The sequence below is a fragment of the Netta rufina genome, assembly GCF_964035555.1.
Source record: "Netta rufina genome assembly, chromosome: 8".
NCBI classification, from domain to species: Eukaryota; Metazoa; Chordata; class Aves; order Anseriformes; family Anatidae; genus Netta; species Netta rufina.
Genome location: NC_140131.1, coordinates 22,837,273 through 23,385,707, shown reverse-complemented (window position 1 = coordinate 23,385,707; position 548,435 = coordinate 22,837,273). Strand labels below are relative to the sequence as shown.

General features: G+C 50.8%; 19 protein-coding genes across 37 annotated transcripts; 8 read left to right on the top strand and 11 right to left on the bottom strand.

Moving 5' to 3' along the window:
- Positions 1-20,287: 20,287 nt before the first annotated feature.
- TMEM121 (transmembrane protein 121) lies at positions 20,288-21,226 on the bottom strand (the record flags this gene model as incomplete). Its single annotated transcript, XM_084290719.1, has 1 exon — positions 20,288-21,226. One exon carries the CDS (start codon positions 21,224-21,226, stop codon positions 20,288-20,290), a length of 939 nt encoding a protein of 312 aa, XP_084146845.1.
- Positions 21,227-72,699: 51,473 nt separating this feature from the next.
- On the bottom strand, positions 72,700-141,194 carry TEDC1 (tubulin epsilon and delta complex 1). Its single transcript, XM_084291100.1, has 8 exons — positions 141,068-141,194; positions 140,630-140,708; positions 134,082-134,284; positions 122,950-123,120; positions 116,951-117,049; positions 96,984-97,070; positions 92,386-92,598; positions 72,700-73,878 (listed from the first exon to the last, which is right to left on the bottom strand). Exons 1-8 carry the CDS (start codon positions 141,182-141,184, stop codon positions 73,519-73,521), a joined length of 1,329 nt encoding a protein of 442 aa, XP_084147226.1. The 5' UTR covers positions 141,185-141,194; the 3' UTR covers positions 72,700-73,518.
- A 4,871-nt stretch (positions 141,195-146,065) lies between these two features.
- On the bottom strand, positions 146,066-149,149 carry CRIP1 (cysteine rich protein 1). Its single transcript, XM_084291442.1, has 5 exons — positions 149,058-149,149; positions 146,873-146,967; positions 146,713-146,770; positions 146,528-146,575; positions 146,066-146,409 (listed from the first exon to the last, which is right to left on the bottom strand). The coding sequence occupies exons 1-4, from the start codon at positions 149,095-149,097 to the stop codon at positions 146,535-146,537; spliced, it is 234 nt and encodes a 77-aa protein (XP_084147568.1). The 5' UTR covers positions 149,098-149,149; the 3' UTR covers positions 146,066-146,409; positions 146,528-146,534.
- Positions 149,150-157,522: 8,373 nt separating this feature from the next.
- Positions 157,523-168,057, bottom strand: CRIP2 (cysteine rich protein 2). Its single transcript, XM_084291440.1, has 8 exons — positions 167,927-168,057; positions 161,210-161,304; positions 159,594-159,651; positions 159,073-159,213; positions 158,916-158,984; positions 158,639-158,733; positions 158,422-158,479; positions 157,523-158,336 (listed from the first exon to the last, which is right to left on the bottom strand). The coding sequence occupies exons 1-8, from the start codon at positions 167,967-167,969 to the stop codon at positions 158,269-158,271; spliced, it is 627 nt and encodes a 208-aa protein (XP_084147566.1). The 5' UTR covers positions 167,970-168,057; the 3' UTR covers positions 157,523-158,268.
- Positions 168,058-175,069: 7,012 nt separating this feature from the next.
- Positions 175,070-255,822, bottom strand: MTA1 (metastasis associated 1). 3 transcript variants are annotated; one of them, XR_014618645.1, is made up of 21 exons: positions 255,727-255,822; positions 239,282-239,349; positions 236,776-236,869; positions 228,966-229,092; positions 228,725-228,788; positions 222,840-222,957; positions 221,217-221,319; positions 217,720-217,819; positions 216,102-216,290; positions 214,932-215,006; positions 206,672-206,730; positions 200,415-200,530; positions 199,448-199,599; positions 197,599-197,788; positions 197,118-197,207; positions 195,136-195,288; positions 193,891-193,926; positions 183,224-183,255; positions 180,227-180,378; positions 175,728-176,728; positions 175,070-175,649 (listed from the first exon to the last, which is right to left on the bottom strand). XR_014618645.1 is itself a non-coding variant. In XM_084290726.1 (20 exons), exons 1-20 carry the CDS (start codon positions 255,752-255,754, stop codon positions 176,590-176,592), a joined length of 2,085 nt encoding a protein of 694 aa, XP_084146852.1. In that variant the 5' UTR covers positions 255,755-255,822; the 3' UTR covers positions 175,070-176,589. The 3 variants fall into 3 exon arrangements, 2 of the variants coding, with proteins under 2 accessions (XP_084146852.1, XP_084146853.1); XM_084290726.1 differs by having other exon boundaries at positions 175,070-176,728; XM_084290727.1 differs by lacking the exons at positions 175,070-175,649; positions 183,224-183,255 and having other exon boundaries at positions 176,595-176,728.
- Positions 255,823-258,981: 3,159 nt separating this feature from the next.
- On the bottom strand, positions 258,982-328,167 carry PACS2 (phosphofurin acidic cluster sorting protein 2). Of its 6 annotated transcripts, none has more exons than XM_084291073.1 (24): positions 328,034-328,167; positions 307,736-307,823; positions 304,182-304,271; positions 301,167-301,292; positions 298,735-298,897; positions 297,638-297,711; positions 296,787-296,867; positions 294,508-294,567; positions 293,151-293,308; positions 291,461-291,551; positions 290,083-290,160; positions 289,355-289,476; positions 288,492-288,627; positions 287,657-287,761; positions 286,064-286,170; positions 285,190-285,344; positions 281,692-281,802; positions 279,461-279,569; positions 273,111-273,153; positions 269,607-269,649; positions 268,842-268,977; positions 266,115-266,341; positions 264,576-264,689; positions 258,982-263,563 (listed from the first exon to the last, which is right to left on the bottom strand). In XM_084291073.1, the coding sequence occupies exons 1-24, from the start codon at positions 328,159-328,161 to the stop codon at positions 263,445-263,447; spliced, it is 2,664 nt and encodes an 887-aa protein (XP_084147199.1). In that variant the 5' UTR covers positions 328,162-328,167; the 3' UTR covers positions 258,982-263,444. The 6 variants fall into 6 exon arrangements, with proteins under 6 accessions (XP_084147199.1, XP_084147201.1, XP_084147200.1 ...); XM_084291075.1 differs by having other exon boundaries at positions 288,492-288,624; XM_084291074.1 differs by having other exon boundaries at positions 290,083-290,157.
- A 310-nt stretch (positions 328,168-328,477) lies between these two features.
- SEC22B (SEC22 homolog B, vesicle trafficking protein) lies at positions 328,478-335,548 on the top strand. The gene is made up of 5 exons (XM_084290968.1): positions 328,478-328,634; positions 328,791-328,900; positions 332,164-332,324; positions 333,100-333,246; positions 333,585-335,548. The coding sequence occupies exons 1-5, from the start codon at positions 328,560-328,562 to the stop codon at positions 333,737-333,739; spliced, it is 648 nt and encodes a 215-aa protein (XP_084147094.1). The 5' UTR covers positions 328,478-328,559; the 3' UTR covers positions 333,740-335,548.
- Positions 335,549-340,999: 5,451 nt separating this feature from the next.
- NOTCH2 (notch receptor 2) lies at positions 341,000-425,824 on the top strand. Its single transcript, XM_084291120.1, has 33 exons — positions 341,000-341,120; positions 349,745-349,826; positions 359,480-359,739; positions 360,427-360,762; positions 366,824-366,946; positions 381,192-381,425; positions 382,269-382,424; positions 383,539-383,727; positions 384,855-384,968; positions 386,008-386,121; positions 389,371-389,604; positions 390,105-390,215; positions 391,879-392,071; positions 393,869-394,014; positions 395,265-395,384; positions 395,496-395,648; positions 398,334-398,562; positions 400,985-401,186; positions 403,903-404,056; positions 405,023-405,207; positions 406,050-406,182; positions 408,526-408,771; positions 410,867-410,979; positions 411,528-412,057; positions 412,820-413,167; positions 413,440-413,582; positions 414,319-414,529; positions 415,380-415,476; positions 415,837-416,005; positions 419,800-420,101; positions 420,473-420,620; positions 421,122-421,219; positions 422,095-425,824. The coding sequence occupies exons 1-33, from the start codon at positions 341,039-341,041 to the stop codon at positions 423,436-423,438; spliced, it is 7,299 nt and encodes a 2,432-aa protein (XP_084147246.1). The 5' UTR covers positions 341,000-341,038; the 3' UTR covers positions 423,439-425,824.
- Positions 425,825-427,207: 1,383 nt separating this feature from the next.
- On the top strand, positions 427,208-429,533 carry REG4 (regenerating family member 4; the record flags this gene model as incomplete). Its single annotated transcript, XM_084291182.1, has 7 exons — positions 427,208-427,397; positions 427,677-427,753; positions 428,584-428,671; positions 428,757-428,869; positions 428,968-429,102; positions 429,175-429,280; positions 429,460-429,533. 7 exons carry the CDS (start codon positions 427,208-427,210, stop codon positions 429,531-429,533), a joined length of 783 nt encoding a protein of 260 aa, XP_084147308.1.
- A 1,031-nt stretch (positions 429,534-430,564) lies between these two features.
- On the top strand, positions 430,565-433,570 carry HMGCS2 (3-hydroxy-3-methylglutaryl-CoA synthase 2; the record flags this gene model as incomplete). Of its 2 annotated transcripts, none has more annotated exons than XM_084291278.1 (9): positions 430,565-430,668; positions 430,805-431,244; positions 431,516-431,641; positions 431,842-432,006; positions 432,081-432,249; positions 432,363-432,533; positions 433,036-433,142; positions 433,257-433,382; positions 433,464-433,570. In XM_084291278.1, the coding sequence occupies 9 exons, from the start codon at positions 430,565-430,567 to the stop codon at positions 433,568-433,570; spliced, it is 1,515 nt and encodes a 504-aa protein (XP_084147404.1). The 2 variants fall into 2 exon arrangements, with proteins under 2 accessions (XP_084147404.1, XP_084147403.1); XM_084291277.1 differs by having other exon boundaries at positions 430,796-431,244.
- A 780-nt stretch (positions 433,571-434,350) lies between these two features.
- On the bottom strand, positions 434,351-437,605 carry PHGDH (phosphoglycerate dehydrogenase; the record flags this gene model as incomplete). The annotated part of the gene is made up of 12 exons (XM_084290675.1): positions 434,351-434,505; positions 434,800-435,028; positions 435,192-435,319; positions 435,455-435,587; positions 435,724-435,876; positions 435,987-436,135; positions 436,242-436,374; positions 436,455-436,553; positions 436,628-436,682; positions 436,760-436,825; positions 436,936-437,087; positions 437,468-437,605. The coding sequence occupies 12 exons, from the start codon at positions 437,603-437,605 to the stop codon at positions 434,351-434,353; spliced, it is 1,590 nt and encodes a 529-aa protein (XP_084146801.1).
- A 4,589-nt stretch (positions 437,606-442,194) lies between these two features.
- Positions 442,195-469,865, top strand: PDE4DIP (phosphodiesterase 4D interacting protein). Of its 7 annotated transcripts, XM_084291066.1 has the most exons (41): positions 442,195-442,453; positions 443,031-443,107; positions 444,148-444,271; positions 444,348-444,502; positions 445,167-445,254; positions 450,313-450,432; positions 451,891-452,010; positions 452,252-452,344; positions 452,452-452,667; positions 453,122-453,280; positions 453,630-453,743; positions 453,957-454,094; positions 454,358-454,537; positions 454,803-454,997; positions 455,807-455,950; positions 457,035-457,110; positions 457,656-457,738; positions 457,916-458,032; positions 458,577-458,714; positions 458,973-459,085; positions 459,739-459,866; positions 463,004-463,095; positions 463,184-463,314; positions 463,400-463,715; positions 463,791-463,962; positions 464,071-464,187; positions 464,272-464,746; positions 464,943-465,178; positions 465,399-465,450; positions 465,666-465,883; positions 466,044-466,262; positions 466,757-466,978; positions 467,104-467,235; positions 467,369-467,488; positions 467,591-467,768; positions 467,839-467,963; positions 468,092-468,181; positions 468,290-468,810; positions 468,879-469,017; positions 469,112-469,158; positions 469,349-469,865. In XM_084291066.1, the coding sequence occupies exons 1-41, from the start codon at positions 442,313-442,315 to the stop codon at positions 469,379-469,381; spliced, it is 6,354 nt and encodes a 2,117-aa protein (XP_084147192.1). In that variant the 5' UTR covers positions 442,195-442,312; the 3' UTR covers positions 469,382-469,865. The 7 variants fall into 7 exon arrangements, with proteins under 7 accessions (XP_084147192.1, XP_084147188.1, XP_084147189.1 ...); XM_084291067.1 differs by lacking the exons at positions 442,195-442,453; positions 443,031-443,107; positions 444,148-444,271; positions 444,348-444,502; positions 445,167-445,254 and adding an exon at positions 445,921-447,271 and having other exon boundaries at positions 463,794-463,962; positions 468,290-468,447; positions 468,673-468,810; XM_084291064.1 differs by lacking the exons at positions 442,195-442,453; positions 443,031-443,107; positions 444,148-444,271; positions 444,348-444,502; positions 445,167-445,254 and adding an exon at positions 445,922-447,271 and having other exon boundaries at positions 468,290-468,447; positions 468,673-468,810.
- Positions 469,866-470,111: 246 nt separating this feature from the next.
- On the bottom strand, positions 470,112-477,020 carry PRKAB2 (protein kinase AMP-activated non-catalytic subunit beta 2). Of its 2 annotated transcripts, none has more exons than XM_084291068.1 (8): positions 476,906-477,020; positions 474,788-474,965; positions 474,431-474,597; positions 473,612-473,705; positions 472,933-473,053; positions 471,670-471,803; positions 471,381-471,449; positions 470,112-470,950 (listed from the first exon to the last, which is right to left on the bottom strand). In XM_084291068.1, the coding sequence occupies exons 2-8, from the start codon at positions 474,947-474,949 to the stop codon at positions 470,873-470,875; spliced, it is 825 nt and encodes a 274-aa protein (XP_084147194.1). In that variant the 5' UTR covers positions 474,950-474,965; positions 476,906-477,020; the 3' UTR covers positions 470,112-470,872. The 2 variants fall into 2 exon arrangements, with proteins under 2 accessions (XP_084147194.1, XP_084147195.1); XM_084291069.1 differs by having other exon boundaries at positions 472,939-473,053.
- Positions 477,021-477,608: 588 nt separating this feature from the next.
- Positions 477,609-480,849, bottom strand: LOC311212072 (flavin-containing monooxygenase 5-like; the record flags this gene model as incomplete). The annotated part of the gene is made up of 8 exons (XM_084291178.1): positions 477,609-477,966; positions 478,047-478,119; positions 478,450-478,799; positions 478,877-479,076; positions 479,393-479,535; positions 479,622-479,784; positions 479,864-480,052; positions 480,715-480,849. 8 exons carry the CDS (start codon positions 480,847-480,849, stop codon positions 477,609-477,611), a joined length of 1,611 nt encoding a protein of 536 aa, XP_084147304.1.
- A 597-nt stretch (positions 480,850-481,446) lies between these two features.
- On the bottom strand, positions 481,447-489,703 carry LOC311212162 (flavin-containing monooxygenase 5-like). The gene is made up of 10 exons (XM_084291329.1): positions 489,657-489,703; positions 488,569-489,048; positions 484,338-484,460; positions 483,946-484,134; positions 483,704-483,866; positions 483,331-483,473; positions 482,953-483,152; positions 482,490-482,839; positions 482,284-482,356; positions 481,447-482,157 (listed from the first exon to the last, which is right to left on the bottom strand). Exons 2-10 carry the CDS (start codon positions 489,007-489,009, stop codon positions 481,812-481,814), a joined length of 2,028 nt encoding a protein of 675 aa, XP_084147455.1. The 5' UTR covers positions 489,010-489,048; positions 489,657-489,703; the 3' UTR covers positions 481,447-481,811.
- Positions 489,704-489,907: 204 nt separating this feature from the next.
- Positions 489,908-495,258, top strand: FAM78B (family with sequence similarity 78 member B; the record flags this gene model as incomplete). 4 transcript variants are annotated; one of them, XM_084291321.1, is made up of 2 exons in its annotated part: positions 489,908-490,170; positions 492,833-495,258. In XM_084291321.1, 2 exons carry the CDS (start codon positions 489,908-489,910, stop codon positions 493,353-493,355), a joined length of 786 nt encoding a protein of 261 aa, XP_084147447.1. In that variant the 3' UTR covers positions 493,356-495,258. The 4 variants fall into 4 exon arrangements, with proteins under 4 accessions (XP_084147447.1, XP_084147450.1, XP_084147449.1 ...); XM_084291324.1 differs by lacking the exon at positions 489,908-490,170 and adding an exon at positions 492,228-492,313; XM_084291323.1 differs by lacking the exon at positions 489,908-490,170 and adding an exon at positions 492,257-492,541.
- A 1,810-nt stretch (positions 495,259-497,068) lies between these two features.
- Positions 497,069-502,759, bottom strand: PRDX6 (peroxiredoxin 6). Its single transcript, XM_084291328.1, has 5 exons — positions 502,536-502,759; positions 502,270-502,426; positions 498,719-498,865; positions 498,064-498,210; positions 497,069-497,705 (listed from the first exon to the last, which is right to left on the bottom strand). Exons 1-5 carry the CDS (start codon positions 502,625-502,627, stop codon positions 497,574-497,576), a joined length of 675 nt encoding a protein of 224 aa, XP_084147454.1. The 5' UTR covers positions 502,628-502,759; the 3' UTR covers positions 497,069-497,573.
- Positions 502,760-502,784: 25 nt separating this feature from the next.
- TADA1 (transcriptional adaptor 1) lies at positions 502,785-515,658 on the top strand. The gene is made up of 8 exons (XM_084291318.1): positions 502,785-502,902; positions 502,975-503,066; positions 503,273-503,338; positions 508,962-509,059; positions 511,915-512,124; positions 513,081-513,232; positions 514,177-514,339; positions 515,224-515,658. The coding sequence occupies exons 1-8, from the start codon at positions 502,829-502,831 to the stop codon at positions 515,374-515,376; spliced, it is 1,008 nt and encodes a 335-aa protein (XP_084147444.1). The 5' UTR covers positions 502,785-502,828; the 3' UTR covers positions 515,377-515,658.
- Positions 515,659-536,647: 20,989 nt separating this feature from the next.
- Positions 536,648-544,348, top strand: TNFSF4 (TNF superfamily member 4). The gene is made up of 3 exons (XM_084291325.1): positions 536,648-536,986; positions 541,238-541,280; positions 542,624-544,348. The coding sequence occupies exons 1-3, from the start codon at positions 536,774-536,776 to the stop codon at positions 542,980-542,982; spliced, it is 615 nt and encodes a 204-aa protein (XP_084147451.1). The 5' UTR covers positions 536,648-536,773; the 3' UTR covers positions 542,983-544,348.
- Positions 544,349-548,435: the final 4,087 nt, after the last annotated feature.

Genomic DNA, 548,435 nt, shown 5'->3' with positions numbered 1-548,435 from the left:
TCCTGATAAATGGGTAAACAGGCACCCTTTTCGCCACGTACAAGGTCGTGTGTTTCAGTTCTTGGATCCCACCTGAATTTTCCCTTCCTTCTCCTTCTTGGGCCTGATCCATACCCGGCTGAAGCCCGCTGCAGCCAGCTCAGCCCGCTCGCAGCGCCGAGCAGGGAGTTAAAGAGGGCTTTGTTTCCAAACAATTGCATACGCAGAGCTTGGGAATCTGTAATTTAAACTCGGATCGTGCTTCTCTTAGCAGTGATGGATGGCTTTTTCCTCCTGCTCTGAGAGCCCTGGCGGCATGCACGGCAGATGCCTGCCTGATTTATGGCTCGCCTCCGCGTGCGGTGGGGAGCAGGCAGCCCGGCTCTCGGTCCCATGCTCTCGTTAGGGTTTTTTTCCTGTTTGCCTCCTCTGATTGCCAGGGCTCCTCACTCCACCTCTGTGCAGCTGACTTGTGTTTATCGGTCACCCTGGCCTGGATTCAAACTATCTCTGCGTACGGCAGCAGGCTGGTGTGCCTTGTGTGCAGATGAAGCGCTAGGGACGGTGATTTTCTGAGGGGCTCAGCCAGTCAGGGGCATCAAAAAGGGATTGTGGGGACTCTGCCCTTCTAGGAAAAAAAAAAAAAAAAAAAAAGCCCAAATTTTCAAATCCACTCCAGCGGTAGGATGCTCCAAAAAAAAATAATAACCAGCCTAGAGCACGGGGATGGGGAGGGAGGAAAAAAACCTCCCCAGGTGCCGGAGTGCTCACCGCCTGCAGGGACAGGGAGGGAGGAGGCCGCACGAGGGCTAAAAATACGTCTTCTTCTTCCAAAAGGGAATCTTGCTGCTTCGACTCTTTCCCATTCTTTTCTGTGCGAGAGTGGTTAATTCTCCTTGGGAGCCCATTCATGGAGCAGATGTCGCTTTTCTTTGTGTGATTAGCCCGAAATCAACAGAAAATAATCCTGTCCTTTACCAAATATTTGAGCACGCGATTCTAGTGCTGCAAGGTGCTTCAGCAGCCAGAGCAGATGCCGGAATTGCCGTCTGTAAGAAAAGTGCATGCAGATGTACGTACACGTTTAAAATAGCGTCGCACGAGCTCGGGAGCTGGTGGGGGAAAAGTGCCCCTGCTGTAGAGGACATGACTACTGCCCACCCTGAAACCATCAAATCCCAATAAACTTGCCCCGAATTTGGTGGCATTAATGAGGGATGCCTGAGCCCATTTTGGGGGAAAATACACTTATTTCTGGTTACACCACTCCTGTGTATGTGCAGCAGCTGACCTGGGACAGCACCACAATGCAGGGACAGCCGTGCCACTGCTCTGCACAGAGCCTTGTCCCAAAACCACCAGCTGGCTGGGGTAATTGTTTCTTCTAGGAGAACCGTTTTTTGGAGGTGGTGTCTGTAATCTTCCTCCCAGACACACAAAAATGCATGTCGAGGGCCCCCCGGTGCCGTGCCACTGCAGGAACCTGGATCCAGCTCCATCAGGAGCAGCTGCCAGGCAGCTCCCTGCCTCCTGCCGAAACCGCTCTCCCATCGCAAAGCTGATTAACGGAGCGCGTCCAGAGTATTTAATTAACTTAATGAACCCTGGTGATAAAATTAGAGGCCGCTTAATTCCTTGTCCCCCCACTGCGGCGTGCAGGTGAAGCAGCTCACGAAGCTGCTGCGACCTGGACACGTGCCTGGTAGCACGCAGCAAGCAGGGACCTAATCTCAGATTAAAAAAGAAATAAATAAAAATTGGATTCTGGGTGAAAAAAAGTTTGCAAGGAGCTAAGAATCCCACATAGCCCCCGTGCTTGGCCACAGCAGGCGCGGGGCTGCTGGTGCTGCTCTGCTGCAGCGATCCCGCCGTAGATGGCAGCAGCAGGCTGGGTTCGTGCTGGCCCTCAGCCTGCCCCTGCTCTGCGCCTGCTCCTGATGCTTGGAGGGGAGAAATGTGTGAAGCAGGGAGGGTTTTGCTGGTGTAAACGGAGCGCCGGCTTCATCGCAGGGAGCTGGCTGCAGTGGGGAGGTCTGGGGGTGGCTCAGGGGGATGGGGTCTGGGTGAGCCTGAAGCCAAGCGCCGAGAAGCGTGCTGTTCCTCTGCCTGCAAAGCACCTGAAAACCTGAGGGGATTTTGCTAGCGAGGGGAGCAAGGACCTGCAGCAGCCCCCACAAAACTTCGTGGTCATCCCCCTTTGCCAAATCCCAGTACACAAAGCAGCCTTATCACACTTCCCTTTTCTCAGGCCGTGTGTGGGGCTATGAACTGCAACCCCGGTGATGTCCTGCCCATGTAGGACAGCCACGTGGGCTCGGTTGGTGTGAGCAGCCACCAGCATGACCACCACACACACCAAGACCTCCAGCCGAGCACATCAGGGCTCCCTGCAGCCGCTGCGGCCTACGAGTCCAGGGCTGCTGGTCCCCGGCAGAGATAACTCCCGTCCCCAGGGATGTACAGCAGCGTATTTAACTCCATCAATTAAAGCACCTTCCTCTCCTATAGCACATTCCCAACACCCCTGGGACCCCATACCACTCTCATCTGCCTCTCTGCTGTCAGAGGGAGAGGGCTCGGTGTGCAATGCCACAGGTACTGGCACCCACAGGGTCTGTAAATTCTCCAGCTCTCGCTGCTTTCTAATTACAGCCGGGTTTCTCTCGTCTCTGTCTGAAGATGGATTGTCACTCAGCCAGAAACTCAAGGCTTAAGGGAGGAATCATTGGGTGAGCTTCTCTGGCCGCTGCTCCGCAGACCGTAATAGTCCCTCCTGGCCCTAAAATGTATGAATCTATAAAACAGATAATTACTAAAATAGCTATGCCATTTCCATGTGACATAACAATCATTTAAAATGTGTTTTAATATACAAAATGTAAAAGGAAAATGTCCCGGAGAAAGACAAATGCCAAAGAGCATCAATTCTGCCACTTGCAGCCAGCCAAGAGGCTTTTTGTGATGGAAATACAGATTTTATGAAAACGAGAAAAGGCCCAGGTTCCCAGAAGCCCAGTTCCCTGCCCCAAATTACCTCCACATCTCCCGTAAACTCTGCAATTTGCAACCTGCTCCATAGTCAGGTGTGCAGTGAGAAGCGACAATACAAATGGGGGTTGAAATAAAAGTCTTATTCCCTTTGTGCCCATCCCTGCCATGGCAGAAGTTTGAAACCTGCTGTAGCTCCAAGGCCCTGCCTGGATTTCAGTATTCCTCTGAAGCCTCAGCATCTGGGAACAGGGAGGTGAGACGGGGGAGAAGCAATAGTTCATCTGATCAGGCTGCTCACAGCTGCAAGGGGATAGTAAATTAAAAAAAAAAAAAAAAAAAAAAAAAAAGGAAAAAAATAAATGAATGGGATTTTTTACAATTTTGAACTTGTAATAAGCTGCACTCATGTTTGTCCAGCAGATAAGCAAACAGATACTCTAAATCCAGCTAGACTGAGCTGTTCAGTGTGCCAGGAATGAAAATGGAAATGAAGTTTAATAAGTCTCCTGAACTCTTTTTCTGCTACCCTAAGAGACAACCAAAAGGCATTTAATTTCCTGCTAGCCAAGAGCACAAACTGCACTCAGTCTCTTTATAAACCCCACCAGGCATCTCACTGAGTGATTGAAGGAGTAGGGCAGCATTTTTGGGAAGCCATAGGGGAGCTGCACCAACCCTGTGCCATTCCCCAGCAGCACGTCCCCTTCCCAAAGGCTCAGTGGGTGAACAAACAGTGATACAGGGCTGAGGTGACCACGTAGGCTCAGCTCAGGCTTCCCCTCTCAGGGCTGGATTTGCCATGGGAAGAAGTCCCTGTGGGTGCAGGAGGGATGCCCATGGGTGCCCCTCCTGCACCCCGGAGCGCAGGGACAATGTGTTGCAGGGGGGACAGGGCCAAATCCTGCGTGTGCATTTCTTGTGCCTCCTTTCTGCACAGGAGGCACGCTTTCTGTATCAGACACGGAAGCTGGAGAGAGCCCAAAAACCGCAGCTGTGTTGAGCAAATTGGATCTTTATATTAGAAACCGAACTGGGGGGATCTGTGAATGAGAGCAGCTTGACGCTAGCTAGTTTTCATCTGAAGAGGGATGCAGCAAGGCAAACCCACCTCCCACCGTTACCTTGGCCACGAGATGATGGAGATGGCAGGTTGGTGCTCACTCCTGTCACATCTCCTGCTATCAGTGCAAATAGCCCCTGGGTCTCCCACCCTCTCCAGCTGGTTTGGTGCAGCCGCCAGGCTTTGCCCATGGACCCCACCACGTGCCCCAGCCTCAGAAGGCATGGAGAGGTTTTTGGCTGGAGAGCAGAAGGGCTGAGACACACAGCAAGGTGAGACACATCCCTGAGACAAGGTCAGAGCCTCTGCTCGTGGCAGCAAGGCGATAACCACACGGAGCTGTCACTGCTGCCGTCCTCTGCCGCCCACCCTACCCGGTGGCACGGGGCCGCACAGCGCTTTTTGGCAGCAGCAACATCCATTCTCTGCCATTCTCTGCTTCCTTGCTGCCCTTGAGTCGCTGTTAAATTTGTCAGGAGTGATTTATGGCCATGTCAGCGAGAGGGACCCAGGCTGCTGGGAGGATGTGGGAGCAGCTCCTGTAAGGCCGTGCAGACCGGGCGCCTTGGAGAGAAACGCACAGCAGCAGCCCAAAGTCTCACTGCCCGGGTGTTGCTCTAATTGCTCTGTATTTCACAGCTTCTGACATCACCTGTGGGCATTTCCTACACCTTTCAAACGCTGCTGAGTCTGTTTGGCAAGGCTGAAATTCAGAGTGTGGTCAAGGGGGGGTCAATACCTCCAGCATCTCCACAGCCTGCCGAGATCTGACGCGCTGCGCTGCCTGCCCAGGGGTGCCACGGCCCCCACCTCACACAACCACCAGGGTTTGGTGCCTGGCCTCCAGCCTGGGTGCCTGCCCTTCCTGCTGCTGACCATGTCAGCCAGCTCTGAGGGTGAGGGGAAAGAAAATGCCCTTGGGGATGGGAATTGCTGCAGAGTATGGCCACGGAGGAATGGGAGCCACTGAGCAGCCTGTGGGACCCCATGGGGCTGGTGCTCCCCTCCAGGCTCGGGATGGAACCTTTTGCAACACCACATCTTACACTTGGACAATTCCCTGGTTTTGTCTTTTTTCTTTTTGCTAATCGTTGGCTTCAGCACTCCTCTCCTCATGCTCCTGACTGGAATTGTTTACAAGATATCGCCTGCTACAGACTTCACCAAGCTGGCCCCTGGGCTATGTAGGCATCCTGCATCCGTGCCCCTGCCTTTCTGTGATGCACAGGGAGCAGGGCCGTGAGCACAGCCCTGCTTTGGGGTCCCCAGCACTGGCACAGCACCACCAGAGAGCTCAGGTGGGGAAGGATGCATCGTCGCTCCCAGCAGACCTTCAGAAGCAGGCACGGGGAGGTGACATTTTCCTTCTGCTTTATCACCGAAGCAATCTGGACAGAAAGCTGCTGTCTGCTGGAGTGAAATGCCACAGCTGCACCCAGCTGACGCGTATTTGCTCACGGAGAGAGCCCCCGTAGCCACTGATAAATCTGTAATCACCAGGAAGAACAGCAATGGAAACAACCCCACACAGGAGGCTGGGGGAATGAGTCCCATATCCATGAAATGCACCCACGAAAGCATGACAGCACTGGAGCTGCTCCAAACTGCCATACCTATTGGTGAACAAAACACAAAACACACCAAATGCAGCCGACTGCTCTTATTGTTGCTATTGCTGTCATTGTTATTACATATCACTTTTTAATTGCCTGGCAAATTCACAACAGCTTGGAAAAAAAACACAAAGGGAGGCGTGTAATTTGAAATGCTAAAGAGAGCAAGAGTAAAGACAATGAGAACGCACCGCATCTAGTGGAATTACTGGAGAGGTGATGAGGACATTCTTAACCTTAATTATTTCAAATCAACTCATTTTGTAGAGTGTGTAGGTTTATGAATCAGATGAAACGTAAATTGATTCATAATTTCCCTTAATTTTCTGCTCTTTGGAGAATTTAAATCCATATTAACATAACCTGGAACAGCCAGTTACTAAGAGACAGGGGAAATTAGCATGGGCGAAGCTGGCAGAGTGGCATTTCGAGGCGCTGCAGCCCACCTGCTGCTCGGAGCTCGGGGACGGGGCTCATCAGCAGCCCCCCCACATCCCCAGCTCCTGATTGCTGCTGGCTCCCTTGGGGACAGCTTCCCACCCTGCAGACACCTGGGCTGCAGGGCAGGGAGGTGAGGAGCGACCCAAAATATGTCTCCACACCTTCCTATGGACGCTTGCCTTTCTTTCTGGGTCGCTGCCTGGGGATATCCTTTTTTCCCCATTCTTTTTAGGTGGTGTGGGATGACATCCTCCCCAGGCATACACCGGTAGATTTCTCTCCGCTGTCACCTTGTGCAAGTACTTTTGCTTCCAGTGCTTTTGACTTTTTAACATTCCCCTCATTACCTGCTCTCTCGGAGTTATCCTTCTGGTGCAGGTTTTCTGCTACCCCAAACTGCCCGTTAAGGGAGGCGTACACGTCAATCCCATGCAGTGCTGGGGGAAAAAAAAACACACACACAAGGTTCTTGCTGTCTTCCTTGGTGAATAAGAACTGCACAGGAATTTTGGCTGAAGACAAAGCTTTTCCTTTGGGAAATAAGAAAATGCAACGGTTACCAGTTATGGGAAAAACAATTTAGCCTGGGGGACTGCAGGGGTAGGGATGCCCATAGGTAAAATTGCTGCCTCGCTCGCTGTACCCACAGGCTGAGGGGGGTGCGGGAGGAGGTTTGGGGGCAGCAGCTGAAGGAGATTTGTTTCTGCGGAGGAGAACAGAGCAGTGCTGCCTGAGAGAGGCGCAGTTGTGCCGTGGCAGGTGGTGTGGGAGCTCCTCGGAGCGGTGGCACTGCTGACCCGGGGACCGAGCAGAAATCAGCCCCCGTTTGGAAGGAGCAGCGGGGGAGGCAGGCAGGCAGGTCAGTGCCTCGGCAGGGTTGCCCCAGGTCCTAGAACAATCCGGATTCTGATTTCCTGGCACCTTTCAAGCATTGGCAGCTACCACCAGCACCAAACTGCTCTTTTTTGCCCTGCTCTGCGGCAGAAACCTCTCACTGCAGCCCTCACTCATCCTACAAGCTCTCCTTCCTCCTCCTCGAGCCAGCTGCAGAAGTATCCCTAGGGGGGATTCGCCTCCAAGCCCCCAGTGCCAGCACAACCCTGGGCACTGCCAGGCTGCGGGCTCAGCCCCGCTTTGCATCTCCCCCTGGTGACATTTGGCTGCCAGTCGCTAAATCCCGGTGCTTTGTGCCGCCAGCAGTAAGCCTGCTTTCATTTTAAGCGTGTTTAGAGAGGCTTTGGGCAAATCTCACCGACACGGCGAGGTTATCAGTCCCTTGCAAGAGCAACGGGGCAGCGGAGTGCCCATGTGGGAAGTGTCACCAGCTGCAGGGGGGTGCCAGGGCTTGTCCCCAGGTGGGATGGAGCCAGGGTGCCCGCCCCCAGGAAGGCAGGCATGGTGGGGACAGCAGCACACCAAGTCCCCACTGGGTGTTGGTATGAAGACTTTGGGATCTCTCTCACAAGGCACGTGAGGTCTGAGAGCCAAAGGGTTTCACAGAAGGGATGCTGAATCCAGTACAAGGGTTTACTCAAATCAGAGGAGCAGAGGAAATCTCCATTCACCCGCTGCTGGTGGAGGAAGCGCTGCATGGGTACACTCTCACCCATGCATCAAGCACATCAGGTAGAAAAACACCAGGTCACAACGTTATTAGCTCCATAGAGCAGAATCAGTGGTGGAATTTGGGTCAGGACAGAGGCATTTCATGGCTGCGTCTCCCACATACAGAGGCATCATGCCATCAGCAGAGACTGGCTGCCCAATTACCAAGGCAGATAGATGATGGGGACTGTAAATGAGATGTATGCAATTACATAGCACGAGACAGGAAAGTAAACACCTCCAGGAGTCACTGAAAGACCTCAGGACCAAGCCACCACCGGGGCAGCTAGCCCGGCACGAAGACACATGAGGCTTGCAGCAGGGACCGTGCTGGGATGCTCCCAGTGCTCACCCACCTTCCCCAGGGCCCCACCAGCTTGTGATGCTCACACTCAGGAACAGGGTTAAATAAAAATCAATCCCTCCCCTCCTCCAAATTCTTGTGCATCAACAATTACCTAGCACCTGGGGTCAGGCAGGGCAAGGTGGATGAAGGGGATCTGCACTGCTGGGCTAAATCCCTGCAGGGCTTTTTCTGAAGTCAGGACATGGTGTGCCTGGTGCTGCCCAAAAAATATTTTCTCCACAGGCAGCTTTTCTTCAGGGCTGGGGACCCCTGTGTTCCTGCAGAGCTGCAGGCTGTGAGCACACACCAAGGCCAGCTTCATGCAAGCAGTTTGAAGGTGAGGTAACAGGTGTGTATTTCCCTGTCCTTGCTCCGCAGTGCTAAGAAATGCCAGTTCTGCCTAGCATCTTAATAAAAATGTACATCTTTAATTGCTTTCCTCCAAGTACAATTTTCCTTCTCTGTCCTGCTTGCAGAGAAGTTAAAACTGATTCAAAGGGGAGCTGGAGAATTTGCAGCTCTGGCGATGGGAGAGCTCAGAGCACATCCGTGCCCACAGAGGTGATGAGGAAACTCAATTTAACTTGTGTGTTTGCAGGGAGCTTACCTGGGTCAGAAGGCACTGTGAATGTCCATAGGGAGCACACCTTCTCCTCTACTTTTTCTGAAGGGCCTCTCTCTGAAGAGTTTTTCTTCCTCTGGCTTTGGTTCCTTCTGCCTGCCTTCCCTCCACCTGCTGCCTGCTTTCTCCTGGGGTCCGTCCATCCATCCCTCAGGACAGCCCTGCTCATCACCTCTGGGCAGGTCTGTGGATCTGAGGGCTTGGGAGGATCACAGAAACTTTCTGCTTGGACACTGAAAACCTGGGTGTGCTCTGACCCCGAGTGCCAGCTACTCCCACACACGTTCACTGCATTTTTCCCCACTAGAAGTTTGCTGAGTTTCCATTGCTGTCCACTGCGATGTCTTCATCAGCCGCTGTAAAGACCGATTTAATACCATACATCTCCCCACACAGGTGCTTAAAGACTGCAATCATATTTCTACTTACCCAGCTCTTTAATAAGCTAAGCAGACCGAGCTCCTTAAATCACTCATTGCTGTAAAGACAGCTAAAGAGCTTATTATCTCGGAGACTGCTCAGGGACAGCAGAAGTGACTTTTGACCTGGCTTCCTATGGAAAACGACACCTAACCCTGTGCTGCCTGCCTTGTGCCCGTTTCTCTGCCCATCCCATCCCATTCTCCCCTTCCTCCTCCTCCTCCCAGCCCGTTGTACCACATCTGGCAGAGGGACCAGGCGCCACCCAGACGCACACAGTGGCAGAGGTGGGGAGAAGCCCCTTCGCTGCCTCTCCTTCACCCTGCCCAAACCACAAGGGGAGCAGTGTGCCCCTAGCCCCCAGCCCTGCCCCACGTCCCCACGGGGTGCTCCCAGGCTGAGCCTGGCACTGTGACACCAGGAAATCTCCTGCCAAAGAGGGAATGGGTTAAAAATAACCCCACAGCCACGGGATGAGCCTGGGGGAAAACACAGCACAGGGAGAGCTGCGATGCTTGGGGCCTGACCCCCAGGTGCTGGGGAGCATGGGTGAGCTCCTGGAAGGGGTGGCAGGCACCAGGAGGAAAGGTTTGTTGTCTGCAGGGTGAGTGATGCCATGTTTCTATCCCCATGCTAGAAATCTAAATATCTCTGCATCGCGGGGACTTCCCTGCCAACCTGCCTTGAGGGCTGGCCCACTCTCCTGCTTGACCCCAGGGGCTTGGCTTCTTTTAATCCCAGCTCACTAATGGGATTAGTGCTGGCCGCTGATCCCGCTGCCTGCCCTGAGCCAGCAGCAGCTCGCTGTCACGCCGCACTGCTTTCTTTTGGGGTCTGCGGCCTCTCCCACAAACAAGAGGTTGGGACGGTCATTAGCACGGGCAATGAGGAGTGCACGCATCAGTAACCATGGCAACTCCCAGAGCACCAGCCTCCGGGAGAAATCGGGAATTAAGCTCACAGGGAAACGCTGAGGGCTTCACGTACATCTAAAAAATAAAAAAAATAAAAAAGGTCTGAAATAGTCCAGTAAACCAGGCAATTTGCAGCCCAAGTGGGAGCTGCTTGCTGAGATGTCAGGGATGGATTTGGGAGCGCATCCCCATCCTTATGGCTATGCGTGCTGTCCCAGGGTCTGTGTGCCACCTGATCACACAGCACTGCTTTCTGAGAGCTGTCCCCATCCTTCCTGGGGAGCATTTTCCCCTCCCTGCCCAGGGGAAGGGGAAGGTTTGGGCACAATGGGGTCCAGCTGCCTCAGAGCCCCAAACCACTCAGCCCCCAGGGGCTGACATGGCTGGAGCAGGACAGCTCTGCCCTCCTCCTTCCCAGTGCTTATTTCCATAGGGATTGATCTTTAGGAAAAAATGATGCTGTAGCACAGCTTCCAGAGCAGTGACGCTCCGCAGCAGAGGGTTCGGGCAGGGATGCCTGGAGCATCCCTAATTAACACTGCAGAAACAACCCCGCCAGTTTGGGCTGTCTCAGGGTTTGGTGCCACTTGGTTTTCGCACAGCTTTTAGATAAAGCTGTTTGCTGCTCTCCGTGCAGGCATCGCAGGTTCCCCCGTAAATAATTCAGGCCCTGTCTTTGAGGACTCAGCACAGGAGGCCTTCCCCTCGCCGCGCTGCAGAAAGCCTTCGCTCTGCATTCCTGAGAGCTCATCGCCTCATCGCTATTTTCCTTATCAGTTACATAATTGAGGAGGCGCAGAGCCACACCGCCGGGGAGAAGTTATTAGACGCCACCCCTCCGCAGAGCAGCCAGAGGAGTGCTGTTTGGCACTGCTGGCAGATCACAGATATGGAGGGGCCGCAACAATCCACAGGCACCCAGGGGCTGCACCGTGCCTGGGGTCTGCTCACACAGCCCAGGGCTGGGATGCCGTGTGAGCAATGTGCTGTAAATACCTGACAGCTGGGACCTAAAAGAAATGAAGCCCCTTCTTGCCATTTCCTAAAGAAGCTGCTTTTCCAGAGCTGTTTTTTTCAGAGTGGTGCTCCCTGTGATGATGTTTGCCCTATGCTTTTAGTGTAATCAGGCCCCAAGTGTTCACATGGGGATCTCTGCTGCTGCTTCCCTGAAGCAAAGAGATTTTGAGAAGGAAACCAGAGGGGGAACAGGGCAGGAACATCTGGCAGCTGGTGTAGGCTGGAGGGGACCAGCAGCCACGCTTGGAGGGCAGGATGGCCAGGCTCACCCCCAGCAGGGGCAGCCCACAAACAGCCCCAGCTCAAAAACCACATCCTGCATCCCCAAATCAGCTCCAGGGGCAGCCCTGCTGCCCAGAACCAGCCGCAGCACACACCCCACACAGCCCTCCTGCTGCCCAGATAACACACAGCTCCCTGCTTACCTTCCCTCGAGCACATCCATACACAAACAACCTGCACAGAGCACAATTAAGAAGCAAATCCGCACATCCCATGGCATTGCAGCTGACATAGCACAGGCCACAGGCTCTGGCTGCAGCAGAGAATATTTCCATCCACCAGGGAAGACACAGGGAGACAGCATAACCCCCAAACCTCCAGCTTCTAAGCCACAAAGGGCTTAGGAGCTGCCCTCTTGCTAAATGCCCTGCCAATTATCATCCCCAGTTGTGCCTGCAGCTGGGGGCCCAGGTGAGCACAGACCGCAGGGTGGGCACGCAGGAAAAAAATGCAGGGCTTGCAAGCATGCTCCAGTTAGCCAAGCTTTTACCAGGAACCCATGTACTCCAGCTGAAAAAAATCATCAGGAAAATTTTTAAGGATGAAAACTCAGAATTCGTTTGGAGCCCTGAGATACAGATGCTCATGGTCCTCTCCTGCCCACCACGTGGTTGTGGTGCACGGGGTGTGATTTGCAAAGGCACTTAGCATGAGCCTGGAACCTTGATCTAAATCCAAATTAAATGTGGTCCTTTTTTTTTTTTTTTTTTTTTGGCAAAAGAGGCTTACTTCAGATGAGTTTTTATCCTTACCGAGAGCACTTTGTCCTTTGCAAATTACCCGCAGGCTGGCAGTCCGTACATTTATTCTGCAGGTAATTAAAGGGCCTTTTCCAAATGGCATGGCATCGTCCCCTCCTTGCTGCTCCTCGCGAGCCATGGCACGTTTCCTCTCCACACGTGTTCTGCGGGAACAAGCAGATTTTCTTGGGCATCCACAAATAAGAGGACCACAAACACCGATGCAGCACACCACCCAGAGCCACGTGCTATAACCCTGCACCCCACCAGCTGAGGATGCAGTGCCCTCGGGGCAGGTCAGCTGGGCTCCCCCCGTCCCTTCCCTCCTCTCCCATCCCTCCCAGGCCACGGTGCACGGCCGGGGTCGCCCCCACTTTGCTTCCTGCCGGAGGCAGGCAGGGCCAGGAGCGGCTGGCAGGATTTTTTCCCTTTCAGGAGAAAACGATGAAAGATAAATTCTCTTTGGCCCGGTGCCCAGCCGCCTTTGAAGGCTGCTCTCCCCTGCTTTATTGTCTCCTTTGATGCGCTTGCTTTGATTTGAGCTGCGGAGGCTGTACCAGGGCCCTTGTGCTTTCCTGGCAGGGAGGGCCAGGAGGCTCAGGAGGGGGAGCAGCATCCCAGAGTGTGCTGAGCTGCTCCCAGCTTTGTAGGAGCACCCTGCAAACAAGGGATGGTGCTGGTGGGGCTGGCTGTACCCAGCCCTGCATCTTCACTAGCCCGCTGGGCTGTGGGATCAGCCCTGGGGCCAGCTGGGCGTTTAACACCGTGCCCCTGCTCACCTTGGGGCTTCCCGATGGGAAATGCTGCCAGCTGCAGCAGGCTGGGGCAGAGGTCTGGTAGCAGTGGGGTGCCACCAGAACTGCAGCCGTGGGGCTGTACCCCCTTCCAGGTACTCTGGGGTCTGTCTGTGTGCTGATTTTCAGTCTGTGAATGGCGCACGTCTGTACGGTGCGTGCGTTAATCAGCCTGACGGCTGGCACCACGGCGGGTGCCTGTGCGTAACCGTATCATGTCAACACATTCACTTTTATCAATCAAGCCCGTAAGTATATGGAAAAAACCTAACTCTCAGGGTTTGACAGGATTTATTTCCCATTAAAGCACGCAGATTGGAATTCCTCCTCTCCCTCACGAGGAAGGCAGGGTGGCAGCTCCCGTGTCTGCTGCGAGGCCGTGCGGTGCCAGGGACCTGTCCGCCCGCGTTTTCCTCATCGCCATGCCCTACATCCTCCAAACGCTCTCAGCACCTCCCCAGCAGCAAGCTGCCTGTGAAAGAAGGCTCCTTAATTCGGGAGCGTTTCGTTGAGTTCAGACATTTTGTTTTTCGTGGAAGTCGGCGTGGTGCCAAGCAGAGCTTTTCCTCCGAGCAATCCCTGCCCTCTCCTGCGCCGCCGGGCTCGTAGCCGCTGCTCCTGAGCCAGCCCCGTGCCCGTGCTTGTAATGAAGGGGAAGAAGAGGCAGATGTGGGCTGGATCCCACATTCCCCTGTCGCAGAGATCTGATTTGTGCTGTCTGCTTTCCCCCGGATTCGCAGAAGCCCCTGCAAAACTCGGGAGGCAGCAGAGCATGATTAAGGGGAAGGCGAGCTGCAGATGACACTCGCTCTGGGGAGCAGGGCTTCCCCCTCCCTGCCCGTGCTTTCTCATGGCACAGGACGCCTGCTGGGGGCATGAGTCACGTTGTTTCTGGTGATGGATGAAATTAGCTCCGATGTGAAACTGGAAATAAAAAGCCATTCACCAACAAGACAGCTGCACCGGCGCAGGGCTCAGGGCAATGATCCTCTGTGCCTCTTTCTGCTCTTGCGCTTTTCACGAGCAGCTCCATTTTAATTAGATGGGATGCAGTTCTAAGTCAACTATAAATGATATTATCAAACTAATAGAGTGTGATCATGGCCCGGCTTTTATTGGGCTGGGAGCCGCTGCTGGCTGCCATGGGAACTGTGTATTTCACAGCGCTCCTCAGCTCTGCTCCGTGCAGGCTGACAGAACTGTACAGAGGGGAGGGAAGAGGTGAAGAACCCCTCAAATTCCCTTGCCTTGTGGGGATCTGATGTTTTTTTCTCCCCAGAGAGCCTCCCACGGGGACCTCATCACCCTCCCTTGCTCCGCTCTCCATTTGCCCGGCTGCTGCCCTGCTGCAGCTCAGCTGGGCGAGGACCGAGATTGGTGAGGAAGGGAAGCAGAGAGAAGAGGCAGGACTCTTCTCCCGAGCTGCAAAGCCCACGTCGGAGCTGAATCGAGCAGTGTGTGCCCTGGCTCTGTCCCCAGAACAAGCCCCCTCTGTCCCCTCCACAGGAAGCCGTGCGTGCCACACCGCCGAGCCCCAGCACAACGCACCTCTGTGCCAGACGGAAAGGGGAGCCCCGAGGAACCAGGCCTTGTGCAGGATAGCTTCATTATAACCATGGGGCCGCAGGGTTTCTGCCCTGCTGCCTGCCCCAGCCCTCCAAAAAGATCTGCCCCTGCTCCCCGAGCGAGGGCATCGAGCACCAAACCCCACGCCCCGGCTGAGGTCTCCTCGACGCAGCCCCAGCTGCACTGATTTCTTTTTGCACGGGACTAATTTTTTTAATCAGAGCGATGTAGGACATGATCAGAAGCAATCAAAGGCTGGCAGACTAATTAATGTCAATCAGCACGGTTTATGGGTATCGGCCTTGTCAATCAAACTCGATGCTGGGTGTTGGTGAGATCACTTTTGCTTCCAAAGCTAACACCGTACCGAGAGTTTGTTCTTTCCTGAGACGCTCATTAAAACTACAAGTCCTTCAGGAGCCCGTTAAAGGACACACTTAAAAGTTCTCCAGCACTGACAATTACAGAAAAGTGCTTTGCTAAATCCTGCTGCAGATTAAATGCTGAACTGGCTGCCGTGCTCCTGGGCACCCTGCGAGGTGCAGCTCAGCCCTCCCGGGGCCAGCGTGCCAATGTGTCCTGCGAGGAACGCAGCGGGCTCCTTCCCAAATCCTGAAGCTGTCCTGTTTTTTATTATTATTATTATTATTATTTTTTCCCAGTTTTGCTGCTGTGCTTGGTTTTCCTTTATCTTTTTGCATTCAATGGCCCAAAACCAGCTACAGAGATGCCTCAAAGCGAGTGAAGACTTAATGTTGTCTGCTTTTAAAGCGATTACAGCCAAAATTCATTAATTTTGCCATACGTTTGGCGTTGATTTGTAGGTGTCATAAAAGGGGATGTGAGGTGAAAAGTGCTCGTTGCCTGAGCGCTGCTGGGGGAACACCTCCCTCCCCTTGGCAGAGCCCCAAACCCAAACAGACACGGGCGGCTTTGCCTTGTCCCTGGGGAGATGTCACCGTGGGCTGGTGGCATTGTGTTCCCAAGGGAAAACGCCTGCCCCACAGACTGCCTGGTGCCTAGGAGGTGTAGGGCTGGGGTTGTGAAGCTGTCCTTACTTCATGGTGGTGGCTGTGCCAGCTCCTTCCCACGCGGAGCTGGAGAGGCTGAGCCACCGCCCCGCCAGCCTTTATGGGCCTCCCTGGCTCTGAGAAAGACAGGAATTTGTTTCAGCAACATCATCAAACATTATGGCTCAGCCAGCAGGTTCTCTAAGTGGCCACCATTAAATTTATCTCTTTGATTGCTGGGCTCACATTATTAAACTCCGGAGCCGTATAACTTTATCCCTTCCGAACAGCGCACAGCGCTCTGCCGGGCGGAGATGCCTCAAGGACCCGGCGCTCCGGGCTTGGCTCTGGTTGCGAATGAGCTGGGAACTCATTTGCTTTCCCCTCCCTCGAAGCAATTCATTTGCAGCCCAGGTAGCAGAGAGATCACGGCCGTTCGAGGGGAGCCGAGCAATTCCTGCAGCTCCATTATCCTGGCACAAAACCACGCACTGACGCTACGGTGGAAGATCCCGTACCCTGTTAGTGCTCGGAGAATCACATTTTATCTAAGCAAATGCTTAATTGCTCCTCGTTGGACACCGGTCATGGGACATTAGGCATCACTAAAAGAGGACTCTTAAAATATGAGCTGAGTGGTCTTTCCAGCTCCGTGTGGTGGTTACAGATGCAGAACTGATTTGCTTCGCTGTGTTTTGATCTTTCCATTTGCAGGTCGCTGGGCCACCACATCTCCGGCCCAAAGCCCGGTCACCGAGGATGCTTCTCCTCCGACGGCTGCTCTCCTCTTCCCAGAGGGAGATCAGGAGGAAAATTTTATGAGGATTTATCCTTTATTTAGAGTCTGGGACTCTCCTGGTACAGCTCACTGCCTATCGCCCGTTCCCCCGTGTCCTGGTACACACAGGTAAAGATTTATGCTATTCCAGGTGCCAGACTCACCAGAAAGATTAATGAGAGATAATTTCTTACACAGAGGTTTATTGAGTTCCCCGAGTTCATTCGCCAGCTGTGAAGTGAAACATCTGAAAACAGTTTCTGAATACTAAGTTCTGCCTGGCACCAGTGCAGGAAGGGAACAGTGCCTTTTTCTGCTCCTGGCTCTGACTCTGCTGGGCACAGCCAGCTTCGTGTGCTCAGCCCTGAGATATCTGCTGGGGACAGAGGAGGCATTGCTGTGCTCGGCCCCTCAGCATCCTCAGCCCCACAGCCCCACAGCCCCGTCCAGCTCCATCCCCCCTGCTGCTCCCCCAGGAGCAAGACGTGTGTGTATCAGCAGCTCGAGTCTCCTTCGGACAGAAGTCACTGCTGCTGGGGCTGGGGGAAAATGACTGCAATTACTAAATTGACTTTTCAAAACTTCCTCCCATCAGCAGCTGGGCAGGTGATTGCACAGCGGCCGCTGGAGCGTGGATATGTACCTAGCTGTTGGCCACCAGGCGCTAATTACCCTCCTCTCCTGTCTTGAGTGCTTTCCCAGCCACAGCAATGGGTCATCCCGCTAATTTTTATCTCCTTTGCACTCAGCGTACCATGCCCGTAATGAGTTTGCAGCTTTGCAGAGATGCTGGGGGCACATTTTCTGGGAATTGTTGCTGGGGCCATGCAGGCTGTGCGGCCAGGTGTCCCCACAGCCCCAGGGCTTCTCCTCGGGGTGACGGGGGATGAGGGCATCTGCTTCTCTGCTCTCTGCCCTCCCAGCTCTGGCAACAGGACATCTCCACAAGGATCCCGCTGGTTCCTCACGTCCCGACAAAGAACTCGCAGGAATGTGTTTGCAAATGTGCTGTAACATCAGGGCAGCTCACATGGAAACACGCTGCAGTGCCAGCGCTTCCCCTCGCCTGCTCTTTGTCTCCAAAGAACTGCAGAAGAGGGCAATCAATATGCCTTGCCAGGGTCTTTTTAACGCTTCCTGAGACATTATGGTCGTAATGTTTCTCCGGGCTGCTGTGATCAATACATTCGAGGCGCTGAAGATGTCAAAACCACATAAAATCTTTATTAAGGCAAAATTAAATGAGCACGCGTGAATCAGTGACTTAAATGGATATTACCCTTCCAGGATGCCAGGCCTGGAAGCCAGACCCACGTGAAAAACCCAGGGCATTCAAAGTTTGGATTAAATTAATGAGAAACTCAGGCTTCTTGGCACAGGGCATGGAGCTGAGGAATGCAGGGGGACGGGGATCCCAGAGCGGAGCTCAGGGTGCCTGCTGCCTTCCTTCCTCCTGCAGCACTGGAGGGAGCTGGGGAGGTGTGGTGAGTCTGGGACGGGCAGGACTGAATGCCTGGGTTCATCCTGCTCAGCAAATGAGCCCAGATTTAACAAAATCAAATGAAATAAGTTATATTCCTGTATGCGGGTGGGGGTGATGGCACGCGGGGATGCGCTGGGTGGCACCGGGACGCGTGGCACTGCGTGGGGAGGGCACACAGCACCCTGCCTGGCAGGGGTTTGCAGTAAAAGGGAACGGGCACCCTTTATGACCTGCCTGATGAAATGCAGCCCTGAAGCTTCCAGCCCTCCCCACCGTACCTCACAGAGCTCTCCAGGAGCTCAGAGCCATGGGGAGGCCTGTAGGTCCAGGGGTACCTCACTTCACGTTCTCCTTTCACAGAGGACCAGTTTGCCAACACACCTGCACAGCAGAGAGCTGAGAACTGTCTGCCTCCAGCTTATTTAGCTGTAATTTAGCTCTCCCCACCCAGCAGCCAGGCTGGAGGCAGCCCTCCCCACAGCCAGCCTGGCTCCCCACTCACTGCGATGCCAGCAGAGCTGTGTTTTGGGGCCGTTTGGGAACCTTCCCTCATTTTCCGTGCCACCAGGGTTAGCCAGGGCACTGCCACCCAGGCCCACGTCCCGTGGGGACTCCCAGGCCTGCTCAGAGGTTACGGCGAGGGAAGACGAAGCATTTGGCACGCAGACACCTCCCAGAGGCCCGGCACCTGCAGGGCACTGCAAGCACCTGGGGGCCCCCCCCCGTGCTCAGCGCCGGGGAGGAGCTGTACCATAAAGGCTCGTCAATTAATTACCTGAAAGAGTAACAGAACGTTATTAGATACTTGGGAGTTAATTGCACGGGTGCTAATCATGTGCATCTTAATGGCACCAGTAGAGATGCAATATGCACTTCCATAGGTATTGCAGAATAATTTAGCCATTTAATTAATTCCTGCTAATACCTTTTAAATCACCTGCTCTCTCCCTCCTGAGGGAGAAACTTCTCCAGCCAGATCTTCTGCAAACTCATGGTTGTTGGCAAGGATGCTGCTTTATTTCTCAGCGCATTTATTCCCAGCAGAGCCCCCGCAGTGTCACCCCCGGGTGACAGGGTGTCCGCGGGGAGCCTGACAGCCCTGCGATGCGCCGCTCCTAAGTTGGGAAGGCTGGAGCAGGGCTGCGTGAAACGTTTTGGACGGATCATGACGGGTTGAAAAGATGGAGACTCAAATGAGTTGTGGATCTAGGTCAAATCCAGCGAGCAGAGCCAGGAGAAAACGCGGAAGGAAAATGTAAACAGCAGCAGGCTTTTTATTCCGGTCTTCTCCAAATGAAATGCTTGGTTTAGAAAAAGCAAAAAATATCCAATTTCGGTGTGCTGGAGATGCAGTGTGACTGCTTGTCTCCCTTTTCCCAAGCCAAGGGAGCTGAGAGCTGCCCGAGCCCTTGGGGCAGTGTTTTGGCTGGACAAATATTTCAGCTTTTGCAAGCTTTTTGCTGCTCCATGAGCGACTGGCACAGCACCGGGGGGCAGGAGGGGACAAGGGGTTTGGGCTGTAGGTGAGCTGCCTTCCCTGCTGCCCCGTCCCTCCCCACGTTGGCAGAAAAGAGACCACACGAAGCCATCGTTCTCACTGGGCTTTTATTGTCCCGCTGGCCCTCACTTCCCACCCCTCTGCCCAGGGACCAAGCCCCTTGCCACAGCTCGGGGGGCAGAGAAGAGGAGATGTCCCCAAACATCTGGGCTGGGGACATCCCCAGGTCTCCACCACCCGAGCAGTGACGAAGGGCAGCACCGCTTTCCCAGGCGTTTTTTGCATTTTTTTTTTTATTATTTGAAATATTTTCTTTTAAAAATATAGTAGCTGTGGAAAGCAGCCCTCTTTACAAACTCTTGATGCCAGAGTGAAAGGCATCGTCGCCGTCCTCCTTGGTGCCCGCGGGCGCTGGCACGGGACGGGGGCTGCGGGGCGGGCGCGTGGCAACACCGTGGGGAGGGACGGAGAGACCCTCCCGAAAATAGAAATCTTGTGCTGAGTCGTCTGCAGTGAAGGAAATCCATAAAACACCAGCGTTAGGTCGGCTCCGGCTTGGCACGTATTGCTCCCGGCAGCGCCGGGATGGGGCTGTCCTCGCTGCCACCCGCTGCGGGGACAGCGGCACCGGGGAGATTATAAATAGGGAACTGTAAACACGACCAGTCGAGATAAGAGACACGTATAATCACGGGATTCACCGGTTCAAACGCCTGCCCTCCCCCCAGCCCCTGCACCCAGGGCCCCGTCCCCGCGCCTTAAAAAGGGCTCCGGTACTAAAATCTTGGGTCCAGGCTCAGAGTCGGGGTGAGGTGCTGGAGGAGTAGAAAGGGACGTCGCACCCTCAGCGGTCCTTGCTCGGAGGGGAGAATTTGGCAGGAGGGAGAGGGTTGGCTGGTTCAGGTCCTTTGCAAGTTCATTTGGTTTTCCCGGAGGACTCCTAGGGTTATACCTGAGATGAAGACGTCTAGGGGACCCTCCATAGCTCAATTACAACGCGGTTGGTGCTCCGTGCCCAGAAGAGCCCTCGCTGCTGGGATGTGTCCCTCGCCCTCGCCCCGTGCAGCAGGAGGGCAGCAGCATCCCTCCCCGGGGGCTGTCTGAACCCACGCTGGGCAGGGGCACCCGTCATGTGTCCAGGATCTCGCTGGCGGGGGACGGCTCGTGGGGGATGCCCTGCGTGCTGTGCACCGTCTGGTTGTGGGACAGGGAGTTCTGCTGCAGCTCCAGGGCGATGGCGTTCTGCGGGAACTCCTTCACCTGCCGCTTGTACTCCAGGAAGGTGCACGCCTTCGTGGCGATGGCGATGATGTTCTTGCCGATGAAGATGGTGGAGACCCTGCTGTCCTGGAACAGGACCATGTTGATGGCCCGGATGAAGATGGTGACGATGTTGATGGTGACCAGGCTGAGGACGGGGTAGAGCATCATTTTCTGGGGGGCGATGTGCTCCCCTTGCATGCTGATCTCGCTGAGGGACACGCAGGGCAGGATCAGGAGGAGGATGTAGCAGTAGAAGAACATCAGCCCCTCCGCCCAGATGGGCAGGCCGGTCCTGTGTGGCTCCCACAGGTTGGCCTGGATGTCCAAGATGTCCAGCAGGTCGAGGGCCACCCAGAAGAGGCGCCCCCTCAAGTCCTCCTTCTTCCGAAAGGTCCGTATGTACTCCATGCTGTCCAAGGCCACCAGCACCAGGTAGAGCCCCGGCACGCAGATGGAGAGGAGCAGGGTCAGGGCCTTCCTGGCCACCGTCTCCAGGTTCTTCTTGTCCGCCTTGTAGTTCTGAAAGATGAAATACAGCTTGATCTCCAGCACGAAGATGTACAGGAACCACAGGATCATGGCGTAGCCCCGCTTGGCCGTCTTCACCTCGGCCCCGACCCACACGGCCACGTAGCGCAGCACGATGAGGAAGCAGATGTCCCCCACCAGCACGATGATGCAGACGCCGATCTTGCGGGGCCCCTGGTTCTGCTCCACCAGGTAGGCGTCCATGAAGGCCATGCTGGTCATGATGACGATGGTGGTCAGGCAGACGTGGCGCTTGTCGGGCGGCGGCAGCACCATGGTGAGACGAGCGAGCCTCCGCGCCGGCACTAGGGGAGCGATCCAGCTGGAGGGGCACAGGGGGACATCAGCGGCCAGCCTGGGCACCGTGGGCTCTGTCCCCACCCTGAGGAGCCCCTGTGGCCCCGTCCCCAGTGAGCTGTGCCCCGAGTCTGCCACCAGCAGCCAGGGCTCACACAGGGTCCCTCGTCCGCGTCCCCATCGCCGTCACGCTCTCCAGCCCCGTGCAGTGAGGAGCCTCCTGGCTCCCAGTCCCAGATCCTCCTGCAGATCTCTGGAAATGTGGCAGGCGATCAGGCAGCAGGGAGAAGCTGGGAGAAGGAAGGGGAGGCAGTCCTGGAAGGGGGTGTCCCTGTGTCCTCACGGGGAACCACCTCTGCACTGATCCCGGCGGGGCTGTGCCGTGCCCACAAAAAACACCTTGCGCTCCTGCTGCGCCTGGCCACGTGTGCCTCCCTCCATCCCGTCACTCTGGAAAAGACAGAGGAGAAGGGGTGTTAGGGTCAAGTACAACAGCCCCACAGCTTCCCCAGCCCTGCAGTGTGACCGGGGCACTGCTCACATTGCTCCCACCAGGCACTGTCCCCCCATGGGCACTCAACACCGTGCCCTGTGCATGCCATAACGCAGAGTGGATTTTTGTGGAAGAAAGAGGCTGAAGGGAAGAAACCGAGCCTAAAGAACCACAGCCACCATCCGTCCCCTCACCTCGCTCCTTCCCAGGCTTCCAGTGAAAAATATACAGCCACTGCTCCGACTGCTTTTAGACCTGTGCCAAGTTTTACAGGGGATTTACAGCCCGGGATGGATAACTCCAGGTAAATTCAGTCTTTCAAGAGGGAACAAACGGGGCGTTTCCTTTTCTTCCTCCCTTACCCCGTGCTCCTCCCGAGGACCTCCCTGTGCCGAGCAGACCTTCCAGCAGACCCAAGCTCAAACGCTGGGTTCCCTCCCCTCCCTTCAGCCCCTGCACAACTCAGGGCAGCCCGGGATGGGTTTAAAACCACGTTCATTTGTCATGGTGACCTTTCGGAAGGGGATTGTGGGCTGAGCTCAACCACAGGGCTCAGGTTCTGCTCTCCCTCGGGTTAATGCCTGTATCACCGGGGGCAAGCACCTCTCTCTCCTTTTGCAAACAGTTCCCAGGCATTTGCTGCGCTGCGAGCTCTTCTCATTTTCCAGCTGGTATTTTCCCCACCGCTCGCAGCCCTGCCTACATGGAAACAGGGAGGTCTCCAAAATTCCCCTTGGAGGACTGCAAAACCGAGCAGGTAGTACAAGAGCAGTCCTTACCCGGGAAGCCCCGAGTCATAATTTTTAAATGACATTCAGAAACCGCTTGAGAAATGTGCTGGATAAACAAGAAAATGAGCTTGTCAGATAGCCACGGGAGCACACGTGAGGCAAATATTTGTTTAGACAAGGACACACAACGTTTGTCTTCCCGCACAGCTCTCCCTTGGGTGAGAGCGTGAGCCCGGAGGCAGGGGACATGCAGCAGCATCCTCAACCCTCACCAACGCAACCCCCAGCACCCAGCACTGTGTCTTTCTGCATCTCCTGTGCTCGCTGCCAGCTGCTGGGCACTGTGCAGGGCCCGGGTTTGTCCCCACACACAGAGCCCTTCTCCAGGTATGAGGAGCCAGCGGCCACCGGCAAGCCCCGAGGGCTGCTGTGGGCGGTGGAGCCGCTGTCAGAAGGCATCCTCGTTAATGCCAGCAGGCACTTCCCCGAGCCTGGCCCTACCTGGCAAATTAGTTTAATTATTTAAATGATTTGAATTCTGTCTATAAATAAAAGAGGGAGCGAGCGAGGCAGAAGTACACACACCGCTCTTCCCAGGTAGTTAGGATGCCGCATTGCTTAAAGCTTCATTTGCACTTTAATTGCTTTGATTTATTCCAGCTCTCCTGGATGTAAATCTGGAGCTCCCCTTCAGCTAGTCCTTCAGCAGTGCTGCCGCACCGCCCTGCCCAGCACACCCCCCCTGCCTGCCCAAAGGTCACCACCAAGGTGCCCTGTGCTGCTCAGAATGTCCTCAGGGACACCTCAATGCATCCCCAACCCTCCTGCTGCCACCTTCCCTCCCCAAACCTCAGGCTGGGGGCCAGGGTTTGCCCTCCAAGCAGTCCCTGGGCACTGGCCAAGGGGCTGCTCATGCCCTGGGCTGGCTTCTGCGGCCAGCAGCTGCTCTCTGCCTCCTCCCAGGCATCTCAAGTGCATCCTGTGCAGGAAATGAGATTGAGGCAGATTTTTTTTTTTTATTTTTTTTCCGGGCCCTGCCCACTAATTGTGTCTGAAGGAGGAAGCAGCCCACTTGCTAATGATTACATATAATTTGCCGTGTAGGCAGAGCGAAGCGGGCAAAGAGCTGCAAACTGTTCCCAGCCCCTGCCCAGAGCAGGCAGCGCAGCAGGGCTGGCAGGCAAACCAGCCCCTGCCTGCAGCCGCGAGCGCATCCACGCAGCAAACCCCTTTGGAGGGACCCTTTCTCCCTCCTTTCCCAAAATATAGGACCTCAAGCTGAAAGTGCAAGAACCATTGCCTGTTGAGGAAGAAACAAAACAGCTTTGTTTCTGTGCTGGTGCCCACAGCACCCCCTTGGTGCTCCAGCTCCATGGCCACGTGCGCCCAGCTCAGTGCCCCAGGGGTGCTCCAGCCGGGGCTCCCCTGGTGCCTGGAGCTGTGGGGAACACCCCCCTGCTCACAACCACGCTCAGCTGGGTGATGTGTGACAGCTGTGTCAAAAATAAAGCCCTATTCAGACATTTCAGGTGCTAAACATAGTGTTCAGGGAAGGTAAATGATTCATTTTGACTTGTACAAAAAAAAAACCGTAAAAATGATAATACCATCCTTCAACGCTATCAAAACAATTTACTGCTTCCCCAGTAAAACGTGCTGTTTCTTTAGAGGAATCACTTGGTGTTTCCAAGTCGGGGGATGTTACTCCAATCAGACCCAAACCCCATGAGTAAAAGTACCTAAATCCCCCGGGCTGGAACGCCAAGTGCCCGCAGGTCCTGCTGCCAGCCCCCTGTTGGGGAGGACGCCTTGTTTTTGGCTGGCTGGGCTGTGCCATGCTCATGCCTGGGGTGCAGCACATCCCCTGGTGCAGGGGGAACTCTATTTCCCCAGCAGGCAGGGTGCATGGCAAGCTGTGTTTGCAAAGGCGACCAAACTGAAATACACAACCATACCACCGGCTTGGAGCTCTGCTGGCATTTTCCTGGCTACAGAGGCATAACTGAGCTGCCCTGGGAGTCCCACCTGCGAGCAAAGCCTGGTGGCTCGATGTGCTCTGAGTTACAAATGGGCACGAAGGCGAACACAAGCCCAAGGCAGAGCAGAGCACACAGCTTGGCTCTGAGTTCGGGGGCTCAGGGCTGCTCTTTTACGCACGATTCACTGCCAGGTCCTTAGATAACCCCACGTTGTCAATGTTAGGGGGAAGGAAAACAAGGAAGCAGTGCACAGCCCTCATACAACCACTTTTCCCCACTGCCTGGGCAGCAACAGATGGGAGAGAAGCAGCAGTACCCCCAGCACCCCCTTGGCAGGGGTTGGGGAGGTGGGAGCCGGGCAGCACACGGAGCATCCCATGGGCAGCCTGCTGCTGCTGCTGCCTCCGGGCTGGCCTTTGATGAAGAGCAATGGTCCTGCTCGTAATTAGCACGAGGCAGCTGCCTGCTGCTGTGGTGGAAGGGCAGGAGCTGAGCTGGTGACGGTGATGGAAGGAGAACACATCTGCTGGCTCCAGCCTGGCTCCTTCCCAGCAAAGTGACACCGATCCTGCAGTGCCTGCGGGCTCCCACGTCTGCACCTCCTGGGAGGCTTTCCTGGGACAGAGCCCCTCCGGACACAGCAGGGCTCACCCTGCAGTGACACCCAGCCCACTGCTAATCTGGGCTGAGACTATGAGCACCTCGGCCAGGAAAATTCCTCCTCAACATGAAAAGCCTCAGGATGTTCCCCATCCTGAGAGGTGAAGGGAAGCCTGAATGATCTACAGACCCCCCTCGTAAAGGCTCCTCTGAGAACACCGTGTCTTTTTGTTGTATTCAAGCACAGAAAAACTCACCTCACAACGCAGGGGACAGCAAGCAAGGGAGAAACGGTGGGTGACTTGCAAAACCAAGGGAACCTGGCCTTGCCGCGCACTCACTGAATTTATTTTGGCAAGGCTGGCCCGCTGTTAGTTATCAATGGCAATAGCTCACCACCAAGAAGTCTTAGCAGAAAGAGAGCTCCCTGTGGCACATCCTCCAGCAGACAAACGTGAACGTGACTGGTCTTAAATTAAGTTGGGGGTCAGGGGGTGTCACTGCACCCCCAGTGCCAGACACTCCACAGGGTGACGTGCCAGGGCCATGGTGCTGGCCGGGCTTGGGAAGACAGAAGGCACACATGGCTGGTCCTCCACGTAGACACCGAGCTCAGGGTCGCTCTCCCAACCCTACACACGTCCCAGCCAGCAGTGTGGGGGCAATGCTGCCACCCACTGCTCCGACATCCCCAGGAGACAAACAGCTCACCCATCTCGGCCCGGCGCAAGAGTAATGCCAGCCCAGAGGTCGCCAGGGAGACATTTCTCTTCCTCTGTTTTCCAGCTTTCCTTCTACCAGCCATCTAATAAATCTAATAAGATCTGTCTTGCTGGTGTCTAATTCAATTGCAGCACCCAGAGACCAGACTTCTTCCATCACTCACAGACCTAACCAGCTACATCCCTGGCATATGAGCCCGGCCACGGGGCTGCTGCAGGCTGCTCCAGAAGAGAGCAATTACCTGGGATCAGGACTCGCTCTCCCAATCAATTATATGCCATAGGTTTTCCTTGGGTCACATCTAATTGAATTATTTAGATGCTTGAACACCGTGGTCAGAAGCAGCTGACTGAAGGGCCTGAGGTCTGGGTGCTGGGCGAGGTGCCTTGCGTAGCATCCTGAGGTCTCCACAGCAACTCTGATTCCTTCAGGAGAAGACTTCCAAGGTTGCATGCAAAGCCATCACCCAGCCTTGATCTCCAAATTCGCTCCGGCACCTGGAAACACAGGAGTGGGTGGCTCTGCTCCACAGAGCATCCTGGTCTGCTCTGGGCTCCGGTGCCTGCACGTTTCAGCCGTGCTTGGAGGCTGAAAAAGCCAAAAAGCCACCAGCAGATCCCTTTCCCTCTCGGGGAGGCAGCGCCTGCTCCTGCGAACGTGAGCGCAGACAGACTGACGTGTGCTCTGCGGAGCTCCCAGCGGGACGTCTGGCGAAGGCTTCTGGTCTCCTCATCTTCAAAATGAGCACGCAGGCAGGATTCATGCTCCCAAGCCTCCCCATCCCCACAGGGCCAGCACCCACACGTGGGGGCTCTGTTCTGCCCCTTCGGTCCCGGGTCTGCTGGATCACGCTGTTCCTACAGCAAGGGCTGTAGGTTTTCAGGCTTTCTTCGCTAATGAATTTTTTCCTCCACCTCCACACACACATACAAAAAAAAGCCTTTTGCCAAATAAAGTGAAAAATTGATCTTTGCGGAGGGAAAACCCTGCTGAGGATGAGCACACGGGAAGGATCCCCACCCGGCAGCGAGCGGCAGCCTCTCCCCCAGGAGGATGTGGCAATTTGCTGCGCTGGAGCTCATTGCCAAGGAGATAAAATATTTATGGCCACTCTCCCTTGCTTTCCGTTTCGAGCCGTGGTGACTTATTTGTTACAAATTTACATGCATGTTCAAAGGCGTCCTCACATTCCTTCCAAGAACAAAAGGTTTGTTTCTCCACGCGGTGTTCTGCCAGCCAGGCCCGGCCACCCCATCTCCTCGGTGCCCGCGTCCGTCCCCGTCTCCAGCGCTCATTTTCCTCTTGGTAATGATTATCATTATGCTAAGAAAAATGGGTCATTTAGAGCGGCTTCTCCCCAAATGAAAGGCTGTGGGACACAGGATATCATTAAAATTCTAAACCTGGCTGCCAGCCTCAAAAGCTGGCTCCGGGCGTCTCTGCGGATGCTGAACCCCTTCGCGCCCGCCTGCCCCTGGATGCCCAGCACCCTGCTTCCCCGGGGCCGTGTTCCCAGCTCCTGGGAGCACCAGGAGGGGCTGAACGGGAAATGTTTTGCTTGGAAAGGCGATGCAACTCCCGCGCGAGCCCGAAATTGTTGTGTGCAGAGCTGTAAGGCAAAGCTAATCCATTTTGCAGCTCAGCCGGCTCCTGAAAGATGCTATTTAGGGATGGGGAACTACGGACTGCTCTGCCCCCCGCTGCGATACAGGAGGGGCAGGGGATATTTGGAGGATGAGAGATGGAGACTGAGCCAAAACAGCTAATCTGGGACCTGTTTTTAACAAGGGAAACCTGCCCCGAATTGTCAACTTTTGAAGCTGATTTTTTTTTAATGTTTTTTAAATCCCACTGAGCACGGGAAGCACTTCTGCTGCTGACCATAACCCACCGAAGGCACTGCTGTTGGGTCTCACGTATGAACCACCAACTTATCAGCATGAGTCGCTGCCAGCCCTGCCCTGGGGTACCAGGGGCACCCAAAAACCATGGCCAGGTTCAGAGCCCTGAGACTACCAGGGAGAACGGGGCCAAAGACACGCAGGTGGGATGCAGAGCATCCCCGGGCAGGGCAGGGTGAGCATTGCTCCTCTGCGGGTGTCTGAACGATGAGTTAGTTTTGGTCCAGTGGTTAGGCTGAAAATCCAATACGAATTATTTCTCTTTGACCACCATATAATTATTTGCACTCGGGTTTTTCAGCCAAACACAGAACTGTGAAGAACAGCAAGGAGTCAATCTGAAATGCTTTGTTCAGCCTGGAAAAAGCTGTCCTTTCTCTCCACGGCCATTTTACCCTTCTCCTCCTCCGCTCACCTCAATGGCTCAACTTTAGATTGACTTCAGAATAGCGACATGGTCGGGCTCCTCGGGAGGAAGAAAGACGACGAGCACCACGCGGGGCACCCCGTTGCTCCTTCCACCAGGCTCCCGCTTCCCTCTCACAGCGGGTCAGCTGTGTCACCACCAGAGCTGGGACCTCCTTCCCCATCTGTCCCATTTACACACAGCCCGTGGCTGAGTAAGTAAGGAGCAGGAAAGGAGGAAAGGAAGAATGAAGCTCCTGCAAGAGCCACATCTGCCCCGCTGCTGGCAGCAGACAGGCACGGCGCATCGCTCGCCACCTCCCCCGGAGTCGTCGCTTATCCCTGGCCTGCTAGACAGCATCAGCTGCGGGCGAGATTGCAGCCGGACTGTTAGCAGTGATAGTAGGTGCTAAGATCCCATTACAGGCATCATTTCCTCTGTCAACACGCGGGGAGTTTCTATCACAGCTCCTGGTCGGGGCGCGCGAGCTCCCCGCAGCAGCCAGGCAGGAGCTCGTTACCCGAGGGCTTTTATGGGGAGCGTGCCCTCTTCCCCATGCTGAAGCTGGGGCATTGATATTTTTGGCAGGAATCGTCAGGGAAAGTCTCCATTTTTGGGTAAAAACGCTGCATACCAGGAAAGGATCTCCAGGTCCTGACAATAAATGCTGGTTGGGCACAGAACCTGCAGAGGTTTTGGCACACGCAGTCCCCATGGAGAGCACCCGACTGCCACCCTCGCCCTCCTCTTCCACGTCACCCATCCCAGCAGAGGAGGGGAAGCAGCCACAAGGCTCCATCCTCCTCTCTTTACCTGCACTTTGCACATCACTGCATTATTTTATCTTTATCTTTGGGCACGTGGAAGAGATTTATGAAGGCAAAACTGAGCACGGCCTCTCCACCATCCCTCACCTCCTGCTCTGGAAGCGGCAGAAGACAGAAAATGCTCTGGCCGTGCTGGGATGCCAGCCCCGAACCTGAGCCTCACACTCCACCCCCAATTCCACCAGGAATCGGAGCGCTGCCTGAGAGCATCCAGCAGCCAACTGCCTCTTGCTGGCAGCTGTTCCCTTTGGCTCTGCATCCTCCTGCACACTCACGGCAGGAAAATGGGATGGGTAATTTAATCTTCGCCTGCTAGAAGCAAAGCAACATGCAAGCCTGCTCATCCTCTCCTCTAAGTTTAGCCCGATAGTATATTAAAAACCTGCTGCTGGGCGCTCGCCAGCCCCTGCTTAGCTAAACCAACAGGCTCTGCAAAACATCAGAAAATTCTCCGCCATCAGCCAGGACAACGCCGGCCCTTTGTTCCCCTCCTCCCCTCCGCTGTACGGCCCTGAACAGTGATGGATAAACTGGTCCTAGCTCACTGATAAATAGTTTATAAAAGGTTCGTAAGCGGTTTCTAGATGCTCTAATGAATAGTTAATCAATTCTCGTGGGGCCCACAGGGTCAGCAGATGGCTTATCAATGGCCATCAATTACGGCGCCTGCTGATGAGCTTATAAGCATCACTAGGAGTCCATCGATGCCAGCAGCGGGCTTAGAGCATCTACAAAGACTTACTAAATAATGCATGAACGACACAAGTTCCCTTGCTTAAAATCTGCAGAAGGCCACCCGAAATGGCATTCTTGGAGAGCCGAGGGAAGCACAATGAGGGAGCAGCGGCTGCTGGGGCTGAAGCCAGGCTGCCAGCAGCAGAGGGGCTAGCCCAGCGTGGCAGGAGGCAGGCTGCTGGAGGGAGAGGATTTCCTACATCCAGCTCACTCCAGAAAAATCGGAATGAGTGTCCAACCATGGGCTGCAGCGAGGCAGGCTGCCCCAAAACCCAGCTGAGCCCAGCTCTGTGGGCACAAGCTGCTGCCAAATGTGGCCAGTTCCTCCCCAGCACCCTCAGCCACAGGCTGTGCTGGGCGAGCTGCTGCTCCCCAGGGCTCTGCCATCCCCACGGGACCGCAGAACGTACCCAGGAGTTGTGCTGCAGCAGCCTGAGACAAACCATACGTGGCGCTTGGCCTCCCCAACAGAAGTGCTTTATTATCATTAAGCGCAGAATAATTCGGGATGATAAAAGCAATTAAGTGTAAAAAAAGGTAATGATCCGTTGCCTATTGCATCCAAAAGGTATGAAAATCCCTCGTAAAATTATCACCCCAGCACAGAATCGGACCTAAATATCTTTATAATGTAAGGCGGCGAACTTTGCTTACAGGCAGAACATTCACGAGGTGCTCAATGAGCCACCGGGGGCTTTCTTATCATTCCCAGATCTCCGTGAGCGCAGAGGCAATTACAGGATGTTACAATCCTAACTTTTTTAATTGAAGATGAAAGACAAGAGAGCTCGGATAAAACCTGCTCCCAGGTCCATCCCGAAACGCATGTGCCGAGGAAACTTCACACAGACGGGGTCTGATTTGGGGGCTCTGTGGGACCCCCCTGAGCCGACCCTTCCTGCGCCCTCGCTGGCGGTGCCAAGCCCTGCAGCCATGGGGCTGGCTGAGGCTGCAAGCAGGAGGGTGTTTGTGGCAGGCAGCTGATTTATAATTTGAGAGCATTTCAGTGGGTCGAGGTGTCCAGCCCAGACAGAGGAAGCACCATGCTCTGACCAAGCAGCCGTCGCACCATCTCCGTGCCGTGCCACCTGGCCAGGGCAGACCTCACCCTGATCCATCCCTCATTCTGGGGTCTGCACATGGAAATGTGTTTCTTCAAGGCATTTTGCAGCATGTTACCACCTTACACACCCCCAGCCCCAAGCGTTTGGGTCTCCCGAGATGGATTATTCACTCACGGCTTCATGATCATGGCAATATTTTAAAAAGCGATCCAAACCCATGCCTTGTGCTTCGCTTGCTGGCTCCAGAGCCTGCAAGATTTGCTTGGCTCTCGTTTAGAGCCTTGTTCTGCAGCCACGAGTGCCAGACGCTTCCCGCTGCCTCCCAGCACAAGCCAGAGCCGCGCCGCAGCCAGCCGGGAGCCTGCTGCCCTTCGGCTGCGAACACAACCGGGGGCACCAGCTCCGTACCCAGCCCCTGCAAAAAACACCTCCAAAGCACGGCGGAGACAGGCTCGGGTTCAAAGCTAAACCAGGAATAAATACGCCTGGCGACACCACAAGGCCCATCCAGGACTGCGTGGCCACAAGCAGCATCGCCATCACGTGCAGCTGGAAGAGCCCCGGTGGCACCTGGAGCTGCGCAGGGCAGGGGGGCTCTGCAGGTTTCACTGACACCAGGCAAAGAACAGGAAAAAGAGCATGCAGGGGGAGGAAACCCCGCTTAAAGGTGAACTGAAAGTTAATATAGCTGCAGAAATGGGCTCAGACTCTCAGCAAAAGGGAAAAGGCAGGAAAGCAAAATGCTGAAAAGCAATTTATTTTTTTTTTTTTCTGAAAAGCAAAAGCTCTCTGCTACTTTTCCCAGAGTGCTTTAAAACCTGAGCACATCCTAAATCCCTCGGAGCATTCCCTAGAAATCTCTGGCCTTCCCTGAACTCTGCCGGTGGGCATCAGAGGGCGTGCAGGCAGTTTAATCCCCTGTCACAGCGTGTTTGGAGGCTGTGGGTCTGCCGGAGCAGCTCAGCACCGCCGTGCTTGCTCCCTCCAGCACCCCTGGGGCACGCTGCCCTGCGCCCCATCACGGCCCCCTGTCTGTGCCAGCCCCAGCTCTGCTGGAAGCCAGCGTTAAAGCCACGCTTCGGTGCCTCCTGACTGCTGCTGCCCAGAGAAACAGCCCCAATTATAATGGCGTTATTAATATTAATACATTAATATCGCAGGGCTGGGAGCCTGCGCTGGCACGACTGTGCCTACGCAGGGAAGAAAAGGATCGCTGGAGAGCAGAGAGATTGCTGACTGAGAGGGTAACCGGGACGCTCAAATTCAACAAAAAAAATCATAAAAAGAGCGCGTGTACAAACACATTTATATCTATATGCAAGGCTATAGGTCGTTAAGCTTAAGCATGGGGAGATAAAGTGGATCAGCTACAGTCCCGACGTCCTAAAATTAGTTTTTATGTAAAATAAGCACTTGCTTCACAGAGGGCAGTTGGTATTAAGATTTATTTTCATCCCGACGCCTATTACTGCCTGATATGCCTGGCTAAAGCCTAGGGCACGTGCACACAGCTGCCATTCATAACGTATATGCGGATCCGTGACCTAGCTAGCAGGCTGAATCGCCGGGCAATCTTTTTTCTGCTGCAGAAAGCTTGATAAGCATACAAGTCTGGGAGCAAAAAGGGAGTCTACGTCCTCACTGTGCAAAGAGGAGCTCCTGAATGGAGTTGTAGGAGCCAGAAGCAGCCCCGCACCGACTGAGGGGAAAAAACACCTGACACAAGCAAGGAGATGGAGAGCGAAGAGAAAGGGGCCGGGGGCAGCCGGGTGTTAAGGTGGGCGAGGGAGAGGAGCTGCGTGAGGCGAAGGTCAGCACTGTCATGAGAGCAAATGAGGAGGAGCTGGGACAGATTCAGAAAGCAGAAGGACGAGGCTTCGAGCCAGCCCCAAGCAGAGAGGGCACTGGTGTCACCCCCAGCATCCCCACGAGCTGCCAGCACCCAGGCACAGGGCTCCCTAAATCCCACTGCCCCACGTCTCCCCTCACACGTGCTTCCCTAAAAACATCCGTGGCATTTCTCCACAGCCGCCAGCACCGACCTTCGTAGCTGCCATGGTGATGAGCGCCACGGAGAAGCCTATAAATAACACCCTGTGCCACGCTCTGGCCCCTTACGGCCCCCTTCTTTTTCATTTACCTTTATCCAGGCATTTCCCAGGACAAGCCCATGAAGCCTGGCAGCCGGCTGGCAGCTCGCAGGCACCTTGAATTAAACACAATGAAACGAGGCAAAAAAAGACCACCAGAAGGCACCGGGGGGGGTTGCACAGGTACACACCATTACAGAAGCACAGCCTCCCCCTCACAAAGAAATGCAGCCCCCTTCTTACAGCTCCTTCTGGCCAAAGCCCGGATTTCAGGCCCGAATACCCTCGTTCTGATTTTTGATCTAACAGTACCGAGGAAGGCAGCTGCCTCGTAAAGTCACAGCCATTCACCTGCAAGCCCAATTTTCCAGCAGTTTTTCGAAGTGAGGAGGTTTGGTCAGCTCTGGTTTGGTGCTGAGCTGGCACCAGGCAGCTGGAAGGCTGATGTAAATCAACGAGTCCCCAAAACAGGACCCGTGCTACCTGAGCTCAGTGACCTCGGGTTTGTAAATCCCAAATCCAAATGAAGGGTGCCACTTCTCCCCTTTCTTCCAGCATCTCCTCCTTTGATGGATGGAGGCTGCTGCGTTTGCCTCTGCTATTTTTTTCCCCGTATTCTTTTATTTTGCTTTTACAAAGAAATCGGCTGCCACGCAGTTTTCAAACTAAAAATTTCCTTGCGCATGCAGACGAGTTCAAAGCAACACTCCTCTCCTCCTTTGCATTCGAGGCACGGTCTGCAGAGGGCTGTGAGGCTTTCTGCCCGGCCTGCTCACACGGGGCACGGGGGATTCATTCACATCTCCCCTCACACAGCACCTCCACGGGAACGGGACCACCAGGACCTCGGCCACAAGGCAGGATGGGTGCCAAAAACCAGCACACTCAGCACCAGGGGAGGCGAAATCCTTGCTGGCGATTGCATGTGATGACTTATGTGGCAAAGATGAGAAAAGCTGAGAAACCAAAGGAGAACCCACAAAAAAAAAAAAAAAAAAAAAAAGAAAGAGGTGGGTATGGAAAAGTCATCTAAATCACCTGCCTGTGCTGGTGCTGCAGAAATCAGCCTGCAGGGAAGCAAAAAACCTCCCCAGGGCAGGGCAGGCAGAGGGTCTGTAACTGCTACAGACACCAGGAGCTGGTGGTTTGGGTTTGCTCGCTGCCTTGCTCTGCCTGCTGCGTGGGGAGGGAGAGGGGATGCTCACACACCACATGGCTCACGAAGAGGGTCAGGGGAAAGGTTCAGGGGAAGCAGCCATATATAAAGGAAAACTAAAAAAAAAGCCATAAAAAGGCATATTAAGGATAGTCAGCTTCTGAACAGGAGGGACTAACGAGACCCCAGAGCTGTGCCTGTGTGAGGAGGTAATGCTATGAGCAGTTTAATAGGGCTGGCCTGAAGAAGAACCAGGGGAACTGAGGACTTCTCCCCTCCACAGGTACAGGATCTGGATCTGCTTGCAGATGCTTTGGCTGTAGGGAAGGAAAAGTGCAATGGGCTGGTGTGGAGCTGTGGAGATGTCCGTGTGCATCCCCAAAGGTGGCTGTCTGTGGATGCCCTGCACAGCTGGGCTCTCACACAGGTTTGTATCTGCAGAGCCGTCACAGCCCGGGCCTGCCTTGCAGCCAGATTTTTATGTTCCGTGCTGATTTCCCAAGGGGCTTCATTTGGGCTCATCATCCCCACAGGGATCAATAGGACGGCAGCTGCCATCCCAGCATCTGCAGCCAGCTTTGCCGAGCAGCAATGTGGTCTGCTGGATAAAGCGGGGGCTGGCAGCCAGGAGCACGGAAAGGCCAGGAGCACGGAAAAGCCAGGAGCACAGAAAAGCCAGCCCAGCTCCTGCCAGGAGCCACCACCAAGGACTTGGTGGATTGTCCACCACCCCCCAGCACAGGGGACGAGCCTCATCAGGAGCAGGGAGAGCCCTGCAGACCACGGTGCCCTGCTGGCCCCTCCACTCTGGAGGAGCTAAAACCACAGGGGAACACGCTCACACCCCACAGCATCGCCCTCAGCCTGACCCACGAGCACGTTTCCCCATTACGTGCTGCTTCAGCTCCAATAAAGCTCCAGGGGAAAAATTAAGGCCGCGTTTTGTCAGGTGGCTTGGTACGTGGTGATGGATTCCACCTCCAGTTATTAACCTCTCGCAAAAGCCCCGCGTTATCTCGTACGGCAGTAATATTAGGTTAAGCAGCTGTTGATAACTTATCTCCCCTTATCAGCGAGTTCCTTCGAGGCCAATATTTACTCACATCCAAGAGGCGTCGCTCTATTCCCAACGGCGCTCTTCGTGGAGGCAGACGAGAGCAGCTTTTAATAGATCCTGGGCACTTACGAGGCCCATTTCTCCTCCATGTGGGGAAAAGCCTTGCTGGCACAGAGGAGCAGGGGAAGCTCCAGCACAGACATCCCCAGGGACATGGGGTTTTGCCCTGCCAGCCCCAAAACACACGGAGAAAAGGCAGGAGGGCAAGGGCATGCTTCCTTCTATAGGTGCTGCACCACGGAGGCAGGTGAGCTCATGCCTAACCCCAAGCAGCCCCTGTGCCAGCCGATAGCAATCAGGTCATTATCTCTTAAAAGAGCCAGGAATAATTTATTAGTGTGTTTTGGGGAATTAGTGCATTTTGAGGAAAAACAGACATGCCCTTAAAATCAAGTAAGGGCAGTCAGCCGCCTTCAGATGCTCCTTTGTTCCTTTTATTTCCCTGGTCTGTCTCTCGATCACCAGCTGCACACCTTGTAATTTTTCTGCAGCGTGCACCTGAGTGGACGAGCACTGGTTTTATCTCACCAGGCAGTTATCCTCCCGGATTTCAGTAACAAACCGATCGCAGGGTCACGGGGGCGCTTGCCGTGTGCCATCGAACCACTTCAGCCGTGTTGTGCTCACTTTACCATGCAGGCTGGCAGTGTGCACGCAGGTTTTTGACGCTCCTTTCCTTGTTCCTTTGCGCTTCCGTGCCCGGTCCGCTTGGTTTTTATGATGAGAGGCAAACTGAGATGTTTGCAGCTCCAGGAAGGGGTGTCTGGGAGCCCTCTGTCCCAGCCCCAGCTGATCCCATGCGGATGAAGGCAGAATTTTGGAAGGGTAATTCACACATCCCAAGGGGCATCCATGGCATGATGAAAGCTCTGTTTCAATGTCCAGAGGTCTGTGGTCCTGCCTGAGGGGTCTCAGCCCCGGCACTGTCTATATGCAAGGGCTGTATGCAGGGGAGAGGAGGAGGAACCCCAAATCCCTGGGGTTTGAGAGGTCGGCGCTCAGAAAAACAGCCTGCAGGACTCACAGACAGCCCCTGCCACACCGCTCAGCCCCCACGGGGCAGGTGCCTGAGCCACGAGGACGAGCTGCCTCTGTGGTTTTTGTGCTCCCACTGGGTTGCTTTGTGGCATCTGTCCAGGGAGCCCATCCTCTCCTTCATTACCTGTGCTGGTATTCTGACAGCGCTGCAAAGCCGTAGGCACAGAGCAGGACCCCACTGTGCTGGATGTGGTGGGAGCAGGGATCAGAGAGAGGAATTTGCATCCAGGAGAGCCTCCCCCACTATTTATTGAGCACAAAATCTCACAGCTCAGGCGTGGGATGGGGACTGGGGGTGCTGGGATCGGCTCCAAGCGTTTCCCTCAGCACAGGGGGCAGCGATGGCATGGGAGCACAGGCACAGGTTCCCAGCCTGCTGCACGGTCAGGACTCTGCTCACTGCCTCTCCTCTCCTCTCCTCCACCCGTGATGACAAACACCACATCGGCGATCACCAGGCTGTTTTAGCCAAGGGCTGGGGAGAGACCGTGGTTAATGCTCGGTCCGTGCTGCGAGTGGCAGGGACATTGTAAGCGTGTCCCCTGACACAGTACCCAGCTGCGGCGAGTTTCTGGCCCTGGGTATGGTTACATTCATCATAAGGAATCTCCCAGCTCCTTGGCAATACAGCAACAAGCTCTCCGGGGCTGGTTTCGGCAGTTTTATTCCTAGGTAATAGCCCTCTGCCTCATTTATAGCTGTGTCTAGACACAAAGAGAGGAAGGTGCTATAAATACTTGATGTAAAAACCCTGCCTACTCCTAATTCCTGCGTTCCACATCCCGAGCCTGCTCTGAGAACAAGGGCACCAGGCGCTGCCACTCGCTAGCAGGGAGCAGCGAAGCCAGCCCTGCACGGCTGCGGCTTTCCATGGCCCCAGGGACAGCTCAGGGGGTCCCCAAGGGCAGGACGTTTTCTGCTCAAGTCCTGCTGTCTGCCACAAAACAGAAATGCCCAGGTGGGAAGGACAGAGGCGAGGCGTGCTGCAGGTATTCTCAGCGAGACACAGCCCAAGCAGCTTTGCTCCCGGTGGCATTTGTCAGCGCTGCCCTTCCAGGCACCCTCTGGCTACACAGGACACTGAAGAGGAAGAAATCAAACTGACCCACAAACAAGAGGAAGGAGAAGAGCTCTCTAATCCTCTCTTTCCTTTTTTTTTTTTTTTTTTTTTTGGAGGCTAATTCATTATTGATCAAACCCATCAAAAATTAACATCATGGATAAAATGCTAAAATATCCGAGGCCTCCCAGCTTTCCAACAGCATTTACTGAGGTTTGCATGTTGTGTTGGCCATGCCCATAGCCTCAGTACCACCAGCCAGCTCCTGGAAACCTCTCGGTGTGCTTTAAGGCTCCCTGGGGCACCCGAAATAAAGACTCAGGGCAGGGAGAGGAGGACGAGTGCCAAGGAGGATGCGTGCTGGAGCTTGGGCAGACCCAACACCAGCGAGACCGGGCACAGCAGGAGCAGTGAGCGGTGGCCCAGGGGACGTGGTGGGGATGCTGCCAGGCTGCCCAGGTGCCAAAAACAGCATCCAGGAGGGTCGGATGCTCCACTGTGCTCCCTGGGGAAGGGGTCTGCAGGTACAGGGCACACTGCATGAAAGGTGCTTCCCCAGCACTCCAGCGCCTTGTTTCCCATTATAGGTCTGCTTTTGACACTCCCCCACCCTCTTATCTAACTTTCTCTACAAAGCTCATCTCCCTTTTTCATCTTTCTTCTGTGGTCCCTTGCCAGCAAAAAATAAAATAAATAAATAAATAAAAAAGAACCATATTTATTTCCTTTTTGGAAAGCCTGAGATTAATCAGACACAGCGGTCTGGGGACAGGAGGCTTTAACAAAGGTGGTTCTTTTACAAAGAAGCCTGCATACTTTTCTGTGAACTCCTCACTTAAAAAATAGCTTGGTGCTTAAGGAAAGCAAGAAAAGCCTTTGTTTTTTCTGCTTTTAACGAGCCTAGAGGATGTTTTAATTAAGTTGGATAGGAATTTTCAGAGTTACTTGATGTGAAAATGCGAGCCTGTAAGAGCCGCCTTTGATGCTCGAGTTGTGTTTTAAACACTTGATGAGTCCTGCAGAGCTGGTAATCCTTTTAGCATAGCTAATAGCTGCTGCTGGAGTGCTCACGAAATCCTGCTTCGTTCGTGGCTCTGCCGAGCTGGATGGAGGCTTCCCTGCAAATCTGGAGCGCTTTGCGCATCCCGGCCCCAAAAGGTGTCAGGAGGGGGCCAAAAGGGGCCTCCAGCACATCGGATTGGGGTGATGCCAGGGCACCCTGCACCCAAAAGCACCCCAAATGTGTGCTGGGGTGTGCAGAGCCCCCTGCTGCCCCCACCTCCATCCCCTGTCTGCCCAGCCCTGCTGCCCTGGGCTAAGAGCTCCCCTTCCCAGGGATTTGGGTTCACCTCTCTCCATGTGCAGAGAGATGCCCCAAATCTTGCGAGGTTTTCCCCTGCTCCATGGCTCCGGGTTTGCTGGAGGGACAGGTAGGGAAGAACTGGCTTTGGGGAAATGCAAATATCTTCCACAGAGGATGCTGCAGGGAGAGATGAAAGCCAACTCGATTTGCATTAGTTCCGTAACTCTGGATGTTTTCCCTTCCCCGTTTAGACTGGAATACACACACACACACACACACATTTTTGCCACATAGCTCCTCGGTTGCCAGCTGCTCCTCCCAGAAGTTTTGAAGAAATCCCCGTTTACACACCAAGCTACTTGTCAAAGCATCCTCGGGAAGGCAGAGCGCGCGCCCCAGCCGGCTCCGATTCGGCACGGCCGCGCTGCTGCTCGCGGTGGGCTCAGCCCCTCACCCCAAAACCTGCCCCAAAACCTGCCCCGTGCAGCCCCCCTCAGGTTCTGGCAGCGAGCAGGGGGTGCTGAGCTCCACCGCAGTGGCTGTGCTCTCAGGCAGCACGCAGCAATCTGTCACTTCGCCAAAGCAGAACGGGGGCAGGAAAGCCTTGAGGTCTGCGTGGTGAACAACTCGGCGAGCCGTGCTGCTCCCCAAGGCGGGTGTGAGGTTGTCCCCAGCCCTCCCGGGGACATCCCACCGCCTGCTCCTGCTGCGGGGAGCCAGGGCTGTGCTCCCCTGGGTTCCCTTTGCACAGCTCCTCGGGCAAACCCCGGCTGTGCCGCACGCAGGGCAGGTTAAGGACGGTTTTGCTCTGAAGGCACAGAGGTAAACAGGATGGTGCTTCAGATCCGAGTACTGCCGGTGTCTCAACCAGAGGCGATTTTCTGCAAAACTGGCTGAAACAGGCAGCCCAACATCTGTTTTCATTCCGACAGCAAAAGCTTTGCGTTGGGAACGAGAGGAAAAAAAAACGTTTTATATTCAGCCCGGTCTGCCGTTAGCTGCTGCAAAACCTGTAGAGAGCCCTAAAACCGCAGGATCCGAGCTTGTTTCATCCGACATCACGGATACTTGGGGGAAGGGGATTTCTGGGGGAGGTTTTCGCATGCAGAGATGAGACCCCTGCATCCACCTCCGTTCCTGCAGACGAGCACAGGCACCCTCTGCACCCGCCGGGCACACAGGGGAGAGGCAGAGGGCACGTACTGCCCTTTCGGGTGGCTGTGGGGTAGGGGGATGGATGAGCATCCCTCCCCTCGCAGCCCAGCACAGCATCAGTGCTGGCAGCCCGAGGAGCTGTGCAGGACCCCGGGACCAAGAGCCTTGGGCAGATGGGGGGGTGGTTTGGGCACTACAATGGGCTCAGGACCACCCAAGGGTTCCCAGGATCATCTGAGGGTCCCCTCCTTAACCAGGTACAACACCGAATGGTATTTGTATTGCTACCCAGATTTTGCACTGCGTGGCCATAAGACAGCATCTCCATGTCCCTGTGGACACTACGGTGAACTTAGGAATTCCAGCTCATCCCGAATATCCCTTCCCACCATAATCTAGAAAGCGTTTTGGCTCCTCTCTGCCCTTCCACCACTGCACACAGCCAAAGAGGCACCCAGATTCCTGGCAAGACCCCCCCCAAGGGACACAAGAACCCTTGTGCCCCTGCCAGGACTCCGTCCCCCAAATTCCTCCAGGCGGGGAGCACCCAGGGGACACGCAGGGCTGAGCACAACTCCCGCAGGAGCTCGGGCAGCGCTGCGGATCCACGTCCCACGCCCACACCAAGCCACGCCAAGCCCGGCTGCCCCACGGATGGGGACAGAAAGGGGCAGGGGCTGCGGATGGGGAGAGCTCCCGGGAGAATTCACCCAGGGAAAGCAGCAACAGGACCCCAGCACCGCCTGCATCCGCGCTGGGGGGAGGTTTGGGAGAGGGGAAGGTGGCAATCACAGCACCCCAGGGGGGCACAGGGCAGTGCCCCCCAGGCTGTGCTGTTTTCCCCACCCCGCTTTTTGTGGCTGTGAAAGGGAAGGGCTGGCAGTGCCGAGAGCATCCTCCCGAGCATCCTTCCCCCTGAGCACAGCTCCCACCCCACTCCCCACCGTGAGGAGGGCTGGGGGAAGTTGAGGCTCCCCGGAGAGGACAGGGACAAGGCACAGCTCCCACACCCTCCAGCTGAGGCCTATCCACAGCCCCCCCCCGGCGGGACGGAGCGCCCAGCACCCCGAGCAGCAGCGGGATGCTCTCACCATACCCCGGGGGGACCCCCAGCTCCCACGGCGCGCACCCCAGACCCAAGTTCGCTCCGACAGCGACGGAGGCTTCTCCCCTTCCTCCCTCTCCCTAAAACGAGCGGGGATGCCCAAAACCGAGCCGTGCCGGAGCCGGAGCCGCCCGATCTGTGCCTTACCTGCGGGGCCCGCTCGGGATGCTGCAGTGGGCGCCGTGGAAATGCGGGTGCCGGCTGCGGTGCAGGGGGGGCGGGCGGCTGCCCCCAGCCCTCCCGGGGGCCGCGGAGCCCCCCCCCGGCCGCCCGCCGCTCAGCCCCGCCGGCCCCGCACCGCGCCGCGCTCCGCCGGCCGCGGGAGGCGCGCTGGGGGCGGGCGGCGGGGAGGGGCGCTGGGGAAGGAAAGGGGGGGCTGCCCCCATCGCCCCCCCCCTTCGCCGGGAGGAGACGGCCCCCCCCCGGCCGTGGGAGCCGCCCCCGAGCCCGCTGCTCCATCCCCCGGCAACCCCCGGCTCGAGCATCCCCGGGGGTGGGAAGCGCTCTGCGGGATGCCGGCCCCGGCGCCGGTCCTAAACCTCGGGGATTTTGTCTCCAGTCCTTGGGATCGCCGCCCCCAGAGGCTGGGAGCGACCCCCGGAGGGTCCCCCGGAGGTGGGGGGCAGCTCACAGCTGGGGATCCCCGTCCCTGTTCTCGGCAGCCCCACAAGCAGGGGGCCTGTCCCGGGTCCGTCCTAGACCCTCCCCAGCCCCAAAGCTGTCCTCAGCCCTTCTCCAGCCTCAGATGGAGGGGGCTGCTCGGCCTTCTCCCCCCCCGGCACATCCCACCCATAACAGAGATCCTGCTCCATCCCCCAGGAAGCCCAGGCAGCCCCATGCCCTGTTTTATTGTCACTTTTCCAGCCCCCCCGTGCCCCCTCCCAGCCCCACCCGGTGCCTTCCCAGCCGAGGGAAGGCACCTGTGCACTCAGGGGGGTCCTTTCCCCCGCAGACCTGCTGCTGCTCATTAGTGCTCATTAATTACCCATGGCCAAACGGCAGCGATGCACGCAGGGGCAGCGACACCCCCTGACATTTTGCACTGAATGTCTCCTTTTGGGTAACTTCCCGTCGCTTTACCAAACAGCTCGCTTGCTTCATGAGATGCTTCGTGAGATTCCCGGGGAGAGTTTTGGCCTCCAAGTGTGAAGACAACATTCTCAGCTGCGTTTGCAGTTGCTTCACAAAGCCATGTGTGTGTGCCCTGCGTGTATGGATGGGGCCACCAGGAGCAGGGGACCCTTCTCGGGCAGCCGAGCGCAAGCAGCTTAAGGCACCAAGTGTGTTTATGGGAATATCAGCTTAATCTGCTAACCAGATCAGCCCAAGTGCCTGTGATGCTTTCCCCTGGAGTGCTTTGCTGCTCCTGCACCCGTTCCGACATCACCATGGGAAGAGGAGCTGTGCCTGGCGCACAGCCACTGCCCTCCCACCTCTGGACCTGCTTTTTGTCTAGGCAGGCCAGCCACAGCCTCAATTCCCAGCTGTATTAAGGAGCACTGCTCAGAGGGACCCGGTGAGGTATGGCAGGGAGGCCTCACGGCTCAGCACTGAGAGATCCGCGCTGCGAAGGCTCACGGAGAGGGGCAATTTGGAGACCTCTCCGCGCGCTGCCGGTCACTGAGCGCACTCGTGCTGAATTATGCCACACTTACACAGCTCCGAGGTTGCTACTCCAGCGAGGCAAAGCCAGCCCTTATGCTAATTTATCTATTTGTTAGTTTAATAACTCTCACTTGCATTTACTGTGCGGCTTAATATTGTCAACGCTCCTCAATTTCGGCACAAGGGTGCTCGCAGGGTGAATTATATCAGTAGAGGTTAATTTGCAGAAATGCAGCCTCCCAGCAGGCCGTACCAGGGCAGTTTGTACCCAGAGAGCTCCGTGTGTCACCACGCTGACCCCACACACACCTGGTCACCTCTCACCCTCTTCTTTCCATTTCCCACCACGTCACCCCTCTCTGTTCCCATTCCTCCCATTTTTCTATCGCGTGCTCTCCTTCTGCTTCCCTCCTGCACAGGGCAGGAGCTTGGGGAGTCTGACCATGAACCAAAGCCTCGGTTCAGCTGAGCCGATTTGGAACAAGGGGAGAGGATTTCACGGATCCCTGTTCGGAAACACGCGTTAGTTCGTCGCCCGTGCCATAAATCTGCCCGTTGATCCTGCCGGAGCTGGAGGAATAATTGAAGCTAATTGATTTGCTGATCAGTGGAAATAAATCATGAATAATTTACCCGACGAATATTATTCACCCATCCGTAAAGCTGGTCAGTTACTGAAAATAATTATTGCAAACCCTCCATTTTTTCAGTCGGTGGCTCCCAGAATTTGCAGGCACCCCTCGCAGCCCCCGGCGGGGCTCCCTGCAGGTGCAGAGCCCGGGGGTGACAGAGCCCACCCCGAGCACCTCCCTCTGCCTCTCCCCCTGTTCCTGCATGGCTTCCCGAAGTGCCAGGGCAGAGCCAGCCTCTAAATCCTCTGCCCAATCCTAAATGTTGAAATATCCCCCACAAACCTGTGGTTTGTGGCATCCCCCCCCGATGTCTGGCGCTGCCCCCATGGGCGCTCTTGCACATGAGAGCACCAGGAGGAGAGGAAAGGAGAGGCTTTGGGGCTTTGTAAATTCCCTGAATTTACAGTTTATTTTCTAGTCCTCGCGTGTTAGGATTTCTGAGAAGCCAAACAATCTCTGGAGGCTCTCCGTGTTATTTGCCTTCCAGCAGAAATCCTAGCAGATTCTCCCGTGGCTCCCAGATCTGGCGGGGGCAGCTCCCCTCCCTCTGCCTTTCCACCCCCAAGCAATACACAAGCAGCCTCCCCGTTGAATAAACATCGTTGTTTCCCCAAAACATCCTCTCTGAGTGATTTCCTGGCTCGCAAACATTCGCAAATCTGTTCTCTCTGTGGCAGGGGGGGATACCAAGCAGCAGGAGCTGTGAGCTGCCTGGCATGTGAGCGCTCCTGTGCCGGGCTGCTCTCCTTTGGGAACGAGAACCTCCTCTTCCAGATGAACCTGGCACAATTTGGAAAGCCCTCCAGGAACCTTCCCACGTTGAATTTTGGTGGGAATAGGATGCTGCTCTCTGCACCCATGGGGGTACTGCCAGGGAGCCCTGGCACCGGGGAGGGGACCTCACATGTGCTCCTTGGTGGGCAGGAGAGGGCACGGGGACACATCCTGCGTGCCCTGCTGGCCTCACCCCTGCAGCCAGCTCTGCTTGGCCTGCTGGAAGTGATTTTGGTGACGTGCTGGCATTTTTCATCTTCAGATCTGCTGCTGTGCTTGCTTAGGAGGAGGATGGGCCTGGTGGCCCAGGCGGAGCAGAAAGAAGGGGGAAAAGTTTGCTCAAGACAACCTAATTGATCTTAATGAGACAGGAAGGGCTTTGTGCTGCAAACACCCGTGTTTGTTCTGCGGGCTTAATGCGATTTCTGTCTGGGTTTGATTACTCTGGGGAAGTCCTCTGGCCTAATAAACAGAGCCATAGGGAATTAGCACTGATAATTTCAGAGGCTGCTCTCAGCCCCAAACCGCACAGCCTTCCAGGGTGGAAGCTTACCAGGGGAAAGGTAATTACGAGAGGATTCAATTAGCTGCCAATTACCCAGGCTGTCCGGGCTGCTCTGGAGGGTGGGCAGGGGCCAGGGCTGGGTGCCCGGGCAGGGGACGAGGGTGACAGCGGGTCCCTGGGCACCCAGCCTGGGCTGGCACTCCCAGGAGGCTGGGAACCTCTCCGCAGCGAGCCTCATGGTTTTCCCCCAGCTAACAGCAATGAAAGCTGTTGTTTTCAAGGGAAACGCTTTTCTTTTCAGAGCCTGGACGTTCGGATGGTGGCTTTCTTAGAAAATGCTGCAATTCCTGCTCTCCTCTAAACTGAAAGATGGGTCCGCGGCGCGGTGCCGTGCCAGCTTTTTGTCGGTACCTCCTTAAACGGAAGGGGGAAAAATGACTGGATTTCACAGCTGCTGCTGAAAAAGTGGTCCTCAGGAGAGCAATGCTTCCTCCGAGACATCGCTCTGTGCCTGCAAGAGGCTGCCTGTCTCCGCAGGCGCCGGGGGTGACGTCCCTGTCTGAAGCTGTCCGAGGAGGTGGCTGCCGGTGACGCATCCTGCTCCTGCTCCACCAGGAGCCTCAGAAACGGCACAGAGAGGCCCCAGGACGCTGAGACCTTGATCACATTAGAAAAATGAGTGAGGGGCCGGTGCCCAGCTCCTGCTGCCATAACCAGTGCCACTGGCCGGGTACCTCCTGCTGTGCCCTCTCCTCCGTGCCGTCACGGCACCGTGCCTCCTGCCGGTACCGGGGGAAGCCGGGCTCCTGGGCAGGCTTCCAGGCACCGCCGCTGCCGTCAGAAGGACGCAAACCATCCGAGTCGAGCAATATATTCTTACGGCACCGGGAGGGGGAGGCGGGGTGGGAGCATTTGGTGAAAGCACAGCAGTTTCTTGGCGCTTCCCTCGCAGCCAAGAGGAATGCGGAGACAAATCACAGCAAGCTCTCCTTCCCTCCAACAGGAGGAGGGAAAACAAAATGCTCTTTTGTCTTTTGGGGCTTCTTTGTCATCTCTGAGCTGGCAGAGGTGCTCAGGGCAGGGAGGAGGCACCCAAAGCACTTTGTACCTGAGCACCTGCCTGGCCTCAACCAGAACTAGCCGCTGCCTTTCCATGTCAGCGCAGCTCTGGGCCACCAGCCCCAGCTCCCCCTTCCTCTCTTCCTTCAGAGCACCAAGCCTGAGAACTCCCCTTTGCTGCTTTCTCACTCCCTCAGACCAGAGATATTTTTTTTTTCAGCTCACTGCTTTTTCTTCCCAGATCAATTTCCTGCATTTCACATCGATTGCTGTCTGTTTTCCCGTTCTGGCTGTTGGTGAATTTTGCTTTTTTATTGCTAATTACTCCTCCCGCTCCTCTGCTGGCAAGAATACTTCCCACTTCGTTTTCACCTGATGTGAGGACCAGTAGCCAATAGTTGATAGAGAGAAACATTTCCAAATCAGTGGCAAAATAACAGAGGGTGCCATATGGGATATGGCTAATAATGCACGGGCAGCTCCCTCGGCACAAAGCGTCGCCACCTGCAGCAGGCAGGGCTGCGGAGCCACGCAGGTGCCCAGCCACAGTGCAGGTCCCTTCCCCAGTTGGTGAGGAAGAGGAGAGGCTCCAGGAGGGAGGAAGGCTCAAGGAAGGGCTCCAGCAACATGGCACAGGCAGGGAGGCGGCACAGCCCCAGGACAGGGTGCCTCCGAGCTGCTTAAACCACAGCTGATGGCCTCAGGAGATAAATGATTCCAGCCCAGGGCTGCAGAGGAGCAATTTGGGTAATGAGAACTCATGGCTGATGTGATGGATCCGTCACCTGAAGTTTTTTAACCCCAAAACCCAGCTGAGTCAATCAAGAGCTCACACCAAGGGAGCTGACCGTGCCCACCAGGTGCCCTGGCTGCCACTATGGGGTGGCACTGCCACCAAAAGCCTTTTCCCATCTTTCCTCCTTCCCCTTTATTTGTTTTTTCTTTTGGAAGACCTAAAAAAAGAGGCTGGGAAATCCTGCCAAAGCCTCCACTAAAAGGCTTCAAGCTCAAGCTTCAGAAATCAGGAAACGCCGATTTTATGGAAGTCAGGTTGACCTTGGCTCTGCCCCCATTTACATTACGATGCAGTGTTTAGTTAAACGATCACTTACTTCCTCCTCCTGGGGCTTTTCTCTCATTTCAGTGCACACGGAGCAGAATTAAAGTGGCACCAGAACCACAGATCTGGCCTTTCCCAACACCCCGGCACTTAGCTCGCGGCCTGAGCGCTGCTTGTTTAAGGGAGCTTTTCGTCAGCGGTACCTTAAATAAGTCGGCATTAGTTCCATTATCACCGAATTCATGGGATAATTAGATCGTGGCTATAACCGAGCAGCATATAGCAGAGCCTCCTCACCTCCCCTACCGCGAGGCTCCGCGCATCGCCCGGGCACATTTTTTCTTTCAAAGCCAAATGTTGGTGAGCGCCCCGCGAGGCTCCCAATTCACATGCTGCAGCCCAGACCTTTATATTAAAAACCCATTTAAAGTTCCCCAGAAAAAAAAAAAAAATGGGTGAATTAGAAAAAGTTCGATGGTGTTAATTCCTTGCCCATTCATCCCAAGGATAGGCAAGCCCGGGATGCTGCTCCCTGCTCCCACACCGCTCCCTGCTAATGGGCACTAATTTTCCTGGGGAGCTGGAGGTGTTGCTGTTCAGCGGCGCTCTTACAAATAAGTTACCGGTGCTTTGTGCAGGGAAAATGAGCTCATTTTCCGCACAGAGGATGGTGAATTTGCATCTCAATGAATGCTCTTTCCTTGAAGGAATTTTCCATGCCGGGACTAATAAATTCTTCTCTCGGGTGAGCGGTCTCACCTGTGGGACGCGTGTCCTCGCAGCATCCTCGCACCCACAGAGGGATGGCAGAGGAGCCCTGCCTGCTCTCCCTGCCTGTCTCTTACCTCCCTGCCTGGACGGGACAGGGAAGGGCCCCAAAAAGCACCAGGAGAAGACAAACCACCCAGCTGCTCCCCGCGCAATTAGCAGGGCTAATTAGCTGGCGTGATGGGCAGAGCTGGGCCCACAAAACATTTGGTATTCCTGCCCAGCTCCCCGGGAGCAGGCACGGGGAGGGAGGTGGTGAATTGTCGCTGCCCAGGGAGGGCGCAGGAAATCGCAGTGGCGATGAACTGCCTGAATTATTTAGAGGGAGGCAACCTCGTGCCATATGTTGTGTGTCAGTACGTGGGGAACGTGCCGCAGCCTTTATGATAATAATTGCATGCTTCATTTTTTTATTATTATTTTTTTTTAAAAAGACCATTCTCTGGGAGCAGCAGAGCTCGCAGGGAAGAGGTCGGATGCCTGCAGCACAGGGGCTGGGTACGGAGGGCTTGGCGAACCACCAGGCTGTGCCGAGGAACCGATGGAGCTGGGGGTGAGCAAACGCTGCTTCGGAGGCGCTCCAAGAGGACTAAATAAAACATGAACTTCTCCACGGGCATCTGCGAGGTCAGAATCGATGCCAGGCCCTGGGTGCAGGACAGCCAGACACTCACTGACACCTCCTTTGCTCCCAGCCAGGACGGCTCCAGCCCCGTGCCCTGCTTGTGCCGCAGCGGTGGCGGTGCCCGCGGGTGGCCATCCCTCCCGAGGCACACAGAGCTCCAGGCAGAATTACTTTTCATTAGCAGCCTTACAGGCTCTTAGGCAGCCAAGCAGCCATGCCTGAAAGGCTCGGGGGTGAGCTGGCCTTATTGCACAAAGGTGGCTAAGCTCCCAAATCCTATTAGAGGGGAGGGAAGAGCCGCTGTGAGCAGCCCGAGGCAAGGCAGCCTCCAGCTGTGGCAGCAAGAAGGGCATCACCTTTCCTTGGTGTCACCCCACCTCTCGCAGGGAAGGCTTGCAGCCTCCCAAAACTGTCCGGAGGCTCCCAGTACGAGCACTGGGGGCTGCCCACATCCCCCCCAGCTCCTCTGCTCTCTCTCCCCTCCGTGGCCGCCTTATCAGACCGAAAGCCCGGCCCCTGGGCTCCCCTGTCGTGCACAACCATGGCTGTGGCTTGATTGCTCCTGCTCATTGGCTTGGCTGGCGAAGGTTACTGTGCAAATTAACTATATTTAGCCTCCCAGGTTTCTGCGAGACACTTGACTCAAGCGTTGCGTGACATTTGGGTTTTAAGAAACATAGAGCTGCCCAATGCCAATAAAAAATAAGTTAGGGGGCAGAGAAGCAGGCCGGGCGAGGAATCGCCAGCGGCAGGAGCTCTGCAAGCAGCAGCATCCCCCTGCGGTGCCCAACACATCAGGGCAAGGGTTCAGCAGCAATGTGCTGCCCTTCCCAGCCCCACAGCCTGCCAGCCCCCAAAGCTCTCCGTGGGTTTTATCCTCTGGTACCCCCCACCAAGAGGTTCCCATCCCACAGCGGCTTCCAGGCAGCACAGCTCGCAGCAGAGCATTGCAATAAAATTGAGTTATTCTGGCACGAGAAATGGCTCTCGGCACCATTCTTCAAGCTTTGTGCATCCTGTTCCAGAGCAAAGAGAAATCGCCCAGCGATCCATCAGAAAGGGGGAAATAAAAAACCTGGGGAGCTGGGGAGCCGGCTGCGTGGTGCAGCACCCGAGCAGCCCCCGTGCCGTGTCCCCAGCACCAGGAAATTTCTGACAAAATGCTCCGTGGTGATGTAGCTGGTGCACAGCACCAGGCAGGGCGGTCCTGGGAGAGGCTGCTTCCAGCAGGTTTTATTGCCTTTCCCTCCTCCTGCTTCAAAAAGTCATTTTGAATCAGTCAAAATTTGTCAAAACGGAATGGAATCAAATTTGACTTGAATTTTTTACATCCCCCGCCCCCCAAAAAAAAGTCTTTGGGGGTTGAAACATGAGTTAAAGACTTGCTGAAGCACAATGAGACTCAAAGTTTTACCCAAACAGCACCACGTGAAGCTTTTGAGCTGGGTTTGGCTGCCTGCTGCCGAGCACGAGCCCCCTTGGCCACGTCCCTGCTCCCCTACGGAGCTCCGGGTGACAAGCGCAGGAGCCTGCCCCCGGGGACAGCAGGAACAGAGCCCTTCCTGCAGAAGTGGCCTTAACTACACACTAAATTTGGGTTAATTATGAACACATGCTCCGAGATAAAGCTTGAAGGAAGAGCGGAGCATCGAGCGCGCAATGAATCTAATTAACGCGAACGCAGCTAATGAGATTTGAATCTACACAATATTGCGCGGGTGCTCGAAACGGCTGCCTTTATGGGAGTCATTTAAAAAAAGTTAAGCAGGGTTGGACTCAGAGATTAAGCAGCCCCGATGGCTTCCTTTAAAGCACGGGGTCTGTGCATACATTGCTGTTTCTCTTGCTTCCTCCACGGAGCTGCTCGTGGTCCTGCTGGTGCCCCTGGGAGCTGGCAGATCGGTGTTCCCAATGCTGCCATGGGGGCTTTGGGGCAGCTCCGGGTTTTGGGGGAGGGCTCAGGGCTGGAATCAGGACTGAGGACGTGGCCCAGGCTCTCAGGAGGCACCTGAAAAGTCCTCACAGCAGCCCTGGAAGTGGGGAGGCTGCAGGAGGGGCTGTTGGCACAGCTGGGGGGGTCTGGCAGCCCCCCAGGGCACAGAGCAGCCCCCTGCATCCTGATGGAGCGGCCTCAGCGTGCCGTGGGAGAGCATATGTTAAATAAGATGTACGGCTTGAGATGAAATTGCTTAGCCCATAATGGAAATGGACTACCCCGAGTCCTTAAAGCTGCCGCTCTGGCAATTTATTTCCTCATCAGCTGTGAGAGAGGAGGGAATCGCGCTCGGTATTTCATGCTCCTCGCTCCTGCTGCCTCTCGCTGTCAGGTGAAGCCGTGGGCTGTGCTCCTGGTGGCCTCCTTGTGCCCAGAAATCCCCCGTGCCCGACGCTGCAGGCTGGGGACTGCCCTTGGTAGGAGGGGGTCCGGCACCCTGGTGTCCCCATGGGGCTGCTTCAGCACCTGGGGAGGGCTTCATCCGCCCAGCGCCTGCTTGCAGGGCGAGGGAACAGACTGAAAGGTGCGGGAGATGAAACAGAGAATTGCCTGGGAGTTTCAGCAGCAGCGCGTCCAGCAAAAGCAGTTGGCTTTGCTTAATTAAAACGACCGCGGTGCTGCAGTGCCTAATTAAACGCAGGCACCTGTGGCCAGACAGCCGCAGTGTCAGGCGCGAGCCGTGGGGGCACTCAGCGCCTCCCCGGCTCCGTGTCAGCCCTGCTCCCACCTGGGCTCCCCGTGCCACATCCAGGAAAGGATGCCCGCTTTTTCTGGGGCTGGCACCCGTGCAAGGAGGGTCCAGGTGAGGATTGCTCACGCTGCCTTCCGCGGGGATGAGGCGAAATTCCCCTGGAGCCCCTGCAGGGATTTTGTGAGTCAGTGCCGCGTTTCGCTGCAGCCCACCCATCTGTCACAGCGCCGTGCCCACGCAGAGAGGAGCAGGAAGACGCCCCGAGCTCTCCAAGTGGAGGTTTGGATTACCAGGGAGCCGGGAAGACGCCCCGAGCTCTCCAAGTGGAGGTTTGGATTACCAGGGAGCGCGGTAACTGGCAGGCACCGTGTGCAGTAATTACTGCATGAAAGGAACAGCACCGCCCAACAGGCGGCACGGGATGCGGCCCTGAACAGGGGGTGCCCGCTTCGAATGAGCCTCGGGAGGAGGAAAGTGGGGTCTGAAGGGGAGAGAGGGAGCTGTGGTGGTGCTGCTGCTGCCTCTGCAGGGCTCGAGCTCCTCCAGGAACCCGGCCAGGCTGTGGCAGGGCTCCAGCGAGAGCGCCTGTAGATCATTGTAATGTGGCCGTGTCTTACAACCGCGCGCTGTGTGCAAGGAAGGGGTGTTGAGATCAGCTGATCTTTGTCCTTTTGGAAACCGTGAGCTGATCTATTTCCCTGCCCCAAAACCTCCGGCGGCTCAGCCGTGCTCCCAGCCCTGCTGCTCGTGCTGCCCAGCACAGCACAGCTCCTGCCACGGCCCTGCCCAAAGCACATCAATTCTCGTTGTGTTTCATTTGCGCCCCGGCTGCTGCGAGGAGCTTCTGGCAGTTCTAGCCCCAGAGCTGTGCTGCGAGGAAAAGGTCAGATCGTTGGGGCCCAGCACTTCATCAGGGCTGTGGTGGAAGGATGTAACACTGCAGGTTGGAGAGAATTGGCTTCTTGGGTACCCAAACACCCTCAGGTCATCGGTTTGTTTGCCAAGCTCCTGGAAACCTCATTTCTCTGTATTTCAGCCATTTCCCAGGGCCCTGCACGGCTCAGGCTGCAGGAGGCAGAGATCTTCCTTCCCATCACGCTCCCAAGCCCGATGGCTTTGGGAACAACACCTGACCCTCCCGTGGTCCCAAGGCCTCTGCTGAGGGCGAAGCGATAGCGCTAAAAAAATATTGTTCGCTGCTCCGTGAGCAGCTCGCTTGTTTGGCCTCGCCGCTCAGGCAGCACCAGGCACTTCGGGAAGCCGTCCCCAGCCAACGTCCATTTCATTTCGGAGCAAATCAAACTCTGCTTGTTTGCTTCCAATTGTTTCTGGCTCGCGACACGCCGAGGCAGCTCCAAACAGCGCTCCTCCTCTTGAATGCTGATGAGCACCAGGTCTTACCCAGTGATCAGGGCTCTTCCCAGCAGAATCGATGCACCAGGCTCTCTTAAAAGGCACGAGGGAAGATTTCTCTTTCCCTCCTACTTTTGGCATCCTTTGCTTGCTGCCTGTGGTCTTACACAGCAGGGCAGCCCGATGTGAGCCTGCCTGCTGTGGGGTTACCCACACAGATGGGTAAAACTGGACCACAGGCTGGGTAAAGCCTCGGACACAGCCATTGCACCCGTATTTATGGGAGCATCCAAACACGCGTGTGTTATCAGCCAGGTTATAGCCCTAAACTTAGTCTCAGAGATGTATTTTGAGCGGAGCTGTGACGAGAAGGAAAAAAATAAATAAATTCTTCCTGGTTCAGTGACTGGTGTGTGTTTTGTTTGCTTTTTTTCTTTTTAAATCCTTATGGTGCATTGAGCGAAGCACTCAGCGCGACTCCGACGCAAACCCATCGGTTTTGTTCCCCGGCACTTACCGTCCTCATTTAAATGTAGCTTGATTTCTAAACGAAACATTTCTAACGGATCACTGGAGCCTTTCAGGACCGCTTCTGCTTAAAATTATGACTTAGAAGCCATAATATTTTTGGGGAGGGAGAGAAAACCCTTTGCCAAACACAACGTCTTTTAGGTGAGCCTGAGATGGAAAAGACCCCCAGGAGGAGATCTGCGCTTCTTCAGCTTTTTAGGAGCATCCTGGCTCCGTGGCACCCCTGGGGCTGGCCAGGGGGGCTCCGAAGCCTCCTACCCACCTCTCCCCCTGCCCCCTGCACCCCTAAATTATTCACCTCGTTGCAGAGCCCTCATGAATTATGGAGCCAAAACTTGGTGTCTCCTAGCAACATGTTCACTCATTCCACCACCAGCCCCAGCCGAGCCCCCCGGCCCCTCTCCCCCTGCCCTGTGCCCTGCTGTGGGGTCTGCCCAGAGCTCCCTGGAGGGGCCGATGCTGCCCCATGGATGCCCCCCACCACCTGGAGATGCTCCAAAGCCCCTCGCTGCTGCCAGAGCTGCTCTGCGCAGGTGCCCATTGACCCCCCTGTACCCACATTAAGGGGTTGGTGCAGCCCCTCGGGGCAATTTCCTATTAAACGCCACCTTCTCCCCCTGGCTTTCATGCATAATTCAGAGGATCCTCTAAAAATAAAGTTCCCCAGGCAGCCTCTGCAGCCTGAATAATTTGCCTCCGGGATCAGGGCTTCGTTAGCCCTGGGGCCGCTCATTAGCAGCCAGGCTGGGGGCTGCTTGGGGCCAGCGGGGCACGGTGCTGCACAGGACCAGGCTCTGCTCCCTGCCTGCCCCTCGCTGCAGGGCCAGCTGGTGAAAAACCTCCAATGATGGTTTTTTTCCTCATTGCGTTGTCCTGAGTGACCTGCGCAGCGCGGCGGGGGCTTGAGAGCCTTGTAACACGGAGCCAGGATGGCACAGGTTGGTTGTTAGCAAGGTAATAGCAAAACGAGTATATTTACCTCTTCCATGGTGGCTTGCGTGAGTGCACGCTTTAGTCTGACACTAAATTTTGTGTTGAGACTTGCAGAAGATGAAATACAGTCCTGCTGCCCGTGGCAGCGTGCTCCGAGTGACATCCTGCCCCCAGGCTTCATACCCTCGGGTAAGGAGAAAAGCAAAATCTGAGTCTTCCCTCCAATGTCCCCTGCTCTTCTGAGATACCTTGGGGGTTTTACTCTTAGGCTGAACCATCCTACCAGTGCTCGTCTATATCCATGCTTGGTGTCTTGTGGTATGGCACCTGGGAGATGGAAAAGACAGGGCTGGGAAAAGCTGCCCACTGCTGTTGTCAGCCTGCTGGAAACACGGAGATTTCATGTGCTGAGCAATGGACTGATAAACCAAGGACCTGCCTCCTGCTGTTAATTACGCCTTGCCAACTAATTACATCTCCCACTGCTCCGAGGAAGGCCCCTGCCACTCAGTAAGCCCACAAAGCTGCAACGAGGACAGGCAGGAGGGACAGGAGGGTGGCACGGTGCATCCCAGCTCTCCTGTGCATAACGGCCTTGGTGGCAAGTCCCAGGAGAAGCAGAGCAGCCCAGCAGCTCTCAGAGGTTACTGCTCCAAGGCAAGAAGCCCTCTGCATTTTCTGCTGGTCTGGGGCTGCTCACGGTTGTGCCTCTGGGAGAAAGCTTTCTCCAAAGGAATGGCGTTCGCAGGTTTTCCACTGCATTTCCAGACTGAGAGGTAAGGGGATTATAAATTAGAAAGCAGCCGGGGACCCTGCCGTACAGTGGCTCTTCGTTTAAAATGATGTTTCCAGGCTGATGGCATGGGACCTCTGCTTCTGATGCTTTTGCAGCAGCTCTGTCTCATTTCTCCTGCTCCACACCACCCTGAGCACTAGGGAAGGCAGGGGGGTGACTCCAGAGCATCGCTGCTGCCCGTGCCTGCGCCACCCGAGCATGGGGCTGCAGCTGGGAAGTCGCTGACACAGGTTCTCTTGGGCAGAAAATCAATATCCAGTTTTAAGGTACTTTTCTATTGCTGTTGATTGCCTTATATTATACTAAGCTACAGTACATTCACTTGGCTTGCTCCTGCATTACTTCAAAGCTCCGGAGTTCACGTCAGCGTTGAATACATTTTTTTTTGGCTCTTACCTCAGAGAAGTGAATTCTTCCCATCCCCTGACCTCCCGTGCTAGCAGAAATGATGCCTCTTCCTCTGCGGCTCGTGTTCTCTGAACGGCAAAATGAGTAATTGAAAGGGAGACAGCTGCTGGGGTGTGCAGAGAGCCCGAAATAGTTACGGCAAGCCACGCACACGCTGTGGGACGCATTTCCCTGCCTTCCCGTGCAGGGTGCGGGAGGATTTCTCCTTGGGGGAAGGCAGGGAGGCTGCTGGGGTGAGCTGGGATGCTGGGGCAGAGCCTGGGGGGTTGGTTATCGTTTTGGGGCATCCTGCTCCCTCCAGAGCCCCAAGCTGTGCTCTCCTGCTCCGGGTGCAGTTGTTCCCACTCAGCACGCTCATAGATACAGAGCCATTTATTTACAAAGGTGGCCAAAACTGTATTAATTCATGTAAGATATGAAGTATGGACAACATCTCGTGAAGGGAGGGGAGGGCAGCACCGGCCAGCACTGTGTGAGAGCTCTTAAATCCCACAGCAGCACAAACACCATGCATATCAATTTTCACTGACCCTTAAAGCCAGGGGATAAATTTGCTGCTTAAAAAGAGGCTTTTAATGCACTTTACATGCTTTAGCATCATTAATGGCTTAATGAATTAGGCTAATGCTGACTCTTGGTTGGCACACAGGCCAACATACAAATGCTTCGCTAGCTCCGTGGGACCCAACAGGCAATTCCCATCTCCTTCAGACCAGGACGCAGGCTGGGAAGGGGGAGATGTGCAGGTGCTGGGAGGACAGATGGGTGCTGTATCCCTGGGGGGGGAGAAATGGGTGAGGAGGAGCAGCAAGGGAACAAATACCAGGGACAGAGCCTGGGCTGGGGCAGTCAGGAACAGAAGCCCCGGTGGTTTTGTTTCCTGCAGCAGGGATATGTGCTGCTCCGAGACCACTTCTGGAGCATTTAGCCAGCAGGTCCTTGCTTTGGCCACCTGCCTGGGATGCTCGGGACAGTTCTCATCCTGAGAAGGACTCAGATGATGTCTCTGCCTAAAAGCACACGACAGGCTACTCCCAAACCTGCTGCCCAAATGATTTTTTCCTCACTAAGTAGAAGAGAGGAGGAACTGGTGCACTATAATGATTTTCCTCCCCATAGCCTTGGCTGAATATTGATATTGGCTCGAGCACGAGGAGGCACACCAGCATCCGAGGAGCAGCAGCAGCAGCAGCCAGCCTCTCAGGGAAGCCTTTTATCTACAGCCCAGGCCTGGGCTAATGGCTGCGAGGCTCAGCGAGGAGCAGAACAAGGATTTCTGACCTGGGTGCACACAGAAAATGAGCAGCACAAGAAAAATGGGTAGAAAAGTGGGTAAAATGCAGTGGATGCCACCAAGACACCAAGCACGGGACACGTAGGGAGAGCCAAGAGCACAGGGGCAGCTTGGAAAAGAAGGCTTGGGCGATCGCACTGCTGCAGGTGCAACTGGCAGCTGGGTGTTGGGAGGGATGGATGAATGCAGCACAGAAAGAAAGTCCAAGTAAAGCTTCCCGAGGAACAGCCTCGAAGGAAACGAGCCCCTTCCAGCTCCCCCAGAGCTCTGGGCTCCCTTCCTCCTGATCTGACAGTGCCTCGGGGGGGTTTTGCCCCGACACCTACACTCATTTCCTCCCCGTGAAACCTCTCCCTGTCTATCTGGCGCTCCCAGCAGCCTCAGGCCAGACAGATGAGTTATGTTTGTTATGGCGTTGCCAGCTGGAGGCACAACGAGCTGCAGCTCTGTCATAAATCATGTGCCTGGCCCCTCGTCCAGCTGGGGCTCAGCTACAACTTCTCCAATGCGAAAACCACCAAGGGTGGAAGCAACGCCTTGTCCTGGGCAGGAATAAGCAGCCCACAGCTTCCAGCTTCTCCTAGAGCTTTGGGGCTCTAAAAACACCCCCTGGTGATTCAGCAGGACGTCGATCACAGGCTTTTGTCCATGATCCAGCACTGTAACCACCAGCCAGGTAGCACACACCGTGTAACTCTTCCAAAGTGCTCTGCAGATGCAGATGAAGACGCTGTCAGGACGCAGAGGAATTATGAGTGCTCACGAGCAGCTCAATGCCGTGCACAACCAGACTGATGAGCTCCTTGGATGAATCAAAAGGAAAGAGCTAAGCAGAGCCACGGGCCAGCGTTGGCACTTGCTGCCTTGCCTGCGCAGCTAAAAGCACGGGCAGGGAAACCTGGAGAGCTCAGGGAAGGGTCAGCTCTAAAAGCCACTTTACGGGGAGAAACCTAATGGGCTCAATCCATTTAGTTTGTCCAAAGATTGAGATGGCTTGAACACAATTCTGTAAGAATCTACGTGAGGAGATTATACTTCCAGGTCTATTTATTTAAGGGCTTGTTTATATACAGGGCTCTTAAATCTAGCAGGCAGAGCCATAAAAAAGATTAAGGGCAGGATGCCCTAATGTTTGTACGCAAGGAGAGCAATTGACCCTTAGAGGCACCACCACCTCTCCTGGCAAGCTGTTCCATCAGCTGGAGCTTTAAAGGCAAATTTCAACAGCTCTTTAAAGCCAGGGCATAGCTGGAGGTAGAACCTCTTGCTAGGACAGCTGCAAGGAGTGAGCGGTGCTGGGGCTGTGAGCAGTGCCCAGCTCCAGCTCTGGGAGCACAGCCCAGAGCTGCGGGGGTTCAGGCACCCACCCAGGGTGTTAGGGAGAAAATAAAGCTCTGCCCATGTCCCTCCTTGCTTCCCATTTGCTTTATCTTTCCCAGCTTTGTGGCCGTTCGACCAGCACGGAAGGACCCTGCTTTCAGAAGACCTCAGAAGCATTTCTTCTGCAAGGTTCCCCCAGCTCCGTGTTACGCAGCGAGCCCTGGGCAAAGCCAGGGAAGCTTTGACTTCTCTTTAATGGCACCGTGCCTGCTCCCGGGGCTCATCACTGGCTTAGGGAGAGCTTGAAAAATGGCATCGAGGAGGACAGACCAAATGCCTCGCAGCGCTTTCTTTCGGAACGGGTCACTTCTCCGGGGATGTCTGCAGGAGCCAGCAGCGCCTCCGCCTCGCGCGCTGCCACCAGGGGCTGGCAGCTCTTCCTTCCCCGAGAGCGGATCAGATGAAACCCTTATCTCAATCTGAAACGCGATGGATTTCTCTTCTGGCTGCCGCAGCACACGTCAGAGGCAGATATCATAGCACAACACGGGCTGTGAAGCGCTAATCAGACACCTAACGGGAAATGCTTAGAATAATGAGCCGAAAAAAAAGCAGCTCTGAAATCCATTCCCTGTGGCAAAGGGGAAGCTGGAGGGAAGACAATTTGCCGTGGTCCAAGAAAGTGCTGTGTTTCTCAAAAAGAGAGATGTGAAACAGTCTTAAGCCTATCTCCTGAAAATTACTTAGCAGGCACTAACTCAGTTAAAATGGGCTTGATGGGATTTTTCGTAAAGCAGCGGGCCATTGCCTGGCGTTTATTTGCATGTATAAATAAGAGCGTGCACTCAAGAGGGGATAAATAAGGGGATGCGTGGAGAAGAGGGAAGAATTCAGAACCCTGTGTCCTGGGCAGACCGAGGAGCTCAGGAGCCACCGGAGCAGCTTGGCCAGCTGAGCCCAAATCCGTGCGCCCCTGCTCCTCGCCACGGCCACACTGTGCACGAGGTGGGCCACGGAGCTCAAAGGGAGCGCTGCTGGTGGGTGTGATCTCCTGAAATTCATGGTGAGAAATATACAGTGCGTGAGCATGATTTTGACGTGGCACGTTGCTGCTCCCTCCCCAGGGCATGGTGAAGCTGCTTATGGCACGGGACCCGAGGGGCTCCCACGGGAACAGCGATGGGCACTGATGCACATACCTGGCCGCGTCCATCCATCGTGGTGCTGGCAGCAGCACCCCCGTCACAGACCCTCCGTGGGACATCACACGCTATGTGCTGGACCTGAACTGCAGCCAGCTCCAAGAAATAAATGGCTAAAAGCCAGACAGAAAGAGAAGCTGCCTTTCTTGCCTTGTGGCCAACGCCTGGTGATCCAAGTGCTGGTTTCTCCATGCCGGGCTTGGCTGCAGGGATGGGGCAGACACGGGGATGGGGCAGCTCCAGGCCATGAGGCTCTGTCCTCCCATGAGATTTACTCCCCCGAGCAGCTCCCCCAGTTTTTTTGCTGCTGCACATTCACGCTTGATTAGTCCCTGGAAATACAGAACAATATTTCCATTGCAATTTATTACAGTCACTGAGACATAAATTCTGTAGGAAGGGAACAACGGGATACTGCAGAAAGCATCTTTCAGATGCTGTGCGGAGGGGTGGGGGGGGGGGAAGGAAAAGCAAACCCTCTCCATTTATTAGCTCGGAAAAGCTTATTGCAACTTCGTGCTGCACCACCACAGAGAAAAGGCAAGCGTGGGGAGAGCTCAGTGCTCTCAGCCCCATGCACTCAGCCCCTGCCTTCCCCTCGCAGACACATTGCCCTTTGCACTCCCTCGGACGCAGAGATCACCAGAAGATGTACTCCTGAATATTGAAAATCAATGCTTCTGTTGGTTTTTAGGGAGTTGCTCCCGGGCACTACACGTCAATATTGCATCAGATAAGGGAGCAGAGTATTTCAGGGGCTGAGGCTGCTCACTAATTGAGCGGAGCCGAGGAAAGCGAGGAGGCAGAAGAGAGGGAAAAGAGGTTTTAGAGGAAGAGGTGCAAGAGGATGGGGCAAGCCAGGACCGACTGCTTCTGCTCTCTTGTAAGTGACCTACGGTCCCCAGTGGGACTCATAAAGCCAGTTACACGCGCAGCAACATGACTAAAAAGGAAACCAAATGGCACTGTAATTGCTAGAAAGCCAAAGCCTCAGGGTGCCCAGCCCATTTAAGCAGAGGGCTGTGCGCTGAAATCCAGCAGATGAATAATAAGTGTAAGGGGAGAGAGAGAGAGAGATGGAAACGGCTCCAGCCACAAATAATACCTCTGTGGAGCTGCGGGCAGGTGCTGGAGGGCTGCAGCTGGCGATGCTGAGGTTCCAGGCCCAGGGGACAGCCAAGGGGGTAAAGGTGCAGCAGCGGCAGCCGGGGCTCGCCGTGGAGAGGGGTGAGGGGAGCCACGGTAGAGCAAGGGCTAGGGAGGAAGGAAGGCAGCAAACATTATAAATATCCCCCGAATGCTGCAGCTACGCTCAGTAGGAAGGTGTGAATCTCCAACTAGATGAGCAGCAATTAGAAGCAGCGCAGCAAACGGCAGGAAATGTGAGGAGAATGGTAATGCCGGCGGAGAAAAGCACGCGCTAGGGCGGCCTGCAGGGCGCTTCAGCGGCTCACCTGCGACATCAGGGCCTCACACATCAGCCCGAGGGGCACAGAGCTGGGATTTGAGGCTCAGCCCGCAGGGAAAGCCTGTGCACGGTGCAAATGGGGCACGAGAAAACGCCATCGCTGGGTCTGCAGTCGGTGATGAGGCTAACGCGGTGCTCGAGCCCCGCTTCGGAGGAGATGAGCCTTGGCACGGCTTCCCACCAGGCCAGACGAAACGCTGCAGTGAGACAGGCAGGCAGATACGGGCTGGCTACTGTCAGCATTTTCTGGAAAAGCAGCAGCAGACAGAACAGGGCCGAGAGCACGGACTGACCTGGCGGGGATGGATGTGCCCAGGCTGCGGGCAGGAGGTGGCAACCGGGGGGCAGCACCCGTGGGTCCCCAGGGCCCTTATTTCCCTGGGTGCTGAGCCTGGCAGGACGGACAGGTCCCAGCTGCAGCCCCTGGGGACAGCAGGGTGTGAGGAGGGGGCTCCAGAGCCAGCAGCACCCGCAGCATGCCTTGGAAGGGCTCTGGGGGCACTCGCTGCTAAGTAACACGTCAGCCCCGAAGTTAAGCACGCACCAAATAATTCATAAGGCGGCATGAATTATTGAATAACCTCTCATTATTGCCATCTTAATTACACACCATAAATTTCATACCTAAAGAATACCTTAACACTCTTGCTGAACCATATTTTACTGGGCTCTGATCCGAGGCTTTCAGCACGCCTGCAGGGCTCGAACATAACGGGGCAGAGGTCCACAATTCCACCATTTGCTCTGCAGCAAAACCAAGCGATTTCAAACACCTCCCTTTCCCCAAATCCTGGGTAATTTCCAGCCCTGAATTACTGTGTTTCTGTCCTCTTACCGCGGCCGTGAAACCCCTGTTTAAGAGGAGGGGCTGTCTGGAAGCGGAGGGGCTGTTTGCAGGGCAAGGACGTGTTGGAAGGAAAGCAGAGCAGCTCAGCCTGCTCCAGCAGCTCTCCCCTGGGAGCAGCAGCGCTCACCTCCGTGCTGCATCAAGCAGAGCTGTGTTTCCCAGGACAGACAGTGCTGGGATTGACAAAGGTGCCCCGATTGGGGGCTGTGTGCTTGGGCACGTTCCCCAGCACCGCCGGGGTCCCCCAGGAGCTGTGCTGCTCGGAGAAGAAAGGCTCCTTCTGGGGAAACGGCAGTTCTGCCTGATTTGTGCGAGTTTCCTCCTGCTTTTACGGCAGCCCATAAAACGTATCATCTGTCCTAAAAGACGTGGGCAGGTTATGGCAGGCTCGGCTGAGGGCTGCCTCGCGTGCTTCCCCGCTGGGGACCCCGGGGGAAGGCTCCAAGCCACCAACCCCATCCCGCACGCCCACGGCGCGTCTGCAGCTCCACCAGCACCCCGAGCTATCTGGGGACTCCGCAGAGAGGGCTTCAGCTGGGGGATGCTCCGCGCTCCCCGGGAGAGCAGGAGCCAGCCACAACTCTATTTTCAGCCGAGGTTTCCAAGGCATTTGTTTACCAGCACTGCCAACAGAGTCTGTTATCACGTCGGCGCTGCTGACAGCTCTCTTTGGAGCTGACTTTTGGGAGAAGGAGCCTAAAAAGTAAGGCAGCAGGGAGGCTCGGGATCCTGTGCAAACCGAGGCTGGGATGCCTGGGCTGGAGGCAGCGCCGGGGCTTTGCAGGAAGGGTACTGCAGCCCTGGGCACCCCCAAAACAGTCACGCTGGTGATGCACAAGGAGGCAGGGGAGGCCTCCTGCAGGCTGCAGTGTCATTTCTGCCCTGTTCCCCTTGGCTATTCGTTAGGTAATTACCTGGAATATGCTCCTGGAGAGCGAGGGTGAGCCCATGCGTGGGCAGGGAGACGAGCTGGGGGTGCAAGGGGCTTCAGCAGCACTCGGGGCAGGCTGGAGGAGGCGATTCGGGGAGCGCTGCTTCGGGTTGCCAGCCTCACGTCACTGCCAGCCATTTCCTGGAGCGAGGAGGAGGTAATTAAATTGTGTCGGGGAAGGGAGGCTGCACCGGTGGCAAGAGCATATTGAAGCTCCTGATCTCATCAGGGGAAACGCCGGGCTCCAAATTAAATGCGCTCACCGTTTCACGTACCCTTGCTCAGCGTCGTAATGAACCTGGGAATTAATTGTTTGCCCATTTATAACAAGTCCCCTCTCGCTCCGTGCCGCGCTCCCCCTCTCCAACCCCTCCGTAATTTGATATTCCGCTTAGAAAACAAATTGGCATTCATTGGAAAATCAATCTTTTCATTGTTTAACTCTCATTTCTCCGGGGAGCAGGGGGGGAATGGAATTACATCCTCTGACGGGAACCCTCCCTGCGTGCCTGATGGTGGCTGGGGAGCAGCCTGGGGGCTGAGGGTGGCAGCGAGCGATGAGCTGCGGTGGGAGCAGCCCCGTGGGCACAGCCTGGCACCTTTGGGTCCTGGGGGGCCCCGTGGTGTCTCCTCTGGTGGCCCCGGGCACGCTCAGGACCCTGCTTTCTGCCTGGACGAGGGCAGTGCTACCACGGCAGGCAGCTGGCCTGGCAGCGCCGCGGCTGCTTCCCGCGGAGATGGTCGCTGCCGAAACGCAGCCCTAATTTTATGGGTAACATTGGTCGTCTTTTACGCTCTCCGCAGGAGAATGAACGGCCGCTTTTATGCAAAAAGGTTTTACTGCGGTATCAGAAAGCACTAATGAACATACAGAGCCAAATTACACGGTACCCCCCGAGCCTCCGCGCCTGGACACAGATTTACAGCGCGACGAGCAGCAGGCACAGATAAAAGCCTGCAACCAAAGCGGGTCATACGAGTAATCAGGGACGATAAATTTCGGAAAAATTGAGCTGTCAGCCCCTTCCGTCCAGATGCTCAGCTCCATCTCAAAGCTGGGTAACTTGGAGCTGCAAAGAGTTAACGCTGCAGCAACTCGCGCCCTCGCCCAGCTCCTGGGGCTCCCTGCGCCCAGGCTGGGGATAGTGTCTGCACCCCCAGGGGCTGCTGTCCCCATAGGTGGTGGCATCGGGGTCCTTGTGGCTGTCCCAGGCCAGCAGCTGATGTGCAAGGAGCAAGCTGGGGCCTGTGAGCCTGCAGGAGCATCGCTTGCACAGACAGCCCCCTGCCAAGTGCCCAGAAAGGGGGCATCAGCGATGCTTCACGCTGGGATTGCCTTCCCTTCCCTTTGCTCATATTCTCTCTCAGCAGCAGCATGCAAGCGTTTTTGTCAGGCACAGATTAGGAACCATTCGTCATAAAAAAATTAAGGGGTATGGAAATAAAGTGACCTCTCCGAGGGCTTCAATTACGCCGCAAGGTAATTGTGTCTTCCCCACGCCTCCATCACGGTGTTTGGGAGTCTTCAGCAGCGACTCGTGTATTTATTACAGTTTAAGTATCCTTAGCCCTCAGCTCTTTCCCGTAATGAAAATATATAGTGCAAAACCAGAAGCCGGCAAATAGAGCCTGAGCCACGTGGCCCAGCTGCTGGCAGCGGAGGGGAGCAGCACGGACACCAGCCTCCCGCGGGGCTGCTGCCTCCAGGGAAAAGGGGGAAAGGGGGAGAGGCAATTTTTGGAGCTTCCCCTGTCCCTGCATTGATGGAGGGTGAGCGTATGGGGAAGGAAAAGTGGTCTCAAGGGAACGAACTTACTTTGGTGCTGCGGGATGAGGAGCTGAAGGCTGGGTCTGCGCTGAAGGTAAGACAGCAGAGAAGAGCCTTGGCAGATGTCACATGGAAAAAAAAAAAAAAAAAAGACAAAAATCAATTTTTGTTTGTTTTTATCAGAAATACGCAAAGTCTTACACCTTGGGTGAAACAGAGATGATTTAACAAGAAAAAAAGCATTGCAAAATCACTCCCCTTGCAATCTTGCAGCAGAAACACATGGCATCACGTGCAGCATCGGGGCACGAGGCTGTGCTGCGGGGTGACAGCCCGGGGGAAAGCTGCTGGGGGAGCAGTGACCACCACGATTACGGTCAGGGCAGCCCCAGCCAGTAATACAGCTACTGGATGTTGCACTGGATTAGTATAAATTGGGGAAATTACGGGCTAAACTGACCAGGTGGAAAAAATGGTAATTAAGTGATTGTGAAGGGCAAGCTAAGAGCTCTGTGTTTAAAAAAGAGTGAAGGAGACAATGTGGCCAGAAGGTTAACCTGCTAAAATACGAAAACAATAATCAGAAAGGATAAAAGGTCCAAGAGAAAGATGCCAGGAAGCAATTGGGACAAGAAGCAGCGTAATAAGAAAATTTCCAGTGTTGGTGTAGACCAACACTGCCAAGGAGGAGACTTTAAATGGAGCTGGGGAAGGGAAAGCGGGTGCTGCTCCTCCCGCGAGCAGGAAGGGCTCACAGCGGATCAAAAAGCAGATCTGCAACATGCAGCTGCCAGAGCTCCCACCCTCCTGCAGATGAAGCGATTTGGTCAGGTTTTGTTTTTAAATCTTCTCCTTTTGACCCCCAAAACTACAGTCAAGGGATCAAGAGTGAAGTCTGTTCCCTGGCCCCTGCAGGAGCCGCAGGGATGAGGGTGCAATTACCTGGAGGTGCACATTAAGCCCAGTGCAAGCGCACCCTGGCTGCTTTTCCTCCCCTTGTTCTTATTGATTCTTTTTTTGGCTTGTTCTTGCTTCCTCTTTTTAAAGATTTCTAAATTTATGGACAGCTCAAAGGGAGCGCTGCTGTCATAATGAGAAAAAATCGCGGCTGTGCGCTGCGGCTTTCTTGCTGTTTCCTTGGGCCCTCGTTCCGTTTGTTTTCATCCGAACGCCATTTCCGTATAATGGTCCCAAACAATATTGCATTAGCTTTAATTCTGACCTTGCCTCAATTCCCAGCAGAAAATTGTTTCAGCTTAGAAATGGCCAGATTTACTCTTCAGGCCAATGAAAATAAGTCTGCGAGGCTGAAAAGAAGATGTCAAAAGCAGCCACTAAAGATCACTTTAAATGATAACAGTTGTATTTGAAGCAAAAAATAATATACAAAGCTTTCATCTAGCAATTTTCATCCTTGGACGACAAAGTGCTTTACAGCCGAGCTCACTCTCATCAGCCCTGCTTTAAAAGGTGAGAAGAAATAGGGCTTCCGCTTGCTTTGCTGTGGTCCTGCAGCCCAAACCAGCTCGTGAATACGAGGGTCCTGGCTCTTGTCCTCCCCCCATCCCCTGAAATCCCTGCTGAGAAGGCTGCAGAGCGTCTCCCTTTCCTCACCTTGTCATCACGAGGCAAAAGATTACACCTCTGGCCCGGCACCTCGTGCTCCTCCTCTGCACCTCCTCAGTGCTCTGGGAACGTTGGTGCTGCAGAGCTTGCTGCCAGGTAAATCCCAGCAAGAAATTGTTCCTGCAGGAGGCTTAATTGCAGCCATAAACCCCTGTTCTGGGTGTTGTTGGTACCACTAATGGTGATGCCACCCCTGAAATATGCGCCCACATCCCCTACCTGTCAGGGCTCCTTCAGCGCTGCGTTCACATCCATCCCTCTAGTGAACCAGCATCAGGTAGTTACACACTTCTATGGCCATAAAAAAATCATTAAAAAAAACCCAAACCATACAAAACTAACCCTATCCATCCTTGCAGAACAAACCCCTTGGTCACAGGTCTGCCAGCTGAGAGCTGTTTGTGGCTGCCTGCCTCTGCTTCAATGGGTAACGTGGCCCCATTACCAACCCCAAGGGACTCTGCAGGGTGTATGGGATACCTTACAAATCTGACATGCTGTCCCCGTTAGCAGGGAGCACCCCAGCACGGCCCAGCAGAGCTGAGAGCTTCCACTTGTGCCCGGCCAAGTCACGAGGAGTTATCCTGAGAAGGAAAAAAAAAAAAAAAAAAAAAAAAAGGAAAAAAAACACAGCTGCTTAAAAGTTAGAGGCAAACACAAAGTGGGATACCCCCCAAAAGGCTGCTTTAAATAGAGGCTTCACTTAATTTGGATGTCTTATTCCAGTGAAATCTTATCTGCGAGTTTCAGGGCTGCTTGGGAAATCTTGCTGCCTCACCGGGGAAAAGGCTGTTTAAAAAGGATTAAATCTGACAGTCTTAGAGCAAAACGTGGATTTTTTAAGACACGAGCAAAGCTTCAGGAGGAAAAGGTTAGTGGGCTGTTGCAGATGCAGCTGTGTTTAGGCTAATAAGGTTTAATTTCTAGTTAGATACCAACAGGCTGAATGTTAGAGGCCAGGCTGAGAGCCAGGAGAAGGCTGTGCTGGTGCTGAGGGCACCTCCCAACAGCCCCTCTGGATATTCCCTTGGCTGGAAAAAGCTTTGACAGCCCCTCCAGCCCAGCATCCAGCACAGCTCCCACAAGCCTGGGGCTGCCCCTGCCCAGAATTCGGGCTGGGCTTTATGGGGTGAGGTGCTTTGGGGGAAGCGGGACCTGCCTGAGTCCTCTCCCACTCCTGCCCTGCGTCCTTCCCACGCTGGGTGCCGACCCCCCTGGCCCCATCAATGCAGTGCCAGCAGAAGCAGGAGCATTCCTACGTGGTTTTCTTCCTGCTGCAAACTCCAGATCTGCAGAGTGGATGCATTACAGTGCCCAAATCCTAAAGCTGGATCAATGGGATGAGCTCCGTACCCTGGCAGCAGGTCCTTCTTGCAGGGCTCCAGCCAAGAGCTTGTTCCCATACAGGCTGGAAATCCTCCCCTTCCCCACACCACAAACCCCTCAGATCCCCTTCCCCACACCACAAACCCCTCAGATCCCCTTTCCCACACCACAAACCCCTCAGACCCCCACGCTGCCCCCAGCGTGCAGGAAAATTGCTTTTCGACTCCGCGCTCACAGAAAGCAGCCGTGCGCTGCTTCCCAATACCGAACCCGCTTATAAAAACATGGTTTTGCTCCGCTCTAATTGCTTCAAACGAAGCAATTGCATTACGCTTGGTCCCTTCGCTGCACCTCTCCGCCAGACGCTCTCCACCAGCTCCCGAAATTTGCCCTCGACATGGATTAGATCTCGATGCTCGGCAAGCGGAAAGGCAGCAGCCCGGCCCCAAATACCTGGCTGGGATGGGAAGGGGGTGCAGCAGGTCCCCAAACCCTGCTGCAGGCTGCCAGCGGGTGCCAGGACCACAAGCAGGGGCTTCGTTTAGGAACGGGACAGAGCAGGCAGCGCTCCGCCACGACACAGGGACACTAACCTGGCACTTAGGTGAGAAGTGGGATAAATAGGCTTACCCAGCTGGCACGCTGTAAATGACACAAGCTGGGCCGTAACTCACCCGGCCTCGTCTTCCACATCACGGCTAATGACATTTCTCATTAATAAGAAGCTTGTCACAGCCCTCTGCTCGCAGGCTGCGGCTGCGGGGCTCGGGGAATCCCTCCTTTGTCAGTGATGCCTGGGAGATGCTCCCCTCCGCCGGCAGGGACGTCACTGCTCTGGGTCTGCTCCCTTGGTTTTTCTGTGTGATATTTGTTCAGCAGGCAGTGAGGGGCAAGGACCAGGGCTGTGGGAGCAACAGGACAAGGCCTTTCTGTGTTAGGGTGGCCCCAAATGCCCCCACGTCCTGGGCAGGAGGGCTCGGGGCTTCTCCCAGGCCAGAACCAGGTGATGGAGCGGGGATGCACACACACAAACACACACAGAGCTCCGTGTCTGTCCCATTGCCATGGAAACAGCCGTGACACCAGGCGCCGTTACCCGATGACTAATTGCGTAGCAAATGACTGAAACCCCTCCCAAGCCCCCCAGACCTGCACCTAAACCCCCAGCAGAGGCTGAGGCCTGTCCTTCAGGCACAGGACCTCTTTGGGCTCCCGTTTCACTTTAAATCCACATTTTCTGAGGACACTTTGGACCTCAGCGGCCACCCAGCCGGGGCTGCAAGCTGTCACCTGAATTTCTGAGATTTCGGGGCTCGGAGCAAGGAAAAGCCCCGAGCAGAAGGTACCTGGCTGAGGCAGCTGGTGCGAGAGGCAGGCAGGGGCTCGGCTCTCTGTCTGGGTTGCTTTTAGGGGCCAACCACCATGAGGAGAGGCAGGGCTGGGGACAGAGAAAAGCCAGCACACGGGGCAGTACAGGGAAGCTGCCCCCAGCCAGGGGCTGCACCGACTGCTTGCAGACTCCTTAATCCATCATCCATCACCCAAAACATCCCCACTAGAACTAAGTCCTTAATATAAAGTCTGGCCATATTTTTCAGAAACAAAGCAACCAGTTTGCTTCCTCCCCTTTTTCCCCCTTTATACACAAAAGCGTGTTTTCTCATTCTGGACGGAAACACTTTTTTTTTCCCCAAAAGCTGGGTTGGGGGTGCTGGGGACAGGCAGCCCGCACCAGCCCCACACAGCGCTGGGGTGGCTCTGGCCCCGCAGTGCCCATTAGCACACACACACCAGCGAGTGCCTGGGGGTGGGAGCTTCGCTCACCAAATGTGCTATTAAGATCCTAATCCATTTCATTAGTCCGTTTCATTTGACACGTAGTGAGGCTCAGAGATGCTCTGAGCGGCGGGGACGAACGCACAGGGCCCGGCCTGTGGAAAGATCAGCCTTTTCATTAGACCTCTAATTTCCTTTTCCTCCTTTATTAGGTTATTTCCAAAGCTGCAGGGCACCCGGGTCATGCAGCTCTGGCAGAGGTGCCGTGGATTTCCCTTTCTGACAGTAACAAGACCCTCCACAGGATGTTTCGGGGACTGAAATGATTAAATACAGCTGCAAGAGTGCCTAAGCCCTTTCACAGGAGAAAGCCCTGAAGGCAACTCTCGCAGAGGCAGTGCAGAATTCGCTACAGACTGGCCAGGGGGCTGATAAACAGCCAGGCTGAGGGTGTTATCAATACATTTGACAGATGATCCGACACCAGTTTTTCAGTTCTGGATCTCTCCAAAACAAACAAATAAGATGATGCACGGCCCTATTTAGGAACCGCACGCTGCAGCGGGCATTTGGCACGGGCAGGAAGGCCAGAAGGTACCAAAGAAGCAGGGGGCAGTTTAACAACTTTGTTTCCCTTCATCCCAATGATTGCCTTTCAAAATCACTTAGAAAGGGCTACATTACCTCGGCATCAAACAACTTACTCACCACGAGCTGTCAGACAAGGACAAGCCATGATTTGGGAACGTCGGTGCCCTGCACGGTGTGGGGTCCATCTCCATCCTGAGCCATGCTGGGGATGCTCTCCTACCTCATAGGGCATGGGGATGCATGCCCTACCTCAAGTTTATTGACTTTATTGAAATGCCACTGTTAGTTACATCCTGAGAACGGCTCTGTAAAAGCATCTTTCCTAAACACGTGGACTTCCTGCATAGAAATACACTTGAGACTGCATTAAACCTTCATGCTCTTGAGGAAGCATTTAACAAAGTAATAATTTTATGAATATAATATTCATCTCCAGAACTAAATCATGGTAGTTCTTCAGAAACAGCTGTAAAAGCATGTGTGCAACTCCCTGAATTATTCCCACCAAGGAAAGCTGAATGAGCTGGGGACAGCCTGGATGGGAGCTGGGCACCAGGGCTTCATGGGACCAGCAATGAATTCAGAGATTTTTCTAAATGCACCATCTGCTCCAAAAAAAATTAAGCACAGGTGAAGGGTAAGAGGAAAAATCCCCCTCTCCAGCAGCCAGAACCTAATCACTCCCTTTCCTATCCCGGCCATCCCAGTGACCAGCCCCAGCCACGGAGCTGGGAGGCGCAGACCCCGAGCGCATCAATGGGGAGCTCATCCTTACTCACTGGTACGAGTTACAGCATGATGGAACAGCCTGCTAAGGCTGCTTTCTGGAACAAATGCTGCCCCCGTGGCTAATCGGAGGAATATTTCCTTCATTGAGAGAAAAAATTAATATTAGTTTTTGGCAGGCACAAGGATGCCAAGTAAATAAGGTGCAGTCGAGCTTTACGGTTACGGTGCCTTTTGGTGCCCCTTCTTGGCCCCGAAAGGGCAGCGATGAAAAATGGGGAATGCAAATGGGAACCTGCAATAACTGGTGCCCTGGAGCAGCAGGAGGCTGGCAATTAACAGCTGACATTAGAGCACAGGGCACAGCCCTACCGTGTCCCCGTGGTGCTACCGGTGGCTGGCACAGCTCCAGCTCCCCACATCCTAAGGCATGCAGAAAACACCCCGCAGGCTGAGCTCTGCAGCAGTGCTATGGCAAAGGGCAGTGTGAAATGCCCTCCTGCTCTCCGTGTCGGTGGCTTGAGGCACTGCTTGGCCAGGCAGGAGGTGCTGGGTGGCAATTTGGGGTCACGGAGCTCATCGAGGTGCTGAGGAACAGCCTTGGCACCGCGCACACAGCCAGAGTGGGGCAGATGGGGTTACAGGAGAGCTGCGAGCAGCAGCCACGGTAAGAGGAGGAAAGGGAAAGCCTGGCAGCACATCCTGCAGGTGGCTGAGGGGCAGAGAAACGAGCAGGATCACACACAGCCCCGCTAACTGCCACCAGCTCATCCTCCGGCAGGCGCCGGTGGAGGAATCCCGCAGGGAACCCAAAACACTCCACGCTGGAAATCACTACTCCCAGCAGCTCTTATTTTTAAACATAGGTTGCAGCCCTTATTTACCAGCAGGCGCAGTGCTGTCAGGAGCACTGACTGCAGATGCCTCGCTTGCCTTTTGCGAAGTAAACCTCCTGTTTTGACTGCGAGCTGATTGATGCTCAGTTATTTGGGGAGGGCTATTTCTAGCTACGCGATGCAAGCCAGAGTTACCAGCCAATTAAGTATTTATGGCCAATTGCGTTTTCCTAGCAAGATGTTTGGAAAGCGGGCACCAATCGCATCAGAGAAGCGGGTTAAACCGTGCTTTTCTATCAACACCCCCATGATGGCCTAAGAGGAAATGCACAGCCAACGTCCTGCAGCAGCTTCTCTTGGGGCTATGCTTGGAAACCACCACCAGAATGGGTGTTTTAGGGACAGCACCAGCAAGGCAGCCTGGCTTCAGCGAGTGTACCCCAGCCCTGTGCACAGCACCCTGGTGGGTGCTGGCAGAACCCCCGTGTCCTGCTTTTCCAGCCATCTCTTCCACCAGGCTCCTCTTTCTGAACTCACTTGGAAATCCTGCATCCAAACTCAAACCCAAGTGTCTCCTCAACAAGGACAACTGCTGCAGCCTCCTTACAAGAAAAAGAAAAATCACCCCTGCTGCCTGTTCCAGATGTTAAGGCATCACCATCACTGTTCTTTTCAGTTGAACACCCAGACACACACCCTTCCCTTTTCAGTTCCCTTAGGACAAATCTCCCTGCTTCCACAAGGAAGCGCACAATAAGCCTGGTGATAACGGCGAGGGACAAATCATTTAACAGCTTGTATCGCTGCCTTTCAGTCTGTAGTGGGTTGTTTACAACCCTCTCCAATTTCACTGAAGTAATACTTAACATTTCCTGAGCATGCTCGAGCCCGTGGATGGAACGTACTGCTTGAGTCATCCGCCGCCTGCCGCAGCATCTGCCAGGGACCAAGCAGAGTCGCCTGCTCGTTGCTGGCCACTCGCCCCCGGAGCAGACATCTTCACCCTCCTTTTACAGCATCTTCCACCGCTCACACAGGGACGAGCCGGCTGTCCAAGGTCACTGCAGCCTTTAAAACCAGTGGGTTGTGACGTGGTCGTGCACAAGAAGTCACACACTTCCAGTGCCAATGTAGGAGGTGACAAACATCTCTCCGTTAGGTATAACCTCGGTTATATCAACCACGGTCACTGAGTTCACTTTCCTGACAGAGAAGAGGGGCACAGGAGAGGGGGGGCTGCAGGTGTTGATTTCAAAGCCTCAAGAGCCCAAAACGCCTTGCTTACCTTCGAGGGAGCCTGCAGAACATCCGCTTGTTCAAACTGCTAATTGGTGCCCAAACCAAAAGGCAGCGAGAAATCAGCGCCAGAAAATTACAACCACATCTCTCCCTGCTCCTTGCATAACGCGTCTGAAGCAGATGATGCCAGCACAGCACCAAGGGTACAAAGGCTATCTTCTCTCTGTGAAGCTGCTTTCAGCTTCAGCCGAGACGTTAACACCAGGACAAGCAGGAGCAGCTCCAACCTGCTGGCAGCTCCCCATCCATAACACAGCCACCTTGCCCCAGTGATTTGTGCCGTGCAGTAAACGCAGCTGTCGGAGATTCACTGTGGAAACTTTTATGCTTAGCGCACACACACATATATACGGACGCAGCACACCATCATTTTTACATTTCACCAGAGAGAAAAATAATTCTCGGGGGTCAAGCAGGGCCACACGCTGCCAGCTCCGGTCTCTGCTGAAGTGGGATCCTTGGAGGAGCACTGAAAAGCTCTGCACCGAGAGCTGCATGCTGACAAATATTTGGTGTTAGGAAATAAGTCAGCTCATGAGTTTCTGCTGTCAGTTTAAGTGGATGGCAGCATAATGCATTGAGGCATACAGCATTAAGACAACGCTGATAAGCAAGCTGCGAGCTAGACCCGCACTTGAATCCGAGCTCGCTCTCCCTGCTGAAGAATATTTGTCTGCTCGTCTCTGCTGAAAATCCCAGGAGAACAAAGGATCTTTTGAGAGCAATGTTTTAAACCTAAACATGATGCAACATAAAAATTTCCTTGGATAAAAGCCGGAGGAGGATATGAAATGCTCAGAAAGAGACAGATGGGTGCTGCCATCCTTGTTAGGTCTAGGACATACTGGTGTCCTTCCCGTTCATGAGTAACTTTTCTGTGAAGCCTGTGTCTGAACAAGTGCTCTTGTGCTTCCAGTCTCAGCAGCCAACGCGCTCCCAAGGCTGTACCCACCGACAGTGGGGACACGTGCTTCAAACCAGCCCTGCTCAAGCCTGGTCCTTGGAGAAACAAGCTGGGCCACGCATCTGACTGAGCAGGGAGCCAAGAAGAGCTGTCAGGCAGCAGCCCCACCGAGCTGGGACAGCAGGCAGAGCCAGACCAAGAGGAAAGCCCACTGCTCGCGGCAATTCAAAACGAGAAGCGAACTGTTTGCTTTTATACTCATTTATTCCTGAAAGTGTACAACTAGAATATAAAAATATTCCTTGGTGAAAGCAAAACAGAGAAGGGCAGGAAATGCATGCCAAGTGAAAAACATTTGCATATTCCACTGAAAGGAGCCTCCAGAGACAGAGCTCGGAGACTCCTCAAGCTTGGAAGCCTGGGCCATGCTTCTCCTTTACAGAAACTTCCCCAGAGCAGATCCATAACTTACCTCCCCGTGACTCATAACTTGGTGGAATTGGTTTCTAGTTTGTTCTCTTTGAGAACCCAATTACTTGAAGTGCATCACAGCAGCAAATGAAAGCAGTGTGCTGCCTTATTTATTATTATGCATTTGTTTTTCCTTACGGTGACTGCATTATAGCTGCCACAAATATGCAAACCAGATGAATTAAAATAGCTCGCTTTCGCAAACATTTCCAATCTCCGAGCCTCGGTACTTCACACGTGCTCCAATACCTGGATTTTTTTTTGACTAATGAACACTTCTACTTGCTGGAAAATGTTGAATGCAATTAGTACTTCAATCTGCAGCCTCAAAATATGCTGTGTCTGGCAGCTGAGCATTCTGAAAGAGCCCAGTGCTTGGCAGAAGAACTAGAAATCTGAAAGATAAAAGGGAGATTTAAGCACACTCCCACTAAGGCCTGCTGCAGAATTTAATTGGCAAGGTTAGCAATAAAGAGGCTGCAGAGAGAACCACCAAGGTTATGGCACCAGTGCAAGTCACAAAGCAGTAACAAGTTATGATTCCCGGGCTTACAAATTAGAAATCACATTTGGTTCCTCACCTTGCACTCCCCCATACCGAGCTGCACAAATGTGTTCTGATCAAATAAGTCTACTCCTTTGCTCTTCTCAGTCCAGCTTTATCTCTTCAAGGGGAGATACAAATCACTCCGTCCAACCCTTCCGCAATTTCGTCCAGCCTCTGCCTGCACTCCTCCCGCAGCTGCTTCAGCTCTCTCTGCAGGCTGGCCTCTCTCATCTGCAGCTCTCTGATCACCTCTGTAGCACTGACAGCTGGAGCAGGCTCCTTGGATACAGATCTGCTGAAGCCTGTTTTGCTGGCAGAATGCTTGCTTCTATACACCAGCCTGCACAAGCCATGCACTTTATTTTTTTTTGGAGCACAAAGGTTTGAAAGATCCAGCAGTTTCAGTTCCACAGCTTCCTGGATCTTTCTAACAGTAGCAGGAAAGTCCTCTCTCTGTAGATCTTCTGCTCTTGCTTTCACCTGTAGAGAGGGAAAAAAAAAAAATAAGAGCAAGGTAGGTTTCTGTGAAAAACTCACGCCAGGAAACACCACAAAACATCAAGTTTGGATCGGGATGTACCAAGGAGACGGGAGCCAAGTGTACACCCAAGTGCATGGCAGTGCAATCTGAATTAAGCTAACACACGGTTTCCATCAGGTAGCAGCACCAGAGACCAGAAAGCTGCCTGTGGTAATTTGTTTGCAGCTTCACAGTCCAGCAACCCCTCCGCCGATGAGTAATACCCAAGGGCTCTGCACTCGTCCCTCGCACTGCCGAGTGGGTGGTTTTGCTTCAGAGCAAAACACACGGAGCAAGAAGGGAGATCTAGCGGAGTGACCTTCATCACCGTCGTGCTTTAAGCCACCGTGTTGTCATAACAGATTAATTGCTTCATGACTAACAGTGTTAATTAAGTTTGCAAATGCTTTCTGTACTTGGCAATGCGAAAAAGTAGGAACGACAACCGTAACCTAGAAATTCCTTCGTTCTCGTTATGGGGCCGCAAGTAGTACGATGAAAACAGGGGAGCAGAGACAAAGCAGTACAGGCTGAGAACAAAATGAACACCAGGCAACACAGTTTCTCTGCAGATAGGCCCAATAAAACAAAGCTTTTCTTGTGACAGAATCACCGTCTGGGTAAAAGCAATTGTATACGCTGGGGTTTCTCCAAAGCATTTGATTTAATGTTCTCTAACAATTTGATTTGAAGAACTTGCAAGATGGTAATTGCCTTGCCAATTTTACAAGTGGATTAAACATGAATTCAGTGACTCATCTCCAAACGTAGCTGTCAGTGGGAACACATCCATAAGGAGAGGTACCCTGCGCTGAGGGCCCTCGGGGAAACGGCTCGTGGTCCAACGGCACGGTGTGTCTCATACCATCTCCAGGTGGTGGCTGTGGTCAAGTTTAACACACACCCAGAGATCACAGGGGGAAATCCTGGGTGGGGAAGGGCAGCCTGGCACGTGGCAGTCCACAGAGGGGCCATCCTGGCTCCTTCCCACCCCATAAACATTTCCCATTTTACTTTGTCACAGCTCTTCCAGTGCACTTCTCCATCAGCCGAACCCACACAGCTGGCAGCAGAGCAGAAAGACCACGGGGTCTCAAAGCCTTCTGCTGTGGTAGCATAGCCAGCTGCCTAAGCAGCTCAGCAGAAAAACAGCAAGTTTTCAGAAAACAAAAAAAAAAAACACGTGGAAACCAAAGAACTCAATGCAGGTCACCCAATGAGACTCAGCCCAGGAAACAAGCCTCGTAAGACCTGAAGAGCTCCAAATATGCCATTTATGCAGAGACATAACTTGTTTGAGATCCTGGAAGTGAAAGAGTAGGTAGTGAGAGACCAGAGTTTGCCAACAAAGGCACAGGAAGATCAATTGGATGAAAATTTGAGTTAGATACTCAGCTTCAGATTACGACATTGTTTCCTACTGTGAGGATAACGAACCATGAAATGCTCCACTGCAGCTCTGTGGGCAAATCCTTCGGCCAAAGCTCAGTGCTGATGCTACCCCTCCTTCCAGCCTCGTGGCTGCTCTGCAGCCCCTTCCTTCCCTGGCCAGAGGTGAGGATGAACTTCTCCTGGGCGTTTTCATTCTGCAGATCTACATTAGGATGTTTGTATCTCACGTGTCAGGGCTCAGACCAGTCCTCTGTAAGGTCAGGGATATTTTGGTATCTCAACCACCAGAAATCACTCAGAGCTGCAATTGCAGCTGAATTTCTCCACTGACACCAATGTAGTGAGGGCTTCGTTCACTTATCCCAAGCCTTTTATCAGAATTATCTTCATCTGTTTGGCAGCCAAGTAATTAATCCTCTCCAGAGTCTTCTGATGTGTTATCCCTCCCTACCCTCAACAAAGATCAAGAAAATCAATCAAGTCAGAAAAGGAGTAGGTTCCTCTGAATTTTTCTCAACATCTTAAAGGCTTTATCAACGCAGAACCATCTGTTAAAGGAGACCTCTGTTGACTGAGGCGTTTGAATAGAGAGCTGTAGCAGAGAGAAGTCTCTCCTCGCCCTTGTTCAAGAGCCAAGGGTCCCTCTTTATCATAATCCCTAAGGAACCCCAGGACACCTCTTGCTGTTGGCAAAACGAATAGCTGCTGACCAATCCTCTAACGACAATTTAGAAGAAACAAAACTGAAAAAATAAATTCAATGTTACCTGGGCTTACCACTGCCAATGAATAAATGGCAAGTGAAGTCTGCACAAAGTGGATTTAACACCGGAATCCAGAACAGGGAACATTTCCTCTTACTTACAGAGAACGAAATCACCAAGCAAACAGAGTCCACAAAACGTTATTTTTTTTTTTTTGCATTAAACTCAGGCAGAGCACTAGTAGGGCTGTATAAAAGTACTCCTAATGAAACATAGGTTTTCATACCAGCCAAAAATGGAGGATTTTATTACCTATTGTGCAAGGCACACAATGGAAGAGCACGCTCCTCTCAGCAGTAAGTGTGCTGAGTTTTAACTCATCATAGGAACAGCTGCGATAGGAATTACTGTAGTGAAGAAGGAGCAGCTGTAAAGACAAGGACAACAACCTAGCTGTAAAGCACTCAGGGAAACAAAAGTATGAGGATGGCACTGCACATGCTGCCTCCTGTAAGCTTCTCTAAGGAGAACCAACGTTTTCTGGGACAGAAAAAATTCTAGATTAATTTGGTAAGAGAAAATTTCAATATAATGGCTATGAAATAAGACAGCAAGTTTTGTAAAGCGCTATTTATATCACAGAAATCTGGAGTTGGGTAACTAGTTCGGTTTATTTTTTGCTCTGCTCTTCCTGGTAAGAGTAAGTTCTGCAACCACATATGTTCACAAATATCCTTGTTGAACAGCTGAAGTCTCTAGAGGTTACCTTCAAGTAATGTTCTTCACTCTTCACATCCTGAAGACTTGTGAAAACACTCGATAACCTCCCTCCTGCATGATTAATTGATGCTTTTTAACAGCTTGCTATCTCCCATTAGTCAGCACACAATGATTATTCTGTACTGCAAAACAATCTCAGCAGACCACCGCACATTAGGCAAACACACTACAAAAGGTAAGGAGCCTCAGCATTTTGTGCCTGCCCCTCTCTATCCTTTCAGTCTCAATCTAGCAGCTGGAACTTCGACTCCCAGTTAGGCTCATGGTGCTGCCTGACAGCTGCTGCACATCCTCTCCGAATAAATACAACAAGATAATCATCGTTTCCACTGCTACAGGAACCACCTCATCCCAGAGGGACCCTGCGTGTTCTGAGAAAAGCCACACCAAACACAGAGGGAATCAGCTGATGGGAAATCCACATCTTCCAACTGGCACACACCTCGCTCTGGAGCGAGTACCGATCCGGTTAGCTCTTCACAACACTTTTGCATGCCTCTAAGTACAACGGAGCAGTTACTTACTTATCATACTCCTGCTGGTGCCCTCCGACCCTGCCTCACCATGCCAACAACTCTGCTGGGGACAGGAGAGTGGCCACGCTGCCCTGACTGCTCCTTGATCTCTGGTAGTCTTCCAGAAGGCTACTGCAGGTTTCAAAACATATTAAAAATTAAAAGCTAAAGGAAAAACTACAACAATTTTACAGGAGAAGGCAAGGCACAAGTGGCTTTGTCTTCTCCCAGGGACAGGGCCACAACCAAGGCTGTTTTTCAAAAAAAAAAAAAAAAAAAAAAAACAACAAAAAACACATACTAAGGCTGAGGTGCAATTGAGGAAAACAGCCAGGCCAAAGCAGAAAAGGGTGAGCCCAACCCACACATTGCCACATCCACTGGGAAAAGTGAGAAACTAAGAAACAAGGGGCAGGCAGCTCAGCTCGGTCCCTGCTGCAGCGTATTGACTTGTGTGCTGATGCACAGGAGGGACCTCAATCCTGCACGGACACTGTTAGCTTCCCTGCCACCACCTTTTCTAAAATTTCTCCTACCTAAGGTAGGTGGCTGGATGAGAAGGACAGCCAGTGGCATCTCAGCTCTTTTCAGCCCTGGGAATCTTCTAGCTTGGAATAAATTTCATAGCGATGGGTTTGGTGAGCACTTCTTGGAAAGGGTAACGTGTCTGACACTTTGCACAAGCTGCTTCCCACTTTCTCCGCATGTTCTGAGGTTTTGAGGCCAGAAGAGTACTACCCAGACTCGCTTTCTCTGGATGGTGTATGCATTTGTCATGGGGACAGTCCCAGCCTCCAGCTGCCCGCTTTGTGGGAGGTCTGCTCTCACCAACTGCTGACGATGAGCAATCCATTTAGCTCATCCAATCTCCCCTCCAATATCAGCCCTTCCAGCCCTTCCTAATTGCTGTGGTTTCCTCAGCTCCCTCGCATTTGCCTGCACCTCGCTGGTAACGAGCTGCCTGGGGTTTTGTGTCTCATTCTGCATGGCGCGGAAAGATCCCCACGAGGCTGCTCTGCCTCCGAGTTTTAACAGCTTGCTAACAAAAAGTGCAATAAAAATGATGCAAAAAAATTGTTCTTTTTCTGCTAAGCAGCAAGACGGATGGGAACAGACTTGGGGAGAATTTGGCCAAAATGTACAACATCCTAAAATGATCCTACAAGATCTAGAAAACCACATGTAACATTGTTGAAATCATTTCCAGGAACGACCTAACAATAGTGGCAATCTTCCAAACGCTGGATGTCAATAATTCAGCTCGGAAAAACTTCACGTGGCAACCCAGAAGCCTCAAACAGCAAACACTGTGCCCCACTCAGGTACATGCATGAGGGAAGCCACCAGAGCTAGGGATGCAGCAACAAAAGGTCCAAACACCTTTTTCAAGGAAGAGAATAAGGGTGAGAGCACAGGAGCACTTCCATTTTCTGAACACGCTGCTTCGAGGAAGCAGCAGCAAACCAAATTGTGGAGCTCCTTTTGAAGTGGCTGATAAGGACTGGAATCATGTCACTATTTTTAAAACACAATCTCTTCAAATCACTCCAAGAGCACTGCAGAAATGGCTATAACAACGCTATTGTTCCCAAAACAAGCTGCACGAGCCTCCAAACAGCACATTTGCTGCCTCCAGTCCTATCTGACTACTCACCTCTCCCACATTTCTCTTATGAATGGAGAAGACCCTATATGCATATGACACAAAACACAAATTATTCTTCCCACTCAACACAAATAACACGAGATGCGATGCCAGTCCTTGCTAGAAAGCACGGTGCAACCTGCTCCTTTGTGCTCGGAGCCACACGGAACGAACAAAAAAACTCAGATCTTGTCTTTTGGGGTTGGGCAGGGAAAGGAAATTAGGAAATATGAATGGATGAGATATCCACACCATTAAGTCACACTGCCTCTGCTATCGGGGGCGTAATCGCCCAACCCCTTTCATCAACTCATCCAGTTCCTCCGAAAACACCAAACAGCAGCCAACTCGCAGGATATTTATTCCCAAAGGAAGCACGCTTCAGAGCTTTACTTTAAAGCTATCATATCCACAACAGCCCCCTGTATTTGAAGAGCTGAAAAGGGTGAAGCGGAATATTACATGCTGTGAATTACTTGGTTAATTAGGGGAAAATAGAAAATATTTTGCAGGAATAGGAAAGGGCTGCCAGGCCAGCTGGTGCACTCACCTGGCTGGCTCTGAGCTGCTCCCCAGGGCATGGCAACATCCCAACACGGCACTGGGAGGCATTCCCCCAGCTACAGGAGCTGCCCTCCGAGCTCTCCATCTCCACGTGTACCGAGCAGACTCAGCCAGCAGGCAAGCATCACTTACAGATACAGATCTATGAGTAAAAAATGAAAGCGGGATAATGATGGAGATACGGGCATCGCTCAGAGACTGCCGTCGGGGATGCTGTGCAGAAATCCTGACAGCCGAGTGCTGGAAAACAGGCAGAGCAAAACAAGGCTGGTTTCGAAGTTTGCAGACTTATCCCTATCAGCCCAGCGGCTGAACCTTGCGAACACTTGTCTTCATAACGACTAAAATAACACAGCTTATAAACGATCATTATTTATATATACCCTTTGCTCTGTCTCAGGGTTTATCCCACCACCACCTCCTCCAAGAAAAGCCTTGCAGAACTGCTGACAGTCTATCTGGGATACAGGGAGCACGATAGAGAAGGATTTGCAGATTACTTTTAAGAAAGCCCTCTCTGCCTGCATGGAAAAAACAGCACCAAGTGCAAAAGGAAAGAGAACAAAAGGAAGTAATAAGCAAAAGGATCAAAAACATAGCAGGGGAAAGAGCAGAGTCCACTATAAGCATAGCAGAAGGACTTGTAAGTATTAAATAAAAGCGGAAAACAATAAAACCAGTCACAGGGATCCCAGAATTCCCACCCACCACCTTTCTGTGTGCCTGTACAAGAATGCACTGACTATGGAAATACACTTTCTGCACCTTACTGCACACACAGGAACGGAGAAGTGCTGAAAACACCCACCACTGTCCGTCTGGGGAAGCAGATGCTCAAGCAGAGTTCACCCCAAACTTCGTCAGAGATGAGCAGGAACTGAACAAACCACGAGCACTGCTCTCCATGTCTGTGTGGCTGTTTTCTGTACAGAACAGACAGTCATAACCCAAACACTGTGCATCTCTAAAGGCATAAAAGGGAATCCTTTTTCACACATAAGTGGGGTCAGGGCTTCACATTTCTTTAACAATGAACAAATAAAAAAAAATTGACTAGCCAAACTGTTTTAAGTCATACTTCAGTGTATGATAAATGCTTTCCTTCCATAGCAGGGGGAGACAGGACACGCCACGACACAGCCCTGTGAAATTCAAACACCTGCTGAGCAGCATCTTCCAAAAAAATCAGACCCCCAATGTTCAGAAAAGTATCTAAAGGCACTTGCTGCTTATACAGAAAGCCACGAATAAAGTAACAGCAAGTCTCTGCAATCAGCTCTTCTGGAAGCACTACAACACTGAGGTATTTTTTAGAGTAAAACACCTGCTTCCTTATTCTAATTTCCAATTCATGTCCTCTAATAACTTGCCCAAATGTCATTTCAAGCCGCTATGAAAGCTATAGAGTTAGCACTGCAGCTCTGTAAACTTGTCTCATTGAATGAAGCTTCTTTGCTAGAAGCTTTCAAGGTTTTTAATTTTCTGCAGCAGTTTCTGCAACCTGAGAGAGTAACCAGTTAAAAACCCTGGAAACCATCATTTCCTATTTTAACAGCTGAACATTTCCTACAATGTCCTGCCTAAATGAGGTTTCTTTCTTCTTGTGTGATCCTTGATTGTACACAGAGAGATTTGATGTTCGTCTGAAATAGCCCATTTAATAGCAACACACACATGCATTTAGAGATTTAAAGCCAAAATGAACTGCTTAAGTAGTCTAACCTTCTGCACAGCACAGGCTGCAGTATTTCACCTAATAATTTCTACATTTTGGTGAGCTACAGGGTCTCTTCTAGAAACAAACTTTTTTCTTTTTTTTTTTAAACACAAGCTCCAGTTGATCAAAACCCTACCCTATCGCAATGCTATTTCAGCAGTAAGATGTATTTATGGTTTAAAATGTCCGTCTTTTTGCTAAGTTCTGCCTCAGCCACTGCGTCTTGTTATGCCATTTTCCACCTAAAAAAAGACTTTTACTTTCCAAGCGCCACTTCTGTCTAGGAACTTACACAACATGATCCAGCAACACCTTCGCCTTGGTTCAGTTACACTTCTCTAACCTCTCACCTAGAAGCACCAACTATCATTTTCTAATTGTGATGGTGGTGTAAGTGGGACCATCACGTTTCGTTAAGCCCTGAATTGTGATCCGTACCTTATTCATCAGTAGCAGATAGTAAAAGTTACCAATAATCTATATGATAGATAATAATCTATCAATAATCTTTTCCATGACCCCACTACCTTCTGTTTCACGAGCCACAAAACATAGTCTGCATATATCCAATACCTGAAACAGTAAGCAGATCAAACTGGTTCAAGGTACATACGTGGGTATTTCTTACTGAAAACTCAAAGCTCTGGCTTATCAAATAGCTAATAGCTGCAGCAAAATTTCACTTTAGTATAATTACTGACTTTTAAGTCAAATTCAGCGAGAGGAAAAACCTTAGGCCTTTGGAGTTGATGAAGAATAAACTGATATGAAAGTAATATTAATGGGTGCGTTATTTCTACTATAAACTCTGAAGACATTTCTGAAGGGTTGTAAAGCTGAGCTACAGCAACTGACAGAATATGTAATTATACAAGCAGCTGCATTCCAAATTTTGCCCGGATTTGCAATTTCCTGCAATTAGAGAGGAATGTATACATCTCCATCTTATGCATTTTAAGCAAGACACTCACTATTCAAATGTTAGCTGCCAGGCACACCTATTGTCATTTCAAACCAAAACGACAGGGAAGCCACGGAGAGGCAATACACCTACTTTATCTAGCAAGAGAAGGCCAGCTTTTAACCGGGGGAGGAGTTCTCCGAGGAGAAACTAAAAATATGATGCTAATATCAGAAACGCACAGAGCTGCAACCAACGAGAACAGCTACAGCAGCCTGGCCAGGCACCGCTGCTGCGTGGGATCCACGCTGTTCTCCAGTGGAAAGCTTGAGGACAGTGAGGAAGCACAGTAAAAAATATTTAAGAGCTCATTAGAGCACCAGAGAGAGATCATTTGGTGCAGAGGAGTAACCTGACCTCGCAGGGATGCACACCTCATTTCTGTCGTCGTTTTTGTCTTTCTCCCCCAAAACAGACCATCAAGTCGGTCTGCATTTGGCATCATGTATTAAAATACCACATTGATAGGAGTCAGGAAAATCAGTCAAGCTTAAGATGAAGGAAAAGGATAAAGGATTAAGAAAACAGGAAAGGAACGGCAGTAAGATTTTCCAGTGTCTTTACCAGAAAATGCAAAGTAAACCTGCAAATACCAGTGCGAAACACAAAAGTGCAGGACTGATAAGAACACTGCCTGTTTGCTGAGCCCATGAATATCTATCGCACAGGAAGAGGGAAAGGGAAATTAATCCTCTTAGGCCCAAAAGCAACCAAACTCTGTGGCTGCTGTGAACTGTGCCCAAGGACTGCGGGGGCTGCAGTGGGGTGGGATTGTTAAAGGACACACCAGAGGCAAGCAGAAAGGGAGCTACTGCTGAAAACCTCCAGATACACACCTCTCACCACAGCACCACAAAGAAGTTTCCTGCCTTGCAGATATTTTCTGAAATCTCCGTTCCTTGGTTTTAGCACGAGCAGTTTGCTTTCCCAGCGTTTAGCTTTTGAGGAGTACTGAACTCAAAAAAGAAAAAAAACAGCTGGGGATCAAAAACGTAATGTGATTATTTGGAGCGACGCTGTTGGCAGAACCAGCCAGGAACAAATCCCAAAACAGTAGCTGGACTTCAGAGAAATCAGCAATCTCTGCATCACCTCTGCGCTGCTAAAAAGATCCCAGCATGAAAAGAAGAGACAAAGCATGGACACAAACACGTAACAAGACTGCCAAAATCACCGTACTCTAGAACCAGAGAGCATCTAAACCTCTTCAGCTACTTCTCGAGACGGTGTGTAAGCCCACCAGAAGGCAGGCATCCCACCATCCACTACAGACCCACTGCTCTTGGGAAGGTGGCAGGGCTCCAGGCAGGAGCATCAAACTTGCACGTTCTTTACCAGTGATTACGGGGAGATGCAGTTCAGGCTTGTGAAAATCTCATACGGCACATCCTAAAATGCAAGGGGGAAGAGAGATAAATGCAAAGGGAACAAGAGATAGACACCTATTTCATTCTACTAACTACAATAATAAAAAAAAAAAATACAGTCTAACAGACCAGCCTTTTATAATGAATGAGTCTTTTATAATGCATTTCTTTTTAATTAGTTTCATCTTTACACGTTAAATCTTTGCATTCATCTAAAGAACCACCCAAATTAATGTTGTAACATGCACATCCTGAAAATACTCAAAAAGCACAGAACATCAGCTTCGGTCTGCTAGATTAGATTTAGGCACTCGCAAGAAGACTGCGGTGCTACTTTGAAAAAGACACTGACAACAACAAATTACTAAAGAAAGCAGCAGACAAGTATTGCTTCACGTAATAAATTGCTCACTTATTTTTCAATTTGTTCTTCCAAATTTTTATCTTGGGCAGCAGAGACAAACAGTGACGCCGTGAGATACCATCTCAGATCTAAGCGACACGGAGGGCCCCACTTCGCTGTAAGCACAGCTCTATCACTGCGAGCAACGTGGAAGTGGGCACTTCAGAAACCAAAGTGCTGCTTGTGGCTGGCACTTCTCTATATTATCCTGCTCTGGGACGCGAAGCTGAAAAGTCAAGCAATGCAGCACCTGTATACACAGCCCAGAAGAGGAATGTTTATACAAACCACTCCTCAAATAGACCGATGAGAGTAAGGTATTATCACCTAGGAATTCAGATTTTTGGAAAATGGTCTTTCTTATGGAAAAAAACTACATGGAAAATCAAAAAATAAGCAGTTTCTTCAAACCAGTAAAATTCCAGTTAGTTCAAACCAGTTCAATTTCAGTTTCCTTGCCACCTCTGAGCACTTTGAGTGACCGCTGCAGAACATCCAACAGCACCCAGCCCTGTGGCTCTCTCCCTGCTTTTCAGGGAACCAGGAGCTGTGCATCTGCCAAAGGTCACTGCAGCAACCCAGCCCAAACACAGCCATGGCATGAGGCAGATGAACAGTAACCCTCAGGTGGAGATTTGTCAAAAATAAAACATTTTCAGAGTTTCAATAAAAAAGCAGATGTTTTTGAAAACCACTACTCAAAAAATTTAACCAGCCAAAGCAGTTTCTCTGACAGCTTTGGTGGTGAATTAGCAGCTGTAGTGGATGCGAGGCTGCTTGAACGGCCATCGTGGCTCTGGCAGAAGTTAAAGGCTGAGCCCCGCAGCGAGCCTGCAAAGGGAAAAATCCCACAGCTCTCATTTTGGAGAGAGACGATAAGATGAAGAGTTAAAAGTTGTGAGTTGTGAGCTCAGCAGTGTACTGTTGCCTTATTTAGATGCATTTCTGTCCGGGAAGAAGAGATCTGACAATATTAAATTACGGATTTACTTTTATGTCAGTTCTTCTACAAGCACAAGGGACAAAGAATCTGAAATGAGTTGGATATTTTTTTCTCTTATGATCAAGCACCCTCGACTTCAGGGCAGACAGCTGAGAGGAAAAGGCCAAGGTTTTAAGCAAATGGAAAACCTTGGAGTTAAGCTTTGAATGCACGAATACAAGCAGTCTCTTTCCCAAAAGCACGGAGCTCCTATCAGCTCACCCCAAAACCAAGCACTACTGTGGAGTATGCAAAATGCTCGCAGCTCCTGCTGGCAGAGGAAGAACTCATCCCAACAGGCAGCCCTGTGCTGTAAAAAGCAAGCCAGATACCCTCCAGAAGTTACTGCCCCAAAAAATACACTTGCAAAGGTTCAGTAAAGCTCCCTAATAGTGTTTCAGGTAGAACTGCTCTAAAAGACAGCAGCCAGCTGTGGTGTCTAACACAGTCTCTGCCTGCCAGGAACATCCCCGTGATGCTGGCCTTGTGGAAGAAGATGGATGTCCCAGGGGCTCACCACTTGCAGGACAGCCTTGGCTCCAGAAATCCAGCAGCTCTGTGGTCACAGGTGCCTCAAATTCCCACCCACCAGCCTCCAAGCTTTTTTGTCCGTGTTTTATGTATGCCTTTAACTGTGAAAACATAAGTATACACTTATTTCCCTAAAAATGCACTAAAACATTTACAGTGGCTACAAAACGTGTTTTCTCATTGGATTTTTTTTTTTTTTTACAGTTTATTGTTAAATAAGGCTCATCTAAAATTTATTGGAGTATAATTCTTCAGCTGCATTTACTACATGTTTCATTGCCTTGGTCAGTATCCAATATCTTGGTAAATAATGCAAGTAAAATATTAACACTGGTTATCGATTATGCCCTAACCGATCCTGTCACCTGAGCAAACATTCTGCATTTTGGCAACGAAAGGAAAAACTGCATCTTTCGGGAAGCAAGAAAAAATAATATTCCACCCACACTTAGTTCAAACCCCCGAGTTCTGCGCACAAAACAGGAGACAGCACTCTAGTTTTTAATGTTTCTCTCTTCCCTATGGAGCTGGAGTCTTTCAGAATACATAAGCCCCATGAAAAATGTCAGGCTGGATAATTTATTTTCAGTTAGAGAGTTTTTGTGTGTGTTTGAAATCAGTTTGCTGATTTAGCAACTGGTAGATAGAGTCTCTCTCACAGTTCAGCACTCATTCAGCAATCTGCAGAGCAAGTTACATCTGCAAACAAAGAGTATTTATCTTTTTCATCTGTTTGTATGCTGCAAGCTGAGCATTGACTATTCAAGTCCGACCAACCTGCTGAAGTCCTCAGAAGAGAGCAAGATTCTTTCAAAAACCTCCCAGCTCTGCTCATCTGCAGTAACTTTCCACGTGCTTTTACACGCTAGACTTAAGCCGGGCTAACGAGGGGCTGCAGGTCTAATGCAAACATTAGATCTGGCTGTTAAGAGGAGGAATGATGCACAGAGATGGCTTCATTCCTCCCTCCCAACACAGGGGTGAACATGCTGCCCTCCAGGAGCAATCGCCTGGGCCTTCAGCACAGCCTCCACGGGCACTTACCAAAAGCAAGCAGTCTCTCCCAGTGTGAATACTGATAAAAAGCTGCCAAATAAACCAGCACAGCAACAAAAAAGCGAAGGCAGACATGAACATCTTACTTCCTACTGCTTACAGCAGGTCCACGCTTTCTAATAACCTAAATCTGCTAATACCGCAGCAGTTCCATCAGCAGCAAATGTAATCCTACATTTAACTGGATACAAACTACACATAAAAGCCATTAGCCTTGTCCCTCCTTGCCATCCTCCCGTCCACATACTCCACTGCTCCCTCTGATGATCTCCCTGGGTTGCCTCCCCCTACCCGGGCATCTGGGCCCAGCCAACCATGCACTTCCAAAAGCTGCTCTCGTGGCCCTGCTAGTTCTTCAATTTCTTTTTGCATGAAAAGCTCCACTGACAGCTGCTCGGTGCTCCAGATGGAGGTTTTCAAATACAAAGTGGAACGCAGAAATAGTGGGACCAGGGCAGGGAGCATGAGGACTGCAGAAACACGCTGATGCTCCGAACCATTCCCCACCACTCCTTCCCCTCCCACACCCCAGGCCTCCTGGATAACTACTAACTGCTCGCTGCACTAATATCTTCATATTAACACGGAGCCTGGAGAACTAGAACAAACAGTAGAAAATGAAACGCGAACAATTTGCTTTATAAAAAAGTTTGTGTAGGCAGCTCAAATCCCACAGCTGCCCCTGGGCACAGTCACACAGGGCAGAAAGTGGTATTGCGTATTTCCCTCGCCCCCAGCACACATGCTTTGATTTTCACACAGGTTAGCAGTCCAGCCAGGCAGCAGCTGCTCAGGGACCCACAGCTCCTCCCGTGACATCTCTGCTCTCCGTGGGCCAAGCACACCAGCATGGGCACCGCTGTTTCTGGAGAGGACTCGGATGCAGAGGGAGCACGTTCCAGCTGAGGTTAATGGCTCAAACTCTTTCCCAGCCATGCTTCACAGATGCACACATGAGCAAGTGCCATCCTATCATATCACCAGCTGAAAGGAGTCTGGCTTGTTTTTAAACCCGAGAGAACACAGATCCCACGTTACCATGTCCCAAGCTTCAACAGAAGCTCAGTAGCAGGTGAGCATTTACGTGATTAAAACTGAAGAGATCGTCATTTGGGGTCAAATAACCTGTGTCCCAGCTGATGGATGCTGGATGTTTAACACAGCCTGAAATCAAGCTCTCCCTCAAAGAGAATAGATATTAATATTTAGAAAGGGGAAAAAAAAAAAAAAAAAAAAAGAAAAAAAAACTACAAGATCTGTTTTGAAATTAGGAGATTTCATCTTTCAAAATGAGGAATTTCATATTTCATTTAAGTTTGTTTCAAAGCAGAGAAACCTTTTTAAAGCTTAACCATTTCACTCAACTTTTTGATCTTCTACCAATCACTGTCACATCACTGAAGAAAAACTGATTGCTTACCTAGGACTGAATGGAAAGGAACAGAGATAAGAACAAGAAAGCCCCATATTCAGATCACACCTCTGCTGGTACAGGTATGTCATATCCCTCTTCTCCTCCAAGATACCAAACACATTACTGCCTGCAGATGGATATCAGTTAAAATGTCATATTAATCAGGGTTTCACAAATCACCCAAATCCCACAGCAACATTCAGTTATCTTCAATGTCACTGAAAGGGGAAATGGTTTCAGGGTCATTCCAAGCACATAACCAAAAAAAAAAAGCTGCGGGCAGGGAGAAAAACAAAGCCTTCCTAGGGAAAATAGCCTATTTAATTTTTAAAAGATTAAAGATTGATAGCTTCCACTACTAGAATCACAGTGTACAAAATATCAATCTTGCAAGAAATAGATACATTGCCCTGATACCATATCCTGAATAACAAACAGTTATGCTTAGTGCTGCAAGCCACGCATCATGGCATAACGTTGACATTATCACACCTGAAATACCTCTACCTAGTCCTAAATCAATCGATCAATCACAGGTTCAGGTTTCAAGCCTAATCCAGTCTTAGAGCAGGTCCAACTCCTCTCCATCCATCCCTAATCCCTAACAGGTGTTTGTGTAGCCTGGTTTGTATAGGGCTTAAGGATGGACACCACACCAGGAGGTGGTACTCGCCAGGTAACATCCTCCAATGTTTCTCTGCCTTGGGCATTGGGAATTTTTTCCCTAGCATGTAATGAGAATGTGTTGTAATTTAAGCATGTTCTTGTCCCATTCGCAGAGGGCATGGGAAAAGAAAAAAACAACCCTTTTCTCCATAGAAACTTCTTCATATTTTGATACTGATTCATATCTCACCTTGGTCTTCCCATCTTTAACATCAAGACCCTCAAAAACCTGTATGTTCCACACTGAAGACAATCATCACTTTTCTCGTTTGGACTCTCCCCACTTGGTCTTCCCTGAAAAACTGGATATAAAGTAGAAACAATTGTACCTTGTTTCATCAAAGCTCTTTCTAACCCAGCACCCTGTCTCTAACAGTGTTGAACAGCAACTAGCTAGGGGAGAAGTTTAGGACTAGACAAATACATGTATATAACAATACTGGAAGACACAACTTCCTAAAATCTAATGGTCTGTAGCTGACATACTTCCCTGCCTAGAGAACATTTTTCGTATTTATCACTAACGATGAATTTTTTCCTTCGTGAATTTATCCAGTCGTTCCCTTTTGGTTCACTCATGAGAACAGAGGGGCAGCAGAACAGCACAATTGTTTCCACCTGCTCTGATGCCATACACCCCTGTTCTCTGCCTCCCCTTCCAGTGCAAGGAGCCCTAACCTAGCCAAATATTCCTTGCACAGAAACCCTTTCACACGTGGTCATCACCCCTCCCCATCCCTGGGCCTTTTCGGTTCAACCACACCTCTCTTTCAGCTCAGACAGCAGCCAGAACTGCACGCAGCGTTGCGGGAACAGATTGAATATTTTAAGTTTCTCTTTCTGCTGCCTTCCTTACGATTCTTAGGATTCAATTTGCTATTTTCACCACTGACATTTCCGCAGAACTATCGTTATAACCCCAAGAGCTCATTCACATGCCACGACAGCCAGATCACATAAACACACATATAAAAATTACGATTCCCCCTTTAGATGCATTTTTGTCACATTTATCTCCCATCCGATTTTTATCTGACATTTTACCGCTTCATTACTCAGTACCACAAGGGCCCTTGGCGATCCTTCCCTGTCGCCCTTCACGTGTGCTCCCAGTGATTTAGCCTCATCTCCCAGCTCGAGCATCTCGCTCGTCACCTCCTTTCCCAGACCACGCACACGGAGCAGCACGGGCTCACAAGGTCCCGCTGGAAACGGCCTCTGCAGGCTGATCAGACGCCTCCTCTCTGCTGGCTGCTCAAGGGTAAGAGGAAAGGCATTCACAGGAGCAGTTTATTCTTGCTGAGAATCTGAGTTTATCAAATGTCATTTGAAAATGCAGTAAACGACGTCAATCCAACCTCCTTTGCCCACGTGCTCACTGGTCCCTCCAAGAGCTCCAACAGCTTTTAGATTCACGATTCCTCTCCTCAAAAACCATGCTGGCTGTTCCCCAGAACATCACATTTAATCACATGCCCTCAATTCTGCTCTTCAGAGCAGTTTCCACTCAATTGCCTGGCACAGACACCCGGTGTACCAGTAACAACGGACGTAATTACCCTGTAGATTATCACGGTTTTCGTGAAGTCAAACGCAGTGGGCACAACAGCTATAATAAACTGTACTGTCCCTCATATGGGCACGATTGTGAGAAACAAGGTAATTTCCAGATGCCTCGATGTTGCAAGATAGAAAGATAGAGATAATGACTGCTTTAACAACTGCAATAGCTTCTGTTAGACTGAAAAAAGAACACCAGAGGTAAGATTTGATAAGCTTATTTCTCCAGGGAGGAGACTGAAGGGGGCACAATTGATAGAGGAGCCTGCATTCAGCGAGCATCCTGACTGCAGGGGGAGAAAAGACAGAAAGCAACACATAAGCAGCTTCATCGATAGGAGGAAGGGCTGATATGAGGAGGATTGATAGAGGGCTGTCTGACCTCCAGGCTTTCCAAAATGCTGCCACGTAGCATTACGAAACGATTCTGTTCCAGGGGATGTAGAAGCAGAAGCACCTGTGATAAACCATCCCCTTAACAACCTAGCAAGATACACCCCGTTTGGTTCCCACAGTTCTATACTCGAATGACACTCACTGAATCTCAGGAATGCTGGAACGTGACTGGCCAAATCCAATCAAAGCATCACAGTACAATGGAGAATTCATCAGCTAACCTTTTTGGACTTCATTTCCCAATTTGAACATAAAAAGGTTGTGTGATTTTTACATAATATTTAACAGGACGTGTATTGTTATATATAACAGGAGTCAGAGCATATCTTGCTTTGGAAATCAGATATTGGAAACTTTACCTTTAGAATTCAAAGTCTGAGACATCCTGCAACATTCATCTCCAGTTCGCCACACAAACAACTAAATGGGACCACACCAGGAACCTGCCTGGGTCCAGTACCCCATCACTGACAGTGACTGACAGTAACTGCCTAGAGATGACTACAAGACCAAAGCAAGTATACATAGGTACTTCTTCAGAATATTCTCCAGCCTGCAATGATCTGTATTCTGCAGCTCCCTAAGCTTGTAATTCACATTTGTATATTTGATAGGTTTTGATGGATTTCTTCTTTCAAGAACGTGTCCAACAGATTTTGAACCCATGTACGCTGCTTGCATCCCCAGTGCCCTGTGGGAAGAATTCCTCACACCAAGTGAAGCAGCAGTTTCTTTTACTCATCTCTATCCAACTGATCCCGTTTACTTCCCTCTTACAGGGGAAGAGGGATCAGCTCTTCTCGATGCACTTTTCCCACACAAGACCCTGACCCTTCCTGAGCAAACACCTCCTGATCTGACACAACCTGCTACTTTTCATTGCCAGCTGATCTGTAACCCCATCTACCTATGCTTCAATCAAAAATTAAAAAAAAAAAAAATAACGCTTGAGTTAATACAGATAAAAAACAATGACAGTTTTGTTACTGTTCTACATGACCCAACTGTTCCTTTTGCTTCTTTTCCATCCACTGGTTTCATGGATTCCCTAGCATCCTTCTTTTCCTGTTTATGCCTAAAAAATATTATTAGCTTCTATGCTTGCATCTCCATCAGATCTTCTCATCATGCCAGCTTGTTAATATTCAGATTCACCTTCTATATCTACATTAACTGGTGCTTCCCAGTGCCCCCTACCCCAGCCCTCTGCCAGCAAATACCACGTACACTTCCTTCGTATCACCTGCTTTCCTCCGCAGCAAGCCTCCCACAGCCAGTCTGTTCTTGCACCAAATCTTGTACTCAGTTCCTTCTCTCACTTCACAGGTTTCAAACCCTTCTTATTCCTTCCCCCATCAGACATTTCAAAGACTACTAGCGCAGTGAAAGATGACAAGCTCTGGCCTCTCCCATCCTCCTTTCCCTCTGAACACCTACCTCTTAATTTTCTCACTCTAACCATTACTGACGCTTTCAACTTCTGCCTCTGTCCCCTCCAGGGGCTGCCACAACTTCCTCCTCTTCTCTTCTCCCTCTGTCCTCTGTAACCTCTATCCTTTGATGCCATCCCTTCCAAATGCAAGAACACTTACTTTGTTTCAGCACGCTGCCTCTCTGGGACGGATGCCTACTTTGTGTTTGAAAGAGCACCTGGCATGCTGTGGGCATAAACAGACAACTTACTGTAGATCTGCAGCAAGGCTGACACAGAGCAGCAACAGGGAGGCTGCCCTGGGATGGGCTGCAGCAAGAGAGCTGATAAAAACAGGATCTGAAAAGTCATTAACGATCACAAATACCACCTGAAACCTTACCTTCTCCTCCCATGCCGACCTTCGGTGAGTTACAAGCTCATGTAGCTGGTCGCGGAGAGCCATCAGATCTCTGGATAATTTGTTGATTTGCCCAGTCAGGCTGTCAGCCCAGGGGCAGCACGAGGTCACCTTTGGCAGGCTGCTTTTCTCTACTTGAGTATCCTGTGGCTTGCACATATTTCCCTCTTCAGCCATATTATCTAACACAGTTTCCTAAAGGAAAAACAATAAAAGTTACTTTTCAGCAGGAGCTAAAATGCTTCCCCCCCCCCCCCTTCCCAGTAATCCACAGCTAGGAATTTACTGCTGCCATCTCAGGATATGGTTGCTCCACAATTTCACAGCTATTTTAAGAGAACCTCCTTAGTTCAATCTAATGTACTTGTAAGTTAACAGAAAACTTATGTTGCTAACCCGGCTTATTTTAGAAAGCACTGCATGCTGTGAGCTACTCTCCACTGCTATTACTAAGGCATGAAGTAACACTTCGGGAACAGAGATCATCAATACTGCAGTAGTTCCAGATACACCCTTCCCTCTCAAACTCTGACGTTGGATGCATTTCTGTAAGAAAGCAATGACCAGGACAGAGGGAAGTGCTCACACTGCTCAGGACAGTGCCACTGGCTACGTGGCACAGTAAGCTGCAGCACCCACAGGCCCACCAGTGTCCGTGTACAGCTCCAAGCCAAGGAACCCCAAGAGATCTCTGCTCCAGGCTGTCTTCAGAAATGGCAACCCTTATATGAAATACTCGAAAAAAAAATGTTAAGTTCAGAGTCCTTGAAATACATGCACCTGCACAATGTAGCACACAAATTATAATGCAGTCCTCAAGCCATGACGGGATAACTAAAGGACCAAGCCTCATCACTCAGAATTAAACACTTATTTCCATTTTGTTACCAAGACAACATCAAGTAGGAGAGGTCATAATCTCTTTTAAGGACATTATTAGCATTCAAAATTATCTTTCAAAAGTGGAGAAGTGACCTAAAAACAGTAAGAGGAAATTCAGCAGTTGAGCAGCATGGTCAACATGCGAGCAAGGGAAAAACAAATGCATAATTACTGACTCAGCAGCAACACTGCTGAAAGAGATGTCAAAAATCAGACAGAAGTCACTAACGTAGTTCTGATAAAGCCAAGTACCATTTCAGAGAGTATAATCATGAACCTTTGTGATAGACGAGCTGACCGCAATACTGATGTACAGGTGACGTGCCTGGACTGAAACACAGACAAATGGGACAGAAAAACCCATTTGGGAGCAGCAACCACCACCCTAATTTGAAGGAATGGCCCACAAAGAGACGTTATGAAAACCAATGTTTAGCCTAGAAACTAAGAGTCTTCTCTTTATATAACGTTGTAGTAAAGAGGATGGGACTTTTCTCTGCAGGCAGATTCAAAACTTTGGCTTAATCCATAGCCAGGGGGTTTGGGGCTGATATGAGAAAACTCTGCAATACAGCTAAGAATGGCAAAAGACACCCTGCAAAACCTCCTTTCTAAGAGAGCATCAGCACTGCAAACTGTCCCCAGCTGGACTGGAGGAGCAGCCTGTAATAACATGTCTGGACACTGACAGCCTTACCAAAGTGCACAGCAATAACACTAAACTTTTTTTTTCTCCTCTCTTTAATTTGAAATTCATTTAATGACAGAATTTTAAAGTAAAACTACTGCAGTCGCTCCAGTTGCTGTAGTGAAGCCATACTCTGCCCTAAGACAACTGTTTTGTCTTGTTTTAAATGTTACATTTAAGAGCCACCATACTCGCCCTTTTAAGTCAGGGTGCTGTGCCACAGCCCATCAGTGGAAGCAGCAGCTGAAGGCTCCCCACACAAAGTCACGGGGTGGTAATGAAGTCCCTTGCTGCCTTCATGGAGTCTGTTTCATCTCCTTCTGCCTGACTCTTTGCATCCAGCGGAGGACACGCGACTGCACAGAAGAGAACGGATAGCAGAACAGCAAAAAATATGAAGAAAGAAAACGCAGAAAACGGGAAAGCTGGAGGGAAGGTCATCAGGACAGCAATGGAGAGCAGAGCCATACCCTAATTCAGGGACAAGCTAAGCATGATGCAGAGCCACACATCCCCAAGTGCATTCAAAGTCGTCTTTTTTACACACATTTACACCAGAAAACAGCAAACTGAAATATAATTGAAGCTTTCAGAAAATTTCATTAATGGGGACTGATCATGAATTCTTGGTGGCTGAAATTATTTATGATCTCCCGAGGCTGACTGCAGTGCATTAACTTAAAAGCAAATTGGTCCACTTCCTAAAATGAGGAGGTAAGGAAGGGGCTGTGCTTTCAAGCAGCAGGAACCTTCATGATCTCATACTTCATGCTGAGCATAGCAGCAGGTACACTTGAGGTTAAAAACGAAAACCCAGTCCTCCCTTTTCTATTTTACCTCTAATTTTCTTGAGTTCTCCATTTCTGCTCCGCATCTGAAGTTAAAACCCTTACGTTCCCCAAAAAAAGAATTAAAATCTTTCTTTTCTGGTATGTAAAAAACTGGTTCTATGTGTTTTGGTAACAACTAAAAGCAACTAATTTCAGACTTTAAAGTTAGTGAGAAAATATCATTAACAGCAGGCTTCAGATAACTGGCTAGCATCTATATTTAGCAGTAATGTCTGGTTTATCAAATCCGAAAAGTTGTGGTGTTTCTTTTTTTAAATAATAATGTTTATTTCATCTGACAACCCAGAACTAAGACAGTATGGAAGAAAAATTCTCTTGACAGCTTGCTGCACTTGTTTAAAAAAAGAGAACCAAGCATGAAAAGATGTGGAGATACTAAATAGTTGTTTTCCTACAGAACTGTGCAACTTTAGCTGCTGAATCAGGCAAAGATAAGTCTGAGAGACATACCAATTTCAGAGCAATAGCTGGTAGATCCCTATTAAGGCTTGGGAGCCAAGCCAGGCATTAAGCCAGGCACTTTCCATTTGCAAATACTGAAGGATGCATTAATAGTTTGTGGGCAGATCTTTCTGAACTCATTTGAAATTACCAATTCCCTACCACATGCCAGAGTTCATCCACACCCAGGCAGAGAGAGGCTGGGTTTCCCCAAATTGTAAAGGCACAGAAAAGTCAAGGCACAGGGTAAAGGGAATGGAAACAGTCTTCCTAAAAATAACTGCAAATAAGCTTGTAATTTCATGTCCAGTGAACGCTTTATATAAAGATAAAGAGTAAGGAATGTGACCAATGCATCTAGATTCAGACATCCTCATACAGGGAAGGCTGCAGAGCAGACAATGCCCATCAGTAGGAAAAGGTTCAGTCATCAGAGTAAGGAAGCTGTATCAGGAACCTGCTACACACCTTCCCCACAGCCACCAGGAAGACCTGGCAATAATTCTGCAAGAATCATCTCCTCCATCAGACCAGCAATATAATGTATGGATACAATGTAAAGAGAAAATTACTGTATCCTCAAAGAGTGTCTCATTCCCATACATCATATGGGGAACACAACCACCACCAACAAAAACCACAACTTAGCCATCCAGCCTGTTGAATGTTTTGTTCAACCTAAACTTCAACTCTTACTTAATAGATGTGCTGGTCAGGTTTTCTGCAAGTATTTATTTAGGACTTAACTCAAGCAGCTGAGTTACCAACAACTGCAGTACTTCCCACACCGTTCAACATGTCAGAGGCAAAGATTTTGGTGAGTACACTGAAATGCCATAGCGCTTGCACCTACTGTTTGACTGCATGTCTTTGGGGACAGGTTTATTCTAGTGCTGATGCTTTACAAACAGCTATAAGATGGTAGATGAGTAAGTCAAAAAACATCACGTAACTAATGGCAGTTCGATTGGCTCTACACTGGAAGAATTCTTCAAGACAGGTCAGATAACGTTACACTCCTCTGCCTGGCTTTTAGTGTAGAACAACGCATGTGGGCAATTAATAGTCAGCTCACTGATTCTCAGGATTTTGTAAACTCATACCACTAATGCAGTGCTCTGAAGAATTATTTTCAGCAACTGTAAATGGGCAAAAGTTGTAGAGAGAAGTGAGATGGATGCTACCGTTTACACTCACTTGAGAAATCGTAAGATGCACAGAGAAAGGCTTATTGATTTTCTTATGATCATTCAACACAGTTCAAGGGGAAATTGGCAATTTCAACACACTATTTGGCTGGGAAAAAATGAAGTTGTTTTCAATATCAGTTGCTTGCAAATTTAGTTGTTCTGAAGTCTGCAATAAAGCTTAGAGTCCCTCTTCTGAAAACCCATTTAATTTTAATAAAATGTACGAATGCTGTGTTTAAAAACATTAAAGAGATGAAGATCAAGCATTTTCATCTGTATTAACTTTCTGAAATTTTGCTACTCTGCCCTATATTTTCTCAGCTTAGCTGGGTGATTCTTTCTGAAGAAAACTGCGGGATGAAGGACTAAGAAACCATTCCTTACTTTACCAAGGCCTTTTTTCCTTTTTCTCAACTGCTGCTGAACAGTTGTTTTGCAGCGTTTTTGTTAAAAGGAGCCTTTGGAAGTGGTCAGCTCTTTGTTAGATTTGAGAAAGCTGCACCCTTTAAAATTCATTTGAGTCATTACCATCCACTGCCAATAAACCGGTTCCAGTTGCTTCCACTCCAGAAAGGCTTCTAGTTGCATGGTTTCCAGCTCCAGAAGTTGTACCAGCTAGAGGAAGAGAGACAAAGGAAAGAAAATCAGGTAACATTACTCACTTCTGAGCTAAATGAAATGGGCATTTGGTCTGAATTACAAAAAGAGAACTCCATGAGAAGTGTCAATGGTACATGATACATGTTTTTCATAGGACTACTGTAAAACCAGCTGCACAGACAAGATTGAAAACCTGAAGACACCTCCCACAACATAACCAATTTATTCCTCACTCCAAATGTACAAATGTCATCAGCTTCTACACAAGTGAATGTGAATTTCCATATTATTTTGAAGTATTAAGGAGTCAGAATTCTGATATATTAACACCTAGACACATGCCCATTTTAAAATCCTCCCAGAATCTCCCATAATCAAATCTCATGGGTTGGAAGGGACCTCAAGAGGTCGTTGGGTCCAACCACCCTACCAAAGCAAGATGCCCAAGTAGGCGTCCAGACAGGCCTTGAACCTCTCCAGAGAAGGAGACTCCACCAGCTCCCTGAGCAGCTTGTCCCAGTGCTCCATCACCCTCACAGTGAAGAAGTTCTTTCACATGTTGGTGCGGAACTTCTTGTGATCCATTTTTTGACCATTGCCCCTTGTCCTGTCCCCACAAACCACTGAAAAGAGGTTGGCCAAATCCCACTGTCTCCCACACTTAGGATATTTGTAAACATAGATCTCCTCATACTCAATAGTAACAACCCCAGCTGCGGTATACTGCTCCAGTACAGCTCCTTTCCATCTGCTCCCATACCTGGGGAAAACTCAGAACTACAGTATCTCCATTCCTCCCTACCTCCTCCCCCAAAAGCTTTCATCCCACATTCTCACCACTCAAACTGAGTGGATCTCTGGTGCTCTGAAACAGAGGAACTCCGTCTAAAAATGTTATGTTTTATAAAACCAAATTGTCTGATTTGCTGCATGAGGAACTCCTCCGTTTACCTGACAGTACTTGAAGAAGTGAGAGATTAATGTACTACCTACACAGTTACACATTTTTTGTAATTATATGAACAGCATGCATGTATGCACACACGTATATAGAAAAAGAGACATTCCAAGACTATTTATATATCAGTAATGCCCAAATTTTTGGAAAGAATGACAGGTGACAACCTAGGAATAAAACAGAGCTTACCAGCTTCAACAGTTTCAGTAGTGGCCATATACACATTTTTAACACTGATCTGACACCAGCAGCAACTTTTTAAGAAACACACCAACAGTAACCAGCCTTGAAAAGGAGGATCAGCATGAGATCAGAAAAGCTACACCTGCCTCATGCAGACAGCTGACTTCTGCCAGCTTTCTTGGGGTTAGTTATTTACTACATACCATATAACTGAAGTAATTGCAAAGCATGAGTTTGCTTTGCAACTTTATTCTGCATATATAGCTTGGAGATAGAGAAATCAGAGAAGGGAATGCACTTGCAAAAGTAACTGCTGGAAATTACGAGCAGTTTCCTCTAAAACACTGCTGGATCCAAAATACAATTATTACACATTTGTTCGCACAGCTGACACTTGGCATTACACTTACTGACTCTGCTAGTTTCAAGCTCAGCTGTTACACGAAAGGTGGAAGAATGGGTTTATGTCTCATTTTTCCTACTCTTAGGTGTATCTGCAGCACAAATGGCTTGCCTTATAGGATGTGACGCTGGCAATAAACCCAGATAAAGACCTGATTAATTATTCAAGCTACAGCTAACGTTACTTGATTTTAAAATAGCTTTGTAACGTGGTCATGAGCTGTACGTGACTGCAGTCCAAGCATGTGTTGTGACAGCTAAAGAGGACTGAAGACTAGAAAGAGGAATTTTTCACTTTAAGCCTTTTAAAAAAGGGAAACACTTAGGAAAAAATCCATGCACCACTTGCTTTCCCACCACAGCTGAAAGAATATGGTTCTGTAAATGACCTGCTGGAGCTAACTGACCTTAACAGCAATCGGAGCTTCCTGAGCAGTCTCCTAAGCTAAGGACTTTCAGGATTTTTGTTTGTTTTTTCTAAACCGTGCCAGTAGTCATGCAATACCCAACCAGCTCACTGGAAAGCAGCCATCTGGCTCACTTACCTATCGCATCCTCACCTTTCACTAAGATGCTACCATCTCAGAAATATCAGGCCAACAACCCTGTGCTCAGTTGTTGCAGCCATAAATCAGTAACGGGATGACTAAGCTGCTGATTTTAGTGGGGACGGTTTTCAACTTAGCTGGAAAGCTCTGTGACAGCGTTAGGCAGCCTGCAATACCCAACTTCTTAGTTTCTGCCCCAGGACTGGATGGCACTGCTCCTGGATGGCATATCCCATATCCCATGCCATTCCTTTTACAGGTCTTGCAAGACCCTGATGTTACTGCAGCGCAGAGAATAAAGCATAACACAATAAAAAACAACGCTGCGCAAATATCCTTGACATACTTTAGCAAAAACCATAAAAGTAAGTGAGTGTTTGAGGTGGAGAGGGACGTCAGACTGCATATCTGCTTGCCATTAATTTGGCACAAGGACAGTCCCTGCGTGACCCAGGCATGACTGGCTTTCACCCGCACTTGGCAAACGAACAGCTATCTGCCAGCCAGCTTCTTTCCCCCAAGCCTCATCCTTTACTCAAAGCTTCTAATGAGCATTTTTTGTTCTTTAACTAAACCATGCATTTCACAAATTTGAGGTCAATGGCACACGTTTTCTTAGTACCAATAACAGCTCACACAGACGCATCGACGAGCAGTTCCACTCCTACTGCTCTGTAAACACCTCAAAATGCAAGACAAATTCACAAACTGCAGCTAAAGCTGTCTCATTTTCACTGACCTAAGGACCCAGTTGTTATCATCCCTCTTAATGAAATTTCAAGACGAACAGCTTCAGAAGACCACTGATTTTGTCTCACGAACAAAGTGAAGCAGTAAGTCAAAAATGTGCCTCACACAATTATCTAAATGATGCTTAGGGGTAGCGTATGAAAATTGTCTCCCTCCACACAATTAAGTCAAAAGCAATTTCCTTCTTTTTTTTTTTTTTTTCTGGATGAAGTCACAGCTCTAAAATACTTACACTGAGAGAAAAGGTAATGGCAAATTCAAATTGCAAATCTCTGTGGAGAAGTGACTCCATAATGAACACAGAGAAAATGCTCTGCAGTAACAACTCCTCTAAACCATTGTAACGAATCCATCTCTGGTGCGAACGACTTGCAAGCAACAGCTTTTCTGCAGAGGCTAAACTGTGCTTAACTGAGATGTTTTGGAGCACTCTGCCAGGAAAACGCAGAGCCATATAGATGAAAGCGAGCTGTGTACAGAAGATGCCAGCATCCCCTGACGTGCAGGTGGGAGCTCCAGAGACAAACCCTCAGCATCCAACCTTTGGGAAACTGAGCTGCAAGAGACAGAGGTAACGGTATCCTCCAGGTGGTTCTGGATACTCAGCAATAGGCCAAAAATCCTCTTCAGTAACCACATAATCTAACTTGCACCGAAGTCATTATTTACACATATCTGAAATTATTTTTTCTGTTGAGACATTAATCTTTTTCGTATTATTTACGAGCATATTGCTGAATTCATTGATGCCTGCAGACTGTTACAGAAATCAATATTTAATAATTTGCAGCATAACGCACCCTGTTCATAGGCTAATTTCCAGAGAGCTCCCCGCAACAAACATTTCATCTCCCATGCCCACAGACCATAACTCAACTATCACACCAACTGCAAAAAGTATTTTTAATCAAAAATTGCTTTGTCTAAATACTCAGAAAGCCATCCCATTGTTAGCCACACATACAAAACAAGCTCTCAACGATAAATCATGTTTCTTGGCTCAGAGACACCAGACTGCTGATTCATCACCTATTCACGCGTGACTGTAGACAGACAACTTGCACTGGGCTCCAGCTCACTGCAAACCTCACTCCAAATGCCAACATCTCTCAAGGATGACTCAGGGCTCAAGACAGAGCTGGAATATGCCAGGTTTTGGAAGCTCGGTACGAAAGCTTATATGGGGAAGGTATCAAAAGATTGTTTCGTGCTTCTGTTTAAAATGGAAATGGTTTTATTCAGCTTGAATTTTGGAAAGCTGAATACTATTTCTGAATAACTAGGAACTGTGAGAGAAAAGAAGTTCCTTACCAAGACAAGAAAAGGGTAAATGCTCTTGGTAAAGACAGATGCACCTAACCAAACACCAGATGAAAAAAAAAAAAAAAAAATACAGCCCAGTTTCATTGCCTATGCTACCCATACAAAACTCCCTTGCCAGAAACAAGCAAACCTAGACAAATCAGAGCCCCTCAGCAGGCAGGCTGTTAGATGGATAACATTTTGTTTAGGACAGCACGTACACCCTGTATCGCACATTACCAGGGCAAATTTTTGGGACCCCTCCACCAAAATGCAGAGAAAATCTTGATATCATACCCATCGCTGGCTGGGACGAAAATCAGCACTGTAGGTGGACACACTCAGTGCTACAAGATTCAGTTCCACATTGTGATTTCTCCAGAAGCAAAGCTGGTTGAAACATTCCATACATCCCTTGAAGGCTGAAGCTAAAATAAATAGACCTGAAAACTAGCAAGTCACGCTGCAGTACTGTGAAGTACGAGGAGCTGAGGAGCAAAAACCAACAGCCCAATAGGCAGCCTCTAGCCACAAGGCAAATAAAGATCTGTTCAAGTCATTTCACAGGCAGAGAAATACTGTCGAGGGTTGAGAAAGAGGAGGAGAAACACTGCAACACAACTATCACGAGGCACATGGATCAGAAAGGCTCCTGGATGGCAAAGGTGGATGAGCACTTCTCCCACTGCCAGCTACGGACCCAGTAAGGGACCTTGACCAAAACTCTAATAGGATAGGGAAAGGTTCCCTGTGGCTGCAGGAGCAGGTATTTATCATCACTGCTTCAGAATTGTAATGGCAGATTTTCTTTTTCCCCTCTGGTGCAAGGGAAGATCCAATTTGGATCTTCTGAAAATAAAAATACGTAAAATCTAAAATAGAGCAGCTTTGGATGGAGAGCATAATTCCAGATGCTAGGAAACGTGCAAAACCTCCAAAAACCTGACATAAGAGACCTAACTTTTCCACTCAGCAGCACCGGTTTTATACCACCACGGCTTGAACTTCAATTGAGTTATCTCAGTTTTACATTGCTGAGAGCAGGGAATCAAACCACTAGTTAGAAACTTAAGTGACAACGATCATCATTATAAAACATAATTGCTATTTGTGGACGGATTTAGAAAACATCTGTTTAAAATGAAACTGAAAGAAAATGGGATTTAGAGCAAACAAAATGAGGCATTTGGCACATAAAAAATTGCACATTTCAGATTGCTAGGCAATGAACTAGGAGGTACGAGCAGTGCCACTCACTTGCAGGGGAGCAGGTCAATGAATGGACCACTTTGCATTTCTCCCCGAGGATATGGCACGTATTAAACACCTGGCAAAAAGATCAGGAAAAAAGACTGAAGTGCAAGTTTTATACTTTAACAGCCAAGATCAAGATGAACGAGAATAGAAGCACACGTTTTCTTCCCCAAAGGTATTTTTGATTTGGGGCATGTAACTTTGCATACCTGAGGAGCCAAGTTTCCAGGCAGTACTAAGTCCCTTCCAAGTTGAAGCACATTCAGTGGGTACCCAAAAATCACAATTTACTTTAAGAAATGTCAGCCAGAGGATTTCAAAGGACAACATCAAATTATATCACAGTACTGCCTGACAGCTGTTCATATTGTACTGCTATCCAGTACCCCCACATAGCTGGTATCAAAGAAAGACCATTACTCATCTGATTTTATTCAGACTGTTTCTGTACACAGAAGAAAGCATTATCCATATTCAGCTTTTTCTTTTTTTCTTCCCCCTGTATACTTGCCCATTTTACTGTATTTTTAACAGACCACAAAAACGCACGCAGAAATAGAAACGAGTCATTTCTAAACCACTTTTTAAACTCATTTAAATTCAATAAATTCAGAACTGAACGCTACATTTCTGAACAATTCTGATATCCCCATTTCCCTATTATGTTTCCACACTGGATGTTACCACCCGGTGCAGAAGAGCACGTCCCTTTTGCGCGTGCGGTAGCTGTCGGTGCTATCGTCAACAGGGGAATTTAGCCTTTTGGTTTCACCCTCCCCCCCTTTATTAGCCCATCTATCTTTGCCACCAGTTTATTATGCCTATCTACCGTGTCCTTCCTTAAGATCCTTATCCTGCGTTTGGCAGTGAATAGACAAAAACGCTATCCTTGCATAAAGCTGAAAAAATGGCTTTTTAAAACCAGCTTGCACTGCCAAACACCCACTAAGCCGAGATTGGCATTTTTCCCTCCCCTCAAGCCTTCATGATTTCTCTTCAAAATAAAGGACCGTGTAGCACAAGTTGTGTACTGATGCCTCACCCTCCTTGCTGGGGCTTCTCCATAGGGGTTCACCTGTTCTCATAGGGTACCACTGCCGGTCCTGAAGGAGCTCAGAGGCCAGACTCCTTGGTGGCCCTGAACCTTGGTATGAAGAGCAGTGACAACCAGGGCTCCCCCAGTTCTGCTTCAAGGGACAGTTCATCAAGGACAGCGCTTACCATCCTCCGTGTCCGGGTCTGCAGCCCACAGCAGCCAAAACCCAAGCTCTCGGCGCTAACCAATATAAATGTTAAACAAAATGCAACTCTCACCCAAGAACAGGGAAAGAAACTTGAAGGATGGCCTTCACCACTGGAGACCCAGAATTAGGGCAGGACATTCATGTTACTTAAACAACAAAAAGTTAGTTGATATGCAGATTAGCATAAGCACATCCAGCTGGATATGAATACAGTTTCTCCCAGCCTAGCTCTTCGACAAGCCATCACAGCCTACCATGCAGGCAGGTATTTTCACACATCTTAATATATGCATTATTGACTAGAGAAACGACTTATTTGAAGTCCACTAGTCTCCCTTACATCAATTGATTTCTCTTCATCTTAACTTAAAGGACTGTGTTAAGAGAAGCGACAAATATGTTTTAAAAGACCCACAACTCTGAAAACACTTGCAAAGCATGAGTAGCAGCTGGTTTTACAGCTCTATTTCCTTGGTTAAAAACAAGATACCTGCCAGTAGAACTAAGTTAAGCCAACATAATGGGCCAACTGAACATAAAGTCTAATTTTAAAAGGCTATTTAAAAAAATCTTTACCAGTCTCCTCTTAATCTGAGTTGCATTCTCACCTCAAAAAAAAAAAAAAAAATCAGTTCATCTCTCCAGTAACAACTCAGCTGTGAGCAAAGTCACTGGAATACATGAGTTTAACTGTGGTTTGCTTCTTTAATTAGCATTAGCCTGGAGAACACAATAGCCCTACTTTGCTTGACTTTCCAGGTGGGTTACGTGTTGTTTTGAGGCAGTGGAAGCCTAGGCTGAACTAGAGGAAAACAAAGCAGGCGTTTTGCATTGAGGTACCAGGGGAGGGTACCCAACATAGCTGGCAGACTGGCCTGAATGCATCCATTTGGTCCAATAGAGGCAACCTACACTGAGAAAATGGGGCTCTATCAGACATCCCCAGAGTCCTAAGCATGGCCTTGAGGTTGAATTCTTCTGCACGGGGGACTGGAAGTGTTGCACCAGGCAGTGCTGAGTGTCCAAGGTAACAGAGGTCCCAGCTAAGGAGCAGAAGACCATCATAGCTCGGTGGCATTTCAGGATCAGCCTTCATTAACAGCCACACATTGGCACAAGAGGGAAGTGACAAGCCTGGAGTCCCTTTTCTGTTAGAAGCTAATAACTGGTTTCTTTTCTAGATGAAAACAGCAGCAGCAATGACTCCACAAGCATATCATAAAAACGCTCTGCACTCTAGTGGCTACTGTTAGCTTCGAGGCACAATTGAAGAGATGGGTTATGAGTTTTACAGCTCCTCACCTTACGATTTTGTTTCCTGAGATTTAATTTGTTCCTTCAGGGCCCAGTACCTCAGTTAAGATCCTCTGGGCTGGACCATTGAGACCCTTTCAGAAGCCATCACCAAAGAATGGCAGCAAGTAAGCAACTCTGAACCCAAAGTCTCTTACCAAGGAAGGTTAAGAGACACCATGATGAAGTAGACAGCATATTTTTGCTGTTAATGTGGAGACAAGACACACTTTTCACACGGGTGTCCCTAAATAGCAGCTCCTCCTGACCCAGTGGCAGGTGGGAATTTCAGCCAGCAGCTTGCACTTCCATCAAGAAAGCATTACCCAGCACCAGCTGATGACAAAGCACCTCAACCTTGTCTCTCCAATTTATTAATTCCAGCTGCATTGTCTCAGGTAAAATTATATCTTACAGTATGTCGCTGTCACAGCATTCAAATTCTGTTAAGTGTGGCATAAAACAAGCAAAAGCACAAAAGCCACAATAAAACTAGTTGTCATCAGATCAGTTCTGTCTGGCAATCACAGCAATGTGTCTCTATCAGTCAATCCACACGGTGCAATTCCTACCTCAGTGCAGTACGTATCTACAGTGTTTCAGAGATACCTTCACTTCTTACGGCTCAGGAGAGTAAGATATTGCTGCTACACAGCCCAACAATTTATGGAGTCCGTGATGAACCACTGCATCGTTTTTCAAGGCCCAAGAACTCTACGGGCTTGGTCAATAAAATATACCAAGTAATAATTCATCCAAAAAAATGGTGATGGCAACTCCAGAACTGCAGCTCTATTAACTTTTTTTTTTTTTTTTGTATGGATAAGTTTAGCTGAAGGCAATATTAGTGACAAATTGCAGCCTGGGGAAATTTTCAGATCAAGGTAATAATGCCATGAGGTAGAATGATTTGCTTTAGTGTTGCTATATAATGCTGCCAGTTCCTCCAACGGGACACTAATTGCAGCCAGAGGCCACCTTGCTTAAAAAAATATCTAAAGAAATATTTTAGCACTAAAACTGTCTGGAGTAATAAAAAAAAATAAAGCATCCTTCCCAAGAAGGGGCACTGGGAAAGTGAAGCCAGGTGCAGAGTTCAACAACTGAATGATTCAGAGCTGAGGGTAAGAAGCAAACGAACTGCTTGTCAGCTGCCAAATACAGCCACGTAGATGGGAATGGACCACGGGAGGTCTCTAACCCAACATCTTACTGGAAACACAGTGCTCAAGGCTCTGCCAGCAAGTTCTGAACATCTCCAACAACGGAGATGTCCCCCTTTCTCCAGGATCTGCCCCCAGAGTTTGACCATCCTCATGGCAGTTTTTTCCCCTCCATGCAGCCAGAACATCTCCTGTTCCCACTCGTGCCTGCTGCCCCTTCTGTCCCAGTGCACCTTTGGGAAGGGCTGATCCAAAGCTGCTAATTAAGCACTCAGCTCCTCCCAGCTTGACCTCTGCAAGTATTTTTTCCACTCCCAGCCCTTACTGAGCTTGCTGAGGCTCCCCTCATCCCGTTCCTCCAGCCTATCTCAGTCCCTCTGCGTGGCAGCCCTGCCCTCCAGCACATTGAATATGCCCAAAATTCTATTTATTGCCTGCAAACCTGCCCAATTTTCCACCCCCGTTATCATCCACTTATCCAGCCCATCTCTAACCGACTTGGCTACACAGATACAGGCATTTTCCCTCAGCGATACCCAAACACAGGCACATTCTCTGCCCCTACCTGCCTTTTTCAAAGCTCTTCAATTACGTGTCTCTGCCTCCTGCTGGGATGGGACACTCCAAGCTGCTTTGAAAGGGAGGCACCAGCAGGATCTGAGGGGACTGAGGAGGTGGAAGTGCCTGTCCCAGAGCAGGCAGGACTGAACCGGCAGGAACAGCAGGCATCAGATGGGCAGGAAACCACTGACACTGCAGACAGTTGCAGGAAAGGAGGAACACAGAGGGGATTGTTTTGATCATCCTTGTTCTTTGAGATTTAAAGCAGAGGTTTTGCTCCTACAGAGGTTTCCTTCTTTCTGCAGCATGAGGAAGAGTCACTCCATATACTTCTAGCCTCTCTGCCCTCCCTAAATTAACTCTCCCATGGCTACACAGTCATCCTGTCTCCTGTCACCAGCCTCAAACCTCCACCCAGACTTCTAGCTCCTTCCTGACTCACAGATATTCCCTGCTGGGGGCCAAGTTCCCACTGCTTCAGGAGGGGGCAAAACCTCCAGCAGCAAGGCAAGAGGAACAGCCGGGGAGGTAGGAGAGGAAATCCTCGCCCAGGACATCGGCTCTGTGCTCTGCCCCAACAGGAGAGCACACAAAGCATCCAAAGGCAAGCTCATGCATACTCAGCTGTGTGTTGTTTTTTTTTTCCCCAAAATTTATCTCTTCTAAAATTGACTCAATTTTGCCTTAGAAAGATCAATGTATGTTATCTGACATTAATTGATTGTTCTTGCTATTATGATGCCCAGCCGGCCAGAGCCTTTCACTTTCTTAAAAAGGACCAGAAACCCAGCTACAAGTAGGCACTGCATAAAAGCAGCTTTGAAGCCTTCTGACCTCTAATCCTTCCTGATTTTAGATGTACGACAAGGGCTGCATCTGCTCTGCCTCATTTTTGCAAATGAATCTGATCTGCCGTTTCCAACAGGGTTTAGTAACTACTATGACAAGCCACGTTTTATGTGATAAATGTCAGCAAATGAACTGAAAATTAATCGTCTGTGGAATTTTGGGAGGAAAATGACACAGCAACCTCCCCCCCTCCTTCCATAGAGTGAGTCATTAAAATAAGGCAGAAATAAAATTCTTTGTTCTTTCCATGCAGCACAAGGTGGGCAGCACATGCTGTCACTGACAGCCTCCTTGCTCTCTTGGCACTTACTCTTTCCTTACAGCGAAATGAGAGAAGGAGAAAACGTTATCTGAATCGCCGAGTGTTCTTGATTTTATTTTTAAATTGTTTTCTCAGTAGCCACTCTCCTACTCTGTAGGAAATACATGACAACAACCAAGTCATCCCATTTGTAAAACACCATCCACTGCTGCTCCAGTAATTGTAAGGCAGGGCTTGCATGTACATAGCTGGAAGAAATAAAATACAACAGCTTTTTCCAATTTCTACAACCTCCAATGTACCAAACCTCGAGCCAACTGAGCTGTCTCTGAGAAAAGCAACAATAAATAATAAGTACTGTAGATTTTAAAGGTGATCTAGGCAGTCCCAATGCTGAACATCCTCACACAGAAGGAAAACGTGCGTTTCCTAGCACACAGAGCTCATCCTCCCTGCAGGCCCTGAAGCTCTGCACATCCCCATGTGCCAGACTTCACAGAGCACAGCCCCGCAGCAGGCACTCTGCTCCTGTCGTCACACCACCAGAAGACCAAACTAGAGATATGCAGCAAATAAATCTTTCAACCACCGTAATCCGTGGTGGTTTAAAGCCAGTTCCTGCTTTATCCTTCAGCTTAACTGCATCAGGACACCAACAGGAGAGCAGCACCCTGCTCTGCCAGCCTATTGGCATCACTGAAACACTCCAGAAGGCTCCTGACCCAGCTCATTGCACAGCACCACAGAGGCCGTATTTCGTTTGAGTCTGCAGGTGATGCTCATATTCTTTCTTATTTGAAAAACCACCATCAAAATTCCCATGCTTCAGATCATTCGGCTCCATTGAGATTTCCTGTGTGAGCCTCCAGGCCTCCTGCGTTTAGGTGCTGGAGCTGGCACTATGTAATTCAGCACGTTGTAAGCTCTGCTCTCCTCTGCAATATTAACGTGTCAGCCCCCATGTTAGTTCTCAGCAATCTGACAACCATGCATACAAAACGTCTGAGGTGGCTGGAACAACAACACAAAACATTAAGTAATTTAACATGGAGGGATAAAAAAAACAAACAACATTGGCTTTGACTGGCGGTGTTGTTCAGAGTGCAGGGTAGTAAGTCTTACACTTTTAATGCACAGTGCACTAAGATAACTGCTAGGGCTGGAAACTGAAGCGTTCAAAGTTAAAAGCTGTCAGAATTCAAGCTACCCGAATAACATTAATTTGACCCTCCCATGGCTGTAAGGCCTAGCATTATGTGACCAAAATATTTCCCTTCATCACCTGTCTCACTGAGGTCACAGAACAGCTGGCTGCTTTTCCTTTCTTTAAATTGCATATTATTCTGCCTGTTCTTCAGAGGAAAACCACGGACTTATTTGCCATACATCACTGGAATCCCATTCTGAAGGCAGAATTTCTTATCTTCCGCATAAACAAGTTATCTTTCCTAATGACCCATGTGAGATGAGAGGTAAGCATTATTGTCGTTTTACAAATGGAAAATGAAAGCAAAGAGATGAAAGTAAAACAGTTCTTTTTCTTTTGGATACCTTAACTGAGACTTCTGAGACCTGATTTCCAGAGAATTTAAAAATTATTATAAAGCACTTCACGGATACATCTGCCTAACTCAATTCAACAGCTTGCAGAGATGCTTTAGGTAGTTTTGATCGAGTTAGCTCCCGAGCCAACGCAACCGTGGTGTGGGGCCTCTGCTGATCAGCTCCAGTGATAAATCGAGGCGGCTGGCTCAGGATGCATTAACACCACTGACTCCAGGATCCACTCTAATACTTCAGTAGAGCTGTGTGCTGTGAAGACCATTTTGGGTTAAGTCTGACATTTCTAAACGATGATGCCAGCACTGCCAGAAGTCTTGAAGGGCTCTAAAGCAGAGGGCCTACTAAGTTCAGAAGCTGCTACTCAACATTTCTACAAATCGTATCCCTGAGTATCAAAGTGGGCACATGAAAGCCATGAAGCATCCATCAGTGGCACACCACGGAAAGTCTAGCTTAAGTAACTTGCCTAGTGGAACTTCAGAGGCACAGAAGTACTGTGATCTTCAGGACAAAGCTCCACTGGCTTGGCCACAAAGGCTTCCTTCCTCTGGCAAGGATTCTCCTACTCTTACCACTGCTTCATCTTCAGCAACCGCTTTCTTCACTGCAGTTATAACTTGGAAACAAGACACTCTGCTCTAAAAATGATAAAATAGTTCTGGGATAAGACACCATAAAAATTACAACTGAAGAAACACTACTCATTACACTGCATCATCTTCTCTTCCTCCAACTTGGACTATTAATATATATTTGTCTTTAAATATGTTTTTGAAAATTCCCCCTGCAGCACCAGAGATATCCATTGATTATCTGCAGGATCACAGTCTCTAGAGATACGGGATACACTCAGACTCCTGCGTGAACAGACTGTCTAGCAGCTGGAGCAGGTTGTGCACTGCAGCACTGGTTGCCCACTCAACCATTGCATGAGGGGGATGAAATATCTGCCTGCAGGCATGGAATTTCTCCGAATCCTGCCAGGTGCCAGACACGTAACTCAGGTCTCTACAGACTGACCTTTGCCATTCACACCTCTCTGCCCCTTACTCTCCCCTGTCTGGTCCTCACCTTCCCATCCATATTCAATACCTCCTGCCATAGCATCTCCTTTGTGCCCCCACCTGGGTCTTTTTTCACCCAGATAACCTGAATTCATTATCAGAACCACCATCCCCAAAGCCCTACATAACACAGGTGGTCCAGGGGCATCTCTTCCAGCTTCCATCTGACTTCACTGCAAGAGAGCCAGAGCAAAGCAGCTCTGTCCATCCTGCTCTCATTTTCCTCCTCCTGTTCAGAGCCTGCAGCTGGGATTCCTGACACAGTCCGTGTTCCTCAATGTTGGAATGGTTTAGTAAAAGCAAGCTAAAGACAGGAAGAGAGGAAAAACTGAGAGGAAAATACTTAAAAGGGCAAAGCACTTGCTATTTTTATTCAAAGCATTGTGGTGAGTGTAATTATGCAGATTCCAAACACTTGTCATAATTGACCTTTTCAAAACATGTATGTCCATGCGTCTAACATACAATTCATTGGTGAACCCTGAAATGTTGTTGTAAAGGTCATCAGTTCTAGAACTTCTTCTCGTTACATCACTAAAGAAAATAAGATGCACCTAGCAGCAAGCACCAATGAAAACAAACTTGCTTAAAAAACAGGTAAAACTTTTGAAGCATTGGTTTAATAAAATAATTCTACCTTGAAAAAGTTCAGTAAATGGAAAAGAAAAAGATACACTTGCTACAGAATGCATCAACTTATTTGTTCTGAAAATAAAATTCAGCAATGCCAAGGTTTAAAGGTTCTGGTCACCTGAAGCCCTGTAAGCAGATTTAGCAAATGGTCAGAAGCCACCAACAATTCAAACTGAGTTTATTCTGGCAGTGTGTGGAGTAACTCTAAATCTCATTGTGTGCAGATCCTCTGGGGCTTGGCTGTCTCTTCCGCCCTATTGCTCCAAGAATTGTGTCACGGACCTCTCTGTTCCTCTGGGGAAGGTTGTTCTCCACCTTTCTGATCTCATTCACAGAAACACAGCTTCTCCCCGCACTGAAAATATGCTCATGCCACAGTCTTTCTACAAAGAGCTCACACAGAGCCTGGCATAACATTTAATAAGATTAATCTCCATGAAGATTGTCACAGAGAGATTTCAGAATATGCACAGAAAACACAAACAGACGACAAATGCACAAATACTCACAAGCCACTCTGCAATTACTCTTGAAGTTTGTCATATTTTCTGTGCAGAGTCAACCTGTGAAATTTCAAGTATTTTTTTTTTTTCCTTTCAAGAAATTGAAACACAATAGGTGCAGGTATCCTGAATTAGAACAGTAGTTAGAACATATAAAATATGGACCCTGTTCCAGGACAGGATGACAGAATATGGCTCTTACCAAGGGACTGAAACAATGAACATTTAAGAAAAAAAAGAGCTGAGGGACAGATCAGGAGGAGCATAACAGAAGATGATGAATCTACAACAATTTATGCCAATGAAGACAACTTGTCTTTGAAGCTCAAGGTCATTTTTTCCCCAAAAAGAACAGACCTTTTTTTCTGGAATTTGCATGCAGTACAAGCCTTCACCTCCTGAATTAATCTTCTACACAGCAAAACCACGAACTGTAGCACAAATACTACTTTCTCCATTGGTATCTACGCTCTTTCAGAGAGATGTGTTGGTTCAAACACTTCTTTTACAACAGTTAGAAGGACATCATAAAATACGAGATGGTCCCATAGCAGGCTCTTTGAAATTCAAATAAGGCTACATATCCTTCAGCCCTACCACACAAGGCCGTAACGGGGCTGATTACAGCAAGCACACTACACGCACTACACGCTAGCAGAGGTCTGTGTCAAATCAGCAATGGGACACAGTGTCAAGCTTCGCAGCAGGGTTTTAACTGCTTATTCTCACCTAGCGCCTGCCTGCAGCGCCTGTCAGCACCAAGAATATTTCATAAGGTCCCAAACGACCACTACAAGGACACCAAATTTAGCCTGGCACGCAGCAGCTGGAGTCATCCCACCACTGTTATTCCATTTTCATCCAGGACAGTCAGCAATTTAGGATACATTTCTGGAGATCGTGTAATACTGGAGTAATTGTTCAATAACCAGCCGAATGACTTGCATTAGATAACTTTTACTGCTCAGCCTTTACATACATTCCAGGAGGTGGTGCTGTTACTCGGATAGAAATGGACTAACAACTTGCACACATCATGTTTGTGCACTGAGAACACTGGACGATCATACCATTTAACGTGCTTATGCAGACAAAATACTCCAGCAGATCAGGAAGATTTTATGCCAAGAAGTGCAGGAGCCCACAGGAGCATGCACATGATGCAAACTGAACACTTAATTCTGTGCAAAGCAACTTCTTAAATGCATTCAACATTTTTAAAAATTCAAAGCCTATCAAGCCCTAATATTCCCAGCCCACATCTACTTGTTCTGAAAGGCACAGAAGCTCTTTAAGGTTTGAATTCATGAACAGCAATAAGTTATTCCTCACAGGGACTAAACCTGTTGTGTCGCCCATCTGTATCAGCCAGCTGGGACAGATGTTTTTAACAGAACCCGCCCAAGAGATTTAGTGCCTACAATCAACTCACCTTACAACTTGATTATTTACCCTCTGAATGTCCTGATAAGAAATTATGGAGTCCCATCTGACTGAAGGAAGCAATATACATGGTGTTCGTTGACATCTTCTACTCACACGTGAACAACCCAGAAAGCAGACTCAAGCTACGCCAACACCATCCTATCCCAGCCCACCCAATCTCTGCTGCCAGGAGAGCTAAAGCTCACCTGAATTTTTTATGGGTGTGGAATTGACCGTGCATAACGTACACAAAGCCAGACAGGCTATTTGTTTGGTGTTATTTACTTCCTACCAAGGACCTTAGATCCTTAGGCCAAAGAAACTCCCCTTAAAACAGGTTAATAATCAGCAAGTATAAACATTTTCCATCAAATTTTGAAGCAAAATTATTAGCTATTCACACCCCAGTTCTATTGCTTTCTCTGCACATCAATTTGGCAGACAGCTGCATTATTTATTTGCTGACACACACAGTAAATCGATCTACTGGCATTTAAAGGTGTCGTCTTTACTCATTACTATTTCAATGACCTCTCCAACACTGCCAACATTGCACCAACGACCTGAGTTCTGACTACAGTTTTTAATCTTTGCTAATCACAAAACCAGCAAAACTGAATTCCATGCATAAAGCGATATAAGAAGAGAGAGAAGGAACCAAAGGAATAGGCTGATTTGCTTCACAGTTCATTGATTGCTAGACATGCTCACAGTTTGATGAGAAAGTTAATTTAATGACTCTGAAGGGCAACATACATTTTTCAAACTCAAAGTACAACATCAGAGCTGGTGACACTGCAGTGCTGAATTAAGGTAGGTGGGCTTCATACACAAGGAGGGGATTATATCACATTGGGATCACAAGTCTGAAAAACTACATAATCTGTCCCACATCACAGCCACTCCCTACAACATCTTAGGAAAGACACACACGTAGAGGACAAGAACTAACAGGAGCATGCACACATCCCTGGAAATGGGACACCGGTTGAAATAACATCATCTCCCATGCACCAACATCTCTGGGCGGCACAGGAATCAAACAAGGCAGTGACCAATGACTCAAAACTGCACACGCAGATAACCACAGCCAAGTCAAACTGCAGGAGAAGTTGGAATTTTGATCGTGCCTCACTAGGGACAAACATAATTAAAACTATTACACTGGGAACGCTTCCAGCTCTATGAACCTGACAAAGACGTTTATGATGATAAAAGACTAATAACATCCAGTAAAATCCCTGTACATAAAAACATATCAAAAGAGTTTTATTGTCAGAAATTCAAGGGAAGAACATTTGAACGAGTTAAAGTGAATGTGCAACTGCTATAGAAGAGGGGTGGCACGACTTTTCCATTTCATAAACTGAAGTTCAGCTTCATAGCTCTGTATTCTAGCACGCTTCCCCTGTCAGAACAAACATCTCTTGTTTTATTGCAGGTCAGAACATCTTATATCAGGATATTATAGATGAAAATGAACTCTTGGCTTCAATAAAACCAGTCCAATGTCCTTTCTGTGATGGCTGATTTTTGACACTTCAATCTGTTTATGCATTTCTCTCTGTGAGAGGTGCCTAACATGAGAAGGAATGTACAACACCATCCACCATTACGGGGTGCATTACAGTAAGAAATGCATATGCTTGCTCTCTCTATTGATACATGCAGCAGGTTATTATTTGAGGTGACATTAACTGAAATGTCATATTACTCAAAGAGGAAAAAATTACTTCACAGTTTTTAGAAAAAACATTTGGCAGAGTGCTGCCATCTGCACCAATATCTGAAACCAAGCTATTCAAATATGCATAATTCACTTAATCTTATGAAGATATTTGAAAATTAGGCTTTTCACTATGTTTTCCAAAGGAGCAGCACTTTGCATACTGAGTACTATATCCATCTGGAAAACTGGCACTTGCAATAGCCTTGCCTTTTCAAGCCTGCAACACCTTGTTATATCGGGCTCTTCATACACACCAAGCATCTGACTTCTGGAAGCTGCTCTTTGGGAAATAAGGATAAGGGAGACAAAAGCTACTCAAAGGGTGACAGTTAAAATGTTAAGTCTCTTGAAAATATGTATACTGAAGTGTAGTGAGGACAGCCCACAACTTTTCCTTTCATTTTAGAATCAGGCACAAAGGAATGAACTAGAAGAACCCCTTTTCTTAAATAAGCTGGAAAGCTTCAAGAAGTCACAAATTTCACAGCTGACAATGCTGAGAAACAATTCCAATTTTGGACCAGTCCAAGCAGTAAGTGACACAGGAAAAGAACTTCTAATGCACACACACTAGAACTGGAACTTGTTTGGGACCACACCTGCTAGAGCAGCAGACTCTGGAGATGGAAACTGGCCACCCACAGCTCATTTGAAGAAAATATCTCCTGTCCTGCTTCTGTCCATCTCACTGATCAACCATTCTGAAGGGGTGGCTCTCATTTTATTTATTCACTGTTTAAACTTGGGAAAGGTAGAATGAAACTTTCACAGATTACAACCAAGCAACACGAAAGTCCACTAACATTCCTTGACTGGACCATCCTGTTTGAAATCAATACAGATTGTTCCTATTTTACCCTGATCCTCTCCCTTACAGCACACCTGAAGCAAAAATCCTGACTGTGTCACCAGGTATGACATCCTGCCTGCTCAAATGGTATGGTCTCCCACTTCCAGATTTATGGTTTTAACCCAAGAAAGGGAAGAGCATACAAAAAAGAAGATTTTTTGAATGATTCATTGACTGAGCTGTCAAAACCAAACAGGCTTCATTAGAGTATCATTATGCTTTAGTGTAAAATATCTGTGACAATTTCAGAATAAGGCTTTGGAAAAAAGTGGTTGCAAAGTTCTTCTACACAGCCTAGAAGTTTCTTGTCCCAGCCCACCAGACCTTTCTGGACACTTACTAAGCTCAAAGTCTAAAGTATGGGCCTCAGAGGACCGTGCTGCTGTCTGCTCTGAGCTGCTGAGCAAACCACAGCAGGAGAATTGTGAAGAAGAAAAAAAATATCTCAAGCTGACCTGGCCACTTGCTCTAGGAAAAAAACAGTATTCCAGGAAAACATTCTAAACAGCTGAACCTTTTCAAGAGGCTGGATGCAAACGGTTCATCCAAAGAATACTCAGTGATGAAAGATTAATGTGCACTTTACTTTAGGGAGTTTGAACATAAGACCATCTCCCATCTTCAAATCTACTTTCCTGAATTTCTGTGTGTGCAATATTTACAATGGCCATTTTGACTCTTAAGGTGTCAGCAGAAAGAGTATCTTCCTTGAGTAAACAGACGTGATTAGACTGCAGAATCATGCCAAATACTGATTTTGTGAGGACCAAAGTCTTAGATTTCAATCTGGTTTTAGTTACATATAGAAGAACTTCCATGAACTGCTTCGTAAAACAAATGCATTACATTGTACTAAAACAGGCGAATTGTACTACTACAAACAATAAATTGAAACATCTATGGTAATCAAATATTTGAGAGCAGCAGAAATATATCCTTACAGCTAAAACAGCATGCTAGGAAAAATAATGTTGCCCTAGGAGTTTCGGTCTGAACGCAGAAGAAAATTATTTTTTACTTCGCAGATGACTGAACATGGAACCAGGTCACTCATAGAAGTCACAGCAGTCGGCCTGCTAATCTAGGATGGGTTTATTCTACAATCCTTTTCTTCACTGGCACTTTTAGTCAGGTCTCTCCCCACTGCCTATCTACGAGTTTTTGCAAAACCCAGCCTAATATCTATCTTCTGTACCCTTTCAAACAAGGAAAAAGCATTTGGTGGATACCAGTTGTAAGTGAGGAGACAGACAGTTCAGTAATACCGGTCTTTAATTCTGTTGGAAATGGTTAAAAGTGTTGTGAGGAATACAGTCTTAGTAAAGTTAAGTGTCCAAGTATTACAGAAAAAAGCATTACCTGCTTGTAGTTCTCTGGCTGTCTGATGAGATCCATTTCTGTGACGGAAAAATGTCCAAGGATCTGGTCCACGTGAGAGCCACTAGTGAGTAAATGGATCTGGAACAGATTAAAGATATTTGTCAGTATGATGAGCCGGTCAGTAACAACACTGTTAGCTGCCATCTGACGGCTGCACGGATGCAATGGTGACGTGAAGCAGCAGCTACAAGCCCATTCCCAATGGATAAGCATGAGTATAGCTACTACCACCACCAAAACAGACCTCTTTAAAGCATTCTGCAGGGACTCATGAGCACACTCCACAAAACAGTCTGTCCAACACTATTACAAGAAACACATGCGAGAATTGCTACTGTTGTCACCACAGTAAAAGTGAAAGATTGCTCTCTTCATTATGTCTCTGAGTCTTTTTCCTTGTTTCCTTGCTATGCACACTCTTGAATGTAGCATGAAGGATAAAAACATTTACATAGATAGCAGAAGTCTTAACAGGGGTAAAGGATACCCTCAGGATAATTTGCAATTTATTCCTTTAAAGCAGGAAATGCTACCTTGTTACAGCAAGATTCTGTTTTGCTGCTGTATGTTCTTGTTTTTCTCTTCCCGGGACCTTGTCCCAGCTGCACTGGTGATGGTGTCATCAATTACTCGACGAAGAAGCTTCCCAAGTTAGTCAAGGGAACAATAAAAAGCAATCCCTCCTATACAGAGCTGATCCCTTTGTTACTGTAATAACCGCAGCTGCCAAACAAGATAGCGGTGCACATTTGTCAGACAATCGCTCATATTTCATTAATATTTCTGCCAGAAGACAGAGAATGCTTCCTGCTTTTCTTTCTTTATTCTAATATGAATTTTATCATACACTTGGGTATTGACAACTATTTTAAAGTTGACAGGCACTGGGCAATTATCAACCCTTCCTTGAAACTTAGGAATATTTTAGCATTCCTTTCCCCAAACTCACTTCTGGTGACAACCATCTGTCACATGTGCAAAGCTATGCAAGTTTAAAAATAAAAAAAGCACCTCCCCACACAATGTTCTTCCTCTCTACTCACCACTCCTCTCGGCTGCATTCTTGTGTAACTGCAGCAGCAAAACCCTTGGGCCCCAGCACCGGGGCTGAATTTCAACCCCTCTTGCAGCTAGGCTACCAGCTAAAGCCCAAAGCAAATACCCTAACGCTGGAAATGCTACTGAGACAAAAGAAATGGGTGAGAAAAGGGTGAGAGACAGGGCATGTGTAGCTGTCGCTGTACTCAACGGGAACAGACAACAGAGGAGGCAGGTTCGATTTAACCTTACACTAACCTTCTTTGCTCCAGACTACAGGCACAGTTCCTCGAATGCCACTTCTAGGAAGCTTCCCATACCAATTCCTAAACGCCCGTGAGTTTAGACAATTTGCAAAGAGATCAGCTTGCCTAATCCATGTAAGAGAAGATGAAAAAGGGACTTGTTCACAGCTCACACGCGTGCACAAGAGGAAAAGCTTCTACTGCACTAAAGAATGCACCATTGAGATCTAAGGGCAGATTCGTGTTAGGAAAACAAAGATTTTCAAATACCAAAAATCTCAAAAGAAGATTTATTTAACCAATGCAGACATTTACAGCAGACTTCGTACCAAGATATAGGTGCACCCAACACCTGCAGCTCAGATCACTCAAACTACCAGTAACGTGGTCATCTCTCAGCATCAGTCTGCCCTGTTATTCACAACAAGACTTGTCCCTGCCCCTTTGCTCTTTTACTCTATCAGATATATAGACACCACCAATCTAATCCACTGTAATACATCTTGTTTTATACTGCTTAGTTTGAAGCAGGCACAAGAAACCTCTCCTTTCATTGGAGGTATTTCCCAGCACTGCTTTGCATCCTTCTTAACAGAACACAACTCTTGCTCTTACAGTTTCCAAGCACATTACAACCACTGTAGTCATTTTACCACAATCTGATAACAACAGTTATGTTAGAGTCCCTCTCCTATTGTCAGGAACTCCATTTAATATCGTTTTATTCCTACTAACCTATGCCCATAGTCCACAATCAGATATCTACCTGCTTAACAAAATTCACATCTTAATTCAGCCTAACCCTCCCCTATTTCAGCTGTAATTTGTCCTAGTTTTCAGTGGATAGAGGATAGCTGAAAATACCCACAGGAAATCCATCAGCTTTGCAGAAACTCCACTATTTCTTTTCACATGCTGATTGCGGCACAATGAATTTTTTTAAAAAAAGACAATTTTAAAATATTCAGGTTCCTACCTCTTTGTCTGAAACTATACAAGGCTTCTCATTCACTTTTTTTTTTTTTTTTTTTTTTTAAAGGTAAAGTGGCAATTCAAGGTCTAACAAAAAACAGCTGCTCTCCCCTATGAATTCAAGAGGGATCAAAAACCTGGCAGATATTCCACTGGTACTTGATAGAAAGAAGAAGAAATGGAACAGCAGGAGCCATGAGGCGTGCCTTAAGATGGTAATTTCTCCCTCATGCTTCGATATATTTGAATGCATACCAGGTAAATAAGTACCACTGAGAATTTTGAGGGAATTAAGGTAGAATTGCTCTATTATACTTTCAAAGCAGGCCAACCTGCCCATGTCGAGAAGCCATTATAACGTTATTCAACAGCTCACAGCCTCAGGCTGCAAAGCTCCTCAGCACCAGAGAGGTTAAGATTTCCCTGAGGAGGTCTCCATCCTCCAGCAGGCCACGTGTGCGTGTCTGTGAGCTCCAACAAGCCTCCCGGGAGCTGCAGTCGCTCAGAGCAGCTCATGAGGGCTGGCAGGGAGGAGCAGCTAGTCTGAGCACCTAACAAGCAGTCAGGCTGTAGATCCAGGGAGGCTTCCCTCCTCACTAACCCGAATTGCTTGCTGCACAACTTCACGCCATCAACCTTCAGCAGCTGCAGACAGGACAGAGAACACGGGGCTCCCAGGGATCCCATACCCCAGAGACGAGGGTTTCAGTTACCGGCTGTGCACTTTAGAGAAAGAAGAGTCAGTTATTTTTCCATTTCACCTCCTATTTCCCTCCTACCATTCCTCTTCCCTTTCTCCAGGCAATACAGCGCTGTTTCATTATGACATGAGTCATCACTTGTAACCTGAAAGTACACGTCCCCCATCACCTGAGCAATTCAGTATTTTTTCCACAAAATCACAGAAGAAAAATCCTCTTGTATATCTTCAGTCCAGCCCCTTGCTCTGAGAAGGCCCATTGTCAACACATGCATGCAAGTTTTGCAAACCTTTGAGGATGGAAATTGTTCATTATCTCTGTTGACCTGCTCCAACGCTGCCCATCACCCCAAACATGCTTTTTCTAACATGCCTGAACCTGCCATGCTACCACCTGAGGCTCTTTTCTCTTAGTCTGTCATCTGGTACTACTAAAAACAATACAGAACCATCTTCCGTGTAACTACTTGTCATTTAGCTGAAGGCAGCGATTTGCTGGTGCCTCCCACATCCAGACAGCACAAACCCAACTCCCTCAGCTTCATCTTGGAGACCACGTTCATCTTACCTAGTCCTTCGCCATCTTGGTAGCTTCTTGTTGGATCCTCAATAAGCAATTCTCATTTCCAATAGCAATATCCATGCTTAAAAAATAGCATGGCAAAGCAGTCATTTCCTGAATGAGAACATTTTCCAAGCGTGATGCATTTTTCTCAGAAAGCCCCAAATAGAGAATATGGTATTTTAAAGCCTGTGTGAGTCACAAAATGAAATCTGTGGATGTGTCGCCACTGCTTGGCAAAAACCATAGCTCATGATCAGCAGTAAATAAGACTGTTTCACAGCTGAGATACATAACCTGATAAGTTATTAAACAGAGTAAAAGCCATAATTATCATTTTGTAGAGAAAGCCCTCCACATCTGTCAGTGTAATTAAAAATCATAACACTCATTAGCCTTTCGCATACCATGTTTGTGGTTTCTATGAGAAAAGCAACAGCTCATACAGGTCATATTGGATCAGCTCAGTCCTGTAACAAAGCAGAGTAGCTTAAAAGTTTTAAAACTAAGTTAATGCAAAAACAAAAGTTTTCTATAAAGAATCAGAAAATATCAATTGTTGTTTATGCAGCTGTTAAATTGTACACGTTATGTTTTGCGGTACCATGAGACTTAACATTAATGTGGCACTGTAATGAAATCCCTTCCAGCCACTTTTGCCTTTCAATTTTTCTGCTTTTAATTCAGACTAAAACATAAATCAGAGCCCTGCAATTTATTACAGCTCTGACAGAACTCCCACAGTCACACATACATACCTCACTGTGCATAGTATCGGTGTGTGATCACCACTGGAGGAGCTGGACTCCAGTCCATCCTCGGGTGGAGAACTGCATCATATTTAACCTGTCTCCTATGTTCTTGACTGCATCAGTCCTAACATTAACATTTTCCCTCAGGTAGCCAGAGGGGGAAAAGAGCCCAGGTTTATTTAAAAGGACAGTCCCCATAGGAGGTCATCATGTCCTCTGTCAACAATTAAGCAGTGTTGCCTAATCAGCACCTCTTCCTTTCGGCGCCCGATCTGGACCATGAGAGAGTGTCTGTTCTCGAGGCCCCTGGTTTGACCTGCTCTTAATTCTTTCTTGCTCTCATTAACTGCAAGCTGAGGTAGTGAGACTGCCTAATGATTTGTTACTGCCACCTCCTAGCTCAGTCAGAGCACTGATGATGAGTTACGGAGATATTTGCCTCACCTACCATAAAAATCAGCGTACCCAAAATAGAGGTAGCTTTTCAAGGGGAGGAGATACCAATCATTTCATTTGAGCTTTACATCATTAAGGCATCTCTCCCAACAGCATCACCATCCTGTAATCTCAGCGCAAAAGCCGAGGATTGCACCTGCACTTAAAGTGAATTGCTATCTTCCTTTCCAGCTCAGGAAAGCACATTCACTGTGGGCAACAAGAAGCAAAAGGTTACTTTAGATGCTGCACACACAGCACCTGATCTTTCCCTTGGGCTGTCAATCAGACATCTTCCCCAGCAATCAATTCATGTAAAGAACAAAATGTAACCTCATTACAGTTTTCAGCCTTGCTCTGTCACATGCGGGATTAAAGCCAAGAAGGCATCTTCATTCAAAAGCCTCTTGTTCTGATTCTGACGACTTTCTGATGTGCCTTCTTTGAGGAGAAGTTTCTTAAACCTGTTCTTAGCCTCAGAAAGATTCTCTATGAAGCTTCTGGGTACAACACCAAGCTGATCCATACAATTACCTGAAGAGATGTGAATGCAGAAGGTGGGGGATAAAAGAAAACACCACTGAATAACTTTTAGGAGTATTTTTATTTATTTATTTTAACTTGTCTCAGCAGTAGCCACTGCTGTCAACTTTGGGCCTACAGGTTGTTTCTATGCTAAGCAGACATGGTGCTCCCAGATAGCTGCATTTCTCACGTGGTCACATAAACATTGTTCATGAAGCGGAACGAAACTGGAATCTCAGCGATGCAGAGTGCTATTCTATCCCGATTTTACAAGCAGGTAGGTTTTTTGGGTTCTGTTCGGATGCACCCTAGTACTGCAGAAGGGGAATCTGCATTTTGTTTTGCTGCTATGACTTTCAACACCTATGCTCAACATTTTGAATGCACTCTTGTTATAAACTAACATCCAGAGTCACAGCTTGGCTCTGGGAGCCAAATGCTCTGTCATGCTTCTAGCAGGCGTTTTCTGAGAAACACAGAGACAGCTTACCTGGTCGCAGAAGTGACTAACACGCTAACCTGGAAGGGAAACTTTTATACAACTATAACCTTATGAACACAGTCCGTGCTTTATTTTCTCATTGTTCTGCCCCACTGGGGAAAGGTGAGGGTATTTATATTTAGAGTAATTCACTTTTATCTAGAGAAAATGCCGAACTAGCAACCAAGAATAATTTATACATGTAGCACTAGCTGACGAGGCTTTTAAATAATAAACAGTGCCACAGCAGGTTACAGGAATCATTTACCTTATGTAAAAGTTTGCATTGCTCTTGGTGCTGAGCATGCAAACTCCGCCACTGGAACCTCAGCTTCCCATTTAGCCACTGAAGGTATCGAACGTCAACTCTGTCTTCTGGCCCATATTCAGGTGCTATTTCAGTTGTACCCTGCTCGCTCTGAGACAGATCGTCTTCACACTGAAAGCAGAAGAGAACACCAAAATATTTTAAGATAGCTTCAACATTTTCAAATCAATCAGTAGTGAAGAGCATACAACACAAATGGGGCAAAGAGGAAAAAAAAATTCCCCAAACTCCAGCAGGCAGAGAGCAATTACAATCTTCTAGAAAACAGGACTGGGAACAGCCTAAAGGAATGCTGAAGTCTGGAATCAGCATCAGCTTCTCAGCTAAAACGTGGTGAGCTGTTTCCTCTCTTGTCCTTCATTTTCTATACCCAGGAAGACACAAAGAGAGATTCTGAAATACTCGGCATAATTTTCCTTCCGCTGCAGCCAATAAATAAGCAAACAATCCAACCACCTTCACCTTCTGGATGCAATTTCTCCTTGGCTAATGGTACAAAGCAAGACATTTCTGTCATATTGCCTTCCCAAGGAACACGAAAGGAATTCCAGCTCCCCCAGACTTGCACAAGGAGATTTACAAACAGACCTCCTTCTCCATTTTCAGCTAAGACTGCAGATTGCAAATGAGTACAAGAGGAACACATGGGCTGGCCCACTTCTGATGTCAGGAACACCACTTAAAGGTGGATCTGTCAACTTCATCCAGCCTGAAGGAAGTACATACAGTAAGCAATCCATAATTCTACAGCATGTAAGTAGAAATAACACAAAACTGCAAGGGCCCAGAGGTTCAGAACTGGCATTCTCCAGCTAAGAAAGTGTCTCCCAGTTGGATTCAACACATTCTTTGAAGTAGAAACTCAAGAAGTCTACTTGAAATATGACTGTTTTCAAGAAAACACTTGAGCAGATATTTGTACCCATAGACCTCAACGGTATTTAAACATATGTGCTTCCCTGCTTCGCAGACTTTCACCTTCAATAAAATCTTATCGAGATTCAGCTGGCAGGCAAAGCTGCTTCCAATTTGGATCCGCAACTAAAAATGCAAACTGCAAAAATGCAGAAATAAGGCAGTTTCAATCTTGCCTTAAACGCAGGTTTCAGAAGGTGTGCATCTGTAACGGTGATCAAATAACCCCTAATACCTGTTTTAACCTATTGCCTCAGTTGACAATGCCTCTAACACAATGAGTGTTCCCATTATTTATAAGCACAAAAATGCTGGTCTGGTCACATAACAAAACGCATCGAGATTTGTTCCCTTCGTTCTATGGCTCAGATAAACACGTGCTATAAATCACAGCAGCACAGGGTTCATAAAGGGCTTTTCCTTTTAAAGGCACAGATTTGTCTTGAGGAAAAAAAAAAAAAAAAGAAGCAAGGAAAAGACCACCTCCTTTGCAGCAAGCGTAATGTCACTCCTTTTCCTCAGATGCTGTCAGCTTTTAGCACCAAAAACCAAAAAGCACTGAGCTGTGGAGCACTGCAGGCCTTGCTACAGCACCTGCACAGTGCAGATCACCTTGCCACCATCAGGTGAGGTTTGTGGACTATGAAATCATACAGATATGCTTACTGGGTTGGCCCTAAACACTACCCAAGCAGCTGGGTATTAGTACATCAGAGAAAACACACGTGTAAAGAACACTAAAACACTGCAAATAAGCAGCCAGCAAGCCACAGGGCCAAAGACAGAGCTCAGCACGTGACTCTGCCCTGCTCTCATAGCTGGGATTCCCAGACTGAAATATGCATTTCCCATCAATTACAGTTCAACTCCAACTCCCCTGGATTAGAGGCTTGAGAATAGCACAACTACTGCTCTCCTGGGGATTCGTTTAAGGAAGGAATGGCATTAGACTCAATTGCTTTGGCAGTAAAATGACAAACACCATGCAGAGCTAATTTTATAGTAGCAATCTGCCTTATTAATATTAAAATAAGCCAGCCAGCCAATGCATTTTTAACAGAAACTCTATTATTTATTCCACAAACCGCGCAAAAAATTTCCTTTTGCTATGAAATACTTAGCCTGTCATAAAGGTAAACAAGGTTAAAAAAAAAAGTCTTGCATATTATACTGTGACCTCAATTTCCAGAGCCATCTCCACAATCTAAAACTATTTACTGCTCTCCCAGTGCGAGAAAAATCACTAAAATACCAACCCAAGCTAGAGTCCTTGGTTCAAATATCACTGTGAATTTATCTAATCTATGCGGTAATTTGGGTGCACACCTGCGGTTACTTCTGATTTACACAAGTGCCTATTATTTAGGCAAAGCCACAACAAGGCAGGCACCCAGCGCTCTCAACAGCCTCCCCTCACTTGGATGCTCCACACCAGCTCCAGCAGAGACAGCTCCAGAGCCACTTACCAGAAGAGCTTTTTGCTTAGAAACTTTGCTGTAATTAACGTTTCTCTGATTCTATTTCAGACTCCAGCTACAGAACAGTGCCACAGGCTTGCAGGACAAATGCCACCTTATCACGTGTTGACACCGTGGTACAGTGCTGGATTTTTGTCCCATTACACTGTCGATATCGCAGCAAACTGGATAACGTAGACTCACCAGGGCACCTGTGATCAGCACAACTGTTAAGCAGCAGCTCGCATGAAGCCTCTCCATTTCACTCCCACTGCCTCACCCCAACAAACTTTTCTGCCCTAAACGTTCACGGTACTGCTATAAGAAGATCTCAATGTCTATTTACTAGCAAACTTGGAAAACCCAGCACAGGCCTGATGACAGCACCACGTATATATTCACCCAAGTTCTCTTCCAGCCCCTTCCTGAACTCCCAACCTGCCCACACTTACCCACACCTTAAACCCAGGCCTCCTGTGGAGAAAGATGCAGGCAAATAACCAGCTAAGCCCCGTAATAAGTGCATGCTCCAGAACAGAGCAGAGCACCAGCCCAAGGAAGGCAGCTTACAAGCTACAAAACCTACCCAAGCTCATTAAATCAACTCTGGTTTACTCAGAGCTAAGAGCATGTGTTTAAAATCACTGCAAAGCACCCTAGAATTTAGTCTCTGACACAAGTTTTGCCCTCAGCATTCCTTCCCAGGCTATTTCAAGCCCAGTTGTTATGAAAAAAGATACCAGAGCATTCTCAAAACACTCGAATACACTTGTGGCTAGACAATGCAAAAAGAGTTAACACGGCCCTCGTGGGGCACTCTGTGCTGGGAAGTCGGATTCACAAAACACTGAGAAAAGCCACCAGATATAGAAGTACTTAGAAGAAAAGAATAAGGGGTGTGAGAAGGAAGGGTGTGAAAAAAGACACAGGAACATATCAATTTAATTCCTATTCTATATATCCAAGCAAACAACTTTTATGCCAACTTGCTCAGAGAAAGTAAAGATTATGAAGTTTCAACTTATGGCAGAAATAAAGCCCTCCTCGCTGGTTTGAAATACAAAGCAACTCCGTGTTATTGGAAATGAAAGAGCAATTTCACCCGCAGCGGATGAAGATAAATTAAACAAGCACTTTGTCATATAAATAGTTCATCAAAGAACAACATAAGCATAAATGCGTTAGCAGAAATTGAGAAGGGAACATTTTCTGCACGGCTTGTTCCCTTTGAGATATGAGCATTTTAGGGACCTGGTACGGGGCTGACCTTGGTCTGTTCATACCCTTTGAATAAACTCAACTCCAAAAATTGATTTAAAGTAAAATCCCTTCCAGATTCAGGGGAAATCTTGAGGGGAAAAAAAAAAAAAAAGCACAAATAGTACTTCAAAGAAAACCCTGTATTGGGCAACTTACTTAAACTTCTACAGCTTCCCAACTCACAGAGAGCTCTTAATGCTTACACATTCTTACATGAATGCAGCTACCATGCAGAACAAACACCACGCTGCCTTATTTTGCCCTGCACACTCGATGGAAGTGCAGAGGCCTGTGCTGCCTGCATTGCTGTGAAACAAGGCTTCGGCAGGGCCAGCTCCCTGAGAGATGCTCTTCTGCAACGATGAGCTGCCATCTGTTGGTAAGCGAAGGACCACAGCAGGCTCTGGTTCATCCCCTGCTCACTGTAGCTTCTCCCCGTGATGCATCCAAATCCCTCCAAGGACCAGCTCTCTGCTTCTGTATCTGGACGGCCACCAAACCGCTTGCTGCTCTTCCCGTGGCGAAGCAGCTCTGCTGGAACCTGCTTAACCCAGGGATGTATGCACCGAGCTTAATCCCCAGCTGACAGCAACCCTCGAGCACAGCAGCACAAAGCAGCAGCCTGTTAAACCCTCTAATGAGTGCTCCCACCCTCGTGCTCACTTCCACCCAAATTAATCCGTGCCTAGACACAAACTATTTACTCACGGGTGCTGCTCAAATCCTAGCTACCCTGTGCGTGCAGCCTCGCATCCCGGCGGTGGGAAGACGTGTGTCTATATCGCTCGCTGCAGGACTCGGGAGAGACAAAACAATCACATAAATCAGAGCAATAAAGTGCTTATGCAAGCTTTTACTGAGAGCTCATTCCGAGCTGCTCGTAATTCACACAATGGTTTTCATTTGACATAACATATGTTAATCAATGTAATTACATATCTTTAAATAGGGGAGAGGTGTTTGTTTTTTTTTAATTAAACGCCATAGCCAGAAGTACCAGAGCATCAGACCCACCTTCCTGATACAGCCCTATATCTACCTGTGGGAGGGAAAACATGAAAAGGAACAATTCAAATACATGGATGCGAAAGGGGCAACACTATTTTCATTAACAGCTCCATCAACATTAATTGGATTTCCTCCTAGACAAGGCAGGATGCAGATAGCTGTGTGCATGAGGAGACAGGGATGGTGTAAGAAACCTCTCCCACGGGATGCACGCAGCAATTAGATACCCAGATATCCACAAACAGATGTGCTCACAAAGTAGAAGCGATACAAATGACTGCTTTATGTATTCAGACAACACACAGAAGCCAAATTACTGAACTAAACACCTGGTAAGGCAGCCCTAACCCACAGAGTCCCACGTTCTGCAGGGCTCAGTGAATGCAATACAGATAACGCCTTGCACTGCGCTTCTGCCTGAGGCTTTCTTTCCAAGTCCGTGCTTTCCTGAGGAAGAAGTGCTTTCCTTCAAAAGATCTTGCAGTGAGAGTTAACCCTTCTCACAGAAGTGGGACACCAGAAGTAGAGAGTGTTCCCATTTAAATCAAAAGGGCAAAGATAACCAGAAGGTACCAAAAGGTGCTGCCTGCTCCCCGCCACTGGAGGGCAGGAGAGACACCGAATAATTTTAATATCACTTGGCTTCCCCAGCACCCATTTTAGCAAAGGACACAGTACCAGCATCACCATGGCAAGGCTTCCCATGAGCACATCAGTCCTCATCTTCCTCTCAGCCTGTGAAAGCTCGAGGGGCTCTCAAAAAAAAAGCTTACGAGCACATTCACTGTGTCAAACAAAAATAAGTGTTGCTAACCATGAATTTTCCACTAGTCTCTAGCAAAAGTTAGGGGAGACAAATTCTGCAGAAGAAACTTTAGGGATCCTGTGCCCTCTATTGAGCTTTCCAGGTCTTTAAAAATAGTGTACATTAACAGCTACTATAATAGAGCAACAGTAGTAGGAACAAGATAAATTGTGAGAGTTAGAGTAAGACAGGAGGTCAAACAGAACAGAAGCGTAAGCAAAGGGAATAGGGGAGGCAAATCAAAAAATGAGAGCTGACAGGCTAATATAGCCCGTGAAAACATGGAAAGCAATTATGCTTCCAAGTCAGAATCAATAGGTTAATAAGATTCCCTCCTTTTCTCCACGCTGTAATAGGTTAAAAGGGAAAAAAACAGAAAACTGCTGTTTTCTGACAGTAGTGTCAAAGGTGTCCTGGTTCTGTACTGGGGTGGGTGGTAACGTCAAGCTGGGCTGCTACGTTCACACTTCCATCTAGCAGTGTGGTTTATGGAGCAGCAGGGCCAGGCGAGACTTCTGGAAAAAAAAAGGCATCCTGACAGTAAGATTAGAAATCAGGCAGAAGTCTCACACTATATTGGAAATAGCCAGCGAGCCAAGCTAGGCTGTGACAAACAAGAGATTAATCAAATTGCAAACCCAAGAGTCAGAAGGCACATTTAGTTTCATTTCCCCCCACACGAGAAGTAATGAAACCGAGTTCACTTTGGCATGCTAGCGAGACACCCATGAATTCCAAGTACACCAGCCATAACAGCTCTATTTGTTGATTACCACGAATTCACAAAAGGGGAGGGGAGTCCAATTTCACACAGAGGGCAAGAAGCAGGCAGAGGGAATTACTGGAACCAAGAACAAGTGTTTGTACAACATAGCTTGGTGATAATGAGGGAAATAACATCATTACCCTCATCTGAAAACTCCACAGCCTCCACACATAATTAAATTATTGGGCACATAGATTAATTTCAGCTGTAGAAATAATACCAGCACAGGCCACATACCTCCACAGGAACAGAAGGAACGCATGCCCACAGAGCACTGCTATTATCTGCACAAGCCATTGCACAGATTTGGATAAAGCTGTGGTATTATCAGTAAAATTTAAAAAGCAAAGCAAAAATAAAATCAGTCAAATGCTGGATATGCTAAAGAGGCAGGTTTATATCAATTATCTGCTTCTTAAAGAGACGGGGAGAGAGAGTGAGAACTCTGCAGGTCTATTTTATAGGTTTAGTGAAGGACAGTTTTGGTGATGAGTGGCAGAGAAAAATAAATGAGCAATTGCACTTCCATTGTTACGGCCTTATACACAGGGTTCAGGCTTCACTGACACAACTAGATGTTTATTTTATTCTATTTTGCCTTCAGCTGTGGGCAGCCAATGCTTCTACCAGATTTCTCTCAAGGTCCTCTCATTCTTTGTCTTCCTTCCTGGGAGAAGATCACGCAGACACTCTGCAAGAGATGTCTGGCACACAGTTTTGGTCAGCGACATGTCAGACTGCAAAACAAACACCTAAATTAGGCACAGAGACTCAGCACAACTAGCAGCATTCCTCCACAGGATGCAAGAACCCTGGTTTCATGGAGGAACCTATAGCTCCCTGCATTAATGGGTTTGATTTGGAGAGAAGTGGTGGTTGCTGCCCAGCCTGGCAGTTGTAGAAGCACTGGATTTGTCTGTGAATTTTCACAACTCAAAACAAATTAAGAAAATCCACCACCAACTGCACAGGCATGAAACCAAGAGGAAGAATCTCCCTGGAAAAGACCATTATCTTGCCAAATTGAGCAGGACTTGTCACAGGTAGTTCTTTATGCAACGCTTTACAGGCTGGTTTTCAGATGTGTCGGTTTTTGGTCTGTTTTTAAACTTTCCCCAGCAGTCTAGGATTTTCATATGGAATCTATGAACAGCACCTGAGAGTATTCCTCATGTATGTGACTACCAAAAGCAACAAAAAATGCCACATCCAACATCTCTGCAGTGCTTATTTGAGACAGAAGTCCACAGGGGCTGTAAAAAGCCTTTCAAGGCAGTGTCCATCAACTAATCACTCATGCTTTAAGGCCATAAAAACAGGTGAGAATGCCCAGGTAGACTTCTATATGTGTTCCTCCAACTCAGACTGCACTCAAGTCTTTACAGGACTGATAGAACTAGGGACTTTTTATCTTCTTATATATTTAAAGGAGTTGACTAATGCGATATTTGAACTTTCACTTACCACCTCTGGTGTCATCAACCTGCTGACAAACCCATAGAGTAAATATAAAATGGACTTGAGCCACAGGTGGAAGGGGCAGCATCTCCCCCAGTCCTGCTAGCTGGTACATCCTGCAGGAGGAACATCACGCCTGGCTCAGCAGAGACAGTGCAGCACTGCCCTTCTAAAAACAGGAGCTGGAGGCCATGTGAGACAAGGTGCCCTGAAGGATTCTCCTAACACATCAAAGCCGTCAGCCCACATAATCATCCCAGGTTACTAACCGTACATGTCCTTACCAATAACTACCCTCAAGATTATTATTTTTTTTAATTATTTCAGACACACTAAGCACTACCTCCTAGCATCCTAACCCTTTCGTCATGCTTTACCTGTTGTTTAGCTTATAATTTTAGAAATAACTTAACTTTTGACTCTGAAGATCTAAGTGCCTGTAAAATTAAGCTTGTTGGATGCCTTCCCGAGCTCAGGATCTTAAAGCTCTGAATCCCTTGCAGCGGCTGAGCTCAATGTCCATCATGTGTCATGAATACCCTTGTCCCTCTATAAATAACTGGCCTGAAATCCTTCAGATGGAAGTGTTCAATTTGCAGGGGGAAAAAAACTGTGTTGCTAAGGAACTGCAGAGAAGAAAAGGCCATAGAGAGGTAATCTGAAATGAAATGAACGGAATTAATTTAATTGGCCCTTGATATGTTGGGTATTTGGCATATTATCAGCAATTTAGCTGCCTGTAAGCTTTGTTTCCAACATAGCCGGAAAGAATAGTCCTCACTGCATCCTTAATTTTGGGATTAGCTGCATTCTCTCCTCTTCATACAAAAGAGCCCGTCCACATCTGTGGATTTACAACAAAATTTTAAAAACAAGCCACATGCACGTCAGCTGAACTACAGCTATGCCTACAGTTCTTGAGGCTCCATGTTTTTAGATGAAGACAAAGGGGAAGGATTTTCTTCACATTTATTCTCTCTAGTAGACCAACAGAGATGTGCTTTCCTGGTAAGTACTGGCTTCCATGCTTTGCTGATTTTGGCAGAGATCTCGGCAGTGCACAGAACCAAATAGTATTTCAAGGATTTTTTGTTTTGCAACATTTTCATTTCAAGAAAATATTTTCAATTGTTTATAATACGTTTTAAAAAGGGCTCCATGTGGTGGAACATTTTTCAGGCTCTTTCTCAGCTGAGAGCTTCAGTTGTTTTAAAAAAAGAAACCGAAATGCTCTTTAAGACCGATCTTTCTCTAGAGAAAATTTTTCTAGTTGTCCTGCCTTTTCCTTCAATTTACTCAAATAGAAGAGAGTTGCAATTGCAGAGACTGCATCTCTGGCATGTTTAGAAATGTCTGTACAATCTGTTACGTATCTTCCAACACTTCGGTTTTAAGTACCAGAAAAGCCTGGTATTTAACATTCAGAGTCAAAATTGCAGCACTTCAGTTGTTCAAGCTGTACTTTAACTTACCAGATATCAGGTCTCAAAGTGACAACCTCACCTTCTTTCCTTCCTTCCTATGATCTTAGGGGGTTAAAACATTGTCTGACCAATGAGCGGGTACCAAGGAAGGTATCCCACGAAGTAACACAACAATAGCTATCACACTTTTGTTCAAACAGGTTTTCCTGAGCAGAATACAAGGAACTGATTCCTTACCATTAGAAGGTGTGTGACCCACCTATCTTCTAGTTCACACCCATCATTATCTCCTGAACTGCGCACTTCTAGATCTTCACTTGCTCAGGTTTTACTGGTCAATTTGATTGGTTTTGTAATTATCAACCAAAAGATAAGGTATCTCCCTGAAAATTCGGTTTAACTGCCTCGTGATATCAAATCTCAAAGCACGCTGTTTACATGTCCTCCACCACTACAACTTATTATTTCTTTCCTTAATAGCAACTGTTTTTATAAGTTTTATTACTTGCAAGTTTTATAATGAAAACACTCTAGGTGAACATCAAAGAATACAATACAACAAGCCTTACATACATACACTAACTCCAACTCCCAGTTTATAAACTTTTTTGTCTGAGCTATCAAAAAAAATCCAGACCTGTAAACACTGTTTTGGACAGTTATTGGAAAAAAAAAAAGAACATGAAATAAGTATGTTTTTGAGAAACACAGGTGTAGCAGATTACAATTGATGCAAAAGGCACAGCAATAAATTGCTTAATGCCTCTCCATGTGGGCATATGAGATAACATTCTTGTACCATAGTTACTTCAGCTTATTTTGGAAAAGGCAAAACTTAGTCCTTCAGAGAAAATAGTCTATCTGCTGCCTTATTTCTTGAATTCATGTTGCTACTACACTTCATTCATCCCTCTTTTGTAATAGAAATTAAGGATCAGAAAAAAAAAATCTCTGCTATCACACAACAAAAAGCAAGAAAAAACAAGAAGCTTAAAGTAAAAGTGTCTTCACGAGTGTGTTTCTCCTAAGGTCTTCAGGTGCCCTTCTCAGCACCAGAGGGCACCACCACTCACACCCAGCACGCCAGGCACCACCTTGCAGCTCTTCTGCTCCCTTTTTTGTGCAGCAGTTGGAGTGTAGTAAGTGTGGTCTGTTTTCCCAAAATACTGCTCGTAAGGTTGTTACAGAAATGACTCTTCCCTTTATATTGTTTTCCGTTTAGCAACCATCTATATAGTAACACGTGCTCTTAAACACACAGGATGGGTTCTAATAGCAGTTATCCTTTATCCATGTTATAACTTGGGCTTGGGGTTTTCTTTTTGCCTTCCCCCACCCCGATCACGTACATTGCAGCTGGAATAGACACACAGCTATCCACACGTTACTTCAGACCAGGCTTTCTGTATGCTAACATCTTTTTACTGATGGAAACACAACTGTATACCTCGTTATTCTCTCAAGGAAACTACAAGGTCATTAGTTACCCCAAGTAACTAATGTCATTAGTCATGTCATTAGTTACCCCAAGATGTTTTGTTTACGTTCTGTTTGCTTTAGGATTACTTGCTTTACCCTGTGCCAACAGACCCAGCATTCATGGCTCATCTGTTTGCCTACTTCCACTTCCATGCCCACAGCCTGGAAGCAGAGATCAGTGACGTGCACTTACCTGCACTCCTCCTAACTGGTCTCATCTATACTGCAAGGAAAAAAAGTAATCACAGCATTCACTCAGGGAGGGGAGTTTGAGAAAGAGAAGGAACCCAGATCACCTGCACACAGAAAGTTTAGGAAGGGAATGAAAACAGGTTCCAGCTGCTGGCCCCTGCAGCTTTTTTACAAAGCTAGAATAAGGCGTTTATTGTTAAGGGCACCACGACACCACACACTGTGCACTACACACTAATGATAACACAGCTTCTGTCACAGAACATTACTTAGGGGTGGACGAGGTGGAAGGACACAAACAGGCTCACCATGCACACGGAGGTTTCATCTCCAGTCCTCACTCTGTTCCGAGCCAAGAGCTGTTCCAAGAGGCTGATTCTGTGCAGCAGCCAGGAAAATGCCAGCAGCAGCTCCCGGCTACCTGCTGAGCCATCGGAGGGGAGCCGATGGAGCTGTGGTCTGCCATAGCCCTGGTACCACAGCGCCGACTTCACAAACCTAATTTGGGTATCTGAAAAGAAGAAAACAATCACGAATAACACACTGTGCTACTCAATGCGTTCACCCATTCAGTTCCAGAAACTGTTGCTCTGAGAATAAGATTTTTAATTTAGCCTAAGGTTAATGGAAAGCAGTGGAGAGCAGGGTTTGGTACTTTATTCGACAACTGAGAAAGTGGTAACAGGTAAGAGATTTCCTTATGCTGTCCCATTCTGACCTACAGAAATTACTGCTAAGGGAAATGAAAAATTCAGAGTTGAGATCAAGGCTTCGTGGAGATTAACAAAAGCAAAAGAGGTAAATAGCCACCCTCGCTTTACCAGGACTCCAATTCACCTATTCATTTTTTATGAGCCACCAAGCATCCCATGAATTAGTAAATACCTCGAGTCACTTGACTCCTGAGCGAAACTGGAATTTAGAGATAGGAGTTTCGCAGCCTGCTGCAAATCTGTAAGCAGCAGTGGGCAGGCAGAGATAACGCAGCACACCACGCTGCATACCAGCCTGCACGGGCTACTTAGTGCTCAGGAACGCTGCAATCCATATTCCTTCACACCAGCAAATTTTACCTGACAGCTACGAGACAGGCGCTACAGAACTGTGAAATACAGATGAAAGAAAGATAAAATTATTATACAAACAGGTTCTGGCCAGGAAGCTTCCGCTCTGTACCAGGTAAAGTCGTCAAAAGTGTAATAAAGAACATAATTAGGGGCCACAACGATAACCAGTATATGCTGGGGAAGAACCAACAGCTGCTGTAGAAGTAAGTCCTGCTGAAAAAGCTGCTGGAGTTCTGCAAAGGCAACACCAAGCGAGTGGTTAAAGATTCAGCTGATGCAGGATATTTAGACTTCCCAGAGGCATTCAACTAGCAGAAAGAAACGAAGCCAGTAGGGTGAGCTTGCACCAACAAGTGACTAGCAGGCAAGAATCAGAGGGTGGGAAGACGCAGTGGTTTCACAAGAGGGCTCTGAGCTAAACCTCTGCTGTCCAACTCAACGTGACAAGGACGATATGAGAGTGACAGAACGATTGGCGCTGACGTGCAATTACTCTGTGGGAAGGAATGCAAGCTGATAAAGAAAAGCCTGGACTCGCTGCGTTCTGTGATTTGAAAACGACAGATAAAATTCCTTTAAAATAATGAAAAATGATGCACACAATGGGAAAAAACAATCACAACTTTTCTGACGTGGCAACAGGCTTGGAACTGACCACCGCAGTCAATTTTGGTCTATACAATTTTCCTGACAATATTACACTCGACCCTCTATATATCCAAAAACAACCAAATGCAAGAAATCTAAAAAGGAACCTAGACAGAACACAGAAGAACATTATCTGTCTATACCCACAATGACCTCATGTCTCAAACTCTCGGTGTTATTTCATTTCTTCAGCCCCAAAAGGACCATGAAAGATTTGGAAAAAGGTAAAAGAAAGGATAAGTAAGATCACAAACCCAGAACAGCTTCATTTTAAGAAATGACCACACAAGCAAAGAAGAGACTGAGAACGAGTATGACAAAACTCTTCAAAGCAAAGCCATGCCCTCTGGTTTGGGAAGCCTACAATGTAGATTAGTGAAGGCTGAAAGATTTAACTCCTGGAAGCATCCCTGTGTACTTGTTCTGTCCTTTGCCCTGGGCATCCATTTTTGATGGCTGTCACTATTGGACAGAGCTGGAAGAACCTTCAGTTTGATCCAGTTGAGGCACTTGTACAAGGTAAGGAGAAAAGCTGCTCTCCTTTCCCAGTGTAATGCTTCAGCATCTTTGTAATGCTCCATGTAAAAGGTACACACACACCAGCGACAAAGCACAAGCCTCAAGCAATCAGGGACTGTCACTGCTGTCCTTAATTAACATACTCATTCATCACATTACATACTCATTTGCCTGCTCCTTGGCCACTTGTGCTAAAAACATCCCTCAGCAGCCCCACGCGCTGTAATCATTCTTTTGTCTAGCATCGACTGCTGAAGCCCAAGAACTACATCACGAAAGACTTCAAAACAAAAATGAGAAAAACAATACTGCTCTCAGAAGGAATTGGTTAATTATAAGAGGCTCTCACAGTAAAAAGAGAGGCCTGATTTGCAAAATGCTAAGGGAGTCTCATCTACTGAAAATAACACAAAGCCAAGACAGAACAAGGAGCTGTAACCTGACTTGTGCTGGTAACCCTACAGGAGCAGGGCACTGCTGCAGCTCTGCTGAGGCTGGAAGGAGCTGGTGGTCACCAGCCATCAAGCTCCTTGTGCTTGGACAAAACAGAGAAGGTGTGTTTGAGATTGAAGAGCACCAGAGTGCTCCCAAAACTGACAAAAAAAACATCAGGAGCATGATTAAGCAGGCAACGTGAGGGCGCAGAGCTACTAAATTTTTGCTGGGCTGGTGTTCTGCAGGGCACAGCTTCTGCACAGATGTGTGACAATTGTTTTTACACCTAGCATGTTTTGGCACCACAGACAAAAAGGAAACCCAAACCTCTAAATGACTGTTTGCTCTTGCTGGAGAACCTGTGAATATTAAAAAACGAGCAGCTTCCCAGCATGATGCTGGGGTGGCAGAGATGCCCAGGGCTTGCTCACAGCCTTGCCATAAACACACACTCCAATCACACGTACAGGAGAGCACTCGGATCTTAAGAGGTTTTATTTTGATCACTACTGAACGTTCTCATATTGGCTGGATTTTCATGCTGCCTTTTTCTTGCACATTTGTCATTTTCAAGAAAGGAACAGCTGGAGCAGGCTCAGGCAGAAACACTCCAAGAGGAAGATCAGTACCTACTTTCCCTCTTTCTCAAGGCACAGAAGTGAGACATGCTGCCATCTGCAGTTCAGGGAGCTCCCTGAGGAATCACCTATCAAAGAGACAGCATAGGGCAAGCCAGGGTTTTGTTTGTTTGTTTTTTCCCCTCTCTTTTTCGTCATTTCCCTCCCCTGGCAGATCACTTGGGACCAGATCCACCAAGGCAGTTTGCCACCTGAATTTCTCTGTTGCTCTGGTTCTTTATCTCCCCTTTTCAGCTCTCTCTCTGCAATAGGATGCCCTCCTACAAGAAGGTATGAGTGGTGTGGGCATCAGGCAGGAATTGTGGGCAAGTGGTCCAGGCATGGATCTGGGACGGGGGCTCAGAGAGTCACAGAGCCTTTCTAGAAAGCCTAAGTGACCTTACAGAAGTCACTCGGTTCTCCCCATCTCCACAACACTCTGCCTTGTAAGGACACAGCCCTGAGGTAAGTGGCAGTGGAGGCTATATAAGTACCAAAGAACAAGATGGATTCTTCCAAAACATGCAGCCAAGAGAGAGCAAAAACATCACGCAGATAAGCAGATAATGCCAGTCACTCGAACACCTTCTCTTTGCCAACATTTTCTTCCAGCGTTTTATTAGGATTAGGCAATCCATATAGAAAGACCCACTCAGGCTTTCCAGCTAATTCCTTTCTGCATGCACGTTATTTATAAGAACATGTTCAGCACATAAAACCAAGCTGTGGATGAACCTCACGGTTCAGTTCTCTTAAAACTGTACTCCAGCTGTGCTCTTCTGCTTTATGACTCCCACAAAATGCCTCAGTGAATCACAAGAAGATTTTCAAATAAGGGTTAGGCATTGGTCTAGCAGGCTAAGAGGGAAAGAAACTAAATCCAGTACAAGAACAGACAGATACGTAACTTCACACACTCAGACAAGAAGCACCTGCAGAGGTAGTGGCTGCTGCAGAAGATAATTTTCCACTTCGTTTGTCAAACAAAAACACATTGCAGCTCCAGACCTCTTTCTTATACTAAAAAAATGGAGTTGCAGCTCCAGAAAAGGAACATCTCCTCCAACTATCAAAATGCACATTGCACTGCTACCTGGTGTGGCGTTAACCAGGTCCCTCGGTCCTCAGCCTCTGTGAAGAAAGAGCAACGTGAAGCCACTAATTGTGACTTGCTTCATCAGTAAAGTCGTGCTCAGAGTGCCACTGCACAGCTTGCTTTGTCTTGAACTCCACTAATGAGAGATCCACTGCTCCGACACGCTGCAGTGGCTGGAGTGCATTAAATGCTTCCCACCACAGTTTAGGATGAGCGATTTGTACTATAGGAAGAAAAAAATTCTTCTGAAATAAGAAACCAAAATATTTGCAGAATCTTATAGCCACTGACTGAAAGACTTCAGCAGGGTTTCTGGGTTATTTTTGCAAGAATGCAATGCTTTAAAACATCGATCTGTGGGGATTTTCTTCTACGTGATTTTTCAAATATTTTAGGTTTTGCCAGTGGGGCTGTAAAATGTATCACTCATTTAAAAAACATAATGCAGAACGTTTTTCTAAACAGCCTCACATTACACCAATAAAAAGGGAATGACCATTCAAAGCAAATCTTAATCTTCTCTAAAACTCATTTATGTAACAGAACAGAAACTAACAAAAGCTATTATCTTGAAACAGAAATACACCCTGGGAGTGCAACTTGGAAAGCCACTTTAAAAGGGTTTCCCAAATTAAAGGAACAATTTTTACGTGAAAATCTGTCCTTTTCCATGAGGCTAAATCTGCAAGAGCATTCTGTCCTTACAACGCGCTGCTTTATCCTAGCATCTCATGAGCACAAGTGGCCCAACATCTTACACCCTGTCCTTGAAACACAGGCCTCGCTTTACAGAGTAAAGAAAAGAACCACTGTGGCCCTGGCAACATGCACAGACTACAGACCAAAACTTTAACAAGTTTGCCAAACTTCGGAAAAAACTTTTGTCCTAAAAAAAAGTAAGGTTTTTGTTTGAAAAAAAAAACAAGCACAAGACCATTTGAATGTGGCTTCTTTTCCAAAAAGCTGTTCCAATGGCTATGCACACAACAACCCTCGTACTGGGTTCAAAGCCTTCCTCTGGGATATAGCAAGTGCTTGTGCTGGTTTTTAGCTAAGATAATTAAAAGGTTGTACAAAACCAGCAAAGAAAGGCAAGCCTGTTCCAGGGACTAAAGCTCTAGACTTGAATTAGAGGAATCTGTTTCAATTCCTTGCTGTTCTACAGGGTCCCGTACAGAGCTGAGAAAATTATTTAGTCCTTAATGAAGTGGAAAACTTGGTCTTTCCATGAAATAAATGCACGAAAGACCACAATTGCTCCAAAGGTGGGACAGACAGTGAAATATTGATCCTATTCACAGCAGGCAACTCACTCACCTGACAATCTACCAGCAACAACTGGGTTTGCTCTCTCTGGAGCCAGCAACCTGCCACACGCATCCAGGAATCCTGTCTCCAAATGCTGCTAGCTATTAGTACGGGAGCAGCCAGGATTCAAAGAGATTGCAACCTCACAAAGCTGCTGTGGACAGCCAATAAATTGACTTACCAAACAGTCGCACACAGCAGACTGCGGATGAGCAGAAAATGAAGGACAGCTGAATGAAAAGTAGCAGTCCTGTCTGTAAGAGAACCATGCCAATTCCCTGCTGAGCTACCAGTAAAACCACACAGGTGCTGCCCCACATTCCTTGAAACGTATCAACTACAATGCTCTGCCTTTTTTTTTTTTTTTTAATAGAATGTTTCCAGAGACATCAGTTTCCCAGTTCTTCAGGGGCTTAAACATTTTTTTTTTCTTTCAGCTTTTGTGGACTGATTTTAAGCGGTTTTGGTGTGAGGAGACCTCTGTCCATCAAAGATGATCCTTTCCTCCTGCACTGAAAGGGCTCTGAATCCTGGAGTGGAGAGGGAAACCTGAAGAGTAGTGTCAAATTTGGAACGGCACGTATTTAAGAAATAATTAGTGCTCTATCGCTGTGAGAAGCCAGCCTTTATACAGCTTCTCTCTGCAGTAGAGGCCCCATCCAGAGATATTTATGGTCCCTCTAAAACACTCATATGCATTTTTATTTTGTTGTTTTGTCTAGAACTTCATTCTATAACACTGTCTTCATGGTTCATATGTTAAAATTCATTGCCCTGACATAGGACTTGATAGTAAATTAACCATAATATCATGTATCACATGCAGAATGGGGAAAGAACAGATCATGGGGCACATAAATCTATTTCTGTAATTACCTCTGCAGATTCTCAGAATACGTAAGAACATCACAGAGTTTTACCTGCAGTGAAACGTCTATGGGAAGCAAGAGACCCTAGCAGACACAAGACCATCCCATTTTCCTGGATACCAGGACCAAACAAGAGCATACCTGTCTCACATTTGTGCTAACACAGCGAGGGCCAGTGGCATATACTAGTTGTTCAGAAGGGTGTGCTCCTTAGAGAGAGTGACCCGCCAGAAAAAAAGGTGCTAAAACACCAGCCCTAGCAGTTCCCCAGGACAGACAGAAACCAGCCACGGTTACCTATGGCATCAGCCTCGCTCCACTTGCCTCCGTGGATTTGTTTCAGGAGAGCATAGAGCAGCCTCCAGAAATCCAGGGTCTGCAAAAGAACGAGAGGAACAGGGGGAGATCAGCACACCAAAAAAAAATAATAATCCACCAACAGATTCAGCCCTAAATAAGCAATAAAGCCTGTAAATGAGCATCAGGGGTGGCTTGGGGGGGCAGCCCTGTCCCATGCAGGGCTCGGCTGCCTGATGAACGCTACCTAGGGGCAGATGCATGTGGGAAGGGCTGCCGGTGCTGCTCACACACAGCCCAGCACCGCTCCCCTTTATCCCAGAGGGGGCTGTATCTGCTCCACCACCACCACCACAGCACCCCCAGAGCTGCTGTCACCCCCATCGGCTTCACAGCCGGGAGGCAGAGGGCGATGGAGCTCCCTCCACCCGGCCTCACCGCCTGAGGCCGGTCCAGCTTGGCCCGGCGCAGGGCTTCGGGCACCAGGCGGGCCGGGGGCGGCATCGCCCGGCACAACGCCCCCACAGCCCCCGGCAGCGCCCGGCCCCCCGGCATGGCCCCGACCCGTCCCCGTCCCGACCCGCTGCCGAGCCCGGCCCCTTCCGCACCATGGCCCCGTCCCTTCCGCGGCTCCCCCCGCAGCGCCCCCCGCAGCCCCGGAGGAGACCCCCGGGTGCTGAGGGGTCCTGGGGGGCTCGGGGGGGACGGGGGGAGGTGGTGCGGGTAAAACGGGCTGGGCACATTGAGGTGAATAAATGTTGGGAGCTGCCGCTAGCAGGCTGGAGCGCAAAGGCGATTAAAACGCCTTCCCCGCAGCCAGCCTCTGCTGCCTGCTCCCCCGTGTGGTGCTGGGGAATGGCGGCTGTGGTGCTTCTCCATCGCCCCTTCATGCTTGCTCCCTGCCCCTGCTCCCCTTCTTCCATCCTTCCCGAACATGGGCTGCCCACAGGCTGCAGCCTTTCAAGCACTGCTCCTGCACGGCTCCATCCCACAGGGTCCATCCATCCCCCAGGAGCAAACTGCTCCAGCACGGGGCCCCCATGGGCAGCAGCTCCCCCCAGACCCCCTTCTCCTGCGTGGGCTCCCCTCCACGGGCTGCAGCGTGGAGATCTGCTCCATGTGGGACCCATGGGCTGCAGGGGGACAGCCTGCTCCACCAGGGGCCATCCCTGCAGCTCAGCTGCTACCAAAACCTTGCCACGTTCACCCAACACAGTGCCCTGCCACCCTGGTGCCGGGCCCTTGTGGTGCTTCTCCATTGCCCAGAGCCTCAGTGGAGCTGGGCAGCCTGCTTTCCCCTCCCTGCTGCGGCCTCCAGGTGGGAGAGCCTTCACGTGGAGCTGATCTCTCCCAGTGCCCCATCCCCACACATGTTCCTTGCAATGGGTCTGGCTGATAACAGCAGCAATGAGCGATGGCCAGCTCAGCAGAGCTCCCCGCTCTGGTGTCACTGCACACACCCGCAATGTCACTGGAGGCTGGCAGAAGCCTCTGAGAGCCTCCACGGGGCAGATGGAGGCAGCACAGAGCTGCCCACACCACCCTGACCCCCGGCCATTTGGCAAGGAGGGCAGTGGGGACCAAACCAGGGAGGAAACCCCAGGGTTTGGCCTCTGCAGGGAGAAACCCGGGATGCTTGCCCTTCAGGGAGGCCTCCACCGCCTCCCCGATCCCTCAGCTCCCCTGGCGCCGGGCGGGGATCGGGGTGGCGGTGCCATACAGAGCCGGCGGCGTTTTGCACACAGCAGTGTCAGTTCGGGTCGTTTCCGCCCCGGGGTGACTCAGCCGGGGCCGAGGCCGCATGTTTGCTGCCGTGCCATGGCAACCCGCCGCAGCCGCCCCGCCGCTGCCAGCCGTGACGGCCGTGTCCCATTGCCTCACGCGGATTGTATGTGATAAGGCTGTGGCACATCTCCGCGTGCCACGGCTTCCTAGCAGAACCTGAATGCCATGGGAAGTCACTCTCTGACCCTGCAAGAACACCCCGTTTGCTTTTTAAAGCTATTTTTTTTTTATTTCTACCCACCCGAAGCGCAGGTGGCAGGCAGCCTGTTTCTCGCCAGGCCCCCGGGCTGTGCATCCAGCCGTGCTTCCCATGCTCCGCCACCGCCCGGCAGCTCCTCTCCTCCTCCCTTCTCCTCCCTGCAGCATCCACAGCTCCGCAAACGCCCCGGCAGAGAGCAGCCGGCTCTCCTGCCCCTTCCCGGGTGGCCGCAGAATTTCGCACCCGCAGCATTTCGCAGCAGATGAAGTGGGCTGCATTGTTTCCTGCTGCAAGCGTTTATGACTCCCTCCCTGCGCCCTCCCAGCTCTTTTCCACACGCGTTGCCTCCCCTCGCTGAGACGCCAGGTTGATCTGAGCGGGCTGGCAGCATTGCAGCATCCCAGCCGGGAGCAAAACGAGCCCAGCCAGGGAGGAGGAGCAGCAGCAGCAGATGTGGGAATGGGGTTGCAGAGGAGGAGACAGCTGGCGAGGCGCAGGCGGCGCGAGGGATGCCGGTGTTGCTGGGGTGGCTGGCACACATTTAGCAGGCTGCGTCGCCTCACACAACGGCTACAGATCTACAGGCCCCTGGGAGGGACCATAATAGTTGCACGAATGCCCTAAGGCAGGTTTTCCTGGACACAGCAAGCTGGCCTGCAGCAGGCCCGCAGCGCCAAGACTTAGGGTAAGCTCCCGGCAGACAGATGCTTGAGATGCTTGAGGTAGGCGTCGGCGCTTCAGGCCCTCTGATGCAGGGTCTGCACTTTTAGTACATGAAATGAATCAGGAAGGATTAGGAAAAATAAAAGCCAATAAACATCTGCAAGCTTGCAATTCTCTGTTCTCAGGAGCTTCGCCCTTTTCACTACAGTAGCCAGGAAAAGGTTCCTCTGCACCTCGGGACATTCCCTCTGCCCTCTTCCCCCCGTTCCTTTAAGCCAAGATTCACCAAAGACAGACACAGAGGGCTGACAGAAAGCTCTTACGCCCTTCTCCCCTGGAAACTCTCCCTGTTTCCTTGAAAATAGAAGGAGAGAAGGTACAATGCAGTGCTGGTGCCTGAGGCCAACTTTTCACCACCAGCCCTCTCCTGCTGGCCACGCTGCAGGACACAACCCCTAAGGAGGGATGCTGAGGGCTTCCAGCCCAAGCTGTCCCCTGGCCAGCTGCAGGCTTAGGGACACAGCTGCCCTAACACAGAGGGGACACGACAGTCTGGAGCAGGTGAGGAGGATACAGGGTCAGTCCCGGTGACCCAAAGGGCTCCTTGCTGCCTCCTCACCCTGGCTGAAGACCCCCCCACATCTTACAGCGCAGGCAACCGGTGGGATCGGTCAAGCTGAGGGCCCCCAGTCACCCTTTCTGTCACCCTTTCCTTTTTTCTTCTGTACAGAAAGCCACAAAGCGCGGGGCGGGGGGTAGGACCACAGCAGTTCAGTTTCTGAGCCCATCCTGTTTCCTGTCCTTTGCCAAAACCTCTTCTGCTTTCCTACCCAGCGCTTTCGGGCTCGCCCATGCTCGCCGCCAGAGGAACGGCTAATTTTGTTTGTTTTTCTGTCACCATGATGAAGTGTTTATAGCAACCAGCGCTCAACAATCCGCAACTATCACTGATCTCAGCCTCAGCTTCCGAAATCATGTCAGAGGAAGCACAGCCCCTTCCTCTGGGATCAGCATCTGCGATGCTTCATGTCACCAACACGGGGGCCTTCGCGCCAGGCATCACCATGCTGGAGATCATCCGGCACCCAAATGGTCACCTTGGGGCTCCCCTGACCTTCACTGACAGTGGCATCCCTCAACTGCTCCACCAAAAAAGCCAGGATTTTCCCCAGTATCGTGCTCTCCCCTCCTGGCACGAAGCTTGTGCCTGCTGAGAGCCCATCTCCCCGCTGCCCCGGCGCTCTGCACATTGGAGGAGCGCATCTGGCATCCCATCCGAATGCCATACAGCTGCTCCTTCTTCCTCTCCAAAACCAAATTGAATTTAAAATCAATTTATCATGTATTTTCTTTGACCGAAGCGCCTTCCGGATGTGACCTGAGCCTGAACTGCTCAAACTCACGGCATCAAGCCCCTGGAGCAGGCGGAGAGCGCGCCTCGTGCCAGCAGAGCGCTGGGAGGGGAGCATGCTGACAGCAAGTCCTGGGGCTACACGTGCCTCAGCAAGAGGATGGGCAGAGAGACAGTGCAGCTGGAAGGATTTTACAGCAGGGATCAATATCCAAGGGCTTGTCCTTGGAGCTTGCTTGAGGTACCCCAGTTTTTGTCCCCCAGGCACGCTGCACGATGGGGCTTAGTTTGTCTGCACGCTGCATGAGGCTGCACAGACCCCACACAGCTCAGCTCTGTGGGCACTGAGAGCGGGCAGAGCTGTCCCAGCACCACACTCGCACTGTGCATAGGTAGCAGGGACCGAAGCAAAGAGCAGCAGGGCCCTGCAGGCTGCAGCAACCTCAGGAAGCAAGGCAGAACCCGTTACAGCTGCTGAGACAGCCGTACTGCGCCAAAGCTGCTAAAACAGGATGAGTCAGGCACCTTCATGGGCCCACAGACAGCTCAGTGCTGGGAAGCAGCTCCAGGCCAGGCAGAACCAACCTCCTGCTTCCCACAGGTTCCTCGAGGTCCCCACCAAGGCACGCTTCTCCCCACAAAGCTGACGGGGCTGCGGGCACGGCGAGGCCGAGGTCCCTGCTCCACCCCACTGCCAGGGCAGGGAGGCACGGCTGCAGGCAGGAGAGCAGCAGGCAGCTGAGTGAGGTCAAATCTGCCTTCAACACAGGCACCAAGCATCTCGTTAAGCTTCATGCAAGAGCCCTGTGCAGGCGAGCAGCTCTCCTTCCTCAGAGCAGCACTCACAGCTCACGGAGGAAGGAGGATGTGGGGTGGAGGGGAGACTTCAGACAGCAAGCACAAGGCGCGTTTGCAGATGGTTATCAGGCGGGGCTGCTTCTGACTCCAAAGATTTTGATACCAGGCTTGTACCCTGACCCCTGAGGGTTTGGCCAAGCCCTAGGAACACCAGCGTGATAACAAAACCCAGCAGTTTCTAACGAAGTGCTTTTGTATAGTGTAGACAAAAATATCTGTGTGTGTTGTGTAGTGAACCAGAATATGTAAATCGAGTGGTTCACGCTAGGGAAAGGCACGGTTAAGAACCCATTTTCGAAACATCCGTCAAATCGACACCTTTACATCTGTCGGTGCTGCTCTTCCCGCGGGGCAAAGGGGCCGAGGCACCAGTGAGCAGGAAGCCCGGGATGTATGACTTTCTGTATGGCTGCTGGGGGTGGAAGCACCAAATCACAGCTTTCTTGGTGTGCCCTTCAACTGACTCCTGGCAGGAGCCCACCCAGCCCCACCGAGCTCCCACCCCTGGGGCTGCACAGCCACGGGGCTGCCCGGGGACCGCGCTGGAGCCCGGTACAAAGAGCACAGCACTCACACGGGGGAAGCATCTCTCGGTCGGGGTTTATTAAAGACTGAAGTACAAGTGTGGCCCGGCTGCAGAGCCGGCTGCCAGAAGCAGGGCTGGGTTTCGGCTGGACGGGTGCGGTCTCCTCTCCAGGCGGCCTTCGGCGGTAGCGGCCAAATTTCCTAGGGGCAGCGTCCAACCTCCCACCCCTGCAGCGCTCCCTGCGGAGCGGAGCCCCTCTCCGCACCGGCCCCATCCGTGGTTACTTATTGCTTTCGACGTGCTAATGGAGTACAGAGTGAATGAAGAACGAAAAGGCATGTCTGCTGTGGCGGGTTCGTGCCGCCAGCGGGCTGTGCTGGGAGCCCTGGCTGTCAGACCTGCGGAGGGACGGGAGAGAGGGGACATCAGCGGTGACACCCCCGGGACAGCGGTGATTCGAGGCACAGCCCCGGCTGCCCATCGAGCCTCGAGGGAGCTCCAGAGGGAGGCACCAACCTGAGCTTTACTTGAACGTGTGGCTCTCGGCTCCTCCCCGGCCGAACCCTGCAAGAGAGACAGAGCGGGGTGAGCGATGCCGCGGGGCAGCGAGCGCACGGCGGGATGCATCGCCGAGAGATGGGAGCATGGAGCCCCCTTCCCTTCCTCCCTCCCTCCCAAAACTCCAGCCATGGTGACTTTACCTTTGGGTCCGAACAAGGCGGCATAGCAGGGGTGGTTGCAGTACGGCTTGCCGTCATGCTGCGGGGAGAGAGGAGAGCATCAGCCCCGGTGCCCTGCCGGCTGCGCCCACCCCGTTCCCTGCAGGACACCAGCCCTTGGCTGCCGGGCACCAAACCTCACCTCTGCATGGCCTCCAGATGTCAGGGTCTTGTTACACTTCTCGCATCTCAAGCAGGGCCGGTGCCAGTCCTTCCCCAGAGAAGTCACCTTCTCGGCTGCCACAGAAAGGAGGTGGGTTAGCTGAGGCCACCGAACGGGCACAACGAGGCGTTTTTGGCAAGCTGTCCTCCCTGCTGCCAGCCCCAGAGAGGACATACATTTGGGGGGATTTTCTCAAGTCTGCTCGCCCGGGAAAGAAGCCCTGCAAGTGCCAAACCCAAGGCACGCACACCTCACCACGCACATCCAGGTGCCCAGATGCCAAACCCCGGGCAGGGCACTGTGGTGAGACCTCACCGCCGCAAGCAGCGTGGCTCATGGGGTCACCACTGCGCCCGCACGGACAGAACGACTGATGTCCATCTTCCAGACAAGGCTTGGCCACTTCCAACATCAGCCTGAATGGGGATGAATCCCCCCTCGGCCAGCTGGAGCCTTTTTACAAAGAGGACAGACGCTGGGCTGGTGGCTCTGGGGTGGCAAAGTCACCACTGCCACCAGCCAGGCCCCCCCAGCGCTGCGGTGACAGCTCTGATTTGCCGTGTGCTGTCACAAACCACAGCCAGGCTGGAGCCTGGCCGGGGCTCGGGGAGCAACGTGCTGCTTGCTCGGGCCAGGACGTGTTTATGGAGAGGGAGAACGCAGCCTGGCTCTTTTAATTGCGGCCCAGCAGGGGAGGAGGGTGTTTTCTGCAGTATTTTCTGCAGATGCGTGTGCGCTCACTATTGGCAACTGGGGATTTATGAAGTGATAAAGCAGAGCTCCCCACGGGAACCCGCTCACAGCCGGGTCCGAGTGCTTAACCCATGCCTGCACAAGGTGGCCGAGCAAAGGGTTTCTTCGGGGCCCAAGTCTGCCTACAGCAGCTTACGCAAGGAGCCAGGCAGCGGTGCAGAGGTGGGAGCGGGGGCCGCACCCAAATGTCACGAGGCAGCCCCGGTGCCATCTCCAGCGGCACAAAGCCCCCTGTGTCCTCCCTCCTCTCCCCAACCCCGTGTGTCCTACAGCAGCCCAGGGCACCTCTGAGGAACAAGGGCCACCAGGCTCAGAAAACCCCGGGATCAGGGCTTGCTCTGCCTCCTCTTCCAGCACTATCTCCAGGCACAGAAATCACCCAGTGAGCTCGTGTCTCCAGCTCCTTTTGAAGCCTCCTGCATCAACAGAGCCAGTTTCGTAGGAACGAGCTGATAAGGGCAGGGCCAAACCCCTCCCTGGTCAAACAGCCCCGTCCCAGCCGCAGCCGCACCTGCAGGCACCGAAATCCCAGCTGAGAGCAACCTCAGAGCCTGGCTGCAGGCAGAGAGCTCGGGATTAGCCAAAATTGTGCAGGCAGAGGGCTCGGGATCAGCCAAAGCTGTGCTCCCCAGCTGCGGGAGCCCCTGGGTGGTGGGCATCACCAGCAGGCAGATTTGTGTGATGGGGGGAGCAGCTACGGGGCAGCCCCCGGCACTGACCACAGGGTTCAGCCTCGGATCTCTTTGGCCGAGCAGAAGAGGAAGCTGCGGCACACCCACAGGCAGAGCAGAAATAAGGCAGGGAGAGCAGAAGCGAGGGAGAGCAGAAGTCAGGGCACAGCACCCGGGTCACCAAACCCTCATCTCGAGTACCTTACGAGCAGGGAGTGTTCGAGCCTCTGTCAGCAAACCTCGACAAATGCAGCCAAACGAGGGAAGTGGGGAGGTTTGGCGGCTGGAGCCCGGCTGCTTCAGCAGCTGCTGCCAGCAGGGTGAGAGGCTCAAAGCCCCAAAACACACTCGGCAGGACCCCGGAACTTGGTCCCCAACGCGGCAGCAGCAAACCTGCCCCAAACCCCGCGGGCAGGAGGAAGCACAACGAGCTGAGCTCACGGTCAGCCTGCAAGGCATCCTGCAAACACCACGGCCACCTCACCCAGGGCCACTTCTCTCTGGGGCCATCCCCTCGCCCTGCTAAACCTCAGGGGCCAACCGGCAGGATGTCCCCGAGCACCCCCGTGCCCCTCGCAGCTCCTCTCCTCGGGTGCATTTTGGGGTCACCCAGTGCAGCCACAGCGCAGGGGGCACCCCGAGCACCTGCAGGACAGGGGTGGGTGCTATTGGGGTGCCCAGGACCCACAGAATAGGGGTGCCTAAGGGCTGGAGGGGGTGGGGGTGCAGGATGCCCTTACCGAAGTAGACCTCCTTCTGGCAGCGGGGGCACTTGGGCATGGTGTCGGCTCGGGGCTCGGCTCGCTTGTGGGATGCTGGGCGCCCGCACCGCCAGAGTCACTGCTCGGGGTCCCCGCCCCGGCCCGCCCAGATGTGGACCCGGTCCAGATGTGAGGTCCCGCCCACAGCTGGAGGCACCCGCCCCGGGCGCGGTCCCGCAGCCCTCGCACCGCTGCGCCCTTTGCTTCCCCAGCCCCTTTCACCCTTTGCATCCCCCGCGCCCTCTGCGTCTTGCGCCCTTACCCCTGCTGCACGCTTGCACCCCTGCACCCCTCGCATCCTGCACCCTCTGCACCCCCTTACACCCCACCTTCTACACCCTGAGACGCCGTGCCCCAAGCTCCCTGCCCACCCTGGTGCTGTGGAATTGCTGAGCAGTGCAGGAGTTGCAATTAGCGTCGCCAATTAACCACGCTCCCAAATAAAGCTCCCCGGGGCGCTGGCCTCAGGGCTCCCCCTTTCCAGACAGCACTGTTTTCTCCTAGCAGCGTACAAGGGGTGTTTTGTAAAAGCCCACTTGGGCTGTGTCTGCTGCCCGGGGTAGGAGATAAGGAAGCAGGAGGGAGCCAGGGGGCTGTAGCCCCCCTCTCCCAGAGCCTGAGGAATGGCGTGGGTGCAGGACACGGCTCACCGCAAAGAGCCTGCCCATCTGCGTCGCCGACTCTTGTCGTTTTATAAGAGCGAGGACTTGTTGTTCCTTTGTGCTTGGCTGCGAAGGAAATGAAAAGCCAATCCAAAGGTCTGTTTTGCATGAAGCAATCCTCCCCAGGGCACGTTGCTGCGCTGGAAAGGTCAAGAGGGCTTGTGAAACCCAGCGGCGGGATGCCGGGTGCCTGCCTCCCGAAATGCGAGGCACCCCTTGCCGCCCCCCCTGCAGAAACAGGGCGCTGCTGGTGCCCGAGCCCACCCGTGGGTGCAGGAGGAGAGGTGATAAGCTGCACCCAGGGGCGAAGATCGTGGGTTGTGGGATTGTTTCATGACCCCACTGCGCTCCACACCGCCTTTGCAGCGGGCGCGCTCCTCCGGCTGATGCTCCCCGTCGCGCCCAGGCTCGGCAAACCCACCGCACCCTTAAGACTCAGGGGACACGGGGCATGCCCCCCTCCCTCCGGTGACCCTATTTCCCCTTACACACATGGTTTTGAGGCTGCTGCCCGGCCAGGAGAGCCGTCCCCAGCTGTGCTCCCTTTTAAGGCAGGTTTTGTGCCGGCGGGCAGCCGCAGGCTGGCCCAGCCCCGGTCCCCACGGACCACGCAGCGCCTGGCCGGGCTCCTGCAGGGGGAGCGTCCCCCTGGCACCGCAGGCCGACTGACCCAGCCAGGCGGTGGGGACAGCACTCAGCCCCCCCCCTTGTACTTTTTCAAGCCTATTCATGCAGCAGAGAGGACACAAGGCCGGCAGGAGGGCTTGCAAAGCTGGCGCCGAGGAGCCGCGTGCTGCTCGCTGCCAACCCTGCTGGGATGGGGTCCGAGGCTGCCCAGACCCCTGTGGTGCTGATTTGGCACGGCCGCCCCGTCGGGGTGAGCACGGGGTGCCGATGGCACTGCTGGCTGGGGAGGGAGCACAGCAGTGCCACGGGGACCCGCAGGATGTGGCCTTTTGTTCATTTTATGGGGAGCGAGTTCATAAACGCTCCTATTGACGGTGTGTGAAACACATCAGCAGGACGATAAACAGAGTCCCCGACAGCCCCCAGCCCACGCTGCAGCCAGCTGGCTGGAAGCACTCCAGCATTTGGGGCAAGCTGGTCGCTGCCCCTTCTGAGATTCAGGGTCCTCTGCATGCCCCGAATGCAGAACTCAGGCATTTCTCAGCAATCTGGTTCCTACAGTGACTTCCAGCACCATGACCGGGGGTATAGCAGCCCATCTCATAACCCAGATGAAATCCAACTAAAGGGCACGGGATGGCTGCAGGGAGAGAGCCGCACTGCCCTGCAGGAGACAGGGGACAGGGGCATCTTCAGCCAAGCCTGGTCCCAACCCAAGCCCTGCATCAAAGCAAGGCTCCCCCACCAGGGAAACAGCCCAGCCAGCTCCAGCTGCCAACAGCCTCCCCAGCGAACTGCAGGTTTATCTTATCTGCAGACCTTGTTCCAGCTAATTCAGCCACCCGAGCACAGCACACCCCAGCCGCCCGGTGCCCTCTGATACCAATCTGGGGGTGGAGGCTCCGTCCTGGCGCATCAGGCGCCAGCGCTCCCCGAGGGCACGGCAGCAGCCCTGAGACAAACCTGGGCCGTCCCGTTTGTTTGCGTGTGCCGGGGTGCTGCCAGGCAGCGATGGCACAGCTTGCTTTGCTCAGCTCCTGCACAGGGATGACGGGAAGGCACAAGCGGCTTCGCTCCGGACAGCTGTGCCCTGCGTGGATCAACCGCAGGCCTTATTCGCGCCTTCCCCCCCCTGCAGAACCGGAGGATGCCTCTGCTCATTTCTTCCCCAACCTCAGATCCTCCCGAGCTGCCCCCAGGTCCCCTCCCTGCGGAAAATGTGACTAAGAAAAACCCAGGAATGTCCGAAGCACGTCGCCGCCGCGGGGCTCGGCCCAGCGCTTTGCAAGCGGTCAGACAACTGCAGCTTCTGCAAAATTCCCCTCCTCGGCCATACTTCAGCCTGCAAGTTTCAGGCCCGCTCAACCGAGACGATTTGTTGTAAACTATGTCCTCCCGAGCCCAATATGTGACTAATTTGACAAGAAAATTACAGGGCGGCTTAAAAAGCCCAGCATGGGCCAGGAGAAGCTGCCAGATGTGGGTTCCCATGGAAAGGTGGGAGGGACGCCAGGGTGCACGGGGGGGCACGCACTCGCCTGGCATTGCCCCCAGGTCTGCACACAGCTAATCCCATTACCTCTGCACCGGGAACAGCCGCACGGAGCAGGCTGTCAAGCCAATTTATGCCCTCAGGGAAAATCTGGGGTACGTCTTCATAAAGCTGACAGGTGGCTGAGGGCTGGGAGGGATCGGGAACAGGATGGCAGCGGGAGATGCCCCGAGCGGTGCCTGCGCCTGGCTGCACTGCGGGAAGGGACGGGGCTGCCCCAAAAGCTGGCTGCTGCGGGGGACATTCACCACGCTGGACCTTCAATACAAAATGGTTTGAGACCGCAAAACACATTCCCTGCTTTTCTTGTGCAGACGCAGCCCGGAGCCCGCCCCCCGTGCCCACGGACAATCGCACAGTTGTTTCTCACAGTAAGTGCACAAACATTTCCAGCCCCGCTAAGGCTGCTGGCTGCCCACAGCAGGCGCTTGTTGGGCCAACACAAAACCTCGGGAGCATGGGCGTGAATTGTTATCACGCCGTAAATGCGATACCACGCACGCTGTAACAGACACATGCTCTTGCAGGGTTCGGCTCCTGCTCCTGCAAGGGGTCCAGGGCAGGCGGCTCATGGAAGCAAATATTTTTGGGTCTGTACCCACAGCCTGGCCCTATGCCCATGTGTGCTCAGAGGTGATACACCCAGTGCCAGCAGCTCCCATACTGCTGCCCAGGGTGGCAGTGGCACACGGGGCTGGGGCACACCGGTCCCATTGAATGCATGCTCAGGAGGGTGCCTGGCTGCAGGTCCCTGCTTGGGGTGTGTCTGGGATTTCCAGACACGGGACAGGAGAACCTCTCCAATCCCTCCAAGTCCCAGCGACATGGAAAATCTCCTCAAATTTCATCCAGGCACAGCTTCCCACTGTCTCCCCGCATGCAGTCTGGCCAAAAAGCTCCGTTACCATCTGCTCTTCCCTGCAAGCTTTCCATTAGTGGCAGCCCCAGGAAATCTCCTGGCTGAAACCCTCTGTGGGAGGGTTTGGTGCATTTTCCTGGCATGGCCACAGCTGGTTCTGTTGCAGCGATCGCACCCGCCTGCAGCCAGGCTGGCTGAGGATGCTGCTACTTTGGGAAGCTGTCTTGGGACTGGGGGTGCTCAGCACCCCGTGGGGTCAGCTTGCAGCAGGGCCACCTCCCTGCCCTGCCATACCCTGCTGTGGGGATCAGCTGTGCCACTCAGCCGGGGCCAGCTGATGATGACAGGCTGCTGCTACCACACCTTTCAGTCCTGGTTAAAAATTCACTCGCTCCTAGCAGTCAAGGTGAGGAGAAGGGGAACGGAGTGCAGGACCCCCAGGCACCCCATTACTCACCCAGGTACAGATGATGAGTCCTGGTCCAACGCCCTCTCCCACAGCACAGCCCCTATTGTGGGGGAACGCCCTGGTTTACTGCCCCAGCAGTTTGCCCTCTGCAATGGAGCTGTTGATGTGATAACCATCACATCACGTTGGTGTGATAAGGGAGACCCACTGCCAGAAGACCACGTCCTCTGAAGCGGTGTCACACAGGGAGGGAGACAGACGGCCCAAATGCTGCGAGGCTACACCCCTGTTTCAGACAGGGCTGCTTGGCTCTGCCTTACCACAGCAAGACAGAAGCAAGGCAGAGAAATCGGGACAGAGATAGCACAAGGAGAGGGAAGGAGAGGAGAGCAGCCATGGGTTGTGCAGCATGCAAGCCCCAGCAGCAGCACACACACCTCCATCCTATTAGCACAGCTATTCCTTCCCCAGATCTGCCCTGCATCCAGCCCCAGGAGCCCCTAGGGAAGTCCCCAGCTGCTCACACCACTGCAAATCTGTACATCAGTACACCACTGTACATCCATCAGCGATGTACAGGCTGCTGCAGAGCCCAGCAGCTTCCAACAGGCAGCCAGGGTCTGCACCACCACCGCTGCAGCTCTCCCAGCAGGCTGGCAGGGAGATTTACAGCTCTAATCCTCCTTTGCGTGGTTTCATGCTGTTCCTCCTGCTCCTCCTGTATCCCTGCCTGCTCTCCTACACCCTCTCCAGGATTTAGACCCATCACTTTAACCTCACCCTGGGGCCAAGCCGAAGCCCAGCCAAGCAAGAGAGCCGCTCCATTGCCTTCAGGGAGCATCAGAGTGCTTCTTGGCCCGCATGGAAGCAAGCTGTGCTCACTGGGCCCCTTTTAATACTCCCTCTTAAATCACACCTTCCAGCACTTTATCCCTTTTGGCTCCTACGTATCAAGTCCCCAGCAAATGCTTTAAATCTGTCCTGCTCTCCTGCCCAGCCACGCTCCCAGCCACAGCTCTACATGGGTCAGCGCTGCTCTGTGGTGCTGCAGGCATCTCCCGGCCCTTGGGAGCGTCTCTTGATTGCTTTAGCAGTGTCTAGATTAATTACACAAGCGTAGTGCCTAGATTACTTTAATTTAGTGCCCCCTGGAGGCCCCGCAAGGCTCTCTAGTGCACTTTAGGGCACGCTCGAGGCCTTCCAGGGCCCTGCAGTGTGCTCTAGCGTTAGCTGGAGGCCTTTCAAGGCTCACCAGTGTCCTCTAGGGTGCCCTAAAGGCTTTTCAGTGCTCCCTGCACGCCTCCAATGAACCTCCAGTCTGCTCTACAGCCTGTGCACGTCTACCAGGGCCCCCCAGTGTGCTGTAGCTCTCCCTGAATGCCTCCCAGTGCCACCCAGCATCCTCAAGGATGCCCTAGAGGCCTCCCAGTGCGGCCTTGAGTCTTGCTGCAGCTCTCCAGTGCTCTCCAGTACCTTCTGGAGGTCTATCACACCTTACAGGGTAGACTAGCATCCCCTGAGGGCCTCACTGGAGTTTACTCTATTCATTTTACTCTAGTATACTCTAAGGAGCACTAAAGGCCTCCTAGTGTGGCCCAGAGCACCCAGTACATCCCAGTGTAATCCAGCTCCCCACAGAGACCTTGCAGGGCCTTCTCCTGGGAACCCTCTAGGGTGCAATAGGAGGCTCCTAGGGCAACCAAGAATGCATTGGAAGGCCCTGGGAGGTTTCTAGGTCTCTCTAGAGGGCACTTGGAGGCCCCTGAGGCACATGAGAGTACATTGGTGCCCTGCGAGGCCTCTAGAGAGCCCTGGCAGGCTTCTAGGGGAAGCTAGAGCACACTGAGGAGCACTGCAAGGTCTCCAAAGGGCATTAGAATGCACCCAGCTGCCCTGGGAGCCTTCCAGGTGTTGCTGGACTACATTAGGAGGACCCAGAAAACTAAAGGGTGCACTGGGATGTCTCTAGGACTCTCTAAACTTCACTTGAGGCCCTGGGATGCCTCTAGAGATCCCTGGGAGACTTCAACGTTTTGGTAGAGTGCACAAGAGAGCACAGCAAGATCTCCAAGGGGTGTTAGAGCACACCTGGAGGCCTTGGTAGCTTTCCAGGTGGTGCTAGACAGCGGAGGACAGCGGGGAGCCCTGTGAGGCACTTGGCTGGCAGGCACCCATGGCACCTCTCCCCTGCACAGACTGGGTCTGACTTCACGTCACAGGGCTGCCCCGTCATTCCTGCCCTCACCCAGTCCTCCTGGGACCACCATTTGAATGCTCATCATTCCCTTTTCCAGGTCACTAATAGGGACATCAACACCCCGTCACCCAGACTGCCCCAAAACCACATCCAACATCAGTGCATGGTGGCACCCGGTGGGATCCCTGCTCTGTGCCCAGCGAGGAGAAGCCTGCTGCAGGGCACGGCGCCGTGCTGGGCTCTGCTGGCTCCCAGGGAAGCAAGCAAGGCTAATTGCATGGGATAAGTTCATGGCGCCTGGGGGATTTCCAGGCAAAGCTGCATCCACTTTGGTCTGTTTTCTTCCGTACCCTGGAGAGCATGTCTGTAATCACCAGCCCTCTCCAACTTTCTTATCCCACCAGCAAGTCCTAGCTGAAAAAAATAATAAAATACTTGACATCCCCGAGGGGAAAGATGTTTTCCAAGCCCCTTTTGGCAGTAAGGGGCCTTTTTCAGCTCACATAGGTCTCCCAAAAATAAATACAAAAATGCAGCAAGGATCAGAGGCTAGAGCTGCCCTGCCGGCTCGAGCAAAGCGCTGCTGTGCTGCACCAGGACCACCTCAAACGCTTGGCATGCAGCTGGATAACCCCATGTGGGGCCCCAAAACCCCACCAAGTCCTTCAGCTGCCTGCTCTTAGCACCCACCTCATGGGTACCTGGTGGCCACCTTTTGCCACAAGTGGTGCCCGCTGCCCTCACCATGTCCCCAGGCTGCAGGGGAGCACAGAGACAAATGTCACCCACCTGCAGCACAGCAGCAGGGCTCTTCCTTAGCAGAGGCAGGCTTCTCACTTGTGCAGAGCTGAATTTTGTCTATTTTTAGCTTTTTCCCCAATGAAACTCTCTTGAGGAAAAAAAAACGTAAGCAAGAAAAAAAAAAAAAAAAACACAGAGAAGAAAAAAAGCCAACTCCACCCAAACAAAATAAAATCCTGCCTTTGAGGGCTGCCGCCTGGGAGTGGCTCACGTCACACTGTGCCATGCTCAGCCACCCCAGCCACGTCCCCACCCCACGCAGCCCAGCACCATGCCTCAAGCCTCATGTCCCCCCCTTGTGTTGGGTGCAGGCAGCACCTGGAGCACCAGGGGCACTGATAGAAAAGAGGTGGGTTTATTAAGCTCGTTAATTAATGATGGTAAGTAAATAAGGGTTGCAAGGAGAGCAGCACAGCTTGATTGGTGCCAGCTTGCTGATGTGGCAACAGCTGTGACCAGTGCTGTTGGCCTCCCTGCCACATTGCAGCGTGCCAGGGGCCTCGCCTGCAACTGTATGGGGAGTAATGGGGTACCCCGCTCCCAGCCCAGCTGCTGCACGGTGCAGTGCTGCACCCTTGTAAATGTCAGCCACGGGACCAGGGAAGGAGCCTCGGAGGGGTCAGGTCCCCACGAGAACCCCACCAAACACACACACATCCGCTTCTTGGGCACAGGAATCGCTGCGGCCGAGCCCATCGTGCCTGGGAAAAGGCTGTGGGCTGCTGCTGCCAGGAGAGGGAAAGCCAGGAGCTCCCATGCCAGCAGCTCCTCTGGCATGGTCCTGCTGGGCAACAAAGCCCACGGAGATGCCACCATGACCAAACGCTCCCTGTGGGCAAGGGAGCAGCTCCAGGGATGCTGCAGCCAGCGCTGAGGCTAACCAGGAACAGCCCTGCAGCTGTGCCACAAGGCTGGAAGACATTTGGGGAGGCAGCAGGCCTGGTTTTCCCCCACAAACATAGCCTTTGGGGCACCTGCTGCTGGGAGGCAACCACTGGTGCTCAGCTGGGCCAGGCTGGAGCTCTGCTTGTGGGGCACTGCAGGTGGCCACTGTGGGACAGCAGCACGGTGGGGGACAAGCGGTGGGGCATGAAGGAAGAAGAAAGCCCTGGGCTCCAGCCACGATGTGCGGTGGGCTGTAGCAGCACTAAGTGACAAACCTGCTCTGCTCCTGCCTCCAGCCAGGCCATGCCAGGGTGCCCCTGGTGCTCCAGCCCCACCACCCCGGCACAGGCTGGGGCTGCTCCGTGTTGCCCCACAAGGAACAGGGCAGGAGCAAGCTGGTGGGAGGCTCCGCGTCCTCCCCACCCGCCCCCAGAGCTCAGGCGCACACCGCATCTCTCAAAACCTTTATTGTCAGCAAATAACAAAAGTCCGGGGGCCCGGGGAGCGCACGGCGCTGGCGCCGCAGGGCCCGGCCTGGTGGGCAGCACAAGCAGCGGGGCTGGGCGTGCGTGCGGGGGACGGGGCGAGACCCGGGCGGCGCCACTCTCCGCGGCCAGGAGCACACTTACAACGGCTTATAAATAAACAACCACGACGAGAAACCTCAGGCTCGGGGGAGCAGGCGGGGAGTACGCTGCCCAACCGAGCCACGAGCCCAATGCGCTCTGCCCCCGGACGTGGGGAGCAGCTGGGCCCCAAAGGGGCGCACGGGTGGGGATGCCCTGGGGGTGCAAGGATGGGGACACGGGGAGGTGCCAGCCCCTCGATTGCTGGAGCTGGGCGTGCAGCCTGGGAAGGAGCAGAGCCCCTAGGGGACGTGGGTGTCACCAGTGGTGGCATCTGCGAATGCCACGGGAGGCCACGCAGCCACGAAGCTGCCTCCTGTGCTGGGGGGGTGGACAGAGGGAGGGGGGGGAGGGCAGAGCGCATTGGGACCGAGCAGAGCCGCCTTCAACCTTTGCGTTTAAACACTGAAGCTTATATTAGAGACTATGATATATAACCCGGAGGGCAGGGCCGTCCTGCCCGCAGTAGAGACAGCAGGGAGAGCACAGCTCCAAGGCGAAGGGCCGCTCCAGCTACTTCTACGAGCGGGAGGTTAGTGCGGGGGCACCGGGCGGGAGGGCAGGGGGCTGCCCTACGGCTGGTTCTTCGCCTCGGGGTCTTTGTCGTAGATGTAGCTGCCCACGGCTCCGGTGTTGACGCCTGCAAAGAGGAGGGACACGCACAGGAGTGAGGACAAAGGTGGGATGGGTGTTGTTCCCCTCAGTCCTGCGTCCCCAGCACTCACCCTTCGGCCCGAAGAGGATCCCGTAGCAGGGCTTGTGGCAGTAGGGCTGTCCGTCGTGCTGCGCCAGGCAAAGAGACAAAACGCGTCACCCGTGGGGACACGCGGCGCGGGACGCGTGGAGCCGCTCTGCCCTCTCGTGGTGGCACAGCCCGGCTCGCTTTGGCACGACTCGACACGGGGTCCCCATGCTGTGGGGACCCCATCGGGCTGCCCTTACCTCGGCGTGGCCCCCGGGGGTCAGCGTCTTGCTGCAGCGCTCGCAGCGTAGGCAGGGCCGGTGCCAGTCCTTCCCCAGCGAGGTCACCTTCTCGGCTGCAGTGGGGACAAGCAGGGACAGTCACCCCCACACGTCACCAACACGCAGGGGGCAGCCAGAACGCCCCACAGGGACCCCACCTCCGTGTATACAGACTCCAGACCCCCTTCCTAGACCCCACACGCCCCAGGGGACCTGTGGAGACCACGCACCGCCCGATGCCTGCTCGCAGCCTTACCAAAGTAGACCCTCTTGCCGCAGCGCGGGCACATGTTGGGCTCCCCAGTGAAGGTGGTGACGCTGGAGGCTGGAAGACAAGGGGACACGAGTGTGGGACACCCCAGCCAGCACCCAGCCCAACACCCCTATTGCCCGTGCCCCCCACCCCTCCTCACCTTTGCTGGGTCCCTTGGGCGGCGCGGCGTTCACCTTCCTCTCCTCCACCTTCACCGGGTGCTCGATGGGCCCCGGGGCGGTCTGCCCCTCGATCTGCGGCTTCTCGTAGATGTAGGACCCGGCACCGCCGATGTTCACCCCTATGAAGGGAGACAGAGGGGCTGCAGCATCCCCGGAGCCACCCGGGGGTCTCCATCCTCCTCCCGGCCCCGTCCCACCTCCCCTGGGCACCCCCGTCCCTGCTGAGCCCCAGCTCCCTTCCTCCTGCCCCAGGCTTTCTGCAGCCACTTGTGGGATGGGAGAGTGACTCCACCTTCTGTCTGAATGGAAAATTGTCTCTTTTTTTAATTAAAAAAATAAAAGAGAGAGAGAAAGAGACAGCTGTCAGGATTGACTGTTGTCAGGACCGATTCCCCCCTCTCCTATCCCTCTTTACGAAGCAGCTGCAGGTTTGGGATTGCTTCAGCCCACACCAGCCCGACTCCTGGGGCTTTTTAGGGCCATGGGGACCCAGACCTACCTTTGGGGCCGAACAGCGTCGCATAGCAGGGCTTGTGGCAGAAGGGCTTCCCGTCATGCTGGGGAGAGAGCGGTGTTAGGGTGCTGAGCACCGATCCAGCCGATCACCAGCCCCATCCCACCCCCTGCCCGGCCCCGGGACATCTCCACGCACCCTGGCAAGGCCAGGAGAGGGCTTCTGCTCAGCTTCACCTCCAGCCTCAGTGCTGTGCCCCTCGCTTGGCCCAAGATCAGAGGCCCTGTGCGGGCACCGGTCCCAGCCCCGCTGCCATCAGCCCCGCTATCGGCCCCGCTATCAGCCGGGCCGGCTATCAGAGGAAGGCACGAAGCGGGCGATAAGCACCAGGCCTCTCCTCCCATGCGGCCGCCCACGAGAGGGCTGCCAGGGCCCCAGATAACGTCCTGCAGCTCCACCAGCAGCTTCTCACGGCCCGCTGGAAGCGAGGCCAAGAGCGAAGAAAGAGCGTTTGTCCCTCTGCTTCCACCAGGCCCAGCGCCACAGCGCTTTGAGCCCTGCTTTGTGGCCCATGCCCCTGCCCTCTGCTGCAAAACCCCCGAGCCCAAAGCAAGCAGAGCAGCAGGACAGGGTAAGACGAATCTTCTCCAGCCACTGGAGAGGGAGGTCACGGAGCAAAATGAGCGCAGCCCCTTCCTTCCCTTCCCTTCCTTCCCGGTGCAGCTGTGCAGAGGGAGAGGGCTCGGGGCCGGGCAGGCCAGCGGGCAGCTGGCTGGGAGCGAGCAGCTGCCAGGCAAAAATATCAGCGTCCCCAGAGCGCTGCGTGGCGGGAGGGAGGGTAAACATTTAGCCGGTCTCCCCGCGACACCTTCCCAACCTGGCCAAACAAGCTGGCTTTGGGGGGGAAAAAGCTGGGAAGGGCCAAATCCTGCTCCCGGAACAGTCACCGGGGGCTTGGCTGCCGTCGCCCCGGAGCAGAATCCGGCCTTATATGGAGAAAAGGCAAATTCGTGGCCTGAACCCAACCCAAAACATGCACCCAGCCTCCCCTACAGGGCTGGGGGCTCGCAGCCCGGCCCCGGCCGGCACGGCTGTCCCCGCTGCCACCAGCTGCCCCTCAGCTGCGCCGCTAAGGAGCTGGTGACACTCTGGCATGACAGGCACCCTGCGAGATCCGGGGCACGGCAGGGAGCCACACGAGGCTAACACAGTTGCTCTGAGGGCTCAGCCGCTGCCATCGTGCTCCCAGGTCCTCGCTGGGCACGGCATCGGGCACCTTCCCCAAACTGGTTCCTGGGACTTCCCCCTCCCCGGGGCATTGGTGAGCCCAGGAGAGTCCATCAGTTCCCCCCCAGCCTGTCGGCACAGCCCCTGCCGCTTCAGCTTCTCCAAATATTTACATTTTAAATGGATTCGGGGCTTTTTTAGCTCCATTAGTAGCTGTGTGGGGAATGCAAGCGGCTCCCCTTTGGGGCGGCTGCTCCCCTTCCTCCATTCCTGCCTCTGGGCCCTGCAGGTACCAGCACCACGGGCAAGGCCACAGGGAGGCACGGCGAGCCCTGGGCCCCTCGGGTGCTGACTACAAGCCAAGGGAAGGGCTCGTGGGCTGCAGGACGAGGGCAGGATGCCGGGTTTGGCCCCAACCCCCTGGCACCTCTTACCTCGGCGTGCCCGCCCGGGGTCAGGGTCTTGTTGCAGCGCTCACACTTCAGGCAGAACTTGTGCCAGTCCTTGCCCAGGGAGGAGACCTTCTCGGCTGCGGGGAGACACGAGACAGCGGGTGAGCGACTGCCTGGCACCTCTGCACAAACCCGGGCACGAGAGGGGCTGCGTTTGGTGCGGGGCTGCCCCACCGACGTGCTTGCACCCCCTTCCCTCACCGTGCACGCTGGCCACTTCGCTGCAGGCACAGCATCCCCAGGGTGACAGCTCTGTGGTGCCACGGTTGTCCTCCCCAGCACGCCGCTCCGGCAGCAGTAGCACGTTCCTTCCTACTCCCCGTGTCTATTTTTGCTGCCGCGTTACCCCGCGCGGCCCTGCTCCATTCAAATATTTGGAGTTGCCATGCCCACCCGGCCCCACCCGGCCCGTCGTGCCGGCCCCGCCGGCTCCTGCTCATTTTCCTGCCTCCGGCTGGGAGGACGGGATGGCAGGCAGCCCCCGGAGTCACCGAGGAGGGATTTTGGCCCCGGAGGACACCCGGCTGGGGGTGTGCGGGTGCGACGTGCGTCCCTGTGCGCTGCAAACCCACGGAGCAGCTGGCTGCAGGCACCAGAAACAGCTCCAAAGCATCCAGTTCAGGGAGGGAAAACACTTTGAGACCGGTCCCACAAATGCACCTCGTCTGGCTCTGCCTGCAGCATGGCTCCAGGGACCTCATCCCACATCCCCACCCGTGTTCCTATGTGGGCTCAGGGAATCACTGCGGTTTGTGGGTCCCTTGCTCGGCCCCCAGCTCCTGCCCACCCTGCTCTGGGGTCGGGGTGTCAGCCCCTGCCCACCCACCCCTCGCACACACGCGCAGGCAGCGGGAAAGCAGCGCCTTCCCATTAAAGCCTCCGTAAAACGAAGTGGTAAGAGCCAAATAAAATATTTAACGAGCAAATAAAAGCGCAACCGAAGCTCGGCCCTGCTCGGCAGGAACACCTCCTCCATGGCGGCCTGTTTTCCAGCACCTTTCCCCCCCCCAAAAAAAAAGAAATAAAAGGACTTCAGCAAACGTCTCCAGCTTGCATCAGGTCAAGTCAGGGGCCAAGAGCTGTGAGGGCAGGTCCTGGCTTCGAGAGCCACCCTCCTCCCAGGGCAAACAGCTGCGCCTGGGGCACGCCGCAGCACCGAGATAAGCCGATAACCACCCTCAGCACCCCAAACATCAGCCCCGGTGCGAGGCAGGGCGACGGGCGAGCCGCAGAGGTGAAGGCAGAGCTCCCCAGGGGAAGCACGGGCTGGGGGTGCGGAGTCAGCCTGAAGCGTCGCCACACCGTGACCGAGCAAGAGGAGCTTGCGCAGCGAGCAGGAGGCAGGGGCAGGCAGGCTTTGCGCAACCAAAATCCCCGGCGGGGTCAGCAGGCTTCTCGCACAGACAGAAATTTGCTGGAGCCCCGGGTTCGGCCGCACGCGGGTCACAAGGGGCGGCACACAAAGGAGACGCTTCCCCGCCGGCCCGGGGCTTTCTGCGTGCGCAGCAGCAGCAGCAGGGCCAGCACGAGCCCCGGGTATCCCCGCGTGGCCTCAGCAGGCTGCAGGGGCTGAACTGGGTTTGGCCTCGTGGTGACAGTGACCGGACAAACGCCCTGGTGGCACGTGGGTCACGCACGAGACCGGGCTGCTGGGCTGAACCCGCTGCAGGAGAGGGCGGGGGGATGCGCCACTGCTGCCCGTTCCTCCCCGGCACACGGGGCAGCCTCTCCCGGGAGGGAAATGGAGCGTGACCGGCTGAAAGCCGAGCCAGAGGCTCGGGGCCAGAGAGCCACTCGGCTTTGTCACAGTGGCTGCACAGCCAGGCCATTTCGGCTGGGTCTCCTCCACCCCGTTGCACCCCTGGTGCAAAGCAAGGAGCCACAGGAGGAAAACCCCAGCAGTGTTTTGCAGAGGCCGTGGCGCTTACACTTGCTCCTTCCTGCCCCGGGAGATGAGATGCACCCCCGATAACACCTCGGGCAGCTCTAACACCCTGCTGCTCCCCAGACCTCGCAGGCACCTGCAGCCCCTGGCAGGGGATGGAGCAGGAGGGACGAGGTGGCTCGGCACACTGTCCTGCTCCTGGCACATGGGGACATCCCGGGAGCCAGCGGGGACACCCCTTGTCCTTGTGGAGAGACACCAAGCCCCCTGCCAGGCTGCCCAGAGGGTGGTCAGATGTCCCCTGGCCGCAAACAAAGGCTCCCAGGGGACGGGGAGCAGAGCCAGGCGCTCAGACCCCGCTCAGTCGGGGCGGCTTTCGGGCTGCATTGTTCACCCCGGGCAGAGGAAACAGCTTGGAGCCAGCCCGGCCCATTTCCAGGGCAGCGGCGTCCCGTTTGTGCGCGCGCGGCCCCATAAATCACTGCGGAGAGAGAGCCCCAGCGGCCAGATTTCCTGTCACACAGCCACGGCTGCTCCGCGGTTGCATCAGCTCCGGTGACGGCGCCGCCAACCTCATCCCCTGCCACAGCAGGGACCCCCCCGGGACCCCCACCACGGGCACCAAGGAGCCCGGCTGCAGGACCCCGGCCCCTCACCGCGCCCCGTGGCACGGCTCCATCCCCACACAAGGAAGCTGGGTGCCCGCTGTCCCCCCACACTATCCAGCACCCCTGGGGATTTGGGAGGGTTCAGGAGGGCTCTGTCTGCCTGTTATCAGCCCCGCCATGGGCTGAGCCCGCTGGCAGCAGGGCTCACGGCGAGGGTGGGAACCAGGCAGAGCGGCTGCCTGGCTGCCTCTGCTCCTGGGAGCCGGCCCGCGGCCTCCCCTCCCCTCCCCTCCCTTCCCTTCCCACTGGGATTTTCCAGCTGGCTTCCCCACTGGGGACGCCGGGACGCGCGGCGGCACATCCTATCCCACCCCGGAGCCGAGGCAGATGGAGCAAGGATCGGGATGGGGCTGCTGGGGGAGCTCCACCCCGAGACACCGCGGCTCATCCCCTAATTACCCGCCGTGCCCGGGCAAGGCAGCCGGCGTGGGCGAGCGGCGAGCAGAGCACGCATCTTTTTGGGATGGGAACGGGGAAGGAGCCTCCCTCCTCCCCGCCTGGGGCCGGCTGCCGAGCCCTCGCCCAGGCATTTCCAGGGGCTGACATCAGCTCTGCCTCGCCGTGGAGGTGGCGGTGGCTGCGTGCCACCGAGCGGGGCCCGTCCACGCCATCGCCTCCCCGCGTGGACAAAGCCCAGCTCGGCCACGGGGATGCCAAATCCCCGCGGGGACCCAGCGACAGGCGGCCCCGGGGGAGAGGGAGGCTGCCAGAACGGCTGCAGATGCGCTTCAAAGCGGTGGCAGGCACAAAGGAAAATTAAACAACAAAAAAAAAGAGAGAGATGAGAGCTGGTGCTGGGAGGGCACCGGCAGTGCTCCTGCGGGCACGCTCCCCTGGCTCACTGCGATACACAGCCAGGCATCGCCGTGTGGCTGAGCTGCAGCCCCTCGGGATGCTCCTCGCTGCTCCTTTCCCCCAGCCAGGGCCAAGCCCCAGGAATAAGGGGGATATTATACTCCCCCGGAGATGAGCGCTGCCTGCAGGAGCTCCACCAAGCTCCTGGCATCCACACCCCGAGTCCCCGAGCTCGTGGCTCCCGGGGGATGCAACTGGATAGGAAGCACCGTCTGCCTTTGTCTGCCTTCTGCCAGCCTCGCTCCTGCCCGGGGCCCTGCATCGCCACGAGATGAACAGTCAGTGCGCAGGGTGAGCCCGGGCAGGCGCACACACCGGCAAAACCTCTCCCGGGAATCTTGCCTCCCTGTCCCGCTGGTGCCCCAGGGGCTTGGGCCAGGCCTGCGGCAACGCAGCACGAAGAGAGGTGGCAGGGGATGCTCGGCACCTCCCCGCGAGCTGCAGCCCCGCAGCACGCCCCAGGACCTGTCCCCCACGCTCCCTGCCCCGTGGCACGGGCACTGCCACCCCATCGCCGCTGGAAGCGGCACCAGGGCACACGCCCTGCTCTCTGTATTTGATCGTAACGTTACAGAGACAGATTTTCCATTACCCCTTGCTTGGGCGTTCCCACTCCGCCTTTCCTCTCCTTTCCACCCCCCTCCCCGGTCCTGCCACCTCTCCCCATCCACGGGCTGCTACCGGGGACCACGAGGCTGGATGCAGGAGGGGGAAATCACACCAAGCACGAGCTGACCCGGTCCCCATCCCTCATGCTCGAGGTGCAGCACAGAGGCTCGGGGCACCCCCAGCAGCCTGCCCAGGGGACAGGGACACAGCCACAGCCCCGCACCGAGCACAGGCCCACGGCAGCCGCCGCCGTGCCGCGCACGGAGAGCAGCCCCTTTGTTAGCAGCCGGGTGGAAATCAAGCCCTCCTGCCTCTGCTGGCTGCCCACTGCAACGAGCAGCGCCTGGCCAAGGACGGCGGTTACTTATTAATTGCAGGGTGGCTTCTGCAGCTTGGATTTCTGCTCGGGCTCAGCACGGAGAGCGCCCCGGCACGCCGCAGCCGTGCCTCCGAGCCACCACGGGTGAGCCCTCCGAGCAAGGCTGGCTCGCACCCACACGCACACCCACGTGCCCGTGTTGTCCCCGGGGTTTTCGGGTGCCTCGTGCTCAGGAATCGCCGCGCGGGAACACAGGAAGCTTCCCGCGCCGCCGTCCCGGCCATCCCTGGGAAAAGGGCAGGAAGGGAGGCGGAAAGGCTGGGTCACGGCTCCCGGCCCGCGCAGCCGGGGGACCCTGCAAAACTCATTTAAGGCTGGTAGCACAAAAGGGAGCTCAGGAAACGCGCGGCGCTTCGGCTCCGGGTGACGCCGCTCCCTCCGGCACCTGCCAGCGTGGGGGCAGCGAGCACATATGGGGCCGGCCCCAAAAGGGGAAAGGTTGGCCGAGCCGAGCCGAGCCGAGCCGCCCAGTCCTGCTGGAAACAGCGGCGAGCAGATCTGAACACGCTTAAAAAAAAAAAAATAGAAAAAAAAAAAAAAGCCAGCAAACTATTTTTATATTTCCCTATGCTTTTTAAAGAATAAAAGCTCATTCTGCAGCTCAGGAAACGCCCACATCCTTCTGACTACAGGGAGGAGTCTGCTGGATTTTTCCAGGGAGCTCGAAGCAACAGGCGGGCTGGAAATGAGTTTTCCACCGGTGCCCAGTGCCGGTGGCTTGGCCAGCGCTCAGCCAGCGGCCCGCGGGACCCGGAGCGGGACGTGGTGGCATTTCTCACACGTGACCCCAAGCTACAACGCCAGGCATCCAAGACCCAGGGCTGCCAGCGTTCATTCAGCACCGGCGGCCGTGCTCCTGGGCAAGCCGGGCTTTGTCAGAGGGGCTCCTTGCTCTGATAGGGGCGGCCACGGAGCACCCCAAAGCCCCGTGCCGGGATCCCGCTGCGGGTAACCCCTGCCCCATCTCGTCCCGGCCCCTGGGACGGCTGGCACGGAGGTTTTGCTCACTTCCCCTGCGCTGAATAAACCCACACGGGTTTATTCCGTGGGAGCCTGGGCGGTTCCTCGAGGAAAAGCCGAAGACGTCAGCGGGGACGCGCTCCAGCCTATTTCAACACCGAGCGAGGAGAAGTTTTTTGGCCAGCTCCCACTTTGACTCACTCCCACGGGGTGCCGGAGGGGACGATGTCACCGCCAGCCACCTCCCTCCTGCCACCCCTGAGTGTCCCCGAGGGGGACAAGACGAAGGGAGCCAACCCAGACCTGCACAGGGGTGTCCTGGCCGCCTCCAGGGAGCTGCGGGAGGGAAGAGGGTGGCACACACGCGGGGAGCAGCTCCGTGTCCCCCCGGCCATCGCCCCGACACATCCCCTCTGGCGGGGCAGGAGGAGCCGCGCTGACCCCGTGCCGGCCGTGCCCAGCTGGCCGGACAGACGGGCTATTTTCTGCTTAAAAAGGAAAAGATTCACACGAGGCAGGACATCCAAGAGGCCGAGCCGTTCCCACCCCCACACAAATAGGTTTATTTAAAGGAGGAAGACAGCAAATTCCTATTTCTCCGTGTTTACTTGGAGATGGCCGGAAAGGAATGAAAGCTGCCGGGGCTTCAAACACCCGGGCACCTCCGGCTCCCTGCAGGATTCCTCCACAACCAAATGGGACGGGGACGGGCCCTGGTGCCTGGGAGGGGCACACGCAGGTGGCACCCCCAAATCGCCCCACAGCGGGATGCCCAACAGAGACCCCATTGCCCCCAGCCGGCCACCACCCCACCCCAGGCACACTGAGGCAGAACCCCAAGCCCTGACCCTTTGGGGGCACCCCGCAGAACCCCAAAATGTGGGCTGCTCACCCAGCTGGGGGGGGGCTAAGGGGATCAGCACACCTGGCCACGGTGTCGCAGGGCGCAAATTGGCCGGGGTTGGGCACGCCTGCACCTGCCACCTCCTGCTGCCCTGCACCAAAGGACCCCAGCACCGGGACCCCCCCCGGGCCCATTTTCCCCCAGGGTCACCCCCAACCCTGCGGACACCGGGACGCCCCCCCCAACCTCCCCACGTACCCGGGGCTGGGCGCACCCGGCACACCCAGGACGCCCCTCCCCAAGCTTCTCCACCCCAAACCCGGGGGGTACGGGCAGCACCCCCCCAGCACCACCCGCCCCAGGACCCCCGGCAGCATCCCCCAGCTCGGCCGGGGGCTGCGGGGTTGGGGTGGGGAGGAGGAGGAGGGAGCCGGGCGGGGATGCGCTCCGGGCTGGGGGGACCCGGGGATGCAGCGGGGACCCCCGGGGGGGCGCTCACCGAAATACACGGTCTTGTCGCACTTGGGGCACTTGGATGCCATGGCTGGGGAGCGGAGCGGTGCGGAGCGGAGCCGTGCCGAGCCGTGCCGAGCCGTGCCGTGCTGTGCCGAGCCGTGCGCCCCGCTCCGCCCGGCCCCCGCCCATTGGCCGCGCTACCGCCGGGGGGGGCCCGGGGCGGGGCTGTGCGCAGCGCCCCTGCTTGGCACGGCTCGGCTCGGTTTGGCTCGATTTGGCTCGATTTGGCTGGGTTTGGCTGGGTTTGGCTCTGCAGGGCTCGGCTCGGCTCGGCACGGCCCCAGCGCGGCAGGTGCGCGCTGAGCGGGGTCCCGCGGGCCGGCGCTCAGCCCCCGGCCCCCAGCCCTGGGGGTGCTGGGGAGAGCGTGGGGGAAAAGTTGGGGGCCTGACCCCTTCCCTGGGGGCAATTCCGGCCCCCCCGCCCGGCCGCACGCGTGCTGGGGTGCAGGGATGGATGGGGTCAGGTCAGCACCACCGCCCCGGTGCCCCTGCGGTGGGAATAAGGGGGTGCAGGCAGCAGCCCCCCGCCCTACAAAGCACTGTGCGTGCAGAGGGCCACCTCAGGCACGGTTTTTTCTGGATAGGATAAGCAAAAAAGGCAGATGAAGGGGCACAAGATGGGAGACCTTGACGGGGGAACAAGGGCGAGAGCAGAGATAACGCCGAGGCGTGGAGCACGGCACGTCTCCCCCCCAGGGCTCCCGTACCCCCATGGCACAGCACAGCACAGCCCAGCAGTGCTGCCCACGGCCCCGCGTGCTCCTGGGGCCTTTCCCCTGCTAGTGAATCCCCGCGCCATTTTGCTCCGTTGCCATGGGAACTGCCATGTCAAAAATCCCTCCGGCACGGAGCGATGCGCGGGGAGCCCCGCGGTGCAGGAGGGGGATCCCAGGGAGCCCCACCGAGGGGCCCCACGGCCTCGCTCGTCCCCAGCCCGGCGCCCGTCAACAGGAAATCTGCCCGCGGAGCCCATTTCATTGCATTATTCATCAGCCCGCAGCCCGGCTCTCCCCCTGCTCTCCTCAGATAATTCCTCCTTTCTCTGCCGTCAGCTGGCGCGCAGCCGCCCGGCCCCCGGCACGGGGACGGCACCGGGCGGCGAACCCCGGCGCCGTGCGGCGCCCAGGGCCACGCACCCCAGCAGGGTGTGGGGACCCGCGGTGGCCAGGCGGCCCCGTCACTCCGGGCCCAGCTGCTGCCACCACAACGCGGGGCTTTGTCACCAGCGGGGTCCCCGTCCCCGCCATGGGGATGGTGCTCCCAAGGCACTGGTGGCCACCGCAGGCAGGCGGGGAGCTGCAGGCTGCTGGTCCCTCTGTGGCACGAGCCCACCGCACCCTACATGCTCCTGTGTCCCCACGCTGGTCCCAAAGGGGCTGGGGGGCCCCGCACTTCCCCCACAGGCCCATCAGCACAAGTCCCTCTGCAAAATGAGGCTGCGAGGGACAGCTCTGGAGGAGCAGGGCTCAGCCTTCGCTCATCTGCTGTCCGAATCCCTCCGTAGCAGCTGGAAATCTCAGCTGGTGCCCCAGCCCCGCTGCCCACAGAGGCAGGAGGAGAACAGGGAGGAGGAGGAGGAGGAGGAAGAGGAAGAGGAAGGCTGCACCCCCCCAGTGCGCACACACGGAGCAGCCGCAGGCGAAACCCCAGGCTTAGGCAGCATCCGAGGGCTTTTCGCGCACACGGGCCGGGGGGACTTAAGGCAAATCACCTAAAGGTGCGAATCCCTGCCCGCAAATGCGCTAAATCCCAAGCGGATATGCTCGCTGAGGAGCAAAGTGGCTTTAGCTTGTCCCCTCTTAACCTGCCCCCGCTCAGCTTCCGCGTGTCCCCGCACCCAGGGCCTGGGGACGGCGGGACAGGTGACTGGGGTAGCACCAGGGGCACCCTCCCCAGGCTCTGCCTTTTTCCTCAGAAAATCGGGGGCTCCCTCCCTCCTTCCCTCCCTCTCTCAGCAGCTCCGGGTTTCCCTGACAACAGGCACGAAGCCTCCTTCCCGCAGCCACGAGCCCCGGGGAGCTTTGTGGTGCAGCAACGTGGGCCACGCACCTCGCTCAGCACCGGGGGTGTCCCTCCGAGGGGACCACCGTCCCCCCCCGGCAGCGGGTGACCCATTTTCCTGCGGTCTCACCCAGCCCAGCCCTGGGATTCCCTAAGCCGCCGCCGCCAGCTGGCTGCACGGGCTGGGGAAGCTGCACGGCACCGCGCAGGGCTCCTGGGTCACCGCTCCTCCGATGGGGAGCCCTGCTGGGAAGGGGTGAGGGGGAGCAGAGCTCCACGACCCCACAGCACCACGAGGCCGGGATCGCCTCCGCAGGAAGCCGGAGAGCCGGCCAGGACCTCGTCCTAGGGCAGATCAACCAGAGAGCTCTCGGCCAGGCTGCGAAGGGAAGGCAAGAAATAAATAAGGGCTAACTGCCCCCCAGCTGCCTCGCCTCTGGCTCACCCCTCTCCCCCGCTCCGGCTCCCCTCCGCTCTCCCGCCTGCCTTCAGATGGGAACGCGGCGGAAGGGCCGGCGCTGCGCAGCCTTCCCCTCCGCGCCTTTCCCTCACATTTTCTGGCACCTCGGATCAGTTGGATGCGTTACAGGGCGAGAAGAGACTGGAGGGAAAAGGATTTAGGGGAAAAAAAAAAAAAAAAAAAAAAAAAAAAAAAAAAAAAAAGGAGGTTAAGGGGGAAAAAAAGCTGTTGCTTGCTGGGTTCGCCCAGAGGACAGTCATCGGAGCGCAGTCCTCCTGTCCCCCATGTCAGGGTCCCCCAGTTTATGGGGTTATGGGGTTATTTGTCCCTCCTAAAGCGCCCACATCCCTGGACAAGCCCCGCAGCAGAATTCAGGGCCCCTGGGCGGGGGGCAGAGGCTGCGGCGTGCCGGGGCTGGCGGGCCCTGGGTCTCATCAGGCGGCACATGCCAGCGCCTGGGGCTCGGCACGTCACCACCTCGCCCCCGCGCCCGCTGCGCGCAGCCCCGGCCCCCCACTTGTCGCTCCTCTCCTTTAAAAGGCATCCCAGGCCCCGCGGGTATCGCAGGGCAGATAGTGCTGTCACGGGGCCCGGGATAAGCAGGGCTGCGTCCTGCCCGCTCGTCCTTGCCAGTGACAAAGGAAGGATGTCCCCGCGTCCCCTTCCCAGGGGGCTGCCCCTCCACGCTGCCGCCGTCCCTGCGGGCTCAGCCCCCGGTTTGTCACCGTGTCGTGGGGAGCACCGGGCTGCTGGGATGCGCCTGGCTCATGGCACACGAGCAGGGACCCGGGCTGGGCACTGCTGAGGATTTCTCCCTGGGGAAGACGCGCTCCTGGACACCACCAGTAGCTCCCAGCACGGGGCAGCGACGCGTGGTGACAATTAAATGAGGGTACAGATGCTCCTGATAACAGCAGCGAGCTGCTTTCCTCACTATAAACATCTCCTTGGCTCCAAGCGGCCAGCACTTACTGGGCCCAAGCACCCATTTGACTTCAAGGCATTTCCCCGAGTGCCCTGCTCGAGGGGAAGACAAACAAGCAGCCCTTGAGGACCCACTCAGGGCCGCGCAGAAGTTCCCAAAGGGCAGCTCCCGAGGTGCCAGCACGAGGCTGGGCGCCAGGGTGCTGGCACAGCACAGAGCTCACACAGCTCAGGCAGTGGGTGTTACGCCTCGGTGAGGTGTGATATGCACCCAAAAATGGGTCTGAAACCCCAAAAAAAGGCAGCAAAGCACCCAAGGGGGGAGTGTGCAGCACACAGTGGGGCACAGCACCGCTGGCCCTTCGCCAGTGCTGGCTCTGGCCCCACTCTTCCATGGCGAGGACGGGGTGTCCCGGGCACAGGCTGTGCTCGGAGGCAGTTTGGGTGGCAAAGTTCAGCTCCTGGCTGCAGGAGGAGGCACGGGGCCGTCTGCGATGAGGGGACGTGGCCAAATCCTACAGTGAGGGGCGTTGAAGGTGCCTCTCCCCGCAGGCAAGGAGGAAGCTGGGTCCACGGCACCATCACTTGCCCCGTGAAGGCGGTGAAATCTCAGGGTTGAGGCTGCTTCAGCCCTGTCCTCGTCCCTTTTCCAAGGCCAAGGAGATGGGGACGAGGCCCTGGCCCCCACAGGGATAAGATGCAGGCCCAGGCCCCTTGCAGCCCTGCAGACTTTGCCCCTTGCCCGAGCAGCCCGGCTGAGCTGCTGCCTCTGGAATGAGCCAAAAAAACAGACGTTTCTGGGCACTGCGAGCCTGGCTCCACAGCCCCCAGACACAGGCACATAAAAATGCTAAATATTTGCTCAGAGGAGCGCTCGCCAGCTGCCTCTGCTCCCGCCTGCCCCCGCTGTCCCTCCTCTCGGGAACGGGGACGACCTCGGGCTGCTTTACGCCGCCTGCCGTGCCCCAGCCCTGCAGCTGCCGGCACCGAGCTGGAGCCACAGCGCGGGGCTCGCGCCGGCACCTGCTGGGGCTGGGAGCAGGGAGCGGAGGCGGAGAGGCCGGCCCAGGCCAGGCTCACTGCTCCTGAGGAATTTGCCAAGCGAGCCAGGAGCAGGGCGAAGCTGGCTGACCCGCTGGGAAAGCGGGGCAAAGGGGGGCACGGCCTTCCCGCGCTCCTCCTCGCAGGCTTCCCACGGTAAAAGCGGCTCGGGGCACGCAGCGCCTCCTGCTCGGCCCATCCGAGTTTACTGCCTGCCTCCCCGGATGCGTTGTGACCATCAGGTCCCCCTGCCGGGCTCCAACCCAAAACGTGCAGGGCCAAACCTGAACCTCTCGGTTCCCAGGAAGGGCCCCGGGGATGCGCAGCGAGGACCACGCTTGTTGAAGACGTGCTCGTGCCCCAGGGGCGGGGATCACGGCTGATCCCATCACCATTGTCTGTTGTAGGCTCTCACAGAAGAAGCATTCACCGAGCAGCACATTTACAGAAAAAACACAAACAAACGGAGCAGTAACGAGGCAGCTGGAGGAGCCGGTCGTGCCACAGCTTGCCCGCTTGCAGCGTTCTCATTTCCAGCGTAACGCCGCTGCCAACGCTCCTTTCAGCTTCGGTGTGGTTTTAAGCCCTCAAAATGAAAACACGGAGGGTCCTGTTTCTGCATTAAACCCCTCCTCCCTCCGTCTCAAAGCAGACTGGAAGGTTTCGGGCACAGCCTTCCAGCAGGGTGGCACCGGGTGGCATTGGGGCACACCGACCCACACCGCTCCTCGGCTCGCCGCCGGCTCCGTCCTCGCGCCAAGCGTCCGCCCAAGCTCTGGCTTGTGTAACGCCGAGGATCCAGAGCCTGGAGCAGAGCTGGCACAGGTTCCAAATTTCCATTTCAAAGGGAATTTCGGCATGTATTTCGCTTTACAACTCCACAGCAGTGTCCCGGTTACAGCCCGCCCCCCCCGTCCGGGATTCACGGTGCAGAGTCGGGAGTTTTGGTCGCGCTTTTTCTTTCCACGCTATTCCAGCAGCGCTGTCACCGGCAGCGTGCTGCCCTCACCTTGCCGTGCCAGGAGCACAGATCGCTGCGAGCAGCTACTGACAAGCCAGCACGGTGCAAAAATCCAGAGTAAAAGAGCAAAGCAAGCTGTTTTTCCTCCTGGCTCTGCATCGTGGAGCAAACCTACCCCAAATCACCTGGCTGGGGCTCCCCCCGTTGAGCACGTGCTGTCCCCTTCCCTCTCAAGGGCTGTGTAGGAGGTGGAGGGGACAGTGAAAAATAACTGCTGCCCCAGCTGCGCGTACCTGTTTGCAAGGCTCTACAGCAGGAAAATAAATAGATAAAAACATTAAAGACATTCCCTGCAACAGCAGCAGGGGAATGAGAACGTGATTTTCAGCAGAGGAGAGGTTGGTCTGGGAGAGGCAGGGCTCAGGCTCGGACAGGTCAGCGGTGGGACCGACCGCTTCGTGGCACTTGTTGAGACCTGCTCATTTTCTGTGGTTGCTAAAGGTGCCTTCCCAGGCCTCTTCCCAAGCAGGTACAAACGGAACCAAGGCGGTGAAACACGAGGGAGCGAAGCCTGCTGTAATATATTTAAAAATGGCATCCACATTAAAGGCCACGCGAGGGATCCTTCAAAGTCACGGCAGCACAGGATATTCTCTCTACTTGCCCGGACTCATTTCCAAAGTAACCTCTGGAGCCGCTCCAGGAAAGCTTTTAAGTCGGTGGAAACTGCAGAGCTGGCACCCCCAAGTGGTTTCTCTGAGCCACTTCGTGTGCCCTGAGCTCTCCTCATCTCCCACCAACAGCTCGGACATCAGCTCCTCGTCCTGCTGCGGATGGGCTGGGGCTGATTTGGACACAGACCTTTCAAAGCCGTCTCTTTCAGATTTCATTTTGCAACAGGGAGACTCCTCGGAGACCTTTCCCTTGCAGAGAAAAGCCAAGTGTTACAAAACCTTCCTGCTGTCAGCAGGATTTCTTACGTACCCAGAATTAACGCCGCAGGCCGACGAAGGCGAAGTAGAACTGCCAGAGGACTTTGGCACCGTCCTGCACCGTGCTCGTGGGCGGCCCGGAGGCTTTTGGTCTGGTAAGCTCGGTGCCCTTCACACCGAGTATCCTTCAGGATCGGCCGCCCCTCCTGCTTGTAAGTCTCGGAGAGGAAAATGTGAAAGGACAAACCTCTGCTAAGCTGCACACCTACTCGCAGCCAGAGTAAACCTCGCCACTCCCAGGCAGCAACCGAGGACAGGCAGATCCCACTGCTTACCCCAGCAAGGAGCAAACGTAGAAACGTAGGAAGGAGGCACTCGGACGCCAGCAGGTTCAGCTGCTAACCCCCAGGGATTTCTTTCCTCCTGCCACATGTCCGAGCCGTGCCACCCCTGGGTGCGATGCACGAGGCACGGCAGACAAAAGGCTCATTCAGAGCTCCGGCGTGGCATCTGCTGCGGTGCTTGAAAGGAGGAGGCAGTGGGATTCGGAAGCGTCAGAAATATGTAAACGGCGTGTAAGGGGAATGGAGCCATGAACGGCTCTCACCCCGCTCCACATGGCTGCACGGCCACGCAAACAGCAGGGAGCACAACGCAGCCCTCGGGGGGGAAGGAAGGAGCGCGGGCACCCCGAGCAAGGGCCCCGGCAGCGGTTCCACAAGAGACAAAAAGCAGATGTTTCACAAAAAGCTCACTTTCCAGGTTTATTAAGTAAAGTTAACTGAATCGTTTTCATTTTGTGGGGATTCCTTTCTGTCTAACCCGGGGGGGGGGGGTCAGCAGAGCTGCACAGAATCACGGTTGGACTGTGATAACCCAAATACAACTTTGGCTCATCTCACTGCTGACACATATGGAATGACTCGGGGGTTATTACATGCTGTGTCTGCTTGAGGCAGGTACATGTACAGATCAGCACAAGTTGCAAATGATAGTTTACATCCTTTCAAAAACAGAGCAGGGCATTCAGCAAATGCACTGCCATGAGAAGACATATGAAAAAGAAATTATACAGACTTGCAAATACATAAGAAGTTCAAGAGATGCAAGAAACCTCAAACACAAGAAATGTCAAGGGGGGGGGGAAAAAATAAAACACTTAACTTCAGACACAATGTGTTCAAATTAAAACCCAGCTGTAATTTCAACTCCCGTCCAAATGGGAAACGTACAGCAACGCAATTTAAGAGGAACCAGGTTTTGTCCTGGGGAAGAGATGTGTCCAAAAACACGGATGCACAAACAGGTTCAGAATTCTAAGCAAAATGTCCCTGGGCATTGGTGTACTTGACTCTTGGAGCCAGAGCAAAGCAATTCATTACACTTGCTGCACTGCTGGGCCTACTGCTGGGTCTCGGTGCTACGACAGCACGTAGGGTTCCAGGCGTCAGCGAGAAGGCAGCACGCAAACTGCTGGTTACAGAGAGAACTGCTGCAAGCCAGATCTCCCAGGGATCGACTAGAGTTAAGGACACCTAATTCTGGTAGCCTGGCCTCCACTGCACACGGTAGTGTAATGTTCTGCAAGGGTCTTCGGTTCTTAGCTCACTCCTTTCTCAGCCTGAGTTGTTGCTGTCTTGTGCATGAGCACAACTGGCCGTGCAAAATTATTCCAAAAAACAGAAGGGACAGGACCAAAGAAAACTGGCTGAACCTGGGGCTGGCTTTCAGCTCCTATTTCCAAATATCGGTTAAAGGTTGGAAATTTATCTACAAAAGAAATAATATAAATGAAATAAAAAATGGCACCGTCCACAAAACTAAAAAAAAAAAAAAAAAATCTTACAACACAGCCTCGTAAAAACGGCTTTGCAACGAGAGCTCAGTCACAAAATGAAGGGTTCTAGCTCTTCGTACATCGGAAGAGGAAACAAAGCTAAAAAGTACTAGTCCACATTCTCTTAATAAGTTAAACTTACTTTCCCTCCCCCTGTCTACAAAAGGGGTAGAAGCAAAGGGGAAAATAGGCTACCAAAAATAAAAATAAAAAGAAAGGAGAGAGAAGGAGAGAGCACGCGCGAGAGAGAGAGAGAGAGAGAGAGAGAAAGAGAAAGAGAGAGAGAGAGAGAGAGAGAGCAGTCTGTGGTCAGAGGCTCAGAGCAGGGCTGAGTTCCTTTTAAGGGTTTAAAAGATGCAAAACAGCTCCTCAGAAGTTCCCTCTCTTCAACAGTTAGTTCAATGCTGTAGCCATAGAAACTCAAGTATACATCGGAGGAGAGATTCTTTCGGGCAGATCCACCGGCGGCCAGAGCGCTGCTCAGCATGTGTTAATCCTCAATGATTATGGGTTCATCGTTCATGGGCTGGCGCAGCTGCACTGCCTGGATGGGCCGGAGGATAATGGGCTTGTAAGGGCGTCTGGCGGCTCGCTTGGCTTCGGAGGAGGAAAGCAGCTTGCGGATTTTCCTGCAGACAGAAGGGAAGAAAGGAGGCTGTTACAGAGACCCAGGGCTCGGGCATTGTGGGCTTCTCTGCTTCCCCGAGGGAAGCCAGGCCTGCACACGCAGGGGCTGCTCCCTGAGGGGACGGGCTGCTGCTGTTTGTTTTGGCAGCGTCTGCCCCAGGGAACTTTTGTTTCACCCTGTGTAAGCCGGGCCAATGAAGAGGCAACTGCTGTCGCTGGTCCAGAGCCCTCTCCCTGTCCCTGGAGAGGAGCAGAGGACGCCCTGCTGCAGTTTCACAGGATCGGGGTCTCCTGCTGTAAGCACAACACATGAAATAGTTACGGCAGCCAGCTCCCACACCGCTGATTTCCTTTGGTGCATGCAAACACACCCGGCACAACGTGCTGCGGACAGCTTTGTGGGAATTTCCAAAGCCCGGTTACAACAAATCCCTTCTGGCAACCTCGCTTGCTTCCCCGCCTGCCCATCCATCTCCGGCAGAGCTCTCAGACATCTCCCGCTCCAAGCAGGTGCACGCAGCTGCCTCTTCAACAGGAACCCGGCCCGGCAGCATCTCGTCTCCCACGAGCTGTGCCCCGAGGCTGAGACAGTCACTAACGAGGGAACCAGCCCTGGAGACTTGTCCTTCCCCAGCACCACTAACAGGGTGTCCCCCCTTCTTCTCTGCACGTGCCTGACCTAGGAACGGGCGATATTCAAGTCTTGCGTTTGTTAAGTTTCCCTACACGTTACAAGGCTGGCAGTGAGTCTGGTCAGAGGCAGGAAGCAGATTTCCGTCAGGAGAGAAAGTAAAACACCGAGGGGGACACGCTGCAGGCTTGGAATTAGAAAAACAAGGTGGAAAGAAACAATGCAGAATGATTACTCGCTTCCTTCGGACAACACCAGGCTTAGGGCTTGAGGAAGTGCCTTGAAAAAAGGCAACGCAGCAACAACAATAAAATGTACGATATAATTAAAATGAGAAAATCCTTTCCAGAACACGTTCCAGTGGTCAAAGATTAGAAAGGAAGGTGCTAAATATTCACAGCAGCAGCCCACCAGGACCCATTATACACACACAGCCTCCCTTCAGCTCAGGGCCCGGGATGATGAGGGGTGATGAGGAAGCCTGTCCTCACAGCCTCCTTCCCTCAAGGTTTAACCCAGCAGGAGAGGTCTGGCACTGCACTGGAGGAAGGGCAGCCACATGGCTTTACAATCCACTACTGGACCCTCTGTCCCCTATATTTTTGATTACTCGGCATTGTTGGGACCAAATTTCTCTTAAAAAGACACATTCTCAGAAGAAGCTGGACAAAATACTCCCCCAACCCCCAATATGCCCTTCGTGCCACCAGCACGGACAAACCAACACCTTCAGGTGATCATTTTCCATCAGCTGCAGTCAGATTTGGTTCTCTCCTTGTGCTTTTTGCCCAACTGAACAGAACAAACCTTCTACATATATAAGAATAGATGGGTCTTCTGTTTTGCTCGGTGTCCCTGCTTCTTCTAAAGCTGACAGGACACGGGGTGGGGAAAGGAGAGAGCCGGGTGGAAGCGTGTGGGAGCAGGGGGAACCTCGATGTGCTGATTTTTCAGACTCACTTGGCTGAAGCTGCCTTACTGTTGCAGGCAGTGGAGCTTCTTGCCGTGTCTGTGTGTGCTGTTAGACACCGCCACCAGAAATACGTCTCTCAGCAGTTCTAGATTCTGATCAGGTCACACTCTGCCTCCACTTGCATAAATTATACGTGCCGAGCTCCGTACTGCGAGGCCTGCATTCAAAGACTTGTTCCTTTCAATCTACCAACTTTTCTCACTGCTCCCTCAAAGCTACCCGGTTTTCTAGCACCGTTCTCAGCAGCACCACACAAAAGGAGACAGAGAGGGGGGGTAACATTTCAGGAGAACCTACTTTCTGAGACAGAAAACACAGCCTGACCCTCAGCTGGAGGATGATATGCAGATATTGCAGTCAGATTGATTGCTACGGAGCCAACACAAAGCTCAAATTGTTTCAGAGCTCACAAACAAGCCTTACATTCTTGATGCTGGAATGCAGCAGATGGTTCGGGGAAAAGTTCGAGGTGAAACGCCCAGCAGAAAACCCGTGCCGCTTACAAAGCTACATCGCTCAAGCTTCCCTGCTTTTCAGCAGGCTGCCAAACATCTCTTTTCAGCACTCTGATCAGTCAGCTAAGCAGCAAAGCTCTTGGACAAAGAAGCCTGTTCTTTTTTTTTCCCTTTTTTTTTTTTTTTTTTCTTTTTAAATGGAAGAGATACCGTCTCACTGAGCTGATGTTTATCACTGTGCTACGATTTCTGTTTGAGATGTGTCGGTCACTGATCCTTCCTGCCATGCTCCGTGGTCCTGTACAAGCAGACAATTCTGTGCCCCTGCAGCAAGTAGCTCTCATGCCTGATATTGATGAATATTCTCTCTGTTCTGTACTGACCAGAGAGCAGGACCTTGTAGTAGTTCTGAGACATTGCTACTGCAAATCTACAGCATTTCTTGTGGTTTGGACAATAAAGATGTCAAGAAGTGTTTTATAGACGTAGGATTATGAAATAAGCCTTGAGCATCCGAGGATTGAATCAGAGACTGAAAACCCTGCGTTTGCAACGGCACGTGAATTTGTCAGATCTGTAACAGGATCCCAGCACCCCTTCACCAGGGCAAGAGGACAACAGGAAAAAAGAAATGCCCTCAAAATTGAATTATTTCTCTCCCTTTGCTTTTTCATTCATATTGGGGATCTCACTTCTTACCTTCGCAGCACCTTGCAGGACCAGAGAAGGAAAAGAGAAAGGCAGACTAGAGATAAGAACCGGGGTGAGATGCACAGATGCAACTTGGACATCACCATCTCAGCCTGTGTTCAAAGCCCACCTTGTAACAGGCCCACAGAGCAGTCACTTGACACTTGAAACGCTTTGCAGGCTGAGAAGTGTTCTGGGAAGCCCTACAGCAGAGACGTCAGCACACAAGGCAGCACTCAGAGCGTGTGCAGCCTCAAAAAATGATTGTGGCCAAAACAATCTGTACCCGGGTAGAGACATACTGCAAGAATGGATAACGTTGTGCATAATTCAGCAGTTTTCAGTGGATGCAAACATAAAAAAGCTTTAGTAGCAAAGGAGAACCCTGTGTAGAGGAGGCTCAGACCCTCAGCATTACCCATGAGCCAGAATTCTTCTGAGACACTAAGGTAGGACCTCCAAAGGCATCTATGGGTCTACATCACGTGAGTCTCCCACCTCAGTCTTCCTCCCAAGTCATTTCCAACATCTTAAAGGAACTGCTCAAGAAGAAGGATCTGCTTTCTCTGGAATGCAAGTGCCTGATTAGGCCTAACAGACATGATCAGATCTATCATAGCCTTTATCCACCTAAACACCAAAAGCTGTGTCAGCATCCAGTCCGCAGCAGCAGATCTGCTGAAGAGATCCCTGCATGGAACAGAAACCAGAAGACTTCCCTTAAATCCTCTGAAAAATCCAAGCTTCTTACCTGGTTTCTTCGGTAGCCATGTAGAAAACATCATCTGGTGCATCAATCCAGTTCATCCTCCTCCTTTTCACTGGAGGCATGGATCCACCACGAATTAATCGGACTTTTGTTGGGTATGATTTCCCATTGAGCAGCAAGTTTCGGCTTGGTCCCTGACGTGACACATAAAAAAGTACAATTACGGACTGCAACAAACCTGCAATAGCATGTGATAAGCACTCAAACAAAGGAAAAGAGAGTTGAAAATTTTCGTGTTAGTTGTTGAGAGTTTCTGGTGAGTATGTACCCTCTTGCCCACAGATGAATAAGGAATTCACAAAAAAGCAATTGTCCATAAGCAGTAGAAGTTAGGCACCTTTGATATACAATAGGGCAGCGATACTCCAGCGACAGGACAAATAATAAATGGAAGGCATCACCGAAAATCTGCTTTTTGTGTCTGTAAGATGACATCAAACTTGAAAGACTGAGCATAAAGACTTAGACTTCAGCTACTATCATAAACCTAGAGCAACTCTAGTGATTTCAGGTAAAGAAATCTAGCTACACAGCATGAAACAAAAAAAAAAAACAGAATTTACAGTTATCCTGGGATACAAAACTTACCCACATCCTTTTTGTTCTCAGGAGGTTATTATTTTAGTATATACTATCATCATTAAATAAGTTGTACATTGTTAAATAAGTTGTAAAAAGTTGTAAATCCAGATTTACAAAGCTTAACACCTTTCACCGTGAAATCATTTTGAGCATTGAACAACCCGGATTTCCCAAATGTAACATATTTGCTTTGCAAATCAGCTACCATCTTCCAAACCCGCAGTAGCCCCCTTCCACTCAACTGGAAAAACATGAGCTGTTATTAAGAGAGGTGCAGATACAAGGGAGCAAAGGATTAAGCTTCACAAATGCAGCTGTCCTTGATCATTTGAAGTCCAGTTCTGCTGCCCCTCTTCCTGCTGATAAGCACATTGAGAAATCCCACTGAAATCAGTAACGCTGGACAGTCAGGGGAGATACAAAATGAGGGCCCAGGAAAATGGATATGTGTAAATTAAAGCTGGTCAGAAAATGCCACAGTAGAAATTTAATGCTGGTAAGTAACGGGCCAGGAAACCTCCCCAGATGAACATGAAATGGGAAACTGAGCATCCACCTCAAAAGGAAAGGTGAGGACATGAGGTACTCAAGCCCATAAATGTCAGGTTACGGCAAAAGCCCAGCCAAAGTTCTGCACGTTGACTTCAGAAGGGAAGACTCTGGCTTGTCCATCAAGGAGTGAAAAAAACAAAACCAGCAAAACCCTGCATCTCTCACATTTTATCTGAGGATGGGAAAAAAAGGATCAATGACTTTTTTGACCAGCCTTAATTGACTATACTAGCCATATCTGCTTCTTGTAGAAAAGGAGGACTGGAGAGCTAAACAAACAAAATCCCACCTGTAAAAATCCTAAGCTGTTGCATACAAGTGCAATAAGTTTTATTTCTTAGTTGCCCAGCTCCATCTTATACACAACATTTTTGGCACCACGGCAAACCACTGAAATACTTCAAGAAGTGCTTTTATATTTGAAATTTATTAAGGAAAAGGCTTCAAGTGAAAGGCTTTTGTTCCCCCATCTCCAGATTTCTCCAAGAAAATCCTTTTGTGAGTGTTGCGAAGGATGTTTTCTCCCCACATGCTATGTAGGCAGGAGAACAACTCCAGAGACAGTTCTTGGAAATACCTAGGAGGGGCACCCAGCTGCTTTGGGGTCGCCTTTTCTCTACCTGCACAGAACAATGGTTCAAATGGCACATCCTAAACGTGGCCCTTCGGGATCAGTGGCATATTTTATCAAGCAATCCAGGCAGTTCGAGGTTTCCTCCCTTGCAGCTAAGAAGCGTTGGGTCATCACAGATCTGTCCCCCTGCACTGAGCTGGTTTATGCAGCAGACACAAACAAGTAGCCAGTCTCCTCAGTGACAAGCAGTGGAGCTAAATGCAACGAGGAATAAATAAATACAATTTACTACTTCCTATCGGATGCTCGAGTACCAAGCCAAACGGACGCTTCGTTATTACAAGCAGCCTAGCATGCTCAAGCTATAGCCTCCTAATACTGCCCGCCGTCCCAGAACATTGTTAGATTTAATCATCGTTGTGATCACTCTGCAGCGACCACAGCTCAGAGCTGCTGATTTACCCATGTCAGAGGGCCTCTGCTGACACTAATGCATCGTGGCAGCTCACCTACTGAGGCAAACGCCACTTTATCAACGCCAGAAGCAGATCTTTTCTGGGGGGAAAAAAAATAAATTATGCTTCAAGTTCTCTCCCGTGAGCAGAGATGTAACGTCAGGGTCTCACATAAGCCATCAGCGAGGGGTAAAGCGATGCAGAGCCCTTGTGCTGGCCCCTTCACACCGAGGTGAGTTTCATGAGAAAGCATTTGGCCAGAGATGCATCAATCAGACTGGCTATTTGCTTCTGTCTTTTGATAAAACTCAGCGTAATGGATGAAAGGCTAGCAATCATGTTTACTCCAGAAAAATAACAGAACGTAACAGAACAAGCATTCTCAGAAGACAACTCAAACACCAACTTCCTAAAGAAATAAAAAACAGAAACTTTTCCATACAAATCCTTCCATCATTCAAGCCTTCCTCCTTCAAGTGAAACACATTCCACCTAGAAACACCTCCAGACCTTTGCTATGAACAGCCACTCAGTTTCCCTACGAGCACAAACAAAACATGTCAATGAGATTACTTTGAACAGAACATCGATTGATTTGAGGTTTAAATTTTGTTTGACCACTTGGACCTTTCATACGCCCCAAAATATTATTTTTCCTTCATTTTTTCAACTTTTCAATGGCTCGGGAAGTATGACCAGCTGCAAACAGCAAAGACGGAAGTGAAGCACTACGGTTTAATGGGGTGTGCTATCTAGAGAGGGTTAATAATCATTCTTTTTCTTTTCCCTGTTTTGGTTAAATGAACATTCTCTTACCATTTGTCTGGTTTGTCCGTGGTTAGGCAGACCTAACAAACAGGAAAGAGAATAGAGCTGGTAAGACCATTGCTTTTCCAAGACAGAAAAAGTACAAAATCAAAACACGCAACTATGATCGCAACGGTGTTGTTTTGCTAAAAATAAAGAGTTTTCTACCACACTAACTTCTCCCCTCCTTGGAACGTGACTAAGAGCTTCCTTAACAACATGGTTTGACGAGCAGAGCCCCCACGTTAAAAGCACATTTCATTCTCAGTCTTTTCTCCAGTTTCTCACACCTTTCTTCAAACTACCGCTGCAAGTCCATCTCCTCTGTCAGATCTGACGTTTTCCTCAAGGCTTTGGGAAAATCTGATGTTCTGCTTTAGCTTTTGAGGAATTCACTGATATCAAGGAGGAGAAAGAGGAAGGTATTATACTGTCAAGACAGCAACAAACACAATCTCTCCTATCATCCCTGGATCCCCAGGGAACGATCCAGCTCAGACACGAGACACAAACTGTTAGCACACAGACTGCTCTGAACCTACCACCATTAATACTGCCCCAGGCTTAGCTCCATCCATCACAGAGCACAGCACTCCACACAAAGCCCTCCTCCAGCATCACAAACAGCACCAAGGCTGGATTTTCCTAGACTGCCACTTGCCATACCATCAGATTCCCCATCACACGTGCACCGAACTGAGCTGTGCATCTACGAGACCTCGCAGTACAAACAAAATGTCTTGGGCCATGAGAGCAAAGTGCTGCTACAATGCAGCAGGGGATGGCACAGACTGGACAGAAGGATCTAATAAACAAACACTTGTTACCACCATTTAGTTTTCCTGAGATGCATGCTCCCAGAAAGCACAATTTCTTTAACATCAATGCACCAAACCACCTTTCTCAGCCCCTTCTGGCTGAAAACCAAAAGGGTCAGTGTAACAAAGCAAAATGGGTACTACAAACGCTGTCACTGGCTACAGAGGTAGCTGTCAGTAGGAATTCTGCTTTCACATTCATAACAAGCTTCCCAGCACTGTCCTCTTGGTTTGGCTTTTGAAATCTCCCATTGTTAGCCAGCTAAGTTGTGATGAAACAGCAGAGCCTTCTCATAACCCAGCAAAAATGGACTTTTACAGCTGATGGTCTATACTCCAACAGATTTCCTCAAAGTTTGCCTTGGTAAAAGCAAACACAAAGTATTCATGGCAAGGATGCCAGGAAGCACAGGGCACAGTAACATACTGGGAAGGAGAATGACACAACGAGGGACACTTTGAGCATCGTGCCATCACGTTAAATCAATGGTTTACACCAAGTTTATTTTTAATTCTGGAGAGATGTATGCAGTTAGCTACTTTGAACATGAAGACACAGACACAGCTTCACTTTCTGCAATGTTTTAGTGCCTAGGTATGCACAGAGATAAAGAAATAGTTGCCAAAAAGGCTTCCATCGGATCTGTAGAACAGATGTACCAGGCACCAAGTAAGATGACCAGCAACAACCTTTGGATGTTGACAAAGGCAATGTAAGCGCCAGATAATCACACTTTTTTTTTTTTTTTTAATAAATAAAAAACACACAGGAGCAGCAATCGCATGCAAAACACAGCTGTGAGCAGCCGTCGGAGATGGATGGACAAAGAGCCCCACGGATGTTGGGAAACAGCACAGCCAGCAGGATGCAACCTGAATCTGTTGGCTTCGGCCCAAAGCGCTTGGTTTTTTTCCCTCCCCCTTCCGTACCAGAAAGATAGCATTTTCCTCCTTCGCGGGAGCTCTGAGAGATGTAAATCCACTGATGCTGGTCCCTGGATTGAAGCCACGTATTTCTTTTTAACCACACTTAGGATTAGCTCTTTTCTCCTACTAAGAACGTACTTGATGCCAGGAGCAGCCGATATGTGGCGGTTGCTGCTGTGATGACTAGCTCTGGATGCACAATAGACACTGAAATTGCTATTTCTAAGCACCAGAATTAACCCAGAATATTCCATAACAAGATGCTGAGACTGACACCGACCGAGGGCTGCAAAGAACCGCTTCCAGCTCTGAGCCCCAAAGCTTCAGCCCTCAAACAGTGAGGAAACAGTGGTCTCAAAACAGGGGCACTCCTCACCAAAAGCTACAGCCTCCAGGATAAGCTCCCCTTGACAAAGCTCTGCTCCGGTAAATTAAGGCACAGAAAGTTACAGTTTCAGTACAATTTATGTTCTTGCTATCTGAGTCATAACGTACCAATTAACACGTTAATCTTAACTACCTGTGAATTTCCCCTTTAGTCACGCTTGGATAATTGGAGTTGGAAGGAATCAATATAAAAACAGGCAAAAAAGATGAGCTTCAGTTTGCCATAAAATTAAAATATATGCACAGCTGAAGCGCTGCTTCCAAGTGAACAACCTTTATCCGTCACAGCCACCTAGGAGAAGCAGAAAGCTCAGCATCTGTAACCCATTGCAGAACAGCTGTCAAGTCAACAGGATGCATCTGCACTGGAAACAATGGATTCTCACCCAGAATTGTTCAGTGGCTTCTGTGCAAGAGATGAGACGTGCGCCTCTAAGAACTAACCGAACTGAACAGCCCAAGCATAAAGGTCTACGGTGATGGCTCCAAGCAGGTCTTCCAGTCTTTTGCAGCCAAAGAAATTGGAATATGTTCTAAGAATGCAAGAGTATGTGGTGGTTTTTTTGTTTATTTTCTGTAGCATGGGGAGGAAAAAAAAAAAAGAGGCCCTGGAAAACCTCCTCCTATACAGCTCTTCCTGCCAAAGCCTGTGCTATACATTGAAATAAAGAGGAAGTCCCAGAGGATTGAGTGAAGACGTGGTAAACTGGATGTATATCCGGAGATAAGCACAGACATCCTTTGCCACAGATGAGGCTACATCATCACTGAAACGCAACAAAACAACTCACCACAGTGCAGAGACTAATGGAAACCCTCAACCATGCCTCCACTCCTGCCAACTTAGTGACCAAGACCTCAGAACTGTTCCTCAGCCATAAAAGCACAATTACAGAGGAGATTATAGTCCAAAACAGCCACAGCAGGCTCCTAAGGCCTAATGAACCTTCCCTTCCTGAAGTATCCTCCTGCAGACACCCCCTCTCAGTCTGCCTACCTGGTTCTGCCCATGGAACAATCTCATCGCATTTGGGGCTAACTCTTTAGATTTAATGAGTGGTGCCATTCAGGTATTACAGACTGAACTGCAGCTGCAGGAGGTTTGTTTATTATGACGATTATTTTGAGGCCAACTCCACACAACGCCTAAGTGCCGTGTTGAGGAGGGGAGCCCAAACCCTGAGCAGCGTGCCCAGCACAGACTGGAGCTGCTTTCAGGTAGTAACTACATCAAGCACCAAGAAGCTGCAGAATAAGCACCAACCATGGCCTCTTTTCTACTTTGGTAGAAATCTTCTAGTGCTTTACCACACCTGAACCTTCACACTGCTGCCTGTATATTCACAATTTAAAAGCATGGGACAGAAGTCTGTGCAGAGCTGACCCTAGCATCAAGGAAGAACAGCCCAGCTTCCAGCCACTGGAAATAAACTGAAGTTGTTTAATTTGTAGTTGTTAGAACTTACTAACTCCAAGCTTCAGCACATCCACCATGCACAGAAATACAGGTGCTTCATCTCGTGTGAACCTAATCTTTTTTTCCTCCATCCAGACATCAAGCAATCAGTCACACATAGCATTTTGTTTTTACTTCTGCTTACCTAAGAGAAGTATCATGCAGAACATGCAATACGCAGCAACGTTCATAAGCACATCTTCAGTCACAATCAACACAGAGAATTCAGTCAATTCTTTCAAAAGTGTAAGATACAGGCTATACTACAATAAGTTGCTTTCAAAATCCACACTTTTTATGTGTTTTCCTTTTTCAAAAGTAATCTTCCTCCTGGGATTCCATCCTTCCCAGCAGGAACAAAAAGACCAACAGTACCACATTTGTGAGCAAGCTATTAAAAATAAAAAACAAACATGCATGAATGAGGCTTGATGAACAAGAATTTTATTTCCAAGTTACTGGTTCACTTGAAAAAGCGTGTGTTGACATATACACACATACACAGTCTTTGCAAGCCTACAAGAAGGCTTTAGTACCTTTCTCTTTCTTAAACTGCCAAGAGTGTGTTACAACTGTGAGCAGATTGAGTGTCCAGCTTCTAACAATCAAAGACTATAAACCTTCAGGAATGCAAGTGCAACAAGCAGAACAGACCATAAATTGTACCAAATACCACCTAGACTAACATTTGCTTAAAATTCTGTTGTATATAAAAACAATGTTAAAATTGCAATTTACTTACCTAAGTAAGTTCCTACCAAGATTGGCAAAGGAAAAGGAAAAAAAAAGATCTAAGGTTAAAAAAAGGAAAGGTTCACATAGTTCAGAATACAGTAGCTCAGTCCCATGCAACACATACAGAAACACAGACTGTTTTGTTCTAATGAAACACAGAACTGGTATGTGTTGGACAGATAAACCCAAGACAACATTAAAACAACCAGCAATTCCAAATAAATTCCCAAAAGAGTGGCTTCAATTTTGTATGAGCGAGCAGTGGTTTGTTACCCACCTCCTTCCACTAACCCCTGCATTAACCTCGCTGGGTTTGGACAGCGGTTCCTAAAACGCTCAGTCTAAAAGTTCACACTAGTGGTGCAGACACTCAGTCTAACAGCTCACACTTCATGGTATCTCACAGCTGATGTGCTTGGCCATGTAAAGCCGGACCTTCTGCTAAGAGCACTTCAAATGTCCCTTCTAATGCTGCCTGGGCAGTGACATCCAGCTACGAGGAGTCAGGAGCTGCCCTTGGACAGGTGTGTTCAGAATGGAGAGCCAGGACCTGCGTCTCAGGGTTGAGTGAATCACTGCTGTTCACCCTCTTTCCTAAAGGAACAGCGTGGTATATTCTGACTGTAACACACCAAAGGTTAAGAAAAAGTCACGTAGCCATGCACCTCACTGCTTTAAGGTTTGTTCATTCAAACTGTAAATCAGAAACCACTGAATTATTCACTGTACTTAGAATTAGGAGCATTCTACTTTATATATGTATCATGTGTATATATATATGTATGATATTTATCACATGTAAATTCCACTTATGCTTAGAAGTTCAGGCTTTGTACCATTAGGGTCATTCACAATTCTGCCCTTGCATTCTTATCCATTCATCTCCTTTCAGATTAATTGCACCTGCTCCCTACCAAAGCCTTGGGATATACACTCTACTCTCATTAAATCAACATTTGCATCTTCTTCCACGCCATCCCTCTTAAATAAAATGGTTTTTATGATTTGATTCATAGAGCTTGAAGCCCATCCCATGATTTCATTTCCAGATCTTTCTCCATAACACCAAAAGAAACTTGTCACAGCGTCATGGCTGAGCTGAAGACAAGTGGAAAAAAATCATTCAACATCTGAATACAGAATGCTAAGAAAAAATCTCAAAAATAAACTGCACTTTTGGCTTATAATCTAAAGCAAGGAAATTGCATAGGCATGTGGTTATTAGGGTCTCCAAAAAGCATTTCAAGCAACTTGTCATTCTTCCCAGCTATGCTGCTGCTGGCAAGAAATGGTCCTTGCGTTAAGCAGCACTGAGCATTTTTTCCTCTGTCGACACTAGTCAGCATTACACTGATCTGGATATCAACAGCTAAAGCCAGGACCTTTCCCCCAGTACTGCATTATTCATTAAAGGAGCAATATTCCTACTTGTTTACAGCCTGGATGGACAGATTTTCTTGGGCCTCATCTTTGGAAGGGCAGCCAGTGCCACTGCTGATAAAGGCGGAATTTTAATGCAGCTTATGCATCCAGGTAAGTTTCTGCAAGGTCCAAGTCAGCCAAGAAAAGACCTTCCAGATAAATCTAGTTTCCTACATAGCTGATGCTAGAGGACTTCTCTGTATTCCCACCCTCAATAGATGTTTTTGATCAAGAACATTATTTCCATTTTCACGCTCATCTCTTGATAATTAAACTAATGCTAGCCTGATGAAGCTACGAGGCTTCCAGTTCCAGGAGTCCATTCACATTTCCCTGAAAGGAGCTGAGAGACAATGAACCAGAACACATTAAGTTACATCGACGCTCCATTTTGCTTTAGAAATCCCCAGTAGCAGGAGCAAGGTATTCCAACAGTTAATTAACCTCACTCAAAAAATTGCAGCTTTTTTCCAGCCAAAGTTTTTCTGCCGTACCTTCTGGCTACTGCAGCTCATTATTCCATTCCCAGCTGGACTAAAAAGCCCTCTATTATTACACTTCTGCTGCTCCTGTCAGCAAAGACAAACATCTACAACTTCTGCTTTGATGGAAGTGTTTTCCATTATACAGTGTGTTTTCCAGTCTCTTCACCATTTTCATGGCTCTTCTATAAACCCTCTCCAATTTTTCAGTGTTTTACATGGAGCTTGACCCACTACCGTTTTTATCAATGTGAAATCGTTGCTAGGAAAAGCCTTGCCTTTGTCCTGGCTACTCATTCACATTCTCTCTCTTTCAGCCAATTTTAGAGTGCACGTGATGACCCTGAAAAACTAATTTGATTAGTTGAAAGCTAACACAGTGCAAGAGAGAAAAAAAAAAATTAAGAGTGCTCCCTCCCTTCCCCCTGGAGGAATCTGTATGGAAGAGTATCACACAGACCCCATGCTGGATAGCTGGAAGGACAAAAGTAACCAGGGCCCAGGACATAAAACATCCCTTCAGCTTCCCTAGGGGATTTTTCATGGTGAATATTGTCAGGCAAGCTCCAAAACTTTAATGGACAAAGGAATAAACTTATACATTTTTAACATCTCGCTGTATTCTTCAGCTTATGAGACTCCCTGTACTTTTCACGCTCCAAAAATAGCAATCTGCAGGAGTTTGCCCGTGCCAGCCTAATGCTGGAAGAGTGCTGGGGAGGCCAGTGTATGCCTAATAATGTCTCCAATATGACTAAAAGTGGGAAAACAAAAATACAGATTTAAGAACTACACCTTTCTTTTAAAATAGAGCAGAGGGAGAGAAGAGAGATGAGTATTTCTCTGTTTTTGGACATCAAGCATCAGTCAAAACTCTCTGTACATGGCCAGACAAGTCATATTCAGAGTTCAAAGAAGTTCAGCTCTGCCGTGTTAAACAGGGATGATTCAGAAACAGAAAAGTTAAAGATATTTAGGTGGAGTTACACTAGCAAGAGAGAGACAAGAATTTCAAAGGAAAAATCCAAAGTACTCCGAAAAGTTCAGCAATTTCCAGCATTTCCATAATTAGCTGTACTAGTTCAGGCTGCAGCTCGGTAACAGCAGGCTCCTTTCTTTTCACCCTTGGCCTCTCACTGCCAAGATTCCCCGTTCCCAGCCTTTCCTTTGCTCCACCACCACCACTTCTCCTCACAGAGCCCACGCTGACCAGCCCGTACCCACACACGGACTAGGCCTTCCTCCCACCTCCAACCTCCCCACCTCAGCCACCAATTCGGTACACAGAGCCATTTAGGATTTAGGTTTCAATTTAAAAAAGAACAATTCAAGGAGCTTCATTAACCAGGCTTTTCTGAGGGCTGAACTCTAGCCACTGAGCACCATCCCTCACTGCCGAGTAGGAAGGCCTCAGATGAGGATCCTCCAGCAGCGCTGCCTGAAGAACACCCCAAAACCTACCCACAGTTTGATTTTCAGCAGTATTGGACTGCCTAATTATAAATGAAGACAGGTGTTTAAATGCTTAGAAACCTGACCACCAATATCCACACACACAAACAGGAACCTTAATGCTTTACACTAAGCAAAAACACTACCTGCTATTTGGCTCGTTCCCTGCAAACCCATCTCTTATTTCACATCGTTTTAAAACCTGGCCACAAGGAAAGCCTCACAGACCCATCACAAACCATCAGCTCAGCAACAAACCAGCCCTTACAGCACAGGTACCTTCCATCACAAGCCTGGAAGTAACAGCCCAGCACCAAAAGGCTTTTATCACCGGTTTTCAGCCAAGAGATTTCAGCTGAAGCCCACCGTACTAGCTGCCTACTGCCACATTTCAGAGACTTTAACACAGTGACCTACACAAACCATAAAAACCAAAAAAAACAAAAAACACTTCCAGGTGCCAACACAGCATGTCAGCAAGACACAGGGGAAGAAAATGGGTAATTCACACAACAAGTAGGTTAACATCTCTGAAAACTGTTTCAACAGAGGTGGACAAAAGGTCTTTCTGCACCTAGATTTGTGCAGGAAGACTGTTTTCAGTCTCTCCATGCAGTAGTTTTAACACCAGCTTCTCTTTGCAGCACGTTCCTGGAACAAAATCACCCAAACCAGTCAGTATGCCACCATGTATCACTAAAAGTGGAGGGGAAAAAAGAAACCAAAAAAATACAAACACCCTTCCTGTACTGCCTATAGAAGCTCTGCAAATGCATCTATGTTTATAAAGAAGAATCTGACTGGTCATAAAAACTCTCATTCATCTTTTGCATACATTTTAGGACTGTTATAACCCCCAAATCAGTCACTTCTAAATAGATGGGTTCATTTCAATCCTTTTATACCACTCTCACCAGCTCCTAAAGTCTGTTTCCGAGGCCTCATCACTCCCACTGCTTTGCACCCTTTCTCCACAATGCTTCCACCTGTGCTTTCCCTCTCCCCATGCCTCCTCCTCACCCATCCAACCCAACTAATAAGCCTGTACAACTCCAGCCAGAGCTAAGGACCTCAGTTCTGGCACAGCACGGGCAGCAGGCATTAGGTAGGTGTGCCCAGAGCCAGCAAAGCTTACCAGCTCACGTGCAAGGCAACTGGGAGCCAGCACAGAGGCACCGACAGAGCTGGCTCCAGGCCACAAGCACCTCTACCAGACTTTCACCATCTGATCCCTCCTGCCCAGCAGATCTTGAGGTTCTTTAAACCTTCTTTCGTTGCGGGTGATCCCCCTCCTGCTCCATCTCTGCAAAGCTTCCAGCAGCCCAGGATCAGAAAACACTCCAGGTGTAGAAACTGCAGCATGACAAATGTTTTCCATTCACAGCTGAATCCCAACCAACAAGTTTCAGCTGAACTGCTCGCAAGAACATCTAGTCAACACTGACTACTCCAGCAGGTAAACAGATTCTGGATCTGAATCATACTTGGCTACCTAGCAGTTACAGGAACAACCAACGCTCCGAGTCCTTCAGCAGCTGGTTGAGCACAGAGCAGAGAGCAGCAAGCATCAGCGCCTGCACCGCCTCGTGCACGGTTCACAGGAGCACACGTTCTGAGCAGCCTGAACAGGCACCTCACTGAGCTCTGCTTCGTGCAAACTGTGCAACACTGAAATATATCTGATGAAATAGGTATACCAGCAGATACAGGTTTTAAAACACTGCTACTAAAACACACATCCTCCATTTACAGTGAGTAAATATTCTGAGGTCACGAAATCCACAGCTTTACACAGAGACAGCCTGAGGGAAGGGGTCAGCTCTTCTTTCCTCCTTTGAGCCCCAGCATCTCCATGCTTCAGGAGTGTGTCATCTGCTGAGTGACTCAGCAGTCACCTTGCTGATGAGGACATTTAGTAGGGAGCAGCAGCAATGACCATAAGTAGCTTGTCACCAGGAGCCGTGGAAATTCAGAGGGCTACTCCACAGCTACATCCCTCGTTACCAAACAAAGCTTCTGAGGAAGCCAAACTGACTAAGTCAGAAGAGTTTGTTATTTTTTTCCAAAACGTAAGAGCACATTAAAGCCTCAGCAGCACAGCATCAAAGTGTAAGTTCCCAAGGACAGCAAGACAGCATAAAGATCACTGTCCTCATCTTTACTGTGTTCTCTGCATGCACTTACATATGCATGCATGTATATATTGGAAAGTCATCCACTATCTCAGCCAAAACACAGAAAGCTTAACATCAGGGCATGCAGCATCATTATTTAATAGTAATGCCTAAACCTAAGTTTTTGTGTTTGTCTCACGTGGACATTTCTACAGCCTACCTATGCAGAATTGGTCTGCTTTACTGGATTTGGACAAGCAACGTCATATGTACATTTTCTGTATTATTCCAAACTAAAGCTTTTCAGGACAATTCTTTAGTCAAAAAATTTGCTTGTTCTTCTCCCCCTGTGAAAATTTAAAAGCAATATTTTCTACTGCAAGTAGAGAACATGCAGACAGCCTCGCACTGGTGAGACTGCGCTCATGCTAGAAAATACAGAGGCACTGTATTTACTGGGACTTGATGCAAATACTGTCGTCTTTTTCTTTTGGTCAACATTAATCTTATGTAGTTCAGGATGTATGAAACTTCGATTTCTTAAAAGTCAAGCAGTGAAATAACACCTAGTTTCAAACCAACCATCACAGCTTTCAGTAGTTGCACAAAACTGCAAGAAAAGTGTTTTGTCAACTTGAGAAATTGGTCATCAGTTCTGAATATATCTTTTCATGGCTTCAGTACGGTTGTATGACTTCTTGTCTGCATGTGAAAAGCCTGGAAGGTGAGCAGCATAACCACAGGTGGAAATGGTTACCCAAGGAACACAGACATCAACACAGAATGTACACACAGCATCATTAGCCACAAAGCAAGACAAGCCAGCAGATGAAACTAAAAGTCACTGTCCTAGCATAAGCTGAGCGCAGCTTCAAGGTCTTACCCCTGCTAGGCATCAACAGGCGCTTCTTCATGTTGCCTGACAGAGCACAAGTGAACAGAAAAGAGAAAAATATCACATCAGCAACCTGAACAACAGCAGTTTAAAAAGTTCTTAATGTTAAAACAGAAACAGTAAGATATCAAACGTCTGTAATTATATTTCAGATCAGCCATATATAATGTTAAAACTAAAGGTGAAAAATAAGAAAGATTCTGTTCAGCTGCATCAAAACTTCAGTGCAATTATCCTGCACTATGACAGCGTAATTCTACAGGAATAAGACACAGCAGGAGAGAATCCATTTTCCCTCTAAGGAAAAGCCTGTAAGGGGACGTAACTTAACTTTTGCTCACCCCTGGGAGGCCAGTAGAGATCTCTCCCGCTCAGAGCCACCTTGAAAGCTAATAATTCTACTCCCCTGCTAAGGAGAAATACCCCTCCATGTCCTTACTCATGTCAAGACATTTGAATAGGCCCTTTTATCCTCATCTGAGGAAAAAACTGCACTTTGTCTTCCTGACAATCTCAGGCAAGAACAGCTCTTCAGAACAGAGCCCTGCGTTCCATGCCAGAACATCCTGTGTCTACCTCCCACTTCAAACACCTTCCCCATGCCTTTTATCCTCGGGGAGACGAAGCCCACATTTCACTGAAGAGTTCTCAGTGACAGGGCCAACAGAAGCGAACGCTCTAGTTCTGAGCAAGGCAGGAGCAGGTTTATGGCACGCCAGGTCTGGCACTTCTGACTCCCTTACCTAATCAGTAGCCTGCCTCTCACACTGCCTCTGGCAGCTTTTCTGAAACCCAGGTGATCCACACATTACAAAGCCACCTGGGAAGCACACAGCTACTATACCTACAGGTTAAAAAGCTGTAAACCTCACAAGGAAAAGGAAGCATCTCTGGAAATGGCTATAAAGGTTTTCTTCATACTGCTCATTTAAAAAAGTAAAAAGGAGGGAAGTTCCTCTCTCACTGCCCCACTTGCAAGGTTGGTCCAGCTAGGCAGAGTTCCACTACCATGGTAGCCTTACGTGCATGTACCACCCAGGCAGCACACATCACGTCACACCCAAAATTAGAAATGCAACAAGCAACTTCTACGAAAGGGAAAGAAATAAAACCCCTACGAATAATAAACACTGAATTTATATCTAAGGCTATGATTTTAAACAATATCCTTGCATACTGAAAGGACAGAATAAGCCTACACAGACAATAGACATGTTGTAGAAGAATATTTACCATCCATTCCATTGTGTTGTTCGTAACTTCTTTTTCCCAGGATAGTTGGGGACCCATTATTAATGACAGGCGTAAACTTGGCAGGAGTCAGATTGTTGAGAGAACTGGATAAACTCTTTGCAGGATCTGGTTTCGGAGGACACGGATGAGATTCTGTGGTGGAACAGCAAGGGGTCACTTTTATTAATGAAGATACTGGAATTACAAACCTGAAAGCAGCCTGCAAACTTCCACAGTGACAAAGTATACTTCCCCTTATACAGCAATTACCTCAGTCAGTAATTTTGATTGAGGATTGCTATTTATATTGATCATTTTAAGTATATTTAGGAATTCACTTCTACTGAAGATGTTAAAATCAATTTCCTAACATCCACTGTACCACATCACTATCCTAAAATAAGAGTTGATAACAAGAGCACCTTGTATTTATTTTCAAAACACTGTTCTCCAATAATTTGGTATAATTTCTGGCCTGTTCTATATTAAAAGCCATCTTTGGGCAGTCACACAGCACCCCTAAACTCTGAGAAAATGACAACTTTACCAGGTTAGCAAGGTTTATAAAAATATAGTTTTTAACCGGCTGAACAAGTGAGGATACAGAGCACCACTAGAAAGAGCACAGAGCCTGAATTCAACCTTTTGGCTGAGGCAGAGACCAAGCACAGGCTGTCCAACAGAAAAGGTTTCGAGAAAGTTACAACTAACAGCAAATGAGAGCTTCAAATGAGTGGCTCTCTCAGCCCCAACAGTAGGGTAACATATGATGTAAAGTATATTGAGCTCCAAAAAGAGAGCTACGTTCTCACTAATCCATCAGCCTCCCTTCACTTCCTTCACTCCCCTCTCCCTGTGCAACAGTCACAGATCCTGACATGGTGCTACTGAATTTGTGCTCAGGTGAAATCTCAAAATCTATCGTGACATGCTCCACAACTATTAAGAGCGGGATTTTAGTCAACAGCAAAAAATCTCCCTTTATTTGCTTTATGTGGTCGTGCCATACATACCCAAAGGTTTCCCAGTCTGTGTATCTCATCAGTATTCAGCACTTAAGCACAACACTCAACAGAGAAGCAGTAAATATTTAATAAACCCTCAGCCTTACAATATTTCATCAACAAAAATGTTCAAAGAAACATAAAATTAACTCCAGTGTTTCTTATCAGAGTAAAAAGGCAATCCATTTCCTTGATAATCTGGAAGCCTTCAAAGGACCATGGTCCAAGCTAGCTCTCCGTGGTTAGACTCCTGTTAGACTGCTGTTACACCCTCAGACTTGGCTTCAGGGTATCTCTAACAACCAGCAGCACTAGGGAAAATTATTTGTAGTCAGAGCTGGTATATCATGTTATCTGGCTGCCTCCAACACGTAAAAACTTACACTAAGGTCCTAGACAGAGCTACTTAGTACTCCGCCACAGATCAGCTGTGAGAGAGGCTCAAGTATTCAAGAAAACAGTAGAAAACAAGATGAAAATTAAGATGAACAGAAGCATATGCCCCATTGTCTGGCTCCTACGCAAGAACAGCCAGCAGCTGATTCACAAGCTGTGCTAAACCTGAAAGGCTCCCTGGAGGACCCAGCTGTAGTAACTGCCTTCAGGCTGCCCTAACATTGCAATAACGGACTGACCAATTGTTCCCAAAACATGACATTTATGCCTCCATTAGCAGAGGGCAACCTGTCCACACATGCATGAGACACCACAGCAAACTGTGCCATGTCCCACCCCTCATATAAAAAAGCTTCAGCTGCAGCTCAGCGAGCCCACAGTGGACTGGAGCAACTAGGGTCTGCCAGACAGGAAAAGGGGGAAGTTCATGGGGAGGTCTTCCATTTTATTTATTTATTTATTTTAAATCCAGAACCAGCATCTAAACCCAAAATAAAAGGGAAAAAGAAAGGGCTAGCAGAATTAGCTAGTAGGTTTTCTGTTTATTTTGCAAGGGTATTTTTTGTTTGTTTTTTTAAATACCTAAATACCGGAGTACTGCTTCTAAAGGCTTTCGAACCACTTGCTTTAATAGCAATGGGTTTTCTGATGCCTCTGGTAAACGTGCTGTGCCTGTAAAACAAACAAAAAGAATTAGAGGGCAACGACACTTAGATATTGTAGTAGAACTAAGTGAATAACTCAAGTGTTCAGAAAGAGCTTTCCAATCAAAAAGAGCATTTACAGGTTGCATGCATGTCTTGGCAACAGGACGCAAATGCAGGAGAATGCTAAAGGTACCAGCAATCAGGAATATTTTAGAACAAATAACTCAGGAATTTTCACAGTATTTGTCTAGCCTGTCATCAGTTAGAACACTCCACAAGTAGAGCCAGGTTTTGTGGGAGCACTAACTGAGAGCAAAAGAACACCGGGAAGCTGCAGCTCAAACTTAAATACGTAAAGGAATCTCAAAGGGCTCCTTTGCCCTTTGCAAGTAGGTGCCAGCTGCATCACCACTCACATTCTGCTTTGATTGCTGCGCTGTTAATAGGCAGATAGGGATGTCTTGCAGCATGCCAAGGGCGTAAGATATCTCGACATAAACGTCTGGCAATTCTTGTCAGTTTTGTTGTATGGAGATAAAAAGCTTGTCGTGTCTTCATAGCAAACTTGGGGCTCCCACTGTTTCGTACTGGCACACCATGAGGACTCTAAAAATAAAGAAAAATAAATATAATTTTGAAGAGCATGGCTTTAAAGAACAGAAACTATATAAAATCACTTTCAACTCCTGATACACAGACATATGAACAGCAACAGTATTATAGAAGAAAATATTTTCAGCACGGCTATTTACCATTTCCTAAGTCTTACCCATCAACAGTTTTCTTCTGAAATGTTTCTTGGGATAAAACAAAGGTAAACATTTTCTCTTCACAGTTATGTAGTCAATTCTGTACTGTCCTCAATTTTAAAGCAAGGATTCAAAAGCCAGGCCAAGAGAAGTTGCCTGATGCTATCACCTGATTTAATACTTACAGAGTCAATAGCAAGACTCCCAAACTTTGGGTGTTTAGAGTTGCTCTGGATATATAATGCAAACTCCTTATAACAAATCATTTGTAGGAGGGAGAACACCACCAGAAAGCAGCTGTATGGCCAATTTACATCACAAACTCACTTCCCAAAGCAAACATTCAGCATGCAAGAACTTTTTTTTTGTCTCAAAGCTGCAGAAATTTGTTAAATTCTTACTCTGAACTCAATTTACAGAGCAGGCAAGTATTCACTACATGTAATAAAGAATAATACAGACAGACATTTATCTAGTACAGAGAGCAAAAGCAGTATCTTTTTTAATAAAAGCAACAAAGTAAACCAATCAAATAATGAAAGTTGTATCTTGTTATCTCAAACCTGCCTATGGGCGGAAAATAAGAGGAAATTTCAGCCTGGGAAGAACAAGGATTTCCCCTCTCAGACTGTTTGCATACTTTTTAACTAACAAACGAGCTATAGGGCTAATAAAACCTGGCAGCTATCTCGGCAATTAAGTAGCTTCAGAGGGTAAACAGAATGCTGGAAAGGACAGTGGCTAAAGAAAAGAAACAGAAAAGGAAGGCAGCAATAGGAAAGACTAGGAGAGGGGAAAGAAATAATCTAAAACCAAAGTACACTGTGTACTCTCCTTCTATCCATAGCTGCCGTTGTGACACAGCCATTCTTTCCAGTCAGCCCAAGATACAATGCTTCAAGACTAAACTTTCTCTAAATTCAGAAAAATTGAGATTTTTTTTTAATAAATACAAAAAATGAAGCTCACAAAATGCTTAATCAAAGACTAAAAAAAAAAAAAAAAAAAAAAGAGGGTTAATTGAAAAAAATAGGAGGAAGAAGAATAACAAGATAAGGGATCTCTAAAAAGCTGCTAGCTGATTGGGATATCTAATTTTGAATGTGCCTTAGGAAAGGGAACAGCTTTCAGGAAATAATGAATTCCTTTATGGAAAATTAGTCCTCTTCCTCCTGCAGCAAAAATCATGGAAAGAGAATATCAGAAACATTGGCTGGCATTCCAATTTTTTTCCATGAAGTTCCTGAAGTTATCCCATGTATTTGATGGCTACTTTGCTAAACAAATAATGTGGGTTTTTCTTTCCGTGGGGGTGGTATTTCGCAACAAATTGCATAGAGCTGAAGCTAACATGCCAACTTTTGCAAGTGATAAAAAAAACGAACTCAAGAACAACAACGGAGGTTGAAGGCATTCTTTTTCTTAAATATTTAAGAACAGTGAACAATTGATAACAAATTACATCACCTAACTTTCCAGACAAGATCACCAAGCAGCCTTTTTTGCTGATACCTACCAAATTATTGCGGTTTGGTCCTGGTCTCTCTCCATCTAACCGTGTTGGCATTTTCAAGCCACCGTATTTCTTCCAGTACGTCCAACAGGATGCACAGAGGCGACACTGCATGTTAGGGGGACCCCAAGAATACCACTGGTAAGACTGTGTGGCTAGAGATAACAAAGGTGGAAATTATATATATCCTTAAACAGGATCACTTTTCAGAGCTTATTGTCTTTAGAACTATCATAACAGAAAACCCACACAAAGACAGTGCAAATCTCAAACAGACCTTAAAAACCTGCTGATGGCTTTATTGCCATCACCACTGTTAAATGTACTTGTTATTTCAGTGAAATCAATTACATACATTAAAACCCTTTTAAAACATTAACAGAAAAAATGCTTACTAGGATGGGAAAACACCCTGCCAACAAAACTGAAAGCTCTCGTTTTGCTAGACTAATAGACAATTTCTGCAGGGAAAGATGGAAGATTCTCTCCAGGAACTCCCCAATACATTAATTTTACAATGGAAGAATGAAAGGTAAGTCTGTGACTTGACTTCTTGTGCTGTCCTGCATTCCAGCATCTCTAAAGGCTTCCCATAAAAGAGGGCAAGCATTAGTGTGTGAGTACCAGCCAGCAGACCAAATACACTGATATCCCATATTTTGGGATCTACTTTAAAATAATGAAAAAATTGCCAAGTTCACAGCTTGGTGATTAAAGTCTTTGCTCAATAGTAAGTGTCACATGTAATTGTAGGTAGCTAACTCCCCCTTAAATACTCCACAATTATATTTATGTAAAACCAGCAACTCCAAACCCACTTTTGCTGGAACGTTGCTATATCAAAGTGTCCCCCCACCATTTCAAAGCCTTCTCCCCCCTGCTCCCTCCTCCCAAGCACAGCATTTACTTCACTGCTTGCAATACAGCACTCGCTCTCTGTGCACGAGTGCCATGTCCGCATGTCACTTACTATAACAGCTTTCACAGGCCCGTCCTGCTCCCGTGTTCTGTGCCTGTACTCCAGTACCATTTACCACTCCTGGTTTGACATTATTTACATTGATCTGGTTGGGGTTTGGCTTGTTACTTAAAACACAAAGCAAAAAGGAGGACAAACATTAATCAAGGCATGCAATTTCCTAGGAGACTTAACAACATGGCCCAAAACATTTGAGATTGAAGACTGAAATTTTGTTCATCGTGTGGCTTTCAGAACAAGGAGCTGTACTTACCAGCAATCCGTCTTTCATGAATACACTCCTCTATGTCCATATTACATTAGTTCAATGCCATTTCAGAGACAAAAACCATTTTAAAACAACAAACCACTGAGGCAAGGGAGGTATCTTAATTACAGTCCTGAACGTTCTGATCAAGCTAGCAAGAAGATCCTATCTACAGATCTCTCCCTGTCCTCAACATGAAAGATGTTTTATGTGAATCTCCAAGAAGCAGCACAAAGGATGGAGAATGAGAAGCAGGCAGAGGAAGACCCCTGTTTTATTCAGGGAAGGATAACCCTATGCTACAGTCACATACATATTTTCACATTGCCTTACTACAAAGTAATTACATCTCCAGACCTAACATACAGAGGTGATCAGGAATACGAGCTTTCATCAAGTCTTAATCCATGATCTGAGCTTTTCCTAGGAAACATCTAAGCTTCTGCTAAATGCAGAAAGTCCAAAAGTTCAGCAGCCACAGAACAAGAAGTCCATCAACATCTGTCATTAATAGATGCTGATATAAAAACATCGCCTCCGCACATCTCTGTATGCTGCTGAAGGTGTTGGAAGGAACAAAAGTTAATGGTAGGAGCTGGGAATAGAAGGACAAACAAAACCTTGGCATAAAGAACAGTACGAAGAGTACAGGCACTGCAGGGGAAGATGCCAGAGAGAGAAAAGGAGACATTCACAAAACCCTTGGCATGGGAGGGAACAAGAAGCACAGCGAATCCATACTGCGGGGACAGGACGTCTGGGGAATGGAAGAAGGTGGGACACACAAGAAGTTTCATTGAAGTAGTATACACAAAGAATTTATGAAGACACAAGGACTCCAAGCTGCTGTGAGGAGCTCAGCTAAGAGAAGCAACAAAAAGCAGGCAGCCTCTGGTGTGGGTTTTTGAATATAAGCCCAAGCTCTAATGCCAATTATGTTTCACCCATACTCTCTTACCTGAAAACTCAACGGAGTGGGCATATTCTTTTTATTTCCAATCAATAAACTAGGAAATCCACATATTCAAGCAGAAATACCTTAAAATGGGCTCTGTGAAATAAGTTTCTGAAAACTCATTTTCTTACACGTCAGCCACACCAATTTAAGTGGCCCACAATACGTTATGGCTCACGGCACCCAGCATTTTGTTCCGGAGTGTCACTACAGTAACCTGCTGCAGCACAACTTCTGCCATGAGTCACTAGCAAACCCCACGTGAAAACACGACCGAGATGGTGCAAAACAAACAGCCCTCACAGATGCAGTTACCAGCCAGGTTTGCTCCACTGGCAGAATAAAAGACTGGAGCAAGGAAAACTAAAGGCTCCACTCTGAGTTTTACACCTTGACATCAGGCACGTGGCTTCCCATCCATACATCAATTTATCCTCTGAGAAGCAGCACGACAGGAGTTGGAAATCCATCAGGCAGAGCACAAAAAGGCTTTGCTTTTCAAGCAGTGTGCTGGAAGCCCTGATGGGTGCAGTTGTAAGCAGCTGAGAACAGGACCAAGCGTTGGCATGCTCAGCCAGAGCGCCGGGTTCACGTGAGGAAAGGAGGCTGCTCTCCTCCCAGGAACCCTTACCAAAGGTGCATTTCAAACCCAAGTGAAAGCAGTGCGTGGGTGAAAGCCGCTCCCCAAGATCAGCACGCTGTAGCTGTGACAGTAACTTCACGCTTCAGATTTCGGAAGGCTGCAATGAACGGAGCTGCGACAAGCACCACAAAGTGTCCTGGCCCCAAGCTGAGGTTAAGCACCACGGTGGGTGACCATCAAATTTAGGCAGCTGTTTTCATCTGACGAGAAGCAAAAAGCCCTCGATTGTTGGTGATTTGTTAATTAAACTTGTTTGATATCACCAAAGCCTGCTGCAGCTATTAACAAGAGAATTAGATGAATAACTGTATGAATCATTAGGCAACTGATGAAGCTGAAGTGAAAAATGCAAATAAGGTACTGAGAATATTGATGGTGTGGTAAACTATCATTTCCATTTCTTAAATCAGGAGTGGAAGCCTTTTAAATGGGTTTCAGCTGTGATGGAGCACTCAGTTATGCTAGAAGAGGGATTACAAAGCACAGGTTTCTGGGCTGCTATGCAGAACAGCCTCAACTACAGAGATGACGATGATAAAGCAAATGCAGAAAGATGACAACCATCATACGCTGAAGCCACACCACAAAACAAACAAACAAACAAAAAACAACAGAAGATATTCCCAAGCCTTACAGAACACTGAAATCCCCTCACTATATAACTACCATTTGAGCCACAGAGCAGTAATAAAATTTTAGTGGTAAAAGTAACTATAAACTTAACACCATCAGTGAATGTTTCCAGATATTCAAGAAAACACAATTGTTCTGCTGCATCTCGAAGTAGTAAGAAATAAAGGCTGAGAAATAAGGAATAGGAACAATGTTTAATGCTATTTAGGGAACATTTATGCTGTCTGCATTTAGGCATCTAATTCAAGTGTCTGGATTCCTTATCCAGGCACCGGAGTGGTGAGCTCTCATCACAGCTCTCACGATTCTAAGAATGGGTCTAATGACTGCTAGGCAATGCTTTCTGAAAATTAAAAGCTTTCTCCAACAATGTGGTGAAGGTCACCGTTTTAACTAGCACAGCTACAGAGAAAGACCAGCATTACACTTACAAGTTTTCCCTGCTACAACAGACCTCTGCACCATTAAGCAGGGAAGGAGAAAAGTCCTGCTCTTCAGGCAGAGGACAACGAAGAAACACATAAAGGAATCATCTTCAGCTTGTTAAGCAGTCTCTCCTTGTAGTGATAGAAAGCTTTGACCAATTTCCCCGTTGGCTTAAAAGAGGCAGAGGAAAACATTCCCCTACTTAGGATGTTTGTGAGGCAGCGTTCATGGGTTGTGAAAGTGCTTTGAGATTCTTGGATAAAATATTCCAAGCAGAATGCATTAATTTGCATTGACAGATGTAGTTAGAATTTACATTTTATATCAATATATTTTAGAGACTGGGGACTGTATTGGGCAATTCATTCTTCCCTTGCTGTTCTTACCACTTCTGATATCATCTAGATCAAAGCAAAAGAGAGGAAAGCCGCACAAAATTGCGTGTCTCAGCCTTCACGATTTGCAGATGTCCTAATCCCAAAAAGCAGCAGCTACCCAACCAGACTGTCATCGAATAGAAGCAAGTAACAGGTGCACAGGAAGCCCCTAAGATGAGTAAAAACAGAATATGAGTTCCAAAAAGGCTTGAAAAATATGTCTGGGGACACACTAGAAGAAGCAACACTGAGACCGGAATGAGAAAGCTCTGTGAGCCCTACAGTCACAGTGGTGGATGGCAGGAGGAAAGGAGTAAGAGCACTGAATTATACATTCAGGATTCTGCTACTGATTTATTTATCACAATTCCCATCTAAAACATTTTTTCAGTATTAACTGAATGCAGAATTCAGTTTATTTTACATCTTCCTTTCACCACAGAAGCATATTGGTGTTTTCCAACCTAAGGGATGCCTTACAAACCCACGCTTAGAAACAATGGGTTCAGCCACATCGACTACAGACGTCTGCCCCAAAACCAGGGCTCTTCTTGGAAGAAGCACAACAATTTATGTCCAACACCTAGGATGTTGCCTAAGGACCTGAGAACCTCACCTCAATTACCTGCACGACTCTGCACGGAGTACCTAGCCTCTCCATGATTCACTTCCTCATGTTACAAATTTGCAGTACACTCTCAGGCCAAAAAAACATCAGCTATAAAGTTTCACTGATAGATCTTATCTTTCACTGTATAATATGCATGTAGGATGACAAACCAACCTTGAAGGTTGCTTCTGTTGTTTTTCTTACTCTTTTTCCCCCTCCCATCGCTCTAGATTTTTCTGTTAACATCATACAAACAAATGAAATCCCTATCAGTGGAAGCAAGCCAGGGACAAAAAATAAGGTTGTTTGAATTATATCCTTCTGGGTCTCTCTTTGCAAACAGTTTTACACCAGTTATTGCTAGAATGTTTCACCCAATCAGCTGATATGCTTCTGCACAGGTCATGTCACCTCCAAAATAAATTACTTGATGTAGCTTGTCACAACTGGATCATTATGGTTCAAGCCTCAAAACAGGAACGAGCTCAGTAACACGATAAGGACTAATCAATAACATTGATATTTAGATCCTTACACTGTGTATTGCTTTTACAAGCCAAGAATATAATCTTTTTCTAGGTCACAAGGTAATGCAGATGCAATATGTTCCCTGTGTGCCGGATCCTGGACTGAAATTCATGTAGGAATAATCCCAAATGTTAGAAATGCGTAACTGTTGCACATTTACAGGTTTTAATAGGAAAAAAAAAAGGCAGCAGAAGCATTCATGTGCGATTGTCAGGTACACAACTGCTACTTCTGATATGTACAAAAGGATATTGAAGAAGGAGATAAATCTGACACCCGTTTTGTCAATTAACATGCGAGTTAAGGTACAACACTCACAAAATCAGCCGTGGCTGGAAATCAATGCAGGAGACAAAAATAGCAGGCACACAGGTAGAGAGAGACTTTTCCTGAAGCAGAGAGGTAAGCTGCTGATTTGATTACATTCGCTAGATAGCAACAAGAATTATCTTGCTGAGATACAGGGTGGAGGGATAAGATACCACTCCAGACAGTCATTATCAAGTGAGCACTGTAACCTTTCAAATACAAAGCCCTACCTACACACATTATAATCCAAGAGCAGCAGGAAGACTACCAGGCTTTGTCATCTGCAATATCCTTTTGCATTTGCAGTCTAAATTACGCTAGCTGTTGCTTTACAGGCTTATCACATTTTGAATTCATGTTTAATTTGGTGTCCAGAGTCCCCCTGCACAGTAACACCCTCCATAAAAGGCAATACTGTTGAAAAATTGCATGACAAGAAATCTATTTGGCTTCACACTGGATCTTACATCTAATTTTTGGTAAATTCACGTGAGATATATTGACACATTTCAGTTAAAAGAGAGGCAAAAAAGAAACCAAGGATCCTGTATTTTCACAAGAAGTAAGAGACCATCTTGCAAGCTGAACACGTTAAGACTTCATTTTGCCTTAATTAACAGGAATACATAGTAAACCTTCCTAATTATTTGAAAATAAATAAGAGTAAAGGAGTTATTAGGAACATGGGAACATGTCTGGAAATGAAAGATGAAAAGAGGAAAGGCTGGGGAGATTTGAGTTCCACATTGTAACAACCACTGACTGGGTTATGCAGAGGGAACATAAGTGAAGAAGCACAGTTTACTAACAATTAATATATGTGTGTGTGTGTGTGTGTATGACATTAGGAAACAACTATGCATTCATGCTCCACTGATGACAATAATTAAGAAAACCAGATGAATTACTATTAAAGAGTTAATTAGCTATCCTTTTATGCATGACTGTAGTGACCTGCTACCAAGTTCCCACTCACTTTCTGTATAAAAATAAAAATCAGACAATAAGTAATGACTGCTTCAGGATGGCAACATTATACAGTATGAAGGAAACGAGCAACGTGACAGCACAGCAGCATCCTAACCAGAAACGCCCTCAGCTACCCGTGGAGGAAATACCCCGTGCTCCAGAAGCAGCAGGTCAGCTTGTGGGAGCAGCTTTGTCTTTTGTACACTCATAAGCAGCAGCACAGGCATACTGGGAGGAGTGCTGCTTTGTTCCAGGCAGCTTTGAAATACAACAGCAATCGTGTTGTCTTCCACAGGACTCCAACTTGTTTATTAGCATCTGGGTGCTTAGCATTAACTCAGCTAAAATAAAAAGGAATTCAAGCCTATTTAAGCATCAGCAGAAGGCTCATTATATTGGTAACCTAATTTAGTAATTCTCTGACATTGTTTGTTCAACTATGTCTCTCATTATATAATTAAAGCTAATATATAATACTGGCAGGCCATGGAAACTGCTACACCAGACCCTCTAATGAAATAAAACACAAAACAATACAGAAAGATACTTACTAGTTGGGTATATACACTTGTTTTAGCTTGCTTTCTGCTTCTGCCGCTTTCAATCGTTTCTTTAAAAAGAAAAACAGAAAAAAAGTTAGTATAAAAAAAAAATAAGGGCTATTTTACCTGGGAGTAGAGTCACCTGTGAAAACTTTAGCACTCATTAGCAAACAAGTAAGTTTTTCAATTTCACTGAGCAGCTATCCTTTTCCAACAGGAAAAAATACTCTGAAAACAATTGTAGGTAGTAAATGACTACAGACACAGCACTTTGAAAAAGTTAACGAGATTACAAAACTACTATTTAGACAATTATTTTTTTTATTCCCATTCATTCCAATACAAATTCATACACTGTTTGCCCCATAACCCTTTATCTTCCCCTGCAGAGGAAGATCCAACGTATCAGCCTGTGCTTGTCCTCTTTGATAATATGCAACAACTGGATAATAACAAGGACAACAAAACACCTTCATCATTTTTCCCCAATAGCTGAAACAATTTAAAGGGTTCGAAGGAAGACTTTTTTCTGCTAATAGTTTTTTTTTTCTTTTCTTTTTTTTTTTTTTTTTTTTTTAAACTGATTGAAAACTGACTCACACTGGAGATTTTCTTTAAAACTTAAAAAGCCTACAAGCTTAACTAAAAACGGCCACACCAACACCCAATAGATTTGTTAATTACGGTAGGTAATCACCTCACACTAAACATGGGCAAGCCATATATTTGCAATTTCTAAAGGTGAAAGGCTTCAGGTAGACAAAAACTACTTGATCATCCCCCTTGCAGACAAAAGGAAATAACCCCAGGCACAAATCTCAGGGGCCAGGTAGCAAAGAACATTAAGGGGATGAAAAGGGAGAGGTCAACTCCACCAATCAGCTCCTTGTAAAAGAAAATAAATTATATGTACATATAGATATAATATATGTATATGTGTGTGTATATGTATATACACACATACATACACACACCTTTCCCAGGAGACATTAAGGAACATCACAGAGATGTTCAGTGAAAAACATGCACAAAAAGTAGCCTTTCAGAGCATGGGTACACAATTTTGTCTCTATATGGCCTCATTTTGATAAAACCCACCATTAACTTCCATCCACACTTCTGGAATAGGTAAATTAGAGGGTCCTCCCAATGGGACGTAGAGGAGCAATTCCCCCAGAACCGTACAGCTCCTTTCCTTTCTGAACATGGCACAAGAGGAAGACACCTAGCAGGAGCTTTACTAACTGGCCAAGAATTCCTTTTATTACTCAAACCTTCACTTTTTTTTTTTTTTTATATAAAGAGAGACATTCGAACGTTCATATTTTTTCTTTATTACACAAATTAAATGAATTTAGGATGAAAGAAACCTCTGGAGGCCTCTATGCCTCTCCTGCTGAAGCAGGGTCCATGCCTTTCAACATCCATGTCAGTACCAGCAGCCTGCAGACAGTAATGATGATGTTCTCCAGACAAACCAGCAATGCAGTGTTTGCTGGGGATTTTACACATATCCTAGGCAAACAGATTAGTTTAACTTTTTTCAAAATTCTGACACTTTTTGTGCTTTTTATTTCTATGCAGATACTGACTTTTGCTTTGGTTATTTTCCTTGAGGAAAAAAATGCCTCGAGGCTGTTCACTGCAAAAAAATAGGACTATACATTTTCTCTTTACAGGGACACTATGGACACATAAGAAACAATGAAGTAAAAGCTTCCAGTATGCACGAAGCTCCCTTTGATCAGAGGGGCAGTCTTAAGCAACAGTTCTCCATTTGACAGCCTGACAGTTTCTCACCTAAACTCCCTAGGCTCCTGAAGAATTCCCTCTTACCTTTTCCAGCAAATAATAGTCAATCCATCTTAGAAATCAAAGAATGAAGGTGTCAGACAAGAGAACAAGGACTGAGAAAAACAAACAGCTATTGGAAGGTATTCAGAGACTGGGAGTATGCCTTCAGAAAGCTGCATCCAAAAGCAGACTTCTTGCTTCCCAGGTTGGTTGCTTCTGCTAAATCTGGTCTCAGGCACAGGCAGCTACCCCAAAGCTGTCCTTGAGAAAGACCAGACAGACCTCATGGAGATGATACTTATCAATCCTGCAGCCTTGGAGCAATCAACAATACAGAGGTTCTCCCTCCGTATAGAGTCCAGAAATTCCGAGCTGGGCATTTTCAAAACGCCTTCCTCAAGTTGTTTTATCTAGGCATCAACAAGTGCTGTGCAAGTAAGTGGCTCTCCAATAGCACCAGAAACCCTTCTTTAACTTCCAGACAGATACTATCCCAAATAGTATCCTTCAACGGATATCCCAAATCCTCCTTCAACGAGATGCATGGTCATCTTCATGAGCTGAAGGCAGCTCAACGCTTAGCCTGGACTGGAAAACAAACCTTCTTCTCCTGTCCTCCCCAGGAATTACAAGGAAGTCTACCATCAGGTGCTGATAAATATCTCAAATACTGCTTGATGAACCTTGTACAAGAATCATATTTCCCTGAGGCCAAAGCAGGAAATTCAGGGAACTTGCACTGCTAGAGAACTCTTTTGTTTTGTTTTTGAAATTTCCACTAGATATCTAGTGGAAATTGTTGGGGGGAAAATAGCTGCAGTGTTCTTGACAAAAGCTCCCAAGGGCGCTATCTAGAGACATTATGTTGTGACAGTCTTGGAAATCTACGAGCAGAAAAGCTCCATGCAAACACAAAGCATATCCAGCAGCTGAAATATTCTGATATCCACAATCTGAAGTCATTTGCCTCGGAGGCATGGTTAATTTAGCTTGTTAAGCAACATTTTCGTAAAGAGTGATGAATGCTAACCTCACACCAGATTTTGCTCATGACTGATGAATATGGTGCAAGCTCTAAGCTAATAAATGCCACAGGTCACCTGGGCCTGGCAATGCCCCCTTTATCTCCTACAGCTGCCTTGAGATCGAGGCACAAGCCATACGAGATGTTCTGCCTTTATTACAGAGCAGGATACCAGGATACCAGAAGGTTCCACGATGTACTGGGGCTAAGACGAGGTTGGTTTTGCACTAAGCATTTGTGGCCGTGGAGAATCAATAGAACAGATCTCAGGAGCTTCCTGTTCTGACAGTGACTGAAAACAGAAGGTACAAAGAAAGGTGCCCGACACGTAGTCCCACACAACTTCAGCACAGCCCCTTCACAGAGAAGTGCTTTGCCAGGTCCTTTGCCAGTTACCAATTGATCTGTGCCTGAAGCATATTTATGCTATAAATTCTTAATGCTGCTGGATGTAGTTATGAATGTTCTCATCCACAAAAAAAAACAACACCCCAAGCATTTGTATCTTCTTCTAGAAGCTTGGCCTAAATGAAATCTTTTGTCTCTGTGAGTTATTTATAAATGCATATCTTAAGTATATCCTCATACTTACCTCATATTTTCCCTACCTATAACAGGGAGATGTTACCAACTTTTTTTTTTTTTTAATCCCACAGAGACCAAGGGATTAAAATACTTTAAAATCCTGTACATTCAAGTTGTTGCAAACACCTGTCCATCACGTAGCCTCTCCCCGGATTTAACATCTTTCATTCTGGAGTTTGAAAGAGTCTTAAAACGTGGCGTATCACAGCAAAGAAACGTTTGTGGGAACTTTCTAAAAAGTGAATGGCTTATGAAGTGAAAATAATAGAAGAAACCTAGGAATGCAAGAGATATTTCAAGGTCCACAATGCAAGAGTTGGGTTGGTAGATGGTGCAGGGGCAGCTCAGATACTCTCTAATACTTAGCTTCTTTTGGTTCATGCTGGGAAAGAAGAATAGCCTCAAACTTGCGCTTTCTGGATTTAGGGGAAAACTTTCACACTGCTTTCCTGCCCCCCAAAACACCTCTGAGCACACACACGAGTGCTGCCGGGAGGCAGGGGGGAGGCAATTAGTCCACGATGCAGTTGGCAGAAGTGCTTCCAGCTGCCTGAGCTCCTGCAACACATCTCAGCACTGGCATGCAGGAACTACAGCCTCTGTCACTTGCTTGCCAGAACTGCCATAGCTCCATGTTACTGTAGGCTTACTAGGAGGTGTTTTGGGATAACACGTCCTACGTCTGTGGAAAAGCATTTCTTTGATGTTATTTCTATTTTCCTAGCACATGGTACTTTATGAAGGCTGGTACGTTAAGATGTCACACACGGCTCTTGGCTAGGTACAAAGGTTAGCTTTCCTTCATAAAGATGTTATCTAACTGCATCAAGACTTACCCAGAACTGCACCCTTTGCGCTCCCTACCTCATGCAGTCATATTTAATGGCACTTGCACTTTCTCCATTACTTTCTCCTTTACCTTGTTTTTCCAACACCGTGCACACCTTAAAACTGATTCTGTCTCTTCCTCCTAATTCATCTTTGACATGCTGCAATTTTAAAATGGGACTTCCATGTAACAAAAAGACAGAGTAGATATTTGTAATGCTTGATTTTTCTCTTCGAAGTTTCATGCTCCTCAAGCACAAATGAAAAAGTGAAGTCTAACTCTAAAAAACACATACAACTAATTCAAATTTGCCACTGCCATGCCCTGAGCAATTCTGAAGCGCACCAACAGCTGGAGAGTGGTATGCTTTAAAGGTTTCAAGACTTCCCCTCCTGATACACAAAACAGCAGCAGCACTTAAATTTTAAAAACCAAAAATCATCCTGGAACACACAACTGCATAACAACACAGATTTCATTTTGAATGAAAACACAGGCATGCCCAAACATCACAGAACTTCTAAAGAGCTTTGGAATTGCTGGGGAAAGCCACCACCAGCAGTTAGCCAGTGGATACAATTTCAAGCCTGTCCAAATCAGAAATACGTGCTCTTGTGAATTGACACATGAAATCTGTCTCAAAAAAAAAAAAGATTAATTCAAACAAGATATGGGACACTGAATTTGGAATTTGGCCTTTCCCTCATCTTCTTCAGGAAAACTCTGAAAGGGCAGCTTTGGAGATCACTTTGGACATAAGTTCAGGACCATGCATCGGACCATGATTTCTGTGCCGACACTGCAGGAGAATTATTCCTTCTAGCAAGTCTCCGCTTGGAGGGTTTGACCTCCTCTTGAAGTGACTGAACTTCTAGTTAACGCTGATAAGTGTCGGAAGTAAGGTGGAGTTCAAGCCAAATAGAAATCACTGTGTAAGAGATCCAAGAACATGCTCCAAAAGAGGTCATTTTGCATCCATCTCACATTATCCTACCCACAAGACAAGGAAGTGCTATATTAAGTAGGAATACCAAGCATCAGGCCTTCTTTTTCCCCTCCATACAAGCACAAACACTTGTGTATGCTGGCACACCTTCTGCTATTTATGTCCAGATTGTTCTGATTACTGGAATTCTTGGTTTAGGCTTGCACAGGACTCTGCACTACCCTTACTGTTCAGTTCTGAGAAGAGGTCTTTTGGGAAAGTCAGCTCAAAATTTAGCTTCCTCGAAGTCCAGAAACAGATAGATTCTTCTTCAGGATTATGACAGAGTGCTTTCTTGCTCCAACAAAATCTCAAAGGAAATACAGAGGGAAGTAAACAGTTCCCACTAACTGGTTTTCAAAACAAGCAGTTTGCTTGTGACAAAACCTTCATTATGAACTGGTATAATTCACAAAAATAGACAGTCTAAATAGATGTTTTTAAGTGCATTCAGCCAAAGAGTCTACAAGAATGAGCAAGTTAAGTTTTCTGGTTTGTTGTGGTTTTAAGACAGTAACATACGGACTTAGAAGGTACTTTAATCATCCCCTTAAAAGGAGGACAAGTGAAAGTGAAACAACTCAGGATACACACTTGTCATAGCCTTACTTTGCATGTTTTCAATATCTGAAGTATGAAAATGCTGTTAGCCCCAGAACCATTTTGTGGTATTAGGCTAAGGAGAGAATTCACACAGACAAAACACCGAAGAAACAGATGGAAAAAATGGTGAGGGATGTGCTTTGTCTAAGACTTAGGGCACACCAAGTAAAAAATAAATGCAATGCACCATTATTTCAAATACAACTCCCTGTGCTTTCTTGGTGGTTATATATAGATAGCTCTCCCAGGCATTTTATAAATGTTTAATAGTATTATTTGCTTGTACAATCTGGGAATTTGAGATGAGGTCTTCAGCTCAGTTCAAACTTAATTGATGTGATATCTCTGTTCTGCAATTTCTACCTGTTCAGCTTATGCTCATGCTCTCTCCTAAGTGCACAGCCTCTAATTGGAAGTTTTCCCCAAGTCCCACTCCGTGGTACACTGCTGGGCAGCACACGTGAGGTACAACATTATCACCATTACAGAAAACTCACTGCATAAGAATACAGCAAAACAATATAACAAACTGTGCGTGGGGGCGTTACGTTATTGCTGCAAGAACAAATAAAGCTTTTTATGCAACTATCCCCTCTGCAATTTTGCCTTTATAATAAGAAAGTTCATAAAAGTGGAAAGAGCAAAAGAACTTAACTACTTCCTAGGGAAAGCACCATTTCTGTAGCGGTCTCGCTTTCCACAAAACATTTACTTTTTCTCTGTTGTCTACAACTGGAAGCAGCGTCTCAAGACCTTGATCTTACTGCTGCATACTACCACCCACCGTGCCCCTAACCCTCCAGAGCCCTCGGGGCTGAAAGCAAACACCCGGACCACAATACTAACCTGTCTCCCACGGTATCCAAGAGTGGGCACCAAAAAACCTGCTCTCAACCTCTTGTTTCTCAGCCCCCACACAGTTACATACCTTGAGATGTGCCGAAACAGAAACTTCAAAGATGCAAGTGTATCATCTTTTGCCTCTAACCGTTCCTAAATCCTACTACTGCTTGCTGGTTTGACTGCACAGGGGTGATATTTCATGCAACAGTCTATTTAAGATTCTAGTTTTCCCTACCAGACAAAATAACTTTCCTTACCTTTTCCAATACCTAGCACATTGCTAGATGGATTTTTATCTTTACAAGAAGAGAGGTGAGATAAAAGATGCACAGAAGGAGAAGACTAATTGATTCATCTCAGTGCAAATACTGAGTACGGGACAGGTTGAGTACACTCAGCTCTTGTCTCCTAAATAGCTATAGTCAGACCGTACAGCAGCACTCACTGTACATTTTTTCTCCACCACAACAGCTTCCATCACTGTCCCACTTTCCTACCAAGCATTTCCTTATCAGAAGGAAAAATTTCCATCCAGTAATGGACTTGGAAAATATAGAAAGGAATGAGGATGCAACTATTAATGCTGCTTAGTATTATTTAAAAAAAATAAAAAATAAAAAAATAAAAAGGTAATACAGAATTAATTCAAAAAGTATTCTGATTTGTCCTGAGTCGCCCTCTGTAATTTAAGCAGTACTGCAATCAAAAGATCACACCGCAGACCTTGGTGGCCAAGTACATGCCAAATACTGGTCAATGCCCCGGGCACTAAATCTTTATCATAGGCTGAGTATCTAATGAAGCAAGTCAAGGCAGGACATTTCTGAGCCTACACTTTTTGTAATACTTTAAATAGATGCCTAAACATTATACTGATAATTACCATAAAAAATACATTATGTATTTCTCCCTTTTAATTAATTTTCCTGTTAAATATTGTAAGTATTTTTCAGTAACCGATATTCTAAAACATTTTGCATGCTTCTTGCATTGTGCTTTCATTATTTAAGGTACCAAGCAGCCTTTGTATTTAAACAAGTAGGAGATAAAAATGACTGTAAACACTAGTCCAAAGTTGATTCTCAAGTATAATGAGTCTGGGAATTTGAGCCATCAATGCTTCCCAAACACTCTACTTACAGCGCTTCCACGGGGGAGATTCCGTGCATCTGCATTCAAAGTCATGGACAAGCAGAGGTGGGGATACTGATGATTGCCTGTTGTACAGCAACTGCCCGCTCCCCCATAAAAAGCTAAAACTGAAATTACTGCTGACCTTGAACCGAGTTACTGGCAGAGATTAACTCTTCCTCAAGCTACTGAATTCCAAAACAGACATTTGAAAGCTCCAAGTAGCAGCAAACATTAAAAAAAAAAAAAAAAAAAAAAAAAAAAAAAAAAAACAAACACAAATGCCAACGCCACAAGTATTTATCTACAGAATGGCTGATGAATTTAGTGACGAGATTATTTGGTGCTTCAGATGATTACAGAATCCACCTATAGGAAAGGCTGAACCCCACAAAGAAGAACAAAGCAACTGCTTGGTTTCAGTGGCAAGTAAAACAGCTTCTCTTGGAATGAGAGAGGTGATTCTGACTCTTACCTGCTGAACGTATCTGTCTGTCGTTTTCCACATATAGTAATATTCTATTATGCTTGTTAAGGACTTCCATGGGAGCTAAGGACATAAAGGAAAAGCAACAGTCACTGCAGGGAGCTGGCACACAGCCTCACTGAAATTCACAGGATTCCTGTGACAGACAGCTTAAAGCAGAGTTTGCAACTACTAACCCCGCTAGCAAAAAACCAGACAGTGCCTGTTATCTCCTCAGGACGTTAGATGCACATGGGCCCCATGATAAATTGCATGGCCTTTCAAAAAAAACAGTGCTTTCACTGTAGAAACGGAGCAGGTTACAGGTAAACCTTCATGCTGCATTGGCTCCACAGTAAACCATTCAAGAGGCACAATGTGGAAGGGAGCCCACTGGCTGAGACAGTCCTGCTGCTTGAGCAAAGGCTCAAGCAAGAACCAGTTATCACAGTTCCAATTTTCTCCTCTTCTATGTAGCTGGCCCATAAAAATAATAAATTAATAACTACTAACAGAAATGTGCCGTGCCAGCTGTTCTCTGCATGAAAAGCACAAGGCTTTCAGCAGGACCACAGAGTGTTGTGCTGCTTCCAAGTCCCTCCATCTAAAAGATTAGAGCACGGGACAGGCAACGCTGACACTACTCGCTTTGTTCTGAGGACTCGAGGCGTGATACAGTGAAACTTGGCTCTCTTTACAGTGCTCCATTCAAACTGCAGGCTGAACACCTAGGGTGGAGACTCAGCCGAACTACAGGATACTTCCCCTGAATGCCCAAGATTCCTTTTTTAAAAACTTTCACAGGGCCTTTTTTGAAATAATGTAAAAGCGACTAAATTTTCATTTTTTGGAAGGCTCAGTACTCCTTCAAACACAAATTAATCTACAGTAGCCAGGCTGTCACAACACTTTCCCAAATCTTCTCCCAGCGGTAGTGGAGCAGGCTATTTTAAATTAACATCTCTGAAGGAAAATCTATCATCGGTGATTTGAAATTCTGATTGTACAGCAGGCTGTCTTCAGTACGAGGTCTGCCTTTCCCCCATTCACTGCAAGGCACATGCTCCAGTTCAAAGCCCTCCTCAATACGAAGGAAACCAACTCTGTTTAGACAAGCTGTAACCCAGCTCTGCCACTGATCAGACCCAGTCGCACCATGTGGGCCCCCGTTCTACTTACAAAATCTTGCTGAATGTCAGTGAAATCTTTTCCGTATTTTTCTAGTGCTTCCTCAAAGAGGTTTGCCTCCGAAGCAGACCACTCCTCCATTTCATCTCTGCACAGGACTGGCCCACCTTGTGGCACAAGCGCAGAGATCGCCTTGGAAATGTCATAGACATTTTTGTGCAAAGTGTCCATCGCATGGAACTACGTGGTCATAAAAGAGAAAAACAAACATTAGGACAAGAATCCAGGGCGAAAAATGCTTAGCAATGAACCAGCAGTAACACAAACCACGCAGTGAGATTTGAGGGTGCTGTATTCTACGTGCAGTAAAAACTTGTTCCAATCTGAGACTCATGATAATTGTCAGTGTACAGGTCCAATATTCACTAACAACAGAGGGATTTTTGGAATGTGAGCATCTGCACCTGAATAACTGCTACCTTATCTACTACCCAGCACCAACACTGTAGCACTGCTGTTAAGAAAATGTAGGGGAGAAAGCCCCACTCACCAGGAGTGAGCAGCCCTGTTAGGCATCATCAACAGATGGAGCACAATGACAGAGGTCTGAGGGTGTGTTTTTTAACCAAGTTATCCATGCACTTTCTTTGTCCACAAAGAAAATAATCCACAAGAATTATATATAAAAACGAATATTTAAACACACACTTGTCCCAAAGGTCACAAATCCCAAAAAGGATTTAGGTCACGTATCAGAGCTGAGTAGGAAGAGTTTCCCCCATGAGCAATTATCCCTCAGAAAGCTGAGCTACGACTGTCTGAGACTTGTGATTTACAAGGGATAAGAACACGTTGAGAGTGAGGAATTGGCATTAGTAAATGAAAGCTTGGCTTTATTTCTTGATTTCTGTAGTTTCAAATCAGGATGCCACTTGCCTCTCATCATACCAGAGTTTTGTGCACAAGCACAATCAATCTCCAATGTTTTATCCTAGAATTTGTCCTACATACGATTTCACATTACTCAGTTATGAGGTGAGGCTTTGATAACAGTACTCTGGAGACTTCATAAATTTTTTTCACATTTCTATTGAACTCTCTCTAGCATAGAAATTTAACTTTTCCCTTTCCTCTTATCTATTCAGAATCCTTTGTAATTTTAAAATATTAAAAACAACATCACCACTCCTTAGGTAGACGAAAACGAAGCTCAAAGGAAAGAACTTGATCAACTGAAATTTCTTATCTGACCACAAACTTTTTCCCCCAGGACAAGTTTGCCCAAGGACGCCAGTGGCAGTTGGGGAAGCGATAAGGGGTGGCATTCTGGCACTACAGCACTGCAGGCAGGCAGATAATCACGTGCATTCTTTTCAAGACCGCTACTAAGCCCAAGCAAGAGATGTGCTATGAAGCATGGTCAAAAAATTTTAATTAAAAAAAAAAAAAAAATCAAGAGTTAACCATGATGGATCATAAAAGGCACAAAGCCAGAAAAAAAAAAAAAGTTACTTCATATGTAAATAAAGAATTCCTTTACAAAGACAAGATCTGGTTCACAGCAGGCCACAATTACAGTCCATCTGTCCCTCTCCTTTTGCCAACTGTTATTGCTGAGGTGAATTATTTTACATCTCTCAATAACCGAAGGTCCTCTTAAAAATCTTACCAATGTGATATCCCTAGAGGCTGCTGCAGCACTCATGTGTAAACTTGGCTGTCTGACAGAACTACTGCAATCCAGGGCTCGGGCAAATGTACCAACAGACCTGAAAGAAATTAAAATGGAGCATTAACTTTGCAGGCAAAGCAAGCATAAATATCAACACCCAACCAACGCTTTTTGAGATCAGCAGACTCCGTTTTTCTCAGTAAAAAGATTACGTGGTTTGGCGCTAGTTCCGAGCCAGAGACCAGCCTCTTCAAATGTGGTTTGTTATTAGAGACGCTTTACTGTACTTGCTTCATGTGACCACGGGTGCTTAGTAAAGAAAACAACGAGACTTGAAGATCACAAATGGAGGGTTTTGAACCATCTTATCCCCTATCTCTCAGCGCAGACCTCTGAATTAAGGTTTAACAGAAACTGAACACAAGTGAGCTTTATGAATGGCACAAAATCTTTTCCACAATGGCATGAGCAGTGCTACATTGTCTTAAAGTATGGAGACAGATGCCAAGACAAAACAGAGAGAAAAAAAAACACAGTAACAATCACTTTTCTAAGTCTCAAAAAATTAAAAGTCTTCATTTTACAACATAGTATAATGCTGTAAGTACATACATTATGTAGACTGTGTAGGAATATAGCAATTCTCAAATACTTCCCAATGCCAGCCGCTCTTGCTCGTTAGGCCACAATTCCCACGCTCCTCATTTTATCCCTAAAGAAATGAGCTGGAGAAATCTTTAACAGGAACATTGGTTCCAGTAATTCCCTCTGCCCTCGATGCTTACCGTGGCACACAGTTGGGAAGGCTTTTGCACAGTGAACTAGAGCTGAACTCCTCTGAGCAGCTACAACAACAACAAAAAAATCCATTTTTCCCCCCACTCGGATTGCTTCCCCAGACTAGTTTGAGTGCACAGGGGGAAAAACTCTAGTGCCAAGCAGTGCATTAGAGGAGGAAAGGTAAATACTTAGGCAGGAGTCCGTCAAATAATGGAGTTTGGCCCAAAGCCAAAGCTGCCTCCCTCGCCCAGGTTTTGGTGCACACTCACAGCTCACCTCCTCCCCAGCCTCCTACTCACTCATCCCCGTCCCTGCTTCATGGATTCCCCATCTCCAGAACGTGTGAGCACCTAATTATCTGCTGGATCACTTTGCTGATTCTGGGCGGAAGCAATCTTTGTGCTGATCTGTTCAGTAACTGCAGCAGGCAGCCTCCAGCAGCTCTCAGCAAACCGAGCAGGCAGCAGCGAACAGCCAGAACTCCTAAAAACAGCAGCACCACCAAAAGCCTGCACGAGGTGGAAACCACCACCACAAAGCAGCTCTGCAGCCACTCTAAACCAAGCCAAGTCCAAAGCCCCATCCACAGGGGCAATTCTACCCTCTGCCTTCCTTCTGGGACCTCCTAACACCAGAACTGCGTGGCCGAGTGGCAAATTTAAATTAACACTGCTGAAAAACAGCCCAGCAAATGAGCTTGCTGTTGTTGATGTTGTTGGTATCTTGTACTTCTCTTGATTAGAAGCAACTGTGAAACTGCAGGCTTGTCAAGAAGCTGGAATACCCTTTGCTGGAAACATTCCAGCTCTCCCCATTGCTCCTTCATCCGCTTGTTCCAGCGCTGCTGGTGGAGATTATCCTCTCCCCACTTTCATCCATTTCCCTATGTCCATCTGATTAAGTAGAATTAATCTGTTGCCCATAAATCACTTAGTTCAGCAAGTTTGAATTTACTGTTGGCACAGGTCAAGGGAAACAGCAACATATTGTGTAAGCAGAACAGTGAAACTTCAAGAGCTTCAATTTTATGGTGATTCCTTAGTGTAGACATAACACTAAAGATTTTATGAATCTTAAAAAAAGTCTAGACAACAAAAAGTACGTGCTTAACTAAAGACAAAAATGTACTGATAGATTCTGAACTGTCAGATTTTCTTCAATCTGGACAGCAATTAACATTTTTCCATCTTAACCTACCTAGTTTCATTCTCAGCTCCCCGTTATTGGACCTTCAGGCAAGGCCCAAACACCCACACAAAGGTTTTGAAGTGCTGCAATTCAGAGTAGCTGTTTTTAAAACTTTTGGCTGAAGTTCATAATAATAGCAAGCTTCATCTCCAAAGTACACAGAAAAATCAATACCGTTGCATATTTCTGAGTATACACGTTTCTTGATTTCTTAAAACACATTTCACCAGCTCCTTGATTTTCCTCAATCCTTTTTTTTTTTTCTTCAGTATTTCCCTGAGCTTGTATCATTCAACATGTTGAAAACATTTACTGCCATTTCATAAACACACCCTTGTTGCATCATTCAACAGCTCCCGTCAGAACTAGAGGGCCCCGTCCAGACAAATTCTCATGCACAAGCTCTCAAGTTACCTCCTCAGGAGACATCCCATTACCTTACCCACCACGTACACACCAATGCCACGCTCGGGGAATTTCAGAAAATTCATGAGCAAGAATATTCAAGAGGGTAAAAACCAAGAAGTAGATGTCTGACAGCACCAGAGTCAAATCCAAGGGAGTACCTGAAATGTAGGCTTAACTCCATTTTCTAGGGCTAAAGCCCTTGGCTGTGGCAGGCTGCCCTACAAGTCAGGCTCTGTCACACGCCATGCTCCATCAGCATGCTGTCAAGAGCAGCAAGCCAAATACTAACAGATTGTAACCTTACATACCCCTTTCCTACCTGTATCTAATAGCAAACTATTCGATACTTAAACACCAGGAAGTCCAACTGTCTGCCTACTCACACCACTTTACTCCCATGCCTACCACAATCTTACAAACTTACCTAAAAGACAGAGGTTGGAGAGCATTACCCTTTTTCTTTGTTTTTTTAAAATTACTCAGTCACCAGTTGCTAGAAGAACCTAGGTTTTGGTACGGGCTTCTGTTTATACCACTGCATAGTACTGAAAAATTTCACGAGCATTTCAAAAAAAAACATTAATGGACGAGGATTGCCTTGGGCTTAAACAGAAGCATAAATTTCACCATCTGTACAGATTTGCAGGGTTTTACTTTATTCTGCCTACCTACTGGAATCTAGGCATTAGAAAACATCTACACCATCAAAACCGCTTTACCAAACATCTTAGCTATCATTGCATGTTGAAATGTAACTGGGTTTGAAAAGGAGAGAAAACAGACACAGTAATGATCTGTCAAGAATCCAGTTCACTACACCTTCTGCACACTTGCCCCATTTGAAAACCCTCACCAATTACAAGACAGTTTTTACATAAAATACTTTTGATTTTATGTGTTTAACTTTGAGAAAGTAAAAACTGTAAATCTGAGTTCCTGAAGTCATGCAGTTCCCAGCAAGGAACGTATGTAACATGTCCATCGCTTCAAAATGAAACCCATGAATCATGCAACCAAACCAGTATTCATCTTAGTAAAGCAAAAAGAACAAAAAAAGTGCTTGGAATATAAGTGTTATTAAAATTTACTTATTCAAAGAAGAGGTAAATTGCTCTTACCGTGCTACCACCAAGAACTGGTCTATCTGCTTGTCTACTAGCGGGTTAAAGGCTTCCCAAACTTTTGTTTCAAGTTTTGACTGATCTCTTCCATCGTCCTCACCTGTTTGAAAAACAAGTTAGAAACACTCAGTATGGCTGTTTTGGAATAAAAATACTCTCCTGATCTTGTATATAAATTTCATAGTAATTTATTAATTTAACCGACAGTCCATCTCACATATTCTGCCTAACACTTCTCAGTGACAATGTCATTCACCCATTTGGCTGTGACAATTCCAGCCTGACAGACACAGCTACCCTGCTCATCTGAAGGAGGCAATCAGGTGCAGAACTGGTTTCAAAGGCCACAAATAGTGGGAAACCGAGTAGAGTCTTCTTCAAACTAGCCAGCCTCTCTTCAGCCTCCTTCCCAGCTTCTCTCTTCTTTCTCCTCTACCTTGCAGCAGCTCCAGAAAAACAAACACGCTCCTGGCTGCTCTGAGCAGGCAATGAGTAGCTGGTTCAATCTGCATCAGCTGCTTTCTAAAGGGTAAATCGTGGCATCAGATCCTCCTGCTTCTTTTTATTCTGACCCTACACAAACCCAAATACCATGGAAAAATACAGGAGTGATTGAGCTTTTTTTTTTTGCGCTCCTTTTCAAACATCTGGAGATTATCCTTCTCTGAATCCCCCTGTTGGCCTGCTGAGGGAAGAAAATGCCTTTCAAATTAGTTCATCCTCACTTAGGAGGCTACCCCAGCTGCTGAATAAATACCACAGACAAATTAAACAAGAGTCCTGACCAATTGGTTTGCCTGTTCTAACATTAGCCTAACACTATCAGCAGAACTCCAAAGCAGAGACTGAAGGGCCTCGGTGCTTTTCTATCTCTGCCTGCACGCTTTGGCAAAGCCTCTTCCAACACCTGCTCTCCCAGGAGGACCTGTCTCTGCAGAAACATTTTTCCACCCACTTCTGGATCTGGAAGGCAGTGCGAGGATCAGCCTGAAGCTACCATCATGCTGTAACCACTAACAGTCACTTCTGCTGGCCCCTCTTTCTAGGCTGGGGTCCTCGTGCTCCTTCTGCAGGGCTGCCTGAGGTTGCACACTGTGGCAGAGCCAAATTCCTCCTCCTGCCTGCTCTGCAGGTGAGAAATTGAGGCTGGCAGCCAACACCGCTGGATGGGGAGGGGGCTCTGAGGAAAAGGCACCCGGCAATAATGGGCAAATTGATGAGGGGAGACAGCATTTAATTGGCAATAATTTGGGAGGGGCTCACGCAAGGAAGCGAGGCTTGATTAAAAACACAAAGGCTTTACAGATGTGCTGGAAACATGCGCTTCCCATGGAAATTCTGAAGTCTCTAATAACACAAGCGCAAGCTCCGAGAGAGCCAATTAATTCAATTTGTTTCAACAACTTTTATGATTTGGACAAATGCCCACTTAAAGACTGGTTTGAGACATAATTAACTGCATTCAGTGGGCAGCAGCTTCAGTCATACCAAGCCAGGCCATCGGGGTACGCATGACTGGTGGTAGAAGCCTCCATCTCCCATAGGGGCCACGTACATACATGTAGAAGTGGCCGCAGTCAACGTGGCCTCTGGAGAATTTAAATAAATGATGGAAATTACCCTCTTTTAATAAGTCTGTTATATCTGCCTGGTATCTGTTTCCGACTCGAATTTCTCCTTTATCAGCGAGTAGGGTCTTTTGTTGAGGATCGTATACTAGTGAATAGAAGAAGAAATCCTAAAAATAAAACAAAAGAAAAAAAATAAAAGAGTATTATTAACTTTTATTTTTAGCATTGCATATATAGTAGCAAGCTTTTACATTGCAAGTTTGTTCTTACTAGCTATATATAGATTTTAAAATTGGGTGAACAAGCAATAAATGAACCACCAGTTTTAAAACCCAACTTTAAATGTTGCCTCTTTCTTCTGTACTGTAACAACTCTCCCATACAATAGCAGCTCCCCCAATATACACTCCTTGCAGTTGAAGCAAACATGGCTCATCTTGCACAAGCAGGGCTCAGGAGGGCCAGAAGGTAATTTTTGGTAATACCAGCTGGTTTAGGACGTGCAACTGCACCTTCCTGTTCATCAAAATGGCACTAATTAGATGCCAGTGAGTTATCTGTACAGGCTGAAGCCTAACTTCTGAGTGTTGCAGCTCCACCAACACAGCATCCCAAAGAGGAATCAAGCCCCAAACCATCTCCTTATCCTCTGCTGGAGCAGAAGCAGCACTGGGAGCACCCACACTGGGCACAGCACTCCAGAAGTGGTTGTGCAAGCAATGAGCAGAGGTGGAAATCCCTGCCCTCTGCCTGCTCCCTGCTCTCTTGCTAATAAAGACGGGGATGTGGTTGTCTTCCCTTGTCGCAGGGATGCACTGCTGACCAACCTGTTGCCTGCCCCCACTTAAGCATAAATTGCCATCTGTCCTTCTGCTGGTTATTGGGCGACGGGAAGCAGATCTGGCAGCAGCAGCAACTAGCTGCAGGTGGTAATACATTAATTTGTTGCTTTTGCTCCAGTAGATGAGAAAAAGGCTAAAAGAGCTGCTTGGCTTCCATCACCTGGGGAAGCACATACAATTAAAGCAAAAAGTCACACCAGAATGAGAATGTCCTGCCGGGGGGAGGAAGAAAACAGCCACAATTTTAACTACACGGTGTAAGTAATTAAACTTTTCTGCACAGGTAAGTACTTAGATATAGCTACTGAGTGACAAATTAGAGACCAAGTATGTAGCACAGGATATGAGGCAAGAAGAGAGCTCTGTTAGGACATGGAATAACAAACCTATCAAGATCTCCATCCACAGTAACAACATCACCAGGAAAGAGAAGTGTTTCTGAACAGAAACACAGCATGCACCATTTTTCACATCTCGGGTTTCTGGCTCATTTTCCCTTTCCCTTTATTTCCGTGTAAATAGCAGGCACCCTGTTTAAGTACATCTCATTTCACGTTCACCTCATTTTCTCCTTCCCTACATTTGTACGTGTCAACAGCATGCAACAGAAATTAGGACAAAGCCGGCATCAGTTCTAAGCTCTGTTCATCCTCACGAAGAGGTGGCAAGGGAAAACAGAGTCCCATAGAAAAAAGAAAAAAAGAAAAAATAAAAAGGAAGAATCACTATGAATTTTACCAGTACATGGCAAATATTCCATGGGCTAGAGATTCAAAAGGTACACATTAGGTTTGTTTTCCCAGCCCTGCAAATTGCACACATCAATCTAAGACTGATGTTACATGGGTAAGGTCTCCCATGGTGGGTTTTTTTTGTTTGTTTTACATGTGAAGCATCCACCATGCAATTATAGAATTTAAGAAAGTGAACTGGGGGGATATAGGCGATGGGAGTGTGCAATAAGCCAGCCAAACCCACTTTGCTACCTGAGAAAGCACCGCACAAAAAGGTAGCACCAGTACAAGAGCACAGTACTAGAGGAAAGACTGGAATTTGCACTGATCTTCTCTATCTGAAAACGTGCTATTTGCCCACAGCAAAAGGGCAGGAACAATCTCATGTTGTGTTACAACAACAGGATAAAAGTCATAGCTAACACCTGGCAAAATGCTGTCCTAACACCCAGTTAAGTGAACTGGAAGGGTTCTATTTTGGGAGATTCAGTTGCATCCTAAATCAATAATATTCTTGACAGAATTGATTCCTGCTCCCACAGGAACCAAGGTCAATTTACATCAACCTAACATCAGAAGGGAGCTTCAGAGTAGAAGAAAACTCATTTATATTACAGCTGGGTAAAGAAATCTGGGTCTCTTGCTCCCTGATACATGCAGAGCTCAAGGTATTACAATACTGAGGATTTATTGTCGCATAAACAAAATGTAGGAAAAGGTTTCGTCTTGCAAGCTTTCACCTTTTAAACTGTGTTTTATTCGTTCCAGCTCCGAAACACCTAATTGTAAGATAAAGTATACGCAGTGAGACATGAATGCTTTTCAGGCACATTGCCCAGCAAATGCACAAGCCCAGCCTGTAGTATAATAACACGGGGGGCTCCAAGGAAGACCAGACTGCAAGAGATTTCTTAATGCAACCTTTGTTGGCCAGGAAAAATCATTCATCGTGGAGGGGTTTTCTCCAAAAATATTACAGACTGTGACATGCCCTAATGCCTCTCTTCTGTGTATTATTGCTGTGCACTTAGCAGACTAAGGACAATCACTCAATGAACAAAAAAAAAAAAAAGGAACAGGCTGCACGCTTCTGTTTGCCATTCTTCCCCCACCCTTTTCTGGGAAGCAGAGGCAAGGGAAGGCAAGCAGCAGTTCTCTACAAAATAAAGAAGTTCAAGTCTCTGGTCTCTTCTGCCCAGCTGGAGCCTCTCCAAGAGAGAGAAGATGGAAGTTTAGGGGCAGAAATGTGAATACAAAACAATGCAATCCCTAGAAGTAGTGCAATACCACTACCATCTTCCTCCACAGAAACATGAAATTCAGCTCACACTAATTTGGGGGGGATTTTTGGAAACATTAGTAAGTTTAATGCCGACACAAACTACAGCCCAAGGAGCAGAGCAGATCCATGTATAGACTAGAGTATAGGTGAGCTCTTGATCACCATTACGTGATATAAACGTGAGATTTTTCAGCAGGGTTTCACGAAGTGATGTTCACAACAAAACAACACGGCTCTTCCAAACCCTCCATGCTCATTCTAGCTGTCAAAACTGCGTGTGTCGAGCTTGCAGCAGTCAAGAAAAAGAAGGGCTTTCTGTTTTAATTTCAGATCCCAGAAAACATTCAACATGTTTGGGAAAAAATAAAGTGACCTGCCAAGAGTTAAAATTAAACCGTGGCTTTCTGCTTCTCCAAACTGTTATACAGACACATATGCTCAGAGCCTCCCTACCCAAGCCCCGGAGCTACCATTAGCTATAGCCAAGAACCAAAGCCACCAACTGCAGAAACACTGGAAAAAAAAGGCTCAAAGTGAAAGTACAGCACAGAAAGAGTGGTTAGTTTATTACAGCTTGCAAACTTACCCTCCTGAAGTCAGTTGGGGTGAAGGGGGCGGGGGGGATAAGTTTAATTATATAGCGCTTTATTTTTAGGGGGTACCAAAAGAAACAGAAATGCCAGATATCTACCCAGCAGGCAAAATTCACACAAGTGCATGGAGGTATCCTAGCAGCGCGGTAAAATAAGTGGTACATATAAAATAGTTTCCTGCAGAATAGGGAAATTTAATGCTTTTGCCCTAAGTGGCTATGCCATTCTCTTGATCTCCTCAAGAACTCAGTCTCTGCACAAAATTCAAGTATTTTGTTGCTTTTTACCCTTTTTCCTCCTGTTCCTCAATTCTGCACAAACCCACTTTTGCCAGGCAGAGTAAAGAAGTCGCTGCTGGTCGCCTTTCTGCCCCTCCCTGAATTAATGGTGCAATCTTCGTGAGGAGCATGACAGGGAGAGAGAGTGGAAGGATGAAGAAACAGATAACACAAATGTAATTTTGCTATGCTTACTATCTCCTGAAAAATTCCTGTCTGCATGTTTAACCTTCTTCAATGAAGACAGCCTTGGGCCAAAAACCTACTTTCGGTGGTCATAATATACAAGAAATCAAATGACAGATTCCCTAGAACTGCTTATGCTTTACTGACAGAAGCCACATTAAAAATATAAAAAAAAAATAAAAGCACACTGAAAGCAGAGGATTAAAAACAGGAAGAAAAAAAAAAAGTAGAAACAACAGTTCAAAACAACACCATCCAGTGCTAGGAATTCACCCGGCAACAAGTACCTCCTTTTTTTAATCTCTTTACCCTCCACCCAAGCACATTTCTGTTCCTGAGCTTTTAATTTCTTTACCATCTGTCCAAGTTAGTTTGCACCACGGCAAAATACTGTGCTAAGTGACAGGACACATTCAGGGAACTCTCTCATTCTGTGAAATCTCTAAGTGCCTGCTCGGTTTAAAAATAACCTGCATCACTCATCTTGCATTCTGAGAGTTCAAAAGGATGAAAACAAGATCCCTTTCTATTCCTACATCTGCAACCAAGCACTTGCACGATTAGAGGCAGGCAGTTCCCTTCTCAAGGCACCTACCTGTAAAATTGCTGCTAATAAAAACGTTTGGGGAGCAACTGCGAAGGAACGCTATTTAAAGGGTGGGTACTGGTAAATCTAAAACTAATTTCAATTTGATTAACTTTTGCTTTCAAATGGGCATATCCTCGGCTGCTTGCTGGTGACAAGCATTTCTGAATACAACAGCCCTTGTTTGATGCGCTGCCATTTGGCAGCCCGGAGCACACTCGACATGTTTTTGGTTTCACATTCCAAAGAGAAGCCTGACTATTTAATCCCTATGCTTTGTTTAAAATTCTCTTAAACTGGAGCATTGGATTAAAATTAATCTTACATTTAAATAAATACTAAAGAAAGTTAAAAATACACTTAAATAAAACCCAATTATGAGACAGACTGCAATATGCTCCTTCCAAAAAAAATAAAATAAAATAAAGCTGTTTTCTTCTTGTTTCTTAAAGGCCTGTTAATGACCGTTACCCTACTGTTTCCAATTACAAGATTTCCTCTCTTGTATAACATTTAAATGTTTTCAAATCCAAATATAATGCTTGCAGATTTATTCAAATAATAATACACTGAAATTGTTTACTAGTTGTTAGTAAAAGTTTAAGAGCAAAACTGCTGCTAATCTCCAAAAATAAAGCTTTCATACTGTCAAATTCCGAGACCGCATAACCCAGAGCAGCCAGAGGTCTGGCCACATTTAAAGGTATATATAGATATTAATAAAGGATTGCAATTGTAATTTTTAAAATCACAAAACACCTGGAAAAGTAAACCCCAAATTTCTATTCTGAATAGTGATTAACAGCAACACAATTCAGTTGCAAGTGTTGATTTGAGGCACTCTTTAAGAGCCAGATTGCTGAAATTTCTGCAGGAGTCAGAAGTGAACTGACAAGTAGTTTTTCAAGGATCTAAACATCTGTAGTGGCAAATTAGAGGATTACAAGTAAATATTTTCAACAGTGAGCTCAGAAAACTGGGAGCTAAGTTTCTCAGAGATCTGAGGTGAGATCAGGCTTAAACCATATTAACATAAATATGTAAGATTTGAGGAGAAAGTAATACATAGAAACACAGTTTGCTGGCTTGCTCCCTCTTCTACAGTTACTTCACCTCCCACCCTGTCTAGCCTGGGGGCACGAGCCTTCACTTTGAACTTTCAGACTGCCGGGCTGATGAGCAAGAAGGGCTCCCTTAACAGGAGCAGATACAGCTTACTTGTCACAGGGATGTCTGGCCTGCTAGAAACACAAAGCTTTACATCAGAATGAAAACAGTATTGAGCTTGATGCTTCCCACTACCAATGCCCGGCATGCTTAGAAATGAAGAACCAGCTTTTTTTTTTTTTTTTTTTAATTGTGAAAAGCCACCAATCCTAAATTGTGCCAAAATAAAGTGTTCAAGCTTGACAATTCACAAAATTGGTTCATACCTCCCGTTCCAGATATGATTTAAGGGATTCTGTCTCATTTAACAGAGTAACGCTGCATTTGCCTCTAAAAAAGAGAAACATATTTTATGAAAATACATGCATCTTAAATGCTCGTGTGATTCACAAGATGGTACTACTGAAGTTGTACACAAAATTCAATATTACATCGAAGAATACTTGGATAATATTAATGCCATTTGCTGTTTTTGAATAAAAAGCACTGGAAGAAGATGGCCATTACCTAATGTGTGTGGCTGGCAGAGATTCCAACTGTCGTGAGAGAAACAACTCACGATGTCTTAGCTGATGCTTCTGTTTCTCTGGCAAATCAACCATTTCTGGATTTTCCATCTCTTCTTCCATTTCTCCTAGTTATAAAGAGACAAAATCGATCATCAAGAGCACAGTGCAAGTATTCATTCAGGGTCAATCAGAAGAAGCAGCTCCAAAACCATCGCTAAATAATAAATGGACATAGCGCACAGATGAAATCTAACTATGTCTGAATCCTCAAGTTCCAGCCAAATAAATAATGAGATAATTAGTGCAGATCCTTTAAGTTATGCTTGTGATGAACTGTATTTATCATCACTGGAATGAAAGCACTCCATGTCCACGCTTGCCCTGGTCACACAGAAATCTGCCACCAATGGACAAGCCAAGCCCAAGGGAGAGCTCTTCTTGGCATCATCCCTGCACCGCTGACTTCATCGGGAAGAAGCTGATGCATGATGAATGAGGCACTAAAAGCAAAGTCCTTCCTCTTTGCCAGGTGTCAGCTATCATATGCCCTACTCCTTTTTCAGGTTATCAGTCACAGACTGTCCCAGCCCATCTTCAACAGCTTCTGAGGGAAGTGCCCACGGAGAAGGCGAGGTTGGTCATTTCAACTATTTTACTCTTTTCACCCCAACCACAGCCGATAGATCAGAGTCACAAGATGAACTGGAACCTACCCAAGTGCCCAAGGCCAGTCTTGCAGCCAGCCCTACCCCAGCTCACCACGCACTGTCTGCAGTGCTGCTGCTCCAGGAGCTCGCTTCAGCCTGCGGTCAGAATCCAGGACCCGGGGCTTGGAGCTTCGCTACCTCCATCCCACCCGTTAGAAACGAATGCCAAAGTAAATACGTGAAATCACACCCAGACCGATACACAATTGATCCTAAAACATCTCCAGGCATCTTTCTTGTAGGAAATACATTATTAGTGGTTTGTGTTCGTTAGCAAGCACCCAGTCAATCATGTAAAACTGTAGAAGGTAAAAGACTCCAAGAAAACTGCAAAGCTTCTCCATGATGGAGAATTGCAAAAGAAAATATCACTCTCTCCTTCCCTGTGAAATTCAGGCAGTTACTGTATTTTCCAAAACCACAGTACAGTTTCCCAGACTCTAGTAGAATGAGCTGTGAAGTCTCATACATGAATAGTAAAACTCCCATTTTACTGCAGCTGTACTCTCAAAGAGCAGACTTCTGCCTGCAGCTTAATTCAACACTTGTTGCCAAGAAACATTTCTAGTCAAAAACACAGACAGGCATACTTGTGATTAATGTACCCTAAAGATTAGTTAACTATAATCCTCACAGCTATCCCAAAAAGAAAGCAAACAGAAGGGAGAGAACTCCCTTTTTTGTAAAACATTAAAATTGCATTTACTTTTAAATAGGCCACCATTATGCCAAAGGGAGGGTGACAAAAAGAATAAATAAAAAAAAAAAGATGTACCCTTCAGGTTCCCCACAATTTAGCACTCAGTTTTACTGTTCCAGAAAAAAAGACTTGTGGTTTATACGCCCTCCAGGTAAGCTGCTCCAGCAAGGAAAAAACCAGCAACAAAATTAAAGCAGACTTCAACATACAATATCTGTTATGCCACATGAGCTCTTAAGCATACAGCAGCACTTACAATTTAATATTTTCCTAAGAACTGGAACACAGAATTTACATTTGTGCCACAGTTTCATGGTTCTGCAATTTATTTACTGAAGTGGATTCTGTTTTAGTTGAAAATTAATATTGTGGCTGCTGACCTCCACTATAAATATACCGGCAGTAATCCACAAACAAGTCAGCAAGTTACAAGCTAGCTTGCTTAAAACGCAATGGATACTAAAATGAAAAGGCATTCATGCCTGCACTTACGAGAGTTTTTGGAGAAAGAGAGCAGTGCACTGTGTAATGTAGGGAAAAAAAAAAAAACACTGTAAGGAGCAACCTAAAATACTTAATACCTTCGGTATATTTAATAGCCTAGAGCTTTTAAAAATTACATTTAAAAAAAAAAAAGACAACTGTGCCAGCCTTATCTATAAACAAAATGAAGCCACCCAGCAAAACCAAGTTAATCTCAGGAACTGCATCCCTTCAGCTAGGCTTGTCTTTCAGCTGCTGCTTTATTTATATGCCTAGCTTTTGTAATAAAACAAGGAAGGTGGGAAGCACACGGTTTCTTCTTATGGCAGTTCTGCTCTGCATAGTCTTTCAAAATAAAAAGGCACAATGCATTTTGACAAACGCGTTCTGAACCAAAGGAAGAGGGAAGCAAAACAGGGAAGATGGAAAGCAACAACCTAGATTCAGCACAGGAATCTCTGCCTTGCTGAAGTCGTGCAAAAGTGGCTTTGACAAAAACTGTAGCTAATGCCGCCTCGCTTACAGCAAAGGTTTAAGGCAGGCTGTAAACCACCACGGGGGCTGATGCAGCCCCTGGTTCCAGGACAAGCCCGTCTGACGCATCTGCATCTCAGCCTCCTATGGCTCCAGCTCCCAGCAAAGCAGGCTGTATCCTCGAGAACGGCGGCCCTTGAGAAATAAGGTCCATGGTTTTAAAAATAAATAATAATAACCATAAAGATAAACTCTTTTCAGAAAGACTTGCCCACGTTTATGGCAGCACTGTAGAGTAAGTGATGAGAAAGCACAGTAGGTGCAGTATCCTGGGACTTCAGGGCTCTCATAAAGGCTTACTTCAAAATTAATCTCTCTGCTTGATAGATGTGCTCACGCAGATTTAAAACTAAACATGTAGTCTTAGTACAAACAGTAATATGTCAGCTATGCAGAAGTAGCCAGTGGAATGCTGCAAGGAGTGCATTAGATTAAGTATTATTTGATATTTGATGACAGAATCATTAATAGCACATTAAGAAAAGCTTGAAGACAACTTATATTGGAAACAAGAGACAGGCAGATTGGACACAAACAGCAAGACTCATGTGAAAGCTAACGTATACGGGGAAAAATAATTAGAAAGAGTAAACTTTGAGTTGGCAGGAGAAACCCAAGAGGCAGAAAGTGTAATTTAAAATGATTGGGTGTATGAGATGCAAAATTAAACATCAATATTTGCTAGACACTAGAAAGAATAGCAATTTGATATAGATCAGACTGGGCTCTCTACAACATCAGAGGTAAAGGAACAGCCCCTGCTCTGCTTGCAGAGTGTTGGACGAGTTGCTACATGGCAGAATTCAGAAAAGCACAAAGGCAAACAATCCAGCAATCAGCTTTAGAGAGCTCACTATAATGTTTAGTTTGGGAGACAGGTACGTCTGTAGTAACAAAAGAATTAGGTAGCACGGCATCACTACCACTGAAACTTAAAGGAAAAACAAAAAGGATCAAAATATTGGGGAACAGAACGAAGTCAGTGGCACTGACCTGTTAAAGCTCCTTCAGTAGGAAGGCAGGATGTTCTACAAGTGCTGCGTTTGAAGAGGTGACCAATATAACAATATAAGACCAATATAACAATATAACAACAGATTCCTTTTCCCAGGTCCAATTTCTAATGGTCTATATTAGACCTCCTAGCCTCATTCATTTTTTCCCTACCTACCAAAAATTTAATACTGACTCATAGCTATAAAAAACGAGACAGTTTTTAGACAAGTAGAAATCCTTATACCTTGACAGTTCAGGAGCTGGCCACAGCATCAAGGCAACATCTTATCATGATCCCTTCCAAGGCTTCTCAGGATCATCTGTTGCAGCCATGGTCAACGTTGCAGGTAGGACACAGAGCAAATGGATGCTATTTTTGACATTAAGCACATCCTTCCTTGCCACGCCACCACCAGAACAGGAAATCACAGTTTCCTCCTCTCAGCAGGGCCAAAAATGTCCATTAGTAAACTAATAAACCCATCGTTCTAGAATCACATGTAAGTACTAGGGAGAAAATGGGGATGGAGGGTGTCAAATGGCCAGGAACTTGTCTGGGAAGCTACCACCAAACTGCATTTGCGCTGGCTGGTGTCATCCAAAAAACCTCAGTGGACCCTTGTTCAGGCACACTGCTCTCACGCAACTCCCGGACTGATTGAGTACTGACACTTCGCTGCTGCAAGACCTTTATTTTTAGAAGCTTCAGCACCTGGAAGACCGGGCTGCCATGCCCGCCTGGCACCCACACATCAGCTGCTGAAAGCTAACCACGGAGCTGCCAAAAGCTCCCCGTGCCATCCAGCTCGCCCCAACTACTACCGACGTCGTTTTCCAGCCAGGACAAACACTCTGAATGAAGCCCTGCACGACAGACCACGCGCAACTGGAGCCAGCTGGGGCGGGTGGGTGGAAGGGAGGACGGGAGGTTGTGCTCCTGCTGGTGGAAATATTTGCTTAATTATGTAAGAAACTGCGGGGAGAGCATATATATAGCCACAGCATCCAAATAGTAGCTTGAGGAGTAAGCGATAAAAGGCAGTGTGCTCCGCTTGCATCAGGTTCTGCCTGCAATTCCGTTTGCATACAGTATTCTGCCTTCAACCACTACAAAGTCTTTGGGCAAGGAACATTAAATAGTCTCCTACCGGTGAAGCGGGTTCATTTCGGAATCAGGTGGAGAAATGTCCTGGAATAATTTGCGAGGTGATTAAAGAGGCTTATGAATAAAAAGTGCTGGCAATCTATGGAAGCCATTATAAGGTTGAAAGATTTATAGGACAGCCTAGACAAGTTTTATATCATGTGATAAAAATAGTAAGATCACAGATCAAATCCAGGAATCAGGTTGCGTACATCAAGGTACTAATTTACAGCCACCAACTACAGAACAAGCTGCTTCCTCCTCATTTCTCTTCTTTATAAAGAATTATGAGAAAATACAGCATAACCCAGATTTTCAAATATCTGATGGATTATTCAGTTAGAGCATAAGAGCCTCTTTTTTCTTTTCTTTCCTATTAAATAAAGAAAATCGGACTTTGCAGGATTCGTTTCACAATCACATCTCTTTCCTTCTTTTATCGAGAGAAAAAACATTACAAAATACACCCATATTTTTCCATTCATGCTCTTGCCATATCTTCCCATTATTCGGTTCTCTCACTGCACTGATCTCAACAGTAGGTCTAAAATAAAGGCATCTTAAATATAAGACTGTGTGAATCCAGAAATGTCTGCAGTCAGAAAGCTCCATTAATCAGCTGAACAAAGGCAGTTAAAAGATCAGCGATGCAGATACGTACATCTACTGCAAATGCATCAAAATGAGGCAACAGGAGACTTTATGGAAATGAACTCAAAGTCAGTGGCAGTGTTGAGAAGCTGTACTGGAATGTTAACATCCACAAAATTTAATTTCATTATACCATGCAGGATGTAATTTTTATTTTTTTTTCAGAATAAAGAACTAAGTGCTGTCCAAAAGCTTAATTTTGTCTCTTCTCCCTCCTCATGAGGAAGAGAAGTCACACAACACAACATCTATCTAAGTAAATGGAAGTAATTCAGTAGCAATTTTATTCTGCACCAAAAGGAAACATACTAGAAAAAAATCTAGCTACTAATGAAATTTACACTAAGCCTTAGTTGTCTCTGGTGAGCCTATTACTAGGACTGCTCCACAGAAGAAAATTTTCTGTCTTTCAAGCAGATATGAAAATGAACAATGAATTATTTGTTTACATTAAAAAGAAAACCTTCATTTCCTATTACAAAAAAAAAAAAAAAAAAGAAAGAAAAAAAATGAGCCTTTGCAGGCTGAAAGAACATACAGATGACTTGCAAGGAAGGCTTTTCAGTTTCCGCCTCAGACGTGCCTTCCTTTGAATCTTTCCTACCTGCTTGCTTTACTAAATCTAGTGAAGTGAGACACAGATGAAGGAATCAATAGTCATGTTGTTTATGGCGGCGCTCCTATTAAGCCTCGGTATTCTTGGATAAAATGAGTGCTGCTGCACCGAGGAGATCAAAAAAGCTTTGCCTGCTACCACAGTTCTGCGACACAGCCAAATCTCATCTCAATGCCCCGTGACTTCTTCCAACGTAGTCATACTAACGCATTTATTTGGCATTCAATATACAACAGAAAGTATTTAAATTTAGGGGCTAGTTTTACTGCATTTTTCCCTGACAGTACTACAGTGGCAAGAACGCCTCAAAATACTGTATTAATTGTTAAAAACCCAAACCTGATTTGATCAATCCCCATGCCACACAACCCTGGAGATCTGTACTACATAAACATCAGACTATTTGTACATAGACTACAAAGCACATTACAAGACAATAGTACTTGGCAGCCAAATCCTAATTTTGACATGCCCAGATCTGATTGTTTCTTTTTCACTTATCTGTGTGCCTACAGGACATCCTTGAATTATAAGGATTAAAAAGGGTGCCCATATTAGTTTTTAGGTTGCTAAAATTTAGCAAGCTAAACAGTTACATCTCACATACTTGATTATTTACAATTAAAATGAGTTCAGTAATTCCACCCGCTTACGTCCCCCCACTTTTAACATGCCCATTTCGGTACCAGTTTTATTAAACTGCATCTATCACCTCGCAAGGATGGGATGAGAAGAATGCTGAACTGGCAGAGGAAATTAGAACAAAACTAAATCTAACCCTCACTGGCAACTAGAATGGAGTCGAATATGCTGGAAGGACCCTAAATAAAGTGCCCAACACCACTGTGGGCATGGGTATATCACACTATTTCTCCCCCAGAGATGGACACTCATTTTGAGAGTTGGTTAGTGCACCATGCTCACCCCTTCCTATGTTCAGGATGCATAGTTTTACGTCAGCTTGTCAGTTATTTCTTGTATGTTGTTGTTTTTTAAAGTATCTGGATGTTCTTGCACTGACTTACCCTATAGATTTATATAGGCAAACAACTCTTGTTTTTGTGTGCATTTTTTTAGTATTTTTAATTTGTTTTTATAATTGGAGAGTTGTGTCACTAAGTTTTTGTTTAGAAATAAGCTTCCATCTCCGCTCAACTGTCTCACTTCCTTGACAGAGTACGTGCCAACATAAGCTAACACAATATTCTGTAAAATAATAAAATCAAGGCATACATGCAAAGGAGGCCAAACTAAGGCAGTATGAACAACTCTGCAAGTTTCGTAAGAGTTCAGTTTTCTTTTGTTGTTTTGTTTCTTTGCTTTTTAAAATCATAATTTAACTAGAGTATTCCAAAATATGGTTTTCTGTTCTCAAGCCTAGACATTATTTCTCTTCCTAACAAAAGAAGCTGAGCTACTCAAAATAGAAATAGACTGTCCTAAAATTCAGTGCTTTAAAATGCATTTACTCAGCATGTCACTAAGAAAAATATTACTAATATTGAAATGTAAAGACAATTCCTGTTAGCCAAGTTTCAAGTTGGCCATGTTTCAAGTTGATTTCCTACGATCAAACTATTTGACTTACTCTTAAGCAAAGTTTACATTTTTTTGTTCTACTAACCAAACAATTCATGGGCAAGTAATACAAGAAAGAGTGTTTTCCCTCACCCCGTCCAGTAGAGAATTCACTTTCAGGAAGCAAGTAAGATGCCTTTATTAAGCCCCAACAGGCTTTATCCACCCTCAAACTTCTGTTCCCCTCACCATGATAACCAAACCGTAACTAATTGAGATTTTAAGGAAGTGGGGTAGGGAAAGAGAAGTCAGCCAAACTGGTAATGCAATTTGCTGAGGATGAATACAGGGAAAGGATGTTTTAAAATAACACCACCAATACTTGTAACAAAGTGCAACAAAGTTCTACCCTAGTTCGGAAATTTTGCATAGAAATTATATGAACACAAAGAAGCTTACTTGCATGTTTATCTGCCAATACAATAAGTGTACTTGATATGTCTCTTCTTCTGTAGAAGCACACCACCTTTGCTTCCACATTCCCATTGGCAGTCTGAAAACGGAAAAAAATAACAACTGATTAGAAACCAAAACTTGAACTGTACATACTTAATTAGAAAACTTCATAAATAATCAGGAATTTTGCCACACAGGCTGCCTAACATCACCTTCTAGCATACTCCAGCTGCCCAGACTTTACCTAAAACACTACCTCTAGTGGGATCCATTCTAGAGAACAGGATCAGGTTTGGCCCTTCACTCCCAATTGTTTCTTCAGGATCACCATTTTAAGCAGTTACAGATTTTTCAAGGGGTGAGAAAAATCACTTACCTGCAGGTACAGCATACCAACAAGCCACTTTGCTACTTTCAGGTGATGCCTGCATTTAGCAGAATGCACAAGCATCTTTACAATCCTAATAAAAGTAACTGTGAAATATAACAGAACTCAGGTTTAGGCTGTTCTCCAAACTCAGTAGGACAGCAGAAAAGCAAGAAAGAACACAGTCATTATTGCTCTCACAAAAGAAGTTCCATAATGCTTCCTTTCTCTGACAGCACTGGCAGGTAAACAATGACCAACACAAGAATCATTCCAAAAGGAGAACAAAGGAAGCTGCACCAGGCAATAAACTCTACACCAGTGGCAACATACAAAGAGGTCAGAATTTTTGAATGGTTTGCGATTTATTTTTTTCCTTAAAACTCTTAAAATGAGATTGGTGATGAATTTCTTGTAAGATGATAGCTGCTGAATTATGAAGCTGGCTTTATACAGACTCTAAAGGAAGTACACCTACTGGTTTGAAACTGACCCAGCCAACCTATTGTTTCCAAAATAAGTCAATAAATAATGAAAATGTAACTTAAAAGAGTTGTCTCCTACTATTGAAGAGTCCTTGAAAACCAGAATGATGGCACACAGTTTAAGAAACTAGAAGATTGAGATACGAATTCCCCTCCAGGAAGTCTCCAAAAAAGGTAGTGGACCAGCAATCTGTCCACAGGGAAAGAAACAAACAAACAAAACAAAACTGATATACACGCTTGTTGCTAAGTTGTAAAGGGAGGAAAAGTTTTATCTCTCATAACAACAGTTTTCCTAACACACACACACACAAAAAAAACAGAGAATACATACACGCACAAATATTTTCACTTGCAGCCTACCAATTTTTGTACAGAACCTGTGGAATTTCTATCCTTTTCTGTTAAGTAATCAAGAACTTTTAAATTTTGAGGAAATACAACACAAAAACAGGAGTCATCTTGCAGCTGTGTTTTAACAATGTCAAATTATGCACTTTGGTTAATTGTCTGGCCTTCATTTACAGTCAGTGAAAACAAATGCAGGTTAAGATATGATTCATTTCAACCTGAAAAACCCATTTCGAAGAATAGGTCAGAGAAATTACAATTTAAGCAAGAGTTGCTCTAAATGAGAGGTCCAGGCTGAAAGTACCATTATTTTTAAAGAGGGGAAATGGAATAAAGGTGGGGACGGGACCGACCCCACAAGAAACCCGCCCCACACCTCAGCACCCTGTAACTGATGGAATACAGCCACTAACATAACATCCCAATGGATCCACTGGGAACATGTTAAGGAAGTTCCTATTATTTCCTTAATGGAAGAGACACAAAGTGTTCTGTAAAAAGATCTACGCTAAAAAGAAGGGGTTACGAGGATGCCCTAAACTTCAGGTTCTTTGTCACGTTGATACATTTTCTCCTCCAAATAACTGTTTCAGAAAGGCATGTTTTTCCATCCCTGTTGGCTGAAGAAAACACCCTATTTTTAGGCAGTTAATTTAAATTCAACACCAAAACAGCAACATTACACTCCTTCTGTATAGGCTGTAAAGCACACACTGGCATTAAACCTCAAAACGGTGTGTTTAGGACACAGCTAATGGCTTCAGATCAGGCTTCCCTCCTCAGCCAGGTAAAATTTCAACATTAAAGACTTCAGCTGGCTTCCCACGTGCAACCCATCATGTCTGCTTTTTAAATCTAAAGAAGGGGAAACCTGGCAAACGAAATAATACACTGACCCAAAGGACAACTAAAGAAGACAAAGTCTGAGGAAGCACATAATAGCTCCAACTCTTCCTGTTGAGTGACACTCCCCCAAGAAAAAACAAACTACAAAGCCCTCCATCCTCCTGGGAAGCTGTTATTTTGTCTTCCTATCACATGATCTGGGCACAGAATGGAAGACCAGGAAAAACCTCCTGCCCTGTAGGTGGGCATAATCACCTTGAGAATGACCTCCAGTTGATGCTCTGCCCTTTCATGCCAAGGAGAACAATCCAGCAGGCCTCAGAGTGTTTCAGAAAATTATCACAACAAAAGTATTTTAAGCTACTAATTACCAGAGAACTGCTAAAGATTTGTTTTGATTTTAATCAAATCGATCATAAATTAAATCAGCTTCAAAGACTTGATGGCAAAAATTGTTTACCTTATTGAGTTCTTCTATTCTTCGTATCAAATATGGGTTACTTGAAGAGTTTTCAAAGTAGACGTAATCTGACAAAAGAAAAAAGATTCTTTAAAATACGAGCTGCTAAAAATCAAATAAAAAGCCCACGTGTATACCTGCTAAAGACACCATACCAAATTAATTTCTTGCCACAAGCAGCACTTCAAAATGTTCCCACTGTCCTGGATTTTAGGCGAGGAAATACAAAATCCATGCCAGTGTAAGAAACAAACACGGGCGCAATCTGAAGACCATTAACTCCCTTTCCAAAACACAGAGCTCTATTATCTGCCTGTACAGTGGGAAAGCAAAGCATATGATGGTCTGTCTCCCCTGATCAGGCTATTTCATTTTGATCGCAGTGTTTTCTTTACTTGCTTCCTTTTCTTTCATCCAAAAATCCAGCCGCAACACGCTATCCTTCCTCTGCCCCCCAGCTCAGCTTCATCACACAGCCCAGTTACTTACTCTACAAATTGTTCCATTCTTTCTCTCTTATCTTTTCTTCTACTTCCTGCTCTTTTACACCCACATTATCCCGGAATAACCTCGACAGAAGTCTATATTGTAAGCCAAATAGGTCAGAAATGCTCATATTCAAGCAGGATAAACATCTTCAACCAGAGGGCAAGAAGGCAGCTCTTCGCTAAGGTGGTGCTGTCACAAAACCCTCAGAGAGGCACCAAGGAATGCTGTATGAATAGCTTGGCATTGCTAAGCTCCAAGTTTTAACACTTCTCACAAAAACAGAAACAGAGAGCCTTGAGCAGACCTGGCCTTTGTCAGCCAGGACTCCAGAAGCAAAGCTTCAGCGAGGCGAGGAGAGGGCTGAATGCAGCCACCCTTGGGTGCTGGCCCTGGGGGCAGTCTTGACCTGCCGCGGTTTTCTCATGCGCTCAGCTCTGAGAATGATCCCTCCAAAGATATTCTAGCCGATTTAAAACGATTTCCCTTCAGATGTCCCAGTTTATTTGTATTTGGAGCAAAACATCCATCGCCTTCGGGGCTCCGCTCAGGTAATCCGCTGAAATGAGCACATTAGCATGACCCTCCACTGCTAAATGGGTGTTTAGCGGTGCTAGCCCTGCCTAAATAGAGACAACTACTTAAGCTGTTAGCTTCAATCTTCCCAAAATGCCTCCTAAAAGGGCAGAGATGGATGCTGTTAACTCTTCCTCTGGGCTGAGGAAGAGTCAGCCTCCAGAAGCTCCTCCCCATCTCCACCACAGAGCTGGTTCCTCTCAAAGGCAGCTTCCCTTCAGGCTTCGCACCCGAGAGCAGGCTAAGGAGGCCAGGCAGGCCGTGGTTTGTGGAAAAATAATGCTCTATTTACACGTTAGGGATCAGAGAGGAAAAAAGTTTTCTCCCAAGCAGAAAGCCTCCCCTAGAAGGGCACAGCAGTGAAGGGCATGGGGCCTTCATCTGCCCTGAGATGGCTCCAAGCTCGGGGGCTGCCTGAGGACCCCCTGCCCACCCCCTGAAGAAGGCCAAGTTCCCTCATACTGCCCCCTGCCCACCCCAAAACCTCACTTCAGGTACTTCTGCTGAGACCAAACACAAACTCATAGCATTTGTTAGCACCCTGACTGAACAAATGGAGCCTGAAGGAATGGCAATGGCAGCCCCCCCGATTGGAAACACAACCTCGCCTTTACTTCCAGGGGTTTAAAGTGACCATCACAAACCCCTGCAGTTCCTATCACTTCTCTAACAGCTCTTCCGAGTGTGCAACGTGTGCACGTCCACACCAGCACGCTTTCTACCTCAGGTGAACATTAACACAATTTTTCAGTTAACTACAGTTTACTGAGTGTTAAAATCTGGCGTGGGAATTTAAAATAAAGTTTATCACAGACCAATGCCTTATAAATGGCTATTTCAGGTTGATGTCCAACAGTTTTGAGTAGTCAAATCCAAAAAAAATCTGTTGTTTTGCCAAGCGCTAGGAGCGTCCCCAGACCTGTACCCCATCAGCGAGGGCACACAGCCTTACACAAAGCAGCACACTGCTGGCAGAAAGGCAGCGATGAAGATGTCCCACAGGCATTCCTCAAGAGCAGACACATGACAGAGTGTAAAGGGGTGTGCTTAGGCCACTGCTTGATGACTTCATCACAAAATGCACGGCCCAGTACTTCCCAGCCACGTCTGAGGCTGACTGCACAGCTGTGGTAAGCATCTCACCAGCACCTCATGGGGACCCGCTTCCCATCGCTCGAGTTTACCTGGAGAAGGGTCCCTGCCTCTCTGCGTGTAACGCAGAGCCCACTGCAAGTCACATGAAACAGAATATGTGAGCAGAACAGAGAGGAGCGATTTGCATTTTTTTCATACAGACTTTAAATACTTTCATCTAAAATTAAAACGCTATCTTGCGCAGAGAAATGCTCCAGTTGCTCGGTGTGCCACACATGCAGCAAGGAAATTGTGAGTTCAACAAACCACTCTCCAAAACGATAATGCTTTAGCAGGTGAGAGCACTCCTCTTAACCTGTTCCACGAGCAGCAAAACCCAGCCAAGGCTGGCTTCCTACACACTGGATTTAAAGGAGGCACAGCACCACGCTCCATCAGCCCCTATTCTCCAGAACACCTCCTTTTCCCCTGAGCAACATTTCCCCTTCCTCTCCAGCCTCTTCCCATGCCACGTAAATGCATCCTTCTCGTATTGCACACCCAATATGATTAATAACATTCCCAGTTTGCTTCCAAGACAGCAGCTATGTCTGTAGGTGCACAGAGACACAGTGGCGAGCAGAAACCCACCACAGGCTCCCAGCAAAGCAGTTGTCGATGGGAGGCATCCTGTACGTGCACAACTGCCTGTCTGTGCCGTGGGCTGAAAGAGAGGATGGGGAAAGAGACCGAATTAACAAACCTCTAAATAACAGGAAGATGCATGCATCTCAAGTCCTACCACAGAACAGGAAGGAAAGAGTACACTTAAAAAAAAAAAAAAAAAAAAAAAAAAAAGTCCAGGGACAGAAGAGTAGAGCCTGAAAAAGAGCAAAACAACAAGTCAGACCTTTCAAACACAACAGGCTGGCTATCCTTGCCAATTTATCAGCTTTCCTACCTACATGGTGGAAGAAAAGACGAGCTTATCTGCTCCACATCCCACAAGCACAGCATGCCTCCTTGGAAGCAGCAACTGCCACGAGCACTTCGTACCAAGCCCACCCCTCAGCAGCCAACCACCCAGACAAAGGCAGTGGCTCAATCCCACACCTGCACAGCAGCTCACAGCTTAAACTCATAATCCCTGAATTAATCAGCCATGCATCCACATCACGACTGTAATTAGCAGCATCGCTCTTGCATATCGTGCAACTCTCTATGACCAGGCTGAAGCAATGACTGAGGAGCGTGGCAATATCCCAGGACAGTAAGGAGCATCACACTCCTGCCACAAACTCCAAGCTTATTTCTTCCTTTTGCTTACACTGTTACAGAAGTAGCTGCGTCCCTGAAACAACCCCAAAAGCCTTTCCATCCCCCTGCTTTTTTTTCCCTGAAGATGAGATAATACACAACTTACTAAAAAGCAATGTTATTATACAGATACTGAACTGCCGAACTAGGATGATGACCTACAGACCAGAGAAGATGGAAATATTCCACGAAGGCAGTAAAATAATTGTTCTCAATTAGCAATAAATACAACGCTTTCTTTTTGCTCACACATGCTTTTAAGACATCACTGCAAAACTGCTTCCCCCTCTGCCCTCTTCGTGTCAGCTGTTGATTAAGTCTACGTTGGTTGGCAGAAAAGAAAACCAGAAGGGGGTACTGCAAAAGGAAAGAACATGCACTGTCTAGAGGTCATATATTTCTAAGATTAAGCTATGTCTGAGCTACTTAATAACCTTACAGGCTTTGAGGTGATCAAGTTGCAAAAATGCCCAAAAGTATTTTTATCCTTCCCAACTTGCATTTGCCTTTGAGGCTACATGTGCTTTCTGAGGACCTGGCTGCACATTCCTCACCTTGCCTCCCGAAATTCCCCTCGCTGTGTGCCCTGCGTTAGCCTGCTTTCCTCGGGAAGCAAGGGAGGCTGAAGCCTTCCTCTTCCCACACTCACTAGTGCTGCTTGGTACGATGCGAATTTCTCGGCACGTTATAAATTAGCAACTCCAGGGTTGCAAACATCTCCCCTGCCCAATGCACAGAGCTGCTGCCCTGAATTGAAGATGAGCACCAAGAGAGTGGCTGAAGTTCTGACGACCTGGTTACTTTACGACCGAACTTACGGGAAACGCGTGCCTCCTCGCAGTCTGGATTTCCGCATCAGTTTGGGGTTAGTTTCTTTACGTAAGCTCCAGTTTTCAAATTATTCAGCAGCTCGCTCCTGGAGCTGTCAATCACCTTACAGTTTGGGTGATACAAAATCCATCGTGGTCTATGCTTCTGCGAAAGAGGAGGCAAGCTGGAGAGGCCAAGCTGCTCGCAGCCTACGAGCCCAGCAATCTCGCCCAGGAGAGCCCAGGTCCCACTGCCTTCTGGCTGCTGAAAACCAGCACCACTCAGAAGGTGTCACCCCACGAGATGTTTGGTTTCAAGAGGTAGTTTCAAAAGAGAAAGCCTTACCAGCAGTGTTTTCATTACAGGAGATGCAAAACTGCAACAGCTGTTTCTGTTGCTAAAAGGATGAGGCGAGCCAATACACCTAGCAGCACAGAGCAAGCAGATATTTACAATTAATTTCTCTCACAGCTCGACAAAAGGAATCACGGATACTCTGTCAGCACAAGTCCAAGCACGCTTTCCAGACAGCAGCACCGCAGGCATGGGATGTGCGTATTTGCCCCAAAAAGCTCCTTGAGCACTGCCACCACCACGGCCCTGCTCCAAATGGGGTGGAAGCGTAGCAAAAGAGCACACAACCTCTGCAGTACCAGCCGACATTTAGCAAGGGACTTGGCAGAAGTGAGCACCACCTCCTGCTGAAATCCCCACAGCCAGACAGCAAATCCTCATCGAGTTGAGCTGGGAGAGGCAGCCCGGTTAAATCAAGCTAGCTGTGCTCTTCTGACCAAAATGACCAAGTCAAAAGGCTTACGAGGACAGGGATCAAAATAAATCACCCTTGTGTGAAATCTTTAACCGAGACACTCGTCTCACAACGCGCCGTGCTTGCTGGAAGAGCCCAGTGCTCACGCGGCGTGCTCCTGAGACGAGCTGCCCGGTCTCGATAAAAAGGCTCAGGCAGAACAAAACTGGGAAAAACTACCGAAGCGACAAGCCTCCCTCGCTGCTGAGGAAGAAAGCCTGGTTTTCAGCAACGGATCGACATTAACAAACCACTGCACCACTTCCTCGGGCCCGAAGCCTGCAGTAAAGCTCCTAGATATAAATGAGCAGCGACACCCGGCTCGGGGAGCGCACACCCATCCAGAACAGCCACGACCCTGCCTCTGAGCAGGGCCACCATCCCAAACAGCAGCAGCCTCTGGCAGGCAGTCAAACCTTTTAGGTCACCGCCAGGTCTAGAGACGGTGCAAACTCTGCTCGACAAGGCTGGGGTGGCTCCACGCACCACCAAGTTATCCTCATGGACTCGCAGCTTCGCAGAGAGAAGCCTTCCAGAGGAACTGCTGCAGCCCTGCCCTTCCCCTCACTTACTGCTTTCCTACTGCAGCCTGCTTGGATTTCCTGGAGCAGGACCCCTGGGTTAGCTCCCAGAGCTTCCCAGGTGTGGTGGACACCGAGGGCTGGCCGACACAGGGCATTACACGAGCACGCTCCCTCCAGAGAGGCAGTGACGTCTAGTTAATTACACGCTGAAGTTACACACACAGAAAATCTTCATTTACAACGCTGTTTTGTCATTATGTTAAATTTGTTTCTGCTTTTACCCTCCTGGAGGGCATGCAGACGGTGTAACAAGGGTGCCTGTACGGCCCCAAGCCTATAGGGGCACATGAAAAATGCAACAAACTCCGTATTAAATACATCAGCACATCGCCTGTGTGCCGGGCACTGTTGGTGAGCAAGCACACAGCCTCTCCAGATTCTATCTGCTCTGCTAATATGCTGTAAAACATCCCAAAATGACTTTGAAGACGTACGTTATGTATACAAGGATATACAGTGTGCTCAGCTCAACTTCCCCTTTTCAACCGTTTTCCAAGAAAAACACGACTTAAAAGAATGCTGGGGCTGTAAGATGAGTCAGGATACGTGCAAGGAAAAGACAGCTCAGTTTCATTTAATAAACTAAAGCCTCTACTACTGCCTATCAAATCCCAAGCACGCATCTACAGCCATATACATGCAGGAGCAGCTCAGGACTGCTTTGTACTAAAGGAAGTTGAGCCTCACGTATTCACAACACATGGCAGAAGTCCACGTTCTCACTTTCACGCTAACTTCTGCTCTATTTTCAATCATAAAGCAGAGCACAAGCTGCCATTCCAGCCCCCAACGGTGAGGATAAAGAAGAAACTGGTTAATTCATAAATACCCAGGTACTTGTTGCCAAGTCCTCAGGAACCACGCACCTGTGCAAAGGTGGGCAGAAGCTAATAAGCTGTGTAAATATCAGCACTCGGTCCATACTTAACACCGAGCCGGCGTGCTTGTGAGGAACAGGTGGCTGATTTTCCCTCGGTCTGTTAACCCACCTCTCTTCCACGTGCTCAACCTCTTATCTCTAAAGGTGAGTTGCCTTGACGAAGGTGATTAAAACCCTGAGTATCGAGAAGCAGGAATAGGTTTTGATCTCCTCCCCTGAAGAATTCCCAAGCTGTAAAATGTTCAAGCAGCACGGATTATGTACACGCATCAATCCTCCTCACTTGCCTCCAAAAACCCAGGTTCAAAATTCCCCAAACTGTAACCTTACGGTAGGAGCAACCCCTTGCAAGGTCCCCGTAACAGGGCTATGGATTATGCACACACCCATAAAAAATACAAACTCTTCTCGATGAAAGCTCTTCTGAATCGATAAAAGGTACTGAAAACTAAACCTGAAATCCACTCCAAAGGACCTATGAGGTTCCAAACAAAAACAAACATCCACCACAGAGCTCCTTCCTCAAGGTAAGAAATAACTCTCTACCTTTTTGGAGCAAAAAGGTATCTGTGTTAATGCCATGCAACTTGCTTGGACAAACTGACAGTTGCTTGATCCAGTTTTAAGGATGAAACATTAAGGGATTTGGAGCTTCCCAAAGGTTTTCTGCTCTTTGTTTTCTGTCATGTCATAGGAGGGGGGGGGGGAAGAAAAAATTCCTGTCCAGCTACCTCATCCTTTTCTTTTTTTTTTTTTTGTATGATTCTTAGTGAAACAAGGTTTATGCAACTCCATTATCCATGCATTAGTTCTTCTCTATTAACTCCTGAACCCTTTGTTCACTTTCAAACATTTCGCAGAGGAACAGAAGTCTCAAAGATAATTAAGTTCTGATCACCGGTCCCTATCTGAAAAATGGAGACACTGCAAACTACAAGTGAGGAAGGTAAGGCAGACAAAGCTACAAAACGGTTCCCATTTCAGAAACAATTAATAGCCTAGATTTTAAAGCAAATCCCTGGAGGCTCCCCAGCGTTTGGGGGAATTACCAGAAGTGCTCGCTTTCTTAGGCACCTCCCAACACCACTACTGCCAGGGCTGTTCGGGGCAGGTCCCGGGCTCGATTAACTTCTGATTTGATTCATTACGACCAAGTGCATTCCCTAAAGTTCACCGTCCCCGCCGAGGAAGGAGGCAGGCACTCTGCTAGCAGCAGCGAGCTACAGACCTGAGATCTTAGCTCTGGTCAAGGCACGGAGCTTGTACCTGAGGAAGAGGTGGTGGGTGGCAGAGGTACGTCACGGGTCCTGGCCCTGAGATAAGAACTATGCCATGCCGAAATACCTGCTGCTGGAGACGCCAGCTGAAAGGGAAACTGTACAAACAAGACTCGAAAAGGGAATGGGTGAGAAACCTGGGAATAAAATTGAGTTTCCAGAGTACTTCCTCAAGGATGAGGGAGCAATTCTGCTCCTAGAAACCAGCTGTAGGGCAGCCCAAGGAAACCCATCCCAACCAGTCCCCCCCGTGCCCCAGCTGTAAGCGAGGCACGTTGCATGCAGCACCGACCTTCGGGTTCACCAACTCCCTGCGGGACGACACTACATGATGTATTCCTGGAAAAACACCACTGCTCTCCTGCTTTACAGCATGTCAGGACACAACAGCAATCCTCTGTTCTGTATTACCTCTTCTGCTGCTGCACGTCCCGAGGATGCAGCTCTATGACCGCTTTCTCCAGGAGCGGTCGCGAGCCTCTCATTTCAGCTGGGCCAGTGCAGCTCTTCGTGGGGCAATGCCACAGACCCGGCCGTGGAACGAGCCCAGGCTTAAAACCAAAAATCCTGCCCAAGAGCTGGTTTGTAAGGGCCCACCAGGATGGTTTAATTTACAGCCAAGTCACAGAAACACTCAATAGATGGAGAAACCAGGTGGAAGGGAACTCCTTGGGGGTTCTTCTGGAGGGCAGGCAGGGGAGACGAGTATCCTCAAACCGTACCCTAACGCTGGGCTGCTCTTGCAGCCAAGAGAACAGCCTGTCCCACTGCGCCTCTCCTTCCTAAGGGCAGGGAAGAAAAACACTCTTTTCCACGAGATAGACACTCAGGCAGTGCCGACGATCAGAAGAAAACAGCTTCATGTTCCCTCCAAGTATCCCAAGAGCTGCAAAACAAGAACCTCTGAAGTACTTGGACACGGAGTTTGGTATCAGCCTCATGAAACAAAATAAAAAGTTTTTTGGGGTGGGCTGTTTTGTTTTTGTTTTTGTTTTTTTTTAAAAGAGCAATGCTTGAGTTCGGTGAGCCAACATGAATTAACTGCTTGGGTCACAGCATGACAGCCTATGAAGTGCAGGAGCAGGGTATCGGTGCCAGACCAAAAACATCACGGCTCCACAATGTAAGACATGGTCCCAGTATAAATTGCTGCCATAGCTTTGCAGATGTTTCTTCGTTTAAACAGGAGTGCCAGCGCAGCTGATTCATCCCCCACCCGCCCGTACCACCCCCTCAAGTTGTGCCAGCCTCGCCTTGGATGGCAGGAGCGAGGCACACACACGTGGGAAACCCAGCCAGGAACTCACCCGGTTGAAAAAGCTGAACTGAACCAAAGCAGTGCCCCGATGTGCTTCACCACACCGCGCTGAGCTGCGTGAGCCCAGCACCGAGCACCCGCCAGCAGGCGCTGCCCGAATCGACGCCGCTACCCGCGGCAGCAGCCACAGGAACTGCCTCGCTCGGCTGCCTCGACTTTGCTCAGATGTTGACAGCTTCGCCCTGCAACAACAAGCCCCGTGCTAAATGGGGAATGGCCCCCTCGCAGCACGCTGGCTTCATGCTTGGTCGAGTGTCAGCCGTCCTCTTCCTCTCACACAACGTCCCCACGTTAGCTGGGGCACACCGTGCGTGGTTTATCAGAGCCCTTACCACGAGCTGAAGGCGATGCAGATCACATCTGGCAGCGCAGGACCAGGACCGTGAAAGCACAGGCACCGTCAAGACTAAGCAGCTTGCAAGTAACACGTGGAAGAGACAGGAGAAGCCTCAATTTTCCTTTTTTTCCGCTTCCAAACTCGCTTTAAAGCTGCCAACTAGCTTCTCCTTATCGCAGTTAACCTCGTACATCAATGACAAGAGAAATTATCTCGAGAACGCTCCTCCTGCTTAAAGATGATCCAGCCAAAGAGCCAGAAAATCAGCCTGCTTGCTATGCAGCCTGAAATCTTCGCGGGTCCTGCACGGGTCCTTCTGGAGGTGACTCCTCCTGCCGCCTCCCTTGTGCCAGCGAGCAGACGTGGGGTTAGTTAGGAGCACCAAAAAGGAGCAGGTGAAGCCTGCAGGAGACCACGAGGAAAACCTCATTCTTCGAGACTGGAGCTTCTCCTTACAGTAGCGTGGGGATAACAAATTGAGGAAGTCTTCAGGTTTGCCACGAGGTACTGCTCACCCCGACAGCCTGCGGGCACAGGAGATCTGTAAAAAAAATGACAATTTCCCACGCCGGCAGCAAACCAGACAGGGATCAGCAGCAGCAGTGCTTGAGGAGCCTCCTCTGCTCAGCCAGGCCTAGGTCCCACCCAGCCTTCGGAGTTTATAGGTAAATAACATTTTTCGGGGAGGTCGAGCTGAAATCTCAAGTCTTGTGAAGCAAACGAAGCAAATCAGAAGCAATTCGGCTATTCTCTTTCCAGGACGAATTCTTCACTGAGATTCCAGTGGTTTCAGCACATCTTGAGGCACCAAATTGAGTTCAATCCATTAAGTATCCTCCCCAAAAGACCAGTGTGTCAGAGGAACAGGAGCAGCACAAAGCACACATGGCATTTCCTGAAGCTCCCAAAAACGGCGCTTTTTCCCTTAAGTTCATCTTAGGCTTTACAGTCTATTTAAACAAACTTGGCGAAAGACAGCAAGAAAAAGGTTGCCACAAATATTCCCAGAGTAAATTTTGCCATGCTTGAGAATCCAGCACCGATTTTGATGATCTTGCAACGCATTAAACTCCCAAAACGGCCACGCTGCATATCCTATAGGACAACACGAGGACCTTCCCTGTCTGCAACTGGGAATAAATTAAATTATTCATCTACGCACAAGAGTTCGACCCCCTCTGAACCACAAAGTTCCTTTTAAAATAAGTTTGTTGTGTCTTTTTTTAATTGTGAAAAATTCTTCAATGTCTTCCCCTACTGAAATGCTTTCTTACACATTAAACAATTACAGGGGGAACTCATTAGTTCTTGTTAGTGACAGAGCCCAACAGCCCAAATTTGGTTTTACGAGTTGAGGAGGAGAGAAGGAACCAAATGGGACTTTAAAACACGCTTTGAAGCAGGGCTTCTTTGTATATTAGAGCTACAGCTGCAAGCTGTGACATCCTGAAGACCTGGAACTGCAGTGCCCTACAAAAGCACCTTTCCCAGCTACTCCAGTTACCTGAACTCCACTGGAAACTCGGGCACGACTGGTGAAAGTCTCGGCCAGCTACCTCCTTGGGAACGTGAAGAAATCACGATTTTGGAAGGAAATAAGATCAGTGTAAGATCCTGGCCCAGAAGCGACGCTGACTTCACAGATCACTTGTCAGAAGAGGCGCAGAACTAGATGGAGGCGACTCCAACAGGTTATATCCACTTTCAAGCAACCCCAAACTACTCGGGAGTAGTTTAGAAGTTGAACCAAAAACATTAACAACCACCTTATCCTCTTCTGGTGCTGCCCAGGAGAGATGAGGTGGTTTTATTTATTTAAAGTCATTTAAACATCAGAAGTTGCTGCTAGAAAAGCAGCAGCTAGGCGCAGGTTGTTCCCATTCACACACAACCCAACCCTCACTAGGAGAGACATTTTCTCACGGAATTGCAGAAAAGGAGGGACTTATCAAGTGCCTTCGCTTATCGGGTGTCTGTCATCCACCACCGCTGGAAGGCAGAACAGGCAGACACGGCCGACGGGACGGAGGAAGCAGCAGGGGAGGAGCGCTGCAGCTCAGCTCGGCTGCCCACAAAACCCAGGGGAGCGGCCAGCCCCAAGCACCCCGAGCTGCCAAAAAACACCCAGCAGAAGCCCCTAGAGACGCCGTCCTGCTGGGACAGGCAGGGGAGAAGCCACGTTCCCTCGCGGGGCAGGAGCTGAGCGGGTGCTCGCCAAGGGCACGTGGCTGCTCGGCTCCACGGAGCGCACCCACAGCAGCCCTACACACACATCAGCGGGGCACGCCGGGGCTGTCTGGCAGCTCCACATCACGCCGCGGTTCTTAACATCTTTCTTTCATCAAAGCAGTCCCGCTTGGGGGAGAGGGAAAGGAGGAGTGGAGAACATCAGATGAATTTTGGTGTAGCTAGAAGCAGCTAAAGGAAAAGGTGAAGGAACCCAGCGGCTGGAATGGGATGAGTTAGAAGCTGTCCTATATCCTTTAGGACCACCAACTGCAGAAACCCATTAGTAAGCTGCGAGAACAAACTCATTTTTATTACCTTTAGTAGTTATTTAATACCTCTCCCCACTAAGCCCACTCTCAGTTCAAATTACCTTCAAGCACCCAATGTCAGCTCTAAGTTAGTAACTGAGTGAAAAGACAGCTCGCCCGAGCCTGTGCTCCTGGGGCACTCCCACTAACCCTCCTGAAAACCCCAAATATCCACATGCTGATAATAAAGAGGGACAGGAGAGGGTTTACACGTGCCCCTGTACTTAAATTATCTGGATTATGTGCTTTAGGCCTAGACTCAACAACATGCACCTTGCTAGCTCTGTACCCAAGTTTTTTTTTTTAACAGGAAAAGCACGGAAAATTATTCCTGACATCACTACGATGTCAAGAGGACAAACTCAGCCACCTGCAGCAGCTCTGGGGCAGTACTACGGATGCCAGGAGCCACGAGAAGTTTGGATTCCAGGCCATGGTATGTAAATTTGGGGGATGGTTACACCGAAACGAGAAGCATGGCCGCAGCACGGACAGGCACACCAACGTCGGGTCTAATCCAGCCACCAGTTATGGGGGAACCTCAGAGCATCACTTACCCTCCACGTGTTGGATTCAGGTGGCACACGTGTGCCTGACTGACCTAGGATCATAAACATGCCACTCAAACACACCTTAAACACACCATAAACTCAAAAGTAGCCATCGCTTTCTAACCTAGCATGCTCCCAAGCAAGAGGGTAACTCCTAAACCAAGAACACAAAAAAAGCTTTTCATCTAAAAGCATAAATCAAACATTTGCCTCAGCAAAAGTGTTGGCTTCAGCGGTTCTTCCTCCATCCTTCCTCTCCTTTCTTTCCCCATCCCCTTGTTCCCAGCCCTCCCACTGAGCCCATTCAGCTGTTCGCACAGTCCCACGGGCAGCCAGATCGGGTGCCTGATACAGATTAAAAATAATCCCGGAAAAACACAAAGCGCGAGGAGGAGGAGGAGGAAAGGTGGAAGGATTCGAGTTCCTCCAATCGCTGCAAGATGGAAATGCAGAAAATCGTCGCTCCGCTGCGTCGGGGGAATGCCACAAGCCTGCAGCGGGGCTCAGTCCCTTACAGCCACCAGCAAAACGCTCGTGCTGAGGGTGAACTCCTGGAGAAGGTGCAGGTGAAGCAGCCTTGGGAAGGCAAACCCTGCTCTCCTCCAGGCAGCTGACACAGCACTCTCCTGAAAGGGGAGGCCAGCACTAGCTAGAACAATGAGCATCTCTCTCCCACATGCGTTTTTTCATCAGAGGCCCCAAATTCCAGCCCAGCTGGTCCCAAGTTTCCTAGACCTGGTGTTTACCCAGCACTCCCATGTGTCCTGCGGTCGGGCAGACAGCCGCTCTGCCCCACGACTCCTTCCAGGCGAGGAGAGCCCCCTTCTCGCCGTGCTGCCGTTTGGAAAACCTTCATTCAGAACATCTTCACCTCTGCTAGGCTGGAGGCACACAACTCCAGGAGCTCCTTCGGGGTGAGTGAGCTCCCGTACTTCATTTCACAATTTGACAACTCAGCAACTTCACACATATACAAGTTTTACACCCCCCCCACAATCAGCGTTAACTTACAAGGGGGCAATTTGTGTCAGCACTCACCCCCTGCCCCACCAGAGGTACACCGAAAGAACCTTAGGACCACGAAAACCAGTTGCTTTCTCTAGGTGCCAGCACTCACCTTACCCAGAGCCTGATACCCGCTGAAGCAGCAGCCCCAAATCCTGCAGCTCCACTACCCGGGTGCCCCACACAGGCTGCCAGGCTCCTCTATAATGGAGCCGCTGGGCACCAACACTAAAAAATGGCACTTAAAGCCAGTCTCTGTCAGAGAAGTGCAACCCACCCACTGGTTTACGAAAACAGGGATTCACAGCGTCTCACGACCAGCCCCGAAGCGATCTCCATACACTCCCAGGAGCATTATTGATCTACGACAAACGAGCTGGTTTTGGCAGCTGCTCGGTCTGGAGTTGGCGCACACAATTTGGTAACCACTAGGATAGCAGCAGATTATCTGCTGAATGTTTCTCTTCCAGAAGGAAGTCTATGAAATGACGACGCACAAACCCCATTCAGGGCTTAACCCTGCCCTGGAGTCCGTGCACAGCTCCCACTGACGGGAGCCACCAGCACCGGGGGCAGAAACAATTCAGTGACACAAACTCCTCGGGCCGAACAGAGCCGTCATACAGAAACAGCTGCATCTGCCCATATGGTGGTCCTGGTCGTGTGGCAAACCCAGACTCCATCCATATGTAGGGTACCAGAGCGCAGTAACCCTGGCCACCGGCCAGCTGCCTTGCCCTCCGCCCGGGAAGGTTACGGAGCGAGGCCTGGACGCTGCTCCCAGGCACACCGAGGTGACTGAGACCAGCCAAAATACCAAAGGGAAATCATGCCCGACTGATCCAACTCACCACTGTGATGCAAAGACTGGCTGTGTGGCTAAGGAGAGAGCAGGGGTGTTGGAGGTGGTGTGTCAAAGGCCTCGTAGCCCCCCAGAGGAGCCTTCGAACCAAAGTGCTGAGATAAGGGCTGGGAAGCAAGGTGGATACGCACTGGGCAGCAGATTAGGAGGCTCACCAGATGAACACTGGGCTCCGAGGACTGCGATCAGCAGCACAGCCTTCACCTGGCTGCTAACAGCATCCCTCGGCACCGACATGGGGCCAGCCGTGGATGTTTTGCGATGGATTGGGACTGGAACATGCTCACCAAAAGTTTGGGGAGCCAGGAAAAGCTTGCCACACACTTGTGGGCAGGGCTGCTACTCAGGGGAACTTTGACAAGCCAGGAAACGGGCTGACAAGCACCTCAGGAAGTTCAGCTAAGGCTAAGCAGAGTCCTGCATCTGGGATGGGATAACTCCCTGCAGCGCCACAGGCTGACTGCAGAGCGTCTCTGCCGAAAAACAACTGGAGAAACAACAGAGTGCCCAAGAGCCAGCACGCACCCTCGCAGCAAAGGCATCCAACATCCCCCTGTGCTGCACCAGCGGGGTGAAGGGATGGGTCCTGCCCCGCTGCTCAGCGCTGGGAAGGCCACCTGGAGGGCTGGGACACACGGGAGGCAGCGGGGTGGGCAGTGCTGGATGTGCAGAGGCAGGCTGGCCCAGCGGGGATGTCACTGCTGTCACAGCCAGGAGCGGGGGGCGCAGGGCTGGCAGGGCAGGGCTCTGCTCAGAGGTGCACAGGGAGAGGATGAGGGACGAGGGACGCCAGCTGCGACACCAGGAAGTTTTGCCTGGTGTCTGGGCGCTGTTATCTGCCCTGAGTGCAGCCGAACACTTTGGGCAGGGCCCAGGGGAAGGATGCCATCCCTGCACCGTGGTCCTCCGGGATGCCACCACGGGGCGGGCAGGCCCCGAGCATCCTCCAGGCCAGCCTGCAGCAGCAGCAGGTGGCCTAGGGGCCTGCAGAGATCCCTGCCCACCACAGACCTGGCCGTGCAGAGCACCAGGGATGGCATCCCACGCGAGAGTGGTGCTGTGACATTAAACAGCCGTGAATCCCCCCAGCTCCCCTCGCCCTGCCGCTCTCAGCATCCCCCATCCACCACCACAAGGCACCGCACACCAGCCTCAGACCCTCCAAGAAACAAAGCCGGGATGGCCCAGAGGCACATCTCATCCCTCCACGGCACCAAGAAGCAGGGAAAAAAAAAAAAAAAAAAAAAAGTATGGCTGTGCCAAAAGGAGCAAAAAAACCCAGAGCACAAAGTGAGGGCAGGCCGAGAAAGCTGAAAAGTAGTGGCAGCCAGGCAGGGCGGCTCGGCCACCCCGGCTGTGTCGTCTCCCTCGCTCACTTTGCTCTGGTTTCACCAAACTCCGAAGGACGTGGGGTGTCTGGGGATGAGGGGGGGACCCCAAAAAGCATCTCCCCAAAAGCAGCTCCTGGGGGGGGGGGGGCGAGAAGTTGCGGCGCACACTTTCTGCGAAGGGAAAATGGCTGAGCGCAGAGCTCCCCGACAGACCACCCTGGGTGTTTATCTTCCCTAAAATAAAATAAAATCAAATCCACCCGCCGGGGCCCTGTTGCCTCTCCTCTGTGTTGCCGTGAGTTAAAACAAAGGGCAATCAGGAGAGGGGGGGGAGAGTAATGGGAGAGCGGGCAGGGAAGGGAGAGCGGGCAGGGGGAAGGGAAGGGAAGGGAAGGGAAGGGAAGGGAAGGGAAGGGAAGGGAAGGGAAGGGAAGGGAAGGGAAGGGAAGGGAAGGGAAGGGAAGGGAAGGGAAGGGAAGGGAAGGGAAGGGAAGGGAAGGGAAGGGAAGGGAAGGGAAGGGAAGGGGGGCAGCCCTCCAGCAGCCTGCCCATCTTTGTGCTCGCCTCCCCCCGCGCCCCGACCCCCCGCAGCCCGCCCCCATCCCCGGCCGTGCCCCCGCAGCTCCCCCCCGGGCCCCCCACGCGCGTCCCGGCCCCGCAGGAGCCGCGGGAGGGCGGCGGGGGCCGCTCACCTCCGACCCGGTACATGTTGGCGGCCATGGCCGGCTGCGGGCCGCCGCCGCCTCCAGGTGCCGGAGCCGCTGGAAAATGGAGGCTGGGGCGGGCGGGGGAGGGGAGCGCGGAGTTAAAGGGGCCGCGCCGCCGGGGGAGGGAGGGAGGGAGAGGAGGAGAGAGGAGGGAGGAGGCACCGGGACGGAGGGAGGGAGGGAGGAAAGAGGGAGGGCAGGGGCACGGCGGCGGCGGGGAGAGGGAGGGGAAGGGGAAGGACGGCAGGGAGGGAGGGAGGGAGGGGAGAGGCCTGCGGGAGGATGGAGGGGGAGGGCGGAGCGCGGGGGCACACACACAGAGACACCACACACACACACACACAGAGACACCACACACACACACACACAGACAAACACACACACACACGCAGCCCGCCTTGCACGCACACAGCCCGCCTCACACACACACACACATATATACGCACACACAGCCCGCCCAGCCTCACACGGCCCGCCTCACGCGGGCACACGCACACCCTGCCCGCCTCACACGCACACGGACCACCTGTGTGCACACCCAGCCCTCACACGGGCACATATATCACCTGTGTGTACACCCAGCCCTCACACGGGCACATATATCACCTGTGTGTACACTCAGCCCTCACACACATGTACACAACCTGTGTGCACACCCAGCCTTCAGATGGGCACATATACCACTCACGAACACACCCAGCCCTCACACACACACACAACCTGTGTGCACACCCAGCCCTCACACGGGCACATATACCATGTGTGCACACCCAACCCTCACACACACACATGTATAGCACCTGAGCTCACATCCAGCCCTCACACACACATATACCATCTGTGTGCACACCCAGCCCTCACATGGGCACACATATACCACTTGTGCGCACAACCAGTCCCCTTCACACATGCACATATATCACCTGTGTGCACACCGAGCCCTCACATGGGCATGTATATCACTTGTGCGTACACCCAGCCCTCACACGGGCACAACCCGTGCGCACACCCAGCCTTCCTCACACGCACACACAACATCTGTGTGCACACCCAGCCCTCACACATGCACACACACTGCCTGTGCTCACATCCAGCCCTCACACGCACACGTATACCATCTGTGTGCACACCCAGTCCTCACACAGGCACATATATCACTTGTGCTTACACCCAGCCCTCTTCACACACATGTATATCACCTGTGCTCAAAACAGCCCTCACACACAAACACACCGCCTGTGCTCACACAGTCCTCACGCACACACCCACCACCGGTGCTCACACCCAGCCAAAACCACCAGGCCTTTCACTCCCTGTGAGGGTGACGAGGCTGATGTCCCACATGCCAGGCCCAGGCCAGGCAGCGAGCCCCGACCCGGGGCTGTGGAAGTGCCTGGTGCTGAGCACGGTCCCAGCCCCAGGCCCTACCATGGTCAGGCAGGGCCCACGGGTGGCACGGTCATATTCAACATAGCACCCAGAGGTGCCAAAATCTCCATCAGGCCCCACATCCCAGTAGGCCATGCCTCCACCTTCCCAGTATTGCAAGGAGTGAGCCAGGAAAGCCCAGCTGGCAATGAAAATCCAAAAACATTCACTTTGTGGAGGGTACCACTGCGATATTCCCTCCTTTCTGAGCTGTGCCCATGGAGCCGCTGCGGACACCACCATCCGTGCTGCATGCAGGGACCGGCTGCTGCCGCCACTGCTCCGCCGAGCGGAAAATAATTCAGTAGGACACAGAAAAATTATCCAGAATAAATATTTACAAATCGCATCATGGGGCACTTGGTGGTTGCACACCAAGAAGTGGCCAGTCATGTGGTGTTGACTGCTCTTGCCAGACGCTAAATGGGTTTTTAAACGATAGCAACAAAAACATGTCAGGACTTCCCTGCTGCTCCTCTTCCACGTTGAGCAATGGCTGTGGTCACCGCTGGGGCCTTGTGCAACGGCAGGAGGGCAGCTGGCTCCGGCAGACGCAGCCGGGGAAGGAGTGGGATCGTCAAAGCCCAGTCTCCCTCCTCCAAAGCCCGGTCCTGGGGGTGTCACCAGCTCTCCCCATGGCAAACACAGTCCTTCCAGAAAGCCCTTGGTGTGTTTTGATGGGGCATTTCTTGCATTCGATGCCTTTCATGCGGCACCGAGGGAGCACATCCACAGGGAAAGGCTGAGACCTGCGAAAAGGAGATGCCGGCGCTTCCAGAGCCTGGTCGGAGGCCGCCTGGCCCAAATCAGCTCATCCCAGCACACGTGGGCGAGGGCAGATTTCCGTGCCTATTGCATGCGAGCGGGCACACCCTGACCCTGACCCATCCTCGCTACACCCAGCTCCATTCCCCTCTTGCTCATCACCCCGCTCTGCTGCTCCCTGCTCCCAGCACAGCCCTCCCACTGCTCGGCAGCAGCAGGGCCGTTCCTGCTGAGCTCCCTGCGGGACCAGGACCGAAAGGTCAGCCCTTCAAATTCCCTTTGCACCTATCTTCCCTTGCAGAAGACACGAGAGCACGTCCTGCTCCCTGGTGTTGGGTTCTCTGCTTTCCTGAAGGGGAGAGGGCGGCAGGGCTGCAAAAACCAGGAGAGGACAGTGCTGTTGGGAGAGGATGTGCTGCTCCACCAGCTCTGCTGGGCAGCTGGAGATACAATGCAAGAAAAAAAAAACAACACGACTGTTGTTCAAAATTGGATTTCCTGTAGCTAAGACCCCTTGGGGGCGGTGAGACCTGCTGTCCCGGAGGAGCTGAGGGCATTCCCAGCCTGCTCATGCACAGGAGGTGATGCCTGGGAAGGCTGCCCTGACCATCTCTTCTCTCTCCTCTTCCTTACAGCAGTGGTGAGAAGTTGAACAAAGCACATCGTGGTCCTGCTCACAGTTCCCTGTACAACACACTGCAGCACCTCACTGCTCCATCTCCCATGTGGCTCCAGAAGAAAACCCAGAGCCCAGTTCCCCCCATCTCCCACCCCACACTCAGGATGGAGGAAAACCGGCCACGATGGGAGCTCAACACCTTGCCTTAAGGGACCAGCTGCTGGCAGCAGCCTCCAAGAGCATTTCCTACCAGAGACAACTGCCCCAGAACAGCCCCTGCCGAGAGATGACTCACGGGACGGGTATGTGCTTTCATGTCCAGTTTTATTAGTGTTGCATTAGTACCATAAAATAGTTGACGAGGTCTAGCACGTTGCGGTTTGTTCCAAAAAAAAAAAAAAAAAAAAAAAAAAAAAAAGGCTATTTACACTTAATGTCTTCATAAAAAAAAAAAAAAATAGAACCCAAACAATACAACGATGAAACAGATGGACAACTCAGGAACCTACACAGTGGTAACGTCCCCCTGTGCGCTGCGGTCCGGACGAGGCTCGTGGCACGCAGCAGAGCACAGGGCTTCCCCGTGGCGTCTCCAGCGGGGCAGGTGATGCTCTCTGGCCAAGGTGCAAAGCAGCAGCTGACTGCTGTGGCCAAGAGCAGAGCTCTTCCTTAAGGAAACCAGTCACCTGCTGCTTTCCAAGTTGGCCTGTCCCCTTCTCCTGCCTGTCCCACGGCCGCTGACTGTCCCTGCAGGAGGGTTTCCCCTGACAGCCCTGCTAAAGAGGCTCCAGAAATCCTCTGGGAGATGTTGCTGCTCAGTTCTGGCCTTCTCCCTACCTACTTGCTAAGCCCAGAGGGAGTGTCACACCAAAACGGGTCACCACACAGCGATCCACCAGACTGAGACCAGAGGAACGGGGACCTTGCATCCAACCTAGCTCCAGGGAAGCACCAGGCCCCCCAGCCCGGTGCTGCTGCACAGCAGGACTGCCCTCACCCCAGGATCCCCCAGCACATCCAGCAGCAGCAGGCCGTCAGCTCTGCCTCCTCTCAACAGGATTTTCTTAAAATTTGAGGTACCAGGTGCAATGCCCTAAGCCCTGGCTCTCCGCTATTCCTTCCAGCACCCATTCCTGGTGAGAAATGACCAGGCAGAGCCATTTGGGGCAAGCTGCAGCTGAATTCCTACTACCCCTAAGCAGGACGAGGCCTTTGCTGTCATCTCAGGTGAGCAGGGGTCAGCATGGTGCTCGGCCAAGCTGGATGACTGCACACCAACAGGCACAGCTCCTCCAGCCCCAGGAAGCCTCCAGCCTCCCACCCCTGCCCGCCCTGCAGGATAAAGCAGCAAGCATGTGCTAATAACACAGCGAAACACGGCCACGGGGACGGGGGCTCTCCCCAGGCTCATGTGTAATTAAGAGGGACTCCGCAGCTCCCGCTGAGATGTGAAGGGTACGGAATGAAGTGAGCAATGACTGCAGCGCTGAGCTACACAAGCCACCCAAGACCCCTGCAACATCGCTAGTGCAGCAGGACAGCCAGCAGCCGACCGGCCCGGGCAGGGCCAGGGACAAGCCTTAGTCTCCAAAAAAAACGAAAGCAGAGGAGCAGGAAGCACAAGGTGCAACACGCCGCCACAAAACCCTTCCTTCTGTCCTCTGCTCACCAGCACTGATAAACTAGGTCAGCCTCGCGCAGCACAGCGACAGCAGCGAGCCTCTTCTTGAGGCCTCACCTCTGAGCAAGGAGGGGCCCTGCTCCCACCAGCAACTGGGAAGGACACCAGCTGTGTCGAGCCCAATCTCACCCGGGCTGGTGAGGTAACACCGGGGTGTTTCTTCCTTTAAATTGCACCTCTCCCCAAACCCCTCGAGCTGAACACGGGGCTACGCCGCCTCCTGCCCCCAGCCATCTGTCTGCACCCAGCAGCTCACGCGCAGCCACCTCTCCCCCCACCATGCTCCCAGCCCCGGTGCTCACCCCAAATCCTGCTGGGAGAGCAGGAGCTCGCCTGGAGGGAGACCTGAGAGCTGCCAGACCCACAGGGCACAAACCCCGCGGGGACGCAAGCCCTCGGGCGCGCAGAACTTCCCGGGGAGTTTGGTTGTACAGAGGTGGCACAAAACGCAAACCAAGGTGAAACGCAACGAGCACGAGCGCTCCTCTCACACACACACACACAGAGCAGCGCGGGGCAACACACATTTACAGGCAGGACCACAGAAACCCCGCGCTAGCTACCCTCTGGTTCTGTACAGCAGGTCGAAACGCGGGGAGGAGCACGGCCACACTCCCCCCTCGCTCCCCAGTAAACAAAGTTATTGCAGGCGGTCAGTCTGTCTGTCCCGTCCCGTCTGATTTCCTCGAAAAACCTTTTTTTTTTTTTTTTTTTTCAATGCAACAGCCTCAATCAAATTAAAAAAAAAAAAAAGAAGGGAAAAGCGATGTGCTTATACGCCTTATACGCCATCTCCCACGCTGCTGCTGCTAGGCAACGCTACTCAATCCTACAGCATCAGCTCAGGGCAGCCAGAAATGCACGAACCAGTGGACACACGCCGCCGTTTGCACCGGAGCTGAGCTCCTGGCACAGGCAGATGGAGGTAGAGCTGCCCGTGGGGAGGAGGAGGAGGACAGCAAGAGGACGAGACGGCCTGCCCAGCACCACACAGCGTCCTCCTCCCGCGGGGGGCTCGAAGGGAATGCCCTGTCCCCGGCCAGGCAGGGTGCACTTGTGCTGGGAAAGGATTTTGTGAAATCAAACTCGGCGAAGCAGCCCCGCGACAGGCACCAGAGGCAGCAGGGATCACGCTCTCGCCTGGTGACCCCTTGCTCCCCGTCAGCAGCAGCCCCAACAGAGCACACCGCCAGCACCCTGCTCCAAGCCACACGGGCAGGAGCCACCGAGCAGGACAAAGCAAAATCTCCAGACCTTCAGAAACCAAGGGTAAGGAGGGAAAAAAAAAAAAAGAAAAAAAAAAAAAGAAAAAGACAAAAAAAAACCTGACCAGTGGATGCTGGGAAAGGTTCAGAAGCATCACTGCTTCTGCTTGGAGCCAGACCTGCCCACAAGGCGGGGACCCAAAGGACCCCACCAAAGCTTCAGTCCCTCACCCCGAAAGGCCAGATGTGCTTTTCCACACAGCAGGCACACGCTGCTCCCTCAGCCCCATCTACCTGCTTCCAGTCCTTCCTGCGAACACCTCGGGAAGCCCAGAGAGCAAAAAGCCACATCCGTAGCACCAGGGCTGCCCGGAGCTGCTGCCTGCCACACCTTGCGGGAGCATCCCCTTGTCCCTGCGAGATGCACACAGCGAACACAAACACGGCCAGAGCCAGGCCAAAACGAGCCCCGGGCACGAGACACCACAAGCCTCACTCCTCCAGCTCCCCCAAGGACACCTTGCTGCCCCGGAGGGACAACGAACCTGGCTGCCTTCATCCTCCCCCGTGTCCCAGCTGCAGCTTGGGACTGAATCTCGTGGCAAAGCCTCAGCCCGCAGGCAGCGCCCTGCAGGGACAAACATCCTGCTGGGAAGGGAAGGGACGCAGCCCGTGGGGAAATAAATGCCCCTGCGAAGGGATATCCAAAAAGCAGACGGTAAGGGCAGCTTCCTGCAGGAGGCCACCTGCCCGCAGCACCCCTTGCGGAGAAATCCTGGGTGTTAGGCTGGGCAGGGTGACCATACACCCAGGCGAAGCCAGCAGCCGGCTCCGGGGAGCACGGCGCAGTGGGAGCAGGACAAAGGCAGAGCGGATAAAGCAGCCCAGGCGGCCTCACGCGTGCAGTCTGACAGATGGACGGGAAGGCAGCTGGACGTGCAGAGCTGAGCCGGCCCTGACTCCAGCCACGACAGTGATGCATCACTTCACAGACAACGGCTCACCTTCTGGGTTTGGGGTGGGGGTTTTTTGGCAATTGGATTTTTCACACCCCACACCCCCCGCCTCTTATTTTTTATTTATTTTTCTTTTTTTAGAAAGCGTTAAAAAAAATCTGCGGCTATTAAAAAAATCCTTTCCCTTTAGAGGCTGGGCGAGGTTTTATTGACAGGTAAATAACCGGTGTGAGTATGTAATAGCAGCGACCCCACTGGCGCGGCGTCCCTCCGCAGCGCAGCCAGCGGCGGGGACGTGGTGACTGGCTCGGTTTGGTCGTCGTCACTGACCTGGGACACTGGAGTTCCCCTGCACCTCGTGTTTCCCTAATTCCTGTTCCTGCCCAACCCTCCTCAGGTGTCACCTCAGCACAAGCACCTGCCTGTCCTCGTGGCGGACTCGGTGCACCGAAGGGCGAGCTCCTCTCTAGATCTCCCTAGCCATGCGGTTTGTTTCCCCAACCAGACCGCTGAGCTCCCTCCAGCCTCGCTGATCTCTCGTCCTTTGGCAGCAGGAAGAAAGACTGGCCCTTGGTTTTTGCTAGCAATATGGAGGGAGGGGGCCAAATGCATCGTAACGTGCGTGCTCTTCTGCAAAATCTGTTCCAGCTGATCCGCGGCTCCCCAGCCCGCGGCGCACACCAATGAGGTCTCAGGTTAATAAGCAGTGCAGTAATTCAGCTATCTGCTTGGAAGTGGTAGGTGTTCTCGGGCAGGTTGCCTGCTCCTGCCAACTCCCCCACAGCTTTGTTGTCAGCACATCTATATTTAAGACTGTTTTGTTGTGTTGTTTGTTTGTTTTTTGTTTTTTGCCTTTGTTTAAAGGGGTTTCCTTCCCTTGTAGTAAACTTAAGAGTTAATAGAAAAAAGTAATTCAAAAGTAATCCAAGCACATCTGTAATTAATTCTGCAGGAGAGGGCAGAGCGACGCGAGTCAGAGTTGGCACGCAGTTCCTGGCTCCTGGTGTGCAGTCCCTGGGACGGACAGAAGGTCCCTCCGCCGAGCGGGGCTAGAAGTTAGATTTGGAGTGTCCAAATATGCAGATGGGAAAGTGCTTGACGTGAGAGGACCACTGTGCTGCCAGCTGAAAGAACTTGACGTCGTTCCACTCTACCCCATCGATCAGGACTGCAGGGGAGGGTTAAAAAGGAGAAGAAAAAAAAAGAAGGTGAGTTAAAAAATAGCAAGTGGAAGTGGTCAGCCAGAAATGGCTTTGCTAGAAATCTCCCTGCAGTCAGCAGAGGGAAGCCTGGCCACGTTCTGCGCTCAGGGTACGAGCTGCTCTGCCCGGCCACCCTCCTGCTGTCTCTGTAAGTGGCTGCAGGCATGAGGGAAAAAGGCCAGAGTGCAGACCAGCTTCAGGGAGAACAGCTCAGGCTGCTCCTGCAGCACTCCTGTACTATCGCTACGCGCTGACGCCGCAGCTCCCCAGACCACTGATTTCAGCTTCACCTGATCTGATCCCTCCGGCTTCCTAAACACTCTCCGCTTTCTTTTTCTGAGCAAATGTGCTCTCATAGAGATGGAGACGAGACTCTCTTCATTGCACTTCTAAGGGAGATCTGTTTCCTGAAGAGGTGATGCATGTTCTGCGACCACCCCTTACGCTCACCCCTCTCCCAGGGATCGGGCCAGAATTAAGGAAGGTGACCTAAAAGCAAATCTCTCTGCGGTTATCAGTGAATTATTGGGGATTATTAACTGGACAGGGTACAGACACGGGATGCACAGCTCTGCTGACAGGCATTTTAGAGCATCTGCAGGCAAACCTATCACTGTGGTGTGCCTTTGTGCCAGACTCCTGCCTAGAGGAGCAGGCACTCACGGCCCTCCACCATTCCTTCCCAGATGTGCACAAGGAGCCCTGAATGACAGGGAGGGGAGATGGAACCCGGCCCAGTCTTTGTCCTCATCCAGGGCACTGATTCAGAGGAGTTCCTAGGAGAGGGAGGATTTTCCCACATCCCAGACCTATTAAGCCATCCCCCACGCGGGCCACATGCAAGCGCTTCCCCAGGAAGGCCCCCATTACGTTGGCTCCAGGGCACAGGGCAGGAGACCAGCTCAGCTCTTTGTCTGCAGGAAGACATTAGCAGCTGAGCCTCACCCCGGAGCCTGAGGGGATGCAAGCCACACTTACCCCGCAGCATGTTCTGCTGATGTTTCGCTGTGCAAATCAACCTGCTGATTCCTTCAATACACTGGCTCTTTGACTCGACCTCCTTGTCTTTTGTTTTCTTGGGCAAGAACATCACTGGAAGAAAATCAAAGCGGCATAATGTGAATCTCTGCCACTCACGGGAGATGTACCACCACTCCTTTGGGTTTTTGCATTTAAATGTTCACGCCTCAAAATTCTAACCTTGATTTTAATTTTAACCCATTTGGCAGGTGACATTGCACCATCGCCTGTACACACGAAGACTTCAGGCCTGGCTGTCTCTCCAAGAAGCATTCCCAGCTCACAGCCAGGCCCCGCAGGGATGCTTCAGGGGGACTCCTGCTGCTCTGCAGGGACGCTGGGCTAACAGCAGCATGTGCAGCAGGCCCCAGCCAGGGATCTGCCGGGCGGCCGCACCACCTAGGGGGAGTCCCACACACTGCAGGTGGCTCCCAGGCGCAGCGCCGCACTCCAGCCAAATCGGGCATGCACCCAGGCCCTGCAGCCAGCCCAGAGATGAGCTCTGCTTGTGTCTCAGGATTGCTTCTCCCCTACAGACACGCCACTTTGGAGAGATGTGGCTGGGGGTGAGAGCTCTGGTCCCAGCAGTGCCTCGGCTATGATGGCCCTGGGCAGCCTGGCTGCAGTTACGTGCCCATGTCCTGCAGCCACGGGTCTGGGAGGCTCTGCAAACCTCCCCTCAGAGCCCCCAAAACTCTGCTTCCACCAGGATTGACTCCCAGGCTCCTGGGCAGGAAGATGTTGCACCAGACAGCTACTGGCAGTCAAATGCAAGTGCAGAACTGCCTCGCTGCTTCCCTGTAAGTGCTCCTCTGCAGAGCTGTTCACCATTCCTAATGGTTCACGTTACCAAGGCCAGATGTAGATACAGAATTACTGACACTACCTAAACCGCATTTTTTTGGTAAGAGAAACACACTCAAAGCCATGAACTTAATCAACATCAGGCTTTGTTTGCACTGAGAACTTCTCTTTTACATCTCCTTGTCCCACAAAGCACTCAGTGCAGGAGCACCAGAGCTTTTGTTGCTGCAAACCTGCTGGGAGTGACACCACCTCCCCCAAAGACGAGCACAGCTAGCAAGGATTTGGCAGGTCTGGCTGTGACAGCTGTACTCTAACACCCCAAACCCGTACCAGTGGGTTGACAAAGAACACAGGGAAGCTGTCCAGAGCAGCGCATCTCCTGGCTTTCTGCACAGCCACCCCCAAATGACCTTTCTGCGCCCCCACCTTTGTTCTTCTGGGCTTTGCCACCTTAGCTGCTCAGCTGGAGGTGTGAAGACATCCCCTTCTTACAGCACAACGAGGAGCCACCCCTTCAAACCATCACCTTACACAACCACCTCTCGTCTACAGACAGACGAGGGATTTGGGGGCTAAAAATATGAGTAAGTCACTGCAAGGAGGGACTGACAAGTCAGCCTCAGAGTGGCAGAACAAGGAGAGCAGCATTGCATTCCTGGCCTCTGGCAGCAGCAAACGCGTGCAGCCTACCTTTCTTGTTCTTCTCTTTTGTCACGACAGTCATGGACATGGTCGGAGTGGTGGCAATCTCACCGCTGGCAGGTAACCTGCTGACCTGGAGGGACCGGAAAGTGCATTTCAGTGTGTTTTTGGTAGTGGAGGGGTCCTTCTTCTCCGGGTCTCTCTTTCTGTCCACGGGTGGAGCTGCAATCCAGTAATCCACCTGCAGGCCCATCAGCTCAGCACCAAGGCTCTGGCTAGAAAACAAGACAGGATGATCATTTCTGTGCGGCAGGCAGCAAAGTTCTCCCCATCTGTGTTTTTTCAGAGTGGCTGCTGCTCTTGAGCAGCTGGTGAGAGGACAGGCACCTGTCCTAATGCCCCACCAGGTCACGCAGGAGCCCTGATTTCCAGGTCCCTGCCCCAAAGCTGGCGCAGGGCAATCGGCTGCACAGCCCTGCTGCAGGCTGGGGAATTCCTGTGCTAGGAAAAGGCTCTGCACGTCCTGCCATGTTTGCTAAACAACGGCAGATTTCAGGACACAACGTGCTATCCAAGACTCCCGCGCACTGTGTGGTAACAGACATGTGTCACCAAAACACGCTGCCTGCCTTTCTTGAGCCAGAAAAGGGAAGATGAGCAACCTGGGAAATTCCACCGCCCTCCCTGCCCGCCCCTTGCCTCTGCATCAGGGGTTCCCACGCAGTGGGCCTGCAGCTGACCTACAGCCCCTGCTTCTTCCCACACAACGACACGGTGTTGAATAATATGCAAGGACTCGACAAAATCTTATCTACCAGTCTGCTGGCTAATTACATTTAACTGTGTGCCCTGCTTGAGAAATGGCAATTGTTAAAAAAAATTATGAATCTGTGCTCTTGAATAAAATAAGCATCCGTCTACATCCCCTCTGTAATAAGAAGCTCTCATGTAAAACAAGGACGGACCATTGTTACAGTCCTCTCTGCAAATCATTTCCTTTTCTTTGTCGTTTACTCATCTGAAGCCAGACAGCAAAGCAGAGTTTATCTTGGATCACCAAAACCAGGGTTTGATTTCTCAGGACAACTTCCAAACTGAGATTATTATTTTTTTAATAAAAAAAGTTGCAGTTTCTCCGAGTCTTAAGGCTCTACATATCTCATTTCAGTTGTAAAGACAAAGCATTTTTATGCTCCCACTTTGCCTGCACAGGACATCCTGCTCCATCCCTGGTTAAACGCATGGGTTAATCTTTCAGTTTGGGTCACCCTCCACCCCCCTGTGCTGTCACATACAGATCAGTGGAGACGGAATAATGTTGAACCTAAACTTCCTCATTTCTTGATGATTTTACTGCAGAGCATTAGGCTAAAAAGTACCCGATTCCCAAAGCCGAGGTGTTAGCTTCAGACGTGCCACCTCCACGCCTCGCAGCTCTTACAGCCTAACGGGTCCCCAAACCACTTCCCCATTTGAGAAGCCCGTGGGGAACTCACACGGGAGAAGCCAGCTCTGCTCTCCAGAGCCTGCACAGCCCCAGCAGTGCCAACCTGCTGCTGCTGGGACCTGCCTGGGCAGCAGGAGGGCTCCAAGGGGCTCAGCAGCAAGGACTGGGGGGAAGCAGGCTTCAGCCTGCCCCAGGAGGCCACTAACACCTTCCAGTCGCTGGGCACCTGCTAATCTGGGACTTCCACATTTCCAGTTCCTCTTGTTAAAGGAAACTTTAACTTCTGATATCTAAAACAGGCTTGAAAGGGCCCCACAGGGCTCTCTGGGGTGGTGGGTAAGTAGGAAATGCTGTTTAGGGAGAGCATGTGAGGCCAGTCTCTGAAGGCAGAGCGTTCTTTGGGATTACGGATGGCAGAGGGGATCCCTGTATCACCCCCTAGCGTCAACTGATGCATCTGCTTCTCCATGAATGTCGGATCTGCTGATCCTGCTGCCACAGAAGTAGCAGAAAAAAACGTGGTCCCAATCCACCTTCCCTGCCGCCAGCATCCCCTTCCTTTCTCCCTTTTAACCGACCTCTTGCCAGTCTCACTTCGTCCCCCCAGGCCTCGTACCACAGGTTTGGTGAACCACAGCTCAGGATTCAGCAAACCTAGCACCACGGTGATTTTGCAAAACTTGAGCTTCTTACCTCCCTGTCTCCTCCTCCCCAAATTTGGGGAATCCGAGCTCTTCTTGTACCTCCTCCTAAGATGCTGCTCAGCCCCTTGGTCACATTACCTGCACTCCCCTGCACCGCGTGCTTCTAAAGGTGGGTACCAGAACCACACACAGATTGTAAGACAGCTAAGGCAACATCTTGTTTGGCAACAAAGCAGGAGGCCTGCTCAGGGCAATTCTTTTCCAGTAATCTTCTCCTGGTTTCCTCCCTTTACCTGCAAAATTCTCAGCTAAGCCAGAGCTTCGTGTTGCCTACAGGTGCTGTCTCCTTGCTATTCAGATATGCTCGGATGGAAACTGCAGCTCCATTATGCCACTGACAGCTGTCAGCTCACCATCCCACAGAGCACCTCTGCCCTTATAGTTCCTTAAAAACATTTTATAACAATTGAGGGATTAGGCTAGCTATGGAACAGGCATCTGGGTGATGTCCACATCTTGTGTATTAGGTATTTTTTTGGTCTACATCTCTCCTCAGCAGAATCCAGTCTCAAAGGGCAAATACCAGAAGAGGGAGAACACAAACCTTCCCAATCAGATTTCCTCTTCCCTGTGTGTATCATAGCACAGGCAAGGGGGAGCGTAATGAGACAAAACGAGCTTTACCTTGAGGACGAGAAGCTGCCTGTGACAGACGGCGAGGAAGGTGGCGTGGGGGAGGCTTCTTTCACAGCAGGAGACACAGAAGGCGGGGTAGAAGAAAGGACACTGGAGCTTGAGGGAGCTGCGTCATCAGAGTCACCTTGCAGAGAAGAAGCCACAGTTTGTCTGGGTTTGTCTCAGGGCCCAGCACACGCACGCTAGGATAACAGCTCAGTCTGTTTGCCCACACACCGCACAGATCTCTGCTGGGTTTGTTCAGGCTCCATCCAGAGATCGGCTAGCTCACCGGTTCTGACTGCCCCCATGCCCACATCACGTGGGTATTTGTTCTGTATTGGGGTAAGAAGCAAACTGGCTGCCCGTCCTGGAGTTCCCAGGGTTGGACTGTGTTTGATGCTGAATTTATTAGGTGACTGAGCTGCCCCCTCTGGTTTGGAGCAGGAACCTCACATAACCACAGCGGTGAACCCACCCCAGTGACAAGACGCATAAAAAAGGGGCTTTGCTCAGATCTGAGTGGAAGTTCCCTGCACGAGGGTGAGGGAATTTCAGCTGGCCTGAAGCTCCTCATACAGCATCAAGAAAAAAGGCTCCTTGGGGTGAGGACAGCCACTTGGAGTTAAATGCAACAGAGAACTGAGCGCTAATAAAAGCAGTTTCACCTTACAACACCTCGAGACACAAACAACACATAAGCTCATTCAGCCTGTGAAATCAGCCTCCCACTGTCCGTACGACACAAGAAAGCGCACACAAGATGCTTGTTACCTGACGTTGCAGAGGATTGTTCCACTATTCCAACCTTCACCACCTAGAAAGGGGGAACAGAACGGCACAGCTCTATGAAACACGAGTCCCATAAGTTTCAGGAGCCCTCACCTCCCAGACTAAGCCCAACCCTACACCCCCCCTTGGCTCTGGCCCTGCAGAGCAGTGTAAAAGCATGCTAGGAAGCCGAGTCTTGTAAGGGCCAGGCAGGTCCCAGCTGTGTCCAGCCAAGCTGAACCAGCTCACCACCTTTCCCTGAATTATCCAAAAACCAGCACCGACCCCACGGAGCTGCTACAGACTTGCACAGCTCTGACTAGCCCAAGGTCAGCCCCAGGCTGTGTCAGCTATAGGGGCTGCCTGTGACACCTGTGGGAACATCTCTTCAGCATGGCTCCGATGCAGCTGCTAACACTGCTTCCACCACACAACTGCAGCCACTTCCAGGGCTCACCATGGCTTGGGTTTCTTAGGAAACCACAAAAGGGACAAAGTACAGTCTCCAGACAAAGTTTTCGAATCTCCAAACAAGAGAAGAGTCCAGCAAAGAATATAAAGCTCCTCACAAGGCCAGTGGGGCACAGACCAACTGTACATGAGATAACCCATCACATGTACAGCTCAGGACAACCCCAATCACACTGTAAAACAGACACAAATGTGTTCTGGTATGAACAACCACCGGTCAGTGCAGCCAGGACAAGAATAAATGGCACCCTCAGAGAGCTAACAGGAACCTGTGGAACAGGGCATGCTGCAAGCAAGCTCCCAAGAACACACTAGGCCTAGAGAGATAAAACCCTTGGAGATATAAAGCAGGGCCCTGTTGGGATAATCTGCATGGGCATCATTACTCCGTGCACCGCAGCAGAGACCCTTCTTAAGGGCCTTACACCTGTATGCAGGGCTAACGTCTGCACCATAAACGTGCTGACAAGTGGGGAAGAGCTGCAAAGTGACCTCAAGTCAATAAAACTTGTTTTGGAGTGAGAAATTACACAGCTTGGCCTATTTAGCTTGAGAACAGAAGATGGCTAAGTTCAGGATGACCATGTCTAGAGCACATCTCCAGGGAGTAGATTACAGGAGCAAAAAAGATCCCGTCATTAGAAGCAAACGAGTCTGCACAGTTCCTGGAGGGGCAGGGCTGTGCTGTACACTCAGCACCAGCTGCCAGAGCGCTGTCAGGTAGACTCTGTTAGCTCCAGGCTTGGAAAAGCCATCTCGAACCGCAGCTGTATGTGTGCAGCGGCTCCCCGAGAGGACGCTGGCTTGGGAAAAGGAGTTTGGGATCTTAGCAGGGGCTGCAGCTCAGTTTGATCACTCTCTGTTCAGAGGGGAATAAGTCAGGCCCTGCAGTCCAGCAACCACTTGTGCTGTGTGAGTTAAATGTCAGGAGGATGTTTCGCAGACTGAGTAGCTGGGAACAAGAGGAGGGGAGGCAGAAGAGTCAGAGGAAGAACGAGCAATACAGAAAATTGCCTACAGCCACCTTGATCTGCAAGCCAGAAAGGAAATCTCTGTTGGCCTTTTCCCTCCTGCTGGCTGCCTGATGATGCTCGAGCTCAGACACAAGAGGAAGACGAGGTTCAACACCTTCCCCTCCCTTCATTATTCAGGGAGGGGCTTGAGTCTGCTGCAGCTCCAACAAAGCCTCCATCCAGCCAACCTCCTCTCCCCTGGGGAAGGATGTGCATCCTGTTAACTCTCCTGGCACCTGGCTGAGGATGCAGCCTCTCCGCCAGCCTCTGTGCCCGGCTGGTCCCTCGTGAGGCTCTGCTCTCACCTCTTCGGAGCCCAGCTGAGCAGCACGGCGCTGCCCTGCTTGATTCTGGATCAAACTCTGCATGACCCGGCTGCAGGACAGAAGATTTTGCAGCCTAGAAACCAAGAGAGTCCAAGCAGCATCAGGAGACACAAAACCACAGATCGCTGGCTCCCTCCCCGCCTTGGCCAACAGCTCCAAGCAGGCTGCAGCTGAAGGACAGAATGGTTCATGGTCAGCTTTGTACTTGGTGAGAAGCCTGTAATTGGCCCTTAAGAGTCTCTTTGGACATGTCTCATGGAGAATTACTGTGTCAGGAATATGTCAGAGGCAGGAATAAGAAGCATTTAATTTGACCCTCTCTCCCAGCCAACGTAGGAAGCCAACCCATGTCTCCAAGGCAAAATTTGGGGAGGTTGGCAGCATTACACACACAACAGACCTGTTGACTCTTCCCCTTTCAGACAATCAAATCCAGTCTGGATAAAGTGCTGTGCTGTAAGTACAACGATTGTTCAAAAGGAGCCGGACAAACACTCCCATTGCACGTGGCACTGAACTAAACCGGCCCCAAAGAAAAGCTTTGCAGAGCTTAAACAGCTCCGGCAAGATGAATCCAGGAGCTTTCAAGCACTTCTGGGCTTTTCCTGTCACTGGGAAGGTGACCGGCTGTCTCCTAACAGCAGTTCTTCACCAGCAATCACAGGACACGTACAATATCACAGCAAAACTCAGCAGCAGGGAGCAAATCAGGGAGATGTGCCTGTGCTTTAGCAGAAGACATCTTTCCTCCAACCAACAAAGGTGTATCGGCATCACAGGAGCACCGCAGAGAGATTTGTGCTGAGATGAGACCCCAGAGTGAAAGCAGGGTCAGCCTGAGTGCAAGAGTGGATAAACTCTCTGAACTCCATGGATCTCAGATTAGCTCTGATGCACTGACAGGGATACAAATGGGAACACACGAGGCAGCCCAACGCAGAAGGCAAAACAAGACAACCAGCATGCAAGAAAGAGAAGCTACAGGAGAGCAGCACAAGCTGTGAAGAGGACATCCAGCAGCTGAAGAGCAGTCAAGGGATATCCTTTGGGCCACAGGTCAGTGACTGGATACCTAAAACTTAAGGAATTGAAGAGCATGATCAAATCAAGGGAAGGAATCTAGAAAAGGCAGAAACATTGTGCACAAACACGTTCTGCACGTGGCCACACAAGCTGGGAGCATGAGGACGGGAGGAAAATCAGGGAGCATTATCTCAATTTACATTACTTATATGTGTACTGTCTCTCTACATACTCACTTGTTAAAATATCTTACACAGCTCCTGCCTCCGACAAACATAACCATGGCATTGTGACCTCCCTAGAGGGATGCACCCTCCATTTCCCAGGAGTAGAGGGGATGGTAAGAGGACTGGAGACTGCTCATGACAAGCACACAGGACTGACATCGGAACACAAATCTGGCTGAATGGATACACGGGGCAACGTTCAGCACAGCGAGCCTGAGGGCAGGTTTTCAGGAACGCAGCCCATTCCTCTGCACGTGGCCAGCAGTGAGTGACTCCCACTAACTCGGTGCTTTGGCCTGCAGCAGAGACAGGCTGCGGGTCGGAGCACTTCAGCATCACGCTTCCTTCTCTGGAGTGAGAAGAAAGTGCTCCTGCTGCACCCCAGAAAGCAGGTGACAAGTTGGTTTGAACCCCTGCGGCTCGAGACAGTAACCAAGACACACTCACCCCGACAAAGGGAATGAACTTCTGCGAAGACTCTTCATCGGGGCTAGAGGCAAAGAGAAAAGAGTTGTTAATAGCCCGCCTCCACGGGCACGATACTCACTTCATACGTCGCATTCAAGCATGCAGCGGGGACGGACAGTATGCAAGCGCCAGTCCAAGGTCTCCTCTCACGGCCCGCTGCCAGCACGGGTGGGGAGGAGCACACAGCCTGCGGCACGCCTCTGAGGGGGAAGGCCCCTCGAGGGAAGCGTCTCCCTTGTGCTGGACACAGAAAACATGCTTTAGGGGCAGACACACGGGCTCCTGCCACGAGGAGACGGGCCTGTGGCACGACAGGGCGGGGAGCGGGGCGTTACTTACTAGTCCCTGCAGCGCTGCGCACGCCCGGCCGTCACGCCTGGGGAGGGAGTCATACCTTGCACAGCCCGGCATCGCTACAAGCAGTTACAGCCTGCCACGGGGTTACAAGCCGTGACACGTGGTTACTGGGGCAGCACTAGCACGTATGGACACACACACACACACATCACACGCGCGTGTGGATGCACGTTCCCTGCCACCGGGAGCTTGCAGCCACGGAGACAGGCACCAGGGCGTACCGGGGGGGTCGGGACACAGCTGGAGGACAGCACACGGCTACACCAGGGCAGACAGCACGCACGCGGTGCCTGAGGACAGCACGGCTTTCTGCAAGCCTCTCCTGCTCTGCTCCTGCCTCGGGATTTGGAAGTCGGGGGGTGATGACAACTAGGCCAGCCATGAAGGCCACAGCCACACCTAGCAGGAGCCAGGGAGAACCCACAAAGACAGGAGGGGAGGATCCGAGCGGGAACCCACGTGCAGCACTGGAAGAGGCCACACAGCTCAGACACACCGCGCTTCTCGGGGCCAGGCACAGGGAGCAGGAGCTTTCTCGTGGCCCTCCTCTCGTGCACCCCTCAGAGCACCGCCACACGCAGGGCAAACTCCGACACCACCTTCACCCAGAGCACTGCTGGGCACAGCGCAAATATCTCACTAAATCGGGTATTTCTGCACCCTTTGCAGCACCGAAACGCACCAAAGTTGCCAACCACCCTGTGGCTACCGGGGGCTGCACCGTTTCCTCTAGGTCCTACGGAAGGAGGGGCACATAACTGCAGGAAACGTGACTCAGAGGTGCTTTTGCCTCCCCTCCTGCCTCACCTCCGCTCTGCCCCGAGATCTGCAGCCAAGCTGGGGGCTTTGCTTCCTTCCTGCCTTCAGCCCCAGGCACTACATCTTGCCTCCTTCCCCCAAAGCACAGCAAACAGCAGAGCCCACTGTTTGGGGTTGGAAGGCAGAAAGGCCACATCTTTCCAACCACGGCTGCAGGTCCCCTGGCAAACAGATCTCCTGTGGATGTCAGATTTCCAGCTCCTCTTCTGCAAAGGGCAAGGAGACCCACACACAGATGTTGGAGAAGCACGAACAGCAGCTCAGCTTTCTGCTCCTCTCTTCAGCTCCACAGGCCACGAAGCAGGCAGAAGAAACAAGTCTGGGAGGGAGGGAGGGAAGCACCATCGTGGTCTCGTCACCCCACAACCACTGGGTGGCTTTGCTCTGGGCTCCTGAAAAGCAAACCTTGCCCAATTCCAGCAGGTAACATGTTCCTGCTCCGCTGGGAGCTCAGACTCTCACCACAGAGAGCCGAGGGGCAGCTGTGGAATAAATATTTTGCTTCAGCCACCACTTGTCGCAGCTCACAGTGATGCACAGGCTGTCCCTGAAGGAATCCATCTGGATTTCAGCTGGGCTAGGCTAATCCTGGCACACGTCTTCTCGGGATCTCTGATCTCACATGCATGCCTCTGAAAACACAGCTTATCAGAGCAGCTGCTCTTCACGTAGACCGAAGGACAGATGAGATGGCTGTGCTTGTTCTTCACTTTATCTTTTATGCTCTTTCCAATTTCTTATCCTTTGGGATCGCAAAACATTCATCCAGAATCCTCTCACCTTGGCCAAGGCCTTCCACCACAGCCCCTTATAATTTATAGCCAGACCCTAACCCTTGTCTGTGATTTTTCAACAGCATCACTAATGCTTCTTCTCCATTTCTGAGGAATATAAAAAAAAAGAGACCTGTGCAGAGAGGCTAGAAAGCAACTCTTCTTTATCTGGAATGGGTTTTGTCTAATTATTGGTACTGATTGTGCAAAATCCATCCACCTGAGATCAATCCTTCAAAGGTGAACTGTCCAGGAATAGACTCACATACTCCCTCCCCACCAGAAGAAATTAATTCAGATGGAACAAAGACACACGGGCAGATTTAGATGCTTTAAGGCTCTTAGAAACAACAAGCCAAATCACCAGGAGTCACCCACCTGGCAAAGGGAAGGAATAATCTCTCTCACTTCTGGGACCAAGTACAAAATAAGCCACAAAGCACACAAAGGTTACAGTGAGGGAAACTGAATAATCGCTTCCTCCACTTATGCCCGCCGTTAGCCTTTTCACATTTCATTCCAATTTAAGCAACGCAGAGCAGATTCATACACAGCCACACAACTGTGATTTCCTAGCAGGAGGGTCTCAGATATTTGCTTTATCCCAAGCGAGTCCTGCAGGGGATCAACAGGCAAGAAGGGACTTCACCACGACAGGACTTGCAGCCCTCTGTGCGAGTTCAGGCCAGGCACCAACCCTCCAAGGTTTGTCTGTGGTACGAAGCATCCTTCCCACGGAGGAGCTGCTGCTCTCTGCTGCCTAATGCTGCCCCTGTCCCACCAAGTCTCCAGTGGAAGCTCTCAGCCAGCATCGCTCCCGTTCCCACAGCGGGTTGGCCATGCTCAAAAGGACATCCAGGGTATTTCCTGAGCCTTGACTCTGTCCTCTTCCACATTGCTCCGCCAGGCGAGGGGCACACAAATCCCTGTTACATTTCCTTTGGCTTCATGAGGTTCACGCAGCAACAAGGCGGGTGATGTGGGCACTGCTGAGCCAGAGGAGGGACCGGGTCCATCTTCACAAGCTGCGTTCACATTCAGGAGCTGCTGCAAGGTGGGTTTTAGCAGCAGCACTCAGAGAAAGGACCTGGACTCCTTGCCCTGCAGGCAGAAACCAGCATTACCCCTGCTCCCTGTTGCCCAGGAACCTGGCTCACCTTCCAACCCACAGCACTTCCTCATGTTTCAAGAGTCGGTCTAAGTTCTCCTTACAACACCAGGTTTTAATAAACACGTCACGAGGCAGGACCTAACCCAGCCCTCGCCCTTACAAGCGAGCAGCGCTTTCTTTTCCAACAGCCAAGCTGCTCCCAGGTTCATGCAAGTCCAAGCCACATGGCATGGGCTGTGCTGGACACCAAATTACAGTGGGTGACAGCAGCCCAGGTACACAGAACTGAGCAGCAATCCAGCGAGCACCTTCTGACAGCGTCAGATCTCAAATACCACGGTGCTTTGTTCAAGAAAGCCAAGCAGAGAGAGGCACACCTCTGCCAGCACAGCCTCGGCTCCCCAGGTGCTGCCTTGCCAATTCAGTAACCACCAGCCCTCCCAGCGCTCAGGGACAAGGTCGGTCACCCAGTGCAATGCAGACAGGTCGACATGACAAGCATTTCCTTCCTGAACACCTTCCCCTCTCCCAGCCTCCCCAGTTTCAGGTAAGGCCAGCAGATGCTGCAAAAGAACAGGACAAAGCTTTGGCTCCATATGCAGCCCGTCACAGGCAGTGCATGCGCCAGCCTCTCGGCATGACAGACAGAACAAGGGGACGGGAAGGACAGCAGAGGTCAGTCAGAACAGGGACAGCTAGCGATAAAGTTAGGAAGCGGCTCATCACACACAGCTACGTCCTACAGGCTGGCTGGCTGGCTTCGCTCTCCTTGGACCTTGGGCTTGTTTAACAGAGCAAATGCTAGGATCCTGGGAGATTTGCCTTGCAATTAAATTAAGGTAGGTCGTGCTGCTGGTTCTACCTGGCCCATTGCCTTGCAAGGTGGCCTTGGAGAAGCCATTCCCCTCTGGCCTTGAGGGAGAACCCCAAGTGGCACAACCCCAAACCCAGGGGCTCGAGGCATGCCCTGAGCCAGCGAGTGCCACCTAGAGCACTCCAGGTCCAGCAGATGGGGAATGAAAAACCTTTGCTCAGTCCTAATCCTTCTGGAGCTATGCTGCACCCTCTGATAGCTGTAACCAAGCAGCAAGGATTAACTAGCAAGTAGGGAAGATACAAAACCTACCGTCTAGGTGTCTTAATGCTCAAAGCTATTTCCTTAATAAGCCCTGCACTCCACTCAGTGTATGCCCTGGCAACCCGTCTGTGTGACCCAAAGGCAGAGCGGTTATTTTAATGATGCATTCTGCCAGCAAATGCCATCGTTTCAAAGCAGCGAGCAGAATTTAACCTGAAGCACAAACTGAGCATCCCAGACCTGCACGAACTGTTAAACAAGGCACAAAAGACCAGCTCATGGGTGGAAGAGAGACAGGAGATGGGAGAGGGAACCTAAAAGGAACTGATACCTTAGAGTAAAATCAAAATGAAAGCTCTTTTTCCTTTTCAGAAAGCAACCAAAGAAAAAGATAAAGATGTTATTATACTTACAACAAAGTGATGAATTCATAGATAGTGCTAACGGAAACACAATGTCTGTGTTCTTTTTCCACAGTACTGCCAATGACAGATCGCTGTATTTCCAAAGAAAGCCACGTGAAGAGAGAACTGTCCATCCCTCCCTGGGACAGCTCGTTCCTCTAGCTCACTCTGCAGTTTACCCATGTGGTACTTGGCTAAATGTGGAAGCTGTTCCAAAGTGGCCACAGATACTAAAAGACTGTAGGCTATGCCACAGGTCTGACTCAGTCTCAGTGATCTCTTCCAAGCAACGTTCTGCAAGGTTGGAACTTGCAGCATGATCTGAACCATCTCAGCAGTGGCAAACATCTCACTGCAAGGTCCAAAAGGTCTAAAATCCAAATGGATGAGACCGGCTTGGAAAAGAGGTCATGCGCACAGCTGAGAGGGGTGTGTGTTGCTGAAGTAGATTTCAGGTGTTTTTTTCAACAAAATACGCTAGTTGGTCTTTCTAGATACTCAAAATGATTAACTGTGCATCAGTGACAAAAATGAACCTGTAACTGAATGGAGAAAGCAGTGGAGATTCATGCAGAACCCAGCAACTGAAGGAAGGAGAGAAAAAACAGCCCTCAGAAGGGGTTAACACTGCACTAGGGGTGACTGACCTTTGTATTTGTAACTGTGGTAAGTCGTCACACCAAAAAGAACAACAAAAAAAGACTGAAGCTAAGAGCTTTGAGCTCCCCGTGGCTCTCCAAACTTCACTTTTATCAGGTTAACATTACAGAAATTCACAAACACGCAAAGAGAATGTATTGTGTTTAATGGACCAGTCAATCTAGAATATTTTCATTAGGAGAGCATAATGAATGGGCTAAACTTCACTACATCATTTCTGCAAAGTAATGCAGAACAGACAGAGGATTGGAAAGGCAATTCCAACCAGCAATAAATATTTCCAAGAAGAGGGAAAAAAGTGACTCTGCCCCCTCCTTAAATCCTTCCCGGTTCTTAAGCAAATGAGGCACCAGTGATGGTTGTTAACAGACGAGCTGTTAATAGACCAGCTGTATCTAAAAGATCAGATACAACCTGGGATGGGTAATCATTAATGGTTAAAACCATCCATGCCCCACAGAAAATTGCTGGTCCTGAATAGAGAGAAATCACATGTGGGTGTTAATTCTGCTCTGAAAAGTTATTGGGATCTGTGTGATTTAGAGTTTCTCATTCTCCACTGTGCCTCAGAAACAATCTCTCTCTCTCCTGCAGTGTTAAATTACTCTTCTTCACAGACAACGGCTGTATGAGGCTCTACATACTTCTGAATCTTGTTTTCAGACCCCAGTTCCTTGACAGGCTGTTTATCCCTTAAGAGCAGCTGAAATAAAACTTGGTCAATGTCAGCTCTCCCAAGTAGGGGTGCTGGTAGCCTGCAACTGCCAATTAACAAGGACTTTGTCTCTCCCCTGTGTGAAGGTCTGCTATTTATACTCCAAAAAGAAAGCCTTTCAGTTCTCTTGATACTAGTGCAAAAAGGCCAAATCGCATAGAAGATACTTTGGGGAGGGCACACCACAGTCCACAACCTTACTTCCCCAAACCTCGCGGGTCTCTAAAGAAACCACAGTGCTTAATGACCCACACTGCTGCAGGTTCACTACTATCTAAGGGCAACACATTGAGGCTCCCATGGTGTTTGCAGTTTGGAGTGACTTTAAAGCTGCTGGCACACAAGACGAGAAAAGCACTTCACTTCAACATGATGGCCATTCTGGAAAGCGAGCGTTTTGTTAGTAACATACCTTTTCTGCTTGTACGTCAGCATTGCTTCAGCAATGGGCAACTGGTGTGCACAGTTTGCCCCTGCTATATACTGCGTTATTCTGGAGACGACATCAGGTGCCTCTGGAACTGCAACAGAAGAGAGGAAAATCAACAAAGCGACTTCTCAGACCATCACCAGCACTGCCCTCCATTTGCTCAGCCAAGCAGCTGATGGTACCCAGCCAGCTTCATCAGAACTGCATCTTCCAAAGGAAGCTGACTGTGAAGGCGTCTAAGCAAAAGCAAACAACCTCCAGGAGTACCAAATAAAAACATTAGGAAGGCAGACCAGATACACAGGCATGTGGCACAGCACTATTTATTGAAGTGTTACGGTGAAACTTGTTAAAATACTTTTATCTGAAAATGTGTAGCTGCTTATTAGACTTTTCTCCATCCAGACTGTATATCTGCTGAAGGAAGTGCTTAGTTACCTCTCCCAGGCCTTTGGGTAGTTGCTGTGCTCACAGCAGCGTTTGCATTACCTGATTTCCTACAGAACTCACGGCCTTGCTGAGCCCATTGGAAAGACATGTGAAAGGCACGCAAGGATGGAAGAGCACAAAGATCATTTTTGTGGAGCAGCAAGCGTGCCCGAAGTCTGTGAGAGTGCATTTGATTCCAGTTGACAGGAAGGCATTTCCTAAATGCCTTCCGTTTCCTTTTGTTGCAGAAAAAGCATCTCAACTGTGAAATCAAGGGAATGCAAGTTACCCTCACCAGGCACTTCCATGGTTTAATGAGCATTTTCACCCAGAGTTTCTTACAATTTCTTGCTCAGGGACCAATGAAAAGCTATCATTATTTACCAGATTGTCTTATGCCATCACAGGGCTTCTGTGCGGTTATTTTTATATATATATATATATATATATATATGCATATATATACATATATGTCCAATATTAATCTCTCTATATAAATATGGAGATTCTACAAGGCCTAGATGGCACAAAAATGATGATGCATTTTCCTCATAGCACACAGGCAAGTAAAAAAGGGCTGCAGCATACAATCTACAAAGAACAAACAAGGCTCTTGAGCTGGATCTCTACAGCAATGAAGTATCCCTAAAAGGCAGACACAAAAGCCAAATCTGTACTGACATTTGTCTCCATTTTCAAGGAATTAGAAGACAACTGTTCTGTGCATCTCTTCTTCCATGAGGTCATAATCAAGAAAAAATGTTTGGGTGGTACACGAGGAGACCTCTAGTCCAGCCCCCTGCTCCAAGTAGGGCTAACTTTACCTCCAGAACAGGCTGCCTAGGGCCTTGTCCTTACCAGTTCCCCTCTGCTGGAAAAGGCTCTGAACAATCCCTTGCGAAGATGCTCTCTTTCCTCCTCTCACAGCTAGAGGACTTCCATGAGCATCTGTTCCCTAAGGAGCCTCAGGCACCCCCTACAACTCCAACATGAGAACCACACTGCAACCCTTGCACCCATGCAAGTGTTCCAAAGGCCATGATGTTTTTTCCTGCTAGTGAAATTCCCATGGGGGATATGCCACCATGAGAGGATTGCTCCTCGTTCCAGTTTCAACCCTTCATGTAGCCCTAAATGAAGGACGAAAATCCTCCTTTTGCCTGTTTCTCTCCATTCTCGAAGGAATGGAAGGAAAAACTGTAAGCATTAATATTTTAAGCAAATCAGTACTCTAACAAACAGCAAGGCTTTATGCTGGCCTAGAACAGATTCAGATCAGAACAGGAACTCGTTGATCTGACCTAGGGCAGCTCTCACATGTTACAAGCACTGGTGAAGAACAAAATTCTTTTTTAATGAGAAAGATCCTGCCAGCGGATTTCAGAAATGCCAAGGTCATTCCCCCGTGCAACTAACAGAAGTTAATCTTCCCAAAGTTTACAGTTTTTGGAATCTTTTGGGCTGGACAATTTCTGAAGGGTCACAGAAAGCAATGTACTGAACGTGGTGGTTTGTGAGACCTCCTCACCAAAGAACAAAGCTGAGAGCTAGGTAAAAACAGAGTGACTCAGAGACAGCTAGCATCCTGGAGCCAACAGCTGTTTGCAAACCACCAAGCAGAGGACATACAAAGGTCAGCATCTGAAAAGGGAATGTGGTGGAGTTAGGAAAAAAGAGGAACAAAAACATTTGTCTGCTTCCTCTTATATTTACTTGACCTTTACTAAAATTACTTATTCGAGCCTTTTATCCCACACAGGCCAGACACAGACTCACGGTCTTACCAGTGGTCTGTGCTTCAAGTTTGTTGAACAGATCTCTCCAGGCTAGATCTTGGAAGAAGTTGTTGTATCTATAATCTACAGACCCCAGATACTTGGCCACTGGATGAGATCCTAAGAAAGAAAGGAAAACATGACAGTTGTTCTTCCCAGCACAGAACGCAGGTATATTTTTCTTTTTGTCTGCAAGGAATTAAATTCCAAAATCCAACTATACTAGACATCCCAGAAATAAGTTTCTTCAACTATAACAACAAAATGTAGTCCAGCTTATCTCTACAAAAGCATGCAAATAGACTTCCCAGCAGAGAGATTGCTTCAGCACCACTTTCAGTGACACCTTCCCTTCTCCCCTCTCCCTCCCGCCAAATTAAACTTTAAAAAGCCAAGGAAAACAGGGCTGCGAAACTGCTGAGGAAACAAATGATTTGGAAGACACGGAGGCCACATGGCTCTCCATCTCCATCACTCAGTTTTGCGAGAGGCTGGCCCCGCAGCACTTCGTCCCTGCAGGCACTGTGGCCACAGGAAACAGATCCTTCCTCCAAACACCATTCGCACACCATTGCTCTATTGCAACAGAGGAGAGGAGATCACCTGCAACCAGGGAAAACCACCAAGACAGCCTCATTTAATAGGAGGAGCAGCAAAATGGCCATAGATGCAATATATAAGCTATAATTAAAGACAGAAGTCAGAGCCCCAGGATTACGGTCCCGGTGAATGCTGGCACATGCATCAGGTCCCCGTGTGCCCTAGCTAAGCCTCGTGCTCCTCTAAGAGCATGGAAAAGACCTAATTTCACCAACTTTGTGTCCTGCCTGCAGCTTGCAGCCCTGGCTAGAGACCTGCCTTCACCCTCCATTGAGCAGGGAAGGGAAAGCATTGAAGCCACCGCCTCTGCCCTGGGAGAGGTCAAAACATTTGCCACTTTCATTTTAGGTGCCATGTGTCCCCAGCTTGGACAACCTGCTCTTACAACCACTTCTCCAGCCTCCCAGCAGAGGAGAGGAGGTGTGCCAGGGCTGCTCTGCCCAGCCGCCACGTTTCAGGCTTTGCTCTTTCCATGCTCAGCATGAGCCTTGTACATTCACACTTTGTACAGGCCTCAGAGCTTCTCTCTCCTCAGCAGCCTATTTTTGTCCTTCCTGCACGCTGATTTCTCACATTAAGCCTCACTTCCAGAGACCACAACAGCTGTGTCATCGGCTGGTAATCGCTAACCTGACAGCTCCGGCCCCAAACACCCCTGATTGCTTAAATATGCTCACCGTCCGCATCTAAAGCTCACTGTGGAAAAAAACACTGCTTCTCACCCTCCAAACCAGTGCTCATTTTCAGACTTCCACACCACGTTTAAGCAGACGGCCCCTGAGTTCCCCTCAGAGTTGTTACAAACCGAGGCCTAAGCTCTCCCCTGGAGCCTGCTGGAAATGGCTACTTTGAGCCTTGTAATTTCTTTTCCTGTGGCGTTTTTAGCACTGCACGTGGAGCAGCTCGGCGTCACACGCTGGAGAAGTGACAGCTTTCCCACATGCTGGAAAAACACACCACACATGCGTGGCAGATGCAGCTGGAAATGAGTACTAAACAAAAGATATCCCAAGTTGTATCCCTGGGAGCTAGATAAAACATTTTTTTAAAAAAATACGGTCAAAATAATCCCAACTTTTTTTTTTTTTTTTTCCTTCTCTTACTTGCGTCTTTTCAACTGTCTCTCCACTAGTTTGGGCATTAAAGGAGTCTTTCAGCCACAGAACTGGCAGCACGAAGCAGGACTGAATCTCCCAGTACAGACATTTACGGACAAGCAGCATTTCTCAGTGTCAATAAACCACTGCAGGTTGGCTCTTCTGTCCCTGCAGCATGTAGCTGAAGGTAAAGCCACCTTAGAAAAGACTCCACCACTCCCTACTTTTCTGAACAGCAGAAAACTTTTCCTTTAAGACATTTATGGCATGGTCCCCATCTTGTCTTTGGTGCTTTTTCAATTGTCAGGAAGAAGACATTGCTGCTCAATCACTTTAATGAAGTGCCAGAAATAAGCACTTGATCCAATCAGGAAATACTGCAGACTTCTATGGGAAAGGCCACGACAGGAGAGAAGTTTCTATATTTAAAGCACATTCAAGAAACATTCACAGTTCCATTTATCAATTGAAAGTGCTTTATTTTTTAAATTACTGAAGTTTTAAGGTTAAAAAAATAAACACAACAAAACCCCAAAACACTAGCTAAATCTTGTGCATGAGTTTCAAAAAGACGATATTTTCAGACCATTAAAGACTGAAGGACGGAGAACTTTTTTGTAGGCTAAGAGACAGGTAGCACGTGAGGACCCAAATCTTCAGCCACAGAGTCTCACTCAAAGCAAATTGGAGCCTGCAGAAATCTTTCTTTCTCGTGTTTCTGTCCCCTAAAGGGTTCTCTCTCCTATTGCTACCAACTACTTTGGAAACTAAATGCCTTCCTTACAGAAGGATCCAGGGCTCCTGTTCTTTTTCACTTGATCCTGCACATCTCACCACCAAATCAACAGCCTTCTATCCACTGCTCAGGGTGCCAGGCAGCAGCTTGACTCCTACAGCAAATGCCATCAGCTGGTCCCAAGCCTAGAAGACTGGAAAAATCACTCTTCAAGGTTACTGCTGCCTGTGTCATGTCACCTAAGTGCCCTGTTCACATCCACTGAAGCCAAGCCTTGGACTGGACCAACTTCTGCCATCACACACTTATGGCACCAACATTGCCCAGATGCCCCTGCCCACAAGCACCAGGGACTGCCTGGCTGCCCAGGCCTCTCTGCTCCAGCATTCCTCACATTTCTGACTGTGACAACGAGACCCCTGATGTTGTTATCAGTGCACACCACTTCCCTGGACACAAGAGATCCAAGCTGGGTTACTTCCCAGCCAGGCAGGCTTGCTGAGCTGTTGGAAGGGCAGAGATAAGGTGCTGGAAAACTGAGGAAAGAACCCGAGAAGAAGAGCACGTGAAGGAAAGGTCAAAAGATGCATGTAATTTGAATAATTTAAACTCTCAGCAGTTTCAGAGCCTTTTTAACATTTTTCATCTCTACCCCCTTCCATAATAAACATTTTCTGTGTAAGCCTCAGAAAGGCCTGAACAGTTATTGCTTTGGGAAACACAGTGCCCAATGAATTAAAGATTTCAGTCAGGGCAAGAGTTTCTAGAACATTATTCTGTGCATTCACTGTACCATGATAATAAGGTATATATACGAGCCTGCCCCTGTGGGAGAAAGGACTCAACCCCTTATGTTAGGCAAAAGGTTTACAAGCAGACTTTGACATCAAGAATAAAGATGAAATTCACTCACACAAGAGCAGTGCAAGCATTAAGCAACGCTATGCCAGCATGAGATTTGCCTCATTTAAACACCATATACCTGGCCAAAGCTTTCACGAAGGCTACTGCTAAGGGAACACATCACATTTAACCCATTCATCTTTCTACGAAAAAGAATTGTTCCTTATTTACCTAGAGGGATGATCAAAAATCTCATGTAGCCGAGCCAGTCTGGGGTTTTGTGAGACAGCTGCTCTACAAAGAGCCTCAATACAGCACTGAGGTAATTCTGGGCTCCGGCCACTGCAATTTTAATGGGGTTTGGAGGCTGAGAATTGCAGTTACAGCTAGACAGAAAAAGAGGGAACATGTTCATAATTGTGCTTCCAACCAACTACATCAGAACAAGTCAAAAAAATGGGTTAATAACAACCAAGGCAGAAAAGAGCTCGTTCAACACACAAGGCAATATCAAAATCATTATCAGCAGCTTAAACATTGTTAACAAAATGCAACATTGTTCAGTACTTTCTTAATTGGTCTTCTTGCTTCTTTTTCCACACATTTTGATAGTTTACAAAGGGTTGTATAAACAATCTACATTGGGATGTACCCATTCCAACTAACAGCTGTGTTGGAACATATCTACAGCCCTCAATACATAGCTAGGAAATGCCTCAAGCAATTGAGGACATTATCTGGGAATTAATTTAAGGGAAGAAAAAAAAATTGTTTTTAAAGCTATTATCTTCACATGCTTTAGTGGTTATTAGATCTGACATAGGAGGCAGCCTACAAAGTACAATCTCTTAAATTCAGTCAAAGAAGAGAGATTTGTGTCCTCACACGTGGCAGAACAGCAACAACTTTGCAGGGCTGGCAAGTACTGAAGAACCACACAACTCGGACGTCAGGAGACTAAACTGGGGAGAAGTATTCCCCCACTGTTGGATGGAAAACTCCCTGAGCACTGGGGCACAGGAGCTGAGAGGCTTTTAGAGCTGAGGACTTCCAGCCCTCCTTCCTGCAGGAGGCTCACCAACCGAAGAAGCAAAGGGTCACTTACTATCGCTGTATCCTGGAGACAATAGTACTGAAAGCTGCCTGAATATCAGCTGAGGAGCATGTGCAGACCACTGGCAAGGTATGCTTTTGTAAGACATCTGATAGGTACTGAGGAGAGAACAGAACACGTTAAAGTCCTTTTGGCTACAGTTTGACACGTGAAAATCTCACCTCCCCCCAGCCTCCTATGGATTGTCACAGCAAAGTGTGGGCACTCTCCCCATACCCAACGTGTAGGTGATGCAGCTGTTTCCCAGACACCTTTTCCTTGTGCATCAGCCATAGAATGGCTTTTCCTCTACAAAGATGGAAGCACTGCTTGACAAACACGAACACTACATCCAAAACATGGCATTTCTGGCAGCGATGACGCTAGACCAGCAGTTCTCACGGCCGCAGGGAGCAGGGCAGCAGCAGAAGGCTGTTTGCCTAGCAGACAGCTCTGGGTAAGAGCAGATGCTCTCTACTTACCTGCCTGCAGACCTGCACATACGGTGCTCTCTGATTTAAAAGAACTTGACAAACACAATACTCTAATATTTTGCCTACCCTCGAATACCAGAACAACAACAAAAAATAGTGCTACATTTCTTGTGTTGGACCTTTCCCCATCCATGCAGCTCAAAGGGAAAAAAGTTAACATACACCTGAAGTACATATGGATAAAATGTTGACAAGTGTCCGCAGTTATCTCACTTTCAAATTCTGCACCACTAATCCTCACACCCTAGCCAATGCCATCATCATCTCATCTGATACCATATACATTGCTGGAAGAAACCTGCACAGCTCTCTCTCCATCTCTAGATGGCATTTCTCCCTCTTCCATGCTTAGAGTGACTTGGAACCTGTAACTCAACTGGTATTTCTGATCTCTCAGACACTGAGACCCCAGTTCTACTAGAAGCAGAGAGCAGAACCAGCCAATGTAACTCGACAAACCTGGCACAAGTTCTACAGCCCACAGTCAACCAGTACACATTTAACTTGCCTTTTCTATGTATTTCTATATATTTTATTGCTGTCTCAGACTGAGGTTCAGAAAGGAGCAAAATTTGTTTTGACACCCCACCCAAACTCAAAGCAAATGATTCCACATTGCCAGTACAAGAGAGCAGCGCTCAGAGCTCTCCTTAACACAAACACCACACACCAAGAAAAGATGTGGTGATGCATCCCCAGACAAGAATCACAAAAATATGTGCAAATCAACAATGCTGAAGTATTTTCCCCTGTGGAGATCACCAGTGCCCAGCAACATCAGCCTAAACCAAAGATGTGTCCTCCCTGCTTCCTTTATCCCTTCCTACCATAGTGGAGAAGCAAGCTCTTGTGTGCAAGGCTCTAGCCATACCTGTTGTGCTGCTAACCAGAAGAAATGGCCTTTCAGAGAACAGAGAAAGTCTCTGGGCAAAGATTGAACTGACAAAGCTTTACAAAATCCATAGCATCTCTTGGTGAAACTCTGTGTGTAGGCAATTAACCTTCAATTTATCGCCACCCCCATGAACCACCACTGCAGAATCTACTTGGTTAGTGGTAAAGGTCAATTCCCAAGAAGAACAGTGCTTCAGATAACGTCTCCTGCATTTACCTGGCCTTGCCAATCAGAAGTATTGACAAGAATAATGTTTTCTGGCAGCTGGTCGTCAGAAACCAGGATGTGATTTAGTTGGTCATACACCGTTTTCCTGGGGATCTGGAAATGAAGACACAGAACAGAACAACAGAAGATATCAGCTTTAATCCTCATACCAGCAGCTCCAGCTCCTGCAGTTTGAAAGAGGTGGCTCTGTGTGGGCTGGCCAGTTCTTGGTCACTCCATCAGCAACACATGCTAGTGGACACATTGACTACTGGCAGTGACATTTGTCAGCTTCTTCAGCACTGCAATATTCTGCAGGCTCCTTTATTAGCCACCCTGGCTTTGACAGCCATTACTCCATCTGTAATGCATTTTTCTGAAGTCACTTTATACCAACTAACAGTAGCTTGAGGAATTCTGAATTTACAGAAACCAGCAACTATCTCTGTCAAGGAGGGAATTAACCGAATCCTGCAGTTAACAAGAGCATGGCACAGAGATATTCTGCATAAATCAGTCCCCTTTTGCAACTTCCCTTATTTCAAAGGAGTAATTTCTCTTATTTCTAAGGAGTAATTCCTCAAAACATCCCTATTTGTTCCTCATCACAACAATCTGTTCCAGTGTTTTCAATTTATGGCTGGCAACAAGCTGGCAAAGCCCAGCAGACAGCATGGAAGGTACAATTATCAGCCAAGAAGTAAATTTCCTCCTTCCTGGAGCTGTGAGGTCCTGTACCTTTCCAGCAGGGACAGTACTTGGGCCAGAAGGAAAGGGATCACAGGAGACAGATGGAGAACACAAAAGCCATGAGTGGCTGGAGACAGAGAAATATTTTTCACACCTGTAAGTGGTGCCGGGTGTCTGGAGATCGTTCGTTATCCAGACTGTTTGCTCTTTCGTTCTGTGGCCTCACTGGCTGCCTCTCCTTCAGAGATGTGCTTCTTCCCCGCCGTCCCGTCTGCTTCCCTTCAGACCTGCTAGAGAGAAATGCTTTCATTCTAGGCCTGGCTCATATCTGAGCAAAATTCACCCCCAGACTCCTAGATCACCCTCATCTGGCAACCTCAGCAACGCGACTCCAAGCACTGGAGATTCACACATGTAAACCTGAGCTAGCCTGAGATCTGCTAACTCTGCTTCCGATGGCACAGAAGCTATAGAGTACATGGTGCAGCCACACAGAATGTTGTCATCGTGTCCTCAGAGTCACAGGCAGACTTCCACAGCAAGACACACACCACCACCATGCTAATCGCCACTCCAGCATAATATGAACCATCCACACAAACTGTAGACTCACACCCAAAAGCAGCACAGAAATACCTCTTCAAAAGAGCATCTATCTGCTCACAAATAACCAAAGAAACTACATGGTGTGGTTGTTGAAGTTCACGTTCATTCCCCTATTAGGGAACTTAGACCCGACAACCACCTTTACGGCCAAAATCTGCATCAGCTGATCCAACAACAGGGTCTTTGAGCATGCAGTCCCAGAGTAAACATCCCTGAGCAACATCAGTATTCCTTTTCAGGGTTCTTGGTATTTGTTTATCAAGTGCCCAAGGCCCACCTCTCAAGTGCCTGAACACAAGGATGGGCTCCTTGCAGTCGATGCCTAAAGGCCATACCGAACAAAGGCTAGCAGGCTGTCCACGTCCTCCCAAGCAGCCCTGCAGCAGGTGCAATGCTGTGCCACTGCTCTACCTGGTGGATGGGATAATGAGGGACTCCGTCTTGGTGATCTTCCCGCTGGGCGGGAGCTTCTCAACAAACACATCTGGTGTGGGAAGCTCAGCTTCTTGAACCTCAGCTTGCTGGCTGGACTCCTGCAAACACACAGAACCAAGTCAGGAACAAACCCTTCCCTCCTTGTGACTACCACGAGGGCTGGCAGGAGGGACACCTGGCTGGGCTACATGCAGCCCGTCCCTTCCAGACACGCTACTCAAGGCCAAAGTCAATACGGTCTTGTTGAGAGAGAAATACATTGGAGAAATGCACAAATAGCATGTTTTCAGCAGAGCAACTTGAGCTTTGGGTTTTTTTTCCCCCAGGACCAGCTTGATTTCTGCCAATTCAGCTGGAAGTAGTAGTTCTGCCTGACATAATGTACCAACCCCAAGAATACTTTCCAGGACGATTCACGTGCTCAGTGCCATATTTCAGGCCAGCCTTCCTCAAACCAAGAGAAAGGCTGTTTAAAAAGAAGGCCATGCGAAGCATTTTAATGTCAAAAGGCTGAAAGACAAGAACCTCCAACAACTGGGGTCAGGAGCAGAGCTCAGCATTATCTTCACTGCAGCTACCATTGCCTACATCAGCTGTGCTGTATACGCTGCTACATGAACAGGCAGACACGTGCCACAGAACGCAGCTCACAGTTGACAACAAAAGTGCCAGGAGGAACGTTAACAAGTGAGTTTCCAACTTACAAAAGAGACAGTGTCAGAAATACTGTCGCCTGGGTGTTTGGTTCCAAGAGTCTTTGACTTTTCAGGCACTTCTACCTGCTTGAGAAGAGAAAGCCATTAGAAGGTATGACAGAAGCACAATTTTTCACCCATGCCGCCTGGATGAGGCTGTTCAAAAGTCACAGTTTAAATACTGCACAGCCCCGCAGCACAGCCGTGAGTGCTTCTGTTCACATCAGAACTGAATATGTCAGTGTGGGACATGGCAAGGCAGCAGCTGAACCCTGATAGCAGAGATTTAATGCAACGGTTGCATTTAAAAATCGAGTAACAAAACCCTACCAGAAGATCTGGTACCAATCCAACAGGACCCAGGACCTGCAAGGCCTCCTCACGGGGTTTTGCAGCTGTGGTACCGGATGTGGTTAGGCATTAACCAGCACAGACGGCCCTGCAGCTGCTTCACAGAACCAGCCTGGGTGCCTTCAAGCTCGGCGGCCTCCCTGCGATGCCAAGGCCTGGCACTGCTCTTGGCAACACAGCGCCGGATCAGACACAGATAAGAAACACAGACGTCTCGTGAATATGACAGCTTGTGAGACCAAGGGAAGGTGCTCAGGGCAAGGCCTCCACTGGAGGCTCTGTTCTGGAGCTGCTGGACGCAGGCAAGGCAGGTCCAGCCCCTGAGCCCACTTGCTCCCATCGAGGCTGCTCGTTAGCGCTGTGACAGGAGGCGCTCCAGCTCCCTCCCTTCCCTCAGCCTTAGATACTCAGTGCCTAAAACCCTCAGACAGATCCATTACTACACTAAGAGACATAGTTTACACTGTACAGTGTACACAGAGGCAAGAAAGTCCCCCAGAATTGGTGCTGATATTTGTTGTGCCTAGTACTGCCATCCAACAGGAGATGGAAAAGGGTGAGCAGCATTCAATTCAGCATTCGCTCCCAGCCACCAGGAAAAGCAACCTGACATCAGTGTGGTAAAGCTTCCTCCAAGCAGGGTCAGGGAATCCCTACAGCTCGCAGGCAACATCTCCCATCCTGGCTACTGCAAGTGCATTGAAAACATGGAGATGTTCACACTATTAGCAAGTATTCAATACATAAACTGAAGGCGTTGACTTAACACTTGATTTCTGTTAAAAAAATAAAAAAATAAAATCACTCTTTCTTGGCAGAATATTCACGTCTCTGCATCCAAGTCTTTGGAGGAGGTCAGAGAGGGTGCTTTAATTTACACATGTACATAGAGATAGCGCAGGTATCAAGGATGAACACGACAGGTTAGCACCGTGTGGTCAGAGCACTTTAATTTCAAAGGGAATGCAGATGGGCAGACAAGACCTTGAGGCTGCTACGTTAACTGCAGACAGATAACCTTCTTGAGACGACTTACAGGACTTGATGGCTCTCTCTGGCTCTTGATGCTGTGGATGCTACCAATTTCTGTCTGAGAGCTGGAGTGTGACAGTCCTTCAAAATAAGGTCTGAATAAGGAAAACAAAAACAGTTTGTTTTTATTAAGAGCATTAACAGAGAAAGTCCGCTATGTTCCCAGCAAAGAAATGTGACTGTTCCCAAAGTGTCTTACCACTCCTCTACACTTCCAGTAAAATTGACAAGCTACTTTTGATCCTGTGAGTGAAAGGAAGGGGAGGAAAGGTCTCCAGGACAGCAGGACAAGCCTGAAAGTCCAAGGAGTCCTGTCTAGCCCTGGCACTGACTGACCAACCTCCATGTACCGGCTCCAACATGTCAGCTGTTACCCACCAGATCATATTTATAAAGCTCTCACAAGGAATGCCTGCATGCTCTCACGCGACGCACCAAACAGAAGTTTTTACTTCCATAAAATCTGGGATGGGCCCACGGGCCCAGCATTTTCACCGAGCAGAACAGAACGCACATGCACCCCACACGAGCAGTTGTGCCTTTCCTACCCCCAGCACCAGGTGCAGAGTTTCACACTGCAGCTTTTGTTTCAGCTTCGCAAACGCTGATTGAACTACACGGCATTCCAGACAAGGTCTAGCTCTTGACTGAAAGACAGCAAGTGAAGGAGAATTACTGCCCCCCACCCATTCTCCGCTCCTGTGGGCTAAGTGACTCCTGGTGCTCATGTGCATTTTATTTCCAGCTTGCATCTGGACTTGGCTGCCAGCCCTGGGATCCAATTGCACATTTGCTCAAGAAGATAAGGTAGCACATGCAATCAGATTGTGCCTCCATGTAAAAAGGCAGATCATCACTGCAGGCTTCAAGACTCGATTACAATTCAAGGAACTGATTTTTTGTTGTTGTTGCTGCAGGAAAGAAATAATGCCTACAAGCATCAACATTTATCACATTCCTTTCGTGATATGAATGCAAGAACTGGGCAGAGGAAGCCAGAAAGCATCTCCCCAGGACCAACTAGAAGCGATCCACAGCTCAGCCCCACTGTGCTGCCATACAGCAGCACCTACAAAAGCTAGTTCAGAACAGGCTTGGGTGTATCTACTTCTGCTGCAGTCGGTCACCCTCAGGCCCTGAAGAGCTCCTTTATTTCCTGCAGTTCTACTTCCTTAATCCCTGCAAAGACTTTCTTTCCACATAGGGTCTTATCAGCTTTCCCAGAAAGACCGCCTTGCCTATCACTACTACTGCTTCTGCAGCTTCCAACCCTTCTTCTGCCGCAGCACCAGATTTCTTGCCTGTTTCTACCACCTCTTCAGAACATCTGTGTGAAGTTTATTTCCACTGCCTGCCTGTCAGCAGTTCCTACCCCTGTGCTCAGGTGGCAGGCAGGCAGAATATTTGCAAAGGGAACGAGGAAAAAAGAAGAAGGGAAATTAGACACCCCACACCCAACCCACAAGCAATTATCAAGTTATCCTAACATATACTGCTGCTCTGACACCAGGTCAAGGGAGGTGGGAACAGGGTGGAGGGGTGAGAATAGAAACACCATCTAATCCATCTAATCTGTGCTGACACTGCACACTGTCCCTCTTCAGTCCCAGCTCTCAGGAGACTGAGTCCCAAGCAGTTCCTCAAACTGACTGCTCTGCAGGCGTCTGCCCCAGCATCAGCCACCCCACACTTACTTTAACTTTGGCTTTGGAGTGCTCAAGACACTGTCGTCATCTTCCATTTCTGGCCCGCTGTCGCTGGGGTTCTCTATGTCCAGCGTGTCATACAGGAGGTCCAAGTCCTCCTCCACCTCTGGGACGTGCTCTGCTGGGTCCTGCTCTGAATCCAGAACCTATGTGCAGGAGAAAAGCAGGCATGGCTGACTCTGCTAGCAGTCAAACAGAGCCCGTGAAGTTTGGGGGTGAAGTTTGTCAGTACCTGTGTAAGCAATACTTGCCTCTTGGACTAGTTTTCTAGTTATTGGACTAGTTTTCTAGTTATTAACCATGGAGTATGTTCACTGGTCAACTCTATTCTGTAAACAAAGCCTTCAGAAAGCCCCTAAAGGAGTCCCAGTATTCTTAGAACAAGCACAGAATTGCAGGGCTCCCATCTGAGTAATCTGGGTTGGGTTTCACTGAAAAAGTTGCCATGACACATCCTCATTTCATGTTTGGTACCCAAGCAGGGAGAAATGTGACAAAAACGTCCACAGAAGGTGTCAAACCTGGACAAGGATCAGCTGCAACCTGCATGCAAACCTGAAGAGAACAGGTATCCCATGACAAAACTTCCCTAAGGTTTCTTCCCACATATAGAGTAAGCACACCGCTGTACCCAGCTCACAGCTTGCTTTTTGAGTGGCAGCTCCAAAAAACAGCAGGCTGAGACCTCAGATACAGGCGCTGACTCTGCTGAGCTGACTTGGGAAGAACAGCGGAGCTTACAGGGCTGTTGGGAAGAGTCAGGAAGCATGAGGAGTTGCTCACTCTTTCCCACAAACCACAGGATCTGCATGCAGACTGACAGCCAAGCGAGCTGTTAACTGTTTTTCTATCAGATCCTCAATGTTACACAGGTTTCTGGGTTCTGGATCTCTTTCATTTTTAGCTCTGACCAGACAGCTGTCTCTCCTGTGCATCCGCGTTTCCTATCAAAGTTTTTCAAGTCTTGCCTGGCTGTTCCAGTAAGATGATCAAACAGGCAGCAATTTAACTTCACAAGCAATATACAGAGTAGTCTACTTGCCTTTGAAAGAGCCAAAGATAATTTCAAAGCCGTCTTTGAAATTAATGGGTATGAGTGATTATCAAAATCTGGTTCTGATAAAACTTGATCTACAAAACATTTGATGGCATTTTAAAGTTGGCCCTCGAGCTTCCATGCAAGGCCAGGGCATTAGGACAGGTCACATCAACTGCAGACTTGGAAACAAAGTGAAGTGAACTAGGAGGAAACAGGATAATGTTCCTGATGACTACAGCAGGGCACACACGGAGCAGTAAAGAGAGCAATATGCAGACAGGAAGGCTTCCAGCACGCATTACTTACCTCATCAGACACTTTAAACCGCTTCAGCAACGCCACAACCTTCTGTTTGAAGTTTTGTTGCTGCAAGTCAAAGACATTTTTACGTAAGTAAAGCATCAGTGAACTGCCTTCTCCCAGTAAGAAGCCCGGACACATGACACGGGTGCTCTAGCTGCTGCTTCAAGTCAAAAAACTGCTGGCACCACAAACCAAATCTCTGCTATGCACATCTTGAAATCAGCTTTTCCACACCTATGGCACTTCCCTGCATTACAACAAAGTCCCACTCCACTAAACATTATGATAAGCCTTCTGGCCCCGATAGATGGCACCACTCTTGGCTGGACTCACAGCAGACAGCAAATTTCTGGTGAGCATTTGAGAGTCAGCTCCTACAGATCTCAACACTGGTGAGCCAACACAGGGCTCTACCCACAGACCCACAGACCAGACGTATTTTCTATCAAACTGTTTTTCCTGTTGCAGTTCAGGCTTGCTTGTACGACCAGTAGCACTGCAGAGAAGTTGTGAGGCTTGTCCTTTGCACTTATCTATCAGAAAAATGCTTTCCAAGTCCAATACCCGCAGATCTAGGAAACAGCAGGCACCGAGCCCAAAATAACACAAACCCAGCTGCTGCACTGCCTTTGTGCTCACTTGCACACAAGAGCTATTTCTCTCCTGCAGGACCAAACAGCTGAGATTTATCCTGAGCTGCCCAGCCCTTCTCTGTCGCTGCCCAACCTCACACACACACTCTAAGGAAAAGGCACAGGAAGGCACAGGCAAGAGAGCTGGTTCAGGGCATTTGAAGTGGCATCCCTGTGTCAGGAGGAAAGGGAGGAGAAAATGGCTAGCACCAGGCCACTCTTTGGTGTAGCAAGCTGCTCATCTACTAGCTTGACTATCTCATGTGAGCTTTTCTTGTATGTCTCCCTGGTCCCACCACTCTGGCCTCGGACACTTCACCCCACCCCACTCTTCCAAAGGTAGCCCTTTACCACTGAATGTAAATCCTGCAAGCTGTGCTGCCTTCTGGCCAGCTGAAGTTCAGGTGAAATAAATTCACCAGGTTCAAACACTGATCCCACTGCACTTGCAGGACCAACATGCTCTCATGCTCGAGCTGTGCTCTGACTCGGGATGTAAAGCAAAAACGTAAAAATGTTCATCACGCAGACCAGCGTGGCAGTCTGTGGAGGGAGCACACAAAGCAGGCAGTAGCTGAGGTGGCATGGCAAGAACTGAGCACTGGCCTGAATGCTTTGACAGCTGGCAGACAGGAGCCCTGGTGGGTTTGGAGCTGGGCTGATGTTAAACTTCCTGGCAGAACGTAACCTGGCCTTGCACCAGCTCTGCACACCAGAGATTCAGTACCAGCTGAATGGTCGGGGACAGAAAGCCAATCTTATTAAGAAGAAGTTGCTCAAATATTAACTAAGGTGTGTGTTTTGCCCTGTGCTGTCACTAATGCCTGAAAACAATACTAAGGACATCAAGCACATGAGCTAGCTTACTCCTAGTCCATAGAGGATCTTTTTAATTGTAGATTCAGGTCAAAACGGTGTTTATTCCAGACCTTCTCAAAACACAGATTTCAAAAATAGCCTCACAGAAGGTACAAATGAACTCCAAACCAACTCCTAAGTCCAAAAAAGAAACCTAGCCCATTATGGTGATTTGAGTTATTGTCATCACAGACATGCACAAGTGCTTGTGTCGGCAGAAAGCTGCATTATGGTGCAGTCCAGCACAAGTCAGTGCTCCACACAGGAGTTTTACAGGCAATCACATGCTTGCTGTGAGAGGGCAGATGGCTGCATGCTACCTACCAAAGCCTTCAATATCCAGCTATTTCTTTTCCTCAACAGCACATGCACCACCTCAGGTTCATCGTCAAGCTCCAGCCCAACTGAGCTACTTAACTTTGTTTTGAAACCTTTCCACAAGTCTCTCCCATGCAGAGCACAAGCAGAAGAGCTTCCCTTCACTTGAAGCTATGCTTTCAGGACTTACGTGAGCACAGATTCTGCCCTGGCTTCGTTATGAGGCTGAATTTCACGTGCTTACATGATTTCTGGAGCTCCCTCATCTTGCAGCCAAAGGACACTCACGGCACACACACCACGGACTGCCCCACTCCCTGCTCTGACAGCTTCTGCCTTCTCTTCACATGCTGTGACCATGCCCCCAGGCTCCCTGCTGGGCCAGCGTGCCTAGTGCTGCTGCTCCCACAAGCCACATGCACTGCAAATCCTGGCCAAACCCCATCAGTGTTAGTAAAACTAATTTCCACCGACCCTGGTTATGGACGTCGTTCTTACTATCGATCTCCGCTGCTTCTTGGGCTTCCCCAGCTCGTACTCATCATCATCCAAATCCTGAACAGAAAGAGGATTCCTTCGTTACCTTCGTGGCTTGGGGACACACGAGCATTTAAGTGCTAACAATGTTCCCTCTATGAACATGCTGCTCTATCTTCCAGGCATTCAGCACTTGCTTTAATTGTTTGTGGTTATCGTGGCAGAGGGAAAAGGAATTGAGCCAGGTGTGCAGAGAGCCAGAACACCAGAACAGAGAAGCAAAACGGCCCTAGTTCTACACTGAAGGAACAAGGATAGTTTCAGCCCCATGTTGCAGTGGGTTTCTCTCTCAGTCCCTCCAAGAGGTGGAAGGCAAGTGATGCCAGAGTCTGAAGCAAGTCAGATCCAAACTCAAATGCATCTCACATCTACTCAGGGGTTCTCTGTAAGGACTCATTTTGCAGCAGGTATTAAAGACTAGCATCTGACTCAGATCCCACTGGCCCTTCCATGACAGCTGGGGCCTAGTTGGGCTCTTGGAATCCAGTCAGCATTACAGAAACAATCAACTGATGCCTTGACCATTAAGCAGAGAAATGCACAGGAATGCCAATGTTTTAGTGTTTAAAGGGGGCTCAAATCAACACATAAGATAAGTCACAGCACAGTGGAAGAAATGGGATCCTGTGCATCTCCATTCTCCTTCTGCCACTGCACTGAACACTCGGTAACAGTCTCACACTGTCATGGTCTAGCTAGAGAATTAGACTTACAGCTTCAAGCACAGGCTGAGGATGTACATGCTCTACAGAACTCCTCACAGGGAGAAACCATGCCCTAAACAGTACCTGGCCCTGTACGGCATCATCACTGGCCTCCTGCTCAGAAGAGAAGCTCTCGTACTCCTCCTCGGAATAGTTGTCTGAAAGGGAAGGAAAGAGGGGAGAGATCCCATGAAACTCCTTTAATGTGAGGGGACATTCTCAACTCAGGAGCAGAGAAAGCCTACTAACAGCAATAAACCCGGAAAGGGGGCACACAAGGGGCCTGATAGCTTATCTTCTATCTGTGCCTGAACCAGTGAGATGGGAACCTCCTGGAGATGAGAAACAAGGAAGATATATCTAATAGGAAGGACAAACCAGCACGCAGATAAGACTCCTTGAAATACCATCCCTTTTTACTCTGGGAAGAACCACCTGGCAGACAGCAGCAATTTCCTCACAAGGAAAATCATTTTTCCCCTTAAGTGGGCACATCTAACTTACAGAAACAAGTAAGACATGACAGGAGAGTCTCAATTCTATTGATGTGACACTTCAGGTGTCCTGCCTGTCCTCAGGCAGCAACACCTGCACGCACTACCTCCAACAGGTCACTCTTCTGGCAGTGAGCAGAAGCCTGGTACTACAAAGAAGGTGGAAGATCACAAGTAAAAACCCAATGACTTTCTTACACAGTGCACAACACTTGTATTTGCTCTCTTTAAAGCAGACCAGAGCCCACAGAAAACACGTGGCAGCTTTCTAGGTCTTACAGAGGTTAACGACATTGGTTGCACAACACCCAGAGGAAAAAGAAGTTGGCAGAGCAGCTTAAATGTGCATCTCCTGAATATGACACTGTTAGCCCTGTGAGAAGCTACAGGTTCTCAGCACACCTACCAGTAATGCTGGAAGAGCACACGTCTAACTTGCTGGATGGCTCAAGCCTGGTATGATATGCAGAAGAACCTCTGACAATCCCCAGCTCCTGTCACCCTCCCTGCTTACACAGCAACAGGTTTGCAAAGTTGGTTTCCTTTGCAGCCATCAGTTACTGGTATGGAACTCATGCAAACCAGTTCTCATTTGTCCCCAGAAGCATCTAAGCTGTTTCCATCTAAGGTTTAACTGCAGCTAGTTTAGGAGACACTAGTCCTCAGAGCATGTGGTTGTACTCTTACCTGTGGACTTGATTTTCTGGCTGGGCTGCATTGTGCTGTCTTCATGGTCAATTGGCTGACTTGACAAGGAGAAGATCCAGATTTCTGCTACCTTCACTGCAGCTTCTTTGATGTTGCTGAAGAGGCTTAGTACCTGGCCACCTTCTGTGGGGTGCTGCATGACCTGGGACAGAAATCAAGCAGCACCAATCTGCATTTAAATGTATTTAAACTTGCACCATTTGCATACTACGGAGCTATTTATGTTAATAGAGTTACTTCAGATTTCCAAGTACAGAAGGAAGCCAACATCCTGCAACTGCAGAAGCCACTTGCAGGCAATACACAATGCTAGCTGAGATTTTACTTGACTATTAATGCAAGTGATGGAAAGAAAGGAAAAATTTTCTGAGTGTGACAGCTGATTAGCTCATCCTTGAAGCATGATACTTGATTACCTCATTACTATGTATTTGCTTCCACAACACAGTACTGATTTGACTTATCAGGTTACCAACCTTCTGAACACCTAATTAAAGAACTCACTTCTGTGTTAAAGCCCAACAGAAGAGCCAGCAAAAGCAAAAATTTTTGATGGGGCACACAGCAAAGTGTCTGAGAGAGCTGGCACCTGAATCTCAGCAAGCTGGCCACCCTGGGTTAATGAAGAGGTGAGTTACAAAAAAAACAAGATGATGGAGGAGGCAGAGAGACATCTCAGCGTGGGTTTCTCTGCAGTTATCATCCCTTTGCCACCCACAGTTCACAGAGCTATGCCCTGAACTTAAGGCTCAGGTTCTCCTCTTGCCCCAGAGTCAGAAATTGCTTCCCCACCCCTACTTGCCTGCGCCTCAGCTTTCTACCGCACACCAGGCTGCCCTGTCAGCTCCTCACGTGGCTTTAAAATGACCTGAGCTGATGAGGAACATATGCCCCCTGCTCTTAAACTCTGTTCAGACTCATGCCTCCAATAGCTTTTCATTGCTTTCTTTTGTTTCAGCTGCCACAATAACTTTTTTTTTTTTTTTTTTTAAATGTGCTGTCTCGGGGTCATTACCCTACAAACTGCAAAGAGGATATAGGGTTTGTTTACCTGAAGTCTTCAGTTTCTGAAGTATTCCAGATGAGCGGGAGTGCAACTATTTCCCAACAAAGTGAACCTTTGAAAATTTATGACCTTCTAACCTCAGTCAGCTGACATTACAGAAAGACCAAAAAAATAAGCCACACGCAGCAGCAAATGCCCAACACTTAGAAGCTCACTGATGGGTCTAATTAATAGGCCCACACATTTTCTGCCTTACAGCAATATTTAACTTCCAGTCCTTAAACAAACCAAACATGGTACAGGAAAAATGTTAGCTACAACACTGTAAATTAGAATTTGGCTGATTCAAATGGGGAATTCAACATTTACTGCAAGTCTAAGGGAAGCTTAACTCACACACATGGAGTGTTCTTTATAATGAATTATTTAACACAGTAATAACTCTCCACAGCACAACATTATCTATTTTGGATGGTAACAAGTTGCTGATAGAATGTAGTTCTGATGAAAAATATTGGCATTAAACCGAATTTGTTTCTGCTAAGCACATCTCTAAATATACGAACACAAACGGCAGAGATTAAACGGGGCATGAAATAATGAAGCGTGGAGCTAAGCCATTCAGAACGCTTTAGTGAATAATTTAGCCATTCTTGGTTCCAGCATTAATTTTAAGAGTAAATCTGAACATTTTTATTATTTACCTCTCATGCACAGGTAATTCCACCTAAATTACCAAGAACAACCAAACAGGAATTGCAAAGGGTGTTTCAAGCAAAGTGATAAAAACTACGTGATCCTGAACTCTCAAACAGTAGTGCAGGGAAACAAAGCAAACCTCAGTTTTTTTAACCTTAGTATTTCTTAGGGTTGGAAGACTTGCACAAGTGCCCCTTACAGTTTTGTTTCTGCATATATGAAACAACATTTTTACATGTAAGAACATGAGACAAATGCATTAGTTCAACTCAACCTGGACTTTCTACTGTTCCTTTTGCATAACACAGTAAAAAAGAAAATGTACAAGTATTTAAATACATGCTGAAGTGTCCTGAATACAAAGGGGATTCATATTGCGTTTGGGTGAAATTATTTGGAATCCCTCCAACTCAAAACAAAACCAAACAAGGCTAAAAAAATACCACAAACCTTGTAAGCTAATAAGCAACCCTCAAGAAACCCTTAGCTCTCAAGATATTAGCTAGAAAACACAAAACGTTATTGCTCAATACTAAAATCTTTTAAAAATATTTTTCTCTGACTACTAATTGCAGTTGTAAAGACAGTCACATGAAATCCATCCAGGTATTCCTCAATGAGGAGAGTGACAACACGGGGCTTAAAGAGAAGGGAATGGGGAAAATATCCCCTCTTGGAAGTATGGCTCATGCCAAATGCTGCTCACCTCAGCCATGTTGATAGAGCCAACAGCCAGAGTCTTGTAGCCCAGAATCGTTCGGTTCTTGTACCGTTTCCGCCGCTGCAGCATGATCTGAAGCTTGTTGCCTTCCCTCTTCAAGAAGTGAGGGTACTGAGGTTGGAAACACAACGCAAAAGGTTATTACGTCCCTTAACATTATCTCCCAATTGCCTGGTTCACGGCTCAATCCCATTCCTAGGGTTAACCCCAGGGCTTTTAGAAGTGCCTACATGAACTAAACCTCAACACACAACCCTCTGTTATCCCAAAGAGGCCTCTATCTCTCACAGGAGCTCTCAGCTCTGGACTTTCATTTCCCCAGCCAAGCACTTCATGCAGTCCTGATCCACCCTGAGGGAGCAGCCAAGCCACCTCTCACCTCAAAAGCAGCCTTGGCAAAGCTCTGCCAGAGCCCCAAGGCCACCCAAGGGACAGGGGGAGAGCTCGGGGAGCCCTGCACCTGCAGGAACAGTTCAAGCCCAGGGGTGCAGAGGAGCTGTTTGGTTTGTAAGGGCTGGGACCGGGTCTGGTTCCAAAGCAACGAGCACCCCCCAAGAAATGGGTTGGGCTGCATGGGTCTGCAGAAAGGAGAACGTCAAGGCAGGGATCCTAACGTTGGACATACCTCAGAGAAAAATGCTTCATTTCACAGGCAAAAAGTATTTTTCCCTTGCTCTGGACATTCTGAAAGTAACTTGCTGCCTAGGAAAAAGCTTGATACATACAAGTGCTGGGTGTCACCAGAAACCTTAAGGTATTAATTTGCAGTCCAGAGCAGGCCTGGCTGCTCTGCAGAGAGCCAGGAGCAGCGGCCGCACAAACAAGCGGAATACTAATTAACTAATTGCTCTGCAAGGACGGGATCTTCTGTGCACTGCACGAGGAAGTGGCCACACAGAAGAGAGGAACACCAGAACAGTCCACGCAATTAAAAGACCATCACAAAACACATCACACACCTCAACGTGCACAGCTTTCGGGACTGAACTGGATGGCTCAAGTCCATACACGTGCAGGTTTCTGATTTTCAAAGGTGCGTTTCCTTGCCACCTCTGATGAACATTCGTAGAGATGATTTTAATAAAAAAAGTACAGAGACACCCAGGCCACTCACCTCCTCGGCTAAAAGCAAGGTCCTCTGGAACAGCTGAGCCATTTCCACTGCACCACCAAGCTATTTTTAACTGCTGCCAGGGCTTATGAATTCTAAAGAATGGTTTCAACCAAATCTTTTCAGTTACTGCCAGTCCGTGACACATTTTGGCTCAAAATCTTTGGAAACGAGATGTTTAGGGGAAGCTCCAAGCACCGCACGGCACATCCAAGGGGTGAGAAGAGGGGACCATCACACAGCCCAGGACAGCAAGAGGCAAAGCAAGAAATTCATTCTGAAGCCCAGGTGACAAAATCCCCCCCATCTGGGAGGATCAAACACAGGAATTAAGTGCTCTGAAGATGGGTGAGGTTGTGCTTGGGATACCTAGGGAATTTCATTCGATCCTGAGAAACCCACGGGTGAGGAAAAGCAGTGAGGGCAGCTTACCTGCCAGAAAGGCTACTGCTGCTCTAGCCCTAGCTAGTGAGGTGAAATGGGATCGGACACACTATTTTTCCTTCCTCCAGCTGCGTAACAGCAACAGGAAACTCCTCCCTTCTGTTGGAGTGAGAGCCTGCCAGCCACAACGGGCTGCGCGCTGCTGTGCCAGCCTGTCCTGTCACCTCAATGCTGACGAGGAAACGCTCTGCGTAAGGAACAAGAATTGCATCCAGGAGGAAGAGCTGGGGAGGACGTGATTGTGAAGGTAAAAGGGGCTGCACGTCCACACAGCTAGCACCGAGCAAGGCGTGGAGCTGGGAGAGCTGAGAGCGCAGGACGGAGCTGCTGGCTGCTGCAAGACGCCGAGACTTTCTCCCGCTGAGACATCCACACGCTTTTACTTGGTGGCCCAGCACCACTCCCAAAATATCCCAGGCACTAAATTCAGACTGTACCTGGCTCAGGCTGTAGTCATTAGCTAAGAGTAGCTTCCAGCCATCGCCCAATTAGGAAACAATAAAAGCTGTCATAAAAGTCCTGCTGTGCCATTTCAGGAAGGCTTCCCAGGCCCTGCTGCATCCAAGAGCACTGATCCTGCCTGCAGTCAGAGAGCAGCAGCACGTCTCTGCATTAAGCCTGCTCCTCTCACACCCTCCTTTCTGAGGGCTGCCAGTGTCACGGACATCCTCCTCCTCTGTTCTGGCTCAATTCCCAGCCCCTTCAGGGGAAACCGACTTAACAGCAGTGCTCTGTGCCCTGCTGCAGGATTGCTCTGAGCTGCAGAAAAACAAACGCGTTCCTGGTTGATTCCAAAAAGCTGGGCAGAAACACTTGCTCCTTTCCGACACGGGACTGGCAGAGGGAGACGTGGCTCATCCTAAGGCTCTGCTCCCTGCCCTTGTAAAGCTGCAGCCCCCACGGCCACGCATCCTTATTCCCAGCACGTGGCTGTGTCATTCCTGCCCACAACGGAGGGCTGCAACGCTGCAGATAACCCAGCCTGGGGGCTGCGTCAGGACACAACTACGAACACCAGCCATCTTCATACCTGCCTGTGCAGTCCCGGGGTTATCATCCATCTGCACCGAAATCTCATCTGCTTTGAGTCTGCCCAGGTCTCAGAGTAACAACCGCTCTGTCTTGCATCATCCCTGGAGCCTTTCTTCTTACCAGATCAAACTCTCGACTTCAAAATCTAGTCCCAAAATACAGATAACCCAGATCGGAGTGCTTCTGAGCGTCTGTCTGACTGCTGCGTGCACGCAGGATCCTCCCTCCTGCTTGCAGCAAGTCAGCCTCTATTTACCTCGTTTCCCTACTCAGGAGGCAGCACCGGGGCAGGCTGCTCTGAGGAACGGAGCAACCAACACAAGGCTCTTGACCACAGACCCAGGAAGCACCAAATCTCACCGAAAAGCAGCAATTGCAGCGAGCACAGGCCCCGAGGCCGCGTCCCGCCCTACCTGCAGCGAGAAGGTCAGCGCAAGTTCCGTCTCCACGTGTCCACTCGGGGGCAATACAATCTCGTGAGACCGCAGGATGCGCTTGGAGCCCTGCACAGAAACAAAGTCCACGTGGTGAATCCCCCAGTCCTTTCCTTAACCACCCAACCTCCAACCTGACAGGCTCAGCGGTGAAATCAGGGGGCTCCTGCCCTCCCTGGTATCACCCGGAGCTGCTTTAGGGCTGCATGGTCTGCCTCTCCACAGGGAAAAGACGGGGCAGCAGGCTGCAGGCAGGGCTGGGTGCTGATCTGCAGGCACTGCTGGAGTGGCTCTGGCCTTGGGGAGGGGGCAGAAGATTGGGCTGAAATGGAAGAAGCCTTGGATGGCCATCCCAGCCCTGTCCCCTTTATAGAAAAACTGGGAAGTGTTTTCAGGGACTGCCGCAGAGAAAGCGAACGGATGGATCTGACCTTGCACGCCTGTGAAATATTAATGAGATGAAAGGGAGATATTTGACTAATAAAGATTTGGGCATATTTACTGTCCCTCGCTGCAACAAAGCAGCTTTTGTTCTGCCAAACCCCAGCGTTCAGAAGCTGTGAGTCAGCCCCCAGCCCTCGAGCTGCAGCCTGGGTTTATGATTTCAGCCCGTAGGTATCGGGCTCCGCAGCGGGGTTTGGAGGCAGGCTGCAGTGTCACACATAACCCTCCGGCGCTAGCCACGACAAACTGATCTCTTCTCTTCCTACACACACCCCTCCCTGGGGAAAGCGGGGATTTCAACCTGTTCCAACAGCTCTGAGCGATTGGGATTGCAGAGAAAAGAAATCCCCTAAACGGTGCAGGGGAGTCTGGAGACGTGACAGGATTACTCCACACCAGCGCTGTTTGGGCTGTCATACGCTGAGTTACGGGGCTGCTTCCTGCGTGAGCATTTCATTTCGGGGAACGTTTCAGGGAAAACTAGCAGGGAAACATGACAAAGTGCTGCCCAGCAAACGCTCCCGCACTGTTCAAACAGTGGCAAGTTTCAGAGGCCGCTGGCTCGCTCTTCTGCTGAGGCTGCAGATCTGGCTTTGTCCAGCCGGGCTGATCTCCCAGCAGCACGGAACTGCAGCTCTCCAAAAAGCACCAGCTGGGGAACTAGAGACAGGCAAGCGGGTAAACACGGCCCAGCTACGTCCCAAGCAGAACTGGGTATGGTAATTCAGCCCCAGAGAGCACCTTGAGACCAGGGAGAGAGGCCGGGACTCCTTCACATCCCTTCCTCCCCAAACACTTCTGCAGAGGTGCCCAGCTCCAGGGGGTCTGGAGACAGGCAGCAGAGCAGGGGCAGAAAGCTGAAGGATCCCCCCAGGAAAAGCAGCACGCGTGCAAGTGAAGCACGCCCAGCCTTGCTGCTGGCAACAGCGGCATCTGCTCCGCCGCTGCAAATCTCCGAGCAGTCACAGTCTTGCTTCACTCGTTACGCAACCCTAAATCTAAGGAAGGCCCAAATATAGCTGCTTGGAGGAGACTGCAGCGGATAAATAGTGCAGCAGCTTGGGAAATGGCGTTGACAACTCTTTGAACGTCCCTGTTCGGGTGGCGGCGAGGAGCCATGGGAAAGGCAGGTGCGATGCTCTCATTAGGTCTGAATTCAGTCATCCCCTCTGGAAGGGCTCCAGGCCCTGACACCTCTCTCTTGCAATTCCCCATGCAAAGACAGCGAGTCCTTTGACAGAGATCATATATTTGATGATCCGATATCGCCAGCTTCAAACAATAGCTGTGTCAGACACCCGAGCGCTGGCAAATTCAGCGGCCTTAAAAGAGCTCGTCAGCACCGTAATAATAACCTGCGAGCCATCAAGGGGCTTTAATAAGAGTGCCTCAAATCTGCCTGCCTCGGGGACAGTGGCAGTGCTGCATCCACCGTTAAATGGCACATCACGATGAGATAGGGGCGATGATCGAACCCCTATCGGTGCCAGGGACACCCAAGGTGAAGCCATGGGCACCCTCAGGACAGCAGTCGTCGCGGCCACGTTAGCTCCAGGTCGGCTGGAAGGACAGCCCAAGGGCAAAAAGGACGGCCCAGGGGTGTGAGGCGCAGCCTGGGAGTTGTCGGAGAAGCACCCCAAATGTTCCCAGCAATACAGGAGGAGTCCTTTCGCTTTCCAGGTCTTCAGGGATCGGCCCTGCTGCAGAGGGGACTGCGGGAGAACTGCTCGGGTTTCAGCGTCTGACTTCCTACAGCAAGGCAGGTCACAGCGGGTATCCAAAATAGACAGGAAAGTCCCATCTGCTAAAACCCCTTCAGACTTGCAGCTCTGGGGCACCACTTCCAGCCCTTTCCACCCACAGAATGTAGAAGCACTCAGCACCAGACAGGAGGAGGAGGTTTTGTTCTAGCAAAAGCTGCCCAATTTTCCTACCCAAGCCTGACACACTTCACACGTAGATCCTTCACCGACAAGCCTCAGGCCCTTACAGCGATGCATCCACTGTCTTGGAGTACAAACATATGGAAAGCTTTCAGCCGTGACAAGCAGCATCTGACAGCCTGCAAACCCAGAGCTGTGTGTCTTCAGAGGTTCCCATCAGTTCAGGCGTGTGAAACTGCACCCTACCTTTCTGCTCCCTGCCAGGGGTGTGGGGACCCTCTCCAACACACAGGGACACGATTTTGTCCCAGCTGGACTGCTCACGGAGATGAGAGGTACTGGCTAAATCCTCAGCTTCTGAATCCTTCTCTGAATCCTTCAGTTCTTGCTCCATACAGCCTTTGTGATTTCAACTCCCAAGCTGGATTTTGACACCACCAGAGCTCTGCAGGAGTTTGCCTGTCCCTTTATTTGCAAAGCCGCTGCTTTTCAGCACGGTTAATGGTATTTGTCTACTTAGAGGTCCGCCAGGCTTTTAATCAGTAAGTACTTCAGCACTGACAGTGGTGGGAGCACTCGAGTCCAGCTGATGCTGTGCCACACAGTGGAACTGAGTCGCTTCCTTCTGAACCTGCCTCCAGGCAGCATGACCTATATGTAGGCACCTAATTAGATGGCACAAACCCATGCTGCAAAGTAGGTTATTTACTCTGGATGATAGCTGTTTTTTTATGGAAACAAATTAAAACGTACAGGCACTCAATAAATCCACTGACAAGCACCTGGCTACAAAACCAGCTTGGGCTCCTGAGAGCTGAGCTGCCCCTCGGCAGGAGGCGGCCCAGCCTCCAGACCCTCCCATGCCAGGACTGAGTTACCAAGATGTTCTGCCCTAAAATGGGCCAAAGCATGTTAAATACAGAGTAGGCTTGGATTTGGTGACAGCTCAGGAAGAACAGGTGACTGCATGTGATCTGTAACGAGCATCCTTAAGCTCACGCTGAGCCCTCAGGGAACAACAGGCTTCAGTCACAACAGTGAGATGTAGTAGGAACACAGGGGAAGGACCACGAGAGACTCCCCATATCTCCAGAATGCCCTGATGTAGGTGGGAAGTGGCCCGCGGCTGTTATGGACCCTCAGATGGATGTAAGCAGCACGTTACCCAAGCAACACGTCTGATTCTCAGCACTGAGCAGCAATTACCTGCATTTTGACAGCAATGACCACAGAAATAAGCTCCTTATCCAACTCCTTTAAGACTACCAGTTTCTTTAGTGTCAAGCTGCACAACCTGCAAACAGGAACAGAAGAGAAACAGTTATAATCATGCCTGAAAAAGGAAAAGCTCCGAGCAGCTCTCACGCAGCAGCATCTCAGTTTGAGGGAGAGCAGACTCCAGCCACAAGGCACACACAGATACAGACACAAAGACAGCAGAAATACCCAAGGCTTCCCGGGCTTTTCAGACCAAATTTCTCCAGCCTTCCACAAATATAAGGACAAAAAAAAATATGAGGTGGACAGCAGGTACGTCTGGCTGTTTGATGCAGACCCACGGCCTCACAGCACAGACCTCCAGGGACCTCAGCCTGGGAACTCTTGCTGCAAATCAGACCAAAAGCTTTAGGGTCAGGGGAATTAAATTCCAGCAATACAAAAGCAGTGGGTCAGGCTAATTTTAAACTTGTTTACAAAGCTTGACTAGTTTGTTGGGTTTTTTGGTTTCAGGCTCTGCTCTCTCGAAGATCTCACTCCTACCTCCCGCCGCCGACCCACGCGTTCTCCTCCTCGCCCCCAAACAAAAGCGCTAACAAGTGGCTCAGACATCTCTAATGGGAAAGCAAAAAAAAAAAAAAGGAGAAAAGAAAAAAAGCGAGGGCTCACGCAGTGCCCTGGCGCTCACATGCCACACATACGCAAGTAAATCACATTCTTTACCCAGGCAATGCTACATTGTTCTGGCTAAAGCTGTTTGCACGTCTGCCTTCCAGCACCGGGACTGGGCAGGGAGAGCGTTTGGCCTAGGTGCAGCTCGAGTTAAAGCTCTGAGGTAATGGGCCCGGGATGCTGGCACTGTCACAGCTTCGCAGAAGTTACCACCAGCTGGTTTAATTACGAGGGCGTGCCTAGAAAACAAACTTCGGGGAGGGCTGAACCTGAAGCAGACAGCTCAGCCTGAGGAAAGCAGAGGCCAGGGCAAGCTGCAGGGGCGGCTCTGGGGACCAGACACCATCCGTGACACGGGCCAGGAGCAAAGCCCGAATCCAAGCCCCAAATCCAGCATGCTGGAAGGCAGAGGAGGCTCGACCCGGAGTGCAGGACGGGGCACAGCTTTCCCAATGGAAGCAGCACACGTGGCTGCCCCCACCGAGCGTCCCGGCCGGGATCTGGAGGAAGGAGGCTGTGATGCCATTTGTTTGCTTTGCAACGCCGGAGCTGCAGGACAATTGCACCGGGCTTGCCAAAACCCACAGGGCTCTGGCCGGTCAGGTGGTGAGAGCAGAGGTAGGACAACACACTGCCATTGTCTCGGCCGACAGGCAAGGAACAAAAGCCTTTTCTGCCCGGCCCCGAGCTCGAGGAGGAAAAAGGTACGCGAGGAAACAATGGTGTTCTCAGCACACAGAGCACAGCACAAGAAGGGCGTTCTGTTCTCTGCTGGGCATTCCTTCAATCCATCATTTATGAGCTTTGATCAAGCCCTGTGGAGCACTTGCTGCTCAGAAAAAAAAAAAAAAAAGAAAAAAAAATTAAAAGCCTCCTTTAGAGCGATCAGAAAAACAAAAGCAGTTAAAAAGAGACGGGACGCATCTGCTTTCTTTATCCCCCACTGCTGGACTGCTGGTACTAGAAGACACTTCTCACGAACAACAATGAAATGTTTATCTTCTCCATGAGGGGACAAATAAAGAAAAATAAAAGCAGGCAGTTTAAATCCCACCCAAACACCCTCACCCTCAACATGTTTAGAGTCCCAGGTCTTGAGTCTAAATTTGCAGCTTACAAATCAAAGCAGCCTTCAGAGTAAGTGGCAGAAAGGGGCCGTGCAGATCTCAAATTGTCACAAAAAGAGCAGATTTCAAGCGTGCCAGCACACCCAGAGCTGGGTGGCACCTGGGGGCCACTTGCCAAGCACGAACAGTGGCCACATCGCTGTCAGATCCACCCCTCAAAACCACAGCAGCAGGTTTTTAAGCAGGACAGAGACGGGAAGACCTGGAAAGATCTTAAAAATAATAATAACAAAAATAGATTGAGGCTGCATTTGGAAGTTTCACGGACGTGCATGATCTCTGCAAACACGGGAACATCACCTGGTACACAGACACCTAACGGGAACTGAGGAAGCCTCGGGCCTGAGGCCGAAGGAGCTCCTGGTATTTTAAGCAGTCTATAAAAAGCCTGCAGCTGCACGGCCGCAAGCGCAGGCAAACGCTCCGTGTGTGTGCTCCGGCATCGATCCGCGGCTGCACGTGGGGGATTGAGCTAGCCAAAGCACCGAGTGAGCTGAAGCGAACGTCGGAAAGGGCAAAGGAAATCTGAGATTTCCACCCAGCCGAGTGTCCCTCGCAGGAGCAGCCAGGTCAACGCACCGCACTCCCACGGCGGGGAGGCACAGGGTGCTCTCCTGACCCCTTTTTTCTGGGGTTAGCCCATCACGAGACACCCGAACGCCTCCTCCAGGAATAAAACACTTAACCTTTTTGCGGCAGCGCTGCAGGAACCCGGTTTTAAAGGGGAAACCTGGACCCGACCCCAAGGGCTTTGACTCGCCTTGCTCACGCAAGTGGTGCTGAACAGCTCCGCCACGTGCTCCTTGCTCCAGGAGGGGGTTATCTGCACATTTTGGTAACCATGATCCACCACCAAACATGCCCAGAACAACCCGAGAAGGCATCAGATTCTTTACTCACCGGGTATTTTGCTTTTGCATCCCTCAGAGTAAAAAGATCAGGAAAATAAATCCCCTCCAAGAAAGCCTCTGCCTCGCTGAATTAAATGTCTGGCTCTCCACAGGGAGCGCAGTAATTGCGCTGAGGCCTTGTTCACGCAGAGACAGTCGAATCAACAGGAAGGAAAAATTAAAAATTAAAGACCTGTATTTTAATTAAGCCCTCTGGAAGTCAAGAATAATAACAGATGCATCCACAGCTACAGGGGCTCCAAGCACAAGATGGAAGCTGGGGCAGGAAGACTCCAGCTCCCTACACAGGTGTCCTTTGCCCATGTTAAGCGCTGTGAAGAAACCGTTCCTGGAGGCAACCTCACTCCAGGAACGCTTTTTCTGAGCTCAGTACACATCGATCAGCTGGTGGAGGCAAGCAAGGCACCTGGTCACTGTACGGTTTCACTGCCCCGGAGGCGCTTCGGCAGTTCAGGACATCAAGCAGCCTCCTACCCCGATGCTTTCAACCTCAACCTCGAGTGGTTTGCTCTCGAGCTGACACTTTACATCCAAGACAGGCCCAAAATAAATCGTGAGCCACTTGAAGGAGAAGTGGAGGGAGACAGCCGCCTACACACACACTTTCCCAGATAAACAGAGCCATTCTGCGCATAGCTCCGGGGCGGCTGTGCGGGCCGGGCCGGAGCGAGAAGCCCTGCACAGCATTTTTCCAAGGCAGCTGCTAAAGCAAGGTATGAACACTTGCAAAGCACTACCGACCAACTGCACACGCAGTTTCCTACGCCTGTTTTGCCCAGGCAGAGGGGCACAAGATGTGGTTGTACTTGTTGCACTCACGTGCTAGATGCAGGGCTCGGTACTGGCCCAGGGGAATTAGCCTGGGGAGAAAAGCTGTCCTCAAATGTCACTGATGTGTCACAGCAAGGCCGCTGCGGGTATCAATGGCAGAAAACACAAGAGGAGAGGTTCTTCACTCTCCAAGGCTTATGAGCTAATTCCCTCAAATTATTTCATCTTGGTCCTGCTCTCTGGTAGCCTACAAACCAACCAGGAACAAATTAAACGAGACAGAGGTCGAGCACACCAATTTCCTTCGTGCCAGAAACATAACTTGTGCAACTCGCAGAGATGTGTCATGGGCCTGGATCCGCCGCCACCTTCTCCTTCCTTCACATGTCCCACCGAGCTAAACGGCAGGCTTTAGTCAGCTGTTTTGGCTACAGATGCATTCAAGTAAGCTTTAAGAAGCCAGGAAACAATTGCACAGCAAGTATTTTTCATTGTTCTTGTTCTCAAGGATCTTGAAATCCACTTCCCAGCATTAACAGAGAATTAAGCTCTTAAGATTCTCGAGCCTAAGACCCACAGAAGTGCTGCAGCAAGCAGGTCTTGTTCAAACAGGTAAGAGGATGGCAGCTTATTTTATGCAACAGGCTCTACCCAGGACCTCACAAGGACACACACGCATAGCCAGACACTGCCCTTTTACTGCTGAAATACTGTCCCTCTCACTACAAATGGATCGCAAATGTTCCTGCTCCAGACTGAGCCCGCAAAAGGGGCGAGGGTGTCAAAACTTTGCAACTTGCATCGTTTTGAAGAGATCCTAGAATTTTGCAGAGACACCTTTACTATTTGAGGAGCAGCATGCAATCAATATGACACAATGCTGAAACCACAGCTGAGCTTAGATATTCCAATCCAGCATTTCAGTGGGAAAATGCAGAGAGCTCTTTGCTCTTCCCTCAGCAGGCCAAAACATTGCTGCTTGGCTCTGGGGGCCTCACCCAAGGCAGGATCCTTGCACGCCAAATAACTTTATCACCAAACGTGGACTTGACGTATTTAATTGACACGTCTCACTTCACAGTGCTTCAGTCATCTCAGAAGGAAAGGGCACTGCAAGGGGTTAAAGTGAAGCCTCCACAACTCCAACTACTCTTTCCAGGTAGCCAAGCGAAACTGTGCGCTAGCTGGCAGCCGTGTCCCACCACATCCTGACTACCTGACCAAGACCTGAGGTCCCAGTCACATCAGCAGGACATCAGCCCATTTGTCACCACTGCTCGCCTCCAGCTACATGCTCAGAACTGTGCTACCGAGAAACCGAAGCTTTCCTTCCCTTCAAGAAGTTGTTCCAACAAGAGCTGAAGCTTCTTTCTTCACACATTCGGTGATCTCAGACAGCATCTTGGTTCTTGCACATTCACAGCTCCTTGCACTTCATTTTGATGGTTTCAAATCAATCTACAGGACAACTTGGAGGAAAAAACACCAAGCAGGGATTAGGTCCGTTTCTCAGACAAGCGATGGAGCACAAAGGAGTTTGTCTATCTCACCTACGTGTTCACACCATGTTGCTGCAAAGCCAAGCACAGGCAGGAGATGAGTTAAACACACCTTTCTCAGCTTGCCTCTTCAAATCCACCACCACAAACGACTCCATGGCATCCTGACACGAACCGAGGAGCCCTTGGTACTGGTGTTTGACTGATGTTTTAAAAGTTTGGAGGGAGTAGGAAGGTGATAGTAGCTTTAAAGACTAAAGTAAGCAAACAGTGAAAAGCTGATTGAGGGTTAAGGCTCCTTTGACAGACTGTCAGGATGACATTTTCTATACTGTGGATGACACAAACACATCTGATGTTTGTCGTGCTAATTTAGTGGTAGCTGGAGTGACCCAAAGGCACCACTGCCAAGGAACAAGCAGCAGGATGGAAACAGACCAGGAATAGCCACATCCAGCTGACCGAAGGCCAGTGGTAGCTGCGTTTCTACCAAGCCCACTCTGGCCCAGAAAGCCTCGCAGCGCTGAAATGCCAGGGTCCCACCCCAGCATCTAATGAGAGCGGTCAAAGCAGCACGTCAGGGAGGGGGAGCCTGTACAATACGGGCTGGTCAGGCAATTTCTGGAGCCTGGGCTTCATAACTCAGCTGGCCAGCAACAAAAGGCAGGCACAACCCACTGCGCTCACGTGAGCCAGCTAGGGCAGAGGGCAGCTCCCCACCATATACCTTACAGATCAGAGCATACCCACATCGTGAGCAAACGAATCATGGCCCAAAACGAAGGGAGACTCTGGGAAGGAATGCAAAAACTGAACGGGTGGGTAGGGGATGAAGAGGAGGCTTCCAGAGAAGGTCCAGCAGAGCGAGAGGCTCTGCATGAAGCTCTTACAGGCCAGAGAAATGGAAGGGGTAGAGAAAACCGATGCCAGCAGGAGCCGTGACTCGAGGCCCATGTCAGAAGAGCTTGCAGCACGGGGCTGCTCTGCATTACCAACCCATCACGGTGCTCTCTTCATCACCAGAGCTCAGGACCAGGAAGCCTCCAGAGAGGAAAATGGGCTAGGAAAGACAGACGGCGTCTTGGCACCCCTATATCAGAGCCTGCTCTCGGCCATGACCAATTTGCCATTTCTGCCTTATTTCCCTCCACATGGATTAACTTCCATTACACCTCCTGGCACAGAGGCAAGCCGAACAGCCTGTTCTGGGGACCAGGCAGGATCATGGCATGGGGCATGGCAAATTGCCTCTCATTCAGCCATCCCTCAATGCACGAGCAACAGTCAGGCCTGGCGAGACCCTACAGGACATAGGCCTTAAAAGCAGGTGCTCCTCTGACAGACCCACCTTACACCGCTCCGAATAAAAAGACTGTCTGAAAACTGATTCAGAGGGTTTTTATTGAGTTTTGTTCTTTCACAAGCTCCCTTTTCCCTCAGTGACCCACACGGGCCCAAGGCAGGTGGCCCATTCCCAATGCAGGCCATACTGCACCTTTGATTTAAGCCAGTTGCATTGAGTGCAAGATGAAAAGGGTTTTTTTTTTTTTTTGCAAAGTTTGGCCTGAAATAAACAAGATGGGAGAACCACACAGGCATAATTTACAGCCCAAATGGCTGCTTGCTTTTTTTACAGAGAACTCAAAATGTCCCGTAAGGGTGAAGACAGAGCAGCCAACAGCAGTGAAAAACATGAGCGAACTTTGATGGTACGTTTGGTATCAGCCAGCAGAGCAACCAAATATGCAAAGCATCCTGCTGCTGGGCTTGCTTTCAGACTGGAAGAACACTTCACAGAGCCCAGCGCTGCTCTCACTGCAACACGCCTGCCATCCTGGCCTGCTTCCAGCCCAGGCACGTGCATCCCGCCGCCCTCATACCACGGGGCCAACGGTCCGCGCTGATCCCTTCCGTGCCCCACGTTTAATGCTCCTCTGCTGGCTGCGGAGATGAATGGCATGACAGTCAAAGACAGAGGAAAATTCATCACCCAAGTTAGAACCATTTTTTGTGCACGATTCTCATCATGCCCCACGGCACCAGGTCATTTATGCACAGGTGCTTCACACAGGGGACTGCACTTCTGACAACTGATTTGCTCTCTGGCCACAGCTCAAAGGATGTTTCCCAGTCAAACAGGTTAAAATAGTTCTAAAAAGGAAGGTTCTTCTTTCTCAGCGGCATTTATTTAGGTTTGAATGGTGCCAGTTTTTACAAGGCAACAGCACACACAGCTGACAAAGCAAGCTCCATCAGCGCTAAATATAATCCACAAAGAACTCCAGATCCCGCCACTAAAGCTGGGGAACTCTATTCAGCATTCAACACATTAGAAACACTGGTTAACATCCCTCAAAACGGAACAAAACAACTCGGGTAAAGCAGCTAAAACATGCTATCCCTGGCAGATTTGCCTGCCCAGCAAGGAGGGGGCAAACTGAGGGGAGCTTTGCAATATTACCAGTGGTCAAGAAAGGGCTGAAACTGCAAAAGCACTCAGTTCCCCTTGGAAGAAAAGGAAAGAAAAGCCTCCTGCTGCTTTTGGTTGAGGCTGTGCTGTGCTCCACCATCCTCGCGTTGCTTCCATCAAATATTCTGGGCAGCGCTTGCTTATTTGCACACTGTCTGCAGGAGAGATAAGCCGGGAAACGAATCACAAAAGACCGGGAATGAGGGAGCTGGTGAGATTTTAAAAGCCAAATGCTTGAGGACATCGGCCTAGGCAACGTGGTTAACTGAATGGATAAAGTCGAACTACCACCGCTACCACCAGAGAAGGAACTTCAGCAGTAACCAGCAGCAGGATTTCAATTTCCAGACCCATCTAAACGGGACTGGAAAGGATTACAGGGAGCGCAGTGCCTAGCCTGCTGTCAGGCACAACGCAAGCTCTGCACCAAAGGCCTTAAAAACTACAGAACCAGCCAGAAACGCACTAATGAGCAAAAAACTAGGACCTCTTGCAGTTTTTAAAGCTGACCTGCACAGGCTACTCGGCAGTGCAGCTGAAGCAGGTCTCACGTTGGCGAGGACTGTGATGTACCTTCCCCAGCTCCCAGGCAGGAATGTGCACGACCAGGCTGTCCCTCCAGCCTGGGGGACACCTGGATTGCAGCGGGGCTGCGAACGCCTCAGGCTTTCAGAGCTCTTCTGATCCACTCCTAACAACACAGCTTCCTTTAAGGAAACCGCCAGTCCTCGGGTGATCTCAAAACGTCTCTCAACAACACTCAGAATACATCTTTTTTCTCCCAGTCTTTCCTTTCACATCTAAATATACCCTGCACGCTCTACTTTGAGGAGCCGCTGCTGAAATAAATAGCGCATGTTAGAAAATAACTCCCCACGTTGTCTATATGTTTTCTATAAAAAAAGAAACAACTACTCACAATTGAGATTTCACTGCATGGCTCACGGAAAAGGGAGGAAACCTGGCAACTCAGACTTTGCTTACCCTCTGTTTTGCAAGCTCACAGCACCTTTGGGCTTACCAGGGAAAAAAGGAACCACAATTTTTACGAGAGGGGTTTGGAAGATCCACCAGTGCCAACTGTTTTTGGTGGCGGGCACAGCGTAGTGATTTGCTCAGGAGAAACATTTGCATTTGCTTAATATTCTAATCCTCTTCAGCAGCTGTCGGAAGTTGAGCTGGCAAGCAGAGATTCAATATTATTTTGATATTACATTTCTTCAGCATCACGGCTGGTGATATTTCATTCCTGAAAGCAGGAAGAGACCAGCAAGGCAAAGCAAATGCCTGGGCTTGTTAGTTCAATTTGTCAAAGTATTTATTGAAATATCGGAGTGACTCGTGTAAGCGAGCAGAACGGTGAGCTGTGATGGACACCGCTCGGGACCTGTTCCGGAGCTCTGTAAGATTTTTTAATGCTGCATACAAGCAATAAAAACAAGCGGTTCACAACAACCGTAACCCATTCAGCACCCACAACCTCTCATCAGCACTAGGAGCTCCCGTCGAAGCCAGCCTTATCAGGTTAAAGTGGAGATGTTCTGCAGGAATGAGTGCAGATGGAGGTAAATGAGGCATGAACACGTGGATGGATGCGAGGCGGCATTAAGGCTCGCCGCTGGGAGAGGTTACCTAGGAGCACACCCAGCACGAAGACAGAGTTATCCACCTGTGAGCAGGACACACCACCAGACTGCTCATGGAGCACCAAGCCCCCAGCCAGCCCCGGCTCAGCTCGCTGAAAACGCTCCCTTCTCAGCCCTTCACCTGATGCAACCAGCTAATGCTCCGTGACGGCGATGCTCAGAGCAAAGAGGTATCAGCATCGCCTTGTGACCACTCCTCCTGTTTACGGATGAGTCAAGGAGCATCCTGAAAGCAGATACACACACTCAAGCTGTCCGAAACCACTTCTGTCACATCAGGGCCATCGGTGGGATGAGATAGGAGCAAGCTGTTGTGTACCACAACATATTTTGACCATCAGGACGGGATGTTTCCTTCCTTTCATACTTCCTTGACTCAAAGGATCGCACCCAAGCTCTGATTTTTACCATATGACCACAGCCATTACCACATGCAGCAAGCTTTTTTTTTTAGCCTAGTGCTACCTCCTCACGTCTTACAAGTAGCAGAACAACGCCTCCCATCTTAAGATTTTAGAACCAGCCTGCAAGAAGTCTCCCAGGGCTGTGGTTTGGCACGACAGCCAGCACCAAGGTAGTCAAACCCACACCTCTGAAGACACCACATTTCCCTACAGAGAACAATAAAAGGGTTTGGGGGGCTCTGGCATGTGACCCTGGCTGCCAGACAGCCAGTGTGGATTTGCTACCACTCTCTGGGTGTTTATTTTGAGCCTTCAGTGCCCCTGCTGTGAAGCAAAGGTCAGCTCATCAGCTCACAGCAAGCACCTCGAAACCGGCTGAAGGGAAATGAGAACTGAGGGGAGTGTGTGCTACGCAGAGATTTTACTAAGATTTTACTAAGAGACCTTGGTACGCTGCATACGTGAGAATTCTGACCCTGTGCGTATGCTCACAAACAGACAAATTACTGCGTCATTTCTCTGCTTTCACACTTAAATCAGCAAGAACACTGCATGTTGAGACACGGTCCCCAGGGACCGATGCTCGGCAGGGTCTGTATTTGCTGATGTGCCACCTCAAACACAGATCAGCTTCTACTCGCAGCAGCTCCTCTTGCAAGGCTGTTGGAGAGTGTGAATTCACTCACAGGAGGGAAGCCTAAAGTTCCTCATACAATAGGTTGGAAAATCTGGTGATAATATGGGAAGCAGGACAGCCCCGGAGACTGGCAGCAGGAGCAGCAGCAGTCTGCTAGCAGAGGACAGCAAACAGAGAAACAAAAGCTAGAGATGGAGCCTGCGTTCACTGCTGTGCTGCTCGGGAGGCCAGAACGGTGTGAGATCAGATGAACTGCTGAAGTTTCCTGAGCTTGGCGAATTGTGCACTCTAAGCTACACCAAACTCTGCCTTTAAACTGGAACAAGCCTTCCGTGTTGTCCTGACATCAATAAATCTATTTCATCTTACCTCTGAACAGATGCTGGCTCTTTGTATCGCTGTGATTCGCTCCCCCACACACAAATCCTGGCAGCACGGGGGCACAGGAACTGCAACGGAGTCCGATATGCCTGCAGCTTTCAGACACCGGGCTTTGTAATGCCCCATAAGGAGCACGGGATCACAAATGCATCTCGTTTGATGGATCCAGGGAGGATGGGGAGATGCAAAGTTTCTCCACACGGCGGGGAAGGTAGGGGAGAATTACCCAAACACGCCTTTGAACAACGTGCTGGAGAGCTGCAGCACGTAAGACTGGATATTCCTGATGCTTCAAACATCAATAAAACTTTTATCTGCTGCTTCCTTTGTTGAACCCCAGCTTTTACATACAACGCAGCGAGAGCTAAGCAAAACCTCAGCTACGTACCCTGTTCTTGGGGCTGCAGCCATCGCATCTCCTTGGGATTTACCTTGCTCTGGGTAATTCCTCTCTGCACTCAGCGTAAAAGTCACGAGCGGTCAAAACGTTCCCAGAGCTTCAGAGAAATCAAAGCCAAGCGTTTTCAACAAAATCCTCTTTTTGCTGCCACGTTCTGATCGCTTGGCTACTGGAACTGCAAACCTGTTCAGAGAGATGCCTTCACAATGAAGTGTCATTCAGAAATGTGTTTGCAGCTGTGCATATTTCCCCTCGGTCAGACAATCGGGAATTATACCTCAGCGCGTCCTTGTAGGAAAGAGGTGGGCTGTCAGGGGGACGGGGAGAGGGGGGAGAAAAAGAAAGGAATTTCTATCAAACAAAAGAGCTCCAAGAAACCGATACAACTTTGCTGGGAGCTATTCCCAGCCCACTCAACATTTTTGATTGTATGCAGGCATACCAGAGCTCCAACAAGGGGCATTTTTCCCAGCTCAAATGTGAACCATCAGCAAATCCGGCCCCCACCAGAGAAAGAAACACGACAACCTAGTGGAAGCAAAGAAAAGGGGGGTGAAAGCATCCCACGGTTGGACTAACTCAAGAGTTTCTTCCGAGAGCCAGCCACAGAGGCAGCCTCACACACCTCTAGTCCCAGCTAAGCACAGCAGGACTCCAGCCTGGTTGTTCACCTTAAGGACAGGGCAGAGCCATTTCCACCCCACTTAGAGGCACACAAGATAACAACGTATTTTTCCCTGCCTCCTGAGAAGCCCTGCGAAGAGCTGTGTGCCTTCATGAGCATCCTCCAGAGGGTTTCCCAGTGCCCGTACCTTTAGGGTACGATCCTGGAACAAGGAAACACTTGAATCAACACCGCTGACTTATCACGGACTTGTTTTTTTTTTATGGACAACCAGCAGGACTTGCCATTTACACGTCAGAAAAACACGAGTGTGTTGATCGAAAGCCAGGCTGAGGAAATTCATCTCTGAAATCCCCTCTCCCCGGAGACAGCTCCACGTGCTCGCTTGAGCTAAATGCTCGCCAGGCTTCTCGCCCTCAAGCACATCCCCCTGGGCCAAGGGTAAAAACCACCAGAATGTCGTCCCAGGGAGCAGATTTATGCTCGGGAAGAAAAAAGTCCTCTGCTCTGCTTTGGTATCTGCGAGCAACTGCAGATCTCGGTCTCACTGGGACCACGCACAAGCAGGCGGAGCTCATCCAAGCACCTGGAGATGCTCAAAGCCTATCCATGAAGCAAGGACAAAGCCTGCTTGGTTGCTCCACTCCTTTAAGCAAAAAAAAAAAAAAAAAAAAAAAGCAGAATCCTGGCAGAAAGAAGATCCAGCTCCTGCCAGCCTGAAAGAGAAATCGGAGCACCTGAAATTGTGGCGCGCTCTCAGGTGCGGCCCAGGGAAGAGGTGGAAGAGCAAATACCAGAGAGTTCAGCCCCCAGCAAGCCACCAGCGACATGAAATATATATGATCCACTTCTTGCAGTTCTCAGCTTTCTTTGCAAATCCTTCATTTTAAGGCACCGGGTGCAACTTGAGAGGGAAAGCAGCAGATCAGCTTTCTGGCAGGCAGCAAGCACGCGGAGATATTTTCAGGGAAGGGGACATTTTGGGACATTTTGGAACAATCCTGCTGGCAGTGAAAGCCGCCCAGCTGGGAGGAAAAGACCAGGGAGGAGGGCTGCAGGGCGGCCCCAGGAAAGCCACAGCAGACCGTTTAAAGTGTACATCAGAAGGGTGGAAAGAGCTTTGGGAGAATGGGATAGATGCAGAAGCTGGTGGCAAATGATGCTCCAACACCAGCTTTCTTTGAAGAAGGAAGCTCTTCCTGCTGTAGTTCATCTATTTAGGCTGAACAGAGATTCACACACCAGGAAAGGACTACGTACAGGACAGGCAACTCCTGGGACAACAAAAAACCCTACAAAACCTCAGCAGTACCAGGGAGCATGGCTTCCCCCAGCAGCCAGCAGATGCAGTTGAGCGGGGCCGCTCCAGCCTTTAGACGCAGCCACGGCAGATGACCTAGTAAGGGCTTTTTCAGCCACATTTTCTATTCCCATCACTTCTCCCCACCCCGAGAGGTCACGCAGATGAAAACATCAACTTAACTAATGCCAGATGGGAGAGAAGTTAAGCCATATGAATCTCTGCTCATTATAAAATTACCCTCGTTCCTCGCAGAAACGTGGAAACGCTTACACTCACCGGCTGGCTATTTTGGACATAAACAGCAAACATTTCTGGGCTGTTTATAGCGTAAAGAAATTAAGTGCACATGGGTTTGACCATCTCTCCCAACACCACATGGCACACTCATGAAAAAAACAAGCCTGATTTTGAAGCTCTGCCAGGACCCCAACCTCCCCCAGGAGCCCAAAAATCAGGCTTATCAACTCGGTTATACATTTACTGGGTAAAAACTTAAGTGCAATTAATCTTGTCTTATTATTATTTCCTGCAGAACTCAATAGCTGTAATTTAATCTCCCTTCAGTGAGCCCCAAGATGTCAGCAAGGCAAGCAGAACTGAAATGTTCAAGTCCATTTTACTCCTGAATTAGATCAGTGAGGCCGAGGAGAGCTTCAGCACTGAACAAAGCACTTTTAGGGCAGGACACCCAGCCCTACGAGCGTCTGAGAGAGGGCTCTGCAGGGACAGAGCTGCTGGGGCTTTGCTGTGACAAGCAGAGGATGGGAAGCTGCTTTATTTCTGCCACTCACCGCGCAGATGGAATAGGGAAGGGGAAGGAGCCCTGCTGCTGGGTCCCCATGGCCTGGAAACAAACCCCAGCATTGCTCTGCTGGGAACCCCAAGGTCCCCGTCCCCGTTACAAACCACCAAGCTGAGCCGGTGGAGGCTGCAGTGAAATCAGGACAGACGTGACGAGGTGGGAAAGGCTCTGCACGCGTATCTGGTGAGCTGGAAAGCCTGTCAGGAGATTGGAGCCCATGCCACGGGCACCCTTTTTCAGAGCAGCCCCTCCAGAGAGGCTCAGATTGAGCTCTGGCACAGCCCGCAGCTGGAGCGCGCTCTCCCCGAGGAAACTCAAGACTAACTGACCTCAAACGATCCTGCTATATTTGTAAAAACGTGTGCGAGGAGACGTCCTCCAACAGCCCTAGGACTTTGATGGGCTTAGGAAAGACAGAGAGCATCTCGACAAGGCTCCTGCCACAACAGGGTTCAGGACCGCGCCGCCAGCAAGCCAGGAGAAAGGAACCAGCCTCTCCAGTGTGGAAAACACAGCTCTGCTTTTAAAAAGAAGGACCTAAACCCATAATCCTATACCCAAACGCATCCAGAGAGATTGCATCCCTTCCAGCTGGTCCAGGAGGACCGCATCAGCTATTCACACGCTGACATTTCGAGCTGGGACAGACCTCCCCGCAGGCTCACTCCGCTGGTTGCAGGACGCGCTGCGAAAACGCTCAATGGGCAGCAAGCTCTCTGCAGCAGAAACACGGCCGAGCTCCTCCTCAGCTGACCCTCGGACGCTGCCAGGCCAGCTACAAAACCTGGTGGTGCTCTGGCTGGAACAGCCGCGTGCTGCAGGGAGGGGAAAACTGCCTGGAAATAGCCTCAGAGATCCCAGCCACGCAACCACAGCTACCGGGACCACACCGCTGCGCGCAGGGGCAGCCCCGTGCACCTAGCTGGGTGTTCCTGCTTCTCACCCACGCCACCTGCTAGGCTGTTTTTGTGGTGTTTTTGTGTGTTTTTTGTTTTTTTTTTTTTTTTTTGCTGTGCTGGGATGCAGCAGATGGGCTGAGCGCCGCGTGTTTTTCTTTCCAGCGGCAGCCGTGTGCCCGCGCACGCTCCTCTCGTGGCACCGCCTGGCAAGCAGCTGCACGGCGAGGGAATCGCCCTGGCGCACGATCCCACGAGAGCTGCTCTGTGGCGAGGCACTGCCAAGCCACCACCTCACCGCGTTAACGAGCACCCAGCGGGGCCGACGTGCTCCCAAAGGCACGGACACCGCCAGCTCCGCGCTGCTGACGTGCCCCAACCCTTGTTCCCTCTGACTTGAAGCTGCATGTCACCAGCCTGTCACGACAACACGGTCACAGAATCGGGGTGTGCAGTTTGGGATTGCTCACGGATGGGATGGAGCAGCCCTGAGTCTCTGTTGGGGCTCCGGAGCTGGGGTGCGCCCGGTGCCAGCGCGCTCCCCGGGCTGTGCGCTCAGCAGAAAGGGGATACGGGCTGCTATCGGCTATATATAGATAAGGCTTCCTAAGAATCTCTTGACAGGGCTTATTCTCTGCTCTATATCTAGATCTGGCCGCCTGCCTGCTGGGAAACACACATCAGACGGCGTGTGTGCGAGCTGTGGCCATGAACGAGAGCGAGCCCTGCACTTTCCCGTGCAGCACCCCTAAAGCACAGGCCAGGACACAGAATGAGCTCTAGGGTTTTCCCCATCTCCACTCACAGCCCTCAGAGTGTTTCCCTGCAGAGGCAAAGATGCCTTTAGCAATCTCCCTCCTGCACAAGAGATTTCCAGGCAGGGGCACCTCCGAGCCCTCGCGCTGCAGCAATTTTGTAGAGAAATAAAAAGAGGAGGGAAAGACTTCTGAACTGTCAAGCCTAACAGAGCAAAGGGATCCGATGGAAAGAGACAGAATCTTTCTCCGGAGGAATTTCAACAGCAGAAGAAAGCATCTTGCTGAGCAGCGAGCACATGCCTGCCCTCACCCTGTGCACAGGCACACACTTGATCCCCCTCCTGCACAGCCTCGCACCCTCAAACCCTCACCTCTCGGCAGCAACACGAGCTTAAAAACTCTGTCCTGGCTCACCAGGGCTGCTCCTTTTTGGGACAGAGGCAGCTGCCCAGAAGGACCTGCAGGTTTTGGTTAAGCATCAGTACTTCCTCGCCCCTACGCTGTTTTGCTTACCTTCTACAAGCTCCAGAGCACCTGAGTGCCCAAAAAGCGAATCAGCCACGGAGGGGAGTCAGATTTTACAGCCACCACACCACCCCGAGCCCAGCAAACCTCGCCGGACACCAGCTGATTTTTACTTTTAACACACTCTTTAAAAATTACACAGCTCCAACCAGCCCTGTTTTTGGAGAATCCCTCCTTCAGGGCTCCTGCGTGCCCGCTTCATCGTTTTAAACAAACGGGCAGTGAAAGGACCCACCGTCTCCTCATGAAGCTGGCCGCGCGCCCTGCCAGCCTCCGCCTCGCCGCGCAGGGCTCTAATCCCATTAAACCTCGCCAGGAGAGGAGCTTCCCGCTCCCACGTTCCATTAGGCGTGTAAAGCCTCTTATCACCCGCACGTCGGGAGCCCTTTGGGCGAGACCTGCCTCTGGGAGAGGTGGCAGAGCCCATCTTCCTCCTGCTTTCCTGTGGAAACGGAGCTCCTGGAGGGCTCCCTCTCCCCCTCTCCAGCCAGGCAATGGAAAGGGAAGGGCTAACGGAGGGCCTGGCAACACGGAGCCCGCTGGCAGCCGGCCACCAATTCCATAGGAAATACCCTCCCTAGAAGGTCACCAGAGCGGTGGCAAAGTTTGGCCCGAAAGAATTGGGAAGAGCTGCCAAGCCGTGACGCAAACGGAGGCGGCGAGCAGCCCGGCTTCCTGCGCGAGGCCGGCACGCCGAGAGGCCGAGGGCTGCGAGGAGCACAGCAGCCTCCTGCCACGGCCCCCTTCTTGCTGTCCTCTTCTTTTTTCTGGCAGAGAAGCGGGATGTTTTGGTGCCGGTTGATTAATCTCTCATGCAAATCACTTCGCTGCTAATTTGATGCGGACGCGAGCTCGCCACGGAAATCATCTGTGGGCTCGGAGCTGGCGAGAGGAGCAGCAGCAGCAGCACAGTGCCCTCCTGCCAGGGACCTGACCAGGGATCCGACCCCAGGGCTGCCAGAGAAGGGGGACAGCCACCAGGGAGCCCAAGAGGAAGGTTCCTTGGGCACCTCCCAGCTGAAAGCCCCCTTCCAGAGCACCCCCGCCTTCTGCTCCCCAAAAAATCCCACCCAGAGACCTTTCGCCTGCAGCTTTCAAACTTTCCCAGACCCGCTCCTCATGCACGAGCTCAACCTTAGCTCAGCTAAAAGAAGACTCAAAATAGGTCTGATGGGAACTTTGACAACCCATTCAGCCCCTAAATGTGTTTTTTTCTCCGCTCAACACACGAAGCCAACAACTGCCGTGATAGGATTGAGGCTGGGAGCACGCGGGGATCACTTGGTACCTCCCAAAGGAGCGTGATTTTGGGCTGCTTCTTTTCCATGGAGGCTTCTTTTCCTCCTAAAACAGGACCTAGGGGCTCCAAGAGGAGAGGGGCCGTGCCTTACCCCAAGCATTTCGCTTCCACTGCTCATTTCTGGCTGCTTTTCCTCGCGCATCTCAGATGTTTCGCATCGCCTTAGCCAGCAATCTGTGTTGAAGCCTATCTGGCGCGCTCATTTGTATTCAGTTTCCTTCAGTGGTAACACACTATTCAAGCAAAATCAAAACAAAGCCTCCAAATAAGCGCTTGCGAGACGTACCTAGTCATCTGAGTAATTAGACACCCTCCTGCTTCCAAATGCACCAAAACCCACAGGAGGGTGCCAGCAGCTCCCACCACGGCACCCCGATCGCCCGCGGCGGCACCCAGGGGTGAAGGAGCTGGAGGAGGCACAGCGAGAGGGGCAGAGCCGTGAGCAAACCCATGGATCTGCTCAGCTGCTGCGAACCCACAGCCTCAATCGTTTTCCGTTGCCCCAGGGACGTCAGCAGCAGGGCCAGCACGGAGCTGCGAGGCCATCCTGCAGCACCGAGCAGCAACATCCAGCCCGGGGGATGGCTGCACGTGGGCTCTGCTCACGTTTCCTCACCCCGCAGGCAAGCTACGGGGGCAAGGTGGCAATGAAACACTCAGGCAGCGCCCAAGCAGTGATCTCCAGCGTGGTTTTTTTCCAAAATTTCCAATTTTTCTTTCCTCTCCTCGTATTTCCACGGGGCGTCAGGTCGCACTCACCCTGCCTGCAGTTCACTCCGCTCCACAGTCCAACCCTTAATGTGAACTTTCTTAGTTATATGGGAATTAAGGCAGTAACCTAAAGCAAACCCTGTCCCGAATGGGAGCACTGACCCTCACCACCTCCTGTTCCAGCAGACCCTGCTGCCAAAAAAAAAAAAATATCTTTCTTCCCAAGCCTATTTTCTTCCTCTGAACAGCCTCCGCGTGCCGCTGCCTCCTCCTGAGGCTCCCTCAAGACGCGACGGTACCGTGGTCCTGCCATCCTCACCCACAGCTTCAGCAAGAGCACTTTGGGACAAAAAAGAAGAAAAAAAAAAAGAAAAAAAAAAAAACACAATAATTCATGCTTTTCAACATAAGGAAACTGAGCGGAAGGGTTAGATTCTCTCAGCTGAGCATCACTCTTCGTTTTTGTAGGTACAGGGAGAACTTTCTGTAAGGTAACCCTCCAGGAAGGAAAACAGCTCAAGCACAGAGGTAAGAAAAGGGAGAGGAAGGTAAGAGAAGGGAATAAAAGGAAGGCACCGCTCCCTCCCGGCCTCGAGCAGTTACACCCAGCGAGCAGGGCAGCCTGAGTCACGTTTCGGGGATGACTAAAGGAAAGTGCTCGCATTTCCGAGGCAGCCCCGTCAGGAACCCCAGGAGCTATACGTGCTGAAGAAAGACATCAAAAGTCATTTCTGCGAGCGGCAGAAGAGCAAGGGAGACCAGCACACCGCTGCGGCTTCCTTACGCTCAGACACAAACTCTGCAGAGGCATCAAGGCAGCCTTCCAGTTTTCATCTAACCTCCCCAAACCGAGCAGATTTTGGTGAACCAGGTGCCGAGGAGCGGTGCTTCCCTGGAAAAGGACCTGGGAAGGTCCGTTTTTTTTGTCCTTAATCCAAAAAAATTAAGGAAAGGGGAAGGAAACAGCAGGAACCTGGGGGGAGCTCGCAACCGGTGAAATCCCACACGAGAGCCAGGCTGACATGCCGAGGCCCGCTGGCCCCCACATCCTCTTTTCACGTCCCAGATGTCTGCACAAACATCAATTCTGAATATTGTTTCCCCTGCAGGACTGTTTTCATCCCCATCCCTCTCACTTTAACCCCAAAAAACGTTAAAACAGCTTTGTGTAGCAGAGAAACGATTACACTGGGAACTCGAAACGCCGAGGTGGCAGCACAACTCGGGGAGCGCAGCCCGAAAGCCTCTCTCACGGCGACGTTTTGGGAAGCCTGCACCGAAACGCACCGCCTGCACCTAGCGTGGCACCGCAGGAGGCGGCGTGAAACAGCTGCAAACGGCAGAATTTCGGGGCCAGGCCTCGCACCCAGCTCCTGCGACAGCATTCGGACATGGCACAGCTCTCACAGTGCGGGCAGGAGCTGCAGCCCCGGCTGCTTCTGCCTTCAGCTCGGGGCAGCCAAACCCTCTGGGCACTTCGGGGACATCGCGGCCCCGTAGCACAGCCCGCTTAGAGGGACAGGCACTGGGACCCGCTGCCACACGGAGCAGCCCCCGTTCTCACGCCGCGTTTCGGGGTCATCCCCCGAGCTGCAGAGCGAGCACGCCGGGTCGGGAGCTCGCTTTGAGATCTGCAGGTATCAGCAGAAATGGAGATGTGGGACCCAAAGTCCTTGACGGTGACGGGCGCTCGTCGGGGGGGGGGTTATTTTACATCAGGGACCGCTGTTATGAGGTTAGGGGGATGGAAACCCCGCTACCTTGCTGCCCCATGGGCGAGAAGGGTTTCAAAGCAGCCTTACAACAAGGGGTCTGTGCCCTCTGCACACCACAACACGGATTCGTGCTGGAGCCTGGCACCCCAAAAAAAAACCCAAAAGCTCCCCAGCTGCTCCCACCCCGTCCTATAGGGGCACAGACCCCAAATCCCCCCTGCAGGACCTGCAACTATAGGGGCTGGCTGCAAACCCCAAGGTTTTTCAGACCCGCTGCAGGGCTCGCTCACCCCAAAATGCAGGATTTAGGGTTTTTTCCCCCCAAATTTAGGGTTTTTTACCCAAAACCCCCCCTCCGGTCAGGGCAGGGCTGCAGGGTGCGGGTGGCGCAGGACATAGCGGGATGGGGCGGGTGGGGAGCTCCCGGGCTGCTGGGGGGGGGTTAACCCAGCGGGAAAATGGGGTGAAAAACGGGGAAATAGGGCAAAAGCAACGGGAACGGAACGGGGACGGCACGGGAACGGCACCGGTAACGGGCACCGGGAGGGGAAGGGAGGGGAAATGAAGGGAAGGGAGAGGGAAAGGGGAAAGGGAAAGGGAAAAGGGGAAGGGATGGGGATGGGGAAGGGGGAAGGGAGGGGACCGGGCACCGCTACGGCCCCCGGGACCCCAGAACGGGGGCCGGGAGGGGCGGTGGCGGCGGGGCGGGGCTGGGCTCCCCCGGTGCCGTTACCTGGGGACGCAGCTGGGGCTGGAGCCGTCGATCTCCCAGGTGGCGAACAGGTTCATGGGCACCGGGCGGCCCAGCGCCCCCGCGCCCCCCGGCAGGCTGAGGCGGCCCCGCTCCGCCGCCGCCGCCATGGCCGCGAGCACCGGCACCGCGCCGCCCGCCCCGCCCCGCCCCCGGCGTCACGTGGGAGGGGCGTGGCCTCTGGGGGAGTGGGCGTGGTCTCGCTGCTGGTGGGCGGGGCCTCGCTGCGCCTAACGCCACGCCTGTGTTCGGTGAGACCACGCCCACTCGCTGAGACCACGCCCATACGGTGAGGCCACGCCCATATCTCACAGGCCACGCCCACCGCACCGAGGCCACGCCCGCCCGCCGCCGCCACCGCCCCGGCTGCGCCCAAACCGGAAGTCGCCTCTCTCTCCCCCAGCGGAAGTCGCCGCGGCACCTTCCGGCCAGCTCAGTGCCGGCGGCGGCACCGGAGGAGGAGGAGGTAGTGCCCGGGCGCTGCGCGGCGCTGCCCCGCCCCGCCGCGATGGTGCTGCTCACCATGATCGCCCGCGTGGCCGACGGGCTGCCGCTGGCCGCCTCCATGCAGGAGGACGAGCAGGTGGGGCTCAGACAACGGGCAGGGCCCGCTGGGGTCCCGGGGCCGGGCGGGCGGTGCTGCCTGTGCAGGGGGGGGTAGGCCGGTGTTAGGCTGGGCCGGGGGGCGCCCCTCAGCCGCGGCCCTCAGCCTGTGCCTCCTCCCTCCTTCCCTCCGCAGTCCGGCCGCGACCTGCAGCAGTACCAGAGCCAGGCGAAGCAGCTGTTCCGCAGGCTGAACGAGCAGTCGCCCACCAGGTGCACGCTGGAGGCGGGAGCCATGGCTTTCCAGTGAGTACCGGGGGTGCCGAGGGGCAGCCCGCTGCCGCTTCTCTGTGTGTGGCTTTCAGCCCGTTTCGTAGCTCTGCCTTTGCTGAACATAGCATGGGTTCTCCTCCCTTTAAGCGTTCTCTATTAGCTTGGGCCCTGTCTGCCTTCATTGGGTCCTCTCTACCTTCCGCCCTTCCTACCTTCAGTGTTTTCTCTCTACCTTTTGTCTTCTCTTGTTAAAAAGATGCTCCACACCTTCCCCTTCTCTTTCAGTAAGTCTTTGGTAAAAGCAGGTTGGCATTATCACTGTGAACCCCTTCTGCACAGGACTCTGCTCTCCATAAGAGCATACCTCGTAATGCGTCCCCTTCCTGGGCCAAGGCACACAGGGCATCCCTGATTTATTTCTTCATTATATTTGCCAAACGTGTTTTTCACACCTGCTACGTTTGTCAAATGTGTTGCATGTAATTAATCTCCTTAACTATTGGAAAACTCTCAGCTTAAAAGCTCTTTTGGCTTTCTGCAGTAGCACATCAATGAAGTAACTCAAATATAAAGTAAGGAAAGCCTGCAGAGAATGTGGGTCAGGCACCCTTGGTCCTCAATGAATAGCAATGGGACAGGGAAGGAAAGTAGGAGGAAGAATTGACAGCCCGTGAAAGGCAGCAGAACAGGCTTGTGTTTGAGAAGAGGAAATGCTTCTTTATGTGACCTGTAATTAGCAGAATAACTGTGGGAGAATTGATTCGAACCCAAGGTCTTGTCAAGTCTCAGAGTTAAGCTACCAGCAGGAATCCGTCTGTTAGAGAAGGAAGCCTCAGTGAGGCTGGGTGCTGTGTGGGGTGGCCAAGGCAGAGCTGTGCCAAGCATTGCTGCATGGCAGTGGGGTTGTTCTCTGTCCCCAGACCCCGGTGGCTGGGTAGATGGCCTCCGAATCCAAGACATCTGGCTTTAGTTCTGCCCTCCTGTACTGAGGGCCCTTTAGTGCCTCTCCTGTCCGACCCTTTTCTGAAGTGTTCAGGGATTCGGCAACGTGAGGAGACGAGGAGATTTTGGGGAGAGCTGTCTTCAGCAGAAGCCACGTGGTCCCCAGGGCAACTTTTCTTGTGGTTGGCTAACGTACAACGACTGCTGCAAGATTGTTTGGTTTGGCTTTTCCCTTGGCTCTGCTTGGCTCAGACAGGGAGCTGTCGTGGTCTGATTGGAGAGGGTGGCACTGATTGGGGTTGTCTGCCTGCTCTTATCTGCTGTAGGGTTTGGGTGCTGTTCTCAGGGTTAACTGGGGAGTGCTGCTCTGCGTCTTCCTCCTAGAAATTAAAACTTGATAGAACTAAAAAAAAAAAAGTTTCTAAGAGTTCCTGTGGCACAAAAGTGCTGCTTCTTTTCAGCTGGGCTGTTAAGGCAGTGCAGAGAAGAATGTGATCAGATCAGAACATCTCCTGTGGTAGCGGTGCAGGAAGGGGAGGAAACAGAGGGGTTTGAGATGCTGAAATAATGCTGAGGGCTGTGCTGTGAGTGAGCACAGCGCGTCTTGTGTTCTGCCAGGTCAGAGCTCCGACTGCTGAGGGCAGCACAGGCCAGGGCTGAGCCGTTTGTGGTGCGAGAGGAGCGTGGCCGAGCTTGCTGAGGTGGCAGTGGACGTTTTTAGCTTCATCACCTCGGAGAAGAGCCTGGTCGTGGTGAAGTGTAAAGCTCACAGAACGACTGCTGAAGTGATGGCTGTAAACATAAGGCGCAGGCTTCAGCTCCCAAAGCTGTGTCACCCTCCCAGCCGCAGCTCCTGGAGGAACACCTGGTGCAGGAACACCCACGTAGCTGCTGTGCTGCGGGTTGCGAGGTGACCTTTGCCTCATTAATGGCCTAAGGCTCCTACCTGTCATGTCGAAAGCAACCCTTGGTCATTGCCACTGATAGCAGGTTGAAGGATAAAGCTGCTCTCTCAAAATCATCCAAAACGAGGAGACGAACCTGCTGGCTGTGCTCGGGTACAGAGGTTAGAACTGGCTGACTGCAAACATTGGCCCCAGCCGAGCAGACTGCGTGCTTAGGTGCTGGCTAAAGCTCAGAAGGTGTAAAATTCAGAGAGATGGCTGTGCGGGAGCGCTGCTCTGCTCGAGGGCTGAGCCTGGCAAAACTCTGCCTCTGGGGCAGAATGAGGTGTGCTGGCTTACCCTGGTGCTGAGGGATGGACTTCAGATCCAAGGTATCACCTCGGGGAAAAGCAACGGGAGATACTGGGTACTCGGAGCCAGAAGCAAGTTGAGTGAGGTGCATTTGAAGGGTTTGGAGTGTCTGGAAGCACAGCGGGGACCAAGTTGTTCTATAAGCTCGATGCAACTATTAATACAGTTTTTAAGCTACTTATTTAATGACAGTGCCCTCACGAGTAGGTTAATTCTCTAATATGCCATTAAGCTCTGCGCTAACGAGACCGCTACGTAATGGCCTTGTACAGCAAGTCAGAGGAAGGTAACATACAAGTAACGTTTAAATTCCATCTTGAATAAAATAGCTCAAATTTTCAGTGTATCCAGGGCTGTCTGCCAGCTCCACTGCCTTGGCTCTGGTAGAAATGTTGCTGCCTCTTCTTGTATTGGCCAGCTGAGGAGGGAAGTGGAGGAAGGATCACTCAGCAGCAGGCAATTGCAGTGAAACCCAAAGAACATCAGGGATCTTGGGGCTGATGCCATCCAATCCCTTACTTCGGTAGGGTTTTTAGCTGACTCAGAAGGAAACACCCCTCCCTGTTCCCTGTGCTGAGCCTTTGCATGTGTGCTGGGGAAGCCAGCAGGGCCCCTCTAGCCCCAATGTTTTATTCAGCTGCCTTTGAGGTGCTCGTGGACAGCAACGCCCCACCGACAGGTGAGTGCCAGGGAGAAAGGGGGCACCCAGAGCCCCAAAAGGGCAGGTGGGAGCTGGGCTCCCTGTCAGAGGGTTGAGACCAAGTTCCTGTGCGTGCCTGAGCCTCGTGGCAGGGCTTTTTGTTCGTGGGCCTCAGGAACTTGGCTGTGTGGTGCTGTTTTAGAGCTCTGCTTGGCCACCTTCCCCTCTGCTCTGCTGGCAAACTCTCTTGTGCTTCCCTTCTTCCAGCTGCAGCAGCATCCTCCCTTTTTGTTCTGAAGTTATTACTCTTGTTACGGGTGTTTTGTTTTGATGATACTCAGGCCAATTTTTGAAGGTGAAGGACAGAAGCTGATGTGTCCAGGTGCAGGTTATAAAAAGTGATGCCGGAGAGGATGGACCCAAAACCACTTGCTTAATTCTGTCTGCGCTTCTCCTAGCTACATCATCGAGAAAGGGGTTTGTTACCTGGTCCTGTGCGAGTCGGCGTTCCCGAAGAAGCTGGCCTTTGCCTACCTGGAAGATTTGCATTCAGAGTTCGATGAGCAGCACGGCAAGAAGGTGCCGACGGTCTCCAGGCCCTACTCCTTCATTGAATTTGGTGAGTTCTCTCTCCAGGGGGCTAGTTAGGAAACTTTTTTTTCAGGAGGCAGCAGCTGCAGGATGCTCACCAGTTTGGCCGGTGGAATTGGCAGTTTGGCCTCTTTTTAGCGCTAAAGAAGCGGGTGTTTTGAGTGAGGAATGCTTGTGAACAGAGAAATAGTAGGAAAATGGTAAATGCCCTTTGCTTCAGATTTCTCTAAGGCTTTTGGCTCGTCTCCAGCGCATGTTTGCAAGCAGTCTGTTGGCTGCCTGAGCACTGCTCCCACTCCCTTGGCAGCTGGGCTGCTCTCCGTTCCGTGTTTTCTCCACGTTGCATCTCCAGGAGGTGGTGTGGAGCTACTGAGGTGCAGTAAGGCTTTCTGATACAGCGCCCTGGGTGAGAGGGAGTGGGATGAGAGTGCGAGGAAAACCAGTATCCACTGGTGTGCTGGGAAGGGAGGGAGAACTCCTGGTGGCTGCATTGAGGTCTTGTTTTCCTGCTGGTGTTCCTTCCATTTACAGTGAGAGGTGCATTAACCCCAAGTTGGATGGTTCCACCCCCATGCCCTTTTGTGTCTGCGTTTGAGGGTGTGTTTCTGGGAACACAATTCACCAGAAACCCTGGGGGGTTTCACAGAACACCCCTGTTCCATCAGACCATTGACTGGAAGTGGTGGTGGGTCCTTCAGCTGAAGATGTAGGCTAAAGAAGGGGCAGCCCAGCTTCTCTTGCAGGGCAATCAGGTGCTTTTGGGGAGATCGGAGCTTCCCTCTGACGGCCCTCTCTCGTTCCAGACACCTACATCCAGAAAACCAAGAAGCTCTACATCGACAGCCGGGCGAGGAGGAACCTGGGCTCCATCAACACAGAGCTGCAGGACGTGCAGAGGATTATGGTGGCCAACATTGAGGAAGTCTTACAGCGAGGAGAGGCACTTTCAGGTACCGTCTGGCTGCTCTTCGGTGTGTGGTTCCTCGTCCCCTCGGCCAGCTGGGTGGGGAGCGCATACCAGAGGGAAAGGTGTCCTAATTCCTGGGGAGAGCAACGGGCTTTGGGTTCTCCGTTTGGGTATGGTGCTGCTTCTGGGTGAGAATAGTGTGTCCCTGCCTCAGGTGGCTCTCATCCCAACAGGACAAGCACCAGAGCACTGCAGACAGGCACAAGGCGTGCTGCTGTGTGGTGTCTCAGCTGCTCCAGAGCCACTTGCTCAGTTAACCCAACGTTTGGGGGTCACCTGGTTGGGTTAATCTGCCCTTTCTCTGCCCTTTCCCTCCGACAGCTCTCGATTCCAAGGCCAACAACCTGTCCAGCTTGTCCAAGAAGTACCGCCAGGACGCCAAGTACCTGAACATGCGTTCCACCTACGCCAAGCTCGCGGCCGTGGCTGTGTTTTTCATCATGCTGATCGTCTACGTCAGGTTCTGGTGGCTGTGACTTCCTGTCGGCACCAAGAGGGAAAGCCGGTAGCCTGGCAGATGTGTGTGTGTGCGGGACACCGGTCACGGGGGATGTGCATTAGAATCCACGCAGGACCATCACCTTGATGCGAGTGGCCTGAAAATGTTAGGTGGCACCTGAGTACCACACTTGTTAGCGAATCCGAACCGTAGGTGTAAAGGCTTGTTGTCTGCAGGCTTTTCCTCCGAGGCAATTTGCACTAGGGTGCTGTCGCCGCTGACCTCCCGAGGCTCTGCACCCCTCTGCGGGGCGAGCTCTGGGGGCAGTCAGTCGGTGCAGTTTAGCATAATCAACCTTCGGCGTCCTCCTCTTGAGTAGCTCTAGTGGGAACTGGACTCTAATGAACATTCCTTGTGTTGGCAATGGTTGCTTTTTTAGAATCTGGGTCTGTGTGGTTTTTTTTTGGGGTGGTTTTCTTTCTTTTTTTAAGACGACTCCCCTGTTTGAAGGCAAATACTGCTCTGTACATATTACAGTAGCTTTCACCTCTGTCAAGCTAGCTGTTGTTGAGTTTTCTGTCTCTGACGTACTTTCAATTGCTTTAGGAACAATTGGGTGGTAAATAATGCCTTAAACACATTCTGTCTAGCACTAGGAGAGGCAGTGAAATATTACCGATTCCTACAAAATTAGACTGCAGGTTTTGTGTCCACTTTCCCTCTCCTGGCAGCTGTGTATGACGGTATGTTTCCATGTGATTAAAAACAGGGTGTGTAGCTCAAGTGCTGTTGAAGCGGGCACAGTGCAAGCGATGTCAGCATTGTCTGTTTGTTTTTTCCCTTCTATCTGCAGATTCACTGCATTGTTTCCTTCCTCCTTACTACACTTTCCTTCCAAAACGTGTCAGAACTGCCAGCATTTCGGCTCTGGAATGCTCGTTTTCTTTCTCCCTCTTCCACCCAAAGCAGCCAAAAAAGCAAAACTCTGAATGTTGTGAAGAAAAGGCAGTGTTTCCTTAAAGAAGGCTTGAACTTTACATGAAGGATTCGAGAGGATAACTGTAAAACAGTGGAATCCTTTGGAAATGCCACCTTTTTTTCCTCTGGTCACCCTCTCCCTACCTCACTTGGGAAGTTGAAACTATAGGTGAATTAAAACACGTTGTGGGGCAATAGTGTATCACTTCTTCTTTCTCATGGGCCAATCTCTCTAGTTCCAGTGTAATGTGATTATTTTTTATTGTTGGTCTGGCTGTGCTAGGAGTACGATTTTATCTGTCAGCCTTTTTTTCCTTTCACCTAAAAAACAGCAGAACCCCACAGGTCTTTCCCCTCTTCTCTGCACTCGAGTGTCTATAACGTGGTAGGAAGCAGGCACTGTCACAATAAAGTTTCAGGGTTCCCCAGCACCTTTTAAAAGCACATTGTGGTGTAGTTCTGGGTGTGTAAACGTGATCTGGAAGCGTTTCCTGCCCCAGGTAGGGATTGGGGGGCTGTTGTCCTGCCTGGGAGCACTGTGGGGCTGGCAGGGACGCAGTTAGCACTCATCCATCAATCCCCCTAGCCACTCTGACCTGCCACGTAGGCTGAAATCATCTGTTTGCTGCATGATGCCAAGTCTTATGTTGTAGATTGCTTTACGATTACCGTTTTTAATCCTGACACGGGGTGTCCCTTCCGGGTGGCTGTCCCAGCGCTGTGGCTGTGTGATGGAGGTGGGCAGACACCGACCGTACCCCGATTGTTGTGACCAGGGGGTGATGCTCCTGCAGCGACCAGCGGCTCCCCGAGCAGCTGCCCGCTGCAGCCCCACTGTCAGCTGCGAAATAAATGCTTCTGAAAAGTCCCTTGGCAGCGTGTCTCGTGTTTTTATCATCCCTGAGAATGCTCTTTTTCCTCCTGGGGGCACAAGGGGGTGAAGATGACCCCGTAGTTAACCCGCAGCTCCGTGGCGCTGTGCCCTGCAGCCTGAGCTGTCGGTGCCAGCGCAGGGCTGGAGCTGCAGCCTGCAGATGGCAGTGCCTGCACGGAGCTGGTGCACGGCGCAGGGCCCCTCCAGCTCTGACAGGGCTCTTTCTGAGGGTGCTCTAACTTGTTGCATTGCCCTGGCCTCACCGGGGGCACGCAGCATTGCTGGCCTGAGTTATTTCTCCAAAAAAAATCTGTTTTGGGGTTTGCTTGCTGCTTCCAGGAGTGTGAAGCTCATGGTGTGTGGCAGGGAAGGACTGGAACTGGTGTGGGGACAACAGCACCCATCAGCCCTGCAAATTCTGTCCCCTGCCTCCTCCTGTGCCCCTGCGGGTGTCACATACGAGCCAGCTGTGTCTGGCACAGACCATGGAGCATCTTTACCATCGCCGCTCCCAGACAGCAGCGGTTTGGGCGCTGCAGGGTTTTGGTTTCCGTGTTTATTCGGGCACCAGCTGCTTCCCCTGCCTTCAACCCGCTCCTCGCACTTGCAACCCCCTTTTTCAGACAGGTTCTGAGAAAAAACAACACACATTTGGCCTCTTTCTGGGGTCATGGGGGTGTTTGGCCTCAGATGGTTTCTGGCAGCTGCTCTGCCCTGACCAAATGTCCCGGTGGCACCCAGGGCTTGGGTTCAGCCCTTGCCGAGCCGGGTCCTTGTCCTCCCTCCCTTGGGGGTCTGTTTGGCACCCTGGGCTCTGTCTCTGTGGGGCTGGTGGAGGATACCCTGCAGAGCGGGGCTAGTGGGCTCGGGGGGTGCCCACCCCTCTCCAGCCTGTCCCCACTTTTTCCCCAGCTCAGGTGCAGTTGGGGTCCCCTGTGGGACACGGGGTACCCCGGGGTTTGCCGTGCACGCAGCACCGAGCCCCACAGCGGCTGCCCCCATCTGACTGTGGCCATGCCTGAGCAAGCAAACCCACTGGAGGGGATAAATTAGATCATATTAATTAGATCAGTTAGGTCGGGGGGGGGTCCTGGTGAGCTCCGTGGCTCCGAGGACGGCACCGGGACCCACGCCACGGGGGTTTCTCTGCCGTGCCGGCTGCCGGGAGAAGCCCAGCGTGATTTTGAATCATGGCTCGTAAAAACCCCTTGCGGCTGAGCCCTGGCGCTCTGCTCAGAGATGATAAACCCATTTCCTGTGTCATTTTTTTTTTTTTTCCCCTTCCCCAAGTCGAGATGCTGTTAGCTCTGCCTCCCACCAGAGCCCTCCCCGGGGGCTGCCCGCTGCCCCAGCACGCTGCAGCCCCTGGCACACCACCCGTGCTTGCAGGGATTGGGGCTCCCCGGAGCGTGCCCTCCCTGCCACCTACCACCCCGGCCCCCGAAAATGGAAGTAGACACAGGATTTGCATAAAAGAGCAGAACTAAATGTGCTCGCTTGGTGACCTCTGCTGCGGGACCTGTGCATGGGCAGTGGAGCCCGAGGGAGCTTGGGGAGCGTGCGGCTCCCAGAGCCGAGGGACAAACCCCCACGGGTGTCCTGTCCCCACGCCTTCTGCTGCCTTAGGGGCTGTTTGGGAAGGGGCTGTCTGCTCTGGGTGCTGCTCCAGCTGCTCCTGGTAACCACAAATAAGTGAATTCTTGCTCCATCACATGCGCGGGGGCTGAGAAGGTCCCAGGGGTTTAGCGGCCACCCCGTACGTCACCAACTTTGGTAAAAGCAGCGCAAGCAGAGCCCCGCTGGGACAGGATCCCGCCGGCACGCTGGTTATAAATATTCCTGGGGCTCCTGGAGCGGGTGAGTGCCGCTGCCCGGGAGCCAGACGGCCGAAATTCCCCACGCGATTAACTGAAGGGCGGCGCACAAACAGCTCGGGGCGCGCGGTGCATTCCTGCGGGGCGCGGGGCTCCCTCCGCCCGCTGCGTGCAGGAATGAATGCCTTTCCTCCCCTCTTTTTTTTAAAAAAAATCCTAGCAGGTAAGGTAATCAGCGCCAAGGCCAAGTCATGTGAGGTTTAACGGTTAACAGACGAGCCGCAGGACGAGCTATTTGCGGTGCGAGGGCGAGGATGCCAGCCCCCAGGATTGTGTCGGAGGCGCTCTCCCTCCTGGTTTTCTTCACCCTCTTGGTTGCTGACGTCTTGTAATTGAGCAAGGACCCAGCCTTCGTTTTCACGGGGTTCCAGATCTGTTTGCAAAAGGGGAAGCTTGGCTGCATAACTCAAGACCCCCAAAAGAGGGGCAGGTAAAAATAAGGGAACTTTTATACAGGCAGGCATCTGGGTGTGTGCTGAGCTGAGGTTTGAATGCCTGAACCACCAACAATGTCCCAGAAAGGTTAGTGCAAGAAAACGCAATTTATTTTGAAGGAAACAATGAGTTCCTGCAAAGCTGGTGAAACCAGCGATCCCTACAAGGTACAGACCGGAGGAAAAGCAAAGTGCCTCTCACTGGGCAACCAAAAAGCACCTCGGGCTCAAGCAGATATTGCACGCTGTGGGGAGAGATGAGGTGAGCATGACGGTGCTGGCACAGGTTTCCACACGGCAGCGTGCCCCCAGTTTCAGAGTTATGAGCCAGCTGGTTTCGGGGGGCAGGAGGTGCCTTGCAGCGGGTGCAGGGACCCTGGGCTGTGGGTTCTCCTCTGCCAGCAGCTCCCTGGAGGCTGCACCATGTCCCCAGTACCATGTCCCCAGCAGAAGTCCTTGCCCCCAAGCCAGAAAGCCCAGGCTGGGGCAGGACACATTCTCCCTGTTTCGGGGAGAGGTCTGGGGATCACGCTGAGCCAGGACCTGCCCCACAGCCCCCCTGGTGGCCCAGCACCCTCGCCCCAGGATGGCAGCAGAAATCATTTTGGAGCGAGCCTTGCAACACACCCAGCTGCAAAGGCAGGGGCTGGGGCTCGCTGCCGGCTTGATCTCCCTGCCTTTGTCAGCCAAAGTGGCAGGATTTCCCTAATTGCCACCGCCGTTTAAATAGAGACACTGCGGATCTGCCTCTGTTCAGCTCTGCTAATCCCTCGGCTGGCACCGCTTGCCTCGCCACAGCTTTCCGAGCTGCCCGCCACCCGCAGGGACCCTGCCCTCCTCCTCCCGTCCCCAGCACCCAGCGAGGTGTTACTGGTGTTCTCCAGGTGGGAAACTGGGAGCCAAATGGCACGCCAGTAAGGCTGGGTGTCTGCAGCCTGCAGGCGAAGCGCGGGCTACTTCTGCTGGTGGGTTTCCCTGCGTGATGAATCTTTATTTGCATACGGTGTTCTTAATGGGGCTGTAACGGGGTGTGTAAGGTGAGGCAATGCTGAAGCATATTTTTAACTCCTGTGCAAACAGCTCGGTGCCTAATGAGGCAGACCCACAGCCCTCTGCGACAAGGAACTGCTTGAGGAGCTTTGCCTTGGGCACCTGCCTGCGTGCCCTCTGCTCGGCCTCTGCATCCTCCTCCAGGACTTGGCTGGGGCTCCTGGGAGAGGTGGGAGAAACCAGGCAAGTCCTGGGGCAGGCAGGAGCGACACGAAGCTTTCCCTGACCTGTGTGGCTTCCCTCCATGGCCATGTGTTTCAGGTGGAGCTGTCTGCCTGCCTGGCTGTGCTGGCGTGGTTGCAGATGCTGGCCCAGCTCGGAGAAGCAGCTCGCCACCAGGCCAAGCCAAATGCAGCTGTGGGAGCGCTGCCCGTTTCAAGGTCTGGGATAATGAGTAATGCTCCGTGCTGGGGGGAGCTGGAAATTGCAGCCTTTGGTGAAATACCAGAATTCCTCCCGAATTAGCTACGTTAGGGAGAGCGAATCCAAGCCCTCCCTGTTCTGCTTACATTCCTGCCTTGCTTTCCTCTCCTCCCGACTGGGTTTAGTGACCATTTTCTCTCAAGTGCTACTTGCTGCCATCCATATTTACATGCAGTAAGTAAGTTTGTACTCCCTAGTTTCATCTCAAACACCAGGCCTCTATTTTGGGACGCCGTCTCCCACCCCACACCCTGCAGACGCAGCCGAGCCCCAGGCCCGGCCTTCACCCCGCCATGTGGGGTGCTCAGGGGACCAGATGTGCCCGGAGCACCGCCACAGGCAGCGCTCACAGCTGCAAGGCACTGCTGTGTGAGGCAGTGGGAGAGGTTTCATCCAGGCTGCCCAAAAAAAAAAATCACTGGGCTCCTTCCACAGTGGTAACAATCCGGCTCTGTGCCTGGGAGGAGCCGTGGAGCCCCAGTGAATTAAAGGGGGAAAACACTGGGCTTTATTCATTGCCCCCCTCTCTCCCCTGAGCTCGGCACAATCCTCCCTTCGCAGGAGACGCAGGCCAGCATGCCATGTCAGCACATAACACAAAGAGCTCTCAGTCCGCGAGGAGCTGGAATCGCAGCAGAAGGATTTTTAACGCTTTAAATGATGGTTCAGGGCTGGAAGGGATGTTGGGGTTGAACCCAGGCACTCCCTACAGCACCAGCACGTGCTTCACAACCCTGCTACCTTCCCCAAGCCTCCTGCAGGGGAATTTGTGTCTCCTCCTGCGTCCTGTCGCCCTGTCGAGGAGCATTTATTTTTCACTGAGGCCGTGGGGCTGAAATACCACCATGAGCCCATACACCTGCTCTTAAGCTGTGGGAACTCCCACTCAGCCCAGAGCCAGCCTCTGGCAGTGAAAGCCATTTTCGGTTCTCGCTGGCCCCTACCCAGCAGCTGCCTCCACCCTGCGCAGGAAGGGCACAAAAACGCCAGGCTGCCTCTGCTTGGGGGCGTTTTGGGCGGGCCACCAGCCCTGACTGAGGCACTGGAGCCACCTCAAGGGGACCACGAGGCGATGGGGACAGCGCTGTCCCCTGGGTGCTGCCCACAGGGTGACATCCCGAGGGCGTGTGGTGCTTCGTGCACGTTTTGTGAGGGCGCATGCCTGCTGCTGCAGCACTTACGGTGAATTTGTCAGAGAGTCTTCAGGACTTTTTGGGGCCACCCCACAGAGCCAGCGCCTCAGAGGGCGGACCTGGTCCTCCATCCCTGTCCCTGTCCCTGTCCCTGTCCCTGTCCCTGTCCCTGTCCCTGTCCCTGTCCCTGTCCCTGTGTTGTGTCCCTGTGTTGTGTCCCTATCCCTGTCCCTATACGTGTCTCTGTCCCTCTCCCTGTCCTTACCCCCACAGCCCTCCCTCACCCCCCCTTGCCCATCCCCACCCCGCCGCCATTTTGTGCCCTCACCCCCCCCCCCCACCCAACGGGCGCGCGCCCCCTGGCGGCGAGAGGGCGTGGCCAGGCGGGGGAGGGGGGCGTGGCTTGCGAGACGGGGGGCGTGGCTAAAGGAAGCGGGGGCGGCGCGGCGCGGCCGTCTCCCTCCGCCGCGCGCCATCGGCGGGGTCGGGCGGGTGCTGCGGCGGCGGTGGCGGCGGGATCCTTCCGCGCCGTGCCGAGCCGAGCCGAGCCGTGCGGGTCCGGCCGTGGCCATGGCCCCCGGAGCGGGGCCGGCGCTCGCCGCCCTCCTCGGCACGGTGCTGGCCGTGCTCAGCCGCGCCGAGCCGGCGGCCGGTGAGTCCCGAGGGAACGGGAGAAGGGGTCCCGGGGGCGGGGGAGGAGCGGCGGGGGGCGGGGAGCCCCGGGTGGGGTCCCCCCGGTGTCCCCCCGGTGTCCCCTCGGTGTCCCCAGGGCTCCTGGGGGCCGGCGGTGGTGGCGGCGCGGTGCTGTGCTGGGTGGGTGTGAGGGCTGCGCGGAAAACCCAGCCGAAATCTTTAAAAAACACCACCATCAACAACAACAAAAAAAAAGCAATTTCCTGCACGCGATTTGCCCGGGTTTGCCCCAAAAAGGAGCGGAGGGCTCAGGCTGTGCCCGCTGTGCCTGGCGTGCAGATGGGCTCTGCAGGCCGGCAGGAGGGCGAATCGCTGGATTTTGGGGCAAGGCAAAATCCCAGATTTAGCTCTTATTTGAGCCGTGCCTCGGTGCTGGCGGATCCCAGCTCCTCGTGCTGCACGGTGCCTGCCCAAGCTCTGCCCCTGCTGAGGGGCTTCGTGGCACCGTGGTGGGGTTTTCTCCCTTTGCTGGAGGAGCGGTGGTCGTCAGAGGTGGCAAACCCACGCTGGAGCCACCCCTGCTGCTCCCCAGCTTCTGGCCCAAACGCTGGGAGCGGAGCCGTGGCCTGAATGAATGAAAGGTGAAGTCACCCAAAGGCGTCTGCAGGTGCCCGCCCGACTCTCCCGATGCTTCTCGCACAAGGAGCGGCAGGTATCTGATGTCAGCCCTCTTGGTCAACACCGAGGAGGCTCCTGGATGTGCTCAGCGCCGTGGGTGCGAGCCCAGCGCTGCGGCAACTTGCTTTTCCAGTCGAGCTTCTCCTGGGGGTGTCCGAGCCTGCACTCGGAGCTGCAGTAAGCCGGGGTGGGGCGGGAACACCTGCGCTTTTGGTGAGGACACTTTCCTGCTAATTACTGTTAATGGCAGTGATTTGTGCCCCGTCGGATCGGATGGAAGGAGTGAAACAGGAATCCCAGCGAAGCCCACCCTAATTACCCACCTTCACTCTTAACCTTGTCGCTGGCGGAGTGAAAGAACTGAGTTACGCCAAACCCAATTTCACCCAATAGTAGTTGGGCATCAGCCCTCGCTTCTGATAAACTGCTGTGGACCTTGAGGTTGAGAGCACCCCACAGGCAGCGCCTCCACGTGGAGCACGCTTTGGGATCCTTGCAGGACTCCCTAGATAACGCTGACAGCGCTGGCCTGCTCGGTGCCATAGGGGCTCGCTGAGCAGCAAGTTTTACTTGATCTTTTGAAGGTGTTCCTGTATCAAATGGGTTCTGATCAAAGATGCTGATTTAGACTTTCAGAAGGGAGCGTGATTAGCATCTGGCTCGCTCGCATCGCTTCCTGCAGGGCACTACTTAGTCAGCGTGGCATTACGTGGAGGTGCTCTTGCTGATGTTCTCAAGACCTGAATCCTTGGGAAAAGAGGGCTCGTGCCTCTGGCTGCCTTTGGCACTCAGATCTCTCCAAATAGGTGGATTGGTGTTGTTTTGCCTCCTTTGTTGCCTCCCACAGTGATTCCTATTATTTTAGGTGTCTCGCTGCTGTTACCATAAGCTGCTATTTCCCTTCAACGTGATCCCGTCCTGCTTGGCCTCTCCCATTTTCGCAAACCGTGCCTGGGTTGTGAAAGGCATCGGAGCCTTTGGGCTGGATGTGGCCATCGAAATGTTGTCGTAATGGTCTGGGCGGGTGGGATTTGGACCTGCGTCCTTTCGGGAACTGGGAGTAGATGAGGCAGAGCAGCAGGACGCTGACAGCTTGTTTCTTCTGGGCTTGGGAATCTCAGATAACAGGAAAACCAAAGGGTCGGGATCTGCAACTTCAAACTTAAAGGAAACGACGTTGTATTTGTGCTCTTGGCTAATGGCTGCAATGCAAGGAATGATACAGTGATTATTCAATTCTGACCCATTAAGGAAATGTCATCTGTCTTGGAGGAAAAAAAAAAACAAAAAACTCTTCTAAGCATCTGTGCTTAGAAGTCCTTCTGTAGTTTTATTCTTATTTTCTGTGCATTCATTCTGAAACCATCTCGCCAACAGAAGCCAAGGGCTGTGTCTTGTCAGTGCCCATCCAGAAGAAACAGCGGCCGTATCGTTCTGAGCCCAGTCATCTGAGAGCTACAGAAATAATCATTCATTCTGTTTAGAAAATAGTCTGTTCCTAGGGCACATGTCCTTTTTTTAGACTGCATGCGGATGAAAAAAGAGCTTTGTATCTCAAAACGACACTGGTGTCTGCTGTTTGTTCCGTGCAGCAAGTCTTAATCTCGTTTCGCTGACATCACCATGGGCTGCGGTGGAAGGACAAGGAATGGCCCCGCGTTTTGGCGGGGGCAGGCGTTCTTAATGCTCAAATTAATAAAGATTTAGTGCTGGACAATGACAGAAGGCTATGGAGAACACGCAAGCATGGTTTCTGTCTGCCAGATTTCCATAGAAACACCAATACCTCTTCAGCTCTTTAAATGCCTTCACTACATTTTTATTGTTGAAATCTTTTTTTTAACTAAATGTTTTATGTTGCAGCTGTTGATTTTAGGCGTTTTGGCTTTGTCTGGAGAACTAGAAATATGGGAAGGCAAGGAGTAGTAGCTGTGGAGGAAAATAGAATATGTGGTTGGCAGACTTTTGAACCGTTTTACACATTCATCCTGAATTCAATATATGCTGTAACTTCAGCTAATCAGTAGCTCTTCAACAGGAAAAGTGTCACACAAATGTTGGATAGAAATTAGTCATCTGACTGCTCCTTGGTGTAAGACCTCAAGGACAGGAAGACTTCAGTTCTACCTGTGAATTTGGGCAACAGTTCTCAGCACTGCCCTTAAGAGGGCAAATTGGTAGCTTTTGCCAGCTCCTGGATGCTTGAGCTCAAAATAAATAAATAAAAAAATCTAAACAAAATTTCTTATGGGCTTGTTATTCCAAAATCCACTTAAAGGTACACTTTCCCATTTTTTTTTACACTTCTCCTATGGAGTCTGGAGAAGCTGGTGAAGGAAACCAGTTTAGACGCTGGGGTTTTCTCTCTCTCAGGAGCTGCAGGACATTGGCTGAGTTCCTTTGCACTCCTCTGAGCTCTGCTCAGCTCCTCAGATGCTGAGAAAAAATTTATTTCAGGCTTTTGTGATAAAAAACAGTGGCGATCTCGTGATAGTCAGTTTGATTTAGAGCATTTTGACTTTTACAGATGATTTTCATGCAGCATAGACAAGCCTTGTCTTTAACTGCAACCTTCTGCTCATCTTGTTTAAATTCCCTGAATGATAACATTTTCTAAATCTGAGCTGAATTATTAAGATTTATTGTTTTTTTCCTAGTTCTTTTATCCCTCTGTGGCTGCCGTGGGGTGATCTGTACCTTCTCCCTCTGTGTCCCCCTCACTCCCCAGAAAGAAGTTAATTTAATATTTTCAGCTAATACTTATTTATTAAAGGGTTCTTCCCCAGTACCTCATCTTGTTTGAACAGTAATCTTTCGAGGTTAGTGACTAACATAATGAGCTGTCTCTCCTTTGTGGTTTTCCTCCAAAACTTGGTTATCTTATGGTATTCTCCATGTTTGTGCAGCATTTAGTACTCCTTACCAGCTTTTTGAGCCATCGGTCTTTGCAGTTTACGTGGTGCCAGCTGCCACTGTGGAAGAACTTTGCTCCTTGGAAAGAAGCTACCAGTCTTCCTCTGGCACTGTGCTTCCTATTTCAGCATTTTCTTGGCTTCTTCTTTCAAGCCCTTTTTTTTCTGAAGGGGATCAGGTGCTGGTTTCCACTCCCCTGGAACTTGGGGCGCCTTGATGGGTACCGTGGCTGGGGTTTCTGGCCTTGCTGATGCCTGATCTTTCCAAAGTGATTCCCCAAATGTTCTCGTTGCTGTGTATCAGCTGCCTGGTGGCTTTGAATCCTTCTTCTCCTTCCCCATGGTTTGTAATGGGTGATGTTCCAAATGACAGGCTGTTTCTCCTCAATGTCAGTTGTGACAGTAAACCCACTAAGTACAGAAAGATTATCAAAAACCTCTTGTCCTTCCAGGTCTCTAACATTTTTAGTCTGACTCTTCTGTGTGTGAAGTAGGTTGTTTTCAGCCATCTCCTCCAGGACAGCCTCTGCATCTATAGCTGGGTTCCAGCCAAATATGACAAGTCTAGATCCTTAAGGCACTGAGTTCCTGTAAACTGAATGGAAAACTCATGGGTAGAAAGAATAGAGACCAGTACAGCATCCTGCCATGGGGAAAGTTGGTACTGTGAGCTCAGCCCTGCTGTTAGCTGTCCGGGGGTCTCTGTCAGAAGCTTAGATCCCTGTTGGCAGCAAAGCCCTTGGTCAGAGCCCACATCTTCGATGCAGGATAATCAGCTACACTTCTCAGAGCTACAGGAAACCAGCTTCGTAACGTCTCTTCCTCGCAGCATTAATTGTTTTGGTATTCTGTGTTTTTATTTCTGCTTGACTTTCTCTGAACTTGTGGGTGAAGAGTTTATTGGCCTTGCTTTCCTTTCAGTGCTTGCTGCAAAGCCCGTGCAGATTTTCTCTGGTTATGGCTCTGTTTCCCTATGGCAGCCTTCTCTCTTAAAGGCAGAATTGTGACACTTACAGCTTCTGATGTTAGACCTTTGTGATATTTTGTTTTCTAGCCTGGAAGGAGTCTGATTTTTTTAGTATGCAAATAAAGAATAGAAACCAAATCACAACTTTCACATCTTCTTGGCATCCTTAAAGAACAATGAGGCAGAAAAGTAACTTCTTTAACAGTCTCTCTAGCCAAAAAAAGATTAAACCTGGGCTCAACTGTTTCCATTTAAATGTGAGCCTTGCTGGATTCAGATGTTCAGAGTCACAGCACTTCTGTGTTTTTGTTTTTCTTCCCTGAGAGTAACACTTTCTGCTCGTGCTTGTTTTATGGCAGCAGCTACCTGTTTTTCCACTCTGGCCTTGGAGAATAGTGGTATGCCAGTATGGTGGAGAATATTGGTGGGCCTGTTGGATGCAAATTCCAACCTGGTGTTTTATGTGCAGGCATGCTCCAAGGGTTTGTGTGGACTCCAGGCCGGGTCACGTAGCTAATAGCATTCATCTCGGACACGCATAAAGCCCTCATCTGAGAGGCCTTTCAAACTTGGCTAGAATGCTAACTAGAAATTGGATACTTCTCTCCCTAAGTGGTGGCCTGCCCACTTTGTGATTAGGGCTTAAGCCAGTCTCTTGATAGTCATGGGGTGTTTTCCCAATACTCCTGTGGCTCTCCCCAAAGTGCTGGATAAATGGTGAGGCAGTGTGGCGTCCAAAACGTTGCTGCTTGAACTTGGCCTGGGCGAATCCGGGCTCTGTCCATCCTGGTAGTTTTGGCAAGCTGGAGCAAGGCCAGAAATCCAGGAAACAATTCCCCCTTGCTTTTGCTTTTTTTTTCTTTTAATACAGAAGAGAACAGTCAAAAGCAGTGCTTCAGACCTAGCCTTGGCAGCATACTTTACATGGGTGCGGGAGAAGTGGCCGACTGTTTTCTTCTCAAGACAAGAGTGTCCTCTCATGCTGTACACAATAAAATACTTCCAGTTAGCATGATGGATGTAGCAACACATACTTTTTATGCTGGCTGAGGTAGAAGATAGTTTCTGGTACTATTGAGTTTTGAGCACAGCGTGGTAGGGTAGCAGAGAAGTAGCTTTTGGAGTAAGTCATGTTGAAATGCCTTGTTTTTGCATGGATTGTGAAATTGTTGAAGATATCATGAAATACAGGAAGACAGTGCTTTGTGCACAGAAGTGCTAATTCTGCTGTGAGAACTGTAGTCTTCAATTTGCCTTGCGATTTCTCTTTTAAAAGAGAAGTGATCACGTTACTTCTTTAATATTCATTTTAGGATATTGTTGCATTTACATTAATTTCAGTTTTAGTTGCGTTTCAATGTTCAGTATTCTTTTCTTAAGCTGAAAAAGTACAAAAGAGTCATTTTGTCTTTTTTAGGTTTGTTCAGTTCTAGATTTTCGTATGCACTGCATACTGCACTCCCCACTCACTGTATCTCTGTTAAAAAAAATTCGGGGGACTGCTAGTAGTCTAATGACCTGCTAAACAGCAGCTCAAGGCGAAAATAATTTGTCAAAAAACAGGAGGAAATTAATCATTACTTTGCCAAAGCCTCTGTGCTGTATCCGTGCATGGCCTAGCAAGCTACGCTGGGATCACTGAATCGGATCCTTGCTGGAACCCGAAAGCTGTCCCCTTGTTGCTCCCTGCGGTTGTGCTGGCAGCCGGCTTTGGCCAAGTGCTAGTTAAGCTTTTACTACGAGGGTTACAAAATCACCGGGGACGCGGGCACTCCAAGAGGTTACAAAATCCAGTTTGAAAGCCTGGGCACAAAAGAAATAATCCTCTGAGTGTTTGCTTCGCTGGCTTGATGGGCTTAAAAAATAAAAGCTAAAGGGAGGTGAGCATAGGGAGGTGAGAAGAGCAACTCTCGCTCCCGGTTCTCCAACTTGCGGCGCAGCTCGCTGTGCCATTCCTCCATTTCCTTGGGGTAACGGAGGTGGCAAGAGGCACCCAAATCATTAAAAGCACTTTTGTGAGTTCTGTTGAATGCAGCATAACTCAAAGGTGCTTGCTGAAGCTCATTTTTGCTATGAAAACTGCTGTCCCCGCGGTGTCTGGCCGAAGTGGGCGAAGCCTGAAGGCCTGTGGCTGCTGCTGGTGGATGGGACGAAACTTGTTGGGCAGGTGGGAATCCATGGCGGTGTGCTTGGCCACTGCAGGGGGGAATACCATCAGAAAATCTGTGGTAATATTTCTGTCGCTGAGTAACCCTGACCCCAGAGGTTATCTGAAAGGGGCTCGGAGTGGAATTTTGTTCATTTCCTCAGAGCTCTGCAGAGGCAGCGCTGTGGAAGTGCCCTGTGTTCAGAAACCAAGTTAACATGGAACAGGCGTACCCGTGTTGGGAGGAATATCATTCACCTTTTGGGACAAGCTGGTTTAATTTCACTCTGTCCTGTCAGGACTGTGAATGTGAAACACCCCTGTGTGCCCTGTAGCATTTCCTCCAGGTTATTGACAAATAACCCACTGAGCCCTGGGTGGTGGCAGCCGGGCTCTGTTCCGAGCAGCCCAAGAGCTGGGCCCGTCCCTTCAGAGACTGTTTGGACAGCAGTAGGTATGTGAGCAGGCAGCTTGAGTGGTTGGGTATTACTGATGCCTCTGGGTGCCTTCAAATTGGTCAGTGAGGCTGTTGAAATAGGGCATGTAACATCATGGAAGTGTGTATGGAAGGGCAGGGGACAGGAATGGAGGCTGAGAGGAGTGTGAGACTTCTGGGTATGTGGGTAAAGTTAGGATGGGACACATCTTCTGATTCCTCCAGCTTTATCCACTGGTTCAGTGCTGTTCAAGTGGCAGACTCTGGTCTAGATGGACTGATTAGATTTTTGTGGCTCTAGAGTGCCCTCTGCTCATGTGGGGTTTCCGTATTTCTTGCCCTTCTGGTTGCTTCAGAACTAGCCACAACTCAGCTTGCTGCTTCAGGCCCTGGCAAAGGGACGAGTGCTTGCTGTGTCACTCCATCTGAATCGATGCCACTACAGTTTCCTGTAAACCTGGAGAAAAACTGACCAGCCCTGAGCTGAAGGGAGCTTATAAAAAACAAAACCCAACATTTTACATGGACAGATATCAATAGGACAATTGGAAATGGCTTTAAACTAAAAGAGGGGAGATTTAGTTTAGAGATTAGGGATAAATTCTTCACTTAGGGCAGTGAGGATCTGGCACAGGCTGCCCAGAGAAGCTGTGGATGCCCCATCTCTGGAAGTGCTCAAGGCCAGTCTGGATGGGGCTTTGGGCAGCCTGGGCTGGTGGGAGGTGTCCCTGCCCATGGCAAGCGGTGGAACTGGGTGGGCTTTAAGGTCCCTTCCAACCCAAACCATTCTCTGGTTCTGTATCATACCTAATGTCTTGTTTAAAATACAGTGCTGAAAATGGCAAGTTTGAGCCTCAGAGTATGTACTCCTTATGAATACCCAAGTCTTTGCTGGAAGACTTTAAGGTCTCTTAATGTTTTCATTTATTCTCAGACAGCCCTGACAGAAATCAGAATACCACAACAGTAATGATGTAGCAGTGGATTCTGGATTGCTAGAAACTTATACAAGGGAGCTTATGAGGGACAGATGCCCCTGTTTCAGTGCCAAGCGTCCCTGGAGATAGTAGAAAGGAAGGAGAAACTTTGAGACAAGCTATTGTGAAAGAAGTTTTAGAAATTGTTGCCTTTTACTTCAGATAATTTCATTATAAAATTGTGATCAGGAAGTGGTAACTGTCTGACACTGGAAGTCAAAATACGCAAGTGCTGAAGTGATTGTATATGGCTTGCTGAAATTACTGCATACTTGGCTTTGACGATCTACCTAAAAGAAATTCTGGATGCATTTAGTAGCCTGGTGAACAAATCTGTATTTGATTGTTCTTTCAGTCTGTCTCTTTTGATGCTGCCAAAGATTAAATTGAACTATGTGATATTGTCTTTGGTTTTGTTCCAGTCAAATAAAATTTTTAGTTAAAGGATTAATTCTGCAAAATATGTTAACGAAGCTTTGACTTAACACGTACAGCTACTGAATTGTTTTTTTTTTTCCTCCTTTCAGCTTTACAGTGTATGGATGATTCCAAGCCTTGTGTTAATGAGGGAAAGTGCATTCCTTATCAAAATGGTACAGGATACTGCAAGTAAGTTGGCTTAATTTCTATCCATTTTAATTGTCAATGTTCTGTCATTCATAGCCTGTAAAAGAAAGGAAATTTGGTTTAAGATTTTCTTATCAGGTGCATTCAGCATAATAGTTTTAGCAAAGTCTGTGTTTCTTGCTAGTGCATTGGTTCTTCTGTGTTAACTTTTTATAATGTAAGAAATCTAGAGTTCTCATTCATATTCTTGGGTTTGGATTTCAACTATTTGATTTCTTTGCCTTTGAATAGGAAGAGAGGTTAAATCAATAAGAGGTAAGCACAAGTTAAGTCAGAACTTGCTCTCTGTCTTACAGCTTGTGTTAATTTATAGAACATCAGCCCAAAATATTTCCAGTTTTTTTTTCGGAACTACTCTGTGCTTTGAAGAGCGACAGTTCCCTTTCCATGTGCTAGAAAGTAACAAACGTGGAAGCTACAAACAAACAAAAAAGCCAAACACATTTATCTTTTTCCTATAACTGATCTTGGGAAGCGTTGAAACCTGTTGTTAATGGAGCCTTCACTTTGTCATTGCATGGAAAACTGATCATCAGCAAGAGCTTTGGAGGAACATGATGTCTGGAGAATGGTATCACATCTGTTTAAATGTAGTTCATCTTTTTAACTACATTATTTAGATTCTTAAAAATGAAGTTATTTTGCAAAAAGATAAATCTTCCTTTTTTGGCAGGGCTTGTTTACTACATCTGCAGTAAACAGATTTATTTTCTAAACTGTGTTTACTTCCTCAGTGCAAGTTGTACCATTTTCTGGCACTCTAAATCCTTTCCTTAGTGCTCACATTCTTTCAAAATCAGTGAATTTTGTCATGTTGATTTAGCTCAGCAAACACGTGGCTTGGCCCTTCACCCTTTCCTATACATCCATCTTCCCTAGCTGCACTCATTAGTTCTTTCTGTGAATATGGTGTGCAACACTTGATGTACTTAAATTGCAGCTGTGGCACACAAATCATAATCTAATTTAAGGTTCTCTGCAGTTTCAAATAAATCCCTGATATGCAGAAAGGCCATAAAAAGGCAAATATGTAACTTGTTGTTCCCTGTTTTTTTTTTTTGTTTGTTTGTTTGTTTGTTTTGGTTTTGTTTTGTTAGTTTTTGGCTGTTACTGATTCCTAGGCTTTTCCTTTCTGTTGCTTTAGGTTGCTGTCTACAGAAATGAGCTGCCCTTCTGAAAAAAAGTTGTAACTTTTCCTGCTTTTCCTTCCCATTTTAAGACTGAAACAAGACATTGTGTGATGTTAGTAGGTCTTTCTGATGAGCATGTAAGTGTGTGACTGTGGAGCCAAAGTATGTGGGTCATGATGAAGGTAATAAACAAGATTGGTATTGATGGTGGTGCTGCTTGTACCTTCCAAAGGACATTTTCTCCAACTTGCATGTTCCTGTTAACCATGCCTTAGACTGTTTACTTGGTTCATCCGAGTGTTTAACTTCCTTTTTGGTGTTTGTAGTGTAGTCCAGATCTTCACACATTTCTCTTATCACAGTGGCAGATTTGACCACTTTTAATTTTTTTAGAACATGGAGCTATTTATACGTCTAATGTTGCCTTCCTCCTTTTTGTGCAGGTCTTCATGCAGATCTTAAGCCAAACCCTCCTTCAAATAACGTCTCAGTCCTTCTGCAGGCACCAGAGTAACTGGAAAGGCTGAAAGTACACAGAGATGAATGTGTCTGTTTTCTAGTTGCGGCTCAAGAACGTTTTTGACAGAAAGGAAGGAAAAATAGACCCCAAAAAAAGAAACAACAAACAAGCAACAAACCAAAAAAAGCCCCAAAACCTCAGTTGTGGAGACTTTACCTTTAGCAGACTGATTCTTAGCATCCTGTTTTGGTTTTAACTTTTTTTTTTTTTTTTTGTTCCTGCACGATGAGGAACTCTGAATAGGGGAACTTTTTATCTGTTGTAGTAAACTAAATGACTTTCTGAATTTTGGATGCCTGTAAGAGCAGATATGTTTTTTTTCAGGAAACTGAACTTAGTAACAGGGCAAGTGGTTTGGCTTGTAGATCTGCAGGATAGCTCTCTGATTAGCTAAATCTCCACCCCTTCCACTTTTTTCAAGTTTTCTGCAGTACTTCCTTTGCTGGGCAGTAGATTATTACAGTAGGCTCTCTTCCTCTTTCTCTACCTCCTCTCGGCAAAGTTGTTTGTTCTAGCTTGTGGTCAGTCCATCTAGTTAATCTTGCTGTCTGTAAGAAACAAGCGAGCAACTGAAGGAGAACCTGCATCAGAGGTAATCATATGTGGTGAATAAGACATTGGTGACATGAGTGCTGATAAGCAAAACATCTACTCTAAATATTTGGCAAAGCAGCGAGTGGCAGCTTTCTTTGTCAGAAAATTGTGTAGCCTCTGCTCCATTAAAAGAGGGAGGCTTGTTAGCAGAAAACGAGCTGTGTTCTGGTGCATCTGGCTTCTGTTGTGGGAACGGCGAGTGTGACCCTTGTAAGGAAATTAGAACTGGATCTTTATCAGATTGCTCTTGCGAGTGCCCTTTAAGTAGCTCAGTTCCCCTGGTGATGCTACGGGCCCATGGCTGTCATTTTGTGGCACTGTTTGATAGAATTACTGACCTTCTTTGACCTTGATTTTATATTTAGAAAATTACACATTCTTGTGTTTTGCTTCTTCCAAGGGCAAAAGTTTTACTTGAGAGTTCTTTCTGTGCTCACTTGGAGACTTGTGTGGTGAGCAGGCAGACCTTACTCCAAGGAATGTGGACGTGTCTGCTGTAGAAATAAAAACGTGCTTTAGCAGAATGAGGGGAACCTGTCCTTCAAAGCTTTCTGGGTCCTGCTTTGGCAAAAAGCAGTTTCAGTCTGTGGTTTGGCTTGATGTTACGCTGCAGTGTTCTTTTTTTCTTTTCCTCAAAGCATCTCTAGGCTGCCTTTTGCACACTGGGGTGTTAAGCTTGAGGGAACCTTCTTGCATACCCTTGTCTCCAGCAGGAGAGTCAGGATAACATCTCGCTGCTTAATGCTAATTGTGAACATCATGGGAAAACCTTTCCTCCTGGGGGATAGTACTGCTATCTTTTAATATTTTTGTGATTGCAGGCAGGCTGAGAAGGTGTGGGTACAGGCAGCTGTTCCAAGTACAAGCAGAGCAGAGATGCTGGCTACACTGCCTGCTGTTTTCTGAGCACTGCAGGTGGATGTGGTAACTTGGATGGCGATGCTCCTGTGTGCTTGGCATGGGCCAGGGCCCTTAAAAAGAGAATATCTTAGCTGGTTTCCCCCTTCTTGGCAGCTGTGACTTCTTCCAGCTTCCCTTCCCTGTGCCCCAGTGACAGGGAGCAGAAGCAAGACTGTGCCAGGGGGAGAAGCAGAAGTAGGAAGGAAGGGAGATGGGGTAGGGGTGCTCCAAGCCTTCGGGAGGAAGCTGGGCCTTGCTACTTCTCATGTTTTATAGGCTTCTTAGATTGGATTTTTGACTTTAGGCACTGCTGCACTTTGTATGTGCAGAATGGATTTTGGTACCTAAAGTACTGTTTTAATGCTAATGTCTTTTTGTTGGGTCCTGATGGTAAAAAGTGCAGTAGTAACCGTGGCTTGTTTGGTGCATTAAACAAACGTGTTGAAGCAGGCTGGTGCCAAAAGGGCTGTGTCCCTCAGCACATCCTTTTCTGCTTGAAGCTGTCAGGGTCTGCACAGCTCTGTGTGTTTCCGTGCCTCTCCAGCGAGCAGTCTTTTTTTTTCTATTCATGTGCTGAAGTTTGTGCATGCTTTTAATTTGCACGGTATGGGTTTTACCTCTTGTGTGCAGCTTGGCAACAGGAGGACCTCAAAGCATGCTAAACTCAGAGGCAGCAAGCATGGCAGTAAGGGGCTTCTAACCCAATTCTACCCCCCCTGAGTAACTTCAGCCCCCCTACCAGGATTTTGACCTACCTGTCTTTCCAGATGGGTTGTCTTAGATCTGAGTTAGAGTTCATTTATGAGGACTTCTGGGACTGATGACAAGATCCTAGACTAAGACTGTTTCGGGGACTGCAGCAGATATCTTCTCAGGATTGTTCTTGAGGGACTAATCACTCCTAGACCAGTCAATGGGGAATACCCATAGGAGACCTTGTAGCAGGATGAGGTCTGAGAGTTTTCCAGAAGAGGCTAAATGCAAAAGCTGAGAAGTTGTCCCTTTCTGAGAATGGGCTGCCCTTTCCTGTTCCCTTCGGTCTCCTTTTAGAAGTTAAAGGAGGCCCTAGAGACCAGGGCAGAGGAGAAAGGGGAGAGTACATACACTTCCCTGCTTCAAATCTGGGAAGAGCAGTGACTTGAGTCACTGGATCCAAACTTTGTTGTGATTCACCCATGCAGACCAAAAGCTGTTCGGAGCTCAAATGGTTAGAAAACGCTGAACTCGATGTTGCTCGTTCAGGCTTCAGCTGCTGTTATTCCTTTGTGTACAGCCGAGCTGAATGCTGTAGAAGTGCTTTCTGGGGACTAGAAACAATGGCTGTGTACTGCTTTAAGTGCAGAACGGAGAGGCCGTCCCATCCCATGGTTTGCATTCAAAGCATGACGCATAAATGAGAGCCTTGAGACATGGGAAGGAACGCTTACAAAGCTAACCAGAGGATCCTGTTCTCCCTCCTGAGAGGAGGTGTAGGTGTGGGAGTCGGAACCCGGGAGCCAGAGGGAAGTCTGGTTAAAATCTGCAGCAAAATAGTTGAGACCCTTCTCACGTTAGTCATCAGGCTGCGTTTTTTTTCCCCGCCGTGGAGGCATCTTCCAATCAAAGCCAGGGAGCCTTGGGCTGATGGGGGTAGAAGCGAGCCTGCGAGGAAATTCTTCCCTTCGCGCTCTAAAGTAAAACCATCTGCTTCCTTCTGTGCATCTCCAGATGATATCACTGGGCCCGAATAGGAAACTCCCATGAAAGTGGAACATCTGGTAGACTGGTTAAAACGGCCTATAAGGTGCATTTGAAGGGATTATTCTGACGAGTGTGCACAGGGAAATAGGGTATGGCAGGTGAGGAGGTTTTTTCCAGCAGAACAGACGTATTTTCCAGCAGCTTTTTAAAAAGAAGAGCTAAATATTTGGAGGTAAATTCAGTGTAGCTTTGTAGCAGAAGAGACAAAAAATGTGGCTTTTGTGAGTCTCCTGTTTTCACTTCGTAGCGTTCGAGTGAATGCGGCTCTGTGGATATGGGGATACTTCAGATTTGGATAAATACCTTCATTTTGTTTTTACGTCCCTTGTTTAGCTCCATGAGAGCCTGTGCGAAGGCAAATGCAGGCTGGAGCTGAAAAGGAGGAAAAAAAAAAAATGGGTTGAGCTCTGACTAAAGTATTTGTGCTGGAAAGTAGCCCAGAGAGAGTAAAGGAGAAGCTTTAATTAGAAGCAGCTGCATAGCTGATGCAGCCCACAGGACATTTTCCCATTTCAAACTCTGTAGCTTTCTGAAATCATGATTTGAATTAAGTTGTATGTGAAATTTGTTCTTAAAAGATTAAATTCCTGTTGAAGTAGGTTAGGAGAGCTCATGTCCTTCCAGAAAGTGCCAGAACAAACTTCGTCTTCCTGTTTCTGTTTCTGAGTGTTAGGATGGAAAACTGAGGAGAAACAGTGGCTTTTATTTGGAAAAGATTTGGTTTCCTGTTCTGAGCATGTCATTTGGAGCTGACACAAGCTGCTACAATTTTAAGCTGCTCTGTAGACAAGTGGCTTTTTTTTTTTCCTCCCCTTCCTAAAGAGCTTGAAAGAGGAGGTTGGGATGAGAACTAAGCAGGGGCAGTGGGAAGCTGGAGTTGCTGCTGAGGTTCTGAACAGTGGAGGATAATCATATCCTTTAAGAAATCTGGACTTAGACCCAGCTTTTTCAGTGTTTGCCTCTGTTTTTATAGAAACAATTTGGTGCCCAGCATGAATCAGGGGCAAAAGCTCACAGTTTTGTCTACGCCAGCGTTTAGAACTAAATCACTAGTATTTGTGCCTAGAAACGTTGTTGACAGGAGACACGGCTGAAAATCTGAGCTGTCTTCTTTTGTTGCTCTTTCATGTTCAGAAAGGGTTGCAGTGAATTGCTGGAGGGGAAAGTTGCATAACTGTGTGACTGAGCACTTCATCAGGAGAGCGAAATGGTGGGTACGAGGGCTGCGTATCCCTGACTTAGCATCTTTACGGAGGCAGGCATGTTCATCTGGCATTTTTTGTGAGGCTTTGCCCTATCCAAATGTAAAGAGCTTAAGTTAAAAGAGCTTTTGCTGTTCCCCGCTGGAAGATGCGCTCACGTTCTTCTGATTAGCCTCAGAAGATACTGGAACAAGCCTGGTCTTGGAGCGCTCTTCAACTTTCTGCCAGAATGGTTAGGTACAAAGTGCTGGGCTGTTTGTGGGTGATGGTTGTGAGTGTCATCGTGGAGCCCAGGTCTCCGCTTTCCTTTTTTCTCAGCGTGCCTGTGATGCTCTTACAGTGTTTTGGCTCCCTCCCCATCACCTAGGGGCAGCAGTTAAATGCCCCCCATGAAAAGGCATTTTGGGTGTTATCTTTTTGCCGTGTTTGGGTTTATTTTGTATTTGTTGGAGGAGTTAGAAGTGTTGGAAGCCCCCTGTTTGCCTGATGCTAGAGGAGGGGTTCTGTGAAGTCCTGCTTTTTTCTGTTTCTGTCGTGAAAATGAGGACTACATGTGCAGAGCCTGCGTCTGCTGTGGGTCCCGCCACACTGTGCCACCGAACGAGGCCGAGCTTCTCTGTCTGTGCTAAAACCAGAAATCCCTATCCTGAAACCTTGAAAGCTTCCAAGACTGAAGTTCAACTTGACTTCACCCCTTCGTTAGCTGTGTGTGGACGCCCAGAAACGTGATTTGGCTGTAGCTCGCCAGGCCGCGCAGCGCGTGCGGGCCCGAGTGCCGTGGGAGGCGATGCGTCCTGCAGCTCCTGGCACGGCCCCGCGTGCTGGGTGCCAGCTTGCTGGCTGAGCCAGCTCCCACACGGCCGTGATGTAGCCCGCTGGCGTTTGGGCTGATTTCTAACCCATATCTGTGAGGGATTTGGGATGTTGAAGGAAAAACTGCAGAACTGCCGCGGTTTAGGCCCAGCATGCGTGAAGGTTGCCTCTGGTGTGATGTGGCAGCAGCTTGTGCTGACTGAGAGCCTGCAGCTGTTGCAGCGAGGATGGCACAAGAAGCAGAGGCTATTCTGCAAACAGCATTGTCTCAGAACTCACCGTCTGTGACTTTATTAATCCTGCCTTGCCCTGCAAAAACTCTCCTTTCATGTCCGTTCTTGGGTACGAAGTTGAAAGCATTAAGGCATGGCGAAAGGAGCCTAATTTGGGCGTGGAGAACGGTAAATTATGATTACGCACATATGACTTAGCTGCTTTAGACATAGGGCTGAAGCTAGTTAATAAATTTTAACATGAGAAAAAACAGTTGTGGTCATCTAGTAATGACCTCTTGCGTAACTCCGATAATAACCTCTCTGAATAGCTGTGTTTGAACTAGCGTGCATACTCTTTCTGCAAGCAGCCAATCGTGGTGTGCTTTTAAACAAGCATGAATGATGGAGAAATTCCACTGCAACCTTAAATGTGGTGTTCCAGTTGTTTCTTTCCACTGCTGAGAGCCTCTATGCCAGTCTGCCTCTGAAAGTGAAGTGTGTTCTATTTCTAATTGGGGTTTATCTTGCTTGAACTTCTCACTGCCAAATCTTGTTATACCCGTGCCTTCTAGACTGAATTATTGTTAAATCTTTGTTTTTTTGTGGGCAGTTGGAGCCTTTGATTAACTGTCTCCTTCCCTTCTCCCTCTGGAAGGGACTGAGCCACCTGAGCCTTTCATCGTGTACAGTTTTCTGTTAATCATTACTGTTGGCTTCTTTGAATTCGCTTCAATTCCTCCTTCATGAAAAGCAGACACCGAAGCTGATTCGATAAGGGTTGTAGTATTATCAGCTGTGTCATAATCTCACTTACTCCTACTTGGTGTTGGCAGTCTGTACACCTAACATATTTCTGGGCAAGTTAGAAATTGTGCTAGGAATTGGTGTTCAGCAGACTCTTGAGGACCCTGAGAGCAAGTCTGCCTTTCCTAGCTCAGTGCCCTGTTTTAGGGCGAATGCTTTATAACATTCTGTTTTACATATATGACTTTGTAGTGCTAAAATGTATTTCAGTGACCAGGTTCTTAAGCAATGTGCTGCTCTCTGTCAAGAGCTTGTCTTCTCGTACCTTCAAGCTTGATCAGCACTGATGTTTTCCTTTGTTATTCGATGATATAAGAGGAATGAGAGCAGGCCCCTGTAGTATGGCCCCACAGAAAACACACCGTTCTTTGATTTAAATGGAATTTTAAGGCCTATCAAGTTAGGTTTCTCAATCCACCACACGTTTTTAAATGCTGAAGGAAGAGGCAGTCTCTCCACAGTTAGGTTCTTAGGGCAAGAGACTTTGTCTATTTCTTGGAGCTGGAATCTCCTCTCTTTGAGTAACTCTTTGATTTCATAATTGTATCTATCCTGTCCTGAAAGGAAGCATAGCTGATGTTCACCTCTGAAGTCTCTGCAGTGAAATAGATGTTCTCTTACACAGCCTGTGTGTATCTTGGATTACTTAGCAGTTAAAGCATGCAGCTGTGCACTGCAGAAAAAAAAGCAGCAAGTGAACTCTTGAATTTTGTATTTTGGTGGCATTTTCTTCTGGTATATCATCTTGCAGCTTCCCCCCACCTGAAAGAAAGAAATGGAACGGTGGGTGGCAAAGGAGGTGCTTGCAGGCTTGCTCGCCTGGGTCCTGGATCCCTGGAAATTCAATGGAAACTGCGTGGTACAAAGGCCAGTTAAAAGATGGATTACAGCTGACAAGCAGAGTCAGGCTGTATTGACATAAGTTTAGGTTAGAGAGAAAGAACTACAATTATTCTGCAATCACAGATCTTTGTATAAAAATATGGCCCTGGTTATAGATAGTGTGTGTGTGTATTCATTCTTCTGTGGGAGAGGGAGGAACAATGACCTTGTCGTTGGGGTGCGAGCCAGGGGCGTGGGAGACCTGACTTCAGTGCTTGTGTTGCTGGTTGAGAGCAGGCTTCAGCATGTCGCAGTCCCAGATTCACTTATCAACACGAGGATAACAATGTGTTCCTGTCTCACGGGAGTGCTGGGGAGAAAGATCTGCTGAGGATCTGGAGGCCCTCAGACACCGCATTTGTACAGGCTTTATAAATATTCTGGGAGATGGATAATACCTGGCGTTAATACCCGTTAGCTAATCTGCTGGATTTCATTCTGAAAAAGGGCGCTTACTAGAAGGGGAGAGGTGCAAGGAGTTAGTTGTTACTCAGCAGTTCTTGAGCGCTTGGGTTTTTACCGAAATTTTGAAAGGAAGTGCAAGAAGAAGTTCTGGCTGTTAATGCAGCCCTGATTGTATGCAGCACTTCGCTATTTTGTCATGAATGATTTCACAGTCCAAACCGAAGTTTTCACTTGTGTCATTGACAGCCCTCAATCCCAGAAGAAGATCCCATCTGCTACATCTATGACCTTAGCGTTTGGGGCTCAGTGTTACTATTATTTATGGCAAATTCTGAGAGCTTAGGTGGTGGTGGGACTTCATTCCTGTTATCTTCCCAGGGCACCAAGGCTTAAGGTGAACGTGCTACAAGCAATTCCTTCTCTATTGCAGGTGTCGAGAAGGCTTTCTTGGAGACTACTGTCAGTACAGAAACCCCTGTGAAAGCAATACCTGTAAGAACGGGGGAACCTGTGAAACCACGTCTCTGATAGGAAAGGCTACCTGCAAGTGTGCTCCAGGGTTCACGGGAGAGGACTGTCAGTACTCTGAATCACACATCTGCTACGTGTCCCAGCCCTGCCTGAACGGAGGAACTTGTCATCCCCACGGCCAGGAAACATACGAGTGTGTCTGTCCTCCAGGTTACACAGGTGGGGTTCTGCGTTTCTGCCTTCAGACCCCCCTATTCTGTGAATTACTCGGTCCTAGAATGTTCTGGGGCAGCTGTAATGTGCTCTCAAATTTAATAGCTCTGGCACAGGAAATGAGAGGAAGTACAAATGAATTCATGACCAAAAAAAAAATAAAAGGGGGGGGGTTGGGGAGAGAGAGTCAAACTCCATAGCCTTTATACATAAACAGAAAGATATTTAGATCTTGTGGGGTTGTCCTCATGGGAAAAAACTGACTGTAGAAGTTATTCTGAAATGTCTTACAATTTGAATTCATAATCTACCTTTTTAAAAAAAAATAAATGTAAATTCGGTGAGCAAAACCTTTCTATGGGAAACTTTTGTTTGCCTGAGGAGAAGCATGGAAACTCACTCCTTCCTTTCTTGAAGGGAAAGTAGAAGAGTATGTTAGTGTGGTACGATTTTAGGTCACGGGTTATTTTTATAAATAACACCATCCCATATCTTGCTGGTAACCTATAAATAAAATGGCTCCCTACTGTAACCAGCAAGTTGATTTTGTTTCAAATGTTGTAAAAATGTATATAATTTTACATGTGTGACTTAGAATAAGATGTAGCACACCAACCATTTTGAGTTAGCATGAAGCATGAAAGATGGAACTGTTTTTCCCTATTAATAGCTGCTTATGCCTTGATCCTACAGGAAAGGACTGCCAGTGGATCGATGCCTGTATGTCTCAACCCTGTGCCAACGGAAGTACTTGTACAGTATCTGGAAATAAGTTCTCCTGCATCTGTCTGTCTGGCTACACTGGCCAGAAGTGTGAGATAGATGTGAACGAGTGTGCCACCTCAGGCCTTTGTCAGCACGGTGGGACGTGTGTCAACGTGCCTGGTTCGTACCGATGCCAGTGCAAGCCGGGCTATACAGGGCACCGCTGTGAGAGCACCTATGTGCCCTGTTCACCATCGCCCTGTATGAACGGAGGAACTTGTCACCAAACAAGTGACTTCACCTTTGAGTGCAACTGTCTGCCAGGTAAATGAATGGTGCTTACTCCAACTGCTAGGTTCTGTAGCCTTGGTGCTGTGTTCCTGTCTATGTTCTTCTGAAAACTTCTCCCTTGGGGTCTGTGTGTGACACTGTTGTAAGATTGAGTGGGGAAATCTGAGCAAGGTGGGGAGCTCCGCTAGGATCTGACTTTCTGGGTATTAGTATTTCATACTGTGAAAGGGAGAGGGTTATTGGGTGGGTGAGTGGTGGGATTGGTTAGATCACAGCCAGAAGACTACAGATTTCTTTGGAACCCAATGAGAGACAAAGGTAATCAACTAGGTAAAAAGTGATGTAGATTCAAGGTCAGGGCGTTTCCTGATACACATTTAGAATGCCAGATTCTGTTAACACCCAGAAAGAGGCTGTTTGTGCTCATGAGGGTCACAGTTAAAATAAGTACTTGAATGAAAATGAACATTTGTCTCTTTATTCTCAGTCTCTATCACTAAAACACACTAGTTTCCATTCCTTTCCTTTTCCCCTCAAGTTCTTCCAATTACAGGGTATGTTTTCCAGCTCACCGTACCCTTTTTGTCCTGTAACTTACCTCCAGGTAAACTATATTTACTTGGTTTCTGATGCTGTTAGTTTCTCTGAGCTCATGCACAGGAGAGATAACATGCTTACTCAGTACCATGGACTGATTGTATTGATTCTGTCTGTCAAGTCTGGGCTCCAGTCACCAAGGGCATCTGTCTCTACAAATGACCAGGTGTCACCTGCCTGGGACCCTGGCAATCTCATCCTGCCCTGCTCCCCCCCCATCTACTTATCATACCAGCCATAGAGCAGCACTATTTTTCTTTGCATAAGTGTGGTGTGTTTTTTTTTAGGTTCATATTTTTAATGAGTAATTCAGTCCATGGGAAACTGAATGTTTGGAAATGCTTTTGACTAGACTTCCACTTAAGTGTATTGCAGTCTGGCACATGAACGCTTAGTGTGTGGTAATCTAGAAAACTAAACTCTCCTCCCTTGAGCTTTTCTTTTCTTATTTATGTGAAAGATGTTGCTGTTGTATACTGTTTAGGACGAATGCTGAATTGACTGCATTCTCATGAGGATTAGCTGGAGTCGTAAGTATGTGTGGAAGGAGTATTTAGAACTTAAGTTGTAAAGAATACTTTTTGGAGGTCTTTTTCTTGAATTGCTAGCTCAAGTGACAATAAATACACGGTGCCAACCTTAGCTGGGGTATGCACAACAAATTGCAGGGTAGTCTGAGCAACCACGTGACTCTGGAAAAAAAAAATAGGAAAGTTGATCTTAAAATAGAAGGTTGTATCATCATTGTTTGTGTGAAAGCAAGTGTTTCTAGCTGTGCTTGAAGAAAGTGTTTAAACATACAGGGGCTCTGAAAATGCCGTAAGCAACAGTTGCTTTCTGGTTTGCATCTGTTTAAATGAAAAACAAAAGCTGACAATTTCATCTTAAAATGAAATTGTCATCTTGATATCTCTGGATTAATGGCTTGATCGCTTCCATCATCAAAATCCAGAATTTTCTTAGATTCTCTTTAACCAGTACAAGAAATCCAAGATCTCATGCAGAAGTGTCACTGTGGAGGGAAGAGGAAAGAAAAATCGAAGGGCTTGATCCTTTGCTGATAAGGCAGTCTGCTTTTGTGACTCTCGTGCAGGGATGTGAGTCTGAGTAGGAGCACACTTTCCTTTAGACAAGTGTGTGGGCTGGCTACACGATGGTCAGGAAATGAAAATGAGATTACTATAGTAACAGCTACACACCCACACTGCTCACAAGCGGTTTGGATTATTAGCTGGCTTTTTGGACTTCTAATGTAACATGTAGAGTGGGGGGGAGTTAGTGCTGCTCTGAGGACCTTCACTTCTGTATTTCCTGTATCCATTTAAGCTGGCCATATGGTTTTGCTAATTTCATTTTTAAAACTAGACATTTGAAAAACAGGAGGGGGAAGAAAAAAAAAAAGAGGTGGGAGAGTCCAAAATGTTTACATAAAACTGTTCGATAAAGGCAAGGCATCCAGCCATTTCTGTCCCCTTGGAATAAAGCATCCATTGTGAAATTCCTCAAGTTTTGGGATCGGTGGCCTGTTGCACCCAGGGAAGAGGTGAACAAGTCCTGCTCATCTGGAAGACCGTGCCAAGATCATGGACTAGGAATTCCTCTTCAGACTCCCTCTCTGAATTGGAGCAGAGCTGATGATACTGTGACTATAAAAGGAATTGCTCTGGCCCTTCTTTTTGGACTGCCTTAAGATGTTACCAGTGTTAAGGTCATAGAGGCAGGAGGCAGCTTCAGCTTGAACTGCTGGAAGGGTTTTTTGAAATGATTTTTGTATCCTGTGACCTGTGAAACTGCTTTGAAGAAACCGATTGCACCAGAATAGCAATTTAGGCATAATTAAATTACTCCTGGTGCTGAAATGGGGTCATGCTTCCCATAGAAGCATGCATTTAAGTGAATTTCATTTTTTTGTGAATATAGATACTTGAGGATGAGAGCTTGAAAATACGGTGAAACCCCACAGCTTGAAGTTACATGTCTCAGCAGCTTTTTAAAATTATTTTTACAGTATCACAAGTACTGTTCACATACAGTGTAGTCAAGCTGATGTTTTTCAATTCTCAGGTTCCCATTTCTGTCGTGGGTTTACACAAATCTTCCATTAGGTAATTCATAAAGTCCTGTGTATTAGGAGAAGTCAGCTTTTGGTGGCAAGTGTAAGTGAAGAGATGCGTGCTGTCAATGTTACATCTGTGTGAAAGGTAACTTCTTTTTTTTCCAACCATCCAGCGTAATTGTTTTTCCTCTGGGCTTTGCTGATTATTTATTTTGATTTCAAAGCAAGCACGTAGACATGTAAGCACGTTAGGTCATCGTAATAGAAAGTCATAGTAAAAAAAAAAAAAAAAACTCCTGTGAAAGAGCCTTAACCTGAAGTACTAGCAACTCTTCAGATATAAGAGTGAGCTCATGGTTATAAATGTTTGACAAAAAAGGAGTTTTTTTGGCAACTAACCTTCACTGGAATGTTAAACAAGTCAATAGAGGAAGTTCTTAGCTGGGAAAGTGATTATTCATTGTTATCCATCAAAATAATTACCCATTAACTAAGATAAGGACCCCAGGGAATTCCAAGGGCTTGTTCAGGAAACTATCTGTCAGGCCGGGGCGGGCTGTTTACGAGAGCCGGAGCATTTCCTGGGAAGAGGAAATAACCTCGTGCTGCTGAGCATCCACCCCGCTGTGCTGCGAAGCCGCAGGAGTTCTGCCCCAAAACGTCCACACCAGAACCAACCTGCACCTGCTATGGCACGAGGACATCTTCAACTTCTCGTCAGCAGTCCCCGAATCTGGCAGCAGCTTAACTTGGTGTTTCTGTCCAAGCATCCTGCCCCCATGCTCAGTGGGTCCTGCACAAGTCGGAGGTGCTGTCTGTAGGTTGAGGTCAGGGAAGTCCTTTAGGATTTGGAGGGAGTTGGATTCACTGCTGTGGAGTGCCGATGACATAGGAGCAAACTTATCTGCTTGTATCCCTCTGTAGGAGAGGAGGAAGAGCATGCCTTTAACAGTGGGAAGGCTTTTCCCCTGGCGGTTCTCTTGCAGTTGGCTGTGCTGGGAGATGCAGAGCAAAAGTCTCTGGGAGGGAGAAAGCAAAGGACAACACGCTGCTCCCAGCACAGGGGGGAGCAGGAAGCAGTGTCAGGTGTCCAAATACATCCGAACAGCGAGCTCTTTGGCTCTCTGGGAAGGAGTCAGATGATGTAGCTGCAGAATCGGGTCCTGGGACCCAGCCAGAGAAGGGTTTGTGTCTCAGCAGCTTCTTGCACGCTGTGGTCCGGTGTAGGCGCGTTGGCCCAAACAGCCGCGGCTCCGAAGGACTGATCTGAAGAGTGAAAGTGAGCCTCGGCCAGCTTTATTTACAAACTAGGCAGGTCACAGCATTGCAGAGTGTGTTGGGCTTGAAACCGATGTGAAAGTCCCGCATTTACAGCTTGTAGATGGTCTGAAAGTAAGCCAAAGTCGTTCTCTAGAGTAAGAAGAATTTTAAAGGGGATTTGGGAGTTGGGAAGTTTCCAAAAAGGAAACTTGTGTTTTCTTCAGCTGTATACTCAAAATAGTGTCATCTTTACCATTTCAGCCCTTCCTGATTCATTTCCCTTGCAGATGTTTTTTTTTCTGACTGAGCACACTTGGATGTGTGACACTTCTCTTGAACCTTTTGCTGCATTGTTGTTTTTTAATGTTTTTAGCTGCTTTTTGTTACTGTTCCACCAGCTCTAGTAGTACTCCCCTGCTTTTGGGGTAGGATGAATGGCTTTCTGCATTTGTGTGAGAGGCTTGAGGGCCAGCTCTTAGATGTTAGGATAGCTGGGGAAAGTGGCTTGGGGAGGTTTTAGTATTGAGGTGACTTCTGTGCTCTCATACGGAGCCAAATCCACGAGCCACGTTCTTTGCCTGTGGTACAGTGAGATGGTTTTGAATAAGTGCCTGCTCTCAGGAGCCTATTTACCAGAAGGCAGGGCTGGCCTTTGGGTTGTCCAAGCTGAGAAGATAGGAACTTAACCCTTCTGAGCTTGTGGTTCTGGGTGCATTTCCATGCTGATCACATTGTTGGCATGAGCGCAATCTGTGGTCAGTGGGAGGATTCTCCTCCAGCTCAAAAACAAGCTGATAGGACACTCCTGTGTTTTACAGCTCAATCTCTGGTCATTTGTGGTTGCACAGTTTTAAATATAGTAACTCGATTATTAATTGTATTCCTTGGTAGTCATTCCTCAGCAGTTTTTGCCAGGAAGGCATTGCTGGGCTCGTTTGGATTAACCATTTATTTTCTTCATTTTAACGTTCCCTATTGCAATGAGGCCTGCAGGATCTTGGGAGAGGGTGAGAAGGGCTTTAAATAAAGAGTGTGGCACTGCAGGTGTGCTAACGTTGAGCCTGTTCTTCCTTGCTGGTGAACCATGATCCATTCGATACGGCTTAGTGACAGTGCTCCTCCTGGCTTCTGACTTTACCTGTATTGCTGGAGGAGTTGAGAAAGTGGGAATGGATGTGAATCATCCCACGTCTCCTGGGAGTAGCCATCGTCTGGAGAAGTTGCTTCAGAGCTTTACAGTCTCAGCCTCATCTGCCACATCGCGGGGTCTGTGTTGGATCAGATGGTGCTTAGAGGGCTTGTGTAACTTGATGCAGATGTGTTGGAACTGTCTGCAACAGGGCATCAAACGTAGAGGGGGTTAAAGCATAGCTTTGGATGAGAGGGCTGTGTCATGTTAATATTACATTCCAAAGCAGTGAAGAGGCAGAGCTGATGTTTTGAATTAATGCATGCATTCTGGAATCATTTACTTCATCCACATTAGCATGCATCCACTTGTGCTTTGATAAATAGCTATCTCGTCCAGCAGAAATGGCAGGTTTGTTTAATGAAGCGTGAGGTGAAGCAGCATGTGAAATCGAGGGGAAGATGGATTACTGGCAGCTCCCTTCCTCAACGTCCCTGCTTCCTCGTATTAGAAGGGAAAAGGAGCTCTACCACGGTGGAGAAGGGGTATTTTGCCAGAGTGACTGTGATCGTTAGGAGCCTTGATTTTCACTGGGGAAAGGTGTCTGGTTTCTTCTGCTTTTCAGTCAGGGCTTCGTTTATCAGCATTGCTTGGGTGGTGACTAATTGATTGATTTGCCTAACGCTGAGGAGGGCCAAATGAGGAATTTGGGAGCTGAATTTTCAAAGCGTGGGTGATCTTACCTTGACATAGCCAAAGCACATGAACAATCCTGAGAGGTTCACACGATGAACGCCAGCTACTTTTTTGTCATGGGAAGAACTTGTCCTGAGTGGTGCTCTGCCTGTGTAATCTGACCTGCGTGCAAAGGCATTCAACGACGGCTCTGGCCCGCTTGCTATGTGGAGATCCATCAGGATTAGGTTAACAGGACGAGTCTTTAAGAAAAACAAACAAAAATGAGGTTTGTGGGGGAGCTGCACTGAAGATGAATTCTCTTTGAAAGACTCTGTGGAGCCCGTTTCACTCTGCTGTGTTTATGCTTTGTCCAGGTTTCGAGGGGAGCATCTGCGAGCGGAACGTTGATGACTGCCCAAATCACAATTGCCAAAACGGGGGCATATGTGTGGATGGTGTCAACACCTACAACTGCCGCTGCCCGCCCCAGTGGACAGGTAGGTACTGTTGAAAATGCTTCTCTGTGGGCTGGATGCGCTTTACAGGAACGAAATGCAGGATTTCTGGCCTTCACTCAACATACAACTCAAGTTGCAAATGGCTGGATGTAGCTCACATCTGTACCTTGTTCTGCAGTCTGGGGGACAGATGTCAGTGAATCCTTCAGAAGATTGTTTACATCAAAGCCACCACAAAACGAGGCAATTTCCCACTGCACTGCTCAGCGTTACAGGCCTACATGCATGTGATTTTTACAGACAAATCGTGTGGGTCTTGAGCTGCCATGCAGTGCGACTCTGAGTTGCACTTCTGCTTGTATGGATTAGTTTGTAAGAGGTTATATATTTCACAGAAGTACAAAGCATGGCTTTTCTATTACAATTGTGTGCTTTTGTGGTGCTTTGACACGTTTGGGGGCATTTTTGATGTGGGATAATGATCCTCTTGTAGATAATGGTAACGCTACTAAAGAACAGGACAGAACTGGAGGAAGGCATAGGTGGGAGAAAGGGGGGAAGAGAAGCTTGTGCATGGGAAGCTTATGTTTTTGCTACCATTTGCCTAATGTGGCTGATTTTTATCTGGAGTTCTCCAACTAGCAAAGCTACTTTTGCTTCATAAATGAGTCTGTTTTACTCTGAGTGTGTCTGGGGAGGTGGGGGGGGAAATGTGAATTTCAAGAAACCATTATGCATGATGTAAGGAAGCAGCTTACAGGAAATTCAGTGTCATCTTTAGTCACAAAATGTCTCCGTACCTCAAAAATAAACAAATACCTCCGGTTTGGGTTTTTTTATTTTTTAGTCATTCTTAGCTGGCACACTTTTTCAGTTGGGTTCATCTTTGCTGCCCCCCCCCCCCTTTTTTTTTTTTTTTTTTTTTTGGAATTACAGGAAATTGAACAACCTCAAAACATTGAGGTATGGACTGAACATGCAGTCTTCCTTTTATGAAGTAAACTAAGGTATTTTGCCTTGGAGCATAAGCCTGAATGAACTCCTCTGGTTCTGAAGAACTTCTAGTGCATTCTTTGTGTCTAGAAAATGATGTTTGAAGCCAGAACATCTGCAGTGAATGGTTGTTCAGACAAACCTTGTGTGAAGAGTTTGACTACTAGAGACCAAAGGTTTTGTGTTGTTTTAGCTTTTCCCCTCAGAGAGCATCATTCTCATTATAAACTTGTCATTAACTGCCAAGGAGGCCTGCCAATTAAGAACCCTCATTAACTTCACTTAAGAATACATAATTTTAAAGGTAAAACCACATAAGAGAGGGAAATGCACCTCTCACGGCTTGCATAGCTCTCTGAAACCTGGTATAAATGGGAGAAAATGAGTCCTCCCCTTGATGAGCAAATACCCTTTCATCTCTACTGCCTCCCTGTCTAAATGGTGTTCAAGTTTTCCTGCAAAGGAAAACATGAAGAGAGTTTGGGTGGAGAGCCAGCAACCCTTCAGTGACCCCTGAAATACTGCTTCACGCTGCAGGAATTATAAACCCTGTTTTGTCTTCTAACATGTCAGTAGTAAATCAATCTCGAGATTATTCCTGAAGCACAGAGGAGATAATGGACCATGAGTGTGTACAGCATGAGCTTAAAATTTATGAGGGATTACTGTGATTTGTAGAGGTATCATAAACGTAACCTGGCTTGCGGGATTTGGGTGGGTGGCTGCTGTTCACTGGGGAGGCCTTCTGCAACTCACCTGGAAAGAGACCTTGGTGGTAACGGGCTGTGATTCTCTTTGGTTTTGTGGTAGATTGTCTCTCTGATTAACCACTGAAGCTCTTTGCAATGCAGTTAGTTGTTCCCACTCCGTACCTCTTCATGGGCTCTAACGCTGGGGGAAAAAAATCATTGGGCCCACGTTGTGGCCTAGCCTTGTGCTGTCTGTCTTCTGTCTGTGCAGGCTCTCCAGAAAATCTTACGTGTGAAGGATGCTTCCCTCCTGTGAAACCCTGGAAAGAGAGGCGCTCTCCAAGTTTTGTGTTCCCATGGCTTTATAAAACAAATTAGTTGAATGCTTTTTTCTGAGAATTTCCTGCATTTATGGTGAAGTTAAGGTTATCAGTGCAGCAGCGGCTTTAGATAATGACTTCTCAAGGCCAGTGACTTCCTAGACTTCAAGGCTCAGGTCAATTGGGAGCGAAAACTGGTCTCACAGTTCAGAAAACAGCAGTTTGGCTGCTTCAACTATGAACGTCAGAGCCGCTGGGGAATTGAACTGTCTTGTCCAAAATGCACAGCACCAGTTTTGGTGTTCAAACTAAAGCATGAGTAAGCTCAGCAGCAGCTATGCGTATTCATGTCACCGTGTTTGCCATAAGCAGGGCAGCAGCACTGTGCCCTTGTCCACAGGATGCCTTAGTGATAACCATTCCCCTGCAGTGTTATGCTGGGCTGGGTGTTTTGGGGAGGCTGATGGCTAACAATGGCAATGAAGGGCTGTATTCGGGGCCTTTCTCTAAGCTGCTTTGCTTGAAAGCCTGTGCGCTGAAAACCTCTTGGCAAGCTTGCCTTCAAGAATTCATTTATAGTATCTGTAATTTTCCTTTTGCCCAGTAAATGTGTGGCAAAGCGATGATGTTCTGTGACACCCCAAAAGTGTATTTTCTTATATGAATCTTTCTTTGAATGCACTTCAATCCTTTCCTGCATCTTCAGTGAGAGACCATGAAGATAACATTATACAGAGACACGAGGTGTGACACTGAGGGTGGGCACACACTACAGCAGAGAGATGGAGGACTCCTAGGATAGTTTGGAGAGAGGTGCCTTTTTTCCCAAGGTTAAACTGCAGCTGATTCTGACAGCGGTAAGCTACAATAAAAGCAAGTTACTCAGCAATAAGGAAATATACTATATAAGTGCAGGTCCATCTTTTGCACAAACATGGTTTATAACATTGTAAATCATCACTAAGGTTAGTGAAGAGGGGAGAACTGAACAAACAACTTTTAGAGAGTCTGTCCTGATAAATACTTATAACACAGCAGTGTAAAACAAAGTCAACACTTGGGGAAATCAAAAGCCTCCAATGAGACCTTGAGTTTACAGGACATTCTGTGCTGTTTAAAAATAATTAAAAAAAAAAAAAAAAAAAGGCCCAGAGCCATGTGCTTGTAAGTAAGCATCAGTCAAAAGCAAAAGGATGTTAAATTTTATAAAAACACTTCCACTGTGTAGGTGTGCCATCTTCATAACAGGTGTTGTGGAGTCTTTTGTTGCTAACACTTAACTTGTCAAGTGATCCTGGAAAAGTTTAAATCGGTCTGTTTGTTTTAGTGTTTATTTAATCTTTGCACCGTGGATGAAGATCTATCACGTTTGTGAACGTGATTTGTGCTTCATGGCACTGAGGAAGCCATTCTCCTTTTGTGTTAGAAAAATCAGGAAGAATCAAGAAGCTGTACTCCATCTAGCAAAGAACAATTTTGTGTAAGGCGATATCGAAGCATCCTTTTCTGAAATAGAATCTGTTGCAATTCCTTTTGGTAACCATCTGCCTCTTGTGGTTCCTTGACAGGTGGTAGCCTGCACTATACAAGCATGCATTTTCTGCTAATGTCTTCTGTTTGGTACTGGAATCCACCTTTTGAGAGGCTGTTTGCTTTCCATCTCATTTCCTACTCTTCTAACAGAGCTCACTGCTCCTTTGTTGATGCATGTGCCTTCTCTTTCTCATGTGCTGTTTTTTCCGGAAAGATAAAATCTTGCTTTTCAAAGACAACCACGGGAAATTCCTGCTGTTACTAATGTTTTTGTCACCTTCAGAGTTCTTGTATTTCATATGGTTATAATGATTGTCAGCTGCCCCAGTCTGTAACTGGCAAGATGATCTTGGATGTGTCTTGGGGAAGCTGCTCCAGATCTTTTCTGTTGTTGAATGTTAGCTGATTTTTTTTTTGTTTTGTTTTGTTTAAAGATCACTTTGTCAAGTCCTGGGCTACATCCTATGTCAGGACCGATGTTTGTTGTGTCCTTGCAAGGCACCATGTTGCAGACTCATTGGAAATAGATAGAGAGGCTTTTGTGAAAGGCTGAAGTCTATTCCTATGTGCCAGGCAGGAACTTGGTATACTTCAGGTGTGATTTGAGTTAAAATTAGCCCCAAATCCTGCCTGGGTCATGTTTGTGGCACGTAAAGACTGCTTTATGCTGCTGTTTTGCCATAGTTAAACAAACTGGATGGCTTGCTGCTGTCCAAGTGTCTTTGCCTTCCCTCCCTGCTCCTAGACACCCTTCCCCGTTCTCAGGGCTGGCTCTGGTCTTTGTTGGAGCGAGCCACTTTAACTCACTAATCTAGCAAAAAAATCCTGTCCAGCTGCCTTTTTTTTTTTTTTCTTGTTTTGGATCAAGAATTAAAATTCATGGAGAGGTCTCACGAGTGAGCTGGTACAGAGAAAGCAATGGCAGCGCAGGGCTGCAAAGCTGCATGAAAGGTTAGGGTGTCCTTGCGAGGAGGTGGTGAGAGCGAGGCTTTAAGGGGTGCTCAGGGATTCCAGGCTACGATTCAGATAACGAAACAAGGCTGCCTTTAAAATGCACCTGCTTACTGTGGTGATCTAGCCTGTGCAGCTTTGTGTCAGGAAGACTTTGGGTATTAAAGTAACGTTATAAAGCGCTGTCAGTGTGTTTTGTTTGGCTTGGCCGAGGAAGACTCCTGCTTAGCTGTGGAAAGTTCTGGAGGATCAGCGTGAGCCTGGCCCAGGTCACCTTTCAGGAATGGAGCACAACAGAGTTCGGTATGCATCCTCCATCCGGTTAAGTCCTTTGCACTGTTTTCTCCTCAGGTGCTGCACTGGGAGCAGTGGGACGAGTCTCGGGGTCTGGGGGCCGTGTGATGTCCGTGCTCAAGCAAATCCTGGAGGGCCAGCATTATCCTGCTGCACTGCAGGCCTGGCCTGTTTGCCTCCTTTCATTTCTGGCCCTGAGGGTGAGACTCCCATGGCAAGTGTGTTTGTTTAGGCTTTGTTTTTTTGCCTGAAAAGGGGGCTCCAGCAAACTGTGTATCTTAAAATCCAGGAGACTTTTGTCTCCAGGAAAGCACAGCGTGCTAACAGCTGACTCCACCAAAGAACTCCAGCACTGGAAGCTAGCTTAAGAAGCAAATGTTTGTCTTGAGCAGAAAAGCTCTTCAGGCAGCAGGGCAATGCTTTTTAATTAAAATAGCTGCTAGCTTGGTCATACGCTCTTAAACACTAGCACAAGGGTTACTCTTTCTGCAGAGCTTTAGGCAGGAATTTTCAAACAGGGGAGTTAAGGATTCGATTCCTATTTAATTAGAGCAATATTTGCTCTCTACCTTCGTTTTCTTTGAAAATCCCAGCCTTAAACTCTGGGCAGACGTGACTTTTCTTTGCTAAGAAGGGAGGATAAACATCAAAAGGCTAATGTTTAACATTTTTATGTAAGATCGTACGCTCTGGTATTTTCTTTTGGAGACTTTCTTTGCTGAACACCAGCTTCCATATTAGAAAGTGTACAGTAACGAGCCTGCTTAGTGCTGGGGGGAAAAAAATACTGCCTTGCTGGAATACTGAGAGGCTTGAAATTTGGTGGCACTCCTGCCTGGTTGCCTTTCCCAGTTGTGCATTGATGGTGGACTTTTGGGTGCTTTTCCAAACTCGTATTAAAAAGCACTGCAGCCTGTTGGGTGCTAGCTGAGATCTGCCCGTGCCAAACTTGGCACGTTGGCCGGTGCTTAGCTGTCACTATCGCGAAATCTCCAAGAGGCAGCCCTCTGAAAGAGGCCGAGAGGGATTATGATTCTTTTTCTTCCTTCACGTTTGAATTGGCAAATACAAAGGGAGAAGGGAGCATGTGGGCAGGTTCCAGAGCTGGCAGCTCGAAGCTTGGGTGTACAAATGATTTGAAGCATCAGATGTGACCAAACTTTATCCTGGATGGTTGGTGTTCTTGTGATGCCTTGTTCCAGCGTTGCGTGGAGCAGGCTGATTTCATAAGCTCCGAATTGACACCGTTTGTGCTTTATCCAGTGTGAACTCTCTACAGGTACACAACCTCCAGTTCGTTGCCTGCTCTTTTCTGTTTCCCCATAGCAAGCCATGATGAGGAGGTAGCTGTAATAAAACACTTCAGGTGTTAACAGCCGAATTGATCCGATGACAGAACGACAGCATCTGATTTAGTCCATGCTACTGCCTCTTCCATTGTGCCTTTGGTGACTTTCCAGCCTGGGAAATGCTCTTTGTGGTCGGATGTGCCAAATAATCTCTTGTGGAGTTGTCTTAAGCTTTCAGTACATCTTGCATGTGTTTGGCTCTCAAACAAAATAGACTAGACCACTCCGAGTCTGGGTTGGTGCATGTGTGCTCTGAGACCAGGCTAATAGCTAACAGTTGTTTTATCTGCAGCTGCCTTGTTTCTGGCAGTTTCTGCCCCTTCCATCATCCTCGGAATGAGGTGATTTGTCTTTGGGTAATTAATAAAGATGCGTTGCTGAGCTAGCTGGAGAATATGAAGCTTTTATTGCAAGGTTTAGCTTCAGTCATTACGTTTTGCCCTGCAGGACTTTCTGCTTGTTAGGGATTTCCCTGGTTTACTGGATTTTCCAGAGGAGCTTAAGAGAAGGGCAGAATGAAGGGTAGCTTGGTGATGTGTGTTTCCTTTTGATTACTTCTCTATCTTGGCGCCGTACCCAGTCATTTCACCAGCCTCTGCCATATTAAACCAGTCTATCATTAGTGCACTCGTCATCTTTCTTGAACACTCTTCTGTTCCTTTGTAATGCTGCCTCTGAGGAGCTCTGTCCGAGTGGCCCTCCCTCCCTCCCCAGTAGTCTGCTGAGTGATTTCAGGCGGTGCTTGGTGGATCAGGGCGTGCATAACTCTCCTAAAGCCCAGAGTTTTGTGTTTGGAGGCTGTAAAATCCCTTGTAAAAGCCCATTAGTTCCAGTACATGCTTCCTAGTGTGGTTATGAAATTAAACTGTTTCCCCCATCATATGAGCCTAAAATAAACACAGATGTTTGCTCACTACAATTGCAGATTGATCTTCAGTTGTGTTCAAACTCTCTATTAACCTCTTACATTTTATATCTTGGATATCATTTGACATTCTTCAAAAGGAAGTAGATCTAGATAAAGACAAAACAGAAAACACCAAAACAAAGAAAATCCCACCTGAATTTTGGGGATGGTTGTTACCTCTTTGCTGCTCTATAGTTGTGTATTTCGGAGGGAATCAAGATGCTGTGAGATCCTTGGGAAGGAATATTTTTTTTTTTCAGCATGCCCCTTGCTATTACAAGAGGAAAAGTACTTGGCTTCAGCCATTTTTTCAGTACTTAAGGAAGACTTTTAGTAAACACATGCAACCGGGGAGACTTTTTGCAAATATAAGCAGCATAGTCCACCATGAACTCCTGTGTGTGCCTGGAGCTGTCCTCGAAGCCGAAAGTAGCAGTCAGGTTCATCGGATTTCCTGCAGGAAGCTGTTGAGATGGTCTCATCAGAGGGGCTGGAATTTGGATGTGATTTGGACATGTGAGATCCCTGTCTGTCAGTATTGCCTGTTGGTTGCTCTGTGCACTCTTGTCTGTGTAAAGACACCACCTCTTCCAGAGAAGTTTGCAGTCCTTTGCTTTGATGATACCTTATGTCAGGAAAGCAAATCACAGCACGTGGCAAAATGTATGAAAGAAAACATTTGATCTTCCTTGCAATAAGTGTTGTATTGTACTTCTATCGTAATGCGTCTGTCTTGGTAATATTTGCTTTGTGAGTCTCTTATGAAATGCTTCCCTTCAGCCGGCCTGCTGGACGCCGACCTCTACCCCAGTTTCAGCCTCTTCATGAAGAGGTGGTGGCTTCGGTGCTGCAAAGCGTGTTGGTAGGCTGAGGCTGTGCCACTGCTCTTTTGCAGCCGTTTGCATTAGTTATTCCTCCTTGTGGTCAGATATCTCATCGGTGATATTTATTTTTGGTGATGAAAGCTGTGGGTTGTGTAGAAGTCCCCACAACCCTTCCAGGGGAGCTGGAGTCTTTCCTCAAGGAGTGTCTAACCCCAGCTTTCAGCAAGAAGCCTGTTTGCTCTTCTATTTCATCTGCCACTTGTTGCATCAAACCGTGTCTGCTGTTGCACTGCCCAGCAACCTCACTTGGTTGAAGCTGTCTGAAGTTCTCTGGCTTCCTCTTGGATAATATAAATATTATTTTGTGAAAGATATTGCTGCCTACTGTTCATCTTTCAGGTCGTTAATTAGATGCTGCAGTGCCTGTATGTATCCATTAACTGTAACTTAGCTTTTTCAAGGGGTAAGAATAATTTTGTGGGTTAAAGATTAATTGAATGTTTTTACAAATGCACAAAACATGTGAAGTATTTTTTCACAGATGCCGTTTTATGAAAAGTCCTGATGGTTCCACACTATCTTCCCTACGCTTTTCCATTTACTAAGGAGCCGTGCAAAACAACTTGAGGAAACTGATGTTTTGACCCCACAGAGCAATGTGCTTCGGGTTACTCAAGCAACACAGGCGTTTTCCTTGCCTTAAAGGAAAGGACTGGACTGAGAAATGCCTTTCCCCAGACAGACGTGGTCTGCCTGCTGGCATCCTGAACGTCTGTGTGGATGGTTAGAGATGGGAAGGAGCAGTATGGTCCCCTGTGCTGGTTAACCTTCTGCTGTAATTAGAATTGGCCATTAACCCAAACACCGTTTCTTATCTCTGAGCCACTCGTTGAGCCTTGATAAGGTGCTGTTCACCTTGTGACTTAGCAGTGCTCTGAAAGAGGAAAAAAGTAAACAGTTCTAATGAGATGAGCTTCCTTCGGCTACACAGATTGCGTTCAAAGACTGTACAACAATCTTTGCAATACTTTGTGAAATAGATCTCCCTTTCCAAAAGATTCTAGCTAAATGTACTGGTTTGTAGTTTCCCGGATGGCCCTTCCATGAGACCGTAAGATCTTTGTGCAGGGCAGTGCTAGTCTGAGACAAGTGGCGTGCTGCTTGTGGGATACTGAGGGGATGGATGGGGGCAGAAAAGATGCCTTGAAACTTGAGGCTGCTCTTCCAGTGAGTCTCTCACAGACTCGAGGCACAGTCTGTGATTCTTGCCGAATTACCTTTCCCTTCTGGTATCACCAAGCTCTTAAGATATTTTGACTTCCAGGTCAGTTTGAGTCCAGTGCTGCGGTGGTCATGATTTTGAGAGAAATGGATGCAGCGATCTCCTCCCAGCTCAGTTCTCAAGGCACAGTAACGCATTTACAGCCTCCATCCTGCTAAATGCTTTTAGTGCATAAATCGTATGTGAGATCCCCTCTCCGGAGGCTTTGGCGTCTGGTACTCCAGCTGTGCATCGGCAGTCTTTACTGCTGGAGAGCTGTTAAGTGGCCAAGAAAACTTTCTCCTTTACGGAAAATACGGTCTGCCAAAGATGAAGACCTCCGACTGAACTGGCAGAAAGTCCTGCCTGCGTTCAGCTGTAGGATCAGTCCGGTTTCCTGTCTTGGAATTGGGTTTTGTGCAAAGAGGAGGTCTTGGAATTGGGGTTTACGCGAAAGGTTCAGTAGGATCAGCGTTTGGATGCATCTGTTGTTGCTTCCCAGCATGGCTGTTTGGGTTTCTTATTTGTCCAGAGCTTAATGCTCCTTTGCTGTAGGATTGCACTCACTTAACGTGCTGCCTTACCTTTTACATCAGCCTTTATTTTTTCTTGTTATCACAGGGGCTCTAGGAGAACAATCTAGCAGTTTCTCATCAGTGAGGACAGGTACAACGACATGAGGGGCCCTGAGCCACTGCATCCTGTGTCTGCCAAAGGAGAATCTCCCGAGCCCCTGGGCTGGCAGGGGGATCAGTCAAAGCAGCCTGTGTGCCTGGGCTACTTTATTCCTTGCAGCTTCTCTGAGGGGGAACATACGGGAAGTAACTAGTTTCATAGTGGGCAGAAAGCACTAAGAGCTGAGGGCTGTTCCCTTTTTCTACTTCTAGTTTTCAATTTTGAAATACCACATGGACCGGCTGTTTACTTTGTACAAGGTCACTCAGAACCTGAGTCGGCATTTTGCTGATTTCCCAGGCTCTGCAAATATCAAGGTCAGGTTAGGCTTTTATTAGTTTCTTGGAGTAATCTGTGCTTCCTTTCTTGTCATGTTCTAGATGCGTGTTCCTACATTCCCATTAAAATACTGTACAACTAGGGTTTTTGAGCTCCAAGTGTTGTGTAAGGGCACACCATCACTGGTTGACGCTGCATTTACGTTTCTTTTAGAAATGCCGTTGAAAGTAGCAAAAGCAGAAGTAAAGAAATACCTATAGAAACTTCTAGCTAAACAGATCAAGAGTTTGCACTTAGAAGTTGAATTTGGGTTCTGTGAATGAAAGACTCAGTTTTTCCTAGCAAGCAGAAAACAAGGTTTCCAAGTAAATTACAAGTAAAATTACAAGTAAATAGACTTGGTTCAGTTACAGTTAAGCCAAGCTGCATCCCTCAAGTAAACCTTCAGAGATTTTTTTTTGTCAGTTTAAAATTAAGGCCTGTTTTATGTCATATACTGGAAGAGCCGTCGGTCTCTGCTGTGGAGAAGCCATTCAGGAAGCTTGCAGGACAGACACCACATTGAAGACCTAGGCTGCTAAAAACAGAAGCATCAAATCTTTTCTTTGCAGCAGCTGTCCAAAATACTCATCTGCTTATGTCATTTGCATAAGGAGTCGAAGCCTTTTCTGAGGGCAAACCAGCCTTTTCAGGGCCCTGACAGCTTGTGGCCATCCTTTAGGCTCACTGAGAAGTAAGTGGTGATGCTCCTTTGAGGGAGGATGTTCTTTGAATCCATTTGTAGATGCATGCACGTTTCTGAAAGTAATTCTTCAGTGCAGTTTTTTCTAATATTGACCCTTAATCCCATTTTATTACCGCCTAAAGATTCAAAAATGCTGTCTGAGGAACCGATGGGTTTCTTAATAATGTGTCTTAATTTCTCTTCTGAAGACTTAGGGCTACAGAATGCATTTCTAAGCCACTCAACTCACACTTCAACAGTGAGAACTCGAGCATTTTCAGTGAACTTGAAATGGCTTTATATTCTTGTCTATTCAGCAGCTCCTTTTTTTCTTTTTTTTTTTTTTTTAAACTAACAAGTGCCTTGGACTTCAGTACTCTGGCATTTGTAGTACTTTAAAAAAAATAAAAAAGTTCCTAAATCATTCAAGACGTGTTACTTATTTTGCCTGAAGGTGATGAGACTGAGTACTTCTGACTGTAATTAGGTTGATACGCTCAGCTTGCCTTATGCTGCTTTTGACTGTTATATCTTTGGCCCAGAACTTAGTCTGGATTTCAGTTATAACTTCAATGGAGAACATGTTTTTTTCATTAAAATATCCAATAGTAAAGTGCACTAGTTAATGGCTCATTTACGCCTCTCTCATATTGAGTTTAATTCCCTTTGTTTTTAAAACAAACTGCATTAAGATGGGGCTGTGTTTGATTCATGATCCCAATTAAAGACAAATATGATTGATCTAGTAGCTCTATATTTTTCCTCTCTTGAGGGGGAGATGTTGATAGACCTAATAAAAGTTTGTTTAGTTTAGGATAGAAGAAATATGGAGTGGCCTAAGACGTGGTTATTACAAGTACATCAGTGATGTCACTTGATGCTGTCCTTTAGAGAAGCGGAGTAAAAGTGATAGGAAAAAATAAATAAGTCCTAAAATTTGATAATACTAGTGACACTTGAAATGGGAAGTTAAATAAATCCAGAGAGCTTGAGAGGGGTAATTTCCACATCTTTGCTTTTCTGCTTTTTTCTTAAAAAAAAAAACAAAAACCACAAACAAACAAACAAAAAAACAACAACAACAACCTTTATACCTTAGGAGTGCTATTCAGTATATCGCAGGGCAAGTGACTTGGAGAAAGGCGTAGCAGTACTGCGTGGTTTGGCAACTGAGAACTGTCCACGCTCTAGGGACACCAAGTTTAAATTGGCTGCAGTCGCAAGAGGGATGTAGGTGCTGCAAGAATGTTTCTGCAAAACACTCATGCTGCGGATGAGCATTCGTCAGTGTACGTTCTTTGATCTGGGTTGGGCCCCCTCCAAGAAAAGAAGGAAAATATCTGGTATAATAAGCAAATAACGTCTTGATTATTTTTCTGAAAGGAAGTCAGTTGTGTTGATGAGTTGCAAGATACGTACGACTGCTAGGAACCAGCCTGAGATAACTGACTCTTTTCTGTTTGGTTACTGATAAGCTAATGGAGTTGTTAATATTGAAAGCTAATGAACAAATGACTTGGACTGTGACAAATGCACGGTTTTGTTTTTTATAATACAGAGAGCTGTTTTGTAGATAGCAATATGAAGTGTTAATTTCCCTCCCACCCCCAACTGTTTCACTAAGTAATCTGGGAAGTGAGGTAATTCTGAAAACTCTGTTGTTGTTACTACTATTAAAACTTTATTTCATTTTTTTTTCAAATGATAAAATCTTGGTTTTGAGGCAGTCTTGCTGTAGGAAGGAACACTTGCACAGGACAAAGTCGGTTGTGCAACTTCTTTCTTACTTCTTTTTTTTATTCTTTTGCCGCAAAGAGAAAAAATCCAGGGCTTACTGGACCAAAGGCTAAGACTTATTTATGTATTTTGAAAACGAAAGGAATCATGGTTTGAGTGTAACAACTAAAGATGGTTATAATGGTATGCGTTTTTACATTTTGGCTGACAATAAATGTTTTAGTTCTCTATATCAGTGGACGGGGAGTGGTGATGCGTGCACTTGTGTCGTAATTTCTAGGCCATTATTAAATGCGGTGGCTATTAAGCAACATCTAATAAGTACTTCTAAATTGGCAATCCTGAATAAACCAGAGCCCAGGAAAATTGGCAGGAAAGATATGGGCCCTGCTCTTGAGTTTCTTATTCTTGGAATAAGAGGAGAATTCCAGACAAATATAAACGTGCACCTGATAAAATAGTTGCAGATGAAGAACGGGAGGATCTTGGTAATAGCAACGCAGTTACTTAAACTGCTCTTGGCCCAAGTCATGGAAAGCTACTGCAATGAGGGAGGTCATGGTGTCAGCTGGAGGGGAAAGGGAAAAAAAAAGTCAAATGCAATCTTACTGTGTGATAAAGAGATCTTTTGGTGCTACGTATATCGCCCTTTTAAGAAGGGTGTTGAAAATATGTTAAAAGGAAATAGGGGGAAAAATAAAGCTTTCAGGGCTAGAGATCTAAATGTAACAAAGCTTCGAAATAGTTTATCAAAAAGAAGATTGTAGATCCTGACCAGTACTGTGTGGTTGTACACGTGTACCCATCTATCAGCCTGGGAAGAAACTAGCTGGTACTTAGCCATTATTTTTTTCTTCGTTGAAGAAACTCGGAATAAGAATGAATACCTTAAAACTTAAGTAAAAAAAAATTTCTTCTGAAGACTAAACAATGCCGTAAGTATTGGCTGAAATAAAATATTGATGCAAGTGGTTGGTTTTCCAGATCTTAATGTCAAATCAAGATGGATGTGGATGAATAAACACTTTAGAAAACACAAATTGCTGAGTTTCTTAGAGCTGAAACTGTGAAATTCTGTGCCCTGTGAAGCTGACCTCAGTAGGTCATACTCAGTGGTTCTTTTCCTTTATACTCTCTGGCGCAGTGTACATTTGTTTTCTTCCCCCCAAGATCTTTGGTCATGAAAGTGTTTTATTGGAGAATAGTCATTTTGTCACAGTGGTGGTTTTGGGCTTTTTTATTAACTTTTTTTTTTTTTTTTTTTTAAAGTTCAGCTCCCTCTTTGTACCCATGTAAGGATGCCAATTGACTTGTGTAATTTGACAGTGGTGCTGTTGGAAGTTCTTAGGCTTGTGCCTTTCTGAGTGTCCTAGAAATCATGGAATCAGAATGGGTTAGGTTGGAAGGGCCCTTAAAGCCCACCAGTTCCAAGCCCCCTGCCATGGGCAGCGACACGTCCCACCAGCTCAGGCTGCTCAAAGCCCCAACCAGCCTGGCTCTGAGCACTTCCAGGGATTGGGAATCCCTTCCCTCACCCTGTTGGCCACAGGTGCAGGACCTTGCAGTTGGCTTTGTTGAACATCATGAGGTTCACACAGACCCAAGTCTCAAGCCGGCCAAGGTCTGAAATCAGAAGTGGCAGTCAATTTGGAGTAGTGTTTTGCTTGGTTATGCTGTCCATGCTAGAATCTTCTTGTATCAGAGTGCCTGAGCTTTTATTAAACTTCTTCTTCCTTTCTCTGTATCAGGCCAGTTTTGCACTGAAGATGTTGACGAGTGTCAGCTCCAGCCCAACGCGTGCCAGAATGGAGGCACCTGCACCAACCACAACGGAGGCTATGCCTGTGTCTGTGTCAATGGCTGGAGCGGGGACGACTGCAGCAAGAACATTGATGACTGCTTCACGGCCTCCTGTGCTAACGGATCTACTTGCATTGATCGAGTGGCTTCTTTTTCATGCATTTGTCCTGAAGGAAAAGCAGGTGAGGATGGAAAGCTTGGGTAGGTCTTGCACTTCATGAAAGATGCATCTTAACTCTGAAGTTCACGCACTTGCTTAAAACCGTTTGTTATTTTACACACTTTGTGACCAACCAGAAGGACAAAAGGAAGCACGTACTGTCCATGAGCAAAGACCTCTTAAACCTCTGTAGCTAGGAACAAAGAAGTATTTGTACTAAGCTGGAAGAAACAAAATAGTACAACTTACGTTGCAAGGAAAGCAGATGCTTTTCAGCCCATAGCAGGGGCTGTATTTGTCTGAGAATTCACGTATCAATGTGACTTGCTCTGTGTCATTCGTGGTAACTGTACTCTAGTAGTCTAGGAGGCAAACTTAGATGTTTGTGAGTGAGAATGAGCTTACTGACATAATGGGAAATATTCTGTTCTAGGGTAGGTTTAAATGTCCCATAACTACTACTGGAAATACGGGTGATCGGTATATTTGATTTAAGTAAGGGTTTTCAGCTTCATGTGCACCTATGTCCTGTGTTTTTAGCTGTCAGAAAAATCATCATTCCTAAGAGAGAAGAGCTAGTTAACTGCTCCCAGGAGGAGATTTTGGCGGTAATAAGTAATTGCAGCACTCCAGAGTGCTGAAGAGACCTCTGAAGTCACGGAGTCTGTATTTAAATGTAATTTTTTTTTATAAGTGTGTGGTCAAATCTCTGTGGTAGTCTATGGGTTGAAGCCTATACGAAACTGTTTAAGTTTCTGGCTGTGGGAGTCTTCATCCTGGTATGTCAAATAGATAATTTGATTACATAATGTGTTCTGGTTGCTGTGTCTCACTTTTTTGAATGGGCTCTTGTCTGCCTCTCTAGGTCTTCTGTGTCACTTGGATGATGCATGTGTTAGCAATCCATGCCAGAAGGGTGCTCTGTGTGATACCAATCCTGTGAATGGACACTACATCTGCACCTGTCCTCAAGGCCATAAGGGAGCAGACTGCACTGAGGATGTGGATGAATGTGCAATGGGTAAGTTCCTTTTTGCATTCTGTGAGTACGCTCACAGTGGGTTGTATTGTTTGCTTTATAAACTAATGGAGGCACAATGATACCCATTTTGTCATAGCTTCTCAGCATAAGTGAGCCTCCTTTCCTGCTCTCCCCCTTCCGTTTCAGTGTCTCTAGAGGAGTTTTAAATACTGTGTGAGACTTGAGGCAAAGAGCTCAGTCAGAGTGGCTGTCCATGTTTGAACTCCTAGCCTCTGGAATATGGAAAGCAGTGAGATGAGGGACTTGACCACTTTTTTATTGTGCAGTGCTGTGTGAGGAGTGTGCACAAACAGATGCGATAATTAAGCTGACACTTAAAACTGTGGAATAAAACAGAAGTACCTTGGTTTGCGTGGGGGCTATTGCAGCTTCCTCTTGGTAGAGAGATACAAAGCCTCTTTGACAGCTGGAATAGGGCTGGATCTTTTGAGTTCCTTCTGAGACTGGTGATTGCGTGGGCTCTTAAAGCTTTAATTCTCTGATGACATCCTACAGTGTTGCTCGGGGGATCAGTTGGGCTTTCACAGACTTGCTGATAGTTTTCTGTGTGCTAGTTCCTGCTACTAGAGTGTACCACATGAAGCTGGTACCTAACCAGCACGGAACTGTTAGAAAGCACTTTGAATTTCACTCCTTAGTCTGCCTTGGACTTCTGGACTTTTTTTTTTGGACCTGCCCTTTTGAAAACACAAGAAGGACTAGTTTGGTTGTTTTGTGGCTGTGGCAGCATCTCGACAGCCTCAGGAGTGAAGTACGAGATGACCTAGAGATAAAGCCTTCAGAGCATCAGTAACTCTAATCCTTGCCACTCAGTGCTCTGTTCTTAATAGCTGCTATTAGTAACATGGACCTGAGTTGCTCCTGTGGTCCACTGGTGATGGTGGTAATATTTCTTTTTGCCTCTGACAGGCAAGTAAGTGCTACATGGTTTTCTTCAGCCACAGTATCCTTTCCCAGTGGGATCAACAGTCCTTCCCTCTCTATTGCTTGTCAGTAAGGAATGACCACTGGAAAAGACCGTGACTAATAAGGGATTCTGTGGCTTTCCTGGTCAGAGGAAATGTTTTGCCAGACACACTTATCTTTCTTGCAGCAAATAGCAATCCGTGTGAACATGCTGGGAAGTGCGTAAACACAGAAGGCTCTTTCCACTGTGAGTGTTTGAAGGGCTACACAGGACCTCGCTGTGAAATGGACATCAACGAATGCCATTCAAATCCGTGCCAAAACGATGCCACCTGTCTGGATAAAATCGGAGGATTCACGTGTCTATGTATGCCAGGTGAGGGGAGCTTCTGACAAGGCTGGGACTTCCAGCACAGGTGGAAAAAAAAACTCAGCAGGTGCAGTACAGGAAAGGTTGCCAGCTCTGCTGGGGTGGAACACCAAATTGCAACGGGGTGAGGCTAAATGAAGCACAGAGAACTTTCTGTGGTGGCACCAGCCAGGTGGAATTGGCATTTGTGTGGGGCGGTAGAAAGCAATTAGAGGACAGAGAGAAACTGATCTCTGTATCAGTGAAGGAAGTCAGTCCACCAGCTACTATACCCCGTGCAACACACGTGTAGAAACTTCTGTTTGCATAAGCAAATCAGGTGCAGACTTTTGGAGCCACTGTGTTTTCTGATACATATACATTCTGGATAAAAGTGTTCAGGTGTTTTTTCTGCTTAAAATACCTCAAATGATGCAAGTTCTCTTTGACCTGAGAAGCTAACTAAAAAAGTTAGTCAGTCGAAGTTGTGCTTGTCCAATATTAACATGTCCAGCATACCAATGACCTATGTAGTCTGCTATTTTGCTTTCTGAAAGAAAGTGGTAAAAAAAAAAAAAAAAGAGGGTGTACGTTGCCAGTTGGACAGTTGTATATAGTATTATGAAAGAATTGTGACCCCTGCAGGTGATTAGTTAATACCATGAAAACTAGAATGAATTTTGATTAATATCAAATCTCTTCTGAAAGGTAGAACCAAATATTTCACTCCTCTTAGCATTTTTCTTTTATTTGTCACAAACGTGAGGGTTTTTTAGCTGTCTGCTGAGATTTTCTTTACTTTTTACCTTATATTGTTGTACACCCACATACATTGATATCTACCAAAGCGGTGAAACATAATCTTATCTAATGCAAGAAAACATTAGCTGTGAATTCGGCACAACCTTCTCCTGTTACCACTGATTAAGTAAGCACATTCAGCCCCTGTAGAAAAGCACACAATCAGCACCCGTTTTCAACTTCTGGTGAAAATGTACAAGAAAACGTACCTCTTACCTCATAGGTTCTGCCCAAACTGCAAACTGTACTGCAGTGAAACTAGGATTGGACTTTCACCACTGATATAAGAGGCAGCTTTACTCTCAGGGATGCTTTCTAAGGCCTTCAGTCACTTTCTTTTCCTTAAAAAACAGGTTTTAAAGGTGTTCACTGTGAAGAAGATATTGATGAGTGTCTAAGTAACCCATGTGTGAATAATGGAGAATGTCTCGATAAAGTCAACCGGTTCCTCTGTGTCTGTCCTCCTGGTGAGTACTTATTTCTGGAAGCTTTTTTTTGCTTCACCTTACCAAGAACTTGATAGGTAACCAGTGAGAGAGTGTGTGCTGTGTGTTTCGTGGGAGTTTCTGTAGCCTTAGTTGAGTATGAGTTAGTTGCATAATTCTAAACGCGTTTTAAAAATCAGAGCCTCTGCATGCGTTTTGATTTATTTTTTTTTGAGGTTTTCAAACAGAAACAGGTTTTCCATCAGTATAGCTTGTGGTGCTTGCATGAAGAGGGAGGGTGGACTGGGTCTCCACTTCAGGGAAAATTAAAAAGGATAAGTGCTGAGCTGAGGGGGTCAGCATGAACTATAAACATCATTGTCTTCCTGTTGGCTCCCAAAGTTTTGAGATCAGAGTATACTTGACAAAAGCTTGTTCTGCAACCCTTTTTACTCAATAATGACTTTCTGGCCCATATCCCACTCTTCCTTTGTTCCCTTCCTCCAAAAAACATTCCTGGAGTTCTTGATTTTTTTTTCCTATTACATCTTGAAGTGCCCAAGGATCTGCATCATGTGACAGAACCTATTGATAGTTGGATTATTTCAAGAAATGTATGTAAAGATACAGCACTGCTTTGTACCACCTTCTCTGCTGCTGTAGTAACTCCAGTCTGAAGGCTGTAGTAAAGCGTGTGTTATTGTTTTAAGTTAATGGTGTTGATTACTGGAGGAAGGTGTTTCTTGGTGGCCTCTCAGTTTTAAAGGCAGGCATGCTGGTCAGCAGTGGACAGCACTGCTGTTCCATTTGCTTTGCTTCTGTTTGACGTGGCCATCTCAGTTTTCAAGCTGAGGCTTCTTTGACCTGGAGGATAGGAACTATGTTTAGGCTGGTGGTTTGGATGAGGAACCAATCCACCCAGGGTGTGGTGTGTGTGCTTAGTGATGCAACTGAGTTTAGATTTACTGGGTTTATATTTATGTGGTTTCAAGGATTTGCTAATAAATATTTTCTCACAGTGCAACTATAGATTAAAAGCTTCAAATTGCCTCTGGATTTTCACCGTCTCTCTGCCTTTCAGGATTCAGTGGTGCTGTGTGTCAGATTGATATAGATGACTGCTCCAGCACGCCCTGTCTCAATGGAGCCAAATGCATTGACCATCCCAATGGCTACGAGTGCCAGTGTGCCACAGGTTAGTCTTGTGTTTGGAGCCCCTGGAATGGAAGTTGCATTAACCTAAATACATGAAGGGGGTGGTAAAACAAGTGTCAGTGTTATTACTTTCTCTGAAATACTTATTGTTTGTTATAAAGCTTCCTCTGCTCCTTTGCAGCAGAGAACAGCATTTAAGTATGGAAACCGTTTTACTTGTGATAATGAGTTCACAGTTGATGGGATTTCTGGCCTCCCTCTTTCAGCCCCGTCACTTGCTTCCCATAGAAGGTGACAGCTTCTTCTATGGTACTATGGAATCTCCAAATGCAAAAACAGCATTGTGAAGCCTTTTATCTGGCTTTCCTTTCTTTGTTCAAAGTCAGATTTTATAGTACGGAGCTGAAGAACAAGAGATGAACAGAGCAGTACCATTGTGTATTTTGATTTCTGTTGCTTCAGGCTATTTCATATCAAAAGTGGAAAACTGCAATGCAGTAAAAATTGTGCCCACCAGAAGTACCACCAGCACACAGCAGCTACCTGCAAGAATGTTATTTAAATGATTTCTCAGGCATCATACTTAAACTTTGACAGATCTGTGGATGGAACTGAGGCTTTTTGAGTGCACTAAATTCCTTTACTGCTTGGTCAATTGCACACTTAAAAGTGTCAGATTTAATTGTGGGGCTTTGTCTTTGAACCTCTAGGAGTGATATAGGTATATCTTTATCTTTAATTTTTACATTTAGTCAAATAAGAGGGTGTAGGCAGTTCAAAGCTGTTAACACTTTAATTCTCAGTAAGGACCAACTCTTGGTTGCTTTCAGTTAATGGTGCCTGGGGTTGCTCATGGTACACATAGAGACTGACCAGATGTGGAAGGTGCTGGCTTTAGCTCTTCCATTATGGAGGAGGCTGAAAGCCCCTGGAGCTGCCTCTATCCTGGAAATGTACTGCTAGGTCAGTTAGATATATGTGCACATTTTCTCATTTTGAATCGTTACAGTAATCAAATTGTTAAGGCACATTCATTTGACTTCACTAACGTATTCTGCACTGTACAGAATACAGTTGAGATTAGCCTAAAAATTTCTCCACACTCTTATCACACACAGCCTCTCTCCTTTATCCAAAGTACCTGAAGAAACAACTTGTTGGAAGTAGGGGAGTGAAGTACTTCTAATCAGGAGAGGAATAACTAGTGTCAGAATTTTTCCTTTCCATTACTGAATTACAGAATAAGTTGTCACTTGCAAAAAGAAGCAGCAGCTGAAATGTTTTCCAAACTTGGAAACTATCTTAGAAAGTCTTTTTCAAGGTAGCATGTGGTCTGGTTGCTTTCATTCCCTAAGAATGCAGAGTTGTGCCATTAAGCCATTGCAGAGCTTATTGCAGAGTTTGGGGTCGTGTCTAGGAGCACAGTATGGAGAGCTGTGCCTTGAAAGGCATGTTCTGAATTCAGGCATTAAACTACTGGGAACCAGCTCAGTACAGAAATGCTATGTTTACCGGCTGAGAAGCAAAGACTACTACTACCAGAAAGGCACATGGTGTATGGAACGCTTTTTTTCTTTCCCTTTTGAGGAATTCTTATGTTCTGTGTTCAGGGTTTTTTTTCTAATCTAACTCTGCAAAGAAGGAAATCCTACATCATTAAGGTGTGTTCAGTTAAGAGGTTGAGATTTATACCTGATCTTGAAGTGGTTTAGCTGAGCTACAGTAGGATGCAAGGTGGTAATTTTTTTTTTTAACAAATGTATATAAACATCATATTTAATAATTACATTTTTCTTTAAGACTGCAATATGGAATTCATCTTTGGGGCAGGTCAGTTTCTGGAAAGTAACGTTTGAATATGTTCTTGCTCTATTAATCTCATAATATGAGTGATGTATGTTCCCTGAGTAGTATTCACCAGCTGCAGAACTGATTGAAAACTGCAAAATGTTTGGCCAAATGCTGTACAGATAGCTCTATTTACTGCTTGCTTTTTGTCTTTTCTTTCCCTTCTGGCATTATTCCACTTCTCCTTCCCGGTGGTAGATCATGGCTTTTCTTTTCTTGAGTTGTCTTAGGTCTTTCATCCTTTCTTTCCCTCTTCCCTCTTTTTTTTTTTGCCACTGTTCGTTCTCTTTTCGGTTTGGTTTTCTTCCTTCCCTAACATCTTTTTATATCCATCTCTCTAACTAGCTTCCCTTCCCTCTCCCTACCTACTTCCACACCCATTCATCCATGCATACGTTCGCAGAACTTGGAAATGTTAGCCGTCACCTGGTATGTTTGACCAGAGAACTAGCCACAAACCTGTATGAAAAATGGGGAGCCTGTTATCCAGTTGTTATACTCAGGTGAGAATCACTCTTCAGCTGTTGAAATTGCCTGCAGCTTGGTTTGTATCCGTCTCCAGTTAATGTCCGAAATTTGAAGTTTTACCTTTCTTATCTCCAATTGCTGGAAGGCAGCATGAGCTGGGGCTCAAAAACCTCATCTGTGAAAGCCATTTATTTTAAATTGTCCCTTTCATATAGCTCTGCTCCACTGTGGAAAACAGGGCTCTTGAGGGAGTCGTTTGCTGTTCTTATCTTCCTGAACGTCCCCCCCCCCCTTTTTTTTTCCATCTGGTGAATAGATTCTGTCTTCTGTTGCTCAGGATGTTTCCCAGCTGAAGCAGAATGAAACAGGCCAAATTGCTGCTTGTTTCATTGTTCCAAACTGAAGAGATTGCATGCAGTCTTTCATAAATTTGCAGTTGGTGTTTGACTGGAAATACTGAAAGGTTTCCCAACGAGAGGGCCAATAGACTTACTAAGCAGAGCTGCTGAAGCTGCGACATTGAGCCAGGGGAGTTCCCCTGGGAAGGTTTCTGCAGCCTCTTTGCAGTAATTTCACATAGCAAAAAAAAAAAGTCAAATCCCCTGGTATTGTGTAGAGGAAATAACAACAGTAGAGTGCCTTCAGATAGTCTATATTGATGCATGTAAATATTTTGTGGAGATGTACGTGTTTGCTCTCATTAATACTGTACTGAATATATGGAAGATATGCTTGAGATGCCAGGATTCTCCATGCAAGGTGTTCTGCACTGCTGTGAGCAGTGAAGAGAGTTGTCTTCCAGGGCTGGAAAATGGACAGCAATTGAGGTGCCCAGTTACCCTTGGTGCTTTGTCTGCCAGTTTCATATATATATGTGGATATATATATGACACTTCCTCTATTTGCATTATATTCACTGCAGCATTGTACCAGTTAACCTCTTTAATTACTCTAATTGATAATTTTTCCTTAGGTTTTACTGGCACTTTGTGTGCGGAGAACATCAACAACTGCGATCCTGATCCTTGCCACCATGGTGAATGTCAAGATGGGATTGATTCATACACGTGCATATGCAATCCTGGCTACATGGGGGCCATCTGCAGTGAGCAGATAGATGAATGCCACAGCAATCCTTGCCTCCATCAAGGGCGCTGCATTGATTTGGTGAATGGCTACCAGTGCAACTGTTTGCTGGGCACTTCAGGTACATAAAGCACAAGTGGGAGGCTTGGATTCTAGCAGAATTCAAGATTTAATTATTTCTTGTGTGCTAAAATTGCATATAGAATAAGCTTATGATAAGAGCGTAAAGCTAGTGTCTTCACATTAATTTTGGTTACTGCATTTTCCTGTGTTTGTGTGGATTGTCTAACCCTCACTGGTACTGCAAGTGGTTTTGGAAGAATTTTTACCCCAAAATTCAAGTGTGCAGGTATACCTGGTATGATAAAAAATAGGCATGATTTTCAAAATGGCTTATTCTTACGTTTAAACATTTAGTGCAAGTTCAGGGTCATAGTCATCACCCAGTGACTCGAGTGACATTACCTGGCCTCCCAGTGTTTCTGCATCCTTCCATGTTAATATTGTTAGTGTTACTTTCTAGTAGGTGGGATTCTTAATTAGCCATTTCCAAGGGCTAATTCTGTTGTCCATCTTGAAAGATTTGGACTCCTTATTCTTGTAACATTTTTCTTCTTCCAGGAGTGAACTGTGAAAACAACTTTGATGACTGTGCAAGTAACCCATGCATTCACGGGGACTGTATCGATGGCATTAATCGCTACAATTGTGCTTGCAAACCTGGATATACAGGTAAAGTCATCTACCTGATAGCTCTGAGTTGTTTTGAAGGTAGGTAGACTGATAGCGAAGGAATCTGCTCTTTGCATGCTGGCTGCAAGGGGTTCAGGTAGTATCACAGCACAGTGAACCTTAATCTTTGAATCTCAGTGTTTTACCTTATAGCAAGTTACACCAAGCATAGAAATGGCCTAATCTGTGTTGTGAAATGCCACTCCTGTTAGCTAATTACATCCAATTCATGGTTCTTGGTTTTATAACAAATACGACCATGTGACCTCAGTATATTATTTACAGGTTCTTTATAGGGACAAAGAGATGATGAACAATATAGACAGGTGTTTGATTAAACAGTACCTTGGGCATTGACCACAAATAGTATTTCTCTTTCTGCAAAAGCAAAATGTGAACTCAGTGTTTTAATGAGCTGCTCTCCACTCTGAAGTTTCCAATTGAATAACCCGCTTTTTGCACTATTTCTGTTTCATAATGTGATCTCTTCTGCTTCCTCTTTAAGTTATGTACTATGGTAAAAGCAAGGCTGAAAAAAGCAGCTTTTATTTGCCTTTAGATCTGTGTTCAGAACTTAGATCTACATCAGGACTAGTTCTGATGACTAAAGCACATCTCAACACTGTTTATAATGGACTTAATGTGTTTTGAGCCATGTTAGGATAATATGCTCATAAAATAATTGTCGTAAGGCAGTTGGTACTGTTTATAACAGTTTTCTCATCACGTTTGTTACTGTTTATTACTGAGTGATTCTAATTAAAATTAATCTGAAATGCATTAGAAACAGTGCTAAGAGGTTTCATGTGTCTTGTGCATTTCTCTTGGCATCTTTCTAATCTTCTGAAGCTCCTTTCTTCTATTGACTCTGTCATGGTGATACTCTTCAGTCCCTAGAGCAGGAACACGATCCTGATCATTCTTGACTTTGTTTTCGATGTTGTTGGCATACCACATTTATTATCCTACTCGCCTTCTTACTTATGCTGCTAAAATAATTCAGTAATATGGTGAATCGACCTGTTCTAGTACTTAAAGAGCTGGTCTGCATGGGGCCTCCTTACTTTGTCCTTTCCTCATGTTAAACATGCTTTTCAGCTTCAATACTTATTTTGTTTAGCTTTTCAGCCTCACAAGACTTCAGGGTCACTACTTTAGGGATCTTGTACTCCTGGCACACACAGTAAAGAGAGGCAGGCAAAACAGGATATGGTATTCTTTAGAGTTCCTTTTACGCAATAAACCACAAGAACTATATTTACTGCAGACAGCATGGCAGTATTGGTTGTTCAGAGGGTAGGCGATTTCAGCACAGAAGACCAGGGCTTTGATAAGTGGAGCTCAAGAGGTTTGTTCCAAGCATGATACAACGGAGTGATTTGGGGCCTTCTAATGAATATTAATTAGTGATTTTTAATGCAACTCAGATTCTTGAATGGTTTGTATATACTTGCTGAGCATAAGTGCTGTTTTCCAAGCAGAGAAAAGTGCTGCATCTTTCAAAGCGTTTCTTTTCAGTTAAAGCTGCTTAAGTATGCAAGGCCTGTCCCTCTGTGTTGGCTTTACTGAGTTCCCTCAACATATGTTCTCACAGACTTGTAAGGCAAATGTTCTTATAAGAAATACTGCTTAATAATACTTTTTTGTTTTGTTTTGTTTCTAGGCCCACGCTGTAATGTGGATATTGATGAATGTGCATCTAACCCCTGCCATAATGGTGGAACATGCATAAACGAAGTCAATGGCTTTCGGTGTGTCTGTCCTGAAGGCTACCACCACCCTCACTGTCAGTCACAGGCAGATGGCTGTCTCAGTAATCCCTGCGTGCACGGTAACTGCACACACATCGTTAGTGGGTAAGTTCTTACTATCATGTTAAATTTGTCTACCTTCTATGTCTTTTTTTTTTTTTTGCCAGTTTCATCTTGACTTGAGGTTTTTGTTTGTTTTTTTATTTTCTGTAATTTCTCAGTTAGATTAGGATGCCAGTTTATTTGCTGCCTGTGACGTAATCGCAGCAAGGTGTAGACCTTGAGTCACCAGCTGCACTCTGTGCTGTTTCAGCATAGGATTTTCTGCCCTGCACGGGCATGTAGCGCAGGGTGGACTGCCATTTCATAAAGGGAGGGGTTGATTATTCAAGTGAGTTCAATTAAAAAAAAAAAAAAAGAAAAGGTCCCAAATTGAACATTTGGAGAGCAGTAGCTACCTACTCCATCAAAATCTAAAATGTTGATTATAGAGAATGTCTTTGTGGCTAGTGCCATTTGCTACCCAAATGCTCAGCATGAAGGAACAGCCAGATAACTTCTGAAATTAGGAGATAGGGAGCAGCTTTGGAAGAAGCCTGCCGGGGAAATTTAGGTGTAACAACCAATTAGAGGGGTTTATATAAAGATACTTCTTTAAGGCTTAGGAAAGGAGCTCAGTATGAAAAGTCAAGAAGAAAATAAGAATTAGTAGTTCATGCCCTTCATCTCGTTCCTGTTTCTCCTGCAAAACTATTTAACATTTTGCACCAGTAAAATCAGTCATTACATCTCTTAGTGAAAAGCATTTTTTAAATTATTTTTTTTAAAAGCAAGGCACCCTGTTTGACTTGAGGGATTGATAGTAAGCAGTTGCCTTTGACCGTTTCCTCTAGCAGCTTTCTCAAGACCAAGAGATTTATTGCTGAGCAGTGTATGTCTCTGAACAGTGTATCCAAGGCTGAGATTTCATCAGCTTTAGTCACACTGTTGCACGCCTGAGAGAAGAAAGGAAAGCTTTTTCTAGCCATTTTGATAGCAGCAGTTGTTACTGAATCATCCCATCCAGGAAGACCAAATGCTGAGGTCAGGAGCCTTGAATGAAGACCTCATTTGTTAACGATGACTGTGCTAAACGAAAGATGTGGGTCCTGGGAGCACAGGGGCTGTGGAACTGGCAGGTGTGGGGAGGGAGGATGTGAGAGTTCCCAACTGTATGAGGGATAGTAGTGTGTCCCAGACACATGTTGTGTCCTGGGAAGCATTGTCAGCACTTGGTGAGGAATTGATTTGCCATTTCTGGTGGCTCTGTAGGGCAGGATTTGGGATTTTCTTGGAGCTGACAGCAATACTGCCTTTATTTCTAATTCAGCCTCCATGCAAGCTTGGAAAAAAGTTGATTTGGTTCATCTTGTCTGTCATCACCTGCACTCATGCTTATGCCTGTGTACACCTTATGCTCAGGGTCAGATAAAATAAGTCTTGTCTGCACGATGGCCAGCATGTATTTTGGGTGGCTGGAGTCCAGGGTGATTCACTGACACCTTGGTTCTACGTCACAGGGGTGGAGTGCTGCTCTGCTTCAGATTTTGAAACATGGTGGAATAAATTGCTGCTGTTCCCAGGCAGCTGTTTCCATTTGTAACCACTACTTTGTATTAAATAAGCCTATTCATCTTTAGAACCTATTGTTCCCCTCCACTTTTTTTAGTCTTTTATTTTTCTGTCTTTGTTTAAATGCATTGTGATGTCTTATCAAAGCAGAAACATATTGCTGGCTGAGTGCTGTGTGGAAACTTAACAGGAGGGGAGAGTGTGGTGTTAACTGTGAGTTGATTCTCAATATTTTGGAGAGAAGAGTTTATCAAAATGTTCTCAAATTGCTGTTGTTTTTGCCTTTTAAAGGTACAAGTGCGTCTGTGACCCAGGTTGGATAGGAGATTACTGTTCAACAGAAGGGAACGAGTGTAAATCAAACCCGTGCCAGAATGGAGGAACTTGTGAGGATCTGTTGAATGGATATAGATGTACCTGTAGGAAAGGATTCAAAGGTGAAAAATTGAAAATATTTTTTCTTTTGCCTTTCTGCTTTATTGTACCCTTAAAATTGTACCCTGTATTGTACCCTTTATTGTACCCTTAAAATGCCGTTTTAATCTTTTGATTAAATTTCATGGAAATAGGAATCAAGGGAAAATGCTGTGGTTACATGAGGTTGCATTGCAGTTGTTTCAGGTAGACATGATACAGTAGTGAAATACTTTGAAAGAGCATATTTAAGCCATGCTTGAACTTACTAAGAAACGTCCTGGTTGCAGTCAGCTTAATTTACTTTGTAAATTAAAATTTACTTTGTGAATTAACTTCTCAAAAGTTAAACTGAGCTATATACATGCACTGGGAATTGAAGGGGCATTAATCTGTTGGAATTCTAATGCTCCTCTGTTCGCAATAATTTTCTGAAGTGTAGAAACCCTTTAATGGGGAAATAGAGCTACTTGGAATGTTGACACTTTTTTTTTTTTTCAGATATCTAAGTGCAGAAAAGATACTTTGGGAAGGGGGAAAAAAAAAGATAGTAATACTGTAATTGTAGCATGAAAGCAGCTATTAGAGGCATGCATGAGATGGATGAGTTTGTCCCGTTCCACAAGACATGTTGCACAGGCAACACTGTTTAATGCACAGCTCATCGGAATGTGATAAGCTAATCTTTCAATGAAAAGGTTATGCCTGGTAGTGGCACTGTCTAAGAATGCTGATGAATTTTTTGCCCAGTGAATAAATGGCTAAGTCTTCAGTTTTTAGCAATGGCTTTACAAAAACTACTCAAAGAAGGAAGAAGAAAGTGTTAGAACTGGGTCATAAGGGTAATGTGAAAACTAGAAGAGCAAATAAAAAAATGTGATCAGAGTAACAATGGGAAAAGATATTAAAGAAGACTAAAACTTTGTATAAGCAGTAGTTGCTGCATCTTTGTACCTTTCTCTATCTTCCATGGGCAGGAATTTTACACCCTTTGCTTCCTTGTCCTCCTCTACAGCTCAGTGCAGTGAGTTTGTCTTCCTGTCACTCCTCTCAAAATAACTTTGGTTAGTAGGAATTACTGTGTTTGCTGTCTGCTTGTACCCACTGAGCCCACGAGGAATGCTCCAATCTTCTGCTTAGATTTTTCAAAAGTGGAAACGCTGTCCACTGCTGTGTAGGATAATCATGCAAGTTGCTATCCTTTTTCATTCTTCTGAGAAGCACCGAGCCCTTAGCAGTATGTTCTCTTTTTTTTCCTCTTTCTGCACTCCAGGTGTCAACTGCCAGGTTGTGGTTGCTCCATGTTCCCCCGATCCATGTGAGAACTCAGGAATTTGCCAAGAATCTCCTGATTCTGAAGGCTACACCTGCCAGTGTGCCCCTGGCTGGGAAGGTAATGTGGATGTGGAACATAATGTACTTTGAACACTGAGCAGTGTTGGCGTTGAGCCTTTCGATCACTGGCACAATGAGAGGTCTTACTTCTGGGCTCTCCGTGTTTCAGGGGAGAGATGTACCGTGGATATTGATGAATGTCTCTCGAAGCCCTGCAAAAATCATGCTTTGTGCCATAATATTCAAGGCAGTTACCTGTGTGAATGTCGTCCAGGCTTCACTGGAGGAGACTGTGACAGTAACATTGATGACTGCCTGTCAAGTGAGTATCAGTGGGTTATTCTGTGTTTTCTCCTTTTACCTAGAAATAATTTTGCTTTACTGTTGATGAATATTATCTGACAGATGCTTAAAGTTCCTCTATAATCTCTTACCAGGGGTGGGGGGAAAACATGTTAAAACCTCAGTCTTGTAATACTTGCATGCTTAAGGCAGGCAAAATCCATTACATTTAGATGCTGGAAATGGACTATTGTATTCTAAGTGATGATAGGAGTTATTCTCAGATTCTTAACTTGAAATGAACTTTATGATTTCCATACTTTAATGACAAACACCGTTTAATGAAGAATTGCATTTGCCTGAAATTTTAATACGCAAACTTAAAGTAATATTGCAGGGCTTACCTGTATTTCAAAGTTAAGCTTGACTGAGGTGTGGTGGGAATCTGAGGCAGAGCAGTCCTTCCTGAAATGTCTCTGTCTGACATTAGTGTTCTGGGAAGAGTGGGTTCTGTTGCTGTTCCAGTTGATCCGTGTTTGAAAGCAAATTGAGCAGCGGGAAGGCACTGTATTCCAGAACAGGTATCAGTGGCAGGAGGCTCACCCATACAGTTGTGAGTCTTGAAATAGTTTAAATTACAAGAAAGTAAATGCTCATTTCATGCCCTCGACACTGATCTTTACGAGGGAAACCAAATACATACTGAATTATTTTTCTTGCTGGGCATATTCTGTATCATCAGATAAAACCAGTCTCCTGGAAAGTGTTTTATGTTTAAAAGCTCATCCATTGCTATTTGAAAAGTGCTTTATCATAGTTAGGAGTCTATCACAATATACTATTACTTTTTTAATTGGCTGCCTATTGAAAAGAAAATAAAAAACACACTAGTTTTTATTGGAATAGCTTAAAACCAAACTGAAGTGTTTCAGACTTCAGGTATGAGTTTAGATAGTCGTGTTTTGCATTGAAAAAAAAAGTAATTTGTGACTGCTGTAGAGAAGAATCCAAGTAATTCCAAGACATCTGGCTCAGCCTGAGATTTTGCTTACCACTTTCTGAGCAAACAGGTACAGTACAAAAAAATCACTTCGGTGCATCGATCCAAAACTTTGTTTCCTGAAGCCAGCAAAACTGTGGTTTGTCCTGTTGGGTTTTACGTGGGTGTCTGAAGATACAAACATTTGAAGTGTTCATCATTCTTTCTTTAACAGCTGGAAAATCTCTCTGAGCTGTGAGATTCATCCAGTGTTGTCTGTTATGTAGCACACCCATGAGGTTGAAGAAGAATTTCCAATTGCTGCTACAGCTGATTTCATTTAGCATAACAAAAACCTTCCATGGCTTGAGCCAAATGTCTTTAATCTATGAGGCAAACAAATCCTCCAATAACAGGAACTTATTGAAAAGTTGATACTCTAGTCTCCATTTTCTGCCAATAAATGTGCAGCACAGAGCATTAACGCACAGCTTTTGGCTTCAGTCATAAGTGGTTGGCTGTTACAGACACAATATTTTATAGCTGCCAGGGGTCTTGCTTTGAATGTGCTCTTTCTCTGCAGTAGTCAGATGACCTTTAAATGGATGCAGGTGTCTGTCTTATAACACAAGTTTTTATCATGTGAGCATATTTCTCAGTCAATAAATGAGCTTTAATTACCTTTCACATCTGTTTTCTTCGTTTACCAGCACAAAATGATCTTGTACTTACGTTGAACTGCAAATTTTTGGATGAGTTTATTTGCATTCTACAGTTTGTATTTTAGTAGTACTTTTGAAGATATTCATAGATTAAAAAAAACTACTGACATTTTTCCATATTTTCCTCCCTCCTCTCTATTTCCCTCACTGTCTTTACATATGCAGGCTTTTGGACTAGGGAAGGCAGAGTAGAAAAGGAAGCTGGCTTCAGAGCAATATCTGTCGTGGGAATGTAGCTCTTAAATCTTGAAGTTGAAGGAGCAAAGCAGGAAGAAACTACTGAGTGGTTGAGGTCTTTCAGGTAGATTAGTACTTGTGAAAGTAGAAGGAATACAGTAGTACGAGGCAGCTTGGACTAAAATATAGGTGATACACAAATAAAGAGTTTGGTAGTAATAAAGTGCCAAGAAATGCTGAATTGAGAAGAGTCCAAGGCTGAGTATGAATTTTTGGGCTTTTCCACCAGCTTTTCTTCAGTCCACTTTTGATGCTGGGAAGAATAGTAAGTGCTTAATTATGTGTAAATGCTTATACATACACAAATTTACACATACACATTTGATTTTAATGGACTACTTGCATGCTTAGAATTAAGCATACAAGTTCCCTCCTCTGTTGAGGAGTATCTGGACAAAGAATGAGTTAAGTTTTCTTGTGAAGAAGACTTGGGAAGGAAGAATAAATTGTTGCAGAGCTGCTGGTATTGTCTCATCAGTAGGCATTCATCAAAAAAGCAGAGCTTGAATTTTAGACTGTGAGACTGGTTTTGGTTGAACAAATCTTAGCAGAGAAACCTTTAGGCCCTGAAGCTTTGTCTTGATCCACACCTCCTTGTGAATTCATTATTGGTAATACTTTGCAATTATCTCTTCCACAAAGTGGCTAAGAAAAACTTGCAGTTTGTTACCCTCTGGGCTGTGTATTCTTTTTTTTTTTTTTTTTTTTTTCTCCTTAAGGCTACAAGTATAGGCCTGGGATTTTACTGTTACCCACTTTGATGCTTAATGTCCTGCTTCTGTTTTAGATCCCTGCCAAAACGGAGCTTCATGTGTGGATGGGATAAACTCTTTCTCATGCATCTGCCTACCTGGTTTTCATGGAGATAAATGTCAAACAGATACCAACGAATGTCTGAGTGAACCATGCAGGAATGGAGGCACATGTACTCACTATGTCAACAGCTACACATGCAAGTGTCAGCCTGGGTTTGAGGGAACCAACTGTGAGAACAACATCGATGAATGCACTGAGAGGTGAGAACTGCAGTGCTATACTAAAGAGCCACAAAATGTGTGCTTGTGGGTTGAAAGCACTTTTTAAAGATGAGGATCTGCTTTCCTGCCTTCTGTCATTGGGACATGCTTGCAGTACACGTGAGGAAAGCTTGCTTACCTTGTGCAGGATACCAGCTGAAAGATAGCTGCCTGTCAAAGTTGGTCTTGTGTTTGCAAGACTTGTTAGATTCTTAGTTCCGTTGTTAGAAGCTTAAGCTCCAAAGCATAGAGGAATATGACAGTGTTTAACAAATGTTAAGACAGTAACAGATGTTTTATTAACTTAATAAAACAAATAATGTGTTTTTGGTAAGTGTTATTATAATGAGGGAAATGAATTGACTGATTATGAACAATTACTGCATTGAGAAAAAGAAAAACTGCAAAAATGGTAGCAATGGCCAATTCTCAGAATGGCAAGAAAGTTAAATTAGCGCTCAGGTCAGTGCTGATAATGGAAACCAAAAGGTAGGAAAAAGTATGGAGAGGCAACCAAGCATTAAAGGCACTAAATCCACAAATTTTGTACTGGGAAGGTTTCATCATCAGAGAAACCTTTTAATGCTCGTAAATTAGTTGGGGATTAGCAGTGTTGAGATTAGAAACAGGTCATTTTAAGAGAGAGGTAGGGAACTGAGCTGAAATGCTCAACAGCTTGTCCTTGTAAGGTTGGTTCACTTGGTACTCTTTAAAAACTCGTTGAGGGTTAACTCTGTGTATCCATCATCTTTCTGCATATTTATTTTAAGCTTCATTAGGATGGATGTAAGTAACTTTAGATTCTCAGATGGAAACAATTTCTAATACAGGCTGAAATGATTTAAAAAACAAAATATCTTCTGTTCAGTCTGGTTTCAGTAAATAAGGTGCCTAAATGTAGAGCTCTTGCTATTCTCGTGTGTTTTCTGACTGCAAAGTGAAGATCTTCCTTATCTTTTATAAAATTGCAGTTGTGGGGGAGGAAATATTTTAACATCTTAAGAATAGGATTGTGTCACTGATGAGGGTGTGTTTAATTTGCACAACAGTTGTTTAATCAAGTGAAGTATGTTGGGTGTTTTAGCAGAACGCCTGGTTCTTCCTTGAGGTTCATCCTGGTTGTTTTCCTTATCAGTCAGAATTGAAACCAGTCCTGCAGGTATGAATGAAGCACCTAGCAATTCTTACACGGTCTGCCAAGCTAAACCAGTCACACCTTCTCCACCAAAATTTACTGAGCCATACTTAAGAGCATGATGATGGTTGGTTAATTTGAATTTGGTTCAAATGATTCTTCCTTGTCTTGTGTGAGAACTATGAGAGTGCCGTTTTTTTTGGAGGTGGGGGCCTGAGTGCCGTGAAACATGCCAAATGATTTGCAGTTCCTGTCGTTTCCTCCTTCTGTCATGAATGTTAAGGGCAGGTTTTGCTCCTTGTAAAATGGAATTCAGCCCACAAGGCAGAAGAACTGCTCTGATAAATAGGTTGGTGTTGACATCTCTAACTTAATTACAGTCAGAACTTAGATATTTAAAACTTGCAAGGAGATGAATCAGTCACTTCTCTCACGGAAAGTACCCTTTGACAGTGCACAAGACGGATAACAGACGGGAATTCATTTTGTGCACTCTATCAAGATGATTATCTTGAGTGTGATCTAGGGTTATTTTCAGAGGAGCAGGAGATTCCTGGCAGGCATTTCTTTAGAGGAATAAACTGTAAGGAGTTAATTTTGCATGAGGTCCTAATTTTCCCAGTAAGTTCTCTGTAGGACATGTACTCTAGCAGGATTTCTTATGATCAGAAGGTTGGTGGGAACGATTCCTTTGATCCGAATTCTGCCAGTGCATATGTGAGTAGTTTTACAAATCAAGGACTTCAGTAAGGTTCTCATGAGAAGAAGAGGAAGGGATTTAGCAGTACCAATGCTTTCACATAAATTCAATGAAGAGCACGCTTGTGTTTTGCATGTTGTGAAATTTTTCCTTGAGAAAACATACCTTTCACTCCTTTGAAGCTTAAAGAAAAGGGCAAATTGTTTTCTCATAATTTGTAATGCAATTAGAATTCATAATAAATCAATTAGAATTCATAATAAACCTTGTGTACAGTTTATCAGCTTGAGCAAACTATGTGATTACAATACTGTTTGTAGTGATATTGAACCTGGGAAGATTTCTTTCTATGAGAAATTAACTCTGTTACTAACGACTCATTGAAACCCTGGTTTACTTTTATGCTCATCAAGGTAAAAGACAGTGAACTGGAGTCTCACCAAATTACTCTTATCTCTTTCTTTAGCTGAAGCTTACTGGTGCACAGATGATCCTGCAATCTGGTTTTCTGTCTCATTTCAGTTATGTTTACATACTATCTCTGTTTATGAGCTTATTACATCGGACCTTTGCTCTCGCTCCTGCAGCTCCTGTTTCAATGGTGGTACCTGCATGGATGGCATCAATTCTTTTACCTGCCAGTGTCCGGTGGGATTTACAGGACCCTTCTGCCTCATGGAAATTAATGAGTGTGATTCGCATCCGTGCTTGAACAAAGGGTCTTGCGTGGACAGCCTAGGCACATACCGATGTATATGTCCCTTGGGTTACACTGGGAAGAACTGTCAGGTGGGTGATATTTCCTTGCCTGTCCTGTACAGGCAACTACCTGTTGTTTGAAGTGTTCAACAGCAGAAGTTACTGGTCAGATGTGAGGCAGCAAACATGGCAAGTGCTTTTATTCTATCAATTTTGGTAAGAGGTAGTTGACCTGTTAGTCCAGGGAAAAAAGTTAGTCCAGAGCCCTCTCTTTAGCAGAGCAAGTGCCCTGGCCAAAACTCTGGAAAGAGAAAAATACTTGCGGTTGTTTTTTTTGTTTGTTTGTTTTGAAGCAGGTGTTGCTGGAACTTTCTAGGTAAGTGTGTTTTTAATGAAAACAGCTGTTAGTTTTGAAAATGCTGTATTTCATTTGAGGCATAAAACTGTCCTGATTTAAGACAGAATACTGTGTTTAAAGAAAAAATACCACTTAAATGGAAGAATATCAGCCTGATTCGCAGGACACAGAAGTTAATTGTTCTCTTGTACAGAGTCGTATAGTTCTTCCAGGTTGATTAAAATTTTTTGGTTTTCCTTTCTGCATATAAAGTCAGCAGAAGTTTTGGGGCAGTAACTGAAGTGGTGATCCTATTCACAACTTCAATAAAAAGCTCTAGCCTTACTTATATACTTAAGTTCAGGCAATTTAGTTTTCCACAGTAAGCATAGGAGCTGCAAAACCATAATGAAAATGACTAATACCTATTAGACTTATGTAAATTTGACAGTTTGCCAGAAATACAAAGACATTGCAAGAGATAAGTTACAGATTAAATGGGAAAATGTTATTTTGACAATGTTCCAGTTTCCTTTTTAGAATTAATACATCTAATTTAAGCCACGATGCTTGGTTCTAAGTATAGAAATACTTGAATTTAAGTTGTGAATCTTGGCATATCACAGTGGAAGCACAGTGCTGATTTCCTTTTTCAAATTAGAATGATTTCTTTTCCTGTGTTTATCAAAATAGCAAGAATGATTTGAGGCACTTTCTTGCTTTGGAACAGCAAACACCATATTGGCTTCTTTCATAAGAGGTCTGAGTGCTGCTGCCATTTGAAAAAAAAAAAAAGAATGGTGAATGTCTGAAACTACTGGAAAGCACTAAAATTTTGCAAGGATTTTGAAACTGTCTTTTGTGCTAATGTGTCTTCATACCACAGTGGGTGTTAGATAAGCATTTTAGTAGCAGTGGGGGATGTGCTTTTCCAGAAGTACATTGCGAGACAGTAAATTGTCAGGTCTGCTTCTAAGTATTGCTAATGGAGGAAGTGAATGCAAAGTAATGAAGTGATATAAAAAAGCAGCCCCTCTGCTGCTCTAATTATGCATTCCAGGCACACCACTTAAACCTCATTGGGAGAATTAGTATTGAGAGTGATTGTAAAGTCCTGTGAAGTTTAGTAGTTCCTCTTCTGTTATGTTTGCTTTGTTATTACTTGAGAAAAGGATTAATGTTCCCGTCCCCAAATTAAATGTGGATTCTCAGAAAGTCTGCTTGCTTTACATTCAGAGAAGTTTGATCACGTTGTATTACTCCCTTTGTACAAGAAATCTGAACTTTCTAAACTTAAAAGCACTACTGAAAGCTGTATTGGAAAGAATTATAGATAACAGCTACACTGTAGTTCTTGTCTTAGGGGAAAATTGGCTTGACCTAATTAGCAAAGCTAAATACACAGAACAGAATCAGACAATGATTCATAAGTTATGGAATTTGCATGTAAAATAGCTACTCATTACAAATGCAGAAGCAAGAGGCTCGGTGTTTTTCTTCTTCACACCCAAATGAGTGTGATAAAACTGAATTCCAAGTTTCTTTTTGGTTGCCTGTGAAAGCACAGATTTTTCTCCTTTAGTCTTTGTGGGGAGACGGTTTGCATCTGAAAAGCAGAACTTTCTGCAATTGAAATTGTGTTTTGCAGCCAAAATTCAGTACTACTCACTTTACAAACCTCATCCTTCCCTCAAGTCAGCTTGAAATCAATCAAATAGCTGTATTGCTTTGAAGACTAAGTGCTCAAAAAGGAAGTGATAGTTAGTGGCTGGTTTATATTAAATCAGACAGTTATTATGAGTCCTCACTCCGCTTTCGTATGATGATTTACTAAGAATTTCAGTCTGTTTAGATACTGTACTCTTTCATATATGGAATCAAGAAAGAATACTCTGACCCATTTTCAGTTTCTAAAACAGTTCTAGGATTTCAAATGGATCTCCAAAACTCAGAGAGCATACTAGGGTAAATGGAGCCAAAAGCAAGTGTGGTGAGCTAATGAAAGGAAAAGCAAAGAGCAAAATGTGGAACACATCTGTTACCCTAAAAAAAAAAAAAAAAAAAAAAAAAGTGGAGGGAGTTTGGGAGAAGAAAAAGGACCTGTTACTGTTGATAGCTGGAAATTTCCTACTAAAGTAGAAATGGAAGCCCAGCTTGAGATGAAACTGAATTTTCTTAAACCCAGCCAGCTAAAGCTCTGCAGCCAGCCAGCTCTGCATAGCAAGGTGTGAGGATCAACTTAGTGATGAAATTATGCTGCCACCTGGGGTTTACTTTCCTGTATGTTTGCTCTTTCTTAGACGCACAAGCACTTAGCTTAGACTTGGGAAGTACTGTCCCTTTCTTCCCAATACCATGTGGAACAAGTTTTGCAGAGCTTACCATACTTCCTTTGCCTCTTGAACTCTATACTTTGAATAGTGTTTGCTACTGCTCTTGCTATAGATCTTGTGTTTTTTCACTCTGCAGACACCTGTGGATCTGTGCAGCAGGTCTCCCTGTAAGAACAAGGGCACATGTCTCCAAACCGGAGCCCAGACTCGATGCGTCTGCCCTTCTGGCTGGACTGGTGCTTACTGCGATGTGCCCAATGTCTCCTGTCAAGTGGCAGCTTCACAAAGGGGTAAAAAAGCATCTTCGGTGTTTTAACTAAAAGCATGTCCCAGGGAATCTAATCCACGCCTCCTTTCCCCATATCCCTGTGGACACAGCATGCATTGGAAATCCCAGAGAGCTTCACCTCTAGGGGGTTGGTCACAGCCACTTAAAAGCTAGAAAACTCTCTGCAAGGTTGTACTGGGAGTCCAGGCTTTCTTGGTTCTCCATGACATAAGACACTGGTTTCTACCATTAAAAATATTTTTAAGAGAGAGATTGAAAAACTTTCAGAAGTCTATTTCACTAATACTGTTTTACGTGGGCAGCCTTTTTGGAATATATTGGCTGTTTTATCTTTCTGCTAAATCCCAGGCAGGCCAGGTTTCAGACATGTTGCCTTTGTCTGTGAAAGGCATCTTATAACTCCTTACATTTCAAGGTATTTTCACAGAGAAGACTGGCTACTAAGTGCCCACTTTAGCTACAGCTAAGACTGTCCCCCCACGTATTAATTTCCTACTTCAAATATTGCACATGTAAAAGATTTAAACTTCTTCCTGGAAGGTATCTTGGAGCCTAGGCTCTTGCATAGTGTCATGCCAGTATCAGTCAAGGAAATCCAAATAAGCAGACTCCTTGGTGTCAAGCTCTGATAATTTTTGCAGATGTTCTAGGTACGTTGAACCTTTGTATTGAAACAGAAATACTTCAGAGATGTGTTTTCACTTGTTTTTCACTTGTCAATGGTAAAATAATGCAGTAATGCATGTAATTCATGCTAATATTGCTGCTGGTAGTTAATCCAAATGTGACAGAGCAGGGACTTTATTCACAAGGTGGTTGTGGTTCTGGCTCACTGTGATTTAAAGAGCAACTCTTTGATTTTTCAATTTCACACTTTCAATTCACTGGGTTAATTCCTGGCCGAGCTACCAATGCTGATGGCAGGCGTGTTTCATGTGTTTGCTCACTTTATTTAACTTCGTTTCAGGAGTCACCGTGGATCAGCTGTGCCAGCACTCTGGTCATTGCCTGAATGTTGGGAACACGCACCGCTGTCAGTGCCGGGTGGGTTACACGGGCAGCTACTGCGAGGAGCAGCTGCGTGAGTGCGATGCCAGCCCGTGCCAGAATGGTGCCACCTGCCGGGATCACCTGGGTGGATACCAGTGCGAGGTAATGCACAGTGCTCTACTAGGAAGTGTCCTAAATACTTAAAGCATCATATTGCAAAGGCGTAGAAAGAAATCAAACGTGTGCAAGTGGTAGAATAGATTCTAAGGGAGATAAAAGCAACCTATACCTGGAAACAAATTAATTTAGCTGTGGCAGAAGCAGTGCTCCTGCAAGACTTCTCTAAAAACGGAACGGGAAGTGTGTTTGTAAGGCAGGTATAGTTGATAAGCATTAGAGCTCCTTGCTTCCTCAGAGGTGGGATTTCATATCTTGATTTTTTTTTTTCTTGAGATGTGGTTTATATTAAAATAAGTTTGTAATCCACTAAAGGAATGTTGTATTCACACTGTTGGCGAATGGCAAAGTATCCCTTGCCTTTCAAATTGTGAATGCCATCCACTGCATTTCAAGTTCACAAGCTGATGCAGAGAGTACTGTAGACCATGAGACTATGGCATATCAACCTTCCTGAGCTTTGGAAAATGTCAGAACACCTTAGAAGCATATGCCCAGAAGGAAAGGATGGATCTTATGTAAACCCTAAGTCAAAATTTCCAAGCCAGTTTCATGCTAAGAAGTTTCAGGATTTGATTGCTGTATTTTACAGAAAAAAAGTCACTCAAATTCAGACATGCATTGTACAGCCGAGTAGTCATGTGGTCAAGTTGTGTGTTTAAGCTGTCTGTCTGTGCAGCCCTTGAAATCACTTGCAATTGTACAGCTCCAAAGGAAGTTATAATCTGTCCCTTTGAAGATTCACGTTGTCTGTGTTAGCCTTTCTCAGATGTCTGCTAACGTATCTGTTATGAAAAGATAACTGACGCGTATTTTTATACTGGTAGTGTGTGCCTGGATACCAGGGTGTCAACTGTGAGTATGAAGTGGATGAGTGCCAGTTCCAGCCCTGCCAGAATGGAGGAACGTGTATAGACCTCGTCAACCATTTCAAGTGCTCCTGTCCACCAGGCACTCGGGGTATGAAACTCAGCAATTAAGTGAACGTTACAAGAATTAATTTTCCTTTCTGACCGGTTTCCTGACAGAGTCTAAAGGGAATGCATTATTTCCTTTGAAGAATGTTCCCAAAGTGCACTGAATCCCTTGAGATACATATTTTCCCTTTAAAAATAAATATGTAAATTAGGCTATGGGATCTGTCTTTCAGAGCTTTCTTTTTCTTTCTTTTAAAGGAATAGGTCATGACAGTGTCCTCTGAGAATAGATGATGCCTCTTTGGCAATGGGGATGGCCTAGATTGCCATTAAGGTCTCTCCCAACCCTATCTGCTTCAGTAAATCCAGGGTTTCTTTTTAGCTGAGCTGCTATGAAGTATACAGAAAACTTGCTTAGTTCTTCCGTGATTTCCAGTGTCCTCATTTAAATTTTGGGCATGCATTGTCCTCTCTTGGAACCTTCTGTCCAAATAGTTTAATGCCTGTAGGGTAGTTGAAACTGTTTCAGCAACTTTGAGCTCTTTTAATAAAAGCTTTTCTTAAAAGAAGACCAGCTACATAATGGTAGTTCTCAGTAAGTATGATTACACAACTTGTTTAATACCATGTTTCTTGAAAACTAACCTTAATTTCCCTGTTAAATCTGACCACTTGGCTGCCCTACCTTCTAGTGTTGAAAATATTAAGTGCTGCAGAGAGAATGCTTTTTTTTTTTTTTTTTTTTTTTGAACCCATCAACAAATGTTTTCTTACTTGACTTTTTTCCTGGCATCTTATTTCTCAAATCAGTTAGATTTTACATTCCTCTGAATTTACTTTTTATTTCTGAAGTGTGTCACCTCAATGTAGGCAAAATCTCCAGGTACATGTTAGATAGATATGAACCAGGAATTAAGTTGTAAGTACACTTACAATCTAACGTTTGCATCCTACACATGGATATTGCCAGTTCATTCAGTTTAGCGTGGCTGTCAGCACATTTCACCAGTTTGGATAAGTGTTTATTTTATTGCAAATCATTGTGTTTAACAATTCTTTGTCTATTGTTCTTAATTTGGGCCTTCAGTGTAAAGGCAAAACCAGAGTTGTTTCATACATCTCTGTATCAGAGCATGTATTTGTGCTGTTTTCTGTGCTGCCAGAACTTGTGATGTACTAAAGCACCTCTCCACCTTTGAAAGATTGTACAGGGTTCTGAATGTGCTTCTTTTAATTCCTCAGTCATTATTTGTTGAGATGAATTACTTTCTGGAGGTGACTTTTTTTTTTTAAATGAAAGGAACTAGAAAAGATTGATATCATTATTTAAGATGTAAAGACCTAATTTTTGTCCCAGGCCTACTTTGAAACGGATACTTTACTGATGCCCACGTAAGCATCTTCCATATGCAAGCAGATGGAGTTACTGGAGTTAATTTTTCCCACAGCAGCCCATGTAGTGTGCTCTATGCTTGTAGCTGGAACAGCACTGATAACACAGCGATGTTTTGTCTGTTGTGAGCAGTGCTGGCACAGCATCAGGACTCTCAGTGCCCCATCTTTCCCTCCCAGTCAGTAGATTTGGGGTGAGCAAGAGGTAGTGAGGAGACCTTGCCAGGGCAGCCTACCAAAGGGATGTTCCATACCATATAGTGCCACATCTGGTGGCAGCTGGGAAGCCACCACAGCAGCTTGACTTAGCATGAATCAACCGTGCTAACAGACAAGTCTTTGCTCAGCTTACCATCTCTGCTCCCTTTTATCCCTTACACCGTGTGGCTGAGGCAGAACCGGGACCAGACCTTTTCCCTTGAAAAGGAACCCCACAGGGAGAGGGAGCAGCTGCCATCACTCGCAGCGCTGAGAATTTACTGTCAGGCCCCAGAAGTCAAACTGCAGAAACGGCATGTCGGCCAGGAATCTGTGTTTTATCACAGTTGCTTTTCTGTTGGTTTGTTGCCTGGGCTAATGATACTGCTACAAATGATCTTTGCTGAGTTTTCGGGGCTGTCGCCAAGTGAAATGAATGGTGGGAAGCTTACAGCCCTGCGAGGGACAGCACAGGGCGCTCTGGCTGTGTTCAGTCACAGGGCTAAATTGAGTGGATCTTTTTTTTTGTTTTGTTTTTGTGTTTTTAATTATGCTCTTAAATTAAGTCAGGCATGAAAGCTGCTAAATACCAGTATGACATACCATTGAGAATAGTCTGGATCTAAACCACATGCTTCCTAGGTCAGATCCGAGGCTTGCTGACTGCACTGGGTGTGGGTTGCATTAAGCTGGGACCTTTACCTGTTTATATCTAGGACTGTGTTTCTTAAAAACTTGATAGGAAACGAGGCCATGACTCCTTATCCTCAAACTGCCTCTTTTACCATCTTGACAGGTCGTTTCTGTGAGGAGAACGTGGATGACTGTGTTTCGGACTCGGGAGTACCCCGCTGCTTCAACGGAGGGCAGTGCATCGACCAGATCGGGGGCTATAGCTGTGTTTGCCTCCCAGGCTTTGCAGGGGAGCGATGCGAGGGGGATATCAATGAATGCCTCTCTAATCCTTGTAACCCCCGTGGAAGTCTGGATTGTGTTCAGCTGATAAATGATTATACGTGCATCTGTCGTAGTGCTTTTACTGGTGAGTATTTGTAAACATGCTTCCAGTTCCAGAGCGATAATCTTGAAAAATGGTCATTCTTTCCCTTTCTGGCAGTCATGCTATCTAGTCACTTCCCGTTACAATATCTGATCATTTCCTTATAGGATGTTTCAGTTTTTAAAACACTTTTTAGAGGGGAAAAAAATCAAAGAAATTGGATTTCCAGAGTTGTCTCAGACTAAAGAATCTCCTGAGGCACTTTGCTGCCAGGATTTTGTCTTCTGCGATGCTTTTCTCCTTCATAATTTCACATTTCTGATAGTGGAAGCGTAACTGTTCATGTGTCATCTTCTCTGTGGCTTTTCCTTTTGCAAAGCAGCGTATGAATTTTATATATAAATCACAGTTACAGTATCCATATTTAGCTTTTAGCCTCCTTTTATAACCCTCACTCCCTTTTTTTCCTTATATTGGTGGTGTGGCTAGGATGGAATACTCTGTGCATAGACAGGCTGTACATTCCTTGGTTATTTATCCAACTTTGAATCACAACTTTGCAAAAAATTCACACAACACAGACTTATGTCTAGCTCTCTCTAGACATCATCTTTGTCAGTATTACTGCTGTTCTGCTTTCTGCCTCCCACTGGGCATAAGTTTGAGCTAATAGTCTCCAGATGTGTCTTAACTTTCAGCTTCCCAGTCTGCATGTCAATTTAACTTCCTATGTATTCAGCTTTCCTCCATCAAAACCTTTCACTTTCCCTGCTTACCAGTGACCTTCTCTGCATGCTTTACCAGTAGTTTTTACTCCTTTTTACTTACAAAATTAAACACAATGAGATTTTTCCATTAAACTTGTGATTGTCAGATGCAAATAAATCACAAGAACACACATTTGAAGAGTTCATGCAGTAGGTTTTTGAATGCATCACATAGACTGACACAAGAAGTTCCTAAAAGAATGACACATGATGGAGTTGGAGGCAGGATAGCTGGTAGGGTACTGCTGTGGGATGTTAGCCGAACACACAGGCTTGAATACAAACTCTTCTTTTATAATTTATGCCTTGTGTTGCTTCTGGCTCTCATGGAAGCATTACTGGAACTTGCAGCATGGGGAGTGCAGACCTGCAGCTCCTTAGGAGGAGCAGGGAGAGCTGCTGTGTCTCAGACATGAAATCTGTCTGGAAATGTTAGGCACAGAGGGGGAGCATGCCTCTTCCTCCAGCCGTTCGTCTTCTGCACATTCCACGTTGACCCTTCTGCCTGGGAGGAGGCAGGGGGAGCTTTGCTGTGGTTTGTGACTGATAGGATGCCAGGACTCTGTGGGCCATCCTGCCCTGTCTGCGAGCTTTCAGGCTTGGCTGCACATGTGGGGAGACTTCTATTCATATTTTCCTGGGGGGTCCAAGTCATGTTTAGGTCATCCTCATCTTTTTAAATGCTGGCACCAGAGCTTGACTCTGGGTGCTGCTGCTAACTCTAGTCAGTGCAGTAAGACCTCTGCCTAGCTGACCAGCATTAGGAGGCTCTCCTTGCTCATCCTGTTCACTCAAGTTGCATCTGGTCCTGAGGCCTAATTTTCTTCCAGGAAATCAGGTGCATAAGTGGGGTGATCTGTCAGGTGTTCAGGACTCCTTGCCTAGTCCAAGGTTGGGCACTTATGTTACTTCCAGTGTTAGGTGGTGCTGTAGATGCTCTTCTCTGTTTGTCCTTGCCAGATGCTGAGTGGTGTTCACTCATGGTCAGAGAGTGATTTGCATTTGGATTTATTGAGCATCTCCCCAAAAGTGAAGAAATCTTTGGAACCCTTATTTTCTTGAGTCTTGTGCCTGGATGACTTAAGGGTGGCAGCAGCAAATTCGGTGTTTTTGCTGTCACACGTGTTCTTGAGGAGGCAGACGAGGTGGGCTGTCTGCAGATAACCCGTGTAGATTTTGTTACAGCAGTAGTCTTTGGCTGCTACTTACCATATGTTATCTGAAGAGGTGTGCTTTACTTCTTCTGGGGAAAAAGTTTCACTGGAGCATTTGACGTGTTGGCTGTTAATTAGCGTTTTGCTTTGTGACTGGTTTATGATGTGCACACGTACATTTCTCTGCTCTTTTCTCCCCACGTGTCTACACCTCAGGTCGTCACTGCGAGAGTGTGATAGATGTGTGTCCTCGGAAGCCGTGTCAGAACGGAGGGACCTGTGCTGTTGCCAGCAATATGCCAGACGGGTTCATCTGCCAGTGTCCTCCGGTAAGCACCACATGCTGAAACTGGATTGCCTGCCTCATCTCTGGCTGCAGACACATTAGTTTCACTGGTCTGTTGTTGGTTACAGTTCTTATGCATACTTGCATGTGTGTCCTTGGACACTCTGTAGTTTATCTCTTAATTTATCTATCCTCAATTTATCTGCTTAGCTGGGAAACCCAGGGGTTCCAGGTACTGTAGAAGAATGATGCTGCCTGTTGTTACTCTCAAACAGCTCTGCTGTTGAGGAAGCATAGCTGGCTTTTCTGTCAAAGCTAGCATTAAATTTTAACTTCTATTTTTTTTTGCTATCCTTCATTCTTTGTACTTAGAGCTGTGAACAAGGAGAATCTTGCAGTAAGTCCATTCAGAAATGTAATAATGCAAGTTCCTAGTTTGTTCATGAAGATCCAGAAAATCATGGCACACTCTGATAAGGCTAAGGGAATTACTGGGGAGAAAGGGTTTGCATGGGACAGCTTGCCTCCTGTCCTCAGAATGGTGAAGAATAAGTTTTGAGCCTGGTTTTTTTCTTTTTTTTTTTCCCCTAGGGTTACTCCGGGGCAAAATGTGAGTTCAGCAGCCACAGTACTTGTGGGCAAGTGAAATGCAAGAAGGGCGAGCAGTGCATCCAGACATCATCTGGCCCGCGGTGCTACTGCCCCACGCAGTCTGTGGGAGAGGAATGCCAGACAAACACGGGCTGTGCCAGTGCCCCCTGCCAGAACGGTGGAAGCTGCCACCCTCGTTCTCAGCCTCCTTACTATTATTGTCAGTGTCCTGATCACGCCCAAGGCAGCCAGTGTGAGCAGCTCACACATCCCAGCCAAGAGCCTCTAGGATGTTTGGATTCCCAGTGTGCAGAAAAAGCAAAAGATGGCTATTGTGATGAAGACTGTAACACCCATGCGTGCCAGTGGGATGGAGGCGACTGCTCCCTGACAATGGAAGATCCTTGGGCCAACTGCTCCACTTCATTGCGCTGCTGGATGCTTTTCAATGGACAGTGTGACGAGTTCTGCAACACACCCGAGTGTCTGTTTGACAACTTTGAATGTCAGCAAAATAGCAAAACATGCAAGTAAGGCATAATCCCGGGGATGGTTTCTCTGTGTTGCTAATAAATCTCCTGCTAGTGCTTTCAACAGTGGGTATTCATACCCGCTGCTCTAGTTCCTTCCTTTGTCTCTGGTCCTGGTTCATACTCTGCTAAAAATTCGGATCAAGGAGTTTCTGCTGTTATATTACTTCTGGTCTCTTTTTTTTTTTTTTTTTTGGAAAGTTCTGGAATTTGTATGTTACATACTAAATTGATAGCCTGAGCAATGGCGATGTGTTCACCCGCCTGATGGATGTGTGGAAATGTGAAAAAGGGAGCACTGCACCTTGTACTAGATCCTAGTAGTACCACCTTCTGTCCTGAACTCCACTGCATGCCTGCAACACCTGCATTTTTGTCCCAGCTGTTTGCTACCTCTGCGTGTGTTTTCCAGCTTGTTTGTTGTGATACTTCTTTCTCTTCAGTTATTTACAATAAATATTACAGCACGTGATTTTCCCTTGATGTGGCAGGAGGTGCTGTAGCTTTTTCTCAGTAGACAGAATAAGCAGCTCCCTTGACTTGTACCAGAAATGAACCACAGGGTGTTCTGTGCTCCCGTCTTCCACCCTGCCACCCTTATTCTGGGGTTACATCTCTTTAACAATTGTGCTCAGGACATAAGGCAATTTACACCCACCACTGATGATTAGAAATAAGTGTGAGGCCTTTGCCTTTAGGCTGCAGCTATGCAATACAGAATATACGTCCTATATGCTGCCCATAACCCTTTAACTTTTCCAGGTATGACAAGTATTGTGCAGATCACTACGCGGATGGCCGCTGTGACCAGGGCTGTAACAGTGAGGAGTGTGGCTGGGACGGTCTCGACTGTGCTGGTGACAAAGCTGAGAAGCTGGCGGAGGGGACGCTCATCATTGTGGTCCTGATGCCCCCCGATGAGCTGCTGGGCGATGTCCGCAGCTTTCTGCGCACTTTGGGAACTCTCCTGCACACCAATCTGAGAATCAAGCTGGACTCCCAGGGAAACCCCATGGTATTCCCATACTACGGGGAGAAGTCGGCAGCACGGAGTCGGCGATCCCTCGTAGTCATTCGCAAGCACAGGGAATTAGAGCAAGAGGTCATTGGGTGAGTGGAAGCCTTTGTATTCCCCAAGCCTTGTTACACTGCTCTTACATGCCTGTTTCTAGGTGTCTGGGGCATTTTTGGACTATCTGGGGCTGTCACTCAACTGTGTTTTTTTTTGTTTGTTTGTTTTGTAATAGGAAAATATAAAGTCATTGCAGTTGCCAAATTCAGTGTTGGGGTGGAAAGATGATCTTAAAAAGCCACAGTTTAACCTAGTGCTTTGGCAAAGTTTCTCTCGCTAACTTCTGTGCCCTCCTACTGTGTTTCTGCAGCACCAGGGTGTTCCTGGAGATTGACAACCGTCAGTGTGCAGAGGATTCGGAGCAATGCTTTCAGAACACAGAAGCTGCTGCGGCTCTCTTAGCTGCTCAGGCAATCAAGGGCATGTTGCCTTATCCTTTTGTGTCTGTCCAAAGTAAGTAATTGCGGAGGAAAAGTTGGGCTTGCAAAAATGCACACTGCTGTTATTGATCATCATCTTAATGTGTGTTCAGTGTGGTTTCTGCTCCGAGGGTATCATCTCCTTAGTAAGGCAGAGCATATAGGAGTGGAGCCTAGACATTTTAATGCTTGCAGAAACAGTAATCTTCCACGTGCTGCAATGATCTTGGCTGTCCTAGAAACCACTCACATGCTCTAAGCCATGAATTCAGTGAGAAAGGTGCCATTGAAGAAAAATTGGTGCTGGAGCATTTCTCAGTCTAGCAGGTGTTTGTTTCCTCTGGCAAAATGTAATTGCCTTGATTTCTGCTCCCCACTCCCTCAGCTGCAACCTTTTTCTAGAGTGCTAAGAACACTGTTCCTAGCTGAGTCATGCTCCATATCTTTGTGTAGATTAGCACATCGATTCAGGATGGCTGTCATCAGCCAGCAGGAGGAACTCTCGAGGGAGAAGCAAGATCTTCAGTTCAGCAGCCATATACTGTAAAAATACTTGGAGAAACAAGATCAAGGGAAGCCGATCAAACATATGATATATTCTTAAAACAATCATAGCAGAGGCTAAAATTCGTCAAGCTTTTGTTCTAAAGATGTCACTTCATAGAAGCAATATCCTCTGTGAGGGAAAAACTGAGCTAGAAGTAGTTCATAGATCTGAGATTGTTGCCTCAACTTTGCTAATCTCATTGTACTTTAACTGGAATTTTTAGGTGAGCCCTTGTTACCACCGAAGACCCAGTTGCTTTACCTACTTGCTGTGGCAGCTTTGATCATCCTCTTAATCCTTCTCTTGGGCGTGATGATGGCGAAGCGTAAGCGCAAACATGGCTCGCTGTGGCTCCCAGAGGGCTTCATCCTGCGCAGGGATCCTAGCAATCATAAGCGCAGAGAGCCAGTGGGGGAAGATGCAGTTGGACTCAAGTAAGTTTGCATTTAGGCTACTAACCACGTGTTAATTAGCATGTTAGAGGATTTTAGGAACGTGGTTGATGAATCTTTCATTAAAGATGCTTAACTCCATAGGAAAAACCGCCTTTAAGCTAAAATGAATTTAATATGTCTGTATTAGACAGAAGAACTTTTAATCTAATGTCCTGTAATCTAATCTCCTGGCTATGTTTGGTTTTCTGACGCTGTGTAATTCAGCAGTTAGGTGCTGTTAGTTGAATAATTTCCTTCTCTGTTAGGTGTGACATTTTTAGGTTGATAGGTGTCAATGAACTACCTCGATCCATTAAAGATATGTCTCAGAAATAATGGAAAGTTTTAAAAGACGAATTCCATTTATTCAGTTTTGACTTTCCGCTGAATTAACCAAATTGGCAGTTCAAAATACACAGCTCACTGTAGCTCCTGTGGTTCTGGGGGCAAGATGTATGCAGTCTGATTTATGCTCTGTGTGTTGCCTGGGAAGTCAGCATCTCCAAGCATGACTATGTGACACTTCCTAGATTGCTTCCCAGTGATGGGAGCGTCAGGACCCAGTCCTGCAGTGTCCAGATCTGTGATTTCCACTTGGAAATTACAGTAGCTCAGTGCTGTAGTTGTTCAGGTGGACAACTCTAATCCATATTGTGCCTGCTATCGTGCAGCAGCTGTCTGATACTTGTTCCAGCTGAGACTGTAGTTGTTCCTTTCTAATTTCTTGGTCCCTCTGTTTGCAAGCTACCACACTTTGAAGCATCCCATTTCTGCCTCTGTGGGCTCGTATAGGTAGCAGCAGTAGTGTCTGATCAAGGCCATGAAGTAATGTGTTCTCCTTGTTTCTTAGAAATCTTTCAGTCCAGATACCAGAGGGTAACCTGGCAGATTCTGGACCAGCTGAACACTGGGCGGGTGATGGTGGACCTCAGCCAAAGAAAGCAAAGGTAAGTTGTTCCAAGAGTGGAATATCGCCCGCTTACAACTGATACTGCCTTTGTCTAATGAGGAGAAAAATTGCATTAACTTCCAGAGTATGCCCTTTGTCCTAGATCTCCATTTGCTCAGGTGTTTGTAACACGTAACTAATGATATCTGAAGAGCTGATGTAAGTAGAGACTTTCATTAGCTTAAAAAAGAGAAGATGAGAATCTCGGAATGGCTTGGGTTGGAAGGGACCCATAAAGATCATCAAATCCAACTGCTCTGCCAAGGGCAGAGACATCTTTGACTAGATCAGGAGAACTTTCAGTGACATTGGCCACCTGATGAGCACTTTGAAGCAACTGCTTATTTCCTCTGCTCAGGCTGAGGACCAAGCCTTGCTCCCAGAAGCTGATGAGCAGATCGACCAGCGCCAGTGGACGCAGCAGCACCTGGAGGCAGCAGATGTCTGTGGGAGCACGTCGCTAGCCCTTACGCCACCTCAAGCAGATCAAGAAGTCGATGTTCTGGATGTCAATGTCAGAGGGCCAGGTCAGTACTCCTGAGTGTCCCGTATGTTCTGCAAGCCAGGCACTGGCCTCCCTTATTTCCAGCTGCTGAGACTGCTAACCTTTAAAAACAATATGGGGTACACAGGGATACCAGCAGGACTTCTATGGTACTTGATAAAAGCTCGTGTGCACTCCAGAAAAGAAAGCTGGAGAGGTTGGATCATGGTCTACAGCACATGGGATATCATATAAACAGTACAGAGTTCACATAACAAGCAGCGTTAGGAACTAACTAAGTTGTCTGTGATCTTCTTTATGACAATGCCTGACTAAAAGATGTCAGAATGCCAGAAGTGTGGAATGCAGACTTGTGCTGGAAGTAACTCCCAATTTCTCCAGCTGGATCACTGCAGAGATTTATGGCAGAGTTTACTGAGGATCGTTTTAGCAGGGCTTAAACCTGCACTGTTATCTGGGGTGGAAGCAAGGGCAGCCTTTTCCTGAATAAGATGACTTCTGGCAGAGGGTATGCCCTGATTAGCAGTGTGTGAGTAATCTGTGCTGGGACAGAGCAGCAATGCAGCAAGCGTTTCAATGAGTTCTTTTTAATTCAGTTATACCCTCAGCTGCTGGGTTCAGTGAGTTGTTGATCACTGTACCACAACTCTGAACGTGGAAAGAACTTTTCCTTAACACACATGCATGCACATTCTCTCTTTCTGCCAGACTTAAATTTTCAGATGCAGTAAAAGCTCTGAAAGCTCTGTTGCTTTTTATAACTGTAGTGCTAAGGCTGTGTAGTCTGGAAAGGGACTGGGTGGGTCACATGATAATTGATTCCTGTCTTCTGAGGGAAGTCGACTAAGAATTTTATCCTGGTCAGAAGAGCTGAAAAAATGGTTCTTGTTCATACACAGAGAGTTGGTTCTGATGATCTTGCTGTTGCTGCTTTTTATTGGATTATGTGGAAATGTTTCCATGCAATTTAATGATGTCTGGAGCCATCTCTTGGTTCCCTTCTATTGTCTTTTCTTCTCCTTGACCCCTTAGCACTCCTAAATGCAAAGCACAAGGAAGGAGAGATTTCTGTGTAAGGAGTGTGAGAATGCAAACCATCAGTTTCTGCCAAGTCTAAGCTTTTTTTTTTTTTTTAATTTTCCCTGTTGAAGCTGCTAGTTGTGTGGCGGGGGTAAGAACTTTCCAAGTGCAGGCGGTAATGTTATTACATCTTCTGACTGCTTATGTTTGTGTCCACTCAAAGCTTTGTCCAGCAATAGCAGTGGAATAATATGATCTAAGAGCTGTTTTCCTGCCATTCAGATGCAACTGAGACTTGAAGCAAGCTTCCGTAAGCTATTCCCTTCTGCAGCATCAGAAGTGAGCAGCTGAGTTGCTTTCAGTGGAAGAAACTGTTTAAAAAGTCACAAGTGCTGGAGTAATGGGTTAGTAAGGAGCGGTAGGATTCCTCAGAGCAGATGTAGGCATCCATCTGCCCTGGCCACCTTCCTCTCCCTTAGCAGGGAGAGGGAAGAAACGGGCAATTCTGAGATGCAGCCACCTCTGTCTCAAGCAGAAGCCCAAGAAGGGGGTCCAAGAGGTCCCATCTCCTATAGACTTTGCCAGTGGGTTCTCTGCATCCCAGCTTTTGGTATATTATTTGTGTATAGAGTCCTTCAGTTGTACATATCTGGTGAAATTTTAGGCTTTAAAGCCTTGCTCTAAGTTTACTCGGGGCTGTGTTCTAGAAAGACAGCAAACAGAGTTATTTTTTATAAAATACTGCTTTCACCTTTGTCCCTCCATGCTGTTCTTTCTCTGTGTCCCCCAGAGTGCTGAGGACATTCTTTTCAGTGGAGTTATTGTCAGTGTGTAACCAGGGTAATGCAATTATAGGCATAACTGGTACCACCACCTATAATTAAAACTGATTAACTGTCCCTATTATTTGGCCCTCTTTTTCAGTAGCTAAAACTTCAGCGGTTCAGACTGGAATTTTCCATGCTGTGTGTCTGCCTCCAGCTGGATCTTTTTGAGTTCTTTTCCAGCTATTTCAGAACAAGCTTGAAGGAAGGAAAAAAAAAAAAGGCATTGCACCCATGGCTTTTTCTTAATACTCCAACAAGTACTTAATTGTGACAGCCAAACTGGATGTGAGCTTTTTTGCTAGCCTCATAAAACTACCCGTGTGTGGCCAACTTAGGAAGCTCTGAAAAGAGCTGCACATACCTGGGAGACTTTCTGGAGGCTGGCAGCTAGTTTTTTGAAGGATTTAGTGCTTGCTGTAACTGTGTCCCCATACAGCAGCCGAGTGTGATCTGGCCAGGACAAATGCAGTGACTGAGCGAGTGCTTTTCTCAGGGCTGTAGTGGTAGCAAAAAGGAGGGCTCCTTTCTGTGCTCCATTTCTCTGCTCTTTGTATCAGGGCAGTACGGAGGAGACCACAGCCTGACTTGAATACTGAGTGTTCATTTGGGACAGGGGAGCAGAGCCAGCAGTGGGAGGGAGGGAGAAGCACAAAGAGAGGTGTAGCTCTGGACAACAGGCGAGGGGGTCTGTAGCCATGGCTGGGTCTTGGAACTGAACCCAGGTCTGTATGTCAACGCTTCTCTGCCTTCCAACAAATCCTGAGAAAGTTTGGTGAAAGGGTTTGTGTGCCCTGATTTTGGGCCACTAGGAGGAGCATGCATCCTGCTGCCAGCCTGGCTCAGGGAGGCAGGTCTGCTGCTGCAGCCATGATCTCTGCGGGTGGTTGATGTGGTTCCCAGCTGTAGAAGGATAGTTTCTAGAGTTCTATAAAAGTTTTGGAGCTGTTCTAAAAAAAGTGAGTTAGGAAAGCCTGACGATCAGAAGTTGGGAATATTCCCGTGTAAGCATGCCACTTACATGAGGTGGTCATCGCAGTGTTTATCTGCACAGAATCCTAACTCTGTGATCACACATTTCATTTAGTGCACTGTAGATTGAGAGTAACGCAGGCAGGGAAGCTGTTGCCTATAGGGTCCAAACTGCCTCCTGCTTGTACATGGAATAAACCAGGCAGTTGCTCAAAGATAGTCTTGAATTTCTGCTAGCAAGCCACACTGGAGAAGCAAAATTTGTGCTCACCTTTGTGGTTTGCAGAGCTCTAGTTAGCACAGTGCTTCAGTCCTGCTGCCATCTCAGTCCCTCTTGCTTTCTAGGTGCCTAGGGTGTGGTAAAGTGTCTTACAAGCAAGATGAAGTTGATTCAGGCAGTCTTACTAGGGCATTTTTCAGCTTTAAGTGCCTCATTTAGCCAACTTCAGTGTCCTTTTAATGAAGACTTAAAAGATCGTAATAGATATGAAGGCTTTTGTCTGCATTTTTTTTCAGGTGAAATGCTACCAATAATCGGGTGAAAATGTCTGTGAAATGCCACCAAAAATTGGGTGTTAGCTCTCCAGTATTTTTTCCTCTATAAATAGTTTATTTTCCCTAGATATGTTATTACAACATCCACGTGAATAGTTATACACTTGAAGTTTTTGATTTTATAGCTCTTGCTTCTCCGTACAAATTTAGCTAGCCTGTACGCTTTGAGGACGTTTTCCACTTCAGCAGCGAACTTGTTTTGTTTTATGATACTTCTTTGAGAATTATCGAAGTTCTGTTGTGGTTGGATTTAAGTATCAGAGTCCTTCTTGGAAGGAAAACAGGTGGTTAAGTCTGGGCTTTAAGTTAGGAGAAGAGGTTTGTGCTGAAGTGACCAGAGGGACTCTAGCTGTCAGTGGTCAAGGTGAGGCAATGCATTGGGAGAGGGCTTCCTTCCTCTGCTGTCATTGTTAGATTAACATGATCATCCCTCTTCTGTCCGCAGATGGATGTACTCCTCTCATGCTGGCATCTCTGCGTGTGGGCAGTTCCGATATTAGCGAGGATGACGAGGACGCAGAAGACTCCTCAGCAAATATAATAACAGACCTGATCTATCAAGGCGCCAACCTGCAGGCCCAAACGGACCGCACCGGGGAGATGGCGCTGCACCTGGCAGCCCGTTACTCCAGAGCAGATGCTGCAAAACGTTTGCTGGATGCTGGTGCGGATGCTAACGCACGGGACAACATGGGACGGACTCCCCTGCATGCAGCTGTAGCTGCTGATGCTCAGGGTGTCTTTCAGGTACAGCAACTGAAGAACCTTTTTAGAGTGTTTGCACACTGTAATATACGAGCCTTTGCAGGCTGTGCTCTGTTCACTCCCTGCCTTGCTCTCACACCTTTCACAGTGTGATGGCCAGGTGAAACTCTATCTTAGATCCAGTTTCCTCAAGTATTCTTAGCCTGAAGAGCTCAGCGTGCATAAATTGTCCTGAATCTATTTATTAGGTCTGACTGCATCTATATCACTCCCTTGTTATCTGGGTTCTTGCATTTCATTGCTCAGGCTGCTTTTTCATTATAAAGTTGCTCTTGAGTTTCTTTGAAATCCTTGGTTTTCCTCTGTAGCGTTATTGGAAAAAATAAATAAATCTGTCTTGGTGTGTTGTCCAGATCTTGATCCGTAATAGAGTGACAGACTTGGATGCCCGTATGAATGACGGAACAACCCCATTAATTCTGGCTGCACGGCTGGCTGTGGAAGGAATGGTGGCTGAGCTGATTAATTGCCAAGCCGATGTGAACGCCGTAGATGACCACGGTAATGTGGATGTGATGAACCAGGCTGGGCAAATGTCGTGGTGCAAGCAAGGAGGGGAGGGTTTCTGCTCTCCTAGGAGGTTTGTCTGCTCGTAAGTTCTGTAGCTAAATAGGACAGCAGACTCTCTGGCAGATGTCCTCCCAACAATCACAAACTGCAGGCTGTTTCAGAGCAGCTTGATTAGAAAGTCCTGGGAAAGATGCAGGAGAAATACAGGGTTGGATATGCTGGGATTTTGTGTACAGCCAACATGGCTCTCTGGACAGGTTATTTAAAAATAACAACAAATAAATAACACACAGAAAGAAAGCCAGTGCTGGAAGTACCATTGTGTCTTGGGAATGTCACACAATTTCCAAAGTGTAAACATCGCTTCAGGATACGTTCACATGCTGTGAACTGTACTGCAGTTGCTTGCTCCCCTCAGTGTGCTCTGTCCATCTTGGCACTTTAGAGGATAATTCATCTGTTTTTTAATGAAGTTCTTGGGTTTCCCTGCAGGTAAATCTGCTCTTCACTGGGCTGCTGCTGTCAACAATGTGGAAGCAACACTAGTGCTGCTGAAAAATGGAGCCAACAGAGACATGCAGGATAACAAGGTAAGGTTTTGGTGGTGCTCAGCACGGCTGTACTTCCTATCTCAAAGCATCTCATAGCTGTTGGAAGTGAACTAAATTCAAATTTTCTGAACTGGGTGCTCAGCGCAGGTCTTCCAAACCTGAACTGTGACAGGAGTTCTCCCCAAGTGCTGGATGTCCTGCATGACTTTTGATTTGGGGCAGCAGTTCTCCTTCTTGTTTGGCCGTGATCTGGGCATCAGTGCTGTTCTGCCCTTGTTGCAGAAAGGGAGTGCAATGCACAGTCGGTGCATGGGAGCACCAGGGTAGACCGTTGCTGGTGTAAAGCAGCTGGATTTTGGTTAGCCAAGAGTCAGATCTGGTGGCACAGCAGTAGCTGTGTCCTGTCTCATTACCAGGGATCCTAATGCAGGGAGGAGGATATGGGGCAGAAACCCCACTGTGTGAGAAACAGTCTGCACTGTGCAGGCCTTGTAACTTTACTTATGTTAGTTTTTGCTTCATCTAAGTCCCTGACTTCTTTCCTCTGTCTAGAGCTTCCTTTTTGAATCATTTTGTGTTGCCCAGTGGATTGTAGAGCCCCCAACAAGCTCCAGTTCTGAGCTGTTCTAGTCCTTTGTAACTTTTCCTTATGGAGTACCATGGGAGAAAGGCAGCAGGTGCTTTTGAAGTTCCTCAGAGGACTCATGGCAGAACAGCACCCATCCTGATGGGATGGCTCAGTATGCATTTATCCCTCCCTGGTTGTTTAACCCAGGGTGAGTTGTTCTTGGAGGCAATTAATGAGGTACTGCAGTAGATCATGCTTCCAGTTGTTGTGATACCCATAAGAGCACGAGGTATATGTTGCTCCCTACCGTAACGAAGCTGCTAAAATACTTGCTCTGTGCTTTCAGGAGGAGACGCCGCTCTTCCTTGCTGCTCGGGAAGGCAGTTTCGAAGCAGCGAAGATCTTGCTGGACCATTTTGCCAACCGAGACATCACAGACCACATGGATCGTCTGCCCCGGGACGTGGCCCAGGACCGGATGCACCACGACATCGTGCAGCTTCTCAACGAGTACAACCTTGCGCACAGCCCCACCGGGCACCCCGGTGCCATGCTGAACTCTGCCCTCTCCCCGGTCATTTGCGGCCCAAATAGATCCTTTCTCAATCTGAAGCACGCTTCCTTAAGCAAGAAGTCGCGGAAACCGAACGCCAAAGGCATCATGCCCACAAACCTCACCAAAGACGCAAAGAGGAGAAGGAAGAAGTCCCTCAGCGAGAGCAAAGGGCAGTTCTCAGAGAGCTCGGTGACCCTGTCACCAGTCGACTCCCTCGAATCACCCCATGCTTTTGCATCCGAACCAACATCGTCTCCGGTGATGCCGTCGCCAGGGGTGTTGCATTCATCACCCAGCTCCCTGCTGACCGCTCCGTCGGTGCAGGCCGCGCACTCGATGTCCTTCTCCAACCTCCACGAGATGCAGCCCTTAGGCCGTGGGTCCGGCACGGTGCTCCCGTCTGTCAGCCAGCTGCTCTCGCAGCACAGAACGACCCCTCCGAACAGCGGGCTCGGCAGGCTGCGGCCGGCCAACGTTTCCACCGAGTGGATGAACCGCATGGAGATGAACGAGTCTCAGTACAACGAGATGTTCGGCATGGTGCCGCAGGTGATGCATTCGCACCCCAGCGTCTCGCAGCAGAGCGGCTTGGTCCAAGCTGATACGAAGCACATGGGAGTGTCCAGGGAGTCTCTGCCCCCTATCATGACTTTCCAGCTGGTTCCCAAGGGTGGCATAAACCAGCAAGCACTGCCGCAGCAGGCCCAGTCAAACTGCGCTCAGAACATGGCCGGGCCTCTCAGCTCCATGTACCAGATCCCGGATTTGGCCCAGCTGCCCAGCGCCTCCTTCTCCATGGCTGCCATCCCTCAGCAGGACGGGCAGGTGGCTCAGACAATCCTCCCAGCCTACCACCAGTTCCAGAGCTCGATGGGGAAGTACCCCACGCCTCCGTCACAGCACAGCTGCTACTCCTCGGCCACAGAACGGACTCCTAGCCACAACCGGCACTTACAGGGGGAGCACCCATACCTGACTCCGTCGCCCGAATCTCCAGACCAGTGGTCAAGTTCCTCCCCGCACTCGGCCTCTGACTGGTCTGATGTGGCAACCAGTCCCGGGAACAACCAGCGCGGGCCCGCGGCCGCCCACATGTCGGAGCAGCAGCGGAACAACATGCAGGTGTACGCCTGAAGGCTGCCCGAGGTGAAGCCTGACTAAAGCGGACTCCAGAACTCATGAAGGTCTTCCAGGATGGAAATGAAGAACCATTGTAGTATCCAAGAGTCTTAATGAGCCCAGGATGTTCTTTCGTTGGAGGGACTGTGGTTGCTGTAAGCTTTTATGCTTTCCTGAACAGAGAACTGTAGAAGCTGGTGGTGGAGAAGACCAGCTGGGTCGCTTCTAACCAACTCCCATCCACCTCGGGTGTGATTGCTGTCTGCACTGGATTCTCCAGTCCGCTTTTAAACGCGTTCCACCACTTATCTGGAGAGACAGCTCTTCAGCTTAATGCATCTCATGGTCGTTTCTCCAGAAATTTAGCCAAAACCAGCTTTGTATCCTTATTTTGTTACTCCTTTTGTTACCTACATAACCGCTCTCTCCGAAGCACCTTCTACTAGTTCTCCTCGAGTTCAAGTTGCCTTGTTTTGACTCAGCTCAGAGCTGCACCCACATTCCTAGACCCCTCCTTCCCACGGCTCTCCTTGCTCAGCAAGCAAGCCAGACTTCCCAAAACACCTGCAGGTCAAGTGACTAGAGTCACCAGTTTCTGTCACGCAGCTTCACCCTCTCCTCTTCGAGAGCCTTTTTCTTATACAAACCTACTAATAACCCCTTACCATTCTCACTGCCTGCCCTCAAGGTATTCTGAGATTATATATTCATATAGTCTTCTTTTAAGCCTTTTTATTTTATTTTTTAAAAAATTTTTCCTCCTGAAAATGCTGGTCTGACCTGTCTTCCCCCCGCGGTGGCCTGTAGGCACATCTCTCCCGAGCTGTATGTCTTCCTCGAGACACGCCTGACCTCCTGACACACTACCCTCCCCGTGCTCCCGTCACGGCAGGCGTGTCTGTGACAGCCTTCACGCGCTCCCCTATCGGAAGAGATGCCCTGGATGTCATACAGGCCTGCTGATAAACTCTTGGGGATTAACATGAGTGTTTCAAAACCTAATAGTGCAAGCTCCCAGCATTCTTGCACGGCGCTCCCCTCCCCTCCATCCGAGGGCTGCCGTGTGTCCTGTCCTACAGGTATCGTATGCTGCCTCGCTGTGGTGTTATCGAGAAGCATCAAGGATGTCGTTATATGTTTGCAGTGTGTGTCCTTCTGCGTCGGGAACGGTCTCCAGCCCTTCCAAAGCGTCCCTCTCGCTCCAGCCCTGGGGCAGTGCTGCCTCGTCCTCCCCTTCCCACAAGGAAGCTGCAGCACTGAGTCCTGAGCAGGCTTCCAGCAGCGCAGCTGAAACCAGGAGCTGGGCCGAGTGGCTGACCAAATAGCTCAGAAACCATCTGGTGCAGTTCGGTCCACAGGTTTGGGGCTGTCCTCTGCTCTCAGCTCCAGCCTGTACTACAATTTCCTGACTGAGGTACGATGCCTACACAGCACGGCAGTGGCATCGAGCCCCCCTGGCGGCTTTGCAGTTCGGGAGAGCAGCTGTCCCTGACCCTAGCCGGACAGCCGCTGTTTCTCCCTTTTCCACAAGAGTAACACTTCCCTGAAGGGCTCTACACCACTCAGAAGTAGAAGTGTAGGTTTCTAGGGGTGGCTTGCTCCTACCTCTTCGGGGGAACCCTGCAGACTCGTTCCAAAGAGATCTGGAGCTGTCGGCTGTCGCCAAAGGACAGAGGTGGCCGCTCCCCTCTGAGCAGCGGTTATTTAGCATCCTACCATGTACAGTATTTTTCTCCGATGTTTCTTTCCATTCTAATCGAGAGTAAAGCTTTTTTTTTTTTCCTTATTCTTTTGATTCAACTCAATGGTACATGAAGGCAGGGCCTCAGGAGGAGCTGGTTCCAGGGGCCGTGTTTTTCGGGCTGAAGTTTTTTGTCCTGAAGTTACTGCTTTTTCTGACGCACACAGCATTCCCCGTCACACTCGCCGCAGTGTGTACTGTGAAGTTTAGCTGCAACTGACTCAGATTTCCAGGCAGGAGCCTGCGAGCTCCTGGAGGTCTGTCGAGGTACATGTTTCACTGCAAATAATGAAGTGTTGCTACATCAATGCTAAAGAAACAAAGGGCTTTTCCTCGTTAGCCCCAAATAACCAAGTGCCTTTTTATATATGTGGCTACCATTTACAAGATGAGTGCTTTCTGTGGAACGAAGCCAGTTTCGTGCCTGGTGTGTTAATATGATGGCCCTCTGCCTTTCCTTTTTTAACTACTTGTAAAGATAATATCTCCTTAAGGTGGTATTTTATCTCATAAGTTGTAGAATAACCATTCACACAGCAGCATTTTCCTATATTAATAATGGAAAATATTTGCTTATTTTTACATTTTTTATAAAAGTCTTTTATGAAAATAGTTGCTGCAAAATGTATAAGCAATTTTTATTCCCAGAATAAAGAGTATGTGCCCGGTGTCTGTGTGCTGCTCTTCTCATTTGCCTTCCCAGCTATCATGGCACAGCCACTGCATTGTGAAGATGGGGTTATAAACAGATTTTCAGTGTGTGGCAGCTGTTTGGGTCCCTGAGAAGGGGAGCACTCGTCAGGACCTCTGCAGTCCAGGTCAGGAGAGAGCTTTTGGAGTTCAGGAGTGCTTTTTGCCATGGCTCAGCAGCACACCAACATCATTAGCTCCATCCAAGGAGCTGTGCCACGCTCAAGCTTAGCAGGAGGATCTGGGGGGGGGTCCAGCTGGAATGGATGGGGAGGAACTGAGATGATCTTTTTGTGAGATGCTTTGAATAAAAGCTTTCGCTTCCCTGGGAGCTGGAGCAGGGCTGGGGATTTGTGACGATTCTCCAGCCTTGGAAGCTGGGAAGCGTGGGTCTTCCACGCTGTGTTCTCAGACCTGGAAAGTTTCAGACTCGAACAATTAGAGAACAAATTGACAATGGCTTCATTCCTGGGTTTTGAGCAGGGAGCTGCCCCTGAAGCCTCAGGCTGAGCAAATGCTCACCTGGCAGGTTTTCAGCTCTGGCTGTGGACACTGGCGGAGCTGCTAGCAGAATTACAATGCCTAGGAGGGATAATAAAGCTGCTGGGGGGACAATTTCGGAGTTGAATACTCAAACAGTGTAGCTCCTTCATCTTCCAGCAGAGCCAGCTTGACGAGTAGGAGTCTCCAAGAGGCTTTCATCCACCTCCCACAAGATTCCCCATCCGTGCCAAAGTTGAGGCAGCTCCAGCGAGCAGCGCAGCGCCTCTTGGGCATGGCTGCAATGCATTCGGGGCTGCTCAGGCTGCGACCTGCATCTCCTGGGGCTGGCTGCGTGTGTCTGCCCCTGATGATGAGCGGCCTGTGAGAACCTGTCCTGGTGCATCCAAACAAGCCTCATTGAACCAGCCAGGCGGGGAACTGGGGCATCTTTTATTTAGCTGAGGAGTAATGGAGTAGCCTCAGGCTCCTGGGGGGGATATTCCCATGCTTTTTCATAAAGCGAGGGTGAAGCCTCGTCTTCAGAGGAGGGGTTGCTGTGTTCGAAGAGCGTCCCCATTAGCCAGAGTGGCTGGGCCCCATCTCCAAGGTCATCCCTTTCTCCTTGGAGAAGCGATAGCAGGCAGCCGCCTCCTTCGGATCCTCCCTTTGCTCCCAGCACGCGGCGGCTGCATCGCAGCTGCGTGGGTGAGGGAGATGGGTCTGATCCTCCACCCTCCCTCACGGGGCGAGGGCCGGGCCTGCCAGCGCACGCTGGGCTTGGAGGAGCTGTGTGTTTGGGGAGGCAGGAGCCATGAGAGAGCCCTGAGGGGCGAGCATGCGGCTGCTGCCTCATGGCGGGGAGCAGCGGCCATGTTGAGGCCTGGCGGGACTGGAGGAGCTGCCTCCTCCTCCTCCTCCTCCTCCTCTTCTTCATCTCCTCAGAGGGCCGCGGGGCCCTGCGTCAGCGCTGGGCGTGTGGGCCGGCTGTCCCCACCACTATCTGATGGCCCCCGGCCGCGGGCTGTCCCCGCGCCCTGCATCCTGCTGGCAATGCCGCCAGGCAGATCAAACAAAGGCGGTGGCTGACGCACTGCGGAGCCGGGCAGGGCATGAGCCCCGCGGGCCCCGACCCCGACCCCATGGGTTGTAACCAGGGCCTGGGCACGGGGATGCTCAGATCACCCCAGGACGGCCTCCCCCAGGGGGTCTCGTCCCTGTCCCCATCCTGTGGTGCGCCACGTGGGCCCCCCCGGCAGGTGTGAGGCTGGAATGTGTGGAGAGGCATCTCCGTTTGCGTGGGTAATTCGTGCTAATTGCAGGGGGTTTATTGACCAACTAGGAGAGGTTCTTCCTGTCGCCGAACGCAAACAGCCGAGAGCTTGGCGGGCTTCCAGCGGAGGTGGAGGGCGCAAAGCGGTGAGTTGTAAGGTTTTTATGGTGGCCATCACCTCAGCTCGGCAAATAGTGAGCCTGACGAGCGCGGGGCTATAAAGGGCAGCTCCTCTCTCATCCCGGAGGACTCAGCAAGGGGCCGTTATTCCTTCTGATCTCCGTTTGGCAGGTGAGGACAGGGACCCCCAGCCTGCACCCGCTGCTGCCTGCTCTCCCCAGCACAGTGCCGGGGGGCCCAGGGGTGGTGGGAGCGCTGGGGGAGGCGGGCGCAGCCGTGCAGTTTTCAGCCCCGCGTTGACTTTTGTTGCTGCTTCTTTGAGGGGAAGATGAGCTGGGTCTGCAAATAATCCCCGCTGCCGGGGATTAGGGCAGATAAAGGGGGAGCTGCGCTGCGGTGGCATGTGATTTGCCTCCGTAGCCTGGGTCTGGCGGGGATGCAAGCTGGGGGAGAAAACAAAGTCGTGCACAGAGTCCCTGCAGCCCCACCGGCCCCTGCTCTGTCCTTGTCACTGCTGCTGCCCAGCACCAGCACAAGGCACGGGGTCCCTGGTCCGTGCTGGTGGCCGCACTCTCCCTGTGGTCCCCACAGAGCAGCGTGGCTCCCCTGGGTGCCCCCCACCAACACCAGCACCGATAGGGCTGGGACCTCCCTGGCGATGCCCCCTGGGGACCCTGAACCCTACTGGGGGGCTGCAGCAGTGACCTGTGCTGGGTAGGGGATGGGGGCACAGCCCCGGGGTGCCAGCTCCTGTGAGGGGCCGGGCTCAGGCTGTAGCAGGGCGGGTTGGTGACCCCATGTGAAGGCAGCAGCCCCTGTCCCCGAGGGATTTGGTGACCCCCTTGAGCTCTTGCAGGGGACACTGCCAGAAGCGAGGAGGATGGTGGCAGCGGCCAGGCGTGCCCTCCTGCTGCTGGGCTGCACGGCGATCCTGCAGGTCACCGGTGAGTCCTGGTGTACACCCCGCGAGCTGGGGAGACGCTTCTGGCTCGGGGTGGGGGGCACAGGGCTGAATCTCCATCCCTACAGGTCTCCCTTCAGCAGGCGCCAGGTTCCTGGTCGACTGCCCCGAGGGCTGGTCCTACTACAAGACCAGCTGCTTCAGGTATTTCCGCCAGCTCCGCACCTGGGACGAGGCAGAGGTAAGCCCACCGGGGTGCGCGGCCGGGTGTCCCCCCACCCCTGCAGCAGGGTTGCGGGGTGCCGGTGCCCCCGCACTGCCCCGTGTCCCCCCCTGCAGGCACAGTGCCAGAGCAGCTACTCTGGAGCCCACCTGGTGTGGGTGGAGGAGCCCAAGGAGGCGGTCACCCTGCGCAGGGTCATCTCCTACTACCAGCGCTCGCAGCCCGTCTGGTTCGGCCTCCAGCTGCAGCAGGTGAGGGGGCGGTGGGTGCCCGCGGGGCTGGGGGCGGCGGGGCCGTGCCTCTGACCCTGCTCTCGTGCGCAGGGCAAAAGCTGGCAGTGGACCAACGGGGGCAGGTACAATGACACCATCAATCTTCCCGGGAACGGTGCCCGTGGGGGGGAATGCGCCCTGCTGACCCAAACCAGCGGTGAGTGCCTGCAGCCCCATGTCCCCATGCTCGCTCTCAGCTCGTGCCCCTTTCTCCTCTGGAACCCCGTGAGCATTTGGTGTCCCAGCTTGGGGTCTGTCCCACCGGGCAGGGGGAGCTGAGAGCTGCTGCCCCTCTCCTCCACCAGCCGCTGACCCCTCTGCACATTTCTCCTGCAGGTTTTTCCGTGTGGTCCAGCGCCGACTGCCAGCGGCGGCACCACTTCATCTGCAAGTTCACTCCCCCGCAGTGAGCGCCGAACCCCGCGCTGGCTGCACTCCTCCCATCCTACCTCCGCCCTTATCTCTTAAAAAATAAACCCATAAAAAGAGAAGCATGCAAATTCGGTGTGTTGTTTTGCAAAGACCTGGGCTGCTCTGCCCACGGGCGTCGGGGCGAGGCAGGGGCAGGGGCAGGAGTAGGGTGCTGCCGCAGCTCCCAACACTTCCCAGCTGCTGGTGCTGGTGGAGTTAAGTGGGGAGAGAAGTGTTTGGGGTAAGACCCCAGGGGCCATGGGACCAGGGAGGCATGGAGGGACACAGGGTGCATGCATAAAGTGTCCCTGGGTGGGGACAGGGTTGTCCTGGGTGTGCAGGCACAGGGGACAGGGCCCCCCCTGGGTGCAAACGGTTCCCGTGCACACGCGGGTCCAAGGGGCCATGTTGACAGTAGCACCAGGACCAAAGGTCCCCTCCTGTGCCACCGCAGTGCTGCTCCAAGCATCACGTGCCTGTTTGCTCTGCTGTTTTGGACACGGCTCTGCCCCCGCACACCTCATCTTTTTGCCCCGGAGCAGCCACACATGACAAAGGCGGACACGTCCCAGGTGGCGTGGGTGGCACTGGGCACCCACCACCCTCTGGTCCCTTCCCCTGGGCAGCAGGGGAGGTCACACAGCACTGTGCACGCTGCCTGGTGGCCACAGATGGCGAGCCACCCGTGCCACTGCCACCACTGCCCTGTGGGCACAGCGCCGAGTGGGTCACTCACAGGCACCGAGCCCATCCCGCTGCTCTGCCCGGCTCCAGCCAAGCATGTCCCGAAGCTTTGGGACACAAAACAGAGACATCCTGCAAGTCCCCCCCTCCAAAGCCAGCGCTCGCTCTGCTGTCCCTGTCGTGTTGGCTGGTGCTTGGCGACCTTTGAGCACCAGGGCCCAGCATGCTGATAAGGGCTGGGGGGGCCACGCTGCCCGCCCACGGTGGGACCAGGCAGTTTATAAAAGTGCTGCGTCAAGCCCGTCCTGCCGTCTGTCCCTCCGTTTGTCCGGCGGCCGGGGCGAAGATGCTGCGCTTGGTCGGCCGTGCTGCGCGCTGCTGGGGGGCAAGGCGGGGGCCGGCGCGGGCACCCCGGGTGTCCCAGTGCCCCGCGGCCACCCCGCAGGCACGGTGAGAGCCTTCATGGAGCAGGCAGGGTGGGCACAAAGCCCAAAGGTGGGGGGTGCTGCACCCAAGGGTGTTGGCGTGTCGGAGAGGGGGCTGCCACGGGACCGTCGCTGCTCCCTCTGCCCCGCAGCCTCTCCAGCACCGCAGCGGTGGCCGGCACGGGGACCTGGCCCAAGGACGTGGGCATCCTGGCTCTGGAGGTGTACTTCCCCGCACAGTACGTGGAGCAGGCCGAGCTGGAGCGCTACGACGGCGTGGAGGCCGGCAAGTACACGCGGGGCCTGGGCCAGCAGCAGATGGGCTTCTGCGCCGCCCACGAGGACATCAACTCCCTGTGCCTGACGGTGGTGCAGCGCCTGGTGGAGCGCGGCCGCCTCTCCTGGGACGCCATCGGCCGCCTGGAGGTGGGCACCGAGACCGTCATCGACAAGTCCAAGGCCGTCAAGACCGTCCTCATGGAGCTCTTCCGCGACTCGGGCAACAGCGACGTGGAGGGCATCGACACCACCAACGCCTGCTACGGCGGCACGGCCTCGCTCTTCAACGCCGCCGCCTGGGTCGAGTCCAGTGCCTGGGACGGTGGGCACGGACAGGACGTGGGGCTGGGGGGCAGCCGGGCACGGGGAGGGCAGCGTGGGGTGATGGAAGGAGGCAGGAGGTGGCCTGGAAGCCAGGGATGCTCCAGCGAGCCCTGGAGGCAGCTGCTGCCCCTCCAGGCTGCCCATCACCTTCCTTTCTCCACCACATCGGCCGTGGGACACCATGGTGCAGGGATCGGGGTGTCGGGGTGGTGCCAGGACCGCGGCTGCTGCATGCTGATGTCCCCACCGGCCCCTCTGTCCTCCCCCAGGCCGCTACGCCGTGGTGGTGTGCGGGGACATCGCCGTCTACGCCACGGGGAACGCGCGGCCCACGGGAGGGGCCGGCGCCATCGCCATGCTGGTGGGACCCAACGCCCCCCTGGTGCTGGAGAGAGGTCGGTGACGCCGCCGAGACCCCCGGGGATGGGGGGTGACAGTGCTGGGGGATGCACCCCAGGGTCCCGGCTGGCCGTGCCACCCTAGGCACCCGGGGAGGCCGGTGGGTGCTGTGGCCATGGCGGTGACGGGGTCACCGTGACGGGCAGCACCCAAGGGTGCTGGGACCCCGACACCCGGCTCTCCCCTGTGCCCCCAGGCCTGCGGGGGACCCACATGGAGCACGCCTACGACTTCTACAAGCCTGACCTGGCCTCCGAGTACCCGGTGGTGGACGGGCCCCTGTCCATCCAGTGCTACCTGCGGGCGCTGGACCGCTGCTACGCCGTGTACCGCAGGAAGGCGGAGAGCCAGCGGCAGCAGGGTGAGCGCTGCCACCGGGGCGCCCGCACGGCCCCGCAGCCCGCGGGAGGCTCACGGCCCCGCTCTGCCTTCCAGCCGGCATCCAGCAGCCCTTCACCCTCGACGACTTCAAGTTCCTCATCTTCCACACGCCCTTCTGCAAGCTGGTGCAGAAGTCGGTGGGGCGGCTGCTGCTCAATGATTTCCTGGCTGCCCCCAACCCCGACACGGCTGGCGGTCTCTACAAGGGGCTGCAGCCTTTTCGGTGGGTGCACGGGGTCCCTGTCGTGTCCCCCGTCCCTCCCGGTGCGGTGGGGACACCCCGGATTGCTCCTGGGGCTGCCTGCACGGGGTTCAAGCCGGGCTCTCTCCGGGCAGCGGCGTGAAGCTGGAGGACACCTACACCAGCAAGGAGGTGGAGAAGGCGTTCCAGGCGGCCAGCCAGGAGATCTTCAACCAGAAGACCAAGCCCTCCCTGCTCCTCTCCTCCCGCAACGGCAACATGTACACGCCGTCCATGTACGGCTGCCTGGCCTCCCTCCTGGCACAGTGAGTCCCGGGGGGCTGGCGGCGGGGGGAGGCCGATTTGGAGACCCCCAAATTTCCTTGCGTGCCACCCCCACGTGGGCACGGGCTCGCCTCCCGCCCCGCGCTGTCCCCGAGCCAGCGTTTCCATGCCACTTTGCTGGAGAGCATAAAGCCCTTCTGTCAGCGCCACGGGGATGAAAACCCCCTTTTTGTGCCCAAAGAGCCCCTTTTTGTGCCCCACCACCGGCCGGGAAGGAGCCGTGGGAACAGCCAGGCACGAGGGCAGTGCAAGCACCCTGGGATGTGGCAGGGGACAGCAAACCTGCCCTGCGCCTGGCGTGGCAAAATTGCCCCGTTTGCTGTGTCCTCCTGCAGGTGCAGCCTCCCTTATCTCCCCCTGCTTTTGGCACCACAGCTCCGGTTGCAATTTAATCCAGCCCAGCGTGCCAGGGCGCTTCTGGCTGAGGACGCAGCCCCTCACGCCGCCCCTCCGGCCCCAAATGGCTCCCAATTCCCCCCACAGGTGCTCGGCTCAGGACCTGGCCGGCTCCAGGATCGGCGCCTTCTCCTACGGCTCGGGGCTGGCCGCCAGCATGTTCTCGCTCCGTGTCTCGCAGGACGCCTCCCCGGGTGAGCCCCGTCAAGGGGGACAGAGCTGGGTGCCGGGAGGGGAGGGTGGTGTGGGGTTGCGGCCGGGGATGCCGGCTCCCCCTGACCCTAATCCTAACCCTAACACACCGCCAGGCTCACCCCTGGACAAGCTGCTCTCCAGCCTGGCCGACCTGCCCACCCGCCTGGACGCCCGCAAGCGCGTGGCCCCGCAGGACTTCGCCGAGATCATGAAGCGCCGGGAGGAGACCCACCACCTGGGTGAGCGGGGCCACGGGGGGACAACCTCCCCTTTGGGGCCCCGTGGCCGTCCCCGCTGAGCCTCGTGCCTTGTCCCCACAGCCAACCACACTCCCCACGGCTCCCACGCGGACCTCTTCCCCGGCACCTGGTACCTGGAGCGGGTGGACGACAAGTACCGGCGGCAGTACGCCAGGAAGCCCCTCTAGGGCACGGCACGGTGAGGGGGGACGCTGCCCTCCCTGCCTGCCCCCAGCCCCGGGACCCTGCTCATTTTAGGGTGGGGAAGCGGCGAGCAGCCACTCGGGACCCCGAGCTGGTGGGGACGGGCGCGTTTTCTGCCCAAATGCAGGCGGCACAGGGAATAAAGCGTGGGTGCGAGGAGGAACGCCCCAGCTCTGGCTCCCAGTCGTGAATGGTCACTGCTACCCAGCCCTCCCACCCCATAAAGGGCCCCCAAACACTGCGGTGTGGGATGGGATTTATCCCTGGGCACCCCATGTGCCCGAGGCGGACGGCACCTCCCAGCCCCGTACCCCTTGGATAGGTGTGTGCCCAGCACCCTGGGGCCAATGGGGTGCCAAAATGCCATTTTCCCAGCTCCTGACAACGGCACCGTTCCCAGGGGAAAGCCTGGGGGGACAATTCCTGGTGGCTAAGAGCGGGGAGGCCACGCAGGAGGGCTCAGCACTTCTTGGAGCGCTGCCTGGTCCCTGGGCACCATGGCCAGACAGGACCTCGGTGCTGCAGCAGCGCCTGCAGAGACCTTTGCACCCTGAGCAAACAGTGCTGGGGGTGATGGGGCAGAGCCTCGAGGGGCAGAGGCTGTGGGGAAGGGCTTAGGGTCGGCTACGAGGGACACCATGGGGCAGAGCCGCACGGACGAGGCACGGCACGCTCTCTCCTGGATGTTTTATTATTTAGCACGGCGCTCGCCCAGCTGCTGGGGTGCTGCGGGCGCAGGCAGAGCTCGTGCTGGTGGTGAGGGGCTAGAGGTGGAGCTGGAAGGCCTCGGCGACGCGCGGCTTCAGCTCGGTGAGCTCGGGCAGCGGGGTCGACAGCCCCGCCACGCTCCACTGCTCCCCGGCCACGGCGCCCGAGCTGTGGTAGGACTGGAGCTGGACGCCCGCTTTCCCCAGCAGCCCTGGGCGGGAGGAGAGGGCTCAGGGTCTGCAGCTCGCCCTGCTGCACCGGGACCCCACGTGGCGGTGTGGGACCACGGGCAGCGGGGCTCTGCCCACCCCACACCCCCTCAAAGCTCCCTGATATTATCCCTTCTTCCACCCCTTCGCTCCAAGACCCCAACCCCGTGCCCAAGCCACCCTTTTTCCACCTCTCCTTGCATCACCCCCTCGCCACCTTCCCCCTATTGACTCCGGGCTGGTTTTTGGGACCCCCTCGGGCCGTTCCCTCTCTCGGGGTGACACGAGGAGCTCACCAGCGAGCGTGGGCAGCGTGCTGGGCTCGGTGGCCTTGGCTCTGTAGACGAGGACGTGGCCGGCCAGCGGGGCTGGCTGCTTGAAGGTGGCCCCGCCGAGCTCCAGCAGCAGCGGGGTGCAGCCCTGCACCGTCCCCACCGCGCGCAGCGGGGTGCCCTGCAGGGACACCTGCAGCAAGCCAGAGCTGCCGTGGGGCTCGGGGGCCACGTCGCTGTGGCTGGCTGTGACCTGCGGGGCAGAGAGGCAGCTGCTCAGCACCAAAGTCCTCTATGGGGTGTCCCCGGGGGCCACGGCAGCCCTGCGGGGTCGTGCCGCTTGGGAAGGAGGGATGGATGGATGGGGTTTGGGGCATCCATCAGGCTGGCGTGTGGAGCTCTGGGTGTGCACAAACCTTCAGGCCGGCCTCCTGGGCCAGCAGCAGGGCGTTCACCAGGGTCACCTCCTTCTGCCTGCCTCCAGCCAGCATGCCCGAGACCACGGCGGGCGCCAGGAAGCTGCCGGCATCCTTCAGGGGGGCCCCTGGGGTGCAGAGCCAGCAGCGGGCGGTGCGGTCAGCCAGTGTCCACCCCTATCCCGTCCCTCACCCCACCTCCCAGCCGCCTCCCGGCCCTTTTTCCACCCCTCGGGGTGCAGGGTGCACCCTGCCCGCCTCACCTAGTGTGCAGAGCTGCAGGCTGCCCTGCGCCTGCTTGGCCGCTGCGCGCAGCACCGAGCCCAGCGCCTTGGCCAGGGCGATCCAGGGCTTGGTCTGGGGCGCGAAGGCTTTGCTCAGAGCCTGCCCGTTCACCTGCGGGGAGAAAGAGGAGCAGGAAGGGAGATGGAAACCCACAGGTGAGCCCAAAGGGTCCCGCAAGCATTGTGCCAAGGGGGACACCGAGGCACGGAGCGTCCCCGCTCCTCTTCCCGGTGTGGTGGGGACTCACCACGCCGGCCAGCCCCCTCCCGGTGGCCATGTCCACCATCTGCATGGCGATCTCCTTCCCGCAGCGGCTCTGCGCCTCCCGCGTGCTGGCGCCCAGGTGCGGGCAGCAGATGACGTTGGGGTGGTTCACCAGCTCCCGATCCTTCGGGGGCTCCTGCCGGCACAGCCCCAGCCCGGCCTCAGCCCCACGCACATTTTGGGGGTGCCGGGGTTGGGTTGGAGGGGTGCTGGATGGGGTAGGGTTGTTTTGGGGACCCCGCTCACCTGCGTGAAGACGTCGAGGGCGGCCCCGCCGCACTGCCCCGACTGCAGCGCCCGCAGCAGCGCGCCCTCGTCCACGATGCCCCCGCGGGCGCAGTTCACCACCTGCACGCCCCGGCGGCACTTGGCGAAGGTGCTGTCGTTCAGCAGCCCTGTGGGGCAGGATTGGGGTCCAGTCAGGATCCGTCAGGACTGGGGATACCGGGAGGGATGCCCCGGACACCCCGCAGCCCCCTGCGGACCACCCGAGCCCCCTACCCGTGGTGGAGGGCAGCAGCGGCGTGTGCACCGTGATGAAGTCGCAGCGGGGCCAGATCTGCTCCAGGGGCAGCTGCTCCACGCCGAAAGTGGCCGAGGTCTCGGGGGTGATGATGGGGTCGTAGCCAATGGTCTGGGGCAGAACGGGGCGGGGGGGGGCTTGCTGCTGCAGCCGGTGCCACCCCCAGCACTGCCCCCTGCCCCGCTCCTTACCTTCATGCCGAAAGCCTGCATCCGCGTGGCCACCTCCCTGCCGATGCGGCCCAGCCCCAGCACGCCCAGCGTCTTCCCGTTCAGCTCCATGCCCATGTACTGGGGGGCGAGGGGAAGGCTGAGCCATTGCAGCCCCCCCTTGTCCCCCACCCCGCTCCATGCCCGCCTCCTACCTTCTTTCGGTCCCATTTGCCTTCCTTCATGGAGGCTGCCGCCTGCGGGATCTGCCTGCAAGGAGGAGGAGGTCAGAGCGGGGCTGGGGGCTGTAGGGTGGACGTGACCCCCCCAAACTGCCCCACGCTCACCTGGCCAAGCACAGGATCATCCCGCACGTCAGCTCGGCGGCGCTGAGGCTGTTCCCAGCGGGCGTGCTGGGGACAGAGAGCGGTGTCACCGGCGTGGCCTCACCTCGGGGGTCACCCCCTGCACCCCAAACCCCCCCCCCCCATCTCGGTGGCACCGCTCTGGGCCCCGTTCTTACTTCATCACCAGCACGCCCTTCCTGGTGGCCGCCTCCACGTCCACGTTGTCAACGCCGGTGCCCGCTCTGCCCACTACCTGCAGCCTCTCGGCCGCCTCCAGGACCTCGGCGGTGACTTTGGTGGCCGAGCGCACGATGAGCCCATCGCAGTCCTGCCGGGGGGACGGATCCCGTGCGTCGGGACGGGCTACGGGGACGCCTGGAGCTCCCCAGGGGCCCGTCACCCGTGGGGGCGGCGGGGCTGGGAATTGCCACTGCCGGGGGCGCAGGGCTGGGATCGGCAGCGTGAAACCAGCCGGGGCTCTTGCATCAGACGGGAGGAGGCGGGGACGGGACCCGCTTGGAGAGGGGGCCCGCGACCTCCTCGACCCCACAGCGTCCCCATGATGTCCCCATCACGTCCCACCAGGGAACGGGGCCGCGAGGCCACCGCGGTGCCCGCCTGGCACCCTGCTGCCACCCACCCAAGCTGGGGGTGACAGCTGGCGGTGTCCCGAACCCCGCGTTGTGCCCGGACCCCCTGGGCGCTCACCGCGATCTCCACCAGCAGCTCCTCCTTGCTCAGCCCGGGTTTCTCCAGCACCTGGATGCCACCGGCCTGCAGGATGTCCCTGCAGCAGGGGTCCAGGCTGTCGCTGATCAGCACCTTCTGCAGCTTGGCCAAGGCCATGGTGGGGCTGTCGGGGTTGCGGGGCCGTCGGGGTCCGTCCGTGGGGCTCCCGACCAAGAGGCTGCTGCGGGCCGCCCGCCGGGCTAAATGCTGCCAGAGGGGCACGTTTGTGGGGCTGCGCTGCTGCCTCATTGGATCCCATTTCCATAATCCCACCTCTTTTCCCTCCTCTCCCACCCCGCTCGCCGCTGGGTGGCTGCGAGCCCGGGGTCTTGGCCCCCTTCCCGGAGCCCCCCACCCTGTGGCAGGGGGGATGATGGAGAGGGGAGCTCAGGAGGGGGCTGTGGTGGGGCCCCCCCAAGCCCTGAGCACCCCCGTGGGTCCTGCACCCCCCTCGCACCGCCGTCGTGCCTCAGTTTCCCTGCCATGGAGAGGCAGGAGGGGGGCTGTGGGGTGCCAAATGGCTGAACCCCAGAGCTGCGGGTGCTGCTGGCAGCCCCATCCCCGGCCCTACAGGGCATGGTGCCCCCAGCCCCTCAGCAATGGGGTGTCCCCAGCCCCACAGGGGGGGACAGCTGAGAGATGAGGTGGCACCGTGCCCCCTGCCCGCCCCGGCATCGCGCCCACCGTTGAGCAATGCCCCGATAAGGGGCCGGGGGCATGGGGCCAGCCCCGGCCGCCAGCTCCCAATTACGTGGGGTGCCCGGGAGCCGCCCAGCAAACGCCCTCCGTGGGGCAGGAGCCACGGGGCTGCGGCTGGTGACCCCGTGGGGAGAGCGCCAGCCCTATAGGGGACAGCGTGGGGACCTGGCACGGGGATGGAGAGGGGCGGAGGGGGTCCCCTTTGTCCTGGGGACAAAACCTCGTGGTGAAGCCAACCCCAAACCTGCTCGCTGTGGGCTGTGTGCGCCCCGGCACCGCGCACACCCCGGCACCACGCACAGCCCACCGCGGCCACGGCCAGGGAACAACCGTGACGCCACAGGGAGGAAAGTCCAGGGCGGCTGGCACAGGGCGAGGGACGGGGTCAAGGGCTGGGGCTGGAGAAAACCCGCAGCGGGGTCTGCAGAGCCCCTCGGAGGGACGGCAGCCCCACAGACAGGGCACGGCAGCCTCGTGTGTGGTGTGGGCTGGGGGCACCCGAGGGCAGGACGCGTGGTGGGGGGGTCAGGGCCCCCCAGGATGGCAGGGGGACCTTGGCACAGCCCCGGCTGCTGTTAACCATTAAGACCTCGCTCCAGGCCCCCGCGATGGCACCTCCCTGGTGTCACCGTCCGGTGGCTCCTGGCACCCACGTCCATACAGCTCCTTGGGGACAGGTGGGGGACACCCCCTGCGGCGGGTGGGGGCTCCTTCGCCGTGCCCAGCACCCTACAGACCCCATCCCATGCCGGTGCCCATGGCCAAGCCACCGTGGTGGCGGCCTTTGCCGGCTTTTCCCGGTTGCTTGGTGCCCTCTCCTGGGGAGCAGAGCCCGAGGCACGGCCCTGAGGCTCGCTGGCACCCCAGGACCCCTGACAGGGGCACAGGGGACACGGGATGGGTGGCGGTGCCAGCTGGCGTGTCCCCATGGAGAGACACGGATCCTGCCTCTGTGCCCCACGCACTGGTGGCCACCCCCAGCGGGTGACACTGGGTGACACTGGGTGACACCGGCTGTGGCGGCAGCTGGGACGCAGCTGGGGTGAAATTGGGGGGGTTCTGGGGACGTGGCACCCCACTGGCTACTGGGGGGGAGGCTCTGAAGGAGGAGGAGGAGGAGGAGGAGGAAGAGGAAGGATGGAGGAGGGATGGAGGAGGAGGAGGGATGCAGCTGCGGGCGGAGCCGGCCGGTGCCGCAGAGCCGCCTCCCCGGCGCACGCTGGGGCTGCCCGGCAGCGCCTGCGGAGCGCCCCCCGCTGCCCCCCGGGTGCCCCCCGGGTGCCCCCCGGTGCCCCCCGGTGCTGCGGAGGCCGGGGGGCAGGATGCGAGCCCCGCGGCGGAGGTGAGGCCACGGGGGCTGGGGGCGTGCGGGGGGTCCGCGGGCACCCGTGGGGAGGTGGCTGGGGGTGGCCGCGGGGCTGGGACGCGAGTGGGGGCTGCGGGACCCCCCCCATCGCCCTGCCCGGCCCCTGCGCATCCCCCTGGGGGAGCTGTGGGATGGGGACAGGGCCTGATCCAGCACCGTGCCGTGGGGACCCGTGGGTGCTGGGCAGGGCGTGCTGTGCCACACGGCGGGGCCGAGCTGCTGGGTGGCACCGGGGTGGCACCAGTATGGGGTCACCGCGCGGGTGGGCCCTGCTGGGAGCAGCGGTGGCCCCGCAGAAGGGCCGTGATTTGGGGCACAGGCTGCGGGGCTCTCCCCATCTCCCCCACCTGCCCGCTCCAGCAGCAGCAGGAGGTGAGTCCCCGGCTCTGCGCGGTGCCGGGCACCTTGGGGACGCTGTCCCATGGGGCACAGCCTCCCTCGTGCGCCCCGCTGTGCCCGTGGCCCTCACCCCGTGGCACCCCGGGGTGCTGGTCCCGGTGCAGCCGCTGGGATGCTGTGAGTCAGCGGGTGCCGTGAGTCAGGGCCGCGTGGCACCCCTCGTGCCAGGCTGCCCGCGGGGCACAGGGCATGCTGGAGGTGCTGCCCGGAGGGTGGGGGGCCCCAGGGGTCTGCACCCCAGGGATGTGCACCCCAGGGATGCACACCCCAGCTCTGCTCCGTGCTCCAGGGGCGGCACAGCCGGCATGAAAGGGCTCTTGTCCTCCCGCAGCACCGCCCTGTCCTCCCCTTTGCTGCTGATGAATCCCCAGCCTTGTCCCCACAGCCCGGCACGGGGCTCCCAGTTTGGGTACTGGGGGTGCTGGCCGGGCTGTGGGAGCCACAGGGGCCTGGCACGCCCCTGCCTGGGTGTTTCAGCACCGTGGGCATCGTGCTGCTGGGCTCCTTCCGTGCCTCGTTGGGTGTCTGCGTGGGCGCTGTGCCCCCGGGTATCACACCTCTGTGGTGTTTGGATATCGTGCGTCCTTGGGTATCGTGTCTCGGGGTGTCACGCTTCTGGGAATTGTGCCTCTTTGGATTTTGTGCCACTGGGTGTTTGGCCTCCTCGGGTGTTGTGCCTTTGGTATCGTGCCTCTGGACATGGCGCTTCCTTGAGAATTGTGCCTCCTCCTGCTGCGTCTTGACTCGGGTACCACGTCTGTTCGGATGCTTTGCCTCCGAGCGTCCTGCCTCCTGATACTCACCTCCAGCTGCCGTGCCTGCTTGGATGTTGTGCTTCTGGGTTTTGGGTCTCCACGGGCTTCATGCCTCTGGGTACAGAGCTGCTTGGATGTCACGGCTCTGGGTGCCTCTGGGTGCCTTTGGGTGCCTTTAGGTGGCTCTGGGTGCCTCTGGGTGCCGTGCGTCCTCGTGTATGATGCCTGGCAGGGTGCAGGGCCATGCACTGGAGCCGTCGTGCTCCAATTTCCCCTCCTGGCAGGTTGTTCCCCTGCTCGCTGCCAGGCTGTGGTGCTGTGTGCCCTGCCCGTGAGGTGCCTGCGGTGTGCCCAGCTCCGGGGACACGGCCCTGGGGCACCCGCTGTGCCACACGTTACAAAAACATGGGGATTAGGAAAAGAAAAATACAGAAAAATGATTTTGTTTTATTTTAAGGAAAAAAAAAACACACACACACACACACAACAATCTGTTTTCTTTATTCTTTAAACCCCGAAATGACTCACGCTTCCCTGCTGAAAATAAACCTGATGGCGGCTGCCGCCAGCAGCGGGTGAGCCACGATAAGGCGGCGGGGCACAGGGGTCCTCCTGGGGGGCACCCCATGCAGCCCCCCCAGCTCCTCCCCATGACCCCAGGGAGGCTTTGGGGGATTTTATTGGGGGCTCAGGTGGCCCTGCTGCCCGCTGAGGGGGGTCAGGGCTGCTAATGGGGCCGAAGTGCTCGCAGTCGGGCACCGCCATCTGCGCAGCCCCCGGGGGCTGGTGGCGGCACGCGGGAGCACACGCGTGCACACACGCACACACACGCGCCCTCGCACGTGCACTGGCAGGCTTTGGGGTGACATTTGGGGTGAGATCGCCTCCGCCACCCCAAAAGCGCCACGGCAGCCACCTGCAAACCCTCTCCAGCAGGGGGAGAGGTGAAAAATGGGTGAAATTCCCCCTTTTTTGGGGGAACCATGTGTGTGATGTGGGCTCCTCTCCGCAGGGACCCCTGCCACGGTGACGTCCCCATGGCCAGCCGCATGGCAGGAGAGGACGCTGCGCCCCATGGGGACACCCTGGCGGAGGGGCCGTGGGGTGACTGCGACGAGGACCCCGCGCCGGCCGAACCAGGGGGGACCCTGCACCCCCCGGGCGTGTGGCCCCATCCCGGCCCCACAGCACAGACGTGTCCCCTCCGGGACCTAGAGGAGGGTCCCCTCGCCCAGACGCAGACCCTGCGGGATTTCGAGAAGGTGACCACCTCTGGGGTCCTGGGTGTGCGTGTAGGATGCGTGCGTCAGCCCCAGCATGGGCAGGAGGGGACGGGGACCCCCCCGGTGCCGTCCCCGTCCCCGTGGGGCGCCGCGCTCCCCCTCGCCGCCCTCCTGGCTGACGGCCGGGGGCCGCCCGGGGCTCGGGTTTCACCACTTGTCTGTCCCCGCCGGGTTCCTCAAATAGCACCGGGAGGAGGAAAAAAAAGGAAAGGGGCCGTGGCGGGGGCACCCGTCACCGAGCTGCGGGTGGGCAGGGAGCGGCCGTGGCCCCGGCGCCGCCATGTGAGGGGTGCCGGGATGTGCCCCCCATGGAGCGCCGGCCATGGCTAACGGGTACCGCACGCTGTCCCAGCACCTCAACGACCTCAAAAAGGAGAATTTCAGCCTCAAACTCCGCATCTACTTCCTGGAGGAGCGCGTGCAGCAGAAGGGCGAGGGCAGCCGGGACGATGTCTACCGGCGGGTGAGCGCGCCCACGGGGACGGGGATGGGGACGGGGATGGGGATGGGGATGGGGATGGGGACGGGGTGCTGCTCCGTCCTGGATTTCCCCCCAGTGCTGTCCTTTTGTCAGGAGAGGGTTGATGGGGAGGAGATGGGGACAGGGACACGCAGCCGTCGGCACAGGACAGGGACACCGGGAGGGCACCGGGCACAGCAGCAGGGCTGGGGGGAGTTTGCTTCTTGCTGCCTATGACCAGAGCAGGGAGAAGGACGGGGAGGGCAGGATCTGCCCCGCTGGTGGTAGAAATCCTGGTGCCCCCAGCACATGCTGGTGGGGAGCTGGCTTTATAAATAACCCAGCTGCTTTTCCAGCTGTCCTGGGTGGGTGGGCTCGGCCACATGGAGCCCCCAGTGCTACCGAGCGTCCGCAGTGCAGCAGAGGGGCCAAGAGCACCCAAAAACCTGCTGTGGGGCAGGGGCTGTGCCCCTGCTCTGCCTTCGATGGGCACAGGGAGCTGTGTGGGGCTGGGGGGTGCTTCCCCAGCACCTTGGGGTGAGTGTGCACGGGGTCACCCTGCGTCCCTCCGACCCCACAGAACATCGAGCTGAAGGTGGAGGTGGAGAGCCTGAAGCGGGAGCTGCGGGAGAAGCAGCAGGCACTGGACAAAACCTGGTGAGGCGCGGGGACGAGAACGGGGGGGCGGCCAGCGCGGCTCCGCTTACGGCCCCAGTGCCAGCCAAAAATAAAGGGTAGCACCTGTCGGCTGGGGGACGTCAGGAGCCCTGCTGGGTCCCTGCTAAGGGTGCTGCGTCCTGCCATGGAGTGCCAAACTATGCCGTGCTGTGCCGTGCTGTGCCGTGCCATGTTGTACTGTGCCGTGCCATACTGTGCCATGCCATGTAATGCTGTGCCATACCATGCTGTGCCGTGTTGTGCCATACTGTTCTGTGCCATACCATGTAACTACGTGCCATAATGTGCCGTGCCATGCCATTCCATGCCATGTAATGCTGTGCCATACTATACTATGCTGTGCCTTGCCATATAATGCTGTGCCTTGCCATATAATGCTGTGCCATACCATGTTGTGCTGTGCCATGCCATGCCATGTAATGCTGTGCCATACCATACCATGACGTGACGTGCAGTGCCATGCCATATAACACTGTGCCATAGCATGCTGCGCCTTGCCATATAATGCTGTGCCATACCATGTTGTGCCATACCATACCATGCCATGCCGTGTCTTGCCATATAACGCTGTGCCATAGCATGCCATGCTGTGCCATATAACGCTGTGCCATACCACGCAATGCCATGCCATATAACACTGTGGCATACCATGCCATGCCATATAACACTGTGCCATACCATGCTGTGCCATATAATGCTGTGCCATACCATGCCATGCCTGTAACGCTGTGCCATACCATGCCGTGCCATATAACACTGTGCCATACCACGCTGTGTTATACCATATCATGTCGTGCCATGCTGTGCCTTGCCATATAACACTGTGCCATACCATGCCATGCCATATAACGCTGTGCCATACCATGCCATGCCGTGCCATATAACACTGTGCCATACCATGCCATGCCGTGCCATGTAACGCTGTGCCATACCATGCCATGCCATGTAATGCTGTGCCATGCCATGCCATGCCGTGCCATGTAACGCTGTGCCATACCATGCCGTGCCGTGCCTGGCAGGGTGGCCGCGGAGAGCCAGTCGAACCGCAGCGAGGCCGCGCTCCGGCAGCACTATGAGGAGCGGCAGCGGGAGTCGGAGCACGTCTACGAGCTGCTGGAGAACAAGATCCAGCTCCTGCAGGAGGTGAGCGCCGGGGGCCGCGGTGGGGCCGGTGCTGGGGGCCGGTGCCGCTCCCCGGGGCTCACCCGGTGCCGTGCAGGAGGCCAGGCTGGCCAGGAGCGAGGCGGAGCAGGCCACCGCGCTGGCCAAGGCCGAGGCACAGCGGTGCCAGGAGCTGGCGGCCAGGCTGAAGGAGGCTGCGAGGGCGCAGGGGGACAGCGGGAGCGGCGACGGCCGCCACGACGCGGCACGGAGGTGGGTGTCATGTCCGACCTCGGGTCCCGCGGCCCCTCACAAGCCCCGCAGGGTGCTGAGCATCCCATTAGGGTCCTGAGCATCCCACTAGGGTGCTGAGTAACCTCAGGGGATGGTGCTGAGCACCTCGGGGATAGCACTGAGCACCTCAGGGGTGGCACTGAGCACCCAGGAGATGGCATTGAGCACCTCAGGGATGGTGCTGAGCGCCCTGGGGTGGCGTTGAGCACCTCAGGGGTGGCGCTGAGCACCCTGAGGATGGCTCTGAGCACCTGAGGGGTGGCGTTGAGCACCTCAGGGGTGGCACTGAGCACCTCAGGAATGGCACCAAGCACCTTGGGGGTGGCACTGAGCACCTGGGGGGTGACATTGAGCACCTGTGGGGTGACATTGAGCACCCAGGGGTGGCACCGAGCACCCTGAGGATGGCACTGAGCACCTCAGGGATGGCACTGAGCTCCCAGGGGTGGCACTGAGCACCCTGAGGATGGCACTGAGCACCTCAGGGGTGGCACTGAGCTCCCAGGGGTGGCACTGAGCACCCTGAGGATGGCACTGAGCACCTCAGGGGTGGCACTGAGCTCCCAGGGGTGGCACTGAGCACCCTGAGGATGGCACTGAGCACCTCAGGGATGGCGCTGAGCACCCCTGCCACCCCTCACAGGAGCCTTGAGGAGCCCAGTGGGGACCCAGCCGCCAGCCACCAGCTCGCGGGGACGCTGCCGGACCAGAATCTCGGCCTGGAGCAGCAGGTGGGCACTGTTGGCTGCGGTGGTGGCGGTGCCATGCCCGCTGTCGCGATATCGCCCGGTCTCTGTCGCCGACATCGGGCCGGGCCGGGCGGACTACAACTCCCGGCAGCCCCCGCGGGCGTGGCGCGGGCGCGGCACCGCCCGCCAGCCGCCATCTTGAAATGTGAGCCAGAAGCCGGGCGCCGCCGTGGCAGCAGCATCGGGGGTGGCAGAAGGGGAGGAGGAGGAGCGGGGCTGGGGCACGGCACTGCGAGGAGATACGGGGGGTCTGTGGGGAGATAGGGCGTGTATGAGAGGAGATAGGGGGCTGTGTGGGGATACGGGGTGTTTGTGAGGGGATACAGGGGGCTGTGAGGGGATACGGGGGGGCTGTGAGGGGATACGGGGGGGCTGTGAGGGGATACGGGGGGGCTGTGAGGGGATACGGGGGCTGTGAGAGGATACGGGGGCTGTGAGGGGAAACTGGGGGTCTGTGAGGAGATAGGGGGCATTTGTGAGGAGATAGGGGTCTGTGAGGGTAAACTGGGTGATTGTGAAGGGATACAGGGGGTCTGTGAGGGGAAACTGGGAGTCTGTGAGGAGAAACTGGGGGTCTGAGGAGAAACTGGGGGTCTGAGGAGAAACTGGGGTCTGTGAGGAGAGGGGACAGCCTTGGGCTGAGGTGGAGGGGATGGCGTAGGGCAGGAGGGCCCCGTGGTGCCAGGAGGCCCAGTGTGTGGCCCCCTCCCTGACGAGGGCGGCTGCGAGGTGCTGGGGGGCTCGGGGTGAGGGAGCGGAGCCCCGGGGGATGCGCTGAGGGAGCCGGAGAGGCCCAGGGAAGGTCCTGGAGAGCCCCCAGCAGCAGGCGTGGTGCCGGTCAGGAGGGAGGATGAAGGAAACGTGCCGGATTTGTGCTCGGGAGCTGTGCGGCAACCAGCGGCGATGGATCTTCCACACGGCGGCCAAGCTCAACCTGCAGGTGCTGCTGTCCCACGTGCTGGGCAGGGAGCTGTGCCGGGATGGCAAAGCCGAGTTCGCTTGCAGCAAGTGTGCCTTCATGCTGGACCGCATCTACAGGTTCGACACGGTCATCGCCCGCATCGAAGCCCTCTCCATCGAGCGCCTGCAGAAGCTGCTGCTGGAGAAGGACCGCCTCAAGTTCTGCATCGCCAGCATGTACCGCAGGAACAACGACGACTCCGGCGCGGATGACAGAGCCGGGGACGGGACTGTGGACCTCTCTAACCTGCCCGACGTGCGGTATGCCGCCCTCCTGCAGGAGGACTTTGCTTATTCTGGGTACGAGTACTGGACGGAGCAAGACGAGCACGGCCTGGAGCCCCACAGCTGCCACGCTTCGGAGGGAGCGAGCAACCGCCCGCGGCGCTGCCGTGGCTGCGCGGCGCTGCGCGTGGCCGATGCCGACTACGAAGCCATCTGCAAAGTGCCGCGGAAGGTGGCCAGAAGCATCTCCTGCGGGCTGTCCGGCCGCTGGTCGGCCAGCATGGGCAACGAGGAGTCCTCCGTGTGCGACACGGCGGAGTCTGCCAGTGCCAGAGGGCCGGTGGATGGGGAGAGCATGGAGGAGGGCACGCCCGCGTCCTCCGTGGAGTCCCTGGACACGACGGTGGAGGCCGGCCCGCTGCAGCAGAAGGAGGAAGATGTGGATAAGGGGGCGAAGGGGAACGGCAGATGTGAGGATCTGGCAGAGGACCGCGTGACCCCCAGCTCGTCGCTGAGCGGGAACAGGCTGGAGCTGGCCCTCAGCTTGATCAAGGGGTTAGACTACAAGCCCGTCCAGAGCCCGCGGGGCAGCAGGCTGCCTGTTCCCGTCAGGTCCAGCCTGCCCCCTCCCAAGCTCAGCCGGGACTTGGCAGATGGAAGTGCTGCTGGTGGCTTAGCCTATGCCGGTTCTGGGTTCCTGACCGCAGAAAGAAAATCCCTGTCCAGGGCTTCTTTGGGGCTTCCCTTGGAGCTTTCTGAGCTGCAGGAGCTGTGGGACGACCTCTGTGAGGATTATATGCCGCTGCGGGTACAGGTAGAGGTCATGGTGCCGCCGTTCGACTGAGCGGCGTCCCTGCAGCTCGCCTCTCGAGGCCATTCGGCATTCTTCCGTGCTGAGATAACGCAGATAGCCACGTGTAGCTGAACCAGGGGCTAAGAATAGGCAGCTCGGTCCTTTTTAGGTGTGCTCTGTTTCTCCCCTGTCATTCTCCTGTCATCTGTTTCCTCTTTGTGCTCAGGGAAATCAGCCTGCCCTCCCTTCCTCCCTCAGCTCCCCCTGCGACTGCAGTGTGCTGGCTGGATCTAAGGTCTCCTCATGCTTTCTCACTCTCTGCTGAGAAAATCCCCATTTTCACTTCACCTTTCTCTTTTAGTGGATTTTTTTTACCCACTACTGAAGGGACAACGTCAAGCTGCTGGGCGCGTGTTTTCTTTGTCCCCTGGTAGTGGCACAGTGTCAGCAACGCCTGCCTCTGCAGATCAGGCTTCCAGCCCGCCTAGCGTGCAGATCTGCGGCGCGTGCCCTGAGGAGAAGGTGTTTTCCTCGCAGGTGGCTGTAGGGTTGGTGCTCTCCATAATTGGTTTATTTTCCGAGCCTTTGAAAGGATTCATCAATTAACAGCAGCTGTTGCGGAGAGGCAACAAACGCCCCCGCCTTCGCAGGGCATCTTGCTGCCGGTACCTGCCTGGCTGGTAGTCCTCACGTTGCTCTGGGTTGTCCCTGTTTTGCTGGCTTTAATGAAATCTTCATTAGCATGCAGTCAAAAAGCTGAACTTGTAACTCCCTTGCTGCTTTCCTTCATGAATAGAAGGCCTCAGTCAGCTTCAATTCAGGACCAGCCGTGTCAGGCTAATTGCATCCACATTAGCGGCCTTAGTGCCGCCTAATTCTCTAGGTAGCCTCAGGGATTAGAAACGGGCTTGTTTATTTCTATGGCAACTGTCGCCGTGCTGAATTACGCTCCCCATTCGGCGAGTGCTGCTTGCTGGCCCAGCTGCTCGTCCTGGGAAACCCAGCAGAAAATTGCTAGGGTGGAGCACAGAGTGCTTAAAATCAGATTTTCCTCCGATGCGCAAAAGCTTCGTGTTTCTAGCTGGTGAAGGAAGACAAAAGGCAGGGTGTAACTGCTGCTCCTGTGTGCCGTGGGGCTTGCTGCTCCTTTTCACTGCTAGGGAGGGATCGGAGCAGGAAAATGGGCTTTCTTGTACCAAAATGTGGCACAGTCAGCGTGGTGTGCTCGCAGCTTCCCTCTGCATCACGCTTTGCCATTCTGGCCTCGGTGCTGCTCTGGAGGAGCTTTTCTAGCCTCCAGCCTCTGCCACCGAGCCGTCCCTGCCAGGGATTCATCCTGCTGTGTGTTTCACTGCCCATTTTTTGCCGTGGCAGCAGCAGCTGCTGAGCAGAGCCTGCCCTAAGGGCAGAGCTCTTAATTGTTTGGAGGGCTTTAACAGCAGAAAGGGGAAGCTGGATGCTGCTGGTTAACAAAATGATTCTCATGTGCTTCTTTCTACAGACAACATTCTTAAAAAGAGAAATCTCAAAGTCAGGTACTGCAGCCCAGTGATTCACACGCATAAATGCCTTTCTGATAACGTGAAGGGAACGTATAGGACCACAGTTCCCTTATCATTTTTTGGAAGCTGCAGTCTCCTTTAAACTGGCTCCCGTAATTTACGATGACCAAGAGCAATCTGGTGCCTGGGGCAGGTCATCTCTTCGATACCATCTTCCTGAGCCAGCAGATCTTCCCTTTCACCACCACAGCTCCAGGAAGACGCCACCAAACCCAGCCTCCATCAGATGTGCTCTTACAGCTGCCTCGGCCGCCAGCACAGCACCAAGGGAGGCGTTGCCCTGCTGACAGCCCCTCTTTTGCCCACTGTTTGGTGCAGATGTGAGCTTGGCAGGCCTCGACAATGCAGTGCTTGTTGTTGTTATCATTATTTTCTGAAGAAGCGTTCTGTTTCACGTAGCGTGCGCTGACATTGCTGGAGCTGTGCTGAGGAGAGGGCACTGAGGAGAGATTTTTCAGTTAAAATGCTGATGTAGGGTGAAAAAAAAATGGGGAGCCACACTCTGCGTGGTGAGAGATGGCTGCGCTGAGGCACGAGGGAGGAGGCAGCTTGGGCTTTGGGACTTTGGACTCTGGAGCTTGCTTTGCCTTTCCCCTCCCAGCTTTTAGCTGTTTGCAGGTTGTGTGGTTTATTTTTCCTTGGAATTTGCAAATGGAGAGGAAAGGGTGGTGGTGGTTTTTATTTCCCCCTCCTGCCTCTCTGTGTTTTCTTTTCATCAGCCTTCTTCCAACATATTTACTGTGGGGGAGATTCTAGCAGCTCTCCCTGTCTGAAGCCTCCTGGTTGGGCAAAGCCAGGATTATTTGCCGTGGCTGGTTAGGGTTTTACTGAAATCTTAACAAAACAGGAGGATAAAGAGGAGCTGCTGGTGTCCAGGAGCACTCGATGAGCCCATGGGTGGCTCCGTTTGGATGCTGCTGTAAGCAGTTACCAGCTTTTTGGGCAGGAGACAGAAAAACAGTGAGAAGGGCTGACAGGGGATTAGCGTGTGCTCAGCCAGCAGGCCGTTCCCGTTCCCAGTATGTGGGTACGTCTCGTGAATGAGCTCTCAGCTGTGGCACCAAGCTGGCTACAGCTCATGGAGCTGAAGGGAACCACGGCTCGGTGCTGGCTCTGTTTGTCTGGAGCTGCTAGCGGGGCACACAGGAGCCAGGGAGGTTCCAGGGATGCGGTTTGGGTGTGAGGAGCAGATCTGTCGTCAGCCTGCAGACGGTGGTTAGAGCCAGACACGCGCTGGGCTCGTGGTAAGGGAGTGAGGAGAGGCAGAGCAGGAGCAGAGCCTCGGGGCAGCGGGGAGCTGCTGGCAGGTCAGGCCGGGAGCAGCCAGGAGCCAACCTGCCACCCAGGAGAAGGGAGATGCAGGCAGCACGCTCCTCTGGAGGCACACAGGCCCAGAAGGGCGTGTTTAAGCCCACGCTGCAAGGTCTGTGAGGGCTGGCAAACAAAACAGAAGCCGCTGCAGGGCTTGAGCCATTTCTCTCCTACTTTTTTTTTCCTCAGAATCTACAAGATGATCGTCAGCAGCCAGCTCCAGGTGACCCCGCAGCCGAGGAGCACGCGTCCGATCTGCGTGCCACAGAGCTGCAGGGCAAAATCCAGCAACTGGAAGCTACCAACCAGGTATTTCTGTGTGTACGGCAGGCTCACGAGGCACAGAATTTTCCCCTGGCTCTTGGATTTGCATGGGCTGAGCAGGAGAGAAGGGCACCTGCCTTCTTAGACAGCTGCCTGCTTTTTCTTTTTTCTTTTTGCAAACATTAAGGGAGATAAGCACAGAGAGGGGTGCTGCTTTCATTTAGCTTTAATGGCCCTAATGAGTTTGCTAGAAAAGCCAAGTTGTCTTGAAACACATCAAATTTAGCATGTTGCAAGGGGTAAGATGTTCCTTCTTATGCTCTTGAACTCTCAGGTAAATTATATCCTCTGGGAAAACAGATTAAATGGGAGTAAACAAACAAAAACAATTTAAAAAAACCACAAACACCATTGGAATGGGATGTTTATTTATAATGTGGGGACATTGTAAGCTGTTGGTGCTGCCTGGTCCACAGAGGTTGACAGAGAAATAAAAGGTGTAGTTAATGCAGCTGAAGTGTTTAAAGGTTTTAGGGGGAGTGTCTCTAGAGAAGAGATAACATCATGAGTGTGTAAACTAATGAATAACAAGAAGAGATCATATGGCAGCAGCAGCTTTTTAAGAAACCGAGGCTTGATTCAGTTCCAGGGAAGATGCTTATCATCTTAAGACTAACAATACCAACAAGCAGTTGCTTAAATACACAAATTACATTGCTCCTATTCATCGTGGTGAAAGCAGAGCATCCTGAAACTGTTAGCGATAACGTCACTCTCGTTAGGTAAAAATGTCTCGGGCAGAAGTTTCTCAGGTTGGAAATCAGAGACAGGTTAGTGAGGAGTTCCCCTTTGCTCTGCAGCCGTGCTGTTGGCGTCCTGGCACGCTTTAGGTTCCTTTGTGCTGGAGCCAGGAGGCTGGATAAGCCTCTGATCTGATCAAATGTGGAATCGTTCCAACCAGCAGTTGCTGCAGCAGTGCCTGGGTGATGGAAGGAGGCAGGAAGAGAAGGGGCTGCAAGGTGGGAAAGGTGCAGCTGCAATGTTGTGGGGGACCCCAGAAGCAAAAGGCACAGTTTTTGGACTGTACAGCTTCTCCTCGTGGGGTGCTGTGGTTTGTTGTTGTTGTGCAGACCTACTGGGAAATGTTTGTGCTGAAGCAGCTCTTCCTTCTTAAGGGAACTAGGAATTAGGAAGGGTGCTGGGCAACGCTGTCCCACGGTATGTGGGAGGCAGCCCGATCTGTGAACCCGAGCACAGAGCCTCCACCCTGCACATGCAGGCTGCATTGCAGGGACTAGAGGCACTGAGAGAGGCTTGTGCAGGAACAGCAGAGGTTGTTTATTCACTGGTCTCCACCCAGCTCAAACTGTATTTACAGGCTCTAGAGGGTGGCTTGTTTATCTTGACCTGGTGAATGCCTGGGCTGTAGGGACTTGAGCCAGGGTGTTTATATATAGCATTAATTAGGCAGGATAGACAAAACAACATCTTTTTCGTGTGCAGTTGTTCCAGGAAAAGCTGAATGAACTGAATGTTGAGTTAAAATCTGCCCAAGAAACATCGCAGAGACAAGACCGGACGATTCAGAGTCTGAACGAGGCCCTGAAGAGCAAGGAGAGTGAGGTAATAGGATTGGACGGGCGGGGTGGCGCTCACTGAAAGAGAAGCGTGCTAACCCTGTAAGCAGCCACTGGAAAGAAATGCGTAAGCCATCGCTGTGCATCCTGGAGCTCGTGAAATCATTTCTTGCGAAGGTCTTACTGTTGTGTGGCGCTGCTGTGTCATAACTGTGCTGGAGGCTAGGAATTGGGAGGGTTTGTGCTTAGCTGGCCGCTGACTGGGCTTCCCACCCTTTGTCTCGCAGACAGAAGAGCTGTACCACGTCATCGAAGGGCAGAATGAGACCATGGCCAAGCTGCGGGACATGCTGCACAGAAGCCAGCTGGGACAGTTGCAGGTACGTGCTGGGAAAGCCCAAAACACATCAGGTTTGGTTCTGCAGGGATCCTGAGTTTTAAATCCTTCTTACGAAGTGAATCCCAAGTTTCTCTGTTTTCTTTTCAGATGTCAGAGAGCCCGCCCTCGACTCAGGAGCAGCAGGCGGCACTGCTGGACCTTCAGAACACGCTCTTCTGCACCCAGCTGGAGGTGCAGAAACTGAAGAGAGCTCAGCGCCAGAAAGAGCACCAGCTGGCTGAAGCCAGGAGGGCAGCCCAGCTCCTGGAGACCACGGTGCACGAGGAAGAGCAGCAGAAAGAGGCAACCTGGAAACACAACCAGGTATGACAAGCACTCAGCCTGGAACTCTCTGGGGTTGCAGGGGGTTAAGAAGCATCAGTGCTTTGCTCCCATTCATCGTTTCTGCCTGCACCAGCCTGGTCCCTGTCTCAAATGTGTCAGGGGGGATTCTCCAGCCTCCTGTCTGAGGAGTTGGAATCAACAAAGGCGCTTGTGCAAATGTCCATCTCCTCTTGCAGTGTTACAGAGCTAACCTCTGCTGCTGCAGGCTAGCTGTGATTGCCTGTAAGCTCTGCCTGTGGCCAGAGCACGGCATTTAGATGGATTTCCTGGGAAGAGAAATAAAACCAACTGTATTGCTGTGGAAGAGGATTTTGAGATGTGAAAGCATTGCAGGGCGTTTCAGGCTGCTCCCACGCTCCTTGTTGCTCTCAGCTCCTTCAGGTTGGTCTGCTCTTCGCCGGTCTGTTGAGGGCTGAATGTTTTTCTCTCGCAGGAGCTGCGTGCTGTGGTGCAGCAGCTGCAGGCGGAGCTGCAGGACAAGGCTCAGCAGATCCAGGCCGTGCAGTGGGAGAAGCGCCGCGAGCTGCAGGCGCAGGAGCAGAGAGTTCAGTGTTTGAGTCAGCACCTGGCTCGCAAGGAACAGCTGCTGCAGGTGAGATGCAGGAAGACCTCAACTGAGCACGATCAGCCAGGGCCCCTGCTCCTCTCTCCCTTGGTATTTAGAGATGCAAAATCAGTCGGTAGCTTTCTTATGTGCCCCTCAAAGAAAATGAAAGAAATACTTCTACGTTTCCAAGGTGAGGAATGAGGTGCGGGTGTCCAAAGGCCTCAGCTCGCATAAAAGCCTGGTGAGCCCTGACAGGCACAGACAGATGCTAAAATTCTTATACCCATCAACATAGGGTCTCGTAATTAGCACGGAGTTTTCTGTGCTGCTGTGTTTGTATTTGTTTTTCCTGGACTGCCAGTTGTAGTAGTGTGTGTGTGTAACACTTCTTTAGGAATCGAGGGAACTTCTGCAGTGCCAGCAAAGCTTGGGCAGGAGCCCCGCAGCCATGGATACCATGCTGGAGAAGCTGCAGCAGCGAGTCAGTGACAGGGATGCTGCTCTGGAGGTGAGCACAGGTGACATCTCCCCGGCTTCTCTGCTCAGTCTTTGAGCTGAGCCCAGGCCAACCATGTATTCTGCGTGCTCTTCTTGGCTCAGCCTTCCAGAGGAGCCCTCTGAAAGGCAGAGCTGAGGTGCCCCATGCAGAAAGGGGCCCTGCAGAGCCCTTCTCCCCCATCCTGAGCATTTCCATCTTCATTTTTCCTTCTTCTCACCCTAGCGAGCAGTAGACGAGAAGTTCTCTGCCCTGGAGAAGAAGGAGCAAGAGCTGCAACAGCTCCGTCTCTCGATAAGAGAGCGTGGAGGCGACCTGGAGAGGCTGCGCAGCGTCCTGTCCAGCAATGAGGCCACCATCCACGTGAGTGCTTGTGCCCGTTGGGTCCCGTTTGGCTGTGGTGTGGAGCAAAAATGAATCCTTGGGTGAATGCTCCGACTGTGGCTGGGGAGAGAGGGTGCTGGGGCTTGGCTTCCTCTGTCCCCGTGTGCTGGGCGAGTTTCTGGGTCACTCGTGTTTCTGGGCTGGGTGTAGAGGTGAGTGTGGTGCCTGGAGAGGGTATGTGTGGTTTTGTTCGGGATAAAGTCCCTGTCCCTGCTTGAGCTGCTTCTGTTCTCTCTCCTCAGAGCCTGGAGAGCCTCCTGAAAGCCAAAACCCTGGAACTGGAGCAGGCGTCAGCAACCTGCCAAAACCTCCGCTGGCTCAAGGAGGAGATGGAGGCCAAGTCGTGCAGCAGGCAGAAGGAGCAGGAGGGGATCATCCAGCAGCTGCAGACGTGCCTGCACGACAGGAACAAGGAGGTGGAGGTGAGGCCTTGGCTTCATCTTCCAAGCCTTCAGCCGGTTTGTCTGCAGAGAGAACGCTCCCAGGCCACGGCCTCCTGGCTGCCTGCCTCAGGAGAGCACCTCAACCTGTGCCCATGCCTTGGCTGGCTGCTTTCAGCACTGCTAAATCCCTGTCCTTGCTTAGACACCGCCTCATCCAGGCTGAAGAGCTTTTCTTCCCCAAAACAGGTTGCAGCTTGTTGGTGGCGATGTCTCTCCATCTCTCCTTCTCTTTCCTGTTGTTCAGGAGCTCACAGCAACTCTGCTCTGCAAGCTGGGCCCAGGGCAGAGCGAGGTGGCCGAGGAGCTGTGCGTGCGTCTCCAGCGCAAGGAAAAAATGCTGCAGGACCTCCTCAGCGACAGGAACCGCCAGGCGATGGAGCACGACGCCGAGATCCGGGAGCTGCTGCAGGCCATGAGCACCAAGGAGCAGTGGAGCAGAGTGAGTTTTGCACAGCGCTGTGGTGTGGGTGGCTTTGCTTCGTGTTCAGCAAACGGAAACTGCTCTCTGGCTGCTGTTGGTGTTGCCTGGCTGGAGCTGCTGAGTATTTGAGAGCCACCAAAGTGCTGGTAGGTCGGTCCCAACAGCCCACGTGGGAGCAGCTGTGAGAGGGGAGCTCCTGGAGCAGCATTCGGCTGCCAGGTCCCTCAGTAAGCGGGCAGGGCAGGCCCGGGTGCTGTCGGGTGTGTGGAGGGGCTGCTTCATGTAACTGTTACCAGACCAGGAGGAAAGATTGTTTCTTGTGCAGCTCTGAAGGCTGAGGAGGTTCTGCTCATTGCCTTTCGACTTAGACTTGAGCCAAACTATTGCATGATCCTGGGCATGTAGGAGCTGCGGCTCTTGAAGTGGAATTTACTCCTCCTCCTGCACACTGGATATGATTCGGTGTTAGCTGCAATACTTTACATTGAGTTTCCTTCCCTAAAAAGGGGGCTGAAAGGCAAACTCCATCGCTTTGTCTCTCCTTTGCCTCTTTTTCCTCCTGAATGGGGTGAGGGAAACCAAGGGACTTGTTCCTTTGCAAGGCTGAGCCCTGCTGCAGCCACCTGGCGAGCAGAGGCGAGGGGGCTGCAGTGGGATCACTGCGAGTGGGCAGCAGCATTAGCTCCTGGGCTGTTTGCAGAACCCTTCTGCTCCCAAACAACAGATAAATATTGAGATATTTTTATTTAGTCTCTAAGAAAGGTGAGGGATGGGGATGCAGCTCCTGGTCACAGCCTTTCCTTTCCCTTTTTTCCCTGCTCAATCAGACGGCTACCGAGAAGATGGCCCACGCCTTGGCTGAAAGGAGCTGCGAGTTACAGCTCCTGCGCCAGCACCTGCTGGGAAAGGAGCCCCTCAGGACCCAGTCGGCTGGTAGCAGTCTGCTGAAGCAGGACAAACAGCCCCTGCAGGTAAGAGTCATGTGCTGTGTTTTTTTTTTGTTTGTTTTTTTGTTTTTTTTGTTTTTTTGCCTGTGGCTCCAGAGAGAGCTCGTTGCTGTGGGAGGAACTGGGCGAGAGGAGTGCCACAGAATGGTAGCGCTGAAAGTGGGATTAGGGAAGAGGCATCCTGGAGGAGGATGAGAAGAAACTGAGGAGCAGAAACGTTGCCTGGATGCTCTGATGTTGATTCACCGGCCTCTGTCACTCCGTGCCTCCTTCTGTTTGGATCAGGCAGTGTGTGGGTCCTCGGGGCGCTTGTGAGGATGAAAGAAATGCACCCTCTGACCTTCCAGCACTCACCCCGTCCTTCCTTGGGCTGGGCCATGCTGCTGCATTGTAATCCCCTCCCTGACATTGTCACATTCTGGAGGGGACAAGGGAGCTAATTTTAGATCCCCACTAATTCTTGGCAGAGCCTGCTGGGTGTTTGCTGTCTCTTCCACAATTGGAGTTGGTATTTTTAAAGCAGCTTTGCTAAAAACCCCTCGGAGGCTGAGCACAGCTCTAAGGCCACATATGCCCTGCTCCAGCTAGAGCAGCTGTTAATGGTTTAATGGTGAATGTCAGTTTGCAGCTGCTTAAAAACCTTCAACAGGTGGCTCACTTCTATTCCCAGGATGAAAGTGAGCCCTGGAGACCTCCAGAGATGTGCTTTTGGGCCAAGCTCTGTGTTTTCCTTCCTGCATAGTCCCTCTGGGCTGCGTCCTTGGATGAAGACAAAGGTCTACCTAGAGTCCAGTTGAAAGATGCTTGCTGCAGCTGAGTGAAACCTGTTTAATCCTTACCATAAAAAGAAGCTCACTGCCAGCAACCTCTTAGGGAAAACAAACAAACAAAAACAAAGCACAAGGCCAGAGCCCTGTTGCCCAACCATCCAGCTTACAGGTTGGGTGCAACTCTCTTGTCCCCACTGTCAGGCCAGTCCCTCTTCGTTGCTTTGTCACATTTCAGAGGCATCAACGAAGCAGCTTTGCTGCAGTCTGAGAGTCCTGGGGAAGCTGCAGGTGCTGGGTTTCCTGTAAAGATGTAAATCTAGAGGCTTTTGTGTTTTCAGGAAATGCTGCAGAGAGCTTGTGGAGCTACAGCCCCTGCCGGACCCCCACCGGGGGACAGCTGCCTGACAGAGGGAGGTGGGTGAAAGCTTCTTTCAAAGTCCTCCAACATGACCAGGGATTTTTGCTGAGCAGGGAAGCATGGTTACGTGAAACTGTCAGAGAGTAGGGAGTTTGGAGCAAGTGGGTGTTTGGGAATAAAGCTGTGCCTCCCCTTTGGGTGCTGGTTCAGGAATGTCTCGGGGGTGGGAGTGTAAAAAAGAGGCTGGTGTTGGGTTTGAGGTGAGATGCTTCAATTCAAGAGCCGTCCAGGGAAGGGGGGGTTGACTTTGTGGTTCAGGCAGGGATGAGAAAGGTGCAGCTGGTTTGGGTTTTGCCTTGGGGTCAGGACACTTGGACTTGGCCAGGGTGGAGGCAGCAGGCCTGGGCTGTCGCTGTTGTCCTGGGCTGCTGTTTAAGAGTCGGGAAGGGAAGGAGAGTGTTGGGTAAGAGGCAGCGTGGTGGGAAGCACGAGCATCGTGGAGCTGTCTGACCAAAGAGAGGGATTGTGTCTTACCTGAGGTCAGCGGGAGCAGCGGGCACAAAGTGACCCTGCCGTAACCTGGCTGTCTTTGCACTCACAGCATCACCAGCAGAGCTGGAGAAGGATCTTGTTAACGCCAAAGAAGAGCTGGAGCTAATGGCAAAGAAGGAAAGGGAAAGCAGGGTGAGCTGGGGTTTAAGTCTGTGTTGGTTTCCCTTGCCTATGGGGACCCTTGGGTGCCCTTCCCTGGAGATTTTGACCCCCCTACCATGAGGGTGCCCCCAGTAAGAGATGGGGCAGCAGCTTGCTTTGGGGTTTTGGCTTTTTGAAGTTTTTCACAGCCTCCTCTTCTGTCCTTAGCGGGAGCTCGCTGCTCTCCAGTCTGTTGTGGCCACGCAGGAGGAAGAGCTGCAGGTGCAGGCCTCTGACATGGAGTCCCTGACCAGGACCATCCAGATCAAAGAGGACCTCATCAAGGTGAGATAACGTGCCCTGCTGGGCCAGCTCCTTCTGCAAAGGCTGCAGAGAATCCCTTCTTTCCTCACATCTGTCCCTCAACGTCACTCTGTTCCACTGAACGGTAAGATATCAGGAACCAAGCTGCAGGCTTGCTGTGGTAGCTGTGTCTGGGTACCTCTGCTAAAGCAAGGGGTCTCTTCAGAGCAACGTGGGCATCTGTTCGGGGATGGGATTGCTTCTGCTTTGCCTGCATCCCTCCTTCTTGGACCAGAAGGCAAGGACCCCAAACCCCAAGAGGGCCGTTATGTAGCTTCTTGCTCCTCGTGTACCAAAAACCCTTCTTCAAGAGTACTTCAGACAGAACGTGCTGTGTCCCTTCTCAATTCTTGCCCCAGGCAGTTGTCTGTGTTTAATTCACACTGGGTGCACTGGCATTTTTTAGGCCTGGGTCTTCGCTAACACTGGAAACTTTGGGTAATGTGTTCCAGGGAGGGTTAGAAAGCTCCAGCTGTCCTTGTTATTGATCCCGTCCCCCCTGATCCCTCCTGCTCTTGGTTTTCAGGATCTGCAGATGCAGCTGGTGGATCCTGAAGAAATTCCAGCCGTGGAAAGGCTGACGCAAGAAGTGCTGGTGCTGCGGGAGAAAGTGGCTGTAGCGGAGTCACGGGGACAAGAGGCTACTGGAAGCAGAAAGCAGCAGGTAGCGTGCCCTGCGGGGCGAGTCTGGGTGTGTTGGTATTTTTTTGCTGATGCTCAGTTACAGGGCTGCTTCTCAGCCTCAGGACATGCTGAGGGGAGTTTGTTCTTGTCTTTTGTGTGGGGTGATGCTGCTTACCTTGATCCCTTTGATGTGAGATGTTGGTACATCGGGAAGGAGGAGCCCCCGTTCCTCTGGGGGCAGCAAGGTGCCTCCATGGATGTGTCTGAGCGTTGCATCTCGTCTCTCCTCTCTGAGCAGTTGTTACTGATGCTGGAAGGGCTGGTGGCTGAAAGGAATCGGCTGAACGAGGCTCTCCAGGCAGAGAGGCAGCTCTACAGCAGCCTGGTGAAGTTCCACACGCACCCAGACAGGTAAGCGAGGCTGCCACGGCTCTGCTTGGCTGCTGGGGCACGTGGGGGTGGTCTCTGGGGCAACCCCCAAGGCACCGATTGTTGGGAGACCAGATTTTAGGCTGCCTTCCTCTAAAGATGCATTTAAATTCTACCCAACCTCCCCACGTTGCCATGTTCAGGCCCTGGGATTTCCATCCCTGTTGCCTGCTTTGCTCAGCGTCTCACCCCCCTTTGGCCACCTTTCCGAGGCTGCTTTCCCTGCCCAATTCCCACCAACTGTTGGGTCGAGAAGCGCCCGGACAGATCTCTATCCAGGCGGTCGTCCCACAGTGGTGTGGGGCCTGCATTCTTTGTCCTCCACACTAATCCCCTGCCCTTCACGGGCCTGCAGCCTTGGGGATATTTGAGCTACCTGCCAGCAAGAGCAGCACGTAAGCGGAGTGCTTGGGTAAGTACCGAAGAACAGCTGTGCCTAGGAGCCCCCTGCCGCAGCCTGGAGCCTTTTTTGGGGATGGCTGTGCTGCGGGGAGGCCGAGAGGTGAGGCAGGAGGTGTCCAAGACCCTGCGGGAGCGTGCAGGGCCTGTGCCTGGAGTGAGAGGAATCCCCAGGCGGAGGGGCCGATTTGCGCGCGTGCTGCAGCCTGTCTAACCCTCTTCCCTTGGCCGCTCAGCGCTGCGAGAGACCGCGCTCTGCAGGTGGAGCTGGAGGGGGTCCAGGAGCTGCGGGGCCAGCTGGAAGAAGCTCTCGGAAGAAGCTTGGAGCGTTTGAGCAGGCTGGAGACGCAGGGCGCCATAGGAGGTGGGGAACAGGAGCGTGTGAGAGTCCTCCCCCAGCATGCCTTCTGAGCACTGGCGCTCGCCCGCCTGCCACGGAAACGGTTCACTAACCGAGCCAGCCTGTCTCACTGACTCTGGGAGGGTTGCTTTGGGACTTTAGTAACGGTACGCTAGAACCGGGGCAGGGCTTGTCGTCTCCTTTTTTTTTTTTTTTGTTTTTTTTTTTTGTTTTGAGCTGCTTTGGAAACGGCGATCAGTGCAATCCACCCGTGTCCTCGTGTATGTTCCTGTCCGACTCACCCCGGTGGCCACTGATGTATTTGCACATTCGAATCATTCCATTTTAGTTGATTTCCTTCTACTTCCCCTTCCTCCTCCCCCGTGGGCCAAATAAAGATTCCCTTTCTCCGAAGGAAACACCAGATGTTCTCTATCATCTCCCAAGTGCATGAGTGTGAATTTTTGTACCTCCCTCCCCGCTTTTCTACCCAGTGACATCCCCGGCTTGGGTCGATGGCTGCAGGTACAAAAGGAGAAGGTGTCTGTGGAGCAGTGGGTGCCAGAGCAGCTGGGAATGGCTGCAGACACAGTGGCACTTGCCTGGAGCTCTTTTGCAAGCCTTTGAGTGTAGGACCAATGATTCGTTTTGTGCTCAGACCAAATCCTAATCCACCACTGATGATTTTACTGATATTTTTCTTGTTTGTTTGCTTATTGACTGTGAGTTGTCTCACCCCGGCTTGCAAGTGCCCTTGCAGGAGATCTTCCTTCTGGTTTTTGTTTTTGGACAGATGGTTGGGGGTGCCTGAGCCCGGAGTCTGGGCTGGTCTGCTCCCGTACGTCCCTGTGCATGTCTCACACACAGGTTCCACGTGCCCGTAGCTTTTCTAGGACATCTTTCACCTCCTCAGGGAGGGTTGGTGCTGATGTAAGAACTGCACAGCAATAGCAGCAGCTTTCCTAAGGATGTGACTCCCCAGTACAGAGGGGAATGGATTCAGTCACCTCCCAAGGTGGCAAGAGCAAATTTTGTACCTCTCTGGGCATCGCTGTTTCTGCTTGCTGGGGAAGCTGAACCCGGAGCAGGTGGAGCAGAAGAGCTCCATCCTGCTGGGCTGTGCCATCGGGCCCTGCCTGCTCTGCTGCACGTCTCCTTGTGCCCGCCTCACACACCGTGTACCCCCAGTGCCTTACAGCCCTGCTGAGACCTTCCCTTCCCGGGCTGGGGCAGGGCCAGGAGGCAGCACGGCGCTCCCTTCCCTGCGAGACGAGTCCAGCAGCCCTGTGTGGGACAGCTGGTGCTGCCGGGCAGCTCTCCTCCTTGGTTAGCCTTTCCTCTCGTGTTTCATCTCATTCCCTTCCTCTCGCTTCTCTGTGTAGCACCATCTCCTCTTTTTCCTTCTGCATCTGCCTTTGTAGGAGCCTTTTGTGTCCCTGTCCTTATCTTCCCCCCTTCCCTCCTCCATCCTGGCTCTGATGCCCGTCTCTCTGGGGAGCCCAGGGCCCCGTGCAGGCTGCCTGGCCCTGGCTGGTGCTCTGCGAGTGCTCTGGCAGCTCCCCTCTCTTGCCTTTTGCTCAGCTCTGTCCCTGCCCTCTGCTGACATCCCTGACACTAAGTGCCCTCAGAGCGTCCCAAACTTTCTGCTCTGTTCTGCAGGGCTTTGTTTCATCCCTCTTTTGCTCTTTTGCCCCACAGAAAGGTGAGCCTGAACATCCCGTGCCTGAGGGCCCCCTCTCAAACTGTGCTGTCTCAGAGCTTTCTGTGGAGCTCTTTCCTTTCTCTCTTAATTTCTCTGGAGCCCTTACTTCTCCTCCCCTGTTCCGAAGTGCCTGGTTGTTTCCAGCACAGCCAATGCACCCAGGGGCTGTTCTGCACCTGGGGGATACGTGCACTTTTCAAGCCATGCAGCTAATTCCCTTCAAGCTAGGCACGAGAGACACAGGAGTCTGAGACGAGCAGCGCTCAGCTGGCATCTCATCCCTTTTCCTGGCAGTACCCCAGCACTGAGCAGCCTGTCACCTTCAATTTGCACCCTGGCTGCTGCTGCGGAGGGTTCAAGCACTCAGTGAGCTCCAGCACCAACCTCCTCATCTTCCCTTTTTTTATGTTTATTATTTTTTTAAACTCCTTTTTGTGCCTCAGCCCTGAAGCTGTGGGTGACGGTGAGGAGCAGGGGGCCGGGTGCTGGCGGAGAGGTGATTCTCCAGCGTCCCCAAAGCCTCTGTGCTGGCTCCTCCCCTGCTCCAGCACATCCTGCAGCCTTTGTGCTGCGTCCCTTTTCCCTTCGCAGCTCCCCACGGAGCTGGGTGGCGTGTCCCCGGCCAGCTTTGTGTCCCGGGGGGGTCCCAGGGCTGTGCTTTGCCTGTGCTGAGTGCCACCCACAGCTTCCCTGGGATGCTGCTGCCCCTTCCAGCTGCCTCTACTCATTTTGGGTGCCCGGCCTCGCCCCCAGGGCACGGCACCTTCAGGTTTGGCATCTCCCCTGCTTTCCCCTGCTCAGCCCCAGCCCTGATGGCGCTGGCTCTGCCCTTGGCTTGAGCTCCCGCAGGGCTTGAGGGGGCTGCAAAATGTGGCTCTGGGACCTGCCCAGGCTCTGCTCTCCCTGACCCGAACCGTCCCAGCCCAGGGCTCCTGAACCTGAGAGGAGCAGGCTGGGACCTGCAGCTGGGGGGGAGGAAGGTGCAAGGGGCTGAGCTGCCCAGAGAACGGGGTGAGCCTTCATTTGGGGCCAGGAGCAGAGCAGAAAAGCGTGTCCCTGCTTGGGTCTGCGGGGCAGGGTGGGCCACAGCCCCCTGCCCACCCCACATACTACGGGACACGAGCTTCCTTTTAGCTCTTGGGGCAGGGAAATGCATGGGGTGGGCACCTGCAGCCCCGTGGGGTGGGAGCAGCACTGGGGAGGTTTTCTGCACCAGGAGGTGGTGGCTACGGCTTGGGATGTCACCACGGCACGAGGGGCAGTGCCACAAGCTTGAGGTGCCATGGATGTGGACGGGGCAGCCAGGGGACAGCAGGCTCCAGGGATGGAAGGGACACCTCGGTCCCCCCGGGAGCACCCCAGTGCCAGGCACCTGCCCCGGTGGCCTTGCCGGAGAGGTGGGGACAGAGCCAGTGCTGTGCTGTCACCGCTCTGAGCACCCCACTGTGCTGTGTCCTAGGTCAGGCCGTAGGGACAGACGGGGACGATGCCAGCACCGACTTCGCCAGCGGCATCGAGGAGGAGGTGGCTCGCAGCGCCGCGACCCAGCACGTAAGTTGGGGTGTGCAGCACCGGGAAGAGGGGCTGTGGGGCCACGCATCGCGCTGTGCCCCGTCACCCTCTGCCTCTGTCCCTCTAGAACAGCCCCCGGGTCACCAAGGAGAGCAGGGGCACCGAGAAGGTGACGCCAGGGCTGCGGGCAGAAGAGGAGCTGCGGGAGCTGAAGGCGCAGCTGGAGGAAGCCGGCTTCTCCTCCGTGTCCCACATCAGGCAAGAGCCCCGCGGGGTGGGAGCAGGTGGGTGGTGGTGGCCCCAAGGGGATCCTCACGCCCCTCACGGTGCCGTGTGCTGCCAGGAAGGCGATGCTGAGCCTGTGCCTGGAGAACGCGGAGCTGAAGGAGCGGATGGGCGAAGCCACGTCGCTGCTGGAGAGTGGGGAGCAGGAGGAGGCCGGGCTGGGGGGCTCCGCGTCACCTGAGCCCCGCAGGACGCAGCGCAAGGGTCGTGGTGGCCTCGGGGAGCGCCAGGCTGGTGGCAGCGGGGACAGCCAGGGGCTCGCAGCGGAGAGGGGAGCCGTGCCCACCAAGCGCCCCGCGCTGGAGGCGCGGAGCCGGGACGACGCGCCCAAGAGACCCTGCCCCAGTGCCCCTGGCGGAGGGGACGGGAGCCACGTGAGTGCTGCGGGGAGCGGGATGGGGACGGGGACGGAGGTCTGGGGGAGCTCACAGCCCCGTTTCTCTTTCCAGCAGGAGGAGGGCACGGCCCCAGGCGGGGGCTGGCCGGGGCTGGGCGCGGAGCTGCGCTCTCAGGTGGCGCAGGGGCAGAAGCAGTGCCAGGAGCTGCAGGACAAGCTGGCCGCCTCGGAGGCCACGGTGCGGGCGCAGGCGGAGCAGCTGGAGAAGTATCACGTCCTGCTCCGTGAGTAGTGGGGTGGGAGGGATGGGGGGGTCTGTGCCAAACCTGGCATGCCCCGTGCGTGCATCCAGCCTGGGGGGGGGCACCCTGAGCTGACGGGGTGCCCGGCAGGTGAACCCCACGCCCAGCAGCTCAGCAAGCAAGTGCAGGTGGACTTCCAGGACCTGGGCTACGAGACCTGCGGGCGAAGCGAGACCGAAGTGGACCGGGATGAGACCACCAGTCCTGGTGAGGAAAGCTGGGGGCTTTGGGGACCCCGCGCCTCGCCTGTATGGCACGGAAAAGTGACACCGTGCCCTGTCCCCCCTGCAGAGTGCGAGGAGCCGGACGTGTTCAGCGAGCCCAGCCTGGGCGAGGAGCTGGGGTCCCCGTGCCGCCTGGGGGTACCCAGGGCGGGCAAGGCTGCCCTGAAAGCCACGTCCCCTCCCGACGTGGGAGCCCTGTGCCAGCACATCAAGGACCTCAAGGCGCAGCTGCTGAACGCCAACAAGGTGATCCAGAGCCTGCAGCGCCGGGCCCGCTCCGTCTCCGTCACCAGCGGCTACACCTCGGGCACCGAGCGGCCCCCGCCGGGCCCCGCCGCCTTGGCCTCGCCGTCCCACAGCCTGACCGATGAGGACGAGGGCTGGCAGTCGGACGGCCGTGGCACCCTCTGCCCGCCCGCCCCGTGGGCACAGCACGACCTGGAGCAGCTGGTGCAGCGCGTGGCTCTCCTCGAGGCACAGCTGCCCGCCACCAAGCCCGGAGGGGGTTTTCCTAAGGAGCTGCAATCTGCTGCGTGGCCGGGGTATGGATGGGGAAGAATGGGGCCAGAGGGGGTTCTGTGGGGTTTTCTAGGGGTTGTCCAAGGTGGTGGCTTCTTGTTGTGTGCTCTACCCACAGCCAGGCTCTCAGGGACACCCCCATGGCATCCTGTCCATGCCGGGTTACCCAGAGGGGTGTCAGGCAGCCCCGTGACCCCCCTGTTTTCCAATCCCCCCCAGGAAATACAACTCGCTGATCCAAGCTCAGGCCCGGGAGCTCTCCCACCTGCGGCAGACGCTGCGGGAGGGCCGCGGGGTGAGCCGCAGCCTGGCCCAGCGCCTGCGTGACGCCCTGAGGTCCTTCGAGGAGCTCCTCCGTGGGACTGACATCGATTACTACCTGGGCCAGGGCTTCCGGGAGCAGCTGGCACAGGGCAGGCAGCTGGCCGAGAGGCTCAGCGACAAGCTGGGCACCAGTAAGCGCCTTTGGGGCGGGTGCTGGGGTGTAATGGGGCGTGCTGGGGTGGAAAGGGATGCTTTAATGGGTGCTGTGAAGGGCTGGGACCGTTTGGACACCCTGTGCTTTATGGGTTACCTGCTCTGAGCTGGGCTGTCCTGCGAGGGCTCTGTTTGGGGTCCAGGCAGCCTGGGGTATGGGGACGCTGACCGGTTCATACCTGGCTTGTTTTTTTTCAGGAGATCGACAGGATGGGGAGGATAAATCCAGCCACGAGCTCCTGGCACTGAGGTACCTGCTGCTAGGGAGCTCTGGGGGGAGGACCTGCTCTGCAGGAGCACCCTGGGCTGCTCTGTCACTGCTCTCAGGGGTTCCAGGGTGCTCCGGGTGGGCGTCCTGGGGCTGCCTCTCTGGGTTTGGCACCCTGGGCTGCCATGCAGCACGGGTGGAAAGTCGGGGTGTCATGCTGGAGCGAGCGCAGCCCCAGCGATGCCCCGTCCCCGCAGGCTCAGCCGGGAGCTCCAGGAGAAGGAGAAGGTGATCGAGAGCCTGGAGGCGAAGCTGCAGGAGCGCTGCGAGTCCCCAGGCAGCAGCCGCCCGCCCTCCGAGTCGTCCCGCTCTGCCACCAGCGCCTCCTTCGTGTCCGACGCGCTGGAGCCCTGCTCCGACGGTGACGCAGCCAGCGAGTGCAGCCAGTGCCACGAGGAGCCCGCCCGGCTCACAGGTACCACGGGGGGCCACGACCATGGGCTGGGGATGTGCAGCACCCGGATCCCTGCTGCAGTGGGCACCCGTGTGGCTCAGCACCTCGGGGAGGACAGGACCCCTCCCAAATTGAGCCAGAGCTGCGTTAACACCTCTCTCCCTCTCTCTCCTGTCTCTAGGCCTTCACTTTGACTCCTTGTCCAAACCCGTTAGTGCCCCCCTGCCTGCACTGACCCCGGGGCTGTCCCCATTCCTGCCCACGGGGCTCCCCCCGCCCGTGGCCCCCGCGCTGCTGGGCTGCTGCGGGGCCCCCGCCTGCTCCCTGGCCGAGGCGCAGCAGGAGCTGCAGGTGCTCCGGAGGCAGCTGGGAGAAAGGGAGCGCCTGCCTCCTGCACAGGGTTGGTGCCGCCTGCCCTGCGTGCTGCATGGCCCCCCCGACCCCCTCTGCCCTGCCCTGGTCCTTCTCCTGCTCCCTGGGGCCACTGCTTCGAGGCCAGATCCCAATATTTTGGCTAGGGGATGACGGGGACGTGGCTCTCCTGCACCAAGGGGTGGGGTGGGTGGGATGGGCACAGCCTGAGGCAGCACTGGCAAGTGGTGCGGGTGCCTGGGCTCCACGGGGGAGGGTTGGTGTGGTTAGGTGTTGTGTAGGGGCAGGGCTGAGACCCCACAACTCAATTCATGTAATCGGTGCGTGCCGGGAGAACCCCTGCTCTTTGGGGTGAACGGGTTTGAGCAGGGCAGGAGCCAGGCAGTGGGGCTGGGGACGGGGACAGCGGGCTGCACAGCTGGGCATAGCAAGGAGGCCGTGGCAGGAGGGTTTGTTACCCCTGTTCTTCCTCCCTGCTCACTGCTCTCCTCCTCCTCACCCTTTTGCCCTGTGTGCATGCAGGTGTGACTCTCCCCGTGCCAACAGCCAAGCCCACAGCCTCGCTGGGACCCTTCGGAGAGGGCGGCAAACCCACAGCCTCGCTCTGCCAGCACGGCGCCCTGCAGAGCCTGGCCAAGGCGCCCGGGGCCAGTGACACCCGTGTCCCCTGGGACGTGCCAGCTCCCGGCCTGCCCCTTACCGGGGCGCTGCCTTCGGGGTACCCGTCCAGCCAGAAGCTAACAGGTACGCTCCTTGGGGGCAGCCCGGGTGGAAAAGGGAGGAGGCGCAGCCCCAGGAGGGCTGTGGGGATGGCACGGGGCAGGCGGCGCGGCCATCCCTGCCCTGAGACGTCTCCCTGGCTGCGTCAGGGGCAGACCTGCTGGAGGAGCACTTGGTGGAGATCCGCAGCCTGCGGCAGCGCCTGGAGGAGTCCATCTGCACCAACGACCGGCTCCGGGAGCAGCTGGAGCGCCGCCTGGCCTCTACCGGCAAGGCCAGCGGTGCGGGGCTGCAGCTGGGCCAACGGGGTGGGGTGGCAGGCTTTGCACGCCCCCATGGCACGGGGAAAAGCCCTCGGGCCCTGCGTGGCGCGGTGCTGCGGAAGAGGGGCTCAGCACCCGTCCCCCGTTGCAGGTTTGCCCGGCGATGTGTTCGCCCAGGGGCCGGAGCTGGGGCTGCAGCTGAGCGGGGAGAACCGGGCGCTGCGCGAGGACAACCAGAGCCTGCGGCTGCAGTGCGACCGCCTCTCCCGAGGTAGGGCTGGGACAAACCCCTCGGGGGCTGAGTCCCCCCGTGGGGTCACCCCGCTCGCTGAATGGGGTGTTGGTGACGTCCCCGTGTGCTCCGTGTCCCCAGAGCTGGCACGGGTGCAGGAGGCGCTCCTGGCCGCCTGCTCCCGGGTGCGGGAGGCTGAAGCAGAGCTGGGCCAGAGGCGCGGGGAGCAGCGCAGGCTGGCGGAGGAGCTCAGCAAGCAGCAGGAGAGCATCCGGCAGCTGCGGGACGAGCGGCTGGCTCTGCAGGAGGACAACAACAGGTAAGGTTTGGGGCCGGCGGGGCTGGGTGGCGTGCGGGTGGCTCCAGACCCACGTGGCACCTTTCTGCAGGCTGCAGCACACGGTGACGCTCCTGCAGCAGCAGGGTGATGAGCACCGCCTGCTCCTGCAGGCCCTGCGCACGGAGCTGCACGTCTACCAGAGCCTTCCTGGCCCCGCTGCTGAGCCCCGTGCAGGTACAGGGCCCGTGCACAGCTCACCCAGCTCGGGGTGCCTGTCCCAGCCCTGTCACGGCAGCAAGGAGGGAGGGAAGGCCCCCAGCAGCCCCAGGCAGGGAGCCCCAGTCTGTTGCTTCTTGTTCCAGGCTGCTTCCCGTCCCCTCCAGTGCGGGATGTTGGCACCAGCTCAGCAGCTTTCTCCCCACCACCCTCTAAGCCATCGGTGCAGGTGGACGGTAAGCACTGCTGCTGAGACCGAGAAACTCGTGGCACACTTTCTGAGAGGGCAAAGCCAAGCCCCGAGGAGGGCCGCAGGGGTCCTCACCCCGCTCTGCTCTCCCCAGAGACGCTCGGGGCAGACCCAGCGGTGAGGAGGAGCGAGGGACCGACGGGGGCTCACGTTGTGGGCCGCCTGGACACCTACCGCTCCCTGGAGCAGCGCATCCTGGAGGGAAAGGCGCTGGCCCGCGAGCTGACGTGTGCGACGCACCCGGGAAAGGAGGTAAAGCGTGGGCAGGACGGGGCTGGAGCAAGGAGCGAGGCTCCGTCTGCACCACGGATAAATCGGGCTGCTGGCAGCCAGGCAAGGTGGCACTGCGGGGCATTTAGGGCAGGATCTTTGCAGCACGGGGTCCCTGTAGCGGGCACGAGTGTGCTCAAAGCATATTGGAGGGGATCCAGCCCGGGGTGCCCCAGCAGCAGCCACTCCTGCACCCTTCTCCCACAGGTGCCGGGGTACGCGGGCACGGGACAGCTGTGGGGCAGCGCCAGCACCCTGCAGCACGTGCTGGAGGAGTGTGCCTCTCTCCTCACCGCCTTCTGGAGCACCGTGCTGCCCGTCAGCCCTGCCCAGCACCAGGGCAAGGTGAGCACCGTGCTGGGCGCTGGGATGGGGCCGGGTGCGCGCCGCTCACGGCCCCCGTCTCGTCCCAGGAGCAGGCTTTGCAGGGCGAGATCGCGGCGCTGCGTGCCCAGCTCCGTGAGAAGGACGATGCCCTGCAGAGCACGGCCGAGCGGCTCCGCGGCATGGCCCGGCTCAAGGACAGCATGGAGCAGTTCATCGTCAGCCAGCGTAGGTGGCATGGCCAAGTTGGCCCCGTTCCTGCTTTATGGGGTCGATCCGTGGTGCGGGGACCTCACTGACCCTGTCCCCTTCTCCCTGGCAGTGACCAGGACTCACGGCGTGCTGCGCAAGGCCAGGACCAACCTGGAGGTGAGTCTGCCCTGGCCACCAGGACAAAGCGGGGTGCCCTCGCCCTGGGGACGGGCGTGGATGTGGGACTGCTGGCTGTCCCCACCCTCTGCGTCCCTGTCCTCATCCCCCAAGAGCCCCCTACAGAGTGTTGACCCCACTGTTGCCCTGCTGGCCAGCTGAGCACTCACCACGTGTGTTCCCTCGCCAGGTGAAGGCCCAGCAGGCCCTGCCCGTCGCGTGAGCCCCCGGCGGGGTGGGAGCGATGTCCCCGGCCACACCACGGCCCGCCAGCCACCGAGCCGTGCCGCCTCCAAGGGCTGGAGCAGACAGGGCTCAGAGGTGCCCGGCGCTGCCCCAAAACCAGGCACTGTGCAGTGGGTTTGGGGCAGCGCCGGGCGTCGCCTTCCCTCCGTTCGCCTTTGCTTGGCGTCGCAGCAGCAGCTGCTGGCTTGGGCTTTGCCTGCCCCACGCTTCTGCGTGTGCTCCCTCCCACCCGTGGGGTGTCACAGCCCTCCGGCCATGGGACTCGGTCCCACCCGTACCCCTGCTGCACGCTGCCCCTGCTCGTGGCTGTTTGTATATAGAGACAGGTACAGGTACGGATATCGGAGCTGCGTCCCAGGGGCTCCCCGGGCGTGCCGGGGCCCCGGCGCGGGAGGAAGATGTAAGAAATGTCGTGTTCTGTCCAGCGGCTTCAGAGTCCCCAATAAAGCTTTCCTGCGGGTCCTGGTGTTTCTGGCACGCCTGTCCCTGCAGCTCTGCCCTCCTCCCCAAGCCCCCAGGGGCAGTAGGCAGTGGCTGTGCCCAGGGGGACAGCTCTGACCCCTCCTGGAGCCCCCTCAGGGCAGCTCTGTGCCCTGTGGGATGTTCCCTTCCACCCAGGGGCTGCCCCACAACCAGCAGCCCAGCACCCGTGATGCCACGCGAGGCTTCACCGCTCCAAATCCCCCCTCCAACACCAGGCCAGCGGCACCGAGACCAATAAATACTGTAATAAATAGAGAAAACCCTGTCACATGGCACTGCTTCGGCAGCAGACAGTGCAGCTGGGGCACCTGCCGTGCCCCGCTCTCCTCCCCAGGGCCCCCCTTGAGCAGGTGCCCCTCTCGCTGTGCCGCCGGGGCGGGCGTTCAGGCGTTCAGTCCTTCGCGGCGCTGTCCTGGCAGCAGGGAAGCGTGGCTGCGTTTTGGCTGCTCCCTCCCTCCTGCTGCCTCAGCGCTGAAGCCGGTGGAGGGCTGCGAGCTCGAAGCTGGGGAGCACGAGGAAGGGGCAGCCCCGCAGTCAGGGCTGGGGGACGGGGACCTCCCGGAGCCCCCAGCCAGCAGCGTGGCCTTGGAGACTCCTCGCCAGGGCAGCAGGAGGACGCGGTGCTGCTGGCCTGGGCTGAGGACGGTGCCAGGACGGCCTCGGGGCCCCTCGCAGGCTGGAGGAGATGGGTAAGGTGAAGCCCTTTCCGTGTCGGGAGCAAGGAAAGGCTGTTCTGGTGAGCAGCGAAGCAGCCCCGGACTCACAGAAGCCAAGGGGAGCTGGAGGTGGGTGGGAGCCAGGGCTTAAATCAAACCACACCAGTAGGATGGGGCAGTGGCACCGGCCCCAGCGGGCTCGGGCTCTGCGTCCCCGCCGGGTTTGAGGCTGGAGCCGGCGGCCAGTCCCCACACAAGTCCCGTGGCCCAGCGTGTGCAGACAAAGTGGCATTTCGTGTCCTGCGTGGGGGGGCGGGCGAGGCCCCGGCTCAGATGGGCTTGTAGAGCAGCGTGGTGACGTACTTCTTCTTGTAGCGGTGCGTGGCGCTGAGCACCATCACGCCGTCCTGCGGGAGGCACAGTGTCAGCTGGAGCAGGCGGGGGCTCCACGCAGCCCGGCCACACCACCCCAGCAGCAGGATGCCCCAAAAGAGCTGTGAGCAAGGGGCTCCCACTGCTCTGTGGGGTCGGGGAGCCCCCCAGTGGGTCCCTGCTGTCCCAAGCCCCACAGCCAGTGAAACGCATCCACCCCGTGACAGGGCAAGGCGAGGGAAGGGTCTGGTGCAGATCCCAGCCCCACAGCACTGCAAGGAGGCAGCTACAGGGAATTTTGGGGCTGTAAGGCCACAACCTACACCCCTGCGTGTGCTACGTTTCGCCAGGGAGCTGAGAGCTCCTTGCGTGGGTCTCCCAACCCCCTGCCACTGTCTCCACCCAGGTCCCAGCTCCGAGGAGCTGCAGCTGCTCCCCTTTCCTCACCCAAGGTCCTGCCCTTACCTTGATGGAGAGCGCGTAGAGGTGGTTGAGCATGACGTGGTTGGGTTCAGGCAGCAGGGCTGGGTCACACTAGGACAAGAGGAGTGTCAGGAGGGAACAGCAGAGCCCCGAACCCCCCAACCACCACGGGGAGCAAGGAGCTGCCACCTCGGGCAACCTGAGCTGCTGGGTGGCTGCTCTGAACGTGAACACGGCCCAGCTGAGCCCCAGGCAGAGCAAGGGGCCAAACCAGAGCGGTGAATAGGAAAAGGTGACGTTATCTGCATGCAGGCAGCGTGCTGGTACCCACCGAGATGTTGGTGTCCTTGTTGAGGATGACCTGGAGGAGGTGAGGCGGGAGGATGGGGGGCGATTTGAAGCGCTCCTCGGGCCGGTACACGTACATCTCTTGGCCGTACGGGCCGGGTGGTGAACTCGATAAGTCTAAAGGGAGGAGACATGAGACGGATAAAGCAAGACTGGCAAGCCCAGAGCAGCATCCAAGAGGGGCTTTCAGGCATTAATGTCTTCCATGAGCCCAGCCTGGGGTTAGCATGCAGTGGGGCAGCAGTGCAGGCTTGTCACGTCTCACGGCTCGAAGCCACAGCAGCTAGGGGACAGGTGGCTTGTTCTGTTTCAAAGGGGTCTTCAGGCACTAGCTCCCCCTTAGCCACATATCCTATAGCAACAGACCAGACTTCTCACAGCACAATAAGCAGCCAGGCAAGCCCTGGGCATTTCCAAGGCTGGCACATGCACTGACACAACACAGGCAGCCTGTGGTATCCACTCTGAGACCCCTACAAGACCCCTGCAGGGTTTCTCTCCCCGGGCCAAGCAGCTGGCCAGCCCCCGAGCAGCACCCTTTGCAGCAGGCACAGCTCGCTGGTGCTGCACAACTGCCTGACGGGGAGGTCCCAGGATGGGAATTGCTGTTTTTGGAGCCGTTCAGCCTGTGTGAGGGACCACAGGAGCATCGTTTGGGGACAGCCAGCGCCCTGAAGGGCTCCACCTCCTCGGAGCTGCTGCTGCTTGCGGGCTTCTCTTCAGGCTGGGGCTGCCCCTGAGACGGGGTTTATGCCTGAGCTCCCTGCCAGCACTGCCCGCGCAGTAACCCAACCTGCTGCTGTAAGACGAGCGGAGGAAGGTTCGCGACGTGCCAGCAACAGTACAAATCGCCCTGGCGTGAAAACCAGGGGCAGCTGCTGAAAATAACCCGGCTGCTGCTCTCACCTAGCTGCCGCCCCGGGTCGGATGACTTACTCACAGCCCAGCGGACAGAAAGGGGTGACGGTCCCGGCGCTCACCAGTCTGAAATGGCAGCCACAGGAGGGCACCGACCCTGCCCTGGGACGGCGCTAGCACAGAGCAAGTTACAGCAGCACAGCCCCTCGTGGACACGAGGCCATGGCTGCGGGCTGCTGAGGACACGGGCAGGACACGCTGCCAAACCCGAATCTCTCCAGGCCTACGCCTCTGCTCGGGGGGTCCGTTCACCCCCCCCGAGCAGCGAGTCTCAGAGCAGGAGGTGGAGAACAGCGCATGCAAAGCCGCAACGCCAGAAAAAACTCACCCCGACCTGAGGTTTCTGAGCTCTCCAGGGAATCCACCTTCAAAGCATCGAACACCTCGAAGTCAGACTTCTTGACGTGAATCAGGTTGTTGATCGTCCCCATCTGGCTGGTGACCACAGGCTGGAGAGAGCAGAGGTAAGAGTCTTCCTGCGTTACCCTCAGCTGAAGCGCGCACAGATCCTCCCAGCCCACGCTGCCTTTGCTGTGTCATTATCTCAGAGCACAGGTGGCAAAAGTCTAGCTCTACTCTGCGCTTGCAGATCTCTGCTGATTATCCTGGGAGGATTTCCCTTTGCTCCCAGGCTCCTGCATCACCTCCTGCTTTCATTCTCCTTCCTGCTGCATGCTGATGGGCAAGTGTTCTCTCCTTCCCTGATCCTTTGTGAGTCAGGTTGGAGGAGAACCTGCAAGTGAATGCTGACACATGGCTTGTTCTTCCACGTAGCTGACTCCAAATGGGCCTTTAAAGGTTTCTGGGGTCTCACTGGCACCCAATACCTTCCCATACAGCATGTCCAAACCCATAGGAACCAGCCTCTGAAAGGATTTATGGGATGGAGCTCTGCTTTTATTTTGGTGGATACCCTCTGCTCTTCCTGCTCTCCCTCTGCTGCAGTCACATCATTCCTAATTCCCTGCCCAGGGCAAGATCTGCAGGGATAAAGCTTTGTGAGTTACCTCGGATGGGTCATGCACCCACTGGCCGTCCACAAAGAATTTGTACTGGTGCTCTCCTTCCGGGAGGTCCAGGATAGCGACGAAGTCGTTGTGGCTGTGCAGAGAGAAGAGACGTGCTGCACCATCACCCCGGTGATGCTCTGGACGCTGCCCTTCCGTGGGGTCCCAAAAAAGAGCACGCTCAGAGCCCCAGCACGACCCAAACCCCTAGGAGCCCGGCTGCAAGGAGCACAGGAGTTCAGCTTGCAGCCCTGCCCCGCGTGCCCAGGGAAGCCGTTGTGTCAGACGCTGCGTGCAAGGCTGTGTGGGCAACTCATCTAAACTTGTGCTGGCACTGCAGGATGAGAGCAGGAAGTACAACAGCTCTGAATCGAGATAAACCCATGCCAGATACTTGCTGGGGTTATGCCTGGAGTCCTGCACAGCGTTTCCAGGAAAAACAGAGATGTGTTGCAGAGCAACAAGAAAATCACGATGGCAGGGAGACGTGTGAGGGACGACTCAACAGCCCCCGTTAGGCATGGAGTAAGGCCACAGCCCAGGGGAGAGCTCCCAGGGAACTGCAGCACACCTGGGCAGGGCTCTGGGGCCAGGGCTGCAGCCGTGTGGCATCCAGCTGGGAAAATGAAGTGGCCCATCCTGTCCCGTCCCGCTGTTTCACAACTTCCTACCACCACAGCAGCACCACCCCGGGGAGAAGCTGGCCACGTGTTGGTGACCTCCAGCTCAGGCATTTTGAGCCGAGAAAAGCCAGGTGAGCAAGAGGAACAGCGCCCGGCACCGAGAGGAGAGCGCAGGGTGACCCGAGGGGCTGCCCACCTCTTGATGAGCGGGATCTTGGTGCTCCAGTTGTTGAAGGACCCGGAGATGAAGACCTCTTTGCCCCCGTCAGCCCAGCGGATGACAGTGGGGCGAGCCTGTTGGGATGGTTTCACCGACTCCTCCAGATCCGGCTGCCACGACACAAACTCCTTGTCCCCGGGGATCTGACAAAGAACACCAGAGCCTGGCTGAGACACGGTGACAACGGGGCCACACTCACTTTCCCCTCACTTCACTCGCTAAAATCCCTCTCCACGCAAACAGCCTGAGCCCAGCACAGGGCTCTGGGACAAGCTGAAGCGCCAGGCAGGACCCCAAACGTTAAGGAGTGTGAAGGCAGCAGCCATCCCCTACCTTGGAGTCGTGGGAGCTGAACACGCTGGGGTCGTCGGTGCTGCCCACCATGATCTTGTGCGGGTGCTCCTTGGCGGCATGGGGCGTGCTGGAGCCGTCGGAGCGGTGGGACTTGGAGCCATGGCGCTCCCCGGACACTCTCTCGCTGGTGGTGTTGCCCATGGCAGCTCAGCAGCCCCTGGGGGAGGAAGAGGAGGGCAGCGTGCCTCTGCCCGCGGGCTCCCGCAGCGAGGAGAGGAGCGAGAGCGCTGCTTCCCAGCGCCCTCGGCCAGGGCAGACTGACAGCAAGCCTAAAAAAGGCCCAAAGTTCATCCCCAGTGCCAAGTTTGGGAGCTGGAGGGGAGTTTAACAAACAAGACAGCTTGACCTAATTATAGCCCTATCCTTACGAACCATCATGATAGTTGCGCTGCTAATTGCTACCTTCTGAAGCAGATATGAGTCGTGCCGCGTCTTACACAAGCCCTCGCCAGGCAGCAGGGCACAGATGGGAAAAATAAAGCCAACCTTTACTGGCAGATCGGTTGCTTGGCACTCACAGAGCCTCTTTCACAGCCCCACAGTCGGGCTCTCCAGAAAAAAAATGCTATGTCCAGCAAGAAAACAGCCTGAGAGTGAAAGTAGCAGCTGTGTAACAGCTCCCAACGCGTCTCCAAGAGCTCGCGGGCAGAAGAGCAGAGCCTGGAGCCTGGCAGGAGCAGCAGGGAGCGCTTACAGCGCCCGAGTGGAATCGCCCAAGCTGGAGCTTGGCCAAGGCAAGGGGCTATTGCTGTGGTGCCCGCAGGAAGCTCAGCTCTGATGGTGTTTGTGTCTCGTTCACGTCTTGTTCAGGCTGCCACAGGTCCCACAGCGGGTGGGATGGGCACGTCCAGCCGCCCCGGCACCCTCATCCCCATCTTGCCCAGCCTGGAAAAGGCAACGCAGGCCCAGCTGAACATGCAGCGCCCGGCCCCGAGCAGCTACGCACCTCCTGGGAGACACCAGAGCCATTAGGGTTACGAGGGAGTCTCCAGGCTCAGGTTTTTGGCAGCTGGGATGGGTCGGGGTTCTCGGCCCCTTCCCAGCTTTATTTTGCAGCTCCGCAGAGCAAGGCGGGAGGACGGCCAGCCTTGCTTCACCTGCTTAGTTGCAACATCTGGGGCTTTGTTTAGGAGATTGAGTTATACGCAGGGTGCCAGGCGAGGCTGCCAGCCAACGCCAGCCTTTAGCACATTACGGAGCAATTACTGAAGTATTTCTTAAATCCCCGGGGCTGGAGCACAGCTAGCCCACACGCCTACCCTCCTGCAGTGAGGACCAAGCATCCCTGAGTGCTCAGGCTGGGAGAGGAGCACCACACACCCCGACACCTTCCCCCTCTGCCCCAGAGGAGGTTTGCCCAGAGGTTTGTGCAGCTCCCCACACAACCTGTCCCTGGGTGGGTGCTCAGAGGTTTTTCCCCCAGCACCTCTGCTACAGCTCCCTCACTGCTGGGCTGCGAGGCACGGTGGAAGGGCTGAACCTCTTGTATGGAAACAGACCTGAGCAGGCTTTCTCAAAGCTCCCCTTTCTCTTCTCCACGAGGAATCCCCTCCCTTTGGCTGTCCCTACAGACCAGGCACCCTAAACGCTGCCGACACCACAGCCCAAGCAAGCCTCTGCAGTGAGCCTGTCAGGCCCTGAGGGTTAAAAGCGATGGGGAGCAGCTCGTTGCTCAACGGGATAACGGCAGGGCGAGGGGGGATGGCTTTAAACTAAAAAAGGGGAGGTTTAGCTTAAAGGTTAGGAGGAAATTCTTCATTATAAGGGCGCTGGGGCGCTGCCACAGGCTGCCAGAGGGGCTGCGGGTGCCCCAGCCCTGGGGGCTGGATGGGGCTGGGGGCAGCCTGGGCTGGTGGGAGGGGGCCCTGCCCATGACAGGGGCTGGAGCTGGGTGGGCTTTGGGGTCCCCCATAGGGACACAGCCCCCGAGCAGCGACACCGGGGGGGCTCCGGTGACAGCGCGGGGCACGGAGCGCTGCCACAGCCCCTCCGGGCACCCTCCGTGCCGCCCAGCCGCCACCCCGTCCCTGTCCCCGTCCCTGTCCCCGTCCCCCCGGCACCCCCCCAGCCCCCGGCAGCCCCCGGCCGCGGCCCCACCTGCCCCCAACGCCGCCGCCGCCGCCTCTCCGCCTCCGCTCAAAATGGCGGCCGCCACCGCCGGCCTCTGCGGGGCGCTCTGCCCCGCCTCCATTTTGGGTGAGGGCGGCGCGGCTTCACGGCGGGCCGGCCGGGGCCGGGCGCCGCCATCTTTGCTGTGGGCAGCCCGCCATGGAGGTGGCGGGGCTGTGGGGACGAAGAAGGTGCAGAGCCTGGTCCTTCAGCCCCGGGGCACCGGGAGAGGGTTTATTGCCTCTTTTTTGGGGCTTGCGTTGTTGGTGTCCCGGCCTCCGCAGCCCGCAGAGGTGTTGGGAGGTGTGGGGGTGTGAGCCCAGTCCCCAGAGCGTCCCCCCCCACACCAAAACCCCAAAGTGAGGAATAAGAACACAGAATCATAAAATCAGAGAATATTCCGAGTTGGAAAGGACCTACAGGGGTCATGGAGTCCAACTCCTGGCACCGCAGGGGTGTACCCAAAATTTCTGACCATACAGCCACAGGGCTATATAGCCATAGGACTGTATAGCCACACGACCATATAAGCACATGACCATATAGCTATACGACCATATAGCCACACAACCATATAACCACAGGACCATATAGCCATACGACCATATAGCCATACGACCATACAGCCACACGGCTATATGACCAACAGCACAAGGCAGCCACCAGGACCCCAATTCCCCTTCCTTTCGGGCTAAGTGGAGAGCGAGACGTAGATGAGCGTGGCGGCGATCAATCCGATGCTGAAGCACACCTTGAGGAGGTGCGGCACCGAGCTGGAGCGCGGCCCCGAGCGCCCGGCCGCGCCGCACAGGGGCTGGAGGACGCGCTGCCGCTGGGTCAGGATGGCGGCACGGGCGCCCTGCCAGGCTCCCGGGCCCCGCAGGCGGTACTGGTAGGGCGTGCAGGGCCCCAGCAGCACCTCCAGTGCCAGCAGGGGGTCGGTGAGGAAGAGCAGGGGCAGGTTGGGCTTGACGCCCAGCTGGCAGGCCAGCTCGTCCATGTAGGGGATGTAATCCACCTGGATGGTGTGCCGCCGGCTCGCCACGTACCTGCGGGCAGGGAGGGAGGCTCGGTGTGTGGGCACCGGGGAAGGGGTGACGGCAGGGGGAATGCTTTGTAGGGTCCTTACCGCTTGGCCATCTTCTCCTTGGTTTGTGCAATGTCGGCCAGCATGGTGCTGGTTGGTGGCAGCTCCTGCAGCCCTGGGGAAGGAGAAGAAGGAGGGAGAGCCGTGCTCCCGGCTGATGTGGGCCTCTGTACCCAGCGTGGCCTCTGCTCGTGCTTTGCCACCGAGCAGGGAGCAAGAGGGAGGCATGTGCAAAGAAAGAAAAGGGAGAAAGTAGGCTGCAGGCAAGGAGACCTGTTACCAACCCCGCAAGATTAAAAAGTGCAAGGCTTGTTGTGAAATGCAGTGTTGGTTTTTGTTCCTACACAGGAGGAGAACAAAAGGAGGAGGAGGTGCCACCAGCTGAACGACTTGGCTTTGCTGCACCTGGAAGATCCTGGCTGCACCCTCCACCCACCTCGCTTACCTTTGAAGACGTGGGTGGCCCAGCGACACTGGAGCTCCGAGATGGGCATGATGGCTCCCAGGGGCTGGATGAAGCCGATGAAAGCCAGCGTCGGCTTCTCCAGGCCGACGGGGAACATGAATTTGTAGAGAGAGGCCTGGTTCTCCACCACCTTCACACACTCCTCGAGGAAGGGGAAGGAGAAGCTGTACCCCGTGGCAAAGACAACAGCGTCGATATCTTCCCTGGTGCCGTCCTCGAAGATGGCAGATGTCTCCGTGAACTCCTGGATGTTGGGCTTCACCCGCACCCTGCCCGAAATGATGCGGTTGGGCAGGTCGTCGTTGATGGTCGCGTGCTGACTGAGGGCCCTGGAGGACACAGACAGAGCTCGTGGGGCCAGGCTGGGGGCACCAGCAGGTCCCCGCGGCACTGCCTGGGTGCTCACCGGTGCTGGGGCTGCAGGCCGTAGAGCGAGTGGTCAAAGCGGGCGTTGAGCTTCCTCTCTAGCACGAAGTTGCTCACGGAGAGGGGCAGCAGGCTCTGGAGGAGCTGGATGAAGCGGCTGAGGTAGGAGAAGTCGAAGGGGTAGCCACCTTCCGCCACCCGGTGCATCACCCAGGCCCCGCGCTTGGTGCTGAGGAAGACCTGGGAGGAAGGAGAAGGGAGGCAGCGGTGTCGAGCCACGTCCCACTGCGGTCCTGTTCAGGTACTCTTCGACCCCACTGTGCCCCTTGGATGGATTGAGAGGGGATGAGGTGCTTTGGATGGGTGCAGTGCTGGAGGGAGGGCAGATATTGTTTGGTGCCCTCTGGAATCGGATCGCTCTTTCAATAAATACCCTAGTGAGGGACATTTCATCTTGCTGCCGGCCCAAACTCAGATTGCTTGGGCTGGGAATAAAATCAGGCTGGGAGCAAAGAGGAGCAGGAGAGTGTCGAGCCTGGCTGGCTCCGCAGCTCACCTGCTTGGCCGTGTGGCTCAGCTCCACCGCGATATCGATGCCCGAATTCCCGGTGCCGACCACCACGACCTGCTTCCCCGTGAAGGCCCGCGGGCTCTTGTAGTCCCGGCTGTGCAAGTACCAGCCCTCAAAACTCTCCAGCCCTGCAAGAAAAGAGCAAAGCCGTGCCGGGTGCAGGTGGGTGGCCTCGGGAGAGGTAAGCACCTGGTGGCAGGGGTGCGGGGCGTACCGGGGAAGGCGTGCAGCGGGAGGTGCGCGTCGGTGTGGTGCCCGGTGCACACCAGCACGGCGTCAAAGACATCCGACTGCTGCTTGCCCTCGCTCTCGGTCACCACCTCCCAGCGGCCCGTGGAGGCGAAGTCGGGGCTCTTGGACACGCGGCACACGCTGGTCTGGGCAGGGGGGAGCGGGAATCAGCGTCTTGCAGCCCCCTGGACCCCCGTGTCCCCCCCCAAAGTCCCCGTCTCTCACCCTGAAGCGGACGTGCCGCAGCAGGTCGAAGCGCCAGGCGTACATGCGGAAGTACTCCATGATCTTGGAGTGGTGCATGTAGTTGGGGAAGTCGTCGGGGATGGGGAAGTCGCTGAAGCACATCATCTCCTTGGAGGTGTTGATGATGACGGAGCGGTAGATGCTGGCGCGGCCCTCCTCGGGCTGCTCCTGCGGGCGCGGGGCACGGCTCAGCGCCAGCCAGGGGGAGATTCGAGGGGTTCCCAAAGCCCCCCGTGGTGCCACTGCCCCACGAGCCCCACAGGGTGCTGGTGTCAGCTCAGTGGCTGTTCCTGCTCTCAGTGTCTCTGCCTTGGCTCTGCTCCATCACTGTTCTGCACCCACCACGGGCAAAAGCAGCGTTGTTGTAGCCAAGCAGCCCCAAAACCCGGGCTGGTGCCGTGCAGCGTGCCCCAGGCTCCCGTGCTCGTGGCAGGGCAGGGCAGGGCAGCGCGGCACGCCTGGTTGGCGGGGGTCCCGGCGGAAAGAGGCAGCAGCAGCGCTCGGCGGGGGCAGGAACAAATCCGGGGGTTCCCCCGGGCAGGCAGCGCCTGGTGCCGGTGCGTGGGAGAGGCAGAGGAGCAGGGAGAGGAGCAGCCCGGGCTGCCAGGGCCGGGCTGGGCAGGAGGGGACGGGGACAGGTAGGGAAGGGACGCCAGCAGCAGCAGAGCAGCTGGGGAGCTGCGGGGTGGGCACGGGGAAAGGGAAGGGTGGGAGTGAAGCCAGCGGGGAAGGGAGGGGATGGGAAGAGCGAAGCCAGAGCAGCGAGCCCCGGGGTGAGGGCTGGCCCCAGTCGCGGGTCCATGGGCAGCCTGAAATGGTGTGGGGCTTACCTGGAAGCGCCACAGCCCCCCGATGTCCCCGCTCCTCTCGAAGCAGGTGGGCTCCAGGCCCTCGTCCAGGCAGCATTTCAGGGCGCACAGGCCCGAGGCGCCGGCACCGATGACGGCCACTCTCTGGGCAGCCATGGCCGGCGGTGGCAGCAAGGTGAGGCTGGCGGGGGGCACAGGAGGCGTGCGGGGCCGCTCGGGCAGCACCAGGCGTCCCGGTGCTTCCCAGCAGGGGTGGCCGAGGGCAGCGGGGGCATTGCGAGAGGTTTCATCCAGACGTGATCTACAGGTTCCCACGGCGCCGCGCCACACCTCCCGCCCGCCCGCCCTCCCTCCGCAAAGGGGTCATTATCTTCGGGAAGCACTTAACCACCTCGGAGAGCCACCCCCAGGAATTTCCTGGGTGTGGGGGCTGAGCCGTGGCCCCGCTCCAAATTTTGGCAAGTCACGGGGTGGAAAACGAGATGGGGGGGATGCTCCGGGCACCGCTGCCAGCCTCGGTGTGTGGTGGCCGGGGCAGCCGGCGCTGTGCCAGGTCCCCAACCCGTGTCCCCGTGGGGCCGTGTGTGACAGGGTGGGACAGATCTGTGCTGCTGTCACCCCAGGCATCTGCTCCAGCTCCGCGTGCCCCAGACAAGGCTGCTTTGCCGTGGATGTATGGGTGTGTATGCATAGCCCAAGCTGTGCGTGTCCCCAGCATGCAGGGGGATGTGAATAATAGGACAGGTTCCTGGCTCTGTTTAAGACACTTTAATCCAGTTAGAAAATTCACCGTGCCTTCGCCGTGAAGGTATCAGCATCGGGGGAGGCCCCTTGGGTATGCACGTGACAGAACAGCCCAGCCAGTCCCCGCTGGGTGCCAGCAGTGCCTGAGCAGAGTGGAGTTTTCCCTACACAAGGGCAGGGTTTTTCCCCCATCCTGCTGCAGCCGCGGGGCATTATTTGGGGCTGCCACATCTGGGAGGCTCCAGTGCCTCAGCTTTGCTGCTCAGGGCCGTGCCAGCAAGCGGATCGCCCTCCGGGCACAGGGGGCACGGCTGCCGTGGGGACGCACGGACCCCCCCTGCCCTTGCCAACCCCACCAGGCAGCGAGCGGGGGCCTAGAGGAGGAGGAAGATGACGGCGAAGACGGCCACGGCCACGGCCAGCTTGCGGAGGAGCGGCAGGACGGAGGCCGAGCTGTTCTCCTCCACGGGCCGCGTCTGCAGGGGCTGGAGGACGCGCTGCCGCTGGGTCAGGATGGCGGCGCGGGCGCCCTGCCAGGCTCCCGGGCCCCGCAGGCGGTACTGGTAGGGCGTGCAGGGCCCCAGCAGCACCTCCAGCGCCAGCGGGGGGTCGGTGAGGAAGAGCAGGGGCAGGTTGGGCTTGACGCCCAGCTGGCAGGCCAGCTCGTCCATGTAGGGGATGTAATCCACCTGGATGGTGTGCCGCCGGCTCGCCACGTACCTGCGGGCAGGGAGGGAGGGCTGGAGCCCTTTCTCTGCTGGCACGTAGCCACGGGAGCCCATCGGCAGCCCCCGCTAGCCCACGGTGCCCCTGCCTCATCCCAGCTGGTTCCTGGCAGGGTCTTACCGCTTGGCCATCTCTTCCTTCTTGTGCTTGATGTCAGCCTCCATGGCGTGCCTCGGCGGCAGCGTGCTCAGCCCTGGGGGGAAGAGGCACACCTCAGGGGGCTGCACGAGCAAAGGCACGGCTGGCTGCTGCCTCCCAGACACGGCTGGGCACCGTCTGCCCCAGCTGTGGGGCTGCAGGCTCCGGGGGCATTTTGCCTCGCTTACCCTTGAAGACGCGGGTGGCCCAGCGACACTGGAGCTCCGAGATGGGCATGATGGCTCCCAGGGGCTGGATGAAGCCGATGAAAGCCAGCGTCGGCTTCTCCAGGTCGACGGGGAAGACGTATTTGTAGAGGGAGACCTGGTTCTCCACCACCTTCACACACTCCTCGAGGAAGGGGAAGGAGAAGCTGTACCCCGTGGCAAAGACCACGGCGTCGACGTCTTCCCTGGTGCCGTCCTCGAAGATGGCAGATGTCTCCGTGAACTCCTGGACGTTGGGCTTCACCCGCACCCTGCCCGAAATGATGCGGTTGGGCAGGTCGTCGTTGACGGTCGGGTGCTGGTCGAAGACCCTGGAGGACACAGAAGGAGCCGTCAGGGCAGCGGGGTGGGGAGAATCTGCGGTGTCCTGCCCCGGGGGGGGCTCGTCCCCGGGGGTGGCGTTGGAGGGCGCGTCCCTCGTCACCTGTGCTTTGGCTTCAGGCCGTAGTGCGCGTGGTCGAACCTCATGTTGAGCTGCCGCTCCGCGAAGCCGCTCGCCATGGAGGAGGTGAGCAGCTGCTGCATCAGGGCCTTCAGGCGGGTGGTGAAGACGATGTCGATGGGGTAGCCCTGCTGCCCAACGCGGTTGAAGATCCACGCGCCGCGGCGGGTGCTGAGGAAGACCTGGGCGAAGGGGGAAGTCACCTCCTGAGAGCTGTGGTGGTCGTGGGGACACCAAGGACCCCCAAAAATGGGTGTCCTTGTGGAGATGGTGGTCCCAAGCCTGCGGTGTCCCACCTGGGGACGGTGCCACCGGGCACGGGGACGCTCTGCCCGCGGGGACCCCGCTGCTGCTGCTCACCTGCTTGGCCGTCTGGCTGATCTCCACAGCCAGGTCCGAGCCCGAGTTCCCGATCCCGATGATAACAACCCTCTTGTCCCTGAAGTCCTGCGGGTCCTTGTAGTCACGGCTGTGCAGGTAGCGGCCCTTGAACTTCTCGATGCCTGTGGGGAGGGAGGAGGGATGCTGTGCCGGGCTGGAGGCCACCCCAAAACGAAGCAGGATCCGTGCTGTGACCCCGGGGAGCCTTCCCTGGCTCTGCCAGACCCACCCCAGGGCCAAACCACGCAGGAAAACCCATGGAACCGGGAGAAAAAGCAGCGAGGAGAGCAGGCACAGCCACAGCACGGCTTTTGGGGGGCTTTTTTTTCACAGCGAGGGGCGCGGGGCGTACCGGGGAAGGCGTGCAGCGGGAGGTGCGCGTCGGTGTGGTGCCCGGTGCACACCAGCACGGCGTCAAAGACATCCGACTGCTGCTTGCCCTCGCTCTCGGTCACCACCACCCAGCGGCCCGTGGAGGCGAAATCGGGGCTCTTGGACACGCGGCACACGCTGGTCTGGGCAGGGGGGAGCGGGAATCAGCGTCTTGCAGCCCCCTGGACCCTCATGTCCCCCCCCAAGGTCCCCGTCTCTCACCCCGAAGCGGACGTGCCGCAGCAGGTCGAAGCGCCGGGCGTACATGCGGAAGTACTCCATGATCTTGGAGTGGTGCATGTAGTTGGGGAAGTCGTCGGGGATGGGGAAGTCGCTGAAGCACATCATCTCCTTGGAGGTGTTGATGATGACGGAGCGGTAGATGCTGGCGCGGCCCTCCTCGGGCTGCTCCTGCGGGCGCGGGGCACGGCTCAGCACCCCTCTGTCCCCGGCCCCACGCAGGTCACTGCCTCGTGACAGAGCCAGGGGGGTTCTGCCACCGTGAGACTCCCCAGGACCCACTGGGACGTGCACAGATCCTGCCCCAGGACCGTGGCCGGCTTCGGTGCCCTGCTGACACCCGCAGCCAGCACGGCTTACCTCCAACCTCTTACCTCAAACCTCCACAGCCCGCCGATGTCCCTGCTCCTCTCGAAGCAGACGGGCTCCAGCCCCTCGTCCAGGCAGGCTTTGATGGCGCACAGCCCGCTGCTGCCCCCGCCGATGACGGCCACCCGCCTCGCCATGCCGCCCTGCGCCACCCAGCCTCGGCCGGGGCCGCTTGTGGCCTGGCTTTATGGCGCTCGGCGGCGAGGGGGAGCCTCCCCTGCCCTCACTCCTCCCACGGAGCCACGGGGCAGGCTGCCAGCTCTTGGCTCGCTCCGGCTGCTTCGTTTTTCCGGCAGAGATTTGGGCCAGCAGCCGCCCCGGCACCCGCTTGGGGTCCCCCGCTGCGGGGGACACCTCGGGGGGCTGCCCGGAGCGGGGCAAGGGGCAGCTCAGCCCCGCGGTGTGCACGCTGGAAAATCAAACATTGCCTTGAACTTTTACCTGCAGGATTATCGGGATCAGCCCAGACCTGCTTACGCCGAACGCCGCTGGTACCCTGTGGGTGGGTGAAGTGGCTCTGGCTGCCCCGGGGGCACCCTCCCCGCGTTACCCACGTCCCCGCAGCCGTGGCTCGCTCCTGGCCGCCCCTTTCCCAGCCCCGCAGCCCCCCTCGGCTCTGCTGGGACCCCTCTGCCAGCTCCACGGGGCCAGCACAAGGAGGACAGCTCGTCTGGCCTTTCCTCCCGTCCCTCCCCACCCCGCTGCGCTGCGAAATGGCTGCACGGCTTGCTGTCGTGCTGTCCCCTCTCCTTTGGCAGCTGCCAGAGGAACCGAAAGTCCCCACAGGCCGGGACTCTGCCCCCGCTGTGCTCACGACCACAACCTCTGTGCTGCGTGGGACGGGCTGCCCGGTGCCCTGCTGCCCTCGCCGTGGCCTCGTGTGGGCATCAGTGCCATGGCTTTTTGTTTTTTTAACTTAATTTTTTTTCCAGGGATTTAATGGCCACGAGCAGCCCCACCTGGCCCTAATCATTCCTCACACCCCCAGCGCTATTTAAGCATTGCCCAGAGCCCTCACTCCCTGCCTGCTGTGCCTGCGGCCTCGCCACCATCAGTTTCCTGATTATCTGCACTCTTGGCTCATTTTGCAAGGTACGGTGGGACCAGCGCTGGCTGGCAGAGTCCCTGGCAGCTCTGCTGTTGCCCTCTACTCCCCCGCGATGCCTTCCCCCATAGGGCAGAAGGGGATTGCTGAAGCCCTGTTCCTCGCCTGCCGCCCAGTGGAAGGAGCAGCCTCACCTTCAGGAGGGTTTTGGGGAACGCAGGCAGGGATCTGAGCAGCCCTGGGCTGGGTGAGGGTCACGGCTTTCCCCTAGCCCCCCAGCGAGGCGATTCCCGCAGCAAGGGGGAACGTTTTAAGGCCCCAGGAGAGGGTGAGGCAGGAGCCGGACTCCCGGTGGTCCTCTCCTGCCAAGAAAAACTGGAAGAAAAGGTTGCCAGGATGAATGGTGGCAGTGCAGGGGAGCCGAGGCAGTTGGTACAGCTCCACATCGTTGCCCCTGGTTGACTGAAAATCCTGTGGATGGGGGAAAAAGAGCTGCAAAGCTCTGCACGGCGGCGTTAAGAGCAGGCTGCTGCTGCTGGGGGCTGCGTCCCCATCCCCTGCAGATCCCACGGATGGCCCAAACCCCCAGCTGCCCCCTTCCCTTCCCTGCAGCACTGGGAGCCAGGTGCCCGTGTCCCTGTTGGCCTTGGTGCAGCGCCTAAACCAGGGGCGATAGGAAGGAGACGCATTGCTCAGGAGGCAGAGCTCTTTATAAACCCGAGGACAGGCCCCAGCAGCATCATCACCTGTATTTACAGCGCACAGCTAACACGGGCAGCTGCAGGGAAACCTCTGTGAAGCCCCAGCTATTACACCCACTGCTGCCTAATGCAGCAGGTGCCCGGCGAGGGCACCCTGATTCACAGGATCAGCAGCGAGCTGCCAGGGGGGTGCACTGACCCCTCCCCGGGCTCTGCGTTGTCCCTGGGGAGCGCTCGGTGCCTGGAGCAGGGCGAGACAGCACCTAACCACAGGCCTGGGAGCCTGCAGCGTTGCTAGTGTGAAATTTTGGCTGGAGAAATATCAGTTCAAGTCCCGGTAGCCCCCTTTCTCTCTGTGTGTGCGTGTGTGGAGAGAACGGGGTGTGAGCCTCCTCCTCCGGGAGGCTCTCAGTGGGTCCAGAGAGCAAAGAGGGCAGGCGCGTTGAGCGGGGAGAGCCAGCAGTACTCCACCACGCTGTACAGCCCGTAGCCCAGCAGCAGGCCGAAGAGCACGTCCGTCACGTTGTGCCTGCCCAGCATCACCCTGGAGACGCCGACGACGAGGGCCCAGAGCACCACCAGCACCCGCAGCGGCACGGCGAGCACCAGGTGGTGCAGCACGAAGCGGCACACCAGGGCGGCGCGGGTGGCGTGGCCCGAGGGGAAGGAGTACTTGTCCACCGAGACGGTGACGAACATGTCCATCTTGTTGTGCGTGGGCCGCGGCCGCCGCACGATGCCTTTCACCACCGCCACCAGCACCAGGTCCAGCAGCAAGGCTAGGAGGAGGAAGAGGAGTGAGAAATAAGGTTAATTTCCTCGTGGGAAACGGGACAAAAACAGGAGGCGAGTTGTGAACTAAGGAAACGCAGAGCTACCAACGCCTGCCCAGAGAAGGCAGTCTGCTTCTGCCCGAGCACACCTCCGTCAGCACTCTGCTGTACGGCATTTATTGGTGTAAAACCTGGCATTTGCAGCTCAGGGCTCAAATCCTGCCTTGTTTTGAAAGCCCCAGCAGGGTTAACGTTCCCTCCTGCCTCTGCTGACTCAGCATGGCTCTGCACGCCCTGCTTTGACCCAGGTAAATGATCAATCCACCTCAGCTGCACCTTGGTGTGAGGGGGGGTCCCTGTGTCCTCAGTGGGTCTGGGGGCTTGCAGCTCCACATCTGGCTTCTCCCTGCTGCTGGGGGCACTGGTGTACAAGTTAAACACCCTTTACTCAGCTCTTAAAAATGGGGTGAACTAAACAACAGCAGCTTGCTCCCAGGAGTCTAAAGGCTGCTGTGGCAGAAGTCAGAGGTGAAATGTCTGAGAAATGCTCCGTCAGGACTTGGCAAGAGCAGCTGCTCGCACCGGGCAGCGCCTTCGCTATCTCAGCCCAGCTTGTGGTGCTGGCAGGAGCTGCTTCTTCCAGGGAAAGCTTGTCTGAGAGACTGATTTCTGCCCTATGGCCTGTGCCTGGGCACAAAGTCCTTCCTTCGGTCACTTTAGTTTACTCCCTTTGGTTAATCATTTAAGAACAAATGTTATTTGTGTTTTGTTTTGTTTTTTCTTAGAAGTAAACCTAGTTCAATCACTTCTTTTGGGAGATTCAGCTCATTCCCCACGTGGGTGCTGCAGGACCCCAAGGTGGGTGGCTCTAGCTGGACGCAGCCCTGGTGCCAGAACACGCCTGCTCTGAGTAATGGTTTTATACTAAAACAGGGCAGATTTAGATTAGATATTTGCAAAAAATTCTTCACTATGAGGGAGGTGAGGCACTGAACAGGCTGCCCAGAGAAGCGGTGTTTGCCCCATCCCTGGAAGTGCCCAGGGCCAGGCTGGATGGGGCTGGGGGCAGCCTGGGCTGGTGGGAGGTGTCCCTGCCCATGGCAGGGGGTGGAACTGGGTGGGCTTTAAGCTCCCTTTCAACCCAAACCATTCTGTGGAAAGAGGGCAGAAGCCACCAGCTCCCTTCCCACCAGTGCTGTAATTTAGCCATACACTGCTAAATGGAAAAGATGCACGAAAGCATACAGTTCCCACCAAACAAACTGAGGTTCAAACAATCACTGTGAGACACCTATAATTTCCCAACTTAAAAGTTGGGAATCCAGAAAGGTCTGTTGTTCTGGCGCTACCGCTGCTTCAAAGTGAGCAAAAATGAATTTACATATACCTCCTAGGATAGGATGCTGGAGGGAAAGAGTACAGCACCAGGTGTGATTAAAATGCATGCTTTGGGTGAAGTTTCCACATTGGCTTTTACAGATCAGTGCCTGCAGCGAGCCCACGGGCACAGTGTTTGGAAACTGGAGCAGCCACCCGGGTGCCACACGGACACAGGTTTTTGGAAGCCGGAGCAGCCACCCATGTACCGCATGGGCACAATGTCTGGAAGCTGGAGCAGCCACCCAGGTACTGCAGCTCCTGGCAGACGTGCCAGCTGCTGGGAACCAGACGGCTCCCCCCGGGCTGTGACACCCAGCTTTCCTCAGCTCTTCCCCACCCCTCTGGCCCCATCCTCCCGCCGTGGCGGCCCCCTCCCGGCCTCACCAAACAGCAGGTTGAGCAGCACCTCCCTGGCAGCCGAGCTGTCGCTCTGGCAGAGCCCGTAGAAGGTGCCCAGCAGCCAGGGGATGCCGTGCCCCGACACCTCCACCACCTTCAGCAGCGGCCGGGCGCTGCCCCAGGCCGAGGCCTCCCCGGCGCACACTCCCAGGCGCTTGGAGGCCCAGAGGTCGACGGCGAGCAGGGAGCTGAGGGCGATGCCCACGAAGGATGGGTTCAGCCTCATGCAGTCCTCCTCGGGCAGCGGTGGGGGCGCGGAGCCCCCGGACTCACGGCGGCGGTTCGGGCTGTCCGGGACCGTGGGGCCGCGCTGGCTCAGCAGGGACACGAACTCCGGGCGGCCGGCGCGGCGCTCGCGGCTGCTGCGAGGGCTGGGCATGGCGCCGGGATGGGGACCGGGACCGGGATGGGACCAGACCTGGAGAGGCCAAGGCGGGTCACCCACTGCTGGGCTGCCTCCTGCTGTCACCTCACAGGCCCAGCTGCCCCTGGTGCCCCCCAGGTACCTCTCTGGTGTCCCTCAGTGCCCTTGGGTATCCCCGAATATCCCTCTGGTGCCTCCTGGTACCCCTCTGGTGCCCCCTGTACTCCCCCAGTGCCCTCTGGTACCCTCCTGGTATCCCCTCAGTGCCCCCAGTATCCCCCAAGTGCCTCCTGTACTCTCCCAGTGCCCTCCGGTACCCTCCCGGTATCCCCTTAGTGCCCCCAGTATCCCCCAGCTACCCCTCTGGTGCCCCTTGTACCCTCCCGGTACCTCTCCGGTGCCCTCTGCTATCCTTCCCGTACCTCTTGGTGCCCACCAGTACCCTCCCAGTATCCCCTCAGTGCCTCCCAGTCTCCCCTAATTCCCCCTCCGGTGCCCCCTGTACCCTCCCGGTACCTCCCCGGTACCCCCTATACCCCCCCGGTACCCTCCCGGTCCCCCCCCAGTCTCCCCCAAGCCCCCCCCCGGTGCCCCTTGTACCCCCCCGTTACCCCCTGTACCCCCCCGTACCCCCCGTTCCCCCCGGTGCCGCCCCCCGTTACCACAGCGACCGCAGCGGGCGCCGCCGCCTCCTTCCTTTCCCCTAGCGGCGGTGCCGGCGGACGGTGGCCGCCGAGGGCCTGAAAAGCAGCGGCGGCGGCGCCTTCGCCCTCCCGGTGCCGGTGCCGGTGCCGGTGCCGGTGCTGGGCGGCGATGGCGATGATGCCGGGGCTGGGGGGGACCGGGCGCCGTGCCCCGCGGCTGGGCGGGGGGTGAGCTCGGTGCCACCGGCAGGGAGGAGCAGGCAGCGGCCATGGGTTGCCTGCAGAGCGTGGCGTGCAAGGCGCGGGTGCGGCGGGAGCAGATCGTGGTGTCCGACGTGTCCGCCACCATCGAGCCCGCCGCCACCGCCATCGAGGAGAGCTCGCCCGTGGTGCTGCGCTACCGCACGCCCTACTTCCGCGCCTCCGCCCGCGTCCTCATGCCGCCCATCGCCCGCCGCCACACCTGGGTGGTGGGCTGGATCCAGGCCTGCAACCACATGGAGTTCTACAACACCTACAGCGACCTCGGCGTGTGAGCTGCGGGCGTGTGGGGTGGCGGCGGTGGGGTGCGTGGTGGGGTTGGTGTGATGTCTTGGGGGCGGGGTGAGGGGCTGCCGGGGGTCCCGGTGCTGTTGCATGGTGGGGATGGGGGCTCTGGGGCTGTGCTGTAAGGGGTTGGAGGTCGCGGTGTGGTGCTGTGAGGTGGTGGGGTCCCGGCACTATTACATGATAGGGATGGAGGTTCTGGTACTATTATATGATAGGGATGGAGGACCTGGTACCATTCCTTAAGAGGTCAGAGACCCCATAGTGGTGCTGTGAGGTGGTGGGGTCCCAGCACTACTAAGTGATGGGGATGGAGGTCGTGGTACCATTACGTGATGGGGATGGAGGTCCTGATGCTGTTCATTAAGAGGTCAGAGACCCCATAGTGGTCCTGTGAGGTGATGGGATCCCAGCACTATTATGTGATGGGGATGAAGGTCCTGGTGCCGTTCCTCACAAGGTCAGAGACCCCATAGTGGTGCTGTGAGGTGATAGGGTCCCAGCACAGTTATGTGATGAGGACAGAGGCCCTGGGGCTATTCTGTAAGGGGTCAGAGGCCACAGTGTGGTGCCGTGACATAGTGGGGTCCCAGCACTACTACGTGATGGGGATGGAGGTTCTGGTACCATTACGTGATGGGGATGGAGGTCCTGATGCTGTTCATTAAGAGGTCAGAGACCCCATAGTGGACCTGAGAGGTAATGGGGTCCCAGCGCAGTTACATGATGGGGACCGAGGGCCTGGTGCCATTCCATGAGGGGCCAGAAACCCTAGTGTGGTTCTGTGAGGTGATGGGGTCCCGGTACCATTATGTGATGGGGATGGAGGTCGTGGTACCATTACATGACGGGGATGGAGGTCCTGGTGCCATTCCTTAAGAGGTCAGAGACCCCATAGTGGTTCTGTGAGGTGATGGGGTCCCAGCGCAGTTCCATGATGGGGACAGAAGGCCCTGGTGCCATTCTGTAAGGGGTCAGAGGCCACAGTGTGGTGCTGTGAGGTGATGGGGTCCCGGCACCACTATGTTATAGGGATGGAGGTCCTGGTAACATTACGTGATGGGGACAGAGGACCTGGTACCGTTCCTTAAGAGGTCAGAGACCCCAGTGAGGCCCTGTGAGGTGATGGGGTCCCACTGCCATTACATGATGGGACAGAGACCCCACTGCCATTCTGTGCAGGGCCAGACACCCCAGTGTGGTCCTGTGAGGTGATGGGGTCCCGCTGCCATTACATGATGGGACAGAGGCCCTGGCACCATCCCATAAGGCACCACAGACCCCATAGCAGTCCTGTGAGGGGGTGGGCCCCCAGCGTGGTCCTGTGAGGGGTCAGGGACACCGGTGCCATTACACGATGTGGACAGAGGCCCCAGCACGGTTCCCCGCTGTCCTCCCTCGACACCATGGCCTCGTGTCCCTTGTTGCCGCCCTGTCGGGAGCGTTTTGAGGTGAAACCCCTTGAAGGCTCCACGCAGGTGGCTCAGGAGGACACCAAGGAGCACATCTGCAGCCAGGCCCATCCCCGGCCCGTCCCACCGACCTCATTTCTCCCGGTTCCTTCCCCGGGAGCAGCAGAGCCCTGATTTCTCTCAGGCAGTGAGGGGGGGCTCGCAGAAAGCCCCATGGGGCCCGCGTGGCCCCGGCTGGGGCTGGAGCAGCTCCCCCGGCCCCGCTCTGCTCCTTGACCACCTCTCGCTCTGGGTGGCTTTAAATTTAAAATCATGGATTCAGCATCCAAAGCGTGTGGGTTTTCCCATTCTCGGGACTTTAGGAAAGACGCCCGGGAGCTGGGCTAGGGCTTGCCAGAGCCAGGTGGCCGCCGTCCCCGTTCCCAGCTCGTAGCGGCCACGTGGAGATCCCCTGCCTCGCCGCGCCCGCCTGGCGGTGTTCGTGTGGGCCACAGCCAAGATTTTGGCTGGAATTTCCCCCCCCCCCACAACCCCAGCAGCGCGGCAGGGATTTCATCACAGCGGCAGCAGGCGTAATTGTGATATTTAATTGCTGCACATGTGTCTCAGCCTATATTTAGGGGTGTAGGAACGGCAGACGGAGCTGCAGGCATGGGGGGAGCTGCTCCAGGCTCGGCGTGTGCGGTCGTGGCGGTGCTGCAGCTGACACACAGCGAGGTGTTTTTTTCTCTTTTTCTCCTTTCTTTCTTTAGATCGAGAGCTGATTAAGGAGAGCGTGACCCGCGAAAGGCTCAGAAATGAGTTTTGGCCCGTTTGGTTAGATGGCAGGTTAATTAAAATGCTGTTGTGCTGGCAGAGCGGAGGCTTCTGCTGGCCCCGACTGACTCAGCGAAGGAGCTGAAGACAAATTTGTGCTTGAATGAGGTCCTCGGTGGCTTCCTGCAGGTGGGAAGATGGTTCCCAAGCTCTGCTCTTGAGTCAGCGCTGCCGGAGGGAGGATCTGGTGGCTGATGCCAGAGACGGGCTCTGGTGCGTGGCTCTGGCTGGGCACGAAGCCTCCGGTGGCTGCAGGAGAAATGGCTTTTTCTGGGGGATTTCGGACTGAATCGTTATCCCTTTATCTGTGCTCTTTCCCCCTGGTCTAAAGCAGGTGCTGGCACACTGGGGCTCGCCTCAGTCCCTCCCTTGCTGTCTCCGATTCCCCGATAACCTGCCCCTTCTCTCTCTGTTCCCTAGGTCGAGCTGGGAGCTGCCCGACCTGCGAGAAGGAAGAGTAAAAGCCATCAGCGACTCCGATGGGGTGAGCTACCCCTGGTACGGCAACACCACGGAAACGGTGACCTTGGTCGGCCCCACGAACAAGATCTCCAGGTTCTCGGTGAGCATGAACGACAACTTCTACCCCAGCGTGACGTGGGCTGTCCCCGTGAGCAACAGCAACGTGCCGCTGCTGACCAGGATTAAAAGGGACCAGAGCTTCACCACCTGGCTGGTGGCCATGAACACCACCACCAAGGAGAAGATCATCCTGCAGACCATCAAGTGGAGGATGCGAGTGGACATTGAGGTCGATCCCATGCAGCTCCTGGGGCAGCGGGCACGGCTGGTGGGCAGGACTCAGCAGGAGCAGCCCCGGATCCTGAGCAGGATGGAGCCCATCCCGCCCAACGCACTAGTGAAACCCAACGCCAACGATGCCCAAGTCCTCATGTGGAGACCCAAGCGAGGCCAGCCCATCGTCGTGATACCGCCCAAGTAGCGCAGCACCGGGGCGCGTGCCGACGCGCGGGGTTCCTGAGCCAAAGCAGACCTCCTGGGTTCGCCTGCCTTTCGTAGCTGCGCTTGGAAACACGGCTTCTCCTCAGCTGGAAAGAGAGCGTCAGCCTGGCCCGGCCGCCGAGCTGGTGGATCCCCCAGGAGGTGGATTTGAGGGCTGGTGGCTGGAAAAGAGGCTGGCTTGGCTAACCACCTCCTGCTTCCCTGCAGGGAGACGTGAGGAGCGAGAGCGCCATCCAACCGTGCCTGTGGCAAATGCTGCTTCCACCCTGCCAGCCGTAGAAGAGTCGAGACCACGCCTGCCAGTCGGGGCGGGGGGCTCTGCGCAGCCGCCCTGCCCCTGGGTGTCTCTACCTATGCATTTGGGATGGATAATCAGCCCGTTGTCACGCTCGCTGGGACTTGGCAGGGCCTGGGAGCAGCGCGGGAACCCGGTGACAGGGGGTGTCTGTGCCCGAGAGGGGCTCCCCGCAGCGGGACGTTTTGCATGCATCTCGGTGTGTTTGGAGTAGTCGTGAATGTAGGAGGTGGCGTAGTTCATTCCCGTCTTGGAGTGAGACCTAAGGGCAGGTTACCCGTCCCTTAGTTTTAAGGTGCACTAAATCTTTGCAGTTCCTCAACCTCCCCCTCCCCATCCCCGCCAGCCCTTTTCTTTCCTTTTTATTTTTATTTTTATTTTATTTTTTTTTTTTTTTGCAGAAGCAAAAATGAATCCTCAGCCAGCAGAGAAGCCGCGAGCGGCGCCTGTTTACCCAGGCGAGGGAGAGCAGGCAGTTACTGACGGCGTTTGCATGGTAGCCAAAAATCCTTGGAGGTACTCCAGGATTCGGGTGCTTCCACTGCCGACGGGAGCCCGTGAGCGACAAGTTGGGCGCTTGCTCATCTTCCCTGCAAACGCCTGCTCGTGTGGGGACCTCATCCGGAGCCACCTGCGGAGCTGAGCAGCTCAGGGGTGCGCACGGGGAGGAGGAGGGCGCGCTGCCTCGTGCCGCTGCAGCTGTCTGGCAGATAAGGGATTCCTTTTTACTTGCCTTTCTCCTCGCCCCCTGCCCTTGCCTCGCCGCCCGGACCGCTGGCATCGTTCTGGTCGGCGAGGAGGTGCTGGTGCTGCGGGCTGGGCACTCAATTCCCTGCTTTTTTTGGCAGGGGAGCAACATTTTTTCTCTTTCAGCTGTGCCCTGGTGGTTGCACCCTCCTGGATGCAGCAGAGGCAGGAGCCACGGCGGCTCTGCCCCTGCCCAGGGCCAGCTTCGGGCTCCCTGTGTTCCCCGAGGGGCCTGGGCAGACGAATGTGGCTTTTGCTGCTTTCCCTTCTCTCTTCGCTTCGCCCTGCTGTCCCTCTGTCTGTGAGGTTTTGCTGCTGCGGGGCTGTGGGGTGCTTCCCCAGCGTGGGACACGCACCCCGAGCCTCTGGGAGCCGCTCCCTGCAGGCAGAGGGACTCCCCAGGCGTCTTAGACCAAAAATCCCTGTGAAATCCCCAGGCTATTCATGATCCTCGGCAGCGTTCGCCACGGGTTCGGCTCCTTCTGTCCCTTCTGGGAGCGCCGTGTGCCGGCACCTCGAGCACTTCCAGGCGCTGTGGGCTGCGGCCCCACTCGGCCTGGCGCAGGCAGAGGGGTTTGGTGGGCTGGGATCCGGCGGATTTCGGGTCAGTGAGGGCTGGGTGAACCCTTCTGCGAGGAGGGTGTGAAGGGGAGGCAGGCGCCGGGCTCTGGTTTGCTTTGCTCCCCTGCAGGGCGCCCCGTTTTTGGGAGATTCGGCCAGGGTTTTCATACCAACGCACAATCACAGCCATCGCTGATGTTTCCTTTCTCAAAAGTGTGCCTGGCAAGCCCTTGGAAACTTCGGGTCCAATTTGTTGTAAACTTTGAGGGAGGAGGCGGAGGGGGGAAGTACCTTTCGGTGCAAAATAAGAAAAAAACAAAAACAAAAAAAGTGTATTTTTGACCCGCTGGGGTTTTTCCCCCAGAGGCGATGGTCAGGGCAGCGGTGCTGGGAGCAGGAGGGTGCAGGTGTGGGGCCGCCGCCTCCCTCCTTCCCTGCTCCCAGCCGGCGCCTCGTTATCTCAGGGAGGATCCCGAGGTGCCCCCTTCTCCTCCATCCCCTGGCGTTTTTGGGGCCGTGCCCCCACGCCGCTCGGGCGCTGCGGGAAGCGTCCGTCCGTCCCTCTGGCTTCAGGGCATGGCTTCGTGGTGCAGGGGAACGCCTGCGGGGCAGGCGCCGGCACTGCCGCCCCTCTCCTCCCCGGCTTATTTATTTATTTATTCCCCTATTTGTATTTATTTATTTATTTATTTGGCGTTTATTTATTGATTTGTATTTATCGACGGCTGGAACGCGGGGCGGGAGGGGGGTCAGCAGGGGTGGCTGGGTCCCCCCCTATATCTCCCCCCTCCCTTCCCCATGGATTTTGGGAGCGCTGACGGGGAGGGTTGCTCGCGGGCACCTGCTCCCATCCTGTCCCCTTTCGGGAGGGAAGGGAGAACTGGGGAAAAGGAAGGGGGACGACGCAGATGCCTGCAGGGAGGACGTCCCGTGCCCGTCCTTTCCCCGCAGAAGCCCCCTCGTGCCCCCTCCCCAGGCGCTGCGCTCCCTCCCGTGCCCGTCCCTATTTATCGGCCCGGCCTCCCGGTGTCTTTCTGTTTGGCTCGCGCTGAATTTGCTGTTGCCAATTTCCGGAGATGGTGATCGGAGCGAGGACGCGTGGGTGTCGCTACGGAGGAAAGAGAAGATCAGGTATTCTGCTGCCGTCTGGGGAAAATCGGAAGGAAGAGGAGACGAAAGCTGGTTTTGCAGAGTGCCTTAAACACAAATGACTTTACCGAGTAGGGGGCTTGGACTTCTGTCTTTGGATGTTATTGCAAACTCGAACAAACGTCGCATTTCACTTCTCTGGGATTAAAAGCAAAACGTTCGACCTGTGCTGGAACCCAGGTGTTCTGTCTGCTCGAGTAACTCCGGCTGCCTCGGGCTGGCAAACTCGCAGGGAGCAGAGGGATGCAGAGGGATGCTCGCTGCCCTCTTCCCTTGGGCAATCAGATCAAGGGGAGGGCGTTTCTTGCCACGCTCCTGCAAGAAACCAGCAGCTCTCGCAGCTTGTGGGTGACTTGAGAAGCTGTCAAGCTTGGGGAGTGCTGAGAAAATGCCCAGAGAAGGGAGGTTTCCCCTTTGGAATTGCAGCTCCCCCTCCCACTTCTCGCAGAAATATTCCGTGTGTTGTCCCTGACAGCAATTAGGTATGAATGGAATTTATTTTGGCAACGAAAGGGGGAGTTCCCAGCCTGAAAGGCAGCTGCTTCTAGGCAAGGATGGCCTCAGTGGGGTGGCCTGGCCGGGGTCTGTGTCGGGGTGCTGGAGGACAGGCACTGGCTGTGAGGGCACTGGGAGATGCTGGGGTTTAGGAGCAGGGAGGAGTTTGAGGGATTGTATCGTGCCCTGGGGAGCTACCTCCCAGTCCAGCCTGGCATTCCCCAAGCAGCCAGCTCCCTCCTTCCCCCACGAGGCTCCTCGAAGCAGGGACAGCACGGCTGCCCTGTAACCACTGCCATTTATTTCCCCAAGTGCCCGATTTATAGGGCAGTCACAAGGCACCCCGTGGTGCTGCCACCAGCCGGGAGCGTGGGCACACAGCCCAGCCACAGCAAGCAAAATCATTCGGGTGAACCCCAACAAAAACAGACCAGGGACACCGCTCGTAGTCCTGAAGACCAGTTTATTCCCTCTATTCCCTCTTCCATAAAAGCTGAAAATAATCAGGTCAGCTTTCAGCAGGAGATGAGAAAGCAGTAAGTGAGAGATTTTTGTTCTGCAGCTCCTCCACCTACGGAGGGGACCCAACGCAGTTGTTACCGGGTTAGTGACGGCCGCTCCTAAAGGCACACGGCAGCTTGGAGCACCCTCAGCGACCTGCTGGGAGACAGGAGCCCAGCAGGACGCGCCTCGGGGCCTGGCTGCTGCCACCATCCCGCTCAGGAGCAGCTCAGCGTGAGCCGCGGAGCTGCCACCAGTCTGCTAACCTCCTCCTGGCAGGGCTGATTCAAGGCAAGAAAACACCCGGGGTTGTAGTTTGAGGGGCTGTGGGATAGGACACGAGGGCCGTGGGGTGGTTTAGTATGGGGGTGAGCTGTCAGTGAGTGTCACACGGGGCTGGGGACGTCGGATCCGGGCACGGGCAGCGCTGCCGGCTGCGTCCAGGGCCGCTCACTCGGGCTGTGGGGTGTAGCGCAGGTACTTCTTGCCCGACGGCAGGTCCTTCGTGAAGACTCCTTTCGGGAACAGCTTCTTGGCCTCCTCGTCAGCTAAGGTGGGCACAACCATGACGCTGTCGCCGGGCTGGGGGGGAAAACGGGAGGCGTGAGAGCAGCAGAGGCGCTGGTGGATGCGGCTGCCCCCCAAACGCTCAGCCCCAGGCACGCGCCCTGGGAGAGACGCCAGGAATGTGGGTGGTGTGGAAAGGGAGAGCTGCACCCTCTGATCCAACGGGATCCCACAGCCCAACCCTTCCCTGCGGGGAGGAACAGGAGTTTGGGCAGTGCTCCAGCTCTGTGCTTGAGCCTGCAGCTCGTACCGCGGGGCCTCAGCACCTCTCCCTACCCCTCGGTCACCCCCGAGGGGAGCAGGCAGATGTTTCGGTGCACCTCAGCATCCCCTGTCCGTACACGGCCCGGCTGAGCTCTGCTCCCCTCCTCACCTTCCAGTCCACGGGGGTAGCCACCTTCTTGTAAGCTGTCAGCTGCAGGGAGTCCACCACCCTCAGGATCTCGTCGAAGTTCCTCCCGGTGGTGGCCGGGTACAGGATGGAGAGCTTCAGCTTCTTATCGGGGCCGAACACGAACACCTGAGCACAGGGAGGCAGAGTCAGGCTCTGGGGCCAGGCAGAAGGTGTTTGTCCTACTGCATCTGGGAAATTTGTGTCCTGTGTGACTTGGACAGGAGGGGTGGCCATCTCCTAGAGCAAACACCGACTCCCAGGCATGTGGAGCACAGCGTCTGCTCTGGGAGCTCCTCCTCCTAACGCTGCCTTGTTTTGCTCCTTGAAATTTCTTCCCCCTGGCCTTTCAACACAGGCAGAGAGGGGAGAGGGAAAGTCCAGCAGATCAAGGACTTAATATTCCCTCTCCGTCCGGGCGGGCACGAGGACGAGCTGGTGCCAGCAGCATGACGGAGCTGTTGCCAGCAGTTCAGGGCTGCGCCAGCTTCTTCCCGCAGCACAGCTCCTGCACCCAGCCCCGGGAGGGCAGCCCAGCTCCCCAGAGGGTCCCATCCACGCGGGTAAGCTGCCCCCACCTCGCTGCCCTGCAGAGGGGGGTCACCGGGCACAGAAAGCTGCCGGGCCGGGCACTCACCACGCGAGCAGTCAGGGGCATGCCGTCCTTGTCCCGCTCGTCAGGGTCCAGCATGCCCAGCTTGATGGCGAGCTCCCGGTTCTTATCAGCAATGATGGGGAAGGGGAGCGTCTCCTCGGGCTGCTCCCCGTTGTAGGCGTTGATGTCCTGCAGAGACAAAGCCACTCAGATGCTCGTGCACGGGGGACAGAGGCTGAACCACACCGTGTTCTTTAAGGAACATTTTTTTTTAAACTGTGCTTAAGGAACATTTTGTTTTTTCACCCCGGGGAAAACCATCAGCTCCCACGGATGCTCTCCCTTGTGACCAGTTTGTGAGGCAGCTCCCCGTGCCAGTCCTAACCTTATCTGCTTCTCGCAGGAACTGTCTGCTGCCCATCTCTGAATCCAGTCTGGATTTGGCCAAAACACTGGCGTTATCTCTGTAGCTTGCAGTGCCAGCTGCACGCGCTGTGCCGAGCCACAGCAGGGCTGGGAAAAGCCTGCTCAGGGCAGCACGAGCAGAGCAGCTGCCAGCATGAAAGCAAAGTTATTCCAAGGTTTCTGCCCCAGAACAGAGCTGCCTGTTCCTTCTGTCCTCTTTATGCTACAGGGGAACAAACCAGACTCCAGCACGCCGCTGCTTTGCAGGATCAGCTGTGAACATTCAAGCCTCTCTTCCCTGGGCTTTAAGTGTGTGGGGCCCTCTGAGGAGGAACGTGGGGAGGGCAGAGTTGGAAATGCTGCCCCAGGCAATGCCCAACGCTGCTCAGAGCCTGCTGTAAGTGAGAGCAGGCAGGCCCTGTTCTGGCACCCCCAGGCTGACGGTGGTGATGTAAGGGGCTGTAACCCTGCCCTGGCTGCTCAGGATGCTGCAAGCAGGTCAAGTGATGCACCCGTGGCAGGATGTTGCCTTTGAAGCGTTTCTCTCCGCTTGCTTTCGCCCCGAGGCCTTGGTGAGTCAGTGGTGTGCTGCAGAAAGGGGCTGTTCATCTGCTGGGCTGCCTGCAGATGGGAGGGGATGGGTTCTGCTCCTGAGCTGCCTCATGAAAGCAGAGCCAGGAGGCCAGCCCGTCTCTGAAGGCCCTGCGGAGCTGCAGGAGGCCGTGCAGGGAAGTTGGGCGGTGACTCTCATGCACGCCTCTCTCCAGAGCGGGGATGAAGAGAGCTGAGAAGCCCTATGCAAATCTCACGGACTGTAACTCCTGGTAAAACGCACGTAACTTCACGCTGCAGGAAATCTCCATACAAAACGGCTTCATAACCCCCACCCTGTTTTGCAATACAACACACGACTTACTCACTTCCCTACAAACCATCTTTCTTTCCAGAGTCCAAGCCGAAACCAGACAGCATCAGCGCCATTTATCCACCCCGCTCACCCAGGCCAAGGCAGCAGCAATCAAAGAGGGGCCTGAAACCTCCTCTGACAACCCTATGGCAACCACTCGAGAGCCAAGCACCTCTCCACATGCCCCAGACCTGGTGCTGCCGAGGCAGATCCCATCTTTAATCCTGCTGAAGGAGCAGGATTTCCCTTCAGCCAGGTCTCGGAGCAGCAGTGCACAGACCGGGGAGCCAGGAGAGCAAGATTCATCTCTGGCCAAGGTACAGGCTCGTTGTGAGACCTTGAGCAAGCCCCTGGGTCGTGGCTAGGGGGTGGTTGAGAAGAGCCGTGACATCTTTGGCTGGGAAAGCAGAGCTGGGCAAAGTGACACCACAGCTCTGGCTCTGCTCCGCTCCACAGCCCTGCTCTTTGCTGCCAGGCCAGCTGTCCCGCCCCGCTTATCAACTTTCCAGGCCCTGTCTGCCCACTGAAACTTGGCACCAGAGGAAGCAGAGGTCTCTTTGTCGTTTCACGTGAAATTTCAGCCGTTTTTCCTGCCCATTTGCTCCCCTGGATGGAACGAGCTTCATCCAGAGAGAAAGCCCAGGAACGTGGGGGAATGCTGCACAGAGATCCAGCTGCCCCAAGTTTTGCTTGTTCCTCACACTCCTAAGACCTAGCGAAGGAAAATGCAGCTTCTAGATCTCAGTCTAGCACTTCACACAGACCACTTTTGTCCAGAGGCACCTGCCACCGAGGCGTGTTATCTCTGGCCAAGCTGCAGGGCTGGGCAGAACCTCTGCGGCCTCAGCTCCTAACAGCTGCCCTCCCAGTTCAGGGAACTCTCCTCCTGTTCCCACCCAGCTGGGGCCCAGTTGCTGGGCACTGAACAAAACCTGCCCCACCTTTGCTCTCCCTCTGCACCTTTTATTGCTCTCCTGTAGTCTGTGAGATGGGCAATTCCAAACGCAGGCTGCACAAAAGGCCACAGCCTGCTGTGGATTTATCCCCACCGATCTGATCTTTTGCTCTGGAGGACACTCACAGGTTTTCTTTCAACAGGTGCAGAGGAGAAATTTCCACACCAGAGTGTCTGAGGCCTCTCCCAGCCTGGCAGCAAGCTCCCTGCAGCTCGGGCTGCTGCCCTCTGACTTTCTCTCTGGTTTTCGGGCTGTTTTTCCAAACGTGCTATTCCCACCGGCGCCCTGAGACTGCTCTGCAACTTTTCCTGGTTTTACCTGAGGTTGTGCTGAATCATTTTGGAGCACCAGCAAAGGCAGCTCGTTGCTCACCTCCTGCAGGCTCTCTGACTATGCTGAGCACCCCACGTCCTGCACACCCTGCAGGGAGCTCGCTGCTTCCCTCCCTGGACACAATTCGGTGCTTCCCCCATCTCCCCGCAGAGCCGAGCCTTCCCTTTCAGCGCTGATTTTCATTTGAAAGCCTCCTGGAAATTTAGGGTCTCCGTGGTAGTTAGCAATACCCCTACAGTTTTTCAGAGGGCTCCAACCAACCAGGACACGAGGCTGTGTTATGAACCACGACCCAAACTTTTGGTTGCGTTTAATGGGATCTGACCGGTGGTTCCAGCACAGAGACCCCACTCACTGCCGTGGGGTTCGTGTGCTGTTTGTCCCCTGCCCCTTCCGAGGCTCAGTGGGCCAGGGCCGTGCACCACCCAGGTACAGAGGTCAGTTTAAGCAACACCACCACTTGGCAGCTCCTGAAACCACTCAGTCCCTAAATAGCGCCAGATTGTGCAAATTCTCACCTTTATCGCTCCTTATTTGCATGCGTGCCTCACTCCCGGAAAAAACGCGAGCACCTTCCCATTTCCAGAGTGAAGGGAGGCACGTAGCTCACCCGGGGGTTGCCAAACCCTGGTTTTACCCTTCCCAGAGCTCGTTTCACACCCCGTCACCTGGAGGCAGGCTGCCTGGCCCCACACTGCTGTGATTGAGGTTTCCCATCGGTACCTGTCCTGCTCCTTATTTCTGCACCGTGCTTCCTAAGCTTCCTAGGGATGGTTTTAGCTCGTGCACGCTCTCCCTCACTGATTTATGTTCAACGTGCCCTTCTGCCTCCTGCTTTCTCCCCCCTGCCCGGCACCCCCTTTGGCCACCTCCTGCCCCATTGAACCACCCAGGCACCGAGTGCTTGCGCACACCCCATCCTCCCGGAGCCCCGGTCACCCCGCTACCCCCCGGTCACCCCGGTGCCCCCGGTGCCCCCGGTGCCCCCATACCTTGCTCCAGGCCAGGTGGTCGGGCACGCTGTCGATGGAGAGGGCGATCATCTTCACGTTGCGCTTGCTGAACTCCGCCGCCAGCCTGGCCGCCCGGCCCAGCTCCGTGGTGCAGACGGGCGTGAAGTCCCGCGGGTGGGAGAAGAGGATGCCCCAGCTGCCGGCACAGCGCCACGGGGCCGTGAGGGGTGGGCACCGGGCTCCCCCCGCCCCGCTCCCTCCATCCCTAATCCCAATCCCAATCCCAAACCCGTCCCGGTGCTCACGAGTCGCCCAGGAAGTCGTGGAAGCGGATGCGGCCCTGCGTCGTGTCCGCCTCGAAGTTAGGCGCCTCGTCGCCCAGCAGCAGCCCCGGCATGGCGGCGGCGGCACCGATCCGGATCCCGATCCAAATCCCGATCCCAATCCGGGTCCCGCTCCCGGTCCCGCTCCCGGTCCCGACCCGAGGCGCTTCGGCTCCGCTCGGCTCCGCTCGGCTGGGCTCGGAGCGGGGGGCGTGGCCTCGCAAGCCACGCCCCCTCCCCCCCTGAGGCGGGCGGGCGGGCGCTGAGGCAGCGCCATGGCGGCCATCGTCAGCGAGCTGGAGGCGGCCAAGAAGAGCCTGAGCGAGGCGCTGGGCGAGAACGTGAAGCAGTGAGTGCGGCCCAGGACCCCCAAAACCCTCCCCATTTAACCCCTTTAACACCCGCCTTGCTGTGCCCGCAGGTACTGGGCCAACCTGAAGCTGTGGTTCAAGCAGAAGATCAGCAAGGAGGAGTTCGACCTGGAGGCCCGCCGGCTGCTCACGCAGGACAACGGTGAGGGCAGGGGCTGGCACCCCCCGCACCCCCCTCATCCCTCACCTCTGAGGGGAAAGCGAGAGCCCTGAGGTGTTTGTGCCTGGAGTTTGGGGCCTGGTGGCTGAGCCCCTAAAGGGAATAAGGCAGAACAGCCCCAAATCTGCCTCAGGTGGGTGCCTCACACACGGGTGTGTTACTGACGGGCTGTGTCTGTCCCCACGCAGTGCACTCCCACAACGATTTCCTCCTGGCCATCCTCACCCGCTGCCAGATCTTGGTGTCCGCGCCAGGTGAGTCCCACAGAGCTCCGCCAGAGGTAACCGGGCTGCAGGGTGTTAGCACCTGGGTGTGCTCTGCTTTTCTCAGCCTTAATGTTCGTGTTTTTTTTGCCACAGATCTACAAAGGCAGCCAGGTAGCGATCCAGGTTTCAGCAGAGACACTTTTATTAAAAAACAAAACAACCCTAATGTGCTGGCTGGCGGCCTGGCCTGCTGTCTGTGGTCGGGTGGTTTGGTTTCTCGGCTGGGTGTCTGTCAGGCTGTGTGCTGAGGGGAGGCGCTGCGCTGTCAGTGCTCTGCCTGGCTTCCTGCCTCCTCTGAGCTCCCTCCTGCCCCTCTGTTCCCCTCCCTCTCGGGGTCAGCATCCGAGGGAGCCGGATTTTCCTGACTGGTCCTGAAATCAAGGATAGATCTGATAGAAAAATGCTTACTGTGAATGCTTACCCCAGTCTTAATTGAGCTGTGGTCAATTAACACAACCTCTGCAGCCATGCTGTGTAACTTTTTTAGCTCTGTAAGCACTTGGAGTGGCTGTTGTCAGAGCAATAAGCTAATTTTTGTGGCCTTCAAAAGGGCTCTCAGTCTAGAGATCTGATGGGAAGGACAATTGAGCTGCAATTTAAGATGTGAAACTGCCGTGTGGTAAGGGAGGGAGCTCGTAGCAGCTGTGGGTGAGCTAAGATCTGAGAGCAGCTTCTTGAAGTGAGCGAATACCTGTTGGTAGAGTACCTGAGGCAGCTGGAGGAAGAAAAAATAATGTAAAAGTGACAGCTTTTTGACACAGCTGGTCCTCAGCTACACCAGCTAGGCTAATAAAACGCCACTGCCCTCCCACCACCCCCAATGGAAAGAAACAAGCCTTGCTTTGTTTCCTCTTGAGTTCTCAGCACCTTTTCCTGAGGCCCAGGCCCATCCCTTCTGGCTGCCTGCGCTTGTGGAATTCGTGAGATGAAAATATCACGAGGCTGAGTCGTGCTGCTCCTTGCTTTGGCCTCACTGCTTGCAGCAGGGTTATAAAATACGGGATGAGAGCACGCTTCCCCTGTGCACACCACCTGAAGTACAGAGTCTAAACTAGGTGGGGACGGGGCAGGGAGAACTGCTGACCCTATTTATGGGTTGGGAACACTTCAGCTCGGTGTGAGGGTGGAGCAGTGCTGGCTCTGGCTGCTGTTTGGTTGTCTTTATGTGTGCTGGGTCGATGTTTGTTCCTTCGTGCGCCTCTGTGGCTAACTGACCTCCGTTGCTTTATCCAGTCACGTAGTCCCATGCAGCCCTTTTGCAGCCGGTCTTTATAGACTTGAAGAGCTCAGACTTGTTACCTGCCTTCTCCGGGCTGCTCAGGAACAGGTTACAAGTGTCTTGCTGCTTTGTGCTGGGGCTCGTCCTCCACAGGCACCTTCCTTATGCTCATAATTGCTTCCTACCTTAATACCTTTTAATTTCAAGGCCCTGCAGGGACTTTTCCTCTTGTCCCTTGACTGCACAGATCTGCGTAGGTCAACTTGAAAAACTGATCGCGTGTGCTCTTAAAAGCTTGCCTCAGCACCCTGCAGGTAACGCTGTGTCCCTTGTAGGGTTTGTGTTGCTCAGCTCAGGGCGATGCAGACTCTTCCGAGAACTTTGGGGCTGCCCGGTGCTGAGGCTCCTCAGCCTGGGCCGCCGGCAGATGTCCCACGGGTGCTTTGTGGGCCAGCCTGCTGCGTGCTGCTGTACCTGCAAACCCAGGGAGGGGCAGCACAAACAGAACGAGAGATGTTGCACCTGGATTTACTGCTCTCCCCCTAGCTGCCAGTCTGACTCTTACTTTTTTCTGTGCAGGAATGGAAAGGTAACGGGCTCTTATCTGTACCCTGCCTCTTGGTACAAGGTGTTTATGATTTATGGAGACAAGTACAAGCAAGCGTACTTTCCACCTTCATGTGGGAGGGACGAGGGGGGGATAAACATCTTTAAAATACTACCTTGTGTTTAAAAATATAAGTCACGTGGCTCGCGTTTCAGGTTTGTGTGACTCCCATTTGGAACGGGAAACCTTGCAGGAGGTGTTCTGAAATGAGTTGAGCCATGCAAACGAGCACACCTGATCCAAATTTTGCCTTACTATTGTTTCTACCTGGGCTTGGTGAGCACTGGGTGACCGTAGCCCTTTGTGGGAACACTTTCCCCTTCCACCTGGCTAGGCTCCTGGTTGTGCGACCTCCAAGTCCCACTTCAGCACCCTGTGGATGTTTGGGACTTGGTGGAGTGGGAGGAAGGTTCGTGGCTGTCTGGATGTGAAGCATGACCGGTTCCTTTCGTTCCTGCTCAGCTCCCCCTGAGGATGCAGCAGGATCCTAAGCCTGACTTGTTGGCCTTCCTAAAAACGAGTGGTGATGTTTCATCCAGCAGCACCCTTTGGGAAGGTTCCCTTAAATACCTGAGTGGCACCCAGCTGTAACAGGGCTGGGAATGTACCTGGAGAGGGAGAGGAACGGCCCAAAACACGCTTTCTAAACCACCAGACATTGCCTCTAGGTTGGTTTGAGGTTGGCAGTGCCAACCTGAGCGGTGTGGGAGACTGCTTTGCCTCCTTCTTCTGTTCAGAAGGGCTTTTCTGCTTGTCTGTCTTCCCCAAAGAAATTCTGTCGAGAAAACCCAGTCCAAAGCCTTTCCTAACCTCACGTGGACTTGCTCGCTAAGCCTGCCTTGTTTGCTGGGTGAACACAAGCAGTAAGTTAGCAGGGCCCTGGAGTTAATCTCACTCGAACTGTTACCTCATTTCTTAGCTAAACGTTAACCAGTGAAGCACAGACAGTTGCAAGCACTCGAGTTAATGATGTAAGGATGTAATTTAATTCACAGCAGTACTGAGCTGACAAAGAGATGGGTTAGAGAACTAGGCCTCTTGCCAGGGTAGCAGCAGCCTGTCATTACCCCAGGGTTGCCCCGGGCTGTGCTGGAAGGGCTGCCACTCCTGAGGGATAGCTTTGGCTTGCTCATGGTCCAGAGAGCTGAAAAGGGAGGAGAAGGAAGAAAACGGGAGTGTGAGCTGTAACCACAGGGACGTGCTTGGCGCTTGGCCCAGCCCCTGACCTTGCAAGAAGATTAAAAATTAAAAAACAAACAAACACACATTTAAAAAAAAAAAAAAAAAAAAAAAAAAAAAGAAAATCAAATGAATGGGGGCTGTGAAATGGGGAACACATTTTCTGCCTGCTCTTCCCTCTCGTGGCTTTGTCTTGGTCCTTTCTTCCTGTCCTGGTGCAGCACGTCAGGAAAACCTGACGTAAGCTGCCTCCACTGTCTGGTGCTCTGGGTGCCGAGAAGAGAGACGAGGCAAATCGGAGAAAAACATTCTTATCTGTTCCTTATCTTTGAAGGCTTATCAGCAGTTGTTGGCATGGCTTGCTAACATTAATTTTCCTGCTATCGAGATTAAATAAATAAAAAAGAAAAAAAAATTGCTAACACCTCTGAAATTTCATGCCTGAGCCAACCCAGCCTTGTCATTTGTGGCCAGGAAAGCATATACCGGGTTTCTTAGAACACTGGAGGGAATTTTTGCTGTCTTCAGTTAGTGCTAGTTAGGCTTGTTGATATGAAAAGCTAGCAAAGGAGACAAAAAAAAGATTTTTACCCTAGGCTCTTTATAACGGGGGGATAGGTAACAGTATGTAACCTGTTTGTTCTGAGTCTGGCCAAGCTTCTGTTACAGGCTGCGAGTCCACTAAGATGCATCTTCCAGGCCTACTGCCAGGGACTGAATTCAGTAGCTGTTTAGTTTAAAACTTACTCATTTCTTTTTTTTTTTTTAAAAAAAAAAGGCATTTTTAAAGTTTGGCCTCTGCTGTAACCTATTAGCCTGTAGTATGTTGTCAGGCAGAAGGTTATTTGCTACTTTTGTCTCTCTTTCCCTCTGCCCTCCAGTGGCATGGTTAGCTGAGGACGAGGCTCCTGGCAAGGAGGAGGGGCTGTGGAGTGGGGTAAGCTCACAAAGTAGAGATTTGTTTTTTTGTTGGAAGCTTTAAAATGTCTGTCCTGGACGCACCTAGCCCTCCTTTCCTGCCTGAGGGGTCTGCTCTGCTTGTGGACGAGAGGAGGAAGGGAAAAAACAACTTGTCTCTAAAGGGCAGAACATCTCATGAGAGCAGAAGCGATATCTTTGGTAGATCCTAAAATGCAAGTCCTGAGACTTCTGTGAAGGGCAGGAGAGCTCCTTGATGTGCTTGTCCATGGTGTTTTCTCACATCCCCTCGTTAGGGTCTCTGGTGCAGTGTTGCAGCGATGAACAGCGACACGAGCTCTGATTTCTGGAGAGTGCCTACGTATTCCCCTGCCCTGTAACTGGCTGCTGGTTTTCAGCTCCCTGATAGGCTGTAGGGAAACTTTGTAGTAACTTTTTCAATAGAAAATGCCATCCCTATGCAAGGGTTGCTTCTAACCTCTTTTTAACAGTTAAAACTTCATAAACTTCATCTGATTCCTCTGCTTTAGCCTGATCCTTAAAGCCCTTCGTCAGGAACTGCTGCCGTGATGCACGTGAAGCGACGCGTGACCGAGAGCTTCCAGTAGCCTCGTTCCCCATAAACTGTGGTGTAATTATATTGACAAATCCCTGATAACAGCAAATAAAACCGGTGCTGTTCTCTGTGCTGAACCCAGAGCCGTGAAGCAGAGGCTGCCTCTGTAGCCACCAGGGGGCTGTCCAGACCCGAGGCTGCGGGGAGCGCTCCTTGGTGGCTCTCAGCGAGCGAACCCGGCCCGGCGCTGTGCTGAGGAGCTGTGCATGGGTGCTGTGAGCCTGGAGGTAGGGAAGCAGCCGGGCTGGCCTTTCGGGAGGCGTTTTAGCTGCCCAACAGCACACGGGGCCCTTCTGTTAGGCTTAATTAGGTGGGGTGCTGCTTGCTCTGTCCTGTCTGCAGCTGCTTGCACTGTTCACACAGGTGTCGCTGGTTCCTGGCCTCAGCAGCATTTGCAGTTCTTTTCCCCCTCTCCTTTCCCCTTCAGTGTGAGGTGAACAACCGACCTCAACACCTAACTAGTGCCTGAGGCAAAGCTTGCTAAAGTTGAGAAAAAACTGTAAGGGCAGGTGCAGGGGTCAGGTGCTGACCAGAAGCATCCAGCTTGCGGCCAGAGCTGGTTGTGGAGCTCCAGGCAGCCCCGTGCCACCTTCCTGCTGGAGCTCACGGCTCGGTCCTGCAGCGTGGCTTTTCTTGGAGCCTGTGCTCATCTCTCCTTCCACCGTTGGTTTTTGTGGTGTGTGGCCAGAAATTTCTGCTTTAAGTAACAGGTAGTGAGCAAGTCAGGCTGGCAAGGGGCTGATGAAGGAAAGGCTGCCACGAGTGTGCTTCCCAACACACTCCTGACTTTGGGTTGTGGCTGTGGGTTCTGTGTTATGGTGCAGCCAGCGGTGAGGATGTGAGGGATACAGCCCAGAGCTGCAGCGAGTGGGGCTGAAAAGGGGCTGCCAAAGGGAGGGGGCGCTTGCCAAAAGAAACCTCTCACAAGAATTACTTCTTCTGGCTTGTGGCTCTTGGACTTGGGTTGAGGCTTAGCTGGGGGCCAAATGTTAAGGCTTTTCTTCACGGGCAGCATTACTCTGGCTCTAAAGCAGTGATGCCTGTCAAGATTTTTTTTCTTCTCATTTTGTAGAAGGTGCTGGATCTCTGCCGTGGCCAGGTGGCTCTGCAACGAAACCTGGAAAACCCAAAGGAAAGAAGAAGATTTCTTCAGTTCGACAGAAGTTTGATGTAAGTGTCAGTGCTCAGATGGCCTCGGCTGCCTGAAGTGCTGTCAGGTGAGCTGCTCTGCGCAGCGTGTAGGTTTTGTTCCGCCCCAGGATGATGGGAGCACATCACACGTGGTCTGTGCTGCAGGAGCTGGCAGGTAGTGGCTGCTGCCTCTCCTGTGGGAGCCTCTTGGGAGAAAGGGTACAGCGTGGCTGACTTTATTAGACCTTGGAGAGCCCTGGGAGAGCCCCTAAATGCCAAAGCTACACAGGCTTGTATTTCAGAGACCAGCAGAGTGACTAGCTCTGTGGTCACTGCACTAGCACTCAGCCATGTCTTTCATGCATTCATCTTTCCCCTTCTCTGTAATATCGCCTTCACTTCACACATCTGCTAAACAGAAGCAAACCTGACTTCGTATTTATTCTCGGGCAGGCTTCCCTGGTGGTCTGAGCCCCCTCCCCAGGGCTCTTTGTGGCCTGAGTGGTTAGGCAATGTGCCTCTGGCGGAATGCTTTGTGTAATCACGAGGAGTTTTCAGTTCTAAGCCAGGTGCCGCGTTCTGGTGGGTGACAGACAAACGCACGAGATCCAGTTTGTTTTGCAGCAGAGGCTCTGTGCACGTGGTGCCCTCACGTGCCTGTTCTGCGCTGCCAGCTCAGTGTGAAGGAGGGTCAGGATGGGGCGCTTGCTCTCGTGGGTGGGTTTGGTCGGGAAGTTGAAATGGCATTCATGTGTTATTTAAAGGTAGAGCGTCTGCCTCCGAGCCAGCTTAGTCAAGTGTCTGACCACATATTGATCCAGGTCAGTTCTCTGACGAGGCAGAAAATTAACCAAGCAAAAAACCCCAAATCAACCGAAAAAAAATCCCAGGTTTTTCTTGCTGACTTATTCAGCTGGACCGGCGTTCCTTGTGGTTAGATGAATGCCAGAGCTGGTGCAGAAGACAAAGCTGTGTAGGTGGGGGTAGGGGAGAAAGGTGGGCACACAAAACCTCTAACAAGTGTGAGACGCTTGCTTGGCTGAGCGAAAGTGCACAGCATGCTGCTAGACAGTGTGCTTTAGAGATGGGGACCTCAGAGGGCTGTGAGTCCAGCTGAAGGCTCGTTATATTTAGATGCTGCTAAAATAGTTTGCATTTCTCACAGGAATGACCTGAATCGTGATGGCGGCTCGTGTTACCTCCTTGTTTTAAAACTTCATCGAAGCTTTTCAGTAGCAAGCAGAGGAGAGTTTGATAAGCGAGTTGTGGTACAGTGAAAGTCTCGCAGTTCGGTTTGCTTGAACACCCCGTGTTTCTGCCACGTGTTTATACAAGTGTTCCTGGAGTGTTTGATAGTAAATAGTCAATAAAAGTGCAGGTTAACAAGGCTGTGTCTTGCTAGTGGAGTGCCTGAGTTGTGTGAACACAGAAGTGCCTCGATATTTACTGTCATGACCTTGCTGGGCAGAACAACAGCTATGGGAATGGCCACAAGTTTGTCCCAATTGGCTTCTGGTTTCCCAAACCGCATTCCTCTTAGAGTTGCTTACACTTGGAAGGCTTTTTTTTCCAGGCACGCAGCTTTCCTGTAATGAAAGCTTAAGTCTTCCAAATTACTGTGAGGGAAACCTGCTTTCGCATCACTGGTGGGTGGATTGGTTTTTCACTTTGAGTTAAATGCCACACTGTCCTTTGAATAAAGCAGGCCCCCTTTCCTCGCCTGAAACCAAGACGTGAAAACTCCACTTCGCTGTATGTTCATTGTTTATATGTCAAGCATGCGTTTGTCATGATGCCTCATGGCAGTGTTTATTCCCGAGCCACCCGATCTGTTGCGGAGAGCGGGAAGGCAGGAGTTCTGGGAGCACATGGTGGATGAGTCAGGGTCGTGTAGTTCCCTTGCATTTTTAGGGCTGGGCCAAGCATATGTCTGGGTCCAAAGATCAGTGGCTTCTGTCCGCTGCCTCCCTGTCTGCCTGGGGACTGAGACTTCACAGGCACCACCACGAGTACTCAGAGGCACAAGCACAGTGAGGGAATTGGGCTGGAATGTGTATCGGCTGGGAAATGTGCTACTTTTGGGTATGGATTCAAGTTCTGTGATGTTTTTGTCCCTAAATAACTGACTCAGTTCTCAAAAGTAGCCGTAACCCACGCAAACAGCGGCTGCTCAGCAGCACAGCTCTGCTTAGGGTACTGAAAGCGCACGCGGGGACCAGCGTACAAAATCCAGACCTGAAATTTGTCTGAGCTGTTGCACTTAAATCCTTATTCTCGATTGAAATGTAAGAATCACCCAAGCTCAGGATAACCGTCTTTTGTCTTGGTAGGAAACTACAGTTGCTAAACGATACGGGTGTATTTTTAGCTACTAGCAGAAGGCTTCTGCACAAGAAATGACTAAGTAGCTGAGAACTCCTCGTCATAGAAGGAAGTGACTGAAAGATGTGAAAGTCCACTAACATCATCACTGGCCTGAGCAGTGTGAAGAGATAAAAGGGACAGTGACCGCATTTGAGAACTGCAGGAAAACTAAATGAATGTAGCAGGTGGGAAGTACAGAGCAAACCAGAGTAGGCGACTCGTGGCACAGCTTCTTAGGCTGTAGAATTTCTTGCTGCAGGATGTGGATACCTGAAGTATAGGAGGTTCGGGGTGCTGTGAAACAAGCTCACGGGTTCTTAAATAAAAGGATATCAACGCTGGCTTAAATTTCTTCAGTCCCAAATCATTGAGAGTTGGAAGATTATGCTGGGGGGAGGCGGGGATATCACTTTGTTTGTTTACCTGTGATATGTTGGCTCTCCAGTTGGAGAAGGAAGGTTTGGCTAGATGAGCCAAAGGCTCTGACCAAGGCTGTATGTTCTTACGCTCTAATTTTGTGTTCATCCCAGCACCGGTTCCAGCCTCAGAACCCACTGTCTGGAGCCCAGCAGTTTGTGGCAAAAGATCCTCAGGAGGATGACGACCTGAAGCTGTGTTCCCATACCATGATGCTTCCTACACGTGGCCAGCTGGAAGGAAGGATGATCGTAACTGCTTACGAGCACGGGCTAGACAATGTCACGGAGGAGGCAGTGACAGCAGTCGTTTATGCTGTGGAGGTGAGACGGGGCCGGCCAGCAGTGGTGTCTCCCTTCTGCCAGCAGCAAAAGGCTCTGTGCGCAGTACGGGGTGGCCTCCCTCACTGGAGGGAGGAAACCTGCTTCTCCAACTGCCCCGTTGCCTTGGGAGGAGTCAAATCGGAAGCAAAGGGCTTCTGGGTTTGTGCATCTGAGACGTGAAGCCTTGGGTTTGTGCCTGCAGGCATTAATTACAAAGTACTTGTGTATGAAGAACTCGAGTATGCTCAAGTAGCTGGTTGGGTAAGTGCTGCTCCTGTCACGCACAAACAGTGATGGAGTGGCACCATTTTAAAGAGCTGGATAAAGCTACAGATGCATGTAACTGGCGTGGAAGCAGCAGACCAGATAGTAGCTGCAGATGAAGTTCTTGGCCTCAGTGGCGCATTACCCAACATCTGGTCAGATCCAAGCGTTACTTGGAGCTGTTACTCGGAGCTCTGTATGGATGGTCTCTCCAAGTCATGATCCAGAGGTCAACCTGAGTTCCCCATGTGGGAGTGAGGCCAAATTTGTGAAGTGACTGACCGTTCGCTCTAGTTTTAGAGCTGGTACTTCAGTGCAAGTAATTGTTTAATGTGAATTGTAAGACCTCTTAACTTGTGAAAGGGATCGGGGCTGGGAATTCCCTAGCATTTAAGAAACCTCCTTGTGACATTTGAAGCTGCGCATCACATTAGTCTGTGAGCTGTACTTTCATACAGTACTCGCATGCAATGCCATGTTCTCTGTGTCCAGCTCTGTCAGGTGGTTGAGAGAGAAATGCTGCGGCCTGTCCGGGTTCCAGATCTCGTTCCCCTCGTGTCTTTACGTCCCTGTGGTCACAGCAGCGCTGCTGCTGTCTTGTCTGTTGGTGTTGTGCTTCTTATAGCCATAACTTGCTAGGATGAACAACCCAGCACGTGTGACCATAATACCACAATGGTTTTTCATTGCAGAACCATCTTAAGGATATCCTGACCTCTGTAATATCCCGGCGGAAAGCCTACCGCCTGAGAGATGGCCACTTCAAATACGCCTTTGGGAGCAATGTTAACCCTCAGCCATATCTGAAGAACAGTGTTGTTGCTTATAACAACTTAATTGAAAGGTAAGGAGCTCTCAGCACGTGGTTAATCTCAAATGTAGTTTGCTGAAGTTACTCTGTTTGGTTTCTCTTACTTAATGGAATCTGTTAATAATGGTGTTCAGCTTTCACGCACAATGAAAGTAGCAGGGCTGTGCTGCTGAACAGGGAGGAAGGATGTGGGGATTTTTCAGCAGCAAAGTTGAGGGCAGTGGTAGGTCTCTCCTCCTTGTCTGTGCCCATCTTACTGGCTTGTCAAGGCGACCCTTTGCCTTCTGAGTATTCTTATTAATTATTGCTTGTAGTGAGCGGTACAGGAGCGAGTTCTCAGGACAACTGCCCGTGGGCAGAAGAGCCCAGCCTTTGTTGGGACACCACCATTGTGCCATGAGATGTAGATGAGGACCTGTGTCCAAATGTATGAATGTATTAATGATTCCTTTGCAGGGCTTTCTGGTCACTAGAGCTACGGAGTCATCTTGGTTTCCAAAGTGTTGAACAGCTCGTGCTGTGTCTGGCAGTGTGTGTGTGTACACGAAGTTGTGTTTGTCTATGGCAAAGCTTCTAGCAGTTGACAGGAGGTCGTGGGTGTTTTAAAATTTGGTTATAGCACTATAAATGCAGTCTAGTCCAAACAACTCTGCCTTCCAGCTATGCTCTTTCAGTTTAATGTTTTGAGTGCCATCAAGTCTTAGACTGGGTGGAAACTCTTGGTTGTGAATAACAAAAGCTACCAGATGGCAATTAGTTATAAAGCAGGTCTGAAGCATGCTGAGGATCAGTTTCCATTGTTTTTTATTAAACTGGAATTTCACAGGTTTTAATTACAGATAATAGAATTTCATATACACAAGGGCTAAATCAGCAAGTACAGAAAAACAGCAGGAGCTTGACTCAGCATTTGGGTTTCTTCCCAAACTAGTGCTGTTCCCTTGACTGAAAGGCTTTCCTGCCTGCTCTCTGTACAGCCCTCCAACCTCTGTGACACCTTCTGCTGGTCAGAGTCTAGCTCCGCAGCCCCCGCCTGATGATGCTGAGCAGCAGGCAGCGCTACTCCTGGCATGCTCTGGAGACACCTTGCCAGCATCCCTCCCTCCCGTGAACATGTATGACCTTTTTGAGGCATTACAGGTAAGCTCTTCAACCTACGCTGTCCTGTGTACCACCTACCACTCAAATTTAGTTTACATGCATGGAGAGGGATTTGATTTCATCCTCCTCCTGTTTGTTTCAGTCTTTCCCTTTCAAATTTACAATTATTTGGCTTTGTCTTGCTCCTGCTAGTAGGGAGCAGCTGACAGTCAACTCATGGTCTCAGGCCTGTTCTGCCCCCCTAGATCAGAGAGGGCTGGTGAGGAAATCCCTGTCTCTACATAAGAACTCTTCCTCTGCAGCAAGACTGCAGCGATCGTATCAGAACTGAGTTAGACTGAGGTTTTGATAGGAGTGCCCTGAATGACTTGTCTGGCACGTCCCTTTTTCCTCTTCATCTTCTGCCTGGGTGCTTAGAGGAATACTGGGGTCCTGGCACGCAGGCTGCTGCGGTGACCACCCCGACGCTGTGGAGGTGTCTGAGGTGGGCTGGATGCATCTTCCCCTGGAGACGCCTGGCTGTGGGCCCCTCTCTTTTGCATTCAGGCTAATTAGAATGTCTAAAGCTAGCTCTGAGAAATTCCACCCCCTCTGTCCCTCCTTGATCTCTGCTGTTGTGAAAAGGCCTGGAGATTTTTATCTCAAGGCTGTGGAGGCAGAGTGTTCATAATACGTGCTGTAGTCAAGCGTTTGTGCTGTGTTTGGTCAGACAAAATGTTTTTTTTATGGTTTTGGATCAAAATAATGACTTCCTTAGAAAGTGGTGTAACAGGCAGCAGTTCTGTGCTGGCTGGTGTGCCAGTGCTGGCAACTTGGAGCTCTCCTTGTGCTCCTGCCCTGCAGGGCTGGCTCTGCTCATCCTGTCAGACACAGGTTCTCCATGGGGAAACGAGCATGAAACGTGTTTTTGACCTTACCTCTAGGTACACAAAGAAGTTATTCCAGCACACACTGTCTACGCCCTAAACATTGAGAGAATTGTCATGAAACTCTGGCATCCAAACCACGAGGAGCTGCAGCAGGATAAAATCCATCGCCAGCGCCTGGCAGCAAAGGAGGGCCTCCTGCTCTGCTAGAGCCACGGAGCCAAGCTCAGGTGGCTCCAGTGCTGCTCCTTGGATTGACACTGGGATGCTTCTCACAAACCTGTGTCGGCATTTCGAGGAAGATGTAAGTTATGAGTCAGCTTTTCCTATGGAAATATTACGGAGTTGTGGTGCACTTTCTCTGCTTCCCAAGAGTCGTGTGCCATGGAGTGCTTGCAGCAATCCCACTGAATTGGAAAGGAGGAACAAGAGACTTGTTTGCAAAGACTTTTTTTTTTTTTTTTTTTTTTTTATAAAGAAAAATAAATGTGAGGGTGAAAAGAGTTGGTGTTAAAGGAGGTGTGTGTGTGTTCTTTGGGAGCATGACGTACCTGTCTCCTCACCTTCCCTTCTGAGCTCTGTCTCCAGGAGCCCAGTCTGACTTCTGTTGCAGCTGGTGGGATCTGTTCCATTCAAGTGGGAACAGGGCAGGCTGTTGGGAACTGAAGGTGGGAATAGTGTAAGGTGATATTAGCTCTCTTATACCAGGGGGACTTCTGATTAGAAACTCCACATAAACAGGGCAAAAAGGGAAAGTCTTCTCTGGTCTGTCTCTTAGAACTGTTCTGCATCACAAAACACAAAAGGTGCACGCTGGCTGTTCTGGGGATCTCACCAGTTATCAAATATGCAGTAAAACCAAGGTTGTGAGTAATACTTCTCCTGTCAGTCTAGTCCTTGTCCCGTCCCTGTCCTGGAGTAGTGGTGTTCAAATGTTTTAAGAGTTCTCTGGACCTGTGACAAGAGGTGTTCACTGTCTGTCAGGACAGCTGATGATTTAGCCACCCCAGCAAGGGGTGATCATCCTGAGGTGGGACAGCAATTTCACTCTTAATCTTGCTGGGGAGCAGGTCAGATCAGCACGTAGAAGAGGAAATTCACCTGTGGTGTTTCAGGTGCATCACCATCTTCCTGAGTCAGCTGGGTGCTCCTCAGATGCTGAAGGGAACAGGCTTCTTAAGACATGTTAGGCATTTTCACATTACAAATTAATTTGTTCCCTGTCTTAACCACAGCTATGCAGGTACCTTGGATGCCTTGGTTCTTTGTCCCTGTTGTGCCATTCAGACAGTGGAACTGAAGCTGCTTCCTCTGGAAGATTATGAAAGGAAGCTTGTGATTGCCTCCACTCCCTTCTTATTTTCCCCTGGGAAGTATTTGGATGGGAGAGCTGTAATCTTTCCCTGTTCCTATGCAGCTTTTCTTTACTGCAACCCTGAGAACTGAGGAGCGTGCCTGCCCCTGACGTTTCTTCTCAGTTATCCTTTTATAATTTTTTCATGACCCATGTGACTTTTTGTTGGGCCAGGGTTGCCAGGAGCTGTGCAGCTGTTGCTGCGTTGTTTCGAGGGATGTGCTGTGGAGCTCGGCACAGCCTTTTGCTCTGCCTACACAGATATCAGTGGCTCCTGTCGTGAGAAGACCACTTGAGGACTATGGAAGCTGGGAAAGGCAACAGTAAAGAACTACAGTGGGGCCTGGCAGGATGAGAGCAGCTGTATACTCAGGTCACTTTTCTTGAGTTATGGCTGTGTGGAGTTAAGCAAGAGGGTAATGGGAGGGTGGAGAATGAAGGCTTCTTCTGCCCCCCTGCTCCCAACTGCTATTTTTTATTTAAGGGCTCAATCTGAATTGCTATATATGCTCATCTTAAAAGTTGACCCCAGTGGCTTTTACATGACAGTTCTTGAAAGCAACATTGAACCTAAATAACTGTATATGGCGAGATCAGCAAGTCACCCAAAGTATGGACTCCGAGGTGTGGGAGGGGGATTTCCCAGATAATTGTTATGTTTCTGGTGTAAAATGAAAGCGTTCAGTTTGTTTGCTAGAAACTTTGGGGCAGCTCTGAGGATTTCAGATGTGAAGGAAGCACGCAGCCTCTGACAGTATCACAAGTGAGTTCTGAAACACAACACTGGGTATGGCACAAGCAGTGCCGCTCTTCTGTTTCTATGTGCTAGGAGGAAAGCTCCGCAGACGGAGCCTCTCATTCTGAAGAGCTGAGCCATCAATTCCACACTGAAGAAAGTGGGTTAACCAGGACACCTACTGCACAGCAGAGGCTTGAATAAGGAAATCCTGTCAGCCCCATTTCAGGTGGGAAGGCTGAGAGGCTCACGTTCTCAATGCACTTTCCCATAAAATGTGAGGCTCTGTGAGAAGCAGTGCTTCATAGGCTTCTGGGGCAATACAGGTGGAAGGGACAGGTGGGGGTTGTTTTTGTTCACCTGCTGCTGAAATAAAGGGCTAACCTCAAAATTAGAGCTCCTGTCTCCAGATGTGAACAAAAGCGTGGTACTTCTGTCCCATGGTGTTGGAACACGCAGTGGCTGTGCTCACGGTGAAGGTTTTCATTGCATCCCACCAGAACGTCACGTTGTTCCTGTGCCTGCTGCCTTCCAGCTCTTCCTGTGCTCTCCTTGTAGCTCCCCGTCAGAGCATTGCAGGTGGCAGTGCAATCTCCCTTCTGCCTTCTCTCCAGGCTGAACAAACCTCTTGCTCTCAGCTTCTCCTAAGCTGTGTGCTCTAGCCCAGACCATCTTGATAGCCTCTACTGAACGTGCTCTAATATTGGAAAATTACAGCCTGCATTTATAATCCAGTAGGAAGGGTGCAATGTACTGGAAGTTGCCACTCAAGAACTGCTGATGGATTTTCAGATTTGCAGTAGAAAGCTCTCAGGTGCCACACGAAGAAGGGAAGGAGCCGGGGCTGGTGGAGCTTGAGAGGTTCACCTGGTTCCATTCATGTTACGAGCTTTGGGTAAGGATGGCCGTCTGATCTCAGGATGTGGCCCATGCCCCTGGGAGAACAGAATGCAGAAAGGAAATCTTTCTTTTCCAGACAGTTCAGGCTGCCAGACCTGCCTGAAGCCTGACCTTGGCTCAGCTTGGTGCTGAGGAGGAACCTAGAACCATGAACGTGTCCCTCTGCAACACCCTAAATAGTTAAACCGTGTTGCTCATGAGATGTGCAACCAGGGAAGATGTTTGTTGTTGGTTCAGAGCAGAAACATGAAGCATGACACTTGCTATCAAACACACACCACCTTGCCTTTCCCTTAGCCTCTCACAGCACAGCCCTTCCCCTCTTCTCATGCAGCTGAGGGCTCTCAGTTGTTGCCCGAGCTTTGAGAGAATCCCCTGGCTGTGCAAAGCTGGGCTTGGGCCTGATGCAAAGAGGAACTCCTCTGAGGGACAGAAACGCTGCCAGCAGTGCCTAAAAATGCAGATCCTGGTTTCTCAGTAGAGAAAACTTTAATGGCTTCCTACTACCTTCCTTGTGCTTGGGCATGCTTGGGAGACTTCTGGCAAAGGGAAAAAGGAGGAAATGAGACTGCTGGCATTTCTAAGAAACTGTGTGCTGTGAATGCCCAGAGCCCCAAAATAGGGTTGCAGAAATGCTCTGCTGTCCAGCCAACCCAGTAACGAAGGGAAACCTCGTTTTATGCTCTGGGTGTGGAAGGAAGTGTGTGACCGACTGCTGCAGATGGACGTCTTCAAAGAAAGCCTCCGCAAAGGAGGGGCTGTCTTTCTGCAGCTGCTTTCTCAGAACTGGAGAGGGGTGGTGGTGCCTGTTCCGTGGCAGGGATTTGGGAGTGGTGACGGGTGTGTCTTAAAATGATGTGCAGAAGGATTTGCAGGTAGTGCAGTAGCAGAAGGATGACAAAGCTCTCTTCCCAGCAGGAGGCATGGTGCCTGCTGCTAGAAGATGCCTTCAGTACCTTCAGCAGCATGATTTCAACTGGTTTCTGGAGGGAAATCACTTCTGAGAGCCAAAGGGTTTGTTGTGGCGTTGTCTTTCTTCATTGGTGTGGTTGCTGGTGTGGTGTGGTTGGCAGGAGGAGAGTTCACCAGCCTGCCTCAGTTGCTGCAGCAAAAACCTTCAGGTGTAGCTGTGGCTGTAGCCTAAAAACGTGTTCTGTCCTTCTTCCCCTGGTGTTGGAGGTACACAGGTAGAAAGACACATTAAATACGATATAGAAACATGGAGTAGTTTGGGTTGGAAGGGACCTTAAAGACCATTCAGTTCCAACCCCCTGCTGTGGGCAGGGACACCTCCCACCAGCCCAAGTTGCCCAAAGCCCCATCCAGACTGGCCTTGAACACCTCTAGGGATGGGGCACTCATAGCTTCCCTGGGCAGCCTGTGCCAGGGCCTCACCACCCTCACGGATATAAGGAAGAAGTTCTTTACTAATCTAAATCTGTCATTTTTTAATCTAGAACCATTATTCCTTGTATTTGCTACATGCCCTGACAAAGAGCTCCCCCAACTTCCCTGCAGGCCCACCTTCAGGTGCTGGATGGCTGCTGTAAGCTCTCCCTGGAGCCTTCTTTTCTCCAGGTTAAAGTTCAACCTTTGATAGTGGTCAGTCAAATTATTTGGTTATGGTCAGAGGTCCCAATCAGATGGCTGAGTTCCCCCTCCCTTTTTTATATACTCATGAAAGGCTGAGGCAGCATCGAGTTACACGTATTTCCCATCCACTTATAAGAATATTTTTTTCACTGAGAAATACCTCATCCAAGTGAAGTTCTCTTTTTACAGAACTTTAGATTCATTTCTTGCCAGGAAATGAGTTTTTGTCTCTAGATAGCATCTGCTGCTGGGGTTTTCATGCTCACAGGTTATCCTCAGCCTGAGGATGCTCATGTGAAGCCTTGGAGGCTTGGATTTGTTCTGCCTGGGGGCAGTTTCAGTAAAAGGGCCGTGTGTTTGAGGTGTACGAGCTGCTTCTGGGTCTCGTTGGAGCACTGACCTTCTTGCAATAGCAGGGGGGGTACAGCATGCAGCAGGAAATGGAAACCATCGCTGCGGTGTCTGCCCTGTGCCCAGCCCTCGCCCTTGCTGCTGGGGCTGGAGGAGGGCTGAGAGCTGGCTGGCAGGATGCTCGGTGGCTCGCGCCGCTCCCTCGCTGCGGTGCCGCTTGGCGCCAGCCAAAATCATCACTGAAGGTGGCAAGTATCAGTTTAATAACCGCCTTGATGGTATGGGTTGTAAAGGCTGGTTATCATTAAAAAAAAAAAAAAAAGTATTGTTTCCATTTGAATTTCTGAAACCAGTTTCCCGTTGGTGGGTTTTGCTATGTCTTTGTTCAATTTAAATGCGCCCGGAATCAGATAGCTGTTTCTGTGCAATGACACGCCACTTCTGAAACTCCACTTTGATAAGAAGAAAGAGAAGGAGCTGGGGCTGCTTTCATCTCGCAGGAAGGGCTGCTGGCCTTGCCACGGAGCAGCCTCCTTCAGCCCTCTGGCAGTCTTTAGCCCTCATTCTGGCACGCAGCAGCCTTGTGCAAGTCCTGGGGCTGTGGCCCCTTCCCTCATCCTTCCAAATTCCTCCAGCCCTTGCTGCCTTGAGCCTGGCTGAGCAGTCTTCCCCAGCACATCTCAGAACTGTCATCCTGCTATAGGTGATGGTAGAAAAGCCTGGTTTAGGGCTTCCTGTTTGCCTGCTGGACTGCAGCAGTACAATTTGGGGAGCAGGCTCCCAGACAAATTGATTTATAGCTCAGGAGCTCCAGCCTGGGCTTGGCAGAGCCATCCCTGGGTGTTGTTCTGTAAGAGTTTGGCCCCAAGCCCTGCTGTGAACTACAGACCTGCTTCTCAGATATTTTTATTTTGTTATTAAACTATATGAAATGCTGATGATAGCGGATACTCCTGTGTTGCTCTAGGGAAAAGCAAAATTTCAGACATTTTCCACTGAAACTTTCATTTCTCACTAAAATGCTATTTTCCCATCAGAAAGAAATCACAAGGCAGATCAGCCTGCTTTGTTTTTACCTCAGCTCTCACCTTCTCCAAAATACTCACCAGAAGACTGCTCCAAGTTTGGTTTTGTGTTTTTATTGGTTTTATTGTTTTTATTGGCTGTTCTCTTAAAGCTCTGTAGGAAATTAAGCTGAGTAACGCTCACCTCCATCCTCATCCAGTCGTAACACGAGGGGTTAGGGTTTTGGCTTTACTGGGCTATCCTGTGATGGAGGTGGCTCTGTGTGACTCCCTCCAGCCTGAGCTGGACTCTTTGGCTTTCCATGGGGCTTGTGAGCACCCAGGGAGGGTGGCTGCCTTGTGTGGCCACTGCAGGCAGCAGACACCACAAAGCCTGGCAGCCCTCATCCTGCCAGCACTGTCCCGGTACTGCTCCCTTCCCTGCCCTACGTGTACAGGGTGAGGAGGTGCCGCTCGCTGCTTGTCCCCACACCCCCACACCCGGCTGAGCCGTGTGTCCCGGGGCTGTTCATGCACTGGCTGTGTTATCCCTCCACTTCAGCTTTCTCAGTTTCACTCCCGCCTGCTGTGAAAGCCAGCGCCGCTGACGCATTCAAACAGAGCTTGTGCTGTACCCGGGTGGAGGCATCCTGTTTCCAAAACAGCTGGTGCAGCCCTGCTGTCTTCAGCATCCATCTTCCCGAAGAAAAATGGTGGTGTGCTTGAGAAGCAGAGCAGAAAGGAAGTGAGCACATCCTTTCCTTTTTTAAAAAAAGTACTGCAAAAGCGTCAGTCTGGGAAATAGGGAGGGAGGAATGGTGGAACGTGCTCCCACAGACCCAAGATGATTTGGGGCACTGTTGGCATCGCCCCGCAGTGCAGCTGTGTGCAGGGAGCAGCGTGTGGCTGTGCTGCAGCTCCTGCGGTTTCCTGACCCCGTGCCAGCAGGAGGGGGATGGCTGGGAAGGCTTCAACCCCTGGTACAGCACTCATGCCTTTTCCTGGAGCTGCCCACGAAAACACAGTGTGTGGGGCTTGGTTTATGTTTTGCCAGCTGAGCTTTTGGGCTAAAACCTAAATCACAGCGTGGCAGGTGCTGGGTGGGACGAGGCAGTGCGGTGGAAGTTGCTGCACACCCCACGGCACAAGGAGGACGTGCCCGTGCACCCCGTGCCCAGCTGCACCCTTTGGCCTCGCATGTTCCCTGTGGTTTCATGGGCTCCGGCTCCCCTCGCCCCACTTGGCCGGTGATGGGTGCGATTTGCATTATTTGAGTCTTTGGGACGCCCACGGGTGGAAAAAACAAAGGAGGCAAAGACAAACACCCGTGTGCACGCAGGCCTGCGTGTACACACAGCCCTGCTCCCCCTTCCAGCCGCTGCCACTCACTGGCTGGCGATGCCGAGCGCTCACTCCGGGTGCTGCCGCGCTGAAGGCGCTGCGTTTCGCAGGCTGTTGCTCACCTGGGGTTGCCCTACAGTGGGGTTGGTGTCAGGGCTCACCCAGTCTGGTGTCCTGAGCTCCCGAGGGCTTGGTGTGCACGTGGTGGAAGCGTTTGAAGCTTTGGGATTGAAGAGGCCAAGATGTCCGTGTCCCAGATCCGCTCCGCCGTGGTGCTCCAGGGATGAGCTGGTCCCTGAAAATCTGCTTGCCTCAGCAGCAAAAACCTAAATAAATTAAACAAACAAAGCTGAGGGTGATTAACACAGAGCAGCAACATCCAGCTGGAGGCTGGAGCTCACACCCCTCAACACCAGTAAGCAGCCTGTGGGGCCAGCTTGTGCCTAATGGCAATTTAGGGACCCCCAAGGGACGAGTTCCCACACACACACACTCCGGGGGCCCAGCAGGGTCAGCTCTGTCTTTCTCACTCCAAGAGGCTTAATGACATCCCTGGCACTGTCCCTGAGCCTTCCCTGACCCTCATGTGCTGCGTTCCCACAGCCGAGGAGCCCCTTGGCTGTTTTGTCACCCTATCTGCCACCAGGTCCTGCAGAAGGTGGCCTTTTTTTGGCAATACAGGGGCTGTAGGATGGCACGGAGCACACAGCACAAAGGGTTGTGCCCCATCCCACAGCAATACCCCAAAGGCTTAAGCCGAGCATCCTCCCCAGTGCCCCAAGAGGCACAGTTGGCCTCCTGGCCCCAAAGCCCTCACTAGCTCCTGGCAAGGGGGTGATGGGTGCGCGGGGCCGTGTCCCTTGGGTGCCACGCTGCTGCTGGCTCAGCCGGCCGTGGTGTGGACGGGGAGGGAGTGGGGCTGAGCCCGCAGCCCCCCGGAGTGCCTGGATGGCCACAGCCACGTCCAGCGGCGAGAAATGCGAGCACAGCCGGCCTGCTGGGGCAAAGGGGAGCCCCAGGCACCCCGGGCACCATAACCTCACGTGTGACATCAAAGCGCCTGAGGTAGCGCACGATGCAAATGAGCAATACCTCAGAGCTGGTGCTTAACCACAGCCGTGCTTCTGCATGTGCTGTGGGAATAATCTGACGTTTCCCCTTTCTGAAGCTCCTCGCATGAGCCCGGAGGCGCCCGTGGTGTCTCCCGCAGCACCCTGTGGGGCTGGATTCAGGCTCGGCCATGGCTTTGCTTTGTGGGGCTGTGAGCTCTCCCCGTGCCACCGCCGTGTCCGCCTGTTTTTGGATCACCCAGCACTACACGCATGGCCTCGATGGTCCTGAGCCACGGCTGGGGCAGTGCCTGCGCCCAGGCATGCTGCGCTGGGGGGCACGGGCAAGGAGCACGGCTCCCATGGGTGCCTTTGAGGGCACTGCAGCGAGGGTGAGCTCCTGGTACCCCAACACTTCTGCCCCTCTCAGGCTCGGAAACTAAATGGGTCTTGCTTTTGTTACTACTAAAAGGAGCATTAAAATAAATAAATAAATAAAGTGTGGGCCTACCAGTTCCTGCAGCCAGATTTTTAGTCATGGATCCTTCCTTCCTGCCTTTCTTTCAACAAATTATCCAGACCCTCTGGAAAGGGGGTCCCAGCCTCACGCTCCCCTCTCTGTGGGGCTGATGCCGGGGCCAGGCTCACCCCGTGGCTGGGTGCTGAGGGCACCACAAGCCCACCTTCCCTGCCCGTGTCAGAGGCAAGAGGAGCTGTGGCTGCTTTTAAAGCTGACCCTGGGGAAGGCGAGCAGCACCAGGGATTTCCTTCAGAGCACTGGAGGCATGTCTGAGGCATGTCTGGGCACATGTGCTCCCTCGGGGCAGGGTAACGACGTGCTGTGCTGGGGCAGGTGCATGTTCTTCCCCTGCTCAACTAAATAAAGCCTGGAGAGATTCAGCGTCAGCGTGTGGTTGGGAAGGGTTGGGGCAGCAGGGGGACTGGCTAAATGCCTCTGGGGGGGCATATATGGAGCTGGGGGGAGGGCAGGGCACAGAGGTGGGTTTCCAAAAGCTGGCTTTTGCTGCAAAGCTGCAAGCTGGGGCTCAGCCTGTCCCTCCAGAGCGACCAGCGCTGCCCTTGCCCATCCCTGCTGCCGGCTGGTCAGTGCTTTGCCACTGCATTGACCCCAAAAAGGGCAGCACAGCACCCTGGGCATTGCTGCCAAGCCCCAGGAAGCCGCGGCGAGCACAGCCCGAGCAGAGCAAACCCAGAGGAAGGGAGCAGCACGCAGCAAGGCTCCCGACAGCTTCACAGCTGTGGGGGAAAGGCCGTGAAGCACAGCCTTGGCGTGACCGCTGGGAAGCAGCCATCAGGATCCCGCTGCTCCATCCCGTCCATCTCCACCCAGCCCCGTGTGATGCTGCGTGCGGGGCCAGCATCCCCTCCCAGTCACACTCGGCTTACTGGGCCAGCACCGTCCCTGTGCAGCGCGCTGGGAGCTGCGGCGCCACGTGCTGTGGGAGGTCCGGTGTCCCCGCACGTTGCTCCGGCCCTGGCAGAAATCCCCCAGGGCCTCGGCAGCTCCGTGGTGGTGGCAGCGTGGGGCCGGGGAGGCAGCAGCTGGGGCGCTCTGGGGCCGCTGCCGTGCCGCACTCTGTCGGGGGAATTCCTCAGCAGTTTAGCCACATCTTTGCGCTGTCCCTATCTGCGGTTTTTCTGCTCGCTTCAGAAGTGAGTTTCCTATTTAAAGTACCTCAGCCTCGAGCCTGATTCCCTCCAAGGCTCACCGGCCATAAGCCCGCTGCTCCTTGACCTCAGAGGCTGCTGCGTGGCCTGGTCCCGGTGGTCCCGGCTCGGAGCTCACCCAGGGGGGGTCTCGCTCGGCACAAGGGTGCTGCTTTTTCCTTCTTGGGGGGCCAGGAAAATTACGTCTGTGGAAAAAAACAAACAACCAGAGAGGATGGGGTGGTCTGGGTAATTGAGATCTTGATCTCTGAGTGCATCTCCGTGGAGGTTTTTTTTTCAGAGCGCTTGCCCGGTGAGTCAGACCACCGTGGAGCAGAGACCTGAGGCCACAGCCCCCGGCTGGCCCAGCTGAGGTCGCGCTCAGCCCCCAGTCATCTGCACAGCGTGCAGTGCCTGCTCCGAAGCCCATGCTGTGCGCTGCAGCTGACGTGTTTGCAGGTGATTTCCATTAAAAAAAAAAAAAAAAAAAAAAAAAAAAAAAAAAAAGCACAGAAAGGTTAATGGCCCTTTTTTTTTGACTCTCCAAAACAGCTGCAAAGGCAAGATGTATTTTGTGGTGGGGATCTTGGCAAGGAAGGAAAGTAACCCACATGCAAGCCTGATAAGAGGCAGGATTTCATCACAATGATGCAGGGCAGCCTGCAGTCCCTCACTTCTGGTAAGGCCCTCATGACACGTGTAAATAGTCGGAATGGGAACATGGCACTGCTTTCAGGAACACAGGACACGAGCTGGAAAGGGCAGCTGCTCCAGCTGCACTCGGAGCTCTTTTGCTGACCTCCTGAAGATGCTGAGCACCCTGGCTGGGTACACAACGGGGCCGTTGCCGTCCCTCTGCTGCCACGCCACGAGTTCGTTTCCTTTAGCTCATCCTCCCTTGGCCAGCTCACATGCTGTAAATGAGAGCACGAGTCTCAGAGGAAGTCAGGATCCAGTAACTCTGAGGAATTCGTGTTGCAGGAACCCACGGGGAACCTGAGCTGTTTGAACTCATTTGCCTCTGCAGTCGGTGCCAGCTGGGCCACGGGGCTCGGTGCTGAGTGGCCACGCATGGAAGTGGCCGAGCGCAGTGGCTGCACGATGAGATGGGTCCCGCACAGCACCTTCCTCCAGCAGTTTCTGCACATCCGCAAGTCTTAAAGCCAACTTAAAGGTTTCTTTCCTTCCCTCACAGCCAGATCACACCTCTGCAGCGAGGCAGCCGCCAGAGGTGAGCTGAGGATGGGCTCCCCGCATTCAGCAGCCTGCGCTGGGGCTGGATTTGGGCTGGGAAAAGCCGTGGGTGGGCAGCCTGTGTGTGCGCCCAGCCCTTCCTTGGCCAGGGCTTCCCAAATGCAGGTCGTGTTTTGTGGCAGTGAGCAGCACGTTTCACTTCAAATGAGCTGCTGCTGGATTAAATGGTAACCAGAGGCTTGCCAAGAGGTATTTTGAGACCAGAAGGCATAAACTTGAAAAGAAGTGTGAGGGAGGTGTGGAAGTGAGCAGCGGAGGGGAGGGAAGGGGGCAGGGGCTCCATGCATGGGGCAAAGAAGTGCCAGCAGCCCAGCACCAACCACCCCTGCTGGATGGCAGGGACCAGCCAGCACCTGCTGGGGTGCCAGCCGCTCAGGCAGCCCCCAGCCCCTGTCCCAGCAGGGCAGACCCCTCCATCTCCCCGCCAGAGGCTGGAGCAGCCCCTCTGCCTCCGCTTTTCCCACCCGAGGGCTGCTGTGCTGGGGCCAGGGCTTTCTCTGACTGCCAGGGGAGTTTTTGCACCCAAGTGTGGCTCTCAGCCAGGGGCCGCTGCGTGGTTAGGGCTGCCGGTCACGCCGGGCTGCCGGCTGGCAATGGCCTTGCCTGCAGACACACACTCCATCTGAAAATTTCCAGCCAACCCTAGCACTTTTGGTTTTTTCCATCCTATATTCTGCACAAGTCATAGCAGTATTGATGATATCGCTGGGTGGAGAGACATGACTGCGCCCGCTCCCAGCACTACGCAGATGACTCCACCGTGTTATCAGCTGAACTTCGCAGGGATTTTTTTTTTTAATATTTTTTTTTTCAGCCACCAAATAGCAAAAGTTTTTTTTTCCTGAAAAAGTGCTGATTTCTCTACAGTTTATCTGAAAGAAAAACAAATGTATCAAACAAATACTGGAAAGCAAACCAGATCAGAAGGGAGCTCTTCAAACCCTCCTGCTGGCCTGATGAAACGGCTCAGGGACAGTGGGCTTAAAAAGTGTCCCCACACCCCAGTGTCACTGCGGGGAAGCAGAGCTGGCAGACAGGGCTGGTGCAGCACAACAGCAGACAACTGTGGGTGCCCCATAAAGGCACAGGGGCTTTATTTTCCATCACTAACCAACATCTCTAACCAGCGCTACATTTTTTGGCAGCAACATTGCCATTGCTTAGTCATAACCTTAAATATTATTTATCCATTAGCGCAGTTAGGCCTGCCAAGAGAAACCTAAACACAGAGGAATTAGCGGAGGAAGCAGGAAAATGTCTGGGAGCATTTTTGGCCCTTGAGGTGGCAAAGTGCTGCACGAACCAGTTGAGATTTGGTGGCTCCTCAGACCCAGCAAGGGCCCTTTTGGGTGCCTCCCCGCTCCCCTGTGCCACCAGGAGGCGCATCAGCTTGGCGGTGGTGGCCACTTACCCCCTGCACCGAGCTGGCTCTGTCCCAGCCCTCCTGGCAAGCCAGCGGGCTCGCTCCCATCACAGCACAAGTAAGGCTCTTGGGAGTGGTGGGGCCCGTGGGGAACTCCAGCAAGAGCTGACCCAAGCGCGGCCAGATTTCCCATCACTCCCATCTTCGAATCGGGGCTGGAAAGTGTCCCAAATCGACCCGAGCTCGTGGCATATGAGGGCAGAGAAACCCCCGTTCGCACCACGGCTGACTCCTCGCTCGCTCGCTGCCTGCCTTCAGTTGACCTAGTTGAGTCACGGGGAGACGGCGAGCGAAAGACATCCTGCGCTGTGGTTGGCACCGCGCTGCCCCGGGGAGGAAAACCTGCTTCTCCCAGAGGGGCACTCCCGCTCTGCGTGGGCAGGCAAGCTGGGGCGAGGAACAGCTCTCGGCTGTCCCTGTGTCACAGCAGCCTGGCCTCTTCCTGATGCTGCAGCCTGGAGGGAAAAGCTGATTTCTCTTCCTCGGGCCAGAGCGAGGGGTGCTGCTGGTGGCCCAGTTGGGCACAAAGTGGCTGATGCCCTGGGAAGGAGGGCGCAGCTGCAGGCTCGGGCTGGGGAGGTGGGAAAGAGCAGCTGGGGGTGCGCCCTGCTAGAAGGGCTTAGGTTAGGACCTGCTAAAGCCCGGGTTAGACGTGTTTAAGCATGTTAAGACAAGTCTTCATCGCTTGAAACCACTTTTCTTCTTAATGTTTCAAAATGGACACATTCACGTGTGGCACTCGAGGTTGCTAGGAGTTGGGACAGAAAGGCAAAGATTAGCTGCTGTATATATACATATTTTTTAAAGCCATTTTTTGTATACAAACCTTTTTTTTTTTTTTTTCAGCAGGGAAGGGGATCAGAAAGAATTAAATCCCAGCATGGAAGAACTGGCCTGGCATTTAGGATGCTGTGCTTGGGGAAGCAGTGCCAGGAGCTGAACCCATGGGGAAGGCAGCGGGCAGGGAAGGGCTGTGGGGGCTGGAGCCCGGCTTCTTGGACACTGGGAACATGCCCCGGACAGCTGAGGCCCCTTTGCAGCTGTAACTTGGCAGGGGCTGAGTGTGTTGGTAGGAAAAGGTCACCTAAGGGTGCAAACTCCTTCCCTGCTGAGGTCTGAGTGATCTGTTGCAGAAGGAAGTAAAATAAAGTCTTAAATATTCCATAGACTGAAAAATGAGAAGAATCTTAGAATGCTGGATATGGAAGAGGAAATTAAGCAAGAAAAAGACGTCACAAAATTCCTGAGTTATAACTCACAGCTCTTGTAGTTTTGTGGAGTCAGCTGGTCGGTGTAGTGTCAGCGCAGGAACCTGTCCCAAAGGGTGCTGCTATTGGAAAGAAGCAGAAAAGCAACAAATTCAACATTGCTGGTGGTAGATACACCCCCTGGGTTACTGCGTCTGCCCTGAGGAATGGGGCTCTGTCCCTGCCTGCCCGGCAAATGGAGGGGGTGAGTGCCCAAAGACACACGGGGCTTATTGTGGGATTCTTTTGGGACTTACTGCGGGATGTCTGCGGGACTAAAAAAAGGGGGGTGGAAAGGGAGGGATCAGTGCAGTTTGGGGAGGAACCAGCATTGGAAAAGAGAAGGAACATGGGATAAAAGGGGCCATTTGGGTGTCTGTCTGACCATCCTTGGCATATGTATGCTTATGTGTGGATGTATATATATACTGATTTGTCAGAGAGAGGAACAGGGTAAGGCCACTGTTGGTGAGGGCTTGTGATTTCTGCCTGTGCTGATCTGTGTGGCTGACTCTGCACACATACACATGAACTGTGTGTATGCACGTGCTGCGTGAGGTGCACACACACAGCGTGTATGCAAACACGTGCTGTGTCTATGTACACACATATGGGGTGTGTGCACATGTGCTCAGCCTCACTGCTGGGATGTCGAAGCTGCAGCAGCCTCACCTCTGTGATTCTGTGATCTCTGCTGGATTCTGTGATCCCCAACACAAACCAACCTCGTGCAGGCTTCCCCAGGGGGACCCCGGTAAGAAAACACACCTGCTTGCCTCCTGCTTGCCAGCTGCCCCCCAGAACCTGCCCTGAAGCTTCGCCGTGGTCCTGTGTCCAAGGGCACCAAAGGCACAACCCAAGACAGCGCTGTTTGAATACCACACAAGGACCAGTGAAAGTGGTGGGTGAAGAGGAAAACAACTCACGGGTCAATGGCAAATCCCCATCACTCGGGGCAGATGGCTCATACCCGGCTCTCGTACTGCCACAACCCTCACGTGGCTGCCTGTGTCCCCGGGCGCTGGCGAGGTGACAACCACAGGGCGGGCAGGGCTCGCCGTCCCCAGTCCAAGCCCGCCGGGGAGTGAGCACTGCGGTGCGTAATACAGAGAGCAGCTCCGGCCAGGATTAGTCATCTGGGGCTCTTGCTGCTGCTGGACGCACTCATCTGTGGATCCCCACATGTAGAGAAACGTGCGGCCACGCGATGGCTGTGGGTGCTGCCACCCGCAGTGCCTGTGGGCTGCTGCTGCGAGTGCACGCGGGCTCCTGCCCAGCGCGATGCACGGGGCTGGGGAGCTATCGGGGAGATATCGGCTGCTCCTGCTGCGTTACGGGCTTGTGTCATGTCAGCCACGCAACCTGCTTTAGATGTGCTTCAGAACCTCAGGGGACATCTGCAGAGAGCCACGGGCTGCTTGCTTTTTGGATACACAGACCTCTTCTCGTCTCTCCCAAAGCACAAGCTTAAACCTAGGAGACTGCTGTAATATCAGCTTCCCAGCCATCCATTCCAGCTGCATCTAGGCAATTCAGTCTTCTGCAAATAGAAAGGATAAAGAATAAAAAGAGAAAACTGCTGAGACTGGGCATGGCTCAGCACCAGCACCTCCCTCCAGAAGGTGTGACGATGCTGTGAGAGTTGGTGGGGCTGCAGATAGATGTCTTGACACAGACAAGCATGAGGCTGCTGTGTGGGATGGAGAAAGGTGGCTTAATTACTGGAGAAGTGGTATTTGCTGAGGGAGGAGTGACCACCATCTGATTAAGGTCAGTGTGAGCAAACAGAGGGCAGTCCCAGCCAGTAATACAGCTACTGGATGTTTCACCAGCGGTAGTATAAATTGGGGGAAATTTTGAGCTAAACTGACCAGATGGAAAAAAACAACAACAAAAAAAAACACCAACCAACAACCAACTAAATGACTGTGAATGGAAAATTAAGAGCTCTTTAAATGTTTGAGAAACAGTGGAGGAAACTATTTTTCCAGAAGTTTAACCTGACAGCTGCTAAGAATGATGAAACAACACTCAGAAAACAAGAAAGGGAGAGAGTTCATAGGGTACAAGAGGAAGATGCTGTAAGGCATCATGTGGGTCAACACACTTTTCGTGACACCAGAGCTCGATTCAGTCCCTAAAGTCCCATAATTGATGGATAAATCGTTGCTGATGAAGTTGATCTTGAAGAGGCACGTAAAGTGGAATCTCACATGTCCTGGTTAGAAAAGGGATAAATCGGCTCATCTCAGGAATTAGGAAATGCTACTGCATGGAGGTCTTTTTCGTTGGCTTGGCTGGGACAGGAATGGTGTCAAACCCTTATCCAACTCTTTCATGCAACGCTGCAGACCCACAACAAGAATCAAGAGCTGCAGCAAAACATCATTTGCAGGAGGAGTGATTTCAGAAGCATCTTTTTTAGCAAAGAGCTCCCCAGGGAAGCAGACAGACCAGTGATGATAGTGGCAGACACACAAGAGAAACCATATCCTTAACACTACCCAGGGCATCACTGGCTTCACATTCCTCCCTGGGCTTTCTAACTGGGAGTGAAGCTGGCTGAGTCCAAGAGCTTGTCTAAATGTGAGCTGCATAGTTAGGTCTTTTTTTTTTTTTTTTTCCCCAGAGATTGTTGTTTCTCTTTGCTAGAAAAATGGCAAAATATGTCTTTGATTTTCTCTCCTGATATCTTACGGTTTGATGGTATGCTATGGTGTGATTTCTGACTGAAGCAGCGACAGAGAAAAATGAAGGGAAATCCGTATGACCTTTAAAAGGTCAAGGTGTCAGAGCGAACACGCAGCCCCTGCCTACTCAGTTGAAATTGTGGTGAATGGTGTCCAGCCAGAGGCTGAGCAGGTGACAGTCCAGGAGAAAACGGCTGCGGGCAGCAGCAGAGCTGACAGCTGCTGTGGGGTGCCGGGGGGAGCCGTCGGCTGCTCGCTTTGCTGCTCCTGTAAAGCTGATTTTTCCCTCGGAAAAATCCCAGCATGGTGCTCTGGGGTGAGGCACTGCCTTGGTGCTGAGCCTTCTGCCTGCCCACGAATTGAGCCACGGGAAAGTAAAATGCAACATCGCTTCACGAGGCTGGGCATGCTTTGGGGATCTCCCCCAAAAAACCTGCCTCCCCTTAAATGTCCAGATTTTTATTTGTGTCTTTTCACAATGTCCTTCGCTATTTCACACTGCCAAAAGCAGCCTGACTAATGCAACTTCCTGCCTATTGGCTTGGTGCCTCTGCTGGCAGAAATCCTTGAAGCATTATCAGCCAGTGTCTATTTGTACGGAGCAGGAGAAAATGCCACACGGAAATGAAATCAAGGGTGAAAAATAGTTTACATGGTTGTGAGACAAAGAAACTGGAGTTGATGACCTTTTTAGGCAAAAATCTTTCACCCTGATAAGCAAATCTGGCTCAGTTAAATTATTTCTGGAGTGGACAGAAGCATTAAACAGCATTAGCTGGGGCACACAAGAGAGCAGCACTCTAGGTACACACCGAGCAGTGAGACCCGGATGGAAATGCTGTCTATGTTATATTTGACTTTTTTTTTTTTCCCCTCTTACATTACTGCAAGGTTTCCTTTGCCTTTTCCCACTGTTGTGCCACATCAAACTGTACGAGTGGTTATCCTCGAGGCAAAGACAGCCTTGGTGGAAAGCAGCCGCACACAAGAGGACAGCACAGCACCAGATGTGTTCTACGTCACTGCAGCAATGAGAGCAACAGCACTGCTCTGCTAGGAATTTATTCCACGTGGAAGTCAGCCCTTTAAGTTAGAGGCAAAGACCACCAGGAAGAGCTGAGAGGCCAGATCTCACCCGTGAGCATGCCCCACGTGCTCTGATGTTGCCTGTGAGCTGAGCTCGGGCTGTGCAGGACGGCTGGGGCAGCAGCAAAGCTTTGTGTCTGGAAGGGCTGCGAGATGAAGTGCTTCTTCCTCACCCCATCCCAGACTTCCTGGCACGCACCAGGACAAACTGCTGCTCCCAAGGGATCCTGCAGTCTCCAGGTAAGATCCTGTCCTCCAAAGGAGCAGCAGCACTGCCCAGCACGGTGCAGAAACACAGAGCAGTGATGAAGTCAGGGCAGGGCCCAGGAGAACACACCCTGTCCTTCCACTTGGACACCAAACCATCAATAACCACGCAAACAGCTCCACTTCCACCCAGCAACAGCTTTGTACAGACCGTGCTTCATGAACATTATGAAATAGAGAGCCAAAGCTCTTCCTAAAGGCTCCCTGAATTCCCGCAGCTTCTCCTCTGCCCAAGGGGCTGCCTGGTCCCACACAAGACCCCCTGAGCTTTTGTTTGTGGAAACCCACGTTTCCTTTTTCCTTCTAGATGTTTACAAACAGTTTGATCAGTTGCTCCACTGTTCTTCTGAGAAGTTCAGTTCATCTGTCCCAAAAAACTCCCCATTTCCTCCTTTTGGTGTGCTGAGAGTACTTTCCTGGGAAATGGGAACTTAAGCGAGGAGGAGGGTGCCCATAGGGTCTGTCAGGCCTTAGACCCCACACGTGTGGGATGTTCCCTGCGGGCCAGGAGCTGTGTCCATGGTCAGGATGTTTTTTACCCTCTCCCAAAGTACAGCAGCCCTGTGGCACAGGGACACTGTCAGACTGGGACTCTGAGACCTGGTACAGAGGTGACACTGCAGGACCTAGCCTTGACCTTGACCGACGTGCTTCAGCCAAGGTTTTAAAACCTCCAGCTCTCTGGTCTGGGAAAGCTCAGAAATAGCTTAATGTAACAGATAGGACTCTCATAGGAATAAATAAATAAATAAAAGCAAGCCACACATAGCAAACTCTGGTTTCCTTCAGTCCTTGCTGGAATAATGTTGCTGCAAGTGGCACCGCGAGGCATTTCTCTGGAAAATCACTGAGATGCCCAAGAAACCAGAGGCTGCTGCAGAGTGCCTACAGGCTCATGGAGCCCCCAAGCCACCTAAGTCTTCCCTAAGTCTAAGAATGAAGTGATGACTGGAAAGGGCAAAACCCCAAGCAAAACCCCAAGAGTCCCCAGCCTGGGCTTTCTGTGGAAAAGAGCTTGCCCCCACCTCCCTCATCAAAATAATTTTGCTCAATGCAGCCAATTTCGGCAGCTGCTGAGCATGTGCAGCCAGTTTGAGGTATGTAAGGGTGAGGAAGGCCAGGAAAGTTTCCTCTAGGAGGGCAGGCAGGAGCTCTGGTAGCACACATCTGAAGCCACCAGATCTGCATGCATTTGGGTTTTCGTAGGCAAGGCAGGCGGACAAGATGAAGGTGATTACAGCTACGGAAGGCTGTGCATAGGTGTTCATGCTGCTGCTGAATGAGCTGTCCTCTTTCCTGTTTCGGACACGATGCCAGAGACATTACTTGAAATGTAGCTTTCGATCCGCGGTGCTACCCATGTTGTTAACCCATGCTGAGCGACACTTGCACTGGGGGAGTACAGAAATGACGAGGCAATTTCAGAAATACATATGCACAACCTCCACCCACATCTTCAGGGTACATTCTTTTAGAAACAAAACCAGTGCAAAATCCAAAGTCAGGGAGGGAGATGGGCAAGAGAGAGTGTCTGCTTCAGAGGCTCGCCCAGAAATGTGAGTTATAGGATCACACGAGCTGGGAATGTCTCAGCTTGGCACCCCTGGCATTTTTGCAGAAACTAAGCAGTGTCAGCAAATCTGAGTTTCCTTTCCTGGAGGAAGCAGGGAGGGAGAGCGCGGGGCAGAGCAACAACCCTGGCGGAGCTGCTCTGGCACACAGCAATGTTTGCTCTTCCAGGAAGGCAGGCGTGGTGTGATGATTGCTCTCTCTTTCTGTGATTCCCCACTGAAATACAGACAAAATTGCTGGTAGGCTGTGCAAGACCTGCAGCCGGCTGCCTCTGCAGTCACTCGCTGGCGGCTCTCGCTGCAGGTAGGAAGGCAGGTACAGGGCACCTCTGGCCCCATGGTGCTCCTCCGTGCCTGCCTGCTTTGGCCGTGGGGACCGTGAGCAATGGGGTCTGCCCCAAGACGTGCCAGAAGCAGCACCAACTCCTCTCACCATTGCTGCTGTCATATTTGGGGATGAGGAAAGAAGGCTAGGGAGGTTCGGTGAGCTGTGGCTCAGCCTGAGGTTCCAGCACCTCTGGTGAATGGCCGCTGGCAAAAGCGGGATTGGAATTTCTATGCACCCAAACAATGGAAAATTCAAAAGCTGAACATTTTTCTGTATGTTTCCATGATTTTCAGGTTGCTCTTGAGATGAATACCAGAGTGCATTACCGACTTGATCTATCAGCTTTTGGCAACTTGGAGGTTATTGTTCAAGAACAAGTGGGTTGAGAGCTCGGTGTCCTCATAGCAGTTTGCTTACCCAACTGCTGCACTCCCCAGTTTGTTCAGTTCATGTTTATAACAAATTTCCTTGCCCAAATGGAAAAAGACATGAAAGAACATTACCCTTGCTTTCTGTGCATGCAGGGTACATGTTTGACAAAAGGACACGTGCCTTGTGACTGAGAGAAAACATTTTGGGAAGGGAAACCTTCTGACAACTCAACCCTGAAAGACACACACATGAAACACTCCCGATGGGCCCGATCCTCAGCAGGAGGAGGTAGCACCTGACTTCAGCTGCAAAATGCTAATTTACAGCAGAAAAAGTCTGGCTGAAAGCTTGGTGGAAAGAGCAGTGCTGGATGGCCCCAAAAGAGGGTACGAAACCTGTCAACTGAAATGAGCACAGGAGATGGTCCTTGCTGTGGACAACTGACCTGCATCAGCTCCCTGTGTCACACATGAATGTCGCAAGACGACCAAGCAACAAGAAGGTGCTGGGAAGAGAGACAACAGAGGAGCGTTTAATACAATCCCTTAGACACATATAGGAAAAAATGCATTTCAAGTTCTTGGTGTCCCAATAAACAGGCAATCCTCTTCCACAAGGGAAACCTGCATGGCCCAGGGGCGTCCCTCCAAGTGCCTTCCCCAGACTGCAGGTTTCACTGAGTGCAAAAAGGGATGTTCCCAGAGTAGTTCTCCATTTTCTCCCTCTTAAGTTTCATGCGGCATCCCACGGCCATAAAGCTAGAAGACAAAGGTGAGGAGAAATGGAGGGTGCACATTTTTTGCTCTAGTTCTTTATGCTGCCTACCTGTCTCACTCACATCTCCTCCTATTAATTGGTCCTTTATTGCAAAGAGATTTCAGCAGCATCATATACTACCCACAAGGGAGGCAGACAGCCCTGTAAACCCCCAACCTGAGGCTGAACAGGAAGATGAGAGTTTTTACTGTCAAAAGATTGAGCAAAGAGATCAGTGTCCATCCAACTCTTAGTTATTGTTGGAAATGTCATGTATATATTAAGAGATTTACAGCTGAAGTTATGAAAGACATAAACACTTCTCTACTTTCAAAGGGCCTTACTCAAAACTGAACTGGGATGCAACAAATCAGCCCCCACGTTCACCAAAGAAAAAAAAAAAAAAAAAGAAAAGAAAGAAAGAAAGAAAGAAAGAAAGAAAGAAAGGAAGGGGAAATTCAGATTAGTCACAAAGAAGTTCCCCCGCCTGCTTCTTGGTGCACATAAAACCCTCTCCTGAAGGCACTGTGTTCATTTCATTTCTGCCCCTGGGACAGGAGCACCTATCTCTTCTGCCCCGTGCTCCCCAGGCTGTGCTTGCTGGCAGTGTGGCTGCGATGGACGGACAGCCAGACGCAGAGCTGAGAAAGCAAGACGATCAGATGGACTGCGAAAGAGAACCTGCGGGCATGAGTGGCGATGAGTGGAAGAGCTGGAAAAGAGGGCAGGTTAGGAGGAACACGCTGCACCTCGTGTCCGCGGCTGCTCAGTGGATATTACTGCTTGCCTGCTTGGTTTATCTTGGTCTAGACTCTCTGCAACTCCCGACGGTAAGAGCTCGTGTTCCACCCGTTCTCTGCTGGCCTGTAAACTTTTGTATGGGCTTTTTTGTAAGAAAAGAAAAAAAAAAAGCTTTTAGGCTTACCCTATTCTAGCCACAGGTATTGAATGCATTCCTTAATAATTATTGCTCGTTTTTTATATCTTTTGCCCTCAAAACAACTCCCAGTATTGCCAAGTTGAGCTTTGGGGACCAGGTTGTCAGGAGGTGGGCTCATTCCAGGCAGGCACTCTGCGCAGCAGTGCCGGAGCCCAACAAACCCCACGGGACAAGGGCTGCCTCCTTGTGGCTCTGGCCTCACCACATCAGCAGCTGTTGTTGGAGCTGACTTGCAGTGACTCACATGTATTCGCTTTAATTAAAAGGGATCATCTGAGCAGCTGGTTGCTTTTAAATAAGGACAAGTTGAAGGATCAGAAGCCAGGCTGCTCGTATCACCTTCTGACCTTTTAAAATGTAGTATATGTGTAGGTAGATATGTTGGAAAGCAAGCTAGCTTGTGACTGCTCTAGCAAGACCCATGAAACCTTTCCGTGCTCCCAGCCTGTGCACATGCTGGGCTCTGGGAGTAGTCATCTGTATCTGCAGAGGACAGTAAGTTCCCCTCTGTGTGTACACGAGAGACAGACTCTGATTACGTGACCAGAGAGAGTTTCATTTATACATAACACCACTCCAAACAATATACAAAAGAGAAATGCCTGAGGCTTGCAAGATTTTAGTAAAAAATGCAGCAAATACGTTTTCCTCTTTTGTGTGTTTGCAAACTGGTGGATTGCCAACAACTTTTTGCTGCTATTTCGGTGTCGCTTATGCACTAGTTACTTCTCCTCCCACATCTTCTCCAAGAGCTAGGTTAACACTGTAAAGTATGTTTTGCTTCATCTTAACAGAGATCACTCTTTACTCCCACTTAGGCTTGGCAGAGAAACAAGCCAGGCGTATAACCCTGCAAGGGAGAGATGGCCTCGTGCTCTGGGTCCCCTGCTGTTTAATGAAAACTCTCAGGCTGCATGCAAGTTTCACTGGCTTGCACCTCACAGCACTTGTTAGACTTCAGAATGATAGCTCTGATGCCACTAAAAGATAACACATTTCATTCACTTCAGTGCTCTGCTCCTTTTAGTATTTTTTTTTATTGAGAGAAGTTGCTCTGGAAGCCAATGTAGAAGGCCAAGCTATCCTACCCTGCCCTAGGTGCAGAAACCTCTCCGGGGTCACGCTCTGGTTGTGACTCCTTGTCTCTCAGTAGCTCTCTATTCTGTGAAAATGTTAACTCCAATCCTCCTCCTCCAAAGGACGATGGCAGGGGCTAGCACTGCTGTCTGTCAACCCTACAAACCCGAGGCACCAGCAGCTGGGAAAGGTACACGGTGCAGGCCTGGAGTTTCCCTTCCTCAATAGAAACGACTGAATCAGGGTGATCAGGGAGCAGTGACTGCAGCAGATGAAAAGTCCAGGCTCTGGGAGTCACCACAGGACCCTTTCAGTTTTAAATGTTTGTTGAGCACAGGCTGAGAGCCGGTTTCCATTATTCTAGGCAGACAGCCACAGCATCCTGCTCTGACTGCACCATGCTGTGCGGAAAGGTCTCCCAGGCTGTACCTGGGGGGATTTCATAGCATGGGAATTACAGGGTGTTGTAGGATAACTGTGGACTGACCTTATAAATGCCTACAGCAGAAGGAGCAGTATTAATCTGACTTGACTCTCAGGGCAGGCTCTTGAGCATTGGAGTGATCAAGAAGTCACTTCCCTGCTCTTGGGAAGCTCCTTCTGCTCCCAGGGCTGGAGAGTGCCACGCTAGCCGTAACAGCCAGACACAGCTGTGCTTTTTTCAGAGCAAGAGCACATCGAATTATTTTTGTCATACGAAAAAAAAAAAAGACACCCTGGAGTATTCAGTGAAAACACAGCACAAACAACACACATTCAAGAAAGACAGCATCTGCACTGCGCTTAACAAAAAAGTACAGCAAGCTGGTTTGTATCACAATGCAGCTTGAAAAGCAAGACTCAGCTATGATTTCCAAAGGAACAACTACTAAAAATGGTAGTGATCGGTAGTCAGCTTTTGTATCTGCAGTGCTCATGAGTTCCCATCTCTGCTGGAGTCACCTCTTCTTGCCAAGGCAGCTGGGAAAAGACCAAGGGCAGGCCACTTGCAGGCACAGTCAGAGGGCATGAAACTCCCCGGTGGTGGATGCAGGCAAGGTAAATGCCTTGGGCAGGCGTGGGATGTTCAAAGGCTCCTAATGATCTATCACAAGATGTTTTTGCCTGAACAGAGCAGGAAAAGGTGCAGGGTGAATAATTTTGCAGAGTTTCAATGTATGTAAGGAAGGTATGGCCATAATCCTAGTATCTCCCGGTTTGGAGCAGTTACAAGCCACTTCCAGCACGCAGTTGCGCAGTCTGTCTGACATTCAGGGCCATGACTGCAGCAGTCCTCTGAGTTACCGTGCTTTGCTGTCATCCCCAGGGGCTTGCCCTTTATGCAATACGAACCTAATCCTAAAACTTCTGCCATGACATAGCGTGCTAGGAGCAATGTCCTTAACAGGAGGTCTTTGGCAGCGGCCGCACCAAATCTCATGTTCAGGAAACCCAAACAGGCAAACATGATGTGGAAACCATGTGTAAATGATGCAGGGAAACTGATGCAGTCACTACAAGGCAGAACAGAGAAAGAGGGTGACCAACTTTGATACTGGCTCCCTCCCAGTGCTACGGATCAGTTCTCTCCTCAGCAAAATTTATTGGGAGCTAATTGCAAAGTCCTTTGAGATTGCGCAATAACCAGCAGAGACGTGTGAAACATGCAGTGTGTCGTAGTGACAATGGGGCTGATATTCTTACAATGGCCACAAGTTTGTTCCCCAACCTGTCTGTGGTTAGTAGGCTCTGCCCACTGATGGCCGGAGCGGCCAGCTTGCAGTAGATGCTGTTTGACCTCAGAAACTCAGCAGCCTTGCGCTTAGCTGTCATCTCTTGGGAAACTACCTGGAAATCCCAGCTGCTGAGCCAAAGAGTTGAGCATTTAGGCACCTACAAACAGTATATGCATAGCCTTGAGCTGCCAAGGCGACGGATAGGATCAGTAATGTCGGAGGAGGGTTCCACCAGAGCCTGTGGGTGATCAAGCAACTAAAGCTTTAGTCAAATCCAGCTTTGCCAGTGGTGCAAGTAGCAGAGCATCAGCTGTAGCATCACTAGAGGGTGCCAGAGCAGAGGTTTCCCACTGCCAGCACCCACCTCACCCTCTGTCACAGAGGTCTTGCTCTAACCTCCTTCCTTCCCCGCTTGCCTCTGCCAGGGTGCAGCACTGAACCTGCGGAGCTGCCTGTCTATGCTCACTCTCTAGTCCGATACTTCCAGCACCATTTCTCTGCTCAGAGTGAGAAGGCTGCTCTTGTTTCTGTAACAAATGGGCTAAATAGATAAAAGGCAGCCTGACAAACATTTGACCAGCCCCTCTTTCCCGTTGGAAACCTATGGAATAGGTAAAGAGAAGAAAACACAGCAGCAAACCCAACCTTTCACTCTTTAATCAGGCAAGATGCTGAAGTCTTGTGGTTGTGAAGAGACTGCAGATTTGGGCCTCCTGTGGTTAAGATGAGAGATGGGTTTGAGATGCAAAGTTCAGATTTAAAAATCTAATATAGAAGCTTGGTGTTTTGCATATCTGATCAGTAAGATACATATTTCTGCACTTGCATTCACTTTTTCTCATAAAATGCAAACCAGTTTTAATCATGCCTTAGTGCCCTTGTAAAGGAGCCACTGGGAGCCATGCATCCTGTAACAGCCTGACCCAGAGGACAAGGAATGCACCGAGAGCTCTTGCTCTGTGCCCATATAACTCCAGACCCACCCCTTGGAGCCCTGCAGCACGAGGGTGCCACACTGGGGCTCAGCCAGCTCTGCTGATGGGCACCCCTGGCTGCCGGCCAGGCTCAAGGAGCTCATGTACCCCAAAGTCCTTCCCTGCTGCTTAGCTCGGCTTCATAATGCTCACCTGGATGTTTTTCCAAGCGGGACCAAATCTCCCTGGTGTGCTCAGCACCCAGCTGAAGGTTGGACTGGCAGGGAAGCACTCTAAAGTGGCACTTTATCATATTAATGACGCTAATAGGATAAGGTGTATAGCTAGCCCCACTCCCAGCGGGGAAACAAAAGCGAAAGCGGCAGAAGCGATAGCCCCGCTGCGTTAACGAGGATTTCTCTTCCTTTTTTTCAGCCTCACAGTGACAAAGTCCCGTGGACCTTCATCCGCTACACAGGTGGGTGGGCGGCCGGGCTGGGGACCCTCGGGGTGCTGCTCATGCTTCCTGGACAGGTCCCTTCGGTGCCCCAGGGGCTCCAGCTGCCCGTCGGGCTGTGAAGCTCTTGGTGTCACGGCGGTGGCAGAGGACGGGGCCAGGAGAGCTGGGGGAAGAGGGGCAGAGCTGCGAGGTGCAAAACCAAACATCGGGGTTTTCCCTGAGGGGAAGAAACATGGGAAATTGGAGTGGCTTTCTGCAGTCCGTACTTACACACTGAAGCAAGCATTCGCTCTGTGAAAGTACAAAAAATGCATTTTTGAGAATTTACTGAGTACACACAGCATTTTCTTGGGGTATTTCTGAAACAAGTAAATGATTTCCTGATTTATGAAAAATGTAAATGATTTCCTGGGGAAGGGTGGCAGAAATAGCAGCGCTCTGCGTGCTGAGCACATTGTGTGTTTTGCCCCGTGACATACCTCAGCAATAGGAGTGACTAAAATTTTCAAGTCGTACTTAAAACATTGCTGGCAGTTTTACCTTCAGGGAATATTAGGAGGGTCACAATGAAGCTAACCTAATAGAAACACATGATTCTAGAGAAAAAAAAAAGAGCTTGAGAAATTGCCCTCAGCCCGGAGCAGCTGTGTTGCCTGACAGGAGACCTTCTGGTGAAGTTTTCTCGTCAGCATCTCCAGGGTGTCAGCCCTTCCATGGCACAGCAGGGGGATGTTTCCAGAGTAGCTCTGGGAACTGTCACTGCTCGTTCCAGGAGTAAACCTTTCATGACAGAGTTTTGGTTTAATTTCCTTGATTCTGCTCCATGTACATTTATTTCTTCTGTTCCTTTCTACACTGTTTTTTATCCAGTCTTCTCAAAAAATACCCCAACAAAAGACAGGGAATTTTGTTACCCACCCAGAAAAATCTCTTTTCCTCTCTCTTCCAGCTTTGATAACATTCCTCTCCTCTTATTTACTGTTTTTATTTTCTGTGCTGTCGAGGAAGCTGTATTTTCTAAACTCACGGGGATGCCTTACTTACGTAAATACATCTGTACTGTAATTAAGCAATACAGCAAATAAATAGTGTATAAACAGAAACATGGAGGAATAATTCATATAAACTGAAGATTTAGTACAAAGCACAGCTTGCTCAGGAATGGGAACCTGGAAAATTCCACTGCAGACTGCGCATGTCTAGAATGGGTGATATCCCAGCTTCAGTCTGCCCTATTCTCTAGTTCAGCCTCTGCCTTTCCCATGTTTTTCCACCCTTCCTGCAGGCAGTCTGTACAAAACTGCCCCCTTCCAAGAAGACTTTTGTCTTCACGGGATCATCTTTCCTCTCTTCCATTCCAGGTGAAAGCATCAAAGGAGTGGCCATGAATTTCAGTGCAGAGTTAGGCTCCATTCATACCCAGAACGGCTCTGTCATGATCACTTGTGACGGCCCCTACCTGGTGTCCCTGAGGGCCAAGCTTTCCTCAGACCTGGATGACAACAGCTCACTGAAGCTGATGATGCGGAAGACGGAAAACAAGAACGATGAGCCCTTCTGGGAGCAAACCATCCAGGGCAGCAGCAGCACGGTAGATCTTGTCACGATACTCTACTTGTTTTCCGGAGCCAACATCACCCTGTGGACCAGCTTGAATGTCACTGTCATGGAGTTGTCATTTAGCCTTGTGCTACTAAAACCCGACTTTTGCAACCTGTAGAAGATGACGCATGAAATGTAACTTGTAAAGTACAGCCTTTCCTACTGATACATTCACACGTTGGAGACTCATTCTCACAGGCTGTACTTGGACAGGCAGACTGCTCTAGCCTCCCCTTTTGGGGCTGTGGAAAGCCTCAGCGGGAGTGCAGGTAAATCACAGTGCAAATGGGCTTTATGTAGTGCACGCCTCTGGAGCTCTATGCAGTAGGATGGATCTTTCTGATGCTGGAGAAAGGCACGTGTGAAGTCCTCAAGGAAAACAGAGATGAAAGCCAAAGAAAGCCTCCCACGCTTAGCTCATATTCAGAGAACCTCTGGGTTTCTCTATTTATTTGACAGTATCTGCATATAGTACAAACGCTCTGTATATTTGCTAAAATAAAGGTCTGTTAAATCAGGAAGACACCTCGAGTGTCTTAAAGAGATTTGGAGAATGAGGAGAACAGATCTGCTTAGCAGCCCTTTGCCTGGCAAGGCAGGAGAAGGGAAAGAGGCAGCAAGGGACTTTCTTTGCAGCGATCTGACTGCACTGGACAGCAGGAACACAGGCCCTGCAATGACTGTGAGATCTCTAGGAACAGCTTTTGAGAGAGGAGGCTTGCTGGCTGTTCCAGCTCTGGCAGAGCACTGAAGCCTGAGCCAAGGGAGTGTCTGGTAGGACATTTACATCTTGACACCAGCTCTCAGAGGTGTTAAGTTGAAGAACAATCTCCCTCAGGCAGACACACGCAGACTGGCTCAACCAAAAAATGATCCAGGCACACAAAATTTGGAAGAGAAGGATGAAGGCTTCCAGTCTGGTGGGTTCTCTCTAATGGACCGAGTGCAACCTGCGCATTGCTGGGAGGATTCACACAGGTCCTGCAGCAGAGCCCTTGCTGCCAAGGTGCTCACCTCGGAGAGGTTCACGGGCCCAACCTCCACAACGTGCCCGTGCACTGACCTGCCTGGCTTCTGCCAGAGTCGAGGGACAGAGTGCTCTCAGCCATTGAAGTGGGGCAGACTTCAAGGGCGAGTTGACCGCCTGGCTCCCAGTGAATCCCAGCAACATTTCAGCAGTTGCCCGCTGACTGTGCGCTCCGAAGTCTATTGTTTAAAACTATTTATGTATTTATACTACAGGCATACGAATGTTACTTCACGTCTCTTAGAAACACTGGGAAGGGCTGAGACTTCAGGCTGTCGGCGCTGAGCTGTTTGCAGATCCTCCTGGTGCTCTGGAGCTTTGCTCTCCGTGGGCACCGTGCTGCCGCCTGCCTCGGCTCCCTGGCCACCCGCTCCTGCAGGCACAGGTGTTAAAGGCAGCTTAGGAAATCTGGGGCTCGGTGAGCTTTTCCCATGCATATTACAGTGCTGTGGGCAGGTTTTACAAACATCCCTCCCCAGCCCCAGGGGAAACCTCCCTGGCTGAAGCAGTTACTCAGCTCTTTCTCAGGACTGAGAGTCTGTGGGCTGGCTTGTGCCCACAGGGTGCTGCTCCCCAGCTGTGAGGGGCATTTGGGGCTTTTACTCCTGACTGGCACTGCCAGGCACCGGAACTCAGACCCCAGCTGGGTGTTGTCACACTCCTCAGCTGAAGTGAGAATGTGTTTCCTTCCACAAAAGCTAATAAAACTTTTCTTTTTGACCTCGCGGTGTCTCGAGGGAGGGGGGGACCCTGCTGAATTATCCATTTCCCTGTCTTTGAGCAGACGTGTTCACCAGTATAAAAACTGCAAGAAACTTTCACACACTGATTCCTCTGACCTACATATACATGTACACACACTTGTCTTCAAATAAAGGTTGAAACAATTCCATTCCAGAGCTTAATTACTCAAGGGACTAATTATCCTCACCAGTAAGTTTCAGCTTCTGAAAGCCATCAGCTTCTGTTCGTGTCTTGCAGCCCCTTTCTCCACAAAGTTGAGTCTCCTGCACAGGAGAAATGTTCAGTTTTGCTCTCGGGGTTGTTATGGCCTCGTAGGAGCTTGTAGATGGTGCTAGAGTTGCATCTTACAGCTCTGTTCATCCACATCACTGTGCTGAGGTTTTGGGTCTCCCCTCAGAGATGGCTGCAGCGTGAGCTGCTGAAGTGCAAGGCCTGGAGCTGGCAGCTGCTGGAGAAAGTCTCCGACTCCGGAGGGACAGGGCGCTCTGCTTCCCAGACTCACGGGGACCTCCTGACCTGTGCCTCAAAGGCCTTCCCATGAGACCCATTACACAGCATACAGTCATCAGCCAGTAATTACTGACTCCTCCACAATTTTAAAGTAATCTCAACTGCTGCTGCATCTCGTTTGAGCCACACTACTGCATAAACTGTGTATCCCTTCCTTTATCTCACCTCTTTCCCACTCCCTGCCCATGTAAAACAAGGGACATGGTGGCAAAGCTGATGGAAGTGCCCTGGTCCCCCTTGGGGAGGAGCTAGCCTCATCCGTGCCCATCATCTGCCAGGCTCTTGCTCCCTAGCTGAGAGGAAACTGCTGAGAGCAGAGCAGAGCACTGCAGGCCTGAGAATTATCAGATACAAACATTTAATCTCCTTTCACATCCCTCCAAAAGTCATTGCCTTTTCTACCACAAACGGTTACACCTAAGGGTGGATAATGAACCTGTGGTTTTTAGACACCATCAAGCCAGCGTGAGTCACGACTATTGCCTGTCGATAGAGAGAGAACAAGACTCTGCAATGTGCTTGGCAAAGCGCAGCCGATCCCCCCGCTGCAAAGCTGGCCCTGTCCAGCTCAGGCAGCAGAAAGCAGAGTCTGGTTGCCAGGGCTAGCAGCGTGGCAAGCTCTTTGGAGGCTGAAGGTATGTGTTTCATTAAGGTGTTAAGCAGTGAGCTTGCAGCAGAACGGCCCCAGGCACCAGCCGGGGTCAGGCAGAGCCCCACTCAGCTCACCCTCCCTGCGAGGAGCCCTGCAGGGGAAGGCAGGAGGAGGTGGTGGGGCTCCCTGACCCGTCCCGGGGGAGAGACGTGATGCCAGAAGCAGTTCCGTGGATCCTGTTTGAGATTTCCAGACATCAGGAAGAGGGAAGGACTAAAGGAGTGCTTCTCTTATCAACCCACACTCGCTGAAGCAGACCTCTGCAAACACACATTTCCTCCTCCTAATGCAAAGCCTTGCACAACTACCTTTCAGATACGACAGCCGGTACCAATCATTCTGGAAGCTCATATTGCTCACCTCTTAATAAGGCAAAGTTGTCTCAAGGGGGATTATAAGCTGGAGCTGCTCCCAAGCACAAACGGGCTCCCACCCATGGGCTTGCACTTTTTCCTGTCGCTGTGTTTTGCTGGGTTGGTAGCCAATGCAGCTCTTTGATAGCCAGCCAAGGCACCCGGGTGCGGAGCTGGGCCACTGGCCAAGGTGCTCCATCAGTGTGCCTTCAGAGAGAAAACAGGACGGGGGTTGGGGCAAGACAAAACTTGATGTGGGCACAACTGTACTTTCCAAATAATTGCTTTCATTACTGGCTGTAAGCCAAAATTCATACATATTCACTGGAAACCCAGAGACCTGTTATTTATGAAGAAAAATTGGTATTGAACGTACCTCCAAAGATAAACATTTAACCCTGCATAGGATCTGAGTCATAAAGTATACATCGACCTCACAATTTCAGCACCAAATAGGTCTCTGAGGCAAGACATCATTGGCCTATCTCATGGAAGTCAAAGGATTTGCTGTCCTTTGTCTTTTTTTTTTTTAGTCATTATTATTTGTGGTGTTTCTGTTACTGTCAATGTCTACTTCTTTGGATTGCTATCACCAGCACAGCAAATTATCAGGACACATATATCCAATGGAGACAAGCAGATTTGGTTTCAGACATTATTTGGGGTTGTTGTGCAGTAGTTTGAAACACTGGTTCATCTGCTTCTCCCTCTATCATTTCCCATAAGAGCCAGAGTATGTTAACACACCTACCGACAAGAAACTTCTCCCGATGTTTCACGCGTCCCACTCTTGATGATGTGAAGGACTAATTTTTGTGGCTTCTTATCAGGTATGAAAAGCCTCCAGACCAGTCATACTTCGTCTCCAGCAGCACCCACCCTTTACAAGAAAAGATTTTTTTCTGTGTGCAACAGCAAGACCTCACTGCATCCCAGTTGGCTGCAATAACTCAAGCCACCTCCTGGAGTGATGCTCGATTCCTCCTTTCCAGAGGCAGGGCAGCTGCCTCCATCCCACACCAGGGCCTCATGGCCCATGTGCCGCATCCTGCCACTGTGCCGACTGCACTGTCACCGACACAGCCAGAGCCTTCAGCTGCCTCGTGCCAGGCAGCAGCCAGGACTGCTGCTGTTGTGGGTACACTCACACACAGCCTGGCTTGGTGAGAATAACAGCCAGAAGCAGATGGAGGAGATAACCCTCCCACCACTCACTCACCCAGCTATCTGCAGGCAGTTTGGACCCGCCACGCTGGGGTCACAAGCAGGGATGAGGCCGTGGGAGGGCTGGGCTGAGCTGAGCAGTGATGAGGTCACTCTCCAGAAGAAAGTCGTGCTCTGAGATTTCAGTGCAACACTGACGTGTGAAGAAATCTGTATCAGAGTGAGAGGGGAAGATTAGCGGGTCACTAAAGCCTGAGCTTAGTGGGAACAACCTCTCCTGGGTAATTAGCATCTGTGCTCCCCCTACAATGCTTCGTATTGTAAGCACAGCCAATCAAAAGGGCAGAGAAAGGCACCAAAAACTGGCACTGTGGCCACAGTCAGATACACAAGTAGGCAAACCCTACGTACAGAGACCAGTGGCAGGAGAGCTGCTTGCTGCTAAAGCCTTTCACAAGCATCTCAAGGGAGGTATCATGCTAGCAGCTAAACAGGCACAGGGAGCCCAGCAGCAGGAGGTCTGAAGGGCTTTTCAAGCAGATCGACAAAGATGGCTTTACGGAGAGATGCACCATTCCCCCGCATGCATCAGGGTGAAAACTCTTGACCTGCAAATGAGAGTTCCCCTCTGTGGCTGGAAGCAGCCTGCGTGCTGCCGGCCAGCACTGCTCACTGCACACAAACTCTCTCGGGTAGCGTGTTTCGAAACCCAGGGAAGCCACAGAGACAGACCAGACACGATAAGCCCAGCGACTATTGCAATTAGCAGATCAGTGCTTTGACAGATACTGGTTGTTCAAGTGGTGAGCGTGCGGCAGAAAGGAGCAGGCAGCTCACCAGCTTGGGAAATCCATGAATAAAGGTGGAAGGAGAGTGGAGAGAAGAGCTTGCCAATGCCAGGGGCTGCAGGCATCTCAGGAGCTCTGCGCTGGGAGGCTGTGGGGATGGACAGATGGACAGTCAGTCCCCGTCAGTGCCCAGCTCCTGCAGGCTGGGCGGTATCTTGGCTTATCAGCACCCTGAGGCGAAGAGAAAAACTGCCGATTTATACAGTGTCAAGAATGACTGTAAAACAGATTACTACAAATCATATCAAGAAGTTGTAGAATCACATCATTTTA

What these genes read in the sequence shown, in the direction of transcription:
- NOTCH2 (XM_084291120.1), top strand. Translation starts at nt 341,039, where the DNA reads ATGGCCCCCGGAGCGGGGCCGGCGCTCGCCGCCCTCCTCGGCACGGTG. An exon ending in CCGCGCCGAGCCGGCGGCCG is followed by an intron (nt 341,121 to 349,744) that starts GTGAGTCCCGAG and finishes TCCTCCTTTCAG; the next exon opens with CTTTACAGTGTATGGATGAT. An exon ending in TCCTTTTGTGTCTGTCCAAA is followed by an intron (nt 413,583 to 414,318) that starts GTAAGTAATTGC and finishes TGGAATTTTTAG; the next exon opens with GTGAGCCCTTGTTACCACCG.
- PRKAB2 (XM_084291068.1), bottom strand. Translation starts at nt 474,949, where the DNA reads ATGGGCAACACCACCAGCGAGAGAGTGTCCGGGGAGCGCCATGGCTCC. An exon ending in TCAGCTCCCACGACTCCAAG is followed by an intron (nt 474,598 to 474,787) that starts GTAGGGGATGGC and finishes GTTCTTTGTCAG; the next exon opens with ATCCCCGGGGACAAGGAGTT. An exon ending in TCTACGCGCTCTCCATCAAG is followed by an intron (nt 470,951 to 471,380) that starts GTAAGGGCAGGA and finishes TGCCTCCCGCAG; the next exon opens with GACGGCGTGATGGTGCTCAG.
- SEC22B (XM_084290968.1), top strand. Translation starts at nt 328,560, where the DNA reads ATGGTGCTGCTCACCATGATCGCCCGCGTGGCCGACGGGCTGCCGCTG. An exon ending in CCATGCAGGAGGACGAGCAG is followed by an intron (nt 328,635 to 328,790) that starts GTGGGGCTCAGA and finishes TTCCCTCCGCAG; the next exon opens with TCCGGCCGCGACCTGCAGCA. An exon ending in GCGGGAGCCATGGCTTTCCA is followed by an intron (nt 328,901 to 332,163) that starts GTGAGTACCGGG and finishes CGCTTCTCCTAG; the next exon opens with CTACATCATCGAGAAAGGGG.
- CRIP2 (XM_084291440.1), bottom strand. Translation starts at nt 167,969, where the DNA reads ATGGCATCCAAGTGCCCCAAGTGCGACAAGACCGTGTATTTCG. An exon ending in GACGCTGTTCGGCCCCAAAG is followed by an intron (nt 159,214 to 159,593) that starts GTAGGTCTGGGT and finishes CTCCCTTCATAG; the next exon opens with GGGTGAACATCGGCGGTGCC. An exon ending in CCCCCGGGGGCCACGCCGAG is followed by an intron (nt 158,480 to 158,638) that starts GTAAGGGCAGCC and finishes TGCCTGGCGCAG; the next exon opens with CACGACGGACAGCCCTACTG.
- TEDC1 (XM_084291100.1), bottom strand. Translation starts at nt 141,184, where the DNA reads ATGCCGGGGGGCCGGGCGCTGCCGGGGGCTGTGGGGGCGTTGTGCCGG. An exon ending in AGCTGGACCGGCCTCAGGCG is followed by an intron (nt 140,709 to 141,067) that starts GTGAGGCCGGGT and finishes GTTCTTTTGCAG; the next exon opens with ACCCTGGATTTCTGGAGGCT. An exon ending in ATGAAACCTCCGTGTGCATG is followed by an intron (nt 123,121 to 134,081) that starts GTGAGCCTGTTT and finishes TTCTGCTTTCAG; the next exon opens with TGTGAAGACGATCTGTCTCA.
- TADA1 (XM_084291318.1), top strand. Translation starts at nt 502,829, where the DNA reads ATGGCGGCCATCGTCAGCGAGCTGGAGGCGGCCAAGAAGAGCCTGAGC. An exon ending in CTGGGCGAGAACGTGAAGCA is followed by an intron (nt 502,903 to 502,974) that starts GTGAGTGCGGCC and finishes CTGTGCCCGCAG; the next exon opens with GTACTGGGCCAACCTGAAGC. An exon ending in GCTGCTCACGCAGGACAACG is followed by an intron (nt 503,067 to 503,272) that starts GTGAGGGCAGGG and finishes GTCCCCACGCAG; the next exon opens with TGCACTCCCACAACGATTTC.
- PACS2 (XM_084291073.1), bottom strand. Translation starts at nt 328,161, where the DNA reads ATGGCGGCGGCGGCGGAGCGGGGCCGCCTCAGCCTGCCGGGGGGCGCG. An exon ending in ATGATGCCGTACAGGGCCAG is followed by an intron (nt 296,868 to 297,637) that starts GTACTGTTTAGG and finishes CTTTCTGTTCAG; the next exon opens with GATTTGGATGATGATGAGTA. An exon ending in TCAGCAGAACATGCTGCGGG is followed by an intron (nt 263,564 to 264,575) that starts GTAAGTGTGGCT and finishes CCTCCCCTGCAG; the next exon opens with TCCTGATCGATGGGGTAGAG.
- TNFSF4 (XM_084291325.1), top strand. Translation starts at nt 536,774, where the DNA reads ATGGACGGACAGCCAGACGCAGAGCTGAGAAAGCAAGACGATCAGATG. An exon ending in ACTCTCTGCAACTCCCGACG is followed by an intron (nt 536,987 to 541,237) that starts GTAAGAGCTCGT and finishes CCTTTTTTTCAG; the next exon opens with CCTCACAGTGACAAAGTCCC. An exon ending in GACCTTCATCCGCTACACAG is followed by an intron (nt 541,281 to 542,623) that starts GTGGGTGGGCGG and finishes CTTCCATTCCAG; the next exon opens with GTGAAAGCATCAAAGGAGTG.
- LOC311212162 (XM_084291329.1), bottom strand. Translation starts at nt 489,009, where the DNA reads ATGCCCAGCCCTCGCAGCAGCCGCGAGCGCCGCGCCGGCCGCCCGGAG. An exon ending in GCGGGCTGTGGAGGTTTGAG is followed by an intron (nt 484,135 to 484,337) that starts GTAAGAGGTTGG and finishes CCGCGCCCGCAG; the next exon opens with GAGCAGCCCGAGGAGGGCCG. An exon ending in TCAGCCAGACGGCCAAGCAG is followed by an intron (nt 483,153 to 483,330) that starts GTGAGCAGCAGC and finishes CCCTTCGCCCAG; the next exon opens with GTCTTCCTCAGCACCCGCCG.
- CRIP1 (XM_084291442.1), bottom strand. Translation starts at nt 149,097, where the DNA reads ATGCCCAAGTGCCCCCGCTGCCAGAAGGAGGTCTACTTCG. An exon ending in CATCTGGAGGCCATGCAGAG is followed by an intron (nt 146,771 to 146,872) that starts GTGAGGTTTGGT and finishes CTCTCCCCGCAG; the next exon opens with CATGACGGCAAGCCGTACTG. An exon ending in CGCCTTGTTCGGACCCAAAG is followed by an intron (nt 146,576 to 146,712) that starts GTAAAGTCACCA and finishes TCTCTCTTGCAG; the next exon opens with GGTTCGGCCGGGGAGGAGCC.
- PRDX6 (XM_084291328.1), bottom strand. Translation starts at nt 502,627, where the DNA reads ATGCCGGGGCTGCTGCTGGGCGACGAGGCGCCTAACTTCGAGGCGGAC. An exon ending in CACGACTTCCTGGGCGACTC is followed by an intron (nt 502,427 to 502,535) that starts GTGAGCACCGGG and finishes CTGTGCCGGCAG; the next exon opens with CTGGGGCATCCTCTTCTCCC. An exon ending in CTACCCCCGTGGACTGGAAG is followed by an intron (nt 497,706 to 498,063) that starts GTGAGGAGGGGA and finishes TTTCCCCCCCAG; the next exon opens with CCCGGCGACAGCGTCATGGT.
- PDE4DIP (XM_084291061.1), top strand. Translation starts at nt 446,123, where the DNA reads ATGAAGGAAACGTGCCGGATTTGTGCTCGGGAGCTGTGCGGCAACCAG. An exon ending in GCCAGCTGGGACAGTTGCAG is followed by an intron (nt 452,345 to 452,451) that starts GTACGTGCTGGG and finishes TTTTCTTTTCAG; the next exon opens with ATGTCAGAGAGCCCGCCCTC. An exon ending in GGATGAGACCACCAGTCCTG is followed by an intron (nt 464,188 to 464,271) that starts GTGAGGAAAGCT and finishes TCCCCCCTGCAG; the next exon opens with AGTGCGAGGAGCCGGACGTG.
- MTA1 (XM_084290726.1), bottom strand. Translation starts at nt 255,754, where the DNA reads ATGGCCGCCAACATGTACCGGGTCGGAG. An exon ending in CTGCCAGCCACACACATTAG is followed by an intron (nt 228,789 to 228,965) that starts GTAATGGCCATC and finishes TCTCTTTTTTAG; the next exon opens with AGGCAAATGCAGCGTTACTC. An exon ending in AACAGACTTATTAAAAGAGG is followed by an intron (nt 221,320 to 222,839) that starts GTAATTTCCATC and finishes TTTTTCAAACAG; the next exon opens with GTGAGGACGATGGAAGAGAT.